This window comes from Pongo pygmaeus, chromosome 16 (genome assembly GCF_028885625.2).
Source record: "Pongo pygmaeus isolate AG05252 chromosome 16, NHGRI_mPonPyg2-v2.0_pri, whole genome shotgun sequence".
Classification (NCBI taxonomy): Eukaryota; Metazoa; Chordata; class Mammalia; order Primates; family Hominidae; genus Pongo; species Pongo pygmaeus.
The window spans coordinates 78,460,065-78,982,951 of NC_072389.2; the positions used below are offsets into that span (position 1 = coordinate 78,460,065).

General features: G+C 42.0%; 2 protein-coding genes, 1 long non-coding RNA gene and 1 pseudogene across 15 annotated transcripts; 2 read left to right on the plus strand and 2 right to left on the minus strand.

The window, feature by feature from the left end:
- Positions 1-18,301: 18,301 nt before the first annotated feature.
- On the minus strand, positions 18,302-81,974 carry LOC129013866 (nucleophosmin-like; annotated as a pseudogene).
- An 89,328-nt stretch (positions 81,975-171,302) lies between these two features.
- On the plus strand, positions 171,303-425,785 carry NEO1 (neogenin 1). Of its 13 annotated transcripts, none has more exons than XM_063652736.1 (29): positions 171,303-171,433; positions 237,004-237,321; positions 242,912-243,187; positions 246,784-246,937; positions 257,660-257,796; positions 297,842-297,996; positions 299,775-299,895; positions 351,359-351,578; positions 359,408-359,562; positions 370,116-370,264; positions 370,639-370,777; positions 374,421-374,470; positions 375,697-375,844; positions 379,758-379,868; positions 381,272-381,466; positions 387,298-387,393; positions 390,546-390,769; positions 390,853-390,991; positions 392,981-393,088; positions 394,336-394,530; positions 395,202-395,234; positions 398,663-398,731; positions 403,493-403,640; positions 408,846-409,084; positions 409,690-409,782; positions 413,933-414,091; positions 418,894-419,157; positions 421,887-422,023; positions 423,194-425,785. In XM_063652736.1, the coding sequence occupies exons 3-29, from the start codon at positions 243,076-243,078 to the stop codon at positions 423,275-423,277; spliced, it is 3,834 nt and encodes a 1,277-aa protein (XP_063508806.1). In that variant the 5' UTR covers positions 171,303-171,433; positions 237,004-237,321; positions 242,912-243,075; the 3' UTR covers positions 423,278-425,785. The 13 variants fall into 13 exon arrangements, with proteins under 13 accessions (XP_063508806.1, XP_054307534.1, XP_054307536.1 ...); XM_054451559.2 differs by lacking the exon at positions 171,303-171,433 and adding an exon at positions 171,911-172,233; XM_054451561.2 differs by lacking the exon at positions 171,303-171,433 and adding an exon at positions 171,911-172,233 and having other exon boundaries at positions 390,594-390,769.
- A 14,260-nt stretch (positions 425,786-440,045) lies between these two features.
- HCN4 (hyperpolarization activated cyclic nucleotide gated potassium channel 4) lies at positions 440,046-489,343 on the minus strand. The gene is made up of 8 exons (XM_054451569.2): positions 487,872-489,343; positions 463,851-464,274; positions 452,616-452,777; positions 450,033-450,251; positions 445,897-446,043; positions 445,553-445,793; positions 444,687-444,851; positions 440,046-444,548 (listed from the first exon to the last, which is right to left on the minus strand). Exons 1-8 carry the CDS (start codon positions 488,657-488,659, stop codon positions 443,080-443,082), a joined length of 3,615 nt encoding a protein of 1,204 aa, XP_054307544.1. The 5' UTR covers positions 488,660-489,343; the 3' UTR covers positions 440,046-443,079.
- Positions 455,736-465,643, plus strand: LOC134738299 (uncharacterized). Its single transcript, XR_010123974.1, has 6 exons — positions 455,736-455,808; positions 455,955-456,118; positions 461,474-461,524; positions 462,779-462,961; positions 463,736-464,048; positions 465,515-465,643. It is a non-coding gene; the product is annotated as an uncharacterized LOC134738299 (long non-coding RNA).
- Positions 489,344-522,887: the final 33,544 nt, after the last annotated feature.

A 522,887-nucleotide genomic window follows, 5' to 3' on the forward strand; every position in this document is an offset into this window, starting at 1 on the left:
GTGGGTCCCTGACCCCTGACCCCCGAGCAGCCTAACTGGGAGGCACCCCCCAGCGGGGGCAGACTCACACCTCACACAGCCGGGTACTCCAACAGACCTGCAGCTGAGGGTCCTGTCTGTTAGAAGGAAAACTAACAAACAGAAAGGACATCCACACCAAAAACCCATCTGTACATCACCATCATCAAAGACCAAAAGTAGATAAAACCACAAAGATGGGGAAAAAACAGAGCAGAAAAACTGGAAACTCTAAAAAGCAGAGCACCTCTCCTCCTCCAAAGGAACGCAGTTCCTCACCAGCAATGGAAAAAAGCTGGACAGAGAATGACTTTGACGAGTTGAGAGAAGAAGGCTTCATACGATCAAATTACTCTGAGCTACGGGAGGATATTCAAACCAAAGGCAAAGAAGTTGAAAACTTTGAAAAAAACTTAGAAGAATGTATAATTAGAATAACCAATACAGAGAAGTGCTTAAAGGAGCTGATGGAGCTGAAAACCAAGGCTCGAGAACTACGTGAAGAATGCAGAAGCCTCAGAAGCCGATGCGATCAAATGGAAGAAAGCGTATCAGCGATGGAAGATGAAATGAATGAAATGAAGCGAGAAGGGAAGTTTAGAGAAAAAAGAACAACAAGAAACGAGCAAAGCCTCCAAGAAATATGGGACTATGTGAAAAGACCAAATCTACGTCTGATTGGTGTACCTGAAAGTGACAGGGAGAATGGAACCAAGTTGGAAAACACTCTGCAGGATATTATCCAGGAGAACTTCCCCAATCTAGCAAGGCAGGCCAACATTCAGATTCAGGAAATACAGAGAACGCCACAAAGATACTCCTCGAGAAGAGCAACTCCAAGACACATAATTGTCAGATTCACCAAAGTTGAAATGAAGGAAAAAATGTTAAGGGCAGCCAGAGAGAAAGGTTGGGTTACCCTCAAAGGGAAGCCCATCAGACTAACAGCAGATCTCTCGGCAGAAACTCTACAAGCCAGAAGAGAGTGGGGGCCAATATTCAACATTCTTAAAGAAAAGAATTTTCAATCCAGAATTGCATATCCAGCCAAACTAAGCTTCATAAGTGAAGGAGAAATAAAATACTTTACCGACAAGCAAATGCTGAGAGATTTTGTTACCACCAGGCCTGCCCTAAAAGAGCTCCTGAAGGAAGCACTAAACATGGAAAGGCACAACCGGTACCAGCCACTGCAAAATCATGCCAAAATGTAAAGACCATCAAAACTAGGAAGAGACTGCATAAACTAATGAGCAAAATAACCAGCTAACATCATAATGACAGGATCAAATTCACACATAACAGTATTAACTTTAAATGTAAATGGACTAAATGCTCCAATTAAAAGACACAGACTGGCAAATTGGATAGAGTCATGACCCATCAGTGTGCTGTATTCAGGAAACCCATCTCACGTGCAGAGACACACATAGGCTCAAAATAAAAGGATGGAGGAAGATCTACCAAGCAAATGGAAAGCAAAAAAAGGCAGGGGTTGCAATCCTAGTCTCTGATAAAATAGACTGTAAACCAACAAAGATCAAAAGAGACAAAGAAGGCCATTACATAATGGTAAAGGGATCAATTCAACAAGAAGAGCTAACTATCCTAAATATATATGCACCCAATACAGGAGCACCCAGATTCATAAAGCAAGTCCTGAGTGACCTACACAGAGACTTAGACTCCCACACATTAATAATGGGAGACTTTAACACCCCACTGTCAACATTAGACAGATCAACGAGACAGAAAGTCAACAAGGATATCCAGGAATTGAACTCAGCTCTGCACCAAGCAGACCTAATAGACATCTACAGAACTCTCCACCCCAAATCAACAGAATATACATTTTTTCCAGCACCACACCACACCTATTCCAAAATTGACCACATAGTTGGAAGTAAAGCTCTCCTCAGCAAATGTAAAAGAACAGAAATTATAACAAACTATCTCTCAGATCACAGTGCAATCAAGCTAGAACTCAAGATTAAGAAACTCACTCAAAACCGCTCAACTACATGGAAACTGAACAACCTGCTCCTGAATGACTACTGGGTACATAACGAAATGAAGGCAGAAATAAAGATGTTCTTTGAAACCAATGAGAACAAAGAAACAACATACCAGAATCTCTGGGATGCATTCAAAGCAGTGTGTAGAGGGAAATTTATAGCACTAAATGCCCACAAGAGAAAGCAGGAAATATCCAAAATTGACACCCTAACATCACAATTAAAAGAACTAGAAAAGCAAGAGCAAACACATTCAAAAGCTAGCAGAAGGCAAGAAATAACTAAAATCAGAGCAGAACTGAAGGAAATAGAGACACAAAAAATTAATGAAGCCAGGAGCTGGTTTTTTGAAAGGATCAACAAAATTGAAAGACTGCTAGCAAGACTAATAAAGAAAAAAAAGAGAGAAGAATCAAATAGATGCAATAAAAAATGATAAAGGGGATATCACCACTGATCCCACAGAAATACAAACTACCATCAGAGAATATTACAAACACCTCTATGCAAATAAACTAGAAAATCTAGAAGAAATGGATAAATTCCTCGACACATACACTCTCCCAAGACTAAACCAGGAAGAAGTTGGATCTGTGAATAGACCAATAACAGGAGCTGAAATTGTGGCAATAATCAATAGCTTACCAACCAAAAAGAGTCCAGGACCAGATGGATTCACAGCCGAATTCTACCAGAGGTACAAGGAGGAACTGGTACCATTCCTTCTGAAACTATTCCAATCAATAGAAAAAGAGGGAATCCTCCCTAACTCATTTTATGAGGCCAGCATCATCCTGATACCAAAGCCGGGCAGAGACACAACAAAAAAAGAGAATTTTAGACCAATATCCTTGATGAACATTGATGCAAAAATCCTCAATAAAATACTGGCAAACCGAATCCAGCAGCACATCAAAAAGCTTATCCACCATGATCAAGTGGGCTTCATCCCTGGGATGCAAGGCTGGTTCAATATATGCAAATCAATAAATGTAATCCAGCATATAAACAGAACCAAAGACAAAAACCACATGATTATCTCAATAGATACAGAAAAGGCCTTTGACAAAATTCAACAACCCTTTATGCTAAAAACTCTTAATAAATTAGGTATTGATGGGACATATCTCAAAATAATAAGAGCTATCTATGACAAACCCACAGCCAATATCATACTGAATGGGCAAAAACTGGAAGCTTTCCCTTTGAAAACTGGCACAAGACAGGGATGCCCTCTCTCATCACTCCTATTCAACATAGTGTTGGAAGTTCTGGCCAGGGCAATTAGGCAGGAGAAGGAAATAATGGGTATTCAATTAGGAAAAGAAGAAATCAAATTGTCCCTGTTTGCAGACGACATGATGGTATATCTAGAAAACCCCATTGTCTCAGCCCAAAATCTCCTTAAGCTGATAAGCAACTTCAGCAAAGTCTCAGGATACAAAATCAATGTACAAAAATCACAAGCATTCTTATACACCAACAGACAAACAGAGAGCCAAATCATGAGTGAACTCCCATTCACAACTGCTTCAAAGAGAATAAAATACCTAGGAATCCAACTTACAAGGGACGTGAAGGACCTCTTCAAGGAGAACTACAAACCACTGCTCAATGAAATAAAAGAGGATACAAACAAATGGAAGAACATTCCATGCTCATGTTAGGAAGAATCAATATCATGAAAATGGCCATACTGCCCAAGGTAATTTATGGATTCAATGCCATCCCCATCAAGCTACCAATGACTTTCTTCACAGAATTGGAAAAAATTACTTTAAAGTTCATATGGCACCAAAAAAGAACCCGCATCACCAAGTCAATCCTAAGCCAAAAGAACAAAGCTGGAGGCATCACACTACCTGACTTCAAACTATACTACAAGGCTGCAGTAACCAAAACAGCATGGTACTGGTACCAAAACAGAGATATAGATCAATGGAACAGAACAGAGCCGTCAGAAATAACACCGCATATCTACAACTATCTGATCTTTGACAAACCTGAGAAAAACAAGCAATGGGGAAAGGATTCCCTATTTAATAAATGGTGCTGGGAAAACTGGCTAGCCATATGTAGAAAGCTGAAACTGGATCCCTTCCTTACACCTTATACAAAAATCAATTCAAGGTGGATTAAAGACTTAAACGTTAGACCTAAAACCATAAAAACCCTAGAAGAAAACGTAGGTGTTACCATTCAGGACATAGGCATGGGCAAGGACTTCATGTCTAAAACACCAAAAGCAATGGCAACAAAAGCCAACATTGACAAATGGGATCTAATTAAACTCAAGAGCTTCTGCACAGCAAAAGAAACTACCATCAGAGTGAACAGGCAACCTACAAAATGGGAGAAAGTTTTCACAACCTACTCATCTGACAAAGGGCTAATATCCAGAATCTACAATGAACTCCAACAAATTTACAAGAAAAAAACAACCCATCAAAAAGCGGGCGAAGTATATGAACAGACACTTCTCAAAAGAAGACATTTATGTAGCCAAAAACACATGAAAAAATGCTCACCATCACTGGCCATCAGAGAAATGCAAATCAAAACCACAATGAGATACCATCTCACACCAGTTAGAATGGCAATCATTAAAAAATCAGGAAATAACAGGTGCTGGAGAGGATGTGGAGAAATAGGAACACTTTTACACTCTTGGTGGGACTGTAAACTAGTTCAATCATTGTGGAAGTCAGTGTGACGATTCCTCAGGGATCTAGAACTAGAAATACCATTTGACCCAGCCATCCCATTACTGGGTATATACCCAAAGGACTGTAAATCGTGCTGCTATAAAGACACATGCACATGTATGTTTATTGTGGCATTATTCACAATAGCAAAGACTTGGAACCAACCCAAATGTCCAACAATGATAGACTGGATTAAGAAAATGTGGCACATATACACCATGGAATACTATGCAGCCATAAAAAAGGATGAGTTCATGTCCTTTGTAGGGACATGGATGAAACTGGAAATCATCATTCTCAGTAAACTATCGCAAGAACAAAAAACCAAACACCACATATTCTCACTCATAGGTGGGAATTGAAGAATGAGAACACATGGACACAGGAAGGGGAACATCACACTCTGGGGACTGTTGTGGGGTGGGGGGAGGGGGGAGGGATAGTATTGGGAGATATACCTAAAGTATAATAATAATAAATAAAAATAAATAAAAAAATTAAAAAAAATTTAAAAAAAAATAAATAAATAAAAGGAAAATAATTAAAACTGGCCTTGAACACTTTTTGCAGTTGTGTGGGAGGGGTGATGGTCCGTGTTAACTGTGCAATGGAGGGAGAATTTACAATACTCTCTCTGGATCATGCTGAAGAGGAGTAATGTGGGTGGTGAACTGGGAACCAATTGTCCAGAACAACCAAACTGAGTTTCTGGACACTAGACAGTTGCTTATTTTGCTCTTTGCCTCAACAGATAGTCCAGCTATTAAGGAAGAAAGCCATCATCTATAACATACAACACAATGGAACTGTTTAAGAAATTGGGATGGGCGCATTGACTCATGCCTGTAATCTCACTTTGGGAGGCCAATGCGGGTGGATCGCTTGAGCCCAGAAGTTTGAGACCAGCCTGGGCAACATGGTGAAACTTTATCTCTACAAAAAATAAAAAAAATTAGTCAGGTTTGGTAGTGGCATGGGCTGAGGTGGGAGGACTGCTTGAGCCTGGGAGGTTGAGGCTGCAGTGAGCCATGACCACACCATTGCACTCCAGCCTGGGTGACAGAGTGAAACCCTATATCCCCCCTGCCCCTCGCAAAAAAAGGAAGAAATCTTAATGAAACTTGAACCGAACTTGGTCTAGAAGAAACCCGAAGTGTGAAGCAGGACTAAGACAAATTGGTCTTAGTCTCCTAAAGGCCAAATAAGAAGCAAAAAGCTTTTATATGTATCAAAAGAAATTATCTGTGTTCTGAGGAGACCCTTCTTTCATGGCATTCAAACTTCAGAGTATTAGGCCTTTAAATGCAGAAAAGCAGTAGTCCTAATTAGGCATCACATGATTCTGACCAACTTGAATTAGGAAGCAGAAAGAAGCTCGATTGATAGAGGATATTATTGCAAGAGAAATGCTTGGGAGACAGTGTGGAGTGAATCTAGGCCTGGCCATGCCCCCTCTGCTGCCCTTTGGCATCAACCTATGTCACTCACATAGTTAAGGAGAGTCTCAGACAAAGGAAATACTCTACCATGATTGGGATTTGCTGAGCACAAGACTATTTCCACAGTGTTTCAGGCACAAGAAACAATTATGCATTTTGCTAGAGTGCCTGTTGCCTTAATGATTACATCCATGTGTATTTTAGGAGAACGTCTGTCTTCTGCTTCTTATTCATTTACACTTTACACTTCAAAAGATTGTTTTGTAAGAGCTACTCAATGCACAAGAAGTCTCATGAGTTTTTCTTCTAAATGAGCCAGCAACTTTCCAAGAATCAGGAAGCTGAAAGTTGCCAAGAATAAATAAATGAACTCCAGAAGGTTCAAGTTTGGTTTAAAAACTCTGTAAGGTTTAAAGTAGGTTCTATATCTGGCTTAACTCCATGTCCTCATCTAAGACATAAACCACAGGAGGGAATACTATTCCTGGCATGTAACTTTTTCCCAAGCATTCCATCTAATAGTCATTTCCAATAATGATTGATTGGAAAATCTTAGCAAAATAGTCCTAATGCAATGCTATAAGCAGAAATAGAGGTATGGTGGAATAGCTCTTGCCTGATAGTTAAGCAGCCTCTGCTTCAGTTCTGCCACAAAATTTGCGGACAAGGTAAAGCGTGTCTCTCTGTGCCTCGGTTTCTTCATCTACGAAATGGAGAAACAACACTAGATGGTGTCTAAAATTCGGTGGTAACAATTCCAAATGAACCCTTGTCTAGTCCATGGAAGCAAGGAGTCTGGGACTTCAGTATTATTGATCAAGATTGGAATTAGTTGGTTGTGTTCATGTCCAACTATGAAGATTTAAAAAAAAATGAGTAAGCTGGTGACAGACATGCCAAAAGAAAATATGTGTGGTTGAGAAAAAGTAAGGGGGTACAATAGATTTTGTTGGTGTCTCACCTAGACACCCTTTACCAAGCCAGTGCCCCCATCTCTGAGCTTCTGTGGGTGTTGGCTGCTAATTGCACACACCTGTACACTTCCCTGGAGGCTGGAGGTGTGGGAGGTTACAAGTCCCCTCTTACCCTACTCTGGAGGCATTGTGGCCAATAGCTGATAAGTGGGGGGGAGGTCTACCAGCCCAGCCCTGTTGCCTCTGGGCAGGATGACCTTGATGGTGCACTTTGTGCTCCAGGGCTCCCCAGGGGATCAAGCTGTGGCTGGATTTCCCCTGACATTCTCACTGAGCTCCTTCCCCTACCTTCTCCTGCTCCTCTCACTCCCCTGTGGGTTTCTCCTGAGAGCACTACCTCAAAACATCACTTGCCTAAGAATTTCCATCTCTGACTCTGCTTCTAGGGACCTGACCCATAATGAGGGGAGGAAGAAAGTGAGCCAAGCCGGTAACCCATTTGTGTTATGAGAAACCTCCTGGGCTTGTGTGTCCTAAGCCTGGCACAGAGCAGGTAATGATGGAGACTGCAGGGTTGCAGGACATGAGACAGGCATGCACACAGAGTTCTGTGGTCTGGGTAGGAATTTCATGTCTCCATCCACTCAGCAGCCATTCACTGAGAATGAGTACCGCGATGGGTCTGGGTCTGCAAGCAGCTTGGCTCAGTCAATTCGGTTGATGCTGTAACTTGACCAAGCTGGGCCTTGCAGCTGCTGAGGCCTCAGAAGCAGGCCAAGAAAGGGAGGGGACAGGCATTGTAGCAGGGCATGGATGGCATACATTCTTCCCAGGGGATGTCTGAATACAGGACTACGGAATTTGAGAAGGAGGAATGATGACATTCATCTGGAAGAGCACAGAAGACTTCCCGAAGGAGACAGCATTTCTTCCGGGTCTGACGGATGTGCCTGACTTAAAAATGTGGAAAAATGCCAGGGAGAGCATTCTAGGTGCAAAAAGAGTCTGAGCTAAATGGACATGCTCTTCTCTCCAACCTTCTCCTGTCTTCCTTTCACCTGCTTCAAGGCAGGACTGTGATCTTCCTCCACCTTTCTGATGGTGGGCCTTAGAGCCTTAGGACCTTGTCCAGGGAGGGTCCCACCCTATACACTGGGGGAACGGACACTGACATTATAAAGCTTCCATAAAATCTCAAGAGGACTGGGGTCAGAGAGCTTCCAGATAGCTGCACACGTGGAGGCTCCTAGAGGGTGGCGCCCAGGGAGGGCATGGAAGCTCCGTGCCCCCTCCCCCATACCTCACCCTACACATCTCCTCCTTTGTAATATCCTTTATAACAAATCAGCAAATGTGAGTGTTGCCCTGAGTTCCATGAGCCACTCCAGCAAATTAATTGAACCTAAAGAGGGGATCATGAAGACCCCAACTTGAAGCCAGGTAATCAGAAGTTCCAGAAGCCTAGACTGGTGACTGGTATCTGTGGATATTGGGGGCAGTCTTGGGCACTGAGCCCCCAGCTTGTGGGATCTGACACACTCTCCAGGTGGATAGCATCAGAATTGAATTGGAGGACACCCAGCTGGCGTCCACTGGTTGGTGTGTGTGTGGGAAACTTTTGGTCACAGAAGCCTTCTGTGTAGGTGACTGTTGCCATGGTGGTGTGAGAGCAGAGAAAGACGCGGTGTGAAGAGAGTGTTCCCTAGACAGATACCAAAGTAAAATTTCAACTTTGGATATGATTCACAGGTTTGAGACTCCATATGGGAATTGAAACTAAGATCCCCTGGGACTTGGAGCCCCAGGATCTGTTTTCCTCCTGGCGGAAGCTATAAGTCCCCTGTGAGCTCTCTCAAGCACTTCCCAAGATGCACGCCCTCTGCTATCACCCCGTGTGATGGCATAGATGACAGTAGGGGACTCATCAGGGAGGGCTCCAGATCTCAGGCCTCACGGGGAAACCAGGGTGATGCTAAGTGACGGGGAGAGATTATGAAAGCTTCCAGAAGATAAGGCCCCCTCCTGAGCAAGGGCAGGAGAGAATACCATGGGCCTGAAAGTCAGGGAGTTCTCAGGGGAGACAGAGAGCTGAGATGGCAGCTGGTGGGAGGCATGAGCAGATGGTGTGCCTCGCTGCCGGAGACAGCACTGCGATCGAGACAAAGACGCGTCCTGGAGAGAGGAAGATGCCGCACTGGCCCTTCTGCAGGAGTCCTTGGCCAAGCTGGGAAGACAGCCTTCTGGCAGGAAGTGGGATAAAAAAAAGGGATACTGGCTTTCTCTAGTTTTCATCCTTAGTAGAGTCAGGAAGCAAAGAGAGGGATGGAGAGTGTCAAGAATTGTAATTGCTTCGTGCCAAGGTCAAGAAGGGTGCCTGTTGCACCAGAACCCCTCAGGTTGTCTTGCAGGAGAGGTGGGAGTGAAGGGAATGAACGACCAGGGCCAACCTGAGCCGGGAAGGCGAGGGGACTGGACGAAGATTAAGGCCAGTGGGCTGAATGGTTAGGAGGCTTATGTCAGCATATCTTCCAATGTGTGGAGTTACACCCTCAGGACTTAAGATGCTTTTCTGAAGACAATATTACACAATTTTTACATAGCAAATCTTTTTCTTTGTGATTTCTCTTAATATTCCTAAATTTTGAAAACCACTCCCTTCAAGAGGTTTGATTCGTATTTAATTTTATGTTCTCCTAGTTCGCTAAAATTTGTAAAAGTAATTCTCTAAAATCACTGGAATTAATTTTGGTGCATAGAGTGAGGTGAAGACCTCACTTTAAAAATAATCTGTAACTCTCTTATTGATAAAAAAGAAAATGATTTATCATAATAGCAGTAATTAGGAAAATATGGAAACACTGAAAGAAGAAAAAAACATCATGTTCTCACCACCCAGAAATAATCATTTTTATACATTATCTTTTCTTTTTTGTCTGTAGTTTTACATGATTGTGATCATATAATACATGTAAAATTATAAGGCTGATTTAAAAAATTGCATCCATATTGATAAATGCAATATATGCTTATTAGAGCAAGTTTGGAAAATACATAAATTTATGAAGCAGAAAATGAAATTCAGTTGTATATATTTTCTTAAATACAATATAATTTTTGTAGCTATACTTGAGTGTTTTTCAAATCACTGAGACCATACAGTATATGCTGAACTTTAAGCATTGTGAGTACATATTAACAGATTCTAGATGGAAAAAACATGAAGCAGGACATGGAAATCTATGTATCTATCTATCTATCTACCTAATCTATAATTGATCTCTATGTTTATGACGTCTGTGGTTTATTAGCCTTTCCCAAATAACATATTCAATACTCAGGTTGCTCAATGTGATTTTTTTTCAAATCCTTCTGTAATATTTTATTTCTTAAGGTTTATAAGGTTCTTAATAATACAAGAAACACAGTGTTTCTTGGATTATTACTCTTTTTTTAGTATTATTACTTTTGTAATTAAACTTTTGGAGTTATTAAAATGTGTGTAGTTTCTTTCAAACTTTTAATCTGACAATAATTTCAAACTTATAAAAAATAAAAATAGAATAAGGAACACTCATATATCTTAATTTATTTATTGATAACATTTTAAACTCATTTGCTTGATTGTGTTTCTCTCTCTCTCTCTCCCTCCTCTCTCTCTCTCTCAGAATATTTTTTTGGGAAACATTTGAAGGTAAGTTATAGATCATGGTCATTTACCCCTAAATACTTTGGTATTTCCAAAGAATGGAGATATTTTCTCACATAACCATGGTACAGTTATCAATTTCATACATTTATGACTTGCATTGATACAATAATTTTATCTAATCTACTGTCCATATTCCAGTTTTGTCAGTTGTTCTGATAATGTCTGTAATGGCATCTCTCTCCTTCAGCACAGAATCTAGTCTAGGGTCAAGTATTGTGATTAGTTGTCATAATCTGGAACATTTTCACAGCTTTTTTTGACTTTTATGACAATGACTTTTCTTTCGAGAATGCAGTCCCTCCCACCTACCTTTTTAACTAGGATGTTACTCATTTATATAAATGTTTCATTTTGATTAAATTATGGCTATGTCTTCATGGCCAGAATACTGTATTGGAGATACTGTGTCCTTTTCAGGGTGTCACATTTGGAAGCACATAATGTTCACTGATCCCTCATAGCTGTGCTTAATTTTGATCATCCTGTCAAGGTGTCATCCTATTTCTCCCACTATAGAATTAGTTTCCTTTTTTTCTTCATTGCAACTGATGAGTGGCCTGTGGATAGACACTTTAAGACCATAGAAATATTCTGTTTCTCATCAAAATTTCCTCTAGAATTAGTATCTACTGATGATCCTTGCCTGATCCAATCTTTAGCATGATGATTACAAAATGATGGTTTTCTAACTCCAGCACTCCTTCCACATTCACCAGTGGACTTCTGGCCTTCTTCAGGAGACCTCCCTTCTCTCCCATTTATGTGTTTATTATTTGTTATTTAGCATTTTCAGTGTAGGCGAATTATTATTTTTTTCACAACAACCTGTTTATAACACATTATTGTAGTTAAGTATTTTGGTGTTCAAGGTGTCCCAGATATGGCCAGAGGGAGCCCCTTCAAGCTGGCTCATGTCCTTGTGACCTGCTTCCAGCATTCTTCGAGCACTTTGTTACTTTCTGGCACAACGATCTGCTCTAGGCTTATCTTGTACCCATCCTGTCCTAGCCCTGGAATCAGCCATTTCTCCAAGGAGCTAGATATCACATGCTGGGTTTTAAGAGGTCTGCAAGACTTGTTACAAAAATTACAGTAATTACCCTTTCCCTTAATTTCTTGCTTCTCAGGAGCAACCCCATTCCACTCTTTAGCTGATTCCATTTTCCTCTAAATTATTAAATAACATGCTTCTACTGCTACTTCAAGATTTTTCACAAGCACGCATATTTTCCATCTCCTTATGCTCTCAATTCATTTACTTCATAAATTTGGTTACATTAATATTCAATATTTATAATATTTTGATGATGTAAGCATTATTCATAGCTGAACTATGAATGTCCTATAATTAAGGCTACTTGTCCTTTCCTGAATAAGGTTTTATTTTCCCTGGAATGACCTGTCTTAATTTTTCTATTTGCTTAGCTTTTTTGTGCATTATTATCACCAACTGAAGCCCAAATTCTCAGTTGCTTCACCAAATCTGCTCATGATATCTCCAGATGCATCAGCAACTTATTCAAGTTCATTTTCTTGAAGTACCTGCCCCTGTAGCCCTCTGACCTGCTCTAGTTTCAGCTGGCTGTGATAGAGATGTTATCTCGGGTTCCTCCTCACCATCATCTGGGGAGTTCCCTCATTTCCTTCCTAGATACTCCAGTCTCTGAGTCCCACTTTTTTTTTTTTTTTTTTTGAGGCAGGGTCTCCCTCTGTCACCCAGGCTAGAGTGCAGTGGCACAATCTCGGCTCACTGAAACCTCCACCTCCTGGGCTCAAGTGATCCTCCCGCCTCAGCCTCCTGAGTAGATGGAACTACAGGCACACGCCACCAAGGCCAGCTAATTTTTGAATTTTTTTGTAGTGATGGGGTTTCCCCATGTTGCCCAGGCTGAACTCCTGGGCTCAAGGAATCCACCCACCTCAGCCTCCCAAAGTGCTGGGATTATAGGTGTGAGCCACTGCACCCGGCTCCCATCTCTTTCTACATTTAATCTTTTGTTTTGATGAGTCACAATCTCTAGTAGTTTCCTAACTACTAATATTCTAAAAAGAATATATAAGAAGTGCATTTCTGAGACCCTCCATGTCTGAAAATTCATTATACCCTCACAATAATTGACTATTTGGCTAGATTTAAAATTCTATGCCAGTTAGAACTCTCCCTCAGAATTTTTGAAAGAGTCCCTGTCTTCTAGCTTCTAATGCTGTAACCAAGAAGCCTAAAGAAATTCTGGTTCTTGACTATTCCCCCTTTCTGGAAGCCTTTCCTCTTTATCTTTAGTTTCTGAAATTTTGTCATGATGTGATTTAATCTGTTTTCATCCACTAGATATTCAATGGGCTCCTTCAATCTGGAAACACTTAGCCTCCAGTTCTGGAAAACTTTCTTGAATTATTTCTTTGATGATGTTTTTTCCTCTCTGTTTTCTTTCTTTTCTCTTTATGGAACTCCTATAATTCACATCTTGGACCTAAATTGGGCCCTAATTTTATTTTCTATTTTCATCCCTTTAGTTTTCTCCTTCTACTTTCTGGAAGATTTTCTTATAATTTTCCAATTTTCCTTTTTCAGTTTAAAAAGTTTTTACAATTGTATTTTTAATTTACAAAAGTTCTTTTTTGTTCTCTGAATACTCTTTTCCTATAGCAACCTTTCTTGTTTTGTAGATGTATCATTTTTGAAGAAGATATCTCTGAAGATTAATGGTGAGATTTTATTTTTTAATGTTTTCTTGTCCATAAAAGGTCTGTTTTCTTCATCTTGCTTCTTCTATGTGTTTTCCCTAGGCCTCTGCCTTCCATATTACATGCTTTCCTTAAATGTTCAGTGATCCTTGGCTGTCTCATGAATTATTTTTCAGTCAACCTCACTGAGATATAATTTGTATTTTCATTCCGTTAGTATAATTTACATACAACAAATGTTCCAATTTTAATGTAAAGTTCAATACATTTTGACATGTATTGGCAGGTATGTGACATACATTGGCAGGGATGTGAAAAATAAAATGTGACCGCCACCACAATCAAAACATGAAACACTTCCATTACCCTTGGCACCCCTTTACAGTCCCCCTCCCACTGCCCCCACCTCCAGCCCCAGGGACTACTGATTTGCTTTATGCCATTATATATTAGTTTAGCTTACTCTAGAATTTCTTAGGAATGTAGTATACCTAATGTTTTTGAAATTCAATCATGTGTGAATCTGTGGTTTACTTTCCTTTTTATTCTATTCTATTAATTAATTCTATTATATTAATATACCACAATTTGTTTATTCATTTATTTGTGGACATTTGGCTTGGTTTCAGTTTGGAGCATAAAGCTGTTATGAACATTCATGTACAACTCTTTACATGGAAAAACATTTCTATTTCTCTTGGCTAAATAACAAGTTGTGAAATTACTGTTTTCTGGCAAGGGTATTCATAACTTTATAAGAAAGTGTCAAACTATTTTCCAAAGTGGTTGTACCACTTTTACACTCTCATCAGCAATGTGAGCGTTCTTTTTTTTTTTCTCTTTCATTTGGCAACATTTTATTCAGAGGTATGTAAGGTAGAAATCAAAGCTTGATGGCAAGGCACTGTTGGGAGCTCCTCTCCCATGGAAGTAGTTCTTGGAGCAGCCATGCAGCAGCCACACTGCTTCCCAGGCTTCTCAAATGATGTTTCAGGTGTGAAGCAACAAGATCCACATCAGGCAGGTGTAAGAATCACCCTGGCCTAGAAGATCCGTGCATCACAGTAGCCAATATCTTATAATAACTTCATAGACACAGCTTTCAGACTCCCTATGGAGGCATATGGAGTTACAGGAGTCACCACACTCAGGGGAACCGAAAGCTATGATGTCCCAATCAGATACGATGTCCCAAATGATTGTCCCAATCATTTATGGTTATCCTGAGTCCAGATGCAATTTATCCAATAGGAGTTATTTCTACCAAAAGTAATGTTGTCTAGAGACGTAGTTGACATTTTACCTTTATCAAGTTATTAGAGGAACAGAGAAAGGAAGATAAGTGAAGGTCTGTAAATGACGAGTTAATGGGTGCAGCACACCAATGTGGTGCATGTATACATATGTAACAAACCTGCACATTGTCCACATGTACCCTAGAACTTAAAAGTATAATAAAAAATTTAAAAAAGCAATGTGAGCATTCTAATTGCTCTGCATTTTCATCAACACTTGGTATTGTCAGTTTTTTAATTTTAGACATTCTAGAGGGTGAGTATTGTTACCTCATTATGGTTCTGATATGCATTTCCTTGATAATTAATGATGTTGTTTTTTCATGTACTGTCTACTTAAAGGGGTAGGGCACTGAAAAGCTGGTTAGACATTCAGGCCAGTGGAAAAGGCTTGTCAACTGAGGGTTTCATGATATAGTGGTCCTCCTGGGTCATTTTGCAAAGAATTCTGTTACTAATTTCTTAGTTTTGATTTTTCTCTTAGAGACTAGTTAGAGTCCCATAGAAGTTTCTCCCAGTTTCCTTCTGGAAGTGTATATGGTTTCTAGAATTCTGAAATCCAGGTGTGAGAAGAAAGCTAGATGCATCAGCTTCCATTATCTCATCCTTGCCTTCAATTGTGTCTGGTATTTTTTAGCCTAGAGAACTTGTTTTGTACTCTCCAGAGAATAACCCTACAGTTTTCTACAGAGTGAGGGAGAGACTGCTCCCTAGCTGAGCTGAGTGGATGAGGGTATCTGGGGGATATGTGCTTCTTTAACAGACTTTCACCCACTTTCCTCTTTTCAGATCAACTTTTACTCCTACTTCCGAAGGTATCTGGTGCTGTCTGTATCTGAGCCTTTGGGCATTGGATAATGTAAATTGACTAGTTTCTCAGCTATTCAGCTTCCTTGATTGTGAAAATGGTTGCTATGTCACTATGTGCAGCTCCACTGTTGTAAAGGGAAAGATAAAAGTGTTTAGTGATTCTCCCAGCATAGAATACCAACAACATAAAGGATGTGACCTCTGTTAGTAAGAACTGGACCAGAAGAGAACTGTGATTGTTCAAGAGCCATCAAATAGGGCAAGAAAAATGGCAAACAGAGTTCTGACATGGCAGGGCTTGAAGAAAACAGCAGAAAACCAAGGGAAGGACTTTGGCATCTAGCTTTGCCCTCAGGCTACTGAAGACCACTGAATACATGCAGTTCAACTGAATTTGGGATCTAATTTAAGAAGACTTGCCAATCCATTGATATCATTACTTCCACTTAAATCAATATTTTTTTTGGAGTAGTTTTAGGTTTACAAAAAAAAAAAAATGAGAGGAAAGTAAAGAGAGATCTCCTCACTCATATATATCCCTTTATCCCCACCCCAGTTTCTTGTATTATGAACATCTTGCATTAGTGTGATACATTTGTTACAGCTGATGAGCCAATAGTGATGCATTATTATTAACTAAAGTCCATAGTTTACTTTAGGGTTCCTTCTTGATGTTGCACATTCTACGGACTTTGACAAATGCGTAACAACCATGTATCCATCATTGCATATCACACAGAGTAGCTTCACTGCCTTAACTATTCCCTGTGTAGCACCTATTCATCCTTCTCTCCCTCCCTCTTCCTAATCTCCTGGCAACCACTGTCTCCATAGTTTCACCTTTTCCAGAATGTCATATAGTTGGAATCAGTCAGAATGTAGCCTTTTTAGATTGGTTTCTTTCACTTAGTAATATGCATTTAACATTCCTGTGGGTCTTTTCATGGCTTGATAGCTCATTTCATTTTAGTACTGAATAATACTCTATTGTCTGGATGTCCCAGTTTATTTATCCATGCACCTACTGAAGGACATCTTGGTTGCTTCCCAGTTTTGAGTAAAGGCACTATAAACATTTGTATGTTTTGTGGGGACATAAGCTTTCAACTCACTCAGGTAAAGAACAAAAAATGCAATTGCTGGTTTATGTATAGTTTTGTAAGAAGCTGCCAAACTATCTTCTTCCCCCATTTGTTTTTGAGTTCTTGGTTTGGTTTATCTTGAAGTCTGCAGGAGCACATCTACAGGTAATTTTTAAAAGAAGGATATATAAGAAGGCACTGTTGATGGTATATTTTCTAAAAATATCTTTCCATGGCCTTTATCCATAGAAGTCAACGTGGCCGCACTTAACCATGTTGTGTCACAAAGCTTTCCTCTCAAGTATTTGTAGATATTACTGTCATGTTCTCTGGCATTTAATGTTGTTGAGTCTGAGGTCAATCTAATTTTGTCCCTGTAGATAACCGATTTTGTGTGCCTATATCCTTAAAGGAATCTTCTCTGTTAGTAGAATTCAAGAGTGTTAGCAGGATGTGCCTAGATGCTGATTCTCTGTGTTACCTTTTGAATGTAGGAAAATTTTCCAATATGCAGGTTTAGGACATTTTACCACTTAGGGAAATCTCTTTAGTGGGTCTTCAATTATTGCTTATTTCAAATGTTCTGATTGTTGCCCTGAAAACATCTAATTTACTTAAGGCAGATTCCTAATATATATACATGAAATATTTATAAATAATGTATATTATAAATATATGTTTCTAATATATATTTGTAAATATATATTCCTAATCTATATACATATATATTATATATATTTGAGAGTCTCACTATATATATAATATATATGTATATAGATTAGGAATATATATTTACAAATATATGTCTCAGTATATATATATATGTATATAGTGGACTACATGCACCCGCCACCATACCCGGTAATTTTTTTTTTTTTTTTTTTTGTATTTTTAGTACAGATGGGTTTTCACCATGTTGTCCAGGCTGGTCTCAAACTCCTGACCTCAAATGACCCACCTGCCTTAGCATCCCAAAGTGCTGGGATTACAGGTGTGAGCCAGTGCGCTCAGCCAGATTCCTAATTTTTAAAATCCTCCCTGTGTATCTTTATCATTTTCATGACTTTCTTCTTCTCTTTTAAAAAGTTTTTCAGATTTTCTTTGTCCTTCATGTCACTATTTGGGCTTCTCAGGGTCAATTCTGTTTTTTACTTCTCCAATTTGAATTTGCACACAGGTCATTGCATTTCTTAAAAATTTTAGTGCTTCCTTTGCATATGACTTTCTGCTCAAGCTTTAGAGAGCAGAAATGGGATGTCTTCTTGCATCCCTTAATTAAGGATGCCAAGTGATTTTCTATTTTTTTCTGATTTTTTAATTAAAATACTGACTTTTATTTCACATGTATATTTTTTTCTCCCCACCATTTCCATGTCTGACCACTGCTACTACTATGTCCTATCATAACATTCCATACATACTTAAAACCAAGCAAAGGGTGGATTTTCATCTTGAAAAGCTAAACAGGCATTTTGGACAACACATTCTTGGCAATGGAACCTGGACAACATTTATCAAACATGGTAGGGAAAGTTCTCACTCTGCATTATAAAAAGTACAGCCAGATAGCAACTGTTAGAGAAATGAAGTAAGATGGAAAATTTTTAACAAATTGTTCAAACTATTTTCTTACAGAGACTTCCTCCACTGCCAGAGATCTTGAATAGCCTCCTGGTCATTCATCCAGAAACAATTCTTTACATAATTGACGAACTTGGCTTCCACTTTGGGAAACAAACCAGCTTTTTCTATACTTGCTTGCATTTTTGCTTTAATGTCTTCTACAGAACTAGGCCCTTTTGGTGTTTTAGGAGTTTTTTTTTCCTGTTTTTTGAAGGTTTCTTGTCCTTTTGATCTTGGTGTTGATGGTTTTGAGTCTTTTCCATTCTGATTTGACTTCTGTGCATTTTCGGCTGGAACATCTTTATAGATTTCTTCACCGGTGCTTTTTCTTCAATTTCCTCATCATCAAAATCTTCTTCTTCTTCCTTCTTCTCCTTCTCCTTCTTATTCTTCTTCATCAGCAGCAAGTTTTACTTGTTTCTGTGTAACCTTGCTACCACCTCCAGGGGCATCACTTTCCAGATATACTTAAGAGTTTCACATCCTCCTCCTCTTCATCTTCTGATTCTGCATCTTCCTCCACAGCTACTAAGTGCTGTCCACTAATATGCACTGGCCCTGAACCAAGCTTCAACCATAAGACCACTGGTGGTGTTATTTCAAAGTCCCCAAGGGAAACCGTTGGCTGTACAGACATTTTCAAAGTTGCCAGTCTTACTTTAATTGGACTGTCTTCATAATTCATTGTTTCTGCTTCAACAATGTGCAATTCATCCTTTGCATCAGCCCCTAAACTGACTGTTCCTAAAGATAACTGGTGCTCATTTTCATTATCATCCACCTTAAAGTGATCATCTTTGTTGGCCTTTAGTTCGCAACCAAAAAGATAGCTCTGGGGCCTCAGGGGGCTCATGTCCATGTCCATCGAATCTTCCTTGGGATGGTGGCACACCCGTAGGTGGGAGAGAAGGTGGAGAGAGATAAATGACTACTGCTCCAGAGAACAGCCATGCAGGATAGAATCACACCAGGGATTCTTTTCTGATTTCTATGGTGAATAATATTCTGCTAATCTTATGTTTTTGTAAGTTCTACAAAGGCCCTACTCTACAACCCATTTGGTTTCAGTTGACAGCAGGTGAACTTGCACAGCTCAGCCCACGGCTAGCTGAATCTCGTAAGGTACAGTCCCTGGGTCTTCTATGACGGAGCACACTGAAAATTTCAATCCCCAACATGCATCGTTACCAGGACCCCTCCTATCTCAGACTCTGCCTGCAGTGTTCTGTGGGAGCAGTGTGTTGCAAGAGGAAAGCACCTTCACCAGCATATTTCCTCCCCTCCATCCTGTTCTAGTGTTTTCTAGAAATTGGAATGGCATGTGAAATGGTAATCACCAGTGCCTGCCTCTCATGCCCACTGACCACACTTCTCCCATTGATAAGTCTCCTAGACTAGAATACAAGATGATATTTTTAAAATGTCTTTAATGATACATTTTATTTCTTTAAAATATATTTGTTGAGCACTTCCTTTATGTAGGGTCCTGTTGTAGGCAATAAAAATAGAGCAGTGAGCAAGAAAGGCATGGCCCTGCCCTCAGGGAGCTTCCATCCTGGGTTTGGGTGGGGATGAATAGGAAACAACTGACAACATAATTAATGACTGTAGTTACAGTTGTGATTAGGGGTTCAGAGAAAACATCCAGACCAAGGAGCAGTGGTGTTGGTGGGGGTTCCCGCATATCTTTCCCTGAATAATTGGTGTTTGAGTTGAGCTCTAAAAGATCAGAATGAATAAACAAGAAGAGAAGGAGAGTTAGGATGTTTCAGGCATAGATCATATATCAAGGGCCTGAGGCAGGAGGACATGGTGGGTTTGAGGGCGTTGTAGAAAGTCGATGTGTCTGGAGCTTGGAGGGGAGAAACAAGAAGAGGTAAAGTCGCGTTCATTGTTGCAACCCCAGTGCTTGGGGCTCTATAAATGTTTGTGTCTGATGAATGGAAGATGGTAGTTGTAGCTAATCTGTAAGCAAGTTCCTGATGGTGGGTGTTGGGCTGCCCTCAGCTCTTTCTTGTCCTCACATTTCTACCAGTAATTAGAATGACAATGCAGAAGCCATGCCCAGTCGGCCAGGAGATGAGGACATGGGTCAGAGTCAGAGAAGGGCTAAAAGAAGGACAAGCAGCATGTGGCTGAGGCCAAAAGGGAAAGGAAACCACATGGATTTGAAGCAGCTTGGAAAGGTTTGAGATGGGATAGCTTTAGAGGCAGGTCTTGAGGAGTGGAGTAGGAGGAATCTTAACAAGTAGCAAGGAAAGAGACAAGGAGTAGGAGAATAGAACAAGGTGAACATAAGCCCCAAGAAGAGACACTGGGGGTGTGGTGGTCCCTCTGGGCTGCAGGACCAGATGTGTGCATTGTGGGGAGGTTGGATGCTGAGATGGACGAGGCAGCATCTCAGCCGCACTCGGTCAGGAAGAATGTGTCCCCAGAATAGATGTGCCCCCTTCTTAGAGCCCATCAGGATAAAGCCTGGGTCAGCCTTACTCTGTGCACCTGCTTTTCACATTCAAGCATTGAGTGAAAAGTACCTGCATGTGTCTTTGGGTGGTGAAGAAAAATGGCCAAAGCTGGGAAGCCCCAAATCTTCAAATGCAGACTTTGCCTCCCACTGCTTCTCAGTGAACTTGAGAATTTGCCCCATCTCATCACTCAGATCTCATCAGCTCTGAGACCTAGTAAAAACTCTTCTCCCCAAGTCCTAGAGAACCAGAACAAAGGAAAAGAGGACAGACCCCAGCCCTGACTGCAAACCATTAGTTTTGATAAACATCTGTGTTGGTGGTGCCAGGGCTATTCATTCAACCAACATTTCCTGTGTGCCTTCTCCATGCCATGCACACAGGCTGGCATCAGGCGGTGCAGCTATCTCTTTTGCGCTGAGAACTGTCATAAACAACACCATTTAGGACAAGAGACATCCAAGGGAGCAGTCTCTGAGGAAGTGGCTTGGCTTCTCTGAGCACCCTGAAGTCTTGGGCATTCATTCACTCTTAGAGGGAGGGAATGGCCGGGAATTGGGGAAGTGAGGCTTCCTCAGAGACTAAGCAGCCACGAGGCTGCAGCTCCCCTGGAACAGGCAGACTTGCACAAACTCCAATGAATTAGAAGTGTAAATTGAGCAGTTCGACTTGGCTTGCACAGTACAATAAAGATCTGCAAACACTCAGCTCCGTATTGAACCTGAGGCAGGGTGATTAATTCATTATTCACTTCCCAGCCTGGAAGCAAAAGCTTGTATACCCAGGGGCCAGCATGGATGAGCAGAGTCATAAATCACGCCACTTACAAATCTAGCAATGAGAAAATCCACTGGCTGGAGGGGGGATGCTCTGCAGGCAGCAACAGCGGCCTGAGGACCGGCCAGTCAAGGCGGGCCAGTCTGCTCTCTGGAGACAGACCAGTTGGCCAGGCATTTCGCCTTCCAGCCAAGACGGCCAGCCTCTCGGCCACCCGGCTTGGTGTTTCCTGGCCAGACCACAAGGAAACAAACTCCACTCCACCCAGGAGGAATGCTCCTGTGACCTGAAATGGCCTCTCTCAAATGTAGACAAAGTACTAGGAATAGCATTAGTATCTCTCCAAAAGGCTGCTATTGTCCAATTGGGATAAACCACTATCCGCCCCCCTCCTTGGGCCGTTCTGGGTTCCAAGTCCTTCTGCCCCAGCCAGAGGGCCAGCCTGGTGTCTGTTCAGCATCCTCCAATCCAGGTCCCTGGATATCACCGGCTGCCAACCCTGAGCCAGGGCCTTTGCCCTCCAATCTCTGCTAGCTTCAGGACAGGACGCTTTGGGGATCTGAATTTCATTGAGAGTTGAAAGGTAACAGCCAGCAAAGGGCTTTTTAGCCCCTATTCGAATACAAGGTAGCTCTTCAAATATTTGATAATTCTTTCCCTTCCAAGTAAAACACCCTAGGTTTCCTCAATTATTCCTCATATTTCAAGATTTCTAAAGCCCCTTCAATGGCCAGGAAGTCCTTCCATTTTGATATTGACTATTTCCCACTTTACATTTCCTCTTAATTCTCCAAAATCTCAGAAAGGGACCCAGTACTTCCTGTGTGTTCTTATTCTTTATTATCATGAGAGAACAATAACATTAAGACTTATTATGTGCCAGGCACTTTATACTTATTATCTCATTTAAACTTTCATGATGAGCTGGTGAAGTAGTTTTTAACTCCAGTTTACAGAGGAGGAAACTGAGGCTTAAAGAGGTAAAACGGCTTGCCAGGATTGAACCTTTAGTCAGCCTGACTCCAGAGATTGTGCTTCTAAAGAACCTTATGATATGCTGTCTCCTTCACCCAGAGCCTGACACCCTGACATCTGATTCAGGACCTGCCACACCTGGTAACCACTTTCCCTGGAGCCAGGCTGAGCTTTGAGAGACTGGCCAAAGCTCTTTTCTTTCTTTTTTAAAAAAATTTTTATTTGGCCAAGTGCAGTGGCTCACGACTGTAATCCTAGCACTTTGGGAGGCCAAGGCGGGAGGATCACCTGAGGTCAGAAGTTCAAGACCAGCCTGGCCAACATAGTGAAACCCTGTCTCTACTAAAATACAAAAATTAGCCAGGTGTGGTAGCATGCGCCTGTAGTCCTAGCTACTTGGGAGGCAGAGGCAGGAGAATTGCTTGAGCCTGGGAGGTGGAGGTTGCAGTGAGCTGAGATTGCATCACTGCACTCCAGCCTGGGTGACAGAGCAAGTCTCTGTCTCTCCTCACCCAAAAGAAAATTATTTTGAGACAGGGACTCGCTGTGTCACCCAGGCTAGAGTGCAGTGGCGTGATCTCGGCTTACTGCTCACTGCAGCCTCAACCTGCTGAGCTCAAGTGATCCTCCCATCTCAGTCTCCCAAGAAGCTGGGACCACAGGCACATGCCACTATGTCTGGCTAATTTATTGTTATATTTTGTAGAGATGGGGTCTCCCTCTCTTGTCTAGGCTAAGCCATTTAATTGCTATCCAATTCAGCATCAAAAAAATAATAAACTACAGTAAAAAAATCAATAACAGCATTGTTCATACTGTTTTCCACCCACTGCCTGATCTCAGCATCCCTTCAAATAAAGACAGAAGTTCTTATTTCTCTCATTCTTCTTGCCAGAACAGTCATATGGCCCATGACGCGGTCTCTTTACAACTTCTTTTTGCCTTATTTGATACACAGAGGAGCAGCGTTCTCCCTAATCTATTTATGGAGCAAAAGAACAAGAAAAGAGGATTCTGGCCGGCATGGTGGCTCACACCTGTAATCCCAGCATTTGGGAGGCTGAGGCAGGCAGATCACTTGAGGTCAGGAGTTCGAGACCAGCCTGGCCAACATGGTGAAACCCTGTCTCTACTAAATATACAAAATTAGCTGGGCATGGTGGCGTGCACCTGTAGTCCCAGCTACTTGGGAGGCTGAGGCAGGAGAATCACTTGAACTGGGAGGCAGAGGTTGCAATGAGCTGAGATCATGCCATTGCACTCCAGCCTGGGCAAAAAGAGTGAAACTGTCTCAGAAAAAAAAAAAAAAAAGAAAGAAAGAAAGAAAGAAAGAAAAGAGGATTCCTTAACAAGAGGGTCTCTAACCAAGGGATTACTGAATTATGCTCATTCTGCTCAGTGTCACCAGACAGATTCATTACAAAAAAGAGCACTACAACTCAGCCTACCTTGCTCAAGAACAATAATTATATCTATTAACATCTTCCCGTCTTCCAAGAAGGAAGAAATTATTACATGGCTAGAACTGTGGGACCGGGTTCCTGTTGGGGATTTTACCAGGCCCACAACAACACTATGCATGTATTAATAAAACCTCAAGTGAATATTCACAGAGAAATATTCGGATTTTACTTACATGTGCGTCGCATCTGGCATGCTGGTTAAGGCAGGAGGACTTAGGGGAATGGGCTGTTCCTTATACAAGTTTCCATCATCCTGGGAGAAGGTGGGTAATCTGAATGGACAGCCAGGTGGGCCCTGTAGAGCCTGCTTCCTGGCCACACCAAGCCAACCTGAGAGATGATGCAAAATTTCAACCTCTACAATACTCTGGCAACCTCAGGAAATTTATGGTTACTCAAAGCATGCCCAGTAGGTTGGGATTGATCCAAATGAATGAGACTGTGGAAGCAGGATGCTAGCTGGTGCCTGCCAACCATCCATCAGGATCAACACTGGCTGTGGCGGGGGGTGAGAGCCCTTGGAGGCCATGGAGACTGAGGAAAGTCTAGAAAAAGTTGCATGTGGCTGAAGCCCAGCTGCAAATATCCACAATTACCTGAACTTAGGACGCTGTGTTCTGAAGTCGTGTGTGTTTTAGTTTCATTGCCCAGTGTAAATTTGCCAATTAGATGTTATGAAACTTAAACTGTAATGGAGCTGAATGTGCTCTGAGAGATTTATCTCACTTCTGCTGTTCAAATGATATCTGCTCACTAAATAAGTCTCAACCTGAACATGTGGCTAATTTTCTCTAAAAATCTGCATTTTCCAAAAAAGTTTTTAAAAACTGAATTAAACAGCAAACTAGAGGTAAAAATACTAAAACTTCATGTGTTTTTTAATGAAAACATATGAAATATAAAAATTTAGAAACAGTAATTTAGCATTACTTTACATACAGTAAAATACACAAATCTTAAGAGTAGAGCTCCGTGACTTTTTGTGTTATGTATGACTTTTTGCATATGTGGCCACTTACCAGATGAACAGATAGAACATTTCCATATTCCAGAAAACTCCTTCATACTCTTTCCCAGTGCCTCTCTACCACCAGATGAGAACTGTACCAGTTCTTTCACCACACTTTAATTTGTGCCTGTCATTGAACTTCATATAAATGGAATTGTACTTATCAATTTCCTGGCAGGTTTTGCTCAATGTAATGTTTTGGAGATTAATCCATGTTGCTGAAGATATCAGTAGTTAACTTCTTTCTATTGCTGAGTAGTAATCCATTGTATGAATATAGCTGAATTTGTTTATCCACTTACCTGCTGATGGACATTTGTTTTCTTTCCAGTGTTTGATTATTAAGAATAAAACTGAAGCTGGGCACAGTGGCTCATGCCTGTAATTCCAACACTTTGGGAGGCAGAGGCAAGAGGATCACTTGAGGCCAGGAGTTTGACACCAGCCTGGGCAACATAGCAAGACTTCATCTCTACAAAATATTTTAAAAATTAGCCAGGTGCAGTGATGTGCACCTATAATCCTGCCTACTTGGGAGGCTGAGGCAGGAGGATCACATGAGCCCAGGAGTTCAAGGTTACAGTAAACCATGATCATATCACTGCACTCCAGCCTGGCTGACAGAGCAAGGCTCTGTCTCTAAAAAAAATTTTTTTAAGCCAGGCACAGTGGCTCATGCCTGTAATCCCAGCACTTTGGGAGGCCGAGACAGGTGGATCACAAGGTCAGGAGTTTGAGACCAGGTTGGCTGCCACAGTGAAACCCCGTCTCTACTAAAAATACAAAAAATTAGCTGGGCATGGTGGCGGGCACCTGTAATCCCAGCTACTCAGGAGGCTGAGGCAGGAGAATCACTCGAACCTGGAAGGCCGAGGTTGCAGTGAGCCGAGATCGCGCCACTGCACTCCAGCCTGTGCGACAGAGCAAGACTCCATTTCAAAAACAAAACAAAACAAAGACCAGCTTGGCCAATGTGGCAAAACCCTGCTTCTACCAAAAATACAAAAAATTAGCTGGGCGTGGTGGTGTGTGCCTGTAGTCTCAGCTACTCAGGAGGCTGAGGTGGGAGGATGGCCTGAACCTGGGAGGTGGAGGTTGCAGTGAGCCAAGATCATGCCACTGCACTCCAGCCTGCATGATAGAGCCAGACTTTGTCTCAAAAAAAACTTTAAAAAATAAAAATAAAAACTGGATATGAGTTTTTTTGTTCATACTTGTTACAGAAGCCTTTTTGTTTTAAAATGCACTGGTACATACCTAGAAGTAGAACTTTATTAGAAACAGCCAAGTGACATACAGTAAGTTTAGAAATAACTATAGACATGTGAAATAAAATGACTTTAAAAAATTTTGCTTAAATATTGATAAAATATTTTTTAAAAATTGGTAAAATAGGAAGAATCATCTAACATTCAAAATGCTTTATAAAGTAATTTTATCTTATGTAAAATGCTACAAATGTTCTCTGAGGATATACATTTTCAATGGTTGGGACTTTAAGCAAGTTGACTTTAGGCAAATAGGTCTTAGGCAAATTGGCCCAAAACCTCGATATAGATTCTTGTCAAGACAGGTCTCCCCCATTCTGTACTGGTGTAATTGAATTTTTAAACAATGCAGATTGACATTCATCCCTGTAGATTTCATACCAGTAGGAAGTACATGTATATTATGCACAGGATATACGGGATTAGGATGTTGGAACAAGTAGACACTTGGTGGAAGGAGGGAAAGGTATCCCCGGCCCTGCTCACAGAGCTCTGGGGAGACTGATAATGGGCCATGAGCTGGCAGGATGCCCAGGGAGTTAAAACCTTGCTGAGCCAGGGCAGGGGCCTAAGCAGGGGAAGGTCCTGAAGGGGCTCATTTGGCTCAGTGGGGCCTGCCTGGCAATGTTGGGATCAGTTTGTGGAGAGGAGCTGGGGGTGTCATTACAATTAACGAGGAGAATAAGGCAGAGGTTGCCTCTGGGGATAGTGGCATAGAGAACTACGTAACTGAGAGGGCCCACAGTGTCAGCGGGCTGTGCAAGTTAGCATTTGTCTGAGAGGAAAGAAAACTGTTCTGGAATCAACCCTAAACAGTTCTTGTCCTGGTTGCAGATATTTCAAACTTTCATTTTAAAAATATGTCAGCACATGTGACTGCAAATTTTATTCTTCTTATTCTTATTATTAAGATGGAGTCTTGCTCTGTTGCCTAGGCTGGAGTGCAGTGGTGCAATCTCAGCTCACTACAACCTCCGCCTCCTGGGTTCAAGCGAATTCTCCTGTCTCAGCCTCTCGAGTAGCTGGGATTACAGGCATGCACCACCATGCTCGACCAATTTTTGTATTTTTAGTAGAGACGAGGTTTCACCATGTTGGCCAGGCTGCTCTCGAACTCCTGACCTCAGGTGATCCACCCACCTCGGCCTCCCAAAGTGCTGGGATTACAGGCATGAGCCGCTGCGCCCAGCTGAGATTGCAAATTTTAAAAAATTTATAGTCATCCAAATGTGTTCACTATCTTTTCTTCATGTCTTCCACACTTTTGATAAAATTGGCTTCTATGTCATCTCCTGAGTTATTAATAAAAAATATTAAACTGGACAAAGCCAGAATAAAGCCCACTGGAATGCCACCAGAGACTCGCCTCCAGGGTGCTGGCAATTCATTAATCAACACTCTCTAAGAATGAGTATTCAGCCAACTATAAATTCACCTCATAGTCTCCATTGACGTGTTTCCACCTTTGCACAAGAGAATCATGAGAGATTTAGGAGAAGCCATCACAGAAATCAAGGCGCAGAGTCTATGAAATACCCCAATCCACTAATTTAATCACAAAGAAAGAAAGAAAAAGAAATGAGGTTAGACTTGTTCTTAGTGAGTCCACGCTAGTTCCTGGCAAACATTACTTTCTTTTTCAAGTACTCAGAAAACCATCTGTTTAATAATCCCTTCTAGATTTTTGTTGGCACTGGGGGTGCTCGTCAATCAAATTGTAAATTTCACTTATCGCCCCATTTAAAAATCAGGACACCATTTTCCATTTTCACTGTTTTGGCTACTCTCTCTGATTTTCCAGGTTCTATCAAAGATGTTACAGGTAACCCTTGCCATCATCTGGGAGGTCATCTGTCTGCACCAGCTGGCTTAAACTCACTGAAGCAAGCTAGCTAGTATCATGGGATAAATGTGATCCTGGGATATAAGCAGAAAGCAACTTTATTTTTTCTCCCATTGTCCCTTAAAATTTATTCAGTAAGGCATATCCTTTCCCTGTGTATGGATGAAAATTTATCAGTCCTGTGACTTATCTGATCATATCACTCATGATAAATAAAAGAACTATGATCACCTTAAGTCACTAAATATAGTCTTAATTTAGATATTAGAAATCTACTTTTATACAACAAACAAAACTATACACTTTGTTTAAAGTGAAATCTTCCTCTTCAGTTTGAGTCTGCTGCAGGCAGGAAGCTTACAGCTGGTAACGGTGTGCATTTGGTTTCTTCTTTTTTTTTTAACCTCTTCTCCTACATCAGCTTATAAACCTGGAATTCTGATTCCTCTAGGGTGGGGTGGTGCTGAGAGGCTGAGGAGTAGGAAAGCTCTTCTTTGGTACTTTTGTAAAATGGCTCTTCACTCTCTGAGCCTAGTAAGTGTTTCAAGCATTCTTAATCTTTCGATTTTTTCAGGCAAGAATCAGACACCAATTTACTGCATCCCGCCCTCTCCCCATTCCCCATACCTGCTCTCCTTTGAAACCTCTCTCCCTCTTAGCTTGAGATGAAGGGGAAATACCCTGCACCACGCAAACTATTCTCTCCAAATAACTCTTCCTCTCAAATCCTATCCCTTCTACACCCCCGACCCTTAACCCCCTTGTGGTTTTAAGGGGTTCAAGAGAAATTCAACCCATTCAAAGACACTTATGAAATATTTGAACAGTGGCCTCTTCATATTTTCTCTTCATATTACAGCCAAAAGGGAGACAGTCTGATTTGTATATTCTGTTAAAGTATTTTTCCACTATCTGCTCTCTTATCTTGGCCTTCCATTTCCTTCGTTCTTATTTGATGGCATTTCTTCTTGATAGGGAGACAGATGAAAATAGTTCAGAATGTTTGTATTCTCTCTAAAACCTCCTTTCATTACATACCATCTTCCTCAAGTGCAGCGGTTTTCCTCATTTTTGAAACATTCTTTTAAAAACCACAACTGTCAGGCCATTTTATTAATTTATAATGAATAATATGAATAATAAAACGTATATTCATGTATTATTTCCTAATGGTAAACTTAAAATAGGAGTGGGCAAAGGAAATGCAGTACCTGATACAGGGACTATTACTCAGCCTTTAGAAAAAGAAAATTCTATAATATGCAACAATGTGGTAAAATGGCAAATATATTCAATTATCCTTATAAAAACCAGAATGGACAACTTTACACCAAACAAACAAGTAAGTCTCCTCTCTGATGGGAAATAAAAAGAAGAAAATAAAAATTATCAGCCATAAATACCTAAATTATTAATGTTTCTTTTTAATATTTTACTTAGGATTCTCCATGTAATAATTTTACCAAATTGAAATATTATTTACCCAATTCTGAATCCTAATTCTTAAACTTGCTATACTGTGAATATTTCCTATTACCAGTAAAATTCTTGTAAAACCATTTTTAATGGCTTCATACTAGGCCAATGCATGGGGACACCATGATTTATTAACCTCTTTCCCTTGTTACTGAACATTAAAGTTGTTTCCTTTTTTTTTTTTTACCATTTTGAATAACACCACAAAGTAAACTATTGTGCATACATGTGTGCTTGAATTTCTGACAATTATTAGAAGGGGAGTTACTGGATCAAAGGTATGGACTTTTTAAAGCTCTTAATACAAGCTGCCACTTTGCTTTCTAGAAAGAATTGTAACAGATTGGCTTATCTTAATGGACATTGTCATCAAACTCAATCAGTCCAAGGCTCCATCTCCACACCAGAGCCAGCCAAGAGAACCAGAACAATGTCAGAGATACAGGACAAAAGTGGTTTTTGGCTATAGTAACGATATTCTCCAATCTGGGTATCTGTTTCGAGGGAGTGAAAGGAGAAAGTCCATTTGTCTATTTGCACATGTGTAGTCAGGGTTCTCCTGGAAGGTGGTAGCCTCCTCCGATCCAGCCTGTATCTGGTTCATTGCCCTATAACACAGCCCTACCTTAATCATAAAGCCAAAGAGCAGGGCAGCTTTGTTTTCTCTCAGCCACACCCCAGTCACTTAAATCTAGGGGGCTCCTCCAAGACTCTGTAGCCACAAGTTGATAAACACATTTTCAGATGGGTTTGTTTTGCATCTATTACAGGTTGAAGTGTTCTAGTTTTGCTCTCAACTGATGACATTTATCCAGAGCATGTTCCAAATCTGCCCATTTCCCACCCCATCTGGGTTCTGCCTTATGACATTTTTAAGACAGAAACACAACGTACAGCAATACTAAAGCCATATCCTAATGACAATAGTTAAATAACTTTTTATCTGATTTCAAAAGTGGTACATGTTTAAAGTGGAAAACACCTTAGGAAACCAGGAAAGGAAGGCTGCAGAGTGACCAGCACGTATGGCAGCCTGCCTGGCAGATGGAGAGTGCACGTCTCGGTGGACATCTGTGTGGGGTCAGCAGGGATCATGTTCAGCTCAGCAGATGTCAGGAGACATACAGCAAAGTCTGAGGGCTGGTAAGAACTCTCTCGCTTGACACTACATAAGCCCTGAGAACTTGGTTCCAACTCCAGGGAAAAGGGTGGGGGGAACCCATAAAACTGAAATAAAAATCATAACACAGTAGAATGGCACTTGATATAGAAATCAGTTTCATTGGTAGGAAAACAAAGAACACTGGAGTCTAGTTTGTATTCTCTTTCCAGCTTCTTTGGCCTCTGATTCCCAACTTCAGGTGCACCCCACCACCAGCCTTTTCCAGTGGCTCAGTTGGGTTCAGTCCTGGTACCTGAGAGGGTTTGAGGGATGGACTACATTCTTTGGGCACCCCATGGGAGCTAGCCCTACAAATCACCATGGAAACTGAAGATACAGTGATTGTCCATGCTGGTCTTAGAGGCAGGTGGTTCCCAGGTGAAGGCTGGGAAAAGTCACTCTTACAATGATGTAATTAATAACTCTACCAATGGCCCTCAGTTTCTGAAGATTTGCTTCCCTTAATTCTCCTCACTGGAATTGGGGGATTAAATCTCTGAAAGCAGCAGATGCTATAAAAACAAACAAACAAACAAACAAACAAATAGCCCAATAGGGCCATGAGTCTTGGTAGGGATGTACCAGTAAGAAAGGGTTCTGATTTCCCTAAGCCATGATGCCAGTCCTGGCTCTTTGTTTCAAAAGGATCTTCAGAGCCACCTGGCACAGATGGCTTTCTCTTGGAGTCATTCCTTTTGCACCTCTGCATCCTTGGCAACATTTCAGGGGAGCTCCCGGGTAGGGCAACATCTTAACTGTCAAGACAGTGCAGCATCAGAGAGTCACAGAGGCAGGCTCTGGAATCCCTAGAGACCAAGGCCAAGACCAAGAACAGGACACGTGTACTAGGATTGGCATTGCAGTGATGGCTATAGTCACAAACAATTTGAAACATCCAAACTGTTGAGCCATAGGGGACCACTTAAACAGATGCTGGTATATTCATACCAAGGAACACTATGCACTCATTAGAAAAAAATAGATTTCTGTAAATTAAAAGGGAATATGAATATGTTCATAATATATTTTAAGTAAAAAAGGCTTTAAACAGCATGTAGTGCATGATCTTATTTTAAATAAATATATATTTATTTGTACATATTATATATAGGAAATCGCTAATGGGATAACAACAGTCTTCATTTTTTTGTATTTCTCTACATGTTTCAAATGATTTTGACATGTTTCTCTACATCATGTTTCAAATGATCTTTGACACAATAACTTGTTGCATTGTGTATTAGTCAGGGTTCTCTAGAGGGACAGAACTAATAGGAGATATAAATATATATATAAATGTATATATCAATAAATATATATATGTAAAGGGGAGTTTATTAAGTATTAACTTACACAATTACAAGGTCCCACAATAGGCCGTCAGCAAGCTGAGGAGCAAGGAGAGCCAATCCGAGTCCCAAAACTGAAGAACTTAGGTCCGATGTTCGAGGACAGGAAGGATCCAGCACAGGAGAAAGATGCAGGCTGGGAGGCTAGACAAGTCTCTCTTTTTCACGTTTTTCTGCCTACTTTATATTCACTGGCAGCTGATTAGATGGCGCCCACAAAGACTAAGGGTGGATCTGCTTTCCCCAGCCCACTGACTCAAATGTTAATCTCTTTTGGCAACACCCTCACAGATACACCCGGGATGAATAGTTTTTATCCTTCAATCTAATCAAGTTGACATTCAGTATTAACCATCACACTTGGATTTTTAAAAAGTATAATCTTTGTTGGCCAAGTGTGGTGGCTCATGCCTGTAATTCCCGCACTTTGGGAGGCCAAGGCAAGTGGATCACCTGAGGTCAGGAGTTCGAGACCAGCCTGGCCAACATGGTGAAACCCCGTCTCTACTAAAAATACAAAAAATTGGCCAGGCCTGGTGGTGCATGCCTGTAATCCCAGCTACTAGGGAGGCTGAGGCAGGAGAATCGCTTGAACCTGGGAGGCAGAGGCTGCAGCGAGTCGAGATCAGGCCACTGTACTCCAGCTTGGGCAACAGAGCAAGACTCCGTCTCAAAAAAAAAAATTATAATCTTTGTCAATGGAAATGTGGCTAAAACCTGTTGTGGCAGTCATGGAGGCATGCCACTTGGATCTCCCCTTCAAGAAGGAACTTGACATCAGCTATGGGAGTTGGGTTAGCTGACAGCCTCTAGCTGCAGTGCCTTGGGGACCCACTGTAAGCTCAAGCCTCTTCCTGGGCAGCCCCAGCCAATAGCTGAGCATGGAGAGGCACTACTTCCCATCTTCTGCCCCACTTGGAGGTCTTCTTGGGCACTTTTTGTCCTGGAGCTCCCCATTGGACTGCCAGAGACTTTCTCAAAGCTGCCCCGTGGTCTGAAGCTCTTCCCATCCAACCCTTCCTTCTCCCTTCTCCTTCCACAGAGGCCAGACGAGCATGGCAATCTGAGGTCTTCCCTGCCTGTTATTGTTCCCTCTCACCCTTTATTCTTTATAGGTAATACTCCGTTAAATCTTTTGTACTGCCATGTGCCACATAACGATGTTTCAGTCAAGGATCAACCATGTTTCCGACATGGTCCCATAAGATTACAATGAAGCTGAAAAACTCCTATCACCTAGTGACATCATAGCCATGGTAACATTGTATGCAACTACTTAATGTTTAAATAAATTTAATGTAGCCTAAGAGTAGTTTTTAGAGAGTCTATAGTGCTGTACAGTAATGCCCTAGGCCTTAACATTCACTCATCACTCACTCACTGACTCACTCAGAGCAACTTCTAGTCCTGCGAGCTGCATTCATTGTAAGTACCCTAGACAGGTGTGCCATATATATATACATACACATATATATATACACACATATATACAAAAATTAGCCGGGCATGGTGGCGCATGCCTGTAGTCCCACCTACCCGTCGGGAGACTGAGGCAGGAGAATCACTTGAACCCGGGAGGCAGAGTTGCAGTGAGCTGAGATTGCGCCACTGCACTCCAGTCTGGGTAACAGGGCAAGACTCTGCCTCAAAAAAAAAAAAAAAAAAAAATATATATATATATATATATATACATACACACACACACATACACACATATATAAACACACACATATATACACACACACATATATATACACATACATATATATATATACACATACATATGTCACCCACGCTGGAGTGCAGTGGCGCAATCTCAGCTCACTGCAACTCTGCCTCCCGGGTTCAAGCGATTCTCCTGCCTCAGTCTCCCTAGTAGGTGGGACTACGGCCATGCGCCACCATGCCCGGCTAATTTTTGTATTTTTGGTAGGAACGGGGTTTCTCCATATTGGCTAGGCTGGTCTCAAACTCCTGACCTCAGGTGATCCACCCCGCTCCGCCTCCCAAAGTGCTGGGATTACAGGCGTGAGCCATCGCGCCCAGCCTCATTTTTATATTTTATACTATATTTTTACTGTACCTTTTCTATGTTTAGACACACAAATGCTTAACATTGTGTTACGGTTGCCTATCACATTCAGTACAGTAACATGCTGTACAGGTTTGTAGCCTGGGAGCAATTGGCTGTACATATAGCCTAGGTGTGTAGTAGGTTAGACCATCGTTCGTGTAAGTGCACTCTATGGTGGGTCCGAGAAGAAATTGAGCCTACAGAAGCATTTCTCAAAACATATCTCTTTTGTTAAGTGGCAGCACAGGACAGCACTACTAACTCTGTCTTGATGTTTGCCTTCTGGAGGACCTAACGAGATTCCTCTGTGTTCCTGAACATACTGTGAGAAGCCTGGAGTTACTCCTTACACATTCTTTCCATAGAAATACCCCTCCCCAGGAATTATTATTCCAGATGACCTCCAAGTGGTCTAACAAACAAAATGAAATGTCTTCTCCTGCCAAGATTTTCCTCTTCTAATTGTGGCTGCCTGAAATTTCCTTCATTAAGTCTGCCTGTCAACACCTCCCAATCCCTTCTCATCTCTGCCCTGCTACTCACACTCCTGCACAGGTTCTGAAAAGGCCATCAGTGGCCTTCTTGGCTGCTTCTCCAACCCATACAGAGAATTTGTGAATTACTCAGTATTTTTAAGGCACTGCTTTTCTGTTTAAACCAGCCAGAGTTGGTTTCTGCTGCTTCCTAAGAATGCTGGCTGATATGTATATCTAATGCATAGTATTTTTGCATATGATACATTGGCATGGAGAAAATCATATCATATTCACAATTCAGTTTAACAACGAAGTTGTTAAGACAGGTTACCTGGGAGGGTGGTGAGGTGAAGATGGGGAGGAGAGGAAGAGAAAGGAGGCAAGCAAAAATAGAAAAGGGAGGAAAATAAGACTGTATTAAGGAGAAGGGAGCATGCATTATGATATGATCTCATGTTTGCATTCACATAGTCAGTATATTCATATACCAGCCATACCTCAGAGCCACTGAAAAATAAATTTCCCAGGGTCGCACCCAGGCCTGAGTATTTTTCAGAGCTTCTCAGGAGACACTGATGAGAAAACAGGGTTGACATTTACCGAAGTGATCCTGGACCATCTGCATCAGCATCGGCTGGACCTCTGTTTAAAAATTCATGTTCCTGGATGCCACTGCAGACCTCCTGGGTAAGAATCTGGAGTAGGATATTCTCTGCCCTGAGAGAGGGAGCTCAGCACCCTGTGGCCATAGGACCAAATTCCTGGGGCCTAGAGCAACCACAGAACTCTTTGGCAGTAGGCCAGTTCTGGTGCAGTGGGCCTCATCTTTTAAAATATCTGCTTTTAAAATTGTTAATGACTGTTTTACCCAGCAGTTCCACTTCTTGGAACACATCCTAAGGAAATAACCACATGATGTGAAAAGATGTATAAGGAAGAATGCTCATCACAACCCTTGTTTATATTAATGAACGTTTGGAAACAACCCAAATAGCAATCAATAGAGGAGTCGTTCAAATAATTAAGACACATCCACACAATGGAAGGGTATATAGACATTATAATTATGAGGTAGAGCTGTATGTACACAAATAAAAATACATTCACAGTATATTAAGTGGGGAATGAACAGGGATCTCGAATGCAACAGATGGCATTCAGATGCATAGCATGGCTACGTCACGCACCATCTTGGGGACACTTTCTTTTTTATACAAGAAAACAGATCTGAAGGCTATTATGGAGAACTTTGAATCCACTCTATTTTATTTTTTATATATATATATAATAAATATATATATACACACATATATAAATATATATATACACATACATACATATTTATCTTTTACTATGGAAAATTTCAAACATAAACAAAAGTAGAGTGAATAGTGTAAGGATCCCAGTGTATGACTTCAACAATTTTCAATAGAAGGCCAATTGGTACCCCAAGTACTATTCTTTACCTGAATTGTTTGCAAGCTGATATTTTCCTAAATTTTTTTTTAGTTTATTTGAATATGGATTCAAATAAGATTCATACAAAATGATGAATTGATATGTCTCCTAAGTTTCTTTAATCTGCATGTTCTCACTACATATTTTTGTTTTTCTTTTATAGTTTTTTGGTTGAAGAAAGCAAGTTTATCCTGTAACGGTACACTATCCAATACAATGGCCACTAACCACATTTGACTAGTGAGCATTTGAAAAGTGGCTAGTGTGACTGAAGGACTACATTTTAAATTGTATTTAATTTTAATTAATATACATCTAAATTTAAAAGTGATACTTGATCCAGTTATTGGAAAACTGAAGTTTGAAACAACTTGGGTATGTGAATCTGCTTTTTCAACCATAAATTTTATGAAATCTAAATACAGTTTAAGTATTTCTGATGAGAATTTAGCATTCAAACTGAGATGTGCTTTAAGTGTGAAATACACACTGATTTTGAGGATTTAGTATGGAAAAAGAACGTAAAATATCTCATTAATAATTTTTATATTGATTACATGTTGAAGTGAGAATATTTTGGATGTGATGGGTCAAATAAAAGTTATTATTAAAAATAATTTTGTCTGTTTCTTCTTATTTTTTTAAAGGCGATTACCAGAAAATTACAAATTGGTTACATACAAAATCAAGAAGGGCTGGAGAGTTAACACCTATCTGCTGATAGGCCTCAATAAGCGACTGTCAGGAGTCAGTGTGTAACTACCCCACTTCCTCACCTCTTGAGTGGGATAACTCTGAAGAATGTACCTTACACTATTTCCCAGAATTCCCCCACAGGATTAAGCTCCAGTCACCACTGTGGTACCTAGCTTGATAATACACCTTTTATAGGCTGCCTTCTCTTCTCTCTCTCTTCCCTATTCCCCTACCAGTGGTTCTTCCATTTCCCAGATAAACTCTTTACATTCAAATACTTGTCTTGGGGTCAGTTTCTGGAGAAACACAATGCTAAAATGGTCCCATATTGGCCAGTGTGAGCCTTCAAGCCAGCTCAGGAGTCTTTTTGATATGGTCATAATAGTCTATGATTGCTTCCTTGCTTCTGTTAGTTTCAAAAGGTATTTCAGGCTCACTCTGTACATTATCTGTTCCAGACTTGGAGCCTTAAAGAAACCCTGACTCTTTTTAATGGGAAATGGTATTTACAGACATAATCTGGGACAAGAAGTGGTTATTGCTATGGGGTTTATCATTGTTTCAAGGTGCTTTATGTTTTCAGAATATATAAAAAATACATTATGAATTTATGATGGTAATTCCAATTCAAAGTCAAAACTATAGCTTCCTTACTTAACTCCAACAAAATGTTACATCTGTATCTCTTTTGATCTTGTTGAAAATCTCAGTTCTCATTGATACCAACTTAACTATCCATTTGACTTACCCCTTAATACACAAGGCACAGTCTGTGTTTGACAGAATGAAAACATCACTACTAACAACAATATCATTACTAGAAACAGTTTAGGTATTTTTTTTCTATTCTTTTTGTCGTTAGGATATATCCCATTAAGGATGTATAAGGATACATAGATTGCTGTATTAGAACGTCAATTACTGGTTTTTAAAATCACTTGGAAAAATTCCTTTCTGTCAGGTTAGCCACAAACTGGATATCCTGTGGGAGTTCCTTGTTTCATTTAGTTTTCAGTTTTAGTAACAGCATTAACCCAATTAATTTGTTTTATAATTATATAAATTATTTATTGGTTCCAAAGTATAATCTATAAAACAAGATATATTTCAAGAAGTCTAACTCCTATCCTGTTTTCTCTGCCCTATTCCTTTTCTTCCCGCATAAGAATTCTAAAGATTTTTAAATCATTCTATTGTTTTCAATACATATAAATGCATATGCATATAATATATACAAATATATTTAATATATATGTAGCTCTCTTTTCTTAGATAAATGGTAGAATATTTTACATCTTTTTAACTGTATTTTCTTTTCTCAGTAAACACAATATTCTCAAGATCACCAAACAATGGTATGTGAAGAAATTTCTCATTCCTTGTTTCTTTTTCAATTAGATGGAACCTCATTGTATGATTGTATCATAGTGTATTCAACTAGTCCCTTATTGGTGAACTTTTGGATTGTTTCTGGTCTTTTACTATTACAAATAGTGCTATAATTAATAGCATTGTGCTTGCATCTTTTCATATTTTTGCCAGTGTATCTTTAAGGTTTATTCCTACAAGTTTGATTTCTGGGTCAAATGATAACTACATATGTAATTTTGTTAGACATTACCAAATTCCCTTTCATAGTGGTTATAAAAATTTGCATTCCTACCAGCAATGAATGAGAACATGTTTTTCCACATATTTATCTGTGATGGTTAATTTTACCTGTCAATTTGACTGGGTCATAGGAGTGCCCAGATATTTGCTTAAACTTTTTTCTGGGTATGTCTTTGAGGGTGTTTCTGGATGAGATTAACATTTGAGAGCACTGAATCCTAACCACTAGACCATGAGGGAGAGATTAATATTTGAGTCAGTAATTTGAGTAAAGAATTCACTGAAGTAATTGAGTTCACTGAAGTCCTGAATAGAACAAAAAGGCTCAATAAGATAATTCTCTCCCTCTACCTTTCTTCAAGATGGGATATTGGTCTTCTCCTGCCTTCAGTCTCAGACTCAAACTCAGGCTGGACCTTATACCACTGATTTTTCAGATTCTCAGGCCCTTGGACTTGGACTAGAAGTATACCATTGACTCTCCTGGGTCTCCAGCTTGCCGCCTGAAGGTCTTGGGGGCTTTTTAGCCTCCATGATTATGTAAACCAATTCCTTATAAGTCTATTTTCTCTTTCTCTACATATATGTTCAATTGGTTCTGTTTCTCTGGAGTACCCTGACAAAATCCAACATGAATTTTTGCCAATCCCATGTGTGAAATGCTATCTCAGAGTATTTTAATTTGCATTTCTCTTATGAGAGAGGTTGAACATCTTTTCACATGGTTAAGAGCTATTTGCATTTATTTTTCTGATGGATTGTCCTTATCTCTAGCCTATTTTTCTGTAAGTTTTTTCTCTTGTCTATTTTTAGAAATTCTTTACATATTTGTAATATTAGTCCTTTTGTAATAAAAGACGCACATTTTTTTCTGGTTGTCTTTTTACTTTGCTTGTGGCATATTTTTTGGTCATAAAAAATTTGATGTAATAAAATTTATCTTTTTCCTTATGATTTCTAGATTTTGAATCATAATTAGGACATATTTTCCAACTCCTGGGCTATAAAGACTAATTTGTATTAGTTCATTTAAAAATATTTAAATCTCTGACCCGTTTGGAAAATATTCTGGTATATGATATAACAAATGAAACTAATGTTATCTTTTCATGTAGCTATCTAGATATCCCAATGTAAATTAGAAATGCCATCTTTTTGCCACTAATTTGAGATGCTGCCTTTTTCATATTCTAAATTTCCATTTGCAATTGAACCAACTTCTGTATTTCTATTCTGTTCCATTGTTTATTTTATTATACATGTGTAGAAAAATACAAACTCAAAGTGCTTTTCCTTGTCTCTCACTCAACAACAATCAATACAGAGACCCCTATGACCAGCTGTTTGTAGGGTATTTCCTTGCTCGCCAAGCAAGCAATCAATTCTGCAGCAAACATCAGCTGGATGTCCTCTAATTCAGTTCAATTTCGACATTATGTACCTGGAGATAGTATCAGATCCCACAGGTTGAGGGTTCAGTCTCCAAAATTGGCCCCCACCTTCAGATGCCAAAAACAACAAGCTCCACGTTGTTTTTACCTGTGCTTCTTGTTGACTGGCTACAAATTGGGTCCCATACCATAACTCCCTCGTTGAGTTCAATTAATGTGCTAGAGCAGCTCACAGAACTCAGGGAAAAACTTAACATCTGCCAGTGTATTATAAAGGATGTCATGAAGGATACAGATGAAGAGATGCATAGGGCAAGGCATGTGAGAAGGGGCATGGAGCTTCCATGCTCTCCCTGGGTGCACCACCCTCCAGGAACCTCCACGTGTTCACCTATGGAAGCACTCTAAAACCATCCTTTTCCGTTTTTATGGAGGCTTCATTACAGACGCATGGTTGATTAAACCATTGGCCATTGGTGATCAACTTAACCTTCAGCCCCTCTCCCCTCCCAGGAGGTTGTAGGATGGGGCAACAAGTCCCAACTCTCTAATCCTGCCTTGGTCTTTCTGGCGATCAGCAACTTAGGGGCTGCCAGCCACCAGTCAATCATTATTAGCATACAAAAAGGCATCACTTGGGAGATTTCAAGGATTTTAGGAGTTGTGTGCCTGGAAACGGGTCAAAAACCAAATACATATCTCACATTATCACATATGTTAACATCATGCTGTTTTAATTAAATATATTTTAACATTTGCTAGGGCCAGTAACCCTCATTATGTCTTCTGTTTAAGAGTTTTCTTAGCTCAAGAAGTTTTCTTCTTCACAGTGAAACTTACTATCAATTTATGTAGCTCCAGAAGAAAGCCTGGTGGTATTTTAGAAGTAATACATTAAATGTATAAATTACCTTGGGAAAAATTGCCATCTTTATTATATTCTTCTTATCCAAGGACATGATCTGTTTTACCTTTTTTTTTTTTTAGGTCCACATGGAGTCTTTCAGGAATATTGTTTTTCTCATGTAGATTTTGAATATTTATTAAGTTTATGCCTAGGTATTTTATTTTCTTTGTGGTATCATAGATGGAACAGTCTCTTCCATTAGCTTTTTAAACTGGTTTGGTTTGTGTATATGAATGCTATAGATTTTTATATGTTGATTTTATAATTTGCTGCCTTACAAAATTTTCTTCTCATCTGTAGCACCTTTCCCATTTGGGTTTTGGAGATCTGTGATATTGTCTGCAAATAGAAATAATTTATAGTTTTTGCAGTGAAATCCATAAATGACATTAGTATATGGTTTTTTGGTTTAATCTCAGTGAGGTTTTGAGATTAATGTTATACCTGGTTCACAAATTGAAATTGGAATTTGTCATTTTATATTATATTGGATTGCCTAACTTTAAACAATGGATTATCTAATTTAAAAATATTTGATAGAATTCCCAAGTGAAATCATTTGGACCTGATGGTTTTTATGGTGTTTTTATGTAATCTTTTTACTTTAAATTTTCCAAACACTGGTTTATTAGAATTGTCTGTATAGGGATCAATCTTGATAACCTTTTCTAGAAATATGTCATTTCATCTAGGTTTTCAAAGTTATTTTCATAGAATTAGGGCAAAGTAACTTCTCACGATTTTTAAATTTTCATTTTGTAACTGAGTACCCTATTTTTAAAGTTTTTTTCTTTGTGTTCACTTTATCACTAGGCAACCCCTCACATTGCTAGTGCATCTAATTCTATGTTTTTTTACGCAAAAGTGTTTTTTCTTGTCTCTCACTCAACATCCCACTTTTACACAAAAGTTCCAGAGACTAAATCTTGAAACAATTCAGGCACCTGTGGAAATCTCCCTGACCAGGAGATTGCTTCAAGGATACAGTTAATTTACAACCCAACCAAGCCTGAGATAATGCCACCCCATTCGCCAGAGGGGTCAATAACTCAAGACGAGTCATCAGAACAAGTCACGTAGGCCTGCACTGCCTCGCCCCCTGTGTGTCCTCCATGCCAAGGCTTCCCCTTCTTTAGCCCTTGCATTGTGCTTGGAAATTTGAAGTGGTTCCATTAAGGCAACAGCCTGGACTGTTTTCCCCACTGCTAGCTTTGGTTTATAATAAAGTCACTCACCTTCTACCATATCTCAATCTTGCTAATTGGTTTTGCAACCGGCTGAATCTGCATTCGGTAACACACTGTTTTATAGGTATTTTTGTACATTTATGCTTTCTTTTTTTACTTAATTAAGTTAGAAAATTGCTATATGTTGTTGATTTTTTTAAGAAGTTGACTTGGATTAAAAAACTTATTGGAACTGCCTTTCTGTTTTCTAACTCATTAACATTTAAAAATGTTTATTAATTTATCTCTTACATTTCTTCCCTGTGTTTTCTTTTTATTATTTTTTATCTTTTTGAGTTAGGTATTTTTATTTTTTTTAATTATAATTTTTATTGCAATTCTCTTCTTCTAGCTATTTAATGCTATACATTTTCTACCAATAACTGCATTAGCTATATCTCATAAATTCTGATATGTTTTCATTATAATAGTTATTAAGACATTTTGAAATTTCATTTTATACTTCCTCTTTGACTGAAGAGTTATTTTATAAAATATAAAAATTTCCAGAAAGAAGGGCTTTTTTGCTTTTCCTGGTATTACTTTCTAGTTTTATTGCATTATGGATAAATAATTTGCTTTATATTTGCTATGTCCTTTGAAATGTATTGGTCAATGTTCATGAATGCTCTATGTTGGCATTTAAAAAGGTGTAGGCTGGATGTGAGATGGCTTATGCCTATAATGTCAGCACTTTGGGAGGCTAAGGCAGGAGGGTTGCTTGAGGCCTGGAGTTGAGACCAGCATAGGCAACATAGTGAGACTGTGTCCGAACAAAAAGTAAAAAATTAGCCAGGTGTCTTTGTGTGCGCTTATAGTCCCAGCTACTTGGGAGGCTGAGGCAGGAGGATCACTTGAGAACAGAAGGTTGAGGCTGTAGTAACCCATGATGGCACCATTGTACTCCAGCCTGGGTGACAGAATGAAACACTGTTCTTAAAAAATAAATAAATAAAAAGAAAAAGAAGGTGTATTCTCTAGCATCAGGGTCGAGTTGGATTTATATCTAAGTTTTGCTGCTTAATCTTGGATTGAGTGAAATGTGTTAAGTTCTTCTGTTCTTAGTATGTATATGTCTAGTTCTCCTTGCATGTCCTCTAAATTTTAGATGAGTTGATGCTGTGTCTTGGGTGCATAAATATTAATAACTAATATTTCTTCATTGTGAATTGTATCCTTTAGCACTTGTGTCCTTCTTTGTCTCTTCTAATGATTTTGGTCTGAATTTTATCTTGTCCTTTATTTAGATTATGACCTCTTTTTAAAAAAAATTTGCATTTGCTGGATATATATTTGTCTAAATGTTTATTTTAACATTTGTAAATCTGTTATTTCTTCTGTACGGTATGGTAATGAATTTTGCTTGGCTAGCTGAAAATCATTTTGTTTTAAGACCATTTGAGTACACTGATATTATTGATAGGTTGACCTCAAAAGTTTTGTCATCTTGTTTTATATTGGAAGTATATCTTATAGAAATAATATTTGCCTTTATGGCTTATTTTATTTCGTCCCTTTTTTTAATCAGGGAGGGTATATCTTTTGAATGTAGGCAAATTTATATTTTGATTCTGATTGTTATCTTTATACCAGTTCTAAAACTTTTACTCCTAATCTCCTGTTTTTCATGCTCTTGTCTACTGATCCCCCTTTCCCTATGAGTGACATTGAAGTTACCTAGTAACTTCCTCTTTCTCCATGTCTTCTCCAAATCTAATTTGCAATAATATCCTTATACTCCCCGTTAAAACCTACAAGGAAGATTTTCTTTTTTAAAATTGATATATGTAATTATATATATTTTGGGGATATATGTGATACTTTGATACATGTATGCAATGTGTAATGATCAAATCAGGACAATTAGGGTATTCATCACCTCAAACATGTCTTTTCTTTTTGTGTTGAGGACATTACGATTCTTTTCTTCTGGCTGTTTTCAAATATATGATAAATTGTTATTAACTATAATTTCCCTGCTGTACTCTACAAGGCAGTTTTCAAGCTTATTGAACTTCTTATGTACTTTCTCCATTCTTATTCCATTTTTGATAATTGTGCTCTATTTATATTGTCAGGACATAAAGCCGTTCGTACTATTCTTTCTTGCTAAGAACCATCATTTAGACTTAATTCTACAGGAAACCATGTCTGTCATGCTTATCAGCAGTCTTTGTGCTGATACTTCTCCAGTCATTTTGGTCTTTTGAAGTACATTCTCTAGTGGATTCCTCAGGAAGGATTCATGAGAACAACATTCCCTGAGTTTTTTGCATTTTCATAATAGTGTGTCTGCCTTTATATTTGAAGATCAGTTTGTTTGCTATAAAATCCTTGCTTCATAGTTTATTTCCTTGAATATTTTAAAGATGTTGCTTCATGGTCCTCTAGCAAAAAGTGTTGCGTCCAAAATCTAATGGCAATCTAATTTTCTTTCTCTTATAAATGACTTGGTCTTTTTGCCAATGCCTTTTAAGATTTTTTTTTCTTTTACTTTGAAGTCAGTAGTTTCACTAGAATATTGGCTGTTTTAGGTGATTTTCCTAGATATAAAATATACCTTTCACTATAAAGTTTCAAGTCTGTTTTATTTCAGGAAAGTTTTCTTACTTTAAATATGTTTGTATTTGTTTTATTCTATTGGTTTGATTTTCATCTTCAGGATTTTTATTCCACACATATTGGGTCTTCTTCATTTGTCTTTGATTTTAAAACTTTTCTTCTTACAGCTGGTGTTCATTCATATTTGGGTTCTATGGTCATCTGAAATATGGCTAGAAAGAGGCATGAGGAAACATTTTAAGGTGGCAAAATTGTTCTATATCTTGACTGCTAGTAGTTACAAATTTGTATATAACTACCAAAAGTGATCAAACTACACAATTATAATGGATTTGTTTTATTGTATGCAAATTATACTTTAATAAAACTGAGAAAAATAGACAAAAATTCTTTGACACTCCTCCACCAAGAAGTGGAGTCTATGTTTCCTCCCTTTAAATCTGGATGGGCCTGTGACTGCTTTGACTAATAGACTACAGTGCAAATGATGCTATGAGACTTCCAAGGCTAGGTCATGAAGGACTAAGTTGGTCTGTCTTGGTCTTTGGAACACTTACTCTTAGAAACTTGGGTCACCATGTATAAAGCCCAACTACCTCAAGAACATCATGCTGGAGGGGCCACCTGTCGGCACTCCAATGGCCAGTCCTAGTTGAACCTTTGCTCCAGCCATCCTAGCTCAAGTGTCAGGTAATTTAAGAAGCCATCTTGGAAGTAGATCTAAATCTAATCCCAGCTGTCTTAGCCCCTGGCCATTCAAGTCGTCCCAATTAAGCCTAGAATCCATGAGCATGATACAATTGTTGTTGGTCCATTCCACTAAATTCTGGGGTAATAAATTATGTAGCAGTAGAAAATTAGAACATGTCCCTTCCATTTTAGTCTTCATTTATGAAACTGTTTTTTATTTATTTTTCTTTCCTGAGTTGTCGTTTCTCTTTTCAAATCTTCCTTTTCTCAAATTACTTCCTTTCTAAATTTTTCTAATCTGATTACACTATTATTTCATACACTTATCATTTTTCTTAATTTCTTTTAGTTCATTTAATATATTAGATTACAAGTTTTACCTGTTTTATAAGCACGTCTTTCTAACATGACTTCATTATCTGTCATGACATTCTATCCCTTATTTTCCTTTCTCTTATAGTGACTTTGTATGGAATTTGCTCATGATCATTTTCTGTTGCTCATCTCTTTCATTTGTAGGTATTTTGTTTCTGTTTCATTTTTAAAATTTGTATATGTTTAGGGCGTACAAGTGCGGATTTCTTACCTGCATCTTTTGTACAGTGGTGAAGTCCGGGCTTTTAGTGTACCCATCACTCAAATAGTGAACACTGTATCCAATAGGTAACTTTTCAACATTCACACCCCTCCCACCCTCCCACCTTTTGTAGTCTCCAGTGTCTGTTACTTTACTCTGTATGCCCATGTGTATCCATTGTTTAGCTTTCACTTTATAAGTGAGAACATGTGGTATTTGACTTTCTGTTTCTGAGTTATTTCTTTAATTAATTAATTTATTTATTTGAAGTTCCAGAGTACATGTGCAGGATGTACAGGTTTGTTACATAGGTAAATGTGTGCCATGGTGATTTGCTGCACCTGTCAACCCATCACCTAGGTATTAAGCCCAGCATCTGAGTTATTTCATTTAGGATAATGGCCTCCAGTTCCACTCATGTTGCTACAAAAGACATAATTTTATTTTTTTTTATGGCTGAGTAGTATTCCATGGAATGAATACACACACACACACACACGCACACACACACACAAACCACACTTTCTTTATCCAGTTTATCCAGTCTTCTGTTGATGGACACTTAGGTTGATTATCTCTGCTATTGTGAATAGTGCTGCAATAAACATATGAGTGCAGGTATCTTTTTTCATATAATGATTTATTTTCCTTTGGGTAGATACCCAGTAGTGGGATTGCCAGAGCAAATGGTAGTTTTATTTTAGTTCTTTCAGAAATCTGCATAGTTTTCCATAAAGTTTTTTACTAATTTACATTCCCACCAACAGTGTATAAGTGTTCCCTTTCTCTGCATCCTCACCAACATCTGTTGTATTTTAACTTTTTAATAATAGCCATTCTGACTGGTATAAGATGGTATCTCATTGTGGTTTTGATTTTTACCTCTATGATGATTAGTGATGTTCAGCATTTTTTCATATGTTTCCTGGCTGCTTGGATGTCTTCTTTTGAAAAATGTTCATGCCCTTTGCCCACTTTTTAATGGGATTGTTTTTTCTTGTTGAATTGTTTGAGTTTGTTGTAGATTCTGGATTAGCCCTTTGTTGCATGCATAGTTTGCAAATGTTTTTTCCCATTCTGTAGGTTGTCTTGTTTACTGTATTGATTGTTTCTTTTGCAGTGCAAAAGCTTTTTAGTTTAATTAAGTCCCATTTGTCTATTTCTGTTATTGTTGCCTTTGCTTTTGAGGGCTTGGTCCTAAATTCTTTGCCTAGGCCAATGTCCACAAGGGTTTTTTCTGGGTTTTCTTCTAGGATTCCTATAGTTTCTGGTCTTACATTTAAGCCTTTAGTACATCTTGAGTTAATTATTGTATATGGTGAGAGGTATGGGTCTAGTTTCATTCTTCTGCATATGGGATATCTAGTTTTCCCAGCACCATTTATTGAACAGGGTGTCATTTCCACAGTATACATTGACTTGTTGAGGATCAGTTGGTTGTAGGTATGTGGCTTTATTTCTAGGTTATATTCTGTTCCATTGATCCATGTCTCTATTTTTATACCAGTACCATGCTGTTTTAGTCACGATAGACTTGTAGTAAAACTTGAAGTCAGGTAATGTGATGCTTCCAGCTTTGTTCTTTTTTCTTAGAATTGCTTCAGCCATTCAGGTTCCTTTTTGGTTCCATGTGAATTCTAGGACTATCTTTTCTAATTCTGTAAAAATTGACATTGGTAATTTGATAGGGATTATGTTGATTCTGTAGATTGCTTTAAGTAGTATGATTATTTTAACAAAATTGATTCTTCTAATTCACTACCGTGGGATGTATTTCCACTTGTTTATGTCATCTATGATTTCTTTCATAAGTCTTTTATAGTTCTCTTTATAGAGATCTTTCACTTTTTTTGTTAAATATATTCCTAGGTATTTACTTTTTTTGTAGCTATTGTAAATGGGATTGCCTTCTTTTTTCAGTAATCAGCTAGATAGTTATTGGTGTATACAAATGCTATTGATTTCTATATGTTAATTTTGCATTCTTAAACTCCTGAATTAATTAATCAAATGTAAGAATTTTTTGGTGGAGTCTTTAGGGTGTTCCAGATATAAGATCATATCATAAGCAAATAGGAATAGTTTGACTTCCTGTTTTCAAATTTGGATGCCTTTTATTTCTTTCTCTTGCTTGATTGCTCTGGGGAGGACTTCTAGTATTATGTTGAATAAGAACAGTGAAAGTGGGCATCCTTGTCTATTTCCAGGTGTTAGAAGGAATGCTTTTAACTTTTCCCTGTTAAGTATGATATTGGCTGTGGGTTTGTCATGTATGGCCTTATGTTTAAGCATACTTATTCCTAAGCATATTATTCCTTCTAAGGAATAGAACATATTCCTTCTATGCCTAGTTTGTTGAGGACTTTTAGCGTGATGGGATGCTGAAGTTTATCAAAGCCTTTTCTGTGTCTGTTGAGATGATCACATGGTTTTGTCCTTAACTCTGTTTATGTGATGTAACACATTTATTGATTTGCATATGTCGAAACATCCTTGCATCCCTGGGATGAATCTCACCTGATCATGGTGTATTATCTTTTTGATGTGCTATTGGATTCAATTTGCTCGTATTTTGTTGAGGATTTTTGTGTCTATGTTCATCAGGGATATCAGTCTGTAGTTTTCTTTTTTTGTTGTGTCCTTTTCTGATTTTGGTATCAGGGTGATATTGGCCTTGTAGAATGAATTAGGGAGAATTCCCTCCTCCTCGATTTTATGGAATAGTTTCAGAAGGATTTGTGTTAGTTCTTCTTTGTATGTTTGGTAGGAATCAGCTGTGAATCCATCTAATTACGGGCTTTTTTGGGAGGGGGAGTTTTTTTTTATTACTAATCCAATCTCACCACTCATTATTGGTCTGTTAAGTTCTATTTCTTCCTGGTTCAATCTCAGGAGGTTATATGTTTCCAGGAATTTATCCATATCCTCCAGATTTTCCTCTTTGTGAGTGTATAGTTGTTTATAACAGTCTCAGATGATTTTTTTTTTTATTCTGTGGTATCAGTTGTAATGTCTCCTTTTTCATTTCTGTAGTGTTTACTTGGATCTTCTTTCTTCTGTTCTTGGTTAGTCTAGCTAGTGGTTTATCAATTGTGTTCATCTTTCCAAGGAACCAATTTTTAATTTTGTTTATCCTCCGTATTTTGCTATTTTATTTAGTTCTGCTCTAATCTTTGTTGTTTCATTTCTTCTGCTACCTTTCTTTGTTCTTCTTTTTCTAGTTCCTTAAGATATGATATTAGGTTATTAATTTGTGACCTTTTAGTTCTTCGATGTAGGCATTTAATGCCGTAAACCTCCCTCCTAGCACTGCTTTTGCTGTATCCCATAGGTTTTGATATGTTGTGTTTTCACTTTCATTTGTTTCTAGATTTTTAAAAATATTTGTCTCAATGTCCTCATTTTTAATGAGAGAATTTTTTGGTACTTTCAGGAGAAAAAGGTAAGCTGGTATAACCTTCGTAGATTTACTATCCTGGACGTTCACTTTCACAAAGTAATTTTCTTTTTTTTTTTGAGATGGAGTCTCACTCTGTCACCCAGGCTGGAGTGCAGTGGCGCCATCTCAGGTCACTGCAACATTCGCCTCCCAGGTTCAAGCAATTCTCCTGCCTCAGCCTCCTTTGTAGCTGGGACTACAGGAGCACACCACCACACCCAGCTAATTTTTGTATTTTTAGTGGAGATGGGGTTTCACTATATTGGTCAGGCTGGCCTCAAACTCCTGACCTCAGGTGATCCACCTGCCTCGGCCTCCCAAAGTGCTGGGATTACAGGTGTGAGCCACCGCACCTGGCCCACAAATTGATTTTTTAAAAAATATGGCCAAATATTTTCTAAGCTGAGTCCCCATTGCTCTTGTCTCTCACTTTTATCTCTCCCCTCTTTCTCCTCCCTCAACCCCGTGATGCTTCATTTAAATTCTGTTCCCAGTGAGTACTTTTCAGTGCAGTTTATCCTGGAACAAAATTTGATGTGTTAGTTTAAAAAACTCAGAGAGCCCAGAGTGTTCCAACACTTTCCGCCTTCCAGAGATCCCTTGGCGCTCACATGCAAATTGGATCCTATGAAACTTCCTCCAACTTTTGGTTGATGTTCTCAGATTGAGCCACCGAGATTTCCAAAGCAATTTGTGGGTTGGCTTTCAGGAATACTAGAGTCCTTTTCTCCCCCTTTCCTCCCACACAATTTCCAAAATCACATGGTTCTTGCAGTTGTCAGTAGCTTATACCCATCTACTAATATTTTGGAGTTGTTACCATACCTTGTCACCTACTTATGTTGTAGATAAGTGGTTCTCAGACTTTATAATCAGCATCACAAGAATTGCCCACATGAAAGCTTGCACACAAATGTTTATAGAGGCATTATTCATAATAGCCAAAAAGTGGCAACAACCCAAATGTCCACGAATGGATGAATGGATAAACAAAATGTAGCATATACATACAATGGGATATTATGCAGCCTTAAAAAGGAATGAAATTCTGACCCATGCTATAATATGGATGAACCTTGAAAACATTATGCTAAGTGTAATAAGCTAAACACAAAAGAACAACTATTATATGACCCATTTATATGAAAAGTCCAGAATAGACAAATCTATAGAGACAGAAAGTAGATTAGTGATTACCTAGGGCTGAGGGTGTGGTTGTGGGGTGTAGAATGGGGAGTCATTGCTGTTGCGCCTGGGGTTTCTTTATAGGGTTGATGAAAATGACCTAAATTGGTTGTGGTGATGGTTGCACAACTCTGTGGATATACTAAATACCATTCCATTGTATAGTATGTGAATTATACACCTCAATAGAGCTGATTTTTTAAAAGCAGCTATATTGTCACAACTGCCATCTTCCTAGAATCTCCTTATTCTAAAAAATATTAATTATTCACAAATGTTGGTACTCCATTCATTGTAACAAGTCTTGTGTAAAATGTCTTGCAAACAGTCACACATGGCAGTCTATCAAGGGCACCGTGATTGAAAGCTGGTGGCTGAGTGCACCCTGAGGAAGGCTTTGTGGCTCCCGACTGTTGCTCCCAGTACATGCTGTGGTGACAGAGTAGGATTTGCCATGATAAAGCCATGCTTTTGGCCTCAGGATAAAGCCTCTCAGCCCTGGGAATCCCGGCCCCTCCCGGGCCCTCAGTGCAGCCCACAACCAGTTGCCTCTGCCATGAAAAGAAGTGGACACCTTCCTCCCTGGCTATTCTTTTCCCACTGGCAGACTCCCTCTCAGCCCTGGTTCCAAGGGCTGTCAGGGTCACCCTCCCTCTCCTCAAATCCCCCAGCCCCTGCCCCATCAGGACTCATTCTGCTTTCCATCTTGTCAGACAACAAAGACACTGGAGGAATTTATTTATACCTCCAGCCAGCTAATAAGACAATTCAATGAAAAGCAGCCCCTGCTTGCTGGAGCCTCCTTGGGCCTTTGATTGCCTCTTCTGTGTCCCAATTCCCAGCATTTATTCTACATATAAATTTTCCACGGTGAATAGACACCATTCTTCTCAGAATACCATTTGTTCCCTTGGCTATTTTATTTCCATCTCTTGTTTTGCTTTTTATTATTACTGTTAAACTGTAATTAATTCTTCTCCTATCAGCTTCTCTTTAGTGAACTAAGCCTAATGCAGCATGAAGTGTCTTCACTCACCCCCAGCTATACACCTATTCTTGAAAATAACGAAGCCTCTGACATTTCAAAGGCCCACAAGCTGCTAAATCTTTCCTTCTATGGAATAGGAGTGGGGAGGGATGGAGGGAGGGAGGGAGGAAAGTCTGGGCAGGCAAAATGATTTCATAACCAGGTGACTGTGGGTTTCAATTTAGCTGAGATAGTTCTAATTTTATTTAGCAGACAGACACTTGAAAGGTTAAGAAAGTCACGGAGGAAGTGTGGGAGAAAAGCTCAAATGCACTTTAAAATGTGGCCCCTGTCCTGCTGCTCAAATTTGGAACCATTGTCTTTCTTCCCATCTAAAAGGATATTTGCTGCATTATGTTCCTTCTAAGTTTTCACAGCATCCCCCGAGGTCAGCCTCTTTGAAAGGTATACCAGCACCACGGACAATTCTGTGATGGCACCTGTAGTGGCTTGAATGGGGGTCCCTAGGTATGTCCACGTCCTGATCCCTGGAACCTGCGAATGTTACCCTCTTTAGAAAAAGGGTCTTTGCAGATATGATTAAGTTTAGCATCTTGAGATGAGAAGGTTCTGCATTATCCAGGTGAGAACTAAGTCCAATGACAAGTATCCTTATAACAGACATAGAGGAGAGTGACAGAAGAGTAGCAGGGAATGAGAAGACAGAGATTGGAGTGATGGGGCTACAAGCCAAGGAACACCAAAGATTGCTCAGAAACCACCAGAAGCTACAAGAGGCCAGGAATGGACTCTCTCCTGGAGCCTCCAGAGGGAGCGTGGCCCTGATGACACCTTGATTTCAGATTTTGGGCCTCCAGAACTATGAGAGAATACATTTTTTTAAGCCACCAAGTTTGTGATCATTTGTTATAAGCAGCCACAGGAAGCTAATACTGCATCCCTAGTTTGCCAGCTCATCATGAGCAGAAAACACAAAAGAGAAAAGACTGGATAACACCAAGTCACAAAACTTTAACATGCCAAGCTGTTGCCTTCAGATGGTAGAAGTCTGGGTTGTCAGATCACATGAGGCTGCCCACATAGCTCAAGCCGAAAGCATGCATTGGATGCAGGAAATGAATTCCTACAACCCAGACCTTGCCAGAACTGGCTGGCCACAGCTTTGCTTTCTGAAATATGGCTTTTCTTAAAGAGGATGTGGCATACAGTTGGCTCAGCTGTGACTTTTATTTTACATTTACAATTCCTTTATCCAAAAGATTTCTAAGCTCAGGTATCTATATTTCTTTTTTCCTCCCAAATTTTCTCTATTTCTTTTTCTTTTAATAGCTAGAAGAACACGTTTATGGGTAGTTATAGAAATGTCCCGGAGTCATGGGTCTGCATGGGATCTGAGACATCATGTGATTTGTCTCAGAAAGTGGCATGTCCCAGCAGGCCAAGTCACTGGAGGGGTTTTCCATTCAAATGTTTTTAATATTTTACTCCTTCTCATCAGTTGATAATTCCTTATTGGCTCCCATTTTTCTTTCTCCATTTGTCCCGGAAACTTCTGCTCATTCTCCCTGTAAATGTCTCCTTATTTCATTTTTCTTCTATTGCCAACCTCTTATATAATATACAATATAGTTCCTTGTCATGTCCCTAGGATTTCACATGCGCTAGCATGGATCCAAGCTTTTCACCTCTCAGTAGAAATAATGCCTAATAGTGCACACAGTGGAGCCTCATAAACAATGTGTTGTCTACAAGGCTGAGTTTCCAGATGTTCTAGCCATATAGAGTACTACTCTGTTATACTTTGATTTTATCCTGTGGGAAAATATTTGAAAACTTACACTTAAATTGATTCTATCTCTATTATTTTTAAATAACATTCTCTTGCAGCTTACAGGGTACGTTTCTATCCTAAATGACATGTTTCTGTTTGACTTGCGTGCTATAGTGCTGTGTGTGTTTACATCTGTTTGTGCGAGCATGTGCAAGTTCGTGTGTGTTTGCACGCAAAATCCCTCTGGTAACAGAAAGTTTATTTTCCCTCTTCCCATAACTGAAAGTCCACTGAATGAATTTAACTTAAATTACCTCTCTTGACCTAAATAAATAAATACAATATCAGCAAGATAAATTATGACCTAAAATGTTATTTCTTATTTTTAAAAAGTGAAAAGGTGAGGCTAATTGAGTTTGCTGTTCGAATCACAGCTCTGACTCTTGGCAACACCCTAAAATATCATGTTCCACCTCAGTTCTGTAACCCAAACACAGCAGCAGTGAGGCCCTGCTTCTGCACTGATGAAAGGTTTTCATTTCTGGCAGGGCATACCGTAAACCGAGGCCCACAGCCACGAAACAAGAGGTGGTGTGGAATTTACAAAGCTCTGAGGGGCAATCTCCATCCATTTGTGGTGATTAATATCTCCTTCCTTGGCTTGAATGCCAGCCTTCAATTAGAAACAGAAACAGAACCTTCCTTTTTACAGAGCAGACCCCCAAGACAGCCCCTGGAAGGGGATTTCCCCTGGAAAGGAAGGCCCGGTAAAATCCAAGGAGGAGAAGAGCTGAAATTCCCCTCCATTAGCAGAGGGTGTCTGCATTCCTGGGGTACTTCCTGTGTCTTCCAGGCTGCCCTGCCGGGCACCTTATACCATGGCAGGGAGTGATGTCAAAAAGGTTATGTTCTCGTGGGAACTTGAGGAAGGAAAAAGGCTTAGTGGATTTCTTTAGTTATTTTGGTGACCGTTTCTATTTTTCAAGAATGTCTAAGAATCTGAGGAAAAATCTCAAGGTTTCCCTCCACCCCCAATCTCTTCCTTCCATTGAATTTGGGAACTGACCTACTAGGCCAACCCCATTTGGGGTTCTTCTGCTTCCAGTCGGGGCTGAGACTGATATCACCAACGCCACTGCCAGTCAGGTGGAGAATGGGATTATTGTGAATACCAGATTTCAAAATTTGATACAATTTTTATGGGTATGTGAAGAATAATGCAAATTCTGACTCATCATAATGACCTATTCTTCTCTTCCCAGCTCTTTCCTCCCTTTGGTTGTGCGTACTGGGAGCTCTGGCAGATGAGATTGCTCTTTAAAAAGACCCTTGTGGGTGGTCCTGGTCAGGATACTCCCAGAACTCTCTGGTGAAGGTTGATTTCCACATTCAGGTATGGAGTGGGCATTAATTGCTTGCCCCCTCTACTCCACATTCATTCCCCACCACCTTCTCACCCACAGAGTACACATTAGGCACTGGGGTTGCAAGAGGGAATAAGACAACCCTTCGCCCTCATGGGGATTGTCTCCCGGTTAGGAAGACACACTGACCACATCAATCAATCACTTTAGATGGTTCTAAATAACATGAAAAAAAAAGTTAATGTAATATAGGATAGATAGAAGATGGGTAACTATTTTTTAGGGTGATTAGGAAAGATCTGAGAAAGTGATGTTTGGGCTGGGATCTCCATGATGACATGTATATAACCTCAAGGTAACGTACAGCCAGTCTTGAGAGGTCATCAGTCAGGCATAAAGCGAGGGAGTGGTTAGGAGTCTGGGTCTGCTGCCAGGAAGCCAAGTAGAAGGGGAAGACCAAGCAGCATGGTTTTCACCCTTCATCCCTGCTACCTCCAGGTGCCTCAGCTGTAGTCTGATGCCACTGACACGTTGCAGGTTACCCAGCGCCATGCTCTAGAATGAGGTCTGAGCTGGGCATCAGGGCCCTCAACCCTGACATCCAGGGGGTTCCATCAGCTGTGTATGCTTCTCTGGGCCCCATCCCCTGCAGCCCTCACAGAAAGAGCAGCACTGCTGACCATGCAGGGCTGTGGCTCTGAGCCACGCTTCCCTACCCTCTTATTACGGTCCAGCAAGGGAGGAAGGCAAGACCTGGCCAACTGACAGTCATAATGCAGTGTGATGAGCTCAGGGACAGATGAAACAAGGGCCCAGCAGAAACCCAAGCCCAGAAGGGACGGGCGGCAAGGTTGTGCAGGAGGATGCCAGGGGACCTGGCTCACTCTTGCTCACTGCCAGCCTATCTCAGACTTGACCCTTTGTAGCACTTTGCAGCAATCATCTTGGCTCTACTTGACAATTACTCAGGTTCAGCAATAGGTTAGGCCACCGTGTGTGAGAACACCTGCAAATTTGGCCTGTTCTGGTTGTCTCCACCCTCCTGGAGCTGCACTCTCTGCAGTAATCTTGCTGGGTGTTTCCTAAGCACAATGGAGACAGCTGGGTAGGCCTCCCTGTGTCTAGAACAAACCCAGGCCTCTCAGCCAAGTCCAGTCACCCCCTGGGCTCCTGCTCCTCTTCCTTACCCACTGTCCTGCCAGCTTCCACACCAGCAGTAAACCTAGCCCACAGCATTGGAGCTCAGTGGACTCTGAGAAAACATTCCCAAAGTAGCCATTCCACGGCTGGGCTGAAGGACCTAGGATGGCTTAGTCCTGTAGGCTACAGGAACACAAACTGTCCACTTGAATATTTGTGCTGACCACAGGGCCTGATCACAAACAGAAACTTCATGGCCAGGGTGGACAGACCCTTCTCAGGAGCTGCCATCTCAGAGGAAGTTTAGAGCTGCAGACCAGGGACTGTTAGCATTTGTCCATACTGGGAACCGGGGTCTGCAGAGCAAGCAACGATGAAATCCTTAAATCCAAAGGGCTCATGGGTTTGTTTTGAGGATCAGTGAAGAAGGAGGAAGTGGAGCATTCTGTACTTCATTCCAGAGCTAGGCCAGAGTGGGTGGTGGGAGGAGTGGAGGAGGCAAGGCAGAAGTCCTGGAACCTGTGGAAGAGGAAGGATGCTGGGGCCAAGCATAGAAAGCCAGGGTGGGGAAAGTGGGTCCTGACACCTGCTCTTACTTGCCTCATTTTAGTCCTAGCCACTGACTAAGTGGTGAAATCTATCTGCGCAATGGTTCAAGACTTTTTTTTTTTTTTTTTTTTTTGAGACGGAGTCTCGCTCTGTCGCCCAGGCTGGAGTGCAGTGGTGTAATCTCGGCTCACTGCAAGCTCCGCCTCCTGGGTTCGTGCCATTCTCCTGCCTCAGCCTCCCGAGTAGCTGGGACTACAGGCGCCTGCCACCACGCCCAGCTAATTTTTGCATTTTTAGTAGAGACGGGGTTTCACCTTGTTAGCCAGGATGGTCTTGATCTCCTGACCTCGTGATCCGCCCGCCTCGGCCTCCCAAAGTGCTTCACAGGCGTGATTACAGGCGTGAGCCACCGCGCCCGGCGGTTCAAGGCATTTAAGGAGCACCATTTAACCACTGCCTATCAGTGGGCATGTCAGCGGCGCCCTAACTGAGTGTTGCTGTTTCCACACAATGTGGCATGAATGCATCTAAAGGGCAGGTTATCAATGAAAAAGCAGACCACCACCTGGGATTTACTGGTATAAAATAAATGTTTCATGTAAATCAAAACGATATGCATTTCCAAATGTATGTAAATGCATAAAAAAGGTATTGGAAGGCCACAGCATGGACTGATGACAGGGGTCCTCTCTCGGGGAGGACTAGGGTTGTAAGAAGTATGGAAAAGCATTGGAGGAAAGTGTAGTTTGTCTGTGTGGTTTCAATTTTTTTCAGCAAGTATGTTTTCAGGTACGTCTTAGGTACATTTTAAAAACTTCCATACATCTCCCTGTTCTTCATGTTGCTGGAGGTGCAGCCCAGGATGGCTGAGTGAGGTGGATGGCTCTGTTGGTTAGGACATTTCATAACAGGCTCTTTGGTTATGAGATAGTCTGAACGAAAGAGGCTTGAAACCAGAGGGCTAGCTTACTCTGAAAAGGCCACCAGTTTTGTGCTGGCAACCAGGCAGAGAGAGTCTCCAAGACCCTGGAATGGGGAAAGAGTCTAGACAAGAGGGAGAACACGCCCAAAGAATGGCAGACGCTGGGGCCCCAAGGGAAACGACGGCCTCTGAGACTTTCCTATGGTGTGTGGCTCAAGCCTATAATATCCAGAATTGCAGAAATTCTACAGTGGGTTGTTTCCTGCTCAGAATTGCCCTATAGTCCCCTTAGTAATCCCTAAACTCTTAGAAAAAGTCTGCTGCATGGAAAACCTTATTTGAGTGGAGCTTTAGGAAACAAAGGAGAATGTGAAATGATTAAGGGCAGGTGACAAAAGAAAATCAAGAACTCAAAGGGAGCAGAAATTCGAGGTGATGTAACCAAGGGTTTATGAAACCCCTGGGGGTCCCTCGGAAATCCTGGGATGGGCAGTAGCTTTTCCATGGTACATGGGATGGAGGCTTCAGCATGTTTAATTGGCCACTTGAAGAGAGGGACTCCAAAAGACTGAAGATCCTGAGGCTATGTGAGTTAATATAAGTAAAAACATGCCAATTGATTTAAAAAAAATCAGAAACCTATAAAGAAGTAAAAAGTGCTAGCATAGCGTTTCCATCCATTTGGTGTAATACATTCACTCATTAAATAGTAAACTCACGCACTGCCCCCTCCAACTTTCCCCTCTGCAATTGCATCTTATGGTCGAGCTTTTAAAGTAATGCAGTACATGGAGTCAGAAGACCGGAGATCCATAAACCATCCAGACATCTAATAGTGCTTTAAAAGAGGCCGTGCACACTGGAGGGTAAGTGGCCAGTAATGGCTGAGCTGGGTACAGACAGGGTGGGGAGAGGGCTTGGGGCTTAAGGGAAAAGTGAAGTAGCGAGCATAAGGAGAATTTTTACAGTGGCTATAAAAAGAAGTCCCATGCTCACACATTTAGATTCTGAGTTGGCCAAATAAGCCCAGGCCTCTCGCAGTTCACACTGTCAGCCTTGGCACTGGTTCTGGCAGCTACTGTCTTAGAGACCCAGTAAAAATGCTTTGAGAGAGAGAAAGACATCACCATCTCATTGAGGAGCCAGTGCAAGGATAGCTCCCAGAAGGGCCTCCCTGTTACCAGGAGTTACAGGCAGCAGGCAGTCCTCCTGTCAATAGGCTCCTGGCAGGTGATGATTATTATTCAGCACCAGCCTCTGGTTCCTTGGAACATAACAATGATGTGGGCTTCTGAGCGAGGGCCATGCTTTGCAGACTTGGAAGGGAATGTCTGTGTTTGCAAAATGCTATGACTTAGAGTTGCTAACCCTGTAGCCCATTCCCATAGGAACTCCAAATGGAAATGCTCACCCATCAGCACTCTCTAAACTACCTGCTCCCAACCAGTTGCTGGTGACAAATGGAAATGTCCTGCCCCAGCACTGCTCTGGAGAAGTCAAGACACACTTACCAGCTTCACTGCAACTCTCAGTTTAGATGCACCGGGGAAGGAAGGCCACTCCCTGGCTGATAAATGTTTCACTAGCTCTCTAGGGAATAAAAGCCCTGGTTTGCAGCATTCCCTGATTGCCAAGGAGTAAATACTCCCACAGGCTACCAAGCCATGTTGCTGGGCATGGAGTTGGGAAGTAGGGTTCACCATGCGGTAATCAATGGAAATAACCTCAAGAACACAGCTAACAGTAAAATGTAGTCAGAGAATTAGGATGTGATGTATCTGTGTATTTATTACCTCTGTCTTCAATAAGATTTTAAGTGTATATAATTTAATTTTTAATCATTGTTCTGTTTAATAACTGGCTTCCATTCCTGAAAATTTAGGAACTGACACTCATGAGCTAGTACATGAGCTGGCTCCAGCAACCACTGGCTGGGCCCTGGGGCCTTCTTGCTTTGGGTTCTGGATCTAATTTCTTTTTGTAAATTTTCTTCCTGCTTCTTCCTCTCTTCTCTCTTCCCTCTCTCTGGGTTTTTTGCCCCACCTCCCCACTTTGCCCAATTTATTGAGCACTTAAGCCCCATACTGAGTACCTTATGTGTAATTGGAGGGGCCCTTGTTGGGGAGACTTCCAGTGCATGCCCATACCCAGTTGTGCTCTTCTTTTGGCATGAAAAGGACAATGCTTCTTTCTCTGTCTTCCAGCAGTTAGGCAGAGCCATATGAACAGCTCTGGTCATTGGGTTGTGAATGGAAGTAGCATGTGTCCATACTAGACTGAAGCATTTAATTGATAGTGTGAGACTTCCCAATGCTCTCCTTCCCTATTGCAACAATCTTGGAGAAGACCTTGTGTACAGATGGCATGGACAAAAGATTGAGGAGCTCAAGTCACTGGGTTACCACATGTGGAGGATGGTTGCCATCAAGAGTCAACTGGATCCGTGGTGGGTTTTGCACGAGTAAGAACTAAGTATTTACATGTTAAGCCACAGAATTTTGTTGTTGTTTAATACAGCGTGATCTACTCTATCCTAACTAATAACTTGCCTTGCCGTGAATGGCCAAACATATGCTGTTGTTATCAGGAAATTCTGTATTCCTCCCATAAGCCTCTTCTCCCCCATCAAAAGCTTTATTTGCCTAGGAATCACCATGTGCTACAAGTCTTTTTGGTTAGTTTTGCTTAGGGAGTTGGACATTCCAGTCAGCTTGAACGGTATAGTAGTTAGGCTATAAACAAACAAACCAAAATATATGGTGATTGTAAAATGAAAATTTCAGACACTTATTTCTCTTGAACATAAAAGTTTAAGTGTTAACAATAGTTGGCAAGGTACATCCTCAATGTGTGGCTTGGACCACATCCAAGGCATAGGACCCATTTGTTACTCTTTCCTAACCAGAAACGAAAATAAAAGGGGCTGGGAAAAGGGACCCAATTCGTTTTAGCTAAGACCCCAAAGTGGAACACATCCTACAACTTCTGCTCACATCTCACTGGACAAAAACATAGTCACGTGAACATATCTACCTATGAGAAAGGCTGGGAGATGTAGTCTCTAGCTGGGCTAATGTGCCCTGCTAACAGCTGGTGGCGCATTTCTGTTACAGAAAGTAAGAAAGAGGGAAGGGATACAGGGAGAAAAGACTTAGTCTCTGCCATGATCTATTGTGTTGTCCTGGCATGGGAGGGGCTCTAGCTGCCTGGTGTGGAGAAGCTGCCCGGTGTGGACAAGCTGCTTGGTGCAGAGGAGCTCTTCCCAAGCAGAGTAACTCATCCTCTCTGATTTCTTCCATGGAATGGCTGCCTGAGTGGCAGGCCCTTTGAAGTTGTCTTAGGCCATTTTGTACTGCTATAACAGAATATTACAGACTGGGAAATTTATAAATAGTAGAAGTTTATTTGTCTCACAGTTTTGGAGGTTGGAGAGGCCAAGATCAAGGGGCTGCGTCTGGTAAGGGCTTTCTTGCTGCATCATCCCATGGCAGAAAGTTGAAAGACAAGAGAGCGCATTTAAGTGAGAGAGCAGAAGAGCAAGAGATCTATAATAAAGGGATTAAGGCCCCAAGTTCTAAGGCATTAACCCATTCATGAAGCTGGAGCCCTCATGACCTAAATACTTTCCATTAGGTCCTACCTGTCAACACTGTTGCATTGGGGATTAGGTTTCCAACACATACTTTTGGGGGACACATTCAAACCGTAACAGGGGTGTAGGTGATTCCACTTCTCTAGTATTATGGCTCCAACCTGAGGCCCCCAAAGTCCTAGTGCTGCTTGTTTCTTTCCCCAGCTTTGGTTTGGGTGAGAATCTGTTCCCAGGAGGATTCCTGCTATGGAGGGGCACAGGCAAGGGGCAGGAAGCACTTGTCAGACTGTCTGCAGGGTGATGGCCAAGGAGTGGTAGGGTGTATGAGCTCTGGAGTCAGAGTTCCTTGGGCTAGGTGCTTAATCTTTTTACCCCAGCTGTAGAAAAGAGTAAGCACCTTCTGTTATTCATGATAATAATGATACCAAGCTCATAGGATTGCTGAGATTATTAAAGGAGATATTGATGTAAATGTGCTTAGCATAGTGCTTTAATAACCATTAGCTATTGCTGTTACTACTACTACTGCTACTGCTGCTGCTGCTACTACTGCAGTTATCTGGTTGCTACTAGGGGATAGAGTAACCAGTTCTTTCGCATATAGTTGCTTGTGCAAGGTGGAGCTCTTCACTACAAAGAGTGATTATAGCAGGCTCCAGGATGCCTTGTGTCCTAAACCCAGAACTATTCTCTCCCATTTCTCCCTTACTACTCTGTACTCAGCAGCCTGCTGTTCTGTTTCTGCTCTCCAGATACCTTTGTTTCAAGACTGTTCTCACCCTTCTGTGACACTGGGCCTTCACAGGTACCAGCCCCAGGTCTGAGAGAGGAGTTGGGCTCTCAGTCCATTCTTCCCAGGAGGGTGTCTGGGTGCTTTCTGCAAATTGATTCTCCCACTGTCTAAAGTTCTGGATGCCTAAGGGATTATCTGTCTTTGCCATATTAAATACAAGTCCTATTATACCTTTCCTTTTTCCCAGAAGTGGGTAGTCTGTTGGCCTGACAATTTATATAACAAGGATAGCATGAGGTGGTCCCTGCCCCAACCCAGACAGAGTTGCTATTGTCAGCTATTCTAAAACTAATGAACCAACCAATAAAATGTAACAATGACAGACAAAATTTTTGTACAAAAGCCTGTTGGACCACCCATTACAAGATTTATCTCATGTGATCCTCACAGCAAACCTCTGAGATTGGTATCATAGAGCCAGGTCTATTTAAATCTAAAATATTGCCTTGCTCTGGTCATTAAATTGCTCACACCAACCTACGTAGGCAGAACTAACACAAGGGAAGGAAGAAAACTTTACATACCTAACAGCCTATCTGTAAGGTTTTGAGAAATATTCTTATCATAGATAGGACTCTTATAGATGCAAACGACAAACTCAAAGTCAAATGGATTAAACAAAACCTGCAATTTTTTGGCTCAATAACAGTGAAATCCAGGAGTACCTTGTTTCATGTATGCCAGGACCCAGGTGCTCAGGTGATGTCTTCATAGTTCTGCCTTTTCTTCTTTCTGCTCTCCCTATGGTGGCTTCATTTTCAAGCTCACCCTCTCTCCATGGTGGTCCCCAAAACTCCAGTGCCACAGGCTACCAGTTCCAATTCAGAAGAGGGCTTCTCTTTCCCCATAGCTTCAGAGAAAATCCAAGGGTTGCGACTCCAACAAAGATTCTCTCCTTGAACAAACTCTATGCAGACTCCCCTGAACTCTCTTCTCAACTGAGCTCTGACATTTGGGCATCAGTGTTTACCTCTGCAGTGTCCAGTTTTGGTAAGAATCCTGCTAAGTCAGTTCCCCTAATCTAATCATATCTACAGAGGTTCTTCATATTCTATCATCCTCCCGGTGATGTATGATCACCATGGTTGCCTTCAGCATGAATTCTGTTTGGTCAGTTTAGCCAGGGTTCTCTTTACCTGTGATGTTTCTGCTAAGTAATTTTCTATCCACTGATCCCCACCTTGCTCCTTGGCTATACATTCCCACTCTTCCTTGTATTCAGAGTTGAGCCCAATCTCTCTCCATTGCAAAATCTTATTGCAGTGGTCCTTACACCTATCATAATGGTCCTGACTAAAGTCTGCCTTACCATCTTTAACAAGTGTCAAAAACAATTTCTTTTCAGAACTCATTGGCTCATTGAGCCTTGCTGAATCCATATGGGCCATGTCCTTACCTCAGAATCTACGGGGAATTGGGAGAGAGTGAATAGAAATGGGAAGGATGCCCCTAACAAAAGGAACCAGAAAGTAAATCAAAATCAGCAGATGAAGCTGGATGCACCTATACAAAATGAAATGATGACAGGACATATTTTGATTCCCTGCAATATAAAATGAGTTTATCTCAATTTCTCTAATTCAGGGATTCTTGCTTTTGGCTGCATATCAGTCTTTAAAATCCCAAGGCTTAGGCCACATCCCAGACTCAAGAAACCAGAATCTCTGGGAGGAGGGTCTAGGCATCGAAATTAAAAAAAAAAATTTTAGGTGAGGAGGAGCTTCAAGATGGCTGATTAAGAGGCACTGAACACCCCTTCTTCTCCACAAAGAACCAACAAAATAATGACTAGATAATAACACTTTGAACAGAACATCTGAGAACTCTGGAATTCAGCATCGAAGTGGCAGGAAACAGCTGAGGTGCCTAAGGAAAAGGAAGTAAGGCAGACAGCCTGGCTGGGATCGGCCAGGAGCCTGGAGAAACTCTCCAGTGTGGAAGAAGGGTACATGAGAGATCTCCAGTGGTCCACCTTCCTACTGTGGACTCCTGCAGTCCTAGCCATAGGAGAGTCCTTCAACCTGTGGGTCCTGAGACTGGTATAGGGAGCTCCCTGGAGTCCACATGACAACACTGCTGCAGATAGAAGTACACACTGGGTCCCACACGCCTGTATTCGTCCATTTTCACACTACTGTAAAAATACTGCCTGAGACTGGGTAATTGATAAAGAAAAGAGGTTTAATTGACTCATAGTTCCACGTGGGTGGGGAAACCTCAGGAAACTTACGGTCATGGCGGAAGGAGAAGCAGGCACTTTCTTCACAAGGTGGCAGGAGAGAGTGTTTGTGTGTGAGTACAGGAAAAACTACCATTTATAAAACTATCAGATCTTGTGAGAATTTACTATCATAAGAATAGCATGGGGGTAACCACCCCCATAATCCAATCACCCCTTTCCTTGACACTTAGGGATTAAAATTCAAGTTGAGCTTTAGGTGGGGACACAGAGCCAAACCATATCACCCCCAAGACCCAAGCAGCTGCAGAATGGTACCATTTTGAGAGCTCAGCCCCTACCAGACTGTATCCCCTTCCCCAGGGCCCAACAGCCTCTGCCTGTCCATATCCCTGGAGCCCCACTGACATCCCCCTGCATCCACCCAGAGGGCTGCAGTGGTGTGATGCAGGTGGACCCAGTGGAACAGCAGGGTTCCCAGCACTCTACCCTACTCTGTCCTGTATGTTGGGGAGAGGGCAGAGCAGTGCACTGAGGAGGCTGTCCCCTAGACAAAGGTTGCTGAAGTGTGCATGCCCCAGAGCTTGAAACCTGTCTGCCTGGGGCCACTGTCACTGACAGCAACCTTACCACAACAGCACACTTGCATGTGCTCTGAGGATAGCTTCTCTCAGCCAGCCACCACAGGCAGGGACCTGAACATACACACTCCCCAGAGCCTGAGAGCCACCTGTCTGGGGTAGCTACCACAGACAGCAACTCTGTCTCCCCTCCCTAGCAGCAGGGGCCCCAAGGACTTGCATGTGTCCTGAGGACAGGATTTCCCTGCCCACTGCCGCTGCTGCCACTACCACCTGAGCACACTGCCCAGGGCCTGGGGATCACCCTGTCCTGCCCACCAAAGCCTTTGCCCATGTACACCATTGAGAGGACCTGGGAACAGGTCTGCCCTGCCTGGCACTGCTCCTCCAGCCCCTGAGCATGCTGCCCAGGAGCCAGAGTATTGCCCCACCCTGTCAGTTGTTCTCAGAGCACATGCATACCACCAGTGGGCCCAACAACAGGCCCAGAAAACCTGCCACCAGCACCCAAGCATGCCATTTGGTCCACCATTGCTGGCATCTGGACACTCCTTCTGGGGGCCTTGAGGATGGGCCCACCCAGCCTGCTCTACCACCACTGCTGATACCCACCCACACATGCCACCTAGGGGCCTGGGGACTGGCCCTCCCAGCCACCATTAACACCAGTGAATGACATCTTGGAGCCCAAAGGCTGTTCCACCACCACTACTATCATTGCCCACACCAAGCATGTGGCCCAGGGGCTCAAGGACTCTCCCACCTACCCAGTCCACCACTGACACTACCAGCACCCAAGCAAACCTCCTGGAGGCCCAAGAGTGAGCCTGCCTGGACCTGCTAACACCAATGCTCATGTATGCCACCTGGAAGCCCAAAGACAGACCTTCTGAGGCCACTGCTGCCACCATTAGAGCCTGAGGACTGGCCCATCTGGTGTTCTGTCCCCAGCAAAACTTCGCCACAGCCACCACTAGCAGCCATAGCCTAAGCCACTAAGAAAATCACAGATACCACTGATGTTTGCAACCAAAGACATCATACACAGACTACACTACTGCACACGCCCAGAATCAAAGCCAAAGTGCATTACTCAACTAACACTGTAGGGGAGGACTTTTTCCTGTTAAAAAGTCTTCCCCTAAGAAAACCAATCCAAGGCTAGGTGTGGTGGTTTATGCCTGTAAACCAGCACTTTGGGAGACAGAGGTGAGTGGATCACCTGAAGTCAGGAGTTTGAGACCAGTCTGGCCAACATGGTGAAATCCAGTCTCTACCAAAAATACAAAAATCAGCCAGACACAGTGGCACGCACTTGTAGTCCCGGCTACTTGGGAGGTTAAGGCTGGAGAATCGCTTGAACCCAGGAGGCAGAGGTTGCAGTGAGCTGAGATTGTGCCACTGCTTTCCAGCCTGGGCAACAGAGTGAGACTCCATCTCAGAAAAAAAAAAAAGGAAAAAAAAGAAAAGAAAAGAAAAAGAAAAAAGAAAACCAATCCAAGAAATTGGAAGAAGTCACTGTTATACCACATATGGAGATATCAATGAAAGGACACAAACAAGAAAAAGGGAATATGACACTTCCAAAGGAGCACAGTAATTCTCCAGCAACAGGTTCCAGTGAAAAGAAATTTATGAAATGCCTGGAAAATAATTCAAGGTAATGATATTAAAGAAGCTCAGTGAAATATAAGAAAGCACAGATATATAATATAAAAAAATAAGAAAAACAATTCAGGGTATGAATGAGAAATTCACTGAAAAGAAAGATGCAAAAAAGAACCAAGAGAAATCCTGGAACTGGAAGATTCAATGAATGAAATAAAAAATACAATCAAGAACTTCAACAATAGACTAGAATCAAGCAGAAGAAAGAATTTCATAACTTGAAGACATGCCTTTTGAAATACCTTAGCTAGACAAGAAAAAAATAAAGAATAAAAAAATTAAGAACACCTACATGACACATGGGACATCATAAAATGACAAAATATTCTAATTTTGGGTGTTCCAAAAGGTGAAGAGAAGTTTAATAGCATAGAAAATCTATTTAACAAAATAATAGCTGAAAACATCCCAAATGTAGTAAGAGATTTAGACATCCAGACACAAGAAGCTCAGCTATCCCCAAATAGATATAACCCAAAAAGGTCTTCCAGGCACATTATAGTCTGTCAAAAGTAAAAAGCCAGGTGTAGTGGCTCATGCCTGTAATTGTAGCACTTTGGGAAGTCAAGGTGGGCAGACTGCTTGAGCCCAGGAGTTTGAGACCAGCCTGGGAAACATGACAAAACCCCATCTCTACAAAATATATGAAAAATTAACCAGGCATGATGGCACATGCCTGTAGTCCCAGCTACTCAGGAAGCTGAGGTGGGAGGATCACTTGAGCCCAGGGAGGTCAAGGTTGCAGTGAGTGGTGATCATGCCATTGCACTCCAGCCTGGATGACAGAGTGAGATCTTATCTTAAAAAAAAAAAAAGGCAAAGACAAAGAGAATTCTAAAAGCAGCAAGAGAAAAGCTTCTAGTGACATATAAGAGAATCCTCATCAAACCAACAGTGGATTTCTCAGCAGAAACCTTACAGGCCATGAGAGAATGGGATGATATATTCAAAGTACTAAAAAAAGAGAAAAAACTATCAGCCAAAAATACTATACCCAACAGTTATCCTTCATAAATAAAGGAGAAATTGAGACTTACCCAGCAAGCAAAAACTGATGAAATTCATCACCACAACAATCAGTCCTACAAGAAATGCTTAAGGGAATCCTACACCTGAAAGTAAAACCATAATATCTACTATCATAAAATCATACAAAAGTATAAAACTCACTAGTAGAGAAAACACAAGTGAGAAAGAGAAAGGACTCAAATGTTACCACTATAGAAAACCACCAAACCAATGATAAGTAATAAAAGAAGAAAAATAAAGAAAAGGATATATAAAACAAGGAAACAATTAACATAATGACAAGAATAAGCCCTCACATATCAATAATAACCTTGAATGTAAATGGACTAATTTTCTACTTAAGAGGTTTAGACTAGCTGAATGGATTAAAAAACATAATCCTACTATATCCTGCCTACAAGAAACTCACTTTGCCTGTAAAGATACATATAGACTGAAAGTAAATGGATGGGGGAAAAAATTCCATGCAAACAGAAGCCAAAAGCAAGAAGGAATAGCTATACTTACATCAGATAAAACAGGCTTTAAGTCAAAAACAGTTCTTAAAAAAAAGACAAAGAATGTCATTATATAATGATAAAGGGATCAATTCAGCCATAGGATATAACAATTCTAAATGTATATGTGTCCAGTGCAGAGCACTCAGCTATATAAAACAAATATTATTAGTTCTGCAGGGAAAGCTAGACTCCAATACAATCATAGTTGGGGATGTCAACATCCCACTCTTAGCAGTAGATAGATCATCTAGAAAGAAAAGCAACAAAGCAACATTGGATTTAAACTTCACTTTAAACAAAATAGGCCTAACACACCTTTGCAGAACATTTCATTCAACAGCTACAGAATACACATTCTTATCAGTACCACACAGAACATTCTCCAGGATAGACCATATATTAGGCCACAAAACAAGTGTCAAAATATTTTTTTAAATTGAAATCATATCAAGTATCCTCTCAGTCCATACTGGAATAAAACTAGAAATCAATAACAAGAGGAACTTGGGAAACTGTACAAATAAATGGAAATTAAACCACATGCTCCTGAATGACCACAGGGTCAATGAAGAAATTAAGAAGGAAATATAAAAATGTCTAGAAACAAATGAACATTGAAACACAACACACCAAAACCAATGAGATACAACAAAAGCAGTGCTATAAGGGAAGTTTATAGCAACAAACACCTATATCCAAAAATGAGAAAGATTTCACATAACCAAAAGGTGCACCTCAAGGAACTAGAAAAGCAAGACTAAATCAAGCTCAAAATTAGTAGAAGGAAGGAAATGACAAAGATCAGAGCAGAATTAAAGAAAGACTAAAAAAAATACAAAGGGTCAAAAAAATTGTTTTTTAAAAAAGATAAAATTGATAAACTGCTAGCTAAACTAACCAAGAAAAAAATGAAGACCCAAATAAAATAAAAAATGAAACGGGAGACATCACAACTACACCACAGAAATATGAAAGATCATCAGAGACAACTACGAACAACTGTATGTTAACAAATGAAAAACCTGGAGGAAATGGATAAATTCCTGGATACATACAATGTACCAAGATTTAATAAGGAAGAAATAGAAAATCTGAACAGACCAATAATGAGAAACAACATTGAATCAGTAATAAAAAGTCTCTCAACAAAGAAAAGCCCAGGACGTAATGGTTTCACTGCCAAATTCCACCAAACTCAAAGAATTAACATCAATCTCCTTGAAGTATTCCCCAAAAATGAGGAGGAAATTCTAACTCATTTATTGAGGCCTGCATTACCCTGATACCAGAACCAGATAATGACACATTGAAAAAAGAAAACTAGAGGCCAATATTCCTGATGAACATAGATGCAAAAATTCTCAAAAAAAAAAAAATAATACTGGCAAAACAAATCCAACAGCACAGGAAAAGGTAATACACCATGATCAAGTGGGATTTATCCCAGGGATAAAATAATGGTCCAGCATACACAAATCAATAAATGTGATACATCACATCAGCAGAATAACAGACAAAAACCATATGGCCTTCTCAGTGGATGCAGAAAAAATATTTGATGAAATTCAACATCTGTTCATGATAAAAACTCTCAACAAACTAGGCATAGAAGGAACATACCTTAATACAATAAAGGCCATATATGACAAACCTACAGCTAACATTATGCTGAATAGGAAAAAGCCAAAAGCCCTTCCTCTAAGAATTTGGATCCTCAATCAAATACTATTTGGCCATAAAAAAGAATGAAGCCGGCCGGGTGCGGTGGCTCATACCTGTAATCCCAGCACTTTGGGAGGCTGAGGTGGGTGGATCACCTGAGGTCAGGAGTTCAAGACCAGCCTGGCCAATGTGGTGAAACCCCATCTCTACCAAAAATACAAAAATTAGCCAGGTGTGGTGGCGGGCCCCTGTAATCCCAGCTATTCCAGAAGTTGAGGTAGGAGAATCGCTTGAACCCAGGAGGCAGAAGTTGCAGGGAGCTGAGATGGCGGCATTGCACTCCAGCCTGGGCAACAGAGTGAGACTCCATCTCAAAAAAAAAAAAAAAGAATGAAGCCATGTCACTTGTGGCAACATGGATGGATCTGGAGATCTTTATGTTAAGTGATATTTGTCACACAGTAAGACAAATATCACACGTAATCACTCATATGTGAGAGCTAAAAAAAAAATAGGTTGATCTTATGGCAGTAGAGAGTAGAATGATAGTTACTAGAGGCTGGGAAGGATGTGGGTGTGGGAGATGAAGAGAGGTTTGTTAATAGATACAAATATACAGTTAGATAGAAGGAATAAGTTCTTAGACTGTGAATTTCTTAAGAGAAAAAAAAGAAGGAATAAGCTCTAATGTTTGATAGTAGAATAGGGTGACTGTAGTTAACAACAATGTATTACATATTTCAAAATAGCTGAAAGAGAAGACTTGAAATGTTCCCAACACACAGAAATGATAAATGTTTGAAGTGATGGATATCCTTAATACTCTGACTTGATCATTACACATTCTACGCATGTAACAAAATATCACATGTATCCCATAAATATGTAAAAATATTATGTATTAATAAAAATAAATACAAATTTTTAAAAATTTAGGTAATTTATAACATGCAGCCAGGGTTGAAAGACAGTGCTCCAATTTCCTGGTCTTTATTATTAAAACCCATGGTTTATGAATACATTACGTTAAGGTCCAGCACAGCAGCTCTGGGTGTTGTTGTGAGCCATGGTATCCAAGGGGTGTCTCTGAGCCCCAGCTCTCCAGTGATCAGCAAGGACAGGCCGCCTGTGCCTCCAGGGGCAGTCTCTGTAGAGTCACAGATCCCCTCAGCGCTGAGAACCTGTCTTGGTTCCTCAAGGGGAACCAAGGGAAGATATTCCAGAGGGCTCATAGGTCAGGGACCTGGTCACTACCCTTTCAGCACAGCTGTAGCCCTCTGTGGGCCCAGGGAAGCCTGATGCCAGCTGCCCCAGGGTAGAGCCCTGGCAGATGCCAAGTGGGAGGAGGAGGTGGTGTTCCCTGGGGGAGAGGAGAAATGCTACCCAGAGCAACATGAGATTCATCTGCAGAAGAGAGGTCAATTGCTTACCCTACTGGGACCAACAAGTCTCTTGGCAAAGGGAGTTCTGAGCTGATAAACGCAGGTTCAGTCTTCCAGAATCCACACTGCAGGTGAAGAACTGGAAAGACAGTAGGGAGACTTATTGCTTTCTGGGTGTTTTGCCCAGAATCTCCCTTCTGGTAAAGCACTAGGGTGGGTAGTAGGACTCACTCTTTGATCTTTGGCAAGTCCATCCTACTCTCTGGGCCTCGTTTTCCTTTCTATATAATGAAGGAGTTGAATCAGCTCACCCTTAGGGTCTCTTCTGGATGCTGTTGCAGGGTCTACATGACTCCTGATGAATGATTTTCCCTGGAGAAGCTGCACATCTGTGCTCTGCCCCAGTATTTGTCTGGAAGGTGGAATTTCAAGCTGCCTACTGGACCTGTCCTTTCCTTTCAGATTCCAAGGCCACTGCCCTGTCTGATGGTCATCCAGTCCTGATTCACTTCCCTCATCTGAGTCCCTGGTGATCCATCCTCCAGGAAGCTCAGCCTCACCTCAGGTCCTGCAGAATTTAAATGGCCTCATCACTTACACTCCAGGGAGGTGTGGTGTGGAATCTTCCTCAAGGACCCTGGGTTTTGAGCAGCATAGGTGTCACCCTCTGTTGCCAGCCTAAGGCTGTCCCCAAGGTCCAGGATCTCAGGGCAGCTCTGCTGAGCTACAGATTTCTCTGGACCCACAGGACTGTTATAAGTTTGAGGATGCAGATCGGGGTCTGCTTGTCTCCTCCCAAAGGCTGATCCTCCCAGGCTCAGGCCTCCTGAATAAGCAGCCCTATCAGTCCTTCACTGAATTTCCTACCCCTTTCCCTACCCAGAAAACTGTTCTCATTTGGAACCCTAGACATAACACAGGCCTTTCTTGTCCCCCTCATATCTGATTCACTTCAACAGCCTCCTAACCTGTTTCCTTATGGCTCTCTTTCTTCTACCCCCTACACCATACTACAGATTCATCTCCCTAAAACAGTCCTGCCTTGGGCTAGCTGGCACTTTGCTCAAAAACCTTCAATGGGACATGAAGACCTCTGCGCTGAGTTCAAATTCTCTGCCAACCATTTGGGGCCCAGAGGCCTAGAGCCTCCTGGTTTAGGGAGACCCTTCTGTGCATCCAGGTGACCCCCACCCAGCGGTGTGGCAGTCTTGTCTATCTGCTTCATTGTCTTAGCCTGTGTATGATTCCCCAGCTTGGAATGTCCTCCACTCTCTCCCTTCATTTTAAAAATTTCATCATCCAGCCAGGCACGGTGGCTCACGCCTGTAATCCTAGCACTTTGGGAGGCCGAGGCGGGAGGATTACCTGAGGTCAGGAGTTCGAGACAAGCCTGGCCAGCATGGCAAAACCCTGTCTCTACTAAAAATACAAAAATTAGCTGGGCATGGTGGCACACACCTGTAGTCCCAGCTACTCAGGTGGCTGAGGCAGGAGAATCTCTTGAACCTAGGAGATGGAGGTTGCAGTGAGCTGAGATTGTGCCATTGCACTCCAGCCTGGGCAACAAGAGCGAAACTATCTCAAAAAAACCAAACCAAACCAAAACCAAAACAAAAACAAAACCATTAAATTAAAAATAAATAAATAAATAAACAAAAATTCCATCATCCATTCAAGGTTCCTGCTCTGTCCCTACCTCTGCCAAAAGTCTGTTCAGACTATTCCAGCACATACTGGTCTCTTCATCCTTGTTTCTTTTCTGACTTCATCAGTACCATTATTTCAGTTGTACTTGAAGATACTGAGCTCCTTGAGGGTGGAAACTGTAACTTATACTTGTTTTGTGTCCCATGACGATGCCTAGCACCAGGGCTTTGTGCCCAGTGGGGTAGGAGACACTCATGGCTGCCCACCCAACAGCAAGGCTTTCTTGCTGACCAATCAGCCTCTACTACAGGAGGGTGTTGAGGAGGGAACCTGAAAGCTGCATTTGCCAGCCTCCCATGTACAAGGACAGGGATGCATGATCCACTCCTTGCACTGGAGCCTGAAGGGAGTTCTGACGGGAGGTGTCTGGGAGAGATTCCTTCCTATGTGAGGCAGGAAACTCCCCTACATCTCAATCCATGCAAATCAGTAGGGAACCAATAACAGTTCCTACCTCCTCCCAGCGTTGAGCTAGGACCAGTGAACTACAGCATCCCCTAAGGCTCACTGTTATGCCGGTGAGACCTCAGAAACGAGCCCTAGAAGCTCATAAATACACAGGGCTTGGTTTTGTTTCATTTCTGATAGTTTCATCGAGTCAATGACCAACAATTAATGCTTTAGAAGAAGATAACAGTCTCTGACAATGGACCTACCCACTCATATAATTCTGGAAAATATGCCTTCCTGACCCCTCCAGGCAATCAGCTCACACCATGAAATATGAAATCCACGCATGCATAACTGTGAATGTTATTAACGATCATAAAACCATCCAACTCCTTTGGAAATTCAAGCCTTATTTCCGATACAAATTACCCCCTGCCACAGACTGGGTTATTCAGGATAGAAAGAAGTATTTCCTCTCCTTTGTTAAAATTTACCAGTCATTAATTCTACTGAATGAGAGGCTTCTCATATTATGTTCAAGTTGAAGCTTTTTCCTGAGGGGAGAGCTGCATATGGAAAGTTCCCTGTTTGGGTCTAGAGATGTCCAGCAACAGTCTTTGATAACCTAGAAGAGTTCGCTGTCGGTTCCATTAATACCCATCCGTAAGTACAAGTTGGTACCTTGGCTGAGTAGGAGCTGGGACCTGTATGCTCATGGGTAGCGGGGTGAGGCAACACATCAACTCTCACCCCCAACCCAGTATCTACTTGCAAGCACTGATCAAAACGATCGGGAAATAGTTTGGTAAACTCTGGGATAGCACATAGGTTGCCTGACCATACTCCACTGATTCCCAGTGTTCTGGGAGCTCCCTCTCCTTTAACCCCTCATACTGCCACTGTTTACATTTCAATAGGAGCAGACAAGTTCCTACTGTATGACTCTGGTCATCTTCCCCACTGCTGAATGGATCAGCACCTGATCAAAACCGGGTCAGTCAATTAAGACATCTTCCCAAATATTTGAAACTAGAACTAAAAGAGATCAGCTTCTCCCTGGGCTTCCCGGACAAGTAAACTCAGGAGTGGTCAATGGCCATGTTTTCTGCAAAAGACCATATACCAAAACAGAGAAGGAAACAAGGAAACAGATGCAAGTTGGAGGGAAGGGGTGCTGTTGGCTTCCTACCCCCTATTCTAGTCTCTATTCATAATCTAGATCTGAGGTCTGGCTGTGTCTCTTCCTTTAGTTTCCAGGAAACAACCCTGATCCCATAACAAATTTCCTTCATTTAAAAAAAAAAATTTACACTCACTTGAGTGGATTTTTGTGATTTTCTACCAAAACACCCCAATACACATAACGTTGGGCATTATATAACTGTTAAAAGTTTGCATATAGGCCTAGGTATGGTGGCTCATGCCTATAATCCAGCACTTTGGGAGGCTGAGATTAAAGAATCGCCTGAGCCCAGGAGTTCAAATCGGCCTAGGCAACATAGTGAGACCATGTCTCTACAAAAACATTTTAAATTAGCCAAGTGTGGTGGCACATACCTGTAGTCCCAGCTACTCAGGAAGCTGAGGTGGGAGGATCACTTGAGTCAGGGAGGTTGAGGCTGCAGTGAGCTGTGATACCATTGCACTCCAGCCTGGGTGATGGAACGAGACCCTATCTAAATAAAACAAAAATTTGCTTATAAATACTTTTTAGTATCAAGGGAGATGGCTTCTGACATCATGATAGGTCATTAAAAATCAAGCTATAAAATTATATTAAGTGTAATCTTAACAATATAAAACAATGGAGGAGTTAAAAACCATCAAAACATTATTTGTGATTATTTATTTCTTTTTTGAGACAGGGTCTTGCTCTTTGCCCAGGCTGGAGTGCAGTGGTGCAATCTCGGCTGACTGACACCTCCACCTCCCAGGCTCAAACAATTCTCCTTCCTCAGCCTCCAGAGTAGCTGGGATTACAGGTGCATGCCACCACACCTGGCTTATTTTTGTATTTTTAGTAAAGATGGGGCTTTGCCATGTTGGCCAGGCTAGTGTTGAACACCTGGCCTCAAGTGATCTGCCTGCCTTGACCTCCCAAAGTGCTGAGATTATAGGCGTGAGCCACCATGCCCCGCCTATTTGTGATTCTTTCTAAGTAGTGGGATTGCAGGTGAGTTTTGTTTTCTTCACTGGGTCTTTTTTCTCTATGTACTTTACACATTTTTTATAAAAAGTATGTATTAATTTTATAATCATAAAATCAGATTTGTTTAAAAGTCAACATATTTAAGAATCTTTCCCTGCTTCCTTCTCCTTTCCCAAAAAGTCTGCAGTGGAAGACCCAGTTTGAGTTCAAGTGTGTTCACCAACAAAATGTAACCATGTCTAGAGAACTCGGAGGGATCTGTTGGCATGAGGGGTAGGAGCCTGCTAGTAGAAAACTCACTCACACAAGAGTCCAGATACCAAGCTGTCCCACTGATGGAACCTTGGTTTTCAAGTGAGGTGTAATTCCATATATAGCTGAGTGTCCATCCCTCAGACCTGCTCCAGCCAGTCTCCTGTGGCTCAGGGCACAGCAAGAGAGTGTGAATTAGAACGGAAAGTGCTCTTTCACTGAAAATTCAGGGACACTAAGGGGTATACACAGCTTTCATTTGGGGTTCTTCCAATAGAACATAACATTTCAAGGAGTACAGATACTGTACCTCTTGCTCATTTTGCTATAGACCACTATACCGCCTTGACACTATGGGGCCTGGGGTATTGGTACTGGTGTGGATGATGGTGACAACAAGGCATGGCAGAGGTGGCAGCATCCAGGAGTAGCAGCAGTCATGCATGTGAGCTACAGCAGATGCCGTGACAGCTTCTAATTAATGCAGAGGAGTGGAAGAGTCCCACAGATCTGCAGTGATGTCCAGCCAAGGCCAATGTTCAGTGGGAAGGCAGGTTCAGCGTTAGAAGGATAGGAGTAGAGAAGATAGAATAGGAGGGAAGGAACAAAGTGTTAGTAGCTGACTGGATGGGTGAATGTAAAGCTGCAAGCTAAAGCTATCCCAGAAACCCTTAGTAGATAGATGGCTAATGCCTTGTTAAGAATTTTACCACCTGGCCATTCCTGCTAAAGAGAAGGTTAGAAAAGCAGGTTTTCAACTTTTCCTTTTTTTTTTTTTTTTTTTATATATGGAGTCTTGCTCTGTTGCCCAGGCTGGAGTGCAATGGCACGGTCTCTGCTCAATGCAACCTCCGCCTCCTGGGTTCAAACAATTCTCCTGCCTCAGCCTCCTAAGTAGCTGGGATTACAGGCGCCTGCCACCAAGCCCAGCTAATTTTTGTATTTTTAGTAGAGGCGGTGTTTCACCATATTGGCCAGGCTGGTCTCGAACTCCTGACCTTGTGATCTGCCTGCCTCAGCCTCCCAAAGTGCTGGGATTACAGGCATGAGCCACTGCGCCCGGCCAACTTTTCCATTCTTAATCTAGAAGTAAGCAAGGAGGAGGGAGTATTCAGAATGAGTATTGACTTGATAAAGGTGATTAAAAAGTCAGTATCAGATTAGGGCTGGGTGCCGTGTCTTACGCCTATAATCCCAGCAATTTGGGAGGCCAAGGTAGAAGGACCCTTGACCCCAGAAGTTTAAGGCTGCAGTGAGATATGATTGCACCACAGCATGCCAACCTGGGTGACAGAGTAAGGCCTCATCTCTAAAAAAAATTTTTAGTTAAAAATAATCAGTATCAGATTAAATATAAGCAGGTATTATGGGGAAAATCTAGAAGGGTTCTTCATTCGGATTAGGTTTATGAAACATAAAAAAAAAATCTTATCCCTATATCAACAGATAGTGAATGGACATTCATTTATATATTTTAAGTTAAAATATTTAACACACGCTTATGTTATTCTTTATAATACCCCACAGTAACTGGCAATTTCCAACTTGTCAACTGTAGATCCTGTCACAACTGGTAGACTGAGCAGACTTCTATTACATCCTTCTTATTTTGAAAATAGCTTTATTCTTTTAAAGATTTAGGCTTATTATAAATATTGTGATCATACAGAAATGTACAAAGAACAAAGTAAAATTCAGCTGTTAGGGTGAACATCCTGCCAGACATCCCTCCACGTGCACCTATTAAAATATTATACAAATGGGATCATGCTGTTCTGTTATCCCTTTTTTGCACTCAATTATATGTGTCATAGGCAAATTTTCATGTCATCAAATCTACATCATCATTTATATATTGTCTATAGGGAAGTGCCTTAATTTCTTTATATTTTTTAAACCAATGATTTAACCTTATTGATAACCATCCACTTTTCACTGTTATAAACAAGGCTGAGATGGAAAGACTTGTCTTTAGATCTCCATTTGTTTTGGCAATGATTGTCCAGGGGTAAATTACAAGAAGTGAGATCACTGGGTCAAAGGTACACTCATTTAAAATGTTCATTCCTGCCAGCCCAGTGGACTGCAGAAAGGCTGGGCCAATTTATGTCACCACCAGCAGAGCATAAAAGGGCCGGGCTCCAGCCCCTCACCAGTCCAAGATTTTGTCATTCTTCTGTTTCCTAGAGTAAAACTTCAGAAGGATTCTGTTCATCCGTCTTTTGTCTACTATGTTCTTTTTTGTAGATGCTTTTTTGCATAGGTTTCATGCTGAGTTTTTTTCTGCCTATCTTTAATGGAGAGCAGTTCTCTTAGGGTTTACCATTTGCTCGAAAATGGTATGCATGAAATCTCCTTGACTCCTTTTCCTGTTGGTTTGGTTACTATTTGAATCTTAGCATTTAAGTTGGAAGGCTAGAATCTAATCATGATTTTCCCCTGTTTATTTGCCAGAAAGCCTTGGTGAAGGCATAGAACCTTGATTTATCTCCTAAATTGTTGCCATTTCTGCCACCTGGACAACTTGGTCAAGTTGGAGAAGTCTGGGTTTTGCCTTGTCTCCCCTCTTCTGGGTAGGCTAATGAGAGGTGCGTGAGCAATGCCAGGTGGTTTGTAAAGTGAATCTGCTTCTCTTTTAAAAAGAGAGTGAGCCAATTGAGACAAACACAGGCAAAAACTCAGCTGCACCAACATCTTCCTGGCTAATTGGATCCTACCTGAGAAGGGTCATCTTCTAGATAGCTAGTTCCCAAGCAGTGTCCCCAGCTGGCCCCTCAGGAAGTGTTAGGCCTGTCCTTGGCTAATCCCACAGTTTAGTGTTGACATAATTCTATCTGACCCAGTCTCCAGACTCAAAGACTTCTCAGCTAATAGCTCTGTCCTAACATCTAGAACCACACCCTCAAAGATGAGATGGTATCCCTGATTTCCACAATCCTCTCCTTTGGGACACAGAGCATGCCATCCCTGACTGCACCAGGTATAGTTATTCCCTGCTCATGGGCTACTCTTTCTTCTCAGAAGGCCTCAGGGCAACTATGGGGTCTCCTGAGAAAGCCATCTGTAGGTAATGGGACCAGGACTGTCAGAGGATATCATCCATGACCACAGTAGGTGGGCAAGAAGCAGAGTTAGTTCCCTGTTCAGAATCAGAGCCCCAAGAGACTAGCAGGACATTCCTGTGAGAATCACAATTTGTTTTAGGAATCTCACCAGCCACTTAAGAAAATACAGATGGCCAAGAGCACCCCAGGACCAAGGTCATTGACTGATTCAGTAATACCTCTTGGCCTTCTACCTCTGTATGAATTTGTTATTGCTGCCAGGACGAATTACCACAAATGTGAGAGCTTAAAAAAAACACCCATTTATTATTTCACAGTTTGCAGGTCTGGAGTTTGACATGACCACTACAAGGTGTCAGCGGGCTGTTTTCCTTATTGGAGGAGGACCATTTACAGGTTCATGAAGGTTGCTGGCAGGGTCCAGTTGTATGCGGTTGTAGCACTGGGGTCCTTATTTCCTTGGTGGCTATTGGCCCCGGGTCATTCTCAGCTTTTAGAAGCCATCCACATTCCTTCACCTTCTCCTTATCTTTGAAGCCAGCAATAGAGGGTCAAGTCCTTCTTGTGCTTTACTTTTCCTGTCTTCTCTTCTGCTGTATCTCTCTCTTCAACTAGGAAAGATTCTTCTACTTTTTTTTTTTTTTTTTTCAGACGGAGTCTCGCTCTGTCGTTCAGGCTGGAGTACAGTGGCGCGATCTCAATCTCGGCTTACTACAACCTCCACCTCCCAGGTTCAAGCAATTCTCCTTGCCTCCACCTCCCAAGTAGCTGGGATTACAGGTGCCCACAACCACCACCCCCTGCTAATTTTTGTATTTTTAGTAGAGATGGGGTTTCACCATATTGGCCAGGCTGGTCTTGAACTCCTGGCCTCAAGTAATCTGCCTGCGTTGACCTCCCAAAGTGCTGGGATTACAGGTGTGAGCCACCGTGCCTGGCCAATTCTTCCACTTTTAAGGGTTCATGTGATTACACTGAGCCTACCTGGCTAATCCAGGATAATCTTCCCATCTTTTTTTTTTTTTTTTTTTTTTGAGACAGAGCTGTCACCCAGGCTGGAGTGCAACAGCAGGATCTCAGCTCACTGCAACTTCCACCTCCCGGGTTCAAGCAATTCTCATGCCTCAGCCTCCCGAGTACCTGGGATTACGGGCACCCACAACCACGCCCCACTAATTTTTGTAATTTCAGTAGAAGTGGGGTTTCGCCATATTGGCCAGGCTGGTCTTGAACTCCTGGCCTCAGGTAATCCACCAGCCTTGGCCTCCCAAAGTGCTGGGATTATAGGCGTGAACCACCGCGCCTGGCCCATCTTAAGATCTATAACCTTAAATGCATCTGTAAAGTCTCCTTGCCATGCAAATTTAATATATTCACAGGTTCCAGGGATAAGGCAAGGACATCTTTGGTGGCCATTATTCAGCCTATCATGGCCCTTTTGGCCAAGATTCATCCAGGCATAAGAGCCCCACAGAGATAATTCCAAGGAAGACCCACATGATTTCCTCTCCTCCATCCCCCTCCCACAACACACTCATCCCTGGGAACCAGTTGGCCAGATCTTCCAGCTGAATACTTCACCAGACTCATGCCACAATGCATCACCATCAAGGCGAGGCTGAGCACCTGGCAGCCAACTCCCTCTGGAGAGCTGGGGAAAGGCTAGTACTTTCACTCCAAGCCCTGAGTGGCCTGTCTGCTCACTGCTGTTTCCTGAAGTTCAGCCAATATGCCTAGGAGGATCCCAAGGATTTTGGGCTTCAGTTCAATATGCCTATAAGCAGAAGGCTCTGCTTTCCCTTTGCAGGAGACGGTTAGAGGCTTGGGTTAGGGTTTCAGTGGAATTATAAATAGTATGATGGCATTACCGCTAGGGACCCAGGAAGGCTAAAACTTTGTCCTGCCAATCATTCAGCACCCCTTGGCATCTCATATAAGGAGGAATAACAGGATATAAATTAAAAATGTCTTTTTTTTTTTTTTTTTTTTTGCTAGCCTTATTGGTAGCTGAAATGTCAATGCAAAAGCTGGAGAAAGAACGACTGTATCGGGTGGCTGGTTCCCCACTTTCCCTCCTCTTGAAGCTAAATCTGGTGGCAGCACTCATAAGTATACGTGCTATGGAGAGGGCAGACCCCAACTGAACTTACTTACTGACTACGTATCCAAGAACAGAGAGGCATGGCCAGGCCCGCACTGAGGTGGCAGCACAACCTGGGTCTGCTCACCACATACAGGAAGGAAGCAAAAGCACAGGAAGCCCCAAAGACCAAGACCTTCCTAGGACCAAAGCGGGATAGAGGAGAAAAGGTGTTGCCTTTAATGTACAGTGACCTGGTGGTTTACCAGTAAAATGTGGCCCAGTGAATATTCTGGACTCTGAACTGTCAGATTAGCACCTATTCTTCCTTTGGGCAGGGAGGGGAGCTGGGAAGGAGTTAGAAAGAGGCTGTGCTGGTGTGTGCAGAATAGACAGTGGGGGGTTTCACTAGTGCCTGCCTTTGTCTGCTTCTGGTCTCAACCCAGTGGCTGCCCCTAGGTTTCTGGGGATGGATGATGAGAGTACTGTTGACCCATGCGCTTGTGAGCCAGGCACCTTGGTAATCAGATGCCCAGTGGCTGTGAGTTGTAGCTGATCATGCCCACCAGAGGAAGGATATATCATCCAGGGAAGGCCATTTAACCAGAGACATGCAATGGTGTAGCTACTCTGAGACCTTCTGATCTACGATGCTGGGGTGAGCTGCTACCCGAAATGCCCAGATATCCTAAACTCCTGAGATTCAAAAGACCATGCCGACTCTTTTGCACCAAATTTCTGTGCGGAGATCTTTCTGGCTTGGATTTGGGGAATTCAGACAGTTTCCCATGTTCAAAGAATTATTAAGATTCTCTCCAGGAAGATTTCACTGATGCCCAGGTCAGAGTTTGATGTCCTACCTGGTGCTTTCCTGCCTGCCCCATACTGCACTGAAATCACCTTCTGTTGGTCTGTCTTGCCGAGACCAGCTCAGTTGTGGAGACCCTAACCCAGCAGCACTAGAGGAATTAAAGACACACACAGAAATATAGAGGTGTGGAGTGGGAATTCAGGGGTCTCACAGCCTTCAGAGCTGAGAGCCTTGAACAGAGATTTACCCACATATTTACTGACAGCAAGCCAGTGATAAGCATTGTTTCTGTAGATTATAGATTAACTAAAAGTATTCCTTACAGGAAATAAAGGGATGGGCTGAAATAAAGGGATGGGTTTGGCTAGTTTTCTGCAGCAGGAGCATGTCCTTAAGGCACAGATTGCTCATGCTATTGTTTGTGGTTTAAGAACGCCTTTAAGCGGTTTTCTGCCCTGAGTGGGCCAGGTGTTTCTTGCCCTCATTCTGGTAAACCCACAGCCTTCCAGCGTGGACGTCATGGCCATCACGAACATGTCACAGTGCTGCAGAGATTTTGTTTATGGCCAGTTTTTGGGCCAGTTTGTGGCCAGATTCGGGGGGCCTGTTCCCAACACTGTCTCCTCTAATAAACTGAATTCCTTGAAGCCAGGGATTGCTTTTTTCTCCATTTTTTTCCCTAGCCTAGTGTAGGATGTCACACAGTAGGGACTTAGCTAGTGGCTGCTGGTGGATGCTAAATGATTGAAATAGCTATCCTACCCCACCCAGTCCCAGGCTGGGTTCCTGGCACAGGCTGGCATTTGTACATGAACACCATGGCTGCTTGTTTCACTGTGGCCTCAGCTCCCACAGCAAGTTTCTCCTACAGCTGAACCCGGCTGGCAATGCAGGCATAAGAGCCCCTGGAGGGAGCCAGTAGTCATCACAGCCAAAGGTCTTTGGGAAGCCTTCATTACCATCTGGGTATGCCTTGCCAACCTCGAGCTCCCCAGGCTTGGCACTTTTTAGGACAGCCTTTGTCATGGTCTGACAGAGGGTCTTTTGCAAGCTCTCCCTGTCTCACACTATCTGATCCAGTCATATTGAGCTTTCATATTAGAACTCTCTAGGACCTACTCACCCTAGACAGGCAGATCTCTTTTATTTCATCACGTTGTTGAAGATGCCAGAACTTTGGGACTAATGATTGATCTTAGAGGTTGGAATGCTCAGCCAGCCTGCCAGTCAGATCTCCTCCTGGTACTTTGCTGCCCTTCCTCTTGTCTCGACCTCTGTCTGCTCCACTGATGCCTATCACTTGGTCCTTTCATCCAAGAAAGAATAAGAATGAAATCAGGTGCTTTGTAGAGTCCACTTTATAAAAGAAGGGGAAGAGCTTTTAAAAATTCCCTGCCAAGCTTGACCCACTAGGCAATAACTCTTACTCAATCTCATTGCTTCATGAAATTTCATTGACTCCCTGCACCCTCCATCTCCCTGCTCCACCCTATGCTACTTCCTTGGCACTGATCTTATTCCAACGACTGGGCCAGGCCCATGGGTACACATAGCTAACCATTCCCCAGTCCCTGGCTTTCAGCCACCATCCAAGGCTGGTTCCCTGCTCTCCCCAGCACTTCTCCAGTTCTACTCTGATTTGGGCCATATAGATGGAAAAGGGATCAGCTGGGTGACTAGGCAGGTAATGAATCACAGGACTGTAGGACGCTTGTTGACACAACACTGGGGTAGTGGAGACTCACAGAAAATACAGAAAGCCTTCCACTTTTTCATCTACCTTCCCTGTTCTCCACCTGAGTATAATTTCATCATCTGCTCTGATTGGAAGTCATATGGCCTCCTTGTTTATTTTTCTCATCTTACTTTACCCATAGTTTTGGTAAGAAATTGGTGAGGAGGGTTGGCTCTTGGAGGTTTTTGGGCTAAAGATGACATGATCAGAGTTGCTCTGTGGTAAAACTATGTGAGGATGGAGGAAGCTGAAGACCAGTTTGAGGTTACTCATGTAGGTCAAGTGAGGGATCTAAACTTGAATAGAAGTAGGGTATGACAACATGGGGACGTTGATGGTACAACAGGTGCAAAATATTGTGGAACAAGGACTGCTAGAGGTAAGAGGGATTGGATGTGAAATTTGTGGAGGGAAGAATCTGTGAAAACACTAAGATTAACAGCTTGGATAATTAGGACTGTGGTGGTGACATTAACAAAACACTGAACACAAGTAATACATGTTTCTAGGGTTTTTTTTTTTGTTTTTTTGTTTTGTTTTTTTTGAGATTGAGTTTCACTCTTGTTGCCCAGACTGGAGGGCAATGGCACGACCTTGGCTCACTGCAAACTCCGCCTCCCAGGTTCAAGCGATTCTCCTGCCTCAGCCTCCCAAGTAGATGGGATTACAGGCATCTGCCACCATGCCCGGCTAATTTTTTGTACTTTTAGTAGAGACTGGGTTTCACCATGTTGGCCAGGCTGGTCTCGAACTCCTGACCTCAGGTGATCCACCCACCTAGGCCTCCTAAAATGCTGAGATTACAGGTGTGAGCCACCATGCCCAGCCTAGGGGATCATTTTGAGCTCATTTTGTGATCTACTGAGTTTGAGTAGGATCTCCAGACATAGCGTTCTAGGAAGCAAAGAGGAATACTGGGCATCAATTTGAGAGAGGGGAAGATCACAGTTATAGCTACAGACATCATCTACATAGAGAGAACACTTAAACATAAAACAGAATGAAAGCTGCAAAGGAAAAATTCTCAGGCTGTCCCCTCTGCCTGGAATGCCCTTTCTTCTCATACCTGCTGCTCCAGGTATGCATTGTTGGATGACAACCCTAAAACTTAGTGGCTTTAAACAACAATTATTTTATAGTAAACTTTCATAGTTTTGAGGGTTGACTGGCCTTAGTAGGGTGCTTCTTGCTCAGAATGTCTCAAGTAACTATCACCAGTCAAGTTCTTATGGCTGAAATAATCTCCATCTCTCTTCCTCTCTTCTGTTTCTCCAGCATGGTGGCTCAGGAAGTCAGGGTAGCCAGACTTCTCACATGGAGGCTCCAAACACATGTCACAAGTGAGCTACGGCAAGGAGGAAGCTAAATCTCTTTTTATGACCTAGCCTCAGAAGTCAGGCAGCATTACTTCTACCACATTCTACTCTTCAGAGAGGCAGTCATAAAAGCTCACTTAGGGTCAAGGGGTGGGGATATAGGCTCTACCTTTGGATGGGTGAGTGGAAAGTTTCTATAAGGGCATGTGGGACTGGAAATTTTTTTTATTCATTCTGGGAACATCTGTCTTCTCTTTCAAAACTCAATACAAGAAACCACCCCAAATCCTCATGCTCGGTATAACTCCCACCCTTCAGTAGCCTTCCAGCATTTTACACACTATGACAATGTTTAGCACTACCGGCATCTTCATCTGGTTATACATGCAGCCATCTGACTCAATTGTAAGCTTCTATAAGTCAAGACCCAGGTCTTGCTCTGTTTTGGTGGAGCGCAAAGTAGCAGGTAGATCTAGATTGTTGATTTAAATTTAATTCCAAAAATAGGAGCAGAAGACTGTATGCAGAATGTTAGTGAAAGCTGTATTTGAGACACAGGAAATGAAATAGGCCATGGAGACTTCAAGGGGAGTTTTTTCAAAACCAAACCATAATAGTCTTGGCTAAAATATTGTGGGCATTTTCCCTACCTATGAAAACTGTTGCTGAATAAAATTAACCATATCTATGATAATTAGCAACAACCAAAAACTCTCCACAATTAACGCTTTGTAAGCAAGAGCTACTGAACAAGTTTCTTATTTTCATAACAGGGAACTTCTGAACAGTCAAACCTTAGAAGAAATCCTAACCATAAAACAGAACCAAATTTGCAAGGATTGTTTTTCCCATCCAAAACTTATGGTATAATAAGGCATATCATAATCAAATTTATCAATGATTAAATAATCTTAAAATAAGACTAAGATACCATTTTTTGCCTATCAAATTGGGGGAGCTTTTAAAAATATTTGTAAAATGGCCCAATGCCACCAAATGAACGTTCAGACATTTCTGACAGACGGGAGACTTCGCCAAGCCTTCTGGAAGATAAAGAACTGTTAAGAGTTTGCTCCCTTTCATTCAGGAATTCCACCACTAGAAATTTATTCTAAGAAAATAATCCTGGGTAGGGCAAAAATTCATATCGAGGATGCTCAACAAAGTATATGTTACGGTAGCAAAATGCTGGGAAAAACTATTCAAATAGAGCTTGTTTAAATAGATTATGGTTAATTCACTTGCTGAAACATTATGCAGCTATTAAAAAAATAACATTTTTGAAAACTCTTTTCTAGTACAAGAGCATGCTTACAAATTGATGTTCTCTGTAAATAAAACAGAATACAAACTGCACAAATTATAGGAAGCAGTATGATCCCAATTTTGTTTAAAAATTATGTATCGAGAAAAGACTAAAAGCACATTCCACAAAATGTTAACAGTAGTTATGTCAGAGTGATAGAATTATATGATGTTTAAATTTTTTTCCGTATGCTTTTCTGACTTTTTTTTAACAATAAACATGTAATACTTTTGTAACCAAGGAGAAAAATGTATTTTTTGAAAAAACCCCAGGAATTGCTTCTGTGACTAGCTAGGTAATTAACAAAATGGGGGAAATGTTTTTCTGGAAAAAAATTAAGTAATTTATGATGAAGTTCTTGGTATAGAATAACTCACACTTTCAAAAAAACCTAACATGCAAGAAAGCAGCCTGGACACAGACAGAAGCGCTGTCTGTGAGGTGTGAAATTTCACACGTGCCAAAGCCTGCGCAGGTCCCACAGTGTATTTCCTTTAATGACACATGGGAACTTGTAAGTTCTCTGGCTGTAACTAAGACAGATCCTAATGGGAGGCAGGAGTGCTAAGCTGAGCCTTTCTGGTTCTACCCCACGCTTCTCTGGTAACAAGGAACAAGTTGATTAACCTCTTTGAGCTCCTCAAGTCCCTCTCTGATATGGAAATCCACTAACATCAATAGGGCACCTAAGGGCAAAAGTGGAAGAAAATAAACACTACAAATAAGGTGGCTTTAGATAGAAGCCCACGCCAATGCAACAGGGACATTACACAGCTGTCTCCAATTGAACTGCCAACACCCTTGGCTGAGAGTCTGCCCAGGGTCTCGTTTCATACTCCTCTCATTGTAACACTGCTGTAGGCACCCAGGGAACAGCTGAGCTTTCTGCAGGCAAATAGAGCTGCCTGGGGCCCACCACTGCTCCTCCGATAAGACAGGCCTCTATTGTAGGAACTAATTACCACAATGCCATAAAGCTATCTGCCCTGGGCCATGCATCAGAAGTGGTGACAGGCTCATAAAACCTGACTTCCCTGTGGATACCAAATGCCCGCCCTAAGGGAATATATGGTCAGTATTCAGGCCTTTCTAAGTTTGCAAATAAGCCAGATCCTAAAATCTTGTTTGTAAAGCATCATGAGGAACCTGAAGTACCAGAGAAACCATGTTCTAAATGTAGTACAGACGTAGCATATAGTAGATGCTCAATAAATATTTGATGACCAGTGATGGCCAAGTGGAGGCCAAGGTCCAGTTCTAGCCCTTAGAAGCATTTGAACAAAATGTAGCTGCAAGCTGCATATTTTTCAATATAGGAAACAATTTTGTTTAATACCAGCAACTAAAAGACGACTATCCACAGGATTAAATAACTGAATAATTAGTCTTAACTATATTTATCTAAATGTGTTTATGGAGAAGAAAGCAGATTTAACTAGAGGAAGATGAGAACGTAGACTGTAGGAAAGACTAAAGCAGAATCTAGGCAGTTTCAAGGAGTTTAAAGATGAGTGACACTACGTTATTATTTTACTTTTCATGTCCTTTATATAAACAGCACTTCCTTTTGGCTGGCAGCCAAGTTGGGCGTCATTTTACAATGATTACAAGGGAAAAGAGGAAAAATGAGAACGAAGCCGTGTTAATCCATGCTGAAACAGTATAGAGTCACACGGTCCTCCTGTCAACACACCCGGGGAAGAGTCCAGCCAGGACCACCACACAAATCTAAGATTTAAGACCTGGTTGGGCCACTCACCAGCTCTGTGACTTGGGACCAGAAACATTCTCCCTGGAGCTTTAATCACTAAAGCATAAGAGTACTCATTCCATTAAGCCATTGGGAGGGTTAAATAAGATCATGCATTTAAGCACTCTTACACTGGCACATAATACATGGTAGTTATGGTTATCATTATTAGAAATGTGTTCTAACCTTTTCCTCTAAGTTTCAGGAGGGTGGGACCCACGTGTTCATCTCATTTACTACTGTATACCCAACAGTAGTAAACCTGGCATGTGGCAGGGATTTAACAAATATTTGTAGGGGACAATCTGCTTGTTCTCATTTTTTTCCTCTGGTCAGTGACAAAGTGTTTTTCTGCATCAATCTCTGTCATTTTTTGCTCAAGTGGTTTATAATTATAGACATCATGACCCTTCATCCTTAAATATTTCACTGTGTCTCTAAAAAATAAGGACATTTTCTTTATAACAATATCATATCCAAAATTAATAATTTGTAAATATATAACACCTACACTGTACTCAGAGTTCTTCAATAATTCCCCAAAATATCCTATTACAGCTCATTTCCTTATACCAGCTTTATTCCTTGACCGAATAAAGGATCAAAACTACATTCAGTGATTAGTTCTTTTAAGTCTCTTTTGATCTAAAAATAGCACCTCCACTCCTTTTTGCTTTCTATGACATTGACTTATTGAAGATATAGCTGTCCCTCAGTATCCATGGGTGATTGGTTCCAGGATGCCTGAGGATACCAAAATCCGAGGATGCTCAAGTCCCTTATATCAAATGGTGTAGTATTTGCATGTACCCTACACATATCCTCCCATATATGTACTTCAAATCATTTCCAGGTTACTTATAGTACTTAATACAATGTAAATGCTGTATAAATAGTTATTGTATTACTTTTTAATTTGCGTTATTGTTTTTATTTTTAGTATTTCTAATGCAGAGTTGGTGGAATCCACAGATACAGAAAACCGACCGTACTGTAGAATGTCTCACTTTTTCAATTTGCCTGATTGATTTACCACTGAGGTGATGCCTAACAAATTCCTGTCTCCCCTGTATTTCCCATGAGATGGAAATTAATTCTACAGTCTTGATGTGATTCAGGTAAAACCTTGTTATCCAGAAAACCTCACAGATGATGCTATGTACTTAGCACTGTATCACACAAGGAGGGATGTCATGTCAAGTTGGCCTATTATCAGTGACAATGAGCTTGATCACTGGGTTAAAATGGTGATGGCTTTCCTGATCCCTTTATTGCAAAGTTAAGGGTTTTCTCCTTTTGGAACTAGCAGATAAACTGGGGCGGTAGTTGACGCCCTGTAAATATGTAGCTCACCATTAACCTCTCACCAGCTGATTTTACAACCACTGATGGTCTTTGCCTGAATCAATCATCCCATAGGGGTTGCAGAATGGTGATTTTCCAAACCCATCATTCCTTCTTCACTTATTAGCGTGCACTCTTCTGTAAAAGAGCTTTCCTTCATCAACTGGGCTATTTAGTTACCCTGAAATATATAGCTCCTAGTGAAAAGACAGGTTATGTACTCATAACTCTTTCCCCTGCATAACCCATTTTCAAAATAAGTTATTGGTAAATAGCATATTTTAAATCCTGGGGTAAAAGGGTTTTTCTCTCTCCTCTGGCTCCAATAATTGTTTTAGCATGAGCCTGGGAAAGGGTTTGGGGGCAGGAGTGTGAGATTACTTCCCATTCTGCTTAGTGGGAAGAAATCACACCTCCTATTTTACCCGCTCTATGACTCAGATTCCTTCTCAAGTTAGCTGATCCTAAGTCCAAGATTAAAAGGTACGGTTTCTCAGCAGATCCTGCTTATATGATTTATAAATTTGGTGCTAATCTTTCCTCTGTCACCGGAGGTATCTCATAACACTATTTTTCCAATGCTTCCCTAGGAAGAGTATTTATTCCACAAACTGATGGAATTCTGTGTCATGTATGTCTCTGACTGCAAATTTTATTTTAAGCATTCCAATGAGAACTCTTAATTCTGAAACCTCAAATCAGAGTAAATAACTCCCCTCCTTCTCACTGACTACACCGTTTACACGTGGCTGGGCCCACTGCTAGCATAAAACCTCAACTCTCCACCCAGCTGAGCAGCATACACTGCTCTGAGCTCTTTAATATGTCCTCATAAATCCAGCTCCTCTCACTGGCCTCGGATTCCCTGTATCTCTACATTTCCTCCCCAATAACTGAGCTCAGCGCGGCTGCAATGTGGTGCTCCCTTCCTGAAATCAGATGCAGAGTATTCTGCCCTGTCTTTGACCCCTTTGCCTCCATGCTGCAACATAAGCTCCCATCTAATTGCTGCTCTGCCTCTCTCGGCAGAACCTGACCTCTTTCTGGGTCCCTCTCTTAAAGCAACTGTCTATGTTTTTCATTATGTTTGCCAAGACATATTATCTTGAACTTTTCCCAGATGAAGCTCTTTTTTTTTTACTTTTTCTTCAGACCCCTGAGGTGGCAGGTTCAAGAATGCAGTCTTCAGAGGGAAGTTTTTGGTCTAGGAGGCTTCAGCCAGGACAGTTCAGTTAATCATACTCTCCCTCCGGGTACTGCCCCTTTAAGAAGTGGACAGACTGGTTCCAACTCCAAACCTCAGTTAGAAGTTCAAGCCACAAGACGAACACACATGTCCTGCCCAGAAAGCTGCCCAGCCTTGCTGTTGACTTTCTCCTACCAGCTTGTCATCCACATACCCATCCCACGCAAATGCAAACATATCCTTTTAGACATCGAAGTCTCAAAGCCTCCTCCCTGAAAAGGAAGTTGAAAGTCAAGTTCCGGGCACTCTCGGCTTCTGTAGTCTGACCAGTAACCTGGTAAGAAGCGGCACCTCCTTTGACAACCCGGGTGTGCCCAACAATGCCAGCGAGAATTCTTTCATGATCACTCAGAAGATGTCATCTCTGTGTCTCAGCAAATCCTTCCCTTAAAAAGAAAAGCACTCATGAGACTAGAAGAAGAGGGGGAAAACTCAGAGTGATAAGAATGCTAATCAGAACGAAGGGAGTTTTCCAGCTTTTAGCTCTGCTAGCCAAAAAAAAAAAAAAAAAAAAAGAGTCATCTATAAAAAAGTGTTGGAAGGCTTTTCTTGCAGCCTGGGGCCTTTGCCAGGGAACAGATTTCTCTCCCTCAACTCAGTTTCTTCCAGACCTTTTTCCTGTGCATTCTTTTTTCTTTCTTCTTCTCTTCTCTCTTAGCTGAGCCTTCTCCGGCTGAGAAGTAATCTGTGGGGAGCCAGAGGGGTCTGTACTGTGCAGGCCCCGGAAAGAGATGAAGCTAACTGCCTGCTGATAGGGGCACTGCACCATTTGGGATTGCAGTAGGGAGACCCCACTCCTCAACTGGCAGGATTCATAGAGGTCACACCCAGGGCTTCCTTGCTGCTTTTTCTATCACCTCCCATGCTGTTTTCTTCCCTTCGGTGTAAGCCAGCCCTCTCTTTTTGTGGTAAGATGACTATGGGAGTCCCAGGCTGGAGGCTGACTCTTTGTACCCCCTTCCCACACTTGTTTCTGACAAGTCTGATCTTTGTAGCTCAGCACATCCAAGGACAGCCTTCCCCTTGGCTTCATTGTCCAGATGCATGACCCCAGTGGCTTTGTAAATAAAATGGTATAATCTCAAGAGGCTAGCCTGCTGTAGAGAGAGGAATAAATAAATCAATATGTAAATAAATCCACAAGAGCAGAGGGGATGTACCGGGACTTTGCAAAACTATGATGAAGCATTTTAGAAGATGGATATTGCTATATTTCTGGTGAGCTCTGATTGAAAGACTATGATTCCAGCCATGGGCTGTAGGAGAGAGAAAGTGAGCCATGACGGAAATTCCCTCATGGATTGATTTGACTTAAATATATTCCAGGAGCTGATCTAATTGCTGGTTCAGTCTCAGGCTTTGATTTTCCTTCTCACAGTTCCCTGCATTTCAAATAGTTTTTATTAAGGGGCCTGAGCTGCCCTCAGTCCTACTGAGAATCTTTCTGGATATATGACTAATTTTTTTTTTTTTTTGAGACAGAGGCTCGCTCTGTCATCCAGGCTGGAGTGTAGTAGTGTGATCTCAGCTCACTGCAACCCCCACCTCCTGGGTTCAAGTGATTCTCCTGCCTCAGCCTCCCAAGTAGTTGGGATTACAGGCACGCACCACCACACCTGGCTAACTTTTGTATTTTCAGTAGAGACGGGGTTTTGCCACGTTGGCCAGGCTGGTCTCGAACTCCCGACTTCAGGTGATCCACCTGCCTCAGCCTCCCAAAGTACTGGGATTACAGGCGTGAGACACCATGTCTGGCCTGTGACTGATTCTTCTGAGAACACAGTACTAGAAATTCTGCCCTTGGTCAAAGGAAGAACCAGACATTCCACACCTGAGAAGGAGAAGCATGCTGGTAATTTCCAGGGGGACAGGTAGTTAGTTACTCTTATTTTGAATCAGAAGTGCTGGTGGCAGCCTCTTACTGTTCAGACTCTGAGACGTATTGGTTTGGGGGTACAGTCCAGGAGAAGGTGGGAGGAGAACTTCCAATCAGGTGAGTCTTATGCATGGAAGGCCCCAGACACTGACCCCTGGAGTCTGACCCCTTGATCTTCTCATCAGTTCACAGCCCTCTACTCCACCCCTGCTGCCAGTCTCCTCTGCCTGACCGCCTGCCTTACAATCTGATTTATATTCTCTTTCTCTCTCTCTCTCTCTCTCTCTCCACACACTTCCTCCTCCTCTTCTTCTGGAAAATTTCAAGCATACACAGAAGTAGAGAGAATAATAACATGATGCCCCCTTTACCCATCACCCAACTCCAACAATGTTCAACTCACGGCCACACTTTTTTTGAGATGAAGTCTCGCTCTGTCACACAGGCTGGAGTGCAGTGGTGTGATCTCAGCTCACTGCAACCTCCACCTCCCAGATTCAAACGATTCTCCTGCCTCAGCCTCCTGAGTAGCTGGGATTACAGGCGCATACCACCACGCCTGGCTAATTTTTGTATTTTAGTAGAGATGGGGTTTCACCACGTTGGCCAAGCTGGTCTCGAACTCCTGACCTCAGGTGATCCACCTGTCTCAGCCTCCCAAATAGACTTACTTCAATTACATGCCCAGCTTGCTTTTACCTTCACTTCTCACCTCTCGCTCTACCTGGATGATCTTGAAGCAAATTTCAGATATCATGTAATCTGTAATTAGGTTAGCATGTAGCTCCAAAAGATAAGGACTCTTTTGGATATAACAATTCCATTATTATACCTAACAATAAGAATAATTCCTAATGTCTCCAAATATCTGGCCAGTGTTAAAATGTCCTCAGTGTCTCCATTTATTTTTACATTAGTTCAGGTCAGGATCCAAATAATGTCCATACATTATAATCAGTTTATGTGGCTTTAAGTCTTTTCTTCATATAGGTTTTCTTTTGCTTTCAAAATTTATTAAATAAACTAAGTTATTGAACTATAGTTTCCCATAGCCTGAATTTTGCAGATCACCAGTCCCTGTGGTATTTTTTTAAACATATTCCTCTGTCTCTGTTTTTTAATTGGTAGTTAGATGAAGAGATTTGTTTAATTCAGGTTTGATTGTTTTTTACAATAATGCTTTATAGGTAGTGGTGTTTTCTTTGATCAGAGAGCATATAATGTCAATTTTGTGTGTGTGATATTACCAGCCTTTGAGTGTCATTGTCTAAATCTATTTCATGTGTATCATTAAGTGTTATAAAATAGTGACATTCTATCATTCTCTTCATTTATTAGCTAGACTGCTTCTATAAAGAGAAATTTCCTCCATTGATCAACTGGTCACCTTTACATCACTTATCCCTGGGAAATCTTAGGGCACACAGCCAGAATGTGAAAGTGCTTTGTGGCCAGTGTCCCTCAGACCTCAAGGTAGATTCTACAGGTGGAAATGGAGTTACCCCTCAACCTTCCCTGGGCCGTCTGTGTTCATTTCTTCAAGGATATTTTAAAATCCATTTGCCAGCCAAGATATTGGCCCTGCTTCAATGCAATATAGGTTTTGCATTTACCAGTGGGAAAATCTAGATTAATTTGAGTAACTCAGAAAACATTTCCATTCAGTTGATTTAGAAGCCACCCATGCAGAGTCCAGAGCTGCACCTCACACCGGTGTAGTGTGGCCTATCTACATGATGCTCAAGCCGTGTAGGTAGGAACCCACACTTCCAGGGCTGTCCTACTGGTTGCATGATAAGGAAGATCTATCCTCAGTTTTGAAGGTACTCAGTCTTGATCCTGAGGAGGAAGAAAGCAGAGAATCCTCCATGCAGAGAGGTCTTCCCCAGCTAAGGACAGTGGTGAGGCCAGAGCCCAGCTGCTCACCTTGTGAGCCCACTGATCGTGATGGCTCTAGTTGCAGCACTGCTGCTGCTCACACCTGCCCTGGAACAACAGTCCTGCTACCCAGGATTCCTTGCAACAGTGGAGAATTGTAGGCTGCAGCTGGGTGGTTTCACAACTTGCTTGCCCACGCCTGATGGGGGAGCACAGAGGTGGGTCTTCTCACACAAGCTGTCAGTAGTCTACTCAAGAGTTGTCAGGAATGAGGGAGACCCACTCAAGGAGATAATATCAAGCACCGAGGGCTCTGGGACAGGGACAGACCAGCCACTTGCATCGAAAGGATCTGACAAGTGAGCCACAATAAACTGACCAGTACTGCAGCCACACACTCAAAAGCATCGCTGGCTATTGGCTGCATCTGCTACCCAGCCCAAGCTGGGACTAGGGTTGCCTCACCAGGTGTATGAGGAGAAGCAGTGGCAGGAGTATAGCAGCTTCTTTATTTTTCCACCCAAGCAGGCAACTGCAGAGAGAATGAAAGGAGGGGTATAGAGATGGGCACAACCCACCTTTGAATGCCATCGTGAAACATGGCACTTGGGGACCCAGTCAGGTGGGCCTTGTGTCCACCTATAAGAAACATAGGGAAAGGAATTAACCAGCTGTACTAGAGCCTTTTACCTACCACTTCAATTTCCTCTCTGAACCAGAGAGTGTTTCTGGCTTCTCACCAAAATGCAAGGAGATTTTGGTTAAAATCCATCCCATTCCAAATTTGTGAGACAGACTCTGGTTCAATAGGCCCAATAAACCACCTGCTTCAAACTGGTCATAGTCCAGGTGGTTGTATCTGCCAAGCACCCACAACAGCAGCAGGGTAATGAGGACTGCTGGTGGAACCTTTCACCTATAGGATGCTTGGAGTCTTACCTGTGGAGTTTGAGGCCGGTGGCAAGGGTTGGAGGGGAGGCACACATGAGAGCTTGGTATTGTTGCTCACCTTATGTTCATGTTTTTATTTCCTGCTGATAATTAGATGTAGCTTGCATGAGTCCCATAGCTCTGCCAGCTTTACTTCAGTGTCTTGGTATCCACGGACCATGCAAATACCCTCATAACCCACCTGGATAGGAACCAAGCAAATTTGCAACCTTTGAGCTGTACTGGAACAGAACTTGCCAAGTATAAGACTGATTTCCAGAGGCTCATACCCAGGTTTGCAGGAGCTCAAAGGCATATCAGATCCTTGCCATTTCCCGGGGACTTTCTTTATAGTGAGCAGCTCAGGATAAACCAGGCCTGTCAGGAGCCAACATAGTGATGATGCAGGGCTGCCATTTGCTTCTACCTGACACCAGCACTTGGATCAGCTCAGATCATTCCTAGGACACACAAAAGTGACCCTGGTGGGCACACAGCCTCCATTCATATCAGGAATTAGTAGAAAACAGTAAGTGCAGTGATTATTAGTGCTATTCACTAAATATTCTTGGTTCTCCAGGCTCATGGTAAAAGTGCCTTTCCTGATCCCATTGGGTTTGGGTGGAGCCATCTGCTAGCTTTGCCAACGAATTGTGAGTAGAAGTGACAGAAGTTATTTCTAAGCCCAAGTATTTAATTGCTGGGCAAGACACTCCTCTGCTGACCACGATCTCTCTCTGTCCCTTTGACATGACAACTGGTAATGTTTGAAATGGCTGCTACTCTGTCAACCTGGGTCTCAGAGTAAGGAGCACAGAGCTGAGCCCTTTGACCCACAATGGATGAGTAGCATTACCAAATAAACCTAGTTTGTTATAAGCGGCCAAGATTTGAGGATCATTTTTATCATAATATAACCTAGCCTATACTGACTGGTTCAACAGATCAGACATGCTTGGGACAAAGCAGCTGTTTAGGATGACCTTGAAACTATACAGCCTTCTTGAAGTTCCAGGGTCTGATATAAGCTCCTGTATGATCTCTTGGATCTGGAGCAATTATCCACTTTAATGACACATCCACAGACTCCCTGGCCTGGCTTCCTCCAGATATTTCTGAGGCCTTGCACCCCTCATGATGCCCTTCATACTCTTAGAGCATGAGCCAAGGTCAATGATAGGTCTAGGAAGCCCAAGGTATGGTAGACAAAATAATGTCCTCCTTCCCACCAAAGATGTCCATGTCCTAATCCCCAGGATCTGTGAATGTGTTACCATATGTGGCAAAAGGTCTTTACAGATATGATTAAGACTCTTAAGATGGGGCGATTATCCTGGATTTGGGTGAAAGAGGGAAGCAGGAATGCCAGAGTCAGAGAAAAGAGTTGAAAAATGCTATGCTGCTGGCTTTGAAGATGGAGAAAATGTACTATGTGCCAAGGAATACAGGTGGCTTCTAGAAACTGGAAAAGCCAAGGAAACAGATTCTCCCTTAGAGCCCTCAAAAGGAACGCAGCCCTGCCAATGCCTTGGTTTTAGCCCGGTGAGACTCATTTCAGACGTCTCACCTCCAGAATTGTAAGATAATAGATGTGTTTTTTTAAGCCATTAAATTTGTAGTAAATTGTTACAGCAATAGAAACAATAGGAAACTGATACACAAGAGAAAACCTGCTCCTGTTACTGAACACTTTCAGGAGACCATTGTGACCATCAACCAAACTTACCAGAGCACAACATGCTCTTATTGGAGCCCCGGGGAAACCCTCAACAACTGCACCCTGACAATGGGGCCTATCAATAGACCCCAATTCCTGCAGTGAGTATGGTAGAGATTCTTCTTTATCCTCCATGTTTGAATCTTCTGTCCATCGCCCATCACTCTCAAATCGTTAGAGTTTTTGAACCAACTCACTGTGTGTCTTCCTTATTAACTATTCCATTTCAAGCATGTAGTAGACACCAGTAAATATTAGGTAAATATGAATGAGTGAATAAATGACATGAGGAATTATCTGATAATGTATGTAGCTCTGGATGATCTGTCGAAAATCTCCAGCAAGAAACACACCAATCTGAGTTATACACAGCAAAAAATTAAAACAAAATAGCAAGCGGATACAAAAAAAGGATTTAGTGCTTTGCCCACTTGCGGTTTTGTCAGGTGCAAACACAATCTGTATGATTCCCATTAGTTGGCTGATCCTTTTGATTCCGTCTGCTGTGCATGTTTTCTTTGTGTGTGTGCTTGCAGTGGGGGTTTTCTGACAGTGCAACAGATCTGTCCTCCCCTGGGCACCTGCTTCCTCCAGCTTATTCAAATCTCACTCATTTGTTAGAAAAGTAGCATGATTTTGTAAGCAAGGATGTTGAGTGGGACAAGAATGAAGCATACAAGCTCATATCTTTGTGATTCAAATATAGTTTGATTCATTCATATTTATTCCAACTCTGCCACTGAATAATACTTATGAAAAGAGTTACAGTTTGTGCTGCCGTTAAACAGTATTTTGGGGCCAGGCATGGTGGCTTACACTTGTAGACCCAGCACTTTGGGAGGTCGAGGCGGGCAGATCATTTCAGTTCAGGAGTTCGAGACCAGCCTGGGCAACATGGCAAAACCCCATCTCTATAAAAAATACAAAAATTAGCCAGGCATAGTGGAACATGCCTGTAGTCCCAGCTACCTGGGAGGCTGAGGTAGCAGGATCACCCGAGCATGGGAGGTCAAGGCTGCAGTGAGCTAAGATCGTGCCACTGCACTCCAGCCTGGGCGACAGAGTGAGACTGTCTGGAAAAAAAAAGATTGATAAGAGGTAAAATCCCATTTTAACAAAAATAAGCATATCTCACTTAACGTCAATAATCTGTTCCTGAAAAACAGAAGTTCTACTCCTAAACACTGATCATTATTTTAAGGGGGAATAATGCATTTTATGATGACCCAAAACTCTAAGATAATTTCCCAAAACATAATTGAAACATGGCAAAACGCCTATATATGTAACAACTATCAGCTTCACATGTGAAATGCTTAAAGCACTCTCTAATCAAAGTTTAAATAAAAATGGATTTCACATGTAAATGAAAAACTTAAACTTATAAAAGTTCTGGAAGAAAACACAGAAAAAAATATTTGTGACTTTGGCTTAAGGAACAATTTCTTAGCCATGATACCCAAAATATTCAACCTATAAAAGAAAAAAATTGCTAAATTGGATTTCATCAAAATTTGAAACTTCAACTCTTTCAAAGATACTGTTAAGAGAATGAAAAATGATAAACTGGGAGAAAATATTTGCAAATTACATATCTGATAAAGGACATGAATCAGCAATATACAGAGAACTTTCAAAATTCGATATTAGAAAATAATCCAATGAAAATAGGCGAAAGAGTTAAACAGACTTGATCAAAGAATACATATGCATAAAAAACAAGCACATAAAAAGACAGTCATCACATCGTTAGTCACTGGGGAGATGCTCTTTACATGTATTAGAATAACTAACGTTTTTTTTTTAAGTTTCGCTCTTGTCGCCCAGGCTGGGGTGCAGTGGTGTGATCTCAGCTCACTGCAACCTCCGCCTCCCAGGTTTGAGCGATTCTCCTGCCTCAGCCTCCCGAGTAGCTGGGATTACAGGCGCCCACTAACTTTTTTTAAAGCTGACAATACCAAGTACTGATGGGGATAGGGAGCAACACGAATTCTTGTTCATTGCCTGTGGGAATGTAAAATGGCACAGCCACTTTGGAAGGCAGTTTGGCAGTCTCATAAACAGACAATAATCACGTGATCCAGCAATTCTCTCCTAGTTATCCAAAAGAAGTGAAAATTTATGTTCACACAAAAACCTGTATATAAACATTTATAGTGACTTTATTCATAAGAATCAAAGTCTGGAATAAACTCAAATGTTCTTCAGCTGGGGAATGGATAAACGGACTGTGGCCTATCTGTACATTAGAATGTTATTGGCAATAAAAGGGGACAAACTATGGCAGACAAATAAATATGAATGATTCCCAAATGTGTTGTGCTAAGTGAAAGATCCCAGGTCTGAAAGGCTTCCTACTATCTGATTCCATGGGTGTATCATCCTGAAAAAGTAAAACTATGGGAACAGAAAACAGATCAAAACACAGAACAGAAAACTGCCAGGGGGTGAGGGTGTGGAGAGGAGATGACTACAGAGGGACATGGGAATTTTTGGAGTGACAGAAATAGTCTACATCTTGACCATGGTGGCGATTACATGGCTGTCAAAACTTGCAGAACTTTGTACTTTTTTAAAGGGCAAATTTTACTGAATGTAAATTACATGTTAATAAGCAACTGCCACAAAACAAACAAAACCCAGTCGCTTTGGTGTCGGAGCATGTGCAGCTCCATGACCCTTGAGGAGGCTCAGCACGCTTTTCAAAACATCCACATGTGATTCTGACATTCTAGCATTTGTATTTAGAAAGGAAGTGAAGACTTTTCTGCATGTTGTTTTGTTAAAATGTTGAACTGAGGTTTGAGTATGTAAATATTATTTTTTCCTGTGTAAACACATCAGCCAAAAATATATTGACAAATACATATGTTCAATAAAGCTCGGTTATTAAAACCCAGAGGGATTCTACTGGGAAAAAACAAACCAAAGAGACATTCAGCAGGGTATGCGAGTATCATGATACTGCTGAACTCTTTTTATATCCTGGCTGACAGCCTATACCATCACTGTTAAACTGACATGTATACAACAAGTCCTATTGAATAAAAATTCATCTGTATTTAGCATATCTTTTTTCAGTCACCATCAGTTAAATAAGCAAAAATAGAGAAATCCAAAGGAGCCAAATAATTTAAAAAATAAAGATGATTTATTAATATTAATATATTGATTTTTATATCCAGTACCTAGAGAGTGTATTCTTTTCATGTCCATGGACTATTTATAAAAATGATATTTTAGTCTATGAGATATTCTAAAATGTACAAATAGAGTAAACTACATTCTCTGATTATAATTCAATGCTACTATAAATAGATAATGGGAGGATAACCAAAAACTTTTAACCGCTTGGAATTAAAAACTGCAATTACAGAATGTTCAGTGAATTTTAATATTGTGAATACTACACGTTGAGAATTATAAGATGTAGCCAAAGCTGTACTTGGAAGGAAGTGTATAGACTTAAACGCCTCAATTATCAAATAAGAAAAGATGAAAATGAGCTATGAATTGAATACTCAATTGAATATGTCTGATGTGTATTAAGCAATCAATAAATGTTTAGTGAGTAAAGCAATTAGAGAAAAACAATAAAACAAATTTAAGGAAAATAAGATAAAGAAAAATATTTTAAAATGTTGCTAAGTTTGAAAACAGAAAAATTAAGACAGCTGAATAGGGGCAATAAAATAGATTATCTACTAAGTAGTCAATTCAAGAAGAAAGAGCATAACTATATAAAATTTAGAAAAGAAAGGAGATGCAGCTACACACACAAATGTTAAAGAATTACAAATTAATACTTTATATTATGCTATATACATTGGATAATCTAAATGAAATGAGGGCTTTTCTAATTCTTACCTGTAAAATGTAATCTAAATGAAATGAGGGCTTTTCTAATTCTTACCTGTAAAATGGCACACACACAGAAAAAAACTACCTCATAGGAATATTGTGGGGATTTAAATAGATTATATGTCAACAACATATCTGATGCACTAGTGTGAATATTAAAATCTTTAAAGACCATGGAAGCAATAAGGCATGTGATCAAAGAGCGATCCCTCATCATGGGAACATGGGAAGCAAATAATTTTGCTGCTTTCATTGCTGTTTAAGCTTCTTTAGAACCTAGAAAAAGAAAAAAGGCATCTCATTTCTTTTTGGAAAACTAGCACATTCCTGACAGCAAAACTGCACAAAGATAGTACAAGAAAGAAAAGTACAGACTAACCCTCTTAGAAATACAGACATAAACTTTCCAAATAAAATATTAGCACTCAACCCTATTGGTATTCACATATGTATCAAATTAATGTTGCTTTATTATGTTTCTGATTCTGTAGTACAATTGTTTCCTATTTCTGCTGTAACAAACTGCCACGAACACGGTGGCTTAAAAACACACAAATTTATTATCTTACAATTTGGGAGGCCAGAAATCTGAAATTAGTTATACCGGGAAAAAAAATCAAGATGTCAGTAGGGATGCACTTCTGAAACCTCTAAGGGAGAGTACATTTCCCTGCCTTTTCCAATTTCTAGAACTGCATTCCTTGTCTTTTTTAGCTGCTACTTTCCATCTGTATTCCTTGGCTCATGGCCCCTTTTCTTCATCTTCAAAGCCAAAGCCATCTTCAAATAACTCTCTTTACTGAGGTCATCACATTGCCTTTTCTCTCTGTGTTAAATCTCACTCCCTCTGCTTCCTTTGCATAAGAACACATGTGAGTGCATTTAGGGTCCAGCTGAATAATCTGAGATAATCTACCCATCTCAAGATCATTAATTCAATCACATTTACAAATATGTTTTGCCATATAAAGTAACAGTACTTATTAGGATATGAATATCTTTTGTGTGACACATTTTCCAGCCTACCATAGTCTTCCCTTTAATCCCCAATTATTCATGTCCATCCCACATGAAAAATACATTCATTCCATCCCAACATCTCCAAAGTTTCAACTCCTTACAACAACAATTCAAGTCCAAAATCTCTTCAGGTCAAAAATCCAGAGTCTCATCCTCTAAATCAGATGTGAGTGGGACTCTGGGTATAATCCATATTGGGGTAAAATTCCTCTCTATCCATGCACTTATGAAACTGGAAAACAAGTCATCTGTTCCCAAAATACAATGGTGAAACAGGCATAGTACAATAGTTATAGATAATCCCATTCCAAATGGGAGAAAAATGGAAGGAATAAAGGGGTCACTGGTTTTAAGAAATTTTAAAATCTAACAGTGCAAATTCCATTAGATTTCAAGCCCCTTTGTGGCTCAAGATTCTGCTCTCTTGGCCTTCAGTTCCGCCTTCTGCCTCTGCTTCCACAGCTCTATCCCTTAGGCTCAAGGCTCTGCCCTCTTAGTATCTTTCCTTTTTTCTGAAAGGCAACGCATGTTTGCAGCTGAGTTGTTTTATTAGCCTCCTCCCTGCCTGTAGAATTTTGGAAGCCTGACCACTTTCCTTTATTTTACCCTCTCTCTATCCCTTTCAGTACAAGTTGGCAGTGTTGCTGTTGGACTAACATCCTCAAAACCCTTGTTGCTCTTCCACATATTTCACAGAGATAAAAAGCCATTAGACAAAAGTCTCCTCCAAGATAGTCCTGGATAATACCACTTGGATTCCTACCTTCTGTTGAGATGATTGAGTGGGTCCGTGAGTCATACCTTTAATCTCTTCAGTTCTAGCAAAATGTTGTCCAACCACACCCTTGACACTCTCTCCAGGGCACAATTTCCTAATAGTGAATCTCTTAATATTAGTATTTTTTTTGCAATGTGCATAACTGAGAATTTCCCAAATCAAGTTCTAGTTCCTTTTTGCTTAACAGTTCTTTCCTTAATTTGTGTCTTTCCTCTAAAATTTTATATAAGCAGTGAAAAACCAGGCAGTGCCTTCAACACTTTGCTTGGAAATCTCCTCAGTTAACTAGCCAAGTTCATTGCTTACGAGTTCTGCTTTCTACCAAGTGTAGAAATAATTCAGCTAGGCTTTCTGCCACTATATAACAAGGATCTCCTTTCCTCCAGTTTCCAACAACATGTTCCTCATTTCCCTCTGAGCCTTTGCCAGTAGCACCTTTAACATATTTCTACCAATATTCTATTTATGATATGTGTATACTACAAGATGATGCAGGCATGCTCTACACCATGCTTCTTACTTCCTCTTGAGCCCTCACTAACAGTATTTAACATCCATATTTCAACTCACAGCCTGTTCAAGGCAATCTCAGTTTTTTCCTATCATGTGCCTCAAATTCTACCAGACTCTAACGATTATCCAATTCCAATGCCACTTTCACATTTTAAAATATTTGTTACAGCAGCACCCCACCTCTGGGTACCAAATTCTGGATCAGTCAGGGATGCACCAGAGAAACAACCAGTAAAACACATGCACGTGCACACACACACACATTTAGTGCAAGGAAGTGTCTTACGTAATTGTGGGAACTGACTAGGCGAGTCTGAAATCCGTAGGGAAGGCCATCAGGAGGGGCAGTCTGGAATTCTTGGGCACAAGCTGAAGCTTTAGTCCACAGGTAGAATTTCTTTTTTCTTTAGGGAAACCTGTTTTCCCCTTAAGGCCTTTTAACTGATTGAATCAGGCCCACCCAGACTATCAAGTATAATCTCTTTTACTTAAAAAGACAAATGATTATAGATATCAATCACATATACAAAACACCTTCACAGCAACACCTAGATTAGTGGTTAATTGGATAACTGGGGACTATAGCCTAGCCAAGTTGGCAGATAAAACTGACCATCGCACAGAGCAAATAGATGGTTAAAAGTCAGACAATCCAGAAATATAAAATAATGTAATAAAAACTATCAGGAGACCTACCATCCAGAGATACTACTGCTAACCTCTGTGAATATCCTTTTGGACTTTATTCTATTCAAATACAAATACACACTTGTATTAGTCTATTTTCATACTGCTATAAAGAACTGCCTGAGACTGGGTAATTTATAAAGAAAGAGGTTTAATTGACCCACCATTCAGCATGGCTGGGAAGACATCAGGAAGCTTACCGTCAGGGTGGAAGGTGAAGGGGAAGCAAGGTACCTCCTTAACAAGGCAGCAGGAAGAAGTGCCAAGCAAGGGAGGAGGAGCCCCTTATAAAACCATCAGATCTCGTGAGAACTCACTATCACAAGAACAGCATGGAGGAAATGGCCCTCCATGATTCAATTACCTCCACCTGGTCTCTGCCTTGACGCATGGGGATTATGGGGATTACAATTCAAGATGAGATTTGAATGGTGGCACAAAGCCTAACCATATCATTCTGCCCCTGGCCCCTCCCAAATCTCATGTCCCTTTCACATTTCAAAACCAATCATGCCATCCCAACAGTCCCCTGAAGTCTTAATTCATTCCAGCATTAACCCAAAAGTCCAAGTCAAAGTCTCATCTGAGACAAGGCAAGTCCCTTCCTCCTAGTAGCCTGTAAAATCAAAAGCAAGTTAGTTACTTCCTAGATACAATGGGGGTACAGGCATTGGGTAAATACACTTGTTCCAAATGGGAGAAACCAGTCAAAACGAAGGGGCTACAGGCCCCAATGCAGGTCCAAAATCCAGCACAGCAGTCAAATCTTAAAGCTCTGAAATGATCTCCTTTGACTTCATGTCTCACATCCAGGTCACACTGATGCAACACTCACTCATGCACAAACTCCTACACACACACTCTCATACACACACTTGAACAAACTCAAACTCACATTTAAAAATGATATTATAGTAGATACTTTGTAAATAATCTTTGTAAAAGAAAATATCTGTACATTTTTTATTTAAAAATACATGTTCAACTTTCAAACTCATTTTATGAGGCCAGCCATTTTCCTAATACCAAAGTTAGACAAGGACACCACAAGAAACGAAAATTACAGGCCAGTGTCTCTGATGAACATAGATGCCAAAATCCTCAACAAAATACTAGCAAACCAAATTAAATAACACATTAGGATTACACACCATGATCATTATCCCTGGATGCAAGGATGGTTCAGCATATGCAGATAAATAAATGCGTTAGACTACATTGACAGAATGAAGGATAAAAATGATATGATCATCTCAATAAATGCAGAAAAAGCATGTGACAAAATTCAACATGCTTTCATGGTAAAAACTCTTAACAAATTAGAAATAAAAGGAATTTGGCTCAACATAATAAAGGCCATATGAGGCAAGCCCACAGCTGCCATCACACTCAAGGAAAAACAGTTAAAAGCTTTTCCTCTAAGATCAAGAACAAGGATGCCCACTCTCCCCACTTTATTCAATATAGTACTGAAGGTCCTAATCAGAGAAATTAGGCAAGAAAAAAAATACATCCAAATTGAAAAGGAAGAAGTAAATTTGTCTGTGTTTGCAGATGACCTGATCTTATGTACAGAAACCCTAAAGTTTCTACCAAAAAAACTGTTAGAACAAATGAATTCAATAAAGCTGTAGGATACAAAAATCAATATACAAAAGTCAGTAGCATTTCTACACACCAACCAAAAATCTGAAAAACAAATCTAGAAAAGAATCCCATTTACTATAGTATTTAAAAAATAGGAATAAATTTAACCAACAAAGTGAAAGATCTGCACACTGGAAACAAACTAAGGAAAAATTGAAGACAATTCAAATAAATAGAAAGATATCCCATTTCATGGATCGGATGAATTAATATTGTTAAAAATGTTTATACTACCCAAAGTGAGCTATAGATTAATGTAATTTCTAGCAAAATTCCCATATCATTTTTCATAGAAATAGAAAAATATCCTAAAATTCATATAAAACCATAAGAGACCTGAATAGCTAATGCATATTTGACCAAAAACAAAGCTAGAGGCATTACACCACCTGATTTCAAGATATACTACAAAGCTGTTGTAATCAAAGAGCATAGTATAGGCATAAAAAAGACACGTAGAGCAATGGAACAGAATAGAGATCCCCAAAATCCACACATTCGCAAAGGTGCCAAGAATACACAATAGAGAAAGGACAGTTTATTTAACATGTGGTGTTGGGTAAACTAGATGGCCACCTGCAGAATAAAATTGGACCCTGATCTCACACCATATACAGAAATCAACTCAAAATGGATTAAAGACTTAAGCATAAGAACTAAAACTGTAAAACTACTAGAAGAATACATAGCGGAAAAGCTTCTTGATAATGGTCTAAGCAATAATCTTTTGGATATGACTCTAACAGCACAGGCAACAAAAGCAAAAATACACAAATGGAATTGCAACAAACTGAAAATCTTCTGCACAGCAAAAAGGAAACAATAAAGTGAAGAGACAACCAATGGAATGGGGGAAATATTGGCAAGCCCTACATCTGATAAGGGGTTGATATCCAAAATATATAAGGAACTCAAATAACTCAATAACAATAAAACAAATAATCTGATTAAATGAGCAAAGGACCTGAATAGACATTCTCAAAAGAAGATGGCAATGGCCAATAGGTATGTGGAAAAATGCTCAATATCACTAACCATCAGGGAAATGTAAATATAAGCCACAAAGAGATATCTCACACCTGTTAGGATGACTGTTATCAAAAAGAGAAAGGATAATAAGCATTGGTGAGGATGTGGAGAAAAGGGAATGTTGTATACGGATGACGGGAGGTAAATTGAGATAGCCATTATGGAAAACAGTATGAAGGTGCCTCAAAAAATTAAAAACAGAACTACTAATTCAACAATCCCTCTTCTGGGTATAAATCCAAAGGAAATAAAATCATTGTGTTGAAGATATATTTGCATTCCCATGTTCATCGCAGCATTATTCACAATAGCCAAGATGTGGAATACACCTAATTGTCCATTGACAGATGAATGGATAAAGAAAATGTGGTATATATACACATAGAGTAGAATACTACTTAGCCTTTAAAAAGGAGGATATCCTGTCATTTGGGACAACCTGGATAGATCTGGAGAATATTATAAGTGAAATAAGCCAGACACAAAAAGACAAGCCTTGCATGATCTGATATAGAATCTAAAGAAGTTGAACTCATAGAAGCAGAGTGAAGAACAATGGTTGCCAGGGGATGGGGTGAGGGGTGGCAGAGAAATAAGGAGATATTAGTGAACGTACAAAGTTTCAGTCAGACAGGATGAGTTCTGGATATCTATTGTACAGCATGATGGCTATAGTTAATACAATGTATTTTATACTTGAATATTGCTAAGAGAGTAGCTCTTAAGTGTTCTCAGCACAAAATATGTGAGGTAATGAACATGTTAATTAGCTTGATTTAATCACTCCACAAAGTACACATATATCAAAACATCACATTGTATACCTTAAATTTACTCCATTTTTATTTGTCAATTATACCTTAAAAACTACGGGGAAGGAGGGAGGCTGTGGAGAAGAAACAACCCTGCCAACATCTTGACCTCTGACTTCTAGCCTCTAGGTTCCAGAATTGTGAGAAAATAAATTTCTGTTGTTTAAACCACCCAGCCTGTGGTCTTTCATTATGGCAGCCCTGGCAAGTGAATGCAGGCAGGTGCAATCCTAAATCATTTCTTTTTTTTGTTTGTTTTTGTTTTGGAGACAGAGTCTTAGGAGTCTCACTCCGTTGCCCCAGGCTGGAGTGCAGTGGCACAATCTCAGCTCATGCAACCTCCATGCCCCAGGTTCAAGTGATTCTCCTGCCTCAGCCTCCCAAGTAGCTGGGATTACAGGCACTTGCCACCATGTCCGGGTGATTTTTGTATTTTTAGTAGAGACAGAGTTTCACCATGTTGGCCAGGCTGGTCTTGAACTCCTGACCTCAGGTGATCTGCCTGCCTCAGCCTCCCAAAGTACTGGGATTACAGGCATGAGCCACCACACCCAGCCCAGCATCATTTCTTCAAAATTTTTTTCATTCTCTTATTTTGCAGAGAAATATATAAGATTTTTTTTTAGACTAAACTGAAAGTAAATTTATTAGAAAATACATGTTTAACAGACAGAATGTAAATTTTGTAGAAATTAGACTATTTAGTCTAAAAGACACTTGTCTTTATATTCAAAAAGACTTATCAGAAAGGCAAAAAAATTATTTCAGGAAGGTTGTGTGGCCTTTTATTAAGGTGGCCTTATTTATTTATTTATTTATTTATTTATTATTATTATACTTTAAGTTTTAGGGTACATGTGCACAATGTGCAGGTTAGTTACATATGTATACATGTGCCATGCTGGTGTGCTGTACCCATCAACTCATCATTTAGCACTAGGTATATCTCCTAATGCTATCCCTCCCCCCTCCCCGCACCCCACCACAGTTCCCAGAGTGTGATATTCCCCTTCCTCTGTCCATGTGTTCTCATTGTTCAATTCCCACCTATGAGTGAGAATATGTGGTGTTTGGTTTTTTGTTCTTGCGATAGTTTACTGAGAATGATGATTTCCAATTTCATCCATGTCCCTACAAAGGACATGAACTCATCATTTTTTATGGCTGCATAGTATTCCACGGTGTATATGTGCCACATTTTCTTAATCCAGTCTGTCATTGTTGGACATTTGGGTTGGTTCCAAGTCTTTGCTATTGTGAATAGTGCTGCAATAAACATATGTGTGCATGTGTCTTTATAGCAGCATGATTTATAGTCCTTTGGGTATATACCCAGTAATGGAATGGCTGGGTCAAATGGTATTTCTAGTTCTAGATCCCTGAGGAATCGCCACACTGACTTCCACAATGGTTGATCTACTTTACAGTCCCACCAACAGTGTAAAAGTGTTCCAATTTCTCCACATCCTCTCCAGCACCTGTTGTTTCCTGACTTTTTAATGATCACCATTCTAACTGGTGTGAGATGGTATCTCATTGTGGTTTTGATTTGCATTTCTCTGATGGCGAGTGATGGTGAGCATTTTTTCATGTGTTTTTTGGCTGGCTGGTTCAATATACGCAAATCAATAAATGTAATCCAGCATATAAACAGAACCAAAGACAAAAACCACATGATTATCTCAATAGATGCAGAAAAGGCCTTTGACAAAATTCAACAACTCTTCATGCTAAAAGCTCTCAATAAATTAGGTATTGATGGGATGTATCTCAAAATAATAAGAGCTATCTATGACAAACCCACAGCCAATATCATACTGAATGAGCAAAAACTGGAAGCATTCCCTTTGAAAACTGGCACAAGACAGGGATGCCCTCTCTCACCACTCCTATTTAACATAGTGTTGGAAGTTCTGGCCAGGGCAATTAGGCAGGAGAAGGAAATAAAGGGTATTCAATTAGGAAAAGAGGAAGTCAAATTGTCCCTGTTTGCAGATGACATGATTGTATATCTAGAAAACCCCATTGTCTCAGCCCAAAATCTCCTTAAGATTTGGTTTTTTAATTTAAACACATCGAAACCATGATTGGGGATACATGTCTTCTCTAGCATGCTGCAGTAGCATGGGGTGCGGGGAGGGGAATTTAATGCTCTGTCTAAAGATACAGCTCACCATTATTTACTTCTGAAAAAATGAAGTTGAATCTAATCCTGTCAACAATCAACCTTACACAACCCATGCACTCAGTTGGATCAGACATGTTCTGGGGTTTGTGTTTTGCAACTATACTGTCTTGATGAGCCCCAGCAACAGAGTTCTTAACATTATTAGATCCAGGACAGCGGCCTTTATGGAAGGAGCAGTCAGCCAGCAGCAGCTCCCTAACAATCCCACAAGCTTAGATCGTCTCTACCCAGGCAGCATGGTAGAGAATTCTGGTAGGCCCAAACATTTGCTAATAAGAGAGCTTGGAAAGATTGAGAGTTCTTTTAGATAAAAAATATAAAATAAGACAAAAAGAAACAAAGAATACATGTTCACTATGCAGCACTCAGAGAGGCAGAAGAAAGTAAATGTTATTGGAAGCCCCATCACTCAGAGAGAAATCACCATTAACATTTTGGTGTATCTTGGAAGTTTGAGATATATAGATAGGAATAAATATAACTGCAGTAGTACCCCTTCATCTACGTTTTCACTTTCCACAATTTCAGTTGCCCATGATCACAGTCTGAAAATAGGTAAATACAATGCAATATTTTTAGAGAGACCACATTCACTTTTTGAGAGAGACCACATGTAACTTTCATTACAGTATAATTGTTCTATTTTATTATTAGTCTCTTACTGTAGCTAATTTATAAATTAAACTTTCTCATAGGTATGTATGTACAAGAATAAGCATAGTGTATATATATATATGTATATACACACACACACACATACATATATATGGTTTGGTACAATCCATGGTTTCAGGTATTCACTGGGGGTCTTGGAATGTATCCCTTGAGGATAACGGGGACTACTGTACATAGATATATACATTTAGTTGTAATACTGTATAAATTTTATTATAAGGGTGTACCTTGGATTTATTTATTTAGATGTACCATAATTTAACCAATCCTTTTCTGATGATCCTTGCATTAGTCAGAACTCTTTCTTTTGCAAATGACAAAAACTCACCTTAAAACCAACTTAAAAGAAACAAAGAAATATATTGGCTTTAATAACTGGGAGGCTCAGGCACAGCTGAAACAGGGAATCAAAGGATGTCAGACTTCTGTCTCTCCAGCCATGGTAGGCTCTCCCCATATGCTCTGTGAAATGGCTACCAGCTGCTCTAGACTCATTTTCTGTAGGTTTAATAATCTGTGGCAGAGATTGCTATTAGCCTACCCAGTATCCTACTAGAACCCCATTTTTATTTAGGGAATCAGTGTGCCCAGGTAAAAACTACATTTCTGAGACTCCCTTGCAGGTAGGATATCCACATACAAGACAATAAAGTTAAAGTCCTACCTCCCACCAGATACACAAACATTAAGTCTAAGTGAAAAATAGGCCTAAATGAAAGAGCTAAAACTATACAACTCTTTGAAGAAAACATAAATCTTTGTGACCATGGGTTAGACAAAGCCTTCTTAGTTATGATACTAAAAGCACAAATGACAAAAGGAAAACTAGATAAATTAGACTTCCAGGTTAAAACTTTGATGTTCCAAATGACATTATTAAGGAGGTTTAAAGACAACTACAGAATGGGAGAAAATATTTGCAAATCATATATCTGAGAAGGGCCTAGTATTCAGAATACATACACAAGAACTTTTACAACTTAAAAAGACAACCCAATTAAAAAATGGGCAGAGGACTTAAACATTTCTCCAAAGAAGATATGCGTGGCCAATAAGCACATGGAAAGACGCTGAACATCATTAGTCATCAAGGAAATACAAATCAAAACATGAGCTATCACTTCAAACCCACTAAGATGGTTAAAATAAAAAGACAGTCAATAGCGAGTGTTGGTGAGGATGCGGAGAAATTGAAACACTCATAGATTGTTGTTGGGATTGTAAAATGATGCAGCTACTTTGAAAAACAGTTTTGCAGTTTCTCAAAATGCTAGACATAGAGTTACCATATGACCCAGCAATTCCACAACTAGGTATACGCCCAAGAGAAATAAAAACATATAAAAGAAAAATTTTTAAAGAACTAAAAAAAGTGAAAACATATGCCCACGCACAAACTTGTATCCAAATGTTTCTAGCAGCGTTATTCATAACAGACAAAAAAGTGAAAACAACTGAAATGTCCATCAAATAATGAACGGATAAACAAAATGTGGTATAACTGTAAAATGGAATGAATGTTATTCAGCCATAAACAGAAACAAAGCACTGATACATGGTACAGCATGGATGAAGTTTGAAAACATTACACTAAATGAAAGCCAGTCACAAAAGACCAATATGGTATGGTTCCATTAAAGGTCCAGAACAGGCAAATATAGAGAGATAGAAAGATTAGTGGTTGTCTAGGGCAGGGGGTGGAATGGGAGATGGAGAATAGGAAATGACTTCTAATGAGTCATGGGGGTCGGGCGCAGTGGCTCATACCTGTAATCCCAGCACTCTGGGAGGCCGAGGCGGTGGTGGGGGGAAATCATTTGAGGTCAGGAATTCAAGACCAGCCTGGCCAAGATGGCGAAACCCCCTCTCTACTAAAAATACAAAAATTGGCCAGGCGTGGTGGCAGGCGCCTATAATCCCAGCTACTTGGGAGGCTGAGGCAGGAGAATCACTTGAACCTGGGAGGTGGAGCTTGCAGTGAGCCGAGATCTTGCCACTGCACTCCAGCCTCGGTGACAGAGCGAGACTCCATTTCAAAAAAAAAAAAAAAAAAAAAGAAAGAAAAAGAAAAAAAGAGTAGTAGGGGGTTTCTTTTTGGAATGATGAAAGTGTTCTATAATTAGATCTCAGGAAGAGTTGTGCAACTCTGAATATACTAAAACCAAGGAATTGTACACTGTTAAGTGTGTGAATTACATGATATGAGTTATATCTTAACAAAGCTGCTCAAAAAATAAACCTAGCCTCTTATTTTATTTACCTTTTGATCTGAAGACAATCTTCTATTATCTGATAACTTCACCTGTACCTGCTCATGTATCTACCTCTAGAACTTCTGTTGCATATGGTAAACATATTTCCAAGACCTCTCCTCCATTCAAGGCCAACCTGGAAGTCACCATTCACATGTGATAAAAGGTGTTCCAGCAACCCACCCCCAACCCCACTCCTGGCCCCGGTGGAGTTTTGCATCACCATGGCTCTTTCTGGGCCCTTCATTGTTTGCCGTTTCTCACAATTTCTCTGTCTCTTTCTTAGGGGCTTGGGAGAATCCCTTAGGCCTGTCTTCTAATTGAGTGGTTCCAAAATCTGGGTAACCCATCAAAATACTTCCAGGCTTTTGTTAACGCTGTGGGTCCTTAGCCACCACCTGAGGATTCTGATTCTACAAGCCAAGGGTAGGGCCCAGAGACTCTTTTTAATACAGTGCTCTGGATGATTGGTGACTTTCAGCTAGTTTGGCATTTGGAAACAGCTTTTATAACTCACTAATTCCTCGTTCTGTGATATCCATCCTGCTATTTCCTGCTCTATTGAGAATTTTATTTGAACAGTGTGTTTCATCTCTAAGAACTTTACGTTGTTCTCAGACTGCTCTTTTTCATAACAGTTTTTTTTCTGCTTTATCACTGCAATGTCCTCTCAAATCTCACTGAGAATACTAATCAGAGGATTTTTTAAAAGTTTTTTTGTCTGTATTATTTTCGGTGTGTGCACGGAGTACTCACATTCTGAGACTTTTCTTCCTTGGCCTGTGCTGTCAGCGTGGCAGAGCCTCCATACACAGGGAGGCCACTTGGCAGGATGAAGACTAGCGCTAAAGTGAAGCTACCGCCTCAGCATGGCTGGGAATTTCCATCAACAGGCACCCAACAATTATTATCCGACATCTCCTAAGGCAGCGGTTTTCTACCTTGGCTGTATATTAAAATTATCTGGGAAGCTCTTAAAACTTCCAAAACCTGGGCAAGCAACGAAACCAGGTCTCAGGCATCGGTAACTGCCAAAAGCTTCCCAGGTGATTTCAATATGTATTCAAAGTGGCAAACTGCTAATCTAAATCAACCCTTCTCAGAAGTTCATGTGATGTGAATCACTTGGAGATCTTAGTAAAAAGTAGATCCTGATTCATAACATGTGACATGGAGCTTCAGAGTCTGCATCTCTAACAAGCTTCCACGTGATGCCAATCCTGCCACCCTCGGTTCCGTTCTTTGACTATTAAGGGTCTATAACAGTGGGTCTCAAAATGTGTTGTCTGGACCAGCAGCAGCAATGTCACCTGGATCCTTCTTAGAAATTCAGTTCTCCGGACCGATCCCAGACCTTCTGAATCAGAAACTCAGGGAGTGGGGCCCAGCATCTGTGTTTTAACTTCCCAGTGATGTGAATGCTTGCTCAAGTTTGTAGAGCATACTTCTCTAAGCATGAGCCTCTGAGCCCCTGAGCCCCTTCAACAAAAACCATGTGGCTTTATAGTGTGCACATTTACGGACCCCTTCCTAGGCCACCCCATCAGACTCTCAGAAGGTGAAGTGGCAGATTGTGCATTTTTAACAAGTTTCCCAGGTGATGCTGATGTATAGCCTAACATTTAAGAACGGCTGTCTCTGGCACCTCGGCCCTGTGAGGCCTCTGAGAATGTTTCAGTGTCCCAACATTGAAGCAGTTTTGGTTATTTCGATGCCCCAGGCTATTTCTACCTGGTTAATTACCTGTGTAGAAGCTTAACACGATTAACTCAGGTGGATACCATCTTGGATGTCCCATAGAACCCTATAATTATGTGTGAAATACACATTTAATTTAAGCACAAGGGGAAAGATTACCCTGATGACTCTGAGGCCGTAGGGTATACAGAGCAGATTCTGAGCAGAGCTTGGAGCTGTTTCCTCCTAGACCTATGCCATAGCCATCTAAGGCCAGTAGAATGTTCAAGATTTGGGCTTTCCTGATCCCCAAGTTAGTCTTGATAGTATCCACTGAAGCATTAATGCCACTAGTTTGCCTAAACTCAGAAAAAAATATACTTGAGTGTTTAGTTTAATAACCAGCAGAGATCAAGGTGTAATTATTTGGGTAATTTGACCACAAAATATGCAAATAAAATATAATTTTTCCCCAAAATATGTGTTTAAGTTCTGAGTTGTCAAAATCTCATTGGTCTCTTCCTTTGACTTGTGCAGAAACTGCGTCTGTAAGTGTTTGTTTTTGCAGAGAATACATTTTAATGTGCTATGCTATGACGTATTAAATGAGTGGAGAGACTTTGGTTCAGAAATTCTTTTTTTCCTCTGTACTAGCCAAGCATTTCAAATGATTTGGCTTTGGCTTCAGTGTTCCTTTGGAGAGCTGATTTTTTTGTTGTTTTTTTTGTTTTGGGGGGTGGGAGTTAGCCTCAGCCATTACCAAAGGAAAAAAATCAACTCCAAAGTGCAAAAAGAACAGCCAAAGGAGCTCCAGAACTGCCCACCCCACCCCTGGGCAGAAAAAGTAAAATCACAACACAAAACAGCGCAACAGGCCGTTCTTTGGGGAGTGTTTCCTGCCCAGGGCCTGCTTTCCCTGCTGGTTCCTGGGCTGCCGCTGGAAAGGGGCCAGGCTTCGGCACCTCCTTGCCTTTGATTGCTGTTTATCCCCTGAAACATGATTAGGTATAATTATGTATAATCTCTCCCTTGTTTACCCTTCTCCACCGAAGCTTGAACGTGGTTCAATTGTGTCTTTCTCTTTGCTCTGCCTGAGCACAGCAAAGAAACATTTCCCGTATTTTCAACTTTATTTTTTTTTTAAGAAATAGAGGCATTAGGTATCCATTTGTCCCTTCATTCTCCCAAGCCTGACATTCTGGCAATTTCTGAATTGTTTCATTCAACAACAACAGTTGAGTGCCAAGCATGGTGCTAAGTACCTTGGAGGAGTTAGAAGTGAAACCTAAATAGACCCTTCTCCCAAGGATTTCCTATAGTAAGTGTCTCTTCATATGGGAAAAGAGTGTAATTGGAACATAATGGGAAGAAATAAAGCTACTCATCTTTTCTTAACCAACAACATACCAATTGTCAATATTTTCTCTCTTGTAGTTATTTGCTAGTTTAATTCTTGACCCTGAATTAATCATTGATAGCTGAGTTTATTAGAGGCAGGGATCTACGAGTATCCTATTTGGTTTCTTCCACTATAGGCCATCTCTACTGCTCTGTTTTCAAGGAAGTTGAGTATTTTACATGCAAAGAAGATCCCTAAACCAGAATTGGCACATGAATACACGTATGTAAGGGTATGAATCGTGCACGTAGGCTCTGGGCACAGTTGCACAGGATCCCATGCTCAGAAGGACCCTGTGCTTGGTTTAATGTCCTCCTGTCACCACCTTGACATTCTTAATAGTTGAACAAGGGATTCTGCATTTTCATTTTGTACTGGGCCCCACAAGTTATGCAGCGTTTTCTGCATGTACCCCAGAACCTATTTTTTCTGTGACATTCTCATCCAACTTTGAGCGTAAATGAATGGAAGTTCATCCAGAATCTGATGGCATAGAGCGAAAGGGGAAAGAGCAGAGTTTGTGTGTGTGTTCATGTGCTAATGACTTTTGTGGCACTCCTCCAGCCTATGTTTAGATTTCTTTAACATGCCTATTAATCTTGTCAAGTTTCAGCCCAGCTCTTCTGAAATAGAACTGACCCCCAAAATCTCCTGGCAATGGGCTGTTCAGGCCTGTCCCCTTTCTCAGAGTATCCAGCTCACTGAGGGGGCTGCTAAAGGAATATCTGTCTCCCTTAGAGGGAAACTGCTAATTCCCAGGGATTGAGTTTAGAAGACAGACCAAGAGTGTGCAAAAGAGTGAAAAATGACTTCCCCCACACCCTTCTAGGTTCCTTGGCTGGGCTATGATTTAAATTGACGTGAGACAGATTAACAGGAGGAAAGCCACATTTAATTGTGTACACATGGGAGTCCCACAAAATATGAGACTCAAAGAAGGGTGAGATGACTGAAGCCTGTATGGCAGCCTGAGCTACAGAAGGAAATAGGGGCTTGGGGCTTCTGGGGGTGGTGGCGACACAAGTTATGGGAGGGTGAGAGAGGAATTATACAGTGAATAAATGTTGTCTTGTTAGGCAGATAAAAAGTCTCTCCCTTAGTAAAAAGTTGTCTGGGCTGGGCATGGTGGCTCACACCTGTAATCCCAGCACTTTGGAAAGCAAAGGTGGGTGGATCACTTGAGGCCAGGAGTTTGAGAGCAGCCTGGCCGACATGGTGAAACTCCACCTTTACTAAAAATACAAAACTTAGTTGGGCATGGTGGTGCACACCTGTAATCCTAGCTACTGGGGAGGCTGAGGCACGAGGATCTCTTGAACCCAGGAGGCGGATGTTGCAGTGAGCCAAGATTATGCAACTGCACTCCAGCCTGGGCAACAGAGTAAGACTGTCTCAGACAAAATAAACAAACAAAAAGTTGTCTGGAGCAGTTCTCAGGAGAAGAGATGACTGTCTGTCTTGGCGTGGTGTCCAGTCTCCTCTCCTGTGATTGGAGTTAATCTTCCCATGTTGATAAGATTCCCAGAGAGCAGATTCACAATAATTGAGTTTTTTTTGGAGGATCCATCTTTAGGCAGATAAGGGGTCTCAGGGAAAACCTCTGCCTGAATTCGCTGTTCCCCAAGTGCCCTCTGTTCAAAGTAATCAGCACAGCAAAGTGGCATATTTTGGGGTAGCATTTCTGGAACTCCTTCCTTCAAGTGTAACCAACACTTGCAGGGGGAATATTTGATAAGCCATTTCCCAAGGGAGGGGAGATGGAACCTGTTTGCCAAAACAACAGGCAATTACATAAGGGGAAGCCAGTGTTCACTCTCTAAAACCTTAATTTTTAGATTCTGGAAGGAGAGAGGGGAAGGTTACTTCCTGAGCTGTGAAGAGGTTCAGACCCTTCTCTAAAAAGGGTTCTGGGAGAGAGAGTCTCCCAGGCCTGTCTGCACAGCCCAGTGGTGATGAAGAAAAATGTATTTTCCTTTGACACCCTCCTTTGAGTGGTCTTATAAGGTTTGCTTTGTTTTTGGTAAGGCAAATATTGGCAAAGAAATCGATTTGGTTTTTGTTTTGTTTTTAAGAAGAAAAGCAAAATCTTAAAAACCAGAGCTTTAAAAAGCCTGGAAGAAAATATGCCAAAATATTTTAACACTTGATTTTGGATGGTAGGCGGATGAGTGGGGTTTTTCCCTCTTCTTTTTACTTCAGGCTTTTCAAAAATTTTACGGCCATATCTGATCATTTTTATAATATAAGATGTAAGTTTATCTAACATTTAAAATTAAAGGTTTAGAATTTTAAAATAAAGATATGAGCATATATTTAAACATGCTTGGGTCACCTACCTCAGCTGAGAGCTTTCTCCTGTCAGTTTCCGACACTAAACCTTAATGAAGAAGGTAGGAAATCAGTTGACTTACTCTTCTCACTTTGACATTTTTAAATCTTAGGGGATACGTGTATGCAAACGGGAATGTGAGCTATGGTTGGCAGAATTTATTTCTACCTGCGGAACATTCCCACCTGAATCTCCAGTATTCCTCTGCAATTTTCAGAGCAGAGAGAATCAAAGCCATTAAAAAGCTGACTGTGACATCAGGCTGAAGAGAGGCACAGATGTCCTCCCCAGAAACACTACTTGCTCTTACCCAGGCAACAGAGGCTTGAGGACTAACCTTGTAAATTACCTGGCATGTGTAAGTAACAATGTTTGCAAGAAAGTCTTTCAACCTTTTTTTTTCCCCAAGACACTACTGGTGGCTCTTTCAAGTTCCAATTATAAATTTCCAAACCCCAGACATTTGGGTGCCAGGCTGAAACAGGGACTGTTCCTGCTAAGACTTGTAGTAAATTGCAACAGTGTGGAAAGTGGGCGGTTTGTTTCCCAGAGTTCAAGCAGGGACTGTAACTGCCAGTGCCATCTCTTTGAGATGCTTCGTGCCTGGGGCTCCTAGCTCGTCCAGGTTGGGAAATAGCTCTCGTACCCGGAAGACGCTGGCCAGAGGAGTGACCAGCAGGAGACAGAACTCAGGCCTGAGGGCTCTAGGTTCATCAACAAAAAAAGTAACTGCTTAATGCGGCTTCCAGCTATGAGAAGAATATAAATGAACACCGTGTTCTTCCAAAGGCCTCTAATCTGAGACACCCAGGGATGATACATATGTATGTGTTAAATTTATCTATAAAGAGTCAGGACTTGTGGATGTCCCTTTATGGCTTACAAGCCGAAATGTGTGCAGCAATGGAAGTTAACTTCACAGGTATGGCCTTGTTTCAGACAAAAGGTCACTGGGCTGTCACTGAGAGACTCAGTGAGGAAAAAAAAATGGTGCAAAACGCCTCAGGATGGCAGCATCTTGACTTGGGTAAACACCAGTGTACCGCATGTCTTCTGCATGCATATACACGTATGTCTATACCTCAGTCAGATGAAGAGCACCACAAAACTGGTATTTAAGTGATTAAGAGTATTTGAAATTTTATTGATTCTAGAAGACGCAGCATATGAAAAGAGACTGGGCAAGCAGAAAGGAGTCTGTAAGCTGCAAATGAGAGAAGGATGTGCTGTCTCTGTGGGTGACTGGGAAGTGCTGGGCGTGGAGAGAAATACTCGAATTAGCCACCACCCAAATACGCTAAGCCAGATGAAATACGGCTGCTGGCTCGCCTGAATGTGGCAATTCCAAAGGTATGGAGGCAAATCTGACTGTACAACCTGCCCCCTCACAGGTTGGCAGCAAGCCCCATAATTCAGAAAAAAGGAGATGATGTCAGAAAGACCCTCTCCTCCAAAATACAGCCTCTCAGGTCAGAAGGAAGGCACAGCCTTCTTCCTAACACATCAGAGGGTTTCCTGAAGCAGTCAGCGAGAGACACGTCAGCACTCGGGAAAATGCAGATGCCTGGACTTCTAATACCTGGGATTCCAGGCAGGAAAGGACAGCTTGGATTTTGATATAGATGGTACCACTTGAACTGGGAATGAACCAGTCCTAGAGCAGGTTTCTTAGGAGAAAAAGCTCTAAAAACAAACAAAAACCCTGAGAGAAGATGGTCATCCTTTCAAGAGGCATCTATAAGAGTTGTAACACTAACTAGATGTGAGGCCTGGGCCAGGACAGAGAGAGATCATGACTAGCAGGAAAAATGCAAGATAATGTGGGACACAGGAAACTCTGGAGGTCCAAGGGCAGTTCTGGGAATGCTTCAAGTCTTCCCCTGTTGGTGGAAGCTGGGGCTGGGGACAGCAGGAGAACCAAGAGCTATTTGGAAAAGGGTGACGACTTCTAGAAGCACCTGTTGCTAAATCTGAACTTGAAAGTTACAGTACAGAAAGCATGGACTGTGACATCAGAGAGATCTGACTTCATTGCTTCCTACCTTCCCATGCTTGGCTTAGTTAACCCATTTGAGCCTCAGTTTGTGAATAATAAAACCTACTTCACAGGGCTATTGGGAGGATTTAACAACAAAATACTGACAAATGGGCACTCAAAACATGTTAGCTCCTTTCTCCTTCATTTTATCCCCTAGATAACCTTTTGATTCATGTCTTTTACTCTTTTTGTCCAGTTATGCTTTTCTTCAGTTTCAGCTCCCTCTATTGTCTTTCAAACAATGGTGGAGGCTGAAGGTATATTTCAACCCCCCTTATCCTTGGCCATGCCTCCAAGAACTCAGAGCTCTGAGACCTACTTCCTCCTCATTGTCAGACAGGTTAGACACACAGAGGGCTCCTAAACACCACAGAGCTGACAGTGAAGCCCCATGTTGGCTTTGATCTGAATCTCCCTTCTAGAATAGTCTTGAGGACTTCATTTCTTTTGGGGCAGGCCACTCATAACTTGAAATTGGATTATTGTCATTCTTGTGCCCAATAATGCTCAATTGTAAGGTTCTTCCAAAATCTTTAAGAAATCGTCATGCTCAGCCTCCGATGCTGACACTCTTGGACCAAATACAGCTGACCTTGTTCTAATTTGCGCAGCTGATAACTCTGGGATCTGTTCACTGTTTTGAAGATAAACCAAAACTAGGTCAGGCTCTTATCCAAGGCTAAAATCAGCACACGATGTTGAGGAAAGCAGTCAACAAACATAAAGACAATTAAGTTCTTTGTGTTACTTGTATTAGATAATATGTTCTCATGGTTAAAAATATTTTAAAAATATATAAAAAGTGATAGTGAAAGTTTTCTCTCACATCCCCCATCCATCTTGTTCTCTATTTCTTTCCCCCAAGACACAATCCCCATTTTACTATTTCACATTTCCCTCCACTTTTCTTTATGCCCATGTAAATATATATTTTTATTTTCTCCCCTTCTCGCCCAAAAGGTAACAACCATATACCTTGTTCTGCATCTTCGCTTTTTCTACTTGGCGATACACCTATATATTTTAACAAATAAAATATACATAAAATATATAGAGAGATCCTTATGTAATTTTCCTTGCATTTTACAAATGCATGATATTCCATAGTGTGTATTTACTGGTTCAATCAGATCCCAAATGATAGACACTTGGGCTGTTTTCAATCTTTGCCAAGATAAACAATGCAGCAATAGCTTAACTTAGGCATCTGTCATTTTGTACCTGTGTGGGTAGATCTGTAGGATGAATTATCAGAAATAGGCTATTGGGGTAGAAGGTCAATGCCTTGTATTTTAATAGATATTATCAAATTGCTCTCCACAGAGCTGCGGCATTGTGGACTTCCCCCAGCATATAAGTATAGGGGAATGCCTGTTTTCCCGTAGCCTCACCAACAGAGGATGTTGTCAAATGTTTGAATTTTTGCCAATCAGATATGTAAAAATTGATACCTTAACATCATTTCAAATGGCATCTTATTACATTACTCTTATTATGAGTTAGGATGAGATCTTTTCATATATTTAAGGATCACTTGCATTTTTTCTCTGAATAGCCAATGTCCTTTGCCAATTTTCTATCAAGTCATTGGTCTTTATTTTATCAATTTTTAGGCCTCTCTATATAAAGAAAGAGTAATCCTTTTTCTGATGAGTTCTTTTTTTCTATATTTGTCATTTGTCTTTTGACTTTTTATATAAATTTATTTATCATAGTTTTTATTTGTGAACTTTTGGGGTTTGAGTCATTAGAAAGGTTTTTCCTACTCCAATGTTATAGCAGTTGCTCCATTGTTATATTTGTCCATGTTTTCGTCTAGCATTTGTATGATTTTATGTTTATATTAAAACATATACTTGATCCATATGGAGTTTGTTCTAGTATACAGTGGTATACAGTATAAGGTAGGGATCCAAATTTACCTTTTTCCAGAGGGCTGTACACTTTTTCAAATACATTTACTTATAAATCCATCTTTACCTGCACTGATTTAAGATATACCCTTTATATGATACATATTACACTCATGTATTTCAGTCTATTTCTGGATTGCCTCTTCTGCTTCATACAACCCTGGAGGTATATCAATGAGTGATTAAGAACATAAGGCTTGGAATCAAGTTACCCAGATTATTTTATTCCAGGTAGTTTGACTCCAAACATGCCAGCATGGTAGCATGCACCTGCAGTGCCGGCTACTTAGGAGGCTAAGGCAGGACCAGGCTACTTGAGACCAGGAGTTTGAGGCTATTGTGCACTATGATGACACCTGTCAATAATCACTGCACTCCAGCCTGGGCAAGATAGTGAGACCTCATCTCTAAAATAATTTTTTTTTGAGATGGCGTCTCACTCTGTCGCCCAGGCTGAAGTGTAGTAGTGACATCTCAGCTCACTGCAACCTCCACCTCCCGGGTTCAAGTGATTCTCCTGCCTCAGCCTCCTGAGTAGCTGGGATTACAGTCGTGTGCCACCACACCTGGCTAATTTTTGTATTTTAGTAGAGATAGGGTTTCACCGTGTTGGCCAGGCTGGTCTTGAACTCCTGACCTCAAGTGATCCCCCCGCCTTGGCCTACCAAAGTGCTGGGATTATAGGTGTGAGCCACCGCACCCGGCCTAAAACAAAATTTTTACAAAATCAAAGCCTGTGTGACCTGGAATAATTTATCAGCTTTTTCAACCTGTAAAATGGGATTAAATGTGCCTTGAGTGTGCCTGGCACAGGGGCACACTCAAACAATGTCAACAATGAGGATCATAATGTTGGTATGTTTTCCAACTGCTGGAGGGAGCGCCTCATCCTTGTCCCTTTATGTAGGACCTCTGTAAGGATGCTGCTGTTTGTACCACAAGTCCTCTCCTTGTGTTCCTGAAGTGGCTGAAGCATGACTGTACCAGCAGAGTTCCCTACCATATGGGAGATGCCCGGCAATCTCTGCACATTCCAAGCCCCTGTGGAAATGGTTCTATCCTCCAGTGCCTCTCTGCAGACCTCAGGCCCAAGTCCTTGGGGGAGGGGCTGTGGAAAAAGTTCCCAGACTGACATCAGGCCCTCCCTTCATAGGCTCCAACAAATGCCTTCCCTTCTCTTTCATACTAAACCTTCATATAAATCAACTCCTCATTGTGGATCTGTCCTTCTATTCATCAGACATTCCTAGACAGGTTTGAATCTCATCGGAGACATAGGACAGGTCTGTCTCAATCTCTCTCTCTCTTACACACACACACACACACACACACACAACTCTTACACACACAGATAAACACATGCATATCATCAGAGACCTGTGGATCTAAGAATGTGAAGGAATGAGTCCTGAGGGATTGAAGAGAGAGGCCATTTGCAATTCCAAAAAGCCCTGCAATCTCAGAATGGAAATGTGAGTTAGAAACCCAGTGTCACTCAATGTTCAGGCTTTCAACTGTCTATCCGTGTTCAAGATCTCTCATTGTGCAGACCACAAGTAGGTTTTGTGCAGGACAGCAAAAGAAAGTGATACCCCAGTTTTTTTGTTTTGTTTTGTTTTGTTTTTTTTTTTATTTTCCTTTTTTGAGACAGAGTTTCACTCTTGTCATCCAGGCTGGAGTGCAATCGCTGGATCTTGGCTCACTGCAACCTCCACCCCCCAGGTTCAAGCGATTCTCCTGCCTCAGCCTCCCAAGTAGCTGGGATTACAGGCATGCGCCACCACACCCGGATAACTTTCGTATTTTTAGTAGAGAGGGAGTTTCACCACGTTGGCCAGGCTGGTCTCAAACTCCTAATCTCAGGTAATCTGCCCGCCTCAGCCTCCCAAAGTGCTGGGATTACAAGTGCGCACCACCACACCCGGCCATGATACCCCAGTTTTTACCTCAAAGGGTTTGCAATTTAACATGTACAAAAACTACGCAGATATACATCAAGCAAAAGAGAAGCTAGACCATGATATCCTCAACACGTTGGGCCACATTTCCTTCAGTAATGGCTACATGATTGGAAATCCATATGTGAGCCGAGCACATTGCTTTTCAGTTGATGATAATGATAAAGTATACACTAAACATACAAAAATACCAAAGTGGTTTAAAGAAACCCCAGTTACATCAACTTTATATATAGAAGTGCATAGTTAAGGTCTCATGTGAATCACTGATCAATTTGGACCAAGTCAATGAAAACAGAGCTATTTAACAGACCGAGCATATAAAATGCAGGTAAACATTTACTTTGTTTCTTAATCCCTCTGGCTCTTCTCATGGACTCTCCACAGTTTTAACCACTCAGCAACTTCAAGGACACAACAGAGTCACTGAAAATTCAGAGTCCCAATAATCCACATTAAGCATTTGAGGGCAGGATAAGAGCTAAATGACTTTCCTCTTTTCAGGAGTCTCTCGTGGTGGTTTGTTATTCAATTTGGGTGGAAATAGCCACCATAACGACAGCATCTAGTACTATTTAAGTCCTTGCTATGGGCCAAACACGGTGCCATGTGTTTGACTTGAGTTTTTATTTAATAACTAACAGCAGCTGTCTGAAGAAAGTACTATTATTTTTTCCATTTTGGAATGAGGAGATTGAAACCTTGATAAATTTAGGTGGCTTTCCCTAGGTCCCAGAGTTACCAAGTGGCAGAGCTTGAACTCAGGTCTGTCAAAGTCCATACTCATAACCTAGAGCTAATCGCACTTGGCCTTCAATTACAAGGACTAATTGGATCAAGCCTGGGATCAGGCCTGGAGGCACCAGACACAGCAGTAACAGGGGCAGGTGGTTCGATCCCACTCTGTTCCAATTCATGTGGGTGAGCCCATTGCTGAACAGTCTCTTTGCCTAAAAATATCAGGCAGCCCACACCCTGGAGCCCTGAAGCTGCTTATGCAATGCCCTAGAACTAGGAAGTGTTTCATAAAACCTTCATAAAGACTTTTGACCACTGTGATGATGATGGTAGGGGGAGGAAAGGAGGGAAAATGAAAGCTAGAAAGGCTAAGAAAGACAACCATAGAAGTGGTGTAAACAAGTCGTGGTCCCACGATGTCTGGTCCCCTAACTGAAGTGCCCTGCCAAGTTCCAGGGTCCCTCTTAGAGAGGCTCATCCAGGTCAGCTTGGCAAACCACCTTTACCTGTGTCTTACCTCACAGACCCTTCCTGGAACAAATGTGAGTTCCGAGGAGTAGCTAAGGGTAGCTGAGTCACTGTCATAGTTGTTCAATCCATTCAACAAATATCTATTTATCGCCTACCATATGCTAGGCACTGTTTTAGAATGTGAGAATAAAGCAAAAAACAAATCCCAGGTGGAACTCAAGAAAATTACATTCTACGAGGGAAGGAGGAGCTTCAGGGATTTCAGACAAGCAGTGATAAAAAGTAATATAGCAGGTCAGATGGAGATAAGGGCTATGTGGAAAAATAGAGCAGGTTAAGGGGATAGGGAGGGAGCAGGAAAGGAGAATCAGAGAACTGCTGTTTTAACGAAGGTGACCAGGGAAGGCCTTCCTTGAGGAAGTGTCTCCTGTGCAGAAACCTGAAGGAAGTGAGGGAGTGAGCCATGCTTCTTTCTGGGCAAGCATGTTCCTGCCAGTGGGAACAGCTAGGGCGGAGGCCCAAAGGCAAGGGCATGCCTAACTTCTTTTCTGGGCAGCGTGGGGATCAGTGTGTCTGGAATAAAGTGAGATGGGGAAAGTGGAGGAGATAAAGTGAGTGAAGTGAGGGAGGGCCAGATTATAGAGAGCCTTGTGGGCCCCAGGAAGGACTTGGCTTCTGTTCTGAGTAAATGGAAGGCTATTGAAGGACTTTGGCAGAGGAGTGATACAATCTGAAGAGATCACCCTGGCTGTTCTAGGGAGGCCAGGAGAGACCAATTATAAAGGTATTGCAATAATCCAGATGAAAGATGATGGTGACATTGCCCAGAGTGGGAGCTGGAGAGGTGACACAAAGTGATCAGATTCGGTCTGTGTTTTGAAGGTAGAGCTTTCAGAATTTGATGAAGGAGTGGGCATGATGTGCGAAAGAATGAAAAGAGTCAAAAAATACTCCAAGGTTTTTGGCTTGAACAATCAGAAAAAAATGGAGTTGCCATTTACTGAGATTGGGGGAGGCTCCCTGAGGAACAGATTTGGGGACAAACTAGGAACTGGGTTTTGAAAATTTAAGGTTGAGATGCTTATTAGGTATCCAGTGAAGATGTTCAGTAGGTAGCTTAACATTCGGTGGAGAAGTCTGGGTCTTTTGAGAGGCACCCATATCTTCTATCCCTGGTTTAGGCAAGAGGTGTTGAGAGTCCGAGCTGGGGCAAACATGAGATACATTGCGTTGGTAAAATAAAAAGAATCAGAGAAGGTGGATGAGAAAGAAAAAGGTGTTTAGGACGAGCGGAACATCTTTAGTTTGCAGAAATTCTATCGTAATGCATACTATGAAAGCGTTATTTCCAGGGGCTTTGATTGTGTGTCGTGAATGTATCAGGCTATGCTGACGCAAAGAAGAGAGTTGTGTTCAATAGCAAAAATGCAAATCAACAAACCAGCAACTCATTTTGAAATTAATTGCCATGAAAATGCAATGTGAAAAAAATTTTAAATTATTTTTATGTCTTTTTCAGTCTATAATTGATTCTCTTATTGAGTGTTTTATGTTAAGTGCTTTATGACATGGAGTTTTAAGGATATTGCATAAAAATAAAATGGACTATACTAGGCCTCACGTAATCCAAACCAACTCCACATCTCATTGCTTCAAATTAGCTTCAGCTATTACAAATTTTTTTTCTGTCTTTTGCAGCTCTTCATTGATTTTTTCTTTCATCTCCTCTCAGTGACCTTTATTACAGTCTTTTCTGATGCTAGTCCCTCCTACTCCATTTAATCTTTTAAATTTCTCCCTGATGAGATACCTTATCTTGCTGGTCCTATTTCAGATGGAGACTGAATTGTATATATTCCCTAGAGAGCCTGCATCGAACCAAGGAAGTGACTGATATTTCTACAATAATATATCTTAGTTTGTAAAAATGTTCTTCCATCCTCTTACTGAAAATTGCTATTAATTAACTTAGCAAATAATTATTTGGCACATTCTTTGTCCTAGGCACCACCCTAGGCCCTGGACATACAAGTGTCTGTCCATAAGGTCAATGTCACAGTTTTTATGCTATTGACATTTGTAATGAAATAAAAAAAATTATTCATACTCCAACTCAGATGTGTAAAGATAATGCTCCTTCTTTAGGTTGTCCACAACAGACACTCCCCGCCCCCCACCTAAAAGGATGCCAGAAAATAACTCCTAAATTTTAGTCTAGTCTTAAAACCTGATGTGGTGCAACCATTTAAACACTCTCCTTAAGAAAATGCTCAATCCCTTTAAGTAAAAATGCTTGCCTCTCTGATATCCTCTGCAAGATGGTGGCTAGGTGTGTGAGGACGGGGTGTGGCTCAGTGACCTTGGCTGGAAGAAAGAAGGCCTTGTCTGTGCTCCTATGTGGCTCTCTGAGTCCTCGGTGGCCTCTGTGGCAATGGCGTCTTTTGTGTGACTCATCTCCATTTGCTCTGTGAGCCTCCTCTGCCATTGTCTGTGGTCTGGTCTCTCAGCCTGATGAAGCCACAGTGGTGCCCCTCAACTCCTGTTGCATCACAGACCCCTCTGAGCTCTGCCTGTCTTCCATTCACTCCCTGGACCAGTCTAACTCTTTGCCCCTCACCATCACAGGCCCATTACATGCCCATCAGCTCTCAACTCAGCTACTTCCTAAACACCCACCCACTCAGGGGCATGTGGGGTCTTCTGGGCCCTACCCATGCCGCATCAATACCAACAGCTACTCAGAAGAACCAATTCTAGTTCTCCTTTGGCAAATTGTGCTGCCCCACCAAGCTACTCTCATGTGGCCCCACAGGCAAGGGCAGCACAGCCTTTGAGACGAGCTCCTTCCAGAGTCCCAAATGTGAAGCGAACATCCGCCTCCCACTAGTATTCCCCATAACCTGTCTAACATTCCTCCCTATCCCTGAGCTGAGGCCTCAAGGAAGAGTTCTGGGAACACTATCATATTCTCCTGCTTTCCTCTCCGTATTAGTCAGGGTTCTCCAGAGAGACAGAACCAATAGGATAGGTAGATCGATATGGATATATGAGACGAGATTTATTAGAGGACTTGGCACACACAATTATGGAGGCTGAGAAGTCCCACAATAGGCTGTCTGCAAGCTGGAGAACCATAAGGATGTCTTAGTCCAAGTTGGAAGGCCCAAGAGCCAAGGAGGCCAATTGATATAACTTTCAATCTGAGACCAAAGGCCTGAGAGCCCTGGGAGGCCAGGTGCAAGTCCCAGAGTCCAAAGTTCTAAAGAACCTGGAAATCTGATGCCTAAGGGCAGGAGAAGAAGGGCATCCTACTCCAGAATTAAGAGGGGGTGGGGAAGGAGGAGAGGAGGAGAAGGGGAGAGGGTGAGGAGTAGTGGGGATGAAATAGGGGAGAGACAACTATTCGCCCTTCTTCTGCCTTTTGTTCTATCTGGGCCCCCAGCAGATTGATTAGTGCCTGCCCACGTTGAGGGTGGATCTTCCCTGCTCAGTGCACCAACTTGCACTCCAATTTCCTTCAGCAACACCTTCACAGACCTGACACCCAGAAATAATGCTTCAGTAGCCATCGAGGCATCCCTCCATCCAGTCAAGTCGGCACATAAAATTAATCATTGTACTCTCCCTTCTTTTTGCCAATAGTTGCCTAGTCTAGAAGATAGAGTGTTTCTTTTGCATCCCTTTCCTTCTGCCCAGGAGTTACTGTAAGTAACCTGGGCTGGAAGAGGTGGGCGTTGAGCTGTCCTTTTCCTCTGTCCACTTCCTCGCTCCTTGTTTACTCAGCCTCACGGCTAAGCCTGAAAAGCACATGTGGAGGGCCAGAGAAGGACAGAGAGGGTTAACAATAAATTAACCTCAGTTGAGAGGTATTTTGAAAATACTGTTATATATTGAAGGAGAACTATGGTTTGTTTTTTTTTTTTAGCTATCAAAAGATAGGGAAAAATAAAAAACCTTAGCTCTGAAATTCTGGAGCAAAGAGTAAGCCTTTTGAGGAGATACCTTGTGATTCTGACGACTCCGTGATACATGTTTCTACTGTAGCATGGTCTGATTGGATGTAAAAGTAGTACAGAGATTTTAATATTATAGTATTTCAGTTATAAATCCCATACACGAATAGGAAACTGGAAGAGAAATCTTAGAAGGAACATTAGGGGGTCCTCTAATTATTTGTTCCCTCCAAATAGGAACCCTGATTTGTATCTCTCTATCCCTCTGACTTCCTACATAAACTAAGTACTATACTCAGGAAATACAATGACTCAGCAGGCATCCTCTCATAGCTGTACAGCCTCCGTTGTGAGAAAATCCCTCCTTACATTGAGTCAAATCCTCCCCCTCCCGCTTCCAGACGTTGTTTCTGGTCCTGCCCCCTGGAGCTATAGAGGCAAACTGTAATTTCTTTCTCTGATTTAGTATCTTATAATATTCTGCCTCTTCCTCAATCTCTTCTTCTCCAATTCATGGTGTATGTGTGTTTCTTTCTTTTTAATTTCTGCCACCTGGATACTCCTTCCCAGGCACATTCCATTCTCTCTCGTAGTGTTTCTCTTAAAATGAGGTGCCTGTAGGTGTGGTAGCCTGAGCCTGTAGCCCCAGCTACTCGGGAGGGTAAGCCGAGGGGGATGGGGGAGGCTGCAGTGAGCTGTGATTGTGCCACTACACTCTAGCCGGGGCGACAGAGCAAGACCCTGTCTCAAAAAGAAAAATAAAAGAGGTGTCTGGATATGAGCACCATGTCCCCTAGCACTGAGTCTAGCAGGATCTAGATCACAGATTTCTTATGCCAGAGTCTATTAACAGAGATTAATAAATGTTTGCTCCACACTCTATTCCCAAGACCGCGTGGTTCCCTGAAACTTCCAGCTTGAGCGCTTAGCTACACCTGCCAAGAAAATATTGGATATGGATGCTGTCATGCAATCCACTTCCTTTCTCCCTACATATCCCTGCCTCAGCTGATGGAACTCAGACGCGGGACTTGCCCAGGCTCGTACGGTTAGTAGAGGCAGAGTTATAAAAACAAGTGCTAAAATAACAAAGCATAGAGCTACTGCACTCCACAGTAAAGAAACAATAGTTCAAAAAGAAAAAAAGCCCAGGAAAAAAACAAGATTTTGTTTAGTCCTTTTGTTTTCTCTTTGTTGTCTCAATATCTTACCCGATCCCCCTAACCCCACCCCAGCTTTTAAACATCCTTCACATGTGTAGGCAACTATGCAAGAGTCCTTTAAAAAGTAGTTAGCAATGTTCTACTAGAAGAAGCATGCAATTACAATACTATACTTTCTCAAAATGAGACACCATTATGGTTAGCATGAATCATTTTGAAATGGATGGATTTGTTCCCTCCCCCAACTGGTAAACTAATAGGTTACTCACCCTTCGTATGCACATCTGTAAATACTTAATTCAACCCTAATGAAATATTAACCTATGACTATTGCATTAATACATGTAAAATAGGAAGTATCTTAGATTACTACTTTGCCTCTTAAGTAAAATACCTTAAGTGAATGCAAAGATGGTGATATAATATTCCCCTAAGAACTGCAAATTTTGCATTTCCTGACTTGGGGGAGGTTTTAAGTTACATCATATACTTTGAAAAAAATATAGAGATATGGCTTCTGGGTTAGCATGGCAGCAGAAGGCTGTTCTTGATACAGTTCCTCCTGCCTTCCCATTAAAATGCCATGAGGATAAACCAAAATACAAAACTGATGACAGCACTGGAAACTGTAAATAAGACAGTGCTGTCGGCCTGCAGTGGGGCAGACCAAGAAGGAATAGGAAGCATGCTGTCTGATTTGCCTCCTGCTTGCTCTACCTTTTGAAGGAGAACCTGGCAGATGGCCCTAGAGAAGGAAGGCATTACTTAGATTCTTCCTTCAGCATCTATACATAATTCAGGTGCAGACCCGACAATCTAGAAAAACAAATTGCAGTTTCCTAACTGTGCAGGAGTCATGTTCTGCATGGGCTGGGCTCAGCCCTCTATCACTGCATCAGCAACGCGCCACATTTATCTGGAGATTGTTAACTCCCAGCATGCCATGGAACAGGAAGCAGCAGGAAAGAGAAGCCCCAGCATCCTGCATAAGGAGTCCCCTCTCCCTTGAGAGCAGGGTGGAAAGAAGTGTGCTGGAGGTGTGTGGCCTTCACGTCAGACACTGTTTAAAGGAAACTGCCCACTGCATCCGACTTTCTTGGTTAGAAAATGTACAGGCTGGAATGGGTTGCAGGTTGAGTGGAATGCATCTCTGGGACTTGTAGAGATACAACAAATGTCTGCCAGGGGCTCCTTTATCAACCCAATCTTTGGGAGTTGAAAGGGCCAAGAAAACGCCACATACCTTGTCTGTTGGCAAACCCTGAGTCTGGATCTATTTACTTCATTCATAGATGACTAAACATGTTTTAAAAGTGAGGTTTATGAAAGGTTTATGTTCTTACCATTAATAAACAGTGGATCACCTGAGGTCAGGAGTTCAAGACCAGCCTGGCCAACATGGCGAAAACCCGTCTCTACTAAAAATACAAAAATTAGCCAGTCGTGGTGGCAGGCGCCTATAATCCCAGCTACTCAGGAGGCTGAGGCAGGGAGAATTACTTGAACCCAGGAGGTGGAGGTTGCAGTGAGCCGAGATCATGCCACTATACTCCAGCCTGGGCTACAGAGTGAGACTCTGTCTCAAAAAGAAAAGAAATAAAGTTTAAGGATAATTTTCTAAGCTTAAAGACACTAGTAGAGTAACTGAAAATAGAATTTCTGAATTCCAAATTACTGCAGAAAATTCAAGCAAATAAAACATTATTTTAACACAACACAGAATATAGAGTGAAATATAGAAAACAAGGGAAACAGACAATACAAAAAGAAGAAAACATAAAATAAGTCAATAAAGACAACCTCTTTCATAAAAGACATAAATAATTTTTTTTTTTGAGGCGTAGTCACTGTGTCACCCAAGCTGGAGTGCAATGGCGTGATCTCAGCTCACTGCAGCTTCTGCCTCTGGGGTTCAAGTGATTCTCCTGCCTTAGCCTCCAGGGTAGCTGGGATTACAGGCGTGCACCACCACACCTGGCTAATTTTTGTATTTTTAGTAGAGATGGATTTTACCATGTTGGCCAGGCTGCTCTTGAACTCCTGCCCTCAAGTGATCCACCCACCTCGGCCTCCCAAAAAGCTGGGATTACAGGCCTGAGCCACCACGCCTGGCTGACAAATAAATTTATACACTTAATTTCTGTGGAGAAAACAAAAAATTTACTTAGGATGTGTGAGAAAACACTTGCCTAATGGAGAACCATACTATCTTGGTGATGAGAGAAACTTATTATTATTATTTATTTATTTGGAGATGGAGTCTTGCTAAGAGATATTAAAACATTTTATAAAGCTATAGAAATTAAAACAGAGGCCAGACATGGTGGCTCACACCTGTAATCCCAGCACTTTGAGAGGCCGAGGCAGAAATCACTTGAGCTCAGAAGTTCAAGACCAGCCTGGGCAACATAGCAAAACTCCATCTCTACAAAAAATACAAACATTACCTGGGTGTGGTGGGTAAACAGCATTGTACTAGCATAAAGAAAGACAGATCAGTGGAATAGAATTCAAATTAATGGACATCAGATGATAGTCAATAAATGATGTTGAGAAAACTTGCTGGCTCCCTCTCCCCTTCCCTCCCTCCCTCACCTCCCTTCTCCTCTCCTCTCCGAGACAGTCTCCCTCTGTCGCCCAGCCTGGAGTGCAGTGTAGTGGCACTGCAACCTCTGCCTCCCAGGTTCAAGTGATTCTTCTGCCTCAGCCTCCAGAGAGCTGGGATTACAGGTGCCCGCCATCATGCCTGGCTTGATGGCTATTTTCAGGGGGAAAAAAGGCTAGACCCATATTGTACTTGTCGATGTTAAATTCCTGAGAGATTACAAATCAAGAATGCAAAAACTTGAAGAAAAGATGAGGAAGTTCTTTTTGAAGCTTGCCACCAAAGACAAAAACCATAAATAAAAGACTGCTAGGGTAGATTACTAAAATTAAAAATTTTTGAAAAGAGAAAGCACTCCATAATCAAAATTAAAAGGCAAATATGTGTTTATAACACATATGACAAGGAACTAATATCCTTAATATATAAAGAGTTCTATGAATTGATAAGGAAAGATTAGCACCCAAATATGAATATTGGCAAAGGACATTAACAGACAATTCACAAGAGAATATAAATGACCGATAGTTATACAAAAATATGTTTAGCCTTACTAGTAATCAGATATACAAAATGAATAATCAGGCTGGGTACCGTGGCTCATGCCTGTAATCCCAGTACTTTGGGAGGCCGAGGCACAAGGATCGCTTCAGGCCAGGAGTACGAGACCAGCCTGGGCAACATAGCAAGACCTGGTTTCTACAAAAATAAACTCTCAAAGCTGAGGCAGGAGGATCTTTTGAGTCCAGGAGTTTGAGGTTACAGTGAGCTATGATCACGCCACTGAACTTCAAGCATGGGAGACAGAGCAAGACCCTGTCTCTAAAAAAGTAAAAATAAAAAATAAATTAAAAAAATCAAATAATCAGTGAAGATTATTTATTATGTTGGCAAAGCCTAGAAAGCCTTCTCAGTAGTGTCAAAGATGAGTGGAAATCAAATATAGCTCTGTTGCCATCTCTGCTGGACAAGGCACCATACCACCTCCAGCACTAGACAGCTCTTCTGACACTAATGTTCCTGGGAGCTGAATGCTCTTTCAACGGAAGGAGCTTATAGGCAAGGAAAAAGCAGGAAGGTCACAGGAGTAGCTGCAATGTAGCCCCAATATTGTTGAAGGGCAGATTTCATGGGAGTCAATAATGAGCAAGCTGGAAAAATAAGAGGCTGTTGTTGGATAGCAGGATGTTGAAATTAGTAGCATGGACAATGGCATCTTTTCTGAAAAACAACAGAAAAGATGGCTGTTTTTTCTGTTGGGAGAAGATGGCTGGGGTGGTTTGTGAGGTAAGGCCTTTGATAATGAGGAAGTCAGTGACCAAGAGTCTGAGATTTTTGGACAGCTGTTAAGGTGGACTGTGAAGTCCCCCAGGATGATGGCATGCATTTGATAGTGATGGAGGCTGTGAGTCAGGTGCAAATGTCACCAGTGAATGCAATGAAGATACTAGGAGGGCTGTAAAAGGGAGCATCGAGGTGAGGAGAGAGTGATGGAGCTTAAAAAGGGGCTTTTTTTTTTGAGATGGAGTCTTGCTCTGTCGCCCAGGCTGCAGTGCAGTGGCATGATCTCGGCTCACTGCAAGCTCTGCCTCCTGGGTTCAAGCCATTCTTCTGCCTCAACCTCCCGAGTAGCTGGGACTACAGGCTCCTGCCACCACACCCGGCTAATTTTTTTTGTATTGTTAGTAGAGACGGGGTTTCGCCGTGTTAGCCAGGATGGTCTCGATCTCCTGACCTCGTGATCCGCCCGCCTCGGCCTCCCAAAGTGCTGGGATTACAGGCGTGAACCACCGCCCCCAGCCAAAAAGGGGCTTTTTAGTTTCACAACAGAGTAAGGAGATAATGGTCTAGAAGTGGTATTTCGGAGCACGGAGGACAAGATGCCAATTTCTGAGCCTGAAATACATGAAGCATACAAAAATGAGCAGCCTCTGTTAAGGGGGTCAGCAGAGGAAGTGATGTCCTTGGTACCAGTTAAGACTGACGATAGGGGAAGTGTTCCATGAAAATGTGGAAGATAGAGAGGTATTTAGTAATTACGGAATGAGAACTCTGAAGTAAAAGAGAAGAGGGTTGAGAGGAAGAGGAGAAAAGTACAGTTCAAGTAAGGGAGAGGATGTACTGAGCTGTACAGTGATGAAGGTCAGGCAGATATCCAAGGAAGGAATCACAAGGCATCTTACCCCAAGACCAAAGCTTTCATCAATGGAGATGGTGAGTGAGGGTGCAGTGTGGTGTCTATCACCTGGATTTATCTCCCATCTCCACGCACCATGGACTCAGCTTTGAAGAGGAATGGGTATCAACACTGAAGGAGGAGTGTCACAGTGTTGTGAGTATACTTTGCTTTACAAGTAGCAGCACTCCAAATTAAATTAGCTTGAGCAAACTTGACTCATTTCTACAAACCATAGGCAGGGCAGGGTAAACTGGGCCTGAAATTAGGTCTGTACTTCTCTCTGCAAGCTGGCTTCCTTGTCTCAAACCAGTTCTAGAAATTTAGTTCCCAGCAACTCCCAAGTTTACATCTACTAGATTTACCACTCTAGAGATTAGAGCTCCTTGAGTTCAAACATTCCAGGGAAGAGCCCTGACTGGCTCAGTTTAGGTCAATTACCCATTTCTAGCCAGTAAGGAAGACTAAAACATGGCAACAGTGTAAGCTGCAAAGATAGTTATTCCCCCCACTTTGCAATAGAACAAGGGGACTCTTTTTTTTGAGATGGAGTCTTGCTCTTGTTGCCCAGGCTGGAGTGCGGTGGCACAATCTTGGCTCACTGCAACCTCTGTCTCCCAGGTTCAAGCGATTCTCCTTCCTCAACCTCCTGAGTAGCTGGGATTACAGGTATGCACCACCACGCCTGGCTTATTTTGTATTTTTACTAGAGACGTGGTTTCACCATGTTGGTCAGGCTGGCTAGTCTCGAACTCCTGATCTTGGGTGATCCACCCGCCTTGGCCTCCCAAAGTGCTGGGATTACAGGCGTGAGCCACCGCACCTGACCTGAACAGGGAGACTCAGCAGCAGCGTCTAACTAAGCTGCAGTGCCTAGTGGACATGAGTCCTCCCGATGGAAGGAGATCTGACAAAGGGAAAGAAAAAATATCCTCATGCAGTGGACCTAACTTACTCAGAATGCATGAGACACACTCCAGGTAATCCCAGAAATGCTCGCTAATTGGAGGGGAACTTTGCTGTTGGGTGCTGTGATTGCAGTCGGGGGAGATTAGTGAAATCCAAGGTCCCATCATCAAAGTGACCTCATATATAATTACAAGCTGTAGTGACATTAGGGAATCTAGGCTACAGAGAAAGAAATGAATTAACAAGGGAATGACTAACATGCTTCTTACAATGAAAAACCCAATGTGAAGGTAAATAAGGAATACTTTCGCTTTCATAAAACTCTCGCTTGGCCTTTCTTAAACAATGTTTTTCGGATCCAGGCCTTACCTTTCATAGATCTAAAGGAATGCCTGAAAGCTGCCAATTTATTTAAGACAAAGGCCTACCAGAGATATGAGCTGTGCATTCTGAATCCTTCAAAAGATTGTCCTTTTACCTAAATAAGAAACACCCCTCATATTTCACTGAATCTAAAACGCCATCACTTGTAAGACACATCATGTTATATTGTTAGGATATAATAAAGGCTGACAATTAAACTCTAATATCATGCTGCTTTATCACTTAGAGTTTGTATAGTTATTTAAAGAACACTTTAAGATTATTTAGAGGCAGATTTTTATCATGAATTACTCTTATGTGTACCTAAAAAAAAGAAAATATAAGCAAAATAAATTGGTTGCAGTATTCTTAAACTTCTTCATGTTCAAATTTGGCTCTTCTAAATTAGTTTTTGAATTAGCATTATTGAAAACTGCTCCTTTCCCTCCTTACACACACACACACACACACAACCGTCTTTGAGGATGTGACATTTTTTTAAATGAGTTCTTCATTAATATCTCCTGGATTTTTTTCCCAGCCACTGATCACTCTTCTGCAAGTTTTGTTGCACATGTGCAAACAGTGACAGCCCCATCACCAACTGCAACCTAGCCGACAGTTTAAGGCACATCCCGATTTCAGATGTTAAAATGTGACCAGAAATAAAGAGTGTTTTAGAGCTAGCAAGCACAGCATTCATGAGTTATAACAGGAAGTGCCACGTGAATGCCAAGGGCAGAATTCCTACTGACACTTAAGATTCAAGACAATGCAGTGGTAACACCATTTTAGTAGGAACAATCTTCTCCAACATACTGTTGCCAAGTCTGTGACTTCTTAATAGGTAGGCGTTTTCTGATGAGACCAACCCTAGTGGTAATGCTGGGATGGTTACCTTTGAAAGAGGCTTACGTGGCTTAAATCAGAAAGGCAAATCATGCTTTACATACCTTGCTATTTTTTGCTTAATGATATGTTTTCCAGACCTTTCCATGTAAGCACTTGTAATGAATTCATTCTTTGTAATATCTACATAACATCCCATTGTATGGATGAGCCATGATTAACCTTACTAGTTCATTACTGATGAACTTTGTTCATACACTTTGAACATACACTTTGAACATACACTTTGCTGGCTTCCAGCCTTTTTGTTATTGCAAATAAGGCTGTAGTAGGCATCTTTGCCTCTGGAAATATGAGGAACCATTAATACAGGTTGCCTTTCAAGAGTGGGCCCAGAGACTTGGGATAAGAAGACTTCCTTTTCATTGTGTACTCTATTGACTGTATTGATTTGTGCTATATGCTTTTATTATTTTACAGTTTGGAAAACTGATCTTTTTCAAAGTGTTTCCTTGTTTTGTTTTGTTTGGTTGTTGTTTTTGCCTTGGTTTTAGGATGAATGCTAGGCTTAGGCCTCTTTACTGACACTGCTCTAACCTGCGAGCCTCTGGTTCCTTGTTGCTTGGTTTTTTTGCTTTGTTAGACTTTAGCAAAAGACAATTGGCCTCTACAAACCCAGTCAAGTTCTCTCTTCCCACCCCGAGCTAGAAAGAAACACTTAAGAAACCCTCTAGGCCAACTTTGTCTGACCCACGGCCCACAAGCCACATGCAGCCCTGAACAGCTTTCAATGTGGCCCAACACAAATTCCTAAACTTTCTTAAAATATTATGAGATTTTCCTGTAATTCTTTTTTTAGCATATTAGCTGTTGTTAGTGTTCGTGTGTTTTATGCGTGGCCCAGTACAATTCTTCGTCTTCCAATGTGGCCTAGGGAAGCCAAAAGACTGGATACCCCTGCTCTAGGCCATCTGCATTATCAAATGCTACATTTTTTCTGCATTTCCAGACGGAGTAGGGGTATCTCTAGCCTGCAATACCTTGTAGGAATTCTGCATTCTGTTTCATAAAGGAGTCTATATCCTCCCTTCCCTTTTTCTTTTAGTCCTGAAAACTGGCATTCACATTTCACAATGCCCTGAAAGTTCCCTCTCTATGGCCTTAATTCAGAAGGAATCTCTAGTTCTTAATAAGGCTTGTTGTAATGGACATCTTGTAATTCGATATCCTTTCTAATAATGAAGCTGTATTACACAGTGGTTAAATAAATTGTTCTTCTGTAGGTAAGTGTTCTTTAAAGCGTTTTTTTTTTTAATAAAAGGATCTCATCAATTTCAAAATTCCATGATTTTGAAAAGTTTTATTTAGATTAGCATTCTACTCTTTGATTCTCTTGTTGGTACCCTTGTTTGACAGTACTTGACTTTGTTTCGTCCCAGGAATATTGAACTTCCAGAGTTTGTGTTGTGATTTTTTAAAAAAATTCACATTTCATAAATAAATAGGGAGAAGAGACAAATCTTCTCAAATAATATGTGTAGATATCTTCGTCTTTCACCTCCAGCCACCCAGCATGAGCTGTAGCTACTGACTCACTTCCAAAAATAAAGTATGAAAAGGGAAACATGGTAACTACAGTGGAGAAATCTGGCAAACACCCCTCTTAACCAAATGATCAAAGCTAACATCATCAGTGGTGCCATGTGGCTGTCAGTTACCCCCGGATGTGATATCAGAAGGGAACATGACTTCAATGTATTCTTCTACCCCAAAAAAATCCCTAACCCCTCCCAAGAGAGAGGGAGTGTGTTCCCAGAAGACCACCGTATCTGGTCTTCCTATAATGAGAAAATACATCAGACAAACCCAAATGGATAGACAGTCTACAAAATACCTGACCAGTGTTCTTCAAAAATGTTCAGGGAATGAAAGTCAGAGAAAGACTAACAAACTGCCACAGATTAGAATAGACAAAAGAGACATAGCGACTAAATGCCATGTGGGACCCAAAATTGGATCCTGGAGCAGAAACAGGACATTAGTTGAGAAACTGGTGAGATCTGAATAGCATTAGTCATGTACTCATGTTGGTTTTATAATTTGACAAAGGTGCCTTGGTAATGTGAGACAACACGGGACACAACACTGGATGAAGGGGTATACAGAATTATCTGTACCATCTTGGCGGCTCTTCTGTAAATCTAAAAGGATTCCAAAATAAAACAAGTTTATTTTAAAAATTTACATTTGCATTTTCTCTTTTCAAGATTGTGAACCAATGAGGTTAGGACTTTGTTTAGCCTGATTTTCTTTATCCAGAGCTTTACATATGATGAAAAACCTGCTGTCACTGCTGCAAAACAGAGTTCTCCCTTCTCCCCTCAGTCTGACAACCAGAAAACAAAAAGGCAAGAGGCCAGCACCAACAGTCAGAGCAAGAGGGAGGGAGTGTGTTCCCAGAAGACCAGTGTATCTGCGCTCCCTGGCTACTAGGGTGCCACCATAGTCACAGCTGCTGTTTTTGAAGGTAGTGATGAAAGGGGTCACTCCAAGACCTCCAGCTGCTGCCATCTCTCTCAATAGCACTGACTGCTGGTAACTGCAGCATGATGAGCAAGATTCATACCAATGGGCTGGGGGAAATCCCCAAATGCTGGTGGGTCCTCGACCCCAGCCAGGGTCTAGGCTCTTCACACTGTCATGAGAATTAATTTAAAGATGAGTCGGAAAATAGTGAAAGCACAGAGATTTATTGCAAAGAGAAAAGTACATACTCAAGAAAAGGGAGTGCAGGTATACTCAAGAGAGAGTTGAGCACAAGGGGGTTTGGGCCTGCTACATTTATGGGTTTCTTTAAACAAGGGGTGGAATATTCATGAAAATTCCTGGAAAAAAGTGGAGATTTCTCAGAACTGTTGCCACCCATTTTGACAGCAAATATGGTGTTCTTGGAACTGTCATGGTGCTGGTGGGTGTGTGATTTGTATGTTGATAAGCATATAATGAGGTCCTAAGTGAAACCCAGGTCAAATCCAGTGCCATGTTGTATTCAGTTAGTCTAGCCAGCTTGGTCCACACCCTGTTTTTCAGGGCCTTACCAGCCCATACCTTCTGCAGTTATTTCACCAGTTTCCTTTTGCTGGTCATGTGAAATTGCTGCCTGGAATTTTTTATTCTCCTGCAACTGCCCTGTCTCAAGATGGCAGAAGCATCTTCCACAACTGCATTTTTAGATCCTGTTGTATTTAGCAGAATTTCTTGGAACAATCATATGAGTTGTCTGAATATTATTAAAATGATAAAGATGCTGTAAACCATGGAGAATCAATAACTTCTTCCAAAGGATTCCAATCCACAAGGAGAGAGGAAACAAAAAGATTTTTATCACTGAGCCAAATTTTCTGACCCACAGTTCAAAGACGTGCCTCCATCTCCAGCTAAGGGACACTCTGCAGAATTTTTGAGTCGGTGAAAAGATTTTGCTTCTCTTCCCTCCATCCTTCAGGACCATAATCATACGTTAAAGCCCTAACCCTCCATGTGACTATATTAAAGATGGAGACTTTGCAGAGGTGGTGCAGAGGTGGTTAAAGTTAAGCCCTCTCTCCACCATGTAAAGACACAGAGAAAAGGCAACTGTCTACAGGGCAGGAAGAGAGGCCGCACCAGAAACAGACCCGGCTGGACCTTGATCTGGGACTTTTAGACTCCGCAACTGTGAGAAATACATTTCCATTGTTTAAGCCAGTCTATGGTCATTTGTTATGGTGACCCAAGCAGACTGAGACAGCTTTTCTCCCTTCTGCTTTTCCTTTTATCACAAGAAGGGAAGAATATTACAGGCAAAATTCTGAACAAAGCTGTCATCAACAAAGAGCCTCCATCAATTTTAATCCCAAAGTGGCTGCTGTGTAAGCAACAAGGAGAGTGATAGGGCAGGAGAGAGAAAGAGATATATCACCTTTCCTAGGTGCCACTCAACTCCCTGTCACAAAGGCAAAGCTCAGCTGGTCAGAACTTAAAATTACCAATGACGATGAGGATGGAAAAATTTGGTGTTTAGAATTTCTTTCCCCTTTTTAAGACAGTACTAATGGAACGACCTGGAGTTTCTTCTTGAGTCCTTTAAATGCATCTGAAAGTGAACTCACAAAATTTCCCCATGCTTTTCCCCACTGTAGAGGTCTCTCAAGACTCTTGTTGGGAATCGTATGAGGTAATGGATGCAAAAGTGTTTTGTAAAATACAAAGCATTCCATGCATGCCAGCTATTATTGGAAGGAAGCAGAAGGATGAATTTAAATCCCAAGATCCCCTGAAAAATGTGTGAAAGGTGCCCCCATTTGGATTGTCATCTTTACCGTGCATTTACAGACCATTTAGCAATTTCTCCAAGTGCTTACTCCCGTTCCCTCGGTGACATCCTTGCCCTGTGCTGGGGAGGGCAGAGAAAGGCTGACTCTCCCAAGCCTGGCCCAGTGGACAGCAGCAGGGCCTGCGGAGGAAGGGGCTTGGTTGCTAGGAGACCAGCAAAAGTGGGCAGCCAGTTCCCAAGCAGGTTAGAATCCGGCGAGGAAGGATTTTAAAAGCCTATTTCCGTCTGCTTCTGCTAGAATTGAAATTCTCTTCAGGGTCCAGCCACCAGTGATACAATCTGCTTACATTACTGGTATTGAGAGGCCCTTGAAAGGGATCTATCTGGCCATTTCTTGCGTCTCCCTCCCACAGTGCCTAGAGAAGGCAGGCACTTAAAACAAAATGAAACAAAACAAAAAAAAAAAAGGAAGAGTTGATGGAGTCTGTAGCAGAAGCAGAGAAGTGACAGCAAGAATTAAGCCAAGCACATCTGATCATGACCCTTAGACCCCCAAAGAGGAAATAATTGTGCTCAATCTATGTTAAATTACAGTGCACCTTCCATAGCTTCTGAGTACATCAAGGCAGGTGGCTGGATAGAACTGAAAGTGTTTTTTCAAGCCCACAAGAGGTGTGTCAAGCGGGTCTTTTCCTCTGGAGTTTATCTTCACAGACACAGCCTGACATGTGCTTCTGGGCTAATTGGATGAGGTTGACACTGCATTTAAGTTTTCCCTTTGAGGATTATGAAAATGCGATTTTCAAATAAGAATTATTTGTTTGGTTTTGTTTTCCCAAAGCATGCAGTACACCCAAGAAATCAAATGCTTTTTCGAACCCCCTGAGCCCTCAGCAAGATATACTGACACTTACAACTGCCTAGAACACAGTATTGAACTCAGGAGGAATCAGTTGGAAAAATAGTGGAATAATAGGTGCATTTAGAGTCATTTATGGGCTGAGGCTTGACAGTCTTCATGCCTTGTTACTGCTGCAGCATTGAGAGCAAAGCGGCAGTGCTGATTCATCAGGAAGAAAGAAGCTCGCAGGTCATAGGAAAATAAACTATCTCGGAAGAGGCTCCAGTGCCCTCAGCAGACATGCTTTATTTGGTTAAAGCATAATGTCTAATGGCAAAATGGAAGAACAATTTCAGTATTTACAGGGAAACCCTGGCTTCTAGCCTGCTTTTATAGGCAGTTGGAGGTGGGGGTGGGGGGACTCCAAAGGGACACAGTAATTGGTTGAGAAAAGAACAATTCAGGAAAATAGAGGACACACATAGGCTAGTGCCTGTCTCATGAAGATGAAAATGAAGGCAGACCTGAAAACAGAGAAAAATGTGTCTTGAGAAAAACTAAAACCCCTTCATTGGCAAATGGTAGGGCATGTGAGGACCACAATGGTGAGCTGATGCGGGGAATTGCAGCAAGGTGGGGAGATGAAATACCATGATCCTGTGCATGTAAACGAGAAATAACTGAATCTCACATATGCCTCTGCATCTAATTCACTGAGTGAAATTGGCAAGCTCTAAAGCTGTTTCCCCCTAATAAGTGCTTTGGACATGGTCACTACTTTGGTGAGTGGAACGATCGTGAACTTTGGGGTCACACAGACCTGGATTCAAATCCTGACTCTGCCAGGGACCTTGGGCAGTGTCAGAGAAGACATTTAATTTTCTGAGTCTCCGTTTTCTCATCTGTAACACAAGGTGGCAATAATGCCTGTGATGCCTTCCTCCAGTGCAACAGTTCTGTGAGACAGCCCAGCCCCACCTGCCTTCTTACCTTCTGTGTTCCCACTCTAGATTCAGATACCTGGAAGTGAGGGTGGTCTGACTGGGGACTGTGATTGAAGGGGTAGGGCCCCATTATTCATAACTTTTCCTGGAATCACAGATTGTGAGGAAGTGGCATTTCTCCAAAAGGAGAGATGCCTGGCAGACAAAAACATGATCCAAACAAAACAGCTTGAAAGGAATTTTTGAACCTTAAATTGAACACGAGGCAAAACTACTTCTTCAGAAGTTTGTGATAAAGTGGTGGTAGCTTTGCAATTTCAAAGAAGCATCACTTTGGGATTTGGATTACCCTGGCAGTATTGTCCACATCTCCTAAGAGGAGAACCAGGGACTTATCATCAAATGGTTTCTCATAGCCAGGGCCACCTACATATTTAAATATCCCCACTCCCCCTGGGTTCCAAAGGGCAAACTTAATGCCATTTGCCAGGCATTGGAACCCATAGGGTCAAGATTCTCTGAAAGACCCCTTCTCCTCCTTCCTGTATGAATGAATGTGATTCTGTAGGCCTGGTCCCTCACCTCAAAGATTCAGCTTTGGAAACACCAGACAGATAAGTAAAAGCAGGTACCAGCTCTCAACAAATGCTGCATTCAGGCCTGGTTAGCAGGTGGGGCCTCCATTCATTTGTTTTTTTATTTTGGATAAATTTTGGGGGGTTCTTTTTCCCTTTCAAACAACACCAGGACCCCAGCAGGAGCAGTTAAGTTTAGGCAGGAAGGCACCAGGGGCTAGGGCTGTGGTAAGACTCTCAATGAGAACCAAAGAAGGGGCAGCTCCCTGGCTTTCTGCTCTCCAGTGGGGCGGTCTGTGTGATTGCTGGTCATCTGAGCACCAGGAGAGGAGCAGCCCAAGAGGTCCCCCAGGAGGGAAGGCAGCTGCTGGCCCAGGTGCAGGTTATTATGGCAGCAGTCCAAGTCTTTCTGCCTCAAGCCTCTCAAGCTAGGCATAACCTGGCCATCTGACCAGCAGCCAGTGGTGCTTCTGGGAAGAGTCTCATTTGTTGGTCCCTCTCCCCCTTCCCAGCATGGATCTTACTAACACCCAACAGGTGAACAGGTGCCAGGCCTGGAAAGGGCCTAGTTGATGTTGGGTGGGGAAGATGCAGTCCTGCTTTCACATCGCAGAGGCTGAGACCTGGGCAGGTGGGGAGAAAAGGAGCACCAGCTCTGCTTCCAGCAACTGGCAGCCACGTGGATTCTCTGCTTGTACTGCAGGAATCCAGGAACACCCGCCACACCTGAAGCTCCCTTTTAAGGAAAGTGGCCCAAACCAGTTCTTTCTTGCGTCAGTTGCTATTGCTTATGCTATGTTTTGAGCGAAACCAACTTGATGCCCTCACCATAACTGGCTTCACCAGACATGGATGCCAAGCCAAAGGCAGCCACCTAGGAACCGGACATGACAACTGCGTCTAAGGCAGTGTAGGATAAAATCTGCCCCATAAGGGCCCTTCATATCAGAAGGTAGCAAACCCACCTATTATGGAGTGAATCGTGACCCCTCTGTATTTATATGTGAAGCCTCCAGTATCTCAAAATATGACTATATTTGGAGATGGGGCCTTTAAAGGGGTGATTACACTAAAAATGAAGCCATTACTGGGCACGTTGGCTCACACCCGTAATCCCAGCACTTTGGGAGGCCGAGGCAGGCAGATCACCTGAGGTCAGGAGTTTGAGACCAGCCTGACCAATATGATGAAACCCCATCTCTACTAAAAATACAAAAATTAGCCAGGAGTGGTGGCAGGTGCCTGTAATCCCAGCTACTCAGGAGGCTGAGACAAGAGAATTGCTTGAACCCAGGAGGCAGAGGTTGCAGTGAGCCAAGGTTGCACCATTGCACTCCAGCCTAGGCAACAAGAGTGAAACTCTGTCTCGAAAAAAAAAAAAAAAATGAGGCCATTAGATTGGACCCTAATCCAATCTGACTAGTGTCCTTATAAAAGAGAACGTTTGGATGCACACAGGAGACACCAGCGGTGTGTGCACACATAGGAAATGCTATATGAGGAAATGCCATTGAAGAAGGTAAGCCAAGGAGGGAGGCTTCAGAAGAAACCACACCTGCAGACACCTTGATCTTGGACTTCTTGCCTCCAGAACTGTAAGAAAATAAATTTCTGTTGTTTAAACCACCTAGTCTGTGGTATTTTGTTATGATAACCCTAGCAGACTAATACACATCCAATTCATTTCTCTTTTTAGGGGAGTTAAGGATGAGGTTAGGATCACTCATTGTCTCCTTGGAAGGACTGGAATCTAGGCAGAGTCCAACTGAGGAGATAATGTCCCATATGACCCTGCACTCTTAACTATCCTGGAAATCCATCCTCATCCCAACACAGCCTCATCATCTTTTGCTCAAAACCTTATGGAGCCAGGTTAATACACAGGAAGCTCCTGAGGAGCAAGACCAAGAATGCAGGCCTTGGGTGTGCCCCTGGGCTGTGCTGGGACACGCAGAAGCCAAGAGAACTAAATGGTTTTGTCACCCAGAGTCTGGGTGACAAAATCTCAGGCACTGGTGGGGAAGATGAGGCACCTTAGGAGAGAAACAAGAGAAAGTAAAAGAATAAAAACGTGTATTTGTGTTTATGAGAAACATCAAATATTAATGGGGCTCTAACTAGACTTACAGACTAGGAACAAGCAATCATGTCAAGTGGTGGGGTCCACAGAGAGTGGATGCCATCTTGGGGGTGGGGGAGGCTGGGGCCCTAGAAGTATCCCTCGGGTGTAATTCCTGTATTGGTGTGAGGTGAATAGTTCCTGGTGAGGACAAGGCTTGCCCCAGTGATGTTGTAGATTCTAATTCTTTTTTGTTGTTGTTGTTTTGTTTTTTTGTTTTTGTTTTTGTTTTGAGAAAGGGGCTTGCTCTGTTGCCCAGGCTGGAGTGCAGTGCTGCGTTCTGCTGACTGCAACCTCTGCCCCCTGGGCTGAAGTGATCCTCCCACCTCAGCCTCCAGAGTAGCTAGGACTACAGGCATGCACCACCACGCCCGGCTAATTTTTGTATTTTTAGTAGAGACGGGGTTTTGCCATGTTGCTCAGGCTGGTCATGAATTCCTGGGCTCAAATGATCCTCCCACCTCGGCCTCCCAAAGTGCTGGGATTACAGGCATGAGCGACCGTGCCCACCCCAGATTCCAATTCTTAAAGCTGAATATTACCTAATGACTTCCTTTTTGTTCTTCTCGAAAAAAGTAAAAATTAGATTTCTTTTTCCATAATTGGCTCGCAAAATGATTAAGCCAGGTATTTAGGCAGACTGTTATTCCCTCTTTCCTGCAATGTTGTTGATAAGCATATTTTAAAAGTGTTTGAGGAAAATATTGATATTTTGTTTCTCCACAAAGGTTATGTTACTGTCACTCTGGATTTTTCTGGAGAGATGGGAATCCAGGGAAAAGAGATAAACTCAAGGCACCCTTTCAAATAAGTCCTGGCAACTGTGTAAAGAAGTTAAAAGCGTGGCAGGTGGTCAGGCAGGGCACAGAAGAGGCTCCTTGTGTTCTCACGCTCCAACACGTGGTCTGCAGTATTGCTTTCTTCTCTTTGATTTGATTTGATGTGACTTGATTTGATGGTCTTGCCTTGCTCAGCTGAGAAGAGGCCAGCATGAGGAAGAGGGGTGTGTGGGAGAGGCACACTGTCCTGAAAGCAGTGGGATCCAGGGGACCGGCTCTGTTGCTCAGTGGGGAGTTTGTCCTTTCCCTTCTTGCATTGCTTGAGGGCTTGGCCAAGGCTTTGAGGAGGAGGGGGATAAAGGGTAAGAGTGAAGCTGGTTTGCAATGGGCTGTGAGAGTCCTAGCTCTAGTAGCAGCCCAGCAGAAGCATAGAAACCTTGCCAACAGCCAGTTTTATCTATTTACTTATTTATTTTTTGAGATGGGGTCTCTCTCTGTCACCCAGGCTGGAGTGCAGTAGTGCTATCACAGCTCACTGCAGCCTCAACCTCCCTGGCTAAAACAATCCTCCCACCTCAGCCTCCCTAGTAGCTGGGACTACAGGTGTGTGCCACCACACCTAGAGAATTTTTGTATTTTTTTGTAGAGATGGGGTTTTGCCATGTTGCCCAGGCTGGTCTCAAACTCCTGAGCTCAAGCAAGCCTCTTGCCTTGGCCTCCCAAAGTACTGGGATAGCAGGTGTGAGCCACTGTGCCCAGCCCCCTAGATTTATTTTTGTTCTGCCCTCCCAGAAAACTAGGATGCTTAGAACTCGCCAGTGGTCCTGCAGACAAGAGGTATTAGTATGGGCTCAGCCTTGCACCAACAGGGCTGGTTGGGCGAGCACCTGAACACCCACTAGGGCAAGGAGAGGGGCAGCCTGCAACAGATAGAATAGGGATGTGACACAGGGTTTCTTGACAAGCTTTCTAAGATCGTATCCCTAGAGCCTTCCTCAGGAAAGAAAACAAATATGATCCCACTTATTTGTGAGACTTCCCAAGAGATTGTCGTGTGGTGGTAAGAAAACAATTTCAGATATGTAAATAGGCTTCATAGGAGAATAGAAATTTTCAATAAGAGAACATTAACTCTCAATTCTGATTAGTTTAGACATATCCTCTGCTTAGAGAGAAATAGGTAGGTTGACAAGATGATCTCTTGAGAATTTTCTCAGATCTGTGATACTATATTTTCTCTGGGCTGGGTAATATTCCAATTGTACTACTTGAATTTATGATAAAGGAAATGAGTGACAAGTATCTTTTTATTATGTGTTCTGCACAAATACGTGTGCATGCTGTATTATAAGTCTGCTTGCCTCCACATGTATTTTTCACTCCAGTTTGACATTATGACCATGCATTTTGAATGACCTAAGTAAAGATAGTTTTAGAAGAATTGCATGTATTTCTGTATAGCCTTGGAAGAATGATCTCTTTAACAACACCAATTCCTTCAGCAGTGATTCATTTGAGCTCCCAATGGGCTGCACCAGTTCTGTGTGTTACAAGGGTATGTGAAAGGCTGAATGTAGGGCTGTTTAAATCAGAGTTTGTTAGAGGAGTGTTGGCGAAGCTGCAGGGCCAGGGGAGCAGTCATCAAAATCCAGAAGGCAGCCGCAGCACGTCACACCCGGGCACCAGAAGCCAGGGAACTCAGAGCCCATCTGCCTGGATGCCACCACAGCTGCTCGGTCTTTCATATGAGAACCAGATTTTGCATTTGAGGGACATGGATGAAAGCATCTTGTTCATTTGTCTTAAACTTCCAACGAGCATATAAAACACACAGGAAACTAGCAAGAGGCAATATGCACAGAAACTAGCAGGAGGACAGCACCACGAGAAGAATAAACAGCAAAGCAGAAGGCCTAGAGTAGAGAAAGGGAGTGAAGAGTTTGCACTACAGTGAAGTTAGCTAAAAAGGGTAAGGTGTGTACAAATCAAAAGAGTAAAGAAGGAAAAGAAAGTTATTCCAGCCAGGATGGTGTAGTACAAAGAGCCCTAGAGTCGCAGTAAAAAGGCTTGGCCTCAGTTCACCAATCACTGGCAGTTTTATCTGGGAAGCATTGCTTTACCTCTTCTCTAGTTTTCAGCTGTAAAAAGAAAAGGAAAGAGAAAAGCAACCAACCCTGAGCACCTTCCCTGTGCACACACATTACATATGTAACCTCTCTTAATCCTTAGTTCAACCACACATGGGAAGTATTATTGACCTCCAGTTTACTGATGAGAACTTGGAGGTGTAAAGAAAAAGGCAACCTACCTAAGGAAGTTTAAAGAGAGTAAATGGTCTGCCCAAGTTCACATGGCTGGTATATTGCAAAGTGGAAATTTGAACCCAGATCAATCTGGTCTAGCTCCCAGCTTTTCCCACCATAAAATGCACTCGCCCCTCTTTATCACAGAAACAAGAGTTTAAAGGGCATAGGATATATGAACGAAAGCATTTTGACAATTGTGAAAAGCAACATAGATGTAAATAATTCTTATTATTTAAAGTCAAATCTCTCTAGACAAGCCCACGATGAGATAGTGGAAAACTGTGGTTCAGAGAAACGTGCTCACTTGCCAAGTCAGTGACACTACTTCCCAGATCACCAACGGTAATAAAGTGAGTTAATGACTGAATAAAGCTTTTAATGGTGGGTTGGGCTACATGACCTCTAAGGTCCTGCCAAGTCTGTATTTCTGAGAATCAGGAATTTTATCAAAGCAGTAAGAATGTAGCTCTGCGCTGGATCCGACCTCAGAGAAAACTGTAATGTCAGCAAGTTGCTTCCTTTTTGTCTCTCATTTCATGTCTCTGTTCTTTCCCCCACTTTCAACCCCCTTGCCAGGCAGTCATCACTCTCGAGGCTATCTTTAGGTTTTGTGTGCCACAGAGGTAAGGAATTCGATAAACATATTCAGACTAAGGGAGAAAAAGGCTACATTTGACTATTGGCTGCAGCCCTGGAAGGGTGTGTGATCTGGGGGCTTATCATTGAGCCTCTCTGAATCCTGGATTGCTCATCTATAACATGAGAAAACCTACTCATAGAGATTGTTGTAGGAATTAATCAGTGTGACATGTAAAACACCTACCACACAATTCGAAGTATTTCGTGTTAGTTCCCTTCAATCTTCCAGATGCAGTGACTGTTAGCAGAGTCTGATATCCCTCTAAGAGGTGTCAACATATATGAACAATGATACCTGGAGAAGGCAATTCTGTACAGAGTAATAACCAGTCCTATGGTGGATTTGTTTCTTGCAGTGAGGCATCTGAGTGGAAGAGACAAATTCAGGGGAAAGGAGAGGGGAGTCTGGATAGATAGGACTTCCTGGGCTTCTCCCAGTTTTCTCCCTAATCTAGCCATTCCATAGCATTGTACTTACATGACCAACCTAGGTACAACAAGGCCAGAATATTTCCTTACTTAACTTGATACAATTTCAATTACTTAAAATGACTTTTTCTTATATCAGAGAAGCTTGAAGAACGGTTGTTGCATGTGGACAGTCAGGTAAACCTGACAAAGTGCCGTATATAAGAAAATAATTCCAGGGACCCAGAAATGTTTGTCCAGAAATGCCCCATCTACAGTTACAATAAAATATTGAAGAGTTTAACAAACACTGATCTGGGCAGAGGAGGAGTTTGGAGAGGATGCCTCTCAGCCCTTCCTTCCAAAAGGGTACTGGTCAGAAAGTTTACAGTCTGACTGCGAAAGCATGGATTTCTTTGGAGTCAAGTAATCATTTATGTACTGTATTTACTTCTAATAAGCTGGAGCTGCTAAAGAAACTGAGACTTTCTTTTCACAGCTGTAGAGTACAGGGATTTTTGTCTCTTTTGTTTACTGCATATTTCCGGTGTCTATAATAGAGCCAGGCAATAGACATATGTAAAACAAATGAATTCTGAAGGTGATACTTCCAAGAAGTAGCTCTTCAGAACCACTCGAGATACACTTTAGCAGGCAGTTGCTAACAAATTCTTAGAAATACAGTAAATATGGTATGATTTCTATTTTTTTTTAGGTTTAGGGATACTTAAATGTTACTGCCAAGTATTCATATGTGTGACACAGAGCCTTCTCTTATAGCCTTTGCCTTTTGTTAATAAACAAAAAATAATTCCTTGGAAGCATTTGCCCTTTATGGGTAATTGGAGAAATGTTTACTTTGGTGATGGGATGAGAAAGATGTGACCTTTTAACTGTTATTCAACTAGTAGGTGAGGGAAAAATTATAAACCAGAGAAGACAATATTCTGGAAAGCTTTCAAAAAAATGAAAGACCAATGCAGTTTAATGCAGTACCAAAGTTTTCTCGTTTCCAGCTCTTTCTGGCAAAAATTCTTCTCAGTCAAAAAAGAGGAAATTATTAAAAGAATTCATGAGGTATTCTTAGATATCAAGTAGTGCTTTTAAAGTATATTGTTAGGTTGAAAGGAATGAAAATCATAATTAAATGTCCTTTGAAACCCATACGTATTTTTAAGATTAGGTGACAAGGCTGGGCACAGTGGTGCATGCCTGTAATCCCAGCACTTTGGGAAGCTGAAGTAGGAATGTTGCTTGAACCCAGGAGTTTGAGACCAGCCTGGCCAACATGGCAAAAACCCATCTCTACAAAAAAATACAAAAATTACCTGGACGTGGTGACGGGCGCCTCTAGTCCCAGCTACTCTGGAGGCTGAGGTGAGAGGATCACTTGAACCTGGAGACTGAGCCTGCAGTGAGCTGAGATCACGGTACTGTGCTCCAGCCCCGGTGACAAAGTAAGACCCTGTCTCAAAAAGAAAAAAAAAAAAGATTAGGAGACAAATTCCAGCAAGACCACATTTTGTATTCTGTTGAAAAACAAAATTTTGAAAATAGTTTTAAATGGTTGAATACACAGTTCTGCTCTCTCTGTATCTCCTCAACTTACAAATTTTGTCTTGGAAATGATAGATCTACTTACTGTCCGTTTTTTAATTAAAAAGGAAGGAGGTTCAGCATTCAACAATAGTAATTTAGGTACCAGACCTGCATGGGGGTTGGATATATAAAACCTGATTTAAATACTTTATCTGCTTATTTTAAATGTTTCATATTTATCATTTGTGTGTACATGTATAATATTTTAGAAATAGTTATTTTACCTTATGGTAACTATTCAAAAATATGTGCCCTCTTAAAAATTTGTTTCAAGCTATACAGGAAGTTAAAAGAGCAGATTGTCTGGCTCAATACCAGGTACCTGGCACACCTATTATGACGCTATAAGTTCATGTTGCTCTTTCCCTTGAAACCTTGAGTGTGTTTTGTGCCACCTAGGTGACTGGGTGAGGTAGGAGACACCCACAACCAGTTCTCAGGCAGGACCCTCCCCACAGCTGTGGCAAGGCAAGGCCCCCAAAGTCAAAAGAGAGGAGCCCTGGAGTAGCAGCAAACCCAACAGCCAGGTTTAGAGTCTGGGCCCTAGTTCTGAAGGACAGCATCCCAAAGGCAGAGCTGGACCCAAATGGACAACCATCAAACCAGTAAGACCGTCAGAAGCAGTAAATGCAACAGGGGAAAGGCAAGGCCCAGACCATGAGGAATTCCAGAGCTGGCCTGTGATGTGCAGTCTTACAATTACTGTCAGTCTCTGAGGCCGCTAGTGGCCTGTCTCTAAGAGTTAAAGGTGTTGATGAAGGATGAACATGTTTGTAAATTCCTTAAGTGTTATGTTAGGATCTCATTTAAGGACAGAGATTTGGTGTTACCTGACCCAACACTCTGAGAGAATGGTCCAGGCAGGATGGAGAAGGAGGATTTCTCCCCTTAAAGAAGCAGGAGTGTCTGGGTCCTTGTCCGAGAGGGATGGCTGAACCTGGTGGAAGAAGGGCATCCCAAGCAGGCTGCCAGAGCAAGGAAGGGCCAGGTGTAGGGGCAGGGGAGGTTGCAAGACAAGGGAGAAGCAGTATAAATAAGCAAAGTAAGAATTAGCCTCAGTGAATTCTGGAGACTAAGCCAGAACTGGTACAGGGAGGTAAAGAAGATTGTATTAACAAGATTGTCTATTGGGGAGAATGTTAGATATTGTTCAATGTCCCTTGGGGTGAAGGTGAGACTCGAAGAGGACGGCCATACATAATAACAAAGAGTCTACTGATTTACCTTCTAAGGAGGGTGACAGGTTCAATAACCAAAAAGCTGGCCGGGCACGGTGGCTCATGCCTGTAATCCCAGCACTTTGGGAGGCTGAGGTGGGCTGATCACGAGGTCAGAAAATCGAGACCATCCTAACACGGTGAAACCCCGTCTCTAATAAAAATATTTTTTAAAAAAATTAGCCAGGCGTGGTGGTGGGCCCCTGTAGTCCCAGCCACTCGGGAGGCTGAGGCAGGAGAATGGCGTGAACCCGGGAGGCAGAGCTGCAGTGAGCGGAGATGGCGCCACTGCACTCCAGCCTGGGCAACAGAGCCAGACTCCGTCTCAAAAAAGTAATAATAGGCCGGGCGCGGTGGCTCATGCCTGTAATCCCAGCACTTTGGGAGGCCGAGACGGGCGGATCACGAGGTCAGGAGATCGAGAACATCCTGGCTATCACGGTGAAACCCCGTCTCTACTAAAAATACAAAAAAATTAGCCGGGTTTGGCGGCGGGCGCCTGAAGTCGCATCTACTGGGGAGGCTGAGGCAGGAGAATGGTGTGAAACCGGGAGGCGAAGCTTGCAGTGAGCCGAGATCGCGCCACTGCACTCCAGCCTGGGCAACAGAGAGAGACTCCGTCTTAAAATAATAATAATAATAATAATAATAATAATAATAATAATAACCACAAAGCTTTTACTGAGGGGACTCTAGAAATCTGGGGGCCAAGCTGGTTAGAGCAGTGTGGATGAAACAGTGGAGAACTGCTAAAGAGAGAGACACAATACTCATCTAGTTGATGATGTCTGAGGGTGTTTCCCTGTGGTACGGATGTTAACTCCTCCATTCCTCCCCTCTCCCCAAAGAAATCTTCAGCAAATTCCATCTTAATTACTGATGCTTTTGTGCCAGTGGATGAAAAGGTGGGACATAAAAAGGTGCTGTAGGCCAGGTGTGGTGGCTCACGCCTATAATCCCAGCACTTTGGAAGGTCGAGGTGGGAGGATTACTTGAGGTCAGGAGTTTGAGACCAGCCTGCTCGACATGGCAAAACCCCGTATTAACCAGGTGTGGTATTGGGCACACGTAATCCCAGTTACTTGGAAGGCTGAGGCATGAGAACAGCTTGAACCCAGGAGGCAGAGGTTGCAGTGAGCCGAGATAGCACCACTGCACTCCAGTCTGGGTGACAGAGCAAGACTCCGTCTCAAAAAAAAAAAAAAAAAAACTAAAAAGGTGCTGTAGCTGCATGAAGGTGTAGTGTGGTAGAAACTGAGCACACACCACCTTCAGCTGACTGCTGACAGATCAGATAGCCCCCTCTTAGCCCTGGGTGCCTCCTTCCCTGGATAAGATTGAACAAAGGTCTGTCTCCACCTGCTTACATGGTAGAAGTTCCGCATACTTCCTAGCATAAGGTGGAAGGTGAAATCTTGCGACTGCTTTTCCAGCCCATATTTCCCCTAGCATTATAGATAGAGAGCTAGCTGGGTGATCACTGGGAAATTTAGCAACTTTTCCATGAGAACAGTTAGGCTCTTATCTTGGTTCCCCAGGAACATCTTTGGGGTATGGAGTTGGGTGTAGGTGAGCTGAATGTAGAGCTAAAAATGTGGTGAACCTGCCTGCACAGGGGCAAATGGCTTTTAAAAAAGAGTGTGTGTCGGGTGACTTAAGGGCCCACTATAGACTCCTTCAATTATCAGCTTGGGCAAACAGTTTAAATACGTTGTTTTGTGCTGTAATGAGAATATAGTTCCTTCTGGACAAAGAGAAAAATATGGTGATATTAACTTCTAGCCTGAAGTAGAATAAGTGAAGCTCCAGTCTTTATTAATAAGTAGATGATCCAATGTTAGTGAAGTGGCTTTTTTGTGCCAATAAGTTGTGTTTAGCAGTCAGGAATAGAACACATTTATCCCTTCCCCCACAGCCTTCTCCTCAGTCCATGCAAAACAAATTGGAGTGAAACAACACCATCTGCTCATTTCACACTCAGTGAAGAAGCACGTCAACTCTTTCTCAAGGTTAGAAAGTCCAAACTCAAAAAGACACTCCTCTAGTTATGCAGGAAAAAAAAAAAAAAAAAAAAAGCAAGAACCCCATAGGCTTAGAAGAGTCCCATATTTCCCAAAACATGACATTGCAAGGGCTGAGTTGATGAGGGCTAAAAAGCTGAGGGCTTCCTTATGAGGGTGTCACATGGCTTTGTTTCACTAGCTAATTGTATTTCTATGATTTTGTGCCTCTGATTTAGATGGAAAGAACGGCAGTAGAAAAAGACTATCAATAATTACCATAGTTCTTGTATCCCAGTGTTGGGAGGAAAAGAATAAAGAAGAAAGAGAAGCTGGCTCAGTTTGAGAAGGCTGTTTTGTTCTGATAATTTTCTTCTGTGTAACAACCAGTTTTCTTTTGGCAATCATTTTTAAAAATCTAAATACTTAAATTAAACTCCATTATTTTATCCAGAGATGAGGCTTTGAATTAGGGAGGAAACTGAGCCATTTGAGTGTCCCTCTATTTACTGCGCTCAGCCAAACTCTGTATTCAGAAGTAAAGATAAGAGAAAGTTCTTACTAATTCATATGAATACCTCAGAAATTAGAGGAGGGCAGTCCTTTGGCCTTGCTAACAATTCTTAATCTCCACACAGTTATAACCAGCCACCTATTTTTAAAATGCTGTTCCCAAAAGGAACCCTGGTGCGATAGGTGGCTGGACTTGTTTTAGAGACCAGATATTTGCAATACAAAGTCTGAGAAGAATCAAGTCTTGCACCAACTATAGCATACCTCACTGGTATGTGTACTGATAATTTATGATATTCTTGGAGAAACAGGAGATTAACATAAAAGGATAAATTGTGGCGTGCCAAGTACCAAACAAGTGTGCATTATGTAAAATCGTACATCTTTTTATTCACAAAGCTCTTGTGCCAGAGTTTTGAGATTTGGTGAACAAGACCACATTAACTTGAATTCATCCATCCATTCAACCATCTGTCAGTGTGTCCATCTGCCCAGCAAACGTTATACCACTGTCTACGGTGCCAGCCCTCAGAGTTACTGAGTAAAATAAGGCATGGTCCCCGTCCTGGTGGGGGAGTCAGACTTGCAAATCATAATACCTCAATAAGTGAAATCATAGAAGTATGTTCAACATGGACAGGTAATCAAAAAGGAGGGAGCAGTTGAAATATGAAAGAAAGATTGCAATTTACCAGGCATGTGCATTCTAATCAGAAGGCACAGCTTGAGCAAAGCATGGAGGCATGAAAAAGCACAGGGTATCCAAGGAGCTAGAAGCCATGTGATATTGCTGTGGGGGTTTGAGTGGCAGTGATAGGAGATGAGCCCAGAGAAATAGGTGCAAGCTAGAGAAACACAAAACTCATAGGCCATGTTTAGACATTTTTCTGTAGACAATAGGCATCACTGGTGGGATTTCAGGAGGGCATGTGTTTAGAATCATTTCTGTGATGGCAATGAGGAAAACTATGATGCATAGAGGAGGAAAGTGAGAAAAGTACAGAAAACCCAATAGGGGCAAGTTGTCACTGTGTTCACCAGGCTTTTTAAAGCTTTGATCCTATTTCAGCCTTTGTATTTCCAGACTGGGAAATGCCAATGTGAGACAACTTAGTGTTTGCAATATCACAGATCTCATAGAAACTAATATTATTTTTAATAGTATATTAGGGATCAAGCATAGTATGGAGTCTGCTTGTGGCCAAGAGGCCTGGGGACTCCAGCTATCCCAGGCCCCACTCAACCATTGCAAGGCTTGAGGGAATCAGTAGCTCTGCTCTACCTGTAACCCAATGGAGCTGCCCCTTGTGCCTCAATGGTACTCAGAGTCTATCTACATTGGAAACGAATGAAGTAGTAATAAGTAAGCTCAACCAGGGTAGACCTGGAATCCAAACTCCAATTACAAGGTTTTTCCCTCCTAATCTAACCATGCTGCCTCTTGAAGCTGTGCTTCAGGAGAATTACTCTCTTGGGGCATAGGAAAATTCATAGTTTATAAAAGCTAAACAAGGAAGCTGGGGATATTCAGAGCTGACCTCCTACAAGATAATCATATTCTCTTATTCTGTCAAAGTCAGAAGAAGAAAAATGAATCGTGTGGTTCACAGGTTATTTTCCATGTTGATTAGCTCCATATCATTATTCATAGTTGATAAAGTATCTCTGTAATCCGATGTATATAGACATAGGAGCTTTTGGATAAACTATGAAGGAAACTAGTGAGTGAGTGATAAAGCTAGGAACAAAAAAGAAGAGTCCAGTTCTGAGTTACAGCTGACTGTACTAACCATGGTTACTTTTTCTTTCAGAGTTTTTGGCCAATAATGTTATTTTTAATTTGCTATTTGGCCTATGAATAATTCATTTAAAAGAAAATCTCAGTATCTTTTGAGCTTATTTTAGGGTCCTTATTTTAGGGCATTGATTAAAATATCAGTCTGTTTAGCATATCAGCATGCTGCCTGTCAGTCTTCAGGAAAATTCCTTCTCTCTCTGGGCAGTTACACAGTTCTGGTGTATTTGTTGTATTGGATCACATTGCATTATGTTAAAGTATTTTCTTCTTGCCATTAACTTTAAAATCTGGCTGGGTGTGGTGGCTCAGGCCTGTAATCCTAGCACTTTGGGAGGCTGGGGCAGGAGGATCGCTGGAGCCCAGGAGCTTGAGACCAGCCTGGGCAACATGGAGAGACCTCATCTCTACAAAAAGTAAAAAATTAGTGGGGCATGGTGGCACGCACCTGTAGTCCTAGATACTTAAGAGGCTGAGGTGGGAAGATCACTTGACCCTGGGAGGTAGAGGCTGCAATGAATTGTGATTACGCCACTGCACTCCAGCCTGGCCAACAGAGTGAGATCCTGTCTCAAAACAGACAACAAACAAACAAAAAACACTGAAAACATCAAGACAAAAAGTTACAATCTACTTATTAAAGGCATATTCTAATTGTTTCCTTAGTATTTGTTTCATTGTGATTAAAATAGCTAAACTGACAGTTTTGAAGTTATCTGTCAAGTTGGCAGAAACAGTAAAAGTTATTTTTCCTCAACCTCATTTCTGTCTTCAAAGCACCACATCTAGGACTAAGAAAGAAATGTGTGCTGTTGGTAACATTATATTTCTTAGTTGTCCTGCTGATACTGCCAACACAGTAGCCAAACAACTGTAATAATTTCTGGAAGGCATCTGTGACATTGACACTTGGCCCATTATGAATGGCACCAAACCCCTCCAACCATTTCCTAGAGGTCTGAAAGCTGCTGTCAGGCAATAAAAGCTTTCAATTGTTACTGACTTGGGTTAGACTCACATTCTACTTACAAATTTCCATTCGGTGTTTCTGTTGGTGTTTGAATCAGGGAAAAGGTTTATTTGAAATCTTAAAATTCATTCCGTATTTCTTTTAATCAAAATAAATCAAAAGCAGTCTCAGAAAATTGTCAATAAGTCTGGCCAAGTCAGAAGTAAACGTCAAGTCTTCTGAAGGTTGCATTTTCTCAAGGAAGCACTATTCAAGCTTATTTGTTAGCTCAATTAGTCTTGATTTAGTAGCTCCATCAGTGAGCTAAGGCCTCTGGCACTAGCAGAGTAATTTGATTTCTAAGGTGTCAGTAAGAGACTAAAAACTATCCAAAATGGTAAATCCATGTCCTGAAAGCAGACGTACAGATCTTGACATTCTTGGCGGCATAGCAGTCAGGGAAACTTGATGATCTTTGACACTGTCTTCATCTGGGATCAGTGCCCCTCAATGTCACATGCCTGGGAACTCTGATTTTGACCATCAGTTCCCAGAGAGTGCTGGGAGGTGACAGGATGGATGTTCCTTTTGGCAAGTCAGTTCCGTGAAGTGATCCTTTTACTTCTTTCACTGTCTTTAGTGGCAAAAGGTACAGGCTGACAGCCCTGAAGACAGCACTGCAGGGCATGTTTTAGAAAAGGAGAATGTTATTGTCAAAGCCTATCAATCTAGTCTCTTTTCCCCCTCACTTCATCCAGAGGCCACGAAACTAACTTTCTGCTGCTCATACACATACTTTGAGAAAGTGTAGTCACATTGTAACTGGGGCTACTTAGGACCTCAATCCAGCGGGAGAAGCGTGGCTTGCATCATCTAGGTGAGAGGTGAAGAGAACGGGACCAAGATAACCTAAACCACTGTATTATATCCTTCCCTATCTTAACTTCCTGCTGAACTGATCTGACCAGTGTAACATACAAAATAATTATTTATCACCTCCAGGAATTAGAAATCAATCTGCCCGGCATTCCCGTCTCAAGGGTAAATCTAAGCTGGTTACAAAAAAGGGGAGGGTTCATTGGACCAAAACTGAGGAATTTCACAAAATTGAAAGTGTAGTTGAATGGACTATAGGTGCAGAGATGCAGCTGGCCGTCAGGAACACCAGAAACTGGGATGTTAATGACATTCAAATGTTGTCTCATTCATCATGGCTAAGATTCTGTATGTAGCTTCATTACCTTTTGTTGGACACTCGTTTTCTCCACATGTTGAAAAACATGGCCTCAGACAGTTCCTGGTTTTTAAATTTTAGACCTTAAACTACTGGTCTCACTCTCTCAGTACTTCAAGTCAAAGCATTATGGGTTTGATTTAGGTCGTTACCCATAAATGAACCAGTCAACTACAGTTGGATCAGGGTAGTGTGATTAGCCAAGCTTGGGTCAGATGTCTGCACCAAGCTCAATTAACTGTGGCCAAGAGATGGAGGTCGCACTGTAATAATATGGTAGCTCTAGTGGTAACCACATACCTGGAGGAGGAATGAATGACAGGCACACCCTCAGGTGTCCACTATACATAGCTAAAACAAAAAGCAAAACAATTCTTAAATAACAGAAAAGCAAAGATATATTTAGGCACAAATAAACATAAAGTCAAATCCAAGGCCAAAGGCATTTATTAAAGAGAGTAATTTTATTTTGATAAGTATATTTCAAAATAAGAAGATGTTAATAAGTTCTACAAAATCAAGTAACATATTATCAAAAACATAGTAAAACCTATGAGCGATATAAGAGGAAATGAATTGTGTATCTATAAAACCAAAGAGATTCCATTAAAAAGCTATTTGAATTGATAAAAACCGAGTTCAATAAAATGGTGGGATGAGATAAATACACAAAAATCAATAGCTAGCCTGTATAACAGCAATAATGTATTAAAAATGTGGTGAAAAGGAAATCCTATTCCTAACAGCATCTAAAATATAATAATGGTAGGGAGTAGACTGGAATGAATATTTGATTAAATTAGTATAAAATTTATTTAGAAGAATAAAACATAAAGAATAACACAGGCTGGGCGCGGTGGCTCACACCTGTAATCCCAGCACTTTGGGGGGCCAAGGCAAGTGGATTGCTGGAGGCCAGGAGTTCAAGACCAGCCTGGCCAACATGGAGAAACCCCGTCTATACTAAAATTACAAATATTAGCCAGGTGTGGTGGTGCATGCCTGTAATTCCAGCTACTTGGGAGGCTGAGGCACAAGAATCACTTTAACCCAGGAGGCGGAGGTTGCAGTGAGCCAAGATCACACCACTGAAGTCTGGCCTGGGTGACAGAGTGAGACGCCGTCTCTCAAAAATAATAATAATAATAACATACATGCACACACACGGACATATATGTTAAAGGCAAGAATAATGAAGGGTAGTTAGCCTTGCCAGATATTAGAATTAAAGCAGTATAGTATTGATGCAAAAATAAACAAATAAATGAACAAAATAAATAATCTTGAAATTGATCCTGATATACTTCAAATATGAATATGTGATAAAAGACTGCACAAACCAAAGTATGAGAAACTATTATTCAGCACAGAGTATTGGGACAACCAGTGGTTATGTAAAAAGAGAGCGGCACATTACTACAGTTAAGAATCAACCAGGAATCTGGTCAAGTTATTTGTGGCAAATATGATAAAAGTTCATTTTTTGACTCATTAAAAGCTCATTCGAATCAATGAGAAATTCCAATAAGCAGTGTTTATAAAACCATATAAAGACTCAACAATCTTACCTCAAAGGTGGTAATAAAATTGGTACAACACTTTGTAATTTAATAAGCAATACATTTCAAGAACATAAAAAATATTCACATTCCAAATTAGCCGGGCATGGTGGCGGGTGCCTGTAGTCCCAGCTACTTGGGAGGCTGAGGCAGGAGAATGGTGTGAACCCGGGAGGTGGAGCTTGCAGTGAGCCGAGATCACACCACTGCACTCCAGCCTGGGTAACAGAGCAAGACTCCATCTCAAAAAAAAAAAATATATATATATATATATATATATTCACATTTCTTGATTCAATAATTTTTTCCTTGGTAAACCATCTTGACAAGATTATTTGAAAAACTGAAACATATTATGGACCAATCTACTCATCACTACATATATACTCATTGCCACATTACTATATAAAATAGTAACCCTGTTGTTCTCTAACCCTGTTTTCCTGTTTTACTTTTCATGGCATTTATTATCACCTGACATTTGTTTATTACCAGTCCCTCCCCAACCACTAAAATGTAAACCCCATGAGAATTTGACTACTTTGTTCACTACTATATTTCCAAGCCCCAGAACCCTGCCTAAAATACCCTAGGAAGTTGATAAATAGTTGTGGAATGAAGAAACAATTTCAAACATCCCACAATAAAGAAATGGTTTGGACAATTATGATTTATCTATTCAATATAATATCATGAAGCAATTAGATTTACTTATAGGAATAATAACATAACATGGGGAAGTATTTATAATGAAATGTTTAAGAAGAATATAGTTTTACACGTATATTGTGACAAACACAGAAAAATAAACTTTGTGGAGAGAAATAGAAATGGAAGGAGATATCACCAAACATTAAGAGTGGTGTGGGAAAAGAGAATACAGGTACTTTTCCTCTTCTATCTAGTTTTGGGCATTTCCTAGGTGTTCAACAACATGCATTTCTTTAATATTGGACAACTTTATAAATGCAATATATAACAAGAGAAGATTTTTTTTTGTTGTTTGTTTGTTTGTTTGAGACAGAGTTTTCCTCTTGTTGCCCAGGCTGGAGTGCAATGGTGTGGTCTTGGCTCACCTCCGCCTCCCAGGTTCAAGCAATTCTCCTGCCTCAGCCTCCCGAGTAGCTGGGATTACAGGCATGCGTCACCATGCCCGGCTAATTTTGTATTTTTAGTAGAGACAGGGTTCCTCCATGTTGGTCAGGCTGGTCTCAAACTCCTGACCTCAGCTGATCTGCCTGCCTCAGCCTCCCAAAGTGCTGGGATTACAGGCGTGAGCCACTGCACCTGGCAAACAAGGGAAGATTTTTTAAAAATCACCCATGATAAGAGGATATGATTTCAAATTAAAATAATAACAAGTAGGGAAAAGGTTGGGAACAGCGAAAGCACTAAAAGTAGGAAATTATAAGTTAATGTTTTGGTTTATTTTAGTATAATTAGATAAGTTTGGGTTTAAGAATATGAAAATACATAAAGCTGATTATCCTTTGAGTCACTAGACAAAAACATAGTCTCTTTTGCTTACTCCTGTCATTCAACCACATTACCACCCTTAAGTTCCTCCTATGTAGAAATTCTGAAACTAACAGGTGACTCTCAAAAATGCAGATTCCTGGTGTTCATTGCCAGGAATTTCTAATTCAAGAGGACTAGGTGAGGCCTAGGAATCTGTGTGTGTTTTAAAAGTAGTCCCTGGATGAGTCTGTGTTTGGGAATGCCTGGGATAAGTGGCAGGGAGGCTTTCCCTCCTGGGAGATAAACCCTGAACTCCTGAGTGGAAGAAGCTCTCCCATATCTGCCCTTGGGTCACTACTCCTGCAGTGTTGCCCCAGCCGCTGCAGTTCTTGGGTGTCCACCTGAGGGTGTGTAGGGGAGAGAATCTAGAGCCCTAGTTCAAGGAACCAATAGACTGGCCTTCCTCTGCCCCTTGGGCCTCCGCCTACTGACCCAGACACCAGAGGCTGTGTTAAGCTGGGCTGGGCTCTTCACAGTCTAAACTACTTAACGCAACACTTTGGCTTAGTGTCACCATGGAGTCAGAACCCCTCATCCTGGTGGCCACTGTCCTGTGGGCTTGTTTTATAATGTTCTGCACTTCCTCCTCAGCGTTACAAGCTCTCAGTGCTGAGCCTCTGTCCCAACCATTTCCTTTGTTCCCCCAGGAAGTCCCATTGGATTGTAAACAGACGCCTCCAAGTCCACGGTCCTCACACAGGCACTCTTTCTATCTCCTGCTTTATTTGAAATCTGGCGCTCTCCTGAGGCCACTTCTGCAGACCTCATTTGTTCAGATATCAAGTGACCAGTAGGTGTTGTTAATAATCACCTGACTGTCCCCTCCCTGCCATTTCGCCATCATTTCACTTACATTCTTGGTCAAAAACAAACAAACAAACAAAACCAAGCAAAACAAACTCAAACAAAACAAGAATTCTGTCGGATTCTGATAATCGTGTTGTCTTAGTCCATTTGGGCTTCTATAAAAAAAAAAATACCATAAACTGAGTGGCTTACAAATAACAGAAATCTACTTCTCACAGCTCTGGAGCCTGGGAAGTCCAAGATCAAGGCGACAACAGATTCAGTGTCTTGCCAAGGCCCACTTTCTCATAGATGGCGGCCTTTCCTTGTGTCCTCACATGGTGAAAGGGGCAAGGCAGCTCTCTGTGGCCTCTTTTATAAGCACACAAATCCCATGATCCAATCACCTCAGAAAGACCCCACCTCCTAATACCATCACCTTGGTGATTAGGTTTCATCATATGAATTTTGGAGGAACACAAATATTCAGACCATATCACATGACGTCCAACTCAGTGTCTTTTTTGCCCCCATTTCATGGCAGACTTCTGACCCAGTCCTCAAGAATCTTAAGTGTACAATGGCTTACACTCTTTCTCTCCACCACTTCATGTCTTGCCATCCTAGATGATTTCATTGGCCTGTGGACGATACATCTTTTAGCCACACTGTCCCTGCTCTCTGCCTTCTCTCTCTCCCCACCACCTTCAACACCTAGAAGGAGATTGCATGGCAACACAGAGGGCAGGAAAAGGCCAATACTGAACAACATTCTCATTGGCTCCTTCTCTAGGAGAACCTGGAGAGAGACAACTCTCTTTTTTGTTTCCCAATCAGTGGTAAAGTTGAGGGTGTCTTCTGCTTGGGAGTTTCTCAGTGAGTATGGCCCAGCAGAGATAAAAGAACGGGACCAAAACACAGGTAGCCCTTATAAAGGACATAAGCAAAATGCTTAAATGAGATTCTTGAGGTTTTTGTGTTGTCTAGTTCAGCACTCTAGTGTTGGAGAGCAGATTGTGGGGAGATGGGGAGGAGTCATAGCTTAGAATAAGGAGTCTGGTTGTCCTCTGGTAATCTCTTTTCTTGGCTGCCTCAAATCCTTTGTGGAAAGCAGCTTGCCATATGCATGCCTCTGTGTGTGTGTGTGTGTGTGTGTGTGTGTGTGTGTGTGTGTGTGTGTGTGTGTGTGTGTGTGTGATATACAAGCTCAGTGACAGGCAACCAGATAGAGCTGAGTCCAGAGCAGTTAAAAGGAAATCCTGAACATTTCCAAAACATACAAGTAACACACCAAAAAGCAAATGATGCACCAAATACTGTTACCTAAAAGTTTCTTGGCTTCCTTGACACTCCTTCAATATTCTAGTCTGAAATACATAATCTTCTATCTTTATGTTCTTACTTCTTACTTATACATAGAAAATCTACTCTGATCTTCTTAAGTGCTCCAATTCCCAGACAGCCTCATTTTCCCCTAGTCATTCTGCCCATTCTGGATTTATTTCCTTCCCTACATAGCCTAAACCATGTCACTTGTCACTACAATTCACTTTTCGACATCCTAGAGTCCTTCCATTCTTGTTTTTTCATTTCTTTGCCCATGGCTAGAAATCCCCAACTCTAGGCCAATCCAACTATCCACCTTCTCTTCTCTTCTCTTACCATTTATTGCCTCATGAGTACCACATAGAGAAGACTCACAAATGTATTATTACTAATTTCAGCCAGGCCCCTAAATTGTTCCCTCTCTTAATCCCCTGTGTGACTCTTCCAGGATTTTACCACTCTCCTTAAACACTCTACCATCTAGCAGCAGATGACTTTGCTGCCTACTTCATGGAGGAAGGATATCAAGACCCTCAAGAATGAACTTTGTATCCTCTCACATATCTATCTCTGCCTCCTTCCTTCCTGGCTCCTCCCATCCAAGCAAATCCCTTGACCTGATATCTAAATTCCTTTCCTTCCACAATTTAAATAATCTTTATATCAACACTAAATGTTTATTCTTTTCTTCTTCTTCTTTTTTTTTTTTTTGAGATAGAGTCTTGCTCTGTCACCAGGCTGGAGTGCAGTGGTGCGATCTTGGCTGACTGCAACCTCTGCCTCCGGGGTTCAAGTGATTCTCCTGCCTCAGCCTCCCGAGTAGCTGGGACTATAGGCGTGCCCCACCACATCCAGCTAATTTTTGTATTTTTAGTAGAGACAGAGTTTTACCATGTTGGCCAGGATGGTCTCGATCTGATGGTCTTGATCTCCTGAACTCGTGATATGCCCACCTTGGCCTCCCAAAGTACTGGGATTACAGGCATGAGCCACGGTGCCTGGCCTAAATATTTATTCTTTAGACAAATATGTATTAAGCACCAGGTACCAGGCTGGGCTATTGGGATAAAGTGACAAATAGAACCCAGTTGCAAAAGATGCCTGTTGAATTGCTTGACTGGCACTCCTTTTCTGTGAATTGCACACTCTGCTTTTATTTACTGGTTGGTTGCTCTGTGAGCTTCCATATTACAACTCTCACCCACTGGCCTCCCTGAGTAGTTTGAAGTGGGCACCTAAACCAAGACTGACAATAATCCGTTCACTGGGAAATTTGTAATTGGAACTGGCAGTCAGAACCAGAACATGGTAATTTGGAAGTTGGTAGTAGCCATTTACTGCCATGTGGACTAAGACACAGAGAGAGCCATTCTGCAGTGAGAATAGAGCTGAGACAGATTCAGAGAATGGTGAAGAGACAAGAGGTTCTCCAAAAGAGGATTTTCTGGGGTTTTTAAGGTGCTCCAGTCTCCAGCTCCATTCCCAAGGCCCAGATGCACTCCTGTCATAAAATGCCAGGGTCCTTCTAATAAACTTTATTTCTGCTTAAGATAGTATTTTGTGGCCAGGCGTGGTGGCTAACGCCTGTAATCCCAGCACTTTGGGAGGCTGAGGCGGGCGGATAGTGAGGTCAGGAGATCGAGACCATCCTGGCTAACGTGGTGAAACCCCATCTCTACTAAAAATACAAAAAAAAAAAAAAATTAGCCGGGCGTGGTGGCAGGCACCTGTAGTCCCAGCTACTCGGGAGGCTGAGGCAGGAGAATGGCGTGAACCCGGGAGGCGGAGCTTGCAGTGAGCTGAGATCACACCACTGCACTCCAGCTTGGGCGACAGAGAGAGACTCCGTCTCAAAAAAAAAAAAAAAAGGATACTATTTTGTATTGGGTTTCTGTCACTTGTAACCAAAAAGCAAGATCCTATCATTTTTGCTGGAAAGCTGGCCTGCCTTGTTTTACAACTACTGTCTGTTGGGACCCAGCCATGTGTCTTTTGAGGATAGAATTCTAGGGGACTAGGTAGCAAATGTCAGGATGTTGCCTCTTATTTTCAGTATTCATTAAGATACTACAAGAACTAAACATGTCCAAATATAGCTGAAGCCTGCCTGGGAACCACAGGGCCAGGGTGTGCCCCTGTTCTGTGAAGTTCTTTTGCCTTCTGCCAGTTGCCTGAGACTACTGAGGTCAGATAATCACGGGCTTTGTGGAATAACGGCTGCCAAATTATCTACTGCACCGTTTCTAAAGCTATCAATTATCCCCCTTCTCTCTTAAATTTTCAACACTTCCCTCTCTGTTGGCTCCTTACATCAGCATTTTAATCTACTCCCCTCTTAAAATCTATTCTAGAGTTACCAATTTTTCCTTCCTATTACAGGTAAACTTCTTGAAGTAGTTCATACTCAGTGACAAGCCATAGCAAGTAGGTGGCCTTACTCTCTGCTGCAACTCACTTACTAAGGTTGTACTTGCCTACCTACCTTATCACTAAATACAATGAATGGTTTCCAGGTCTTATCTTATTTGATCTTTCAGGAGTATATGACACTATTGACCACTTCTGCATTCCTGAAACACTTTTTCTTGGCTTCTGTGATACCACATGCTCCTGGTTTTCTTGTTACATGCCTGCTTGTTTCTTTGTAAGTTTCTTTTTTTGCTCTATGCCTTCAATGTGTTGGTGTTCTTCCAGTTTGGTCCCAGTCCTCAATCCTCAGTCCTGGTTCCATCCTAAACTCTCCTGGGGCAATCTCAATCACTCTGTTGGCGTTACTGTACATACCCAAATATAAGACAGAGCCCTCTTTCCCCCACCAAAATCAGAAAACAGGGAGTCACTTTATACTCTGACCCTTAAAAGTCCTTCATGTCCAGTCGTGGTGGCTCACACCTATAATCCCAACACTTTGGGAGGCCAAGGCAGGAGGATTGCTTGAGCCCAGGAGTTCGAGACCAGCTTAGGCAACATAGTGAGCCCTTGTCTATGCAAAAAACCAAAACAGTTAGCCTATACGGGTGTGGTGGCATGCACCTGTAGTCCCAGCTACTCGGGAGGCTGAGGTGGGAGGATTGCTTGAGCCTGGAAAGTTGAGGCTGCATGAGCTGTGATTGTGCCACTGCACTCTAGCCTGGGCAGCAGAGACCCTGTCTCAAAAAAAAAAAAAGTCCTTCATGTTACTGGATGCTGTCAATTATTTTGAACAACAAAATGCTTTTTGGTGGAATATACATTAGCATGAAATGATCTCATTCAATGCTGATACAAAGCCACCTGACAGAATTGGTAAGAAAGGAAACAAATTGAACAGACTTTAAAATTACTTCTAGGGAAATATCTTCACACTTAGAAGTGTTGGATGTCCTTGTAAACAAGTCTTTAAAAGTCACTATAAAAAGCAATATGGTACATGAATATAATTACAGGATGAGTGATGTAGTGTGATTAGATACTTGTGGCTTGGAATAAAATTCCCAGTGACAGCATTATATATAGAGTTAAAAACTTGGGTAGAAGTGAAGATGGTATGTCCTGGAAAATATGTTAGAGACTCAAAATGCGACACTTGTGATGATAAAGACACTATGAAGAATTTCAATAAAATTATTTTAAAGATTATATTTATATAATATGTAATTTAAAGTAAGCATAATTAAATTAATATATTCAATATTATAAATAGAACCCTGATTATTTCTTTTTTCCCAACTTTTTCTTTCTTATTTAATTTTTTTAACTTTTATTTTAGGTTTGAGGGTACAAGTGAAGGTTTGTTACACAGGTACTCACGTCACAGAGTTTGCTGTACAGATTATTTCATCACCCTGGAATTAAACCCAGTACCCAAAAGTTATTTTTTCTGCTCCAGTCTCTCCTCCACCCTCTACCCTAAAGTAGACCCGTATCTGCTGTTTCCTTCGTGTTCATAAGTTCTTGTCATTTAGCTCCCACTTACAAGCGAGAACATGCAATATTTGGTTTTCTGTTCCTGTGCTGGTTTGCTGAGGATAATGGCCTCTAGCTCCATCCATGTTCCCGCAAAAGGCATGATCTCATTCTTTTTTATAGCTGCAGAGCCCTGATTATTTCCTCTATATCTCTAAAAGTTTATATGTTCAAGTTGGCCACAAAGTTTTATGGGGGGGATTGTTTTTGTTTTTATTTTTTGAGGCATGGTCTTGCTCTGTTACTCAGGCTGGAGTGCAGTGGCAAAATAATGTATCACTGCAGCCTTGACCTCCCAGGCTCAAGTGATCCTCCCTCCTGAGTAGCTGGGACTACAGGCACACGCCACCACACCTAGCTTTTTCTTTTTCTTTTTTTTTTTTTTTTAATGTAGAGACCGGGTTTTGCCCTGTTGCCTACTCTGGTCTTGATATCTGCCTGCCTCGGCCTCCCAAAGCGCCGGGATTAAGGTGTGAGCCACCGAGGGGCCTGGGGGAGTGGGGTGGATTCTAATTGGATAAATGGAGGCTCACCTTATGTTCAGAGGCACCTTATACTCAGGCATATGTAGTGTATGCTGATGACTCACTTCTCCAGTCCTATCTCCCTGCTAAACTCCAGATCTAAGTAATGAATGGCTTACTGATACTTCTACTCAGATGTTTTTAAAGTACCTATGTATGCATAGGTACTTTAAATTTGCTTGCCCAAAGTTAAACTAACATTGTCTCCCATCTGCTCATCTTTCTCATTCCCCCCTCAGTGAATGCTACCACCTTCATTCAGCTGCCGAAATTGAAATCTGAGTTACCCACATCTCCTATCTCTCCCACACACCCCTGCTGTTTCTATCTATCTCCTAAATCTCTCTCTTATCTGTTCACTTTTCTTAATCCCCTCTGCTTTACTCCAGGCTACCATCATCTCCTCCCTAGACTATTGTAACAAAATCTGTTTTTTTTTTTTTTTTTTTTTGTCTCGACTTCTTCCAAACTACACTCCAAGAAGCAGCCTGAGTGTTCCTTCTAAAATGCAAATCTGAGGTCAAATCCCACTGTAGGCGTGGCTGACTCCTATCTACCTTCAGGTCTCTGTTTAGAGGCCAAAGCTTCTCTAATTCTCCTTCTCCCACCCCCACACACAATTTAGTCAAGTTAGATGCTCTTACTAAGTTTTCCCACACTCCTTATCTTTCCTTACCATAACAGTCTTTACACTTCTTTGTTATAACTGTTTACCCTTTCTGCTAGACTGGGAACTTTGTTTATCTGGCTCATCACTGTCTTCCCTTAACATAAGCCAGGACCAGAGACACAGGATGTACTTTATAAATATTAAATGAATGACCCAATAATTTTGTTATCCCAGCATCCAGCACAATACTTGGTGAAAACAGGTCCTCAATAATTTTTGCTGAATTAATAGATTGTTGTTGAACTAAAGATATGTGATTAACCAAGCAACATGTGACAAGCAAAATTAATATTGAGCATGCTTGTACTTAAAAAGGAGCACACATCCTTTTTAATTATGCTTAATCAGAGATGGCTCCCTAGAACAGGTGGCTTCTGAAGGAGAACGGGAGAAAATAAAAATTCTTACCTAGTGGAATGTAAAGGGCAAATATAAAAATAGCAATCTCTGTGCAGAAGAAAATCACTTTCTTAAGACTGGGGCAACTTCTAGTTGAAGTCTGCTGTGACTAGGAAGTGTTCTATCCTGAGATCTGCTAGTCAGGGGACTAGGTTTCTTCTTCTCTACCTCGGACACTGGGATTTAGCCAGGCAATCAGCTGCAGAATCTCATTACTGCCAGCAGTTAAACACTGAATTGTATGTCCTTTCTAATGTTGAAAAAAAGTCCTTTTACTATAGAGAATAAGATTCCTACCAAGCTTTATATTCATAGGCTTTAATATTTCATGTAATTTTTATATCAAAATACATTAGCATAAATTTCACAAGATATCAGTCTAGTTATTTTTGGCCTGCATTTCGATAACTTTTACAGACTTACAATGGCCACTCTGTTTTCTTTGCTCTAAAGTTTCTTTGTGCACTTATTCCTTGAACATGGGCCTCATGTTCTAACTTTACTTAGATGAAAAAACTGTTAATTTCACCAGTGGTTTAATATCTCTTCGTAGATTGATAGTTTAGACAACATGAAAGTGTTGATTAGCAGTATAGGTGCAGGCTGAAGTATTTGTTGAAAATCTTGTTGGGAGAGTAAGAATGATAAGAGATGCCTAAGAAAATCTTTTCTCAGATATGCTTTACTAAACAAAGAACAGGTTAATTACTCAATGATGATTTTTAAAGGGCATGTCGACAGTGTCAGTGACTTTGAAACAAAGTAAAGGAGCTGAATTCAAGTGTGTGCCTGAGTTACTTAAATCTTGAACTGATTTAGGACCTGTAGCTTTAATCTGGGGCTCCATCTATTAGTGGTTTAATAGAGTGGGTTTTATTAAAATTGTGATTTAATCACAAGCCAGAAATATACAACTGTTTTAAACTTTTTGATATAAACCTGATATACACAGTGGGCTGATAAATTAGTGAGACAGTTCATATAAGTCATATATGAAAATCAGTCTGTTATTAGCCACAACTCATGTATTTTTCAAAACTTGGAGATAAATGTAAACTTCATCTCAGAAGTCATATTACACCTTATAGGTTTAATATAATGAAATTTTTCCAGACTTAGAAAAGATATCAGGAAATTAACATTTGCAAGGCAATTTACAGTTTTCAAAGAGCTTTTCTCATTAATTATCTCAGAAAACTGAATAATGATCTGATTATTAAAGGTTAATTAAGCAAATACTTGCGAAGTAATTGGGAGGTAATCTATTTTTAATTTAACAGGTCAATCACGGGTATTTAGGAAATATTTTTGCTGGTTAACAAGTCTAACCAAAACAAAAAGGTATTTAAATGGTTTCCCTAGTGAAAAACCATAAGCGTGTGTTTCCTCTATTAAGTCAATTGTTTCAAAGAACTGGGATGAGAATTCCTAATTTCACCGTTTTGATGATTTAAGAGGTTTTATGAAGATTCTGAGCTCTTCCCTCCCGATGTTAATCCATGTCTTACATTGTTCATTTTGGCGCTTTAGAATAAAATATCTTTGGAAAGTAACTATGAGAAAGCACACAGGGATATGTTAGTGAAATAGCCATTTTCTTGTGGGAAGCAAGACATTTCGGTTATCGACTATACAGAAGAGTGAATAAAACCCAACGCCTATTAACCACCAAACATGACTCTGCTTGCGTAATCATACAAATAAATTTTCTTTAAAAATTTTTCATGGGTGCAGTACATAAAATGATCAATAGTCTCATCAGCAGTGGAACTACAAACTGCTTTCTCCTAACTTCGGGTAGCCTGGGTGCTGCCTCACGATTACTAAGTGGTTTAAAATCATATCCCACTTGCTCCTTGGTTTATCAGCCGAAAGACGTGATTCCCAGGTAGGAAAACGCGAAGTGTCCCGCAAAGGTACAGGTAAAACGTAGCAGTTACTGCGAGAGGACTGGCCCCGGGGAGTCCAAGGGCTCGGACGGGGCCCCCGCACGAGCTGAGGAAGTGGACAGCGGGCACCTTTGTCTGTGCCTAGTTCCCTGGACCCGGGCCGAGCGATGCGGGTGGGGGCGCGGTTCGGGCGGGTCCCGGCGCTGCCCGGGGGAAGCGCGCGACGAGGGCGGCCCGGCCTGGAAGCCCGAGGTCAGCGGCTGCGCGGCCGGCCCCCTCCCACGGGAGCCGCGCCAGGGCCCAGCAAGAGTCGGGCGGGATCGCTATTGTTTTTGGCGAGCACATAAATCCCCGGGCCGACCCACTGCGCACCCAGGTTTCCTCCCGGAGGCCATTCGGTTTCCTCTGAGGTCCTATATGAGAGGCTCCAGGCCCGGACTGTGCAGAGGTGCGCGCCCACGCCGGCCTCCCGGACCAGCCTGAGCTCGGAGCGCCTCTCGCCCTCAGGTCTCTGCAGCCAGAGGCATCTGGGGAGGTAAGGGGGGAATCTGTCCCCGGGGCGCGGAGGAGGAGGCGGGGGCACGCGGAGCCGAGGGGCTGCGGCGAGCGGGCGGGAGAAGCAGGAGGATCCGTTTCTCCGGGGTTTCCCTGACGCCAGCAGCAGCGCCCGGCGCGCGCGCCCCGCACCCGTCAGCGGCTCCGGGGAGAAGGGGGAGGGGAGCGGGCCTGCCGCGGCCCGCGAGGCGGCAGCCGGGATTGGAGCGGGGGCGGGCCGCGCGCGGAGCCCAGGCGGTGCGGGCGAGGGAGGCGCGCGCGTGCGCGTGCGCGTGTGCGCGCCCGGGACTCCCGCCCCCCCTCCCCCGCCGTCCGCGGTCTCCGCCCCCCTCGCGCTGGTGTGTGGAGCCGGAGTCGGCGGCGGGTGGCGGCGCCTGGAACCTGGAGACCGACCCACCCCCCCCCGCCCCGGAATGTACTGACTCCCCCTCTCCGCTCTCCTCCCCTCCCCGCCCCCCTGCAGGAGGGAGGCGCCCCCGAGTCTCCCCTCCCGCGAGAGGGGCTGCGCGGGCCGGGCCGGGCCGGGCTGGAGCAGCGGCGGCCGCGGGAGCCGAGCCTGCAGCGAGGGACCGGCTGAGGCGCGCGGGAGGGAAGGAGGCAAGGGCTCCGCGGCGCTGTCGCCGCCGCTGCCGCTTACTCTCGGGGAAGAGATGGCGGCGGAGCGGGGAGTCTGGCGACTCCTCAGCACCTCCTCCTTCTGGCTCTACTGCCTGCTGCTGCTCGGGCGCCGGGCGCCGGGCGCCGCGGCCGCCAGGAGCGGCTCCTCGCCGCAGTCCCCAGGTAAGCGGCGGGCGCGGGCCCGGGGGTTCGCGGGGGCGCGGCACCGGCTCAGGCGGCGGCGGCTGCGGTGTTTTTGTTTAGGATACAGGAGGAAACGTGCAGGAACTTCTCTGCCTCGGCTCTGATTGCCGAAGAGAAAGGGGATCGCGCGTGGTGGGGAGGAGAAGGGCGAGAGGGGGCGCCGCCGGGGGAGGGGCGGCTGCCGGGGGGCAGGTCGGGGGCGCAGGGGTCTAGTTCCCAGGTTTGTACCTGGAGGCAGGTTCACCCCTCGCCTCTCTCCCCTCCCCCAGGCTCATCCCACTTGTAAGAGTGGGACATTCTTGTGCTCACACTAGCACCAGTAGAGGCCACTACACACCTCATTAAATAAACAATCGGACGGCCAATTCATTAATTTTCAGGAAAGGAAAGGGGAGGGGGCTTGAACTCCTAGTTCCCTAGCCAGGGATTTCCCAGCTTCCGAAGTCTCGGGGAAGCGCTGGCTAGTCTCGAGGGACTCCTCGCACGGGGATTGGAGCCCGAGTCTGCAGAAGAGCGGGGGTGTCAGAGGGGCACAGTTGCCCGCTCACAACCGCTGGTGTTGATTTAACGATGAGGACGCCTTAGAGAGCGGCTCGGAGTGATCGTATCTGTTAATGTTTCCGTTATGAAATGCCTCTTCTTTCCTGGGGATTACAACTATATTTACAGCCTGTTAACCACTCTTAACCAGGGGAATTGTCTAAGCATCAGATTTTAGGTACTTGTACAGTGTTTTCAGATGGCATTGTATAAACATATTGAACCTCAAAAGCCATTTTCAGTTCTTTTTTGGAATATTATAGATTACTGAAACCACCTGCATTCCTATTTACTTAAGGGGACCAACGAACAAAAATGCCAAGCCTTCCGGGAAGGACCTTACGGTATTGTTGAGCAGGATACACTCAGCAGTTGAAAGGCAAATTAGCATGTAATCTGTTAAAATTGTTTGACCAAGGTGGTGTACCATTAAAACTTGACAAAACTTTCACTCGTGTGAGATATGATATTTTTACATTTGAAAGCAGTCTTACCGCTGAACCAGTACTTGTTTTTTCCTGATTTATATGAAATAATATTTAAAATCACACTGCAAGGTAACTTGACTGATAAACTTTTCATTTCCTTGCAGAGTGTGTATGTAGCTCATGGCTTTTGCCAATGTTAAAGAACAGCTTTAAACCTGAAGTACCAGTGGGTATTCTCTAAACAGCTACGTAAACAATAGTGTTTTAATGTCAAATTAAACATCACTTATGTCATGATGTACCTTTATACATTCAGTCCGTATATGGTTTAGAACACATTTTGGTGCTGAAATGTAGGTTACTGATCGAACTGTCTCTTAGATGGGCAAGAGAAATATAACTATTTTGGAAAACAAGTTCCTGTTACTCATGATCTATTTTATATGGAAATTCATATGTAGTTCACCAAATTTCAAGTAATAGATGGAGTTTTTGTTTAAAGTTTTGTCGATAATTTTGTAAGTAACTAAAATGCTAGTGATTTTATTACTTAGGATAATAAAAATAATGTAAGCACTCTCTTAGGAAGTGGTCTTAACATCTGTTTCAACATTAACTCAATTGACATGTTTTTATTTTGCACAGATGAGGTGCAAGGCATATGCTCTCTGCCTTCACGGAGTTTACAGTCTGGTGTGTGGGTAGGAAAGATAGCCATCCAGCTAACTGATTATATAATTAAGTAATTGTGATAAGCACTACAAAGGAGAATAGGTTTTCACAAAGTGGGTACCGGAGTGACATAACCTAGTCTGGGTGTTAGGGTGTCTCACAAGAACTGAGATCTGAGAAGTGAGTAGGAGTGGAGGTGGGGAGGCTCACAGGTAATTAGTCATGTAATTGAGTCTAGAACATAGATCTTCTGATTGTTGGTCCAGAGTCCTTCCTGTAAACCGCTCTGCTTCATTACAAAAGCGAAAGGAATAACTGCAATAAGGAGGGGTTGGTCAGTTCTGCCATAAAACTGCGGAAGAGATCAAGAGACTGGAGAACTGAGTAAGCAGCAACTGGAACAAGCTGTCCGCAAATCAGATGTCCTTTGTCAGTAGTTTTATTTTTTTTTATTTTTGTGGAGTGATAGACTCAGAAATCTTTTTGTAGGGGATTATAGTGAATAGATGGTAGGGAAGTGGACATGTTCACTAGTAAAAGGTGGAGAAAAATAGAGATGTGGGACAATAGGATAAATGGAAAGTTTTTTCGTCTGAGGTTATAGACATACGCAGGTGGAGGAAAAAGTAAGAAGTAAAGGACTGGTGATAGAAAATGGTCAGCAAGGGAGGTGGGTTGGAATTGAGTAGGAACATAATCTTGTATTGTGAAAAAAGGCAGATTACTGAAAAGCTATGTAGAGACCTTGGGGAAGATGACATGACAGCAGCCTGTGCAATACAGGTCTTCTCTATTTAGAGTGAACATTCTTCACCGAGGACTCTATAGCTTCTGCCTGAACCATTTATTTCATGATTTGATTCATTGAGTTACAGGGTAGTCCATTTCTGTGTTGAATAACTTCTATTAGAAAATTTTGCTTTATACAGTACATTTCACTGTAGTTTTCACCCTCCCCACCCTTCTTACATTTTTTCCTTTTTGCTTACCTTTTTCAGCATTACTCTATCTTCAGGTTAATCTCTTCTCTGATTAATTCTTCATTTGTCTTTCTGGCTTTTCTTGAACTCACTCATTAAATATTAGTATCTAAAGCTTATCTCATTATACATTCTCTGTTTGCCCTCAGTTGCCACCAGTGAGCTAAGGACTCTCTTAGTCCACACTTTCTCACGTGCCACTCGGTACCTTGACTAAATAGGATCTTAGGTTACTGAAGTTCGAAGTTAAACTCTGTGTTATTTTCCCTCATGCTTCCTTCATCCCCATTCTCTAAATATGAACAAACCAGTTCCTGGCCCCTGTGTCTCATGTTGTTGGAAGGATTGCATGGATTTGTCTTCTTGTGTTGCCTGTCTTGGTCATCACTGTTCATCCACTTGCCCAAGCTGAGATCAAGAAGACCTCCTCTTCCCATTGCCATAGCCGATAGTTCTTTTTGCTTTTTACCTCTCAGCTATTTCTTGACTCTGAATCGGTATCTTTTCATCTTCATCCCCACCTGGACTAACAGTAGTGGCTCCATAATTAATCTCTTTGTCTGTACTGTTACCATCTAGAAGTCTGTCCTGCTAGGATGAGCTTTCTGAAATATTTTCCTGAGCATGCCACTCTCCTACTTAAAATCTGTTACTAGTGTTCTGTAACTTGGGTGTTAGAACTCTTTGGCATGGAGGTTGTGAGGCCCTTTGTATTCTTTACCTCTGTTCTCCCAAACCCAATAAAGCCTCATCTCTTGTCACCCCTAACATGCACCTTGCATTCCACCACTCCAGATTAACGACACAGCTTCAGATCTCCGTGCCTTTGCACATGCTGTTCTTTCTGTTAAGTCACTTGTCACCTTGTCCACTTCTGAAACTCCTTATCTAGTCAATGAATTTTTCTCCACCAGCTTTCTCTTCCAAAGAGAGTTATGGTCACTATTCTGTGTTCCCGTAGCTTCCTGAGTACTTTTCATCTTGTGTTACTTATTTTCTTCTCTCTTCTGCTAGTCTCAACCTCTGAAGGGTTGGCCGGGTTGTCTTATTCACCTTTGTTTCCCTAGTGTAGCACTAGCATGTAGCATAGAGAAGATAACCAGTAAATGTTTGTTGACTGAATGTTGAATTGCCTTTGTTTTTAACCCCTAGGGCCATACAGCACAAATCTGATTCCTTTATATGATGGCCCTTCACGTGTCTAATCACATTTCATGTGTGCATGTGTGTGTGGGCCCCCCCTGCCCTTCCCCTCAAACCTTATCCTTTTTAAGTTAATCATCCTTAATTCCTTCAGCCACTCTTCACATTACTTAGTTTTCAGATCTTTTGTGATCTTGGTCATCCTCCTGGATATGCTGTAGTTTTAGCGTTTTTTTAGTTTTGTCATCTTTGGAAAGATCTTTGATCTTACTGAGTCATCTAAAAGAAAAGACTGATGGCGTTGCTCTGCCTGTCTGTTAGAATGAGGCACAAAAGAGATCATAGAATTCTGGGATGAATGCTCAAAGAAGATAAGAAATGTGACTGATTTTCATAAACTGTATGAAAATTAATACATGATGTGGGATAGTGAAAAGACATACATGAAGGCAGAGGTTATGGGGTATGACTTGTGGTTCTGCAACTTCACATACATCTGTAAGTTGGGGGATATAGGCAGGCAAGAATAATACTTTACCTACCTAACTGGATTGTCAGAAAAATAAAATGTAAAATTGTTCATAAACTATAAAGTACTGTACCTATGTAGAATGGCTCCACTGTTTCTTTGTGAACTCTAAAAATATACTATAATCTATTAAATTATATGAAAGTGTAGACTTTTTTTTCTTTTGGCTTAATTGATCATTGCTGGTTTCTTCCTTATGAGTTTTTCTCTACCTCAATTAAAATATTGGGGTAACCTTAATAAATCTCATTATATGGAGGCTCTATTTAGTAGTCTTTTTTCCAAACACTTTATTTTATTAGTGACTTCCATGTGATTGGGAGCTATTTACCATATCATTGGTAAGTGTTTAGGCTTCTGGGTAAAATTGCATCAATAATTGGAGAACAGTCAGAGGAAATGACTGTAGGTAAGATCATATTGACCAGAGAGCTAAGTGAAGTGAGGCAAAGTTTTGTGTTTAAGATTTTGAAAAATTAACTTTGTCATGGACACAGCTGGTGAAAGATGATTTTAAAATAGAGCTCAAATTTTGGATTCATTTAGAATGAAGAGAGTTTTTTTGATTCAGAAATTTTGTAAATAGTGACAAAAAAAGGCATTCAGGCCCACTGGTATGATTTTGGTATATTTCTTTCTACTTACTGCCTATATGGCACATTATCTTTTTACATTGTAATCATGGTATATGTATAACTTGAAATGTTTTCCCTTGACATTATACCATTTTTCTTTGTTGTCACGTTATCTTTAAATCATTTTATTTTAAAAACTTATTTAAAAATAGATAAATATGTTTGTTTGCAGTCAAACAATATAAAAATACATAGAATAAAAGATTTTATCACTTCTACCCACAAATTCCATTTTTTAAACCCATAAGTAACCCCTTTTAATATCTTCCCTTGCATGTGCATATGTGTGTATGGTTTTGTTTTTTTTACAGGTAAGCAGGATCATACCACCTGTTGTTTTTTCAACTTGCTTTTTCACTTAGCATGTTGGAGATCCTTCCATGCCAGTACATACAGATTTTCCTATAACCATTATTTAAAATGTGTGTGTAATATTCCAGGGAGCAAATATAATAATAGTGGCTAATTAAAGTAGTAGTTACAGAACACTCCCTGAGTTCCAGGCATTGTGCCATGCTCTTTCACATGTGTTTAATCTTTTATACAGTCCTGTGAGGAAGATGACAATTTCTTCACATTCCACAGATGAGGAAACTGAGTCTCAGATATTAAGTGCCTTGCCGAAGGTCTCACAACCTTTCATGTGCAAAAGTTGGCATTGGAATCCAGGTTTTTGCAACTTCAAAGCCTATGTTCTTTATTCCTCTGCATTCTCCTGCTAATTGTGTATTCTCCTGTTATGGATATTGAAGTTGTTTTTACTATTTTGCTGTGATAAAGAATGCTGTGATGAACATATTCTTTCTTATGGTCTTTCTATATTTTGGATTCCCACATATAGGATTGCTGGTGAAAAGTTAACTTGTGTGTGTATGTGGGGGTCAGGGTTCCATTTATTGCAGAAAAGTAATGATGTCATTAAGAATAATACCATTGACTAATACTTTTATAACTTTTTCAAGGTTTTACCACTTTTAATTGTGAACTTTGGGTACTTAAGTCCATATTTTAAAATGCAAGTTCATCTGTTAACTGAAAGGTTGAGCTAATTAATAAGTAATTTCAAAGGTCTCTTCTGCCTTCCAAGTTTCTCTTACTCTGAAGTCCATAAAATGGAACAGTGGGTTTATTTCAGCTTAATAACTTCTATTCAGTTATTGTGTTCCAACACTGGTCATTTCTGGTTTTCAGATGCAAAAGTCACCTTTTTTTCATTTGCTAAAGCTCAAGTTATTATATATCTTTTTTTTTGTAGTGCAAAGTAGGATATGATTGGAAAATCTATGTTACTTGCAAATGATTGTATGATTTTATTTTATATGTGTAAAAATAGCTTTAGGCCTGAGTTATATAGCTTCAGTGTTAAGTAATTGTGAGGTATTTTAAGATACAGTATTACCAGAAATATTAGATGCTTACTCTTAGGCTTGGAAGGGATGTAGAGTAAATTGACCAGGTTACAGAGCTGGCTTATGTAAACAGGTTTTGATTCCCTGTTTGACCCCTTTACATAAAGAAAAGGCAGAGAGGTATGGTGGTAATATATGTTTTATTTTACTGAATGAAATCAGTTCTTCAGTTCTGAGGAGTTAGCAGGTTGGTGGTCTGAAGTTCAGATTACGTGTTTCTGCTTTTCCTTTTTTAAAGAACTATTAGAAATAACCTTTAAAATTATTTCATAGCGAGAATCCTTACATTTAACTTTTTATTAAATCAGTTCTATAGGCAAAGCTAAGAGTTGCAGTAATTTTGGCTGGTTGCAAACATTTATCTTTGAGGACTAATTATGCACAAAACTACACTGTGGAAATAAAGATGAATTGGACATGCTTTCTGTCCTCAGGAAGCATTTGGTCTAATGGTGGAGGTAAGGTAGATATTAGGTAACTTGATTTGGTGAGAGAAAGTGCCATTACTGCTGTAGGTAGAAAAATACATTCTGGAATCATTGTGTTACTGTTGATCAAGGAGTAGTGCTGCTTTCCCTCATAATTTTGGTTCTGTGTCTTTAGAGTAGTCCTAACTTAGTTTTGTAAAGCCAGTAGACTAGAATTCTCAAGAAGGAGTTATATATATCATTTCCTCTAAGTGATTACTGCAGTGTTTGAATGTATGAGAATGCTCATAATTGAGCTGTCTGGGGGTGCAGCTACTCCCATGTTTTTTGGAAATCTGGAGATTGATCATACTGATTTTCAGAATTGATTATTGGTCAGTAAGAGTATAACTTACTAAGGAGTCCTGAGCAGAGTGAATTTTTGTAATGATACTATGTGGAAATTGAAAACAGAGTGTTTCTGTTTTTCTGCTGTAGTGGTAAAAAAAAAAAAAAATCACCAAAATGTGTCTTTATTTATGAGGTCTAGTTAAGATAATAGCATTATAATTTACAAATTTAGGGATAGAATAACAAATTATAAGTTTCATTTATAATTTTTTAATTCACAGCATAGCTTTAAATGTAACCAGTAAAATTTGAAAATCTTTTTGGTTAATTGTTGAAAGCCTTTGAAGTTGGAGGTAGGATAACTAGTTTTTTTGTTTTTGTTTTTGTTTTTGTTTTTCCTGAGACTGAGTCTCACTCTGTTGCCCAGGCTGGAGTGTAATGGTGCGATCTTGGCTCACTGCAACCTCTGCCTCCCGGGTTCAAGCCGTTCTGCTGCCTCAGCCTTCCAAGTAGCTGGGACTACAGGCATGCACCACCACACCCTGCTAATTTTTTAAATATTTTTAGTAGAAACAGGGTTTCATCATAATGGCCAGGCTGGTCTCAAACTCCTGACCTCAAATGATCTGCCCGCGTCAGCCTCCCAGAGTGTTGGGATTACAGACGTGAGCCACCGCTGCACCCGGGCAACTAGTTGTTTTAAATTTATAGAGTGTTGTATATTCAAGGGATTGTGTGCAGAAATTCTTGTGGTGATAACCCTTTTATTTATTTATTTATTTTGAGATGGGCTCTCACTCTGTCACCCAGGCTGGAGTGCAGTGGCATGATCACAGCTTACTGCAGCCTCAACCTTCCAGGCTCAGGTAATCCCTAGCCTCAGCCTCCCAAGTAGCTCGACTGCAGTCGTGCCTCACCATGCCCAGCTAATTTTTTGGGTATTTTTGTAGAGACAGGGTTTCACCATATTGCCAAGGCTGGTCTCAAACTCCTAGACTCAAGCAATCCACCCACCTCAGCCTCCCAAAGTGCTGGGATTACAAATGTGACACTGCACTGGCCTAACCTGTTTATTAATGGTACCTCACCTACGTAGAACTCAACCATTATGCAACCTACCTCCGGAATATAACTGAAGACTAGGGAATAAGAGAAATAATTTTCAAAGTAAATACATTTCTCCAAGTCCCAAAGGACTTTGTTCAGAGCCTGTCTTTAATTCATAGGCAGTTCTAACAAACAGTGTAATCTAATTTCTGAGCCCATAGCTGATCAGAAGTGGGTAGAAGGACTATCTTGGGAAATGCCCCCTGCAGCAGAAGGTTGTGACAGTTGCAAGGAAAGATACTTAAAATAAGCCTAAGAACACAGAGATCTTCCCATAAACGGAAGTTACTGTCTCAGCCAAGTTGAAGAAAATTTCTTTCCCTTTCCATTACTGCTAATGGATATTGCCTACCCCTGGCCTTTTCTTTTATCCCCTCCTAGTAGATACAGTTGCTGTCTGGGAGATAGATCTTCCCTCAGAAATCTCTTGAGTCTTAATCTCCCCTCAAATTAGTAAGGGTTCAGGTTGATGCCTGAGGTAGAAGAAAGGAAGTGTGACCAGGAGGGGAGGTGAGGTGGCAGGGTATGGTTCCTACCCATCTGGCCATGACATTTATCTTTATTAACAGCGTTACTAAACCTGATTGCTAAAATATGTATGTGGATTTTTAATTTGGGGGTAAAGTTAATTGTTGAATTTTTATTGTTAAAAATGTAACAGTTCATACTATGTAAAATAAAATGTGAAATCATACACTGTAACCCTTCTTCCCAGAGTAATCACTTTTAATAGCTATGGTCTATTTTATATATACAATTATATACTTAAAATATACGGTACATATATAACAACAATAACAAGTTGGATTTTGCTGTGCACACTGACTTTTAACTTGTTTTAGGACATCTTTCCATGTGAATGTGTATAAATTTATGAGTTGTTTTGATAGCCATATGAAATTGTATTTTCTGGATATATCATAATTTAACCAATTTCTTTTTGATGCTCCCAAATTTTTGATTGCAAACAAATGATGCAGTGAACCCACGTTTATAAATGTCCCCATTTGTGCACATGTGCAAGTAAACCATAGAATAAGTTTGTAGGGCAAGAGGGCATGTGTATTCACATTATTTCCAAATTGTTTACTAAACAGCTGATTTACACTCCTTTGAGCAGCAAATGAGAGTGTCTGTTTCCACACATCCTTGCCAACCTATTGGTTATTTTCAGACTTCTTAATCTTTTTGCCAATTTGATAGAAGAAAAAAAACCTCTGTAAATTTCATATTTTAAAATTATTAATGGAGTTGAGCATCTTTTCAGATTTTTATTGATGGTTTATATTGTTTCTGAGAATTCCCTATTCATGTGTTTTATTCATATATCTATATCTTTTATTGAATCATTGGTTATTTATAAATATAGATAATACGTAATTAAGAATAGGAATCATTTAAAACTTTATAATTTGTCAACACTTCCACGGCTGCTTGTGGTTCTTAACTTAGTGTTAAGCAAACTGAGTAATTGGGTTAGTTATCTGACTCCTGCTAACCACTGCTCATGCTAACCTGATGTGGATTCATAAGCTTTAAAACTGTTCTGTTTTGAGGAAAGAAAGTTAAATATTTTATTCATTGATTTGAGAAACAAATAGGGATTGAAACCTGCTATTACCTCTTTTAAGACAGAAAGAACAATTTTGGTTTGGAGTGATTAAGTTCATTTAGTCAAATACTTGAGCCAGTTTGGCCCAAGGTACTGTGGTGATTTAAAGTGGAAAGTGGATTAAAAATGTGGCAGAAGAAACAAGTTTGGGAACAATGGATATTGGTTCCATTTTGGACACCTTAAGTCTGAGATGTCAGCAGAACATCCCTGTAAAAGGATTGCAGAATTAGGGCCCAGTTGAAAAGTCTAGGCTAGAAACGTAGGCTCACAGGTTATCTGATAGAGATGATAGTTCAAGTCATAGGTGTAGTTCATGACACTTAGGAAGGAAAAAGAAAGCCTGGGGCAAAGACTTAGGCATACATCTATATAGATGGGTTTCCAAAGGGAGGAAACGTTCCTCTGTTTACTGAAGAAGATACCACTATTAAAGCTAGGTAAGGACCTATAATAAGAATTATATAAAATGATAAAGTTCATTTCGCCTATAGAGGCTTATTGAGAAACACCTATGTGAATAAATGAGCTAGTGCTAAAGTAATGTCACTTCTTTCCCTTACCTCTGCAGGCATGTCATGGCCCTGGATTAGAACAGTCGGCAGGGAGAGCGAAGGCATATAGAGCCAATTTTGAACAATTCTTTAAGTGACATATATCATAACCACCCACTCTACTGGGCTGAAATGAACAATGAATGATTTAATATGTGTCCCTGCTTAGAACAAAGCCTGGCTTATTCATGGAATGTAAACTGTTATTATTGTTGTTTTTATTATTGTATACTAGATGGAGAGGCTAGCTAAAAATACATGAAAATTAGATAACATGATTTGGTTTTTGTTTTTATTTGATGGCTGTGTGTAAATAGATTGTTAAATGAATGAGCTTATGTTGAAGAGGATAAGGATTTGTTTAGTTTGGATATTCAGCTAAGTTTCTTAGGACTTGAGCTGATTTTGAAGCCATAAGTAGGGTTTTTAGATGGGCAGGCTTTTTTGTTTGTTTGTTTGTTTTTTGGCCAGGAGGGTAAAATACAGAGCATTATGAGGCAAAGTAAAGGATAAAGCAACAGAAATGTTCTGTAAACTATTTCTTGTAAGGTTCATTTTTATTCTGGAGTTAATAATTTGTCATGTAGCAGAGGGGTGATGATGATGATGAAATCATAGCCAGATAATCTGTCATGGTAGGAAGGAGGGTGGAGATAGTGCATGTTCCAATTTTTAATGAAAATTAACTTTATTATTATGTATTTGCTTTTTAAGACTTCATTTATTTCCTGTTAGATGTTGTGGGCATCTTTTATGAATCAGTGATTTCTCTGGAGTTTGTTCAAAGCCAGAGAAGTAAGCTTCAGGACTGTGTGTATTAGGAAGTTCTAAGGAGTTAGTGTTTGCCACTTTCTGAAGAATACTTTAAAAAAATTCTGTAAGCTTTGTGGAAGAGCGAATTTATTTCTTCTTCAGAGTAGTTACAGTTAAGTAGAGGCATTTCTGTTTCAGAGTCAGCCTTGTTAGTAGTTGAAATTTTGGGGTAAGAAATGTAGACAACATTGTGATACTTGGCAGTTCCACTTTGTTCACACCTAAACTCCAGGATTGCAGTGTGATGAGATGCTCATACTAAGGCATTCTGGAGCTGAGCTCAGCTGGTAGAAGTTCATATCTCATGTTTTGTGCTCATATGAATGGCAGGTAGAATGGCTTGTTTTATTTAAATTAGTTCATATTCTCTCTTTGTCTCTCTCACTCTCATAGTTGAATTATTTTAACTTAAATGTGTGTGTGATATGACTTCTCTGTACTTTATGTACTTTTATTAAAAATTAATTAATTTAGAGACAGAGTCTCACTCTGTTGCCCAGGCTGGAGTGCAGTGGTGTGGTCTCAGCTCACTGTAACCTCTGCCTCTTGGGCTCAAGTGATCCTCCTGCCTCAGCCTCCCAAGTAGCTGGGACTACAGGTGCGCACCACCATGCCTAGCTAGTTTCTTAATTTTTTTTTTTAGAGACAAGATCTTACTATATTGCCCAGGCTTGTTTTGAACTCCTGGGCTCAAATAATTCTCCTGCCTTGGCCCCGCAAAGTGCTGGGATTACAGATGTGAGCCACTACACTTGGCCCTGTAGTCATATATTTATGTTATGTTTGTAGCATGTGGTTAGGTTTTGTTTTCTTTTGCCTGAGAGTTTTTGTCTTCTTACTAAATCATGTCTATTTAATGTAATAGTTCATATATTTGGTTTTAAACCTCCCATTTTATTATTTACTTCTGCTTGCACTGCTTATTCTATATTCCCCTTTCTCTCTTTTCCTGCCTTCTTTGGATTATTTTAAGTTACTCTGTATTTCCCTCTCTTTTAGCTTGCCAGTTATAATTTCTTTTACTGTTCATTTAGTGTTTCCTAAATGCATCTTTAACTTGTTATTTGTATGACTTCATGGACAGTGCAAGGCCTCTATAACACCTTAATTCCATTTGTCCTTCTCTTTTGTTTTTATGTTATTATGTTATTGTTGTGTATTTTAGTTCTCTGTATGTTTAAGATCCATCAGATATTATTTCATACTCACTATTCATTTAGTTTTAGTTATTTAAATCATTAAGTTATTCATTTAGATTTACCCACATACTTCCTTTGTGAGTTGCTCTTCATTTTTTTTTTTTCTGCATCTCTGATCTTTCATCTGGGATCATTTCTTTCTGCCTGGAGAATATAATTTAGCATTTAGTTAGATTTGTTGGAGATGAATTTTCTCAGCTTTTATCTGTCTGAAAACATTCGTATTTCACCTTCATTTTTAGATTTTTGAGGAGAGGGTACTCAATGTAGAATTGTAGGTAAACAGTGTATTCTTTCAGCACTTTACATATGTTATTCCATTGTCCACTGAACTCTATCTTTTCTAGTAAGAAGTCAGCTGTCTTATTTTTCTTCTTTTGTGAGTAATGTGCTTACCTCCCGCCTTTGGCCACTTTTAAGATTTATTCTTTAGTTATGGTTGTCAGAAATGTCACTGTGATGTGCCTAGTTATGGTTTTCTTTGTATTTATCCTGCTTATCGAGCTTGTTGTATGTGTGGGCTGATCACTTTCATCACTTTTGGAGAGTTCTTGGCTTGGCTGTTATCCCTTCAAATTATTTTTTTCTGAATTAAATTCCATTGGAATTTAGTTCACTTAGGCTCCCTTACATCCTTATCTCTCTGATGGGTTCAGAAAAACTATAGATTTGTAGCTTGTCTGCCCTGTTTTGGTTGTTAGGAAAACAGTAATAGTCTCTGATAACTTTACATTCTGATTAGAGGCAGCACTCTCTATATTGAATTCTTAATTTCATTTTATTGACTTTTTCAGTTCTGTAATTTCTTTTTTCTTTTTATTTCTTTCTGTCTTTTCTTTTTTTTTTTTTTTTTTTGAGACGGAGTCTTGCTCTGTCACCCAGGCTGGAGTGCAGTGGCACGATCTTGGCTCACTGCAAGCTCTGCCTCCCGGGTTCACGCCGTTCTCCTGTCTCAGCCTCCCAAGTAGCTGGGACTACAGGCGCCCACCACCATGCCCAGCTAATTTTTTTTTTTTTTTTTTTTTGTATTTTTGGTAGTGATGGGGTCTCATCGTGTTAGCCAGGATGGTCTCGATCTCCTGACCTCGTGATCCACCCACCTTGGCCTCCCAAAGTGCTGGGATTACAAGCTTGAGCCACCGCGCCTGGCCTCTTTTTTTTTTTTAAATAGTTTGCAGGTCTCTGCTGCAGTTCTCCATCTTGTATTTTTATTCCTTTAACCCACTCCATCATGTGTGTTCCCATAGGAGTTTTGCTTTTATGTCTGTTATATCACCTGATTTGGGAGGGTTTCTTTTGATGTTCTTATTTGTGATTGAATGACAGGTGTTGTTTATGAAAAATTATCGAGATTATCTGGATGATACTGTCTTCTCTCAGAAAGGATTTACCTTTGCTTCTGGTAGGTGGTTATGCTGGAGGTACTAACAGTCTCATACCACATTACGTAGGGATTGAGGTGATTTAAAATTAGGCTTTAGACTCTATGAGTTGAAATAGTTTAGGTATACCTTTAGTTCTTGGATGTAGCCCTTTGAGGCTCTGATCCACAGTTTAAGGGGTTTGCCCTCCCTCTTGGCAGCCCCTCACTCTAGTTTTTGTCCCCTTAGGGCTTGGGTCTGTCAAAAGCTATGCTCATGTCAGCCTCTTCAGCAGTAGCCTTTAGAATCTGCCGATAGCTCTAGGCCAAAAGGAGCCCCACATACCAGATTTGTCCCTTTGGCTTTTCTTTCTTTTTGGATCTTGGTTCCTCAATTCCTCATTGCCTTGATTGCCTTTACACAGATATTTTGTGTTTTGTCTAGTTTCTTTAGTTATTCTCAGCGGGAGAATTGGTCTAAACATCTACTCTATCATTCCTGAAAGCTGAATTCTCTCAATGCCTCTTTCATCATTTCTGTTATTTGTGTTTTATGATAAATTTCCAAGTTTGTCTGGTTTTTCATCATGTGTAATCTGCTGTTTGTTGTCCCAGTTGTATTTCTTGGGAAAATTATTGAGTAGCCAAAAGCAATCCTCCTGATTTCAGATTGTTTTGTTTTCATATACACAGTATTCTTTTAAGTTTCTTTAGGATTTCTGTAATTGGGATTTCTGCAGTTGGGAATTCTAATGATATTCTAAAATTTGTTTTTCTCTCTCTGTAAATTTTCCAGGGGAAATTTTTGCTCCAGTTGATAGAACAATCATTCTTTTAGCTTCTAGGTCTTTTCAAGTGTCTGTTTGTGGTGACCATGATGATATGATGGTGTCTATATATATTCAGTATTGCTGGTTGACATGGATGCTTTTCTTTCTTTCTTTTTTTTTGAGACACAGTCTCGCTCTGTTGCCCAGGCTGGAGTGCGGTGGCGATATCTTGGCTCACTGCAAACTCCGCCTCCTGGATTCATGCCATTCTCCTGCCTCAGCCTCCCGAGTAGCTGGGACTGCCGGCGCCCTCCACCACGCCTGGCTATTTTTTTTTTTTTTTTTTTTTTTTTTTTTTTTTTGAGACAGAGTCTTGCTCTGTCCCCCAGGCTGGAGTGCAGTGGGGCTATCTCAGCTCACTGCAAGCTCCTCCTCCTGGGTTCAAGCCATTCTCCTGCCTCAGCCTCTGAAGTAGCTGGGACTACAGGCACCTGCCACCATGCCCGGCTAATTTTTTGTATTTTTAGTAGAGACGGGATTTCACTGTGTTGGCTAGGATGGTCTCGATCTCCTGACCTCGTGATCCACCTGTTTCAGCCTCCCAAAGTGCTGGGATTACAGGTGTGAGCCACCACGCCTGGCCGTGAAATAGATGATTTTCAAGCTTGTGTGGGTTCCTGTTCTAATATTTCAGGTATAGATGAAAGAAGAGAAAGTTTTAGATTTGCAACCATTTAACAGTTTGATTGACATTACTAGATTATTGGTTTAACAGAATGATGTACATTCCTATATCATTGGTTTGGTGGTTTGCAGGGAGTAGGGGCAAGATATAGCCAGATAGCTATGAGACAGGGAGGTTTACTGCTAACGCATTGTTTGCAATGCTGAAATTCAAAAATTGAAAATTCAGGGCTGGTAATCAGTTGTGGAGCTAGCTGTGGCAGCCTCCTGTATTTGTTTTTGTCCGCCTACCCCCCAGTTTTTTTTTGAGACAGTGTCTCGCTGCACCCAGGCTGGAGTGCATTCTCGGCTCACTGCAACCTCTGCCTCTTGGGTTCAAGTGATTCTGGTGCCACAGCCTCCCAAATAGCTGGGATTACAGGTGCGCACCACCACACCTGGCTAATTTTTGTATTTTTAGTAGAGATGGGGTTTTGCCATGTTGGCCAGGTTGGTCTTGAACTCCTGACCTCAAGTGATCCACCTGCCTTGGCCTCGCAAAGTACTGGGATTATAGGTGTGAGCCACTGCACCTGGTGTGTTTCTGTCCCTCATCTCTAATCCTCAACATGAGTGCTGAACCAGATGCTTTGCCAGCCTTTTTTCTTGGAGGTATCATGGGTCCGTCCACATGTGCTTGTCACTATTCTGTGATTTCCAGTGGAGGTACAGATTTTCACCCTTGGTGTTTTTATTTATTAATTTTTTAAAAATTTGTTTAGTTATTTTAGTGGATATTAAGATAAGGTGTTGGTGGGCATTGGTTAAATGCATGAGCTTAGTTTTGCCATCTTGAACTGAGAATCTACACTGGGTATTTTTTGTTGTTGTTGTTCTCATTTGGTTTAGTTTGATGTCTGATCCAATTAAAAAGAATAGTGTTTTTTTTTTTTTAACTTTAATGTACATTTAGATTAAAATTCTGCACTCACTGAAGGACTGTGCTAGGCTAGTTAGCTCCTGACTGATGTAAAACCTTTGATAGAGTGGGGCTTTTTTTTTTTGGAGACAGGGTCTCCCTCTCACCTAGGCTGGAGTGCAATGGAGCAATCACAGCTTACTGCAGCCTCGACCTCTTGGGTTCAAATGATCCTCCCCCCTCAGCCTCCCAAGTAGCTGGGACTACAGTCATACGTCACCATGGGCTAATTTTTGTATTTTTTTTTTGTAGAGACAGGGTTTTGCTATGTTGCCCAGCTGGTCTTAAACTCCTGGGCTTAAGCAATCCACCCTTCTCGGCCTCCCAAAGTGCTGGGATTATAGGCATGAGCCACTGCGCACAGCCGAGTAGGGGCATTTTTTATTCAACAGACATTTTCATGATTGCCAACTGTGTTTTGGGGCAGTACCAGATTTTGGGAGTACAGATGTCAGCGAGTTCTTTGATCTTATATACCTATTTTTGAGGCAGAGATACCTTTCTCTGAGGTCAAGAGACTTTTTTTTTTTTTTTTTTAAAGAGAGAGAAACAGTGTTTGATCGAAGTTTTTTTTTTTAACCCATTAGTTAGATTGTTGAATATCAATTAATATATAAACATTGATAATAGTTTTTATGTCTATAGAAAATATTCCAGTTAAAATCTTATCTATAATTTCAGTGGAATTACTCATTTTTATAGTAAATTTCTGTTTATTCTCTGACTAGATGATTATATCAATTAAGGGTTTATGGTTTATATATTTTTATATATATACGCATACGTATATATATACACACACACACATATATATATAATTTACCGATGTTACACATATTTAGAAAGTAGGATAGTATGGATTTTATGGCCTTTTTATTTTTTAATTTATTAAATAAGGAATTTAGAGTTTAGTAAAGTAGGTAGGACATGAGACAGAAAAGTAGAGGCATTACATATTCATTTTTACTTAAAGGAAGAAGAGTTAGCAGTCTGCTTCCACCTTAAAGCTAGAGTTTGCTAGTCGGGAAATAATGCTTTGGAAGTGGTTTGACAGATTGAATATAGTATAAGGAATTGGGAAAAAGCAGGCAACTGGGGCCAAAAAGTAGATTGGAAAGGAAAATGGCTAGCTTCAATATGTTGTCATGGGGAAAACAAGGTTATATCTGTTAGAGGCATAAAATACTCTGTACAGAGAGTTGGTTGTCTTCATTTTATATCCAACAAGAATAGTACAATTTAGGGAAAGTTATTAAATTGAACCTTTCAGACTAATGCTTTTCCATGATGTAGGTTAATTTCCCTATATTTGTTCATCCTAGGTCAAATATGTATTTTATTTGTAATATTATAAAGTTGATATAAAAAATACACTTGATGCCAGATTTTCAGTTTTTAATACAGTGGCTTTCACACTTGTTCAGGTGTTAGAACATCTGAAAGTAGTGGTATACTTTGAGAGATATTGTGAACTATATTTTAGTTACATGAAACAAATGAAGTATAATTTTACCAGCTGTAGATATAACTCGTGAATGTAACTCAACTCAGTAGAAAGATTTAAGGAGCATTTGTTATGTATCATAAATGCATAATTTCATGATGAAAGTGAATCATGGAAGAGGTAGAAGAAAATAGAAAAGAGGTTTTTAAAAAGCCTTATCAATGGTGTATACAGTAGTCCCCCTTATCCATGGGGGATACACTCCAAGATCCTAGTATATGCCTGAAACCATGGATAGTATCAAATCTATCTATACCAGTTTTTTTCCCTGTACATACATATGACAAAGTTTAATTTATAAATTAGGTACAGTAAGATATTAATAATAATAAACTAGAACAGTTATGACATATTGTCATAAAAGTTATGTGAATGTTCTGTCTCTCTGTCTTACAGATTATCTAAATATTTTCATATTGTGGTTGACTATGGGTAACTGAAACTGTAGAAAGTGAAACCATGGAAAGCAAAACTATGGATAAGGAGGGACTGCTGTAATATCTTTTAAGATTATATCTTCAGTAGGGGCTGGTTGCCTTAGCCATTGGCAGCATGCTTAAGTGATTCTTTTTTAAAAAAATTTTTAAAAATATTTTTAGAGTCAGGCACCCAGGCTGGAGTGCAGTGGCATGAACATAGCTAATGGTAGCCTTGAACTCCTGGGCTCAAGGAATCTTCCCACTTCAGCCTCCTGAGTAGCTTGGACTACAGGTGGGTGCTACCACACCTGGCTAATTTTAAAAATTTTTGTAGAGACTGAGTCTCGCTATGTTGCCCAGGCTGGTCTGGAACTCCTGGCCTCAAGAGATCTTCCTGCCTTGGCCTCCCAAAGTGCTGAGATTAAAGGCATGAACCATCGTGCCTGACCCTAAGCGATTCTTTATGTGTAGTTACTACTTTCAGGGCATCATTACACATCCACTGAGAGAAAATTTGTGGTTCTGGGGCCTGGAAATCTGAATTTTGAGAAGCATCTGATGGATTTTGTATTCACGAAGTTTGAGAAACGTTTTCTAAATGCTGATTGAAAAGAACAGGATATATTGCTTCAGAATTTAAAAGAAACAGTGTTTGAGAATGAACTCCTCCTCCAAGGAAAAGTGTAATTTATGTATGATGGGGTAGTTGCTATTTATTCACTTCGGTGTTTTTGTTTGTTTGTTTGTTTGAGGCAGTCTCACTCCATCACCCAGGCTGGAGTGCAGTGCTGCCATCACAGCTCACTGCAGCCTTGACCTTGTGGGCTGAGGTGATTGTCCCACCTCAGCCTCTCAATGGCTGGGACTACCATGCTTGGCTAATTTTTTGTATTTATTTGTAGAGACAGGGTTTTGCCATGTTGCCCAGGCTGGGCTCAAACTTCTAGGCTCAAACGATTGGCCCACTGTGGCTTCCCAGTGTGCTGGGATTACAGGTGTAAGCCACCACACCTGGCCCACTTTTGTTTTAAGAAATGTCTTTATAACTGAATATTGAAAACAATTGCCATTCTCTGAAAGTCTTTTAGTTGTTTTTCCATAGAAATGATCATATTTGATGGCTTTTAATTTAATTTTTTTTGTTTGTTTGTTTGTTTTTTGAGACGGAGTTTCACTCTTGTCGCCCAGGCTGAAGTGCAATGGGCCAATCTTGGCCCACTGCAACCTCCGCCTCCCGGGTTCAAGCGATTCTCCTGCCTCAGCCTCTGAGTAGTTGGGATTACAGGCATGTGCCACTACACTCAGCTAATTTTTGTATTTTTAGTAGAGACAGGGTTTCACCATGTTGAACAGGCTGGTCTCGAACTCCTGACCTCAGGTGATCTGCCTGCCTCGGCTTCCCAAAGTGCTGGGATTACAGGCGTGAGCCACCGTGCCCAGCCAGCTTTTAATTTTTTTTTTTTAACTGTGAAATGTCATTAGAATTTGGATTGTATTTCATTAATGTAATATCTGGAAGATTCAAAGTTATAATTTTTAGAAGTTTTAATTTTGCTTTATTAACTGACTCAACTGTTGGCAGCAGGAACATAAATGAAAAGGTCATCTGAAAGTCTCATCTATATAAGCTTTTTCTAACTCTCCAAAACGAGGTGAATTTCAGACAAATTCAGTAAACCATTATTGAGTACGTGTTGCACGCCAAGCTCTATGTTGGGACCATGAGGATGATTAAAACTTACATCCTGTCCTGGTAAAGTTCACACTTGTGGAAATGAGATAGGGAAGGAATACATGTAAACAAGCGATTTGTGCTTTGCCTAACTTTAATGAATTTAAAAGGTTATTAAATAAACTGATCATCATAATACATGAAGAAAAAGTGTGTGTGTGCGTGCGTGCGTGGAGGTGGGATCATGGTGGTGATGGTGATGTTTCACACTTAGGCCCGTTGTAGTAGCCTAGGTAGTTTACAGAGTTAAATTGGATTAGCATGATGGCAGTGTAGGGAAGTACATGGAATAGAAAGATATTTAGATGATAAAGTAGGATTTGGTGGTGGATTGGATATGGTGGTGAGGGAGAGGGACATGTCAAAGATGATTCCTAAGGTTCTTTAGGATTTGCATAGCAGGATGATGGGTGGTGATATCTTTTACGGGGAAAGAACTAAGTTTGGGGGACAAGAAGAGCATGTGTTTAATTGTGGACATTATGAATTTGATACGCCTTTGTGATATCCAGGGGCAGCATTACAGTCTGGAGTGTGATGGAAGACATGGGCTGTAGATTTGTGAGTCATTTGCTTAGAATGTGGTTGAATTGAGAAAGATGGGCTATTATAAGACAGAGAAGTGAGCAGAGAAGTAGGAGGAAAACTAGGAGAAGGTTGTATCACAGGAACCAAGGAGGAGAGTATCTGATTCTGCTGGCAGAATTAAGTATGGTGATGATTGGAGAGTCTTTTGCATTTACCTGTCAGTCACCGTTGACCTTACTGACAGCTGTAGATGGAATTTGGAAGCAGGTTGACGGACAAGTGGGAAGGGAGGAAATGAAGACTGAAAAGTTCCAGAAATTTAGCCATGATGGGGATGACTGAATGTAGTGGTTGAGGTCTCATGAGTTGGGTGTGTGTGTGTCTCTGTTTAATGGATGAGATTCTGGAGCATATTTAAAAATGGAAGGCTCTATTTGAGAGGGATAGTTTAAGTATGCAAGGAAAATGGGATAACTGACAGTGTAAGTTTCCTGGGAAGGTTGGGAGAACATGGGGTTTTGAGCACAAGTAGAAAGATTTGCATTCGACCCATTGTAGGAGAGAGAACTCCCTTTAACAAGAGGGAAGGAACATAAGAACAAGTGAATATTATTGTTAATGAGGCAGTGAGGCCTTTTGCTGTGCATGATAAGCAGGAAATGGTTTTCAGGAGTGTTGAGGAATTGGTTGACCAGAGAAGTAGGATTACTATTACCAGAACTAATATGAGAATGTACCATACTAGGAGATTTAACAGGATTGTAAATTATATGGGAATAGTATTGTTTTCAGTGCCTTTTCCCCCTCATCTGCCAGGCCTCAGTGAGCCCATTGGAGATTGTAGGTTCCCAGTAAGTATTTACCCTACTCTAGAATCTTAAATGAAAAATGCATAAACAGCAGCTACTCTTGTCTGACTTGAATTTTGTGGACTAATGATAGAATTAATAAGTGAAGGAGGTCTCTTACTATAACAGTGTTTAATTCACCATTTCAACAAATCTCTCCCTGCAGCCTACTAAGCTTTTTCTTTAATTAAGTACCTGATTTACACAGCAGATTTTACTCATTTGAGGACTCAAGTCATGTCTAAACAGATAAAGGTATCAGCTCAAGCATAGTTCAGATACATTGTAAATGCAATCAGAATTGTTCTGCAGGGTAATTCAGTTTTAGACATCCATTTCTAAAAACGTGTTCTGTCTGAAAATGGAGGCCTTAATAACCAATTTCTCATTATTCAGAGGCCAGTTATCTACTTTATCAAGATGAGGCAGTCACCTTGTTTTTCACTCCTTTCTAATCTCTCTGACCGTTTTGTTACTTTAAACTCAGGAGTAAGATAAGGAGAAGAAAAACAGAGAATGTACATAAATTAATGGCGAAAATGAAGTGTTCCTTTGCATGTTTCTTTTTCTTATGCTTTATTTCTGTAACTCATACGGAGCTGTTAGAAGTGGCTTCATATAATATTATACAGTGTAATAAAATGGATTTTCGATGTGTGAGGATACCCTCATGTTATTTAGATTATGGACACAATTAACAATTACAGACAGAATTATTTTCTTGTGTTTGAAGTAGTATAGGCACATGGCCCTTTATGGGAGGGGGGCAGCTCTTCTCTGTGTGCCCACTTTTCACATCCCTCTCCATCATGACTCTCCCCTTTCTGTCAGTCTTACCCCAGGAGTCCCTGACCTACTTCCTCTCCTTGACACTGTTTGCTTTGCAAGCATATGAAATACTGGCACCCTATGACCAGGGTAGACTACAACCAGGGTTGGGGTGCAGGAGCCAGATGGAGAAATTCAAATTATGATCATGAGAACATGTTCCTCTAGGTAGTGGCCATACTTTTATCTCTGTATCCTTAGGACGTAACACAGTGCCTGGCATATGTCTCCAGAAATATTTTGTTTTTGAATTAAAGACTATTTCAAAATTACAGAGTCATAGGAGGAATCATTTAATTTATTTTTCTGCTTTTATAGGTGAAAAAAGTGAGGCTTAGATTCATAGCAACTATTTAAGTTCCTCTGACATGACCAATTATGCTTTAGACCATACAAAGAAGTAAGTGAATATGATATACAATTCCAGCCTTCTAGGAGTCCAAAGTTAAATAGAAAGTCCAGCAGCCTTTTATCTAGCAGGGATTTTTGTGGGGGCGGGAAAGGGACAGAGGGAAGGATGTGATGGTGGTGCTTTGTTTTGGTTATGGTGCCTGTGTTTGCTTGATACTGTGTTATGGCAGGTACAGAGTTGCATAATACATAGCTTTTGTCCTTAAGGAACTTGTCTAATGTAACCTGAGACAACATAATAAGAATCAGTATGTCTCAAAGCAGTATATGATTAAATGCCAGATGAGTGGTGCACTTTTATATATGCCAACTTTATAAAATGAAAAAATGCTAATGATCCATCATGAGGCAGACATGCACTTTCAGTTGCTATTCTGAAAGTGGGAACAGATTGGACTTGGGGGAACTCTGCGTCTGGAACTACAAGTTGATGATTATTGTCCATTTGATAGAGACACTGGAAGGGTGTCAGTGTAAACACTGGCCATGTGAAGATTGAGCCTGTTGATGGTTTCTTTTGTATCATAGGATGCCACGTCACCAACTAGGGAATTCTGCCCAATCAGTTGAGCCAAATAGTGCTGTCCTATTGTAAAATTGTTTAATCTGTGTACTTGTGTGTGTGCTTGTCAGAATTTGTGAATCATAGAATTGTTTTAACTGGAAGAAGACCCCCAAGATTATCTGCTTCAACCCCTTCCTTCCTCTCTTTTCCAGAGAGGTTGCACTTTACTTGAGCTGTGACTAGGAATATGCCACATTCTTTTGTAAGTTGTAACCTATTTTTGTCTATTTTGAATTTCCTTTTTTTGCCAAGCTTTAGCACTAAGTTCACCAGGTATTGAATGAATGTCTCATATTTGCAATAATTTAGGGAACTGTTGAGCATGGAAGGAGAGAATAGAAATATGGGGAGGGAGATGGTGAAATTATGTTTCCAATGGAATTAGTAGAAGTACAAAGGACCAAGAATTGAGGTGTGGCTCAGATCTCCCTTTTGTCTGCTTTTGGTTTGTGATGGTATAACATTGCCTGCAAACAGCCACGATGAATATTTTCATTTTTATTAATAGCAATATGGGGGCATGAATAGATTCTGTGATATTTTTAGATACACAGAGGCTGTGAAGAAAATGACATTTAGTATATAATTTTTACCCTGCTCTTAAGGTGTTTGTAATCTAGTTGAGAGGTCCTACCTTCAAAAGGTTTACGATCTGATTGGAGATTGAAGGACCTAAAGAAGTTAAGTAACAATGTTATATCTCTGTCCTTTCTGCTAAATGAATGCTACTTACTATTTTTCCAGTGTCTAGAAGAGTGCCAGGCCCATAGCTGATTTTCAGTAAGTATTGGTTGTATAGATAAATAGAAGGTACTGACAGTAAGCATGGGAGGACCTCTGAGTGGTGTGGCATTTGGAGAAGGCCTGGGATCTTGTACAGTGCAAAGCTTAAGTAACTTCATTCTAAGTTTGTATTTCCAACTCCTCCGACCTCAGCATGTTCTCCCCACCCACCTCCTAACACCCCAAAGCAGTCCCTGTCTTTTGTTAACTGATTTTTTTCTTTGGAAGCAAGCCTGATCTTTCTCACGTTTATTTTGCTACTGCTCAGGCTACCTTCTTTTCTTATCTCTACCTTTCCTCTTTCTCACAACATTGCTGTTCCTCTTCAAGGATTTAGAAGGATCATGTTTTGGTTTATAAGACAACTATGTTTTCTTAGGTCCTTCTTCTCTCCAGGGATTATTGTAGGAGGTAAGGCACTTTCTGTGGGAGAACTGAGTTATCAGAAAAAGTTCAGAAACATATTCTATGATTATTAAGAGGAAAACTGTAGGATAAGTGATATCTTATAATAACATAGCAATTTTTTAAAATTAATTAATTAGTTTATTTATTTTGAGACAGAGTCTCTCTCGCACAGGCTGGAGTGTAGTGACATGATCTCAGCTCACTGCAACCTCTGCCTCTCGGGTTCTAGTGATTCTCCTGCCTCAGCCTCCCGAGTAGCTGGGATTACAGGTGCCTGCCACCACGCCTGGCTAATTTTTGTATTTCTAGTAGAGATGGGGTTTTGCCATGTTGGCCAGGCTGGTCTTGAACTCCTGATCTCAGGTGATCCACTCACCTCGGCCTCCCAAAGTGCTGGGATAACAGGCGTGAGCCACCGTTTTCAGGTTGTCATAACTACATTCTAATTGGCTGCATATTTTTAAACACAAATTAAACTAGTTATGTTCTCCACCCTCCTCAATTTTGGCAGTATAAAGGCCTGTTTCACAGAGAAGAACACATAAACAAGTAAGTACAAGGAAGCTTGTGTGAATGAAGTTCTGCTGTACAGCTCAGTGACTTTCTCTGATTTAAGATGTAGCTCTTGGCAATTTCAAATAGTTTGTGTTCTCTGAAGGAGAAGTCCAGTCTATTTAACTGTGTTTAGCAAAAACTAATTATGATTCTATGATGGGAAATAGATTCTCAGACTCATTTATTCATTCAACAAGCATTTATTGAGCAGCTATGTATGAGGCACTGTGCTAGGTAATGGGAGAAATAAGTTACCAGTCTAACAAATGGCATATCATATGTAAAAATAATACTGCTGAGGAGAAGGTGATATATGCTGTAAAAAGGGTGCAGAGTGCTTTGGGTTTTCTAAAAATGAGAAGGTTACTTCCATGAAGCAACTCAGTGTAAGCTTTATGGGATGATAGAATTTGATAGATCTTGAAGGCTGGGTACATAGTTCCTCTGTGCAACTCAGTGTAAGCTTTATGGGATGATAGAATTTGATAGATCTTGAAGGCTGGGTACATAGTTCCTCTGTCCATTGCGCAGAATGTTGGCCCTGGCTTAGCAGTGGATACAGACCTATGGTGATGGGAAGCGGGAGAGGAAGTATAATGAGCAAACATCTAGAAGTAGGAAAACATTGGTGATATGAGCAACACAAAGTAATTTACTTGGAGGTTTAGGGTGGTGATGTGAAGTGGCACAAGAAAGGGATAGAAAAGAAGCGTCCTTGATCTGACAATGGTGTATACTGTGAATTGGAAGAGTGGGTTCAGTCTAGGCTGTTTACCCAAGTTGGTGTTTCATGGACCATTGTTCTTCTAATCTAGTAGTTTAATAGTTTTATATTGGGGGAGGGGAAAGTGTTCCCTGTTCAAATAAGCTAGAGAATCCCTGCAGGAGAAGCAGGGAGAAGGATATCGACATTGTAGAATGCTTTCTGTTATATACTGTATTCATTTGTGTTGCTATATTAAACACAGTGGATGTTTGAGTGTTCTGTAGATTTTTATCACCTGAAATTTGTTGCAGTTTTCATGCTGATGTCTTCAAGGATGATTCAGGAGGAGCAGTATAGGTGGCTGGTCTAGTTTCATTTCCCAGCCCCAGTCCACAAAGGGCTCTGTTTATCTAAAACAATGGCAGTGTTTCCTACCGTCCTGCTAAATAAGAGGTCTAACACACAGTAAAGTGTTCTTAAAAGGTTTTAGGGACACTGAGGTGTAGGGTGCGGCACGGGCAGCCGTTGGTTGCACAGATGTAGTAGATGCTCTATGTTTCTATTGAGTTAAGATACAGTTAGCTGTATTTTCCTTGTGTCTTTCTGCAGATCTCTTTTTCATGCCTTCTCTAGAAACACTAGCAGCGCTGGGTGTTTCTAAGGTCTTGGGGACCTTAGGCAAGCTGGTTAACCTCTCTGTGCTTTAGTTTTCTCATGTGTAAAGCACTATGTGCTAGAGATTTTTAAAAAGTGTGTTTATATAGTAAGTCATTTAATCTGTGGTTATATACCTAGTAAATGACAAGCAGGAATTTGAACTCAGGCCAGGCTCTTAACCAGCTTGCTGCATTACGAAATACTAAACAGTGTGGTTTTCCCTCTTGGAATTCCCTTTCTTTCTAAAGTGCATTATCTCTTATACCCTTTGTTTAGTCAGACTACTTCCTCTATTTCAAAGAGAAAGGAAAGAAGCTCTTTTTTAATTGTTCAGAGTTGTGTATGGCAAAGAGAATGCCCAAATAGATTTTGTTTTGGAATCTTATTGTTACTGGTTGTTTACTGCCCCACATCCTTAGCTCCAAAGAGCAGAGAGGATTTACTGTGAAGTTTGGCATGTATTGTAGGCTATTATGCCATGCAATAGGCCCAAAATTGTGGCCCTAGGAATACAAATTATGTTAAGACATTTAAGGTAATTTCTAGAAATCTTTTTCCCTTGAAAAGAGTACCAATAATTTTTCTTGCTAATGGCCAAAATTACTCAATCTTACGTTTGGACTTTTAAAATATATTTTTACTGAGTTATATATAGTTGAAATGTAGGTATGGTTGAAACGTAAATCTAGATCTTAAGTGTACTATTCAATCAATTTTGCTATTTGTACTATTCAACCAAATATGCCAGTGGGTTTTCTTTGTATTTAATCAATTAGTATGGGAAAATATTTTTATTTTAAATAAATGTCTCCCTTTATTTTTTGTGTATTTCTAAATTCATATGTATTTTCAACTCATTTTTTCACTCGGATACATAGTTTAACAACAGCCTATTGGAAGTACTCTTTTATATGAGTTTCTGCTATACTTGAATAGTTTCCCTTCAGAAATGAACTGTTTGTGTTGGAGCTACATAGAGTGAATAAATTTCCTGGGCGGAAATGATAATAAAATATTCAGGAAGTTATTAGGAAATGAGAACTTGTGTTCTTGTTCAGTCAGATAAGCTTCTGAGACCTTTGCATATATCAAAGCAGATTGTATTAGAGGAAGGAATGAGAGATTTGGCAACTTTGTTCTAATAGTGATAGGGACCTTGGTCAATAGAATGGTGGAATATATGATGCATAAATGAAAGAAAAATTCTCAAAGCAAAGTTGTTTGAGAATTTTTTTTCTCTCTCTTTTTGTTTGTCAGGGAAGAAAAGTGAGAGCTTTCTGAAGTTAGGTTATGTAAATAACCCAGTAGGAAAAACTGTTCCTGGAGGAGACCTACAAATAATTGATGGCAGTAAGCTTCAGGAATATGAAAGAAGTAGAGGAGTATGCCTTTCCCCCATTGATTCCACTCACATTTTTTCTTCTCTGTGCTTTGCTCTCTTGTTGCCATTAGACAGTTTCTATCTGTCCTTAATTTTAGCCACTTTGTTTTAAAGTAACTGTGAACACTGTAACTCTCTAGCCAGTGCCTTTCTTTTATTGAATGGAATTGGTGTACTAGTTGTTTTATTTAACAAACAGAGTTTATAGGTTTGTTTTTTCCTCAACATGTCTTCATGGCAGAGACAATTTACCCTTAAGTTGGTGAGCCTTGGATCCCTTCACTTGCGTAGACCTCTTCTAGGATCTAGGAGAGACTCTAGCAGTGTAGTGTGTTTGTTAGTTACATGTTTTTGTAACATTTGCAAAATTGAAAAAATTTTTTCCTATTTTTTTTCTTCAAAAAGGGCCTCAAATTATATATGCTTCAAATTTCACAAAACTCAGGTCAGCGTTGGTTCATGGTAGAGGTTGGGTGTTGATTTTTAATTGTGGCCGAGGTAGATTTGGTTAGTGGATTAAAGGACATGAGGAAGGAAGCATTAGTGAGGAAGCTGAACCATTGACTGGTGTGTATAGTGGCCAGGGATCTCTTTCTGAGTGTCAGGGGTCATGACTTCTTCCTGCAAACATGGGCCAGAAAGAGGCGGGAGAAGTTGGGTAGGACTGGAAGAAGGATGGTGGAGGGAAAGGTGTGCTGCAGCCAAGGTGGTAAACAAATTAAGGTGTTCTCCTTAGATTTCAAGGATGCATTTGCAAATAGCATTTCAATAGCATTTTAAAATAACTGAAGAGTCATTTCAAGGTAATATATTTCATCTTGATAATAATACATTTTAAGAATTTTAGAATTATTGAAAAATTTGAAAAGTCAATTTCATAATTAACTGATTGACTTGAGATTAAAGTCTTTATCTTATTAATTAGAATATATTGCTGAACACATAAAACACAGACATGTTCATTTTTGGAGGGCGTTGCTGTAACTTGGGTTTTGCTAGTTTCTTGGTTTGGTAGATGTTTCTTCTCTCTCCCCTTTTTCTCATTGTCTCACCTATATTTTTTTCTACCTTTTCTTTTCATGTTCCCTTTACTTTGGGATTCAAACTCCTCTTAGACTTCCGAGGATTTTGAATGACTGGACTATGGATAAACACATTTTTAAATTGCATTTTAATATTCTGTTCTCTTTAAAGAAAATTAGGTGCTCTGCATGGCCTAGGGACAAATTTACAGTGTTCTGAGGGCCAATTGTAACTACCTTGTGGTTAACTAGCTCAGGTTCAAATACAGTTAAAATTATTTTACTTTTCCTAAAATTCCTTCTAATTGGACTAACTTATCAGGGTTGATAAAAGCATTTCCAGAAAGTAGTATGGATCTGCCACCTGGTGGTGAAATATTACAGCAAGTACTAAGTGTTGTTTTTTTTTTTCTGAGACAAGGACTCACTGTCACCCAGACTGGAGTACAGTAGCACCATCACAGCTCACCGTAGCTTCGACCTCCTGGACTCAAGCGATCTTCCCATCTTAGCCCCCAGAGTAGCTGGGACCATAGGTGCATGCCACCACACCTGGCTAATTTTTAAAGCTTTTGTAGAGATAGGGTCTCACTATGTTGCCCTGGCTGGTCTCGAACTCCTGTCTCAGCCTCCCAAAGTGCTGGGATTACAGGTATGAGCCACCACACCCAGCCAAATACTAGTATTTTTTTTTTTTTTTGAGATGGAGTCTTGCTCTGTCACCCAGGCTTGAGTGCAGTGGCCCAATTTTGGCTCACTGCAACCTCTGCACTGCCTGCTCCGGGCTCAAGTGCTTCTCCTGCCTCAGCCTCCTGAGTAGCTGGGACTACAGGCATGCGCCACTGCATCCAGCTAATTATTGTATTTTTAGTAGAGATGGGGTTTTGCTACGTTGAGCGGGCTGGTCTCGAGCTCCTGACCTCAGGTGATCTGCCCAACTCGGCCTCCCAAAGTGCTGAGATTACAGGCATGAGCCGCCACGCCCAGCCTAAATACTTGATAAGAATTTAATAATGGATTCTTGCCTTTGTGGCCATAATATTTATATTCGAATCTACTTAAGCTCTTTAGATATGTAACATTTTCCTCCCCTAAGTTTTTTTCACTGAGAAAATGTTACTTAAATGCGATAGAGTAGGGAAATTTTGACTGATGTGTTTCTGTCTACCGCATCGTAATATAAGATGACATTTGTAGAATTACTGAGCTGAAATAAATTCTGCACACTTTGAGAATGTACTCTCCTTAAATTTGAAGATGAGCTTTTGAGAAGAGAAGATTGTTGTTAATTTTTCTAAAATTTCAATGTGGATAGTCATTGATTCACAGAAAAAACAGTAACATGAAGTTCAGAGAACAAAGGATTTTTTTTTTTTTTTGGAAAGAGAAAGCATTTTGTTTATTCACTTAAAAATACTAACAGGCATATTAAAACTATTTTTTAGCAAATAGACTAACAGAGTTTTATCACCCTCAAATGAATTATTAATACATATCAGTATTTTATATATGGGCACTGTGTTAGGTATACATGATAAAATAGTGAAAACAAAAATGTCGCTTGTTCTCCTGGAGTTTATAATCTAGCTAGAATCTGTAATGTAACATAATGTTAAGGGCCATAAAGGACAAGTGCATAATAGGGAGAGTTCACCCTAGCTAGTGTATCAGGGAAAGCTTCCCTAAGGAAGTGATGTTTCAGCTGAGATCTGACAGATACAGACCCTGGCTAAAATGTGTGTCTGTATCCCTTTAAAGTGGGAAGGAGAGTGGCAAGTATGAGGAATTGAAAATAACAGAGTGCCTGGAATGTAGTGAGAGAAGGGATTGTGGTGTGAATGAAAACAGGAAAGACAGGATAGGAGCAAATAATTCAGGGCCTTGTTGGATGTGTATCAAGGACTTTGGACTTCATCATGAGAGTAATGGAAAGCTGTTGAATTGTGTAGTTAAGCAGTGTCAGATCAGATTAATGAGAAATGAATTGGAGCAGGGCAAAACTGAAAAGAGGTCAGGCAGTTGGTTAGAAAGCAATTGTGGTAGTTCTGGCTTGGACTAGAGTGTAAATGGGCGTGATGAGAGGCTGCCATATTTCAAATATATTTGAGGTAGAATAGACAAGACTTGGTGATAGAATGTGATGGAAGGGGGAGAGGTAGAGGGAGACGCCAAGGATAGGTCCAAGTTTCTGGCATTCATACATTCAATTAATATATAAATATAAAACATATATATATAAAAAACACAGTTTGGTCCTTAAAGATAGAAAGTCGAGTAGCCCCAGCATTCAGTTCATAGTACATTATCATTGGACAGTGCAAGATATCTCTTATTTTGTGTTTTTTACTCTGCCTTCATCTGCCACACTCATTCCCATTTCCCTTGTCTCCTTAGGCTTCTACTCTAATATGCTTTATATGTGTTTTTGAATATGCATTAAAATACATAAAATATGAAATGTTGTTTTGTGTGTTTTTAACTTGTGATACTGTGCTGTACATGTTATTTTCTTCGTTATTCTGCCTTATGTTCCTTATTACTAGCTGTATGGCCATAGGCAAGTTATATAATGATTTTTCCGTTTCCTGATCTGTAAAGTGAGGATAACAATAGTATTAACAGTACTTAGATTATAGATAAATTTTTTTAATCCTCCCAACAAGTATTCAGGTGTCTGCCTCAAGGGATCCTGCTGCCTTAGCTTCCCAAAACACTGGGATTACAGGCATGAGCCACTATGCCTGGCCTGTTTTTCATTTATTTTTTATTTTATTTATTTTCATTGATAAATAAAAATTGAATATATTTATTGTGGACAACATAATAATGTTTTAAAATATATAGGGATTGTGGAATGGCTAAATTGAGCTAATTAACATATGTATTACCTCATATACTTACATTTTTCTGTAGTGAGAATGGTTAAAATCTACCCTAGAACTTAAAGTATAATTTAAAAAAAATCTCCCAGCGATTTTCAAGAATATAATACATTGTTATAATATTAACTACAGTAACCTTATTGTACAATAGACCTCCTGAACTTATTCCTCCTATCTAACTGAAATTTTTTGTCCTTTTGCTAACATCACCCAAATCCCCACCCTTCAACCTCTGGTAACCACCATTCTGCTGTCTGCATTTATGAATTCTGTGTTTTTACATTACACATTTAAGTGAGATCATGCAGTATTTGTCTTTCTATACCTGGCTTATTGTACTTAAAATGTCCTCCAGGTTCATCTTTATTGTCACAAATGGGAAGATTTCCTCCTTTTTAAAGGCTGAATAGTATTCCATTGTGTATATATACCATTTTTTCCTTTATCCATTCATCTGTTGATGGACACTGGGTAAATTCCATGTCTTGGCTATTGTGAATAATGCTGTAGTGAGTATGGGGGTGAAGATATCTCTTTGATATACTTATTTCATTTCCTTTGGATATATACCCAGTGGTGGGATTGCTGGATCATATGGAAGTTTTATTTTTCATTTTTTGAGGAACTTCCATATTGTTTTCCACAATGGCTATATTGTCCATTTATGTTTTAATTTTACCTTTTTCTTTGTGTGTGTGTATGTGTGTGTGTTTAATGTGTGTGTGTGTGTTCAGTGGCCCCAGGTCTTCTACAATTTCTTCTTTAATAGTTTTAGGATTCATCTTTAGGTAATAAATATTTATTCAACAGCTGCCTTGTTCTAGGCATTGGATGTAAAACCGTGAACCAGGTATACAGGGGCCTTAGCTGACCCCATGGGGAAACAAAGCAACTGGATGGATAGTGGTAGTGATTTAGGAAATATGGATGATGAGGAAGTTTGGGGCAGAAGTGGGGGTTGGATAGAGTAAAGATCATTAGTTCAGTTAAAAAAGTTTTTTTTTTTAAACTGCAGAGGGCCCTTATGCCAGCTTTTTGTAGTCAAACCCTCCCTCCACTCCTAACTCTTGGTATTCACTAATCTATTCACCATCCCTTTCCCTTTTCCGGGCATAAAATATATAATCTTTCGGGGCTGGCTTCTTTCACCAAGCATAATGCCTTTATCACAGAACAACATAGATGAATCTCAAGTTGTTTGAAAGTTTGTTCCTTTTCATCGCTGAGTAGTATTCCATTGTATGAATGTACCACAGCTTATCCATTCACCTGGTGAATGACAACTGGGTTGCCAGCAGTGCGTAGGGATTATGAATAAGGCAGCTATAAACATTTGGGTTTATAACGTTAGGTTTTTGCGTCAACATGTTTTCATTTCTCTAGGGCATATATCTCAGAGTAAGATTGCTGGGTCATATGGTAAGTGTTTAACTTTATGAGAAACTGCTGAACTGTTCCTCAGAATGGCTATAACTTTAAAATTCCCACCAACAGTGTGTGGGAGTTATAGTTGATTGGCATCCTCACCAGTATTAGGTATTCTCAGTTTTGTTTTGTTTTAGCCATTCTATTAGGTATGTAGTGATGTCTCATAGTTTTAAATTGCATTTCCCTAATGACTGATGATGTTGAGCATCTTTTTCTGTGCTACTTGCCCTTTTTGGTGAAATGTCTATGCAAATCTTTTGCCCATTAAGAAAATTGGGGTTGTTTTCTTGTTGTTGAGTTTTGAGTTCTTTATATATTTTTTATACAATTTATTTTGTTAATAATTTGCAAATATTTTCTCCCAGTCTGTCTTTTTATACTTTCAGTGTCTTTCACAGCAAAAGTTTGAAATTTAATGAGGTTCGACTTGCCAGTTTTTTTCTTTTATGAATTATGTTTTTAGTGTTATGTCTAAGAACTCTGTGTCTAAGCCAGGTTTACAAAGACTTTTCTCCTTTATTTCTTCTAGGAATTTTATAGTTTTACATTTGACATTTAGATTTATGATCCATATTGAGTTAATTTTTACATAAAGTCAAGATTTTCTTTTGCATATGGATATCCAGTTGTTCCAACCCTTTTTGTTGAAAAGACTATCCTTTTTCCAGTGGATTGCATTAGCACTTATGTCAGAAATCAGTTGACCATAGTTGTGTGGGTCTACTTCTGTGTTCTCTGTTTGGTTCCATTGATCTATATATCTGTCCCCTTTTGCCTATCCCACATTGTCTTGATTGCTGTAGCTTTATAGTAAGTTTTCAAGTTGGGTAGTTTGAATTCTTCAACTTTGTTTTTCTTTTCTGAAATTGTTGAGCTATTCTACTTTATTTCTTTTTAACCTGTAAGTTTGTCCATTTATCTTTATGAAAATTTTGGTTGAGATTATGATTGGAATTGTATTAAGTTCATAGACTAATTTAGGAAGAATGGGCATCTTAGCTATGATGAGTCTTTCAATCCATGAATATAGTATGTCTTTTTTTTTTTTTTTTTTTGAGATGGAGTCTCACTCTGTCGCCCAGGCTGGAGTGCAGTGGCACGATCTTGGCTAACTGCAAGCTCCTCCTCCTGGGTTCACGCCATTTTCTTGCCTCAGCCTCCTGAGTAGCTGGGACTACAGGCACGTGCTACCACGCCTGGCTAATTTTTTGTATTTTTAGTAGAGACGGGGTTTCACCATGTTAGTCAGGATGGTCTCGATTTCCTGACCTTGTGATCCACCCGCCTCAGCCTCCCAAAGTGCTGGGCTTACAGGCGTGAGCCACCAGGCCTGGCCTGGCTTTTTATATTTATGTTGCCTTTGATTTCTTTTATCAGTATGTTATATTAATAGTTTTCAGATACCCAAGTATTTTATGTTTATGGAGCTACTGTAGATGGTTTTGTTTTTAAATCTTGATTTCCAGTTGTTGCTTGCCAGTATAGAGATGATTGATTTTTTTATGTTGACTTTGTACCCTACAACCTTGCTTAACTCACTTATTCGTTGTAGAAGTTGTTTTGTAGATTCCTGTGATTTTCAAAGTAGGCAATCATGTTATCTGGAAATAGAAACAAGTTTTTTGTTTGTTTGTTTTTTGAGACAGAGTCTTGCTCTGTCGCCCATGCTGGAATGCAGTGGCACGATCTTGGCTCACTGCAACCTCCACCTCCCGGGTTCAAGCAACTCTCCTGTCTCAGCCTCCCGAGTAGCTGGGACTACAGGCATGTGCCACCATGCCCAACTGATTTTTGTATTTTTAATAGAGATGTGGTTTTGGCCAGGCTGATCTCGAACTCCTGACCTCGTGATCCACCTGTCTTGGACTCCCAAAGTGCTGGGATTACAGGTGTGAGCCACCACACCTGGCCAGGTTTTTTTTTTGTTTTTTTTTTTTTTTTTGAGACTGAGTCTCGCTCTGTCCCCCAGGCTGGAGTGCAGCAGTGGCACAATCTCTGCTCACTGCAGCCTCTGCATCCTGAGTTCTAACTGCCTGTTTCTAGATTTCTTTTTTTTTTTTTTTTTTGAGTTGGAATCTGTGTTGCCCAGGCTGGAGTGCAATGGTGTGATCTTGGTTCACACGATTCTCCTGCCTCAGCCTCATGGGTAGCTAGGATTACAGGCACACGCCACCATGCCCGGCTAATTTTTGTATTTTTAGTAGAGATGGGGTTTCACCATGTTGGCCAGGCTGGTCTCGAACTCCTGATCTCATGTGATTCACCTACCTCGACCTCCCAAAATGCTGGGATTACATGCGTGAGCCACCGCGCCCAGCCAGAAACAATTTTATTTGTTCCTTTTCATATATATGTCTTCTGTTAATTTTCTTTGCCTTATTACACTGGATAGGGTTTTCAGTACAGCGAAAAATAGTGGTGAGTGTGGGCATCTTTGCCTTGTTTCTGATTTTAGGGAGAAAGCCCTCTGTCTTTTACCATTAAGTATGATGTTAGCTTTAGTTTTTTTGTAGATTCTCTTTATTGAGTTAAACTCCCATTCTATTCCTAGTTTCTGAGAGTTTTTTAAAATCATGAATGGTAGTTGAATTTTGTGAAATACATTTCTGCATCTGTTGATAAGATCATGTGGTTTTCCTTTATAGTCTATGATTATGGTGGCTTACAGTGAGTGGTTTCTGAATGTTGAGCAATCTTATATTAGGATAAACCTCGACTTGGTAGTGCCTTAATATTCCTTTTATTTAATATATGTAACTGGATTTGATTTGCTAATGCTGCATTGAAGATCATGCCATCTTTGTTCATGAGGAATATTGGTCTGTAGTTTTCTTGTACTGTCTTTGTCTGGTTTTAGTGTCAGAGTAATGCTAGCTGCATAAAATGAGTTGTGACATGTTCCTTCCTTTTTTATTTTCTGGAAAAGATCATGTAGAATGTTATTTCTTCTTTAACTGTTTAGTAGAATTTAATACTGAGATGAAATGGGTCTTCTACAAGATAAATTTACTTTCATAATCAGAATAATGTAATTGTAGAAACTTATACAAACTATAGAAATGAATGATGAGAATATCATGTCTCACAATTCAGATGTTATTAATATTTTGGAATTTTTTCTAGTTTTTTCCTCTGCATACATAATTGTATATTTTTGAATTGCATATAAATGTGGGTATGTATTTAAAACAAAATTTGTGATTATACTACAAATACCATTTTATTTCTGGACCCAGTATGGTTTCTAATTTTGTTGTATGGATATGCCATAATTTTACATAAACATTCTTCTAATGTTGAACATTTAAGTGTGATAAATGTCTTCTATGTGTTTTTTTTCTGATAATTTACTTATTTCTAGAAAAGAATTTGACATATGTAAGGCTGCTCACACACATTGCTAAATTGCTTTCTAGAAAGTATATATATGTTTTTACTCTAAAATAGGTACTTTAAAAAGTGTATTTATATCTTCAGATATGTAAAGACATAAAATATATAGTAATATATATCTGACTATGCATATTCATATTTTTTTAAAGGAAGGAGTGGAAATGAAGAGAATATATATCAAGGGGTTAGCAAGATTAAGGGAAAGACTAAAGAAACTTTTAGTCTTTAGGACTAAGGGAAAGACAGAAATTTTTCTATGAGACATTTTGTAGATCAGGGCAAAGATTCAGTGGAAAGGAAGATATTGAACCAGGAGCAAGAGTGCATTTCAAACATTGAAATGATGAAATATGGTCTGGATGAAAATGTAGGGAAAAATGATATCAAGGAGAGAAATGCAGGAAACAAAGGAATTGTGCTTCTTTTAGGTTGAGACGTGAAATAGCTGATATTTGGCTAGTTTTTACCTAAAAACATGTAGTTTCAAACACTTTTACCTGATACTTGTGATGGAAAGTAAAGAGGAAAGATGCAAAATAAATTTTGAAGTGCAAAGAAGAGAAATTCAATTTATAGAAAAGGGATTGCATTTTCTCAAATAGGAGGCAAGTCTATCTTAATAGAATGGGTCAGGGTAAAAAGGGTGAAAAAGTTTTGTATAAATAATGTGGGGAATGTACAGTTATAGTCACGGACAAAGATGAGTTAAGGGGCAGTAGTCTCAACACAAAATGAAGGCTAGGATTAAAGGAGAGGGAAAGGACTGAAGAGGATGGGGACATTCAAAAGAGAGCATTTTAGTTAATTTTGGTAAATTAATTGGGCCTGAAATAGAGTAGATGAAGTAAGAGAGAGTAAAGTCTTGAGGCTAGAAAAACTCCTAAGAAGAAGGAAAATGCTTCCTAAGAAGATTCAGAAAGAGTAAGGAGGGAAAAGTGTTAGATTTTAATTTGTTGAGCTTGAGTTGACTGGAAGGAAGAGATTCAGATTTGTGCATCGTCATTATGGTTGATAGTTGCAGTTCTGAGAATGAATAAGCACTTTGAGGAAACAAATACAGACAAAAGGTCATTTTATTTTTATTGGTTAGTAATTCAACAACGTCAGGTATTTTCAAACCACTTATCTTTCTGTCTCCTGATTATAATGATGAGTGAACATTAGATTTTTATGTTTGATTAAAAGCAATTTATTTTTGTCTCCCTACCCCCTTTTCAGAAGTGGGAAATTTCACTTCTTTTTAAGACCGGACATAAGTATATGTAGTAAAGAATAAGAATGGGAGGATAGATTAGAATTAATTAATTCAGTGATTTGTATGTACCTGATAAAGTATTCTAATAATTGTTTTTGGTATCTTAGAGAAAAAATAATCTCCTAGGCAATATTTTTTTTTCTGCATATAAATGAAAATGTTTTGACATATAATATAGGACTAGTGAACCAATAACTTCTCCTGGGCATCTACATCATCATGTAGAAAATGGAATGAAGACTTTGGCAAGCAGTCAAATAAAAATATGCAATGCATGGAAAATAACAAATGCGTTAAAAAGATAATATTGCCCATATTGAGGGAAGTACAAGTTAAAACAACTTATACCATTTTTTTTTTTTTTTTTGCTCCTTAACTTGGTCAACATTTAAAGTCTTCCCAGTGTTGACAAAGGGAAAATGTCTTTCTCATATACTATTGAAGGGAATATAGATTGATACAACCTTTTTGTAGGTGGTGGTATTTATCAAAATTTAAAATATGCATTATTTTTTACTTAGTAATTCTGCTTCTAGAAATCTGTCCTACAGATACCTCTCAAGTGTGCAAAAAGTTATGGGCACAGAGATGTTCCTTGAAGCCTTGTTTATAATAGCAACAAATTGGAAATGACTTAAAACACTGACCGTTGGGTATAGCCCTCCTGCATAGGATGACCATATGTCTAAATTTGCTTGAGACGGACCCAGTTTACAGCAGCATAATTATTTAGAGCATTTTATTTTACTCTCAAATGTGTCCTGGTTTGGAAGATGATTTACCTGTTTGGTTTATGTTCACACTAATAGCGTGGAGAACTATGTAGCTGTTCAAAATAATGAGATAGAACTATAGGAATTGATAGAGAAATATATTCAAGATACATTGTCATGTGAGAGAAACAAGTTGCATAACAATATATATTATTCCATTTATTTTATTTTATTTTTATTTATTTAAGATGGAGTCTTGCTCTGTTGCTCAGGTTGGAGTGCAGTAGCGCAATCTCAGCTCACTGCGGCCTCTGCTTCCTGGGTTCATGCGATTCTCCTGCCTCAGCCTCCTGAGTAGCTGGGACTACAGGCACATGCCGCCACGCCTGACTATTACTCCATTCATTTAAAAAAGTAAAATCTCTAAGCTCTCTGCATGTGAGTGAGAGAGAATGAGAGACAGGAGTTAAAAATGTCTGGAAGGATTCATACTAATTTGTTAATACGATAATCTCTGCTTAAAGATGGCAGCCCAATGAATAGGCATATATTGAATTTTTTAAAATAAAAAAGCAGCAATAACAAAAAGGTGGGAACTGTTGATTGCCAGCAGATGCTATAATTTTTAACCAGAGAGCATTAATAAACAACTATTACAATTCTTAGCATAAAATTATAAGTATTATACTCTGTCCTGTATAAATAACTATTGTATTAAAAAGAATACTAATGGAAAATTTAAAAATTATCACTATCATTCCACTATTACCAATCATTTTACATGTTACCTCCTGTTCCTCGTATCTTTATGTACATAATTCTTACATCGTTATAATCAGAGCATATAGTATCATATTTTAAATTACACTCTATAGCATATTTTTTGTTACAATATAGTATCTAGCATTTTTTAATGTTTTATATGTGCTAAGTACTGTGTTAAATGGTTTGCATGTGTAATAGACTTAATCCTCCCAGTTGCGTTACTGAGGCAGTTACTATTATCTCAATCTTATAGATGAGTAAACTGAGAATAAGCAATTTGCCCAAGGCCACACAGATACAGCAAATGGCAGAACTGGGATTTGAACTCAGGCAGCCTGACTCTTGAACCCATGCTCTTATCCACTACTATTACTACCTCCCTTTACAATTTTTTAGTGACTGTGTAATAACAGCGTACCATAATTTACTTAGCCATTTTCCTGGTTGTATACTGAGTTTGTAGGCTTTAAAATCTGAACCTCAAAAGTTTTTATTAAACAAGCTGATGCCTACTGTGTGCAGGAACCTATTTGAGGTACTATGGACATTGGTATACATATGCAGTTATGGTCTAGTATTGTTTTATCTTGCATTATGTATTACATTCCTGAAAAGCTATATACATTTGAGGTGAAAATTCGTTTATACAAACTTTTTTTTTCCAGTCAAGTTTCATTATTTTAAAAATACATTATTCCAGAAAAACAAATACTTAAAAATTAGAAAGTAATAAAAATTAGCAGTGAGCTCAGCACTGTTTGGTGCCTTTAAGGTTCTGCTTTTGTGCATAGTGAACTGTATTTGTTTTGTTGTTGTTATTGTTTGTTTGTTTTTCTGAGACAGGGTCTCACTCTGTGTCCCAGCGTGGAGTGTGGTGGCATGATCACTACTTGCTGCAGCCTTGACCTCCCTGGGCTCAGGTGATCTTCCCATCACAGCCTCCTGTGGAGCTGGAACTGCAGGCATACACCACCACACCTGGCTAATTTTACACTTTTTTTTTTTTTTTTGCAGAGACTAAATGGATTTTGTAGGATACTGTGGGAAAGACTGGGAATCTTTCCCAGTTGAGGTCTCGCCATGTTGCCTAGGCTGGTCTCAAATTCCTGGACTCAAGTGATCCTCCCACCTCAGCCTCCCAAAGTGCTGGGGTTAAGGCATAAGCCATTGTGCCTGGCCTGTGAGCTGTATTCTTTCATGTGACAGTTGCAAGAAAAATTACTTAAATAAATGCATGCCAGGATTTGTGATTACCAAATAAAAGTACATAAAATTGAACTCTCTGTTCAAATGGGGAAACTACGTGGGTAATCTCCAAATCTTTTGTTTACCTTTAGAATATTTATTTATGTTTATATTGAAATAAGGTAAAATTACAACTTCGGGGTTCATACAGAGAAGTCACATTTGTAACTCAGGAGGATTTATTAGATAGCGTTTTAACTACTTCTGTTCCCTGGATTAGTCACCACTCTTTTGTCTTTGTGAGATAGAGATATCAATTTAATAGAGGAACCTAAGTACTACACAAGTGTCAGCTGCTGTAGTTGATTAAGGGGGATAATTAAGAGCTTTATTTTAAAGCTCACCTGCTGAATATCTAGATACCTGTTACATAAGAGCAAAACACATGGTTATCTAACAACTTAGAATCCACTTTACTTAATTATGGCATTAGTTTTTGATTTGCTGATCCTTCGATTAAAATTTTGTATTAAATACAGCATTTAGTTGATGAGTTTCATTGAAAATGTTCATTTTTAAATTGATATTGAATGTAGTTGGTGTTTGGTTACTCAGTGTAACTTCCGTACCTGGTCTTTTTCAGTGTTCTTATGTTTATATTTCAAGTCAGTCATAAAGATTTTCACACATAAATAAGATTACTATTTTGAAACTGAAATGATAAAATACCATAAAGTACCCAGCTTTAGAATTTTAAATTATTTTATGTCGTAATTATTGCTTTTTAATAAGCTTTATTTTTTAGATCAGTTTTAGATTTACAGAAAATTACAGTTAGTGCAGAATTCCCATATACTCCACACCCAGTATCTCCCATTGTGAACATCTTATATTAAAATGGTACATTTGTTACCATTAGTAAACCTATATTGATATATTAACTGAAGTCTATACTTTATTCAGATTTTCTTAGTTTTCAACCTAATGTCCTTTTTTCTGTTCCAGAATCCCATCCAGCATACCATATTACATTTAATTGTTATGTCTTCTTGGGCTGTCTTGGCTGTGATAGTTTCTCAGACTTTCCTTATTTTTGATGACCTTGATAGTTTTGAGGAGTACTGGTCAGGTATTTTATAGAATGTTTCTCTGCTAGGATTTGTCTGATGTTTTTCTCAGGATTAGACTGGGGCTTATGGTTTTGGAAGGATGACCACAGAAGTAAAGTGCCATCACACCATTTCAAGGGTATATAATATCAACATGATGTATCACTATTAACATTGACCTTGATCACCTGGCTGAGATTGTGTTTGTCAAGTTCTCCCTGGTAAAGTTACTTACCTTTTTCCGTACTGTACTCTTTTGAGAGGAAAGTCACTATGGGCAGCCTGCACTTCAGGAGTGGAGAATTATGTTCTCCCTCGTAGAGGGTGGTGTTTCTGTGTGAATTATTTGGAATTCTTCTGCATGGGGTATTTGTCTTTTTTCTGCATTTAAAAATCTTTCAACTGTATATTATGAACTCATGGATATTTATTTTGTACTTTGGGTTATAATCCAGTAATCCTTTATTTTGTTGCTTAAATTGTTTCAGCTTTGACCATTGGAAGTTCCTTTTTTTTTTTTTCTTTTTGGATACAAGGTCGTGCTCTGTCACCCAGGCTGGAGTGCAGTGACATGCTCACGGCTCACTGCAACCTCTTCCTCCCAGGCTCAGGTGATCTCCCACCTCAACCTCCCAAGTAGCTGGGACCACAGGCGTGTACCACCAACCACGCCTGGCTAATTTTTTGTATTTTTTCTAAAGATGGGGTTTTGCCATGCTTCCCTGGCTGGTCTTGAACTCCTAAGCTCAAGCAATCCACCTGCCTTGGCCTCCCAGAGTGCTGGGATTATAGGCACGAGCCATTGTGCTTGGCCAGAGCTCCTTAATTTGGCACTGGTGTCTCATTGGCATACCTCCATCATTGTGCTTTTTGTTTTGTTTTGTTTTTAGCACTTCCTTACCTTTGGGCACTACAAGATGCTCCAGACTCATCATTTGTATTTCTTGCCTAATTTTAGAATTAACCATTCCTTCAAGGAGCTCTGGTTCCTTCCATAACTATTTTTTTAATTGCGATATAACTCACATACTATATAATCCACCTATTTAAAATGTACAACTCTGTAGCTTTTGATATATTCACAGATGTGCAGCCATTGCCGCTACCAATTTTAGAACATTTTCATCACCCCAAAAGAAATCTTATACCCCATAAGCAGTCTACTGTCCATTTCTCATGTTCCCCGGTCCTACATAACACTCTTTTGATTTACCTATTCGGGATATTTCATGTAAATGAAGTCATATCATATGTGATCTTTTGTGCCTGGCAGCTTTTACTTAGCATAATGTTTTCAAGGTTCGTCCATGTTGTAGCTTGTATTAGTATTTCATTCCTTTTTATGGCCGATTAGTAACTTCATTGTCTGGATATAATACATGTTATATAATCATTAGTTGAAGGACATTGGTTTATTTGCATGTTTATAACTTTTGGCTATTATGAATAATGCTGCAATGTATATTCTATACAATAGCCTTTCTAAAGGTTTTGTTGTTGTTTGAATTTGAATTAGTATCTACACAATTGATTGGTATACGTTTTAAGTTTCTTTTAAGTGATAATTATCCCCTCTTCACCTCCCTGTTTTCTTCTTTGTCATTTGTCCAGTAGAATTTCCACACGGTTGGGATATTGCTGGTTGCTTCCCCATGGTGTTTCTTACCATCTTCCTCTGTCTTTTTTATTTTTATTTTTGTTTCTTAATTGTTAGTTGGATCTAGAGATTTGATCATTTCAGGGTTTTGTTGGACTGTCACATAGGTGATGGTAATTTACTCTTTCATCAAAAGGTGTGTAATGTCTGTTTGGGTCTGTTTCTCTGTTGCTATTAGCTACCAGGGTTTAGAAAACCATAGCTAGGCTGGGCACGGTGGCTCACACCTATAAGCCCAGCACTTTGGGAGGCCAAGTCGGGCGGATCACAAGGTCAAGAGATCGAGACCATCCTGGCCAACATGGTGAAACCCCGTCTCTACTGAAAATACAGAAATTAGCCAGGCATGGTGGTGTGCGCCTGAAGTTCCAGCTACTCAGGAGGCTAAGGCAGGAGAATTGCTTGAACCCAGGAGGCAGAGGTTACAGTGAGCTGAGATTGCGCCACTGCACTCCAGCCTGGCGACAGAGTGAGACTCTGTCTTAAAAAAAAAAAAAGAAAAAGAAAACTTAACAGCTAATGGTCAGTTGTCTCTGGCTTGTTTTTGTATAACCTGTAAGCTAATGTTGATTTTTACATTTTGAAAGTGTTTTTAAAAAAGAATTTAAAAAATAAGCAAAGGAGAATTTGCGACAGCAACTGTGTGTAGCCTGAAAAGCCTAACATATTTTCTGTCTGGCCCTTTACAGAAAATGTTTGCTGACTTTTGTACCATTGACTTTTTATTGCCTAGAGCTGTTAATTCATTAGGAGTTGCAAAATAGTGATAATCTATCATTTTTTCATTTATTTGGTAGAGCACTTCTATAAACAGAAACTTTCACCAACAATTTTGTTGCCACCAGGAACAGTTTGATGGGGAAAGATGTTTAATTTTTTTCCTCTTCCTTTTGAAAAGTTTTCAAGATGATTTGGTTCTATAGCATTCACGGAAGATGACCAATTAGTTTTTATTTGTTTTTTTTTTTTTTGAGATTATTATAAAGTAATGGAATTCAACAGATTTGACCATTTCAGTTGTTTTATTATCATTATTGAAGCCTAAATGTCCCATGGGTCTTCAGAAAGTTCATGGAAAATGCGTATATGAAAAAACTATGCATGGATTTCAAAATTTCTTTGCATCAAAATAAACTTGTGTTAACTTGTTATAAGATGCCCGAATAGGATCTGGTTTGAGGTGCTACCAGGGATAAAACATCATTTTGAGAAAAGCCCCTATCAGAGCAGTATGAATTCTGCTAAAATTGAAGCAAGAACAAACGTCAAATTTATGGTAAAGCTTGGGTGGAAGAGTGCTAAAATATTGATGCTTACGAAAAGTTTATGGGGACAGTGCCCCCAAATAAATCAGCAGTTTACAAATAGATAACTCATTTTAAGAAGGGACAAAACAGCGTTGAAGATGAAACCCACAGCAGCAGATCATCTACATCCATTTGCAAGGAAAAAATTCATCTTTTTCGTGTCCTAATTAACAGCACAAACAATAGCAAACACAATAGATATCTCAGTTGGTTTGGCTTACATAATTATGACTGAAAAAGTTGAGCAAACTTTTCACTCGATAGTGCCCAGATCAGCTGCAGACAAAAGCAGAACTTTGCGTGGAAATTTTAGACAAGTGGGCTCAACATCCTGAAGCATTCGAAGAATTGCAACAAGAGATGAAACATGGCTTTACCAGTACAATGTTGAAGACAAAGCACAATCAAAGCATTGGCTACCAAGAGGTGGAAGTGGTGCAGTCAAAGCAAGTGCAGACCAGTCAAGAGCAAAGATCGTGGCAACAGTTTTTTGGGATGGCCAAAGTATATTGCTTATTGACTTTTTGGAGGGCCAAAGAATGGTAACATCTGTTTATATGAGAATGTTTTGAGAAAGCCAAAGTTCTAGCAGAAAAATGCACAGGAAATCTTCACCACAGAGTCCTTCTCCCCCAGGGCAATACTCCTGGTCATTCTTTTCATCAAACAAGGGCGACTTTGTGAGAGTTTTGATGGGAAATCATTAGGCATCCAACTTGAAGTCCTGATTTGGCTTCTTCTGACCTCTTTTTGTTTCCTAATCTTAAAAAATCATCAAAGGGCACTCATTTTTCTTTACTTAATAATGTAAGGCTGGGTGCAGTGGTTACACCTGTAATTCCAGCACTTTGGGAGGCTGAGGTTGGAGGATTGCTTGAGCCCAGGAGTTCATGACTAACCTGGGCAACATGGTGAGACCCTGTCTCTTAAAAAAAAAAAAAAAAAAAAAAAATTAGCTGGGTGTGGTAGCATGTGCCTGTGGTCCCAGCTACTCAGGAGATTGAGGCGGAAGGATCACTTGAGCCCAGGAGGTCAAGGCTGCAGTGAGTTGTGATCATGCCACTTGCACTCTAGCCTGGGCTACAGAGCGAGACCCTGTCTCAAAAAAACAATTAATAATAATATAAAAAAGACCGCACTGAGATGGCTAAATTCTTAGGACTGAGTTCTTTAGGGATGGACTAAATGGTTAGTATCATTGCTTACAAAAGTGTTTTGACCTTGATGGGGAGCTTGTGTTGAGAAATAAAGATGATATTTTAAATTTTTATCTTTTAATTTCATTTTTCCACGAGCTTTTTGAAGTCCGCTCGTATTTGGTCAGTCAGAGCCTCTTTTTTTTTTTTTTTTTTTTTGAGACTGAGTCTTACTCCTATCACCCAGGCTGGAGTGCAGTGGTGCAGTCTTGGCTCACTGCAACCTCTGCCTCCCAGGTTCAAGCAATTCTGCTGGCTCAGCCTCCCAAGTAGCTGGGATTACAGGTACGTGCCAGCATGCCTGGCTAATTTTTGTATATTTAGTAGAGACAGGGTTTTGCCATGTTGGCCAGGCTGGTCCGGAACTCCTGACCTCAGGTGATCTGCCCACCTCAGCGTCCCAAAGTGCTGGGATTATAGGCGTGAGCCACTATGCTCAGCCCAGACCCTCTTTTGAGTGTTTGAGATGACCTTAGTGGCCATTGATAGTTTTATTTTCTGTTATGATGAGATGTTTCATATTCATCTCATTTTCTAATCCCAGACCTGGAACTAGCCTTTTTTTTTTTTTTTTTTTGTAAGTTCTTTTGAGTGGAAAATGATGCATAGAGACCAAAACCTGAGTATGGAAAGTGCTCATTGCCACTGGGTTGGTCATCATTACTAGGCCTTTTAAGTGAAGTGAGCTAGGAAATACCTACTTTTTAAAGTAGTAAAATGAATTTATATTGGTACTTAAAATTGAAGGCTAGAAGATTATAATTTAATGTTACTGATTTTTACATCTATAGTGTTTTTCTTCTACACCAAGAATATCATGTTATCCAAATCAGTAAAGTTACTCATTTGCTTTATCCCACAACACACACACACACACACACACACAAACACAAACACACCCTCAGAATAACAATACTAATGCTAACTGCAATAAAATGGTCATTAAAACAGCTTAAATTTTTTTGCAGTTCTTTTGGTCCTTAGCGTATATCCTACTATGTATAGTTTGGTTACTGTGTTCTTAAATTCTCTTGAACTAGTTCTCTGTGTGATTTTAATGACAGCTGGTGAATTAGGTTTGTCTAATTTATACTTTCAATTTTTAGAGATTTTTAAAATCTAATTTTGTTTATTAATTATATAAAATGTTTACATAGCCTCAAAGTCAAATCTATGAACAAGTTCTGTGAAGAGATTTAGCCTCAATCCCTATCTCTTTCACCATATTTCCTCTCCCTGTGTGTATGAAAAGTTATATCTGTGTGTGTATGTGTTAATATCCTACGTTCCTTAGGTAAATACACTCATTTTTCTCCAGACTTACTTGTTTTCACTTAATTTGTTATAGAAATCACTCCATGGTAGAAAATAAACTTATTTTATAGTCCTGTGTACAACTGCATAGTACCTCCTTGTGTCAGTATATCATAGTTTATTCAACATGTCTCTTATTGAGGGACATCAAAGTTGTTTCCAGGTTGTTAATACAAGTAGTGGTACAGTGAATAGCCTTGCTTGTACCTACCTGTTTTTATATTTTGGCCAGTGTATCTTTGGGAGAGATTCATAGACATGGGATTGCTAGGTAAAAGGGTAAATGCATATATAATTGTGCTAGATTTTGCAGATTTTCCTCTATAGTGAATGCAATATTTTGCATTTCCATCAGCCTATTTTCCTATATTTGCCTACAGAGTATGTCATCAAACATTTGGATTTTTGCCAATATGATAGGTGAGCAATTGTATCTCACTGTAGTTTTAATTTGCATTTCTTTTATTATGAAGTTGAGCATCTTTTAAAATGATTAAGGGCCATTTGCATTCCATTTCAGCAACTAATTCTGCATCTGTATGAAAATGATATGCAGCAGTGTGGATAGTCTTATTTTACTCCTGGAGATGCATTTACAACTGCTTTTGGTTTATATATATATGACTTCATTGTGGGTATTTTGGGGTTGGTGTCCTATTCTTCTGATGCTGTTAACATCTTTCTTAGATTTTAGAGGTTTTCCCTCTTTTCTTCAAGATTATTTTGTATCACAAGTGTGTTATCAAACTTTTAAGGGCTCAGTGAATGAATGAAATTTGTCTATGACAATGTGACAGCTTACCAATGCAGGACTGAGTTAAGAAGCTTTTGAATTTAGTTTATCTTAATCAGTAAATGCACAGTTAAATAGAAGAATTCTAGAACCTGGTTTACAGACCTTGTGAGACTATGACAGGATTTTTCTAACACATCTGTTTATTTTGCATTGAAAGCTTGTGCATGCATATAATTCTTTGCAGAAACTAGCTTTGATAATATAAGATTCATTATTAAGGATTTTTAATCTTATGTTCTTTTCCTTTGCATATGTTTAAATTGTTAGATTGTCCTATGGGATTCATAAATATTACTTCTGTTAGTAAAGCTGGTGACAGCAGAAGCTTTCAATAAATTATTCATGTGCTATTTGTTTTCTGTGTTCATGAATTAATTCAACTTAGAATTTTTTTAACTGAACGTGGTAACAATTTGTAGACATATGGGTACTTGAATAAAATCTGTAATACTTGTTTTCCATATGAGGAAAGTACTCTTAGCAATATTTAGAGCAACATCAGCTCTCTAGAACATAGCTGATTACTGAGGAATAATGGCAAAATCGCTTTAAAAATGTGAAATAATTACTCTTACAAAACTGCTGCTTTTTCAAGATGTGAGCCGCTGAATTATATCATTTTCTACTTCTCTTGTTCACTATCATTTGTATACTTACTGTTCACTTTCATTTATTGAAAACTTCAGATGTTATTTTACAGTCTTCCTCTCCATTCCAAATCTACCATTGTTCTCGATAATTTTTATCTACTTGACTTGCATTCTCAATAGCATTTTCAGTTCTTTAACCTCGTCATCTCCAGTCACTTCTCTTCCATGCCATTTCAAACACCAGCGTCTATAAATGTGCCCTATCTCTTTGTCATCACTCAGCAGCACTAAAATATTAAAATAATACCCCAGTCTTACATAGTCTCCAGTCGTTCCAGGTTCCTCACATTATAGGCGTGCTATTTTTATCCATCTCAGTTCAGTCCTATTTATTTCCTTCCCTGCCTTAGATTCCATATACAACCATTTTGGTATCTTTTTTTTTTTGAGATGGAATCTCACTCCATTGCCCAGGCTGGAGTGCAATGGTGTAATCTCTGCTCACTGCACCCTCTGCCTCCCAGGTTCAAACGATTCTCCTGCCTCAGCCTGTCAAGTAGCTGGGATTACAGGTGTGTGCCACCATGCCCAGCTGATTTTTGTATTTTTTGTAGAGATGGGGTTTCGGCTTGTTGGCCAGGCTGGTCTCGAACTCGTGACCTCAGATGATCCACCCACCTCCGCCTCCCAAAGTGCTGGGATTGCAAATGTGAGCCACTGCACCCAGCCACTTTGATATCTTGAACCCTCTTCATTGTCACTTTCAACTCATCTACCTACAAAAGTTTAATTTCAAATGTCTACTTTCCTTCCTTTTCTACTTTATAAAATCACATTCTCCTATTTGAACTTCTTTAAATACAGTTGCCAACTTCAACTGGGCTCTCAGTGTAGCCCGGTAATCTTGTTTTCCCTCTTTAGTGCTCTCTTCCATTCTTGCCACAGCTATTTCAGATGTTTTCCACTATCTGCAAATTCTGGTCCTTCCCAACACCACTAGCCTTCTCTCATCATCAGCAGATGAAGTCATCTCATATTTTAGAGGCTATTCAAGCCGTTAATGATTCCTGTAACTAACTACCACCAGGCCTACTCGTATGTTCATTTTTCTTTCTTGTTACAACAAGAGAGGCAGCCTTCCTTCAATCCAAAATTAATCCTTCTACACATCTTTTCTCATGTAAGCATTTTAATGCTTTAAATTTCCCTCTAAGCGTTACTTTAGTTGCATTGTCCACATTAGACATGCTGTATTTTCATTTTCATTAAATTCAAAATATTTTGTAATTTCTCATGTGATTTCTTCTTTGATCTGTGGGTTAGTTTATAAGTGTGTTGCTTAATTTCCAAATATCTTAGGATTTTCCAGGCTTCTATTATTGATTTGTAGTTTAATTCCATTGTGGTTAGAAAACATACTTTGTACAATTTCAGTCCCCTTATGTGCACATTAGTAGTCAAGGGGATTTTTCTGCCAAATTCTGGAGTATGCGCTCTCTCGCGCACGCATGTTCTCTTTCCCACTCTCTCTCTGCAGCTCTTTTTTGTTTGTACTCTGATCTGCAAATTGCAGCCAACTTGGCCTCCCCAGTCCTGATCTCTGCCTCTTCAACTCTGTGAGACTGCAAAGCTCTCTTTGGTTTCCCCCACCATGTGCTGAGGCCTGGAAATGGTCTACAGGCTGTAAGATGGTGTCATTTTAGGGCTTACTTTGTTTACCTCTCTCTCAAGGGTCATAGTCCTGTGCTGTCTATTGTCCAGTGTCTGAAAAGCATTGTCTCATTGATTTTGTCCAGTTTTTAATTGTCCAAGGCAAGGAGGGTAAGTCCCATCCTTGATACTCCATTGTGGCCAGAAGCCTGCATCATCTTACCGTGTAATTGCCCGTATCTATTTCAGTCTTTCTACTGGTTCTTTCCATCAACTTTTCAACATGCTCAAGTCTCTCCTCTATTGCAAAGAATATAAAAGAAAACCAAACTCATGTTGTCTTTGTTTACCAACCCATCTCTCCTCTACCTTTTACAGCCAAACTTTTTGAAAGTTATCTCTATCCTTGCTACTCAAAAATATTGTTTGTGTACTGATAGCATCTTTGTCATCTAATAACTCATTAGAAATGTAACGTCTCAGGCCCCATCCTAGAACTACTGAATCAGAATCTGAATGTTAGGCCAGGCGCGGTGATTCATGCCTGTAATCCCAGCACTTTAGAGGCCGAGGCAGGCGGATCATGAGGTCGGGAGTTCAAGACTAGCCTGGCCAGTATGTGAAACCCCATCTCTACTAAAAATATGAAAATTAGCTGGGCGTGGTGGCACATGCCTGTAGTCACAGCTATTTGGGAGGCTGAGGCAGAAGAATCGCTTGAACCCAGGAGGCGGAGGTTGCAGTGAGCCGAGATCATGCCACTGCGCTCCAGCCTGGGCTATAGAGCAAGATTCCATCTCAAAAAAAAAAAAAATTTAATAAGGTTTAACAAGGTAATTAGAATGTACACTATAATTCAAGAACACTGTCTACATTTTGCTTCTTCACTCACCATCTTGTTCCTTAGTGTGTTGTAGTCTGTCATCTGTTTATAGTATTACATTAGAGCTGTTCTTGCCTGGATCATCAGTGACTTTCTCAATGTATATCTAATGAATGGGGGTCTGTCTATCTAATGAATGGCTGCGTTTTACTCTCAGCAGTTCATCTTCCTTTCTGATATATTCCTTTGGCTTTTGGGATGCCCTGTTCTCTTGTCCTCTGACCTCTGTGGCCTTTTCAGGCTTTTCTTCTCTGCCTGTCTCTTAAATGTTGGTGTTCTACAGAATTTGGTCCCCAGCTTTCTTCAGATTTTACATTTCTCTGCCTGTCTCATCTTTTCCTGTAACTCCAGTTTCAACATGTATTCTTCATTCTGAATCTCTCCTGAGTTCCAGGATTATATGTCCTCCACATAAGCACCTTAAACTCTCCATGTTACCATGAACACATGATCTCCTTCATCATGTCCTCCTCCTCAGTGACTGGCACCACCATTTAGCCATCGTCCAAGCTAAAAACTTGTCATTCATCTTCAACTACCCCATCACCCTTTCCCCTCCTTTACTCACCTTACTTTCGCATTTATTCAGTCTTAAGACTTACTGATTCCACTCTAAAAATTCATCATGTCTGCCATTTTTTTTTCTGTCACTGTTGCTGCTTTCCTAAACAGGACTTCAGTAGGTTTCAACTGAGATTACCACAGTGGCTTCCCAACTGGTTTCCCTATCTCCAGTCTTGTTCCCTTTAAACTAATCTCCATTTCGCAGTAAGAATGATCCTTTTAATATTAAGTAAATGTGATCTTTACTTACCATCTTAAAGCCCTTCAAGACCCTTGCCAACTCTTCTTTACTTCCAAACTTATTAGCTTAGTGTATGAAATCATCACTATCTGGTCACTGCCTTCCCAGTTGTGAATTTCTTTGAGTATTTTGCCACTTCCACTGCCAGCTTATTTCCAGGCCTTTGCACCTACTGTTCCTTTGACAGAGTGTCTTCTGCTCTTCACTGGCTGGCTCCTGAGGTTTCATGTCATTTTGCAGGAATGTCCTCCTTGACTGTCTAGGCCGGTTAGATTCTCTTCGTGTACATATGTACTTCGTACATATCCCGTCATGGCTCCTATCACACTGTTCTGTGGTTGTGTTTGTGGCTGTGATCATATCATTGTGTATGTCCTCCACTATAAGCACTCTAAGGGCAGATAGTGTCTTGTTCCCTTAACCTAGGTGCTTGGCATGTGGCACCCACTCTATACCAGGCAGGGTTCCTGCCCTCATTGAGCTAATAGTGTATCATGGGGATGGAGGTGGGTTAGGGTGCAAGAAACAAAAGCAACAAAAGAAAAATAATTTTATTCTTATACATAGTAGATCCTTAGTAATATTTTTGAAAGAATGTATAAATTATTATTATTGTTTTGAGATGGGGTCTCACTCTGTAGTCCAGGCTGGAACGCAGTGGCATGATCATGGCTCACTATGTCCTTGATCTCCTGGGTCAAGCAGTCCTCCCACCACAGCCTCCCAAGTAGCTGGGACTACAGGCACATGCCACTGTGCCAGGCTAATTTTTTTAAATGTACTTTTTGTAGAGATGGAGGTCTCACTGTCTTGCTCAGGCTGGTCTCAAACTCCTAGGCTCAAGCGATCATCTTGCCTTGGCTTCCCAAAGTACTGGGATTACAGGTGTGAGCCACTGTGACTGGCCAAATTATTATTTTAAAGAGCCCTTCAAGTGCAGAAATCTTGGATGTTACTGACATTACTGACTTAAGTTCTTGAAACTCAGCTATCTAAAAATGTAATATACCTTTCTGGACCTAGTGTTCTGTGGTAATTAGGTTATTGTTCAAACCCTTCAAATCTAATTCTTAGTTTTTTTGTTTTCTTATGTAGTTTCCCTGAACAGAACTGTGGTAATCAAGGACTAGTGGAGGTATACTTTAGAAATAGCAGTGAGAAGTAATGGTTAGCTTTGAAAATAGAAAAGTAAAATAATAGGTGTTCTATGGTATAATTGTTTTTATTAAGAAAGGATATGTTTTATTCATCGTACTTTATAAAGTTCAAGCCATAGATGCTAAAATTAGAAAAAGTTTCTCATCAAATAGCTATAATATTGATGTGATTGTCAACAGATGAAGTTACTTGAAATAAGCTATGTTAGTCTATTCTCACACTGCTAGTCTATTCTCACACTGCTATAAGGAACTACCTGAGACTGGGTAATTTCTGAAGAAAAGAGGTGTAATTGATTCACAGTCCTGCAGGCTATACAGGAAGCATGGCTGGGGAGGCCTCACAAAACTTACAATAATGGTGGAAGGTGAAGGTGGAGCAGGGCACATCTTCACATGGAGAAGCAGGAGAGACAGTGGAGGGGAAGGTGCCACACACTTTAAACAGCCAGGTCTCGTGAGAGCTCACTCAGTATCACCAGAACAGCAAGGGGAAATGCGCCCCCATGATCCAATCACCTGCCACCAGGCCTCACCTCCAACACTGGAGATTTAATTCAACATGAGATTTGGGCGGGGACACAGACCCAAACCATATCATAGGCAGAATATTTAGAGCACCTCTTGAAAAATGCGGTCACTTTATTAATTTTGAACTCTAATTATATGAAAATATTTTATTAAATTTCTTGAAAAATCTTACCTACCTAGAGTATCAGTGAAGTGTTTTCATTATAAGCATCAGAAACATTAACTAACTTAAGTACAAACGGCATTTGTTAGGATGATATGGGGTTGCTTAAAGGATGAACAGAAAAGATAAAGAACCAAACAAATGTCCACTGTTTCAGTTGGGCCAGAGGAGTTACTTTTCTGCGAATGATTACTTTTCTGGGCAGGGCATTGGATTTCTTGAGTCTATACGCATAAGAGTGCCTGCTGCGTGTTGCGTAGTTTCTGGTGTATTGTAATTGCTTAGACAACAACCCAATGCAGTATTTTCTCTTGATGTCTTAATATTATAAAAGTATCTAGGAATAAGGACATTTTCCTAAATAACAATATCATTAATCACATCTAAGAAAATTAAAATTAACTCAGTAATGCTGTCTAATATACTCAACATTTAAGGTCATCTGGATATTCTCCAAATGTTTTTTGTTGCCCAGGATCCAATAAGGTTTCACTCATTGCATTTGCTTGTTTCTCATTAGTCTCATTAGTTCATGTAGGACAGTCTTCTTATTGCCTTTGTTTTTTATGATATTCACTTTATTTTACTTGAAGAGTCCAGGGTAGTTGTCTTGTAGAATATCTCACATTTTGGATTTGTGTAATTATTTTTTCATGCTTAGATTTAGGTTAGACACTTTTGGCAAGAATACTACATGCTGCTTATTGCATCTCATCAGGATGTTTATGAAGCCAGGTTGTCCCACTACTGTTAATAATGAATTTGATCACTTAGTTAAGATGGTATCTGCCAAATCTGTCCATTGTGAAGGTACATTTTCCCCTTTGTAATTAATGATTTGTGGATGAAACTCAAATTGTGTGACTTCTTTTATCCAGTGGTTTGAGCATTCATCGGTAATGAATCAGTTATTACTGAGGTTTTAATGAAAAGTTTCTAAAAACTTTCCTTTCTAAATAGACATTTCTGATTAGGCACTAAAGAGAGGGTACTGGTAGTCACTTAAAAATCCTTTCATTTTTACTGTTTAAATGTCAGACCAGTTATATTAGACAGCTGGGAAAGAGCTTTGCTTTGATTCCTCACAATTATTGTCATGATTCATATTAATCTTTTACCTTTTCCAGAAATAATACAATTTTTTTTATTAGAGAACTTGGTTATTTTAAAACACATTAATGAAGGGTAACATAGGCCAGTGCAGTGCTGTACAATAGAAATATAGTACAAGCCAAATACATAATTTGAAATCTTCTAGATAGCACATTAGAAAGGTAAAAAACAGGTGGAACTAATTTTAATATATTTTATTTACATGAATATATCCAAAATATTTTAACATGTAATTAGTATAAAAATTATTGATGAATATTCTACATTCTGTGTGTGTGCACTAAGTCTTCTAAATGTGGCGTGTATTTTGTACTACTTAAAATCTTAATTTAGATGAGCTATATTAAGTTATCAATAACCACATGTCACACATCACTGTCCCTATTGGATAGTGCAGATCTGGTGGTTACAATCTTGGGCACGAAGGAACCAGACTAACTTGGTTCAGATCTTGCCTTCTTCACCAGCTAGCATCATGACTTTGGGCAAATTCTTTATTCTCTTTGTGGTGTAGTTTTCCCATTGTAAAATGGAGATAATAATAGTTCTTACTAACTAGGGATGGGGAATTGAAATAATTAACGTAGGAAAAGCACTGAATCCGTCTCTGGCACATAGTAATTGCTTAGTAAATGTTAACTCTTATCATTATGTCTTTAGACTTCGTCCAGTAATTCCCATTCTGTCTTAGAAGTGTCCTTGTATTTTGTTAGGGAAGCTAGGACTAGATATTGGATCCCTTGACTTCTGTTTTATATCTTGCTGGTTTTACCCTCAGTCCCTTGCTTTACACTCTTCTGTAGTGACTTTCTAAACCAATAAGATGAAATAGATTTTTTAGGAGAGTTTTAATTTCAAGCATTCTCTCCCCTTGTTACCATAATTTATTGAAATGAATGGGAAAACCCAGCACCTCCGCAAATGGCAATGAGTTAATGAGAGATTTATCATTATGATTTTTTAAACCCACAAAAGACTGAGAGCTACAATATATTGGGTTGCTTTTTCTTTGTAAAACAAATACCTCTCCCACAGAAGCCTATATGTAATTGTAGCAGTAAGATAAAACAGATTCACATACAAAATTAAGGTGATCTCGAAGATTAATGAAGTGTAGTTGTATCTAGTTCAGAGTTATTTAGGATGGCTTCCAGATTTGTTGATTATCCAGTCTTATATTAGGTCATAATAACTGCAGAAGATAGAGAAGGGAGTATTTAATGAAGTTTTACAAAGGAGATGTCCTGTTTAAAAATAATTTGACAGTTTACTGTGATATAACGTTTGGTACCTAGAATACTAGTAAAGTATCATTGCCCATCGTAGAAAAATAAAACATCATTAAACAAAGAAGTACCCGTTAGTTGAAGCCTTTGTAAGCATTCACCGAATCAGCATTCCTAAAGATGGTGATGTTGCTAAAATGAAATGGTGGTAGTTGAATATTACAGTGTAAAGCAGTACCATCATTCAGGGGATTGAATTGTACCTCCAAGTTAATTTTTACATTATATTATCATTGCAGCCATATTTTCGTCAGTATAACAAAAGTGGAACTGAAAAATACTCATTTCAGAAATTTGAAAGACTTTGCAACAGTATTGGGTGAATGTGCATCAGTATTGGGTCTTACTCTTAGAATCTTCTGGCCACCAGTATTAAAAAGTGGCTTGTAAGATATTTCCAGGCTGAGTGCAGTGGCTCATGCCTGCATTCCCAGCACTTTGGGAGGCTAAGGCAGGAGGATGACTTGAAGCCAGGAGTTTGAGACCAGCCTGGGCAACATAGTGAGGCCCTGTCTGTACCAAAAAGACAGACAACAACAACAAAACCCAAAAGCTTTCATGAACGTTCTGTAATTAATGTGAAAATTCTTATATTTTTCTCATCTAGCAGAATGAAAAATGACCAATTGAGATTTCCCCCAGTTTTGAGCTAAAGTATAGCTAAATATGAACTAAATATTGCTAAGATTGTTTATTATTAATGGACTTTTCCTGAGAATTGTTTTGGAGAATTTCCAAGTAACTGGTTAGAACATTAATGGTACTGTTGCACCTTATCATATTGCCCCTTGTCTTCTTGCACATCATGAAGAAATTATATAAAATATTAAGTTTAGTTATTTATGGTACTTTAAGAAGTTACATAAAACATTTTTACAAAGGACAGACTTCAAGTCATCTTGAGATCAAATTTTGGAGACTAAGGCTGATGTTAGAAAAAGCAATGGAGATTTGATGTTATCCACAGTCATTAAGTGTCACTAATACTTAATTCCATCTTGGCCCGGGCACCTTTCCTACCTATGGGATCCTGAAAAAGGATAAAACAAAATAACAAACAAAAACCAAGGTGCAAATAGCCATGGTAAGACAGGGGTCATTTTAATACTCTCTGATGGTCTAGCCTGCTCATGGAAGATAGACCTTAGAAAAGAGGAAAAAGCAAACAGGTAATTGCTGTGAAGATTACACATAGCGTAGAAGGATAGAGGACTAGGATCTCTTCAGAAATAGTTGTTAGAAAAGGCCTCTGTAGAAGGGACAGTTAAACCATGAAGGAAGAAGCTAGCCATGCGACAGAGAGGGGGTGCAGGGCAAGTGTTCCAGGCAGAGGGGATGGCACATGCGGAGGCCCCAGTGTGAGAAAGGACATGGCTTGTTCAAGAGACTGAGTAATGTGGCTTATTCACAGCCCATTGAGAGAAGTGAGAGGAAGTGTGATAGGAGATTAGGTTGGAGAGAGGCAGGAACCAGATCCTGTAGGCAGGCCATGGTAATGAATTTGGATTTTATTTTAGCTGTACTGGGGAGTTCTTGAAAGATTAGGGAAGAAAAATGATCAAACTTGGTTTTAAGATCACTTAATATTATTTTACACATAACAGTTGTCAAAATATGAGTAAAAGTACAGTCCATATTATTTTATACATAACAACTTCTAAAGTGTGATTGTGAAAACTAAAGTGTGATTGTTAGCGATTTGGGGGGAGATATAGGTTTTTGAACTGTGAATAGTTACTGTTTATTGAGGACCTGTTATCTGCCAAGCAGTGAGGAGTTTTATACAAATTCTCTCTCATCTTCACAGAAATTTCCTTGAAAGGAGACATAATTTTTCCTGTTTGATGGGGGAGGATATTTTAGATACAGAGAGAAATTAAGCAACTAGCACAGAAGGGCTAGGATTCAAAAATATGTCTGCCTGACTTTACTGTCCCATAGTTTTTTTTTTAGTGTCTTTTTGCAGGGAGGGAGATGGAGGGGGGAGAAGAACAAGGCTGAAAATTGAAGAAAAGGAAGGCAGTCTTATTATCATAAATGTTTGTGGAATAAAGGAATTTAGATTTTTTTTTATTTGGGGGAGTGGTTGGGAAGGTAGTTGCTGTAAATTAGAACAATGTATCAAAGTACATTACCCTATAGAAATTGAATCACCCTAGAATTTCCCTATAGGACATTATAATCCTGAACAAGAATTTCAGATCTAGCTTTCATTAGACATTGACATTCACTGTTTTTATGGTATACTTACTTGTATGCCATGAAGTTTTAAAAGCATATATGTTTATCAGACAATTAAAATGATCTGTATAATATTAACAATTAATTGCATGTTTTCCCCAGGAGAGGAGTTCTGTAAAGTTGAAATATAGGGAAGATGATGTGTCTGAGGTAGATCAGTCTTTGGAGAAATTAGCTGTGCAGGGCAGAGAGAGACTGAGCTCTGGAACCAGGAGCACTAACTGTTACGTAGCAAAACAGGGTGGAAAATGTTTGTTAACTCTTAAGTGTTGCCTATTCTTAGTTGATAACATGAATGTTGTTGAGATCTTTGAATGTTAAGTTATTTTAATTTTCTAATTTTCTAAGGTAGTTGAGAACTTGAAGCAAGATAGTCTGAACTGCATAGTGTTAGTGGACACTAAAGAATCAGGATGGATGACATGTAGGATTTGGAGACTGACGAGAAGGGATGGGATGGTTGAAAGAAACATTAACAAGTAGTAAAAAAAAAAAGGAATTCCTTTGACAGTAGTGTCTTAGCTTATTATAATAAAGTGATACTTTTCTTACAATGAACATTATACAGAATGCTTGCATTTGTAGGTATATAAAAATGCAGCTTATCCTTCTGCCCTGAGTTTCTGCTACTACTAAACTTTGAACCTCTTTTGGCAATAAGACAGATTTCATTTTCTTTCTGCAAGTATTCAAATACCATATGTTAATGTTTTACTCTGGGTACAATAAAGTTTAGAATTATTACTGGTCACACAATTAAGACATGCACCGAGAGATATGATTTGTTGATATTGTTGGGAGTTACAACAGAAAGAAGTTCCCTGTGGATATTTTCTTTCTGTAAGATGGAATTCTATCAAGAAGTGTGAAGTATTCTATCAGAATGTGAGGAATAGTCTATCCGGAAGTGAGAGCTATTCCATTAAGACGTGAGAAATTTGAAGAGACTTGGGAATGTAGAAGATATTAGATAGGATCATTAAACCTATTTCAAAATGGAATCCAGTGACTCTGGCCATACTAAACCAAAATTAAGCAAATATAAATGGCTGGGAGTCAGGTTCCTGGGGAGAAGTATAAGCCAGTTTTTATACAAAGTCAGCTAAGGAGTGAGTGTTTGATAACCCTTTTATTGTAACAAACAGTGGGTAAAGAAAATGGTGATAGATCTTTTAGAAAATAATCTCCTGTTCCCAGCAAAGGGTTGTTCACCACCACCACCAACAAAATTTTTGTTACTGAAAAAAAAGACAAGAAGAATGTGTATGCAATTGTTCATATATGTATATAAAAGTAGCAGTACAGAAATACATGGAGTAAAAAGTGTTCTCCCTGTATGCTCTCCGCTCTCCGTTGGCAGCTCAAACCCACTACTCTCCCCAGGGAGAAAACAATGTTAACTGTTCAGTGTTTGTTATTCTAGTCTTTTCCCTTTGTATTTGCATTTAAATATGGGCACACAAGCGTCTGTACATGTGTACATATTTTAATATCAGAAGAGTCATACTCTACATATTTTGAACATACATTTTTTATTATTTATGTATCTTGACACTCTTTTAATCTCAGCATACAAATGTACCCCAGACTTTTCATAATGTTCCTCTCCTGTGCAGACTATATGTGTGTATGAATTTATGAATGAAGATAGCTATATTTCTGCTTAAGTAATACTATTTTTATGTAAAATATTTAGGCAATACCAAAGGTGAAAGAAAAAATTAAAAATCAACTGAAATTCTTGAGATAATCCCTATTTTGGTGACCATTTAAAAAATGTTTAGGTATTTACATGAGTGTGAACATACATCACACCTGCCACATATAAAGGTATAATATTTATTTATTTATTTATTTATTTAGAGACAAGGTTTCCTTCAGTCACCCAGACTAGGTCTCCCTCAGTCATCCAGACTGGAGTGTAGTGGTGTAATCTTGGCTCACTGCATCCTCTGCTTCCCGTGCTCCAGTGATCCTCCCACCTCAGCCTCCCAAGTAGCTGGGACTACTGGTACAGGTCACCACTCCTGGCTAATTTTTGTTTTGTTGTGTTTTGCTTTTTGGTAGAGATGGGGTTTAGACATGTTGCCCAGACTGGTCTTGAACTCCTGGGCTCAAGCAATCCACCTGCCTTGGCCCCCCAAAGTGCTGGGATTACAGGGGTGAGCCACAGCACCCAGCCAGTGTAGTATTTATAAGTGGATTATACATACAAGAAGATTTTTATCATGGAACTATTTTATCTGCTTGGGGATTTTTATCCTTCCTCCACTCCCTTTCTCCTATCTTTCCCCTCCCGGTAACCAGTAGTAACAACCTGGTGTACGTGTTTCCTACCTTTCTCAATGCCCATATAATCATATACATATGAAATTATATAATTTACACTCATCTGCATTATTCATTTTTCACAGAACTGATTCTACATCAACTGAAATGTAGCCCACTCATTTTTTTTGCTGGATAATATTCTAAGGCAAGGATCAGCAAACTGCAATAAATGGATCAAATCCATCCAGCCACCTATTTGTATAAATAAAGTTTTATTGGAACATAGCTTCACCCAGTTTTGTATTGAGCAGTTTAACCTTTTAAATTCTTTACCTGTTATATGTGACACAATTTTTCCCCCAATCCATTGTCTTTTGCTTTGTTATGGTATTTTGCCATAAAAAGTTTTTTTATTTTTTTAATGCAATAAAGTAAAACATGCATCTTCTTTTCTAGCTTTTAGTTTCCTATTTTGATTTAAAAGGTTGCCTAACTCCAGGATTATCCTTGTATTTTCCTAAAATTTCTTCTAAGGTTTTTATCACTTGCATTTTTTATAGGCCTTGAATACATTTTTATGTCTGTATTGAGTGGCATTGTAGTATAATGTAGTATAAGATCACGGATAATGAACAAATAGCTAACAATAATGTAGTATAAGATCACAGACCCTGGTTCTGTGATTTACTACCTGTTCGAACTTTGACAAGGTCCTTAACATTTATGTGTTTTTTGTTTTCCTCTCTAAAATGGGGCTGATTCTTGTACCTGTTTTGTAAGATAATAGTGAAGCTTAAATGAGTGGTTATTATGTAGAAAATATTTAGAACATTATCTGGTACATAGAAACACATAAGTGCTTTTACTGTTATTACATGGTGTGAGTAAGCATCTCATTTTTTTCCCATATGGATAACCAGTTGTCCTAGTAACATTTATTGAGTAGTTAGTTCATCCTTTTCCTTAATCGATTTAAAATGTCATCTCTACTACATATTAAGTTTCCAAATATATATAGCTCTGTTTGGGGGCTTTATAGCCTGTTATGTGTCTTTATCCCCTGCTCCAGAGCCACAGTGGCTTAGTTACTATAGCTTTATACATACTGGTAACTAACGAGTGGAGTCCCTTTACTTTGTTTTGCAGAATTACTTTGGCTCTTACTGGCTTTTTTTTTTTTTTTTTTTTTTTTTTTTTTGCTCTTCCATATAGTTTTGTAAACACTCATCAGAATTTACAAAAACTGTTTGTTATTAAGTCTTAGCATGGAAGGGAGTGATACTAAGTGGCCATTATTAGAGTGGAACCTGCAGTCTCTCATTAATACTTTAACCATTGGAAGTTTTTAGAAGTTATCTGGTTATGTAATCTAAAGATTGGTACCATCCACCATGCTAGGTGGGTACTGGGAATATAGCAAATGAAAACTGTAGAAAGATAGATCATAAGCCTGCAGTTCCCAAACTATACCCTGAGATACCCAAAGGCACCTCAGAGAACTCCCAGGGTCATTTCAAACTTCTAGGGAAACATGGCGACATCTTTTGGACACTGCGAACTTCTAGCTCAAGGTAGTTCACAGTTTCAACATCTGATTGTGCCATCTTCGTTTTGTACCTGTGATATCTTTGTGAAGTTGAGCTTTTGGTGGTTACTGTTTTAAAAAGCAAGTACTATGCAAAAATCAGTGTGGAACAGGAAATGTGGGTGGCAGTGTTTAGTTGCATAGCATCTAAGTTTTAGAAGTTGTGCAGGGCCCTATAGGTGCAAACATCCCATAGTAACTAATTGTGGTTATTTTAAAATGAATATATATATTTTTTTTCAGTTTGCATGTATTATTTTTTCAAAAAGGTGTTAATTTGTTGGGACATAGATACTCATTTTGTTTGAACCTAACTGGTAAAAAAAAATACAATGGTTAGCTATCTCTTTTGACCTATGGAATTCTTGAAAGAAATTATAGAGAAAATAAGGGTACCAGGAGCCAAGCAAGTTTGGGAACCTCTCTACTTTAACTTAAAGTTATTACAAATATTCAAAGATTAAGAACATTTGGAGTGCTCTGTAGGTAGCGCATACACCATGCTTGCTTAGAACAGGCAAAACTAACATTGCCTGGGCACCTGGGACAGACAGCGTTTCTGAGCAAAGGATATTTAAGCTGAGCTTGAGAGAAGACTGAGAACTGACTGAAAAGGAGTGGTGGTGGGAATAGCTTGTGTGAAGAGGCAGGAGCTGTGGGGAACTGACTGGGAGAGCAATGCAAGTGGAGCTGGAAATAGGCAGAAGCTAGATCAGGTGGTGACTGATGTGGCAGTCGACTAAAGGAGTTTCTTCAGGTTTCTTTGTAAAAGGCAACGGCAAGCCTTTGAGGGGTTTTAAGTGAAGAGAGGATATCTTAGGTCACTGCCCTCCTACTGAGAGAACAAAATACAGAATTATATACAGAAATATTTAAGTAACTTTTTGTAAAAATTTTGAAGTGCCTTGATTTTGAAAGGCATTTGTAAGCTTTCCTTTGAGTGTAATTCGCTCTTAATTTTTCAGACACATATACTTTTTTGTTGTTGTTCAACCTGGCTCAATTTTAAAAATGAAATAAAAAGCAAGACAGTGTTAAACTGCCAAACATTTAAATTGTAATTTTGGGGGTATTTTTTCAAATGGCAAAAATTGTGTTGTCATTTTGAAATAAAATGTATTTTATTATCAGTAATACAATATTTCAGATTTTTGATTTGTGTATTTTAGCCACCAATCTAACACATTTATTTTTTAAGTTTCTGAGTTAAGTTTGGGGGGTATAATAGAGATTTAATAGTTACATAGTAAAGATATAAAGGTAATTTCTCTTAGTTTAGCTATCTTTTTATACTTTTTGTTTATGTGTTTATTCTACTATGATTCCAGTAAACTAATGCAACATAAACATTTTGATAGTATTAAGAAACTAATTGCAGGTTACTTTTTAAAAATTTCTAAGCTTATTTTCAGGAATTTTAAGACTTGAAAAATGAAATAAATTTCATGGTCATTAAATGGGCATAGAGACCTGAAACACTCTTTTTTTTTTTTTTTTTTTTTGAGACGGAGTCTCGCTGTTGCCAGGCTGCAGTGCAATGGTGTAATCTTGGCTCACTGCAACCTCCACCTCCCAGGTTCAAGTGATTTTCCTGCCTCAGCCTCCTGACTAGCTGGGACTACAGGCATGTGCCACCATGCCCGGCTGATTTTTGTATTTTTAGTAGAGATGGGGTTTCACCATGTTGGCCAGGCTGGTCTTGAACTGCTGACCTCATGATCCACCCACCTTGGCCTCCCAAAGTGCTGGGATTACAGGCATGAGCCACCGTGCCCAACCACCTCTTTTCTAATACCTGCTTGTGGTGTTTGGGAAAGTGTAATTAGTCTGATTAGAATTAGAATTTGTTTATCATTGAAGTATTGGAAAACTTTTAAAACAATTGAATGTTATTTCCTTCCCTCTGCCAGTGTGTTTTATATTTCTTTAGAGCTATTTGTTCATTATATAATATCGAATTTATGTCATCCTTAAATTCATAATGCAAATAAATTATAAAGAGGTGTGTAGATATATTCGAAAAACAGTCTTAGTTTCATTTGCTGGATTGGGTTTCTCTGATTTTTCACATGAAAGCTGATGACAACTTGAGTTGTTTACAAGGGAATTGGTCAGAAGTTTTCTTGAAGAAAAGTGATAAAGCTTTAAGTTGGAAAGCTTTCCAACAGGCTGAGAGTATAAGGTTTATAACAAATATTTTTCTTTAAATTTTGTTCTTCCCATGTTCAAAGAACTGACAGGGACTTAGAGAAAGTAAGCTAATTCCTTCTGTGCTCTTTACACTGAAATGAATTCTAGATGAAGGTTAAATGTAGAAAATCACAAGAGTAATAGAACAAAGCAAGGCTGAAATTTTTTATAATCTTGGGATAAAAAAGACCTAAGTATAGCGTTTAGTTTTATGTAGCTTAAAATTTATTCTTATAACAAATATTATAAAGTCAAATGGAAAAAAGAATATTTGTAAAATATGATAGCAGATTGCTTTTTAAGTCAGTCAGATGAATAAATTCTCTAGAAAAATGGACAAAGTGTGTGTATAGTAAATTTATGAAAAAAATACAAATAACTAATAAACGTAAAAAGATACCTCTTAAGAATCATTTTCATTTTCTGCCTCTTTTATGTTCAACAGAGAATTTCACTTTGAATGCAGTAACTTAAAGTATTTATGAATCTAATTCTAGGGTTTGAAATAAAACTTTTATTAGATACTCATGTCATTTAACCAGGCTTGTTTATCTCAGATAGAAGGTTTTTTTTTCCCCCTAATGTTCTTCTAAATGGGTCAAAGTTTGGTTTCCTACTTAAAAGTAAATCTTATTTATTAGACATTTATAGTGAGATGACTATATTTATGTGTCACATCCAAAGAGCAACAGTTAATAATTTTTGGAGTTGTTAGTAATATATTTTCTGACAGAAATAGTAGAAGAAAGATTTGCTTAACTTTGTTCTTTTTCTTTATTTTTGTAGGAGCCAGCATTCGAACGTTCACTCCATTTTATTTTCTGGTGGAGCCGGTGGATACACTCTCAGTTAGAGGCTCTTCTGTTATATTAAACTGTTCAGCATATTCTGAGCCTTCTCCAAAAATTGAATGGAAAAAAGATGGAACTTTTTTAAACTTAGTATCAGATGATCGACGCCAGCTTCTCCCAGATGGATCTTTATTTATCAGCAATGTGGTGCATTCCAAACACAATAAACCTGATGAAGGTTATTATCAGTGTGTGGCCACTGTTGAGAGTCTTGGAACTATTGTCAGTAGAACAGCGAAGCTCACAGTAGCAAGTAAGTTTTAAGTGATTTTTTTTTTTGCATTTTCAAATATTTATAACACATACATCTTGATAAAAGCACTGTTCTCTCGGAGTTTTCATTTAATTAGTAGCAACAAATATACTCATTTAACAGATATCAATTGTGCATATACTTTGTGTATGGGACCTTGCTATAGGGCTTGCTCAGTGCCGTAGAGAATAAACTGTAGCGTGTTTCCACTTGTCTGATGGCTTAATATTGCTATCAGAAGTACTGAGCAATTCTTTTCTCCTTTTAAACTTGGAAGTGGCAGAGGAAGTGGTATAGGAAAATTAAATCACTTTGACGGCCAACTTCTATCTTACCCAGCATAACCATTTAGTATGGATTTGTAAAACTTGCAGTAAAGTCAGAATCCTGGTTCCTTGATGCCTTAACCAAGGAGATGACATTCAATTGGATTAATTGTTTTAAAATCTAGAGAGTGTATATTAAGGTAGAGAGCAGAAAGTTATAAAGAGAGGAACTTTCCCTCCTTTTCAGGGTATCCTTATTTGAAGAATGGTGGAAAGTGTAAGAAAAATTAGGGATCTTGAAGAGTAAGATGTGGTTTCTGTGTAAGTCATGTCTGTTTTGTAGTAGATACTAGCATTCCTGAGATAGTGTTTCTTTACTTGAGTACCAGATGAAATAGTTTTTGTGAAGGGTCATGTTATACAAAAATATTATCTTTAAGTCCTGTATTTACTCTCTCCTTGGTGAAACGCCCACGTGAGAGACAGAACCTCAGAGACAGTAGTCTCCCATCTCATTCCTACTCCAGGATTGTGGTTTCCCATCTCATGCTCACTCCAGAGTATATTTGCTCATACATTCAGAGCATAATGGCTGGGTTTTTTCCTCTTTGGGGACAAATACTCAAAGTTGAATTTGGGTGTGACAAAAAGTTTCTGTAATTATTCCATAGTCATAGATTGAGGATGGAAAAATAAAAGAAGAAAAAAAACAGGTCCTTTTGCCAATTTCCCTTTTCTTTCCTTCCTTCTCTCCCTCCTTCTCTTCTACCCTCCCTTCCTTCCTTTCTTCCTTCTTTCCTCTTTCTATTTTTCTTCCTTTTCTTTTCTTTCTTCTCTCTCCCTTAAAAAATAATCTATTTGCCAGGCTTTCTCCAACATGTTTCATAAATAAATTAGTATAATGACTGCCTCTACAATGTCACTTAGGTCAGTGTCTGTTTATAATTTAAGTTCTTAACTATTTCTTATCTGGGCTTTATTCATGGGCTCCTTCCTCTCAGCTGTCCCCCCACATACTATCATCAAATCCAGTGAATTCTGCTTACTAATTTCTCTGTACTTAATCTACTTTCTCCTTCCCGAGGCTAATCCCGGTCTTCCCTCACCACAGCCTTATAAGCATCTGCCTGCTACCTTATTCTTCCCCTCCTCCAGTCCAGTCTCCACCCTGGCTGGAGTACTCTTTCTCACCCTTCAGTGATCCTCCAGTAAACACCATCAAGGTAACATCTAACTTTCAAATAACAGGCCTGTTGATTCCTTTTATGAGCTGTCCTCCACTTCTCCAACCTTATTTCTTAACATTTCACCCTGCCTCTGTTCCCACCCCTGTCCCCTACATCCACCATCACCCTCACCACAGTTTTAAGCACTGGCAGTACTGAGTGTTTTGTTTCCTTTCATTTATTCTCTGCCTTCCAGCCTTTGCTCGTGGCATCCCCACTGCCTGTTAATTTTATCCTCCACCTTTTCCTCACTTTCTTCTCCTCTGCTAAGTTTGTCCATTCTTCCTCTTAGCTTTGATACCTTCAGGAAGCATTTTTTTGACCCAGTATCTAAGCAAGCAGCACCATAGAAGGTGATACATTCTGTGGTGACTGCATACAGGGTTCTGTAGGAAAGTTATTTAACCCACTCTTGGCCCTAGGTATCAGGAGTAAATAATGCCTAAGCCAAGGGATTAAATAAAAGTTCTTTTAAATAGTTGCATAGTTTACATTGTCTAGATATACATACTGTGATTTATTTGAAGATTTCTTTATTGATGAAAAATGGATTAAAATTGTTGGATGTTTTAGGCAATACTATAGTGAACTGCCTTCTCTAAATCTTTATTTCTATAAAACAGATTACTGGAATTGGGATTGCTGGATCATAGGATACACTGTGTGTGTGTGTGTGTGTGTGTGTGTGCAAGGTACTAGTTTGTCAGTTCCTCAAAATGTTACCATATGACCCAGCAGTTCCACTCCTAGGTGTCGTGGGGTAGGTATGGGTTATGCGGAGTGACTGCAAGTGAGTACAAGATTTCTTCCCGGGATGATGAAAAGGTTCTGAAATTAGATTATGGTGACGATTACACAACTTTGTTCATATACTAAAAAATATTAAATTATGTACTTTAGATAGTGAACTTTATGGTATATAAATTATATCTCAATAAAACCTAAAAAAACTTTGCCAAATTGCCACTCTAAAAGACTCTTAAGAGTTTTTTGGTTGCAAGCAGTAGAAACTGATTGTAGCCAAGTCAAGCAAGAAGGGAAGTTTTTGAAAGAACATTAAATAGGTAGCTCATAGAATTAAGTATGAGAGGTCTTTTTCTCTGAGCTGTCTCATTTCTCCACAACCAAAATTTCTGTGTTTCTGCCTGGGCAGTATGCTGGCTGTGAGTATTTTGTGCCCAGAGATGGGTTAATAGGGTGTTCTAAATACAGACATTGTTAATATCTTCTCGTTAACTCCGGGTCTTACTCCCACTCTCCTTTTTCTCCTGCAGTTCTCCAGAGGCAGCAGGACAACTGGCTTCCTTCTTGGGAGCGCAGGAAGCCGCAGTGTTATGTCAGTTACTAGTCCTCCATCTGCTTTCCCTACTCAGAAATTTTTTGAAATCTCTTGTCTGCCAATTCTCCATATGTTTTTATGAGCTTACATTTTAAAAATTATTAATTTTCATGAGACCTCAGGAGGAAGAATTTTTTACTCTTTAAAAATACAACTGAGCTGGGCACAGTGGCTCATGCCTGTAATCCCAGCACTATAGGAGGCCGAGACGGGCGGATCACCTGAGGTCAGGAGTTTGAGACCAGCCTGACCAACATGGTGAAACCCCATCTCTACTAAAAATACAAAAATTAGCCAGTATGGTGGTTCCCGCCTGTAATCCCAGCTACTTGGGAGGCTGAGGCAGGAGAATTGTTTGAGCCGTGGAGGCAGAGGTTGCAGTGAGCCAAGATTGTGCCACTGCACTCCAGCATGGGTGACAGAGTGAGACTCTGTCTCAAAAAAAAAAAAAAAAAATTAATTAAATTAAATTAAAATAGAACCATATTTTGGTTTTACTGATTAAGATTTCCTCCTTTCCCCAACTTTATTAAATTCTGTGTTTATCTTTGTTAATTCTTTTCTTCTGATATTCTGGTTTCTTAAGTAGATTTTTGGTCAAATCTTGGGAGCTCAAGGAAAAAAAGCAGATTTTTTGGATAATTTTATCTTTATTTTTTTTCCTTCAAAAATCCCCTTGAAATAAAAAAAATAATAAGAAGAAAAAGAAAAAGTTTATTGCAGGGCTATAAAACCTGTGTGATTTATGTTTGGACTAATTTACCATCATAAAACTAGAAAACCTGTAATCATTTCTCGTGATTTGTTTGCTCTTCCTTAAAGAAACATTTTGTTTCATTCTGAGCATAGCAGTCACTTTTTAGATATTATAATTGCTAGTTAAGTGTTTATGCAATATACTATATATAAATTACTTATTTTAAGTACTTTTTTTTTTTAACAATCCTGTGAGGCCTGTTATTCTCATTTTACTCGTGAAGAAACTGAGTCTTAGGGAGTGGTTAAATAACTTGCCAACTTCATACACCCATGAAGTGGTGGTGTTGGGATTCAGATTCAGATATGTGACTTGAAAACTGATGCTCTTAGCTACTACATCCTGTGGCATCTATATTTATGATGACATTTTTGGTTCACATTTTATTTTGAGATCATTTTAAACTTAGGGAGTAGGTGCAAGAATAGAACCAAGAAATCTCATATACCTTCACCTAGATTACGTGATTGTTAACATCTTATCATATCTGCCTTATCCCCCCAAATATGCATACATCCAAATACATATTTTTTCTCAGCCATTAAGAGTAAATTGCAGACAGGTTTTCCTGTAACTGCCACCTAAATACCTATGTGTATATTTCTTTGAAACAAGGACATTCTCCTAGATAACCACAGATGTCCATCAAAATTAGGAAATTAACCTTAATACAATACTACTGTTTAATTTAGATTTCACTGATTATCTCAATAATGTTCTTTATAGTAAAAACCAAAAGCAGAGTACCCCCCTGTCCTCCTCCCACACATACTCTTCTTCTGGCCCAAGATTACATATTTCACTTGGTAGCTGTGTCTTTTTAAACTCTTTAGATATAACTTGGTTTTTCCTTGCCTCATTTCGGGTTTGTTTGATTTCTCCCTGAATAGATTCAGATTTTGCATTTTTGGGAGAAATACCACAGAAGTAATGCTGTGTTCTCAGTGCATCATGCCAAGAAGCATGTGATATTTTGTTCTGTTGCTGGTGATGTTAACTTTTACTACTTAAGATGGTCTGTGCAGTGTTTCTTCATTGTAAAGCTTGGTACTTTTGTTAGTTAATAATGAGTATTTTGGAAAGAGATACTTTGATACTCTGTAAATATACTGTTCCTCATAACATTTTTGTTTACAAGTTTTGGTATCCATTGAGGATTCATACCTGAGTCAGTTATTACTGTCAAACGGTGATTTTTCTAGTTCCATCATTTCTGTAAGGTAGAGCTTTTCCTTTTCTTCCACTTATTTGTTTACATTTGCATGAACCAACAGATTCTTGTTTTATTCAGTGGATTATAATGCATGTTAATACCATTATCCCAGATTTAATCAGAGGAAGCTCCCTTCAGTCTGACTTCTATGCCCTTTTGATATGTCCACATTGTTCTTTGGACAGTTTTCTTTATGTCGTAAGATGTACCAGGTTCATCTTGTGCTTTCTCTCCTTCTGCATTCTTAGAATTGGCCATTTCTCCAAGAAATTATTCAGAAAAAGTAGAGACACCATATGTAACATTGCTACTGAAGTGATATCGATGCTGGACCTTCTCTGTGGACAGGGCTAGGAAATATATAGGTGTATATTATATATATATATGTAAATGAATATGTAATGACTAGACAAAATGTATACGTTTCACACATACTTTTATATTTATATAGATATCCATATATATTTTTATATCTATGATTATATAAAACCGTGATGTTTACACTGATTCCTCCATTCTACACCAGTACCATAGGACTTATTGTACCCATCTCCTTTTCAGTGTTTGTACCTTGCTTCTCTAACTGAGGAATCTGATTCCAGTTATCCTTAATGCATTTACTTATTTGCCCAGTATCCCTGTATTTAGCTAATTTCCATGGATTTTCTTCTCAACCCTGGTTCTGCCATATGTTGTAGCCATGTGAGCTGACTTGCTCCTGGCCCCCAAGACAAAATTTTAAAGTAATATTTAATTAAATTTTATTTCTTCTTTTCCTTTATTGTCCAGGTCTTCCAAGATTTACCAGCCAACCAGAACCTTCCTCAGTTTATGCTGGGAACAACGCAATTCTGAATTGTGAAGTTAATGCAGATTTGGTCCCGTTTGTGAGATGGGAACAGAACAGACAACCCCTTCTTCTGGATGATAGAGTTATCAAACTTCCAAGTGGAATGCTGGTTATCAGCAATGCAACTGAAGGAGATGGCGGGCTTTATCGCTGCATAGTGGAAAGTGGTGGGCCACCAAAGTATAGTGATGAAGTTGAATTGAAGGTTCTTCCAGGTATTAACTCATTATCAGGACTGATGGTTTTATGTTTATGAATCGGTAAACATTGTTCTGTTAGAATTTTTAAAAATAATGAATGTTGGCTGGGCGCAGTGTCTCACACCTGTAATCCCAGCACTTTGGGAGGTTGAAGTTGGTGGATCACCTGAGTTCCAGCCTGGCCAACATGGCGAAACCCCATCTCTACTAAAAATACAAAAATTAGCCAGGCGTGATGGCGGGCACTTGTAACTCCAGCTACTCTGGAGGCTGAGGAAGGAGAATTACTTGAACCCGGGAGGTGGAGGGTGCAGTGAGCTGAGATTGTGCCACTGCACTCCAGCCTGGGTGATAGAGCAAGACTCCATCTCAAAAAAAAAAAGAAGAATGTTAATATGTGGTATGACATTTTACTGTCAGCATAAGGAGTCTCAGTTTCTTACAGGAGTGAAAAGAAAATGTGCCAGAAGATCTACTCTTTAGGGAATGCATTATTAAAAATTTATCAAGCGATAAAGTATGTTCACTGTCTAATGGTATTCTTCTTGGTCAAAAAAATATTAGCTCTGTGTCTTTTGTCAAGCCTTCTCCCCAACAATAGGGTACTTTTATTGTTAGGTCTTTTCACTTGTACAAATCAGAGACCCATCCAGGCTGGTTCGTATAAGGGATGGGTTGGGTGGTAAGTGTTAACGTGGTGGCTCTAGAGAAAATGGCAGGCAAGAGTCCTTGGATCTTTATACTGCCCATTTTAGTGTAAATTCAGCTCATATTTCTGTCTTTCTTCTTTTTGTGTGTCTTCTCAGTTCCTGCCACTTCTGGTGTTCCTCATAATCAATTTTGTGTATCTTTTCTCACTGTATAACTTCTGCTTACTCATAACTTCCTCCCACTTGTAGCTCATCATAGCCCCTCTAGCCTTTTGGTGTTTCTTGACTGTTTACCTTCTGTTCTCACTGCTAGGTGCCCCCTCCATATTTCTCATCTCAAATTTGAGTTTCTGAATATAATTGAACTATCCCCTACATTATTTGGGAAGAGTTACATGTTATTAAATAGGCTCATTTTTAATCTATGGACTGGTTTGCAAAGCATGACTGTGAGCTACAACTCTTGAGGGTGTTCCTAATAGCCCTTCAACTCATAAATGTAGGTTCTTTTTTTGTCATTATCCCTCGTCATTCCTGTCTCAGTATATTCTCAGCAAGGACAGTATCTTTTAAAGTGGGCGTGTGTGCATGTGTGTGTGTTTGCCTGTGCACACATGTGCATATGTGTATGTGTCGAGACAGGGTCTTGCTCTGTAACCCGGGCTAGAGTGCAGTGGTGCGATCTTGGTTCACTGCAGCCTTGATCTCCTGGGCTCAAGTGTTCCTCCTACCTCAGCCTGCGAGTAGCTGGGACAAACGGTACACACCGCCACATCCAGCTAATTTTTTTGTATTTTTTGTAGAGATGGGATATTGCCATATTGCCCAAGTTGGCCTTGAACTCCTGGGCTCAAGCGATTCTCCTACCTTGGCCTCCCAAAGTGCCGAGCTTATAGGTATGGGCCACAGTGGCAAGCGTAAGATGTATATTATTAGATCTTGTCACACCTTTGCTCAAAACTCCCTAATGGTTTTCCATGTCATTCAGAGTTAAAGTTCTGGTCTGTAAAGATTTATAATCTTAGTACCACTTCCTTCCTTTCTCTCCCCTATCCCATCTCCTACTCTTTTCTCCCTCACTTGAAGATTGTGATCACTTTATGTTTCTAGAACAATCCAGATATGCTCTTGGCCATTTTCTCTGTCTGGAATCCTCTTTCCTCAGATACCTGCCTGGGTCACTCTCTTACCTCTCTGCTCAAATATCGCTATATCAGTGAAGCCTTCCTTGAACACTCTGTTTAAAACAACAATCTTTGATTTCCACCCCCAGTGTTTTCTCCTTCTACCTTCATTTTACTTAATAACATATCACCATCTGACATATTCTATCTTACTTGTCTCTCTCCCTCATTAGTATGTAAGCTCAGCCAGAGCAGGGAATTTTTGTCTGCTGCCAAAAACACTTTCTGGCACATAGAAGCCAGTAATATTTGCTATGAATTTGTTTAATTGATTCTATCAAAATTCAGTTAAATATACCTAAGTAATTCAAGGTGAATTTAAAAAAGAACTATTGCCGTATACCAATATTGTTCAGCCTGCTTGCTCACTTGCCTTTACATGACAGAGGTGATACTTCTCAACACCTAGGGTAGCATTTAAGCAAATCCTCAAAATCTGAATCCAAGAAAACAAGATTTGTAGTGTCAAAAGATGAGATCACTACTTGACATCTGAAACAAAAACATAATGTGGAATGTTTTGCTTACTTAAGCAAGGGAGAGTTGTGCTTGTCAAACATAGTTATCTTGAGCAAAGCTAAGTCCTTGTCTCCTATAGAGTTTTTCAGAAGACATTGTTTTGGGTTGTACTGGTTAAGAGACAAGAGGTGGATTAATGTCAGTCATAGAAATATGTTTTGTGGTTGATTACAGAGGTGGGAGCAAGTTAATGTCAGCCTTAAAAGTAAATGACTCCACCATTAGTTGGCTGACTGTTTGACTTTCAAAGCCACATTCACCCTTGTGAGTTGTCACTAATCAATTAGGCAATGTTTCCTTATTACCATGGCTACAGGACTGTCATTAATTGGTTAGACAAGTTTAAAGCTAGTCCTGGAGGTTGTTATCATGGCTGTAGAACATCTTTTCCAAAGCATATGGGCACAAGAGTCACATCTCTTCTGCCTGAGACCTTTTTTGTCAAAACTCAATATTAAGTTAATATTACCTTATTGAGGAGAGAACTCTGTCTTCTGCCCACAAGAGTGTGGCCTTTTCATGTATCCACAAGAGGACAACTCTATAAAGTGAACACACATTAATTCTAATGTCTGAATAAGAAATACACAAATATAGTGGTAGCTAGATTGTTGCTCAGTTACAAAATCAAGGGATTGACAGACTAAGTGAGCAAGTTAAAGAGATGAAACTCAGAAAGCTTTTCAGAAATAACACACAGATACAGGGAAGGAAAGGAACCCTGTTATCCCTGTGAGTAAGGAGAATGCCATGGGTCCTGAGCTTGCTCAGTCTCCACTGTTTGTTCCACTCACATGGCTTTTATCTTATCTTTCAACGTGAATGGGATTCATGTCAAGTATCTCTGGATTGATTGACAAGTACGTACCCTGAAGGCAGGAGCAATAAGTTATACATCCTTAAGACCACTAAAGAGCCTAGCACAATGCTTTGCACATAGAATTTATTTGAGAAGTGTTTGCTAATTTGAATGGAAATTTTTGTATCACTTTTGCTTAAAATATTTTGTCATATAAAGCCACACAGACTGAATAAGAACCAGTCATTCCTCAAGATTAAAGCAGTAAAGTGCTTTGTCGTGTGTGTGTGTGGTAATGATGGGGTCTTGCTATATTGCCTATGCTAGTCTCAAACTCCTGGGCTCAAACAGTCCTCCCTCCTTGGCCTCCCAAAGTGTTGGGATTACAGGTGTGAGCCACCATGCCTGGCCTGTTTTGTCCTTTATTTAATTATTATCTTTGTTAATATTTTTTTTTAGATCCTGAGGTGACATCAGACTTGGTGTTTTTGAAACAGCCTTCTCCCTTAGTCAGAGTCATTGGTCAGGATGTAGTGTTGCCATGTGTTGCTTCAGGACTTCCTACTCCAACCATTAAATGGATGAAAAATGAGGAGGTGCTTGACACAGAAAGGTAAGTGTTGTCTGCCTAAAAGCCTTCTTCAGCCTTAGCTTGAGACTTTGTCATATCCCATTTGGGACTATTGACTAATTTAAAAAGATTATCAACTTTATTTAAACACATCATAATGCTCATATGTCATCTTTCAACTATGTTTATATGATATATATGATTAGGATATTTAAAGAAAAAGATACTTTCAAAATATTAAGAGAATTATTCCCTTTGTTCCTGTTGAAGCCGCAGTGTACTCAGCTTAAGGCTTCAGGATTTTCTTCCCTAAATTGTCGCAAGAGCTTGAGTAGCCAGAGTCTTCTCACTCATTCTCATATGCATTTTTTGATATGCATTTTTTGATAGTAGTTTTTCCATTGCACAATCAGTATGAGAAACTGGGCTGGCCACAGTGGCTCACGCCTGTAATCCCAGCACTTTGGGAGGCTGAGGAGGGCAGATCACAAGGTCAGGAGATCGAGACCATCCTGGCTAACACGGTGAAACCCCGTCTCTACTAAAAATACAAAAAATTAGCTGGGCGTTGTGGCATGTGCCTGTAATCCCAGCTACTCGGGAGGCTGAGGCAGAAGAATCACTTGAACCCAGGAGGCGGAGGTTGCAGTGACCTGAGATCACATCACTGCACTCTAGCCTGGGCGACAGAGCTAGATGCTGTCTCAAAAAAAAAAAAAAGAAATTGTATTCTTCATCCTGTTGTTTTTGCCTTTTGAAATCCTATCAGAAATCACAAATTCTTCATCTTTCACAAAATACCAACCACCTTACTGTCCTTCCTATCTCCTCTCATTACTTCCTTATGCAGTGGGTGCTTTTCTCAGGTGTATTCTCATAAGAGATGTGGGGTGGTGGTAGGTAGGTATGTTTTTGCTTCCAAAATAATGCTGTCTTGTGCACTGTAGGATGTTTACTGGCATCCCTGCCTTCTACCCGTAGGTGGCAGTAGCACTTCCGCATTGTGACAACCAAAAATATCCCTGGATACCGTGAGATGGTCCTTGGGAAGCAAAATTGCCCCCAGTTGAGGACCATTGTTCTACGGCAGTGCTGTTCAATTGAAATATAATGCAAGCCACACATGTAATTTAAAAATGTCTTACAGCCACGTGTTTAAAAAGTAAGAAGTACATATACAGTAATAAATATAATAGTAATATTTTATGTGATGTACCAGTTAATGTGAAATGTAGTTCTACCAAAAGAATAAAGTTTGTGTTTAGTGGGAAACATTTTAACACAGCTTTAGCTTGTACATTTATTTTAAAATTTCAGAAATTCAGTTCTGCAGTCATACAGGCCACATTTCAGGTAGCCACATGTGACTAGTGGCTATTGATTTGGACAGGGCAGATCTAGAGTTTCCCAGTTGCAAAATCAAAAGTGAACAGACAATTTTAATTTCTATAGTTCAGTATCCAAGACGTAGAAACAGGTATCTATCTAGTTATCTGGGTGATCAGCCTTCAGTGATCACTGGGGATGATGGAATACAATCAGATTGTTCCCCACATGCTCCATTAGCAAAACATGGCATCCTCCCCAATATCACCTGATTTCTTTCTCATCATCCATCCACTCACCAACTTCCTGTCTCCACATTTTGCTTCCTCCCTGTCTTTCCACTCCTCTTTCCAGCTAAATATTACGTAAGCAAAGAATTTATAAGACTTCATTTTTTTTTTTTTTTTGGCCAACTGAAACATAGGGAACCTTAAAATAGTGATAAAAATGTGAAGTTCTTACAGTAGAAATTTTAATTGGCTACATGTTAGAACAAAATCTTTATCAGGAGTAGGAAGGCTGAAATATATTATTTTAAAACATATTTTGTCATGAAGGGACATTCTGAAGATATGAAACTTATATATAATGATTTTTTTATGTCAGAAATAAATGTGAGGCTTTCTGTGATTCTCATTTGTTCAATAATTACTCAACAAATATTTACCAAATGCTGGCTATGTCATGCATGTTCTAGGTGCTGGGAATAGAGTAGTGAACCAAATGGAGTTCTTGATCTTACGGAGCTCATATTCTAGTGGGAAAGAGTCAGATAATAAGTAAAAATAAAAAATGTCAGTTTATGGTAAGTGCTATGAAGAAAATGAAGACAAATTATATCAGGAGTGTCAAGAGAAATAGAGGTAGGATTGCTATTTTATATAATGTGTTAGAGAATTGTTCTTTTAGTAGAATGATCTTCAGACTGGGGTCTGAGTGGGCCAGGGTATGCGCATCATGATAGAAAAGTTTCATATCTTCCTGAAACATCCAGTTTTATTCAAAGATATCCTTGCGAGCAGATGATTTTTAACTAAATCAAATGTGAATATATCATGGTTAATAACGTTGCTCTGAATTTTAAGGATAAAGCAGTAGACTTTAAGATTGAGTTGACTTATTTCTGCCTGTAGTTCTCTAGGCTCCTGAATACTCAGATTAGGTGGCTGAAAAGTCTGAGAAGCACTGCCTTGGTATGTCACTGTCTCAAGAAGCTTCAGAAGAAAATAAGAGCAGGATGGTGTTGGTGGTGTTCACATTGGCCTTTCCAGACTCTAGCACAGTGCTTGGCCCATAAGTGGGGAGAGGAAGTGGTGGCCAGTATATTTAGCTTGAATAACGCAAAGTAATGTTGGAAAATATAAGTGAATGGAACACAGGAGTGCTTTTGGTTGGATGTATGTAATTACTCAAAATATCTTTGTTTTTGCTAGAACCTTAATGAGATGTGTAGATAGGCCTTAGCTAATAAATTATTTAGACCCAAAATTAGAAAGAGGCTTAGAAGTTGAAAGGAAAAAGTGGCTAGAAATTCAGATAGTGTTAGGCTGGATCTAGTAAAAAAAAAAGATCTTAAATAACTAAACATCCTTATTTATCACTCATCTTAAGACTTCTTTGAAAGTGAACTTAAAAACATTTCCATGGCTTTTATAAATGTCCAAAAATTGATCTATATATTTAACGTTTGATCAAATTTGTTCAGATTTACAATAATCATAGCTAATGAAAGAGGGGGGTGGAAATGGATCCCATTCACTAAGTAGTTTTATTTTAAAGGGAGAGAATCTGGAAAATATAAATGCTAATGTTGAAGGTGATGGACAGAAAAATGTAATTTAGTAGTCAAATAATGTTATCTTTTAATGGAATGATAGATCTGAACCCCACTGCAAAGGAACGGGTTAAAATGCTTGATATTATTACAATTGACAGTAGTAGAAAAATAAGATTATTTAAAAAACAAATGAAAGACTTCCACTTCTGGGAAAATTGAGTAGATATATTTTTCCCTATTCCTTTTGCTAAATACACCTAAAAACCCTGGATGTTACATGTGAAACAAACATAAGAAGACTCTGAAAGGTAGAGAGAGAAAGATTGAGATTGAGTGGCTAGGGAGCTTGAGACCCAAGGAACAGCATAATTGTTAGTTCTTTTTTTTTCTTTCTTGAGACAGAGTCTCGCTCTGTTGCCCAGGCTGGAGTGCGGTGGCGTGATCTCGGCTCACTGCAGCCTTCGCCTCCCAGGATCAAATGAGTAGCTGGGATTATAGGCATGTGTCACCACTGCCAGCTAATTTTTGTGTTTTTCATAGAGACGGGGTTTCACCATGTTGGCCAGGCTGGTCTCGAACTCCTGGCCTCAAGTGATCCACCAATCTTGACCTCCCAAAATGCTGTGTGTTACTGCGCCCAGCCAACTTGGTGGTTAGTTCTATGGGCTTAGTTTTTTTCCCCCCAATAAGACCCTGTCAGGAACCTGGGCTCTGTTTTGCCTCATATATCCCAGACTTGGAGCTAAAGAAGCTAGCAAGCTGGAAACCCTACTAGGCACAAACAAAAAAAAGCCTCAACAGAAGGTGCTGTCTAGCCAAAGGGGCAGGAAAAGAACATCTCAGCAAGACAAAAGCTGTTAGACTGTACTTTCTCCTACTGCAGTCAAACACCACAGAAGAAACTGTGGCCCCACCCTACCATGCCAGTCAAAGACCATGCCAGGAGCCTAGACTTCTACCCTTCCCAGGTTGTAGTGAGGCATCTCAGCCTCCTTGCTAAGTGGTGTCAAAGTTGGAGTAGGGAGCCAAGACTTTTATCCTAGCCAGGCAGTAATGAGGCCTCTCCCATGTAAGTAGAGAACAAATGGAGAGCCTCGACTTTCACCCCATCCAGCCATAAGAGGCAACCCTTCCTTTCACACTGGGGTGGTATCAAAGGAGGCCCAGTAGAGAGTCAAGGCTTTACCATCATGTAGTGGCAAGGCTCCCTTCATGGTGTCAACACCATGTGACCATGTGGGGGAACAGTAATGAGACAATCCTACCCCTTCTACCCAGGGAGGCATCAGTGGAGTCCTAGTGGGGAGCTGGAACTCCCAACCCTGCTAAGAAGCAATGAGGAAACCCCTCCCCACTTACATGTTAATGGAGGCTGAGTGGGAAACCCGAACTACCCCCACCTGACAGTAACGAGACAGCACCCCCCCGCCACCCACTTTCTCTGCTAGAGTGGTCTTAGAAGAAGAGAGCTAAAACAGAAGGATTAAATAAGATCCAGAATGTCATGACATCATACCTAAAATATCCAGGTTTCAGTTGAATGTAATGCATCATGCCAAGAACCAGGAAAATCTCAACTGAAAGGAGAAAAGACAGTGACAGAGATTTTAGAATTATCTGACAAAGATTGTAAAGCAGTCATCATAGCATCGCTTCAGTGAACAATTATAAACACATTTGAAACGAATGAAAAAATAGAAATCTCAATGAAGAAAGAGGTCTCCTCAATGCAGATTTGAAAAAATTTACCTCTCTTGCATGGTACTGGTACCAAAACAGAGATATAGATCAATGGAACAGAACAGAGCCGTCAGAAATAATGCCACATATCTACAAGTATCTGATCTCTGACAAAGCTGACAAAAACAAGAAATGGGGAAAGGATTCCCTATTTAATAAATGGTGCTGGGAAAACTGGCTAGCCATATGTAGAAAGCTGAAACTGGATCCCTTCCTTACACCTTATACAAAAATCAATTCAAGATGGATTAAAGACTTAAATGTTAGACCTAAAACCATAAAAACCCTAGAAGAAAACCTAGGCATTACCATTCAGGACATAGGCATGGGCAAGGACTTCATGTCTAAAACACCAAAAGCAATGGCAACAAAAGCCAAAATTGACAAATGGGATCTAATTAAACTAAAGAGCTTCTGCACAGCAAAGGAAACTACCATCAGAATGAACAGGCAACCTACAAAATGGGAGAACATTTTCGCAACCTACTCATCTGACAAAGGGCTAATATCCACAATCTACAATGAACTCCAACAAATTTACAAGAAAAAAACAAACAACCCCATCAAAAAGTGGGCAAAGGACATGAACAGACACTTCTCAAAAGAAGACATTTATGCAGCCAAAAAACACATGAAAAAATGCTCACCATCACTGGCCATCAGAGAAATGCAAATCAAAACCACAATGAGATACCATCTCACACCAGTTAGAATGGCAATCATTAAAAAGTCAGGAAACAACAGGTGCTGGAGAGGATGTGGAGAAATAGGAACACTTTTACACTGTTGGTGGGACTGTAAACTAGTTCAACCCTTGTGGAAGTCAGTGTGGCGATTCCTCAGGGATCTAGAACTAGAAATTCCATTCGACCCAGCCATCCCATTACTGGGTATATACCCAAAGGACTATAAATCATGCTGCTATAAAGACACATGCACACGTATGTTTATTGCCGCATTATTCACAATAGCAAAGACTTGGAACCAACCCAAATGTCCGACAATGATAGACTGGATTAAGAAAATGTGGCACATATACACCATGGAATACTATGCAGCCATAAAAAATGATGAGTTCACGTCCTTTGTAGGGACATGGATGAAACTGGAAATCATCATTCTCAGTAAACTATCGCAAGAACAAAAAACCAAACACCGCATATTCTCACTCATAGGTGGGAATTGAAGAATGAGAACACATGGACACAGGAAGGGGAACATCACACTTCGGGGACTGTTGTGGGGTGGGGGGAGGGGGGAGGGATAGCATTGGGAGATATACCTAATGCTAGATGACAAGTTGGTGGGTGCAGCGCACCAGCATGGCACATGTATACATATGTAACTTACCTGCACATTGCGCACATGTACCATAAAACCTAAAGTATAATAATGATAATAATAATAATAATAAAAGAAAAAAAAAAAAAGAAAAAATTTACCTCTCTTTCAAATAACAACAAATAAAAAACTAAACAGTTTTCTTTTTTGCTTTTCTCTTCATTCTTACCACCCTAAAGAAGTTGTCTTTAACATCTGTTTGCTTCTCCGTTTCTTTATCTGATGTATCTGCAAGATTTTACCTCCTACATGTCTTTGGAATCCATCCATGAAGGCACCATGTGCCTTATTCTAAGTTACAGTCAGTGCAGTGGCCTCCTAATTGTTCTTCCCACTTGTACTCTGGCCTCATTCCAAATACACCTTCACACTCCTGCCAGAGCAGTCTTTTCAAAGCTCTTATTTTACCACAGCACTCTCAACCCCCTACCCACTTTTAAAAATGTTTAATGGATTTCCGTTGTTCTTAGGTTAAGGACCCAGATTCTTAAAATGGTTTTCAAAGCCTTATGCAATCTGGCTCCATCCTCATCCTCCTCTGTTTTCTTACACTTTGCCACACTGATTTAGATCCCCAAACCACTGTGATCCTTTCTGCCACAATTAATTTGCATGTGCTAGTCTATCTTTCTGAAATATTTTTCCCACCTCATTATTTAGTTAGCTTCTACTCATTCTTCAAATCGCAGCTTAAGGGTTACTTTGTCAGGAAAATCTCTCCTCATCCCTAATTTCCTGGCAGGTTCTTTTGCTATACCATTTTGTAGAGTTATCTTCTATGTCTGTGTTTCCCACTTGAGATGCGTGACAGCACTGATTGTGTTTTTGCTCAGTGCTATATCCCCAGCTGCTACCTGACACATATAGACACACCAATAGATATTTGTTAAATGAATGAGTAAATCTCTCTCCTTACCTTCTTTGTCCAACTTTTTAAGAGTAGTCAATACTTTTTTGCTTTCTTTTTGTCCCCATTGTTACTGCCATAATCTTTTGCTCTTTAATTCTGGACCATTGTAATTATATAATCAAACTTCTGCTTTAGTGTTTTCCCACCCTTTTTTTGTTTCTTCACAAAGTCTGAGCGTGTCATTACTCTGCTCAAAAGCCTTTCCCTGAGACCTGAAACCATAAAAATTCTAGAAGATAACATTGAAAAAACCCTTCTAGACATCGGCTTAGGCAAAGACTTCATGACCCTGAATGCAAAAGCAAACACAAGAAAAACAAAGATAAATAGATGGGACTTAATTAAAAAAGCTTCCGCACAGCAAAAGGAATAATCAGTAGAGTAAACAGACAACCCAGAGAGTGGGAGAAAAGCTTCACAATCTATACATCCAACAAAGGACTAATATCCAGAAGCTACAAGGAACTCAAACAAATCAGTGAGAAAAACAAGCAATCCCATCAAAAAGTGGGCTAAGGACATGAATAGACAATTCTCCAAAGAAGATATACAAATGGCCAACAAACATGAAAAAATGCTCAACATCATTAATTATGAGGGAAATGCAAATAAAAACCGCAGTGCGAAACCACCTTCCTCCTGCAAGAATGGCCATAATCAAAAAATCAAAAGTAATGTTGATGTGGATGTGGTGAAAAGGGAACACTTTTACACTGCTGGTGGGAATGTAAGCTAGTACAACCACTATGGAAAACAGTGTGGAGATTCCATAAAGAACTAAAAGTAGATCTATCATTTAATCCAGCAGTCCCATTCCTGTATCTATGAGGAATAGAAGTCATTATACAAAAAAGATAACTTGCGCATGCGTGTTTATAGCAGCACAATTTGCAATTGCAAAAATATGGAACCAGCCCAAATGCCCATCAACTGATGAGTGAATAAAGAAATTGTGGTATATATATATATATATACTGCTCAGCAATAAAAAGGAATGAAATAACACCATTCACAGCAACCTGGATTGAATGGGAGACCATTATTCTAAGTGAAATAACTCAGGAATGGAAAACCAAACATCCTATGTTCTCACTTGTAAGTGGGAGCTAAGCTATGAAGATGCAAAGGCATGAGAATGATACAGTGGACTTGGGGACTCGGAGGAAAGGGTGGGAGGGGGGTGAGGGATAAAAGGCTACACGTTGGGTGCAGTGTACACTGTTTGGGTGATGGATGCACCAAAATCTCAGAAATCACCACTAAATAACTTTTTCATGTAACCACACACAACCTGTTCCCTAAAAACCTATTGAAATAATTTTTTTAAAGCCTTTCCGCTTGGTCAAAAAAGAAAAGTTCTCCTTAGCACACCAAGCTTTTCCAGACTGACCACTAGGCTACTCAGGGATACCTTATGCCCAGCAACACTGAATTTACTTGAGTCCATTGGCTGTATATATTTTTTCACATTGGTTTTTTTCTTTGCCTGCGTCTTTGAATTTTGGAGTTCTAAGGACTCGATGGTCTTTTTACTGTGAGCCATGAACTAATTGAATGAATTAATTCTGCCAAGCAAATGGACATTATTTCTCCCAGGCTTTTTTTAAAGGGAGTAAAATCAATCCCTTTAAGAAAGACTGACTGCTATGCTACTGGTACTCACATATGCCAAATATCAGACATACCAAGTATCAACAATATTTTTTAGTATAATTATTAGATATAAATTACTGTATCTCACTTTCAAAATTAACAACTAGTGTTTCAAATTATGTTCATCTCAGCTGGGTATCACATGTATACATTGCTGATTTCTCACTTGATGAACATTAAGTTTTTTGTTTCTGAAACTTAGTAGTAAATTTTATCCAGGTATAAAATGTAGGATTTTAATTTTTATAAATTTTTCTTATTTTGTGAGGCACCAAAGACCTGTCTTATCTCTCCGTTTATTTTATCCCAGTCATTCCTGCTCTATTCCATTATATAATATGTTACTTCTCTGTTTCATCAGGTAAACCTGGGATTTAAGGGTGTAATTAAGACATTTCTGATAGGAAGGTTGCTTGATAAAGGTTAGTCATGACCTTGCAGGGTCGTATTTCTTGGAGAAGTCACCAAATCTGATTCTGGCTTTCAGCTTTCTATGTCCAGAAACTTAATCATGTTTATCAGATTCAGGAAGACTAATTACCTAGAGTTTACAATGTAATGAAATTTAAGCCAGACTAGCACTTTATTTATTTAGAATGAGAATTATAAATGTGGCCAAGACTGTATAGTCATTTCCTCTGATTTTTTTTTTTTAACCCTATAAGGAATTCTTTTTTTTTTTTTTTTTTTTTGAGATGGAGTCTTGCTCTGTCACCCACGCTGGAGTGCAATGGCGTGATCTTGGCGTACTGCAACCTCTGCTTCCCGGGTTCAAGCGATTCTCCTGCCTCAGCTTCCGTGTAGCTGGGATTACAGGCATGCGCCACCACGCCTGGCTAATTTTTGTATTTTTAGTAGAGATGGGGTTTCTCCTGTAATCCCAGCACTTTGGGAAGCTGAGGCGGGTGGATCACCTGGGGTCAGGAGTTTGAGGCCAGCCTATAAGGAATTCTATACGAAAAGCCAAATTATAATCAGAACGTTTTTTAATTGATCCATGGACACAGACTAGAAATGTAACAGTATTAAGATTTGGAAGAAAAGTCTAGCCTGTGAAAACCAGTTTAGATGTGGAACTTCAAAATAAAAATATATGATTATATTTATTATTGTGTTTGGTACTATATTTTGAATTTATGTCATCGCTGAAAGTGACTTTTAAAGTGGCAGCTTTAATTAGGTACTTGTCCCTAGAATTAACTGCATCTCTTGCCCTATGTCAGTTACCTTTATATGTCTGATTTGGTTAGTAACTCTCCAAATTAACTAAACTTGTTCACTTTATACAAATTTGATCAGAATATTGATTGTTCTTCAATGTTATAGGATTATTTTAGTTTCTCTTTAAATCAGCTTAAATAACTCTGTAGAGTTGGCCAGTATTCATCAACATCCTGGTTGATAATGGCATGATGGTGACTGATTTGTGCCCAGCTACCACACCCAGGGAGCTGCTCTCTGGCAACCATTCTCTCTTTCTTCCCTTCCTCTTTTCCTCTCTCTCCTAGATAAGCTACCATAGGGAAACTTTCAGTAGGCACTGTGACCCCATGACATACTGTTTTGGATCTAACATTTTGCCCTCTTTATGTTTTCTTTCTGTTATTAATCTCAGTGTGGCATAGCCATGGTGGTATAACTAACTCTCAGATTGATTCCAGACTTCAAAATTACATAATTTGGAAAAAAACTGGCCGGAATAGGGAGACAGGGATGGGCTGAAGGAAGTGAAATTGGTTCCAAGAGTGATACCCCTTTAGGAATAACTAGAAGTATCAGGAATAATTCATTGTAACATTTGATTTGCATTTGTGATATTTATGCATGTAAAATACGAGCAAAGCAAATTGGACTAAATTAAATTCTGGTAATTTTATGTTAGTCTTGGTTCATCTATAGCTATATAAATAATAATACTGTTTAAGTGTTTTCTCTATTTTATGTGGAGAGTTTCTCAGGTATTATTTTCCTAGTACTGAAATGTATCTTTTTTTTTTTTTTTTTTTTTTTAACACAGCTCTGAAAGATTGGTATTGCTGGCAGGTGGTAGCCTGGAGATCAGTGATGTTACTGAGGATGATGCTGGGACTTATTTTTGTATAGCTGATAATGGAAATGAGACAATTGAAGCTCAAGCAGAGTTTACAGTACAAGGTATGTAAATATTTACTGTATAATTTAAAAATCCTGTGTACTTTCTGGGTCTGCTAATTTTTAAGAAATATTAACATGGGCGAGGCAATACAGCAAAACAATTGAAAGCATAACTCCTAGACCAGACTGCTTGGGTTTAAATTCTAAATCTTATATTTCCTAGATATATGACTATAGGAAACTTATTTAATTTCTCTAACCTCATTTTCCTCGGCTGTAAAATGGAAATAATAAGAGTATTTTTACCTTATTGGGATTGTTTGAGAGTTAAAAGAGCTAATACTTATAAAACCCCTGGAATAGTGACTAGAATATTGTAAAAGCTCAATGTTAGTTATTGTTGTTATTATTTGTAGTGGTGGTGTTGGTGGTGATGACAGGAAGGGTATGATCTGGGGCATCTGGAAGATTCACTTTTCTTCTCTCAGGATGTTTTCTGATGAAGACGTCTCTGTTCTGTGACCCCGAATTATGTCTCTCCTCTGTGTTGGTGTCCTTTTCTTTTGGGTGAACAGATCATCCAGGAAGGAGTACACTGTGCCTCTCAATATAACTTGGTTTGATGATTTAGTGTTTATTTTCCTCTCTTCATACTTCTGATAATCACTGCAAGGGTAGTTGTTCTTCTTACTCTTCCCTTTTCCCCTTATAGGTTCTTTGATTCAGACGTCAGAAAATAAAGATGGCATGTATACATAGTCTTGTTTTTATCCCCATTTCCTGTGCCATTCCTCCATATGGAAATGTACCCTCAAGTGCTGGCTAGAGGTGACTAAAGTGACCAAAGGTCACTTTTCTACCTCTTCTTCCCACCCCCTCGAAACTCCCAGATTGGTAGCCTTCAACCTAGGAAGACTGCTCCCAGTGCTGTTTCTCCCTAAGAGTTAGGAGTGCTGTTTCACTCCTAGGAATGAAACTCTGACCGGGACTGTTGCCTGAGGAATGCCCCGCAAATTGGAGTAAATCATAGTGGTTCTGAGGTCCCTGGGGTTCTTTGCTCGGGGCCTCAGCCTCCTCTTTTCTTAAGTTCACCATTTAGATACAATTAAGACCTGGCCTTTAGTGCTTTCACAAACATATATATTACCAGAGTGGTTGGTACCCCTGATGCATGTTAGTTTATAGCCAAGCTGAACACCTGAATAATACAATTACTCTGAGATTGGCAACCAAGTGAATAATGTATGCTGTCTCATAGATAATTACTGGAAAAGACTGACCTAGAATTAAAAGTAACCATAAATATATTTAAGGAGATAAGGAAGATATTTGCAGTATGATGCAAAAACAAGAAAATATAAACACAGAACCAAATAGAAATATTAAGAATGAAAAATATACTAAAAATAAAGAATAAAGCAATCTGCATGATAGAGAAAGGTATCCCACTTTTAAATTTTGTTTTATTTTGTTTTTTGAGACAGGGTCTCCCTCTGTTGCCCAGCCTGGAGTGCAGTGGCGCAGTCTCTGCTCACTGCAGCCTCTCCCTCTGTCACCTAGGCTGGAGTGCAGTGACACAATCTCTACTCCCTGCAGCCTCGACCTCCTGGGTTCAAGCGATCGTCCTGCCTCAGCCCCACAAGTAGCTGAGACTACAGGCATGTGCCACCATGCCCAGTTAGTTTTTGTATTTTTGGTAGAGATGGGGTTTCACCATGTTGCCCAGGCTGGTCTCGAACTCCTGGGCTCAAGTGATCCACCCACCTCGGCCTCCCAAAGTGCTGGGATTACAGGCATGAGCCACTGTGCCTAGCCAGAGAAAGGTATAACATTGATGAGCAAACTCATGAATTGGAAGATTACATTGAGGAATTCTCTGAGAATGCAGCATTATATGATAAAGAAAGATAACACATGGAGTAAAATCTAAGAGATATGATAGGTATAGGTAGAAGGACTTCTATCTAGATAAATAGGTGTCTTAGAGGAGAGAAAGGAAGAGGGAAGTATTTGAAGAAATAATTAAGATAAATTTTTCAGAATTAGACTTGTAGAACACCTTAGACTAACAGGACTTATAGACTGTTAAATAGGTGAAAGAAGGAAAAACCCACCTTGAGGCCCATTTACAGTAACATACAATAATATATAATTATATATACAGTAACGTATAATATCAAAGACAAAAAAATTCTAAAAGCTTCCAGTGACAAAGAGCAGATCACCTACAAAAGAAAAAGAATTGGATTGTACCTAAGTGTTGATTTGAGAAATCTGGTATCAAGAGGACAATAGTGTAATCTTTTTAAGGTGTTAAAGGATGTTGAATACACACAATTTATATGTATCCAAAATGTGAGGCATAATAAAAATTATCACACGATCTCTGAAGGTTTGCTACACAAAGATACGTTGAAAACACTTTTGGAATAAATACGCAATAAAAGATATATCTGGGAAATACTGCAAGAGCCTTTTAAAACAAAGGGGGAGTTTTAAAACAGCTCCCAGATTCTTTGACTATCCTTCTATACAGTGGTGGGGTTTATGTCCCTTGCTCTTGAGTCTGGGCGGGCTTGGAGCTATTTGGATCAATAGAGTATGGCAGAAGTCATATGTGACTTCTGAGGCTTATAAAAAGCTGTGCATTGGTTGTCATACTTGGAGATAATTTTTTTAAAAAGAAAAAGCAGTGCAGATTTTTCCTGGCTCTCTTGATGCTAAGAATGTACAATGGAGAAAGCATAGTCTCTTCAGTAGATGGTCCTGGAAAAACTGGATAGCCACATGTGGGAGAATGAAATCAGACCCTTATCTCATATATGTAAATCACATATACACCATACACAAAAATCAACTCAAAATGGATTAAACACTTAAACATAAGACCTGAACTGTAAAACTACTAAAAGAAAAGAGGGGAAAAGCTTATTGACGCTGGTCTTGGCAAAGGTTTTCTGGAAATGACCCCAGAAAACACAAGCAACGAAAGCAAAAATAGATAAATTGGATTGCATTGAACTGAGACGCTCCTGCCAGTAATGGAAACAATCAACAGTGAAGAGACAACCTATGGAATGGGGGAAAATATTTGCAAACCAATGAAAACAGAAGAAGAAAATGATGACAAGAGCAAAAATTAATGAAATAAAAAAACAAACTTTCAAAACAGAGAATGTCAGCAAAGCCAAAAGTTGGTTCTTTGCAATGCCTAACAATATTGATAAATCCCTGGGAAGACATACATTACTTGACAGAGATCTTTATCTAGACCCGGGGTTGGCAGAGTACAGCTTGTGGGCTGAATCTTCCTGACTGCTTGTTTTTGTACAGCTTGTAAGCTAAAAATAGTTTATATATTTTTAAATAGTTGAAAAATATCAGAAGAATAATATTTTGTGATACATGAAAATTTTATGAGATTTCAAAATTTATTGTTCATGCAGTCTTACTGGCATACTGCCACAGTCATTCATTTATGTATTGCCTATGGCTGCTTTCATGCCACTACACAGGAGTTGAGTAGTTGTGACAGAGACCATATGGCTCACAAAGCCTAAAATATTTACTGTCTGGCTCTTTACAGAAAAAGTTTGCCAATCCCTGATGTAGGTTTTACAAAGAACTCCTACAGATCAGTAAGATAAACAAAGACAGAGAAACCAATAGAAAATGGGCAAAAGACTTGAACATCGACCTGGAAGAAGATGTCTAGCTAGCTATTAATATTTGAAAAAGTGGTTGTCATCATTAGTCTTCAGAGAAATGCAAATAAAAACCATAGTGGGATATCACTGTATTCCACTATAATGGCTAAAATTGCAAAGCTCAACAAATACCAGACATTGGTTAGGATGAAAACCACTGGGGACTCTAATGTACTGTTGACGTGAGTATACACTGACACAATCACTTTAAAATTCTGTTTGGCAGAATCTATTAAAAACCGTACACTGGCTAGGCGCAGTGGCTCATGCCTGTAATCCCAGCACTTTGAGAGGCTGAGGCAGGAGGATCACTTGAGGCCAGGATTTGAAGACCAGCCTGGGCAGCATAGTGAGACCCTATATGTACAAAAAACGAAAAAATTAGCTAGGCATGGTGGCACGCGCCTGTACTTCCAGCTACTCAGGAGACTGAAGCAGGAGGATTGCTTGAGCTAAGGAATTTGAGGTTACAGTGAACTACGATCGTGCCGCTGCATTCCAGTCTGGGTGACAAAGCAAGACCATCTCTAAAAAATAAAAACTTAAAAAAACTCTACACAGAAATACCCTATGATACAGTAGTTGTATTCCTAGGAGTATACTTACCAGAAATGTATAATTATATGCCCCCAAAACCATGCACAATAATGTTCTTACTGGGAATAATTCAAATGTCCATCAAAATACAAATGTAGAGTAGTCTTCCAGTCATACAATGGCAAATTATCAGCAATGAATATTGACAGATCACTGCTACATTCGACAATGTGGATAAATATCACAAACACCCTTGAAGAAGCCAGACACAAAAGAATACCTACTATATATGTAATTACATTGTTATATATAATTCCATTTGTGTAAAGTTCAAAAACAGACAAAACTAATCTATGGTTTTAGAAGTCAGAATAGTGATTACTTTTGGAGAAAAGCAGAATCATTACTGAATGTTACACAGCCCGGCTTCTGGTGTGTTTTATGTTCTGTTTCTTAATCTGGGTGGTAGTTACAAATCAAGCTGTATTGTTCATGTGTGCCACATGAGATCATCTCTTTTTTTACTGTTTACAGATTAGAACTCATAATGTGCAAAAACGTATTTGGAAAATTTTGTTTTGAGCCCTGTCCCATAACTGAAAGCATTTATTTTTCAGATAGGGAAAGCAGATTTTGAGAAATAGTTGGAGAGATATATATAAATACAGTCATACCTGTCTGACTTCTGTTATTTTTTTAAGAAGTTATAGCTATAGGAAATGCCATAGTGAGTGTTAATGTAGAAAAGGTTGTAAGTTCATTTTTCATCTGTTAAATGTTTCAGATTTATTGTCTTATCATTAACTCCTGGAGTTTCTACACATGCAGTGACGTGAATTAGCCCATCGTGTATTTCCTGTCATCTCAGATTGTTGATAACACTTAAAATGGGTCATGAGGGTTTTTTAAAACAGAAACTTTTCCTTTTTCTCTTAAAACAGTTACAACAGTCTGTGATACACATCTCCTCTCCCGTGCCACCAAAAAGAAATTTTTCCATTTGTATTTTTGTGGAACAAATGGATAAATTCTAAATTGGCTACCCCGTTGACATTGTAAATACCTATAACTAATCTACCACTTAAGTTTTAAACCTCGATGTCTTTCCTTAAGCCACAGCCTATGTCACTCTACTTCTTTGACTCTTTTGCTCTACTCTTATCCCTGGCCACATTAAGACATTGATCTCCCTTTTTCTCTCAGTCTTTATGATTTCACTTCCCTTTACTTCATGATCAGTTACAATATTCTGCTGTCATTCATTAGAACTCTTAGTTCTCTTGGCTTCAGGATAAAAAGCAAATTCCTTATGTCGTACATACAGAGTACATCCAGATCCTTCATAATTGGCGTTTTCAGCGTTAACTGGAGAGGCACCACAGAGGAGTGATTGAAAGCAATCTTGCCCCAGTGCGCCTGGAGTCCAGTCTCAGCTCTGTCACTTAGCTTTGTGAACTTGGCCAAGTTAATTAATTTACCTGTGTCTTTGTTTCTTTTATCAGTTGAATGGGTTGTTTTAAGGATTAAACTCTTTTTTTTTTTTTTTTAGAAGAGCCAGCATAAAGCACTTTTATTCTAATAATAAAATTGGAAACTCATATGTGATGTTGTGGGGAGAGGGGCAACAATTTCTGTCGCCAGTTCACTACACAGGACATCAAAAGAGTGACAAGAGGCTGAAGGAGGGAAAGCCAGGAAACGTTGAGATCAGCAGAGAGAGTCAAGTGGCAGAAAACAGGAGATGTTGAAGCTGCAATGACCAGCATCATTTGCTTAACATTCAAGGATTTGTCATGATAGCTGGGCTTTCATTGGGTGGTTAAGTCTACAAACAACACCTTTAATTTATACTTTCAATTAAAGTTCTTAAAATTAAGGAAGTGGTAGAGCTTGGAAAGTTATGAGATTACAAAATTTCTGAAAGTCCATTAGAAAAGCCACAGGATGGGGTGGAGGAAATAAGCCAGGCCACCAAGAAGGCTTCAGAGGTCCCTGCTGGCCCAGGGACAGATTCCTGTAGCATCCAACATCACAGCGAAAATGATCTGCTTTCAAAAGGCAGAGGATTTCAGGGGAGGGTAGAGTGGAACTGGTGGAGGCAAAGGCTCCCCATCCACACCTCAGTTTTTGGTAGGGCTTTTAATTTAACCCAAGGACATCTTTCAACTTTGAGAATAATTCAGCCCTCAAGAGTGCCTCAGATCTGCTATGGCTTTGCAGCACAGCAGCAAGAATGTTTAGTATACAATAGATTAAAATTTCATCCAAAAAAAATTTAAAATAAAGATTCTTATAACCCCCACCAACACTAAATCCTGTTCTAAAGTTAAACAGTCACTTGTTCTGTTAATACTTGACCATAGACTTACTTAGAAACTACATCGAAAAGACTGAAGCTGGATCATCACCCCAAACTGAAAATGAAATAAACTGAGTACCTTAAGGCTTATGGCATATAGTTTAAGTAAAATGAGAAGAAAGGGGAAGAGGAAATGGATGTGCCAGAAGCAAAGCTGAATGACAGAACACATTCAGTCAGGGTAGATGTTATACAGGTTGTAGTGGATCTACATATGGAAAAGCTCCATATGGATTCATGTGCATGTGTCTGGAGGCACCAGATCCTTCCGTGGCAGATGTAAGAACAGGAAGCCAAGGGAGGAGGCCATTCTTGCCATCCCAGTCTTAAAAGCTCCATGTTGAAGACAAGAGTGGCATGATGCCCTAGTGCCCAGTGGCACTGAGAGCATAGTCTAGAGATATACTCAGTTTGGCTCTGTGACCCACATTCATCTGGGCAACCCCTACCTCCCACTCCCGGGTCACCTCCTGCTTGCCTAGCACAAACTTAAATGGCTCATATCTGTCCTTTGAGGAATCAAATTTCTTTCCATCTTAAAGCATCCCGGCTTCCAGAAGGTATCCAGCTCCTGGGGAGATGATCTCCACCTTCGATCCCAGGGCATCGGCGGATGCCGGTGGGCAGGCAGTGTGGACTGAGAGGGACCTGTCAGTGGTTCCCAGGCTCTGCCTCATCCCTGCTGTCCATCATCTGCACACATGGGCACCCCCACATGCCCCGTCCTGCACTAGGAATAAAATTCTTAGCACTTTCTCCCTAAATCTGGAATGGAGATGGAGTCCTCTTTACCAAATTAGTTTTCTGAACATACTGTGCTGTTTGATAGCAATGTTCCCCTGTGTCCCCTTACTTCCAACTACAATTTCCTGATGGACCTTCAAGATTATTTACTTGACCCCTCTGTGAAGCTTTTCTTAACCACCCCCTCATAATTGGTTTCTTAAAATAGTTCTCTTTTTACCAGTAGTATTTCTTACTGATTTGTTTATATGTCCTCTTCAACTCCTACTAGACTGGAGTTCTTATCAACAGGAACTGGTCTTACTCATTTTTAAAAATCATAGTAGGTTATTAACGAATGGAATGAGTGAATGCAACTTTAAATGGAAATTGTTAAATGTGGCACCAGAATGATTTGATGTTTGTGGTTACTTTACTATTCATGTTTTCCTTTGCACTTTGTTTTTCATAGACTTCTAATGTAAAAGAAATGGGATTAAAAGAAAAATCTTCTGAAAGGTTATTCTGGAGGAAAATGAACCATTACCTATACTTATATGATTGAGGTCATAATTGCCACCTTCACATGCATACATGTTTACAAACAATTCATCAGTTTTATTCATTCCCATTTTTGACCTTTTGGTACCTTCCATAAGCCAACATAATATTAAAAAAAATAACTGAAGCCATTAAAGGTGAACTTTCCTCCACATGGCTGCCATCTCTGCTTTAAAAACTCTTACACATTTATTACTGTCATGATTCAAAGCTAAGTGCATTGACGTCTTTAATCCCAGCTCCATGAGATGCTCCACTACTTTGACTTGATACCAGTGTGTTATGCTGTTTCTCTTTTTATTTCTTTGCCCGTTCCTTTTGTTTTGCCTTCACGGGCATCTTTTCTTCCACTTGTTGATTAAACTATTAGTGTTCCGCCGAGTTCTGTTGTCAGCCTGCTACTCTTCACACTCTACCTGCTTCTGGTTTCAGGTATAATTTACATACAGTAATGCCCAGATTCCCAGACCAGACCCCTTGTCAAGCTTCAGACATTTGCAATTGGATGTCCCACAGGTACCTCAGAAATCACATGTCCAAAATTGAACTTAACATTCTTCTCTCAAAATATTTTTCTTCTTTGATTTTCTGTATCTTGTAGTGTCACTGCCTACCTTTTTACCTGTGCTAGAAACATGCAAATCATTCTTGATTATTTCAATCTTGTTAATTTCTTTCCACATTCAGTTCATTAGATTCTCTTTCTCCTTGCTTTCACTCCTTTGATTCAAGTCCAAGTCATCTCTTACCTATGTTACTGCAGTAGTATCCTAACTGATTTCTCTAGTTCTAACCTGGTCTCTCCTCAAATCCATTCTTCACAGAGTGGCAAAAGTGATTAAAATTCTTTCATTAAAAACTTGGAAAAATGATTGCAATGATATAAATGGTACTTACAAATTAATAAGAACAAGATTAATATCTGTTAAAAAAAGGGGGGGAGGTGGAAAACATAGTTTGCTTACAGAAATGAGATGAAAATGGCCAGTTGACCTGAAAAGAGTTCAACCCCACTAATTGTATAAGAAATACAGATTAAAGTAGCCTATTTTTGCCTACTGATTGAATTTTAAAATAATAACCTACTCTTGGCAAAATTATATGGGGATTCTCATACACTGCTGGTAGTGGTACAAATTGATGTAACCTTGGGGGGCAGTTTAGTAATTTTATCAAAAGCTTTAAAACTCACACATTCATTGACCAGCAGTTCCACATCTGATGATTTGTTTTGATGAAACAAGGATGTGTGCAAAGATTTATGCATGGAAGTATGCATGCAATGATGTATATTTAGTGGCAAAAATTATAAACCACTTAAATCCCAAAAATAGTATTAGAATACAATGCTTCCTACAAAAATCATGTTTTAGAAGTTTATTAAATGGCAAGAGAAAATACTTTGGGTATATTAAATGACAAAAAGTAAGATCCCAAAGCAACATGTGAGAAGTATGATTTGTGCCACAAAGTTACGTTGTAAATTGGATCAGATCTTTTGACTTTCTTATAAAAATTAGCCTCACACCAATTAGGAAGAAGCTTTATATATCTTCCTCTTGAGGCCTTCTCCCTGTAATTTTCAGAATACTGGATGTTTACTTATCTTGAAAGGATCATTTTTCTTCTAAGCTCCAAGCAGAGAGAGAACTGGATTCTGAGTCTAATGAGTGCATGATTGTCATTGCTTCTCAAGGTAACTTAATTTCAAGGGCAACCACTAGCTACTTAAAAACACCATGCAGTTCTTTTGCTTGTACTGTCACTTCTACCTAGAATGTTCCTCCTTCCACTCCCTTGCCTGGCTTTCCTCAGAAACCTCTGAAACTCTGACTCCTACCTATTTCTGTCCCTTGTACCCTTCTTCCATTAGCTGTGCATTAATTGTGCACATATATTTTAATACATTATCTGTCTTGTTTTACGTATCACATTTACATTTTCCTCCCAGTTTTTGTATCCAGTTTCTACCCTACTAGACTGAGTTCCTTGAGGACAGGACTGGATCTTGTCAATCTTTAGATCCTTAGCACCTAATGTAGTAGTGCCTGATACTGTGTATTTGACAACAACTGATTGCTTAAGAACATGTTCTCCGTACTTCTGGATAAGATGTCAGACAGTAAATTACAATCCATTCTTTTATAGTATGCTATCTGTATTCAGAATATTTCAGAATTTCACTTTATAAACTTTATATTTTTAAGGCATTACTATGTTAGAAAAGTCTTTACAATTGCTTTATAATCCTTTATTGGGGCCTGAATCATTTTGGATTGGTTTGCAATTCTTCTTAGATTTTTATTGCGTCAGTGGTCATGTTAGCTTTGAGGTAAATTCCACATTTTACAAGCTTGAAATAATTTCCTAATAGTTATGTAAATTTATTCTGAACCACAATAGCCTCATTTCCATGGTAACTAACCACCTTCAGAAGAGAACTTTCAGATATTCTAGAAAAGACCAGAAATATCCATGTGAAATAAAGTGAACTAATGATGTAAAGTTAGAACTCAGATTTATGTGGAATACAGATGCATGATATCTGACCCTGAAAATGTTGCAGATAGAAGAGCCATTCAAAGGCCTGAAGATTCTGCCTGCTTGCTGTTTGTGCATCAGGCAAAATGTAGCCTAAGAAAAACTCAGCTGTATTGTGATTTTTGTTACTAAAATGACCCCAATGAGGAAGCTTTGTGGGACAAATAAGCAAAATTCATGGTGCAGAAATGGATTTGTGGTGCCACTAAGAGGTTAACATTGTGCTTCACAGAAGGAATGTGGTCTCATGAAAGGATACATGGTTTTTGGAAGCATATCCCTGATTTCAAGCCTCTGGCAATGTGATCTTGGGCAAATTAATTTATTTACTTGAACCTCATTCTTCCTATTTGTAAAGTAGGGATAAGAGTCATTCTTTGTGATGGTGTTGTGAAGAAGATCCTTGATACGGTGCCTGGTACATTATAGGCATTCAGTAAATGTACCTCAGCTAATGTCCCCAGGGCTCAGAGAATCTTTCCTTTCTAAGACTTCTTCACTTGATTCTGTTGTCTTTGATTTCTTTTTTGCCTTCTAAAGGATTCTGTTTCCTTCTTAGATTATTTAAATTGACATCTCAGATAACTTTCTGTTTGCTTTTGTTCCATGCCACCAGCCATCCATCAGATGGCACCATGTTTTGTGGTCTTTGAGCCAAGCCAGTCACACCCCATTCCTCATGCCCAGTCTAGCTTCTTAGGCTTTCTCACCTAAGTCTGTGCTTGCTGGGCTCCTGCCTATCTAGGACAGCATGACAAAATACTAGTAAATATTCTTCATTCTTTATTTAAAGAGCATAACAATTGATAATACGAGGACAAAGTCATGTCCCTTCCAGCCCAGAAGTAAGTGAAAAGATTTGACTATCATTGTTGGCATTGCTCTGCTTCTTAGGTTATCTGTCTTGATCTCAGAATTTCAAGCATTCCTTAATAATTAGCCCACTCTGGGTCTCTTATTTATTAATTTTAACTATCTTTTCTTGAATATATATTCTTTTATTGTATATATTCAGCTTTATTTGTGGAATGTCTTTTTTTTTTTTTTTTTTTTTTTTTTGAGACAAAGTCTCACTGTGTCGCCCAGGCTGGAGTGCAGTTGCGCGATCTCGGCTCACTGCATCCTCCACCTCCTGGGTTCAAGTGATTCTCCTGCCTCAGCCTCCCGAGTAGCTGGGATTACAGGCACCCGCCATCATGCCCAGCTAATTTTTGTATTTTTGCTAGAGACAGATTTAACTATGTTGGCCAGGCTGTTCTCGAATTCCTGACCTCAAGTGATCCACCCACCCCGGCCTCCCAAAGTGCTGGGATTATAGGCATGAGATTATACTGCGCCCGGCAAATGTTTTTCATGTAGTATTTACTGCCTTATTTTTATTGAACCATATTTCGTCTGCCTTAAAGGGATATCATCAAATCTACCAGCTTTGGTTAAGAGAACCATGACAGGAAGAATCTTAGTAATTTTAATTATATTGTCAGTAAGCTTCTTGTATTAAATATATTGAATCTCTTAAACTTCATTTAAGAAATTCCCATTCTCCTCTTCAATTTTAGTTAGCTTTCCCTTCCTTCATTAAAGAGATGATAGAATTAGGAACAGCAGGAAAAGTGGAGCAGTTTTATAATTTTTTTAAATGCCCCCTTTCTTGCTAAAAATGAAACTAAAGAGCTCCAAAGTGGGCAGTGGAAAGATAATGTCCTAGTGAAAAGAATATCTAAAACAGGTTTCTTCATTTTGTATTTCTTCCCCCCTACCTATTTCTACCCCTAACTGTTAAGGGTGTATTGATGGCACTTTCATATAAACCCAGTTTACACACAGGAATGGGGTCTTACCCCATCAGGTCCCAACAGGAGCATTTTATATCAGGGCAGCACAGTTACCCTCAATTTATCTGAAAGTTACGTGCACTGAATGGTGATTTAAATTCTGAGAATAACTGACAAAAAGCTAAATGAATCTAAATTATTCTACTTTTTCCCAGTCCCTATTGTAATGATAACCAAGATTTCTTTGGTCTTTTTTGGCCAGAGAAATCTCTTAGGTTGAAATTATATCATTGGTTTTCAAAGTTTTTTTTTTTTTTTTTGGCCAGGGAACTCAAGCAAAATCATAATTGGAAGTGAGATATTTAAAATAGATAAACATGGAACTACTCAGATGGAAGCAGGGCAGGGTAGGAATAGTTGCCACACCCAGACCCTTCATTCCTTGTTTAGATTTTTTTCTTGTGATGATTTCAAATATAGAGTTTTGTCCAGGGGCCGTAGCTCATGCCTGTAATCTCAGCACTTTTCAAGGCCGAGGCGAGCGGATCACGAGGTCAAGAGATCAAGACCATCCTGGCCAACATAGTGCAACCCCGTCTCTACTAAAAATACAAAAATTAGCTGGGCATGGTGGCAGGTGCCTGTAGTCCCAGCTACTCGAGAGGCTGAGGCAGGAGAATCGCTTGAACCCTGGAGGTGGAGGTTGCAGTGAGCCAAGATTGCGCCATTGCATTCCAGCCTGGCGACAGAGTAAGACTCGGTCTAAAAAAAAAAAAAACAGGGTTTCAGCAACCATGTTAAAAGTAACAGCAAAGATACTTTTCAAACACTATTTATTCTGTAACTACTGCAAATAGGCAGAAGGCAGAATCCAGTATCACTGGAGATACAATGACATATAGGGCACATTCTCATCTTCAAGGATACAGTAGGTGATACAGAGAAGTAGTTAGACATTTCTATCCCAGGATGATAAAAACTATAAGATTGCGTGTCGACTATGTCTCTGAGACTTATTCTTGTCCAGGTGATTTCAGTGATTCTTGTGCAGAAAGTAGAAGGAAAAAAAAGATACAATATTTTTAACAGATAAATTTATTCTTTGAATTCTTAACATCACATTAGGAATTAGAAATGATAGTACATCTAAACATTTTTAAAATATTTAAGAAATTTTTAGATTACTACATAATATTTGTACATATTTATGGGATACATGTGATATTTTGATACATGCATTCAGTATTTAATGATAAAAATCAGGATATTTGGGATTTCTATCATCTCAAACATTGATCATTTCCTTTTGTTGGGAACATTTCAAATCTTCTAGTTATTTTGAAATATATAGTATGTTATTGTTAATTATAGTCACCTTATTGTTGCTATCAAACACAGAAACTTCTTTCTTCTATCAACTGTAGGTTTGTACCCATTTACCAACCTTCTTCATCCCCTCTCACCTTGATCTCTTGCCCAGGACACACACCCTTCATAGCTCCTGGAACCTGTGAAAGATCTAATTCAGTAATGATCACAGACCTAAATAGTTCGTAGTTTCAAAGCAGAATTTACATGGACTGAATTTGACTTGTGAACTTTGAAATCCTGAGAAATAGGTCAGATGGTTGTTCTGTGCCATTTTCAAAACCAAATCATTTCGCAAGATCCTGATGTCTGCCATCCTTTTTAAATCATGTTTTACATAGTATTTTTTTAAAAAAACTATTTTTCAGAAGACAGTGCTTTTCTCCTTTTTAAAAAATCTTAATCATAGTAATTTCCCAATAAGAAAGCAAAGGTGGTAAGGAATACTTTTTCCTAAGGAAAAAATATTTTATAATTGTTTTCAACATTTTTTTGTGTTAGACATTTTTCATAATAAAAAGCTGAAGGAATTTTACAGCAAATACCCACCACCTTCAGTCTTCAGTTGACATTTTACTGTAATGCTGTATCAAATATCTATCATTATATTCATCAATCTAAATTTTTTGTTACATTTCAGAGTAAGTTGCAGACATACCCAGATCCTTAAGCATTCATATCATTAGCTAAGCTTTAATATTTTGTTTGCAGTTTTTTTCTCTTTTGAGGTAAAATTTGTATACAGTGTAATGCACAAATCTTAGATGTGCTGTTTATGTGTTCCAACAAATACGCATTACTATACAACCAAAACCCATATTAAAATATAAAATATTACCACCACTGCAGAAAGTTTTCACATGCCTCTTCTCAGTAAATCCTCTGCTTACTACCCCAGAGGGTCTATTCTTTTGTTTTTTATTCCCCGCTATGAATTAGTTTTGTGTGTCCTAAAGCTTTTTATAAAAGTAATCATGTTGTCTGTGTTTGTTTGTTTAAGGCTTCTTTCACAAAGCATAACATATTTGAGGTCCATCCATGTTGCTGCTTGTATTAGAAACCTGTTCTTCTTTGTTGATGAGTAGTATTTCTGAGTAGTGTATGCCAGGCCTTTTCCCAGAGTGGTCATACCAGTTCACATTCCTACGAACAGTGTATGTGAGTTCTGGTTGCTCCACATTCTGACCCACATTTAGTGGTGTCAGTCATTTTAACTTTAGTCATCCTGGTAGGTGTATAGTAGCATTTCTGTATGGTTTTAATATGCATTTTCCTGATGATTAGTGATGTTGAATAACTTTACAATTGCATATTGGCTGTTCTGGCATCTTCCTTTGTGAGGTATTTTCTAAACAGTGTTGATTTCCTGGGTAGATGGTACATGTTATAGACATATTAAGACTAATTCTTAAAGTGTTCTGTCAGGAAACTGTCTACTTATTGATACCTGAAAATAGTGGACAATAAAAAAAATTGATATAATTTCAAGCCTGTTGTACATGTCTTTAGAAATAGTTGATTTTAGCTATTATTTCTTTGTTAGTTTGTTCTCACACTGCTATGAAGGAATACCCAAGACTCGGTAATTTATAAAGGAGAGAGGTTTAATTGACTCACAGTTCTGCAGGGCTAGGGAGGCCTCGGGAAATTTAGAATCATAGTGGAAGGGGAAGCAAACACGTCCTTCTTCACATGGTGGCAGGAAGGAGAAGTGCCAAGCAAACCCTTATAAAACCGTCAGATCTCGTGAGAACTCACTAGCATGAGAACAGCATGGAAGTGACCACCCCCATGATTCAGTTACCTCCCACAGGGTCTCTCCCACAACAAGTGGGGATTATGGGAACTATAAGTCAAGATGAGATTTGGGTAGGGACACAGCCAAACCATATCGGCTTCTATTTTGATTATTTTGGGATTTGAACATTTTCCCCATGTAACCATTTGAAATTCTCTTGAAGAAGCAAAAGAACAATCTCATGTGCTGTGAAATGTCTGTTATTTACAAATGGATTCTAAATATTTTTGTCTACATAAACTACTGGTTCAGAATATGTGTGCCTATAGTAAATAATTGAATTTGCCTATTGTATTAGTCAGGGTTATCCAAAGAAACAGAGCCAATAGGAAGCGTAAGTTTTCCATATAAATAAATAAATAAATAAATAACTAAATAAATACATGTATGTGTGGTGTTATGAAATATGTATACATATATTGGTTTTCATCCCCAGTTCCTGGCGCATATCTCCCATAGCCTTTGTTACAGTCTTCTCTTATATGTTGGGTATGTTAGGCCTCAGGGGCAGGCCTCAGGAAACAGAATCTCTCTGATCTCCTGCCCTCCTTTCACCTGCCCCAAGGCTCTAATCTTCCCCAGCCTTTCTGATGGTAGGTTTTAGGACCCTTCCCAAAGAGGGGCCCACCTCATATACTGGAGGAAAGAATACTGACATCATGAAGCTTTCATAAAAACTCAGGGGGAGTGGGTTCAGAGAGCTTCTGGATAGCTGAAAACATGGAGGCTCCTAGAGGGTGGTACCCCAGGGAGGACATGGAAGCTCTGCACCCCTTTCCCCCTACCTCACCCTACACATTTCCTCATTGTATCAATGTCCTTTATATTAAACCAGCAAATGTTAAGAAAGTGTTTCTCTGAGTTCTGTGAGCCACTCCAGCAAATTAATTGAACCAGAGAGGGAGTCCTGGGAACCTCCACTTGAAACACATTGGTCAGAGGTTCTGGAGGACTAGGCTTGTAACTGGTTGGGGGTGGGAGGAATTCTGGGGAGTGAGCCCTCATCCTGTGCAATCTAATGCTGTCTGCAGGTAGATAGTGTTGGAATTGAATTGGAGAATACCCAGCTGGTGTCCACTGCTAGGTGTGTGGGGGGAAAACTCCCACATAATTTGGTCACAGAAGCCTTCTTCTGTGTTGATGATTGTGGTGGTGTGAGAGTAGAAAAAAAATGCAGCTTGAGAGGGTGTTTTTGAAACTCTGTGTGTATGTTTAGAGAAAGAGAGAAGAGACTTTTATTATGAAGTATTGGTTCACGTGATTATGGAGGCTGAGAAGTCCCATGTTCTGCTGTTTCTGGAGACCTGAGAAAGCCAGCAATATAGTTTGAAGGCCTGAGAGCTGGAGAATCAGTGGTTTAAATTCTGCTGTGAGTCTGAAGGCCTGAGAACCAGGAGTGCTGAGGGTAGGAGAAGATCATTGTCCCAACTGGAACAGGCAGAAAACAATTTCAACCTTTTTGTTTCTCGTTGGATTGGATGATGCCAACACACATTGAGTGCCATCTGCTCTAACTCAGTCCACCGATCCAAATGCTTTTCTCTTCTGGAAACACCCTCACAGAGAGGCACAGAAATAGTGAGTAACCAGATATCTAGGCATGTCATGGCCCAGTCAAGTTGACACATAAAATTTACCGTCACACATAGTATACTTGTCTTCATCTAATTACAAATAGTTTAAAAATCTAATTACAAAATCTAATCACTGCATTGGCAAAACACCATTTCTCCCCAAAACCCTGGAGAAATCTTCCCATGCTTATGAGGTGTAAATTATTTGTGAAGCATTGGCCCTGCCTGAAGTCTGGGTCAAAGGGAACTACAGATATAGAGCATATCACACTAGTGTGTTAAAGTGAAAAAATAATGTAAGCAAGTTATATTGGCGAAAGTCATTATTGTCAGCCCCTTATTCTGGGATTGTAATGGTTGATTTCCAATGATTATGTAATATAATTATACTTTAAATGTAAATAATGCTTTATATTATTGAGGGTCTAAAGAGATTTAATAGATAAACTGCACATTACAATACCTGACTTACATCTGACACTGAACAAAATTTCGTTCTCTTTTCTCTTGTAAAACCCTATATAGAGGTATTGTTATTAGTCCACTGATTGATAAAGCTTCTGAAAGCCTCCAAGTTATATTTTCCTCTTTAAACCCTGTCAAAAATAGTTGTTGCATTTTAAAATACTACAAGAGTTAGGGTAGTAGAATTATGAGGCATTTTGACTTGCCAGGAAATTTAATTATAGTAGAAATAATATCAAGCAATTTTTATTTTATTTCCAAGATATAATTTATACTATGTCACATTTACATTATATAGATATACCTGACAAAATTTTTAAATATCTTTCATATTAACAAGAAAGTATTTTCACATATATTAGGTCTTATGTCCTTTTAAGGAAAATTGATTTCCCCAAGATCACAAAACACATTTGGAAGCAAAGCCCAGATTAAAAGCTCAGGACTTCTGATTCCTAGTCTAGTATTCTTTAAAAAAAAAAATTTGTAATAGTTGGTGTATATATTTATCGGGTACATGAGATATTTTGATGCTGGCATACAATGCTTAATAATCACATCAGAGTAAATGGGGTATCCATCACCCAAGCATTTATCCTTTGTGTTACAAACAGTCCAGTTATTCTCTCTTATTTAAAAATGTACAATAAATTATTGTTGACCATAGTCACCTTGTTGCACCATCAAATACTAGATCTTATTAATTCTAATTATATTTTTGTGCTCATTAACCATCACCACCCACCCACTACCTTTCCCAGCCTCTGGTAACCATCATTGTACTCTCTATCTCCATGAGTTCAGTTGTTTTCATTTTTAGCTCCCACAAATAAATGAGAACATCTGAAGCTTGTCTTCTGTGCCTGGCTTATTTCACTTAACATAATGACCACCAGTTCCATTATCTGATACGAGCATAGCTAGTCCTGCTCACTTTCAGTTTCTGTTGGTGTGAAATATCTTTTTCTACCCTTTTACTTTTGGTCTATGTCTTTACAGGTGAGTTTATTGCAAGCAGCATATAGTTGAATGATGTTTTTAAAATTCATTCCACCAATCTATATCTTTTAAGTGGAGCTCTTAATCCATTTATGTTCAGCATTAACATTGATATGTGAGGTTTTGATCCTGTTACATTGTGAATTGTTTTCTAGTTGTTTTATAAATTTATTGTTTCTTCTTCTTTGTCTGTCTTTTGGCTTGACGGAATTCTGTTGTGTTGCCATTTGATTCCTTTCTTTTTCTTTTTTTGTGAGTTTGTTTTATAAAATCTTTGACTTTTTTTTTTGTTTTAACTTATGTTGTCACGGTGGTGAATGTCAACCTTTCATTACCACGTTTAGGTCTCCTTTGAGCATTTCTTATAGGGCTGGTTTGGTGGTGATAAATTTTCTCAGGGAAAGACTTTTTCTGGGAAAGAATTTCTCCATTTATGAATCTTAATCTTGTTGGATATAAAATTCTTTGCTGATGTTTGGTGGTGGTGGTGGTGATACTGATGGTGGTGGTGGTGGTGGTGGTGGTTTTCCTTACTGCACTTTGAAAATGCCAGCTCATTCTCTTCTGGTGTATAAGGATTCTACTGAGAAGTCCACTGTTAGTCTGATGGGGTTTTCTTTATAGGTAACTAGATGTTTTTTTTCTTGCTAATTTTAAAATTCTTTCTTTTACTTTGACTTTAGACAGTCTGATTATAATATGCTGTGGTGCATATTCCAAGTCCTTTTTGGAATGTATTTTCCTCAGGATCTCTAGGCCTCCTCTATCTGAATGTCTAAATCTCTTACTAGACTTGGGAAGTTTTCATCAGTTGTTTCCTTAAATAGGTTTTCTAAACTTTTTGATTTTTCTTCCCCCTCAGGAATACCCATAATTCAAAAGTCCAGTCACTTTATGTAGTCACAAACATCTTGAAGTCTTTGTTCTTTTTTATTCTTTTTAAGTTTTTGTCTGACTGGATTATTTCAAAAGACCTGTCTTAAAGTTCTGAGATTCTTTCTTCTGTTCAGGCTTGTCTATTGTTGAAGCTTTCAAATGTATTTTATAATTCCTTCAATGAATTGTTCAGTTCTAGAATTTGTTTGAAGATATCTATCTCAATAAATTTCTCATTGATATCCTAAATAGATGTTCTGACTTCTTTGTACTGGTTTTCAGATTTCTCTTGCAATCTCATTGAGCTTCTTTAAAATCAGTATTTTTAATTCTTTATCTAGAAGTTCAAGGATTTATTTTTGGTTAGGACCTATTGCTGGAGAATTATTGTGTTCCTTTGAGTGTGTCATAATATGTTGCTTTTTCATACTTCCTATATCTTTACATTGGTTTCTGTGCATCTGGAGTAACAGTCACTACTTCTTATTTTTGAATTTGCTTTCATTGAGTAGGGAGACTTTTTATTGAAGATATGTCTATAATGTTGATTGGATAGGGCGTTTTGGCTTTCCTTCTGGGTATGTGCAGTGGCTTTAAGGATTCTGTGTGATTTCCTTGGCTACAGATAGCCTTAGTGTTAAATCTGTGAATTTTTCTGTGTTAGTGTGCAGTTATTGGTGGAGTCTGTGATGAGATTTTGCTGGGGACTGGAATGCCTGATGGGTCCTTCAGTGGTAGTGGTGGTGGGCTAAGTATGTCTATCATTGTGACCTGGTACATGGTATATGCTGGCACCCGTGTTGGTAGTTCCAGGTAGGCCAATTCTTTGGCCCCTGGGTGGCTCTCTCAAATGCCTGTTGTAGTAAAGGTAGACCATGCAGGTGAGCAGGCTCTTGACTTACTGGGAAGCCAGGGTGGTATGGGCAATGGGGATAGCAGTAGTAGTGAGAAGCTCTTCTCATTCACAAGTGTTGTGCCCTTGTTTTATCAGTTGTTGCAATGGGCTGTGCATGTCAGCCTCCAGGCCAGTAGGTGGCACTTGCAGGTAACAGCCAGCTGCCTTGTCAATAGTAGGTTTTATGCCTAACCTCTGTTTCTGAGGACAAGTGCTTGCACAGGTGTCCCAGATGGTGGATTGAGTTGCAGAATTCTCAGGAACCTGGATCCCCCTAACCTCCACTCCCCTCTGCGGAGTGGGGGCCAAGCTGAGTGGAGCTGGAGCAGGCAAGCTTGTACTCAGGCCTCCCAATGGTGGGTGCATCTGCCTTCCTTGATGGGGATGGTAGGGCAGTTCTCAGGCCCCTGGTGAAATTCTTGGGTGAGGGATGACTGTTGCTATGCCAAAGTCTTAACATGGGCATGGAGAGGCAGTCCCAGCTGCTACAGATGTGGCTTGTGTAAGTGGGACTTACTTCCTTCTCATGCCCCAGTCCTGGCAGAGTTCCCTCCCGCTCCTAACTGTGGCAGCAGATCAGCCTGTTCAGTTATGGCAATGTTCTGCAACTCAGTCCAGGGCCTTAGGAGATACAACCCAGCTTAATCCCAAGCCTCCATGGCAGCTCTCCTCCTGCTCAGGTCCCAAGCAGGTAGGGGGATACCCCAGTTTCAGTATCAGCTGCCCATACCAGTTTCTCAGTTGTGGTTGCAGGAGTCCAGACTCCTGCTTGAGTCCCAGTTCTTCAAGCCCCAGCCCGAATTTCTGACACCAAAGCCTGGCACTGCCACTTGTTCCCAGGACCACTCACAGCTTGTTAAGAGCTGGGATTGAGAATGGCCTCTTACTGTAGCTGCCTATATCTGATGGAATGTATGGGGCATCCCTGGAGCAGTTCCTTGTCTGGTCACTCCCCAGGTGAGATCCAGGATTCAGGAAGGTCAAGGTGCTCTCCTACAGCCTGGATTGTACAATTCCCCTGTGGAAAATGGACTGCAGAAACACACTCACTCACCCTCTTCCCTATTGGGGATACATTTCCGATTTTCAGCCAGTCCTGGCCACATGGGTTACCTGTTTTCCTTCTCCTTCTCAGATGCTGAAGTTTCCTTTTGCTTTTCTCTTGAACTCCCATACTCCCTCTTGGATAATATATTTAAAGTGTGATTGTCTACACACTATTTTGGTTCTTCTAAGTGGATGAGATATGCTGGAAATGCTTCTAGTCAGCCATCTTGGAGAGAAACTTGAAATTTCTGAAGTTCTGTAGATGTTATCCTAAACTCTGTTTTATTGAAAACTTTATCAATTCCTACGTTAATACTATACTGTTTCCGTTGTTGATATTTTGTTAGAAGGATCCCTTCTCATTGTTCTTTTCAAAAAAAAAATTGTTTTTGACCAAATGTGGTGGCTCACACCTGTAATTCCAGCATTCTGGGAGGCTGAGACAAGAGGATCGCTTGAGGTCAGGAGTTTGAGACTAGCCTGGCCAATATAGTGAAACCCCATCTCTACTAAAAATACAAAAATTAGCTGGGTTGGTAGTGCATGCCTGTAGTTCCAGCTACTCCTGAGGCTGAGACAGGAGAATTGCTTGGACTCAGGAGGCGGAGGTTGCAGTGAGCCGAGATCGTCCCACTGCACTCCAGCCTGGGAGAAAGAGTGAGACTCTTTTTTTTTTTTTTTTTTTTTTTTTTACAATTTTTTCTTCTAGATGGCCTGCAGATTCAGCTTGTTAAATTTGATAAAATTTCTGTTGGGATATTAAATGGCATTTCGTTGACTTTACAGATTCATTTCAAAAGAATTGTGATTGATATATTTACAGAATTAAGTCTTTGTAGCCAGGTGTGTGTATATCTTCATTATTATTATTATTATTATATTATTATTACCATTTTTTTGAGACAGGATCTCACTCTGTTGCCCAGACTGGAGTGCAGTGTGTGGTCATGGCTCACTGCAGCCTTGACTTCTGGGCTCAAGCAGTCCTCCTGTTTCAGCCTCCTGTGTAACTGGGACCACTACGACACCCAGCTAATTTTTGTATTTTTTTGTAGAGATGGCGATCTCACTTTGTTACCCAGGCTGGTCTTGAAATCCTAGCCTCAAGCATTCCTTCTGCCTTGTCCTTCCAAAATTCTGGGATTACAGTCATGAGCCATCACACCTGTCCTCACTTTTATTTTTAATTAAATATTTTTAATAGATAACATATGAAGATGTTCTAGAAAGGATATATAGTGAAATATTACTGCTATGTCCCAGCCCTCCTCCACAGAAGCAACCATTATCATTATTTTTTTCTTATCCTTCTAGAGATATTCTATGCCTGTTCAAGCAAAGAAGTGTGTAAAAATAGCATAATAGATGTAACAAGCAATCTTAGAGATTGTCATCATCAGGAGCAGATCCAGCTTTTTTGAGGTCTGCAGTGAAAACTACTTTGGAGGCCTTGTTTAAGACAGTGAGTAGTGAGGTGTGGTAATACACACCTGTAATCCTAGCTATTCAGGAAGCTGAGGCAGAAGGGTTGCTTGAGCCCCGGAGTTTGAGTTCTGCCTGGGCAACTATAGCAAGATTCTGTCTCAAAAATTTTTAAAAAAAGACAGTGAATACCAAACTATGTACAAAATGAGTAGTTATTGAGAACAAGAAAAGAAAGCACAATAAACTAGTTTTTCAAAGCTGATAAACACTACAAACGTTACCAAAACCCAGAAAAAAACAACACTTTAAAAATATTACCTTATACACTTATGTGTTGTAATATTTGTTTTTGCTGCATTTTGTTTCATTGTCTCCTCATATGTCAGTGATTTTGTAAGTCATTTTCTATGAAAATAGAAAGCTAATTTGGTCTTTTCCTCCAGTGTTTAAGATATAGTCATTTGAATATGACTCCACACCTTTGTGTCTTGGTGTTGGGTCCTGTTAGTACAGTGGGCAGAAGGAGTATTCCTGGAAGTCTTCCTATACTGAGACAGTTTAGGTTTACACAAAAGTTTTGGCAAAAACCACATAAATATATCCCACTAAACCCACTAATGGTATATGTAGCTCAATTTCCTCTTGACTTCTCTTAAGTACAAAAATGACTTCAGCCACTCCACCATGACCTGGCATAAGGGCAAGTCAGCATGGAAGCAGCAGCAGTCTTGATGGACTGTGGTTAAAATAGCTTACTATTTGGTGGTTCCTAATCTTTTACTGCTTCAGTATTCAGGGAATATCTTTATGTCTTTATGCAAATGTATGAGTGTTTCTGATAGATGAATCTCTTGAGGTGAAATTGCTGTGTCAAAGAGTTTATACAATTTAGATTTTTATGGATATTACTAAATCACCCTATAAAAGATTGTATCAATTTATATCATCACCAATATATATATAAGACTGTCCGTTTCTCATACTCTTGTTATTTGCATATTACTTACATGAGTGAGGTTCAACATCTTTTCTCATGTATTAGGAAATTCTGTGTATTTTCATTTTGTGCACTGTCTATATCTTTTACTCAGTTTTTATTGGTAATTTTTTTCTTATTAATTTGTTGGAACTTGTATATATTAGGGAAATTAGTTCTGTTATCTATTTTCCCCCGTTCATTGTCTTTTTACTTCATGATAGTTTTTAATTATGTATACTTTTTATTTTTTATGTAGTCCTCTTGAATATACAAAAACCCAAAAACACCAAACTGTTGTTTTTCCTATTCTCGACTTTCTACTCAACGCAGAAAACCTCTGTGATCCCAGAATGTGGGGGTTATTTCCCCACACACCAAGCAGTACTTCAGTGGACACCAGCTGTATGTCCTATAATTCAGTTCAGTTCTGACACTACCTACGTTTCTATTTTTCTTTTTTATTTTATTTTATTTTATTATTATTATACTTTAAGTTTTAGGGTACATGTGCACAATGTACAGGTTAGTTACATATGTATACATGTGCCATGCTGGTGTGCTGCACCCATTAACTCGTCATTTAGCATTAGGTATATCTCCTAATGCTATCCCTCCCCCCTCCCCCCACCCCACAACAGTCCCCAGAGTGTGATGTTCCCCTTCCTGTGTCCATGTGTTCTCATTGTTCAATTCCCAAAACTTTAAAAACTTTAAAAACTAATTTAAAGTTCATATGGAACCTACCTTTCTATTTTTCTAATAGAAACAGTACTACTTACTAAATACTGAGTTTATTTCATATGTATATTCTTGCCTCCTCACCATTTCCATGTAGAGATATGGCACTGGAGAGAGTGTCATATCTCACAGGTTGAGAGCTCAGGACCACCAGACTACCATCTCTCTTCAGGTGGTAGTCCCAAGTCTGGGCCTCCAGAACTTCTGACTGACTAGCTACAGATTGGCGTTCCCATGATCCCCTTGTTGGGTTTTATTAATTTGCTAGAGTGGCTCACAGGGCTCAGGGAAATGCTTACTTAAATTTAGCCGTTTATTATAAAGGATATTACAAAGTGTTAAACAGCATAGGGCAAGGTACATGGGAAGGGGCATGGACTTTCCATGTCCTCTCTGGGAACCACCCTTTGGGAACCTGCATGAGTTCAGCTACCTAGAAGCTCTTCCGAACCCTGTCCTTATAAGTTTCTATGGAGGTTTCATTATGTAGGCATGATTGATTACATCATTGGCCACTGGTGATCAATTGAACCTTGAGCTCATCTCTTCTGGAGTTTGGGGAATGGAGCTGAAAATTCCAACCCTCTCATGTTTGGTTCCACTGTTAGTTAGCCCTCATCTGGAAGCTATCAAGTACACCATCAAGACTTGTCTTATTATAGGACAACAGTTGCTCCTATCACCCAGGAAATTCCAAGAGATTTAGGGGCTCTGTGTCAGGAAACGAGGATGAAGTCCAAAGACAGATTTCACAGTATCACAAGCCAATATGTTTAAATTTTCTTTTGTGACTTCTGAGTTTGTGTCATACTTAGTCCTCCCTCCAAGATTATATTTTTTAAAAATCTCATGCCTTCTTCTAGTGCTTTTATGGTAGTGTTTGGTTTTAATCATTAAATTTTTGATACATATGGAATTTACTTTGGTGTAAGAAATGAAATACAAATCCAACATTATTCTTTCCAAGTGATTACAGTTTCTAAGATTTTTTATTGAGTTATGTATCTTTTCCCTGATTTAATGTGTCACTTCAATCGTATGAGAATTTTCGTACGTATTTGCATTTATAGTTGTGCCTCCATTTTTTTTATTTGAATAGAAACAGTGCTACTTATTAAAATACCGAGGTTATTTCATGTGTACATTCTTGTCTCCCCACCATTTCCATGTCTGACCACTGCTACTACTATGTCCTATCATAACATTCCATATATGCTTAAATCCAAGCAAAGGGTGGATTTCCATCTTTAAAAACTAAACAGGCATTTTGGACAACACATTCTTGGCAGTGGAACTTGGACAACATTTATCAAACATATTAGGGAAAGTTCTCACTCTACATTATAAAAAGGACAACTGTATATCAACTGTTACATAAGTGAAATAAGATGGAAACATTTTTAAAACTGCTTAAACTATTTTCTTAAAGAGACTTTCTCCACTGCCAGAGATCTTGAATCACCTCCTGGTCAGTCTTCCAGAAGCAATTCTTTATATAATTGACGAACTTGGCTTCCACTTTGGGAAGAAAACCAGCTTTTTCTGTACTTGCTTGCCGTTTTGCTTTAATGTCTTCTACAGAACTAGGTTCTCTTGGTGTTTTAGGAAGTTTGGTTTTTTTCCTCCTGTTTTTTGAAGGATTCTTGATCTTGGTGTTGATGGTTTTGAATCTTTTCCATTTTGGTTTGATTTTTGTGCATTTTTGGCTGGAGTGTCTCATATAGATTTCTTCACTGGAGCTTATTCTTGTCTCCTCTTCCTCTCCACAACCCGGGTAACCTTGCTACCACCTCCAGGGGCAGATCACTTTCCAAATGTACCTAAGAGTTTCATGTCCTCCTCTTCTTGATCTTCTAAGCCTCTCCACCTTCCGCCCCATCTACTAAGTGCTGTTACCTGATATGCACAGGCCCTGAACCATACTTCAACCAGCTATATATGTGGCTACATGTATACTAATATGCAGTATTATTAAGAGAGAAATACAAGTTGCAGAAAATTAGTTATTGGTAGACTCAGTCTGTATTTTGTTTTATTTTTTAGAGATGGGGGTCTTGATAAGTTGCCCAAATTGGAGTGCAATTTTAGAGATGGGGGTCTTGATTAAGTTGCCCAAATTGGAGTGCAGTGGTCTAATCATAATTCACAGCAGCTTCGAACTCCTGGGCTCAAGCAGTCTCCTGCCTTTGCCTCCTGAGTGACAAACTGAAACTGTAGGCATGTTCCACATGCCTACAGTTTTTTTTTGTTTTTTTTTGTTTTTTTCTGTTTTTGTAGAGATAGGGGTCTCACTATGTTGGCCTAGACTCCAGTCTATATTTTTAAAACAAGAAAAACAAGTGTGTGTGTATATGTGATGTGTTTTAAATACATAGAAAAATGTTTGGACAGTTCACACACCAAAAATATGAATAGTATTTCTCTCTAAGGAGGGTACTGGTGTTGACAGGTAGTTTGAAGCTTGATAAAGAGGAGGCTTTTATGTTTTCTGTGTTCTCTACGCCTTTTATACTGAGTACTTTTCACCTTCTTAAATTTGAAAATGATAAAAAGGAAAGTAGAGAGATGGAGAAAATAAAGCAAACAATAGTGTCAGTTAACAGAAAAATACCAACTGTAGAACAGTAGGGAGAATCAGAGAGCAGGTAAATTCAAACCATCCAGTAGTCAATTTTCTTAAATAGTCAACAAGCATGGTAAAAAATCAAATGGTACAAAAACATACATGGTACTGTTAAAGTCCCGCTAATGCACCACAATGTAGCAGTCTCTTGTGAGGTATCACCTGGAGTTCAGAGTTCTTTGTCTCAGTGATGAAGAGAATTAAGCGGCGTGGACACAAAGGGTGAGGTTGGAGCAAAAGTTGAATAAACGAAAGAAGAAAGCTCTCCACAGCAGAGAGGGGACCCAGAAGGGGGTTGCCGTTTTTACAGTTGAATGCAAAGGCTTTTTAAAAGAAACCAGTGAGGGCTGGACATCGCATTTACATAAGGTGCGAATTTCTGATAGCTCTACCCAGTCCTCCTAATGTGCATGCAGGCCGTTAGCTTGAGTTATTCCATATCGCTTTATTCCCCTTACTGCACATGTGTCAGGAGACGGGATTTTCCATTGTGGGCATGTCTGGGCAAGTCACCTGTGTAGCCTTTCTTATCTGTGTGGCTGTGGACATGTCTTAGGCAAACCTCCCTGTGCAAGTTCCCTTATCTGTGCCTGCAGCTTGATTTTTCAGGTTGTTCTGTTTGAAATAATTCCACTGAGGACCCACCCTAACTGCCTGCCTTACCGGTTTCTTCCTTTCTCCTCTCTCAGTACTGTGATACCACCCCCATACCTGCTATAGTGGCTTCTCTCTAAAAACAGAAAATAGCAAGTGTTGGTAAGGATATGGAGAAATTGGAAGCCTTTTGCACTTTTGGTACAGCGAAAAGTGTAGTCGCTGATAAAAAGTATTGTGGCTCCTTAAAAAATGAAAAACTAGAATTACCATTTGAACTAACAGTTCCTCTTCTGCGCATGTTACCAAGCTGAACTTCAGTCTGCCTACCCAGTGCAGCAAAGCGCTAAACACTGACATTGGGATTGCAGCAAGAGAAATGGAGATGTTTATTGCAGGGCACCAAACAAGGAGAATCGTATAACTCATGCTAAAGACCTGAACTCTCCAATGGCTTGCAAGCAAGGGTTTATAAAGGCAGGGGGAAATTTCAGGAAAGTAGAAGTTATAGGCGAAATCATAAGGCAATACATGGAGGTTATACATTGGTTTGGCCTAAAAAGGTGGGAAATCTTGAAGTGTGGTTTACAGGTTGTAGGTAGATGTTCTGATTTGCAGTTCATTAAGGAAGAGAAGTTTTGTTTTAAAATTTGGGGGTCAGCAGAAAAGAATATTAGCTCTGGCTCATGGGTGTGACTTCTCTCAAGTCCCTCAGGAAGAACTTTAGGACAAAGATATTCAGTCCTCAGTTCCCCCTTACCTGAGGTCTACATGCCAACAGATCCATTTGGTGGGGTCCAGGTTTCTGAAAAACAACCCAGGGACATGTGTCCATCAGTGATAGACTGGATTAAGAAAATGTGGCACATATACACCATGGAATACTATGCAGCCATAAAAAAGGATGAGTTCATGTCCTTTGTAGGCACATGGATGAAGCTAGAAACCATCATTCTCAGCAAACTATCGCAAGGACAAAAAACCAAACACTGCATGTTCTCACTCATAGGTGGGAATTGAACAATGAGAACACTTGGACACAGGAAGGGGAACATCACACACCAGGGCCTGTCATGGGGTGAGGGGAGCAGGGAGGGATAGCATTAGGAGATATACCTAATGTAAATGACGAGTTAATGGGTGCAGCACACCAGCATGGCACATGTATACATATGTAACAAACCTGTACATTGTGCACATGTACCCTAGAACTTAAAGTATAATTAAAAAAAAAAAGATGTTACCTTTAGTTTCTATAGGGAACCAAACAGCCCATGACTCTAACTTCCTTGGCTATTGTTTTAAGGTGCTATTACCCTCTTGCTTATCAAGTTGTTCATTTGCTTCTCAGGGCCAGCTAGGTGCCTGGAACTTCTCTTGAAGGAACTCAAGATTTTCCTTTATTTCCATGCTGGGGGCAGGGGAGGCCCATAGGCCCCTCAAGGGGTTCCTGCTCCATCTGAGGTACATGTTCAAAAGAATTGAAAGTAGGGTCTCAAAAATATATTTCTACACCCACATTCACAGCTGCATTATTCACAATAACTGAAACATGGGAACAACCCAAGTATATGATGATGAATGAATGGATGTTAGATGTTGTGTATACATACAATATTGAGACATCAAGCAAAGATTAAGTGTGTTTAACCTTGTTAAAGAAGTAGAGCCTATATTTAATAAAGGTTTTTGTGAATTTTTCAAAATAAAAATTGATATATAGAATACAGTTTTTCAAAGTTAAGAGCTTTAGACCTTAAGACCCAAAGTTTGAGGAACATTGCATTAGAATTAAATCATGCGATCACAGAGCTAACATGTAAACATGAGCACAAATGTTGGTGCTGAAATTTCATGTTCATGAAAATTTTACATCATCATAAACATTTAAAAGCAAAATTTAAAATTCATGCAGAAAGTCAGACACTCAAGAGTGGACTTGGGAGAAACAATGATACAAAACATTGAATCCTTAAGAAACTTGAGAATCCTTGAAAAAAATTCTACTAATATGCATTGAGCACCTATTTTGGTTTAGGCCACTGGGATTTCGATAGTAAATAGGGCAGTCAAGGGCTAGAAACAGGGAAGAGTGAGGGACTGTGTGTCAGGAAATGCTTCTTTAAGGAAGTTTTTTGTTTTGTTTTGTTTTTTTTGAGATGGAGTCTCCCTCTGGTGCCCAGGCTGAAGTGTAGTGGCACAGTCTCGGCTCACTGCAACCTCTGCCTCCCAGTTGATTCTCCTGCCTCATCCTCCCAAGTAGCTGGAATTACAGGCATGCACCACAGCGTCCAGCTGATTTTTGTATTTTTAGTAGAGATGGGGGTCTCACCATGTTGGCTGGGTTGGTCTCGAACTCCTGACCTCCAGTGATCCACCTGACTTGGCCTCCCAAAGTGCTAGGATTACAGGCATGAGCCACCGCACTGGCCGAGAAATACTTGTAATTAGGATCAGATGGATGAGTACCTGTTAGCTAAATTGAGGGCTAGGGTAAGGAAAAGACAGTGAGACTAGGGGCAGGATTGGAATGAAAGGAGAGAAATATAATTTCATAGTCAAGTGGAAACATTGTTATAATATTACTTCACAGTTATGATGTCACCTATTTCTCCTGGAGAAGCCTATTCACCTTCATTGGAATGGGAAGCTTTCTCAAGAAATGTCAGAGGATTCAAATATATTCTTGCTTTGTTAGTTGAGTCAGTACCAATAGTAGACTTGTGATTAGACTGTCAAACAAAATCCCTGAAGGGATTTCACACTGTTAGATGCTTGGTTTTTATTTGTTTTTATTTGTTGGGGTTTTTTTTTTTTTTAAACGGCATAGATGTAAATTTGTGAATTACAGAAAAGAAGCAGTTTTAACATAAAATGGACAAAATTGATTTCTTTCTCTGCTTACAGAGCTTAATAAGAATTTCAGTCCATAAGCCTTTCAGATGAAACAATAGAAACTCCAACAATTCAGGGCTAATGTAAATGAAAACGGTTATCTTCCAAATCACAGCATAATAAAGAAACCTTGAATCATTGGTGTTGGCCCTATATTGTTTTCTATTTGAATTAAATGGCAATTTTCAGCATTATGTAACAGTGATGGAATTAAGTGATGTTTCTAGTAAAAGAATTTTGCAAGTATATTTTAGTATTAAATTCCACTTGTACATTTAGCAATTAAAATTATTCTTGAAATGATGATGGCATTTGAAGGGATAGGGAGCTGTCAAAGAGAATTTGAAGCTTAATTATCTCTTTGGTAACAAAATGCATAATCTTCCATTACAACACTTATTTTCTTATGGTAATTGACTCATTTGTTCTCTGGTTATCAATTTAACTTCCCAACCACAAACATCTGCTCTTACAATTGTGTTTAATTGGTGTGATACTATCTACAGAGTAGTTAAAATCCAGAGAACATTTTAAGGGCATTATTTTATAATTCATGAAAGGGAAAGTAATGATTAATTGAACATTGCTTATGACGATTTTTTCTAATAGTCTGTGAAAGTCTGTTTACTAAAAATGCATACTGAAATTATCCGCTCCCCCATCCTCTTTTTTTTTTTTTTTTGGAAGAGGCTTTTGCTGTGTTTTCCAGAGTAATTACTTACTCTGCCTTAGGGGGAGCCTCAGTTCTTTCAGTTCTTTCGACTCAAGGAATATGTTAATTCCTTGGAACATGGTACCTTAGTAGTTAAGAGTATAGGCTTTGAAGGTAGAAAAAAATTAGTACGCTATCATTTATAATCTAAATAAGAGGAGTGGGGACAAATTGTGGGTGTGGGTATGTGCTTATAATTTTCATAATGGAATAATAAACCATAAATTTACCAGTAGGGTAAAGGAGGTAATAGGATGAGAGAAACAGGGTTAGAAGGTAGGTAGGTTTGTTTGAATATACCTTGTCTTTATAGATTTAAAAATTTACAAAGTAGTTCCTGAAAATGGAAAGTAAAATGAAACAGGTGACTCCAAAGGTATATCCAGTTGGTAATATAGCCTCACAGAAAGTTACAATTCTAATTAAATTCTAAGTATATGGAATTATAACTCCATGTAAATTTAAAATTGTAATTGGACTATAATGTACCTAGTGGGATTTACTGTAAGGACACAACTGCAAAAAATCTCTGGTTGTTTTTTTTTATCATATTGTTGGTACAAATGTTTATTCTGAGACTATGGGTGTAGGATAAAGTAAATGAGTAATTATGTTAGTGTCATTGAGAACAGATTTTTAGCTTGAGATACAGATGTAAAATTAAGAAGATTCAGCTAAAACCTACAGTCTTAGACTTAATTGAAAATATCAGTAGGAAATCATGATGAAGTTTATATTTAAAAAATACAGAATTGCTGACTTTATCCACAAAAATGGCCTCAGAGCAATGATCATAAACTGAAGTCCAACAGAGTCATGTGAAAAAGGACTCAGGAGCTTTCACTGTGTTCAGGTTTCCTCCATTGGTCAAATATGGGATAGTTTAAGAATCAAAAGAATAATAACCTCAGTGAATTGAAACAAACTAAATATATCTTAAACTAAAGGCTCTTAATACTTAAATGAAAAATCCTCAGCAATTACCTTTGTGAGAGGATGTTAGTAAACCAGCTCACTGTTTTGAAAACGTAAGTGAAGGGAAAAAAATCAAGCATTTATTCTTCCCTTTTCGAAGTACTGTACTTTAGGATAACCAAATAATTGTGGAGTTATCCTAATAATTGAGGGAATATAATAATAAGTAATATAAGGGATGTTTCTCTTTATAGAATGAGTGATAGAATAAGAGTATTACTAATTTGCACCGCCTGATGGGCAGTGATAACCAAAGGCTGTTAACATCAGCAAAAGAGAGATAGACACACATGATGAACCTCCTGATAGATGCACATGGAACTGCCTATGAAGTAGTCTCAGGGGGAAAAAAAAAAACTAGCCTGACTCCAATCAGGGTTCTACGTTTAACCGTGAGCTTTCAGAAAGAACATGTTAAATACCACTATGGCAACATAGTCAGCAAGACAGATTGCAGGGAAACCTTATATTACAAATGACTTGGTTTCTTAAACAAATTTCAAACAAAAGATAAAGAGGAATCTGTAGATGAAAAAAAAAAAAACTTAAACAGATTAACACCAGTGAATGCACCTTGTTTGCCCAATTTGAATAAAGTAGATCATTTTTAAGAACATAGAGGCCAGGCATAGTGGCTCACGCCTGTAAACCTAGCACTTTGGGAGGCTGAGGTAGGAGGATCGCTTGAGCCCAGGAGTTTGAGACTAGCCTGGGCAACATAGTGAGACCTCCTCTGTACAAAAAAATCAAAAAATTAGCTGGGTGTGGTGGTGTGTTCCTGTAGTCTCAGCTACTTGAGCGGCTGAGGCAGGAGGATTACTTGAGTCTGGGAAGTTGAGGCTGCAGTGAGCCATGATCACGCCACTGCACTCAATCTGGGCAACAGAGTGAGAACATTGGCCAGTTAGTGAAATGTGAATACCGACTGGGTAATAGGTGATATTAAGAAATTATTATTATTATTATTATTATTATTATTATTATTACTTGAGACAGAATCTTGTTCTGTCACCCAGGCTGGAGTGCCGTGGCACAATCCTGGCTCACTGCAACCTCCGCCTCCTGGGTTCAAGCGATTCTCCGGCCTAAGCCTCCTGAGTAGCTGGGACTACAGGCATGAGCCACCACGCCTGGCTAATTTTTGTATTTTTAATAGAGACGGGTTTTTGCCAAGTTGGCCAGGCTAGTCTTGAACTCCTGACCTCAGGTGATCACCCGCCTCGGCCCCACTAAGTGCCAGGATTACAGGCGTGAGCCACCATGCCCGGCCAATAAATTATGTTAGATACCGGTCTGATGATGATATCATGGTTATGTTTAGAAATTAGAGTTCTTTTTATGGCTGCATAGTATTCCATGGTGTATATATGCCACATTTTCTTAATCCAGTCTATCATTGTTGGACATTTGGGTTGGTTCCAAGTCTTTGCTATTGTGAATAGTGCCGCAGTAAACATACGTGTGCATGTGTCTTTATAGCAGCATGATTTATAGTCCTTTGGGTATATACCCAGTAATGGGATGGCTGGGTCAAATGGTATTTCTAGTTCTAGATCCCTGAGGAATCGCCACACTGACTTCCACAATGGTTGAACTAGTTTACAGTCCTACCAACCGTGTAAAAGTGTTCCTATTTCTCCACATCCTGTCCAGCACCTGTTGTTTCCTGACTTTTTAATGATCGCCGTTCTAACTGGTGTGAGATGGTATCTCATTGTGGTTTTGATTTGCATTTCTCTGATGGCCAGTAATGATGAGCATTTTTTCATGTGTCTTTTGGCTGCATAAATGTCTTCTTTTGAGAAGTGTCTGCTCATATCCTTTGCCCACTTTTTGATGGGGTTGTTTGTTTTTTTCTTGTAAATTTGTTGGAGTTCATTGCAGCCATAAAAGATGAGTTCATGTCCTTTGTAGGGACATGGATGAAATTGGAAATCATCATTCTCAGTAAACTATCACAAGGACAAAGAAGCAAACACCACATGTTCTCACTCATAGATGGGAATTGAACAATGAGAACACATGGACACAGGAAGGGGAACATCACACTCTGGGGACTGTTGTGGGGTGGGGGGAGGGGGGAGGGTTAGCATTAGGAGATATACCTAATGCTAAATGACGAGTTAATGGGTGCAGCACACCAGCATGGCACATGTATACATATGTAACTAACCTGCACATTGTGCATATGTACCCTAAAACTTTTAAGTATAATAATAATAATAAAAGAAATGAGAGTTCTTGGCTTATAGAGGTACTCAAATATTTATATATGAAATAGTGTAATACATGGAGTTTGCTTTCCAAATAATATGTGTGTAGGGTAGAGGTTGGGAATAGAATGGATTAAGGCATAGATGAATCAGTATTGACCATGACTTGATAATTGTTGAATCAACATAATAGGTACATGGGATTTATTCTCTTCTCTTAAATAAAGTTTTTTTAAAAGAATATAGATTTTGGAGTCAGACTGCCTGGGTTCAAAATCCAGATCTGTCACTGACTAAGCCTTATGCTATGGAGTTACTTAGCTTCTCTGTGTATTAGTGTCCTTGTCTATAAAATGGAAATAATATAATATTAACTGCATAATAGAATTGTTGTAGGAACTAAATGGTTATAAGTGGAAAGCACTTATGAATGTTAGCTTTGATGTGTTAATTATCACACATCAAAGATATATGTTAAAGTTATAAATCATTGGCTAAAGATCTTAGTGTACTTAGGAATAGTCTAGTTGAATTCCTTATTTAGTAACCCAGGGGTTTGAAACTCACATTTAGCAAAATGTCCAGTGGTAGAACCAGAACTCAACTTTATGTCTCTTTACTCCTAGTCTTTACAACTGCTTTACAGTAAATCATTATCAAAGAATATCCAAGAGTCAAAAGACAGAATTTTTACAAATTTAGTTAAATGATATAATGGCTTTTAATAGTAATTCATGAGTCAGGCAGCATCTCATCTAAAGAATAGATAAGCACTACACTGGGCAGGCAGAACAGTTAGTTTTTGCAGGGAAACTTGAGCAGGAACAAAGAAACAAAGTGGACTGGTTAACATTAGTTGCTTCAGATTACTTTCATTGTAAGGGTCAAAGCAGAGGGGACTTTCTTATGTTGGCCAAAACTGTCCCATTTGGGGATTTGACACACACACTCTCCTGATTTCTCAGAAGGTCAGATAGCTCCCCCTCCCCCTCCCCCTCTCCCTCCTCTTTCTTTGGTCTCCCTCTCCTTCTTTCTTCGGTCTCCCTCTGTTGCCGAGGCTGGACTGTACTGCCATGATCTCAGCTCGCTGCAACCTCCCTGCCTCGGGCTCCTGTGATTCTCCTGCCTCGGCCTGCCAAGTGCCTGGGATTGCAGGTGCGCACCGCCACGCCTGACTGGTTTTTGTATTTTTGGTGGAGACAGGGTTTCACCGTGTTGACCGGGCTGGTCTCCAGCTCCTGGCCTGGAGTGATCTGCCCGCCTCGGCCTCCCGAGGTGCTGGGATTGCACACGGAGTCTCGCTCACTCAATGCTCAATGTTGCCCAGGCTGGAGTGCAGTGGCGTGATCTCGGCTCACTACAACCTCCACCTCCCAGCCGCCTGCCTTGGCCTCCCAAAGTACTAAGATTACAGCCTCTGCCCAGCCGCCACCCCGTCTAGGAAGTGAGGAGCGTCTCTGCCTGGCCGCCCATCGTCTGGGATATGAGGAGCCCCTCTGCCCGGCCGCCCCGTCTGGGAACTGAGGAGCGCCTCTGCCTGGCTGCCATCCCGTGTAGGAGGTGAGGAGTGTCTCTGCCTGGCCGCCCATCGTCTGGGATGTGAGGAGCGCCTCTGCCCGGCCGCCCCGTCTGGGATGTGAGGAGCGCCTAGGCCCAGCCACCCCGTCTGGGAAGTGAGGAGCGCCTCTGCCCGGCCGCCCCGTCTGGGAGGTGAGGAGCGCCTCTGCCCGGCCGCCACCCCGTCTGGGAGGAAGTGAGGAGCGCCTCTGCCCGGTCGCCATGTCTGGGAAGTGAGGAGCGCCTCTACCTGGCCGCCCCGTCTGGGAAGTGAGGAGCGCCTCTACCTGGCCTCCCCGTCTGGGAGGAGAAATTCTTCTGCCTTGGGATGCTGTTGATCTATGGCCTTGCCCCCAGCCCCCTGCTCTCTGAAACATGTGCTGTGTCAACTCAGGGTTAAATGGATTAAGGGCAGTGCAAGATGTGCTTTGTTAAACAGATGCTTGAAGGCAGCATGCTCTTTAAGAGTCATCACCACTCCCTAATCTCAAGTACCCAGGGGCACAAATACTGCAGAAGGCCGCAGGGACCTCTGCCTAGGAAAACCAGAGACCTTTGTTCATGTGTTTATCTGCTGACCTTCTCTAGACTATTATCCTATGACCCTGCCACATCCCCCTCTCCGAGAGAAACACCCAAGAATGATCAATAAGTACTTAAAAAAAAAAAGAAGGTGAGATAAATAACTTAGGTTTAGTTTGTTGATATGCAACTTTAGCACGAGTGACTTCATTTTGGTTCAATCTGTTTGGTTTGATCTGTAGAGTAGAAGCTTAGTCCATATTAGTAGTCTCCCATAAATTTTATTTAACACAAGTAAGCTTAAGTAACCTTGTTCTAAATAGAAAGACTCACAGTTGCAAACATGTTCAGTTTTCCTGCATCTAAAATGTATTGCAGTTCAAATGAAAACTCCAAGTTCTTGTTTGTCTGTTTGCTTTGAGAAGGAACAGACAAACTTAACATAAGATGAGTCTAAATTTATCTGGGGGGTGGAACACTAAACAAACATGTTAGAAAAATTTTGAGGAAATAAAGGAAGAATATTTGTTCCACCATATATTATAACATATTGCATAGTTATAATAATTTTATGGTTCTGGCCCAGGAATAGGCAGATGGTTGAAACCAGTTAGTGTCCTGAAATAAACTTCCAAGAGTATATAGATTTTAGTATTAAATCTTTCAAATCGGTCATTCTTTTTGGGATGACTGATCTTGCCAGATACATGTAAAGCTGGATACTTAGTAAGTCTAGTCTGTTTCTTAGAAATATTAGAAGAACATACAAGTGAATGTTGTTATAGTACAGAAGAAGGGAAAGCCTTTGGAGTAAAAATAGTGAAATACAGATGCTAAAATGAAGAGAACTTATAAATTTTACCATATGCAAACATAAAACTTTGTTACAATAGATGCCTTTAGTTAAAGACAGAAGAGGAAACAAATATTGGCAGCGTGAAGACAAGGGGTTCGTAGCTTACTGCATTAGTCAGGGCCCAGTTAGAAGCCAGAAACTATACTAGGCATTTGAACAGAGCAAATTTAATATAAAGAATTATTAATGGCCAGTCGCGGTGGCTCATGCCTGTAATCCCAGCACTTTGGGAGGCCGAGGCAGGTGGATCACCTGAGGTCGGGAGTTCGAGACCAGCCTGGCCAACATGGTGAAACCCTGTTTCTACTAAAAATACAAAAATTAGCTGGGTGTGGTGGTGCACGTCTGTAATCCCAGCTACCTGGGAGGCTGAGGCACAAGAATCACTTGAACCTGTGAGGTAGAGATTGCAGTGAGCCGAGATCACACCATTGCACTCCAGCCTGGGCAGTAGAGTGAGACTCCATCTAAAAAAAAAAAAAAGAATTATTAACTATTAAAATCTACTTACTAAAAAGGGCAAAATACGACATTAAAGAATACAAAAATAGTAAATATAGGCATTAGCTATGACTACCTCTTGAGCTGAGGGAGAGAATCCAAAAATCAGGAAGACTGTTGTTCAGACCTTGTTGGAGAAAGTGTAGCTGCTGCCAAAGGACGTAGCTATGGGCCAAAGCTGAGGCAAAGGAAATCCTCTGCTGGGAGGCCTCAGAGCTGGTGTGCAGAAAACACCTCTGGGGTGCTGTGGGCTGGACAGATTATAAGCAGAAAATTGCCCACTGGGATGACATGAGTTGGAGCTGGTGTACAGGACCCTATCCAATGGGATGCAGTGTGTCGGAGCTGGTGCACAGAAAGCCACATGCTGGAGTAAGCTAGAGAAACTTACAGGAGGGTGATCATTATTGGGTCTTTTACAATCAGCCTCACCATAGGAGCAAAAAGAAGAGCATCCTCCAAGCTGAAAATTAAGCCCATCACTCTGCTTTGCTGTGCAGTGTTTCCCCAGTGCTGTTAACAAAGCACCAGCTGACAAAAGTCCATATTCACTACTGCAAAGAAGGACAGATTTGGAGCTGAGAGCCTTGAAATAATAACTCTCATTATACAAAAAGCTCTTATATATAGATAAGAAAATTATAAACACTCTAATTGGAAAAACGGCAACATATTTATATACATAATTCACAAAAGAATAAATATAAATGGCTTGTCATTGTTTGAAAGGATCAAGTCAAATTTGCTATTAATAGATTTCCCTGATTTCATCTTGTTGTACAGATATATGTTTTCTGGATCTTCCATCACTGTGAATATATGTTGTTTCCTAAGATTATACATGATTTCCCTCCTTGAGGGAGGTTCTGCTTGCCTGGGGTTCTACCTCCTCTCTGTACTGTTGTTCTTCATTTACCTAAGTTATGTAGCTAGTTTAGATTTCTCTCCAGGGCCTGCTCTAGACAGTGCAATAGGCCAAAAAAGTTCTTTTTTAAAAAAGGAAAGGGAGATTGGAAAGGCATAAATAAATCTGTCTCTACTCACATACAAGCATGATTGTCTATGTAGATAATCCCCAAACTGTATTTACAGAAGCTGATACAGCTAATGAGATAATTTAGGATGGCCACAGGATAAAAGGTTAATACACATAAATCAATTTCATTCCTACATACTAGCAGAGAACAACTGGAAATTTTAAAAAATTTAAAGTACCACTTAGAATAGCATCAAAAATATTTGAAATACCTAGGTATTTATCTAACAAAGCATGAATGAGATTTGCTTACTGAAATCTGTAAAACATTTATGAAAGAATCAGACTTTATCTGATAAACCTGTGTTCAGGGAAAAGAAGACAGTATTTTTAAGATGTCAAGTTGCCACAAATTCAACGCAATCCCAATCAAAATCCCAGCAGGCTGGGCAGATGTTAGGTCAACTGTAAATAAAGCTGCTGTCGTTGCCATTGTTGTTGTTATTTCATAGAACTAGCCTGCAATGGAGCTTGCTGCTTTGTGATGTAGGGAGTTCCTGTCATTCGTACTTTGCAAACACGGATCACTAAGATCCTTTGTCAAGGATGTCATATAGGAAATAATATCATTAGGTAGGATGCTGGACTAGATGATCTACTTCAACCCTTCCAATTAAAAATATTATGATCTATTAGTTGAAGTTAGCCATTTACAACTGTGGGCATGTGGAAAGGGAGCTACTGGAATATTCAGACTTTTTCAAATATACTTGTCCTTTCCCCATCACCCTGTAAAACCATTGCATATAATGAGAGATCTTAGTAATAGGAGTGTGTTGCATGAGTGAGCTGTTTAAGGACCCTAATGTGGCATTTGTTTTACTTTTTGTTATTGTTGTTGTTACTTATGAAGTTGACTGAAAAGGAAAGTTTTATCAATCTTTTCAACTCTTTGGATTCTAATTATAGCTCTTAGAAAATTGTATAAATCTTAGGGAAGTAGTCTTTAATATTTATGTTTAGACATTTTTAATTTCTCCAATATAGTCAACTTAGTAAATAGTTCCAAATAAGGAAACTCAGAAATTATCTTTAAAACAGTTGGTTGTAGCAGCAAGTCATTTTTTAAAGATAATTCTATTCCTAACATGTATTTTTATTATATATTTATTTTATGTTTTTGCAAAAATATGTGAAAGCTTCAAATAATGAGTAAAAATCCTGTGGATTTTATGATTTAGAAAATTGGTTGAAATATGAATAGCTGCCTAGTTCTATTTTCATTAATGTCTTAATTTCCTTTTTATTTTAAAGCTCAACCTGAATTCCTGAAGCAACCTACTAATATATATGCTCACGAATCTATGGATATTGTATTTGAATGTGAAGTGACTGGAAAACCGACTCCAACTGTGAAGTGGGTCAAAAATGGGGATATGGTTATCCCAAGTGATTATTTTAAGATTGTAGTAAGTATTTTTCAAAGAAGTGTGTTTATTTCTGTAACCTTTAGATATTTTTAAATGTAGTCACCGGGAGATCAGTTATCTTATATATACTAGTTTGTGTACTGCAAATGAAATAGAAGAATTCACATAGAATGTAATACCTTCATTGGCTGATGAGAAAGCCGAGACCAGAAATATTATGGTAGCTTATGTAAGATCACATAGCAAGTCAGTGGCTTACCTAAGCCTAGAGTCTAGACTCTTACTTGAACACACTGGCACTCTGAAACACAGCCGCCACCATTTTCTGGCAGATGATTAGCACATACATGTGTGCGTGTATGTGTGTCCTCAGTTGTCTTCACAGCTCTCTGTTCAAGAAGCAGAAATCTTTCCACACTTTTTACACTTCTCCTTGAAGTGTGGAAAGATGATCCTTTTGAAAAACATAATATGTAAGAATGCAACTGACTATACAAAACTTAACCTTAAATTGTATACTGATGTCCAGATCCTTCAAAATAAGGATGACCCAGTGTTGGACAATTGTTGTATCAATAGTTACAAAGATTTCTTTTTTAAAAATGCATTTAAAAAGTGTCAAATGTATTTAAGAACACTCAGCCATAATTGCTTTTTACTATATATATAGTAAATGCTTCTTAGATATTACCTACTAATATTATCATCGATATCTAACATTTTAGTAATAGAATTATCCAGCTTTAGTAATAAAAATTAATGACATACCTTGAGATCTATAAACGACATTCATAAAAATGATCAGAACTGTAGTTGTTAAAGACATAAAATCTCATTACAAATTTGTCATATAAGTAATTCATTCTTAGAAATATATTTTCTATTTTTGAAATGCATGATCTCCTGTTACAAGAAGTAAGTAAAGTCACAAGTATTTAACATTAAAAAGCAATCAGTTATAGTTAAAATAGCCTTTTAAAATCAATATTTGGAAACTTTAGAAAATTTTTAAATCATATTTATTATACCAATAACAATAGTTAAAAATTTTTTTTTTTTTTTTTTTTTTGAAGACAGGGTCTCGCTCTGTCACCCTGGCTGGAGTGCAATGGTGTGATCATAGCTCACTGCAGCCTCAAACTATTGTGCTTAAGCAATCCTCCTGCCAACCTGAGTAGCTGGAACTACAGGCACGCACTACCATGACGAGCCAATTTTGTATGTTTTGTAGAGATGGGGTTTCACTGTGTTGCTCGGTCTGGTCTTCAGCTCCTGGGCTCAAGTGATCCTCCTGCCTCGGCCTCCCAAAGTGCTGGGGTTACAAGTGTGAGCCACTGCTCCTGGCCCAATAATAATAGTTGACATTCATATAGTACTTTTTCATTTAAGGAAAGCTCACCTGGCTTCATGTAATTTATTGTAGTCTAATCTGTTAGAACTATTGATATTATAGATAGTCTTAGGAAAAACAATACCTTAAATTCACAAATTGGACTTCAACTATGGTTAGATGGTGTTGCGTGCCAGATCTTTTTCCAAACAAAGGTGTAAGTTTGCAAACAGTGAGAGTATGACTTTCCATGCGTTAAGTTCTTCATTGTGAATGACAGTATGTACTCTTCTATTCAGTTAAATTAGTACCTTGCCAATGCTTTAGTATGAAATTGAGTTAACAAGTACTTAGATGGATAATATTTAATAATTGAATCATAAAAACTTTACTTTTTTTTTTCCTCTCCAAAAAGCATGTTTTTGAGATTTTGATCTGGTATTTATCAATTAAATCATGAAATTTTATTTATACTTTTCTTCTTCAGAAGGAACATAATCTTCAAGTTTTGGGTCTGGTGAAATCGGATGAAGGGTTCTATCAGTGCATTGCTGAAAATGATGTTGGAAATGCACAAGCTGGAGCCCAACTGATAATCCTTGAACATGGTAAGAGAGGCTGAAATAGTCAGATGATAGAGGCTGTGTGCTTGATGAACGAGCACCCATCAGTCCAAATAACTCATGATTGATAACCCATTAGTAAATGCCAATATGTGGCATAACTAAGAGAAAAAGAATAGCAGTCTAAATCATTTGTATTACATAAAATTACCTAGAAGCACAATTTTGGATAATGTTGAAAAGAAATTTTTACTAAGAAAAGAAAAACTGAATATTATAGTCTTAATAAATTAATTTTTTAAAGAATTTAGTCATCTTAATCTCACAAATATATTTCTGTCCTATAAAGAAAAACTTCTTTTTTTTCCAATTCTATACACTTTTATTAATACTCTTACAAAAAATAACATTCAAACACTGAGAAAACTAAATAACTTTGGAAGCAGAGCTCATTGTTTTCTGCTTACATATAAGTGACAGTTCTGGGCTGTTGGCACAAAATAGTCAACATTCATAAAACCCTGACTACTGTATATCAAACATAAGTTAAAATCATAGGCACTAGTTTATCAAATCCACATTTCTTAGAAAAACTTAGTATTTATTTTGCATTGAAATTTTTAGTTTTTCCAGAATACAATTAATTTACCTTTTCTAATTACCACCAAAAAACCAAGTTTATTATTTAAAAATTCAGATAACAATGAAAAGTATAAAGAAAAAAATCCATCCTGTATCTCAAATTAGGGAACCCACAGTGTAATTTGAGCAGAGGTTTAATATAAGGAATTAACATTGATATTGGGATTGGAGTAACAAAGTTTTGACTAATAAGAAGTAAAGAGAACTCTAGACAATATAAGAATGGCAACTATCAGGAGCAACTACAACCCCTAGGTCTGAGATAGAGCCCTCAGGAAGAGGCCCCTCTTTTTGCGGTTGAGATCCAGACCCTGTTGGAGAGGGTGTAACCATGGTTTACTAGATGGCAGAGAAGTTGATGTGGTGTTTTGCTCTCTAAACTTGCTCAAAATCTCCTTTCTTGAGGGTTGGGGAAAGCTGCTTACAGAGAGGTATCTCACTGGAGGCATTCTGCTGCAAAACCACCCAGTGGATCAGGTGTAAGGGGAAGCTGCTGGCTATAGGAGGCTGCCGGGGTAGTACACTAGAACCAGGAAGGAAACTCCTTTCTTCTGTACTGTATCTCCATTGCCTTCTATTGATAAAGTTTAATACATATGCCAGCTGGCAAAGGAAAAGCATATAAAGGACGTGGCTCTGTTTTTGCAATATAGGCAATGAAGTCAGAATTTGGAGCTGAGAGGCAATAAATTGATAACTGGTACACCCTCCAAATCCTACCACCTGGGTACACTGTGTATGGTTTTATAATTTCCTGTTTTGTTGCAACAGCATGCTGTGTACATCTTTCTATGTCAACAGTTGATCTGCATCAATATTGTTTCTTATTAAATAATATATATATATACACACTGTTTTATATAGCAGATTTTATATTGGTTAACATTTAGATTGTCACCTGTTTTTTCCTATTATAAATAATGATGTATTGAACTTTTTATGTGATTATTTTCTTATAGTAAATTACTAGAAGTTGAATTATTGGATAACAGTTCTGTGTTAAATTGATAAGAGTACGTGTTGGGTGCATTATTCATTTGTTTTAGCAACTGAAAAATTTTTCATTTTGAGCATTTCTCAAAATTACATGAAAAAGATGCCACTTTAGACATCTGATCTTTTATTCAAGTCAAATACAATCAGGTATTGGTGTGCCTCCAGGAAGAATTTCTCTGATGATTGTAGTTTGGCCAGGGAAGCTAATTGGCAAAGATGGCACCTACTCTGGCTTTTCACTAACATGGCATATATGTAGGATTTTTCTGTGCTGTTTTTTGAAAAATATACTTGAGAGTGCTGTTACAGAAAAGCATAAAATATTAGAACTGCTTTTTTTCTTCTTAGGTTTGTGTATACCCTCCCCTGTTTATTGGAAATGATTTTAGTAGAAGCATGCCATTTTTCCATCTTGGTGAAATGCCTGAGTACAATTACCAAATAAGGCACTAGCAGAATTAGTGAGGTAGATAGGCTTATTTCTTTTTACTTGTGGCAGTGACTTTTCTTAGTAAACCTCATGGCTATTTGGGGTATATTTATTTACATGGAACTAAGCAAATGCACTTCAGTATATTTGTGTTTGAAATTACTGTTACAAATCTAACTCTAACAGTAGAAATGGTTAAGTATGCCAGGAAGTTCCTAAACTAATCCTAATTGGGCTTTCCTCTGAAAATATTTGGATAGTGTAAAAATTGTAGTCATAGTGTATTTGCTTCTCTCTTTTTGAGAATAGTGTTTTATGAGGTGATGAAATTTTTTAGTGACATTATTGGGCATGCATTAAAGATGCATAGATTATAAGAAGACTAAGTGTCATGTTATTAATTGTGTTTTCTATTTTGCTGTTTTAATTTGCAAGATAAATATTTATACAGGAAAGCTAAAAGAAGGAATACAGTAACTTATTAGATCTGAGCTCTGCTTTTTTAGAGTTTACAATATAATAAGGGATGTAAGAGATATATAAAACTTGAATACCAGTCCAGATGCATAAATAAAGCAGCATACAGTTCAGAAGAGAGGAATTCTGTCTGTGTGATCAGGGAATTTTTTCATGTAAGGTGTCCCCTTTGTAATAGGCCTTGAATTATAAGATTTCTAGATGTTAATTCAAAGGAAGACCTGGGTCAGTATGGAAATAAAATAGAAGACCTGTTCCTGTAGTAAGGTAGCCTTTAACAGCAGAATAGGATCAGAGTGCATGATTATAAATAATAAAAACAATTTGCCGTGTATAATGATTATGATGATAAAGTCAGGTTTAGAGGAAGACAGAGTGCAAGCTGGTTGAAGGAAAATTGTTATGAGGCCATTGTGAGATGATAAGTACTTAAACTAGAGAAATCGGTGGAAAAGGATCCTACTAAGGAGATTGTGTTAGTCTGTTCTTGCATTGCTATAAAGAAATACCTGAGGCTAGGTAATTTATAAAGGAAAGAGGTTTAATTGGCTCACAGTTCTGCAGGCTGTACAGGAAGCATGGTGCTGGCGTCTGCTTGGCTCCTGGGGAGGCCTCAGGAAGCTTCCAATCATGGTGGAAGGCAAGGGGGGAGCAGGCATCTCACATGGCAGGACGAAGATCAAGAGAGTGAAGTAGGGGGTGCCACACACTTTTAAACAACCAGATCTTGTGAGAACTCACTATCTCAAGTACAGCACCAAGCCATTAGGGATCTTCCCCCATGACCCAAACACCTCCCACCAGGTTCCACCTCCAACATTGGGGATTACCTTTTCACATAAGATTTGGGCAGGGACAAATATCCAAACTATATCAGAAGTGTTAGTGATTTATCTGATTGAGACTTTATCAACTGATTGAACATTAAACATTGTTATAGAGAAGTCAGAGATACTTCCAAGGTTTATCAGGTTTATCCGAGTTCTGGGTAACTAGGTGTATTAGTCCGTTTTCACGCTGCTGATAAAGACATACCTGAAACAGGGCAATTTACGAAAGAAAGAGATTTAATGGTACTTACAGTTCCACATAGCTGGGGAGGTCTCACAATCATGGCGGAAGGCAAGGAGGAGCGAGTCACATCTTATATGGATGGCAGCAGGCAAAGAGAGAGCTTGTGCAGGGAAACTCCCATTTTCCAAGCCATCAGATCTCATGAGACTCATTCACTATCACGAGAACAGCACAGGAAAGACCCACTCCTATAATTCAATCACCTCCCAGTGGTGATTCCACTGGGAGGTGGAATGGGAATTGTGGGAGTTACAATTCAAGATAAGATTTGGGTGGGGACACATCCAAACCATATCACTAGAAGAATGGTGACACCTTTACAAAAATAGAAAAGGAAGGCAGATGAAAGTGGAAGGAGATTTTCACTTCTGTTTAGGATATAAAGAGGTGCATAAAGAAAATCCCATTCTCACCACAAGAAAGAGCTTAGTAATCTACAATGTCGTAAGTTCTCTTGAGCCCAGCAGAGAGCTGAGCATGCAAAGCAAATATATTAGTCCATTTTCACACTGCTGATAAAGACATACCTGAGACTGGGTAATTTATAAAGAAAAAGAGGTTTAATGGACTCACAGTTCCACATGGCTGGGGAGGCCTCACAATCATGGCAGAAGGCAAAAGGCACATGTTACATGGTGGCAGGCAAGAGAGAATGGGAGTCAAGTGAAAGGGGAAACCACTTATGAAATCACCATATCGTGAGATTTACTCACTACCACAAGAACAGTATGGGGAGAACCGCCCCCATGATTTAATTATCCCCCACTAGGTCCCTTCCACAACGCATGGGAATTATGGGAGCTACAATTCAAGGTGAGGTTTGGGTGGGGACACAGCCAAACCATAACAGCAACCAAATAACCTAAATTCCAAAAAGGACAACCCTCCCCACGCAACCCCCTCAAAGGCATAGATCATATGCATTGTTTCACTTTTGGCAGAACACAAGAGAAAGAGACGGCTACTGTAAAAGTGAGTAAGAGGAAAACTCCTAGAGTTTCAACTAAAAGGCCTTTAACTACAAGGCCAACTATGGCCTAGTTTGGAATGTCTGGGGGCCTCGGACAGAAAGGGAGTTTACACTTTTCTTGCAAACGCTTTTCCTTGGGGCTCCACAGAGTACTCCCAATTAAGAGGAGGCAAAAGCAGGAGACTACAGAAAGCCATCTCTGTGGTGTAGGGATGAAGGAAGTGATGATCTGCAGCTGCAGAGAGAGAGAGTGATGCAGAGAGGCCTTTGTGCCTGGGAGACAGGACAAAGGCCTTCCCATTTACTCAGATCCTTCCCCTTTAAGCCTTAAACCAATGGGGGAGGGTCAGAAAACCTTCTGATTTCATAAGTTTCTGAAGGGAGATTAGAAGTCAAACCCCTGTGCTTCTTAGAGGAGGAACCCTCCTGTGCCCAGGATGCAGGCAGAGACTCATTGATGCTGGGGAAAGGGTAGAAGAGAAAACCCTTTACTTCTGAAAGAGGCGCAGAAATCATTTTGGGCCTCAGGATTCTACACTGATACCAAGGAGAGGTCTTTTACTACTAGGGGAAGAAGAGTAGGAAACTTCCACCTAAGACCAATACAAATACAAGGCAGATTTTGACTGCCACAGGAAGAAGAGCCAGAGGGCCTACCTAAGACTGAGGCTGGACCAGAACAATGGAGAATCCTAGCTGCCCCAGCCATGAGCTTTCTACTATTTGGGAAAGGTCAAGAGCACAGAGGGATATCCTGTGGTGTTGGTATGCTGGAGTGGTTGAAAACTCAGAGGAAAGGAAAAAAAAAAGAGAGAGAAACTCTGGCTCCTAAGCACAGGACAATGGTAGTCTCCCAGTAGAGGAATTTGAAACCCATAGTATACTTAAGGTAACTATAACAATAAAATCCATTCCAAGCTCAATTCCTGACTAGATTAACTAAACTCTTTCACACTAGTGGCATGACAGAAAAATAAGCATACCATTTTTCAGGTGTAAATAATACTTTTACTGCTGTTCAGCATACAATGTTCAGCATTCAAGCAAAAATTAATAGACTTTAATAAGCCCATCTATTGAGAGAGAAACTAATCAATAGAACTAATTTCAGCCTTTGTGACTTCTATGCAATAGAAAGATATTCTTAGAAAATATACCATTCACATTTCATTCTTTATATACCTTTTTTAAAAATTAATTAATTAATTTTTTTTTTTTTGAGACGGAGTTTCACTGGTCGCCCAGGCTGTAGTGCAGTGGCGCGATCTCAGCTCACTGCAACCTCCACCTCCTGGATTCAAGCAATTCTCCTGCCTCAGCCTCCTGAATAGCTGGGATTACAGGTGTGCGCCACCACACCTGGCTAACTTTTGCATTTTTAGTAGAGACAGGGTTTCATATATACCTTTATTTTTAAAATTACTTGAGGTTATACTCCTAACAGACTGCAAGATGAGTCAGACTAAGAACTCAAAAACAACACACACTCTTAACATCTGATCCAGCAGTTGCACTTCTTGGTATTTACCTGAATGAGTTGAAAAGTTATGTCCACACAAAACCATGCAAATGTGTTTGTAGCATCTTTATTCCCAATTACCAAGATGTCCTTCAGTAGATGAAAGAATAAATAAACCGTTATACATCTAGACAGTGGAATATTATTCATTACCAAAAAGAAATGAGCTACCAGGCCAGGTGCTGTGGCTCACGCCTGTAATCCCAGCACTTTGGGAGGTGGAGGTGGGCAGATCATTTGAGGGCAGGAGTTCGAGACCAGCTTGGCCAACATGGCAAAACCCCGTGTCTACTAAAAATACAGAAATTAGCTGGGCGTAGTGGTGCATGCCTGTAATCCCAGCTACTCAGGAGGCTGAAGCATGCGAATCACTTGAACCCGGGAGGCGGAGGTTGCAGTGAGCCAAGATTGCACCACTGTACTCCAGCCTGGGTGACAGAGTGAGACTCTGTCTCAAAAGAAAAAAAGAAAGAAAAGAAAAAGAAAAAAGAAATGAGCTGTCAAACCGTAATGCATTTGAGGAATTACAAATGCAAATTACCAAGTGAAAGAAGCCAATTTGAAAGGGCTGAAAACCGTATGATTCGAACTACATGACATTCTAGAAAAGGCAAAACTATGGAGTTAGTAAAAAGATTAGTGGTTGCCAGGGTTTGGGAGGAGAGGGCGATGAATAAGCAGAACACAGATGTTTATGGCAGTGAAACTACTCTGTATGATACTATAATGGAGGATATGTGTCATAAATTTATCCAAGCCCATAGAATTTGCGATATCAAGAGTGAACACTAATATAAACTATGGACTTTGGGTGATAATGATGTGTCAATACAGGTTATTCAGTTGTAATAAATGTACCACTTTAGTGGGGGATGTTGATAATGGGGGAAACTGTGCATGTGTAGGGCAGAGGAAATTTTGGTACCTTATGCTCAATTTTGCAATGAACCTAAAACTGCTCTACATGCTTATTAGGATAGTTAAAATCCAAAATACTGACAGTACCACCAAACTCTCACAAGGATGTAGAGCAATAGGAACTCTTATTCATTGTTGCTGGGAATGCATAATGGTACAGCCATTTTCGAAGACACTTTGGCAGTTTCTTACAAAATTAAACATTTTTATCATAAGATTTAGCAATTGTGCTCCTTGATGTTTACCCAGATGAGTTGAAAATTTATGTTCCCACAAAACTTACATACAAATGTTTATAAGAAGTTTACTCATTATTGCCAAAACTTGGAAGCAACCAAAATATCCTTCGGTATCTGAGTGGATAAACCAAGTGTGATACATCTATACAATGGAACATCATTCATTGAGCAGAGCATCTAAGATGGGACAATATCAGAGGCTGTAACATAAGTAAATTATAAGTAAATGGGAGTCTCACAAGGAAAACAGAACAAGGACAGGGAGAAACAAATGTTTGAATAGATAATGGCCAAGAATTTTAAAAAATGAATGAGATCAAACCACACAACCAAAAAGAAGCTCAGATGACCCCCAAGCAAACTAAATACCATGATGATGATGATAATAATAATAATAATAAAAAGAAAATATGCCTGTACACATCGTAGTCAAACTTACACATCGTAGTCAAACTTCTGGAAACCAAACATGAAAAAATCTTGAAGGCAATTGGAAATTTAAAAGGAAAAAAGACACATTACGTACAGAGGAACAAAGATAAGAATTGCAGCAGACTTTTTGCCAGAAAAACAAATGTGAGCTAGAAGACACTGAGCAATAGTTTTTAGTTTAGGAAAAATAATTAAGGGGCCATGCTAATCTTCACTGTATTGTTCCAATTTTAGTATTAGTGTATATGCTGCCCAAGTGAACACAGAGCAACTTTTTAAGTCCTTAAAAAAAAAGGCAACCAAAACTATACCCAGCAAAAATATCTTTCAAAAATTAAAGTGAAATAAAGACGTTTTCAGAACAGAAACTGAGAATTTGTTGCTGACACACCCATGCTACAAGAAATGTGAAAGGACTAAAACAAAGTGGGCTAGAGTGTTTTCTTTTTTAAAGTAAATATAAAAATATATTTTTAAAATTATTTAATTGCCTTAAGAGATAATTGACTGTCTAAACAGGCCCACAAAATTTTTTCTTTTTTTTTTTTCACTCTAAATAGTTTATTTCCACCTTCACAAACTCATGTGCCTCTGGCCATTATGCAAGGCACCATGAATTAAATAGTTATATCAGTATATATTTGTCTTACATGATTCAAGATAAAGTGGATTTTAAAAGCAAATGGGTGCCAGTGATGGGGAGGTGAGGGGAATAGGGCAGGCAGCAATTGGGTAACACGCAACAAAATTTTCTGTAAAGGGCCAGATAGTAAATATTTTAGGCTTAATGGGTCAGTCTCTGTCACAGCTACTTAACTCTACCGTTGTAGCGCAAAAGCCACCATATAGATCAAACAACCTTGGCTGCTCCTGTGAAACTTTGTTTACAAAAACAGTTAGCAGGTCCTAATATGCTGACTCTGGTCTAACACAGAAATAGTTGATAACATAAAATTTAAAAGTGTGACAGAATGGTATATGTAGTGTAGTCCGATGTGTAGGGTAGAATTGAAAATAAACTATTGTAAGATTCTTATAGCACACAACAATACTGTGTGTCAAAGATGCTCAGATACTTTCAATACTATTTTTAAACAAGACTCATGAAGATAAGAACTATCACAAAATATTTATTTCCTTTTTCAATAATTCACTCCATTATTTTTCTAGTTAAGCTCAGATAGTGATCACAGAGATATGTTAGTAAACTATCTGTAGTTTGTAGTTCTCCCTTTAACAGTTCCTTTTTGGAGTGACTAGGGCACATTTCCTCCTCATTATTCACACACCAAGTCTGACTTTCTTCTCTTATCCTTATATTCTTCATCCTCCTGCTCCCTGTTTGTCTTTTTTTCCTCCCACTCCCTCCCCCTTTTTTATTTAAAAAATTTTAAGTGAAACAGACATCCACTGATGAGAAATAACTTAGAATCACAAACTATCAGGGCTGAAAGATACGTATCATGTAGTACAGTGGTTGGCAAACTTTCTGTTAAGAGCCAAAGAATAGATACTTCAGGCTTTACCTGACATTTGGTCTCTGTTTACACTGCTCACCTCTGCTATTACAAGTGTGAAAACCACCACAGACAGAATACAATCTGTAACAAATATGTGTGGCTGTGTTCCTGTAAAACTTTATATACAAAAGCAGGAAGTGCACTGGATTTGGCCTGTGGGCACAGTTTGCGAATCTCAATCTAGTCCATCTTCCCTTGAATATCCTTACATCAGTGTTTCCCAAACTGTGCCCTTTAAGATGTATTAATGGGTCTACTAAAAAGCAAATAAAATGAACAAAAAGGATGCTCCACAGTCCAACAGATTTTGGGACTGCTATATATAAACATTATATTCTACATTGGAAATTCGCAATGCTAATGAACACAAATGGAAAGAGGCTCAAGGTGGGCCAGTTTTCATCATTTCTCCTTCAGGCTGCCCAGGCGTCTGCCTTTCTCCTACCAAATCAAGACATATCAGTGAGGTCTGTCAGAATTTGCTATACTTACTTCTTGCAAGACAACCCAGTTCTCCTGTGAAAGGAATTGTTTGTAGACTCTTAACTTCTGTCTGTCATGTTTTTGGCAGAAAGTCGTCAATGTTATATCTGGTGGCTTTTCTAAATTTTACCACTGATTAAAAGGTGACTTTAGTATTAAAAAAAAAAAAAGACTTTACTAATTATATAAAAGTAATACATGATTATTTTAGAACACTGAGAAAAATATCACTGCCCAAAGATAACTAGTGTTAACATTTTGGTATGGAAATGTCTAAATGTGTATATACACTTTTTAAAATTAAATTCAGATTATTTGGTATAGATTGTTTTGTATCTTGTTTTTCTACTTGTTATTATATCCTGAGATCTTCCTGATATCATTACAGGGGTTCAAAGGCATGGTTTTTAATGGCCAAAAAACTTTTCCATCATAAGGTTGTACTATAATTATTTTAACTACTTCCTCTATTTTGGGACATTTAAGTCATTTCCTATTCTTCTGTTCTTTATCCCTGTCTGTTTTTCCTTTTTTAATTATTAATGCTCATATTAGTAGTCTTTGTCCAAATCTCTGATTCTTTCCTTAGGAAAAATTCCTAAAAGAGCAATTAATGGTTCGAGTCAGTAATTTATGTAATTGTCAAAATGGTTTTAGTAAATGATGTAACAATTTACATTTTTACTAAGAGTGAAGAAAAAATACAAACCTAATCACACATTAGCCAACTATTAAAAAGTAATGTTCATTTAAAAATACAAAATTTAGGCTGGGTGTGGTGGCTCACTCCTGTAATCCCAGCATTTTGGGAGCTGAGGCAGGAGGATTACTTGAGCCCAAAAGTTTAAGACTAGCCCGGGCAACATAGTGAGACCCCATCCTCACAAAAAGTTAAAAAAAAAAAATTGGCCAAGTGTGGTGGCACATACCTTTGGTCCCAGGTACTAAAGAGGCTGAGGTGGGAGGATTGCTTGAGCCCGAGAGGTGGAGGCTTCAGTGAGCCGTGATTGCACCACTGCACTCTAGCCTGGGCAACAGAGCAAGACCACCACCCTACCCATGCAAAAATAAACATTATTAGGCAAAAATGACATCTTACCTATTGAATTTTATATCTTTGATTGTGAAGTGGAATATTTGTGATATGTTTAGAAATACAGTTACTCCTTGGTATACATAGGAGATTGGTTCCAGGAACCCCACATATGCTCAGATCTGTGCATATTCAAGTACTGTAGTCACCTCTGTAAGACCTGAGTACATGAAAACTAGGCTGCCTGTATAGTCGGATTTTGCATCCCGCAAATACTGTATTTTCTGTTGCGTTTGTTTGAAAATGAAAATCACCATATAAGTGGAACCATGCAATTCAAAACCGGGTTGTTGAAGGATCCACTGTAGTCTATCTTTGCTCTTCTGTGAGTTGTATTCTTCTGTTATTGAAAAACGAAATCAATCTCTTGTGATGGTGCTTATGTTCAAAACCTTCTTTAAAAATAATGTTGAAAGTATTTGACTGTGTATCTTTGATCGTTTTATTTGTGTAGGGAGAGTTTTCTGATTCCCACCTGAAGTGTGTGGCTATATATACTGGCCATCAGCCAGCTGGCTAGTGCTTGGCTACAAGAAGCTGTGTTGGAGCGTCCATAGTAGGCCTGTGGTATACTTAACATGACTATTAGGTTAATTGTCAGCTTTAAACGTTAAATGAAACTTAATAATTATAGTTAAAATATATAAAACATTTTTGCATATCACTGGAAAACAGAATTTCTGAGCAAATTGCGAAGTAGAGTTTGACTTTTGTTCCCAACATGCTTTCTTAATCAAAACATTTAAAATACAACTTCTAATATTTAACTTTACTTTTATGCATTTTCGGTCACATGAGCTCTTGATTTTAGAAGATCTCGTATCTTTTAAAAATATTTAACTGAACATAAAACAGCATTATTTTTATTTGCTGCCATTTCAGGTTAACATTGCCTGTCATTTTATGCTAAAATCCTTTGTTTTTTGTAATTATCTATTAAATTACATTTTTTAAAAAAGCATTGGCAGGTAAATTGTTATTATGATTTAAATTATTACTGGTCAATTAAGAGTAGTAGGAATTAAGGTAAAATGTCTGTTATCTTTTGTCCATTAACTTTTTATTGGCCTTTCTTCCTGTCAGTTGAATTTAAAAATAGATTGCAAAATTATCATGTGAGACTGGAATGTGAAAACACAGAAATACACTTTCTTTTTCTGTCCTTTCATACCATGTCTGATAATTGGCAAATTTTAGCTCTAGTAAAGGAAGAAGGATTGATGAAAAGGGAGTAACATCAACTTGTTTTTCGTAAAGGAAACTTAGACTTTACCAGCTCCTTAAATGACTGCTGGGATATTATGGCCATAGTAGATAAGAATACACACTGAGCATCCCCCACCCTTTTTTGACAGAAATGTTTGTAAAAAATTCCAAATAGTATCTGAGGTTAGCATTGAATAATAGAAGTTCTGGAATAAGTGACTAATGGCCTGGCATGATTAAAAGTTGGCTAGATAGCAGGAAATTGTTACTCAGTAGTGGAATATTTTAATTTCAGAGCATTAGGATGTACAGTAGTTGGTATTGATGTTAATTAAAGGATAAGTTCTAATCAGTTATTTTGCTTTTTTGTAACGGTAATTATAACTTTAGGGAGAGTTTTATTCAAGGTAACTGGTGTAATTTGACTTCTTAATCATGAATTTCATGTCTAGGAACTTTCTAAAGACTGAATATATGTCTGCTGTCACTGCTTGGGTTCTAGTTCTTGTCTGCTGTTAATGACTGGATTACATATTGTAATTCTGTGATTTTTTATTTTCTATAAAATAAAGGAATTAAATTTAATGATCTCTTAGGTCCCATATCACTCCAAATACTCTGTTAAATGCAGTTGTTTTACAAACATGTGCATTTAATGTAAAATGTGCTTCAGAACACTTTTTCTGTATAGGTATTGAAATAGATATGTTGTTTGCAGACAGATTGAGGCATTTCCAGTTAATGATTTTATGTAACCTGTCATAACTTGTATAATGAAACAAACCTTGTGCTAAAAGTCTGACATATTGGATTAATGTCCCAGTCCCACTGTGGATGAGGTGATTAACCTCTCTGCGCATCAGTTTTCTTACCTATAACTCTAAACAGTCATCTCTGCACAACACACCTTTGAGGGGCAAATGGAATAATATATGTAAAGCATTTTGTAAATTGTAAGTACTCTGTAACTTTAGGGTAATAGTAATTGGAAACAACATACAAAGGCAGAGCACTGATGAGAATTTAGTAGTCAGCATTAAAGGAGATTAAAAGTGAAGATAAAAGCTTAACTTTATGAAGCAAAGTTTGAAGGTTTTTTCAAAATAGACAACAAAAATCCACATAATATTCAGTTAGATCATTTAAATTTGCAAAATTAGAAAATCTTCTTTATATGACCAGATTGTAAGGCGTCTGTAATGATCTGGTTAAAACTAAACTTGCACTAAAGTATTTTAAAGCAAATGTAACACATGTTCATTGTCAAGAATAAGAATACATAATTGACTGAAATAAAAGTAAATTTACTTTTTAACCCTTCCCTTAATCTTACTTTCTAGAGATAACCCTCGTTAACAAACATTCTGTGTATTTGTGCATTCAGTAAATAATTTGTTGAGCAAAATTCTATATGGCATATACAATTCTGTATTCATTGTGCTAAGTGGTAAGGATGAAACAGCTAACAAGCATACATGATTCTCTGCCCTCATAGTGCTTATTGTCTGTTAGTAGAGACAGACAATAAGCAAGTAAACGAATAATTATACCTTTTATTGTCTACTTAAAGTAAATAAAAGTACTACTCTGATAAAGAATTATTGGGGTAGAGTGGGAGTTATTTTAAATAGGTTAGACAGAGAGGGCCTTTCTAAAGTGGTGATATTTAAGTTGAGACCTGAGGGTTAGAAGGAGCCTATGCATGTGTGTTTTACACTTACACATACATATACACATATTCATGTATAAACTTTTTATTTGCAGAAGTGAAATCATATTTTTCTGTGACTTTTGAAAACAGTATCTGATGGACATGATAGTCCTTATATTATAGGTTTATCTTTTTTATTTTTTTTAAACTGATCTATACTTGTCAGACTAGAGTATGAGGAAACATATTTTTGAGTTCTTGGAACATTGTAAATTTTTTTGAGATGCAGTTTAAGAATAATTTAAAATTCACACACCCTTTCATCAAACAATCCTATTTATAATAATTTATCTTACAGATATAGTTACTAAATATTTAAAGATTCATATGTTAGACTAGCATAAATCTCTAAGTAACCTAATTGATCCAAGCAATAAGGGACTAGTTAAATACAGAATAGAGTGGAATACTAGGAAGCTGTTAATAAGAATAAGATGTATGGAAAAATATCCAATTTATATTATTAATAAAAACAAGTTGCAGAAAAGTATGTATACTCTGATTTTATTTGTGGAAAAGAGAAGGAAAGATATAAATGTCTATGTCCTTGTATGTGTAAGAAAGTTTTGCAAGTCTACACAGAAATCTATTAATGATGGTTATAGCCGAGGAATGGGATTGGAAAAACCTGAAGATGAGGAGGAAGGCAAAAATAATACATTTGAAATTTTTGGAAAGCCAAATAAAAACATCAATTAGAAATTAAACTTGGAATATTTAAATCTATACCTAGTGATTTCTACCTTGTTCAAGGTAGTTATAAACTTTTTGAGTTTTTATTTCTTGAAACAAAATGCTATAGGAGAAAAAATAGTTTAAAAGTATTTGGCAACTGTCTGCAAATGTTAGGTAATATAGCATTTTTTCCTAGAAGAAGAATCATGTCATATAAATGCTGAGGTGGTTAAGTATAGTTTATTAAAATTTTAAAAACTAATTTGTTTTGTTAACCAAGTACTTTATTGGGTACACGTGCTGTGTAAATAGAGATTCACAGTTATCTAGCAGAGACCCTATTATATAGGCTATTGGGGAGATAATGTAAAATTATAGAGTCTAGCTAGAATAGACCTTAGAGATCTGAGTATTTAATTTAGCTGAGCTGGAAACTCAGTTAAGTGACTTGCCATAAAATAACTAGTTGGCATCAGAGTCAGGACTGATATCTTGGTTTTCAATTTCAAAATTCACTGTACCACTTTAGCAAGTTTAATGTTTTCAAGACAAAAATTTATGTTCTTTTTTCTGCTCATGTTCTCTTAATTTCAAGTTCAGTCTTTTAAGTCAGTATAAATAAGTGTAATTACTTACTGACAAGGTTGGTCAGATGTATCATTTTGCTAGGATGACCATACATCTAGTGTGCCTAAGACAGTCCCCCAGCATAATTACCAAAAAGTGTCTCTTTTCACTGTTAGTAGTATCTGGTTGTGGACAACATATTCCATGGTCACCCCAATTGTTGCCAATTTATTGAATCTGAAAGATTCTACACGGTGCCAGGGTAAAGATTTTGGATTATGAATCTAAATAATTTTAATGCAAGCTGTGTTGAATGCCAAAGTCCTACTCTAATTCTAAATTGGAAGAAATAATTTCTGCTAGGTTTGACAGGCAAGGGAGGCTGATTGAAGAACGTGGCATGTGAGCCGAGCCTAGAAGGATGGATGGGATTATAGATTAGTCAGGTTACATGAAGATGGGAAGAGGTGTATATGCAAGAAGGCTCAAAGTGCATTTGGAGAATAGCAAGCATCTCGGTTTACCAGTGTTAAGAGAAGTGTGAGTACAGGAATATACATCTGGGAAGGTGTGCATAGACCAGATTATTTAATACCAAGTCAAAGGGTTGAAATTTGTTGAGCAGTTGGAGGACTCCAGCAATTTTCAGTTATGTAGCACTTTAAGAGGATTAATTTATTAGAGATGTGTCGAGTGGCTTTAGAGAGGAAAATATGGAATCTGTCCTACCATTTAGGAGGATTTTGTACCAAATCAGATGTGATGTTTAAGGCCCTGGACTGGTTTATGGCAATGGAGAGAGAGAGGCTTTCTTTTTATTCCCTAATGGCTTTATATTAGTTCATTTGCATTGCTATAAAAGAATACCTAAGGATGGGTAATTTATAAAGAAAAGAGATTTATTTGGCTCCTGGTTCTGCAGGCTGTACAAGAAGCATGGCACCATCATCTGCTTCCAGTGAGGGCTTCAGGAAGATTTTTAATCATGGCAGAAGGCAAAGTGGGAGCAGGCATGTCACATGGTGAGAGAGGAGGAGGTTCCAGGCTCTTTTAAACAACCAGTTCTCAAGGAAACTAATCGAGTAAGAACCTACTCAGTGCAAGAAAGACATCAGGCCATTCATGAGGGTTCTGTCCCCATGATACAAACACTCCCTTCTAGGCTGAACCTCCAAATTGGAGATCAAATTTCAACATGAGATTTGGAGGGGACAGACATCCAGACAATATCAGGCTTATACATGGTACATATTTATTACATGTTGGATAGATGTTTCTACAAAAGAAGATGGCACAAGATTTATGGTTTATTGGATATTTAGGATAAGAGAGAAGAAAACATTATAGAGTTTTACACTAATTAAAAGTAGAGGGATTTTCTGTATAAATCTAAGGATATGATCTTTGTTCTACTTAGCTTAAGGAGGTTTGTCTCCATTAATTTTGAGTTGTGCTATAATGAATGCTATGTTTTTAGATAGCTTTGAAGAGGTAGACATATAATTAAAGTATGAATAATTTGTTTGATGTTGAACATTAATTTCATCTTTGCCAAAGGTCATGGACTTTAAGACCAGAATTTTTGAGGCCCACATAATAATTTAATGCCTCAATGATAATTTTTGGTGTTAAAGTCCTGCAGATGACCTTATTGGACACAAAGTTGAATTTAGAATTATCAAAGAGCAAGCTTGAATTTGAATTTGATGCTATTATTTTGTTACAAAGAAAGAATCTATTATGCAGTGCTAAAACACCAGAAGGAAGATAGTATGTCTGAATATGTTTTAATTGGTAGTTATATTTAAAAGATGCTAAATTATACAATAATGTCATAGTTGGCAAAATATCATTTGAGTCTGAAAGATATCACTGACAATCTGGCTGCTTATAGACTAGCTTTCATATAGTTTCCATGCTGCGTCTGTGTGTTTTTCATTTTAGGTTATAGTGTTGTTGGTAATGAGAATATCTCCCAATTGATGCATGCTTAAGAGACTACCAGAAATAAAAAGTATAATATAATTTGATATGCATTTAGAGAAATGTTTTTCTTTAGTATTAACATTTTAAATGTTACTACTGCCTCATAACTGCTGTAATATTGTTTTAATATTTTAGCTATATGAGTATTTCTCATAAAAACCTTTATTTACCACCAGAATTATTGCCTGAGTTTCCCCTTATATAGCATGTATCTGAGCATTGTAGACCCCAAATGATAAAATAAACGTAAGAGATTTTTTGGCTAGATTCTGGTTTGGTGATGATTTTTTCCTAATTTTAGAGTTCCTCTTCATTTTACACTCTTACAAATTTGAGTAGTTGTAGTTTATTATAGAATAGTTTTGTTAAAAATCTCAATTAGGGACTACTTTTTAAAATAATCTCAGGAAATAAAAACTGCTTGAATTTGGACTTCTGCATCTTAAAAAATGCTAATACTATTTCTCTGTCAACTGCATCCTAGAAAATTGGTTATGATTAGATGTAATGTAAATCTCTAAGCTCATTGAAAGTCAGTTTTTCTTTTTTATTGGACTAAATGGGTAATGAGCAGAAATACCTTTCTGCTTTTTGTCTTCCTCCCTTCCTCTGGGATGTGGGAATCATATTGAGGAGACAGCATTTGGTTTAGGATGAAAGGAGAGAAGGCTATCTTTTTTCTGGGCCTGCTGCTGTGGTAGGTGCGTCATTAACATCTGTCACACCTTTTTTAATGAGTGCTTTTGATGTCAGGAAGAAGTCAGATGACTTCCTTAAAATTAAAACATCTCTCTTGCACGCAAGAATGGGAGGAGTATTTTGTGTTCATTTTATTTTATAACTTCCTCCAATTGTTTATATAAGTCAGTTGTTGAAATCAGCAGTTCACTGCAAGGGCTGCTTATCAGAACATACACATATTTAAAACTCCCCAGTAGTGTGTTCCTATCAGATTAGTACTACTCTGCCTTTGAGACTTGGCTCCTTAGAGGAGAAACTCCAATGTCTGTGAGATTATTCACATGCACTTTATTCCCTTGCGGTGAAATTGTTTGAATACTCAAAACAGGTAGCCTTGGTTGTTTTTGTGAGTTTATGTTCACATTGCATTTTGGCCCTAATGAGTCTCCCAGCTATTAATCAACCATGCTCATGGACATTTCAGGTATTAGAGTAGCTTTGAATAATTTCATTTTGAAGTATGTTATTCTCTCACCACCAGGGAGACTACATACCAAATTCATAAGCGCCAACTTCAGCTAAGCTGAGACTGCTGGCAAATCCTATTAGGTTTCCCTAGTCTACTTCCTCTCCCTTCCCTATATGTCAATATTTGAAACCTTCTTGCCTCTCAAGCCTATAATTCTCTTACTTCGGCAGATGATCCCACATTTCCCATTCATTGGAATTTAAGATCTTTTTACAGTCTCATGCATGGTCAGTTTTTTTGGTGAGAGTTCTATGGGAGTTAAGTTTGCTGCATATTATAGTTTGTAAATATCTATCGGATTAAACTTAATTGTGTTCTTAAAATTCATTAAACCCTTACCTAATTTTTGTCTACCTTATCTGTCAGTTTCTAAGAAAATATGTTTCTAAGAGGCTAGGCAATGGTGGCTCACACCTGTAATCCCAGCACTTTGGGAGGCCAAAGTGGGCGGATTGCTTGAGCTCGGGAGTTTGAGACCAGCCTTGGCAACATGGTGAAACCTCATTTCTATAAAAATACAAAAATTAGCCAGGTGTGGTAGCACGTTCCTGTAGTCCCAGCTGCTGGGGAGGCTGAGGCAGGGGAATCACTTGAACCTGGGAGGTGGAGTTTGCAGTGAGCTGAGATTGTGCCACTGCACTCCAGCCTGGGTGACAGAGTGAGATTCCATCTCAAAAAGAAAAAAATATACTCCTAAGAAAATGTGATTGGAGATTTGTTTAATGTTTTATTTCTATTATTGCTTTATATATTCAGAAGCTATGTTGTTAATGCATTAGGAATTATGACTTAACTTCCTGGTCAGTTACTCCATTTCATCAAATCTAAGATACCATGCATTGTAAGATACAACCTGATTGCAGAGATGTTAAAATATGGAAAAGGATCAAGAAAATATGGTATTTGTTTTTTTAGCAGGAAACATTTGTGTTGTCCTAGTTAATTCTTGTTGCTTTCAACTTTGTTTTGTCTGATATTGACATTATTATACCTACCTTTTTTTTTTTTTTTTTTGAGACAGTCTCATTCTGTCACCCAGGCTGGAGTGCAGTGGCGCAATTTCGGCTCACTGCAGCCTCTCCCTCCTGGGTTCAAGCGATTCTCCTGCTTCAGCCTCCCAGGTAGCTAGGATTACAGGCACCCACCACCATTCCTGGCTAATTTTTGTATTTTTAGTAGACACAGGGTTTTACAATGTTGGTCAGGCTGGTCTCGAACTACTGACCTCAAGTGACCCACCTGCCTCAGCCTCCCTAAGTACTGGGATTACAGGTGGAGCCCCCATGCCTGTCCATGCTTTTATAATAGCATTGACTGAAATATATTTTCTATTCTTTCATTTTCAAACTTTTGATGTCCTTTTGTTTTAGGGTTATCAACTGTAGACCACTTTATACTTACTGTCCTTATGAGTTCTGCCATCTTGATTTTTTCTTTCTATTTATCAAATGGCTGCCTTTAAAAATTCAACGTATTTAGCCATTTTTTTTTCTAGCAGCACTCAGGATTCATCATGATCCCTTTTCCCTCACCAAACAATTAAAAAGTCCCTCATCCTTTCACTGCCCTGTTTCTCATATACTGTACATTGTCCTAAACTATATTCTCTGAGCTATAATTTCTACTTTCTTGGATTCATCGTTCTTTATTTCACTTGATTATATTTTATGATAAATTTCTCAGAGTATGTGAGAAGTAAATATTCAAAACTTTGTATGTCTGAAAATATATTATTTGCCCTTATATACAGTTTCATCATCTTTTAGCATAATGTTAGGAATTCAGTTTCTCATTCCTTTTTTGATTTTAGATGGCTTAGTTTTATTCTCTGAAAGCTTTTTTTTAATTTGAATTTAAAGAATAAAACCGCCAGTTTCATATTGTCCAGCTTGAGTGGTTTCTTTAAAGACTTGTATCTGTTTAAGTCCAGAAAAATCTTATAATGTATCTGTTTGATTATTGTTCTTGCTACTTATTCTGTTAGCTCTTCTTAGATTTTTGCTTTTCATGCCATCTGCTGCCCTTAAGTGTTATATCCTGGGAAAGTCCTTAGAATTACTTTCTAGTGCACTAATTTCCTCTTTTTTCTTTTTGAGTTCAATATGCTTTTCTGTCTATATTGTTAAGAAACTTTATCTTAGGATTATATTAGATTTATAGAAAAATTATGAAGATAATACAGATAGTTCTCATATATCCTACACCATTTCCCCCTACATTTAACGTCTTAATATGATAAATTTGTCACAAATAACCAAAATTCATACATTTTTTACTTACAAAAGTTCAAACTTTATTCAGATACTGTTAGCTTTTCTTTTTCTGTTCCAGGATCCTATCTAGGATGCCATTATTACATTTAGTCATTGGGTTTCATTAGATTCCTCTTGGCTGTGACAGTTTCTCAGACTTATCCTTGTTTTTGATCAACTTATCAGTTTTGAGGAGCATTGGTGAGGTATTTTGTAGAATATTGCTCAATTAGAATTTGCCTGATATTTTCTTATGAGTAGACTGGGATATGGGTTTTTGAGAGGAAGACCACAGAGATAAAATACTGTTCTCATCACATCACATTGAGGGCACATGCTCTCAACATGTCTTATCACTATAGATGCCATCCCTGATCACATAGCTAAGGTAGTGTTTATCAGACTTCTCCACCATAAAGTTACTTTTTTTTATCCTTTCCATACTTTATACTTTGGAAAAAAGTTATTATATACTGTCTACATTTAAGGACTGGAGAGTTATGCTCTACCTCCTTGTGGGCTAAGTATTTACATAGACTATTTTGTATTCTACACAGAATTGTCCATCCTTCCCCGTTTACTTATTTATTCAATCATTTGCTAATATTTTCTTAAGGATTGTTACAACATAGATGTCTGAGTTTTCTGGTAATGTCTTTATCTGATTTTGGTATTAGGATAATGTTGGCTTTCTTGGTATATTTGTGCTGCTATAACAAAATACCTTAGACTGGGTGATTTATAAAGGACGGAAATTTATTTGTCACAGTTCTGGAGGTTGGGAGTCTAAGATCAAGGTGCCAACAGGTTTGGTGTCTGGTAAGAGCCTGTTTACCACACTCTGTAAGAGTCTAAGTCCTTGTTTCCAAGATGGTGCCTTATTGCTCCACCCTAAATTGGGGAGGAACACTGTGTCCTCCATGGCAAAAGGGGGACGCTTCAACCTCAAACCCTTTTATAGGGGTGCTGATCTGATGTATGAGACAGAGCCCTCATGACCTAATCATCTCCCAAAGGCCACACCTTAATACTGCTACACTGAGGATTAAGTTTCAGCGTGAATTTTGGAGGAAACACTGTCATTCAGATCATAGCACTGGCTTTACAGAATGAGGAAATGTTCTCTCTCTTTCTGTTTTCTCGAAAAGATTGTAGAGCTTGGTATTATTTATCCTTTTAGGGTTTGGTAGAATTCACCAGTGAAACTATCTAGGCCTAGTGCGTTCTTTTTTTTGAAGATCTTTAATTATTGATTAAGTTTGTTTAATAGACATAGGGCTATTCAGGTATTCAGGTTATCTATTTATCCTTGTATGAATTTTTGTAATTTGTGTCTTTTAAGAAATTGGTTGGCCCAGAGCGGTTGCGTACACCTATAATCACAGCACTTTGGGAGGCCGAGGTGGGCAGATCACCTGAGCTTAGGAGTTCAAGACCAGCCTGGGCAACATAGCAAACTCCTGTCTCTACCAAAAATAAAAAAAAAATTAAGAGAGAGGGGGGAGGGGGAGAGGGAGAAGGAGCAGGAAAGGGAAGGGGAAAGGAAAGGGAAAAGGGAAAGGGAGTCTCTAGAGAGAGAGGAATGAAAGGGAAGGGAAAAGGGAAAGGGAGTATCTGGAGAGAGAGAGTGGAATGAAAGGGAAGGGAAAAGGGAAAGGGAGTCTCTTTCATCTAAGTGGGCATAGAGTTGTTTATAGTATTCCCTTGTCTTTTTTTTTTTTTTTTTTTTTTTTTTGAGACAGGGTCTCACTCTGTCACCCAGGCTGGAGGGGCTGGAGTACAGTGTCATGATCAGGGCTCACGGCAGCCTCGACTTCCTGGGCTCTGGTGATCCTCCTGCCTCAGCCCCTCAAGTAGCTGGGTCCACAGGTGTATGCCACCATGCCCGGCTAATTTTTGTATTTTTGGTAGAAACAGTTTCGCCATGTTGCCCAGGCTGGTCTCAAACTCCTGGGCTCAAGTGATCTGCCAGTCTTGGCCTCCCAAAGTTTTGGATTTGTAGGCAGGAACCACCGGGCCTGGCCTTCCCTTATCCTTTTAATGCCCATGAAATGAGTAGTGTTAGCCCCTCTTTCATATCTGATATTAGTAATTTGTGGCTTCTCTTTCTTTTTCCTTTGGTGCCTGGCTACAGGTTTAACAGTCTGTTGATCTTTATAAATAACTAACTTTTAGTTTCATTTTATTTTCTCTATTTTTCTGTTTTCAATTTCATTTATTTCTGCTCTAATTTTTATTATTCCTCTTCTTCTGCTTGCTTTAGGCTTAATTTTCTCTTCTTTCTCTAGTTTCCTAAGGTATAATCTAAGTTTCATTTATTTTCATTCAGTTCAAAAGATTTTCTGATTTTATATCTAGCTCCCTCTTTGGCCCATGAGTTATTTAGATATATATTTATTTCTGAATATTTGGAGTTTTCCAGCTATATTTTTGTTACTTATTTCTAATTTAACGCTATTTTGAAAACATACTTTGTATGATTTCTGTTCATTTAAATGCGTCAAAGTATATTTTATGTCCCAGATGTTGTCTATCTTGGTGAATTTCCATGCAAGCTTAAGAACAATGTGTGTTTTGTCATTGTTGGATGGAATATGCTATAAATGTCTATTAGATCAATTGATATAGATGACTGTTCAGATCATCTATATACTTAGTAGTTTTTTTCCTTCTCGATTTATCAATTACTGACAGAAGGGTATTTAGACTCTCCAGTTATTATAGTGAATTTTGCCTGTCCTCTTGCAGTTCTGTCAGTTTTGCCTTATATATTCTGGCACTCTTTTGTTGGGTGCATACATGTTTGGGATTGTTATGTCTTCTTGGAAAATTGACAGCTTAATCATTATGTAATACCTTCCTTTTTCCCTGATAATCTTCCTTGTTCTGAAGTCTACTTTGTCTTGTATTAATATAGCTAATTAATATATCAATATAACAATGTAATAAAGGTATTCCATCTTTCTTTTGATTAATTATAGCAAGCTATATCATTCTCTCTTTTTTTTTTTCTTTTTTGAGACGGAGTTTTGCTCTTGTTTCCCAGGCTGGAGTGCAATGGCGCAATCTCAGCTCACCACAACCTCCAACTCCTGGGTTCAAGCGATTCTCCTGCCTCAGCCTCCCGAGTAGCTGGGATTACAGGCATGCGCCACCACACCTGGCTATTTTTGCATTTTTAGTAGAGACAGGGTTTCTCCATGTTGGTCAGGCTGGTCTGGAACTCCTGACCTCAGGTGATCCACCTGCCTCAGCCTCCCAAATTGCTGGGATTACAGGCGTGAGCCACTGTGCCTGGCCTCCCTTTACTTTTTTTTGTAACTTTTAGTCATGTGGCTTTTTAATGAAAAGATATTTAGACCATAATCACTAATACATGAAGATCTTCAAAAAATTATATAATAGAGATCCTCCTATTCAGAATTTTGAAGTTATTGTTTTAATCTGTAACAAAGAGCTGTTTTGAACTCAGCTGAGCCTCCTTGGGTGGGGCATAAGAGGAGCATCTGTTATCTGCTTTCAATCCATTGCCCCTTTGTCCCTTTACAAGTTACCTTATCCAGAATTGCCTGTGCTCATGGTTCTTTTGTTCTAGCTATCTTTGTTTTCTGCCTCCTCCTCTCTGACTTACTTTCTTCTCCTGCTAATATTTTTCCCCATTTTTAAAAATTATGGTAAAATGTACATAGCCCTAAAATTAACTATCTTAACTATTGTGTATATTTCCTTGGCATTAAGTGCATTCATTCTGTTGTGCAGCTATCACTACCATCCATCTCCAGAACTCTTTTCATCTTGCAGAACTGAAACTCTGCCCATTCAACAAAGGCTCCTCATTCTTCCCTCTTCTCTTTTACCTTCTATTTCTATGATTGGGACTACTCTAGCCTTATATAAGTAGAATCATACAGTATTTATCTGTTTGTGATGGGCTTATTTCACTTACCGTAGTATCCTCAAGGTACATCCATATTGTAACATATGTTAGCATTTCCTTCCTTTTTAATTCTGAATAATATTTTGTTACATCTATATACCACATTTTGATTATCTGTTCATCCATCATTAGACATTTGGATTGTTTCCACATTTCAGATATTCTGAATAATGCTGCAATGAACATGGATGTCTTGGAGACCCTGCTTTCAGTTCTCTAGTGTATACTCAGAGTGGAATTGCTGGATCATATGATAATTCTATTCTTAGTTTTGAGAGGAACTTTTATACTGTTTTCACAGTGGCTGTACCATTTTACATGCCCACCAATGATGCAGAGAGTTCCAGGTTTTCATTATCATCACCGAAACTTACAACTTTCATTTTTCGGGGTGTTTTTTATAGTGGCCATCCTAATGGGTGTAAAGTAGTTATCCCTTTACTTTTACTCTGAATCTTTATATTTAAAGTGAATTTTCTTGTAGACAACACATAGTTTTGTCTTGTTTTTTAATTTACTCTGATAATCCCTGTCATTTAATAGGTATATTTAGGCCAGTTACATTTAAAGTGATTGTTGCTGTAATCAGATTAATATCTACCATGTTTCCAACTGTTTTCTTTCTATTCATTGCATTGGTTATTGGTTTCTTTTCTCCCTCTTTTTCTGCCTTCGTCAGTTTTGAGTACTTTATATAATCTTATCTCCTCTCTCAAAATTTTGATTATACTTATTAAAAATTTTTAGTGGTTGCCCTCAGTTTTACAATATACGTTTTTAACTAACCTAGGTTCTTAAGACAACACTATACTGCTTCATTTGTACTACAGGTATTTTATAACAGAGTATTCCCAATTCTTCCCTTCCATCCCTTGTAATAGTGCTGTCATTTATTTCACTTACCTGTATGCTGTAGCTACCCAATATATTGTTACTGCTATTGCTTTAAACAAATCATTACCTTTTAGGTCAATTAAGAATAAGAAAAATAAAGATTTTATTTTACCTTTACTTTTTCCTTCTCTAACACTCTTCCTTTGTAAATCCAAGTTTCTGACCTATATCATTTTCCTTCTGCTTGAAGAACTTCTTTTAACATTTCTTGCAGGGCAAATTATCTGGTGATTGATTCTCCTTATTTTTGTTTGTCTGAGAAAGTTTTTATTTCTCATTAACCTTTGAAGTGCAATTTTGCTGGATATAGAATTTAAGGTTGGTGGGTTTTTTTTTTTTCTAGCACTTTGAATATTTCACTACACTTACATGGCTTTTGACATGCTCTCCACTGTAATTCTTATCATTATTCCTCTGGAGGTAGGGTGTTTTTTTTTATTCTGCTGTCTTTCAAGATTTTCGCTTTGTCTTTGGTTTTCTGCAATTTGGGTATTATGTGCTTAGGTGTAGATTTTTAAAATATTTATTGTGCTTGGCATCCTCTCAGCTTCTTGGATCTGTGGTTAGGTGTTTGTCATTAATTTTGGAAAATTCTCACTTTATTCTCTCTTCTCTCATATTCCAATTAGATGTATATTCCACGTTTTGATAATGCCCCATGGTTTTGGATATTCTGTTTTTTCATTTTTTTTTCTCTTTGCATTTTAGTGTAGGAAGTTTCTACTGGTTGTCCTCAATTGACCCATTCTTTCCACACCCACGTTGAATCTACTGATGAGCCCATCAAAGGCATGCTTCATTTTTTCTTTGTAGAATTCCTTTTGATTCTTTTTTACAGTTCTGTCTCTGTACTTACTAGTCTCTGTGCTTACTAGTCTCTTCTTGCATGTTACCTACTTATTTTCATTACAGCCCTTAGCATTCTAGTCATAGTTATTTGAAATATCTTGGTGATAATTCCAACATCTTTGTCTTTTTCTGATGGTTATTTTGTTTTTTCAGACTGGGGTTTTTCTTGTTTGGGGCATGAAAATATTATAATTTCTTGTTGAAAGCTTGGTGTCTTGTATGCAGTAATAAGAACTGAGATAAATAGGCCTTTAGTGTGAGGATTTATGTTAATCCAGCTAGAAGTTGGGTTGTGTGTTTAATGCTTGTTGTAGCTATAGGTATCAGAGACTTGAAGCTTCTTTAGCTTACTTGATTTTTTGTCTCTACTCTTGACTTCGGAACTCTCCCGAGTATTACTCCTCAGAGAGAGCCTTTTTCTTGCAGTTCTTTCAGCTAATAGTTGTTTCCGCTATTATTCTTGAACGCTGTTTGTGTAGTGTTAAGACGTGGGGGAGAAGGACATGCTGTGATCTTTGATTAAGTCTCAGGTTTTCAGGGGGCTTGTCTTATGGTTGTGACCTTCACAAGTGTTTCTCCAGTAGTACAGCTTTCTTCCCCCTGTTCCCTATTCCCTTTCCCATCTGTAGTGTTCCCAATCTATTTCCTGAAGTCCCTGTCCTCTCTTGACTATAGGTTGTTGTATTCTCTTCTAACCCCCACTTAGGTCAAACAGGAAAGCTGAAGAAAATTGGAGGAACAAGGAATTTCTTTCCTCTAGCTGGGATAAGCTTTCACAATTAATTCTCTGGAACAGGTTCTGGGCATGTTTCCTGATGGTTACTCTTCCTCTCCCCCTGCCAGAGACAGGAGGGAATCTTCTGGAATCCTCGTGATGACAACCTGGTAGAATTCCTGGAGGGAATGCCCACAGAAATGTAGTCACCCCTAAGACTGTGGCCCCCAGGATTTTTTCATTCTCACAATAGTCCACACTCAACCTCTAGCAGTTTATAAGATTACCTTTTAAGTGTTCCTACCAGTTTATGTCTCCCATGGCTTCTGCTTCGTGTAAGCAAATCTTGGTTGCTGTATGTCTCTGAATGCACCTGTCTCTACAGTTTGGGGTGGGGATTTGCCCTGCAATCTCATTTCTCTAGTGAGTCCAAGAAGTCATTCATTTTCAATTTTCCAGCTTTTTCTTGTTGTAAGAATGAAAATGATGACTTTCAAGCTATTTACATGCCACGATTGAAACTGGACATCTCTCCTGGCTATATTTTTAATTTTCAACATCTGTAAATTTTTTTTTTTTTTTTTGAGTCAGAGCCTTATTCTGTAGCCCAAGCTGGAGTGCAGTGGTGCGATCTCGGCTCACTGCAACCCCTGCATCCCGGGCTCAAGTAATTCTCGTGCCTCAGCCTCTCGAGTAGCTGGGCTACAGGCGTGTGCCACTACGTCCAGCTAATTTTTTGTATTTTAGTAGAGATGAGGTTTCACCATGTTGCCCAGGGTGGTCTTGAACTCCTCAGCTCAGGCAATCTGCCCACCTCAGCCTCCCAAAGTGCTGGGATTACAGGCGTGAGCCACCACACCTGGCCTGTAAACATTTTTTTATAACAGCTTATTCTTGTTTTATGGTATTCTAATATTTGATGTCTCTTGAAGTTTTCTCCTGTTTCCTTATTTGCTGTTTCCTTTATTATTTGTCTTGTTGAATTTTATGCCTCTCTTTCGTTGTGTTAATTCTAGATTGTTTAGCTTTCTATACATATTTGCCTTTGATTATCCCTATATTAGGTTGTTGATAGGTTGTTGACCTATCACAAGTTTATTCATAAAAGTTTGTCATAAGCACTCTTTTTGGGGAAGGAGGTTTAAGGTTTTGTCCCAAGAAAAAAAGCTAGGGTAGCGTGTGGCTCAATAGGAGCAGAAGCAGCAGCATTTCTGGCTCAGACTATCCAAAAATAGTTTGTTTTTGTTGTTGTTGTTTTGTTTTTTTAATTACTCATGTATTTTCTCATGTCCTTTACTCTATGGAATATCTCTGGTCTTGCTTATCTGCTCATTTGAAAACCTTTTTCCTCTGCCAGATTTAGCTGTAGATTTTCTCTATTTTTTTGTTTTCACCAAACCACTTTCTATCGTTTAAGAATTCTTCAACATTTTAATTTTAAGAATGGCATTTTCTTTTTTCTTTTTCTTGTGTGTGTATGTGCATGCATGTGTGTGTGTGTGTGTGTGTGTGTGTGTTTAAAGAGACAGGGTTTCACTTTTTTGCCCAGGCTGGAGTGTGGTGAAGTGATCATAGCTCATTGCAGCTTTGAACTCCTGGGCTCAAGCAACAATCCCCCCATCTCAGCTTCCTGAGCAGGTGGGACTACAGATGCACACCACCACACCCAGTGACATCCCTTGTTATACAAGTAATTGTTTCTGTAATTTTAAGAGATTTTGTTTGGAAAGGAAGGTAGACAAGTATGGCTCAATCCAGCTTGATCCAATCACATTCACTTTCAATTAATGAATAGATTTGTCACTATTAGTAGTGGTAAGTTAATATTAATTGAGCATTTAGTTTATTCCAGGAAACATGATATATCCTTTAACTATATTTTAATCATTACTTAAACACAGTAAAGTAGATATTGTTACTATTTGTATATATGTTTAAGAAAATGGAAACTTAAAAACATTAAATAATCTACACAGCACCACACAGCTAATATATCTGTTGGAGCTAGGATATGAACCCATATTCTATCCCAGCAAATTCAATTAACCTCAGTTCCTCACTCACCTGAAACTTCCTCCCTCAAGTTGATTTGCTAATAAGATGCCTCCCTTCTACCAGGCCAAATCCTGTGTATCATTCAAGGCCCAGCTTTAAATGCCACCTCAGCAGCAGTGCTCTGGGCAATATTCCAGCAGAAAGAAAACTCTTAACTTTTAATTTAACTTTACATTTATTTGACCTCTTGTCTAGCACTTTCTACTTTATATGTAATACAGTCATTTGATGCATAGTTTCATCCCTACTGCACAATGAGATCACTAGGAAAAGTGTCAATGTCCTTGTGTCACTTATTTTTACAATTCCCAGCATTCCCCAGCATGTACCATTTTAATAAATATTATTAATAAGTAATTATAAGTATATTTATTTAGTTTAACTTCTGTCTTTAATTTATAAATGCATCCTTATTGGCTCATTATAAATATTTGCATGGATTTTATTTAAATATGATTAAGGGATCTTGAGCATATTTGTTTTAAACCTGCCTTTGGGATTAATATTTATGAATATCCAGGAAATGGCAAATAGTTTTAGAACTAATTAGATAGAGGCTTCTCATTATACTTACATCAATAAAGATATCTGAATATGTATGAAAATTTCAAGGAGATTCAGGATATTTGGGAGCCATTTGCATACTAACTAAACATTTTGATTTTTCCTTCTGGCAGTTAAATAAAATGGATTATAATATGGAAGGTGATTCCCAAATTAAAAGTAGGCATCAAATAAATCATTGCTTTTGTCACATAAACCTTGAAGGAAAATAGCATATCTGTCAAGTCTTAAAATTCATGTCAGAATTTCACAAAGCAATTGATTATAAGCCATCTTTCTTTTAAATAGTACGTAGCTAAGAAGTTTGTGGCATTTCAAATAAGTGACACGTCAGACATGGAGTTCCTGAGATTTATTAGCAAGACCATTTTGTTCTGTTTCAGAAAATTACAGAATTTTGGAATTACAAATTTTACCTGTACAGTGGTTATCTTTACAGTAATCCTTACCATTTTCTAGTGATAGGGTATTCTTTGTCACAAGACATCCCATTCTAGTGTTTAGGAGGACTTTATTTTTTTAAAAAACTATTCCTTATTTTAAACTAAAATCTGCCTGTTTTCTAAAGCTTCTTTTTTACCTATACTTTGAACTTACAGAATCTATAAAAATCTTAAGATTGGCTGGGTGTGATGACTCATGCCTATAATCCCAGCACTTTGGGAGGCGGAAGCAGGTGGATCACTTGAGCCCAGGAGTTTGAGACCAACCTGGCCAACATGGTGAAATGCCATCTCTACAAAAAACACAAAAATTAGTCGGACATTGTGGCACGCGCCTATAGTCCCAGCTGTTCAGGAGGCTGAGGTGGGAGGATCACCTGAGCCCAGGAGGTCAAGGCTGCAGTGAGCTGTGATCGCACCACTGCACTCCAGCCTGGGTGAAAGAGTGAGACCCTGTCTCAAAATTAAAATAAAATAAAATAAAAATAAAAACAAAAAACCTTAAGATTTTCACGCTAACTCCCATGACAGCAGTTGTCAGGCATAATGGGATAGGGTATAGGGAGTGGGGATATAGTTCTTTCTCTGAGTCTCTTGAGAGCAGATGTTTATAAACTAGATTGTGACAGGATAAGTGGATGCTAATTCTGAATCATCACCAATGTGTAGTATTATTCATCTGCTTTAGTTTTCTTTTATTCATTATCATTATATTTTAAATTTGGAAAAAGTTATGAATTATATTAGCTTGGGAAGGGAAGAGTAAATATGTCTTTTTTTATACTTCTCACCTACGAGCTTCATGAAATATGACTAATCTGTTGAGAGACACCATTGGGAACAACCTTTGTACAGCCTGAACTCATTGTATCTGCCACGTATTTTTCAGTGGCTCCTTTACATGACAGATTACTCTCAGGAGCAAATAATATGCAGCTCTTCTCACATTTTGTTAGTGTTTTTATTTTTAATGAAGTGTTATGATTAATAGCCTAGTGTTATTGTTGTTTCCCCATTGAGTGTAAATGCTTCATTTGAATGTCTTTAATCTGAAGGAACAGTTGTTTTATTAGACTCTTGTTATTTTTCTGTGCTTCTCAAGGTTTTTTGATTGCTTTATCTGAGCTCTTTGCAATGGGGGAAATGAACTCTATCAGAATCATGGAGTAAGACTCAGTAGAGAAATTTTGAGGATGAATACTGAGACACTTGAATATTCATACATACATTTTTATGATAATTTCAGAATGGTAGACGCACCCATTAGCAATTCTGATTGACCCTCCAGTGGCAATTATAAAAGTAGCTTGGCGGGGCACGGTGGCTCACGCCTGTAATTCCAGCACTTTGGGAGGCCGAGGCCGGTGGATCATCTGAGGTCAGGAGTTCAAGGCCACCCTGGCCAACATGGTGAAACTCTGTTTCTACTAAAAAAAAAACACACACAAAAATTAGCCGGGCGTGGGTGGCGGGCACCTCCCAGCTACTCGGGAGGCTGAGGCAGGAGAATCGCATGAACCCAGGAGGTGGAGGTTGCGGGGAGCCGAGATCGCACCATTGCACTCCAGCCTGGGCAACAAGAGCGAAACTGTCTTAAAAAAAAAAAAAAAAGTAGGCTATGTCTGTCCTACTGGTATTGTGATGACATTGCCATATAGATGCTATCTGAAGTGCCATGTGTTTTCAATAAGTCTTTCTGTTGTTGTTTGCAAATCAGAGTTAAAGTATAAGACAAGACAAGAGGTGGACACAAAAGGACTATTGAAGAGTTGAGAAATTGTGAGCTGAGCTTTTACAAGAATATGGTGCCCACTTACCAAGAGGACAGCTCTTTTTGTTATTTTTGCCCTTGAAGTGGTGATACCCTTTAGCCTAGTCATTTCTACATTTACTCCCAGGAGCCTGGCTGTGATTAGAAGTGTTTCCTGTAGCCATAGAGCAATTTTCCTTTTGTTCAAGAATCCAGAAGGCAAGTTGGACCTCATTGGCACCAACCGTCAAGGACTTCATTAGCCCTAACCAGGGGCCAACTAAATTGTCAAATTGGAAATGAAGAACTTTATATGAATTCAAAGCCACTGATAAGAAAGCTTAAAGGCTTATCTTGTGAAACTGAGTGTTGAATGCATAACTTTTATTTGAGAAAGCAAATAACTTGGGTGGAACTTCTACAAATTAGAGCAAAATAATTTAGGGTTTATTTGGAGGTTTAATAGCTTGTTTAGGTGTAGCCTTGAATATGTAGCATAACATATGCGTTTATATTATATACTCACAAACATTCTGGTCTTTTTGGTTAATAAGAGTATTACTTTTACTGGCTCTTATATTGTTTCAGAGGAATTAGAGCTGTCTAGTTTTGTATAATCAAGTCTTTATTTTCATGTAAACTAAGTAAGTTCTGTTTAGAAAGTCAGCCCCAGAAGGTTTATTTATGCACTATATAAGCTCATGTTTTAAGATTCTCCATATCCCCAAAATTAACATTTTTGTTTTTAAGTGTTCTGTTAGTTATTTAGTCATTGAAGAAACATTTATTGAATGTATAGTAATATTAGTTTCTACAAAGAAAACGAATGTCATAACATAAAAATACATAAACATTTTTTACAATGACCAGAGCTTAGAAATACTTTAAATACAGCATTTTTAAAAATTACAGTGGTACTTCTTTGAAAGAGGATGTCTGATAATTATTGTAATTTCTTAAAAGCACTTGGACCTTACTTCTGGCCATAACCGAGTAACTAGTCCTGGACTAGGCCTCTTGCTGTAAACAGCTAGAAAATTAGACAAAATATATGAAATACATGTTTGTAGACATTTGAAAACGTGCAGAACCATGATCCCTAAGACTAAGGAAAACAAATGGGATGAGCCCCATAATTGCCCTCCCAGCTTTCCGCTTGGAGCCACTTTTCTGTAGCATAAGATGCCCCATTTATGAACAGGCAGAGGAGAGCAGACAGCCCAGCAGTCTCAGTGAGACTGAGATCAGAGTTTAGGTCTAGAAAAGTAGGTGGGGCCGGAAGCAGTGGTTCATGCCTGTAATCCCAGCACTTTGGGAGGCCGAGGCGGGCAGATCACGAGGTCAAGAGATCAAGACCATCCTGGCCAACATGGTGAAACCCCGTCTCTAGTAAGAATACAAAAATTAGCCAGGCGTGGTGGCGCATGCCTGTATTCCCAGCTACTCGGGAGGCTGAGGCAGGAGAATCACTTGAACCAGGGAGTCAGAGGTTGCAGTGAGCCAAGATTGCGCCACTGCACTCCAGCCTGGCAACAGAGCAAGACTCCATCTCAGAAAAAAAAAAAAGACAATAAAAGTAGGTGGAATTTGTGCAGCAGGCTACTGGAGAGAAGAGAAATATGCAGAGAAGCAGCTCAAGAAAGCTATTTAGGGTTCCCCTTGAGTCTTTTGGGTCTCACGTCACATTTAGTCTCCTTCAGTTTGTGATAGTTCTTCAGTCTTTCCTTCTCTGCCATACCCTTGACACTTTTGAAAAGCATTGGTCAGGTATTTTGTACAGTGTTCTCAGTATGGATTTGTCTGATACTTTTTTGTGATTACATTGAGGTTACGGATTTTTTTTTGGAGGAATACCACAGAAGTGATGTACCCTTTTCAATACATTCGTATCAGGGGTGCATGATATCAGCATGTCCTGTTATTTGGTAACGTTAACACTGATCATGTGGTTAAGGTGGTTTTTGCCAGTCATCTCCTTACAGTCATCTCTGAGCCCAGAACCTTTCTGATTTTTTTAGTTTCTCCTGAGTGTAAGTCTCCTATTGCCAAGGGTGAGGGATTTGGAGATTTAAAGCTCTTCTTACAGGAGCTTTCAAATAATTCCTCCATCCCCCATATCATCCTTTCCTCCTGAAGTGCTGCTGATTCCTGAAGGTCAGTTGGCTTGAGGCTCACCTGTCTGTCCCTTTGGAGGTACTTAGATTGACTCTTTCCCATGAAATAATTTACTTTTCTTCTATCCACCTTCTTCTTTCATATAGATTAGGATTACAACCCAAAATATCTCTGAGTTTTATCAGAAATGGAGTTTGTGTTCCTATTTCTTGTCCTGTTTGTTGTTTGGGGGTATTTATGAAGTGGTGGACCCAGAAATGTATTCGACCTTCCATCCTAAAACTGAAGCTAACAATAGCTTTTTCAGAAGACAGTATTTGGCATAATTTCTCAAGCATTCAAATACAAACTTTTGACTCAGCATTTCCACTTCTAGCAATTTGTCTTACAGAAATATTTACACATGGACCCAAAGATAACATGTATAGGAAAGTTTATAGAAGCATTGCTTATAGTAGCAAAAAAAGTAATGGAAACAGCCCAAAAAAAAAGGAACAGTAAGGGAATGATTAAGTAAATTGTGTAATATCTATATTGTGGAATACTATTCAGCAATTAGGAATAATAAGGTTTGTCTTTATGTACTGATATGGGAACCTTCTAAAGACATTACATCATACAGCAGTTTGTCAAGCAACATGTTTGGTATCATTTCCTTCCCATATTTATGTGTATGTAAAAGTGTGTCATTGAAATGAAAAATGTTTGAAAGAATATGCGCCAAACTATCAATAGCAGTGTTTTGGAAGTCATGAAAAGGGGAACCATAATCTTTGTATACTTCTTAAACTTTGTATACTTCTGTACCATATGTATTATTTTTATAACAAGCATATTGCATTTTGATTTTTCAATAAAAAGATGAAATAGACTACCTACAGCAGTAGTCGAGCAACCACTGGAGGTTTTCAGGCATGGGCTCTTTTGTTCTTGTTGTTGTTGTTGGTTGAATTTGAATGGCATTCCTGCATTGGTCATTTATTGGATTTCTCTGTAGCATTTATTTATTTTCATTTTTCCATAAGTTATTAGGGTACAGGTGGTATTTGGTTACATAAGTTCTTTAGTGGTGATCTGAGATTTTGGTGCACCCATCACCTGAACAGTATACAATGCACCATATTTGTAGTCTTTTGTCCCTCGCCTCCCTCTCACCATTCTCCCCAAGTCCCCAAAGTCCATATCATTCTTAATGCCTTTGCGTCCTCATAGCTTAGCTCCCACATGTCGGTGAGAACATTTGATGTTTGGTTTTCCATTCCTGAGTTACTTCACTTCGAATAATAGCCTCCAGTCTCATCCAGGTTGCTGCAAATGCTGTTAATGCATTCCTTTCTGTGGCTGAGTAGTATTCCATCGTATAAATATACCACAGTTTCTTTATCCACTCATTGAGTAATGGGCATTTGGGTTGGTTCCATGATTTTACAGTTGCGAATTGTGCTGCTATAAACGTGCACATGAAAGTATCTTTTTCTTATAATAACTTATTTTCCTCTGGATAGATACGCAGTAGTGAGGATTGCTGGATCAAATGGTAGTTCTACTTTTAATTCTTCAAGAAATCTCCATACTGTTTTCCATAGTGGTTGTACTAGTTTACATTCCCATCGGCAGTATAGAAGTGTTCCCTGTTCACCGCATCCATGACAACATCTACTGTTTTTTGATTTTTTGATTATGGCCATTCTTGCAGGAGTAAGGTGGTAGCGCATTGTGATTTTGATTTGCACTTCCCTGATCATTAGTGATGTTGAGCATTTTTTCATATGTTTGTTGGCCATTTGTATATCTTCACTTGAGAATTGTCTATTCATATCCTTAGCCCACTTTTTGATGGGATTTTGTTTTCTTACTGATTTATTTGAATTCGTTGTAGATTCTGGATGTTAGTCCTTTCTCAGATACATAGATTGTGAAGCTTTTCTCCCACTCTGTGGGTTGTCTGTTTACTCTGCTGACTGTTACTTTTGCTGTGTAAAAGCTCTTTAGTTTAATTAAATCCCAACTATTTATTTTTGTTTTTATTGCATTTGCATTTGGGTTCTTGGTCATGAAATCCTTGCCTAAGCCAATGTCTAGAAGGGTTTTTCCATGTTATCTTCTACAATGTTTATAGTGTCAGGTCTTAGATTTAAGTCCTTAATGCATTTTGAGTTGACTCTCATGTAAGGTGAGAGATGAGGGTCCAGTTTCATTCTCCTACATGTGGCTAGCCAATTATCTCAGCACTATTTGTTGAGAAGGGTGTTCTTTCCCCACTTCATGTTTTTGTTTGCTTTGTCAAAGATCAGTTGGCTGTTAGGTATTTGCATTTGTTTCCAGGTTCTCTATTCTGTTCCATTGGTCTGTGTGCCTATGCTGTTTTGGTGACTATGGCCTTATAGTATAGTTTGAAATCAGGTAGTGTGATGCCTCCAGATTTGTTCTTTTGCTTAGTCTTGCTTTGGCTATGTGGGCTTTTCTGTTTGTTTCATATGAATTTTAGAATTGTTTTTTCTAATTTTGTGAAGAATGATGGTGGTATTTCGATGGGGATTGCATTGAATTTGTAGATTGCTTTTGGCAGTATGGTCATTTTCACAACATTGATTCTATGCATCCATGAGCATGGGATGTGTTTCCATTTGTTTGTGTTGTCTGTGATTTCTTTCAGCAATATTTTGCAGTTTTCCTTGTAGAGGTCTTTCACCTCCCTGGTTAGGTAAATTCCAAATTATTTTGAGTTTTGCAGCTATTGTAAAAAGGGTTGAGTTCTTGATTTGATTCTCTGCTTGGTTGCTGTTGATGTATAGAAGAGCTATTGATTTGTGTACATTAATCTTGTATCCAGAAACTTTGCTGAATTATTTTATCAGTTCTAGGAGCTTTCTGGAGGAGTCTTTAGGGTTTTCGGCGTAAACTATCATATCATCAGCAAACAGTGACAGTTTGACTTCCTCTTTACCGATTTGGATGCCCTTTATTTCTTTCTCTTGTCTGATTTCTCTGGCTAGGACTTCCAGTACTATGTTGAAGAGAAGTGGTGAGAGTGGGCATTCTTGTCGTGTTCCTGTTTTCAGAGGGAATGCTTTCAACTTTTCCCCATTCAGTATTATATTGGCTGTGGGTTAGTCACAGATGGCTTTTATTACATTGAAGTATGTCCCTTGTATGCTGATTTGCTGCTGAGAATTTTAATCATAAAGGGATACTGGATTTTGTCAAATGCTTTCTCTGCATCTATTGAGAAGATCACATGATTTTTGTTTTTAATTCTGTTATGTGGTTCATCACATTTAATTGACTTGCATATGTTAAACCATCTCTGCATCCCTAGTATGAAACACACTTGATCATGGTGGATTATCTTTTTGATATATTGTTGGATTTGGTTAGCTAGTATTTTGTTAAGGATTTTAGCATCTATGCTTATCAAGGATATTGATCTGTAGTTTTCTTTTCTGGTTGTGTCCTGGCTTTGGTATTAGGGTGATGCTGGCTTCATAGAATGAATTAGGGAGGGTTCCCTCTTTCTCAATATTGTGGAATAGTGTCAGAAGGATTGGTACCAATTCTTCTTTGAATGTCTGATAGAATTCTACTGTGAAATCTGTCTTGTCCTGGAATCTTTTTTTTGTTGGTAATTTTTTTTTTTTTTTTTTTTTCTGAGACAGAGTCTCACTCTTGTCGCCCAGGCTGGAGTGCAGTGGCGCAATCTCAGCTCACTGCAAGCTCCGTCTCCTGGGTTCACGCCATTCTCTTACCTTAGCCTTCCGAATAGCTGGGACTACAGGCACCCACCACCACACCCAGCTAACTTTTTGTACTTTTAGTAGAGACGGGGTTTCACCATGTTAGCCAGGATGGTCTCGATCTCCTGACCTCGTGATCCGCCCGCCTCAGCCTCCCAAAGTGCTGGGATTATAGACGTGAGCCACCATGCCCTGCGGTAATTTTTAAATTACCATTTCAGTCTTGCTGTTTGTTATGGATCTGTTCAGAGTATCTAATTCCTGATTAAAGCTAGGAGGGTTGTATTTTTCCAGGAATTTATCCATCCCTTCTAGGTTTTCTAGTTTATGTGCATAAAAGTGTTCATAGTAGTCTTGAATGATCTTTTGTATTTCAGTGGTGTCAGTTTTAATTTCTCCTGTTTCATTTCTTAATGAGATTATTTGGATTTTCTCTTTTCTTGGTTAATCTTGCTTATGATCTATCGGTTTTATTTATCTTTTCAAAGAACCATAAATAAATGGTTCTTTGTTGTAAACCAAAATAAATTTTGTTTAATTTATCTTTTGTATTTTTTTGTTTGTTTCAGTTTCATTTAGTTCTGCTCTGATCTTGGTACTTTCCTTGCTTCCACTGGGTTTGGGTTTGGTTTGTCCTTATTTCTCTAGTTCCTTGAGGTGTGACCTTAGAATGTCAGTTTGTGCTCTTTCAGTCTCTGATGTAGGCTTTTAGGGCTATGAACTTTCCTTTTAGCACCCCCTTTGCTGTATCCCAGAGGTCTTGTTAGATTGTGTCATTATTGTCATTCAGTTTGAAGAATTTTAAAATTTCCATCTTGATTTCGTTTTTGAACAAAAGCAGGTTTTGAACCTACTCTTTCAGGAGCAGGTTATTTAATTTCCATGTATTTGCATGGCTTTGAAGGTTCCTTTTGAAGTTGATTTCCAGTTTTATTCCACTGTGGTCTGAGAGAGTGCTTGATATAATTTCAGTTTTCTTAGATTTATTGAGGCTCGCTTTATGACCTATCATGGAGAAAGTTCCATGCCCTGTTGAATAGAATGTGTATTCTGTGGTTGTTGGATGAAATGTTCTGTATATATCTGTTAAGTCCATTTGTTCCAAGGTATAGTTTAAATCTATTGTTTCTTTGTTGACTTTCTGTCTTGATGACCCATCTAGTGCTGTCAGTGGAGTATTGAAGTCCCCCACTATTATTTTGTTGCTGTCTATCACATTTCTTAGGTGTATTAGTAATTGTTTTATAAATTTGGGAGCTCCAGTGTTAGGTGCATATATGTTTAGGATTGTGATATTTTCCTGTTAGACAAGGCCTTTTACCATTATATAATGTCCCTCTTTGTCTCTTTTAACTGCTGTTGCTTTAAAGTTTGTTTTGTCTGATATAAGAATAGCTACCCCTGCTCGCTTTTGGTGTCCATTTGCATGCAATGCCTTTTTCCACCCCTTTAAGTTCATATGAGTCCTTATGTGTTAGGTGAGTCTCCTGAAGGCAGCAGATTGTTGGTTGGTGAGTTCTTATCCATTCTGCAGTTCTGTATCTTTTTAAGTGGAGCATTTAGGCCATTTACATTCAGTGTTCATATTGAGATGTGAGGTACCATTACATGCATCGTGCTGTTTGTTGCCTGTGTACCTTGGTTTTTTGTTTTTGCTTTTTAACTTGTATTTTTGTTTTATAGATCTTGTGTGATTTATGCTTTAAAGAGGTTCTGCTTTGATATGTTTCCAGGATTTGATTCAAGATTTAGAGCTCCTTTTAGCAGTCTTATAGAGGTGGCTTGGTAGTGGTGTGTTCTCTCAGCATTTGCTTGTCTGGAAAAGACTGTATCTTTCCTTCATATATGATGCTTAGTTTCACTGGATACAAAATTCTTGGCTGATAATTGTTATGTTTGAGGAGGCTGAAGATAGGGCCCCAATCCCTTCTAGCTTCTAGGGTTTCTGCTGAGAAATCTTCTGTTAATCTGATAGGTTTTCCTTTGTAGGTTACCTGGTGCTTCTGTCTCACAGCTCTTAAGATTCTTTCCTTAGTCTTAACTTTAGATAAGTTAAGCACACTGATGACAGTGTGCTTAGGTGATGATCTTTTTGCGATGAATTTCCCAGGTGTTCTTTGTGCTTCTTGTATTTGGATGTCTAGGTCTCTAGTAAGGCCAAAGAAGTTTCCCTCGAACATTTTCCAAATATGTTTTCCAAACTTTTAGATTTCTCTTCTTCCTCAGGAACACCAATTATTCTTAGGTTTGGTCGTTTAACATAATCCCAGACTTCTTGGAGGCCTTGTTCTTATTTTCTTATTCTTTTTTCTTTGTCTTTTTTGGATTGGGTTAATTGGAAGACCTTGTCTTTGAGCTCTCAATTTCTTTCTTCTACTTGTTCGATTCTATTGCTGAGACTTTCCAGAGTATTTTGCATTTCTATAAGTGTGGCCAATGTTTCCAGAATTTTTTGTTTTTTCTTTATGCTATCTCCTTGAATATTTCTCTCTTCACTTCTTGTATCATTTTTTGGATTTCCTTGCATTGAGCTTCACCTTTCTCTGTTGCTTCCCTGATTAACTTAATTAACCTCCTGCATTCTTTTTCAGGTAAATAGGGATTTCTTCTTGGTTTGGATCCCCTGCTGGTGAACTAGTGTAATTTTTTGGGGGGTGTTAAAGAGCCTAGTTTTGTCATATTACCAGAGTTGGTTTTCTGGTTCCATCTCATTTGGGTAGGCTCTGTCAGAGGGAATATCTAGAGCTGAAGGTTGTTATTCAGGTACTTTGGTCCCACGGGGTGTTCCCTTGATGTAGTCTCTCCCCCTTTTCCTATGGATGTGGCTTCCTGAGAGCCAGGCTGCAGTGATTGTTACCTCTTTTCTGGGTCTAGCCACCCAGCAAGTCTATCCAGCTCCAGGCTGGTACTGGGGGTTGTCTGCACAGAGTCCTGTGATGTGAACCATCTATGGGTTTCTCAGCCGCGGATACCAGCACCTGTTCCAGTGGAGGTGGCAGGGGGGTGAAATGGACTCTGTGAGGGTTCTTAGCTTTGGTGGTTTAATGCTCTATTTTTGTGCTGGTTGCCCTCCTGCCGGGAGGTTGTACTTTCCAGAGAGCATCAGCTGTGGTAGTATAGAGAGGAACCAGAGGTGGGCGGGGTCCTAGAACTTCCAAGATTATATACCCTTTGTCTTCAGCTACCAGAGTGAGTAGGAAAGGACCATCAGGAGGGGGCGGGGCTAGATGGTGTCTGAGCTTAGACTCTCCTTGGGCGGGTCTCCCTGCTGCTGCTGTGGAGGATGGGGGTGAGTCAATGGAGTTGTGTACCTAGGAGGATTATGGCTGCCTCTGCTGAGTCATGCCGGGTGTCAGGGAAGTGGTGGAAAGCCGCAGTCACAGGCCTCACCCAGCTCCCATGCAAACCAAAGGGCCAGTCTCACTCCCACTGTGCCCCGTCTAACAGCCCCGAGTCTGCCAGCAGTGGGGGAGCCAGGCTTGAGAACTTGCCCCAGGCTGCCTGCCTCCCAGCTGTGAAAGAAAAGGGCTTGATTCTCCCCCAGCCTGTGGAGTCTGCACACCTGATTCGCACCCTTTCCCGAGTTCTGGCCAAGAGGCTTCTCCCCAGCTTCAAATTGTTACAAAGTTCAGCTGGAGATTTCCTTCTCCCTGTGTTTTTCCCCCGCACTCCTCTGGTCGCCCTCCCAAAGGATCCCTGTGGTGCCAGGCAGGAATGGCCTGCCTGGGGACCTAGTGAGCTCCCGGGGCCTTTCTCGCTGCTTCTTCTACCCCTGTATTTTGCTTGGCTCGTTAAATTGACTCAGCTCCAGATAAGGTCGGAAACTTCTCCCTCAAACAACCTTCAGTTTCTCCAGTGGGTATGTGTGTTCAGGAGAGGAGAATCTCCCTTTCCCACTTACACAGTTGGGACACTTGGGGCACTCACAGTATTTGGGGTGTCTCCCAGGTCCTGCATGAGCAATCCACTGCCTTCAGAATCCACTTCCTGTGGGTCCTCTCGGGATTGCTGGTTTGTTCTTGCAGTCAATCTGGAGCTTAAATTCACAGTGCAACCCTCTGCACACTGCTCTGTCCGTCCAAGTCGGAGCTGCAGTCTAGTGCTGCCTCTCCCGTCTGCCATGGTGATCCAAAGAATGCCTGCAAGGGCTCTTTTAAAGGGGCTCTCTGCTAGACAGTATCTTAGGAAGCATTTAATTCAGAGATGGATCCCCAGACTGGATTACTGTTTGGGGAAATAGGGATTTCATGATCGAATAAGAATGAGAAATGCTAGGTTAACAAACAGAAGAGGTGCTAGGAGTCTTTAACATACTAATATGCGTGGCAAATCTCTACAATCTCCCAAATTTGATTGTTGTTCTCTTTTTTATTTTACGATATACGTGTTAACATTTCCCAAAAGTAATATTCTGTGGAACTGTACTTTTGTTCACACTGTTACTGTGTTTGGAGTAATAAGCACCATGTAAATCTGACTCTGTTCTGAATAATGAATTCTGAATAATGTTAGAGTGAACATTCCTGGGAAATAACAATTGTAGATTCCTAATGAAGGGCCAGAGAGAAAGAATATTTCCCATGATAATTTCCTACCTTTCAAATGAGTTTAGAAATTTTTAAAGAATTTCAAAACTAATCTATTTTCAAAGAAAGGTTATGAAAAAGGAACAAAATTTGGGTTCCAAAAAGAAAATGTAAATGTACCTACTCACAGCTGTAGTTGGTGTGAGTGGGCGTCAAATTAGGATAATTGGGGATCTGCTTAACCAAGGGTGCAACATGCCTAGTGCAGAATTTAATGATCTCCACCTTCAGAAACTTTCAAGTACATGTATTGGTTAAACTAATAATTATAAACTGTTACAAAGTGACACTTTATCAGTCACAAATCTAATGTGTTGAAACTGGAACCATCAACCACAGCGTAGCTAGATTTTGAAAGTTAATTCTCAGAAATATTAGGAGCAGCTCTGATGACTTAATATAAAGCCGGGTCAGGCCGGGCGCAGTGGCTCATACCTGTAATCCCAGCACTTTGGGAGGCCAAGACGGGCACATCATTTGAGGTCAGGAGTTCGAGACCAGCCTGACCAACATGGTGAAACCCCGTCTCTGCTAAAAATACAAAAATTAGCCGAGCATGGTGGCACATGCCTATAATCCCAGCTACCCGGGAGGCTGACACAGGAGAATTGCTTGAACCCAGGAGGCAGAGGCTGCAGTAAGCCGAGATCACACCACTGCACTCCAGCCTGGGCAACAGACTCCATCTCAAAAACAAACAAACAAAAAAGCCAGATCAGGAGAAACGTCATCATTGTTTAGGAACTTCCAGGGAACAGTTCAGTTTCTGCTACTTACAACCCTGTGCAGGCCCTTAGGTTTCAGTGACTGGGCGAGTGTGAAGCTGCTGCCAAGCATTTGAGCAGCAGGTCAGAGCGGACAGCAATGCTCACATTCGAAAATGTAATACCTTTTCTCAAATAGATTTCCCAGTGGCCTTTGGCTTGATTCAGATTTACATGGTGTTTACATACTGTCCTAAACATAGTAGCAGTATGAACAAAGGTATAAAAGCTATAATTCCTTCTTGTTAAGTAACCAAGCAAATCGAGAGCACATCCTGTTTAGGAAATAAGCCTAGAAAGCGAGGATGGGACCGTTCTGGAGGACTTTGAACACGTGCTGAGATGTTGAGACTTATTCTGGAGGCTGTTTGGTACACTTACAATGGGTGAACTTTATGGGATGTAAATCATACTTCAGTAAAGCTATTGAAAGGAAGACTGGATAGTTGAAACTATTAAACATCCTTTTTTTCCTAATGTAAAACAGCAATAGTTACACAGTCCTAGGACATTTCTTTTGCTCAAAACACCTGAGCTTAAAATCTATCTGAAGTCTTCATAAAATTAAAGTGTCCAGAAATTCTCAAAGACTTTTGTAAATGCCAACCAGTCATCAAGGGCCCAAAGCAAACATGAAAAATACAGATCTCTAGGCCACATGTATTAAAAACCTTTGTTTCTTAGAGTCAGGCCTTCTGCCACCAGAGTAGTTATCTCATTGCGCTCTTAATTTACATTTCCCTAATGACTAATGATGTCATTTTCATGTGCTTATTCTATGTTTTCTTTGATGAAATGACTATTCAAAGCTTTTGCCTTTTTTTTTTTTTTTTTTAACTTTGGTTGTTTTCTTAATGAGTTGTAAGAGTTCATTATATATTTTGGGTATTTTTTTTTTTTTATCAGATACATGATTTGGAAATATTTTCTGCTAGTCTGTTGCTTTTCATTTACTTAGTTGTGGGTTGTTTTTTTGTTTGTTTGTTTTTGTTTTGTTTTTTCTGGGTTTTTTTTAGTGCAGAAGTATTTGTTTTTAATAGAATCCAATTTATCAGGGCATACTTTCTTTTATGTCTTGTGCGTTTGGTATAACGTATAAAAATTCTTTGCTAACTCAAGACATGAAGTCTTCTAGAAGTTTAGTTCTTAGATTATGAGATATTTTGTTAATTTTTATATATGGTATGAGTTAATTACTTTTCATGTGGATATATTGTTGTCTCAGCACCAGTTGTTGAAAAGACTGTTCTTCCCACATTGAAATTTCTTGACACCTTGGCCAAAAATCAATTGACCACAAATATAAGGGTTTATTTCTGGACTCTGAATTATCTCATTGATCGATGTGCCTATTCATATGTCTTGATTACTGTAGCTTTACAGTAAATTTTGAAATTAGTAAATTTTGAATTACAGTAAATTTTGAAATTTTGAAATCCTCCAACTTTTTTTGTTCTTTTTGATAATTGATTTGGCTATTCTAGGTCTTTTGCATTTCTTCTAGCATGTTAATAGTTGCCTTATTAACAACTTAGAGTTGTTCAATTCATGAACATGGAATATCTATTTATTTAGATCTTCTTTAATTTCTCTCTGCAATGTGTTGTAGTTTTTTCTCTGTACAAATCTTACACTTCTTTTAGGTTTATTCCTGAGTATCTTAAAATTTATTCCTAGATATTTTTGTTAAATTTATTTCTAAGTATTTTAATTCTTTTTGATGCTATTGTGAGTGGAATTTGTGAATGGAATTGATTTCTTAATTTCATTTTTGGATTGTTCCTAAAATATAGAACTACAGTTGGTTTTCATATCCTCCGACCTTGCTAGCCTTATTAGTTTTAGTTGTTTTTTTGTTTTTTTTTTTTCAGTAAACTCATGAGGGTTTTCTGCATAGATAATTATGTCATTCACACATGAAAATAGTGTTACTTCTTCCCTTCCCATCAGTATTTCCTTTTTCTCTTTTTCTTACCATTTTGCACTGACTAGGACTTTTAGTACTAAGGAATGAGAAACTAATATCCTTGTCTTGTTTCTAATCTTAGGGAAAACGCGTTTAATCTTTCACCATTACATACGGTACTCACTGTAGGCTTTTCAGGTTGAGGAATTTTCCTTCTTTTCCTAGTTTGTTGAGAGTTTTTATCATGAATGGGTGTTTCATTTTGTCAAATGCTTTTTCTGTGTCTAGTGAGATAACTAGTGGTTTTTCTTTTTTCTCTTAATGTGATGTGTTTAATTGATTTTGGAACAATAAACTGTCTTGAATTCCTATGATAAATTCTACTTGGTCATGGCATATAATTTTTTAATGTGTTACCAAATGTGGTTTGCTAACATTTTGGTAAGGAGTTTTATACTATGATCATAAGGGATACTGGTCTGTTGCTTTCTTTTCATGTGTCATGTTTCTTTCTTTTCTTTGTCGGGCTTTGATAACAGAGTAATACTGAACTCACAGGAATGAGTTGGGAAATGTTTCTCCTTCTCTATTTCCTGAAAAAGTTTGTGAAGGATTAGTATTATTTCTCTTTTCAAATATTTGATAACATCCAGCAGTAAAGCCATTTGGACTTCTAATTTTCTTTGTGTAGGAAAATTTTTACTTACTAATTCAGTGTCTCTATTATAGGTCTGTTCAGACTTCATGTTTTTTCTTGATAGATTTGGCAGTTTATGTTCTTCTAAGAATTTTTCCCCTACCTCTAAGATGTCTGATTGGTTGGCAATTTTTTTTTCCAAAATATTCCCTTAAAGCTTTTTTAGTATCTGTAGGGTTGGTAGTATTGTACTATTGTCCCTTCTTTTATTCTTGATTTGAGTAACTTGTGTCTTCTCTTAGTTTCCTAGTCTTCTACCTGAGATAGAAGCTTAGGTAATTCATTTGAGACCTCTCTTCTTTCTGATGTAGGTAAAGCACTACATTTCCCTTAAAGCACCACTCTAGCTGCATCCTGTAATTTTTAATACATTGTGTTTTTATTTTTATAGTGTTAAAAAAAATTGTGTTTTTGAGGCAGAGTCTCACGATCACCCAGGCTGGAGTGCAGTGGCACAATTATGACCCACTGCAGCCTCAACCTCCTGGGTTCAAGTGATCCTCCTGCCTCAGCTTCCCAAGTAGCTGGGACTACAGGTGCACACCAGCATGCCTGGATAATTCTTTGTATTTTTTGTAGAGATGGGGTCTCGCTATGTTGCCCAGGCTGGTCTTAAATTTCTGGGCTCAAGTGATCCACCACTTCAGCCTCCCAAAGTGCTGGGTTTATATAGGCATGAGCCACCATGCCTGGCCCGTTAAAAAATTTTTTTTAAATTTTTCTTATGATTTCTTTTTTGACTCTAGGATTGTTTAAGAGCATGTTCAATTTTCAAATATTTGGGGTTTTCTCAGATTTCTTTTTAATTCTGTCATTTTTTGCTTTCATATTTTGGGGCTTTTTTGTTAGATGTGTATGCATTTATAATTGTTATCTTCAAAGAAGAAATAACATAATTGAATAATAATTGCAGATTTCAATATTCTGTCAAAAACTGCTAAAACAATTAGACAAAGTTAGGAAGGATATAAAATAGTTAAATAACCCTGTCAACCAACTTGACCTAACTGACATTATGAATCTTCATAATCTTCTTTATAAGAAACTGCAGATACAGATTCTTTTCAGGCACACATGGAACAACCTCCAGGATAGACCACATGCTAGAACACAAAACAAGTCTCAATACATTTTAAAAGACCAAGATAATATATAGTGTGTTCTCTGACCACAACAGAATTAAATTAGATATCCACAGTAAGCCTGCTGTTTGTCTGGGGCCTGCTTCCTCTTGCTATAAAAGTAGTAAACAGGTCACGTATGGTAGCTCCTGCCTGTAATCCCAGCACTTTTGAGAGGCCGAAGTGGGTGGATTGCATGAGCTCAGGAGTTCAAGACCAGCCTGGGCAACATGGTGAAACCCCATCTCTACCAAAAGTACAAAAAATTAGCCAGGCGGGGATGTGCATGCCTGTGGTCCTAGCTGCTCAGGAGGCTGAGGTGGGAGGATTGCTTGAGCCTGAGAGGCGGAGGCTGCAGTGAGCCATGATCGTGCCACTGCACTCCAGCCTGGGTGATAGAGCAAGACCCTGCATATGCAGGCATCCATCCTGGCCCCTCCGTATTGCCTTCATTGGACTTTAGGGGCATAGGAAACTGACAAAAACAAACGAGAAATTCCAGCTGCCTCCACTGCCATGAGTAATAAAGTTCTTTGTCTCTGATGCAGCACTTGTATCATCTGCTAGCACCCATGAATCAGTAAAAAGCTAACTTGTTAGCTTATCAATAAGGTAAACTCTCAGATCCTGCTTAGTTCCTGACAGTTTCTTTAGTTCTTAGAATATATTTAAATAGCCACTTTGAAGTCTTTGTTAAATCCAGTATCTGAGGACATTCCAAGAAAGACATTTTGTAATGACTGCCTTTTTTACCCCTTGAGTATGAGTCACACTTTATTTCTTTGCATGTCTCTTCACTTTTGTTGAATATTGGATATTTTGGATAATAAATTGTAGCAACTGTGGATTCTGACTCTTCCTCCCACCCCCTAGCAGTTGTTCTTGTTTTGTTTGTTTAATAACTTGCCTGTACTAAATCTGTGATTTCTGCCTCTCCCAGGGTGTGCAACCACAGATGTTTTTGTTTAGTATTTAGTTTTGATTATCTTTTTATTTGCATTTTCTAAAAGTCTCTGTTTAGATTTTGCCCTGTGTCTGTATAGATTAGTGTTGAACCAAAGATTAGTCAGAAGTTATGCTCAAATACCTCAAGCCAATAAGCCTACCACTTTGAGCTGATGGGTCTTTGTGTGGTTTGGGGAGTGCATTCAAAATCTGGATTATTTTTTAGTTTGCCCAGCCTTTGCTTTCTACCAGGCTCTCTCAGTTGTCTTGTGAACACACACACACAGGTTTCATCTGCCGGGGGTGTGTGAGTGGCTTGGGCCTGCTGCAGTCCCTAGGGTACATACACATGGCCTTCAGTCAACCTAGGATATGTGCAGAGGTTACCAAGCCTTCTCACCACTTTCTCACCTCATGGAATACCTTGTTCCATGGCTAGTCTACCATCCATTGCTTGCCTCAATAAGATACAACCTCAGGCCAGCAGAGCACTGGCCCTTCCTATTCATTTGCCACCAGGATTGCTCCTCTAATTGACAACACTCCATATCAAATGAGCTCTTCTGGCAACAGCAGCAAAGCCACTGGTTTGTAGGGCCTGCTCTAACCTGGTTGAACAATCACTCTAGCAGAGCTAGAGGGGGATGCCTCAGACACTGTGTGTGTGTGAAGTCTGGTAAGTTTCATGGACAGATGCTTCTCAGCTTGTTGTATGTCTTTGGTCAGTTTCCAGTTTTTGACAGTTTTTTTCTGCTTTATAGTTGCTTTGGGGGAAGAGGATTTGTCAGTCTCAAACCATCATGCCAGGAGTCTAAAGTCCCAATCTACATCATCTTGCCATTGATGCTAGTGTAACTTAACTGCCTGTTTGATTCTCTGTGATCACATAAGTTACTTTCTCTTACCTGCTCAGCTAGGATATGGAACAGCAGCAATAGAATCAACCTGGGGAAAGTTCATAGAGAACACTGGGGCCACAGTGGGCATGGATTTTTCCCATGGTTAATTAGGAATGATTTACAATGATCAGGCATTATTTATACTTTTATTCCCTGTATAACTAATAAAACATATTTGCTTTACAAATGGTATATCATTATATAAATCTTATTTATATACACTTTGTGTCAACCAAAGAGATTAAAATATTGCCTTTTGTAATGAGATTCTAGAAACATTGTCTTCATCGTACTCATGTTCTCCCTGAATTTCCTTCCATTTATTAATTCAATAAATATACACTTGGTTATCTAAAGTATACAGAGGCATGTTGAGTGATTCCCAGATGAAGCTGATACATATTTTGTCCTTAAGGAGCTTATAGATTAGTGGAAGTAATACAATGTAAACATGAAAAATGGAAATAGGATGTGCTGGATGCCATTAAAGAGTTATAGATCTGTGCTATGGAAGTTCAGTAGGGTAATTGAGTTTTCCCTATCTAAGTGATTCTGTTATCACTCATTACTCCCATCACCTCATCCTCCCTGCTTGCATTCCCTCCCCAGCTGCTTTCCTACTGAAATCCTTATGTTGTTACTCATTCAAGCTAGTCATAGTAAATAACATGGACGCAGAGCTTCCACATGCACTTTTCTTGTTTGGTATTTGTCTGGTTCATATCAGCTTGGGGTTTAGGTAGGGAGCATTATTATTCCTAATTTACAGATAAGGAAACTGACATCAGAGTGACTTACCCCACCTCGCATGTTAGAAGAGTCAAGTTTTGAACATAGGTCTTTGTACTCGAAGTCCTAGGCTCTTTCCTGTATGCTCTGCTGTCTCTCACACAGCAAACTTTCTCTCCTCTCTAGCCAGTAGATAGTTGGGAAGAATTAAGTTTGATGAGTTGGATCAGAATTGGAAGCAGCTTAGTGTGTTTCTAGATGGAAGAGCGAATTAGACAGCAAAGCAAGACTGTTCAGGCTACTTTTTGAATCACTTCCCAATAAGGGTTTTTAATGACTTTTAATATTACAATAATCAGAGATTCATATTTTCATTTGCATCTCATTTATTCCGTAGGTATTGAATTGTTACTTTAAACAAAGCATATTCAAACCAAATTCATAATCTCCCCCTCAATCTGTTGTCCCTTAACATTTCCTTTCTCTATTAATGACACCTCCAGCTCCACAGTCTCCTAAGCTACTAACTTGGAAGTCTTTGACTCCTTCCTGACCTTTATCTCAGCATCTAATCCTATCGTTTCCAGCCTACCTCATAGGGTTATTGTGTGAGTAAACTGACAAAATATATAAAGACAAACTCTGAAAGCTGTGAATGAGAGGTATTTATTTCCTCTAAGGCAGTGCATCTGTTGATGTGTACAGTACTACAAGGCCTCAGCAACCATTCAGTTAATGTTTTGTAGTGTTGACACTTGCTTTAGTGAAGCATGTGCTTAACATCGGGGCTAAAACTGCATTATCTTACATTCTTATAACAATCTGCACTCTTAAAAGCACTACAAAGGGAGGAGAAAAAAAAGGGAGTGTGAGAGAGAACAAGGCTCTCTTGTGTGATTTGCACAAGAACTGTAAGTCAAGTTTTCAGACTCTGCTTGGCTATATCCGGAGGTCTTTTAAACTGAAAACCAAAGTTGATTTTATTAATACCACTCCACCACTCATTCTCTGTGACCTAGGGCAAGTAATTTAGCAATGTCAGTCTCTACGTATAAGTTAGAGATAATGATTGTACCTATTTTATAGAGCTGCTATAAGGATTGAATGATCTATATAGAGAGCCAGAGTGCCATATATAAGGTATTCAATAAGTGGTAGCTATTGGATTACTCTTCTCCCTCTCCACCTATCTAGAGATTTTAGGTTGGTCCTCCTTTGCCATTTCCCTGAGATAGATGATTTATTTCATGTGGCATATTTATTTAGACTGCATCACATTACACTCTCACAGTTCACAGACATTTCCAGGAGGTTGTTGCTCCACCACTTCATTCAAAACCAGGTTCACGGTTTTCATGTTTTCCTCTCTACGTGTCTCCTACTAATTTCCCTTTTAATATTCGAACATGATTCTGATGAAGTCTTTCAGTTAAAAATTGTGAGATTAAACTTGTACTCTCTAACTCTGAAGTGAAAGAGATTTTAGGTTCAATATTAGGAATAAAATTCTACAATCAGGACTGTTTGTTTTTGTTTTTCATCAGTAGAATGGGCTGCCTCGGAAGTCATGAAGTTACCCATGGCTACCGCTATACAAAAGTGGCTTTTGACTAGCAGCTTTGCCTTGCCACTGCTTCCTTTCTCCCATCCAGTCCTTGAGGTCTGCAAGCTGTTTCAGTATACATCGCAGTGAAGAGTGTAGTAAACAGATTAGCTACCTGACTTGCAATTTTTTGGCTTTGGAATTTTTGGTTCAGGATTTTATACTGTCATAGCTAAATGAATTGACAAAACAGCAAGGTATAACTTAAAATGAAGAAGTTTATCAACCTTCCCCCACAGGATTACCAAATACAGAGGTGCAGGGTTTAATATTAGACTAAAGTTGAAGATGTGGCCCTCAATTCTCCTGCAAAGGAGCTCTGCAGTGAAGTCACAATAGCCATGGGCCTCTGAGCGTAACTAGGGTCATCCATACTATTCCATATGTTAAAGTAGAAGAAAATAGTGAAGTCTTGTCATTTGCAAGACTTTTATGCAAAGTTTGACAGATGTTGCATGCTGCTTTCAGGATTGAGAAAATTACATGGGCACTGCTGTGCCTTCTGTGAGATGTTTTATTCTCAGCTGTCACCCTCCTTGTCCCTTGCCCATAACCATTATAGTGGCCAGGAAGTCTGCTTGCTCTACAGTGATATGTTTTGAATAGTGCCCATTAGTTTTCAGTAGTTACCCTGGCCTGCATGTTAGCCTTCAGTTTAATGGCCTTTTTTATGTTCATTCATTTTATTTTATTTCCCATCGTGGTTTTGTTTATTTCTTTTTTGTTTTTTGTTTTTTCTGTTCTCTTTTTTTAAACCGTCGTGGTTTGCCCTTCATATTCCCCAATGTTTGCACATGACAAGATGTTGCCATCCCAACATTACCTCCCACTTCACTGACCAGTGCCACTACTGACCATCTAGCACCAGCCACAACGGGACCACTGCCTTCAGCTCCTCGGGATGTCGTGGCCTCCCTGGTCTCTACCCGCTTCATCAAATTGACGTGGCGGACACCTGCATCAGATCCTCATGGAGACAACCTTACCTACTCTGTGTTCTACACCAAGGAAGGGATTGCTAGGTAAGTGCCTGTGTGTCTGCAGCCAGTTGGCTGCCTCTTGGTCACGGCAGCCTTGTCATGCTCACCCTGGCTCTTGGTATCTGTACCAATTTTTAGTCCAGAAAATAAGATCACTGAGATGCACCTTCCCTAATTTTAGGTCATTAAATAAACTCCCAAACAGACTAAAGTCCTGGCAGTCTCTCCTTTTCTGGGATGACTTAGGGAGAGGGTAGATACAGCTATTGAGGTGGACGTATTTAAATGTAAGAAGGAGTGCCCTTTTTTTGTAAGATTCAGTCAGTATAAATTATAGAGATTAAGGTAGACTTAATTTATTAAAGTAAACTTAAATGAATATTTGCCACACCCTTATGTGGTGTGGGCTGCGGAGCTCCAGGGGTTCTCCTTGATGAAACAAGAGTAGTTAGTGATGACTTTTCCTAAAATAGCATTTTCATTACTTTCCTCTTCATTTCCACCCCGTCAGGAATTCACATTGCTCATAGGAGAAGATCTGTAATGTCCAGGCTGCTTTGTGCCACAGGCTGGTTTCACTTTATCTGTCCAACTTGTTTTTCCTTTTTCCCCAATGTAACTGACTTTCTAGTGAAACCAGTCTGATCACTATAGCCTTTTTTTCCAGTGTGTCCTCTTCAGTCACTTCCCCTTGCCCCTTTCTCAGCTGAAGGTAAATTCAGTTAATCCTTCTTGGCCCAAGTTAAGCCCCATGAAACTCTCAAAGATCTTTACCCACCTTTTCAGCACATAGAGCATTTCCCTTGTACGTGTATTTGTATCCCTAATATTGGCACTGGATTATGGTAATATGTGATCTTTTACTACCTTAAGCTGTTATTCTTCAATTATGTTATATGTATTTGTGCTGTTTTCCCAACCAGATTATAAACTCTTTGGAAGGAACCATGCCACATGCTGACTGTTCACACATTGCTGATTAGTAAATTCCTTCACTGTGCTCTTCCAACCAGAATAAGAAAGCTAAGATACCTGTTTTAGTAGGAGCCCTAACACATCAGCTAAGGCTTGTATTTCCATCAGCATGCTTATAGTTGATGTATATTGTAGTTAATACCAGACTGGCAAGTTCAGCAAGTGCAGGACCCTTTCTTTAATACTCTCAAGAAGACTAAGTGTCATAATTTAAGACCAATAGATGGGAGTTACCTGAATGCTGTACTGTATGTTTTGAGTTTTACAAGGGTAGAGAAACATAGTTCTATACATAAAAAAGGTAAGACATTCCTACCAAACAGCAAGTTTCAATATCACCATTAAAATATCTTCAATAGACTTTGAAATCTCATTGAAAATCTCATAAGCTTTCACAGAAGGAAGAAACCATTTAGTAATTCTGCGTAATAAGCTTTATTTCTACAATAGGTTTTTTGCTCTTATTGTGCCTTCTACCAGAAATGCATATTCCTCACATGAGTTACATCTAGCTTCTTATCTGTCATCTTTAGATGACATCTCCTCAGGCCTTCCCTGAATACCAACCCAAACTTAGCCCCTTGGTGACTGTCACACAGTGGGGTATCAGAGCCAGCTTGTTCCCAAGCTAATTGTTAAATGCTTGGGAAATTTTGCAAACCTAATGACATGACTTGGCAGCTTGAAATTGGGCACGGTGGGAGTGTTTACAGTGACAAATGCTACAACCAGAGCCAATTGTTAAACATTCACCAGAACGCCACTGCGGTCACATCACCCTGTTTTTTGGTATGTGTGTGGTATTTTTTTGTTTGTTTCGCTTTTAGTTTGGGGTTTTTTTTTTGTTTTTTTTTTTGAGAGCACTTACTACTCTCTGAAATTTTCTCTTTTATTAGCTTATTTATTCTGTCTTGTTCAATAGAGTTCTCCAGCACCTGGAACAGAGCCTGGCATTTAGTAACACTCAGTAAATATTTATTAAGTGAATACATTAATTTCAATCAGTGGAGAAGTAATAGATAATTCAAGTAATCATGTTGAGATTATCCATTTGGTGGGAAAAATAAAAGTTATATTTCTGTCTTAAATTATAGATGGATTAAGAGATAAATATTTTTAAAATCTATAAATATATTAGAAAAAAATATAGAAATGATTTTTAGCATTTGGAGAACAGGAAAGGGCTTTTAAAGGGAGATAGCAAATCCAGAAGCCATAACAGGAAAGAGTAACAAAGTTACAAATTATAAGTAAAAGATATCCCAAGAGACAAATAATACAAGCAGATGATTCATAGTACTGGAAAGCCCATTAGAGTTAAAAAAAGGTTTTCACCATCTCAGGCAATCTTGGAAGCAAAATGATGGGGGTTTTTTTGTTTGCTTTTGTTTGTTTTTGTTTGTTTGTTTGTTTTTGGAGACAAAGTCTCGCTGGGTCACCCAGGCTGGAGTGCAGTGGCACTACCTTGGCTCACTGCAGCCTCCGCTTCCCAGGTTCCAGCGATTCTCCTGCCTCAGCCTCCCAAGTAGCTGTAATTACAGGTGCCTGCCACCATGCCCGGGTAATTTTTGTATTTTTAGTAGAGATGGGGTTTCACTATGTTAGCCAGGCTGGTATCGGACTCCTGACCTCAGGTGATCCACTTCAGCCTCCCAAAGTGCTGGAATTACAGGCATGAGCCACCGTGCGTGGCCAAGTTATCATTTTTCATCTCTAAAGCTGGCAAAAATTTTAAGTTCATAATATCCAGTGTTCAATGAGTTGACAGCTAGGAGGAAAACCACTCTAGGTTATTGGTGGCAGTATAAATTAGAATAGTCTAGGGAAGGTGATTTGGCAGAATTTTAAAATATTTTAAATATAGCCTTCCATCACACTTCTAGGTAACTGTCCTGTAGACATACAGATATATGTATGCATTGGGCCCTCATACAAACAGATTTATTTATAGCATTGTTTGCAAGATTATAAAAGGAGACTATGTAAATATCCACTGATAGAAGAATGGACACATACAATCATGCATCACATAACAACGCTTCAGTCAGACAGACTGTGTATACAATGGTGATCCCATAAGATTATACCACTGTCTTTTTACTATACCTTTTCTGTGTTTAGACACATAGACAGTTGCCATTGTGTTCCCATTGCCTACAGTGTTCAGTACAGTAACATGCTGTGCAGGTTCGTAGCCTGGAAGCACTAGGCTATCCCATACAGCCTAGGTGTGTGGGATATACACCTAGCTATACCATCGAGGTTTGCATAAGTGCATTCTGTGATGTTCACACGATGAAATCACGTGATGCATTTGTCAGAACGTATCCCCGTTGTTAAGCGATGCATGACTGTATGTATACCCGTAAGTATGGTGGCAGCAGTTTTTTTAAATGACCTGTCTATATATTTTGATGTGTATGTAAATGCCTAAAGCAGTGATTCTCAACCAAGGACAGTTTTGCCCCCTCATCCCTCGGGATATTTGGCAATGCCTGGCAATGTTTTTTTTTTTTTTTTTTTGGTTGTCATAGCTGGGATGAGGGAGGTACTTACTGACATCTAGTGGATAGAGGCCAGGGATGCTGATGAACATCCTGCCATGCACAGGACAGTCCCACAACAAAGAATTATCCTGCCCAATGTCTCAGTAGTGCCAAGGTTGAGAAACCCTGGCATGGAGACTGTCTGGTGAGATATGCGTCAATATGTGCCACAGTCAGCTCTCAGGGCAGGACAGGTTTTGACAAAAGAGAAATGAGACTTTTTTTTTTTTTTTAACTATGTGTACTTTTATATTTAAATGTTTTTAATGAGACTCACTTATTTAAATTCTATGATAGATTGTGGGTTGGAGTAAGCAGGCATGATTAGTAAATTAATTTGTAGTTGGAAGAGATACAGAAGTTGAGTTGGCAGGGACAGGTGGGCATGACTAGTGTATGTAAAGGAAGAGGAAGTGCAAGGTAAGGCCATCTGTGTGTATGCTGTGAGAAGGATGCAAAGGCAAGAAAGCTGGCCAAACTGGCCCAGAGCTTTTGGCAGAAATTAGTAAGAGATTAGAATAAAGTGGATGTTAGGAGCCAGATGCTGGAATGCCAGTGAGAATTTGGACATAATCAGATAAGAAGGGACCATTTTCGACTGTTAAGAAAGTTGCACACTGTGATTTTATTAAACAGTACTTTGGGAACGCTACCCAAGATTAAAGGAGAGAAAAAATAGAGTCAGGGAGACAAAATTGGGTAGTAATTATGTTAGCCTAGATACGTGCTAGTTGTCGGCTTGGATGAAGATGAAAGCAGCGACTTGAAGTGGATAGGACAAATTTGGGAAATATTTAAAAGGAAGATTTTGGGAGACCATAATAGTTTTTTGTTGCTTCATTACTTTATGATTTCTGAATAGAGGCAATGAAGGAGAAGTTAATTCTTTTAAGTCATAAGACTATATCCTGGCTAATTGTTACATAACAAAACTTTCTTATTAATCTTATCAGCTTAAATTTTCTCATCTAAAAAACAAAAGTAATATATTTACTTCACAGATGTGTGGTAAGAATTCAATGTGAGAATGTATGCCACTACCTGCATTTACAAGTTCACCCTCTTCCTGCGTTTGAAAATTCAGCCACCAGGTGGCACCATATGCCTTGGTCATGAGCTGTAATTCTTTTGGGTACCTGAGTTGCCAGAGATTTCAGAGGGTCCTTCCTCTCTGCCTTTTCAGCTATGAAAATTTCATCTTTCTTAAAAAAGCAGTACTTTTCTATATTAACCATTAAGTGGGAAGTGGAAAGTAAGGTATTTCTGCTAGTCATAGCACTTTAAAGATGGATTGAAGCCTTAGAGAGCTGTTAGTCTAGTCAAAGGGTTAGCAAACCATGGACCCTGTGCCAAATTGGAGCAGTTATTTATTTTTATGGTCCCGGAGCTAAGAATAGTTTTTACATTTTTAAATAGTTACATTTGAAATGTTACATAGGTAACTATATAATATCCTCCATTTTGCCTCTTGGCCTATAAATATTTACTACCAGGCCCTTTAGGAAAAAGTTTGCCCACCCTGTCTCATTTTTTCGTTTAATACATAAAGAAAGTGAGGCCCAGAAAGCATTAGTGACTTTTCCTCACAAGCTAGTAGCATTGCCAGAACTAGAATTGCATCTCCTAACTTCCAGCCCAGTGCTTTCTTTCTATAAAGTGTGCCTTTTTCTTTCCCTTTTGACTCTTAGCTTTCACATTCTAACCTGAGTCCCACCGTAACCCCACCCACTTAAGAGAATTGTTGTTTCAAATGCTCCTTGAATCTTATCCCAAAACCAAGAGTTTTTTTTCTGCACGGTAACTTGTTTCTGGGACCTCAGACCAGTAGTGTCAGATCACCTATGACTGATCTTTTTTAATGGTAATGCTTCTATAGAAATTTGATGTAGGTATTAGTAACCTTCACTTATTTCTCCCATTTTTTCCCTTTCACATAGAAGCAAACAAAAAATATATATATGATATTAGTATACAAGATTTACATATCAGAAGGCAGATTTTCATTTATTCATTCATTGTATGTTTGTGATGCAGCTTCCCCATGTGAGCATTCTGCTAAGTGCTTCTGTGGTACACGAACATGAATGAGACAGTCTTTTACTTCAGTTTAAAGTAAAATAGTCCCCCTCCTGTGTCTTTCTAGAAGAAAACTTGTTTCAGCTTTTCTGTATAGGGTGAACAAAAGACACCTGATCTGTACTCTCTCAGAGAGCCTTTAGTGTAAAATACAATACAGTTGACTCCCCAGAACTTAACTACTAGTAGCCTACTGTTGACTGGAAGCCTTGGCAATAACATCAACAGTCTATTAGTACATATTTTTATGTTATATGTATTATATACGGTATTCTTGCAGTAAAGTAAGCTAGAGAAAAAAATGTTATTTAAAAAATCATAAGGGACCAGGTGCGGTGGTTCACACCTATAGTCCCAGCACTTTGGGAGGCTGAGGCGGGTGGATTGCCTGAGGCCAAGAGTTTGAGACCAGCCTGGCCAACATGGCAAAACTTTGTCTCTACTAAAAATACAAAAATTAGCCGGGCATGGTGGTGCGCACCTGTAGTGCCAGCTACCCTGGAGGCCAAGGCACGAGAATCCCTTGGACCCAGGAGGTGGAGGCTTCAGTGAGCCAAGATCACACCAGAGCACTCCAGCCTGGGTGACAGAGTGAGACCCTGTCTCAAAACAAACAAAAAATCTTAAGAGAAAATACTTATTTTACATTAAGTGAAAGTAGATCATCCTAAAGGTCTTCACCTTCAGGTTGAGTAGGCTGAAAAGGAGGAAGAAGAAGAAAAGGGGTTGGTCTTATTGTCTCAGGAGTAGCAGAGGCAGAAGAGGTGGAGGAAATGGAAGCAGGGCAGGAAAGGCAGGCGCACTAGGTATAACTTCTGTTGAAAAATATCTGCTTATTCGTGGACCTGCACCAGTTCAAACCTGTCTTGTTCAAGCATCTTCCCTTTAAGACAGGGATCATCCGTGATCAGACCAAGTGTCAGAAACCTTAAATTGTAAGAAATCAGTTGATCCTTCCTTATAAATCCTGTGATTGAGAGATTTAGCTGAAGAGAAAATAGTATTTTTAGGTATCTCAAGTATCTCTGAAAAATAATTTTTGTTACCACAGTATTCTTTTCCAGAGGACCTAGCTGATTATGGAGAAAAAATCCTCTGTAAATATTATGTGGGTACTATTGTTGGATTTTTTTATTAAAATAAAGTAACTTAAAGAACTATACAAAATTACCGAAAAGCACTTCTCTGCAGTGCAAATGCTTACAATCAGACAAATTGGCATTTGGTCATGTAGACCTACACAAATTTTAATCTGCAATTTGAAGGCAAATTATCAGTATTTTAAAGTAAGAATTTTAATTCAATAAATTAGAATAATTTCTTCGATGGAGTAGTCTGAGGCTCTTTAATTACTTTCTCAAGACAGGTATAGCTCTTTCCTCACATGAATGACAGTTCCTAAAAGCCAACTGTTTGTCTAAAACAAATTCCTTCACAATATTTGTTGAAAACTCTTGATTATACAGTCTGGTTTTCATTCTAGTGAGTACAGTAGACTGAGCATGTTTGTGGACCTGTGTTGGTCACACAGACCCCAAGACAGAACCTGGAAGCCACCTTTAGTAAAGAACCTAGATAACTGGTTTTAAGTTTTCATCTCATGATATTAAATACTAGACCACTGGATTTGAGTTGTTTGTGATAAAGTTTGTCAAACATTTCATATCATTTCATATCAGCTTCAAAATCATTAAAGTGTTAATTTTAAGAAATTATAAAAATCAGTATTATAATCAGTTTATTTTATAGACTGGGTTACACTTAGGATTTATTTAAATGTTTAATGTTTTTATTTCTAATTTTAAAAGATGATAACCTCTAGCATTCTTTTTATTGAGAGTCTCTTAGCCAAAATATACACAGCATTCTTTGATATTTTCTGTGAAATATCATTAGGTCATGCCAATATCCACCTTCCATCAATTTCCCTAAAACTCAGTGATTTCTAAAGCCTAGAAAGTTGATGACTAGCTGCCCCATTTGAAATGGCATTGAGAAGAGCCCTGTGTCTTCTCTGAAAGGAAGTTGTGATTATGGTCAGCGATAATCAGTAACATATCAGCAAGAACATCACCGACTTGTCAGATACGTATGCCCTTGCTCTTTTTCCAGTCCCCATCTTCTTTGCACTGTCCTACCCCTAAAAGCTTCATTGTTTGAGAGCTAATTTGACTTAAACTGATAGATTTTTATGTGGAGTGGAAAATGAAACTGTACATTCTGGAAGTATTCCTAATTGATGCTCTCTCTCTCCAAATCCTTCTTTGTCTAAAGGGAACGTGTTGAGAATACCAGTCGCCCAGGAGAGATGCAGGTAACCATTCAAAACCTAATGCCAGCGACCGTGTACATCTTTAGAGTTATGGCTCAAAATAAGCATGGCTCAGGAGAGAGTTCAGCTCCACTGCGAGTAGAAACACAACCTGAGGGTAAGTCTACCTGTCTGTCATCACCCCCTAGAGGTAGACCTCTCTGAAGTTCTACCTTTGTTTAGCCTTGCACATCATAGGGGAGCAGAAGATAACAGTTGCTTACCTTCGGGGTCCTTATGAATTAGGGGAGGCAAAATTAATTTACATCAAAAAACAGCAAATAGGGCTGGGCGTGGTGGCTCATGCCTGTAATCCAAGCACTTTGGGAGGCCGAGGCAAGCAGATCACCTGAGGTCAGGTTTTCTAGACCAGCCTGGCCAACATGGTGAAACCCCATCTCTAATGAAAATACAAAAATTAGCCGGTTATGGTAGTGGTTGCCTGTAATCCCAGCTACTTGGGAGAATAGCTGAGGCAGGAGAATCACCTGAATCCAAGAGGCAGAGGTTGCAGTGAGCTGAGATTGCACCACTGCACTCCAGTCTGGGTGACAGCGTCTCAAAAAAAAAAAAAAAACAGCAAATAGTATAAGACAGTATACTTCCGTTGGTGCTTTTCTACGTGTTCATATTTTACTGACCCTTTAAGACTTAGCTCAGGGCGGGAGGAGCCAAGATGGCCGAATAGGAACAGCTCTGGTCTATAGCTCCCAGCGTGAGCGACGCAGAAGACGGGTGATTTCTGCATTTCCATCTGAGGTACCGTGTTCATCTCACTAGGGAGTGCCAGACAGTGGGCGCAGGTCAGTGGGTGAGTGCACCATACGCCAGCCGAAGCAGGGGCGAGGCATTGCCTCACTCGGGAAGCGCAAGGGGTCAGGGAGTTCTCTTTCCAGGGGTGACAGACGGCACCTGGAAAATCGGGCCACTCCCACCCGAATACTGTGCTTTTCCGACGGGCTTAGGAAACAGTGCCCCAGGAGATTATAGCCCGCACCTGGCTCAGAGGGTCCTACGCCCACGGAGTCTCGCTGATTGCTAGCACAGCAGTCTGAGATCAAACAGCAAGTCGGCAGCGAGGCTGGGGGAGGGGCGCCCGCCATTGCCCAGGCTCGCTTAGGTAAACAAAGCAGCCGGGAAGCTTCAACTGGGTGGAGCCCACCACAGCTCAAGGAGGCCCGCCTGCCTCTGTAGGCTCCACCTCTGGGGGCAGGGCACAGACAAACAAAAAGACAGCAGTAACCTCTGCAGACTTAAATGTCCCTGTCTGACAGCTGTGAGGAGAGCAGTGGTTCTCCCAGCACGCAGCTGGAGATCTGAGAACGGGCTGACTGCCTCCTCAAGTGGGTCCCTGACCCCTGACCCCCGAGCAGCCTAACTGGGAGGCACCCCCCAGCAGGGGCAGACTGACACCTCACACGGCCGGCCAGGTACTCCAACAGACCTGCAGCTGAGGGTCCTGTCTGTTAGAAGGAAAACTAACAGAAAGGACATCCACACCAAAAACCCATCTGTACATCACCATCATCAAAGACCAAAAGTAGATAAAACCACAAAGATGGGGAAAAAACAGAGCAGAAAAACTGGAAACTCTAAAAAGCAGAGTACCTCTCCTCCTCCAAAGGAACGCAGTTCCTCACCAGCAACGGAACAAAGCTGGACGGAGAATGACTCTGACGAGCTGAGAGAAGAAGGCTTCAGACGATCAAATTACTCCGAGCTACGGGAGGATATTCAAACCAAAGGCAAAGAAGTTGAAAACTTTGAAAAAAATTTAGAAGAATGTATAACTAGAATAACCAATACAGAGAAGTGCTTAAAGGAGCTGATGGAGCTGAAAACCAAGGCTCGAGAACTACGTGAAGAATGCAGAAGCCTCAGAAGCCGATGCGATCAAATGGAAGAAAGGGTATCAGCCCTGGAAGATGAAATGAATGAAATGAAGCGAGAAGGGAAGTTTAGAGAAAAAAGAATAAAAAGAAACGAGCAAAGCCTCCAAGAAATATGGGACTATGTGAAAAGACCAAATCTACGTCTGATTGGTGTACCTGAAAGTGACGGGGAGAATGGAACCGAGTTGGAAAACACTCTGCAGGATATTATCCAGGAGAACTTCCCCAATCTAGCAAGGCAGGCCAACATTCAGAGTCAGGAAATACAGAGAACGCCACAAAGATACTCCTCGAGAAGAGCAACTCCAAGACACATAATTGTCAGATTCACCAAAGTTGAAATGAAGGAAAAAATGTTAAGGGCAGCCAGAGAGAAAGGTCGGGTTACCATCAAAGGGAAGCCCATCAGACTAACAGTGGATCTCTCGGCAGAAACCCTACAAGCCAGAAGAGAGTGGGGGCCAATATTCAACATTCTTAAAGGAAAGAATTTTCAACCCAGAGTTTCATATCCAGCCAAACTAAGCTTCATAAGTGAAGGACAAATAAAATACTTTTCAGACAAGCAAATGCTGAGAGATTTTGTCACCACCAGGCCTGCCCTAAAAGAGCTCCTGAAGGAAGCGCTAAACATGGAAAGGCACAACCGGTACCAGCCGCTGCAAAATCATGCCAAAATGTAAAGACCATCGAGACTAGGAAGAGACTGCATCAACTAACGAGCAAAATAACCAGCTAACATCATAATGACAGGATCAAATTCACACATAACAATATTAACTTTAAATGTAAATGGACTAAATGCTCCAATTAAAAGACACAGACTGGCAAATTGGATAAAGACTCAAGACCCATCAGTGTGCTGTATTCAGGAAACCCATCTCACGTGCAGAGACACACATAGGCTCAAAATAAAAGGATGGAGGAAGATCTACCAAGCAAATGGAAAACAAAAAAAGGCAGGGGTTGCAATCCTAGTCTCTGATAAAACAGACTTTAAACCAACGAAGATCAAAAGAGACAAAGAAGGCCATTACATAATGGTAAAGGGATTAATTCAACAAGAAGAGCTAACTATCCTAAATATATATGCACCCAATACAGGAGCACCCAGATTCATAAAGCAAGTCCTGAGTGACCTATAAAGAGACTTAGACTCCCACACATTGATAATGGGAGACTTTAACACCCCACTGTCAACATTAGACAGATCAACGAGACAGAAAGTCAACAAGGATACCCAGGAATTGAACTCAGCTCTGCACCAAGCAGACCTAATAGACATCTACAGAACTCTCCACCCCAAATCAACAGAATATACGTGTTTTTCAGCACCACACCACACCTATTCCAAAATTGACCACATACTTGGAAGTAAAGCTCTCCTCAATAAATGTAAAAGAACAGAAATTATAACAAACTATCTCTCAGATCACAGTGCAATCAAGCTAGAACTCAGGATTAAGAATCTCACTCAAAACCGCTCAACTACATGGAAACTGAACAACCTGCTCCTGAATGACTACTGGGTACATAACGAAATGAAGGCAGAAATAAAGATGTTCTTTGAAACCAACGAGAACCAAGACACAACATACCAGAATCTCTGGGATGCATTCAAAGCAGTGTGTAGAGGGAAATTTATAGCACTAAATGCCCACAAGAGAAAGCAGGAAAGATCCAAAATTGACACCCTAACATCACAATTAAAAGAACTAGAAAAGCAAGAGCAAACACATTCAAAAGCTAGCAGAAGGCAAGAAATAACTAAAATCAGAGCAGAACTGAAGGAAATAGAGACACAAAAAACCCTTCAAAAAATTAATGAATCCAGGAGCTGGTTTTTTGGAAGGATCAACAAAATTGATAGACCGCTAGCAAGATTAATAACGAAAAAAAGAGAGAAGAATCAAATAGATGCAATAAAAAATGATAAAGGGGATATCACCACCGATCCCACAGAAATACAAACTACCATCAGAGAATACTACAAACACCTCTACGCAAATAAACTAGAAAATCTAGAAGAAATGGATAAATTCCTCAACACATACACCCTCCCAAGACTAAACCAGGAAGAAGTTGAATCTCTGAATAGACCAATAACAGGAGCTGAAATTGTGGCAATAATCAATAGCTTACCAACCAAAAAAAGTCCAGGACCAGACGGGTTCACAGCTGAATTCTACCAGAAGTACAAGGAGGAACTGGTACCATTCCTTCTGAAACTATTCCAATCAATAGAAAAAGAGGGAATCCTCCCTAACTCATTTTATGAGGCCAGCATCATCCTGATACCAAAGCCTGGCAGAGACACAACAAAAAAAGAGAATTTTAGACCAATATCCTTGATGAACATTGATGCAAAAATCCTCAATAAAATACTGGCAAACCGAATCCAGCAGCACATCCAAAAGCTTATCCACCATGATCAAGTGGGCTTCATCCCTGGGATGCAAGGCTGGTTCAATATATGCAAATCAATAAATGTAATCCAGCATATAAACAGAACCAAAGACAAAAACCACATGATTATCTCAATAGATGCAGAAAAGGCTTTTGACAAAATTCAACAACCCTTCATGCTAAAAACTCTCAATAAATTAGGTATTGATGGGACGTATCTCAAAATAATAAGAGCTATCTATGACAAACCCACAGCCAATATCATACTGAATGGGCAAAAACTGGAAGCATTCCCTTTGAAAACTGGCACAAGACAGGGATGCCCTCTCTCACCACTTCTATTCAACATAGTGTTGGAAGTTCTGGCCAGGGCAATTAGGCAGGAGAAGGAAATAAAGGGTATTCAATTAGGAAAAGAGGAAGTCAAATTGTCCCTGTTTGCAGATGACATGATTGTATATCTAGAAAACCCCATTGTCTCAGCCCAAAATCTCCTTAAGCTGATAAGCAACTTAAGCAAAGTCTCAGGATACAAAATCAATGTACAAAAATCACAAGCATTCTTATACATCAATAACAGACAAACAGAGAGTCAAATCTTGAGTGAACTCCCATTCACAATTGCTTCAAAGAGAATAAAATACCTAGGAATCCAACTTACAAGGAATGTGAAGGACCTCTTCAGGGAGAACTACAAACCACTGCTCAAGGAAATAAAAGAGGATACAAACAAATGGAAGAACATTCCATGCTCATGGGTAGGAAGAATCAGTATCGTGAAAATGGCCATACTGCCCAAGGTAATTTACAGATTCAATGCCATCCCCATCAAGCTACCAATGACTTTCTTCACAGAATTGGAAAAAACTACTTTAAAGTTCATATGGCACCAAAAAAGAGCCAGCATCGCCAAGTCAATCCTAAGCCAAAAGAACAAAGCTGGAGGCATCACACTACCTGACTTCAAACTATACTACAAGGCTACAGTAACCAAAACAGCATGGTACTGGTACCAAAACAGAGATATAGATCAATGGAACAGAACAGAGCCGTCAGAAATAATGCCACATATCTACAAGTATCTGATCTTTGACAAACCTGACAAAAACAAGAAATGGGGAAAGGATTCCCTATTTAATAAATGGTGCTGGGAAAACTGGCTAGCCATATGTAGAAAGCTGAAACTGGATCCCTTCCTTACACCTTATACAAAAATCAATTCAAGATGGATTAAAGACTTAAATGTTAGACCTAAAACCATAAAAACCCTAGAAGAAAACCTAGGCATTACCATTCAGGACATAGGCATGGGCAAGGACTTCATGTCTAAAACACCAAAAGCAATGGCCACAAAAGCCGAAATTGACAAATGGGATCTAATTAAACTAAAGAGCTTCTGCACAGCAAAAGAAACTACCATCAGAGTGAACAGGCAACCTACAAAATGGGAGAAAATTTTCGCAACCTACTCATCTGACAAAGGGCTAATATCCAGAATCTACAATGAACTCCAACAAATTTACAAGAAAAAAACAAACAACCCCATCAAAAAGTGGGTGAAGGACATGAACAGACACTTCTCAAAAGAAGACATTTATGCAGCCAAAAAACACATGAAAAAATGCTCACCATCACTGGCCATCAGAGAAATGCAAATCAAAACCACAATGAGATACCATCTCACACCAGTTAGAATGGCAATCATTAAAAAGTCAGGAAACAACAGGTGCTGGAGAGGATGTGGAGAAATAGGAACACTTTTACACTGTTGGTGGGACTGTAAACTAGTTCAACCATTGTGGAAGTCAGTGTGGCAATTCCTCAGGGATCTAGAACTAGAAATTCCATTCGACCCAGCCATCCCATTACTGGGTATATACCCAAAGGACTATAAATCATGCTGCTATAAAGACACATGCACACGTATGTTTATTGCAGCATTATTCACAATAGCAAAGACTTGGAACCAACCCAAATGTCCAACAATGGTAGACTGGATTAAGAAAATGTGGCACATATACACCATGGAATACTATGCAGCCATAAAAAAGGATGAGTTCATGTCCTTTGTAGGGACATGGATGAAATTGGAAATCATCATTCTCAGTAAACTATCGCAAGAACAAAAAACCAAACACTGCATATTCTCACTCATAGGTGGGAATTGAACAATGAGAACACATGGACACAGGAAGGGGAACATCACACTTCGGGGACTGTTGTGGGGTGGGGGGAGGGGGGAGGGATAGCATTGGGAGATATACCTAATGCTAGATGACGAGTTAGTGGGTGCAGCGCACCAGCATGGCACATGTATACATATGTAAATTACTTGCACATTGCACACATGTACCATAAAACCTAAAGTATAATAATAATTAAAAAAAAAAAAGACTTAGCTCAGATGCCTTCTAGAATCTTTCCTCTGATTATAATATTGTTATCTCCACAGTTCTAAGATATTTATCACGTTTTTCCTTCAGTTATGATTATGAACTTACCTTGCTGATTTTGTAGCAAAGACAGAGACTTTGTCATCCTTACATTTCCCACAGTGTCTAATGTAATGCCTTGCACATGAAGAAGGTATTTAATAATTGTTCTTAACTGGATTGTCTATCTTTAGGCATACCATGCTCTTTAGAATCTCCTTGAGGCTTTATTTTGGACCTGTGGTCTTTTGTGCTAAATAGAGTTACTTCTAATTACATTTCTAAGATTTTCTGTGACGTGAGTGTCAATTGGGTTTATTTATATTATAAATGTGTTGTATATCTTAAGTTTGGGTTGTAAACTAACCGAAATTACAAGCAGCCAAATCTTAATAAATGCTTTTCCTACTTGAGGCTTTTGTCTAGACTTTTGCCTTCTTTTAACACTAATTACTGTTTTTCCTCATTGTATTCTTTTTTCTTTTTTTTTTTCTTTGAGGTGGAGTTTCGCTCTGTCGCCCAGGCTGGAGTGCAGTGGCGCAGTCTCTGCTCACTGCAGGCTCTGCCTCCTGGGTTCACGCCATTCTCCTGCCTCAGCCTCCCGAGTAGCTGGGACTACAGGTGCCTGCCACCACGCCTGGCTAATTTTTTTTTTTTTTTTAGTAGAGACGGGGTTTCACCGTGTTATCCAGGATGATCTCGATCTCCTGACCTTGTGATCCGCCTGCCTCGGCCTCGCAAAGTGCTGGGATTACAAGCGTGAGCCATCGCGCCCGGCCACCTCAGTGTATTCTTCAGTCTACTTTTATTATTAACAGCATTAGTTTTTCTGTATTAAAAACCTCCAGTAATAATAAAATATTTTACTTTGAGTAGAGAGTATTTTAGATATATTTGTAGAGGCTACTGACCAGGCAGCTGAACAGAGTAAATGACTTTACCAGTGGAACTATAGAAATAATTTAAGAACTTTACCTGACGGGTAGAATAAGTGAAGAAGCTATAGAGCTTCGCTTTCTAATGCTATGGCATATCATTCACCTGTCAAATATTTATTGAGTATCCCCTATACCGGGTAATGTGCAAGATACTGGAGATGCAAGGATGAACAAGCTAGGTCTTCTTCCCTTAAAGAAGGAGCAGGCAAGAGGAGACCTTTCATCATTTCAGTGACAGAGATTGAAGATAAGAATCAAACCCAGGCAAGAACAAGAGGGCCATCACAGAGTCAGGGGGTTGATTTAAGGGAAGAGTGTGTTCTCATTACAGGCAGAATGTTGAATTTTACAGTTATCTATGTTCAGACAAGAGCAGGAATACTGTATTAGGTTTCAAGCTCAGTTACCCTTCATCAGCTTTCATGTAGAGGCATCATTCACGAGAGATACTAGGATACAGAATAGAGAAAACTTACTGTAAAAGATAGAAAAAGTCAAGGCAGGATCCTAAGGAAAGATGAGACCTGAGGCTGGCCTTGAGGCATTTGACTTAGAGCAAGCATTTTGTGGGAAGGAATTTGCATGACCCAAATCCCAGAAATAGAATCTAACAGTGCACATGCAAGGTAAGTCATGACGAAAATGAAGGAAATGCAAGGGTCCTATCCTGAGGCTGTGAACCTTCTGAAACTATATGAAAATAAATATTTGTGTCTGTACATATTCACATTTCCCTTGAAAGAATCTGTAGTTTTCATCGTCATGTCAGAGCTCATATATCAGATTGTTGAGAACCACTGCGAGGGTCATTGTCAAATTTAGAGATGAAAGAAAAGGGGTGAAGAAGAGTGGATTTATTGAGTGCCCACCATGTGTCAGCCACTGTGTTAGGCAGTCAGGATGTAAAGATGAGTAAGACTTGACTTCTGTCCACAAGGAGCTTATGGTCTGTTACCATAGACAACAGTGTGATGTGTTATCACCTTAAGGAAAATAGGCAGCATAACCATTTATTCAAGGAGTTTGGCTAAAGGAAAATAGTTGTAAGAATATAGGTAGAAGGAGCAACAGGTTCTGGTGAGGGTATTTTAGGGATGGAGAAGAGACTATAACATGTTTTGGCAAAAGAGAAGCAGTTTCTGAAGAGAGATTTGCATTTCATCTGGAGGTGTTCAGCTTGTGTGGGGGAGGCATAAATGTTGGAACCAGCCCTTGGAAAATATTTTACATATTTAGTTTCACAAACCAACTTAACATTTTTTCCATTTATTATGCCACTGTACAGCTGAAATGAAAGAATTCATTAGCACCTTTTTTAGGATCATATTTGCCTACACTTGGCCAATGAATATATTGAAAATGATTTCAAGAGAATTCAGGGACTGTTTTGTTTTTCTTCTCCTTTAGTAAGTTAGAGGAAAGTTTTCCATAGCAGCAGAAGTGTGACAAATCCCACCTGTCAGGCTACACAAAATATGCCCTTAACTGAAGTGAATAACATGATTCATAACTAAAGCAAACAACTGTTAGAGTAACCATATTCAGATTTCTCTACTTTGATAGCAAAATTAATCTTAAGCTGTGGTGCTGTTATTCAGGAAAGCCAGTGTGTTTTACATTTTGTTAGTTTTTTTTCCCTTCCCAGTTTTTAAATCTAATGAATGTCTATTACAGAAACACTAGTGCCAGAGAAATTGTTTTCAAATATAGAATGTCTACCAAAGTGTAGGCATAGACAGCCGCACAGGATTTGTGTATAAATTGGAACTGGAACCTGTCAGTCAGACAAAAATAATATAGTAAAAGGGTAGGTATGTGAGCCATTGTAGGAGATGGAGCCAGCTAGACACTTAAGCAGTCAGCCAGTGTTCCAGTCTTCCAGTCACATACATCCTATCATGGGTATTGTAATAATCTCCTTACGGGTCTTCTTGAGCCCATGTTTAGACTCCTGGGTCCACCGCTAGCTAACTTTCCCATCATTTGGGAAAGATTGTTAACTTCATAACCTCACCTGTAAATGAGGATGATAATATTCATCTCACTTGGTTTAGTGCAAAGATTATATGAGAAAATACATGTCAAGTATTTAGTGCTTGACTGACTGTAACCATTCAATAAATGGTAGCTGTTTTAGAATTATTATTCTTTTATCTAGTCTTGTTCTTTTACTGTTTTTCTTCCATACATGTGTTCACATGTCCTTTCTAAACACAGATCTGATCATATCATGCTCCTGCTCATAATTTTTCAGTAGTTACCTGACATCTACTAGAGAAAATGTGAGCTTCAATAGTAGGACATTAGAGGGTTCTTCACTATCTGACTAGTCATTGTTTTCAACATTCTGTCTCCCATATCCACTTTGTTTCAACCAAGCTGAACCACTTAACACTGTCTTTTTGTATATTCTCCCTATTGACCCCATTGACTGGAATGATTTTCCCCTTGGTATCTGAGGAAAGTGTTCATTTTGCTTGACTCCAAGAATTCTTCACTAATCCTTCTTTTCCCTCCCAAACCCCTCCCAAAGCAGAATTGTGTGCTCTCATCTTTCTGTTTTTGTTATAACCATTACCTAAATCTGTTAGCACTTACGACATTTTTTGTAACTGTTTATATGTCTGACTTTCCTGCTAGACTGGGAGTTCTTTGTGGGCAGAATTCTCTTCATCACTGTATCCCTAGTGCCTACCACAATGCCTGGCAAAAGAAGGATCTCTTTCTGTGGTGGTTGCCTTTTATGTCTTGTGTAGGCCCACTGCAAAACTGGGATTTTATAAACCACAAGGAAGGTTTTTCAGTGTAATTTCTGGTTTTGATTTGAATCATAAAAAGGAAAATGTGTTTATATATTATTCTAAAACCACTTCAATCAAATACATTGTTTTCTTAGCTTCTATTATTTTAAAAACATGGCCAATATGACAGTATTGCCAAGAATGGTTATTGAGGACTGTAGCGTTTCATTTATATCTTGCTTTCTTGAACTTTTCTTTCTAGTTCAGCTCCCTGGCCCAGCACCTAACCTTCGTGCATATGCAGCTTCGCCTACCTCCATCACTGTTACGTGGGAAACACCAGTGTCTGGCAATGGGGAAATTCAGAATTATAAATTGTACTACATGGAAAAGGGGACTGATAAAGAACAGGTATGAAGTGAAGCAACTTTTCAAACCATTGATTGGAATACTAGAGTTGAAATATATTTCCAAAACTCAGTAGTTGCTTGACTGGAAATGTGAGGGGGAAAAAGTTATATAGGAAATGAAAAATTGACAGATTCTATTTCTTTGTAGCAAGATTTGTTGTGTAGTTTTTATCAGCAATGGTCACTGAACATCAAGCAGTATTTCTAAGTAAATTGTCAATTTATGATTAATCTGCTTTGACTATTAAAGAACCTTATGTAAAAGGGATAAAGTCTGTTTCATGTAGAATATAGAATTTGTATAGCTAATTCTTTAATTTTCAACTTTTCTTTTGGCTTGAGTGCATATGTATAAAATGTTTTATTTTATTCAAGGATGTTGATGTTTCAAGCCTCTCTTACACCATTAATGGGTTGAAAAAATATACAGAGTATAGTTTCCGAGTGGTGGCCTACAATAAACATGGTCCTGGAGTTTCCACACCAGATGTTGCTGTTCGAACATTGTCAGATGGTGAGTCTTTCTTCCTCTGGAACAATATACCACACTTGGTGCCCCTAGTGGTTTAGTTGTAAGATCATGAGCTTTGATGTCTAGAAGATACAGTTCAAATCCCAATTCTGCCTCTTTCTGGTAATATGACTAGTCAAGTCTGAACATCCTTCTTTACGTGTAAAATGTAGATAACACCAACTTCACTGAGTTGCTGTAAAGATTCAGTGAGAAAGCATAGAGCATAAAGTGCCTCTTACTGAATAGGCTCTCAGCGTTTGTATTTTTAGCAGAAGCTTTTGTGTGAGTAAATACTATTGCTTGTTCATAACACAGACCATTCCAGGGCTTTTGGAAGACTAGCCTTATTCTACTTAGCAATCATATTTGCATGCCAAATTAGTCTTTCTAGTTCCTCCGTATTTGTGACTATTTTATCTCTCACCTGTGACTGAATTTCTAAATTGTTATATATATATATATAAAAATACCCATGACCTAGAGCAGTGTTTTTCAAACTACAGCTTGCCAAAGAGATTAAGTAGGTCAAAACCAGCATTTAAAAATATATATATTTTTAGAATAGAACAGAAAAGATTAGAGTTCATTGCACTTAGTAAGGGTATATGTTGTTTCATGAAACTCAGATAAATCTTATGTTTTAGAAAAATATCTTTTTTTAAAAATGTAGTTATGTGTATACCACTCTTGTATAAACACACATGCTTTAGAAGGTAAAGTTTGACTCCCTTAAGAAAAGAGTCAAACTTAACATCACCAATAAAAGAACAGACTGACATCACGTGCCTCTTATGTGATATGTGGAGGAAGACACAATATTACTTCTGTTGTATCAGTACCAAAAATATTTAACTTGAGTCTGATCATGATGAAACAATCAGACAAATCCAAATTGAGGGAAACTGCAAAAAAAAATTTTATTTTAACTGACTTGGATTCTTAAAATATGTTAGTTTTGTGAAAGAAAAAAAAGGTTGAGGAATCATTCTAGAATCTAGATTAAAGAAGAGTAAAGACACATGAAATAAAATATGTATGATCTTTGGATCCTGCATCTGGAGGTAAAAAAACAGCCATAAAGGACACTATTGGTATAATTACTTGATATTAGATACATATGGTATTAGGCAGTAGTAAATATTAGATATGTTATTAGCTATATTAGGTAATATTTTTGTGTTAAAATTTCTGAATGTGATTGTTGTATTGTGCATTTTGTTGGAGAATGTCCTTGTTCATAGGAGATACATGTCGATATACACTGAAGAATTTTGGAGTGAAGTATGATGACTGCAGTCATCTCTCAGATGATTCAGAAACAATATGTAGATAGATAAATGTGTATACATATACATAATAGTAAGATAAATAAAACAGTTGTTGCAGAATATTAATAATTGTGAATCTGAAAAGAATAGCCATTCGTCGTACTATTCTTGCCACTGTTTTCCATGGGCTTGACAGTTTTCAGGGTTAAAAAGTTGGGAGGCCTGGTGCAGTGGCTCATACTTGTAATCCCAGCACTTTGGGAGGCCAAGTCGGGCAACTTACTTGAGCCCAAGAGTTCAAGACCAGCCTGGACAACATGACAAAACCCCATCTCTACTTAAAAAATAATAATAATAGCTGGGCATTAGTGGCACACACCTTTAATCCTAGTACTCAGGAGGCTGAGGTGGGAGGGTCACCTAGCCCGGGGAGGTCAAGGCTTCAGTGGGCTGTGATTACACCACTGCACTCCAGCCTGGATGACAGAGTGAGATGCTGTCTCAAAAAAAAAAAAAGAGTCGGGAAAAAGAAACAAATAAATTACAGGCGGTTATACCTTAGCTAGTGAACTACATAAGCCAGTTAGTCAAGATATTGGGGAAAAGTTAAGGGAAAAAAAATGTTTACTGTAGGCTCTTAAATCTACACATGAGCCAAATTTTAACTGCATTAAGTGTGTTGGCACGTTGACTACAGTACCTGTGGGAACTGAACACATCTCAGCATGGTGGCCAGGGGCAGCACTTTGGAATAACGCAAATCTTGGTTCCGATGCCAGGTGAAACAAATATCTTGGACAAGTTAACTTCCCTGAGCCTCTTCTGTAGTTTTCTGATCTACAAAATAGGAATGAGAATAGAAACTCCGTCCTGAGATTATTATAAGGAATAAGTGTCTGCCATGTAATGACCATGCAGCAAATCTTTGCTATGATGTTGATAATGAAGACAATGATGACAGATATGTTGGATACCTCCGCAACTCAGTCACTTCTTAACATGGAGATGACTGGAATCCTTAATGTACTTTTTTCAAAACACATGTGCCTGGGTCCTACTCTAGACCCTCATTACCTGAATCTCTGAGTTCAGGCTTGAGGCACTTTGCTAGGCACAAGTTACAGAAATGAGCAAGACACATTCTCTTGTCTTCCAGAAGCTATAGCACAGTGGGCACTTAGTTGTATACCTGGTCACCAAATGTTAGAGACAGAAAAAGAGAAGTTTCCACGAGTGGATTAGGAGAGAAGGGCGAAAGTCAGCAATTTGTGAGTGCAGAGAAAACAAATCCGGTTTACTTTGCTTGCTCTCACCAATATGAAGGGAGATATTAGAGAATGTGTGGGCCACACACTGAGATAAGCCTGGATTATGTTCTAAAGTGAGGAACTAAAGTTATGTGGCTGTTTAACCAACAGTCCCAAACTTCTCACATCTAAATGAGTATTTTCTGGTATCTGGTTGCCTCAGGAAGCCAGATGGTTCACTTTACCAGTTGTCATTGCTTAAATATCTTTGCTCTACTTGGGAACTGCCTTCAAAACCAGCTTAGAAACTCCACAAGAAAGCCAGGCTTACTGATATATGTACATCTCATTTTGATCCATAATGTCATTACCCAGTTCAGTCACTTGCCATATTCCTTAGACCTGGTTCCAGAAAAACCTATGGTTGTCTGCCAAGATAAAGATAGACCAGGGCCAGGCACGGTGGCTCACACCTGTAATCCCAGCACTTTGAGAGGCCGAGGCAGATGGATCACCTGAGGTCAGGAGTTCAAGACCAGCCTGGCCAACATGGTGAAACCCCATCTCTACTAAAAATACAAAAATTAGCCGGGCGTGGTAGCAGGCTTCTGTAATCCCAGCTGCTCAGGAGGCTGAGGCAGGAGAATCGCTTGAACCCGGGAGGCAGAGGTTGCTGTGAGCCGAGATCATGCCATTGTGCTCCAGCCTGGGCAACAAGGGTGAAACTTAGTCTCAAAAAAAAAAAGATAAACCATCACCAATAATACTCAAAAGAATACATTTAAGGTTCTGAGTACATATGGGGTCTAGAAAAGTTGAGAGTTTTTAGAAGAGTTCAGAGCTACTGTACATCCTTGAAATAAATACCTGACTTCCCAAAGGTACAGCCTGGCTTGAGTGTGGTTACTTTCCCATATGAAAGTGTCTTATGTTAAAAATGGAACCAGGCATGGCCATATGTCATCCACATAGTATTGTCAACATGAGGGCATTGGCAGCTAGTTTAGATCTGGTCACGTAATGAGTGTTTGAAATGTGCATTTGTTTAAAGTCCAGCCAAGATGATCACATGATGGGTGATGTATGGGTGATTAAAAAAAAAAAAAATTTTTTTTTTTGCTTCTCTAGTTCCCAGTGCTGCTCCTCAGAATCTGTCCTTGGAAGTGAGAAATTCAAAGGTAAAACTTTATGGTGGTGCTGTTCATTTTACTGGTATACTGTTGCACCTCAGAGGGGCTTATAGAAAGGGAGATTCTGTAGGAAAGCATCAAAATGAATGAATGGCAGTGTTGTAATAATCTGCATTTAAAAATATTAAACCTATAAATTAGAACCTAAGTGAAAAAAATCACAAGCAAATAAATTAGAAGACATAGATATTACACTTGCATTAAAGCTGGGCTTAAAAACCAACTCATTTATTCTCCTTAATTTTGCTTCCTTTCTCTGACACCAAAACTGCTTTAACGTTTCTGCAAATAAATTGCTCTTTTTCTGTAAAACATTACATTCTAGATGTTAACTGTTCAGAACCTAGTGGTACAGCAGAAGGAAATAAGTTGTTTATAACATGGTTCCTTAGTGCTATGAGATGAGCCCATGTGAATCAAAGGCAGACCTCTGTCAGATGGGTTGTATCTCCTCAAACTGTCCTTCCTATAGCCAAGTTTGCTGTGTTCTTAGGGCCATGTATGCCTCTCAGAGGCCCAGAGCCCTTCTGGACTACACAGACAACTAAGATAATCAGTCCTTTCAAGAAGTACTGTAGAGAGCCAAATGCAGTGGCTCACGCCTGTAGTCCCAGCTGCTCGGAGGCTGAGGTGAGAGGATCACTTGAGCCTGGGAGTTGAAGGCTGCAGTGAGCCATGATTATGCTACTACACTATAGCCTGGGTGACAGAATGAGACCCCGACTCTAAAAAAATAAGAAAGTACTATAGGGCTCCTTTTTTTTTTTAAGAGGCAACCAGCTGTTAATTAATGGTCCCCTTTTTAAAGAGTTTTATATGGAAATTGTCTAATTTCAGCTCTCTGCACTGGACACGGGAAGGAATCTTTATACCTAATAATTACTTCCCTAATCCATGTGCTTCTGGCCTTCTTATACTTTCCTTCTGAAAACTTTTCTGAGACTTCTATCCAACATCATCTTTCTGGCAAAACAGCCAGGAGATCAGGGGTCCAGAGTGTACTACTCAAGTGTATAATCTTCCCATTTGATCATTGAGGGTTTTAGAATTTAAAGGTATTTTTGAGTGATTATTAAATAACTTTGTAAAACTCTGAGTACCTTGCTGCCTCTATGTTTTTTCTCTTTAAACTGTAAAATCAGGATAAAAATATGTAAAACAGGACCAAGCTTTTGATATATTCAGCCTTTTTTCTATAATTCTATCTTGTGCAGAGTATTATGATTCACTGGCAGCCACCTGCTCCAGCCACACAAAATGGGCAGATTACTGGCTACAAGATTCGCTACCGAAAGGCCTCCCGAAAGAGTGATGTCACTGAGACCTTGGTAAGCGGGACACAGCTGTCTCAGCTGATTGAAGGTAAGCTACCTTCCACAAAGGCAAAAGATACACTGTGTCTTTCTCAGATATTGAATTATGCTAGTCTAATGACTGCCCTGAGCTGTCGACTTATACAAACAAATTTAAAATGGTTCAGAAAATTTTTAATGGTTCAGTCCACTTCTGACTTGATAGAGATTAATGGAAAACACTCTTAAAGGTTCTGCTATTTCTGAGTGGTGAGATCGAGTTTGATTTTTCCTTTCTTGTGTTTTCTGCATTCTCCATGTTTTCATTTTTGAGTGTATTTATTGCTTTTTTGTAATCTGAAAAATTATTAAAGAAAGTTATATAAGCATAGAAATTACCCCACTCAGTATAGTTGGTAACTGAGGTCTACAAAGTGGTTTTTGTAACACCGACCACCACTCGTGTATACGTGGCCTGAAACAGTATTTGTGAATAGCTGCATCATTGCAATAATCATACATGCGACTATGGACACTGTAAAGCTTTAGAAAATACTATCAGGCAAAGCTCCTTCTATATAGTTTTCCCTTCATATGCAACAGAATAAGTGGCATACCTGGTAAAAATGGATCCACATGTGTATCTAATATGGGTTCACCCTGGAGAGATCACAGAGAATCCTCCTGTCTTCCTCAAGTAGGGGAAGTAGAATTGGCTAAGCAAGGGGAAGGTTCTTTTGCAGGAGAAACATGGGAGCCAGATTAAGTGCTTTCACCCTGTGAATGTTGAGATCATGCCTACGAAGAATTGAGACAGATGCCCCAAGCTGTCCTTGTTCCATTGGGTTTTCATAGATGCTTAATATGGCTGCAGAATCAACTGTAGTCTGAGCAGACCCCATCCTGCTGACTCCTTTATTAGTTTAGCAGTGCCAAGACTCTGTCCTGCTCAGTTACACATGCCTCAGCTTCGGCACTATCACCCTACCTCTGTCCTAGGAGTGAACTCACATGGGCTGGGCCTGTTGGAGTATTGTCTCAGCTGCATCGGCTTAGTTTTGTCACTCAATAGAGCCCATCTGTTTTGCAAGCAAACAGATGAATTTGAGTCTAGTACATTTACAACCAAAAGGTGTGAGTTATCTGTAGCTGTAACAGTGTAGTCACAGGGCATGTTTAATCTCGGGACAAAAGCTCTGACTCGGGTAATTTTTTTGCTAGGAAACTCCAAAGCGTGTTGGTAGATAAGAACTATAAGAATGGGAGATATTGTCATTATTTTCTAAGCCCAAGAATTAATTTCATCACCCTTTGGAAACTTTAACTTTCTTTATATTTTATCTCTCCTGGGTAGACATTGAAAGGATTACAGAAGCTTGGCATCACCCACTTTCCTGTGACCCCAGGGACAGGGTTCTTGAGAGAACCTCAAGGTCAAAAAGTGTCACGTTTTCCAGCCAGGTGTAGTGGCTGATGCCTATAATCCCAGCACTTTGGGAGGCTGAGGCAGGTGGATCACCTGAGAGGTCAGGAGTTCAAGACCAGCCTGGCCAACATGGTGAAACCCCGTCTCTACTAAAAATACAAAAATTAGCTGGGTGTGGTGGCACCCACCTATGATCCCAGCTACTTGAGAGGCTGCGGCATGAGAATCTCTTGAGCTGGGGAGGCAGAGGCTGCAGTGAACTGAGATCATGCCACTGCACTCCAGCATGGACAACAGAGTAAGACTCTGTCTCAAAAAAAAGTATAATGTTTTTGCTTCTTTATGGGTATAAGTTTCTAAAAATTGAGAGAGCCATTGATAGTGAAAAACTGTGCTCTAGTAACCAGCAAGCTTCTCACTCCTCACCTCACAAATGGGATTGACTTCCTTCAGAATAGGAGAAGGTGAATGTTTGTCTCCAGGGGCATATCTTTCAGTCTTCCAGCTTCTTCACAAGAACCCCACATCTCTTAGCTGCAGTCCATATCATGACTGCAGTAGATGGTGCTGAGAAATATCACTAAGGGAGCATTGGCCACAGATGTTCTCAAAGTCAGTTTCAGCTGAGCATGATGGCTTACGCCTGTAATCCCAGCACTTTGAGAGGCTGAAACAGGCGGATTCCTCGAGCCCAAGAGTTTGAGACCAGCCTGAGCAACATGGTCAAACTGTGTCTCTACAAAAAATACAAAAACTTTAATGGATAAGCAGAGGCTGAAAAAAAAAAGTATAAAAATTAGTCAGGTGTGGTGGTGCTCACCTGTGGTCCCAGCTACTTGGGAGGCTGAGATGGGAAGATCATTTGAACCCAGGAAGCGGAGGTTGAAGTGAGCCATGATTGTGCCACTGCACTGTAGCCTGGGCAACAGAGTGAGACTCTGTCTCAAAAAAAAAAAAAGTTTCATATTTTACTCTACATTCAGATAAATAACATTTGCCATTTGTAAGGCTTTTCATTTTGAATATTTAGTTGTATTTATTATATACTAGGCACCATTCTTGTTGCTGTTAAAAAAGAGTATAGTCGTTGCCCATGAGGAGATTATTCATTTTCTCAATGAAACATTTGATGCGTAAGCAAAATAGAATTTTTATGGTAAAAATGGCTTTATATTAAGAAAATTCTCACATTTTAAAATCATATCTGGATTTATTCATTTAATAGATTTCATTGAACTTTTGTTGGCATGTTCTGGCACTGAGTATACAATGTTGAACAAAAATGGAGATGCTTGCACTCTTAAAGCATTAACTTGAAGCCTGATAAGTGTTAGGGAGCAATATGGATCACCAAGATCCTTTACCAACAACACATTATATGATTAAATTTGAAGCAGAAGTAATTATTGTTATAGCACTAAACAGATCTTGCCATATCTTTATGATATGTATTGTATACCTTAGTTGTAGTCTATAAACTCTATAGGGTACTTAGAGGGAAAGGAACTCAGCCTCTTTGCATAGTACCTCATTTTTGCTTGCTCTCTCTTACATCCCAATTGTCCCCAAAGGACAGGGAATGATTGGTTGGATTCTTTCAAGATCTTCATTGAGTAGTGTTTGCTAGTAATCCAGATTATTATCTGTCAACAAACACTCTAGTACTTTCTGGTTCATTGTGTGGGGAGACAAGGAGATAAATTGACTTGGGCCCAGGCATTTTGCTCCTCTCTTTTGTCTTGCTCCTTGCTTTGTGGGTCACACAGATGTTAGGATGGGCCTACCAACTCTTCTCCCCTACCACGGGACAGGATTAGTTAACCAAACCAGGGCTTTTCTCATGTCCTGGCCAAGTTATGTTCTCAGTACTGTTGCCTGGTTTGTAGAATAGACTTTTCTATGTGCATCTTTGTTGCCTTTGATACATTGGTAAGTCATGTGCTTTATTAGCTGGTAGTAAATTAAAAGTTGCATAACAGAAAGGTTTGGGTCATTTTCCACTTTAACTTACTATATAATATATGAGCAATTGGTTGTTAAGGAATAGATTTTGAGACTGTATTTGGTGCTTAAAATTTTTCTGCCATAATTATGAGGTGGCTCAGAGAACAGAGGTAACTCAATAGGAGTTACATCTGTGCATTCTTTCCTAGGTTTTGGTGCCTTCTAAGACCAGATACCTTTGTTCCTTTGTTATAACTCTTTCATTGTTTTTGGCCTCTTTTGGCCTTAGCTTTCTTTGTAACACAATAAAGGGATTGCATTAAATGATCTCTGAGGTGCCTTCAAGCTCTTAAACAAAAGTCTGTAATCTCCTGGGAGCTTCAGTCATTTCTGTTTTCCTCTTAGATTGTGTGGGCTTCAGCCCGCTTTATTTGGAGATGGAAGCTACTCTATGTTGTATTTGCATTTTGCCTACACTGTATTAACTTAAACTGAAACTTTCCAAGCTATATACTGAGTTGGTGACTGAGATATTTGCCTTAATGAGGGATTATTAATCTTTTGTTTTTCCAAAGCTCTTGTTTCAGTTGTCTTTTTTGTCATTTGGTCTCAGGTCTCGATCGGGGGACTGAGTATAATTTCCGAGTGGCTGCTCTAACAATCAATGGTACAGGCCCGGCAACTGACTGGCTGTCTGCTGAAACTTTTGAAAGTGACCTAGATGGTAAGAATAACAATTGGCAAGACTGGCACACAATAAATACTAGCTGTAGTCAAATGAGTCAAACTGGAAAGCCACAGACTTGGGGTGGATATGGCTCAAGTCTCTGAACTTTTTAGTGTATCATGCTGCTGTCGTTCCTGTATTGCATCGAGGCTGCTGGAATGGATTTTTTGCAGTGCCTTGTAGAGAACTGTCCTTTCAAGCAGAACTAGAGCAAATAAAAATGTGTATGTGCTATAAGTTGGATTTTTTTTTTATCAAGGCCATTAAGTAGATGGATGATCTAAAATTTAAGGCTCAGCCACATAAATCATGCCTTTATTTCAACTGCAGTTTCCCTTTTCTTTTAGTCCTGGACACCTTGCCCTTTTTCTCACATGTTTATTCCGTGAGTACTCCCAAATGGGTGTGTATAGGTAGCATCTTTATCAGTGATAGGTGCTGGACTTGGGAGGCAAAAGACCTGAGTTCTTGTTCCAAGTCTCATTTTACTAATTTTTTTTTTTTTTTTTTTGAAAAGGGATCTCACACTCTCACCCAGTCTGGAGTGCAGTCATGGTTCACTGCAGCCTCGACCTCCCATGCTTAAGCATGATCCTCTCACCTCAGCCTCCTGAGTAGCTGGGACCACAGGTGTGTGCCAACACACCTAGCTATTTTTTTTTAGAGACAGGGTCTCACTATGTTGCCCAAGCTGGTCTTGAACTCCTGGGCTCAGGTGATTCTTTCTCCTTGGCCTTGCAAAGTGCTGGGATTACAGACATGAGCCACCATACCTGGCCTCAGTTTACTAATTTGTAAATTAAGGTAGTAATTTATACCCTGAAAACAGTGTATGTGAAAGAGCATGTAAATTTCCTCCTTTGTAAGCCTTTTAGTCTTTCACCAATTGAATCAACTGCGGCTCTAAAATTTCATGTTTTCTGACTTATCATACTACTTAGGGGAGTAAATAATTGGTGCTATTGCTATAGTGTGATGCTTAAACACCTGTTAACAACAGGCTTCCAACTACTCAGTTTATGCCTTTCTCATTCCACCTGGTAGAGTTTGGGAATGGGATGTGGGACCAAGAGAGATGGTAACTATTGAAAGGCAATTTATTTTTCTCCATTGGGGCAGAAGAGGTTCTTGTATCTCTTTGTTTTCCCTTCCAAATTAATATTGCAGTGTCTTGTATTTAAAGCTGTTCAGGTCTTTTTTTTTTTTTTTTTTTCTTAGAATGCAGTAAAATCATGGGATGTATTTCACTATACATACAGATTCTCTTTAAACTCTTAGGCATAATGTAAAAAACTTAGCCCCAAATACTGTGGTAGGAGGCTAAACACCATTCCGCGAGGATGGTGAGATATTTTAAAGGACAGTATATCTCATCTTGCTTTTCCACTTTTCCTTCCCAGAAACTCGTGTTCCTGAAGTGCCTAGCTCTCTTCACGTACGCCCGCTCGTCACTAGCATCGTAGTGAGCTGGACTCCTCCAGAGAATCAGAACATTGTGGTCAGAGGTTACGCCATTGGTTATGGCATTGGCAGCCCTCATGCCCAGACCATCAAAGTGGACTATAAACAGCGCTATTACACCATTGAAAATCTGGGTATGTTTGCTAAGTAGAGAAAGTTAATTGTGTGGGAGATTCCTTTCTTTTAACCTTTTATGTAATATTTTTATTTTTACAAGAAAATTGCAAAAATAGTACAAGTAATTTCTCTATGTTATTCACCTGAATTCCCCAAATGTTAACATTTAACCACATTTACATCTATATTTTGCAGAATGCCCCTCAATTTAGACTTGGCTTAATATTTCCTCATTACATTCAGGTTTTGCATTTTTGGAAGGAATAGGGTAGAAGTGTTGGGTTTCTGTCAGTGCATCATATCAGGAGGCACATTACAGCCTATATTGATAATGATGTTAACTTTAATCAGTTGGCTAAAATGGTATCTGCCACATTTTCCTGCTATAAAATTGTTATTTTTTTCCTTGGTAATTAAAAGTATCTTGTGGATGAGATACTTTGAGTCTTTATAAACATCTTGTTTCCCATTACACTTTCACTCCCTAGTTTCAGCATCTGTAGTAACAGTTATTAGAATGGTGTTTCCCCAGTGGTGATTTTCTAATTCCATATTTCCTCTACATGTATTAACATCCTATGAAAAGGAAGAACTTTCTTTCACCTCCATGAAGAGAATGGCCAATAGGAATCTTTTTATAACTGGTTCCTGTGTCAATTTGACATCTTCCATCTTTCTTTGAGCACTTTCGTCCTTTTTGACAACATAGTAAGATGTTCGTGGCTCATCTGGTATTTCGCTAGCCTCGGCCCTGGAACCAGCCATTTCTCTAAGGAACCCTGATTTATTTTATGAAAAATGATTTTGGAAACCAATATCTGGGCACTATATCTGTTCATTGTAACTAGGGTAGAAAATCCTAAGGCATCTACAAAAAGGCCACAAGATACAAAATGAATATACAAAAACAGTAAAATGATTTTGGAAACCAATATCTGGTCACTATATCTGTTCGTTGTAACTGGGGTAGAAAATCCTAAGGAATCTACAAAAAGGTCACTAAAACTATAAGTGAATTTAGCAAGGCCACAAGATACAAAGTGAATATATAAAAACAGTTGTATCTCCATATACTAATAATAAGCAGTTGGAAATTGGAATTAAAGTAACGATACCACTTAGAATAGCATCAAAAAATATGAAGTACGCAGGAGCAGACTTATGAAATGTATGTAGTATCTGTGCACTGAAAATAGAAAATTGTTACTGAGAGAAATTAAAGAATACTTAAATGAAGATACCATGTTCACTGGTTGGAAGCCGTGATATTACTAAGGTGACAGTTCTCCCCAATGCAGTCCAAGAAAAGTCCCAATAGGCTTTTTTGTAGAAATTGATAAGCTGATTCTAATAATTTTTATGAAAAATCAAAGGAACTAGAATAGCCAACTTTTTAAAGAATAAAATTAGAAGACCCGTACTAGCTGATTTCATGTCTTCTTATAATTGAGACATAGTGGTGGTATTGTAAAGGTAGATGTTATACATCAGTGGAACAGAATAGAGTCCAGAAATAGATCCATATGTATATAGTCAGTTGGTTTTTGGAAAAGCGGCTTAGATAATTTCGTGGGGAGAAGACAGTCTTTTTAACAAAAGATGTAGGAATACCTGGATATCCATATGAGAAAGAAAAGGAACTTTAACCCTTGTCTTCACACTATATGCAAAAACAGACCTAAATGCAAGACCCAAATGACTTTGGGACAACAATTCTAGAATAAAGCATAGGAAAAAATCTTTATGACTTTGGGATAGGCAAGGACCTCTTAGGTTGTAAAACAGCACAAATCATAAAATTTAAAAATTGATAAATTGGATTTCATCAAAATTTTAAAACTTCTACTTTTAGAAAGATACCAATAAAATGAAAAGGCAAGCCACAGACTTGGAGAAAATACCCACCATTTAAATATCTGACAAAGAATTTGAGTCCAAAATATATAAAAACTCTTACAACTCAATAATAAGAAGGCAATGCAATAAAAAGTGGGCAGGAGATTTGAACAGACACTATACCAAAGAAAATATATGAGTGGACAATAACCATATGAAAAGATGCTCGGCAACATTAATCATCAGAAAATGCAAATTAAACCCACAATGAAATACTATTGCACACCCGCTAGAATTGCTAAACGTTAGTAGACTGGCAATAACAAATATCAACAAGGATACAGAACTAGAATGTTCATACTAGCTGGTGGGAATGTTTGACAGTACAACCACTTTGGAAAACAGTTTAGAGGTTTCCTGTAAAGTTATAACCCAGTAATCCCACATGTAGATAATTAATTAAAAGAAATAAAAATACATGTCTGTGTAAAAACTTACATACAATGTTCATAGTAACTTTATGAACAAGGGGAAATAAATTTTCATCAACAGGTAAGTGGTAAATCGTAATATATCCCTGGAGTACTACTCAGCAATTAATAGGCTATCAAGACACAACAGAAATTAATCTCGCAAACATGCTGAGCAAAGAAGTCAAAACTGTTATATTTTGTGAATTACAAAAAAGGCAGAATTTATCTATAGTGACAAAGCGAGATCAGTGGTTGCCTGGAACCAGGGGTGGTAGGAATCAACTACAAGGGCACTAGGGAGCTTCTTGGAGTATTGGAAATGTTCTATATCTTGATTTTGGTGGTTATTATGCAAGGTATATATATTTGTCAAAACTCTAAATGTACACTTAAATGGATACATTTTATTGTATGCTAATTAGACCTCATAGTTGATTTTTTGTTGTTGTTGTTGTTGTTGAGACAGCATCTCACTCTGTCGCCCAGGCTGGAGGCAGTGGTGCGATCTCAGCTCACTGCAACCTCCACCTCCTGGGTTCAAATGATTCTCCTGCCTCAACCTCCTGAGTAGCTGGGATTACTGGCTTGCGCCACCATGCCCAGCTAATTTTTGTATTTTTGGTAGAGACGGGGTTTCACCATGTTGCCCCAGGCTGGTCTCAAACTCCTGACCTCAGATGATCTACCCACCTCAGCCTTCCAAAGTGCTGGGATTACAGACATGAGCCACCGCACCCAGCCTCATTGTTGATTTTAAAAGCAAAAGAATTTGCGAAATATTTATATTTTATAATAAATAATTTATTTTGTTAGGTATAATTACTTTTCCAAATTGGATTATCATTATAGATCTTTTTTGAAACACTTGTTTCTAAAATTAAAATCTGCCCTGACCAAATTTTCATTCAGATCGTTTCTTTGTAAACATCTTTTCTAAGAACAACTTCAAGTGCCTAACAGACGAGTTATATTCATCCTTTCTGTTAAAAAATAAGCTGGGATTTAAATATTCAAAAAAACAAGTAGTCTTTATCTTTTTCCTTACAAGGAAGAAACAGTACAGTTAACCTAGGAAATGTATCCCCACATGAACATCTTTTAAGACAATTGTTAGCAAAAGGAAAGCTTTGCTGGTAGAATAAAAATGTCTGGCCAGGCGCAGTGGCTCACACCTCTAATCCCAGCACTTTGGGAGGCTAAGGCAGGAGGATCGCTTGAGCCCAGACGTTCAAGACCAACTTGGGCAACATATTGAGACCTCATCTCTACCAAATATTTAAAAAATTAGCCAGGCATGGTGGCGTGTGCCTCTAGTCCCAGCTACTTGGGAGGCTGAGGTGGGAGGATCGCTTGATCCCTAGAGGTCAAGGCTGCAGTGAGTCCTGATTATACCGCTGTACTCCAGCTGGGTGACACAGCAAGACCTTGTCTGGGGGAAAAAAAAAAAAAATGTCCCTATAGTGACCAGCCTCATACTGTTTCCTTTATGCAACTACTGACGTGAAACTCTTTTGCAGTATTGACAGGACATGGTCCTTGACCTTCAGGTGCTTTCAGTCTAACAGAACAAAAAGAAAACACAAGAAACAATGAAGTGAGTTGACGTGAATTTTGTTCAGAGAAGGGAGAGCTAGCAAGACACAGAGCAGTCAGGGAAGAAACACCTGAGCTTGAAAGATAGAATCAAAATAGCATTTGAAACAGAGAGATGAGAGGAGTGCTGCATGTGCAGAAGAGAGTAAGCAGATAGAATTTATTAGAAAATGGAGTGCATATTGCAGAGTAGCAAAAAAATTGATGCGGTGTACAGTAAAATAAGCTTGAGTTATAATTATTGACCTAGATAGATCTAAGATGCATAGGATGTTGAGTAAAAGAAGCAAGTGAGAGGTGGAGAAATGCAGTTAGCAATTCATCTATTCATCAGCCTGGAACTCTCCCCTGACCTTCAGATCCATATAAATATCTGCCTACTGGGTATCTGCACCTGGATATATCTCATATTCCATCTGGCCCAAAATTAAAGTTAATGCCTTCTCCCTCAAACCTGTTGCTCAATCAGCAAATATTTAATGAACACTTACAATATCCCAGACACCGTGCTAGAGATAGAGCAGAGAATGAGACAGACGTGCTCACAATTATTAGAAATAATACAATTCAAAAATAATTGAAATTGTTCATGGTGCTAAGGGAGAGAAATGGGCTGTGTAACTAGAGAGGCTAGTCCAGTGTGGAATGAGCCCTTTCAGATGAATAGGCGCTTACCTAGGTAAACAGGAAGAGTGGGATGGGAGCAGCTGCAAGCGAGAAGGCCCCGTGTTGGAAAGAACATAGTGCTCAGTGAACTGAAAAGTGGCCAGTAATGATGGAGCACAGAGAACTAGGCAAAGAGTGGTGCGAGAAGACAAGTAGTAGATTCAACAAAACTTTATTGTTTGTCTGGAGGGGATGAGGGAAAAGGAGGTCTTAATAACTCCCAGGTTTCTGGCTTGAACAGCAGGGTTGGTGGTAGTGTCGTTTACTAAACCAGGAGACACTGGAGCCGGTCTGAAGCTGGAGGCAGGGTGAGAAGGGAAAGATTTCAGACACCCAAGAGGAAATGCCAACAGACAATTGAACATAAAGGTCTGGTGCTCATAAGAAAGATCCAGACTAGAGATCTGTATTTGTAATTGATGACACATACATGCTAATCAAAGCTAAGGAAATGAATGAAAGTGTATAGGGTGAGAGCAAAGAGTGGGAATAGAAGAGGACCTAGAATCAAGCCTTGCACATGTGTATCATGGTTGCTCTTGCCCCTTTTCCCAATCTCAGTGAATGACACTACTATCTACTATGTTGCCCAAAGCACTTTTTCCTTGCCAGTCATGAAGTAAGTCTTACTGATTCCATTTGTTGTCAGTTCTGACACAGGAAGACCAGGTGCCTCTATTTGTTGCCCTCTAGTGGCAATCTAGGGAGTGAGTGGGCCGCCAAGAAAAGCAGCTGTTTTAAGCTTTTGAGCCACATGAGGCATGGCTCATGAGGCATGATGGCTAGGTAAGGTTTGTCCGTTTCTGGATTTGGAGGCCACTTGGAGAGTCAAGGACATTGAGCACTTACTGAATTAACAGTTTATCTCCTCCTTCTCTACCTTGTCTGTTCCCATCGCTGTCCTTCCAGGAATGAAAGGGGTTTGTTTAATTCCAAGCTCCATCTATAGGCTTCAGCACATTAAATCTTATCTCTTCATTCTCAGCCAAGCCCTACACCATACCCTGAACATCATTAAACCATAGGAGAGACCGACAGAGAATTCAAACACAGCCCACCTCCTCTACTGAGACTAAATCCAGGAAGTTGGTCCCAGCCAGTTTTTCTGTACTGTGTGTGCTTCCATCTTCATATCTCCCCACACCCTGAAATAATCCTCCATAAAAAATTTTAAAGTTGTCTTTCTTGAATTCTTCTGTGGTTAAGATTATGCACAGCCACCCTTGAATTTTTAAAATTCTGTAGTGAGCATTTTTTTTATGTGTGTTTCTTTTCTTCAGATCCCAGCTCTCACTATGTGATTACCCTGAAAGCATTTAATAACGTGGGTGAAGGCATCCCCCTGTACGAGAGTGCTGTGACCAGGCCTCACACAGGTAAGGTATCCTATCTTTCCTAGTCTCCAGCACTTTTCCCAGCAGCTTAGGCAGAATATTGGCATGAGGCCTATCCCATAGGTGTTAGTGAAGAAAAAGCGTATGGCAGTTTCGGGTGCTGACTTCAAATGGGAAAGTGGGCTTTCAGCATGGAAAGTTCTGTTAATTTCTGTTTTGCTTTTTTGGAAGATACTAATTCTGCCACATAAGCCATTCTGTGTAGATATATACATATGTTTTTAATCTGTTAGGATGTGGAAAGCAGAGTTTTTAGATAATTAAAAGTGATTTTCCATCTTTTGGGCATGTGAGTTGAAACTAAAGTGAGTCAAAAACAAAAAATGTAGGTTACTGACGGTGGCAATAAATGCATGTGATTCATGAACCCAACATCATTTGGTTACTAGCCACCTGAGTTGGTTAGGAAAGTGTTTTTCTATGTGCCTTTTGTAAGCTTGGGTATAAGGTCAGAGGTACTATCCATTTGATCAGTTATACATTTATTATAAATGAGACCAAATATTCATTGTTTTTCTTTGAATTATCTACTTAAAATATCTCTAAAGGCCGGGCGCAGTGGCTCATGCCTGTAATCCCAGCAGTTTGGGAGGCCGAGGCAGGCAGATCCTGAGGTCAGGAGATTGAGACCATCCTGGCTAACACAGTGAAACCCTATCTCTACTAAAAATACAAAAAATTAGCCAGGTGTGGTGGTGGGCACCTGTAGTCCCAGCGACTCGGGAGGCTGAGGAAGGAGAATGGCATGAGCCCGGGAAGCAGAGCTTGCAGTGAGCCGAGATCGTGCCACTGCACTCCAGCCTAGGCAACAGAGCGAGACTGTCTCAAAAAACAAAACAAACAAAAATCTCTAAAATAAAGTAATATACACGTCATGTAAATTTTTCTATAGATATATGACATCTAATTTAGATCTGAAAGAGAAAGTTTATTGAAGTAAATATGTTAGAGTTATAAATTTTTAAAAAGGGCACTGGAAACCAAAGAATTTATTTTCGGAAATGTTCTTTTTCATTTATTTCCCAAAATTTTGATTCTGTATTGTCCAGTGATATCTGCTGGATACATTGCATAATTGTGCAGATTTGGTAACATTCTTAAGGAAGGCTTACCTTTCCTGAAGGAAGAGTACACCCTTGAGTTCCTTTTGCTTTATTTGGGTGTGAGCTATGTCACTCTACTGCCATTAGACCCAGAACATCAGGGGGCCTAATATTCTCTGTCCTTTTTTTTAAGCTTCTATTTAAGACTACTACGCATTTAGTAGTTCTGTTCTGTCTTCTGTATGCTTACAGTTTATAATTTCTTTTAGAAATAGCTTTAGTATTACAAAAAGGAGAAAAAATTAAGTGAAAAAGTATTTAAATAAGTGGTCTGCTACTTTCTAAAATCAGGCTATAATAGTAAAAAACAAATTTGAGATTACTTCCTTTTATGTGGCTTAAAAATATAGCCTACTGGCTAGAAATATACAAGAAAATGTTCCTAAGTCATGTAATCTAGATATGTTTTCTAAGGGTTGCTACATATAAGAAACAAAATTTCTACAAGAATTCTAATGACTTCTACACCTGAAGGTGCATTTTCTGTAACTAATTGGTATGTGTCCTGCCAAACTTTGAACAAAGCTCTTGGTTATATAATGTATGCTGCTCCTCTGTTATTTTTAGTCCTCATTGCGCAGGAAATACACAAATGGAGACTATTACTTTAGCTTAGCAATTATTCATAAACAAGGTCCATGCCATTCCACATTTTGAGTAATAAGGGCTAGTCACCATGACTATGTGAGAAACCCATTGTAAACTGCGAACTTAAATCAGTATGTGTAAACTTAGAAAACCTAAGCATGGATTGGGAAAGCCCATATGGATTCTGCTGTATTGCCCTGGGCCCATGGTGCATGGTGGTTTTGTGCTTTTTCTGGCCTCAGAGAAAGTGTCTATTGTGTATGGCACAGGACAGCTCCATGAGTGTAGACTTTCCATCAAATAAGTACTGTACAGTACTCTGATTTCTAAAGTTTGTGAAGTTTGTTACTTGGAACTCTGATAACCATGGCATTTCCCTTAACTGATGGGAATTCATCACTGGGTTGTTCTCTGACTCTGTGGAAGAAACTATGGTAGATAGTCCAGCATGGTGTCAGCTTACCTTTCCTGAAGGAAGAGTACACCCTTGAGTTCCTTTTGCTTTATTTGAGTGTCAGCTATGTCACTGTACTGCCGTTAGACCCAGGACATCAGGAGGTCTGAACTTGACCCTTTCTGGGTATCAGATACCCTCAATACCCATGGCTGACATTCAAGACTCAGGTTTGAGAGTTGGACCCTTACATGAATAGTGATATGCACAGATAACTCTTGTCCCAAAAATTCAGCCACATTCACTGAAATCTCAAACCATGAGCTTTGTATTGCTTGTTTAGAAATTGTACCCCTGATTCTAAAAGCAGTTTTTGTCTTCGTGAGCCTTTTTGGTTTTTGGTTTTTTTTGTTTTCTGAGACAGCGTCTTGCTCTGTCACCCAGGCTGGAGTACAGTGGTGCAATCTCAGCTCACTGCAACCTCCACCTCCCAGATTCAAGCGATTCTCGTGCCTCAGCCTCCCGAGTAGCTGGGACCCCAGGCACCTGCCACCATGCCCAGCTAATTTTTGTATTTTTAGTAGAGACAGGGTTTCACCATATTGGGTAGGCTGGTCTTGAACTCCTGACCTCAGGTGATCTGCCCACCTCTGCCTCCCATAGTGCTGGGATTACAGGCATGAGCCGCTGCACCTGGCCTCATGAGTCTTTTTGAACAGGAGGTAGAATTTTCAAGTTGTTTTAAGAAAATTCAAGCATGAATACATTAATATAATCACTGGATTATAACATTTTAATATGCCTGTAGAATGCAGTAGAGAATGTAGTTTATTACTGCTTCTCTTAACATTTTTCTGTAATTTTTTCCTGAAGGAACACAAGTGGAAATAGTCTTTTAAATGAATGGTGGTTATCTATTAACTCCGAATTTTCTTTCTTTTTCTCCATTTCTCACCTTTCATTCCATTATATTACCCTGCATTTCCCTTTTATTTTATTTTTGTTTACATTAAAATGCCACTTCCCTTTTCAAATTATTTTCTGCTCAGACACTTCTGAAGTTGATTTATTTGTTATTAATGCTCCATACACTCCAGTGCCAGATCCCACTCCCATGATGCCACCAGTGGGAGTTCAGGCTTCCATTCTGAGTCATGACACCATAAGGATTACGTGGGCAGACAACTCGCTGCCCAAGCACCAGAAGATTACAGACTCCCGATACTACACCGTCCGATGGAAAACCAACATCCCAGCAAACACCAAGTACAAGGTACTGACACATTTGCCCTGGCTGAAAAAAGCTAATCATTGATATTTTCTAATTTTAAAGTTCTCAATTCATGTTTTTTTCAGAATGCAAATGCAACCACTTTGAGTTATTTGGTGACTGGTTTAAAGCCGAATACACTCTATGAATTCTCAGTGATGGTGACCAAAGGTCGAAGATCAAGCACATGGAGTATGACAGCCCATGGGACCACCTTTGAATTAGGTATGTGTTGTCAGAAGCCATGTCACATGGCTGCTTTTACTTCCCAAGGAAAGAATTGAGTGCATGAATTGACATATTTACAAAGCACAGTGAGCAACTACATTTGAAATTCACTGTTTGCTATTTCAGCTGACAAGTTGTGTTTTTTTAATTACTGAACAAGAACATTAGCAAATAACAGGATACTACAGGGAAAACATGATAAATTACAAAGCACTGGGTAGATGTAAGGGATTATTGCCATTAATCCTGTTTTACTGGTGAACTGAGATAGAAAACTGTCCTTGACCAAGCAGTTCCAATGCCATGCTTGCTTGGAGCCTGAACACTTTGCTAGGTGACCCCAAAGCTGCCTCTGCAGTTTGCTTGCAAGCAAATTAGCGTCTTATAAAATCTTCCACTGAAATAATCCTTAAGGTCTTTGTAAGTGGACAAGAGAGGGAAAAGATGACTAAGCAAATTAAAGAGAGAACAGGCTATCTGGGTTTGAGATTCTGTTTGGTTTTTGCTGACTTTTAGACATCCCTTTCTGCTACCCCCTGGGCTTTCCTAGTCTAGGGATATGCATAACCATTTCAAATCTCTGTCTATTTTGGCCTCCTATTTCTCCCCTATATGAATAATGAAAAAATGGAGTTATAAATTCTCCACAAACTGGGCTTGGCCTCAGTGTCTTTTTGTCTTCTGCACAGTTCGTTGGACTTCGTACAGAGAAAAGGGTTGGATTTGAAGAGTTAGAAATACAGGGCATGAAAGTTTAAATAGACCTTGAGTTTGCTTTCTTTGCCAACCATTTTAAGAAAATGTTTCTACTTCAATCCCAACCCATTAGCTAACAAATGAGATTGTGTTTTCCATTAGGATATTTGCGTTTCACCAGGCTTCCTTACATTTTATACTAAGAGAATTCTAGTATTTTAGGAAGAGTTGAGTAAATTTAAGGATGTGCTTAATTTGCTCATTTTCCTACTAGTGTGTTAAAAGTTTTCAGCTATCACATGGAAACACAGGAAACATATTGTCCTGTTGCATAAACGAACAGCTTCACTTAAGAGCTGTAACCTCAATAGTTGGCAGTATGTTTGTAGAATAAACTCATAGTGAAAAATATTAATCTGTAAATCATCTATTCTTTGAAGAAATAGGGCTTTTAAAAGTTATATTTGGGGCTGGGAGTGGTGGCTCGCACCTGTAATCCCAGTGCTTTGGGAGGCCATGGCAGGCGGATCACCTGAGGCCAAGAGTTCAAGACCAGCCTGGCCAACATGGCGAAACCCCATCTCTACTAAAAATACAAAAATTAGCCGGATGTGGTGGTGCACACCTGTAATTCCAGCTACTCGGTAGGGTAAGGCATAAGAATCACTTGAACCCAGGAGGCGGAGGTTGCAATGAGCCGAGATTGTGCCACTGCACTCCAGCCTGGGTGACAGAGCAAGACTCCATCTCAAAAAAAAAAACAGCTATATTTAGTTTGGAGAGCCAACTATAAATGAGAGAGAAAACTGTTTTACAATTTACAGTAGTCTAACAAAATAGTCCAGTGTGACAGGGAAAAAGTCATCTTGGACAAATTACATAACTTCTCTAATTTTTTGATGTCCTGATCCATAAAGCAGAGATGGTGATAACTACCTTTCAAATTTTCTACAAATATTAAGTGAGCTACTATGTGTACGTTACCTGGTATACAGTAGGTACTTGGTACAAATGCCACTTGACTTTCCTACCTAATTATCCTGTTTATCCCTGACTCCCAGCCAAGATGCCAATTCTGTATCTTCATAGTGTGATATTTCCTCTTTGGTACTCTGCATATTCTTCTTTTTGTTGGAACTTTTGATAGACAAACTGTGATTTCTTTGAAGCCGGAAGCTTTATCTTTTTTGCCTTGTGCCCTTTATTTTGCCTTATAAGTGGAAAAGGTTGAAGAAATAGTGAACTAATTTGAAATGGACAGAAATTATTAAAAATATTGTTATTTTGTAGTTCCGACTTCTCCACCCAAGGATGTGACTGTTGTGAGTAAAGAGGGGAAACCTAAGACCATAATTGTGAATTGGCAGCCTCCCTCCGAAGCCAATGGCAAAATTACAGGTAAGATGCAATCAAGTGTGCATTTCTTTGTGCCCTCTTCCTGCCTGACAGGAGTATTCCAGGAGAGTACCTTGTTGCTGGGAGAAGTGGGAGTCTGAAGGCTGGCTTGGTCATTTTATGGGAAGGTGTGAGTCATGATGGTCCTTGAAATTGGGGCGAGGCTGTGCTGGTCGCCCATAGCGGCATAAAATGGGTTGCCTGTTGGTGGTTCTGACTGCAGTCCGGGGATATGAGGCACTAGACAGCCTTTGGCTATAGTGGGACTTTGTAAACATTTATTTTCCTTAGAAAAGCTGTTCTTCTCTGTCTCTGCCTAGATGGACAGCTTCAGAACCATATACCCCCTCCCTGGTTCTGTAGTGTGATACCCAATAAACAGAGATTCTGCTCTTGTACCCTGAAGCCACACACACACACACACACAAAGGCCCATTAGATATTTAATTCCTTTGCCCCACCCCCCGGAGACCTGCTGCTTCAAGTACCTGTGCTCTTAGAGTTAAAAGTGTGAACTGGCCTAGGCCTTTGTAGGGACCTGGAATTTTTTCCTTGTACTTTCAGAGGAAAACCTTCCACAGTAGAGGGGACACTCTGCCTTCCTCAGCCTTGTCAGGGAGGGAAGCCTGATAGGGTTCAGCTGCTCTTACTTCCTTTAGCGCCTCTGCCCCATGTAGATGTGTGCTGAGGAACTGGGGTTTGCCCTGAAGTTCCTTTGTATGAATAGGTGGCCTAAGGAAATGGAAAGTGTTTCTTAGCACTGTCCTGCTTCTTGCTTTCAGTAGGAATCTCTTTCCATACACCCTGGTCTTTATGTCATTTTTTTAGGTTTTGACTTTGCCTCTTTTGTGAAAGAATGAATCATGACTTGACTTAGATTACATTTTACTTTGTCTTTTAAAACCGGCAACAGCGCAGTGCCCTTTTGCTGTGGGTCAGATAGATTCATGGTTGTGACGCTTCCCTTCTCAGTGTGGGAATTAAGTGCCCCCTGGTGGAAGTATCAGGTGACAGTTCACTGTGGCTCTGCCCAGGAGTTCCTAGGAGATCACACTGGTAAGAGCTAAAACAGCCTGTCAGGCAATTCCTGGTTTTCAAAACTGCATTATTTTAATTGTAGACCCTTGAGGGTACATTATTCAAATATTATGCTATAATATGCATATGATGTAATAGGTATTTATTGATTTACTGAAGGCAAAAGGAAAAGCAGGAGTGAGATTTCTTTTCCCATTAATTCTTTTGGACAGGTTACATCATATATTACAGTACAGATGTGAATGCAGAGATACATGACTGGGTTATTGAGCCTGTTGTGGGAAACAGACTGACTCACCAGATACAAGAGTTAACTCTTGACACACCATACTACTTCAAAATCCAGGCACGGAACTCAAAGGGCATGGGACCCATGTCTGAAGCTGTCCAATTCAGAACACCTAAAGGTAATGCTCCCCAAGCTGAGGGTTTTGTTGTGTGTCTGACACTATCACTTGAGCATATAGAGTCTGTGGATAATATATGAAGTCTTAATGATGAGCTGGTGAGCCATGATGTGAAGATTTATCCCAGAATGATTCCTCACCTACTCATTGACCACCAATTCAGTGCTCCCTGGGTTACCAGCCTAAACATATCATATAAAAGAGGACATTGGCTCCAGGCTATTTGGGGCAGATGAATTGCAGTGATCTAAAAGTTTTTACCGGTCAGATCAGATGTGATTCTTTTGGTTCCCATATAGAGAAATAGTAGTGTGTTCTTGTGATGGATGGTTCAACTCAGGCAGGCTGTTAACCTGAAAGACTTATTTGTGGATGTTACAGAGAAAAAGAGACTAAAAAGCACCTTTTAAATAAATCCCTAGATAAGAAAATGAAGATAAAGCACTGAACTAAGTGAGGCTAGCCTAATAAAATTTAATTGGGGACTGAATCTAAGGAATTATAGAAGCCCTGTATGAATTTAAATTCTGTTAGTACTAAAGTCAAGTTTCAGTTTGTTTGGAAGTTTGTGGGGGTTTTAATTTTTTTCCTTTAAAAAGTTCTGCCTGTCCCATCTTCAAAGCTTGTGATCCTTGCTCTTGTTTTTTCTTCCCCTGTGCTTGGCCTGTTAGCGGACTCCTCTGATAAAATGCCTAATGATCAAGGTAAATGAGTAGATGGCCTCTCTTTTCTTTCCTTTCTTTTGTGACCTATTGTTAGCTTTTGGTTTTTGTTTCTTTTTTTTTTTTTTTTTTTCCTGAAAAATCAGCACCATGTGTTAAAAGCCACACATTTATTGGCCAAAGTAGAGTTGAGTCCATGTTCTGAAAAGCTGGGGAATTTATGTAGAAGCTAACTAGGCTGGCAGAAGAAAACTGAACCAGTAAACTGGTCCTGCAGCTGTAGGAGATTGGTCTTAAGTGTGGATCAGATCATCCTTTGTGCTAAGATATTGAAGTTCTGTGACAACGATAGGCATTTAAGTCATGATTAGACCGATCATACCAATTGTTCATATTTGTAGCAATTGTTCATATTTGATCATACCAATTGTTTATATTTGTAGCATCTAGAATTTTATTAGTGTCTTTAAGTGGAAAGTTGTATCACATTCAGTGAATACCCTATTTTCCTCTTCCCACAAAGAATCCACAAATTTACCTTACTAAATGTTGTGATTCTCTGGAACTAAATTACTGCTTTGTTTATTCTGTTACCATAAACTTAATTCAGAGCTCTTTTTTCATTTCTCCCCTTAAATATATCATATATTTAAGATCATATTAAAAGAGGATCAAAACTATTTGAAATAAAAACTTAGGCCGGGTACGGTGGCTCAGGCCTATAATCCCAGCACTTTGGGAGGCCAAGGTGGGAGGATCACTTGAGCCCAGGAGTTCAAGACTAGCCTGGGCAACAAAGTGAGACCCCCCTCCTCTACAAAAAATAGGAAAAAAAAAAAGTTAGCCGGGCATGGTGGTGCGCACCTATAGTCCCAGCTACTCCGGAGGCTGAGGTGGGAGGATTGTTTGAGCCTGGGAGGTGGAGGCTGCAGTGAGTCATGATCACACCACTGCACTCCTGCCTAGGTGACAGAGTGAGACCCTGTCTCAAAAAAAAGTAAATAAATAATAATAATAGTGATAATTGAAATGGGGACTTAGGAAACAGGGGCCTCCATGTCACCATTCTTGAAACCATCTGTCAATAGTCTTTACACTGTAACTGCCATGGTGGAGGGATAGCTATACTTTGTGATTTTTATCTCTAGGAAGTCAGCTAATGCTAGTATGTTTTCCATACTGAGAATGAACATTAAAAGTAAATTTAATGATTGCTTTCTTGGTTTAAGAGTAGTTATTAGAAGTGCAAGTTATTTGGATCTTGGCTAATGGCAAGGAAGAGTCAGAACTTGAGGTATCAAGTTTTCCAAAACACTCTGGAAATGTGTTTGCATTCAGTGAGTCTTTTGCTGTACAGCGGAGAAACTGCAAACATACTTTCTGTTGTGTGAAAGTGCAGGAATATAAAAATACCCATAATATATATATGCACAGAATATAAATGGGCTCATTGTTTTCTCACTTGATTCCATAACCAGAGTGCAATTCTTAGCTGCATGACACCTCTGGTATTTAAAATTCTTTACTCATTGATATTTTTGGTGCTCGGTTCATCCTTGGAATTTCTTGTTCATAGTTTACATTCAAGAGAAACAATGTTGGGAAATACAGGAATATAAACCATCCAGTTTGTTAGCAATGTGTGTTCTTTGACAATTATGGACATAATCCAATGCTCTGGATAGTTTGGCTTAAATGTAGCCTAGCTGTCAACTAAGTACACTTAAACCTGAAGAGCCTTGCAGGTGCTAAGCCATCTCCACCAGCTAGACTTTGTCATAGTGAAAAGCATATGAGGAACAACTGGACTCTTAATCTGTGGTGTGTGTCATTTGGGAGAAATGATGGCATCAGAAGTAAGGAGATAAAGTAATAAGTGTGGACAATTGAAAAAGGGCCAGGGACTGTGAGTAAATTCTAGAATATGCCCTTTTGGATATCCAAGAACTCCTGTTACCTTTTTTTGGTAGGTTTTCAGTTTCTGGAAGCATAGCATTGTTTTAGTCACTGGATTTATTCTGTTAGATGAACTGCATACACAAACTTCAGATTTAAATTTTTTCATTTTATCGAATATATATATCTCTCTCCTGATAATTTATAGAAGTACTTGACATTAGCTCTAATGTTTTGCAGAAACACCTAGTTTATACATTTCTAGTAAGGCTTTATTTGTAGAAATAACTCTGATTTATAAGTGGTTTTTGAAGCTTCATGCTCTCTGCCTCTGTAAAGAGAAGATTATACTCTTTTGTGAAGATTTTTTATGCTTGTAATAGGAGTAGTTAACATTTGTGGAACATCTACTATGTGTCAGTCAGTATTAAAAATATTTTATGGTATTAAATTTCCATTTAATCCTCACAACAGCTTTGTGAAGTGGATACCATTATTATGCCTGTGTTACAATGAGAAAACTGAGGCCCAAAAAGAATAAATAACTTGCCCGAAGTCAAACAGTTGTATATGATGGAGGCAATATGGAAGTGCTGTCAGTCTATTAAACAATGTGCTATATTAGCCTCATAGTTAACTTCATAAAACAGCTTTTACTTTGCAATTCTTTCAGACCTCTTTTTCAGGAGAAGTATGATATTGCTTTCTGGGTATAAACCTTAGATTGACACCTTTGCTTTATTGGAAAAAGTTCCTCGTATTTGCTTTTCCCAAGCAGCTTTTCCTATAAATGTGAAGAGCAAAATTCAAGGCCAAGTATAAGAATTTTTTTAAAAACTGATATTTGCACTTTCTGAGGCCTCCTTCTGGGGTGGTCCTAGGCCTGAGGTCAGCAGCCTCACTTAGTATGTTCCCTGATGATGGATTAGGAGACAGTGTCTTTTTGAGCAACTAGGAGGAAGACTGTTTTTTTTTTCAGTCTCTGAATGTTTAGGTGACTGAGCAGGAACTGAGAACCTGATTTGAACTTCCATTTACCTTCCTGCACCTGCTTAGCTTAGGGTAACTTTATATTCAGAAGGACAACTTTGTAATTTGAGAAAAGAATCTAAACAATACTAACACCTGCTAGGTCAGGTATTAGTATCCACATAGCCAGGTCCCTTGGAAGAGTATAGTTCTTTAATGTAGACATTAACCTAATTAGTTCCCTTGGTTCCTTTTCTAGGAAAAGCTACTTTTGCTGTAAGTCCTCTGAGCAATCCTTTGGGAACTGTTTCCTAAGCTAGAGAAATAGCACCTGCTGTCCCAGCTTCTAAACAGCAGTGACAGTCAGCTCACAGCTGTGAGACAAGTGTGTCAGTCTTTCAGATGCCTCATTACATAGAAAGCTATACCTTAGTTTGCTTTCCACACATAGACTATAGATTCCCGTGATTTATGTGCTACTTTATTTTCTCATGGACAGAATAGACTAAAAATTGTGTTTTTTGTTTAAAACACTCCCTAGCTATGAAGTGGACTGTCACGCCAAATGTGCGGGGTCATTATTGACATGATTTCTTCTCCTTTAGCCTCAGGGTCTGGAGGGAAAGGAAGCCGGCTGCCAGACCTAGGATCCGACTACAAACCTCCAATGAGCGGTAAAGCCCTTCCCATGGCATTTTTTGCTTACTATGGACATGAAGCAGTTTTGCTTAAATTTTTGAAATGTCCTTTATAGCTTGTGTGTGGTGGGTTGTAGCATATTAACCTGTTTTCTTTTATTACTAGATTTAAGTGTTTGCCAAATTACTCCAAGCCCATGCGTCGTAGGACCCATAAATAAAATTGTTTCCCCAGTTATCCAACTTAAGATTAATTCCTAAACAATTTGTTCATCCTGTTGCCTACTGCCTCTAGAAAAGAGTTAGAGTTTCGCTTTCAAAAATAAACCCTCTGGTGGGATTAGCCACCATCCAAAACAAGCCAAACAAATGCTTTTAGAATCATTAAGTTCTTCCAATGCTACTACTTACTGCAGTGTTTTTAGTTTAGCAATTCTAGAAAATTCTTCCACTCTCCTAGCCATCCTGAGAGCTGGTGCCTTCTAATTTAATGATGACACCCCCGTCTTTACAGAGCTTCACCATATATAAGCTACTTTCACACATGAAGTCACAATTGATTCTTACAACATGGTGAAGCAGGGGAACAGATACCATTATTCTCATTTAACACATTCAGAAACTCAGTGGAGAAGTAATGTGCCTGGGGCCACGTGCTAATTATGGCAATCTCAGGACCAAAACCCAGGGCTTCTCATTTCTGATTGTGCTTTTCCCACTGTCACATTCAGCCTAAAAAAGCAGTGGGTCCTGTACCAGACATGGGAACCTAGAGTGGCAAAGTGTCCACAGAAGTAGTTACTAGGAATGACCCTTACTGTCTCTTCACATGTGGAAGAGAGAGACATATGAGAGAAACGCCTGTCCTCTAGTAACTCATAGTCTAATTGTAGGAATACGATGATGTCTTAATCTCCAGCTATCTGTTTAAATCAAAAGTGGAACTGCCCAGACTTTAATGAAATCAGCCTTAAAAGAACCAGACAAACTTAACATCCTTCAGAAATAATTATGCTTCAGGTTCTAGGACTCTGTTTATGAGTTTCTTCTTCTCCATGTGTATGTGACATTTATATTGTGTCCACAGTACAATTTTTAAGGCTGTGAGGAAAGTAATTACTCCTTTGTCTTTCTTTCATTTATGTATTCACTCATGCATGCATGTTTTTTTGGTTTTTGTTTTTTGTTTTTTGTTTTTTTTTTTGAGATGGAGTCTCGCTCTGTCACCCAGGCTGGAGTGCAGTGGCATGATCTTGGTTCACTGCAACCTCCACCTCCCGGGTTCAAGCGATTCTCCTGCCTCAGCCTCCTGAGTAGCTGGGATTACAGGCGCCCACCACCACGCCCAGCTAATTTTTGTTTTTAGTAGAGACGGGGTTTCACCATGTTGGCCAGACTAGTCTTGATCTCCTGATCTCAGGTGATCCGCCCATCTCGGCCTCCCAAAGTGCTGGGATTACAGGCGTGAGCCACCACGCCCGGGGCCCGCGTGCACGTTTTTAAAGATGCAGGTTCTATGTGACAAGCTGTGGGAGCAAGAGGAGTGAGTAACAAACTACCTGATAAAGGGAAAGCTTCCTAGAAGAGGTGCCATCTAACCCGGATCTTCAAGGGTGCTAGAAGATTGCTAAATGTCAAGAAAGGGATTGGACATTCCAGGAAGCAATATCAGCGTGTGCAGAGGCATGGCAATATATTAATAAAACAGCCTGCTCTCTCCAGGGGTCACACTGCATAGAGAAAGGGTAGAGATTGAGTTGAAAATGCAGGTTGGAATCAGCCTGTCAAAAACTCAAGTACCAGTGCTAAGAAATATGAGCTTTATCCTACAAATAACATGTGAAATATCTGACACCACTGGTACACTATGACATCCATCTTTTATTATCAACTGTTATTACTCTGATAGCAGTGAAGAATCAGTTGGGGGCTAAGAGTATAAAGTCAGGGAAGAGGGGTTAGGGAGCTGTTACAGGCCAGGCGTGGTGGTATGCATGTGTAATCCCAGCTACTCAGGAGGCTGAAGCAGAAGAATCACTTGAACCCGGGAGGCAGAGGTTGCAGTGAGCCGAGGTCACGCCACTGCACTCCAGCCTGGGCAGCAGAGTGAGATTCCATCTCAAAAAAAAAGGAAGCTGTTATAGTAGTCCAGATGAGGCATAAAGAAATGGCATATATATTGTCCCTGGTAGGACTGTTCTTTGGCAGCTCACTCTTGCTGTATCTTAGAAGAAAGCTTTTGTCCAGCTCATCCGCAAGAGGTCAGATGTGAGTAAATGAGAATTTGTCAGTGAAATGCAGGAAAGAACCTCTGCCTGCCTCCCATACTTCAGCTCCCCAGCCTCTAATTTGCAATGCCTGTCCTACCAAGTACCCAACCCTGTAGTTCAGCACTGCTGTTAATAACAGTGTTATGGAAAGCCCTACTCTAATATGAACAGTATGGTCCATTTTAATGGCCCCAGTACCATGGTCTTTCCCAAATATAAAAACATTATTTTATTGAAGGTCAGTATGTACAGTTTAAGTTGTCTGTCTGCTTACCTTTTTCTCATAAATGAAAGATAAAAATGATTGAACCAAATGTAGAATAGGCTCTTAATCCCTTCTAAATCAGCCCCAGATATAGCACTGTACTTAGATGTAGTCTGTAAAATGAAAGAAGCAAAGTTGGAGGGTCAGTTAATCCGGCATTGTGGAAGGGATTCCCACAATGACTGTAAATTTGGATTAGAACATAAATTTGGGCCGGGCACGGTGGCTCATGCCTGTAATCCCAGCACTTTGGGAGGCTGAGGCAGGCAGATCCCAAGGTCAGGAGATCGAGACCATCCTGGCAAACACTGTGAAACCCCGTCTCTACTGTGAAACACAAAAAAAATTAGCCGGGCGTGGTGGCGGGCGCCTGTAGCCCCAGCTACTCGGGAGGCTGAGGCAGGAGAATGGCATGAACCCGAGGAGCAGAGCTTGCAGTGAGCGGAGATTGTGCCACTGTACTCCAGCCTGGACAACAGAGCGAGACTCAAAAAAAAAACAAACAAAAAAACGCATAAATTTATAAGCCAGGTTGTTAGGAGAACCACTTCAGGAGATTTTTTTCCCCCCTAGACGGAGTCTTGCTCTGTCGCCCAGGCTGGAGTGCATGGCACGATCTCGGCTCACTGCAAGCTCCGCCTCCCGGGTTCGCGCCATTCTCCTGCCTCAGCCTCCTGAGTAGCTGGGACTACAGGCACCGCCACCACGCCCGGCTAATTTTTTTGTATTTTTTATTAGAGACAAGGTTTCACCATGTTAGCCAGGATGGTCTCGATCTTCTGACCTCGTGATCCAGCCGCCTCGGCCTCCCAAAGTGCTGGGATTACAGGCGTGAGCCACCGCACCCGGCCAAGAGATTTTTTTTTAAACACACATTCCAGGCCATACTTTGATGGTAGGAACTTCTTCCACAACATCCCACGCTGGCAGGATGCCTCTTAAGTACTTCCAATAACTAAAGATTCATTACTTGGCAAGGCAGCTCATCCCATTATTGTACACCTCTGATTGTTAGAAAGTTAAGAGAGAGAGTAGCTAGAAGGAAAGGGATTGGATATCCATGGTGGTTAGACATGTGTGGTGGGATTTGCCACATTTTATAATATGAGCATACATAACTTAAATAATGAGTAGGGAAGCAAAGAAACATGTTTCAAGAAATGGAAGACAGTAAGACTTACAGCTAGATTACAAAGCCTAGAGCTCATCCTTTCAGCAATGGGGAAATAATAATAGGAAAAGGAAAAAGAAAATCTGAATTTCCTTCTTCAGGGTCCTAAATGGTCCAGCCTCTGCAGCTTTTCCAGCCTCATCCCTTTTCTCCTCCTCACTTCCTTCCTTCTGACTTGCATCTCTCTGCTTAAACAACACTGGCTGCATTTCTCTTCCTTGAGAAGAGCTTGTTCCTGCCTCAGGATCCTTTCCCTTGTATGATGGGATCTTTCTTATTCAGATCTGAACTCAAATGCCATCTTCTCAGAGAAGCTTTTTCTAACCATTCAATCTAAATTGGCTACCCAGACACTCTGTATCATATCCCCTCATTTTCTTTTTTTCACACCATTCGTTATTAACTAATAATTTCATATTTATCGTTTGTCCCATTCCCCCCCGCCAAACATTCACATCTTTGTTGTTCACCATTGCACCTTTAGTACCTAGAACAATGACTGACACATAGTAACCATTCAGTATTTGTCAAATTAAGGCATACTTCAGACCTACTCTTTCTTGAAGTTGAACAAGAGAATTAACTCTGCGTAGGCTGTGTATTTATAAAAACAGACTTTACTTTTCATGCAATTTTTATAATCTCAGATATCTGCCTGTTGGGGAAAACTTTCGCTTTGTATGAATGAACATTTTTAAATGGTTTTGAAAACCAGAAAACTAAATGATTTATAAGTGGTGCTTTACAAGATGAGTTTATATATCACATGAGACACCAGAGAGGCAAGAGTCTTTATCTAAGTATATCTCAACCTTTGAAAGCTCTTGAATGTTCAGTACAATTTGAGAAGCTTTAATTAAGTACTATCTTTGAGCAGGCTCTGTCCTAAGCACTGTTCATAGGACAGACTCTTAGCTGTCTAGGAGCTTATCATCTAGAGAAGAGAGCCATGTCCACGCAGCACTTTTATATAAGGCAGAGCAATGAGTGTTATCAAGAAGTTCACGTGAGATATTAATGGTTCTGTAGCTTGATAGTATGCATGTTTTAAATTCTCTAACCCTAACACATATACCATTTCTCCTCTGCAGGCAGTAACAGCCCTCATGGGAGTCCCACCTCTCCTCTGGACAGTAATATGCTGCTGGTCATAATTGTTTCTGTTGGCGTCATCACCATCGTGGTGGTTGTGATTATCGCTGTCTTTTGTACCCGTCGTACCACCTCTCACCAGAAAAAGTAAGAAGCCCCAGATGCACCCCTTAGATTTTTGGCATCTTATCTTTTGCTTCCATGTGACTTCTGTATATGGAGTGGTACACAAAGTTAAGACATAAAAATACATGAAAAGGAATTTCAGATATTTTAAAAGAAAATGGGAAGTGGTTCCTCTTATCAGTCAGTGTCCTGGCAGAAAAGAGGTGACACATTTAAAAGGATTTCAAAAGAGATAATTTACAAAGTCATAGGTGGGGTTAGGGAAAACTAGGCAGGGATATTCAGAGGCTAGCAGCTATGATAAGACACCATCATCCTTGGGCCTGAAAGGGCAAGAGGAGAGCGCTGTTTTCAGAAATCTGAAGCAGTAGGAGAGGGCTTCCTGACAAAAGCAAGGTGGGTGCTAGAGGCATGCAGCCATTGCCAGCCTCCTCCCAGCGGACAGTGGCAGGAAAAGAAACACCTCCTACCCTCCAGCCTCTTGCCAGTGTCAAGTATTAGCTATACCCAGCTGGAAGCCAGGAAACCCAGCAGGATTGCCAAGTAATAGTTAATTTAGCTCAACCTCTGAGGTCAGAGAGCCAACTAGAGAATAGATGTGATGAGGAAAGTAGAAAGTGTCTGGCATTGCTGGTCACCCCCTTTGGAGCACCATCTGTACATGCCCACGGTGAACCCGATGCCCAGGAGTCTGTGGACATTCTTACAGGCTGTGTCACAGCACAAACGCCAGCCCAGTTGGAAGAAGACCATAGGCCTGTCATTCTAAATCTAAGTTTAAGAATATTTTTAAAGAATTGCTACCAAGTGTAGAGTTGGTGGTGGGGGTAGGATTGCTTTAAAGAACAGGAAAGGATCATTGATAATCAATTTATGAGTTTTTCAGAGAGGCTAAATGGCTGCTACCCTTGAACTCCTCTGGGATTTTGAGGGTTGTGGCTAATGGTCTAAGTGCAGATAGCAAGGGGGCTCAGTTATGTAGTGCTTGCTAATACCATACACTCCTACACTTGAAAGAATCCTTGATCCTAAATTACATTCAACTCAGATATCTGGTTAGCAAAACAGATAGAAAAAAAAAAGGAGATTCCTGAGTTATTCCTAATAGCAATACCATAATGTGTATAATAAAATGACTTTAGTTGCAATATCTTGAAAGATCATAAGATGGGGGTGTTGCTCCACTAGAGAAAGAGAAATTCATGTTTATGTGATTATCCATGCAGACTTGATCTGCCCAAGGCAAGAATGCATGTATTTAATAATCATAAATTTGTTCATTTTCACTGTACAGGGCAAGTACAGGCCACCCTGTAACTGCTACTGGTAATGACTTTATGTCATTTTTTGTAGGTTATGTGATATTTTAAATCTCTCTTTCTTTTGCCCAAACAAAATAGCTTTCCATAGCTTGTACTGTATCACTTTTCCAAGAAAAATGGAGGCTTCTTTTATAATCCTTCTGACCACTGCCTCTTATAGCTCTTCCTTTTTTTTTTTTTTTTTTTTTCTTTTGAGATGGTGTCTCTCTCTGTTGCCCAGGCTGGAATGCAGTGACACATTCTCGGCTCACTGCAACCTCTGCCTCCTGGATTCAAGCGATTCTCCTGCCTCAGCCTCCCAAGTAGCTGGGATTACAGGCACCCACCACCATGCCTGGCTAATTTTTGTATTTTTTAAGTAGAGATGGGGTTTCACCATGTTGGCCAGGCTGGTCTCGAATTCCCGACCTCAAATGATCCACCCGCCTCGGCCTCCCAAAGTGCTGGGATTACAGGTGTGAGCCACTGCACCCGGCCCTGTCTACTTTTAATAGTGGAAAACTATTATTTTTAAAGCCTCAAAGACTACGTTTTTTTTTCTACTCTAGAACTTTTCTTCAAGCCTCTTTATTTGGCGTTTAACATTTATCTATCTTTATGAACTTGATTTTATATCAGTTTTAGAAATACTGGGATCTTTATTTTTCTTTTATTAAAATAATTTGAAGACCAGAATGACAGAATTCCTTAGTGCTTTGGAAGACTTCAAATTCAAAGTAAATTTTTTTTTAGACAGGATTTTGGTCTGTCACCCAGGCTGGAGTGCAGTGGAACAATCTCAGCTCACTGCAACCTGCACCTCCTGGGTTCAAGTGATTCTCCTGCCTCAGCCTCCCAAGTAGCTGGGATTACAGGCATGTGCCACCATGCCCGGCTAATTTTTGTGTTTTTAGTAGAGACAGGGTTTCACCATGTTGGCCAGGCTGATGTCAAACTCCTGACCTCAAGTGATCTGCCCACCTCAGCCTCCCAAATAAGGTACTCAGTCTTCAGATTGAAAGTAAGAAGATGAGTTGATAATAGGCTCTATTCTCTGTATTGGCACGTCCTACAGATTTGGGTCCCTTTGTTGAAAATCATCATATCAGATCTTCACAGGATTTTCCCCTCCCCCGCTTCCCCAGTTATCTGCTTTGCAAGTATTCCATTGACTGTTGAAAAATATAAGCGAGCTTTTCTTACTACTTTTCTTCCTCTGTAATACCTGAGGTTCATTTAGATGGTAGCTGTTTACAGAGTCTTACAACCTCAAAGTTGATAGAGCATTTAGAGAATCTAAACCCTCGTTGGTTCTCAGCACATTCCCCCTTAGCCCCTGACTGGCAACAGGTAAGCTGGGCTTCTCCTTCATGAAGAAGGCAGAAGCTGTCAGATAAGAACAACCTCAGCACACCGCCATGAAATCTGACACCTTTCTCCACTGGTAATCATCGTTTCCTCCTCCCTCCTAAGTGTACTTCCCCTGTTTGAAGCCAGTTCTACCCTTTACCCCCTGAATCTCATTGTCTTCCATTTTTCTAAGACCTTTTACCTGCTGTTATTCCTCTCTCCAGCATAGCTGACCTCTTACTCGTTATTGGCCGCCTCTTCAGTATTTAAGTGTGCTCTAACTTCTTCCAGCTTAAGGAATAATTATAATTATAACCTCATCCCCACCCCCACCCTCTGTATGGTCCTTTTCACCAGCTGCTTACAAACCTTTCTTCTCCATCACAAAATTCCTTGATTACTTGCTTATACTCTTATGTCTGTTCACTGCCTACCCATGCACCAGCCCTTTCTAATCTTTATTCTGCCCCTACCACTTCACCAGAATTGCTTTTGTGGAGATCACCAGCGACCTCCGTATTGCTAAAGCCAAAGAACATTTTTCAGTTCTCATCTTAGTCTCTCAGCAACATTTCACACAGTTAACTGTTCCTTCCTTCTGGAAACATTTTCTTCTTTTATATCCATGACAGCATGTTTTGTTTTGTTTTTGTTTTTGTTTTCATAGGTCCTCCTGTCTACCTAGCCATCAAATACAGACATTCCTCGGGGCCTGGGCCTGGACTTACTCTCTTCTCCTTCTGTGTTCTCCCCAAGTGATCTCATCTGCTCCCGTGGCTTCAGCATTCCAGCTACTCTTGTATTTCTGTCTCCAGCCAAGGCCTCCCTCCTCTGAGTATCAGACTTGCACACCCAGTTGCCTCTTCTACATTTCCTCTTGAATGTCTCAGAGACATTTCAAATTCAGCATGTCCAGAGCAGAATTCATCATCTTTTCAAGCAAACCCGCTTCTGCTCCTTTATTCCCAGTATTAAGTGGCTTAAACCAGAAACCTTAGCATCATCCTGTACTCCTCTTTCTTCTTTACTCCCACCTCACCCTACATCCATTTATTTACCAAGACCTGTCATGTCTGCCTCCCGAATAACTTTCAAATCTGCCTCTTGCCTCTACTCCCACTGTCCCATGCCATCAGTTATGGCTGAGATTGCAGTAGTATCCTAGCTGGTCTCCTCTTCTATCCCCAACCCCACAGAGCCATTCTTCACATCACAGCTGGTATAAAGTTTTAACTCAAAAGTGTTCTCCTTACTCTCTTGCTTAAGACCATTTAATGGTTTCTCATTACTCACAAAGGGAAGTTCAGACTCTTAGCATTGCCCTAAAAGCTCTTTATGATCTGGTCCCTGACTACCTTTCTTTCTAGTATTATTTCACATCATTCTCTGCAGGGTTCAGTATGTCCCCACCACTCAGGATTTCTTAAAATCCTTCTAATATACCACCAGGGCATTGCACTCTGCTTTAGGATTTTGACATAAGCTGATTTCACCACCTGGAATGCACTTTCTGTTCCCTTTAGGTCTTAGCTTAAATGTCGCTTCCTCCTCTAGGTTTTTCCTGTTCAGCTTAAGTCCAACTGTTAAGAAGTTACTCTAACACTTGACATTTCGGTAAGCTCAGAACATTTTAAAATAATAGTTCAACATCTGTATTCCTCACTTTACCAAAAATTCTGAGGGCACAGCAGTCTAGCACAGGGTCTGGCATATACTGGGTACCCAGTATGTCCTCATTAGGGGTAAGTAAGAGAGTGAATGGAGAAGCTAAAACACAAAGAAGTAGACATTGTTGTCTCCATTCTTGACTCCACCTAGTTGGTAGTCCTAGTTTGGCAGTCTTCGAAGTTGTTCCGGCCAGGTACAGTGGCTCACGCCTGTAATCCCAGCACTTTGGGAGGCCAAGGCGGCAGATCACCTGAGTTCAGGAATTTGAGAACAGCCTGGCCAACATGGTGAAACCCTGTCTCTACTAAAAACACAAAAATTAGCTGGGTGTGGTGGCGGACGCCTGTAATCCCAGCTACTCGGGAAGCTGAGGCAGGAGAATCTCTTGAACCCAGGAGGCCAGGTTGCAATGAGCCAAGATCGCGCCATTACACTCTAGCCTGGGTGACAAGAGCAAAACTCCATCTCAAAAAAAATAAAAAATAAAAAAAGTTTTTGCCTCCCTCCTTTATAAGCCATAGACTTTCCCTCTACTCCATTGTTATGTTTCTACATTGCTCTAATTGGAAACTTGTGGATGAACCTTCTGGTTTAGAGATTATGTAATGAAAAATGCTATCTTAATCTTTTAACAGTCAAAAAAATTAGTCACAAGGCAGGATTCAAACATAAAGACCCTGGTAAGTATCTCTAAATATGTGTGGACAAAATAGAGATACATTTACTCTCCCCAGGAGCAAACTTCTTCTCGTTGTTGTTGTTGTTGTTGTTGGGGGCAGGAGGTATGTTTTTAGTTTTTGCCTTTGCTTGAAACATCTCTCAGAAAGGAAGTTTTAATCACTCAAGGCTTTTGACGAATACGTTCAAATGAGTTACTTTTAAAAGCTCCTCTGAACTTCGTGCCTAGGAAACGAGCTGCCTGCAAATCAGTGAATGGCTCTCATAAGTACAAAGGGAATTCCAAAGATGTGAAACCTCCAGATCTCTGGATCCATCATGAGAGACTGGAGCTGAAACCTATTGATAAGTCTCCAGACCCAAACCCCATCATGACTGATACTCCAATTCCTCGCAACTCTCAAGATATCACACCAGTTGACAACTCCATGGACAGCAATATCCATCAAAGGCGAAATTCATACAGAGGTACCATTTTAAGTGCAGGTTTTTTCTCAAATGTTAGGAAACTATTTTCATTTAAATCTTTTTTTTTTTTTTTTCCCTGAGCTTGCCTTCATTTGGCAATTCCTATATGAAATCAGATTTAGAGAAATGTGTGTGATAAGATTTGGGAACATATGATGAAGAATACCTAGCTTCTTGTGGGAGAGAGGTTCTGTAACCCATACGAAATAATCTTGCAGATCTTTTAGGTCTCTCATCAGGCTTCAGCAGCGTGATATTCAAGCATTTGAGGGTAGCTAGCCCATGTCTGTGCATTTCATTCTGTGTCTTCAGCTGGCTTCCAGCTTGCATTGTGGTATTCAGAACGTTCTTGGTCTGGAGGCTCTTACAGACACCCTGTGAAGTATGGTGGGCAGCATTGTGACATCCACATTGATTCAGCAGGAACTCTTGTAATGCTGTAATGATCATTTTCCTCTTTATTTCACTTCTTACAGAAATGTCTTGTTCCCATTATGTTGTTTGTGAATTCTGAATCCCCTACTAGAAATGTTTTACTGTTGAGGCTGCTCAGTGGCGTAGGGCACATGCTGGTAACTAACCTCCACATTTAAATTAACATCTAGGGCATGAGTCAGAGGACAGCATGTCTACACTGGCTGGAAGGCGGGGAATGAGACCAAAAATGATGATGCCCTTTGACTCCCAGCCACCCCAGCGTAAGTAGAAGCATCTTTTTTCCTCAGTGCTACCAATCTGTTCAGTCATGTAGGGGAACAACTATGAATAATCTTTTGACTTCACTTGATTCTGACACAAAGATAATCTACCAAAGCTTTGACAAACCTTGAAGGAGGAAGTACCAAACACTTGCCATATTTTGCACCAAACATTATTCTTGAGGCTAGCGTCATTATGTTTATGATAAATAAGCTGAAAAGCCAATGTCTCCAGATTCCCAGGAATAGGGGAGTAACTAGTCTCCCTAAAAGTGCATCATATCTCTATGGGAGAGATGGGAAGGCTTCCCTCCAGACTAGAGCTAAGGATGGCCTGATGTTACAAGTTTTCATTATGCTTCCTGACACCAGTGCTGATGAGCATCTATGGAATTTATTTTTTTAATTAATAGATTTGAAGGCCAAGCAAGATGGCCCACACCTATAATCCTAGTGTTTTGGGAGACCAAGGTGGGAGGATTGCTGGAGGCCAGGAGTTCTAGACCAGCCTGGGTAATGTAATGGGACCCCATCTCTACCAAAAAAAATAAAATTAAAAATTAGTCATGACAAAAATTAGCCAGGTGTGGTGGTACATGCCTATAATCCCAGCTACTCAGGTGGCTGAGGCATGAGAATCGCTTGAACCTGGGAAGCAGAGGTTGCAGTGAGCCAAGATCGTGCTGTTGCACTCCAGCCTGGGTGACAGAGTGAGACTCCGTCTCAAAAAAAATAAAAAAAATAAAGCCAGGCATCGTGGCACACAACCTGTAGTCCCAGCTACCTAAGAGGCTGAGGCTACCCAGGAGGCTGAGGTGGAAGGATTACTTGAACCCAGCATTTAAGGTTGCATTGAGCTATGATTTTGCACCATTGCACTCCAGCTTGGGCAACAGAGCCAAGAGCCAGTCTCTAAATTAATTAATTAAAATAATAAAATTTAAAAATAAAATTAGTAGACTTTATATTTTAGAATAGCTTTAGGTTTTACTGTATGGAATTTTTTTTTTTTTTTGAGACAGAGTCAGAATCTTGCTCTGTCGCCAAGGCTGGAGTGCAGTGGCATGATCTCAGCTCACTGCAGCCTCCACCTCCCAGGTTCAAGCAATTCTCCTGCCTCAGCCTCCCAAGTAGCTGGGATTACAGGTGCTCGCCACCACACCTGGCTAGTTTTTTGTAGACACGGGGTTTCACTATATTGGCCAGGCTGGTCTCAAACTCCTGACCTCAGGTGATCCACCCAACTCGGCCTCCCAAAGTGCTGGGATTACAGACCTGAGCCACCACGTCTGCCCAGCCAGAATTTTTTAAACAACATTTTTCATTCTTGATTCATGCCTCACTTCGATAAGCATAAAGGTTTCCGAGCCTCTTTTAATAATAGTTGAAATTCAAAATAAATATCATGATTAAACCAGAAAGCAGTGGGACAAACCGATTCTTTCAAACTACCGTGTCCTCTCTCGTCACTGTTTTCAAGGAAGTGAAGCCTTTCAGACTAGCTAGCACAGTGGGGCTTGCAGTTGAGGGAATTCTCAGCCATCTGTCAACAAATGATGAGACTTAATAGCCATGAATATCATACATGCAACGAGGTACAGCATGACGTCGTGCACTTGGAAAAGTTCCTCAAATCCCCAACCTCTTGGTGGAAGCTTCAAGCATGTGGATGTCTGCACACGCCTTCCCTCTCCCACAAACACTCACTATACACAAACATGTAAGACACTGGATTACAAAAACCATCTTTGAAAGAGTAATACCCTATTTGTTAATAGGTAATTTCAGCTCAAAGTAGCTTATGCTTGTGGTCCTTCATGGAAAGAAAAGCCTGGACTTGGAAGCATGCGGGGGAAAACCATGGTTTCCCCTTAAAAGAGGTGCCCTGGATGGGGTTCCCAGGTTTAAAGATACAAATGCCCAAGAAGAGTAAATTAATCCATCCCAGTTGCTTCTGATTGATCAAGAAGATGCTAGCACTACTGTTTATTTGTTTGTTTGGTGTAAGACTTGAGTTCCTACCTGAACTGGCTTATTTTGAAAACTTGTAAAATTTTACTGTCTTTATTTCTAGATGTATTACTTTTAAATATGTTAAGTAAAAAAGATATGTTGTCCAGTTGATATCATTCTTCTTTTTTTGATGTTGGGGAAGGAGTTTGCACCAATATACAATATTATTTAATTTGTGCCTTAACAGTTGGGTTGGTAAGTGGAATCTTTTAAAAACCTGCAACCATAAGATCCTGGTCTTTAGGTTTTCAGATACTGTTTTTAAAACCCACATGGCTACAGTTCTGTTTCACAAGCTGGTATTCCCTGAGCTCTGGGCCCTGGAATGCTGCAGGAGCCATATACCCACCACCCACCTTCCCTGGTCTTAAATGACTGAGCAGTGCCAGGAAGGGCTTGCTGGTGCCGGGACATGGCTCCATCCAGGGCCATGCACCGAAGCAACAAGTTCAGAGTCAGCTAACAGCTGCTGATTTCCTACTATATCCTAGGCAGGCACATTCACATTGCTTTATTTTTTTTTATTTTCATACCTAGAAAGACTGGAAATGCCTTATAAAGGGGAAAAAGTCAATTTTGTTTTTCCTTCGTGAGAGTCCTAAAATGCTTTCAAATTGTACTTTCCTAGGTAAAAATCAGGTTTATTCCCCCTACCCCAGCCTGAATTCTGGAAAACACTGAGCCTGAAGCACCCACTTCTAAAAACTACCTGTCTTCCCCTAGAGTTGCCAACTCCCCAGTTACCCCGAGAGCCCTCCTCGGACAGCTTTCCTGTGTTGTTTTATTCCCGGGCACAACCTGGAGCCTCTGGTCCCCAAGAGCAGCACCTGAGGGAAAGCCCCTTTTTTGTTCCTCAGGCCTTGAGAAGGGAAGGAAGGGGCAGCAGTGCTCAAGGGTCCCAGTCATGCCACCTGCTTGCTTGCATGTGGCCAGGACAAGGGATAGCTGGAAAGTGAAGGCATCCATTTTGTTGACCAGGATTTCTCTTCACCAGAGTAATGTTGAATAGCCCCACAAAGACTTTAGGGAGATCCTTGGGGACAGAAGACATTTCAATAGACCACTAAGTGTTAATTAAGTAGTAGTATTAAGTTCATGAAGCCTTTGTTTAGAGAAAAAAAGATTCCCAGTATTGCTAGTCAGCTTTGGCCTATTTGCCTGTTTGGTGGGGGTAGAGCTGGTTATCTTGACCTTAAATGCGCCATTTCTACAACCACTCCAAGGGAGTTCCTCAGAAAAGTTTATTCTCAGACTCTGGGCTTCTAATTTTATCTGTTTCCATCTCAGATGGATAATGAAGCCTCATAGAAAGTTGTACATGGAATCTCTGTCTTCATAGAAAGTAGTATGTGAAATCTGTGTGGAAATTTCAGATTCTTTAGCTAAACGCAGTTAATTGAATCCTTAGCCAGTGTGGGAAGGAAAGAGCCATTTATTATCTTAAATGCAGATGGGTATGGCTGAGTCCCCAGACTGGAAGCAGTAAAAGATGGTGCCATCGGCCGGTGGTTCATGCTTTTAATACTAGATGGGACCATCGGAGTTCAATTCCATTCGCATTTATTTTAAGACATGAAAGCTGATTAAACAGCTACTTATTTATTTGGCCTAAATACCCATTAAATGCTTCATCCAGCAGTTTTAACAAAGGCAGAATGAATTAGGAATATACTCGAAAAAGAAGGGACTTATTTCTATCCTTTTAGCAGGACAAAATAGAAAATTTATGTGTTGGCTTATGGATTTATATTTTGTGACATATTCAAATAGATATTTGTAATAACTCATGTAATCCATGTTTATTATAGTAGAATTGGAAAATACAGATAAGCCAAAATAAAAATATTATTTTAATCCTGACCACTCTTCCCTACGAGATAATAACTGTTAACATTTTAGTGTATATGCCTTTTTTCTATACATATGTAGACATATGCAAAAGAATATGTTCATTTTTAAAAAACAAATGTAAAAATCAGTGGTTAATTAACCAGATCTAGCCAGGTGCCACCAAAAAACCAAGGGAGTGGTTGGATTGTATGGGAGGTGGGAAGGGGGTGACTTTGCTCTTAAACTGTGATTTGTGTGTGTTTGTGCAAGCATGTTAAGCATTTCTCTGTCTTGTGTTCATTCACAGCTGTGATTAGTGCCCATCCCATCCATTCCCTCGATAACCCTCACCATCATTTCCACTCCAGCAGCCTCGCTTCTCCAGCTCGCAGTCATCTCTACCACCCGGGCAGCCCATGGCCCATTGGCACATCCATGTCCCTTTCAGACAGGGCCAATTCCACAGGTGAGAGATGAGGATCAAGCCCAGATGGAAACCATTCCAAAAGAGTCTGCAAGCAGAAATGGGGAAGGACTTGCCCTACTTAGAAGAGGGATTTGGAATTTTTCTGTTTTATTTACTTAGCATAACATTTCTGTGACTGACTCAAATTTGTTTCTGTAAAATTCACCCTGTATTTCTACTTAAGTTTCAAACATTCAGTGCAAGGTTTCCTTTTAGTAAAAACAGTATCTCTAATCACATAAGCATCCCTTGTTCCATAAACTTGCACTTTAACTCAGTCTTTTTTCCAATTTCTTTATTTCTTTTAATCCTCTAGTTTGAAAGGAAAACTCATCCTGGGTGATTTCAGACACTAGTGGTTGCCTTTGCCTGGCAGTCACCCTAACGTTGGGTAGGTCCGAAGGTTAACTGTTACATACAGGTTACTTCCACCATGGACCAAAGTGCAAACAACATCCAAGGAGCAGTGGGGCCACCAGCCACGTGGAGTTGTGTGTATTGTAAACCACAGGGTGCCTGATGTAAACCTCAAGATTATTAAAATTGGGAAGCGATGCACAGGAGTAGATCCTCTCTGAAGAAACAGAAAATTACCTCTGGAGTGTATTTAAAGAAATATGTTGCTAGACAAACATGTCCCAGTTTGGAAATCTTAGGAAACCGTATTATCAGACAGTTTTAAGGAGGAAAGAAATAGTGAAGGTGTGGGGACAGCAAGTGGCATAAATATTCTTCATTAATTGAAAATTAATTTTCATCCTCAGTTTTAAACGGCAAGCCTAGTAACTTCCCATATATTCAACGTATTATTTTTCCACCATTTGAAACTTGCCTATTAATAGTTATTATGTTACTGATAGAACTGAGTTTTGCTGGTCTGGGGAATAAGGGAATTTCAAGTGAGTTCCATTTTAAAAGAACCTCAAAACTTTATGCTAGAAGTTTGGGTTCCCAGTAATATCCCCATTCTTTTAAGTTTTTTGTTTTTCTTTGGTTTCTTTGTTTGTTTGTTTTTGAGACAGAGTCTCAGTCTGTTGCCCAGGCTGGAGTGCAGTGGTGCGATCTCGGCTCACTGCAACCTCCACCTCCTGGGTTGTAGCGATTCTCCTGACTCAGCCTCCCAAGTAGCTGGGATTGCAGGCACACACCACCACGCCCGGCTGATTTTTGTATTCTTAGTAGAGACGGGATTTCCCCGTGTTGGCCAGGCTGGTCTCAAACTCCTGACCTCAAGTGATCCGCCTGCCTCGGCCTCCCAAAGTGCTGAAATTACAGGCGTGAGCTACCACGCCCGGTCCCCATTCTTTCAAGTTTTCATCAATCATAAACATACCCAAAACATCAAATGAAGCTTTATTAAGGGGTGCCTAATAATTCCCAACATTATCTACTCCCAAAGCTATTACCTGATTTGGAGAATGCTGCTTGAACTCACATCTAAATTTGGCCTTCCAGGCTGAGCAGTGTGGCTCATGCCTGTAATTCTAGCACTTTGGGTGGCCGAGGCAGGAGGATCGCTTGAGCCCATGAGTTCGTGACCAGCCTGGGCAACAAGGCGAGATCCCGTCTCTACTAAATATTAAATATATATATATATATAGATTTGGTCTTTCTGCTATCTCCCTCCAAATCCCAATTTGGAGTCCTGCATTTAGGAAAGATGGTTTACAAGATAGACAGTTACTCCAGCCAGCTGCATGGAGAGCCAAAGTCTGCCTTACAGACATAGTCTCAAATAGAACAGAGGACCAGAAAGCAGCCTCCACACCTGCTCTTAGAAAGGAGGTTTTGTGCCCAACCCTGTTTCTCCATTTTTAAGGCCAAGGAATCTCACATGCTGGGATGTGGTCCTGCCTGCCTGAGTGGATGGTAGGCACCTTCCAATCAAATCAGCCCCTTCCTCCTTCCTCCTGGGTTTGGGGATTGGAGAGAAGCATGGCAGCTCCTACCCAGCCCTCTCTCTTGTGATCTAGTGTTGGTAAGCATTCCCTGCTCTATGGACCTAGGCAGAAAGTGAAGAGAGAGGGAAAGAATAATTTGCATTTCTAAGAGGGGCCATGCTTTGATGACCAGTTAGATAAAAGAAGGTAAAACTAAAGTGATAGACTTACTGAAGACTGATTTGAAATGTAGAGCAAGTATCCAGAAATGATCAAAGTTCTTTTTCACGATTGTACTTTGCTAAGCTCTTATGTTTCTGGAGCTCAGAGTGTTGCCACAGCTTGGTATATATGGGCTAAGCAGGGCCAGTCTCTGCTCTAAGGAACATTCACTATGTCACCACCACTTGACATTGGAAAAGCACTTTCCTCTTGTCCAATCACTTGGCCAGTGTGAACTCTGTGTGTTTTAACTCTTTAAGAGGCAAGTCAGTCAGGAAGTAGCCCCCTTGCCAAAGCAGGAATTTTACTTACAGCATGGATTCTAAGCAGGCCAGTGATTTTGCACAGTGTCAGGGAGCACCCTTCGTGAAAAAAGCAACATGCCTGGGGCCCCCGGAGTTGTACAAGGCAGCCCTGGTCTGTGGTAGCAGGCCGGGGTGCTGACTCATGTAGGCAACCCCATTTTCCTTTTTCACCTTTTGCACCATCTCTTTGGCCCTCAGAAGCTTATATATCCAGTTACAGACCGTTGAGGCAGTCAGGAGAGGCCTGTTTGCCCAGAGCTGACGTAACATATCTGCGAATACAGGCTGACATGGTCTGGACATGAGTCTACTGTTCTCTCTCCTCCTCCCTGCTACCCTTCCTAGCCAGCTTCTACCCTGCCCAGCTTCTTCCTGGCCCAGGATCACAGAGGGGGACCACCAGCTCCCCCGCTGTGGGGATGGCTAGCTTGAGCAAGCCTAAGAAGATCCTCAGCACACCCCTTTAAGGGGTGAGGAGTCACCTAAGCCTGGTAGGGCCAACACAGCTAGGCACACTTGGGAGGGTGTATAAGTCCCTCATCCATGGACCCAAGATCAGAGGTGCCACTCGTGACTGGTGTAGCCTGACTTCTCAGAGCCCAAGGGCACAGATTCACTGCTACCTCAGCAACAAAGGCAGGGAAATGTGTTGGATTTCTGAAGATTGCTCATGCTTTACAGTATCCCCATCTGCAGGGATACATTCCAAGACCCACCCCCCCGCCCGCCGCAGTGGAGGCCTGAAGTCGCGTGTAGTACTGAACCCTTTATATCTGTTTTCTCCATCTGATGACCGAGACAGCTACTAAGTGACTCAAGGGCAGGTAGTGTATGCAGTCTGGATAGGCTGGACTAAGGGATAAGGCACATCCCCAGTGGAATGGCCCAAGATTTCATCATGCTACTCAGAACGGTGCACAATGTAAAGCTTATGAATTATTTATTTCTGGAATTTTTCATTTAAATTTTTGGACAGCAGTTGGCCACAGATAATTGAAACCATCGAAAGCAAAAGCATGGATAAGGGGGACTACTGTACTTGTTAAGGTTGAGGACTCCAGAAGTCAGAAGAGGCCTTCAGGCCATCTGGTACAGTCCATTGCCCTGAGCTGTGTCCTCGTCCCTCTCCTCACAGGTGGGGAAGCTGGTCACCAGCTCATGCTGTTGGAATAGTCTTCCTCATGTGGTCTCCCCGGGCCTTGGTGCTGCTTCTGCCCCACAGGGTGCGGGCAAGTGGTACTCTGGGTGTGGAAAGGTGTGTGGTGGTCCAGAGCATGTGTGTGGAAGTCAGAAGGCAGGGATTCAGATTCCACTCTGCTAGTTCTTAACTGTGCAAATGGGCAATTTGCTTAACCTCCCAGTGCCTTCTGAGTTACTTTGAGGATCGAGTGAGCTAATGAATGTAAAGCAGCTAGCATAGTGCTTGGCTTAAAGTAAGCACCCGGTAATTTACGAAGAAAAGAATCTTAATAGATATTCAAGCACCATGTTCAGCACTTTTCATATATCTCATTCAGTCCTCAAAGAATTATGTGTTATTCTCCCTCTTTTGTAGATGAAGAAACTGAGACTCAGATATTCAGTGACTTTGTCAAATTCACCCAGCTAGTACACAAAGATTGGAGTCCAGGTCTGTCTGACTCCAGAGTCCGTGCTTTTCTACCCTGCTGTGCTGCCTTCCAGAACAACTCTGCCCCTTCTTATATTTTGAGATTGTTATCATGTTCTTCCTGAGCTTTCCCTTCTCCAGGCTAATCTACCCCCATTTCTTTCTCTGAATCAAAAATGCCTTTCATTTGGCATGATGTGAAAGCTGTGTGCAGACCTCTGGGCTGCTCTGTTTGTTGTCCAGTTCTCACTTGAACTATGGGTTTTTTGCTGTGATGAGGCCATGCACAGTCCCTGGAGGCATGAAGGCCTGTGGCATTGGCCTCTCCTGCAGTGACCGCCAGGCCTTGTCAGCAGAGCTGGGTACTGTCAGGTACCCAGCCAGCCTTCGTGGTTAGCCATGGTTGTCTATGAAAGGCCACTGTCTAAGATGCCAGTGAGTGAAGTTTTTAATTTTCTTTTATACTTATTTATATCTTAATATCTTAGTCATCTCAGGAACCTTTACAAGTGCTTCATAATAAATAATGAGGAGAACTTTAAATCTATAAAATTGTGACCACTTAGCTGTGAGGTGAAAAACTCGAATAGCTGGTTGAGTACAAAATTGTTTGAGACTCCATTCTTATCCCTGGCAGTGGTCCAGCTAATCCATGTTCTCTTGGACTAGCACTGATCACAAGTGCTATTGAGCTGGTTTAGGGAACCCCTAGAAGTAGCCAAACTCTGGGACTTTCACATATTTAATGGCAAAAGAAATGCTAACATTTAGACTTTCCTGCTGTAGAATCTGTTCGAAATACCCCCAGCACTGACACCATGCCAGCCTCTTCGTCTCAAACATGCTGCACTGATCACCAGGACCCTGAAGGTGCTACCAGCTCCTCTTACTTGGCCAGCTCCCAAGAGGAAGATTCAGGCCAGAGTCTTCCCACTGCCCATGTTCGCCCTTCCCACCCACTGAAGAGCTTCGCCGTGCCAGCAATCCCGCCTCCAGGACCTCCCACCTATGATCCTGCATTGCCAAGCACACCATTACTATCCCAGCAAGGTGAGTGAGAATGGCAGCACACCTGGAGGGAGCACACCTGGAGGGACCCTTTGGCTCAAGCTCGGGACAAAGCCACCCCTTCTTTGAAGTATAGCAAAGCAAATATCCTCCAAGCCTATCTTAGCAATTCAGTTAGAGTAGCAGTGTGCCATTGCCCCGCCCAGGAAGTTTATGGGCTCCCCTTTTTTGGGAACACTTACAAACCGGAGAATAATTTGCTGGGAACCAAGGGCTGACCTTTTGAATTGTGTTTTATGTGCAGCACCTTTGGTGGTAAGTCCAATGGCATGGGAATGGATAGCAGATCTAGTCTGCCCAGACCCCTGGAATCACCTCACTTCGTAAGGTCCCTGCAAACTAGAGAAGGGATCAGGGAGGCCAAGGCTTGGACTCATAGGGTGGTGAAAGCAGAAGGAACCTCAGGATAGGGAAAGGAATCCTGTGAAGGGAAAGTCATTTACCCAAATCCACACAACTCAGTAACAGTCCCCTGACCACAAAGGCATGCTTGCTTTCTGCTCTTCCAAATTGTTACCTATTCATTTGCTTTAGAATAAGTCAGTGGTTTTCAAAATTTCTGGTCTCAGTACCCCTTTATAGTTTAAAAGCTATTAAGCACCTAAAAGAGCTTTTCTTCATATGGGTTATATCTATCAATATTTACCATATTAAAATTAAAACTAAGAAATTTTTAAAGTATTTTATTCATTTAAAAAAGCAAGTATCTATCATGTTAAGATAACTAGCATATTTTTATGAAAAACAACTATTTTCCTTTTTTTTATTTTTTTTTATTTGGAATGGAGTCTCGCTCTGTCACCCAGGCTGGAGTACAGTGGTGTGATCTCGGCTCACTGCAAGCTCCGACTCCTGGGTTCACGCCATTCTCCTGCCTTAGCCTCCCAAGCAGCTGGAACTACAGGTGCCCACCCCCATGCGCGGCTAATTTTTTTGTGTATTTAGTAGAGACGGGGTTTCACCACATTAGCCAGGATGGTCTCGATCTCCTGACCTCATGATCCGCCCGCCTCGGCCTCCCAAAGTGCTGGGAATGTAGGCGTGAGCCACTGCGCCCAGCTGAAAAGCAACTATTTTCAAAACAAAAATATAGTGAGAAGAGTCGTTTTATTTTTTGCAGATCTCTTTAATGTCTGGCTTAATAGAAGACAGCTGGATTTTCCTATCTGCTTCTGCATTCAATCTGTTGCAATATGGTGTTTTGGTTGAAATATAAGAAGAAAATCTGGCCTAACAGATATGTAATTGGAAAAGGGAAGAGTATTTTTATAACCTTTTCAGATAATTGTGGATATTCTTTTTTGATACTACAGCAAAACTCAGCAAGTTGTAGTTTTTTAAAGGTTTGTTTGTAAAGTGAAATCTGAAACCTTATCTATGAAATATTCGTACTTCATTCCATTAAAATTGATTCATCTGTCTTGCATTTAATGCATGATACTAAAACATCACACATCGGTCATTTAGAAAATATTGGTCCACTACATTATGCAAATTCTGCAAATAGTGATACATTTCATTATTCAGTATCTAAAAACATATTCATTAATATCATCAAAATGTGTAAGTATTAAGTTCTCAAGACCATGGTGACGGATGCAAGTTTTCCAAAATCCTGATTTTTACTTAAAACTTAAATTTTATCATTGGCAAGAAACACTATCCATTGTGTTCCTTGAATTGACGGGCTCACTTTGTTCATTTTCTAAAAGATGTCTCAAGAACCAGTTTGTCTGTCTTTGAACTAACAGTGATAATCCATGATAAAAACATTCAGCTCAAAACTCAAAACTATCACAAGTACCTTTATTTAAGACAACTGTTGGCCGGGCGCGGTGGCTCACGCTTGTAATCCCAGCACTTCGGGAGGCTGAGGCGGATGGATCACCTGAGGTCAAGAGTTCAAGACTAGCCTGGCCACCATGGTGAAACCCCGCCTCTACTAAAAATACAAAAAGTTAGCCAGGTGTGGTAGCAGACACCTGTAATCCCAGCTACTCGGGAGGCTGAGGCAGGAGAATCACTTGAACCTGGGAGGTGGAGGTTGCAGTGAGCCGAGGTTGCTCCACTGCACTCCAGCCTGGGCAACAAGGAGACACTCCGTCTCAAAAAAAAAAAAAAAAAAAAAAAGACAGCTGTCATACTTTGTACACAGCTGAAGTACTTTATGCATACTTTCCATTTTGTCACATACAGTAAGGTCAAGATTTAGTAAAATAAAAAATATGTACTCCTTTATTAAGGATGGTTCTTAGTGAAACTGGCTTTTTTAAACTGCACGTGCGTATCAGTGAATGGCTTTACAGTTTGGCACCACTGCCTTAATTTGTGCTAAGGCTCCAGCAGCTCACCCACTATTGCCTTTGTATCCTCAGTGCAAAGGCAAACACAGCGGAAAGGCAAATAATGTCTTACTATAAAGAGAGCTTTGGCCTCCCAGATATCCTGCAAGGGTTCGTAGACTACCACACTTTGAGAACCACTGGACTAGGATATTGGTTTTCTAGAGCCAGTGGAATATTTTCTCTGGCCTCATGAATGCCCTGCTATCTCCCTCCTTCCCTCTTATTCCAGTAACTTTTCAGAGCAGTATCCCTGCGCTGGGTCTATGTGTCTCTCTCACCCTGAAGCAGCACTTGGACCTTAGGGCCTTCATGAGGTCTAGGGGAGGCAGGCTTGGCCACATATCTGATGGTGCCCTTTCCCCTCAGCTCTGAACCATCACATTCACTCAGTGAAGACAGCCTCCATCGGGACTCTAGGAAGGAGCCGGCCTCCTATGCCAGTGGTTGTTCCCAGTGCCCCTGAAGTGCAGGAGACCACAAGGATGTTGGAAGACTCCGAGAGTGTAAGTTCGTGGGGCCATCAGTCCAGCCAGATTGCCTGGGAACATGCCCCACGGCCTGAGACTGCTGGTCAAGCTGATATTCTGTGCATACCAGGCCCGCCACCCAGATCTATGAAGCAGATGCACTCATTCATTCAGTAGATACAGTGTTGAGCATCTTTTCTGAGCTGGGAACCGTGCTGAGGATTTGGTCTGCTTTCTTTCCCATATCCACTCTTTTTTTTTTTTTTTTTTTTTTTTTTTTTTGAGACAGAGTCTTGCTCTGTCTCCCAGGCTGGAATATAGTGGCATGATCTCGGCTCACTACAACCTCTGCCTCCTGGGTTCAAGGGATTCTCCTGCCTCAGCCTCCTGAGTAGCTGGAACTACAGGCACGCATCACCATGCCTGGCTATTTTTTTGTATTTTTAATAGAAACGGGGTTTCACTATGTTGGCCAGGCTGGTCTTGAACTCCCGACCTCAGGTGATCCACCTGCCTTGGCCTCCCAAAGTGCTGGGATTACAGGCATGAGCCACCGCTCCCGGCCCCCATATCCACTCTTGAACATCTTAAATTAGCTTTTCACACTAGCCCAGCTAATGGCCCCTCCCCCCACTTCCTGCCTGCCTTTTAGTTCTGTCCCTTCTGTCATTCTTTTCTTGGTTTGAACCATCCATACGTTCCCTCAGTTCTACTCTGTGACCTTTCCTGAGCAAGATGCTGGAGGAGAAAGTGCCTGAGTGGTTGCTCTCGAAACAAAAATCACCAGGGTCTTTCTTTGATCTTTCACTCTCAAACTCCAGTAAATATGTTTTGCCTCTGAATTTCCAGGTACAGGATTCTCTAAGCGGAAAGCTTGGGGCCCAGAGATCCAGGGACATACCAACTGTGCTGACTGGGGCAGAGACCTAGAAGGGGCAAGCAGCGGGCCTTCTGGCCTGTGAAGTCACTGTGACCCTGGGGAGTATGTGTTGGGAGAAAGGCATTGTGCATTATCAGGAAACGGGATCCTAGTGACCTTGGGTCTATCCTGCTACTTTCCACTCTTCTGAGCCACCCTGCGTGTTAGTAGCCAGTTTTCTGGGGCCATTTGACTACTGACCACATGATGCTTTGGCCTCTCTCTGGGCTCTCCTTTCTGGGCTGCTCCCTGGATCCAGCCCAATAACAGTATTTTCTTTTCCATAGAGCTATGAACCAGATGAGCTGACCAAAGAGATGGCCCACCTGGAAGGACTAATGAAGGACCTAAACGCTATCACAACAGCATGACGACCTTCACCAGGACATGACTTCAAACCTGAGTCTGGAAGTCTTGGAACTTACCCTTGAAAACAAGGAATTGTACAGAGTACGAGAGGACAGCACTTGAGAACACAGAATGAGCCAGCAGACTGGCCAGCGCCTCTGTGTAGGGCTGGCTCCAGGCATGGCCACCTGCCTTCCCCTGGTCAGCCTGGAAGAAGCCTGTGTCGAGGCAGCTTCCCTTTGCCTGCTGATATTCTGCAGGACTGGGCACCATGGGCCAAAATTTTGTGTCCAGGGAAGAGGCGAGAAGTGTAACCTGCATTTCACTTTGTGGTCAGGCTGTGTCTTCGTGCTGCAACTGCATCACCTTTATGGAGTGTAGACATTGGCATTTATGTACAGTTTTATTTGTGTCTTATTTTATTTTACCTTCAAAAACAAAAATGCCATCCAAAACCAAGGAAGTCCTTGGTGTTCTCCACAAGTGGTTGACATTTGACTGCTTGTTCCAATTATGTATGGAAAGTCATTGACAGTGTGGGTTGTTCCTAGGGTTGGCTTGTTTTTTGGTTTCGTTTTTATTTTTTAATTCTGAATCATTGCATCCTCTACCAGCTGTTAATCCATCACTCTGAGGGGGAGGAAATGTTGCATTGCTGTTTGTAAGCTTTTTTTATTATTTTTTATTATAATTATTAAAGGCCTGACTCTTTCCTCTCATCACTGTGAGATTACAGATCTATTTGAATTGAATGAAATGTAACATTGAAAAGACTTGTTTGTTGCTTTCTGTGCAGTTTCAGTATTGGGGCGGGGTGGGGGGCTGGGGGTTGGTAATAGGAAATGGAGGGGCTGTTGAGGTCCTGTGAATGTTTCCGTCATTGTACTTTCTTCCAGAAGCCTGCAGAGAATGGAAGCATCTTTATTGTCCTTTCCTGGCATGTCCATCCTTATTGTCACTACGTTGCAACTGGAGTTTGATTTGGATCTGGTTTTAAAATTCTTCTGTGCAATAGGTGGGTTTGAGGATTTAGCGGCCCTGATGTCTTGGTCATAGCCTGGTAAGAATGTCCATGCTGAGGAGCCAGGTGTTGTATTTCTAATTGCCTGAGTCACACAGAATAGGGTAAGAGCCTGACCCCATTCTGTAAATCAGAAAGCAAGGATGGAGACCCTTTCCTGCTGCTATTATTGGCTCTCTTTGAGGAAGTTGGAGGTTAAGGAAGGAACTTGTTTGTTTCCACATACGACTCCTTCTTCTCTCTAGTTCCAGTCTTCAGCCAGTCCAGCGCTCTCTTCCACACTTCAGAGCCCCTTCAGAGAAAGCATTAGCAGGAATGAGACAAGGCAGAGCTGCAGTGCCCCCTGAGGCTTCCACACATCTTTCTGAATATTATTTTTCAAGTAACAAGGGACAGGGACAGCGGAAGCAACTGCCGCCTCCCCTATCCCAGCAGCTCAGCTAAGCCCTGATGAGAATGAAGCCACAGGCGTTGTCTGAGGTGAACCCAGCAGCTCAGACTCACATGGAAGCCACTGCCTTTGCACATAGTTCTTGGGTTCTTTTTCCTAAAAAGGTAAGGAGCTGAGGTGTGTGGTTTTTTAATATTAAGAATGTATAATGGAAAACACACGACTGACGCTCAGACATCTTCCCCTACTCCCCAACAGATCCCCAGAAGACAGCATGGAAGGCAGTGTAGACAGGAAATCGGGCTTCAGTTCTGTAGCCAAGAAGAGATCAGCTGCTGAAACCACCAGTGGGTACCCCAGGCCACCTGCCTTTGAACTTGGGGATTTGCCGTTTTTAGATCTTATCACATACTTGCTTTTTTACAAGATGAACTCTTTGTATTTATGATTTGGGGGGCAGTGAAAGGTGCAATGCGGGAACTGCTGCTGCCGAGCTAGCTGGTCACATGGGGGTGCCAGGCGGGATTCTGGAAAACCAGTGCACTAAAACTGATTCTGAAGAGAGCTGTCCAAGCACTCTGGCCACCAGGGAGGCCAGATTCCCCAGAAACTCCCTTTTGCCCAAAGAACATGCTCAGTATTTGGGGCATTTCCTCCCACGAACCCTGACTGCTTCTGTTACCTCAGGGCCCTGGTACCTGGATACTGCCACAGAACTGGGGCGGGTGGGGGAGGGGCCTATTTTTAAATAAAATAACTGTTCAAAGTTGGGGGTTTTTTTAAAAATTAAGAACAAGGAAAGCTATTCTGTATTGCACCTTTTCACAATTTAATACATTTTCTTACATTTTCCTGTGATTTTTGAAACTAAACCATTGTGTGTCCTGTAGTGTCCTAGTTGAGCTGCCGCTCAGCAGCTTCCTCGGGGGGACTTGGAACACCTGTGTCTGTCGCCGCACTGCCTGCGGGAGGGGCCCGGAGGGCTGCTGGGACTGGCGTCTGTACACACTTGTTTGGCCTTTTCTGTAGTTGATGCTGTAAACTCTATGGCTTTTTAAAAACGATTTCATGTTTTTATTTAGTATTGGAAATCCAATACACTTTTTTAATCCAATCAAACTCTGGTCTGGTCAAAGAGTTATTTTCCTTTGTCCTTAAAAAAAAAAACAACTTTGGGGCCCCCTGCTTCCCAGCCTCTAACTGACTTCACTGTTGCCTTCACAACTGTAAAGCCAGTAGTCTATGAGGAGACTCAGGGAAGGGTGGCAGGTGAGCCAGGAGGCTACAGGAGGTGTTTGCACCGTCCACCAGTACCAAAAATGAGTCTTGTCCCTGTTCCCATCCCCATGTTGCTGCCCTGCAGGGACTGAGTGGCCTGAGGAATCAGAGGGGGCCCCTGGCAGCTGTCCCTGAATGGAGTGCAAGCCATGTCCCTGCTGCGGCAGCGCATTCTGTTAGGGCAGACTGAGTGCCCACGCGGGGCCTGGCCTTCCCACTCCCAGCCCCACCACTCACAGGGACCTGAAGCCGGAGCAGATGTCTCCTGGGATGCCCGCTTGCCCCAGGCTGCCTCACCTTACTGTGTTCACTATGTAAGATTCCTCGTGGTGTCCCAGAGTCTGGGCCAGGGAATAGGTGACCTCAGCAGCCAGAGGCCTGAGCTTGCAATAATAGAATGAGGGCTAAACAGAGCACAGTGTCCTCACTGCTCCCTTTGCCCCGCTATTCATCTGCTCTGCTGCCAGAGTGTACTTTAGGAAGCTCAAATCCCGTCCTTCTCATTAGCCACACTCCATTGGGCTCAGGATGAAGTCCGTGCTCCCATAGCTGGAGGTTGGTGCTTGTCTGCCACAGCCTCCATGTCCAGACTAATGTTGCCTTGTGTACCGGGGGTGTGGCCACAAAAAGCTACCAGTGAGGCCATTCTCAGTCTGCCTGGAGTGTCCTCTTTACTGCCATTCTGTTTTAAGTGCCGGGCGTCTGCTGCTACTGTCCGTCCTGTGCGTCCCTAGGTGGAGCTCTTGGCACGTTTTGCCGTGATTTGTTTGAGTCTTTTCCTGGGCCCTGTGGGCTCAGTGGGGACAAGATTATTTCTCACTCCTTTCTGAATGTCTAATGCCAGGGGCAGTTTCTGACAATAGCAGATGCTTATCTCTTGGATGGATAGACAAACAGTCACGAGGACTCACGCCCTGGAGCGTGTTGAAAGGCTTCACACTCACACACACACAAGAAGCCCCCTCCTGGCAGGGATCCTAGTAGGTCCCCAGTGTTCTGGTGCTAGGACACTCCCATTTCAGTAGCCATGGCCCTTTGGCCTCCTGGGGTAAACGTGAAAGATGAAAGATGACAGTCATAAGAAACGATGCTGGGTTGGGCCCAGTGGCTCACACCTGTAATCCCAGCACTTTGGGAGGCAGAGGCGGGTGGATCACCTGAGATCAGGAGTCCGTGACCAGCCTGGCCAACATAGTGAAACCCTGTCTCTACTAAAAATACAAAAATTCTCCAGGCATGGTGGCAGACGCCTGTAATCCCAGCTACTTGGGAGGCTGAGGCAGGAGAATCATTTGAACCTGGGAGACGGAGGTTGCAGTGAGCAGAGACCATGCCATTGCACTCCAGCCTGGGCAAGAGTGAAACTCCATCTCAAAAAAAAAAAAAAAAAAAAAAGGAACAATGCTGTTGCCTCATGACCAACTTCAAGCTGGGAACTAACACAAGAATGTCTTGCAGATTTGTTCTAAGATGAGCATTATGGACAAGGCTCTATATGAAGAAGAAACACCTCTTCCCCCACCCCATTCCTGCCCCATCCATCAACCCCTCCCAATTGCAGCCACCTTCCTGCCAGAAGTGGGGAGAACCATCAGGAGAGACTGGAGACAAGCAATAAGCAAGCCATCAAATTGATGATGACAGGGCCATGGGCAGGGATTGGAGAACCAGGGAGCCAAGAGGAGCCACCGCTAACCACAGGCAGAAGAACCCTAGACAGCAGGTACCCAACTCTTAACCTAGGGCTCCCAGCTACCAAAGGAGGGAGAGTTCACCAGGGGTGCAGGAGGAAGAGGTAGGAGACAGTAGTTGAAAGAAAATAATACTTGTTTTTAATAATCTTTTAAATGTACATAATATTGGGAAAGTGCTACTTAAAACTACCACTACCCTCTAAGCTGGTGGATGATATTCATCTCAAGATGTCCTTTTCCTTAATTAGGAACTTGGTTTGAAAAATGAAAGGGACCTAAAGCTGAGCTCACAAAAGGTTGGCGGGAACACCTGCTGCACTGTAGCACAAGAATAATTCGGGATTTCCTGAAATAATTAGGGGTGGAGGGGACACTGGCAACTGGTATAATGAACAAGATGGTGCAAGAATGAGGGGCTCTGTGGGAAAGCACCCCAGTGGGAACTGGCTGGCCTCAAGGTGTTCAAAGACCTTTCTTAAATGGGAAGATCTTTTTGTTTGTTCGTTTTGTTGTTTTTGAGTCAGAGTCTCACTCTGTCACCCAGGCTGGAGTGCAGTGGCGTGATCTCAGCTCACTGCAACCTCCGCCTCCCAGGTTCAAGTGATTCTCCTGCCTCAGCCTCCCGAGTAGCTGGGACTACAGGCGCCCACCACCATGCCCAGCTAATTTTTGTATTTTTTAGTAGAGACAGGGTTTCACCATATTGGACAGGCTGGTCTTGAACTCCTGACCTCGTGATCCACCTGCCTCAGCCTCCCAAAGTTCTGGGATTACAAGCGTGGGCCACCATGCCCGGCCAAATGAGAAGATCTTAGGGGCAATTTCATGCTATTTGCACTTCTATGGAGTGAACCCCCTTCAGCTCCCCAAATCTCATGTAACATCTGCTGTGTGCACATGGCCTTGAATGAGTTACTGGATACTCCCCCCAGTGAAGAAAACAGCATCTGGGCCAACATGGCGGTGGGCAGGCCATGAGTCTGGCACGGCACGGGTGACCCATGAATGGAATTGGTTTGCTAGAAGCAGGAGCTGAGAGCCAGAAGTGACCATAAGAATCTAAACCTGAGAACTCCCAGAAGTCCAGGGAGCAAAGGGGGACACAGGTCAAGAAATGTGGGTTCCAATCAGCCTAATCCAGATTTTAAGAGGCAGACTGACCTCAGCTTGTGTCTGGGTTGCCATCAGTTTACAATTTCTCCCTTCTCAGGGTCCTGGAGCAAAGCCTCATCACCCTGTTACTAGGTGTCAGCCCCTTGCTAATAGGGTCTGCCTTCTGTGGACCTACCTGGTCACCCAAAGGAGAAATCTGGGAGCCATTCTAAATTCTTTCCTCAACACCACAGCACATTGCTCAGCAAATCCTGCCAGCTCTACCTCTCAGATGTTCCCCAGAGCAGCTCTTTGCTGTCTGGTAGGCAAACTACTAATTAAGCCCCCTGCCTGAGTCTCACCAGCAATCAGGGAGCGATCCTCCACACAAGTGTTCAGGTGCTGCTTCTAACGCAAATCTGATGCTTCCCCACTGCTCAGCACCGTGAGATTAGAGCTCCAGCACCTGCCCTACAGTAGAGACTCCAGTGTGGCCCTGTCTGCCTCGTCCCTTTTATTTCCCATTAATCTGCCCCTTCACCCGAATTTGGCCCTAACCATAGAGAGCAATTTACACTTGCAGAATAAGCCATGATGTCTGGCCTCTACTGTTTCCTCTGCCTCAATTTCTCCCTATCCCCTACCCTGACCATTGGCTTTTTCTGTCTGGTCATGTCTATTCATCTTTAAAGGCCCAACCTAACCATCCAGTCCCCTGATCATTCTTGTTCACGTTTCTGTCTCTGCCAATACACTGTGACCTCGCTAAGGAAAGCAGTTGTGCTTGGATTCTCCACCGGAGAACCTAGCACACTATAGGTCTTCACTAAATGAACTTGCCTTGTGAGGCAGATGGACTTGAAATCAGGTAACTAATACATCATGGCCCAGTACTGAGGGAATTTAACAAAGCCCTAATTCCTCCTAGGAGCATATACTTAAGGTTTTGCAGAGGAATTAAGGCTGAGCTGAGTCTAGGGTGTAAAGTGAGGCTTATCTTTCTGGAGGAAGGAGGAGGCCACTGCAGAGCTGGGGAGCTGCCTGCTTCATGTGGCCATCAGTACAGATCCCAGCCATCCCATGTCACTCCTGTGCTCAGCCTCCTGTCACTGGATTCAGTGCAGAGGCCCCAGCAGGCCAGTGCAAAGGCTATGGAGGGTGCACAGGTCTGGTTAGATGGCCTTCAGGGGAGAGAGGGAGCTGGTCCCCCAGATTCCTGGAACACTGTAAGGGCAATACTGGGCCCAGTCAAGCTAAGTTTGGCTGGCCAGATACCACAGCTTGGGGTCAGTTCTAGTGAGACAAGAATAAAGTGGTTCCTTTTGTAAACTCAAAACCCAGGTCTTGCCGAGAATTCTGGGCAGCTCATGGCTTTCTGGAGAGGAAAGAGCCACGATTTACTTTTGAAGGCAAAATTATGGATCAGGCTCCTGCAGACAAAGTTGCCCAGGATATGTAAGGAGAATCAGCCAATGAACATTCTAGACTAACACACAGAAGGGAAATTGACTGTAACCGAAGCCAGAGAGATCTCAGTGTGGGCAGGTGAGTTGAGAGAAGGAATATTTGGGGCCAGTCAGAAAAGGGTCTTCCTCACCCAAAAAGCTGGAAATCTTCAATTGTTTCCAAAGATACTTCTGAAGGCCCACTATATGCCAGGCACTGAGGATGCAAAATGAGTACGACAGTCTCCTTTGCTGATGTGTTCACAGATGTTCAACAGAAAGAAATTACCATGAAATGGCAATTTCATGAAAAGAACATGAAAAGTACTAAGAGACCCAAACAAAGTGATCTGGTAAAGTGAAGAAGGAATTTCCAACCTTAACTGGAGAGTTGCGTGTCACGAAGAAGGTGACACTGAGAATGATGACGAATTCACCAAAGAAAGGAGTTTCTTCCAGCATTGCTTGAACTAATCTAAAAAGCAGGAAAAATTCCAACACTGGATAAATTACAACAGAAAACGCTTTTCAGTGATTTGCTCCAAAGACAGTAAGGGATGTCCGTAACAGGAACAGAAAATCTGACCCAAGTGGTAGACGAAAAAAGAGGCTGGGGTTTCCTCAGGGAAAAGCCTAATACTAAGAACCAGAGGGAAGCCTGACTGACGCTTATCAAAAAATAAGTAAATGAGTGATAATCATCTTCCCTGAGAACTTGTTGAGAATTTTGTGTCTGTATATTCATAAGGGATATTGGTCCGTAGTTTTTTTTGCGGGGGGTGTTGTACTTTTTGGGTGAAGGGGTCTGGCTTTGGTATCAGTGTAATACTAGCCTCATAGAATAAGGGAAGTGTTCCCTCCTTGTCTATTTTTTGGAAGAGTTTGTGAAGGATTGCTACTAATTGTTCTCTAAAGCTTTGGTCGAATTTACCAATAAAGCCATTGGGACCTGGGCCTTTCTTTGTGGGAAGCATTCTTTATTACTAATGTAATCTGTCGACTTGTTATAGATTTATTTGGATTCTGTATTTATTCTTGAGTCACTTTTGGTAATTTGTTTCTAATTTGTCCATTTTATCTAGGTTATCTAATTTGTTGGTATACAACTTTTATAGTGTTCTCTTATAATCCTTTTTATTTCTTTAAGGCTGGTAGTAATATATTTTATTTGACTCCTGATGTTAGCAAGTCTCTCTTCTCTCTCTGTCTCTCTGTCAGTCTAGCTAAAGGCTGCCCATTTTGTTGATCTTTTCAAAGAACTAACTTTTGAATTTGCTGATTTTTTGTATTGGTTTTCTGTTCTCTATTCTATTTTTTTCTGCTTTCATCTTTATTATTTCCTTTCTTCTGTTTGCTTTGAGTTTAGTTTGCTCTTCTTTTCTTAGTTTCTTCAGGTGAATATTTAGGTTATTGATTGGATTTTTTTTAAGTATCAGAGCATACTACTCTACATTTCCCTATAAGCACTGTTTCTGCTGCATCCCGTGTTTTTGGAATGGTACGTTATCTTTTTGTTTTCATTTTCATTCATCTCAACTTGTTTTTTTGGGGGGGGTTTTGTTGTTGTTGTTTGTTTGTTTTTGAGACAGTCTCGCTCTGTCACACAGGCTGAAGTGCAGTGGCATGATCTCGGTTCACTGCAACCTCTGCCTCCCGGGCTCAAATGATTCTCCTGCCTCAGCCTCCCTTGTAGCTGGGACTACATGTGCCTGCCACCAGGCCTGGCTAATCTTTTATATTTTTAGTAGAGATGGGGTTTCACCATGTTGGCCAGGCTGGTCTCAAACTCCTGACCTCAAGGGATCCACCCGCTTCGGCCTCCCAAAGTGCTGGAATTACAGGTGTGAGCCACTGCACCTGGCCTCAACTTATTTTCTAATATCCTTTGTGATTTCTGCTTTGATTCAATGATTACTTACATATGTGTTTAATTTGTATATATTTGTGAATTTTTCAAATATCTGTTACTAATTTCTAAATGTTCTATTATGGTCAGAGAATATATTTCATATTATTTCAATCCTCTTAAATTTATTGAGACTTGGTTTGTGGTCTAACAGATAGTCTATCCGGTAGAATGTTCCACGTGCCCTTGCGAAGAATACATATTCTGCTGTTGTTGGATGGAGTGTTCCAGAGATCCCTCTTAGCTCTCTTTGGTTTATATTGTTCAAATCTTCTATTTCCTGGCTGATCTTTTGTCTAGTTGTTCTATCAGTTATTGAAAGTAGAGTATTGAAGTCTGCAACTATGACTGTTGAATTTTCTATCCTCCCTTCCATTATGTCAGATTTACTTCATGAGTGTGTGTGTGTGTGTGTGTGTGTGTGTAAAAAAAATCCAAATAGATCCATAACAAGTAGACAGATTACATTAGTAATAAAGAACACTTACCACAAAGAAAGGCCTAGGATCCAATGGTTTCACTGGTGAATTCTACCAAAGCTTTAGAAAACAATTAATAGCAATCCTTCACAAACTCTTCCTAATTTTATATATATATAATTTTTTTTTTTTTTTTTAGAGACAGGATCTGGCTGTGTTGTCCAGTCTGGACTCAAACTCCTGGGCTTAAGTGATCCTCCCACCTCACTCTCGTGAGTAGCTGGAACTATAAGCATGTACCACCATGGTGGCTTAGGAGTTTGGGGGCTCTGTTGTTAGGTATATACATATAATTGCTTAATCTTCTTGATGGATTGACCTTTTTCTCATTATAAAATGTTCTTTGTCTTTAGTAATAATTTTTGTCTTAAAGTCTACTTTGATATTATTAAATAGTATAGCCACTCCAGCTCTCCTTCAGCTAATGTTTGCTTGGTATGTCTTTTTGCACCCTTTTACTCTCAACCTGTTTGCATCTTTGAATACAAAATCTGTCTGTTGTAGACAGTATATAGTTGGGTCATGGTTTTGTATCCATTCTGCCAATTTCTGCCTCTAATCTGAGTGTTTAATCCACTTACATTTAATGTAATTGCTAGTAAGGTAGGATTTACATCTGCCATTTACCTATTTGTTTTCTATATGTCTTGTGTGTTTTGTTTGTTTGTTTGTTTGTTTTGAGATGCAGTCTCACTCTGTCACCCAGGCTGGAGTGCAGTGGCGTGATCTCAGCTAATTTTTGTATTTTTAGTAGAGACAGGTTTTCACCATGTTGGCCAGGCTGGTCATGAACTCCTGACCTCAGGTGATCCACCCGCCTCCCAAAGAGCTGGGATTACAGGCATGAGCCACCACGCCCGGCCATGTCTTGTGTCTTTTTTGTCACTCTATTACTCTATTACTGCCTTCTTTTTGTTAAGTAGATATTTTCTAGCGTACCATTTTAATTCCCTTGTCAAAAAACATGAATCATGAAAGAAAAATTTGGTAAGTTGGATATCATCAAAATTAAAAATGTTTACTCTCTTAAAGTCATGGTTAAAAAGTGAAAAGTCAGGCTGGGCGCGGTGGCTCACGCCTGTAATATCAGCACTTTGGGAGGCTGAGCAGGCGGATCACGAGGTCAAGAGATCAAGACCGTCCTGGCTAACACGGTGAAACCCTGTCTCTACTAAAAATACAAAAAAATTAGCCAGGTGTGGTGGCAGGCACCTGTAGTCCCAGCTACTACTCAGGAGGCTGAGGCCAGGGAATGGAATGAACCCGGGAGACGGAGCTTGCAGTGAGCCGAGATGGCGCCACTGCACTCCAGCCTGGGCAACGAAGCGAGACTCTGTCTCAAAAAAAAAAACAAAACAAAACTGAAAAGGCAAGCCAAAAACTAGGAGATGATAATCGCAAAACTTATATCTTATAAAGGACTTATATCCTGAATATATTACTTACAATTCAATAAAATGACTCAGCAAAAACAAATGAGTAAATATTCAAACAGTCACTTTACCAAAGAACATATACAGATAGCAAGTAAACACCTGAAAAGATGCTCGGTATCTTTAGTCATTATGGAAATGCAAATTAAATCCAGGAGTTAATATTATACACTCTCTTGAATGGTAAAAAATCAAGACTGACAACATCAAGTGTTGCATGAATATGAAGTAACCGAAACTTTCATATGATTGCCGGGAGAAATGCAAAAGAGTATTCCAACTTTGGAAAAGAATCTTGTGAAGTTTCTTATAAAGTTAAAAATATATTTATCGGGCCAGGCATAGTGGCTCACTCCTGTAATTTCAGCACTTTGGGAGGCTGAGGCAAGTGGATCACAAGGGTTCGAGACCAGCCTGGCCAACATAGCAAAACCCTGTCTCTACTAAAAATAAAGGCTGCAGTGAGCCGAGATCGAGGCACTGCACTCCAGCCTGAGCAACAGAGTGAGACTCCATCTCAAAGAAACAGAAAAAAAAGGAATATATATATATATATAAAATAGCCCAGCAATGCCATTCCTTGAGTAGTAAGATAAACAAAAATCTACATCCATCTTGAAAATGACAGAAGTAGATTTTAAGTGTCCTCACCACAAAAAATGGAAAGTATGTGAAGTAATGTGATAAGTATGTCAGCTTAATTATTTCAACATAGTCATTCCACAATGTATACATATTTCAAAACGTGGTACATGATAAATTTACACAATTTTTCTTTGTCAATTTAAATAATTACCTAAAAAGAAAATCCACACCCAGATAAAGAATTGAACATAAATGTTCATAGGAGCTTTATTCTTAATAGCCCAAAACTGGAAACAATTCCATGTTCATGAATGGGTGAGTGAATAAACAAATTATGGCATAGCCATCAGAAACATTAGGCTAAAGGAGAGAAATCAGACACAGACCATATGCTTTATGATGATACTGATATGAAATTCTAGAAAAGTCAAAACTTTAGTGACTGGCAGGGTTCAGGAGTGGGAGGAGGGGATTGACAGCAAAGAGCCATGCAGGAACCTGGGGAGTGATGGAAAGAATCTATGACTTACTTGTTTAGGTGGTTGTAGTACTGTCTGTCAAAACTCATTGAGCTGTGCACTTAAAATTGCTGAATTTGATACATATGAGTTATACCTCAATAAAGAAAATAGAGGCCAAGCTCAGTGGCTCAGCCTGTAGTCCCAGCACTTTGGGAGGCTGAGGCGGGTGGATCACTAGGTCAGGAGTGGTCACCTGGCCAATATGGTGAAACCCCGTCTCTACTAAAAAATGCAAAAATTAGCTCGGCGTGGTGGCACACACCTGTAGTCCCACCTACTCAGGAGGCTGAGACAGGAGAATCGCTGGAACCCAGGAGGCGGAGGTTGCAGTGAGCCGAGATCATGCCACTGTACTCCAGCCTGGGCAACAGAGTGAGACTCCATCTAAAAAAAAAAAAAAAGAAAAGAAAAGAAAGAAAATAGAATTATCACTAGCAACAAAAATATAAGGTACTAGGAATTAATGTAATGAAATGTAAAAACCTTCATGAAGAAAATGATAAGACTGTGTTGAAAGAATTGGCAGGGACAGTTAATACCCAGCAAAGATTGCAGGTGATCTCCCACACAGCACAGCCTCCTCTGCAATTACACTGTGGCCTTGTGACAATGGAATATAAGAGCAAGTGGTGTTCACTGCTGAGAGACGTAGTTCAGATGCGGGAATCTCGTCTAGTTGTCTCTTCTTCTCCCACAATGATCTTGGAGAATGGGGGTTCAGTTCAAGTTGGTATCAGTGAGGAAAATGCTGCCTGGGCTGCACAGGACTTTACCTGAGCTGGAATAAACCTTTATTGTCTTAAACCTGGAAATTTGTGGCTTTTTCTGTTGGGGCTGTTTGTACTCATTAATACCAAAGACATTAAAGAAGACCCAAATGTGGGAAGTTATACCCTGTTCATCCATGGGAATACACATTTCCGCAACAATGTCAATGTAATTTCAATCAGAAGCCCACTGGACTCTTCATGTACCTCAACAGATTCTAAAATGTCTATGTAGTGCAAAGAGACTGGAGTAGCCAAGACATTCCTTAAGAAAAAGCTGGGGGGCCGGGCGCGGTGGCTCATGCCTGTAATCCCTGCACTTTTGGAGGCCGAGGCAGGTGGATCACCCGACATCAGGAGCTTGAGACCAGCCTGGCCAACATGGTGAAACCCAGTCTCTACTAAAAATAGAAAAAAATTAGCCAGGCGTGGTGGTGGGTGCCTGTAGTCCCAGCTACTCAGGAGGCTGAGGTAGGAGAATCGCTTAAAGCTGGGAGGCAGAGGTTGCAGTGAGCCGAGATCACACCATTGCACTCCAGCCTGGGTGACAAGAGCAAGATTCCATCTAAAAAAAAAAAAAAGAAGAAAAAGAAGAAGAAGGTGGGGGACTTACTCTACTCTATATCAACATACTTTATAAAGCTAGTGTAACTAAGACAATTGACTGTTTGAATGGGTATAGACAAATAAGCTAATAGTACAGAATAGAGAGGCTCGACACAGACCCAGATATGATAGAGACGTGACTTGTATTGCATATTAATCAAGCCTCATTCAAGAAACAATGTAGGAAAAATTGGTTATCCATATGCGGCAAAAAAGAAATTGAACTACGCCTTCACACCACACTAAAGTCAAGTAGAGTAAGGACTTAAATGTGAAAAGCAAAACTTCAGTTATAGAAAGAATATAGAACATGTCTTTACAACATCAGGGTAAGATAAGTTTCTTAAGCAAAAAAGGCACTAAGGAAGTACTAGACATTAAATATGTATATATATATACATATATACATATATCCAAAATTGACTTCATTAAAGTGTAAAGCTTCTGTTTATCAAGGAATGCCCCTCCAAAAAAAGCGAAAATACAAACCATGAACAGATATTTGCAATAAATATAGTGGACAAAGGATTTAGTTTTTCAAAAAGATGTGTAAAATTCCAACAAACCAATAAAAAGACAACAGAAAATTGGTCAAAATATCTGAATAAATATTTCTCGGAAAAGGAAACACAAACAGCAAATGAATATACAAGCATCCAAACTTACTGGTAATGGGGGATTTGCACATTAAAACACAAGTAGATATGACTAGATTGGGAAAAATAAGAAAGCCTGATGATTCCAATTATTGGCAAGAATATGAAGCAAGAGCAATTCTCATACTCTGCAGGTGGGAGTGGAAATTGTTAGAACTACCTAAAACAGCTTGGCATTATCTTGTAAAGTGAAGATTAATTTACTCTGTGAGTCAGTTATTCCACTCCTAGATATAGAGCCTAGAGATCCTCTCACCATCTTTTTCAGGAGCCACAAACAAGAGCGTTTGTAGCAGCAGTCCTGTTAATCACAAGAATGAAAATTGACTGAAATGTCTATGTTCGGAAGAACACATATGTAAATGGTGGACTATTCATATACTGGAATGCTATACAGCAATGAAAACGAACTATCCATACATCAACAGGATCTCAAAATTACAGTATTGAATGAAAAAAACCCAAATTATTAAAGAATGCATGCAGCATACCATTTATGCAAAGTTTTAAAATTACAAATACATTCAGTGGTGTATGAAGATGGTGGGTATGGCCCACCCCTAATGCAGGTAATAAAAAGGCCCATTGTTTGTAAAGAAAACAATAATAAAACTGACCAAAATCTGATTTTTATTGTCACCATACATCAGCAATTCTGGACAATATTATTGATAAAAATTCTTGCCACAAAGGCACCTACTTCCAATCTCCACTCCCCACCTTGGTGTGCAACTGAATACATTCTTTAGAGTCATTTATTTCTATAGAAAGAGTATCATGAAAAGTAATGATAAAATTCAGGTGAGAGGTTTTCCTTGGAGGGAGGGAGAGGGACACACTTGGGCAACAGCATAGATGCCTTCAAAGGTATTCCTTATGCTCCATTCGTTATGTTCCATTCCTTAAACTGAGTGATTGGTACATGGCTGTTGATATTATTTTTTATATCTGATTTACATAATGTATCTCTTCAGTATGTACGAAATGTTCCACCCTCAAGAGAAAGAAAATTAAAGAGCAAAATCAACAAGGGGGGCAGGTGGAGGAGAAGGCATGCTTTGTAGTGCACTGGAAGCTGCAAACCCAAGAAAGAATTAAAGGGCCGTGGTCGGTCAGAAGAGAATGAGGGACCCTGGAGCAGCAGCCCAGGCTGAGGCTTAGGGCACGCGAGGGCCTGAATTAGGGTAGGGGAACTCTGGGAAACTTTTGCTTCCAGGCTGGGGAAGCCACAGGCCTGGGTGAGGTTAACCCCAGGAAGTGCATCTGGAGTGAGAAGACCGGGGCCAAGGCCAGAAGCCCAGGGAGCACCAACCTTTTGGGAGAAAGAGCCCTTCAAGCTGAGGCTGAGCTTGAGAAAGGTGAAGCAGTGACACTGAGGAGGGCCTGGTGGAGGAGGTCACACCCTGCTAAGAGGAGAGCAGGACACCGGCTGGGAAGGAGGCCCTGGATTTCACAATGTGGGCAGGTGAATTCATCAGAAATTGTCAGAGCCATGCGGTGGAGGAGGAAATGAGGACAGGGAGGGGACACAGCTCTCCAGTGGGAAGAGTGAGGAGTAGCAGCTGGGAAGAGACGTGGAGTCCAGGTAGGGATCTTATGCATCTCTTTCAATTGTCTCTTTAAAATCCCAGTCTGGTTTAGCCCCACTAGGGAGAAAAAGTGCCTTCAGGCCTTCCCACAGCGCCAGCAGCACGAGCACAGCAGGTGTCCCTTGGGGCTGACGCATAGGGTGCTCGTGGTGGGAGTGGAGGAGCTGTCTGCCCCTGTGCTGGAAGCATTCTATCACTGACACTGTCTGAATTGCTGGTACATGGTGATCAGAGGAAGCAAACTGACATTTAGTCACTTTTACCGTCTTTTTAAAATTCTCTACAGTTAACGCACCCTTTGTTGCCTGCACCAGGGACAGACAGCTGCTACCGCCAGCCCTTGCTAAGGCTCTAGTGGGAAGAGACCAGATTGAGTCCCCGGCACCTGGGTGTGCAGCCCCACTCCTCTCTTCTAGCTGACGGGGCTGGCAAATTCCTACCTCTCTGAGCCCCTTTCCTTGGCTCACTGTAACAGGGAAATTCTGACCTCCGGGGTGGTTGGGCAGATGACAGCAGAGGAAAGACCCAGGGCCTAGCGCACAGGAGGTACTTACTAGGTGTCCTTCCCGCATCAGGGAACAGAGGAGACAGTGACTGAGGGCCCCACAGCGAATGTCCCACCCGCGCAGGCTCCCTCTCAGCGGGGCCTGTCCCCCACTGCTTCCCCACAGCCCCAGAGGCCAGGCCTGAGCCATTCAGACGCGGGGGAGGTGATCGCAGCCCAAGGCCGCGCCCTGCCTCTGCCGCCCCTGGGGTCCCCAAGGAAGCACCAACGCCTGGCCGCAGGGGGCAGTTGTCATGGGGACGCCGAGGCCCGCTGAGCCGCCTCCTTAGCAACGGGACTCCCCGGCCAGTTGCCATGGAAACAGCATCCCCTGGCAAGCGGTGATGGGGAACGGCTGGGTTTCCTGCCCTTTTCCGAGGACTTTCCCCTCCTAGGGCGGGAGACACGGCACTCCCTATACCGGTGGGAGCCGCGGGGACTTGGTTTTTCCAGTCGCCCGTCGCCGCCCCAGGAGGGGGCCTCTGTCCGACCCTGTGAAGTCCCAGGGCCTGGAGGAACCCTCTGGAGACAGGGGTGGAGAAGGGGGCCACCCGGGGACCAGGCCTAGCCCCGAACAGGCACAGCAGTGGGGAGTCCGTGCCCTGCCTCCTTCCAGAAGCCCCAGATGCTGCCTCTGCCCTCAGGCCCCCACCAACCCACACAGGAGCCCAGCGCTGTGCCCCCACCCCTCGGCCACCCTCTGATGCCCTCCCCCTTGCCCAGTCACCTTGTATCTCCAGCCACCCTCCCACTTCTGAGAGCTTACCTAAGGCGGCATCCCCCTCTTCAGTATCTAGCTGGATGGAGCCCAGGTGCACATTCACCACCCTCCTCCTCAGCCAGCCCTGGCAGTGGGGAGTGGGAAGGGTCTCACACCTCCCCCACTCCTGCGTTTCTCCCCTCCACTAGCAAAGCACATATGCCCACTCGCTCTCACCCTCCTCCTTAATGATTCTCACCAGTCCATAAGCACGTGCACACCTGTGTCCATAGCCACACCTTGCACATCCCCCGTGCACACCTCTATGCACAGAACACAGCTCCATGCTCTTACAGGCACAGGTTCGCACATACACAGGTGCCCACATGTGCCCTCTGGGCCATGTCCCCTGCCTTCCACACCCGAGTTCCCAAGACTCCAGGATTTCCCAATGACCTCACCCCCAACCCCTATCCCTGGCCCCTAGAAGAAGGTAGCATCTGCTGGAATTTTTTTTATTTAAATAAAATATACAATACGGCGCATTTACCGGTTTCTGTTTTAAAAGTGGATTTGAAAATTCCTTGTAGGTGACTGGGTGTGGGAGGGCCCATTGCCTGCAGCTGTCTGTCCCAGTATCTGCAGAGTGGCCAGGTTGGGTCAGAGCTATTACAAAATGCACGTGTGTGTAGTAGAGAAGAGGGTGGTTAGGCCAGGCTCTGATGGCAAGGGGGCTCCGCATGGCCCTGGACCCTCCACCTTCACCCCTGCTGCCTCCAGGACAAGACTGTGGGTTTGGATCAAGTCCTGCTGCCTCTCAGAGCTGCCTTCCTTAAGGGGAAGGGGTGTGTGCAGAACTCAGGTTGAGGCTAAGTCCTTCCAGTTCTCAGAACTCCTGAGCCAGCACAGTAGAGGCCAGTACTAGGCGGCGTCTAGTCTTTACCTAAGATCCCAGGAACCTTCACCCACTTCTCTCCTGGAGTACCTTCTCCCACTCCCTGCAGCCCATCTATGGAGAAATCGGTTTGTCTCACATCCCAGGATAGCTCAAGGCAAAACCCGATCTTGCCAACATTCTGGCTTGGAGCATGGAAGGTTCTGGACGGATAATGTGGGACCAGCCCTTCTCATTATTTGGGGATTGCAGCCATACCTGCTCTGGCCCTATAGGCAGGGGCAGACCCCTGACCTTGACTCTGGCAGGATCCCATCTGGGAGAAGGGAGGATGGTGCCTCCAAAGGCATCTGAGCTGCTTTCTCGTTCCCGCAATCTGGAACCTGCTTATGGCTCCTAGTTGCCAGGACCAAGCCCAGTCAATCCCTTAGCCTATCACCCAAGGCCATCCCTCTGACCCCTCAGCCTGGGGATCCCCTCCCAAAGCCCTGATCCACCACTCCACATCCACCTCAGGAATCTCCCCGCTATACACTCCATCCCACCCACCATTCCCTCCCGCTCTCCCTGTTGAAGTCTTCCCACTTCTCAAGGCCTGGCTCCCACCCACCTCTGACCACACACCTTCCTTGGGCCCTTAGGGAGGCCCAGCCACCTCCTGAGTCCTGAGATTTTAAGTCTTGGAGCCCTCAGCCAAAGCTCCCTAGGCTCTCACATAGTTTGCTGGAGCAATAGGCTGGGCATATGAGGGGCAGAAGAAATGTGATTTATTGAGCACCTACCATGGTATGTGCCAGGCGCTGGGCTGGGCATTTCACATATAGATTTTTCTCATCTGGTCCTCATAGGTCCTTGTGAGGCGGTACCATAATTATTCCCATTTTACAAATGAGGTGACAGAAAGGTCAGATAACTTGCCCAAGATCATACAGCTAAGAAGTGGCAGGGCTGGGATTCAAACCCAGGCCTGATTGCTGCCAAAATCTGGTGTCTTCCTTCTGCACCATGCTTGGGGACCATCTACCTCAGCCCACCTCAACACAGTTTTCTGATGGAAGGAACACAGACTTGGGCCTCAAGCAGGCGTGGATTTGAACCTCAAATCAGTCCCCACTCTGCCACTCCTAGTTACATGATTCTGGAAAAATTACCCAAAACTGTTTCTTCATCTGCTAAATGGGGAGAATCAAAGTATCCACCCCAAGGTCTTTGTGAAACTGAAGGAGTTAATGTGTGTAAAGTGCGAAACCAGTGCTTGTCACAGAGCAGACTCAATAAGCAGAAGTTCCCCTCACCTCCCACTGTACAGATGGGCAAACTGACGGCCCCAGAGGTGGCGGGGTGTGCTTGAGGCCCTAGGAAAGGAGAGTCTTCCACTTCCGTGTGGTGAGAGGTCAGGCTGGGACTGGATTTGAGACCAGAGATGGGGAGAAAGGGGGCCTGCTGCGAAGTCCTGGGGTCCTCTTCCCTGAGGACTGGAGAGAGAACGTCCCTAGACCATGCAGTGCACAGCCTGTGGGCAAGGTGGATTGCTGGGTGTCAGGTGACCTGGGCATCCTGGCAACATGGGATTAAACTAGACCGCACACGTGTGCGCACATGTGAGTGGCTATCTACATGGCTCTACAGAGCGCTACATAGCTATACATATACACATCTTACATACATATACATATACATATTCATATACAGATCTTGCTACGTTTACAGTAGAAAAAATGCTAGGCCCTCAGGGCCCTGGCCCTTTTCTCCCAAAGGTTGCAGGCATCTGAGGCTCCCCAGGGCACACCCCAGGGCAGCCCCTTTCTGGGGGCAGAGTGGAGCTCCACGTTACAGCTAAGGGGCTGATGGCAGCTGTTTCTCTAAATGAACACAATGACACATCTGCTCTAAGAACCGCCAACACTGGCCACCCCCGCCCCTGCCCAGCCCCGGAGACCCCATCTGCCTTTCTCTGGCTTTTGCATTTGGGACCTGCCTGCTCCCTACTCCCTCCCCCTCCCTCCCTCTAGTGCTGAGTATTAAAATAGTCTATAAAAGCAAGTCACCAAAAATCTATAGCTCTAAGAATACCTGGTTATTTTCTGCTGTCTTTTGTTTTTCTGGTGCGTGTGGTTTTTTAAATAATTATTACTGTTATTGGTATATCTCCTAATCACAGTTAAACCTGAAGGAAGAAGAAGGGAGAGAAAAGAAGAAAGAAGAGGGAAGGAAGGGCCCAGCTCATAGATTGGACGGCAGTTTGGAGCGCACTGGCTCAGGCCTGGCCCCAGGTTCCCTCTGGGGTCCAGCAGTCAGAGGGGGCCCCCCAGAAGAGGTGGCTCTTGCCCCAAACAAAGACAGAGGGGGTGGCAAAGAACCTGAGGATGTCTTCCGAGGCAGAGTGACGTGCTGGCCAGGGATGGCACCATAGGGCCTCCCAGGGGGACCGAGGCCCCCGCTGCTCCCACTGCCCCCGCTGCCACCCCCAGCCCTGGGGAAGAGCGGGAAGGCAGCCACGGACTCCCCTGAGGAGTGCGGGGAGGCTCTGCGGAGAGTCTGGGCCCCGTCCTGAGGCAGGGCTGGCTGAGACGCGGAGATGAGCTTGAGGTCCTGGGTGAGGCGGCCGGGGGTGAGGGGGGGCGTGCCCCGGCGCTGGGGGACCTGGGGCGGTGGGGGGCTGGATGCAGGTGGCAGGAGCAAGGATCCGTGGGAGCCAGAGGCCCGGGGTGGGGCACTCGGGAAGGTTCTTGGGGGGCCTGGGCTGTGGCCAGGGGGGCTAAGACCTCCTCGGGGAGTAAAGCCTACAGGGGAAGCCCCCCCAGAGGCCCCTGCCACAAGGGATGGCGGCTCAGGCTGCCGTGGGGGTGTCTCTGGCGTGCTCAGTGGGCCAGTGGCCAGACCTAGGGACAACTCCCCGGGAGGCTGGCCCAGCTGCCCAGGGCTAGATGACGGGGATCTGGATGAGGGTGGGGGTGGCAGGAAGTGCTCCGGGAGTCCCAGGCCTCCCCGGGCCCCGGGTGGCACGGGAGGTGGCTGGGCAGCCTGCGGGGAGCGGGCGCCTGGCTGCAGTGGGGTGAGCAGGGGAGAGTCGGAGGAGGACAGGGAGCCACCCAGCGCCTTGTGGAAGTGGCCAAACCCGGCTATGGTGGTGGCGGCTGCGCCAGCTGATGGTGTGGGAGCCGAGGGGGAGCCACAGGCCCCGGGAGGTGGGGAGGAGCTGGATGAGGGCAGGAGTGGGCTCAGTCCGGCGGGGGCAGAGAATCCAGCCAGCTGTTGGATGTGGAAGGAGGATGAAGACGGCGTGTCCACCTGGGACGGGCTGCTGGCGGGCGAGGCGGAGCCCAGCGCAGAAGGGATCAGGGACTGCAGCCGTTTCAGGTGCCTTGGCGTCTGCCCGGCACCGAGGTTGCCCAGCCCAGATCCTGGGGGAGGGCGGAAGATGGCAGCAGGCAGGCGAGGGTGGTGGGTGAGAGCTATGGCCACAGAAGTGGTGGCAGCGGCAGCCTGCAGTGGTGCCTGGATCAGCGGGGTCCAGATGACGGGTGTGGGGGTTGGGGTGGCAGAGGCAGCAGCCTGGACGCGGTGCGCGCAGTGGGCCATCTCCCGGTCATGCTGCACAATCTGCTGGATGATCTCATTCTCCTGGTAGTTGAAGACGCCGGAGTTGAGGTCGTGCTGGACTTTGTGGAGGAGGATGGAGTTCTTCTTGCCTGGGCCACCAAACAAGAGCAGGCACTCAGGGCACAGCGGGGAAGGGATCAGGTGCAGACCTGGCTTAGGCATAGAGGAGCCCTGTCCTCCTCCCCCCACACCCCCCACCTGCCCCGCCTGTGGCCCCTCCCCCTCACCGATGCGGTCCAGGCGGTCCAGCGCCACGGTCTCGAAGGCCCTTCGCATCATGGGGTACTCCTCCAGCACCTCATTGAAGTTGTCCACGCTCAGCGAGTAGAGGCGGCAGTAGGTGTCGGCCCTCACGCTGGCTGTGCGCCGGCCCCGGGTCAGCAGGCAGATCTCTGCCAGAGTATCCGGACTCAGGGTGAGGCATGCACAGCCCACCCAGGCCATAGGGACTGCCCACCCTGACCTTGGCCCTGACTGCCTGGCACAGAAGCCTTGGCAGGCTCACAAGGCCCTGCCCCCAGACTGTGGCCACACTGGATGCCTCTTCCCCACCAAATGGGGGCTGGACAGTCTTTCTCATCTTTGGGACATACCCTCTGCTCTGGACTGAACGTGTTCCCCCAAAATTTATATGTTGAACCCCTAATCCCAGCATGATGGTATTTGGAGGTGGGGCCTAGGGAGGTGATTAGATCACGAGGGTGGAGCCCTCGTGGATGGAATTAGTGCCCTTTGAGGAGGAGGCCGGGGAGCTGGCTCATCCTCCTTCTGCCACGTGAGGACACAGCGAGAAGTCAGCAGTGCAGCCCAGAAGAGGGCCCTCACCAGCCCCGACCATGCTGGCCCCCTCAGCTCAGATGGCCAGCCTCCAGAACCATGACACATACATTCCTGCGGTTTACAAGCCACCCAGTCTGCAGCACTTTTGTTACAAGAGCCCAGACTGACTAAGACACCCCTACCCTGGACTCACAGACACCTCCCTCCAGGCTGTGGCCAGGAAGGGTGCTCACTGCCTCTGTCCCCTTAGTGTCTCCCCAGCCCAGCCCCTGGGAGCAGCTGCCGTGTCCCCCAGGGCCCAGGGCTGCCTCACCTCCAAAGTAGGAGCCGTCAGCCAGCTTGGTCTCCTTGTTGCCCTTGGTGAGCACGCTGACCACGCCATGCTGGATGAAGTACATCTTCTTGCCGATGGTGCCTTCCCGGATGATGTAGTCCCCGGGCTGGAAGACCTCGAAACGCAGCTTGGTCAGCATGGACGTCACAAAGTTGGGGTCTGCGTTGGCAAACAGTGGCATGGAGGCCACCAGCTTCCGACAGTTAAAGTTGATGATCTCCTGCCGGATGGGGTGGATTGGGACACGGGAAGGAGGAGGTGAGGGGAGCTGGCTGCCAGGAAGGCCTGGCTCCCCTCCCCGCCAGGCCCACCGCACAGCTCACCTCCCGCAGGGGCTCGCTCAGCTCGCCCAGGATGCTCTCCTCATCGAACATCTTGCCCTGGTAGCGGTGCTCGTAGTAGTCGTGGATGCGCTGCCGGGTGTCGGGCGGGAGCTTGTGGAAGGACATGTACTGCTCCACCTGCTTATACTGAGGCCGGGAGAAGGGAGCGTCAGCAGCCAGCCCCACCACCTCGGCAGGCACCACATCTAGGCACCCACCCTGGGGGATTTCCTGGCTAAATTTGGTTCCTTGAGATCTGAGGTCTACAGTGTGGAAATGACCTGACTGTGCTCAAAACAACTGCCTGGGCTCCCAGCTGCTTGGCATGGAGGAGGGGCCCTCACCAGCATCTGCTCCTCACTGTGTTCTATACTAAGGAGGTGGGTGAGGGCAGCAGGGAATGTCCAAAGCCCAGTGACAGGACATCAACTGTATCTCCAGGGAGGTCGATCACGTTTCCTTGGACAGGGAGGCCTCACCGACTCTGCGGGGAAAGAAGCTGTTTCCTCCCAGCAGTGACAACTGGCACAGTCAGGAGGCGAGGCTGCGATGGATCAGAACACTCAGAGGCAGAAGCAAGGATGCCTGGCTGCTCGATGCTATGAATCCAAACGTGGCCTCAGCTGAGACCCCGGGTCATTTCGTTGAGAGCAACTCCAGGCAAGGGAAAAGCAGGGTAGACTAATTTGAGGGGACCTTCAAATAGAGGCTCGGGTACAAAAGATTTGTGAGCCTCAGACCCTGGCGCTCAAACAAATAAGAAACGATCCTGCCCACCCTCGCTGAGAGGAGTGGACGTTGCTCCCACCATCCTAGATTGTGGGTGGACAGTGGGATTCTCAAGAGCAGGACGAGAGATGGGAGGTATTGATTAGGCAACAACACAGACTCCTCCTGGATGGGAAGTAGAGGAAGTCCCTATCACCCCAGCAGCAATCAGAAATGGGGCAGCCTGTTTGCATCTATGTGTGCTCCAAAGAGGTGGGAACGCACAACTGCTGCACAGAAACACCCACGGGCAAATGAGGGCTGAGAAATGACGTTTCCTAAACTTCTTCCAGCCACCCTGGCCTCTGACTGCTCCAAGTTATGCAAAGTCCCAGGGGACAGTGACTTCCTGGCTGGTTACAGGGGCGGAGGCAGCCGGAATACCTGGAGCTGTGTTTTAGAGAGTCCCTCCCCTGACCCCCAGAGAACAGGTAGGGGTGGGGAGGCAGGGTCTGGACATGGGGCAGGAATTAAAAGGCTGAAGTGGTCCAGGTGAGAGACAGACGTGGGGATGGAGAGGAGGGAAGACATTTAAGAGAAATTTATTGGGCAGACTTAGATATTAGCCAAAGGATAAACATTTTAAAGTCTCAAATGAAAAGCCACAGACACCTTGACTCTAGCCCTAAAATAAACTCTGATGCATTTTCTTTTCTTTTTTTCTTTTTATTTATTTATTTATTTTGTTAAGACAGGGTCTCGTTGTGTCACCTAGACTGGAGTGCAGTGACGTGAACACAGCTCACTGCAGCCTCAACCTCCTGGGCTCAAGCGATTCTCCCATCTCAGCCTCCTAAACAGCTGGCACTATAGGCACATGCCACCACGCCTGGCTAATTTTTGTATTTTTAGTACAAACAGGGTTTTGCCATGTTGCCCAGGCTGGTCTTGAACTCCTGGGCTCAAGAAATCAGCTCGCCTCAGCCTCTCAAAGTGCTGGGATTGTAGGCATGAGCCATCATGCCCAGCCTCCCAGACGCTTTTTCTTTTTTTTTTAGATGGAGTCTCCCTCTGTTGCCCAGGCTGGGGTGCAGTGGTGCAATCTTGGCTCACTGCAACCTCCGCCTCCTGGGTTCAAGAGATTCTCCTGCCTCAGCCTCCCTGAGTAGCTGGGACTACAGGTGTGCACCACCACGCCCAGCTAATTTTTTTTTTTACTTTTAGTAGGGATGAAGTTTCACCATGTTGGCCAGGCTGGTCATGGCCTCTTGACCTCAGGTGATCTGCCCGCCTTGGCCTCCCAAAGTGCTGGGATTACAGGCGTGAGCCACAGCGCCCGGCCCCAGATGCTTTTTCTAAACTAATCCCTGATCTTGACCCCAGACTAAACCCTAGCCTTGGTCACACACTGAGCCCTGACCCCACTCACATGCTGAGCCCCACCCCAGTCACAGGCTGGGCCCTGGTGCTGGCTCCAGAATGATCACTCACCTGGGCCTGGACTAAGCCCTGACCTTTGCAGCTCGATGCCTTCTCTACCTCCCTAGGAGGTAGAGAAGGGTCCTCTAACCTAGAACGCTGTGTTCTAGCCAGGCTAATTTCTCTGCCACCACCCCTGTGCTCATCCTCATCCTGATGCCTGGCCTAGAATTCTCTTCCCCCTTCTCCTTCCTCTGCTTCCCCACGGTGAGCTTTCCTTTCCCTCCCAGTTCTGCAGGCTCTCCTGAGCTCTCTTCTTGGCATCATGGGACCTAGACCTCCACACCTGGGTGGTCCCCACCTGTCAGTCACCCCACCAAAGGACAGTGCCTGGGACAGGCAGGCAGGCAATGAATCCACAAATGCTGACCCTACTGTGTGCCAGGCATGGGGATAAAACAGAAAACGACATACTGGGTCCTCCTCTCATGGAGCCGTGGCCTGGAGAGGGAAGGTGGATTTGTTAAACAGATGGCTGCCTATAGTTAATTACATCATCACCAGAGTGCCGAGTGTGGTAAAGGAGGAGAGGGTGCCATGGGGTCACATGACAGGTGAGGGGCTGGCCAGGTCACAGACGGCTTCTCCAAGTGGTGAGGCTGGATGTGGAGAGAGTGTCAGGTGGACAGCGGGGAGGAGAGTTGAGGGTGAAAGCCCGTGTCTGGGCCCCGTGGCAGGAGCAGGCATGGGGAGAGAAGTCTGGCCAGGCTGAAATAAAGGGTGCAAGGCCCAGGGCAGGAGCTGAGCATGAGGGCAGAGCCCTGGTTATGCTCCTCAAATGCCAGGCTGGGAAAACATGCTGAGGAGTTAATCTACATCTTCAGAGCAACGTGAAGTCCCTGAAGAGTTTTAAGCAGAGGATGAGGCCGATGTGTTTTAGATGCCACTCCAACTGCTGTGTGAGGCGTGCAGTGGAAGGTGCCAGGGCAGAATCTGCTTAGCTGATAAACACAGGGGAGCTTACATGCAACCCCCACGGCCTGACGCCCAGTACCACCCCCGCCCTGCAGATGAGGAAACAGGGCCTCACACTGTGGAGGCACAGGCCCACGCTCAGAGCTTGGCAGCAGAAAAGCTGGGGTAGGACCCAGGTGGCCTGACTCCAGGCCACAGGACTCATTCTCTGTGGTGAGGGGGCTGCTGTTGAGATCCCAGGGAGAGATGAAGCTGGTGACAGGGGAGGGTGGTTGGGATGCAGAGAAGGAGCTGTGGCTTTGAGGTAGGCACTGATGACAGAGAGAGGTCAGCGATGGCTCCTAGTCTCTGGCCTGAGCATCTCAGAAGAGCAGAGGCTTAGAGTAGAGAGGATAGGGCAGACTTCTCATTACAGGCATGAGGGGCGTGGGGTGTCCAGAGAGGGATGAAATAAACCACCTGGAGCTGAGAGATGAGGTGGGGCTGCTGATGCTGTGCAGGCCCCACTGTGCAAAGATGGGCACAGAGTCTGTGGGCCTGGGTGGTGAAACCACAGCACCGGGGCCCCAGACAGAGGTAGGGTCAGGGGCGAGGCCCGGGCCACTGGGGACTCCAGTGACAGGGAAGAGAAGCCAGCAAAGGGGGGCGGGGGACTGGCCAGAGGGGCAGGAGGAACACCGCGAGAGTGCGGTCCTGGAGAACGAGTGAGCGGCCAGGAAGGGCGTGGTGACTGTCAAATGCCTACTGGAGCAGCACGGAGGGCACAGGGCCTCAGCCAGGAGCCACAGGCCCCAGTGACACCGGAGACAGGGAAGGTGGGCACAGATAAAAAGACATGTGCAGGTGCCAGGCCAGGGAGCTGAAACTCTTCTCATCTCAGAGGTGTCCCCCTCCTCCTGCTCTTCCCTCACACTGGGAGTTCCGATCCCGCGGGGTGGGAGCAGGGGGCGGTTCCTGCTGGAGGCCCATTGGCTGGTGGCCTGTGCTCCCTCTTGGGAAGGACCAATGTGCGGGTCCTCCCTGGGTAGACCTACCTTTTCCTGGTACTGGCGCCGGGAGGAGTCCAGGGACTGGATGAGGGCAGTGGCGTGGCCAATGAACATGGCGTAGCAGGTGGCACCCACGATCATGCTGAGCATGGTGAGCCAGACGTCGGACATGCCCACGGGCGCCTGCCGCCCGTAGCCAATGCACAGCATGTGGCTCATGGCCTTGAAGAGCGCGTAGGAGTACTGCTTCCCCCAGGAGTTGTTCTGTGGACAGACGGATGGGTGGGGACAGTGGATGAGAGGGAAGGCCCTTCTCACTAGCAAAAGGCCCTGCCACCTCCTCACCTCAACCTAACTTTCTCAGTGGCTGGGCCCAGGGCTCCCTAACCTTGCTGTTGGCTGAAAGCCTTGGGTGAGAGGCAGACTGTGCTGCCAGCGAGTCCTCCTCTTGCTCCTTCCTCTTGCAATGGGGGCAGGGATCAGACTGGATGCCCCAGTAAAGGTATGGGAGCCAGCGTGGCCCAGCCCCCATGGGGCAACTTGGAGCCTCCTGGCTGGGTAGCAAAGGCCCCGGGCTGAGCCACCCTGCTGTCCTTCCCTTGCTAAAACAGCTCCACCCCCCAACCCCCTAAACAGCTACCAAGTGAAGCCCATTTCCCCACTGACCTCAATTATAAAACCAGATATGCTTCCCTTGGGGGGACAAGCTCTGGCAGACTGAGCCAAAAAACACTGTCCTCATTTTGGATGAGCAAAAGTTAAAGCTGTGAGCTAACGGGCCTCCTGCATGAACCCTGCCCGCCTCTGCTAGGGCTGCGGCCACCAGTTCTCCTCCCACTACCCCCAAGGCAGACTCTGGAACACACAAGGCGTGGGGACAGGAGGAGGGAAGCTCTTGGCTATTTTTGTCTACAAAGCTGGTCGGTGTCTCAAGGAAGGCTCAGCGTGGGAACACTGGGATCGGAAGGGCCATCTCTTGAATTTAGTGCATGTGTGGGCCTGCCACCCTCACATAGAGAGGACACTGCCCCAGATGAGGGCCAGTTGAACCAGACGAATGCCAGCACCGGCCACCTCCCTGGTGTCTTTCTGCTCACAGGGCAGATGCATGAGCCACAGTGCAGAAACCCACCCAGGCCCACAGAGCACCTGCCAGAGGCCCAGCGCCCCCAGGAAAGGCGGGGGAGCCCGTGAGCCTCAAGCCATATTCAATGTCAGCCAAACTGCCCTGAACAGAGCTGAGCTGGCTCCTTGGGTCTGATGGCTCAGTCTAGACTGGAGTAGGGACCAGGAGGGCTCATCCCCAGGGGTGGAAGAGACCCAGGTTCCCAGCCTTGGGGAACAGGGGTAGGCCCCCAGTGGCCTCCAGTCAGGGCTTCCGGCCTTTACTGCTGAGCCTCTGGGAACAGGGAATTCAATCCATATGGCCGATTCATTTACACTTAGCTCATCAAAAGGCTGTTTTGTAAAGGCCTGTTTGATGCTGAAAGATGCCTCAGGGTCTCTTTCACCTCTTTCAAAGCCGATTTTTCCTCCCCTGGGGCCCTGGGAATTTATTTGCCTTCAGACCAAATCAAACTGACTGGGAGGGAGCCTGGGAGAGGCAGGGGTTCACCAGAGACACAGAAAGGCTCATAGATCCAGGGTGTCTTCTGTCCTGCCTGGAGCCCACCTCATCCACAGGGGGACCGGAAACTGCCCTATGGCTTCCGAGGCCCCAAGTTCAACTTCTCTCACCCACCCTGACCCACTTGCAAGGTTGGAGCGATAGGGTGGGGTCAGGCTCCATCCTGCCTGCCCTCCCTATCGGGACCCCACCTCGGATCAGGATATGTTGGGCGGTGGTGGCAGCCCAGCTCTGCTGTTGGAGTAGAAAGTCACCACGTATGACCTGGGAGTCTGCGTGGGCTGCAAATAGTACCCTTGAAGGCGTCTGTTTTCTTGGGCTCAGCTTTTTGTTTTTTATTTTTATTTATTTATTCATTTTGAGACAGGATCTTGCTCTGTCACCCAGGCTGAAGTACAAGCGAGCTCAAGGGATCCTCCTGTATAGCCAGGACACATGTGCTTGCCACCACACCCAGCTAATTTTTTAAAAATAAATTTTATTTATTTGTTGAAGTCAGGGGTCTCCCTATGCTGCTCAGGCTGGTTTACAATTCCTGGGCTGAAGGGATCCTCCTGCCTCGGCCTCCTAAATCACTGGGATTACTGGTATGAGCCACTGCACACAGCCTCAGGCTCAGCTTTTAAGGACTTGGCTTCTAAGGGGCAGAGGCAGGAGGCCAGGAGCTGCCAGCCCAGCATTGCCACACCTGATACAACCCGAGGCCGCCCAGGTCTTAGTCTCTCTGGGTAAAATCAAGACGAAATACTGAGGCTCCCAGTTGCAATGGAGGCCGTGAGAAGGTGGAGGTACCGGCTCCCAACCCAGAGCTGTGAATGGATTCCTGGACTGGCAGCAAGCGATTGGGCCTGTACTGGGTAGAGCTATGTGCCCCCTCAGCGCCGGGCGGCACTCAGGGTCCTACATGCTGGAACTCAGAAGTTGCAAGTCCACATCTCACCACCCTACCTCTGGAGAGCCCGCCTATGGCCCAGAGAGAGGACCGGGCTGGGCACACTCACCACCATGTTGTTGATGGACACCCAGCAGTCGTCAGGGAAGTCCTGTAGCATGGGTACCAGGAACTGCAGGCAGCCGTCCCAGTGGCACAGCAGGAGCATCATGCCAATGAGGTTCACGATGCGCACCACGGCGCTGGCCAGGTCGTAGGTCATGTGGAAGATCTGCCAGCAGAGGAGGAGAAATTGGCTGGGATAGGTGAGTGGCCAGGAGGGCCAGCGGCCACTTTCCCTGCCCTGGAGCTGTTGGTGGGCACTCCTCTGCCTGGACTCTGCAGGGCGCCCACTCGGTGCAAATCCAGGCTGGGGGTGGGATGGGAAGGCATCAGTCTAGGCCTTGGAAGAGGAAGACTGTAGGCTGCAGGGTCCCAGAGGGACATCTCCTGGCATCTGTACAGATGGGGGGTCTTCCTGAAAGGTCTAGCCATCCAGGACATGTGGAAGGACACCTGGAGCACCATGCAGCCCAGAGGTGGGCAGAGAAGCCACTTTCTCAGCTTGCCTGGGGTGTGAGGATACCAGGGAGAAAAGCCTGCCAGCCTGAGGCTCCTCAGGGAACCAAAAGTCTACAGACATGCCAGGGGCGTGTTTCCCTAAATCTATCACTAAATTCTCAAGACTCACACAGGGTAGCCACGGAACTGCAGAAGAAGCGGCACAGGCTCACAGGCCCCAAGTTCAGGTAGGCCTTGCTCCCAAGCCCAGGTCCTACCCAGTTCCTAGCTGTGTAACCTTGAACCTCTCTGATCATGTTTTCTCATCTGGAAAATGGTGATAAAAATTCTTATCTGAGTGGGCTGTCAAAAGGACTAAATTATACATATAAAGTGCTTAGTAATGGATAGAGGAGTGTTCAATAAATTACAAACCATTATTAATTGATAAGCTGTTATTAATAATTAATCTTCCTGATTGGTTAATACGTATTTGGGGTTATGTTCTCCTTCACAGCACCCTCGACCCCAGCCCACTGCCACCAGCCCCTTTCTACTCCTGCAGCTCGGAGTGGGGGGCTGCAGTGTAGCTGGACAGGGCCAAGGTGGGCATATCCCAGCCCCCCCTCCTCCCAAAGCTACCATGCTGGGGTCCCCTTGGTGACAGGGCAGTGGGGGATGGAGAGTGGAGGCAAGTCTAGAGAAAAGTCTCTGGAAGCTCTGGCCTTGCTTCTGTGGCCTGGGAGACTTTGAAGTGGGTCTAGCCACCCAGCCCCCATTCTCATCCCTCCATACTATTCCCAGGCAAAGACACCCCTCTTGGAGTGGGGCTTGGGTCAAATGCCACAGAGACCTAGTTTAAGCCCATTTCAGATGCGGAAACTAGGCCCAAACAGACAGAGCCTAGATATGTCAGCCCCTGTCTACTGGTCTTCCAGCTACAGCCCTGTAGCTAGTGGCAGGATGTTCTGATACTAGTGACCAAAGATGAATACTTTTTGTCCACAGCTCATCACCTGCAGTCACCCCTACCTGTGGCCCCCATCAAGGGCATGACCCTGAAGGTTCCAGCTACAAAGCTGGGAGTCTTTCCAGGATGAAGTAGACAGTGAAAGGTTCATGGGGTCTGGTAGCTTAAGCTTAGCCCATCATTTCCCTGTGGCCCTGGTGACAGAGGGGACAACAGTGCCACACCTGACTGTGGACATGAAATTCCACAGCCATCCTCTATTTAAACTCACAAAAATCCTTTGCTGAAGATATTGTTCATCTGTTTTATACCAAGGCTCAGAGAAGTACAGGAACTTGCCCAAGATCACGGTGGCAGTGGAAAGGCCAGATGTTGTAGCCAGGTCTGCCCGATTCTGAGGCCTGTAGCCACCATATTAGATTGTTAGATTGACCTAGTGAGGAAAGGGTAGCTCTCAGTAGTTCCATTTTGTGGTTAAAACAACTCAAACCCAAAGTGGCTGAATGACGTGCCCAGATTCACACAGCAAGCTGGGTCCAAGGCCAGGCAGGACTTGCCAGCTTCTCGCCTCCCCAGGCCCTGCACACAGTGTGATGGTGTAGACAGTGCTGTGTGCCCTGCAGCCCAGTACCACTGGGGCACAGACCAGCTCTGGGGCTGTCAGCGTTTGAGCTCCTGGCTAAGCTGACACTGCTCAGCATCTGCCACGGCCTGGAAGGAATGGTGGGCCCTGGAGAGCAGGCCGGTCTGTGGCTGGGCTGGGACCTGGGTCTGGGACGCAGAGCAGATCTGATTATGAATCTGGGGTCTCTGGTCCATTCTCTGTGGCTGGTCGTGTTCAAGCACCTGTATCGTGAGACCGTGAGGCTCTCCCCAGCAGGTCCCTGAGCACCAGAGCCCCCAGCACCAGCCGGGGGGAAGATCCCACTTTTGCCTCCTTAACACTTAGGTGAATGTGACATGTCTATGACCCTGAGCAAATCCTAACCTTTCTATGTCTTGGTTGACCAGGATGCCACTAGCTCCCCAGCTCACCCAACCCCCTGGTGTCTGAGCTAAGACACCAGGGGTTTGGGGAGGGCGAGTGACGCAGCACCATTCACAGTCTCAGAGCCGGCCATCCTCCGCACCTGCCTCCCCACCACCACAACTCAGCCTCCCCCTCAAACAAGCTAGACATCTGCCCCATTTTACAAGGTTGCTTGTGAATTAAACTAGCTAGCAAAGTGCTCTCTGCACACCCATCATAGATGCAAGGGTGGGGCCATTATTATTAAGCTCCTTCACTTCCCAGCTGCTAGGGACTGCACCTTTGTGTCCCTCCCAAATTCCTATGTTGAATTCCTAACCCTCGAGGTGGCGGCATTTGGAAATGAGGCCTTCGGAAGGTTATCAGGTCATGAAGTTGGCACCCTCATGAGTGGGATGAGTGCCCTTATAAAAAGAGACCAGACAGAGACGATCTCTCTTTGTCCTGTGAGGGCACAGGGAGAAGGCAGCCGTCTACAAGTCAGAAAAAAAAGGCCTCACCAGAAGCCCCCGTGCTGGCACTCTCAACCCAGACTGCCAGCCTCCAGAGCTGTGGGAAGTAGTGTTTGTTATTTCAGCCCCCCAGCCTCTGATGTTTATGTCGTCGCAGCCTGAGCTGACTGAGACACCAACTTCAGAACCTAGCCCTCTGCCACAGACAGGAAAGCTGCGCAGGAGGCCAAGGGTACTGGAGGCACAGACGGGGGCCCGTGGGGGCAGGACGGCAGCCTCCCCGAAGCACAGGGCCAGGTGCTGAGCTGGGGTAAGAAGGCAGGCCTGCCCCAGGGTTGGAGAGTCCAGGACAAGGGGCAAATCAAGTTCCACAAGCCACAGATTTGGATATTTAAAGTTGTAACTCAAGCCAACAAACTGTTAAAGAAAATATATTCTATTCTCCTACCTTGACAGAAGGCACCATCATAACGCCCTGGAGGGCCGGGCTTGAAATGAGAACTCAGAAAACCACACCAGAGCATAGCCCACCTCCCTTCTCTTCCCTGACCGTGCCCCCCAGCAGAGGACCCTGGCCCACAGCCAAGCCACACCCACGCCACTCCTGCGAACAGCCACTTGTAAGTGGGTCAAGGGGTGGGCACAGAGGCAGGATGGTCCCCTCAGGACACAGCCTGGGAAGGGCCCTGCACAGGCCTTGACAGCAAGCTTAGAGGTGTCTGTGCCAGGAATGCTGGGTACCCAAGTGTGGTCAAGAAAGAGTTGCAAAGAGCCCCCAGACTCCTCACTGTGGGGAGAGGAGCCCTCCGGAGTGTAGGCCAGTGGGGCCCTTCTTTCCGAGGTCTCGGGGCAGTACCCTCAGAAAGACCCAAATGTCTATGCCATGTCCCCTGGAAGTCAGCCTGTGTCAGTGCCCAAGAAAGCCCCCCCTCCTTATGGGGGTCAGGGAGGAAAGGTCTTGCCCTTGCTTGCCCAGAGCTCATAGTCTGGCTGGGGAAGGAAGCCGCACCCAGGAAAGGGACTTGGGAATATGTATATAGAAACCCAGCAACAGAGGAAGGCAAGCAGGGCACAATGGGGAGGTGGGTAGAGAGGCTGGTCCAGGCTCTGAGCATCCCCAGCCCAGATGTTGCTGTGGGGCTGGACAGCACGGCTGGTAGCAGAGCCCACAGCCACACAAGCATGCCGTTCTCCTCCCACCCCTGGCTTGTCAAGGCAGCAGGAATTCTGCTGAAAGTTTCTTTAGTTGAGGAGGGTATCAAAGTCTAGGGCATCTCTGGAAGCACCCTGAGTGGGGTCTCCCTGGCTAAAGGGCTCCCCAGGATGCAACTGTGTTGCCCCCATCACAAGGGGCTATGGAGACTGGCAATGCTCCTCCTCTGATGGAGGCAACCTTCCCTGTGCTCCTCTTTCGAGCCCTGGGATACCCCCAGTTCCTTGCTTCTGTCATGCCTAAGACACACAGGCGGACTCAGAGTAACACAAATTGGCTCATATGTCCAGCTGTCTCAGTCTATCTCTGCGTGGACACATCCAAAACCTGTTTCCATCTCACAATTGGTGTTGCTGTTTGTGAGGCTGAGCAACAAAAACCCACCAGCCAGCCGTGAGTGAGTCTCTCACCCCTCCCCACATCCCATCAATCCAGGTGGTTTTGGCTCTACTGCCTAAGTGGATATCTCAAAGCCATTTACTTCCCTCCAATCCCGATATGACCTCAATCTAAACACTCCCAAGATGACGGCCCCAACCTCTTGATGAGGCTCCCCACCCCTCCAAGCCATTCTCAACCAAGCAGCTAGAAAGACCTCTTGGAGACATAAATCAGACCATGTCACTGTCTCACCATAAACCTTCCAATGACTTCCCACTGCACCCGTGAATACACTCCAACTGCCAACTGTGGCCCTTGGCATCCTGGCTCCCAACTACCAGCCTCCCTGACTCTGCCCAAGGCCATCTCTGGCCACAGCGGCCTTCCTTCATGTCCTTGAATGCCCCAGGCCAGTTCGCGCTTGCCGCAGGCCCTCAGTACTGGGCTTGCTCTTCCATCTGCCTGCGTGCTGCCTCCAGCTCCTTCTTGTCATCCTGTCTTGGCTCAAAAGCCACTTCCATGGAAAGGAAGGACACTGGATCCCTGTGTGTGACACAGCCAAGGGCCCTCCCTTCCCATTCTCACTGTGACTCTTCGCCCTGATGAATTTCCTTCCTGGAGTTCTCACTATCTGAAATGACATTCACTGACTTGCGTGCTGCTGCACGAGGCAGGGCTCCTCTCTACTTCTCACTTCTGTGTTCCTCCATGCTTAGCACAAGCAGGCATCAAAAATATCTGCTGATTGCCTGAATAAATGTGCGTACATCTACATGAATGAGTGGGTACCATACGGGAGCTCAAGGAAGCCTCTGGGCATGGCTAGAAAGAGTCCCAGACTGTCACAGGCCACAGTAACTGCTCCTTTGGACAGATCACGCTGGGCCTTAAAGACAGAGCATCGAAGGTGGCATGTTTTCCTGCAATGACTTCCTTTCCTTCTGTATCACCTTTTTCTATTCATTACTCCTTTTCTTCTAAGATCAGGTCCCTGTCTAATTGTGCCTTTATCATGATCTCAGCAATGAATACGGCACAGAGCATGTGGTAAGGTTTCAGGAACTGAGGAGGGCTTCGCGACGAAGGTGAAGGCGATGGTGACAGTGACGAGAATGGTGGTCAGCAGGGCTCCTGCTAGTGTAGACAGTGGAATAACAAAAAGGTACCCGCTCTGAGCAGATGCAGCCCACAGGGAACCTGCCCTTGTCCCTGTGGGAAGAACCAAGGTGCCTTCTCCTGCAGGGGACACAGACTTCTGTGTCCTACTGAGAGCATGGTGGTGGTGAAGCCTGGGACTGCGGTGAGGAGGACTGTGGGCACTGGGGTGGTGGGCGCAGGTGGGAGGGCTGGAGAGGTGTGTTTCAGATTGTTTTTAGACACCACAAAGCTGGAGCACCAGCAACGCACAGTCTGAGCTGCCTGGGAAGAGCTGGTGGGGGCACATCCATTCAGGTTAGGGGGTGCCCTAGATTTGAGGAGACTCACCTCACCTGCACCACTCTCAAGCAGCTGGGAAGTGGTTGCTGAGAATAAGGCTGGACGTTGCTGGGAGAGGCTGCTAAACACTGGTGTGTCCCCACTGTTGGCTGGGGCCACAGGCCACCAGAGAGTCAGCTGCACCAGGCAAATATTTGCCTTGCTCTTTATATTTCATTAGAACTCCCTCTTACGATGTTGGTTCTGACTGCAGGGGTTGAGCACCTTCATTTCCAGGCCACTACAAGCCTTGCCCATCAGGCAGTCCAGGCAGCTCACTCTGCCACACATGGAACTTGGGGAAGCCCTGCTCTCACTCCTTCTGCAGTTTCTCAACTGCAGTGCAAGGACAGAGACACTGCCTTTTCCACCCAAGCCTCAGTTTCCTCATCTGTGGGATGGGTAATTGCCAGCTCTCAAGGCTATCACGGGGGTCAGGTGAGATCATACCCACCACTTGCACATGGTAGGCACTCAGGACATGTTGGTTCCTTTCCTTCCCTCTCTTTCCCAGCCCTCCCAACAGAGTTGATTTCTCAGTCCCAAGTAGAGGCCAGAAATTGGAGGTCTGGCTGCTGCTGTTTCCACCAAGGCCTCTTCCTGGGGCCTGATTGAATCCTCTCCTGTGGATTCCTTTTCTCCTCATGGAAGAACAACTTCCACCTGTGTCTCAAGAACAAGTGCCTGCGTTGAAGAAAGCAACCCCAGGCCTGGCAGAACAGGCTGCTGCATATGCATCCTGGGTACAGCTTGAAGGCAGCTGCACTGAAGGTCATGCCGGGTCCCTTCCTGGGTGCAGGAGATAGGGCCAGTACCCACGCCCCAGGACCTCTCCTCGTGTCATCTCCACTTCTCGCAGATGCCAAGCACCTGATTCTGAGATGAGGCAATCAAGGTCTACAGGATGAGGGGACTCATCAGAGGCCACACAGCAGCCCCAGCTGGCCTTCTGCCTCCAGCCCCTCTTTGGCCACTTCAGGCTGCCGAGGGAGAGGAGAGACTTCTGGGATGGGTCACTGGAGTGCTGAGCCTTGCAGGGTAATGTCCAAAGAGGGGTAACCATGGTTTCCAATAATAGCCTCCACGCCTGGAACAAGCTCACACCTCGGAGGGAGGGAGAAGGCATGGCTGGAGAGGCTCGGGAGGGAGTCTGCTGACCCAGATCGCCCAGGACGGAGGCAAGAGGCTTGCGTCCTCCAAGATGGCGGTCCAGGTACGCTGACTCACAAGACTGCCTGACTGCCACCTACACTTAGGAGATCTCCTGGGGGCCTGGTCTGGGCCCGGCTGGGGGAGGCAGTAGAAGCCTGGGGTCAGGAATCTAGCTTCTTGCAGCTTCACCAGGCAGCCTGGGGCAAGCTTTCCCCAGTCTGTGGGAGGCAAGCTCCCTAGCCCCATTCCAGGGCATCCTCCTTTACGTTCTGTGAGCTACAACAAGGTCTTCAGAATCAGCTAACATAAACCTTGCCAAGGCAGATGGGAGCTGGGGACTGGGCCCCAGGGAGCCACAGCTTCAGAGAACATCATTATATACCTGACAAGTGGGGAAACTGAGGCCCAAAGGAGGAAAGAGACTCACAGAGTGACTTGAAAGAGATTAGGGCAGGGTTTTCTGTACTAAATACTCTCCTCAGCTCTCATGTGGACCTAGGACTTCAAAGGGTCTTTCTGCTGCTGCCTCTCGGCCAAGCGGAGGTGGGACAAGCCCCTGGGCTGGAGTGGCCTGCTCTGGTCCTGGAGACGGGTTCCTGGGGCCAGCTGGGAAACCCCAGTCCAATCTCAGGGGTCCAGTGAGAGCCCTAGGCTGGCCGGTGTACCCGGCAGAAACTAGCTCAAAGCAATTTTCTCCCCAGCTGGTAGGAGAGATAAGGGTTTGTGTGTGGAAGGGTGAGAGTCATCCATCTGGCCTCCTGGGATCTCCTTCCTCCCCACGAGATGGGGCGGCACGTCTAGTTCAGAGGCCTGACCCAAGGCCTCCTGGGGCCTCTGCCTCCCCCAGAGAAAGGCCAGGACCAGCACCTGACCAGTTCTGGGCTCCCAAGAGGGTGGCCAGGTCAGGGTGGCAGTGGAGACAGGAGCCCTGGGCCTGAGCTCCCAGGATGCATAATGTGGGGACATGAAAGACAAGCTTAGCTCCGACCCAGGACTCACCCTGTCCAGCCACTGGCATCTCTGCCAACTCCTACAAAAGACCACAGCCCCCAGGCCCTGGAGGAGTAAGGTCGGCCCCTGGGAGGCTGAGGCCTGGAGACACGAATGGATGCTGGAGGAGGGAAAGAGCTGGCGTGTCTCTGCTTTTCATGACAGTCTAGCTGTGGGTCCAAGACATGCAGAAGGTCTCAGAGGGTTTCTCAGGGTCCTACATTTCCACCTGGGATGGAAACCAGGAGACAAGTGTGTGGGAGCATGAGGGGAAACCTGCCTCCATCCTTCCTTCACAGCTCCTCAGAGTGGACCCAGCCGCCACCCTCCAGAGTCACTGTCCCCTCTCAGCCCTCAGCTCAGACCACCTGCCACATCTCTGCACATCTCTGTCCCACAGGCACCTCCAACTCAACCTGTTGCACAGATCTCCTCCCCTGCCACTGCCCTCCTACTCTCTGCCAATGGTCGTCCTAGTCCTTTGATCCCAGCGCCCACCCACGCCAGCACAGGTGGGTGCCCGGCAAGCACTTGCTGGACTGAATGAAGTCCAGTCCCCCATGGAGGCACCCCAGCCATGAAAGGAAACAATCGTAGAATCAAAGTCATTCCCTTTCCATCTGAGAAGGCGGGAAGTGCATAGAACAGGGAGACAGGAGGCCTAGGCCAAAAGCCCTACCACTGGGGCGGCTGCCCTTTCTGATCCTCAGTTTCCTTACTTGCCACATGAGGATCATAAATCTTGCCCTGTTTCTCTCGCCAGCTAAGTATGAGGAACCAAGGAAACGTTACTAAGACAACTTGGTGGGGGGAGGTGGGGGGGGGTGTGTGTGTGTGTATAAATATATATATATATATTATAAACATAAATAACATCTATTTATTTTTTTGAGACGGAGTTTCACTCTTGTTGCCCAGGCTGGAATACAGTGGTGCGATCTCGGCTCACTCTGCAACCTCTGCCTCCGGGGTTCAAGCAATTCTCTTATTTCAGCCTCCCGAGTAGCTGGGATTACAGGCGCCCACCACCACGCCTGGCTAATTTTTTGTACTTTTAGTAGAGACGGGGTTTCACCACGTTGGCCAGGCTGGTTTTGAACTCCTGGCCTCAAGCAATCCACCCATCTCGGTCTCCCAAAGTGCTAGGATTACAGGCGTGAGCCACCGCGCCTGGCCAGGAGGGACACATGTTAAACAGTTCTTCTGCACCAGGCTTCATGCTAAGGCTTTATAAACATCAGGTACAACTTATATCCATTTTGCAGATAAAGAGACTGAGGCACAGAGAGGCAAAGTGGACCCAAAGCTACATGCTAGGCAGTGTGGAGCCAGGATTTTAACTTGGGTCTTAAATGTGCCATTCCACGACACCGGGGTGGGACAGCCCACATTATGCGCTGGGGGCCAAGAGAGCTAGCTGGATTCTGTCCCAGTTCTACCAGAGGTCTAACTGCATGACCTTGGGAGAGTCACGGCCCCTCCCTGTCAGCATAAGTAATGTGAATTTTCCAAGCCAAAGAGAATTTCTGCCATGGAGGGACGCTGCCAAACTGGTGCACACACTTCTCCTGTGGCACGTGCATTCATGACGCCTCTGACCTGAATCTGCCCGTGCCTCTACCATCAGCCATAGGTGCTGCCAGCCGAGGCCTAGGCTGCTGCTGGGGGTGAGGGTCGGGGGCTTCATGTCCTGAGCATGGGAACTTCTGCCATGCAAGCAGGGGTCCTGGAGGCTGGGAAGTCAGCCACACGGCACAGGGATGGAGCGGGAAATGGCCCTCCATGGAAGCTTGTCCCGCCCACAAGTGGCACGACCCCAAGGTGGGCTGTCTCACAGAGAGAGTAGGCCCTCCAGGCTGGCCTGCCTGCCGCTGCTGCCAAGTCGTGTAACTTGGGTGGGTGGCAGACACAGACCGAAGCACTTAGCAAGGTCAGCTGCTCTTCCTCCCAGCAAAGCCCTTAGCTCCTCTGCTGCAGACGACTGCTTCAGCCCATGGATGAGTGAGGTTTGTTCACAACGGAGTTGGCCCGCCCAGTTCTTTTTCAATGTTTTATTTTCCTCCTGTAGCCAGTGTTCGCAGACCCTAGGATCCCTTTACAGTTTCTGAGCACAAGACTCCAGCCTGCCCATGTGATTTCACTCTCTACAGCCAGTGGCCGCACCTTTTGTCAGAGGCCTGCCCGGGCTGCTGGAAACTGCTTTGGCTGCGAGTGTTGAGAGCTGGCAGTGCCTTGAACCAATGACTGACAGGTAAGGCGATATAAACATTCCAACTCCCTTGCCCTGACTGGGACAACTCCAAGGTGTGGTGCACACTATCCTCAGATCCCATAGGGCTGAGGCAAACAGCCATCCACAGGACACCCTCCAATGTCCAACCATTGCTTGGCTTCCTGCCTTTCCCTGTCCCTCTCCCCAATCCCCTTACCAGATTTTCCTGGGAATGCATCCCCACAACATCCCTTTCATGCAAATCTTTGTCTCAGGTTCTGCTCAGGAAGAACTCAAACTAAGAGAGTTGCCAACAAAATTTGTACAAAAATCCTGATTTCCATTTCTCATAATGCTACAGATCTAGCAACCCTAGGCCCATTCCCACTTGAGAAAAATTAGCTGGAGCTGCATAGAGGCCACCCAATATAATGGAGATGTTCTCTAGTTCTTCTCATCCACCACACTGTCTACTGTCCCCCAACTGGCCCTTTTCACCCATCCCTATTCCCTGCTTGTCCCCAACAAGCTTATGGGTTTACAAACCCTACAACATAACACAGTGGTTAACAATGTGGGCTCTAGAGGTGATCAGCTTAAGTTCACCTTCCAGGTTCACAAATTACTAATCGTGCAACCTTGTATAAGTCACTTAATCTTTCTGTCTGTTTCTTCATGTGAAAAATGAGTATATACATGTAGCTATATGGTTCCCTCTATAGCTGTTACAGAGTTCATTGAGATACTGCATGTAAAGTATCTAGCACATGATAAGAGGTCAAGAAATTACTAGCATTTGTCCTCTTGGAGCAGGTGTGCCTGCCACAATCTGACAGTCCATGTTCAATTATCTGAGGTTCCCTGCCAGTTCCTCACTCCCTCTGTGGGGAATGGCCTTTCCCCCAAGAGGTTTGCACTGACCACTTACCTCTTCCCACTGGTGAATATATCGAATGAGGCGGGAGAGGCGTAACAGGCGTAAGAGGCTGAGGATCTTCGTGAAGCGGACAATGCGCAGGGCCCGGGCAGTCTTGTAGACCTCCGAGTCGATGCGTGTCTCCACAATGAGGAAGATGTAGTCCACGGGGATGGAGGAAATGAAATCTACCATGAACCAGCTTTTCAGGTACTTCATTTTAATCCGCTGCGGGTCCAGGATGATCTCTGTGTTGTCCTCCACCACAATCCCTGTGCGGAAGTTGAGGACCAAGTCGATGAGGAAGAATGTGTCTGACACCACGTTGAAGACAATCCAGGGTGTGGTGTTCTCATCCTTGAAGAAGGTGATGCCCACAGGAATGATGATCAGGTTTCCCACCATCAGCAGCAGCATGGTCAGGTCCCAGTAAAATCTGCCCAGAGACACAGGGATCAGTCACCAGGAAGGGAGAGAGGACAAGTTACAGACTAAGGGAGGAAGATCTGAGGGACAGCATCTGGGAGACAGAAGTCTTGGGAGGTTCTGAGACAGGAAGATAGGCACATGGGTACCAGGGCAAGATGTGGAGATTGGCACAGGGAATGACACAATAAGAGGCTCTTCATTCACTAAGGATACCCTCCGTGCTGCCCTTCTGTGAGTTCCCCCGAGCCCCAACGACAAGCTTCCTCCTCCCATCCCCAGCCTGCAGTGAGAGTCAGGCTGAAAAGCAAATCGGTGACACTCAGAGAGAAGCAAGAGGCTGTTTTAGCAAAAGAAGCAGCTCACCCCACACCACCCCAGGCTCAGGCTAGGCTGCCCCATCCTCCCTGAGGGTCAGCTGCGACTTGAAACGGGCTGCCAGGGAGACATTCCACAGACCATGACCAACGAGCAGGGGAGGTACAGACATGACTCAGGTGCCTGGGAGGCAGGAGGCCCAGGCTCCAGCCCCAGCTTTGTCATCAACATGCTGTGTGACATCCGGTAGGGCCTCCCTATTCTGGGCCTCAGTTTCCTCACTGTGTAATGAGTCCTATCATTTTGATCTGGCCCTCTCCCAAACTGGCTCTCTGGCATCCACCTTTAGTCCATCCCCTATAATCAGAAAATGTCTGACCTTCTCCTTCCCTCAGAGGTTTGCATCCTAACATGGGGGTGTGGAGGGGGAGAGATAGCTTCAAAACAAGAAGAATTTATGGGGGGATTTCAGGCACCAGTGAGATACCACTCAATGTGATAGAAAGAGACCAGCCCAGGGCTTCCAGAATCATTTCTCCTAAGGCCTCAGGCACCTTCAAGTCATTTGTAGAGGGAGCCTCAGGGCAAAGCCTCGGAGAAGCTGAACAGCATGAGGAGGAGACCAACTCACAGGTCTGTGCTCGGTTTCTCCCAGCTCACCAAGCAGGGGGCCTTCTGGAGTGTGGAAACAACACAGGCGGCCAAGACCCCAATCCAGAAGGCATGGCCCATTATTCCCAGGGACCCTGCCCAAGTACCAGCCATCCCAGGGCTAGCCCCAAGACCAAAAACTTGCACTGCACAGCTGTTTCCCTCTGCTATTAATTTAGACATTTACACAATAACAGATAAAGGTATTAAGTCAGGCAGAAATAAGCATGACTTCTCCCAGGAGAAATAACCTTTCCACCATCTTTGATTCTTTACTGCAGGGAAGCCAGGAGGAAGGAAGTGGGAAAGAAAGAGGTAAGCTTTCCTCGACTCTTCAGAGGGTCTCACTGTAAACCAAAGTGCCCCTGCCTGCAGAGTTCCAGGTTGCAAAGAAATTACTTCATAGCAAATTGTTTGTTTGCCAGACTCAAAATGTGGCTGTGAGTCAAGGAGAGGGCAGGGCCTGTTTTGCAGAAGGTGGGTGAGATGGCTGTCCTACATCACACTGCGTGGCAAAGGGCAGTTTCCAGAGAGTCAGCTTTCTGCAGCTCCTTTGAAATCCAAGTTCTTCAGGGCCTCAAGACAGGGCCTTATGGGGGAAAAGGTAAGATGCCAAGAGGCCAACTTCAGCTCCTCTCTACCCCATAACCCACCACTCCTTCCTGTGGCCCCAGTACCCATATGCCAGCTGAGAGAACCCAACTAAGGCCTGAGGACCCATCCTCAGCTTCACACTTCACTACAAAGAATGCAGCACACCTGCTAATGAGTCATGGGCCCCAGGAGGATGGTTTCAGCATCTATGGGGTGCCCTAGAGCCATGCATGCTCTACCCAGCCACACAGACCTCACTCAAAGACAGCTGTGTACACTCATTAGATGCCACACGCAGGTATCCCCATTCACACGCACAGTGCACAAACACCCCTCTATACACTCTGCTGTCATCCCTCTTCATTTAATCTCTTGGGAAAAACAAAAGAAAACAAATTTTTTTAACTGTGCATAGAAAGGCCACTGAGGGCTATGTGGTCCTCTGTACATAAAGCTAATAATACACCCAGGCTGGAGGAGTTTCTAAAATTAACAGAGCGGGTGCAAGGCGGCTGGGAATGCTGACTCGGGCAGGCCTGCCACTCCAACGGGTTTCTACACTCTCCCCAGCTCTAGTTCCCTCAATTACAGTCCAAATTTGAGAGAGTAATTAACAGGAGAATGTTTGCATTTAGTGGTCTTCATAAAACCAAATTGCATAAGGCAAAAACATCCATTTCCTCGCACTCTGACTAATGGTTTCAATCTTGAGCTTCCAGATGCTCAGGGATATTTCCAGCACTCGATCTGGGCTGGGGTCGGGATCCTGGATCATTCTTTCCCACAAACCACTACCCTGGAACATCACAGAGCTGCTGGAGAGACAGTATAATATGGTGGGAGGAGGGATGGGCCTGAAATCAGGGTTCGATTCCTGCTCCATGGTTTACTAGCAAGTCACTTTACCATGCCACACCTCAGTTTTCTTATCTGCTCAATGAGCATAACCACAGTACCTGACTAGCAGCACTGTCATAAGGAGGAAATCAGTTGATTTCTGTCAAATGCTCTGACCTATGCCCAGCTATGTTATGAAATGAGTAAATAAATCATTAAAATGAATAAATTTGCAGGAAAGAGGTAAGAGGGAGGAAGATCAAATCTCCCAGAGAAGAGCCAGAGCAAAACATCTGCTGGGAGTGGGATCACAGAGCAGCCTGTAATAGACCCAGGAAAGCCAGTTGCAGGAGGCAAGTGCTACAAAGTCCCCCCAGCAATCAGATGACAGACCTATTTGCCTCAGCACACAGATGCCCTCACCTCCAGAGACTCATGGTCTGGTCAGAGCACAAGGCTTGGATAGAAGGCAATTGGGCAATGGTGTAAGAAACCATCCCAGTGAGCCCAGGTATCCGTAAAAAGCCCAGGTATCCATAAAAATGGGATCCCGGTGGCCTAGAAGGGTGAGGCCGGGAAAGTGCTTCTGGAGGAGGTGAGAGGAGTTGGGTTTTGGGAACTGCCCTTGGCTTCTGGACTACCTTTCCTTACTCCTTGCCAGATGCTTGCACAGATCTCCGAAAGCCAGGCCCTGCCAGAGCCAGATATGACGTTCAGCACCACGGACAGCACCCAGCACACCTGCCAGCCCCGTTCAGTGGGTTTAGCCAGGGGAAGGTGGCAACAGCTTCTACACTGGCATCCTCAGCTTGCTGGCCCCTCTTCATTTCCAACCCTGCTGGTCGAAGCATCTCAAGTGATGCCTTAATATCTCTGGGCATTTTTACTGGGGGCTCCTTGGTGACTGAAAAGTCTTTATTCATAAAGACCCCAAAACACTTCACATGTATAGAGCACTTACTTCGGTTTTCCATGCATTACTTCATTTATCCCTCACACCAGCACTGTGGCTGCTGTTATTTTACAGATGATGATCTTGAGGCTGACAGAGAAGTGTCTGCCCTAGACTACACAGCTAGTGAGGGACAGACACAAGATTAGGAGAAGTCTCTGGGACTCCAGAGTTTGAGTTCTTGGGGTTGTGGGTACCCTAGAGGGATGTGGGAGGCAGATATGCCTTTCTGACACCTTTACATCACAGTGGAAGGCAGCCTACTGCAGCAGCTGTGGCCCCTGCCCCAAAGACAAAAGAGAAGAGAAGACTGCAAAGAGGATTTGGGGGGCCCATGCTCCTGATGCTAGGGCTGTCTGAGGTAGAGGAAGTAGCATACCTCTCAAGTGCTAAAGGCACCCTGGCCATCAGCAATCACTCGGTCACGGTCACACATGTCCTATAGAAGGGAAAATGAAGGCTCACAAAGGAAGGAAGAGTAACATTTCCAAAGCCTCAAACTGGATGCCCAATGCTCCCTTATCACCTGGCCACCCCTAGAATCACTCATGAATAAATCTCACAATCCAGGGTGTGAATCCATGGTGGTGGGTGTAATGCCCTGACAGGAAAGTAAGGGGCAGTCAGGCTCAGATATCCTGGAGTTGGCACATGCCTGAATTAGGGGCCCTAGTCTCTCCAAATCCAGAGGACCCTCCTCTAGCCCAGTGCCCTTTAAGTTAACAGGAGTCCTGGCCAGCAAGACACCAACTGGGCTCTGGAAGCCCCAGCAGCCCCAGGCTTCCAGACCTGTCTTATCTCAATCCTTACTTCCTACCTGGACCAATGGGTCCACCCAGGCAGGCAGGTGGCCTCTCAGCAGGAAGAGGGAACCTATAGGCTGACACTGGAGGGGCAGGTCCCATATGCAGAAAGAATGGGGGATGGCAAAAAGCCAAGCAGCCCATTACACCGATATCTGGAAATTTCATGTTTTGGTGTGAGAGGAAGTTCATAGCCTCAAGGGAGCTGAAGAAGACATGATAGGAGGTGGCTGACCCTGAACTCGGGGACTCAATTACTAGACTAAGGGCCCTCTCCTTCCCTGGAGGCCAAAGAGGATGGGAAGGGTGACAGAATGAAAGTAGGAAAAGTGGAGGTCCCAGCTAGGGATGACCTCCTTCAGCCTCTTCTTGTCCACACACGCCCATGCTTGCCTTTGAGGACATATGCACATATATACATGCATGCACATGTGCACATGCACAGACATGAACATGCACACACACATGCAATACCATGAATACATTTTTTGTAAACACACTCTTGCCTTTTGCCCTCCCACATGCATCCATTTTTACACATGCATACTTTCTTGCATACATTTTGGCACAAATGATATCCATTGGGAATCCTGTCAGCTGGAAGAAGAATGTCATTGTTTTGTCATTAAATATTTTCCACCTTTCAAGCTAGCTCTTCAACTCTGACCACTGAAGCCTCTGCCTGAGTCTTGGTTTTAGCTCCTGAAACACCATGGGTTCATGGAGGACAGGGGCCTCGTATCAGACACCCATGTCCCTGCGGTGCTGACTGTAGCCCGTGGGTCTCCATGCTTTCTCCCAGGTGAGCAGCACACTCAGTGCCCCATCTGTTACCCTCTCCAACTTTGCAGACAGCTCCCACTCAGTGCCACTCCCAGCACCAGACCTGCATTCCTACCTGCCTGCAAAATGCATCCACCCAGAGGTCCTGCTGTCTCCTACAGCCAACGACTCCAGAGCTGAACTCAGCATCATCCTCCTCAAAGCTGAATGGCACAGTTTGCATTTCAATAATCTAGGCTCAAAACCTCCCAGCCATCCCTTACTGCTGCCTCTTACCTCCCACCCACCCCTACAGCAACACCCCCAGCAGTCACCATATCTAGTCTAGCTGCTTCCATGATGGCTTCTGCATCTGGACCCTTGCCCCACCTTCTTCCTGGTCTCCAGCCTCCATTCTCCTTCTCTCCAACTCATACGCCCTCTGGGTTATCTTTCCCATTCCCTTGGTTTTCCAGACCCAGCAAAGATCCTGACACTGAAGACAGTGAGAATGGAGGAGGATGGCAGTCAATACTTTTTGGACACTTACCATTTGCCATGCACTAGTCTGAGTACCTTATCTGGACTACTTTATTTAATTTTCATTAAAAAAAAACCCATGAGGTAGATACTATGATTATGCCCATTTTACAGATGAGGAGACTGAGGTACAAGGAGTTGAGAGATTTGCCATATATGGTGGGCCAAGTATTCAAACCCAAAGAGTCTGACTCCAGAGGCCTACTTTCTAACCACTCCACAGAAATATCAATCTGGCTGGTGGTATTTTATTACTCCCAAACTCTGTGCCTCCCCAAGCTCCTTCTCTCTCTCCCAGCTCTCTCTCCTGTGCTCTCTTCCATTGCACCTGCATCCTTAACTTCTTCACTCCCAGACTCCACTGCCTCCCCGCTTAAGTGAGCCCTAGTTGTGTCCTAAGGACATCACTCTTCCAAATCCCTCGTACCTCAGGGTCAGGGGTGAGTCAGCATCCTCCCCTCTCCCTACTGCTGTTACCTCCTGCCTGTGGCAGAAATGTCTACAAGATCTTTTGGGTATCCTTGTCATTTGCTGGCCATCCTTCCAGCACCCATCTGCCATCCTCAAGGACTTTGGCAATGCTGGCACCTGGTTCACAACCTCCCGTTCCACTCCAAATCCTGTGATCATCCTGGGTGACTTCTACTCCATATCATTGACCCAGACAACACCTTGGCCTCTTGGTAGCTTGCTGCCCTGACTCTAACAATCCCACCTCAATGGTCCATTCCAAAGCACACCCTTGACCACATCACCACCTCCAGGTGCTGCATCTCTGCAGTCCTCTTGTACACCCTGCCCTTCTTTCCTGCCGGCTCTTCTATTCAGTTGTGCTGCACCTGTTTTTCAGAGTCCTGGGAATATCCAGTCTGCTGACTCCTCTGATCCTCTCATCAGAACCCTCCTGCATCCTCCCAACCACCCTTCACCCCAGACACGATGGTCCAGCTCATTCACCTCTCTAAAACCAACGCCTTTAACTCCTGTGCCCCTCCTCCTGGCACCGTCATGAAATCCCAGCCCCAGGCAAGGACCACCATCAACCCTTTTCATGTTCACATGGGAGCTGTGTAGAGAATCCCACAACCTCGGACCAGTCCTACTAAATATCCAAGTTTCTTAGCTCCTCATGCCTCCATGTCCTCATCATGGCCTCATTCACAGCCCTCATCTCTGTCCCCTGATCCTTCCAGGAGAACCTAGTAAACTTTCCTGCCCATTCCCCATAGCTGCTATTTCAAATTAATTCCTCTCTCCTCAAAGCTCTGAAACCACCACTTTTTCTCTCAGAGTCAGCAGATAACACCACTTTCTACGTCACAGAGAAATGCAAAGCCGCCAGAGCGTCCCCTTCCTCTTTCTGCCACCTTGAAGCATCTCCCCAATCCCATCTCCTCTTCCCAGTCACAAGAGAATCAGCGGCTCTTCTCCCTGCCCTTTTGATACCATCCCCATTTTCCTCCCCAAGGACCTTAATCTACAGAAGATTCCCTCTCTCTCTTCCATCTGTCTCTCTCCACTGATCCTTTCCCATCAGCTTTTCCTTTTAAGCTCTCTAAACTTAAAAAAAAAATCCCTCCCTGAACCCCTGCTGTCTTATCTCTTACCAGGCTCCTTGAAGGAGATGTCGCCGTCCCCACACTCTCGCTTTCGTGCCCCTCACCCAGCGCTCCTCTCCACTCCACTTGATCTTAGCCAAAAGGCCGAGAAGCGATGCTGCTCTCCACTCCTCAGCACGTCACCAATATGCACCCTGCTGCTAAATCCAATGGTCACTTTCCAGTCCATTTCCTCCCTGGCCTTTAGCATCATCTGGCCCTGTAGACCATTCTTCCCTGCAGACAGTCTCCTCCGTGGCTTCCAAGGTGGCCCACTCCACTGGCTTTTCTCTGTTCTCACTGCCTCTCCTTTCCCTTCCCTTGAACGGCCTCCTTTCCCTCGGCATGACCTTTCCATGTTTTTGCTCCTTGGGGCCCTCATCTCTTCCCGCTCTATGCACTCTTTCCAGGTGATTTCACCGACTCCCATGGCCTTGTTATTCTGCTGCCTTGTAAACCATATCCCCTCTCTTGAACTCTACACCCATGCATCCACTTGCTGACTACATGTCTACAACTGGATGTCCCACGGGAACCTCACCCTTGCCATACTCAGACAGAGCTTCACAGCTTCCTCCACACTCTTGTGCTCCCAGAAAATGGTACCACCAGGCATCCAAAACTATATCCCAGAAACCTCAGAGTTATCCTCAACTCTTCTATCTCCCTTGCCTTCCAACACTTCATCACGTTGGATCCAACGTGTCCCATCAACCCACCATGGGGACTACTCCAACAGCTTCCCAGCTGAGCTCCTGGCCAGCCCAGGATCTCACATGCCTCAGGGTCAGGGCTGGGGCCAGCACACTCCTCCAATCCACTCTCCACACTTTGCTAAGCCCCAAATCCTTCTGCGCTTCCCATCACCTCTTAAGTGAAATCCAGATTCCTCACTGTTGTCCCCAAGGCCTTTCCTGGCGTGGACTCTGCCTCCTTCTCCTTCCTTGATGCTCCCCGTTCCTCTCCTTGCACACTCTGCTGCAGACAGACTCAGCAGCCTTCGGTGTCCCCAACGCATGGTGCTTTCTTTGCCTCTGGGCTTTCCTACATGCTGTCATCTCTGCCTGGAACTCTTCCCACTTGTGCCCACCTATCCCCCTTGGTTCACAGGAGGCATCACTTCTCCTGGGAAGCCTTCTTTGTATCCTAGGAAATCCGGTTAACTGCCCCTCACAGGTGCTGCCCTGGCATAGTACTTATCATGTTATAAGAAACTGTGTGTGTGACAGTCTAACTTGCCATCACTGACTCTCTGAAGTTGGCACAGTACCTTTTATACAGTAGGTCCACATAAATACGTGAATGGGTGGAAACATACGAATGAGTGGATGGGGGATGGGTGAACAGATGAGTGCATGCCATGCATGCCTCAGGAATGCATGCCAAAGGCTGAGTGGCAGGGAGCCCAGCAGAAGCCACATGATGCGGGCAGCCCTCAGAAACAGACTCCTTCCCACCAGGCTTCCACAAGCCTCTGACAATCAGGGAAGAACTTAGCACATCCAAACCCCCAAGACTCACAGCAACAGCCCTCGGCAGGTGGTCCCACCCGGTGCTGAGGATCATGGTGGAAAAGTGACAGAGAAAGAGCGGAGGCATTGAAAGTGGGGGAGAAGGCAGGTGAACAGACATGGGCCAGAAGAAACAGGGGGCCTGGGGTCTCTGACAGGATGGGATGAGAGAGAGCTGGTCGGGGGACCTTGTGGCTAAAGACTGCAACCAGGGCCCTGACTGCGTTTCCAGCCTGAGCTGTGCAGGCGGTGGGGGCAGAACCAACCACCCATAATAAGCCTCCCCATTATGGGCACACCCCCTTGGCCCTCTTCTACCCCACCTCCACCACAGGGGATTTTAGAAGTTCTCCCTTCTTCCCAAATAGGCCTAGCAGCGAGACTCAGGAGCCCTGAGGAGGGGATGAAGGAGGCAACTCCACTGCTCTCCCGGAATCCATTTCCCAACCAGACAGACCCAGGAGGAGTCTTAGGGCTTCCTCCTACTGTGAGCTCCCCAAGGGCAGAAATGATTTCTCTTCCTTTTCCAAGATGGGAACACACAGTTGGGCAAGGGATGGGGAGGAGTCTCAGTAACATTATCTTATTGTTAAATGGATGGACAGATGGATGGATGGATGGATGGACAGACGGACAGAAGACTGTTGCCAGAAGAAGAAAAGACTGCCAAAAATAAAACAAAAAAAGAATTCACTAAATCATTAACACTGATGATTTCTAAGGGTGGGAATATATCGTGACTCTGTTTCTCCATTTCACCTTTCTACATTTTCCACCTTCCCCAAAACAGGCAGATATTACCTTTATAATCAGAAACATTAATCTACCTTTAAACAATGGCCAGCGCCCTGTGCTGTGAGGGGTCCTCTGACATGTATCAGGGGAGAGACACGACCCTGGTCCCCAGACAGCTCCTAAGTGGTCAGCAGAAATATGTGGCAAAGTCATTGCCGTGCCCGGGAGTTCAGGATGAGATGTTTTGGAGATCAATGATGAAGGTGGAGAGAGGGCGGTTGTCTGAAGAGCAGGTGTAATAGGCAAAGGAGGATAGCTTAACATCACACGCATGTCAGCCCATGACACAGACGCGTGACATGCATGAGGATGCCTTTCCTGCCTCCCCTCCTCACATCTTGATAACTGTTTGAAAGCACCTATTACTCTCCCTCCGCACCCCCTACGTGTCTAGCTCCTCTTTACCATTCTCTGAGGCAGAGCCACTGTCACCCCCTTCACCATCCCATACCCTAGAAGGAGCTGCCTCTCTGGTGGTGGGGGAGTGTTTTGTCCCAGGGTGAGCAGGAGTCCTCCCTGCCTGTGTCCTGGGGCTGGCATCTTAGCCTCCCCCTGTACCCTCAGGGTTGAAATCACCTCCCACAGCCTTCTTGAGCCAGGCTGGGTGCTCAGCTCAGGTCTCTGGAGGGAAATATAGCCCCACCCACTGCATCCTTCCTGTCCAACCTCCCCTCACTGTTCTTCCCTGACGCCAGGGTCTCCCCACCACAAGAGATATATTGCTGTCTTCCTCCCACCCCCGCCTGGCCACTAGGCCTCTATTTTTAACCCACCTCAAAAACTCTGACTCAGAATCACAGGGCTCCCAGGTAAGCTGCTCCCTTGGCTGCCTAGGGCTGCCTCAGACACAGTCCGATTTAGAGCCAAGGGCATCTGGGGCTTGGTTTACAGGCGGGTTGTTTGGATTTGGGTGTACCTTTATTTTCCAATTTTTCTATGTTTATCAATATTTGAGGAACAAAGTTTGTTTCGTTTTGTTTTTCTTAAAACCCAATGATGACCCTTTACCCCTGCCTCTTCTAAGGTACCTCCCCATCCTGGGCTGAGGTCCTGCCTGTCATGATGCAATGAGAGCTGGCTTCAGCCTCTCCCCAAGGAGAAGGTGAGCTGTGTGAGGGCGACAGCTAACCCAGTCTTCTCTTCTTGGCCTGCGATCCTTCAGCCATACAGCACGGCGCCCCTCACACTGGAATGTGCACACACATCACCTGGGGACTTTCTGAGCTGCAGATTTGGTGGACTTCAGTCGGCTGTGGGGTGGGGCCAACATCTGCACTGTTAACAAGCCCCCAGGTGATGTTGAGACTGCTGGTGCAGGGACCACATTTCTGTGTGGCCAGGCTATTGTAGATGTACGGTGGCTAGGTGCTCTGCTGTGAGGCCTTGGGCAAATCACTTAACCTCTCTGAGCCTGTTTTCTAATGTGCAGGATGAGAACGTTAATCCCCACCTCACAGGAGTCTAGGAAGACCAAATGAGATAATATTTATAATATGCTATATAGCATAAATACTCAATTCAAGTGGGTCATCATCCCCATCATCATCATCCCCATCATCATCATCATCATCATCATCATCATCATCATCATTCTATGGCCATTAAGATGCAGGTCCTGGCCTGAGAGCTAGGAGGATCCTGAGGGACACAAATGCTCCCACCTCAAGAAGCCCTCAGTATAGAGGATGGACAGACCCACCCCACAGGGGAGCTGAAAATCCAGGCCAGCTCCATGGGCAGATGGGGCCATGAGCCAAGGGAAGGGAATAAGAGGGTTGATGCAGAATCTCTGACTCTGTATCCCTTAGGCTGGGGATGGCCAGAGGGGAGGAGAAATTCAGCCAGGCTTGCTCCAGAAAGGAGCAGGGGGCAGCATGCCCTGTTGGGTACTAAAGCCTCAAAGAGGAGGCAGGCGCCCAAGTAGGTCCACTGGTCAGGAGACAGCACTGTGGCTAGAGCCCAGGGGTTACAGGAAGGAGGCCCATGCTATGCAATGGAAGGTGTCCGGGTCAGGGGCCTGAGATTCTCGAGTTCTAGTCCCGTCCCTGTCTCTAACTTACTGCGTGACCTTGAATAAGTCTCTTCCTCTCACTGCCTCTTCCTCAGTTTCCCCATTGGCACAACACGAGAATGGAGCTAGACATCTCTAAAGATATGCTGAGTTCCATAATCTCTGCAGTGCAGAGGCTAAAGAGGTCAGCCAAGGGCAGCTGGCCAGATCGACAGCTCACTCACGGAAGAACGCGCATCTCAGGGAACCCTGACACCTCAGCTCCCAGCTCTGAAGAGAATGTGGGAGACATCCTGAATGCTAGCTTGAGAACTCAGGGCTCTTCCAGGGTACATGAGGGGCTGGGAAAGTTATAGAGGAAGAAAATTCCTTGAGAAAGGGACTGCAACCACACCTTCTCAACAACACAGTGAGAAGAGGCCTGGGGAAAAGAAATACTTTCAGATGAAAACCCATTGTTTATCTGATGGGCTAATTCCTCCTCTGCAGACCCTATGTTGTATATGCAGAAACACACCAGTGAACATGTACATGCACACACAAACACACCCCCCCAAACTGCACAGCAGGGGACATCTGTTCCGCAGTGCTCCAAGTTGCCCAGATGCATGTTCCCTCAGGCCAGGGCCTAACCTCTCTGTGCTTCACACAGTGGACAAGACCACCTGGGAACATGGGGGAGGGAACAAGCAGTTGGAGAACTTCTCAGTCGAGCTTACAAGAATCAAAGAAGGCTCCAACACCACTCCCCCAGGAACCTTCTGTCCTCCCACTCAGGAGATTGGAACAAAAATAGAATATTGTTGTGGAGTAGCACGGGAGCACACCCTCTGAGGAAATTAGGTGGGAGAGCTCACCTGCTCACACAGGAAGGCACTGCCAGCAGCAGGAGGAAACAGGCTTGAGGGGCAACATGAAGCACTGGAAATGGTTTTGGGGCAGAACGTCTTTGTTTTTTGCTTTTTTTTTTTTTTTTTTTTTTGAGATAGGGTCTCACTCTGTAGCCCAGGCTGGAGTGTGGGCAGCCTCGACCTTCCTGGGCTCAAGCCACCCTCCTGCTTGAGCCTCTGGAGTGGCTGGGACTACAGGCACACACTACCATGCCCAGCTAATTTTTCTTTCTTTTCTTTTCTTTTCTTTTTTTTTTTTTTTTTTTTTTTTTTTTTTTGTAGAGGTAGGGTTTCTCCATGTTGCCCAGGCTGGTCTTTAACTCCTGGGCTCGAGTGATCCTCCTGCCTCAGCCTCCAAAAATGCTGAGATTACAGGAGTGAGCCACAGTGCCTGGCCTGGGGCAGAACTTCTTAAGGCAGGCAGTACTGGTCATGGAAGGGGCTAACAAGGAGGACATAGGAAGGCTTCCCTATAAAGAGTAGCTAAATACTGACTCTGCGAGGGTCTACACAACCCCTTTTTGATGGGATGGAGCTTGGGGCCAAACAACAAGGATTCTCTGGGGCATCTGGGGACACAGAGCTGGAGGGAACGTGCTGCCTTCTCTCCAGGAAAACACAGTCTAACAAGGAAGGTCAGTGGGGCCATGTTCTCTGAGGTCCCTTCTGGCCTTAGAATTTTATGATTTTGACTCCTCACAATCCACAAGGAAAAAAAGGGTATAAAAGCTCCCTGGAGAGGGAGGCCTATGACCAATGGGGTTGGATGTTGGGCTAAGAAGGCAGGATTTTACCCCAAGCTCTGAGGAGCCACCGTAGGACTAAGGCAAATGCAGAGCAATCAGAGAACTGCAGGCTGTTAGTGCAGATGGGAGCTTGGGGATGCCCAGCTCATTGGCTCCCAAAGTGATGGAAGCAGAATCACCTGAGTGCTTCCTAAAACTGTACCTGCCCGGCCTCACCCAGGGAGCCCAAACATCCATGATAACATAAGCACCCAGATGACTCTTCAGCGGTTGCCAATTTAGGCTTTGGGATCTTGCTAACACCCAACCCCTCTCTGGTCCCATTTTCAGAGGAGGAAAGCAAGACTCAGAGAGGTGAGGCCTCAGTTAAGGCCACACAGCTGGGCGGCACAGAGCCAAGTCTTCTACTGGTCAGATTCACAGGCTTGTCCCCTAGACTCTGTCCCCAGGAGCTACAGAGCAACCCAACGGGATGATGATGCCCCAGAGCCTCTGGGACACGTTGAATAGCTTTTCCTGTTTCCTTCCTCTGCCAATCCCAGAGTAGATGATCCCGCTGGCCTGTCCCACAGGGCCCCTCCACCCACAGTCATCTAGTGTGCCCTGCAGTCCGCATGGGTCCTCACACTCTGAGCTCTTCTGAGGCCAGGTCTGAGCTTCCAGGAGGGGACTGCTCCCTACGAGGGGAGGCTGGGAGGAGAGCATGGTTGAGGCCCTTTCCAGGACGGCGTTTCAGTTCATTTTCATTAAGCTCCTGCTGCATCACTTCCCGGGAAGGATGCCCCCGAAACAAAGAAAAGAAAGCCTGGCCTCCATCCACGGAGGCCATGACCTAATGGAGGGAGGGCCTTCAAGAGGCCTCACCAATATGACACAACGTGCCAGGAAGACCCCCAGCCCCACTCCCCATGACGAGGGCCAGCAAAGCCTCCACAAAACAAGGCCCCTAGGTAAGAGATCTTCCACGTGTCCCTGGCCCCCAGGGACTGCAGAACTCTAGGACCATGACTGGCTGGACCTTGGTGACAGAGCCAGAAAGAGGGAGGGAGATTCTCAAAAGCTCTACTGGTCGGCAGCGCTGTCCCTGCCCTGCTGGCTCAATTTGTGCTAATGGGGTCAGGATTCAGGGCTCAATACCTATTTGGCCAATTAGCTCTGCTCTCTTCTCAGCCTCAAACTGAGCCCCGACCCTGGACACTGAGAGAGGAGAGGAGCTTGCTGAGGTCACCCAGCAGAACAGGATGAGGGACAGGAGGGGAAACTGAGGGTGGGAGGGGTGGGGAGTTCCGGGCAGGCTGGCTCAAGATAGAGGACCCAGGGCTCTGAGGCGGGCCAGCCCCCACACTGCAGGAAGCCAGGCCCCAGGGGCAGTCTCCTCCGCTGGACCAAGTTTCTTCTAAAAGGTACTAATGGCATGAACGGGAGCTGTGGACCTGAGGGTCTTTCCTCTCTTTGGGGAAGGGAACAAGTGCCCTCACATCCTCTGAGGATACTGGAGGTGGGAGAAGCCCACGGCTGACTTTGGCATACAGTGGCTGGGGACTCACATTAATCATTAACAGGGGCTGCTCTAGCCTCCAACGGGGAACTGCAGGGTAATTACTTCTGGGCTGCAGGCCACACGCTCAGTGACATTATTGCAGGCAACACCTGCCTTCTGGGCCTAGTATGGCAGGAGAAGCGAGTCTTCTCAAAGGCTGTGCAGCTAGGACCAGGGTGCACACACACATACAGGCAAACACACCACACATACTCAGATGGCAGCACAGGCAGCCCACTCAGAGTCCTCAAGGGTGAAGGGCAGGGACTAAGGAGTGCAGGTTAAAGGAGGCAGGTTCTGAATAAGCAGCCCCCAGCACCTGCCAACACCCACCCCAGCCAGGCGGCCCTTAGCTTAAGCTTCCAAGAAAGTGTGCAGAATGGTTCTCTCTTTCTTTCAGATCCAGCTCAGAATCACTTCCTCCAGGATGCCTTCCCTGACCATCAATCCATATTGATCTATTGCTCATCTGCCCTCCCACAAACCAGAAGTGGAACCCTACTCTCCACTTTGCCACCTCCAGCCCCCTTAATGGTGAAAGCAGTCTTGGAATGGGCGATATGGTATTCTGGAGGGCATGACTCCCTTAGCTTGCCTCTCCCCAAGCCCAGAGGATAATGTATTAGCCAGCCCCCATTATGTATTAATTTCTGAAAGCCTCGTTCACGCAGACATAACACATCCACCCACACAGATAAATGCTTAGACAGACACAAAATCATCAGCAGCCAATTATCAGGCCCCCGCAGCTGCTGTGATCAGACCTGGAGGCCCCGCTGCTTGCTCTGCAATTTGTGGTAGCCGAGAGCTGGGGGAGCAGTGGGTGGAGGGAGTCCCCCTATCCAGCCGGCACTGCTCAAGGTTCAGCCCCGATCCTGAGGGCGCCTGAGCTTGCTGCCTGGCTGAGAACACCAAACACCAGCCCCAAACAATGAGAGAGCAGAGTTGGGTGGGGAGCTGTCACGTGTGAGATTTGGTGGCTCTGGCGTTGGCAGTAGTGGCTCTGTTGTTTATTTATCATTTGTACTTTACCTCCCAGAGAGGACCAGAGGCAGCTGGCTCAGATACTAAAGAGGTGTAGGAGCTCAGGGAACTTAGGGAGAGCTTCCTAAAGGGGGGCGGGGCACAAAGGTAGAGTCCCGAGCCTTGGTACCTCAGGAAGGGCACCGAAATTGGCTCAAAGGCTTTGCACAAGGATGCCAATTCCTGACCCTAGATCAAACCCTTCCCTTGGCCACAGACTTAGCCCTGACCCCAGCCACGGACTGAACCCCAATCCTGGTTACACACTGAGCCCCGACCATTGTCAGAAACTGAGTTCTGGCCATGGTCACAGAACGAGCCCTGATTCTGGTCACACACTGAGTCCTAAACCACAGATCAACTCCACTTCCTGACGTTTCTGAAGTCTATAATGAATAGATCACGTGACCATTTCTCTGGTAGATCAGAGAAAGATACCACTGGACACTTGCCCCTTCTCCTCTGAACCCCAATCACCCCCATCCAGGAATAGGGGCATTAATGGCACCCGGATATGGTCCCCAAATCCCAAAGGTCTCTAGCAGTCAGGACCTGCCCAGGAAGAGGAGGTGAGCTGGCATCCCAGCCCAGCATCCTCAGAAACAGCATCCCCAGATCTGGGGTCAGGACAGCATGTCTCAGCCACCAGACTCTGCATCTTCAGAAAGGGGAAGACTCCTTTCTCATGGGAGCAGCCTAAATTATGATGGGATCCTGCAAAAACCTATCATCCCAGAAAGACAGGTATGAAGCTAGAGTGACAAGAAAAAGCTCCAACTGACAGGACCATTCAGGAAAAGCCTTCCCTGTGAACCCTCTGGCTGGGAAGCTGGGGGTGGACTTAAGCTTGAAGACCTTTGCAGACAGACGTTACACAACCCACTTGGTCTCTGGTTTCGCCTCTGGCATACTCTGTGACCTTGAGCCAGTTGCTCCCCCTCTTTGCTCCTTTGCTCCCCATCTATGAAACAAAGGCTCCAGGCCAGGGGCTTGCTAAGGCCTCTTCAGATCTGATATTCCAACACCTGATCCATTTCCTGTGCCTGCTGACTATCCCTTTCTGAGCCCCTCCTCGATGTTTTAATTCTCAGGAGAATGTTTTCTTGAACTACTTGTGTAATTAAATTTTTTAAACACTAACATAAAAGAAGGAGGAGTGTCAAATTCCAGTTCTGATATTCATGGCTGCATGATTTGGGGGACCTCTCTCTCTCTCTCCTTTCCTCGTCGGAGGCTTATCTGTAAATTGGGGATATAAAACTATTTGGGGGCCATTGTGAAGAATAAATGAAACGGGAGATATAGAGCTCCTAGCACAGCCTGGCACATGGTAGATGCTTTGTAAATGGTGGTTACTGATCTGTGAACCCACTTGGCTTTAGTCTCTGTTGATTTGAGTCTAGGGCTGTAAACTCCGAAGCCTACAGGGGTCAGGCAGCTAAATGGCATGAATGACGTGGCTGGGTGTAAGACAGTGACCTTAGCGACAGCTGGGGACCTGCACAACTGCAAAGCAAAAGCCAGTGTAAAGGAGGCAGCCTCTAGTGTCTCCTTCAGCTGCCCGCTGTGGAGTGGGAATGTGGCGCCAGGGCTGCCAGGGTTTCCAGTTTTTCAAGAGAAGCCCGAGAGCCATATTTTCATGTTATATCTTTCCATTTAAAAACATTGGCTCAGATTTGTTATGACACACTATGCTGGCCAAACAGAGCACATCTGGGTGCTGTATTTGGTGCAAGGGATGCTGCTTGGCAACCTCTGATCGAAGTACTGCTCAGTCTTATCTTGAGCGCCCACAGTGACAGGGAGCTCACCACCTCTCTGTGCTGCCTCCTGCCTCAGATCCGAGTGGGTGCTGATGGTACAGTGTCTCCCAGTGGCTTCCTAGCCCTTGGGACTGCAGACTTCTAGGGCCCTGGCAATGCCTCCTCAGTAAAGAAGCCTAGCTGGCAGAGAACATCCTCTCCAAAGCCAACACAATGCCCCTGCCCGCCCATGGCCCTCTCTGTCTGGGAAACGTGAATTCTTCAGCATCCCCCGGGCGAAAGCAAGACTGTCTGGCCGGCCTCGGTAGCCCTTCTATTAATTAGCAACTGGCAGTCGCAGCTTTGTAAGAGCCCTTGAGCCAAGTGAGTGTGTGCAGGAGCCGGCTGCCTCCTTGGTTCTAAGACAAGCCCCCAGGGGACTGGGGCTGGACCTTCTGCTCTGAGTGAACTCCTCCATGGTGGTCAGTGTTGTGGCAGGCACAAGGGCCACTCAGGCTGCTATGACACTTGTCAGCCCCATCATTTGTATGGAAGCTAATGCCTTTCAGGGTAGGAGGGGGCGGGGAGAAGTGACAAGCAAGCCCAGCCCCCAGGGGAGGCTGCTGGGCATAGCCTGGGGCAGGGAAGGAGGACATAAGATTGGGAAGAAGGCCTGGATGCCTCTGTCCTCCTCTCAGCCGGCCCCTGTCAGAGCCACTGGCTCCCCTGCTCAGTCACCTCTGCGCGCATACCGACATCTGTTCCTTTCCAGAAATCTCATTGCAATGCAGCAGTCACAGTACTCCCTGCGCCTTCTCCCCAGCCAGGCCCACCCCTCTGGCCCTTTGGATGGGAGAAAAGCTGCAAAAGTGGTGGGACAGGATGGATTAATGAGGGTCCTCTGACCACCCAGCTTCTTCCTGTTCACACCCATCCCAAAAGCCACCATGCAGGACCAGCAGGTCCACGCAGCAGTGCAGGAAAGGAGGAAAAGCAAGCTATGAATCCCACATCCCACACCGGCAGGCAGACCTCTGTGGCTTGGCTCAGCCCAGTTCACAGACTTCACCCTGCCACACTGAGCTTGGGGATAGAGGCCACAGGCTCTGAGGCCAAAGAAATAAGACGGAGCCCTGGCCTCAGGGAGCTCAGTTTGGGAGCTTGGGCTAAGCATGGAACAAGCGCATGAACAGTAACCTCAATACTCTAAGCATGGTTCTGGTCTGGACACCAGCCACATTAGCAATCTTTGGGCGCTTAATGAGAAATACAGCATCTCAGGCCCCATCCAGACCTACTGAATCAGAATCTGCGTTGAACAAGATCGCCGGGTGAGTCGGATGACATTACAGCAGGACAAGCTGCATTGTAACAAACACAGAGCTCCGTCCAAATGCCACAAGGTGGTCAGCCAGGGAGAGATGGATGGTGGCCAGGGTGGCCTAAGAGCATCCCACAAGGCCCTGGGGACACTGGGCCCTAAAGCATGGGAGAGGAGGGTGGATGGACAGGGAGACAGGTCAGCACAGTTGGAAACTCCCTATGTGAGGCAGGCAGCTACCTGGCAGCCCAAAAGCCTCGAAGCTCACAGCAGCTAAGGGAACCAGTGTGGCAGGGCCAAGCAGGGGAGAAGGTAACCCCCATCCTTATCATGTAGCCACCAGACCAGGAACTTGAGCCTTGCAGCAGGGAGAACCTGGAGCCGAGGCCTCTCTAGCCAGACAGTATGGGGATCCTGGCCTTCTGCCCCTACCAGGTTTTTGTACACCCAGTATCCTGGAAGCACCTCGGTCCTGAGCTCCAGCAGCCCCTGCCTTGTAAGGTGGGACACATCTCATCCCCAGAGAGAGCCCTGCTGCCCACTGTGCCAGCTGATAGCACAGCCCAGGCAGCTCACCTTGGAATTCCCCTCTGCAACTAGGCACCCTTCCCCCTCCAGCACAGCCTGCGGCTCCTTTCCGCCTGGCTTTGCACACTGAGAGTCATAACAACATTCCTGGGTAATGGCCCCAGGAAAGTCCAGCAAAGAAGGGGCCTCGGAACCCCCAGACCCAGAGTCAGGCTGCTGCCTTCCTCCTTGCCACCTCCTGCCAGAACAGTCCTTTCCAGGATTCAAAGGGAGAGAGGTGGGAGCGGGTAAGACTGAGGAAATAGAAAAGAAACCAGTCCCCAGGTAGAACCCCTTTCCCCACTCAGGCATCTAACTCTGAGCCCTGTTTTTGTTTCCATCCTGCTGGCAATGGGAGGCCCAAGCCCCAGATTGCGGTGGGACCCCCACTGCCAGGCTCCAGAGAAGGTGAGTGTCTGCCTCTCGCCAGGCCCAGGCTCTCTTCTGGGATGGCCTAGAGAGGGGTTCACAGCCTTGAGCTCCCAGATGGTCCTCAACTTAGGGGGCCACAGACACCAGAAATTAAGTGCCACACTCTATGTGTCTCGACACCCAGATATCCTTCTGGATGGAGTGAAATGTCTGACCCCAAGAAGGTTCACAACCCCTGCTTGGGCCAAGGACAGAGGCCCTTGTGATCTTCCCAAAACCAAGGAAAGGAAATTGTGAGGACAGGGAAGGTGTGGTTCACAACAGCATCACGGCTCTTCTGACAGCTCACTGCAGCTTCTCACCTCAGCGGGGTGACCACAGTTGTACAATTTGTGCTTGACATGGCAACAGGCAACAAGATTCCCATTTTCTAAATGGGAAAACTGGGGCTCAAATAAGGCTCATAACCCACACAGGGCTCCACAGCAGTCAGGGTTGGGGAGGTGATGGGAGGTGAGTAATGGCAGTGACGGGGTGCCAGTGACCAGCAGCAGGAAGTCGGCTCAGGACACCCCTGGGACCTGCTAGGCCACTGGCCCAGTTTCCAAGATTTCAGAGCCCAGCTCTTTCTGCCCCAAGGAAAGGACACTTTAAGCACCCCCGCCTTCCCTTCCTCATGGCTTCAGGAGGCTCAGTCTAGGAGAGGGTAGGGACAGGGAGATGAGAAAGGCCAAGCTTCTGACTGCCTCCATTATTAAGGCTGAGCCAGCTTTGGGGGCGCAGCAGCAATCCCAGAACTGACATTCCACATAGGGACTTCCCCACCAGCTTCCACAGCCACCCACACAGCCCCCAGATACCCACTCAGACAGACACCTAGATATACACACCCAGGCTGACTCCCTGAGCCTGACCAGCTTCCGGGAACACAACCAGCTACATCTGCACTTGGGGTTCCACTTCCTTTCTCTCCTCTTAGAAAAACAAGATTATCCAGTACCTATGTTTTTTTGTTGTTGTTGTCGTTCCAGGTTCTCCAGCACACAGTTTGTGTGGAAGGAAGGACCCATCCAGGACCCAAGAGCCCAGCCAGCCTTGGGGAGGAGCCCGGGGAGCCATGTCCTGAGGGGCTGCAGCATCCTGGCCTCTTCCCTTAACACACCACAAATACAAATTTCAAAAGGCATATGGGGAGTTGGAGGGGAGGGGAGGGGAAGCCAGAAAAGCCCAGGGAGCCTGGGGAAGCCATGGTGGTGGCTAGGGCATGGTTTCTTTTCTACTGGGGGGTGGGATCGGGGGCAGGTAGAGTAATGAGAAGCAGAGGTAGCCCAGAAAAGCCTATGATTAGCCATGGCCCAGGTTATGCTGGTCCCTCAAAGCACAGCCCATCCTTGCCCTGGAAAAGGCACCCAGCCTTCCTCCCCCAGCAATGGGAGATGCCGGAAGCAGCCCATCACAGCCAGCCCTGAACTCCAAACCGCAAACTCAATCTATCATGGTTTGTTGGCAATTCTTTATTAAACCAATTCTGCTGGATCAATGCTTCCTGCCCGTCAAAATGATGAATAAATCCTCGACTAGCCTGAGCAATGCTTGCAGAAGCTCTTGCGAAGCCTGAGGTGGGCAACGGCAATTGGCTACACATAGAGGCCCAAGGCCAATGGCTAAAACTCTAGAGACCAAGGCTGGGGGTGCTGGTCGGGGTGGGGTGGGTTAGGTGGGGTTGAGTGGTGGGTTTTCTAAGCTTAGAAGACTTAGCTGGGCTCTTGCCTGTTTGACATTCCAAGGATGACACTAGCTGTTTTGGCCTAGAAGCAGGAAAGGTATGGCCACCGCTCTTCCAGACACACTCAGATGGTCTTTCTTGGATTTCTTTCCTTACACCCCACCCAGCTCCAGACAGCTACAAGGCTGTGCAAAGAGGACATGCCACTTGCAGCTACCAGTCCCTGTTGCTTGTTGCACAAACCCAAATTCAAAGCCCACTCTGACAATTCTGCTGTATCCCCGCTTCCCTATCCCCACACCCTCTCCTGCAGCCGTGTCCCAGGCAGCCTGCAGTTAGTGGGAGATTCTGCAGCAGGGGGACTGCAGACAGACATACCAGAATGGGATAAGACCAGGAAGGGGAAAAGGATCCTATCTGATGAAATCGACCCAGTCCTCACTCTTCACCTTCCAAGGTAAGGGAGATAGGAAGGGCCAGGCCCAGCATCCAGAAGGTCCCCAGCCAATGCTTGCTGCTGAAGGAGGCTGGGCATGCCTGGGGTTGGCCTCTTGTAGGCTCCCCAGGCAATGGGCTTGGTGATGAGAACCCTGAACAGATGCTTTCTGACAACAAAGACAGCAGGGACCTGGGCAAGGGAGGGGAGGGCCCTTCAACAGTCTCAAGTGGTTGGTACTGGAACTGCCTATCACCACCACTGAAGAGTTGAGAGACAGGAGGAAAAACCCAGGACACCCATGGGGGTGGAGGAGACATAGCTCCTGCTCACTCCTCTCTAGCTCAGCCAGGGATCCTCAGGGCCCAGTACTGGCCAGAGGCAAGTCCACTCTTCAGGAACCTGGCACTGGGAACCCAGACACCGTTCCTGATGGGAGGGTCCTACATTTGCTCACACAGTTTGATGACTATGGCTGTCTGTTTAGCCTGCCCTCTGGTCTCCCTAGTCTTCTGGGAATGGGAACCCTGGAGATATTAGGGTTAGGAAGAGCAGTCTCTCAAAGGAAAAAAGGGGGGAGGGGCTGTGTTCACTACCTATTTTAAGCCACCGAGTGTTGTCTGACTGGTCATTCCCAGTGCGAGAAATCTCTCTCATTGGATGGAAAATGGCTTTGCTCTCATTACAAACCCAGCTTCCCTGGAGTTTGCAAAGAGGGCTCTGGGTTGGCAAAATGCTCATTTTTATAGGCAGGCAAGCAAGGTAGGCAAGGAAGGGAGATAAGTAGGCGGCAGGGCCCAGAGAAAGAGAGAATGAGAGAATTAAACCCAGCTTGAAAAGTGTTTCCCAGACCTTCATCACAATCTCATTTATCACGAAAGCCCAGAGGGGCACTAGGGAACCTTAGGACCTTGACTTAGGTAAAGGCATCCCTGATCCCAACCCTAGAGCAACCAACAATCCCTCTTTTTGCACAAATATGCCCACAAGCTCCCAGTGGTATCTGCTGTTCAGCGGCATCCGACTCAGGTGACGTGGAAGGGGGCAGGGTCCCTCTCCCTGACTGGCGGTCATACCTTGTTTGGGGACCCACGAGTGGCCCATGAGAGACCAAGCAGATGCTGAAGCTTGGGTCTCTGGGGTATGGATGGGCCCCTGGACAAGCATGGGGCACAGGACAGCTGCTCATCAGTCAGAACACCAGGCATCTTCACCCATCACTATGAGCAAGGTCATTCTGCCCTGCCGCTCTGGATGCCAGGTGCCCAGGGTGCCTGCTCCTGGCCCACCACTCAGCATGAGGAGCTAAGCTCAGGGTTACGGTGGGTGCAGGGGGTTTTCATCCCGGCCTGAGGCCCCAGTGACTTCGGTCCTCCAGGGACCCGGCCGCAGCTTCCCAGGGCACCAGAAAGCAGACATAAATGCCTGCTGTCAGTACCCAAGGAGCTGGCCCGTTGCTAAGAGGTCTGTCTCTCTTCATGGACCTGCTCTGCAGGCTGAATTGACCCGGAGCTGCCTCTAGGATGGCCATCCTGACTCTGCGGCCTTGAAGGGGGAGGAGGAATATGTGGCTTAAGGTGGCAGAGCCCTATCCTGGCTGCCGGCAGGGGTAGGCCAGGCTCAGAACACCTTTTCATTCTGTCTCCAACGCAGCCCAGACCCGAGAAGACCAGTGATTGAACCCAGAGGAAAGTTCCCCCAGCGCGGTGCAGGAGGGGGCCTGGGGGTGTCTCGGAGCCTAGAGGCGCCCTGCTTCTCTTGGAGCTCCCAGCGCAAGGAAGGAAAGTTCACTCCGGCTGGGAGGCAGGGTCAGGAGGAGGCATGCCTGCCACCGCGCAGGGCACCCACAGGATCAGCACTGTGGTCCCTTACCTGAAGTCACTGTAGGGGTGGATAATCCAAAATCCGGCCGACTTGACCCTCTCCTGTTCGCGCTCCACGGCTTTCTGGCTGCCGAACATCCTTAAGGAGAATTTGTTGACCCCGGGTTGGAGCATGGCCCCGAACTGGCGCTGCATGAAGCCGGCCTGGCCCAGGCGCACCTCGGCCTCCGGGAGGATCTGGTCGCCGGCGGCCGCGCCTCCCTCCACTTTGATAGCGGTGTCCGCCGAGGGCTGCTCGCAGGAGGCGGAGGCCGGCTGCGGTGGCTGCTGGGGCGGCGGCGGCGAGGCTGCGGGCTGCGCCGAGGCGCCGGGGCACTCGGGCTCGGCCGCCAGGCCTGGGGGCGTCCTGTCCTCGCCGGGGGACGCGTCGCCCTCGGCGATGAGCCGCCGCTCCTCCGCGGAGTCATGCAGGTGTCCGTGACTGCTGCCGCTCCCCGTGCCGCCGCCGCCGCCGCCGCCCCGGCTGCCCAGCGAGGCCAGGCTCCCGCGGAAGCGCCTGCAGTCGCCGTTCGTGCTGGACTTGCCCGCGCCGCGGGCCGGCCCTTCGCTGTCCGCTGCCCCGAGGGCCGAGCTCCGGGATTCCGTGCCACCCGCGGCCGCCGAGGGCGAGGGCGAGGGCAGTGGCCGCAGCCGGATGCTCCTGCGGCTGGGGTCTTGGCGGCCCCCGGCCCCCTCCTCCTCGGCGTCCTCTTCCTCGTCCATGATCCACGCCTTGGCCCCCACCTGCTGCGGGAGGCTGTAGAGCCGCTTGCGCATGGACGGCGGCAGCTTGTCCATGGCGCCAGGGGCCGGGGTCGGACCGGGCCAGGGGCAGGAGCGCGGCGCCGCGGACGGGCTCCAGGTCCGCCCGCCGGTCAGTCCGCCCGTGGGGACGCGTCCTTCGCCGCCGGCGTGGGGGCCGCCTCAGGCGCCCATGCTCGGGCAGGCTGCGCGCCGCGGGGAGGCTCCTAGTCCCGCTCCGAATTCCCGGACTCGCCGCGCTACACCTCCTCCCGGGCCCGGCTGGGCGCGGGGACCCCGCGCTCCCTCCTTGCCTCCCTCCCTCTGGCGTTCAGGGGCGCGGCGCGCGGCCCGGCTCCAGGCGCCCCGCCCCCGCGGGGAACAATGGGCGCCGGCTGGAGAGGCTCTGCGGCCGCGGCGCTCGGGGAACCGCTCCGGAGTGCAGAGCGCACTGCCCGCGCGGGTCCCGGGCGTGCGTCCCGCCGGAGGGCTGGCTGTCCGTCTGTCTCGCCGCTCGGGCTTTGTGGCTGGCCACCCGCGAGCTCGCCTCGCCTCCTCTGCCCCGGCCCGTCCGACCCGTCCCGGGGCTGCCGCCGCAGCCGAGCGGAGCCCAGCGACCCGCCGGGCTTACATCAGCGGCCGCCTCCCCCGGAGCGCCCTCCGGCAGCGCTCGGGCTCCCGCGCCCCGGAATATTCATGAAGCCGCCGCAGCTCGCGGGTTGCCATAGGAGCGGCTCCCGCAGCCGGGCCTGCCTACCTGGGCTTCTTAAAGGGGCAGCGGCGCATGGGCCGGGGGCTGGGAAGGGGCGGGGGGCGGGCCTGGCAAGGGGCCCAGGTTAGACCCTTGCTAGACCTTCGGGGCCGGGGTGAGAGGTGTCCACACTGCTGCGCCCTTAAATCTCTTTCCTGGACTAAGCTGGGAGCGCGCCCCAAGTCTGAAGCTCCGGCTTCAGTTGCGAATTCCCCATCCCAAGATTGAAGGGTGGGGGGGTGGCTTCCCAGTTTCTCCATCACCAAGCTCTGGGCTCGCCTTTCCCTGGCATTTTTGCCCCTCAGCTGGGTCTCCGACTTTCCTCTTGGGAGGCGACCGGGTTCGTCTGGATGCAGAGTCCCGGCCTTCCCGCAACCCGCCTGGAGAGGGGGCTTCCGGAAATGTGCCGCGTCGGGGAGGCTCCTAGGGTTTTCCTGTGACATGGGCAGGGGGCGAACCCCGCGCCAGTCTTTCCCCTGCAAAGCCTCGCAGCAGCCAGGCAAGGAGGGCGTGGGGAAACAGGGAGACACGCACAGGGCGCGCGGGTGGGACCCAGCCCTTCGAGGTAAGACTTCGAGGAAATGCGCCGGCAACGGTGACGGATGCGAGATCCGAACGCCGACCTCCGCACGCGCCTCTCTCTCGGTAGTTCCGAGAAAGGGACAAGCCGGTTGCAGCGGGGAGCGGTTGGGCCGGCTCCTCGGACGCCCCAGCACTCTGGAACTGGCTTTGGAGCCCCTTCTCCCTGTGTTCCCATCCACATTATGACACCTACTATGTGGACCCACGCTGGGTGAGTTCCTGTTCCACCTAGTCCCCTACCTACACCCCCAAGCAGCTGCACAGCCCCCACTCCCTTCCAGTCTGCAGCCCAGCCCCCTTCCCCCCCAACCCCCGCCAAGGATCCAACTGTGTGTCCTCTTTCCCAGTCTCTCCCAGTGTACAGTGTCCGGGCTTATGGACAGATTTCACTAGCTCAGCCTAAGGTATAGCCCTACCCCTCTCCAACACCCTGGACAGCCTGATACCCCAGATTAGCTCAGAAATGGAGAGGGGACAGATTGGGCATTAAGGGGAGGGGGGTTGTCCAGAGAAGGCTGCAGCCGAGGTTAATGCTGGAGCGCACACACAGCAAAGTCTCACAGGAGGGAGGCAAAAAGGTCCCCTGGCTCTGCCATCTCTCTAAGGAATAACATCAAGTTTTTCCTCAAATGATTTTTTTACTCTCATTCTTAGCCCAATGTGACCACTTTCCCCTCCTCCATCCAGAGTAGGAATTTGGAGGGCAGGATGCGGGGCGGGCAGCCTAGCAGGGGCTCTTCTGCTCTACCCACTGGACCACAGGACCTCCCACAGTGGGAGGAATGACTAGGGTGATGACATCACTGGTAGCTGGCATTTTTACTTTTGAGCAGCTCTGAGCTGACAGTTCTCTGCACAGATGCTGGAAGCCTAATCCCTGAGTGTCCTTGGGTCTCCTTGAGAAGAAGTGTTCTTAAAGAGCTGTGAGCCCAGCCTGCCCTGGTCTACCAGCCACAGGAGGGAAGACCTCCATTTAACACACTTCTTTGAGCTTCTTTGTCTAGCTTGGAGTTAGTCTGCCTTAACCCCGCTCAGGAAGTCAGCCCATATAGGCTTCCCCATGACCTATGGTAGAGACATCTACTCCTCTGGGAGCCCTTTCCTAATCACCAAAACCTTGGTCATGTCCCTGCCTTTGGTTCCCATGGCCCATTAGCTCCTGTGACCCTAAGCACTGATTACACAGTGCAGTCTGTGCCCTGAGGGTGGAGCAGGTCCACCTTATCTCAGGGACCTCTCCACCAACACAAGGGTGGACAGAAAGCAGATTAATAAGTTTCAACTCTACAAATGAGTAAGGGACCCTAGAAGTTAGCTAATGGCATTGGAGGGGACGCTTGGAGGAGATGGAGGATAAGACCAAAATTCTGCTTCCTGGGATACTGCCGTCACAGGCTGGCCAGGGGTCAGTGTCTCTTAATTCCCCCCCACCAGCACCTCACTCACCCTCAATTTTGTTAGTGGCAGCCATTCACGACCATCTAGGACCAACTTTAGGTGCAGCAATGACTATTAGATAAATCAGGCCCTTGATAAACCCTGATGAGATCTGGCTTCTCCTGCCTCCTTTGTGTGGAAACCCTAATAGAGGACATTGGTGGTGTGCCAACAGTCCAGGGGACAGAGGAGGAGCAGCCCCAGGTCTTGCCCTTGATGGGCTTCAAGTTGTGAGGAAGCTAGACTCATTCTCAGGAATAGGGCATGAAAATAGAGCAGGAAAACTGAAGACAGGAAAGAAATGTATACTAAATCATGTCCCCAACCATGAGAGATTTCAGAGGGAGCTATTGCTGGCCTTGGAGTAGCTAGGGAGGGTTTCCTGGAGAAGGGGGCCAGACTTGATGAGAGACATATCCAACACTTTACAGTTTACACCTTTTTGTTGTTAAACCACATGAAATTTTGATTTTTGGGAGCCCAATATTGTCAAATTTTGGCAATTTCACATGGGTCAACCTAACATTCTTACTCCCGTTTGCGGGCAAGAGAACTAAAGCACAGAGAGGTTAAGTGACTTGCCAAATGCCCCATAGCAAGAAAATGGTGAAGCTAGAATTCAAGGGCTCCACAGGGCAGGCTGTGCTCTACTGCCCATCTGCTCATGCAGGTGGGGTAGGGGGCAGGCACAGATGGAGGAAGGAGAAAGAGAGAGAAGGTAAAGAATGGAGAGAGAATAAATAGGACTCCCACATTCTGTAATCTCCCCATTGCTCCACCTGGGTCTCACACCCTCTCCTTTCCAGCACTGCCTAGAAGGCCTGGGGTCTGCTCTGGTTCCTTTGATAACATGGTAGCCAGGACCTGGGGACCCCAGCAAGGGGAAGGCCCTGTCTCAGGACTGAAATATATGGAGAAGACCTACTGCTCTCACCATGGGTGGGGGACTAGGGTACTTTGGAGAAAAATGGGCTGCTGCAGGGCTGCTGCAGGGCTGCAGCGGGCCTGGGTATTCCTGGAATGCAAATGTAGAAAACATCTAAGAGAGAAGGGGACTGGGGAGGATGGGTTTCCTTCCCTGGAACAGACACTGAATATCAGTGAAAATTAGAAGACCTGCTGGGAGTAGAAGTGGAGAATGTAGCTGATTGTATAAATCAACCTCAGACCTTATTTGTGGGGGACCTAGATGGGCAGAGGGGGATGGGAAATTCTGGAAGCTTATTTGCTTATGGGCAGAGGGCATTGTTCTTGCTTGGAGAGGCAGCTCTGGGGTATGGCAGTGTTTCCCACAGCCTGCAATGCCAAAGTTTTGGCCAGTTCTGCTTGAAATGAAATGAAAAAAAAAAAAAAAAAACCACACACACACACACAGAGAGAACAATGTAGGATATTTTAGGGTAAGGTTGCCAACTGTCCTTTCTTAGAAGGCTGTCTTTATTCTAAGGTTATATCCTTGCTACATTCTCTGTGTTAAAATGCCCTTTTATGAAATCATGGTGCTGGAAGATGCTGTTTTTTCAATGTCGTTGGCTAAATAAAAAGTTGGCACTGGGTTCTGTGTTTGTTCCCAAAAATCATTTTTGAAATGTTATTGATCTATAAGTTCCAAAAGTCTGGGAACCCCTGTTGTAAACAATAGAGCATGAAACTGAAAAACAAAAGCTGGAGAATTAAGTACTTCTCTGTCAGTTACTGCCTGTGTATTCCTCAATCTTCCTCGTGTGTAAAATGGGTTTAATGATATGCACCTCAAAAGTTATTGCTAAGACTACATGAGAAAATGAATGCACCTAGCATAGCATCTCATTTGTAGTAAGTTCTCAGTAAACACTGAATGATGAAATGATGGAATGAAACCTGCATTACCCAATGGAGAGGAAGGCTCCTGGCCTTTGGAATCCAATTTAGGTCATATCGTCATCTTAAAACTTTCTGTTGGGATGAAAGGGATGTTTTATACAAGATTCCTTCCTTTGAACTCTCCATCCCTGACAAGCCCTGGCTGGGTCTCTAGAAGGCAGACTTCCTTCTCTCTGGTACAGGAACTTGCTGTGGCCCCAGGCTTTACAGCAAGCTTGTTCAACCCGCAGTCCACAGACCACATGCAGCCCAGGACAGCTTTGAATGCAGCCCAACACAAACTTGTAAACTTTCTTAAAACACTATGAGATTTTTTTTGCGATTTTTTTTTAACTCATCAGCTATTGTTAATGTTAGTATATTTTGTGTGTGGCCCAAGACAATTCTTCTTCCTCCAGTGTGGCCCAGGGAAGCCAAAAGTTTGGACACCTTTGCTGTATAGGCAGCTGCTAACTCAGAGGCCACATCCTTGACCCTGTGCTCAAGACCCTCTGAGAAGGCTGGGGGGTGGTGGCAAGTGGTATCCATACATACATGCCACTTCATCTTTGTGCTCAGTGTAGATACACTGAGCACTTCTGCTCTGCCCCAAGGCAGGTCTGCTCAGTAGGGCTGGACAGGGATCAGGGACATATAGACTTCCTGCTGGGAGTCCTGACTGACCTGGAGACAAGGCCTCCAAGAAAGAATACTGGAATCAGCACCATGCCCTCAGGTTTCCTGTCCTGAGCCTTCCTGATAAAGAAGCTGAAAAAAAAAAAAAGAAAAGAAAAAAAAAAGAAACTGGAAGGGGAGGGGGCATGCAGGGAGCAACCAGACTGGATATAGATGTTCCAGGAAACAAACCAACCAGCCACTGTTGACCAAGCCCTTGGGTGCCCAACCCTGTGCACAGCTACACATGGATGGAGGCCAAGAAGGCAGAGATATGCCCTAGCTTGGGCGGTATCTTGTCTGGTCAAAGCAGCAAAAGATCATCCCAGAAGTTTGTAATCAAGGGTCAGAGGGAGTGGTTCAGAAGCTCAGGGCAATGATCCTCTTGAGTAGAGTCAAGGTGGGTTTCCTGGAGGAAATGGAAAGTGGTGTGTGTGTGTGTGTGTGTGTGTGTGTGTGTGTGTGTGTGTGTGCGCGCATGCTTATTATGGAGGAAAGAGTGAATGGAGTAGCCTGGCATGGATAAGGCCTGCAGCATTCTTACGGTGGGGTCATCCAGGATAGAGCTGGGGGCAGGTGTTCAATTCACCTGCAACAGCTTTTGCCCTAAGCTAGCCCTAAGAGAAAGTCCTGCTGTATTTACTCGGTCCTTCTGATCCCCCTCCTCCCAGCACCCTCAACCCCAGTAGGTGACACTTGCTATAAAAAAGCACTGGGAGCCCACATGCCCATCACAGCAAGGTGTTAGTGAACAAGAGACCCCCTACAGGCTCAGCTTCCTATTGGGCTTGCCATCTGCTTTCTCTTCAGTTCTGCCTGGTTTCTTTAGGATCTAGGAGCATGAGCTATTGTATTGTCCTCTTCTCTGTCCCCTGCCTCTGTGCAGGACTCTACCTGTGAGCCCCTGGACCCCAGCAGAGCCCAAAGCCCTTTCATCTGTAGGCCAGCCCCAGCTGCATTGCCCTTGATCTCTCTAATCCACACCATCCCGGACGCTCGACTGTTCCCTGGGGACCCTGCCCTAGGGCACCGGGTGGGACCTCTTCCCCCTCCCACCCCGGGGAGCCTGGAGGAAGATGTGCTGACAGCTCAGCCATGTCTGGACTGTGTCTCTGTGTCCTTCTGGGGCTCCAGGACGTCTGGGCCACCTGGACTCAGAGCCAGGCCAGAGAGGGAGGCGCTGGGAGGGGGAGGCCCTGAGGTGCCAGCTGAGCAGAGCTGCCAAGAAATAAGTACCACAGACTTCTCTGTTCGAAGTCTGGAATTCACGATATATCAGGGATGAAGTGGGTTCAGACAGGGGCCTCTGGGGGTGGTTTCACAGCTTTGGCTGGAGGCGCCAGGAAGGGAAAGAAGGAAGAGACAGAATGGACTGGGAGAGAGGGGAAGAGACTCTGCAAATGGGGCTGGGTGCGGTGGTAGAAAGAGAGGTGATGGACAGCCGGAGAGTTGGGGCTTTTCCTGGGACCCTAAGATGGCCCAGGGACTGGACTTGGCTCAGTCCCCCACTAACACTGGGCTGCTCCGCTCCACCCAGCCTTGCCCAGGCAATCCTCTCTGCCATGCCCTCAGTCCTCTCCCCGACTTATCTATGTTTCCTTCCTCCCCCAATTTCACATGATCCCTTTTCTCTGTTCAACGTGTGGAGTACCTGTTATCTGATGCTACACGACCCAGTGCCTAATCTCCAGGCACCTGCAGGCTATGGCAAGGCTAAGACAGACTCAAGACTTAACATAAGGAAGCCAGGGATGAGGAGCACGTGATGTGGACAAGAGGCTAGAGAGCCAAGAGGGGGAGGGGGAAAAGCGTGGGGAGGGGACAGGGGAGATGCTCGTGTCTGAAGTAGTTTTGATGCAAGCAGGTGTGACTTGTAGAAGTGGAGGCAGGGAGGTGGGGCATGCCAGGTGCAGGGCCCAGTGTGAGCAGAAGAGCAGCAAAGGGAAGCCCCTGCCCTGGAGTGGGTGAGCACCCTGGGAGACCACAGTCCCGGGGGTCAAGGAGTGGGGAACGTGAGGACACGAGGGTGGGTGGCTCTGGAAGCCGTGAGGAATGCTGAGGGCGACTGGAGACAGGCTTTGGCGAGGACCATTGGGTTGTGCCCTGGGAGCCCAGCGCTGTGCTCAGCTCTGCTCAGAGTGAGCAGGAAAAGAACAAGACACAGTCCATGCCCCTGGAAACTCACAGTGGGGTGGCGGAGATGAAAGTAATGCTGTGAAACAAGTCATCCTGCCAGGAGCAGGGGCCTGGACCCCTGACTGCTACAGGGACAGGGACTGAGCAACAGCCACGCTGGAGTTTAAGAGAGCTGCTCTCTCTGGTTCCCTGCAAAGCACATCTTTGTACAAGCCCCACGGCCCAGCTTCCCTTCCACAAGCCCCATGCATCAGGGTAACCTGCTATTACATGAACCTTCTGCTGGATGCCTTCCAGAAAGAGACAGCTCCACTGTGCTCTAATGAGAGCTGTGCCCCAGGCCACCCTGCAGGATCCAGAGAAGAGGCAGAGCCCGGGAGAGGGCAATGGAGACTGCCACATAAGCTATGACAGATGCGGTGACAGGGGCTGTCATGGAGGCTGTGACAGAGACTACGGTGTGGACTGTGATATACACCGTGACAAGGTCTGTGATAGAGACTGTGACAGGGACTATGACAGAGGCTGTGATAGAGACTGTGACAGGGGCTGTGATAGAGACTGTGACAGAGACTGTGATAGAGGCTGTGATAGAGACTGTGACAGAGACTGTGATAGAGACTGTGATAGAGGCTGTGATAGATACTGTGACAGGCTGTGATAGAGACTGTGACAGGGGCTGTGACAGAGACTGTGATAGAGACTGTGATAGAGACTGTGACAGAGACTGTGATAGAGGCTGTGATAGAGACTGTGACAGGCTGTGATAGAGACTGTGACAGGGGCTGTGACAGAGGCTGTAATAGATACTGTGACAGGCTGTGATAGAGACTAATAGAGACTGTGATAGAGGCTGTGACAGAGGCTGTGATAGAGGCTGTGACAGAGACTGTGATAGAGGCTGTGATAGAGACTGTGACAGGCTGTGATAGAGACTGTGACGGGGCTGTGACAGAGGCTGTAATAGATACTGTGACAGGCTGTGATAGACACTAATAGAGACTGTGATAGAGGCTGTGACAAAGGCTGTGATAGAGGCTGTGATAGAGGCTATGATAGATACTGTGATAGAGGCTGTGATAGAGACTGTGACAGGGGCTGTGACAGAGGCTGTAATAGATACTGTGACAGGCTGTGATAGAGACTAATAGAGACTGTGATAGAGGCTGTGATAGAGGCTGTGATAGAGGCTGTGATAGAGGCTGTGATAGATACTGTGATAGAGGCTGTGACAGAGGCTGTGACAGAGGCTGTGATAGAGGCTGTGATAGAGGCTATGATAGATACTGTGATAGAGGCTGTGACAGAGGCTGTGACAGAGGCTGTGATAGAGGCTGTGACAAGGCTGTGACAGAGGCTGTGATAGAGTCTGTGATAGAGTCTGTGACAGAGGCTGTGACAGAGGCTGTGATAGAGGCTGTGACAGAGGCTGTGACAGACGCTGTGATAGAGGCTGTGACAGAGACTGTGATAGAGGCTGTGATAGAGGCTGTGACAGAGACTGTGACAGAGGCTGTGATAGAGGCTGTGACAGAGGCTGTGACAGAGGCTATGATAGATACTATGATAGAGGCTGTGACAGAGGCTGTGACAGAGGCTGTGACAGAGGCTGTGATAGAGGCTGTGACAAGGCTGTGACAGAGGCTGTGATAGAGTCTGTGATAGAGTCTGTGACAGAGGCTGTGACAGAGGCTGTGATAGAGGCTGTGACAGAGGCTGTGACAGACGCTGTGATAGAGGCTGTGACAGAGACTGTGATAGAGGCTGTGATAGAGGCTGTGACAGAGACTGTGACAGAGGCTGTGATAGAGGCTGTGACAGAGGCTGTGACAGAGGCTATGATAGATACTATGATAGAGGCTGTGACAGAGGCTGTGACAGAGGCTGTGACAAGGCTGTGACAAGGCTGTGACAGAGGCTGTGATAGAGTCTGTGACAGAGGCTGTGACAGAGGCTGTGACAGACGCTGTGATAGAGGCTGTGACAGAGACCGTGATAGAGGCTGTGATAGAGGCTGTGACAGAGACTGTGACAGAGACTGTGACAGAGGCTGTGACAGAGACTGTGACAGAGGCTGTGACAGAGGCTGTGACAAGGCTGTGACAAGGCTGTGACAGAGGCTGTGATAGAGTCTGTGACAGAGGCTGTGACAGAGGCTGTGACAGACGCTGTGATAGAGGCTGTGACAGAGACCGTGATAGAGGCTGTGATAGAGGCTGTGACAGAGACTGTGACAGAGACTGTGACAGAGGCTGTGACAGAGACTGTGACAGAGTCTGTGACAGAGACTGTGACAGAGTCTGTGACAGAGGCTGTGATAGAGGCTGTGACAGAGGCTGTGATAGAGGCTGTGACAGGCTGTGACAAGGGCTGTGACAGAGACTCTGACAGGGACTGTAACAGGAATTGTGACAGGGGCTGTGACAGAGGCTGTGATAGAGGCTGGGACAGAGACTCTGACAGGGACAGGGACAGGCACTGCGATGGGGACTGGGACAGAAATGTGACTAAATCTGGAACCACAATCAGAGTTGGGACAACAGTTCCTGGAGCCCGGTCCCACACTCCCACAGTCGACAGAGCAGTTGGCGGTGACAGCAGCAACACAGCAAACACAGAGGCCCAGCCAGGCCCAGGCATTTGTGGGGACGCCAGCAGGCTGAAGCTGCCGCGGGAAGACAGCGAGAGGGAGGTGAGTGAGGCTGGCGCCCACCCAGATCTGCCTCGGATGTCTGTGTGTCCGCAGGCGAGTTCCTGGCCCTCTCTGGGCCTCAATTTCCTTGATAGTGCTTACCGTGGGGACAGATCAGATTAGAGTGTGGTAAGTGCAAATGTGCACTGACTGAGAGTCCCAAGTTACTCTCAGGGGTGTCTGAATCTCCAGTCTCCCCAGGCACAGCCAGCTGATTGAATCCGTAATGTACCTCCCACACATATGAACAACCATCTACCCCATGTGTGCAGTGCTCTTGTGAAGAACGAAACACAAATTTGTTTTAAAATGTAAGAGAATTCATAGTCATGATCGTAACTAACATTTATGGAGCACTTGCTCTGTGCAGGGTACCACGCCAAATGCTTAGCATGGATTAGCTCATGTAATCCTCGCTAGAGCTCTGTCAGGTAAGTGGTATTTTCCCCATTTTACAGATGATTAAACTGAGGCTTAAAGAGGCTGACCGAGTTGCCCAAGTTCCCAAGGCTAGAGGAAGAGCCAGGGTTTGAAGACACATCTGTCTGACCCAGTCTGGGCTCCTATCCTCGCTCACCATGAGCAACTCTCTTAATCACAACTGCTATTGTGTCAGATACACTTGAAGTTCAAAGTCAAAAATGTTTTCACTGAAAAAGGGGTCTTCATACTTGAATTGGCTGGGACCTACAGGGAAGCGTTCCTTCAGTCTGTGGGCACTTCTGTTATTTCTGAAACTCTATCTTCTCTCTGCCCCTGCCTGAGGCACTAAGTTGGGGATAAGCAGGATATGATTTTCTGCCCTAAGAGAGCACAGAATAGCTGTAATGATTTCAAGGACTGTGGTTGTTTTTGTACTTTGTGGTCAGGATCTCACTTTGAGCTGTGCAGAGAAGGCCCTCACCCCCTGCTGTCCTTGAGGATTGGATCCTCATTCTCTCAGATGCTCCTTGGTTGGGAAGTGAGGTGGGGACCCCCATGGCTCCTCCCAGACCATCACTCTTCTACCTTCCCATAAAACTCCTCACCCAGCCGGGCGCAGTGGCTCATGCCTGTAATTCCAGCACTTTGGGAGGCCAAGGCAGGCGGATCATCTAAGGTCAGGACTTCAAGACCAGCCTGGCCAACATGGTGAAACCTTGTCTCTACTAAAAATACAGAAATTAGCTGGGCATGGTGGTGGGCACCTGTAATCCCAGCTACTCAGGAGGCTGAGGCAGGAGAATCACTTGAACCTGGGAGGCGGAGGTTGCAGTGAGCCGCTGCACTCCGGCCACTGCACTCTAGCCTGGGGGACAGAGCGAGACTCAATCTCAAAAAATCAAACAAACAAAAAAAATCCCTCTTCACCCACCTGCTCCTCAGAGGCTCCCACAGCCGGTCCCCTCATGGCTGTCACCCAGGCATCTTTCCCACTGAATTTCTGCCTTCATGGAGGGGGCTCCCCATGAACCTCGGCCCTGGCTTCTGATTTCAGTGGCTTTCTTCTCACCCCCAGCCATCCACTCCCATGGCCTCAACCTAGAGATGCTCTACCTCTACAATTTAGGCTGACCTCAGCCTCTGCTCCTTCCACCTGCTCTCCGGGCCCTCCCTTTACACCTGCTCATCAAGGGCAGTGAGAGCTGCAAAAGAACTCTCAGCACATTATGACTCCATCTGAACCCTTGCACCCAGAGACTTAATAAAACACTAGCATCGTTTCTAACAGCTCAAAGCAGCATCACTAGATGATGACTCCAGCCCTTTAAAGTCCCTGCCTGGGAAAGCTCAAGGTGGCCAAAAGAATTTATTGTTTGTTCCAGTTGAGGGCCCCTGTCTCCCAGTCTCTGTGGGAGGGCACTTAACTTTGATAAGTGCCAGTCACCAAACCTAGCTTGCCTGGTCATATAGAGCAAACTCCTGTTTTTGCCCTTCAGTGCCTGTTGCCTGGCTCATCCCACTTTAAAAAAAAAAAGTCTCTTGGCCTTTGTTTTGAAGAAGTTGAGTTCAGTTCATGCTGAACCCTTTTCCCTATTGCAATAGTTATCATTGAATAAAATCTGTCCTTACCATTTTAACTAGTGTCTAGGTTTGTTTACCTTTGACAATAGCAAGTTCCGTGCATCCACCCCTTCCGCCTTCAGTCCCTTCCCTTCGCAGTTTAGATCCCAATATCTACCACCACAAGCTTGTCTTGCCAGTGTCCTCAATTTCCTTGCCTCATGGTTCTTTTTGTCTGTCAACCTAGAAACTCCAGCTCTGACCTTCTCTGCAGGCACACCAGCTACAGCAGGCCTGAGAGGCAGCCAGAGAAAATCACATAGCCGCACAGATTTGTTCATTGTCTCTGATGTGCCTCTATGCCTGGCAATCTGACTGTGTTTTCCTTATCTGCCATGTCTTCATTCTGTTCCATCAGTGTCTGAGTCTGCACAGTGTTGCTATGACAGAATACCACAGACTGGGTAATTTATAAAGAAAAGAGATTTAGTTGGCTCATGGTTCTGGGGGCTGGGAAGTCCAAGAGCATGGCACTAGCATCTGGTAAGGGTCATCCTGTGGTGGAGGGATGGAGGGCAAAGGCAAGCATGTGAAACAGAGAGGAAGGGGACCAAACATATCAGGAGCCCATTCCTGCAATAATGGCATTAATCCATTCATGAGGGAGTAGCTCCTATGACCTAATCACCTCTTAAAGGCCCCACCTTTTAATACAATGGCAATTAAGTTTCCAACACACAAACTTTAGGGGGACACATTCAAACAATAGCAACCAGTTAACACTTCTCCCCAGATCTCAGCCTCCTGATCAAATCTCTGCTATCAAAAAAAAAAAAGTGTCCTCCTTGAACTTCACTGTCCCTTTCTCTCCTTCCCATCACATCTAAACCTCTCAAGAGGGTGGGCTTCATTTACCTTCCTTTCTCAACTCCCACTCATTCCTCAGCCCCTGGAGTCAGGCTTCACTACCCATGGTGTCTTCAGCAAGACCACAAATGTCCTCCTGAGTACGAAGTCCACCTTTTTTTCCTTTCCTTATTGACCTTGGAGCACCATGCCATGCTGCTGACCACCTCCCCCTTCTTGAAATACCCCCTTCCCTTGACTTCAGGGACACACACTCTTCTGATTTTCTTTCTACATCTCTGGCCAGTTCTCAGGATCTTTTGTGTCCCATCCTCTTCTACTGGCTCCTCACATGTGGGTGATATCCCTGACTCTATTGTGTGCTCTTTTTTTCCCCCCCACAGGATCTCTCTCCCTGAACACCAGGCCCTTGGCTTCAGTTACCATTCATACCTTCAGCCCAGACCTCTCCTGTGGGCTCCAGACCTGCTTATTTGGCTTCTTGAATGTGTTACAAGCAGCACACACTGCAAATGTCTAAACATTCACACTCTTCTCCAAAGACCCCTGCTCTTCCTGCTCAATGAATGAGACCACCATCATCCCGTGGCTAAAGCCAGAAACACTGGCATTATTCCTGACTCCTTCCTCTGCCCCAACATCCCATTGGTTCAAAAGTCTTATTTCTCCTTCATAAATATCTCTCAAATATGTCCACTTCTTACCATATGCACTGACAACTTCAGATGATCTCTTGCCTAGGCTATGGCAACAGTCTCCTAACTGACCTCCCTGCCTCCAGCCTTGCTCTACTATAATCCATTATCCATGATGCTGCCACAGTGGTATTTCAAATGTAAATCTAGCCATATCTGCTTAAAACTCCTAATAAATATCACTGGCCTTAGGATAAAATCCAAACTCCACTGGCAAATAAGCTGCTCGGTGGTCTGGCTGCTGTTGCTCCCTCAGCCTTCCCTCCAACCAGTGCCCTCCTGACCATTGCACTGTGTGCTCATGCATGTCCACGGGCTTTCTGCTGGTGGTGACGGTGGCGATATCATTCATGGCTGTGGAAGCGATCAGATGTTAGTTGTTGGTGATTATGGTGGTAACTTTAAATCACTGCCCATCACATTTTCAAGGCGATCTTTGGAGGCTGACTTCATCCAACAAATATTCCTCGCTCCTATTTCCTGCAGGGTTAATTATGCATGCCCATCTCAGACCCACCTCCACCCAGGGCTGTTTTAGGGCTCTCTGTTTGGAGCCCTGGCGAGCTCCCACATTGACTCTTTGTTATCAGCCTGAACTTATGTCCAGCATTCATCTCTTTCTGGCCTTGAGTTGAGCCCAGCATGTTGGTGATGGGACAGTGACGGTGATAAACATGAAGATCCTGCTGCTATCAGCACTCACTGGGGAGACAGATAAAGTTGCCTGGGGACCCTAGGAGAGGAGCCACTGGGAGGTCCAGCCAGGTGGTGCTGGTTCCAAGTCCTGCTGAGTCCAGCAGTGATCAGCTGATGGGGCTGCTTTGATCTTCTCAGAGGTTTGGCTCTGAAACGCTGACCTTCACCAACTTTCTCTGTATACCCAGGGCTGATGGTCTGACCCCCAACACAGGGCACTTGGTTGCCAGGCTGGAGCCCTGACACTTCTGATATAGACAACATCCCTCCCCAATACCAGCATTTATTTGCATCTATGAATATGCATGGAGGCTGTTTTCCTGAACTGGGGAAGGTAGCTGGGAGCTGGGAAGACTGGAGATAAGCTGTCTCGGGGGTGATCGCAAGGCACTGATCTGCCCCTGTGGGAGGCAGAATGACGGGCCCGAAAGATAACCAGGTCCTAATTCCTGGAACCTATGACTGTTACTTTGCCTAACAAAAAAATATATAAAAGTTTGCCAAGGTGATTAAGGATATTGAGATGGGAAGATTATCCTAGATTCTCTGGGCAGGCCCTATGCAATCACTGGTGTCCTTATAAGAGGGAGTCAGAGGGAGGTTTGACCCAGAACAAGAAGACAAAGTACCCACGAAAGCATGATGATGCGCTGAGGGCTTTGAAGATGGAGGAAGGGGCCATGAGCCAAGGAACGCAGAGAAACACATCTAGAAGTGGGAAGATACAAGGAAACAGATTCTGCACTGGAGCCTCTGGAGGGAGCATGCCCCTGCCAACACCTTGATTTCAGCCCAGTGAAACTCATTTCAGGCTTCTGACCTCCAGAACTATAAGAGAATAAATGTGTGTTCTTTTATGCCACCAAGTTTGTGGCACTTTGTTACAGCAGCAATAGGAAACTAATACAGTCCCCTTCCACCTTCCCTCTCTGTCACTCCTCACTTCCTCTTGAGTTGGGTTAAGCTGTGGGTAAGCAGGGTAGCTGGGCGCTGAGTGGTAGAGAAGACAGTCCTCCTCACCTCTCCTTGGGTCCTGGCACCCTCTGGTTCCAGTGAATGGTGGCTTTGGAAACATTGGAAGGTGACACCTCCTCAGAGCAGTAGTCACACATGGGTCACTGTCAGAGTGACATGTTCAGGCTACTTCCAGTGGCTTTGCTGGCAGTAGGCGTTGAGCTGGGGCAGAGAGGAAGGATTCTAGAGAAGCCATATGGGGATCGTGGCTGACAGAGCGATGCTTAAGCATATGTGTGCTCCCTTTTTTGGAACTCCCAGAAATACTTGTGGCAGAGGAGGAAGAGGGCAGAGGTCCTGTAGGCGCAAGAAGAGAAACAGCAGGAACTTTGAGTTATGGATGTTAATGGAGCTTTATTTATAGCCACAGACTGGGAAGGTCTGATAACATTTGCTGGCTCCTCTAGCTGGCTACTCTCCCACTGCCTTTTCACATAGGTGGCTGATTAAGCAAACAACGATGTCCAAATGCTTTCATCCCCTTTCCCTGTTTTCATTCAGTCTCCATCTTTTTCTTATTGAATTGAAGGAGCACTTTCTACACTGTGGAGAGTATTCCCTTCTCTATCATGTATTGCTACAAATACCCATTTCCGCTAGTTTCTTATTTCTTTTAACTTTTGTTATACAGTGTTTGCCATGCAGAAGTTTTCTTTTTTATAGTAAAGTATAAAACTAAGAAGTAAAAAAGCATTATTTATTTATTTATTTATTTTTGAGACAGAGTCTCGCTCTGTCACCCAGGCTGGAGGGCAGTGGCGCCATCTCGGCTCACTGCAAGCTCTGCCTCCCGGGTTCACACCATTCTCCTGCCTCAGCCTCCCTAGTAGCTGGGACTACAGGCGCCCGCCACCACCCCCGGCTAATTTTTTGTATTTTTAGTAGAGACGGGGTTTCACCGTGTTAGCCAGGATGTTCTCAATCTCCTAACCTCGTGATCTGCCCGCCTCGGCCTCCCAAAGTGCTGGGATTACAGGCATGAGCCACCGCGCCCGGCCGTAAAAAAGTATTTTTACGATCAAACAATGCCTTTTGATAGTAAAGTATATCAGCCTCTCCTTTTACCATTTCTGACTTAGATATCACACTTAAAGAGCTCTTCCCCATTTCAAGAAATGCTTAAATTTTCTTTCTATAAATAAATGTTTATATACATATATAATCCATCTTTCCCCCATTAATTAGCAATGCCTCCTTTCAACATATACTAAATTTCTATACATACGTGGTTATATATTTCTGAATTCTATCTCTGTTCCATTGATTTGCTTCTCTATTCTTGTTCCTATACCACTCTGCCCCCCAAATTACTGTAACATACTATTACCTTTAAATAATGAGGAGTCTCTCTCCTGTATTACTTATCTCATTCAGAATTCTTTCCTGGGTTTCTTATCAGATTAACTATCTAGTTAAAATAATTTGATCATATTTTAAAAGATCACAGGCTGGGCAAGGTGGCTCATGCCTGTAATCTCAGCACTTTGGGAGGCTAAGGCAGGCGGATCACGAGGTCAAGAGATCAAGACCATCCTGGCCAGCACAATTCCCAGAGTCTTTAGATTTGCCCTGAATTGAAGGTGAAGGCAGGGATGATGGGTGAAGCTGTGGATGTGGGTGAAATGCAGAAGGAGATTAAATACTAAACAAGAGGAACTGAAGGTGGAAGACCGTTGGCATGTGTGGGGGGAAGTGAATACTGTGAATGTAGATAAGAGAAATCACACAGAGGGGAGAGGTGAGACACCAGCAGACGGGTGTCAAATAAGCCGGAGGAGGAGGAAAGCTCAAGACCAGCATAGTCGACAGAGTGCCGTGTTGCAGGGCGGAGGGCAGTTGCGGAGAATGACTGCAATGGAGCTATGGGCTGTGTTGGTCGTGGCTGATTAGCGATGAGGTGGTTATAACATTTAGTGTTTAAACTAGGACTGTTGGAGAAGACTCTGGGACAACAGGGGTAAAGCAGGATTCTTCCTGGAAAACTGAGACACATGGTAATCCCAGTTAGTGGTGACCTCTGAGAAAGTGGTCTCGTTGGAGGGATGGCCAAGGTGCCTAGGTTACGTGGGTTGATGGTACACTGTGCTTTGTAGAAGTTTGACCCAAAAGATAAGGAGAGAGTTGGTGGTAGATGGAGGGGAATCAAGGTTGAAAGGGTTAGGTATATTTGCTTGTCTGTTTTCTAGGCTTGAGAGATTTGTCCGTCTGGGGAAGGGTAAGGACTTAGTAAAAAGGGAGAGATCGAAGATGCAAGATATAGAAGGGTTAATTAACAAAGAGAGAAGATACAGGAGGGCAAGGGCAAGATCAGCAGTGTATAGAGGACATGGGGTTAGCCTGGAAGAGGAGGACAGTTCCTGATAAGAGAGAAAATAAAAGAATGCATGGCAAACAGAGGAAAGTTGAGATGCAGAAAAGGGAATTTGAGAGAACTAATAGTTTCTCAGGAATGGCTGCTGAGAAGGAGGTGGGCAATCTCTTTGGAGCAAAAAGCCCCCAAAGGAAAAGAGTAGAAGCCTTTAACCCCTTTCCTTCAGTAATTAACACAGCTAGATTCCCTCTAATGGATTGAGATGGTTCTGAATGAGACCCATTGGTGGTGGGGACCTGGCCGGGGTCTAAGCTCAGTGCCAGGCCCAGGCTCTAAGCTGGTAGGGTTCTGGCTGGTGTGTCTGGGCTGGAAGCCTCTCCCATCCTAGGCACTTTGGCACGTTGGGTGTCTTCCTCCATTGAAGAAGGACCACAATCCCTGTAGAAATCTGGACCAATGAGAACATCATTGTCTCAGTGGGCAAGGATGCTCAGACTGTGCAGGGCCAGGTTCTACTGTGACACCTTGGGGTGGCAGCAGAAGCCACAGTGAGTCGGCGGCTCCAGCGCTCTCCTCACCTGGCTTTGGATGGACGAACCAGCCCTTCGGATTCAGGATGTCCTCCAATTCAGGGTGGAGGAAGCCCCCGAGAGAGACACTGGATTTCTTGTTACTTCAGACAGGCTCAAATGGTTAATATGAAATATTAGTCTAATTTATAACCCAATTTCAGTATAATAGAATGATATGCAGCCATTCAAATATGTTGGAAAATGACGTTTGATTACATGAAAAAAATATTCAGGAATATTCATAGAACAACTAGTATGAACACAACAATCTGATTTTTGAAAAGAATATGTAATATATCTATATAGAGACAGATATAAAACTGTAAGAATATATACCAGTTAGTAGTGGTTGTTTCTGGGTGGTGGAATTATGAGAATTATGCGTGATTTTTCTTTTGACTTACCTTTATTTTCTAAATTTTCTACAAGGTGCTTATATGGCTTTTTAGTAAGTTAAATAACAAAGTCATTTTTTCAAAGGATTGCCAAGCAGTAACGGGACCCCAGCTGAGCCGGGAGGGGGAATCTGTTGAGAAGCCAGTGCCTGAGCCCGGGTTATTCTCCCCAGCTGCACTCAGCAGGTACAGCTCATGACTGTGTAAACCGAAGGGAAAAACAACGTGGCCAAATTTAGCAAAGCACCTAGCCCATGGGACACTTCCAGGGGGAGCTGCCCTGCATTCCCCACCTGGGGCTCTGTAGACCACCTTTGAGCTGGCGACTTCAATCCAGATGGCATCGGTTACACCTTCCCCCTTCTCTTGACTCTGCACACAACTATCCTCAGCCCATCTGTACCCAAGGCCAAATGGGAGAGATGAAGGTGTAAACCAAAAGTGACTGAGGCAGGTTTCCGTCGAGTAAAGGTTTATTTAGCCAAGGTTAAAGACAGGCCGTGGGGGCTGCAGGTGGAGGGTGGGAGGGAAGGTGGGGAAATTCAAGCCACAGGAGCATCTGTGACCCGTGCTTTTTCCAAAGGGAGTTTTTGGGAACTTTCATATTTAAAGGGGAAAGAGCAAACAGGAGGGAAAAAAGAGGGAGTGAGGGTAGGCTGTAAGGCAGATGATTACGGTCTTGTGAGGCTCTGATTCACCCCGGTAAATCTACATTTTACATGTGAAAGAAAGCAGAAGAAAAAGTCAATGATGCTTTATCCTGTGCTGAGTAAATCCGCATTTGACATAAGAGAAAGTAAACATGTGAAAGGAGGGAGCAGAGGAAATGAGGCTCTGACAGGGTTGTGAAATCACAGCTGCCTGTTTGGGAACAAAAGGAAAGCAGTTCTTGTGTGACTCAGTTCCTCAGCTTAACTTCCCCTTTGGCATAGAGAGTTTGGGGTCTCAAGATCTATTTTCTTTCACGAGGGTTTAGGAAGGCTGAAATAAGCAAGGGGTTCTCAGAAGGAATGGACTGCGGTGGCTACGGCTGTGATTCCGGTTATGTGCCTGTCATGGTCACTGCGCTGCACAAAGCTGTGGTTTTTCCACCCTCTGGTGGAAAGAGGGGCAAGGACACTGCCAGCCAGTGGGGAAAGGCGCAAATCAGACCAGAACCCCGCATCTAGAGGGAAGGCCTTACAGCTCTAGCCGGAGTCCTTGATGAGTCCTAGACAGCATCTACCCAGGTGGCATGGTCAGCTTGCTCGTCCTGGCCGGGGCTAGTGGCCCATCCTGAGTGTCACTGAGAGGGGCCCATGATACCTCCCACCTATATTTGGGGGAAGCGTGCAAGGGGGTCGCTGGGGGAGTGTGAACAGGTCTCCACTGGAGGGTGCTGAAGGGGCTGAGCACTAGCCCTTTCGGCTCTTTCCAGATCCCTGAATCAGATATCACCACCTGCCCCACGGGAAGCCTGTTAGCCAGCCGGATCTCTCTGCTTAGCACACGGGGCTGTCTCTCTCCCAGGAGCAAGGCCTTTGCCAAACAGCAGGAGGGGTGAAGTGGGGCGGTGAAGAGGGAGGGGCCTCCCCTGGCCCACCCCCACGCCTACGTGAAGATTCTCTAAGTGAAGCGCCGTCCCTGGTACCTACCACTCTCTTGAAGATTCCCACAACGATGGTGAAGGAAACGCAGTTTATCTCTGGCTCATGACAGGCATTCTATAAATATTTGTTGAATGAACAAGTAAGTGAGCGAAGTAATTAATTGATTTTATGGGCGCATGGCTGGATGAGGAGATAGACTCTTTTTAGACGAGGGACATATAGATAAAAATACCCATGGTGCCTGGCCATGAGTAAAAGAAAGGCTAAGTTGCCAAGGTTTGTTGACTATAAGTCAAAATTTGTATGTATTAATCATGATACTTGAAAAAGTCTTGCATTGGGGCTGGGTGTGGTGGCTCACGCCTGCAATCCCAGCATTTTGGGAGGCTGAGGTGGGTGGATCACCTGAGGTCAGGAGTTCGAGACCAGCCTGGCCAACATGGTGAAACCCTGTCTCTACTAAAAATACAAAAATTAGTTGGATGTGGTGGCACATGCCTGTAATCCCAGCTACTTGGGAGGCTGAGGCAGGGGAATCACTTGAACCTGGCAGGCAGAGATTGCAGTGAGCCAGGATTGTGCCACTGCACTCTAGCCTGGGAGACAGAGCAAGACTCTGTCTCAAAAAAAATAAATAAATAAATAAATTTTTAAAAGTAAAATTAAAATAAAAAGGCTTATATTGGGACTAGAACCACAGAGTATCAAGTCCAACCAAGTCCAAGTTTCAGATAAGAAAACAGGCCTGGAAGGAGAAGGGAGTGTCCAAAGCCACAGCTGGTAGAATTTAAGCAAACTGCAGGCCTCCTGCCTCCCAGTCCTGCAGGGGTCTTGTGCTACTTCTGCAATGCAGCTGGGGGCCTTTTCCCCAGGTACAGGGTGTATGTGATCAGTTTCCCTTATAAATAAATATTGGTTGGGCATCTACTGGATGCAATGTACCTATTATATGCCAAGCAAGTTGCTAGATACTGGTGGTAGAATGGTGGACCAGATATTAACTTGACAGGAAAGGAGATGGGCTATTAATCTGGCAATTTCAATAAGGAAAGTACACCCAGCTTTGGGAGCCCAAAAAAGGAATGCCTAGCCCAGACCTGGGATGAAGGGTCAGGTGGGAGAAGCTTGAGGTGGAGAGCAGACATTCCACATGGGGGCCTTTCCAGGGGCATTCCCTCACCCTGCTCCCCCAACCCCCGCATTCCTGGCTGATCTGTCTCCTACTTGCCTGGGAGTGCCTGGCTCCAGAGTCCCAGGCACTGCAGATAAGAGTCACACCTCAGAGGCCAAGGGGACAAATATGCAGGACAGGCTGCTCAGATAGAGGGAGCCTCAGGAGGGGGTCAGGCTCCAGAGGGAGGCCCTGGGAAGGAAGAGCTCGTTGGGGGGATGTGGTGGTATGGTATGGACTCAAAGGCAGAGGCCTGACCTGCAGGCCCCCCTCAGCAGGCCCTTCCCAGCCCTGTTGAGTTTTGCTCTTCATCCATGAATCTCAGTCTTATTTGGAGGCCAAAGCTTCTCTAGGAGACCCCTCATCTTTCTGGTCTCTTTTCCACCTCCCTCCTCCCATCTGCCGATGGGACAGCTTCACAGACAACTCACCCCTCTTGCCTCATCAGCCCACCCTGAGTCATTTCTTTCATCCTTCTTCATTGGATGGCTCCTGAAACTCAATCTCTTCCAGAGAAGTGTGGAGGCAGAGTCAGAGGTGGAGAGAGAGAGAAACAACCATGATCCTCCTCCTTCTCTCTTTCATCCTAATCCTACTAGTTGGGCTAACATAGACAGGAGCCTATGTATCGGTCAGAAACCCTGCAGGAAATGGAAGCAGGAGAGCTGTGAGTCAGCTTGGTGCTGGGGGGCAAAGTCCTAAGAGAAAGGGGGCAAAGAAACTCCATCTCCTTCACCACTGGATGTGCTGGTTAAAATCATCAGCTAAGGTAGGTCTGGCTTCTCTGAGATTTCATTGCTACTCCTGATTGGCCTGGGGCAGCCCCTGGGCACTTTTCATGCTTCTTGACAAGGAGTTTTTTACTGGGCTACTGGGATTCCATGCATGGTTCCAGGAGGTCTCTGGAGCCCCCAAACTTATATGCAATACATTGCATATTTGCACGTGTCCTTGTTTCTAGAAGGCTCACAGATTCCATCAGATTCCCAAAGGTGTCCATGACACATAAACAGTGCAGAACCCCTCATCCAGCTCTTTGGAGGAAGACACACCTCCTGCTCACCTGCCCCCTCCCGAGAGGCTCCCCTCCCCTCCTCTGGGTTTCTTCCACTCTTGAGCTTCTGTAGACAGCCTGTCCCCAGAGCCAACTGGGGCCATGTGCTTCTCTGTTCACCTGGACACAGCACCATGCCTCTATTGACTGCCCTATTTAGGAGCTGCTGAGCTGACAGCAGAAACCAGGACTGCATTTGCCCCCTCCAGAGGCATCTAGGCTTTGAGGAAGGATGTGGGCGAAGAGCCTCTGAATCTCTGGACTTAAGGAGCAGGAGTTCTGGAGTCAAAAAGGCTTGCATTTCACCCTGGATCTGTGCCACCTTGACAAGTTAATGAACCTCCCTGAGATTCTGTTTCCTCATCTATAAAATGGGGTGAATGCCTCCCCACAGGGGTGTTTTGAGGATTGAGGTAATGGCTATAAAATGCCAGGCACTCAATAAATATTAGCTGTTATCTGGCATAATTGGACCCAGAAATTTTCTCTCCAGTGTCCCTGGCTGGAGGTTGTCCAGCTCTTTCTGGGAGCTGCCACCTCCCGAGGCAGCCCAGCCCCATTTGGACAGCTCCCACTGTGAGAAAATTCTTAACGTCAGTTGGGAACTCTGAGTTGAAGTGACAGAAATTCAACTCACTGGCTCACCAAAATAGGGAATGTATTGGCCCAAGAAATTGGGAAGGGTAGCAACAGAAGTGACCTCAAGGACTCTGGAGACCTAAACAATGTTGTCAGGACTTTTCTTCTCTCTCCCTGCAACTCTTGGCTGTTTCTCCGTGTGATTGGCACAAAGTCACCAACAATTCCCAGCATATCTCATCCCAGCCTGGGGAACCAGAAGATAGAGAATCTTTCTCCCAGTGATCACACATACCTTCTCAGAGAGGGTTGAGAGAGGCCAGGTGTGGGTCACATGCCCATCTCTGAGCCAATTACCACGGACAGGGCCATGGGTGCTTATGACTGGCCAGGTGTTGTCCCACGACCTGAGGCTAGGAGACCGTATACACTGAGTGGTAGCCACGTTGAAACCATATGGAGTGTGGGAGGGTAGGTTCTCCAAAGAAAGGAATGCTGCTTCTAGAAGCCTGGGCAAACAAAACAAGTGGTTGTTCACTGCTCTTTTTCAAATTCAGTCCAGCACCAGTCCTGGCTCTGTCCTTCTGGCCTGCACAGGACAAAATATGAAGAGTCATTGTAACCTCCCCAGTCTTCATTTCTCTAAGCTAAGTTCTTCCCTCTCTCTGAATACAATAGGTTTCCAGTGCCCCCTCCCCAGACTCCTGGGCAGAAGGCAGCAGTCTGGTTGGAAATTGGAATGGGGGACCGGATTTGAGAATTATCAACTGGAATGCTGATGAAAATGATGGGGGGCTCTAGTATGCCTTGGAGGCAGCCACTGATCTGGTGTTTCCTTTAGCCACCAGGGGAGTTGACTTGGGAAGAAGGAGAAGTGGTGGTGAGTGGGAGGAAGAGAAGGGGAAAGAGGAGGAAGGAGAGAAGAGAGAAGAGTGGGAGGAGCAGGGAGGCAGACGAAGAGGGAGAAACAGGAGTTAATGAGAAGAATGGGAAGAAAGCTTCAGCTCTCAGGCTGGGAAGCACAATCGATACCTCAAAAGGTACCCAGTGTGGGCCGGGCACAGCGGCTCAAGCCTGTAATCCCAGTACTTTGGGAGGCCAAGGTGGGCAGATCACGAGGTCAGGAGTTTGAGACCAGCCTGGCCAATATGGTGAAGCCCCGTCTCTACTAAAAATATAAAAATTAGCCGCACATGGTGGCATACGCCTGTAATCCCAGCTACTCAGGAGCCTGAGGCAGGAGAATTGCTTAAACCTGGGAGGTGGAAATTGCAGTGAGCCGAGATTGCACCACTGTACTCCAGCCTGGGCAACAAGAGCAAGACTCCGAGAAAGAAAAGAAAAGAAAAGAAAGAAAAGAAAAGAAAAGAGAGAAAGGAAGAAAAGAGAGAGAGAGAAGGGAGGGAGGGAGGGAAGGAAGGAAGGAAGGAGGGAAGGAAGGTGCAGACTATGTGCAGAAGGAGCTCATGGCTGGGAACCATGACCCAGGTGATCAGGGCAGGTGTGTTAGTTTGTTTCCACTGCTACAACAAACTACCACAGACTAGGCAGCTTATAAACAACAGAAGTTCATACCTCACAGTTCTGGAGGCTGGAAAGTGCAAGATCAGGGTGCCAGCACAGTCAAGTTCCGGCGAGGGCTCTTTTCCAGTTTGCAGACTGCCAACGTCTAGCTGTGTCCTCACCTGGCAGGAGAGGCAGGCAAGCTCCCTAGGGCCTCTTCTATAAGGACACCAGTCCCAATCACTGAGCCTCTGCCCTCATGACCTAACCACCTCCCAAAGCCTCACCCTAATACTATCGCAATGGGGATTCAGTTTCATCTTATGAATTTTGAAGGACAAACATTCAGACTATAGCAGCAGGCTTCCTGGAAGAGGGAGCTTGAAGGAAGAAGAGGAGTGCAAAGCTAGAGCCTGGCTCTGGGAACCCACAGCAGGAAGCGTAGGAGCATCTCTGACGGCCCAGCTGGAGAGTCGGGGGCAGGCTGGCAGGAGAAGGGGCTTCTGCATCCCTCCCCGCATTCTTCCTTTCCCAATTGGGCCGCTCTGCAGAGGTCACCCCTAGGCTAATGAGGAATCTTCCTGAAGTATAAAACCAATTAAGCAACAAACGATTTCTGATTAGTTATTTCTCTTGATGTGAATTTTAATGAACAGCTTCCTCTCCCCGCCCTACCTTCCAAGCACCCTGGGAACTAGCCAGCTTTGGGTCTGCCTTGAAGAGCCCTCAGGGGTGTCTCAGAAGGCTGGGAGAGGAAGGGGAGAGGGACTGGGATGGGCGGGGGGTGGCGAGCAGCTTCGCACAGCACAGCAAACCCTACCAGTCAGCCTGCATTTCCCTTGACATTTCAGGGTGCCGCTTGTCTCTGAGGCAGGGGCTGTCTCGAGGGGAATGAGTAGCAGGGAGAGGACAAAAAGCAAGTGGAACAGAGAGATGGTGACGGCAACTAGGTGACAGCCTAGTCAAACAGGCTGAAGTAGAAAGTATAAAAAGTTCACCCAGGACAAAAGCTAGAAGAGCTGGAGGAAGCCCAAGCTGCAGGGAGGCACAGAGGTGGGACCAGGGCTACAGGGGAAGGCAGAGTGGTGCGGTAAGCAGAACCAAGTTCTATGGGGATGTGCTGTGGGGCTCTCAGTGGGTGGGCCCCCCACTCTGGTGCTCATCCCTCCACGAATGCCGAGATGATGGTTATCGTTGGCCTTCCTCTAGGGACACTTATGACCCTTCCATGAGATGACACAAGGGAAAGGACACTGGGAGTAGGGTAATGAGTGTGGGGGACATAGCAGGGCACTGTCTTCTCCACCCCTCAACAGGAGACTCCCAGCACAACAGCTGTTGGACCTTATTCAGTTACACCCCTGTCTCATTCCACAGGCAGCAAACGGGGGCCAGAGTCCTCAGCTGTGTCTCCATTGCGGACAGGAGGGCCAGCTGCACAGTCACAGGGTCCAGCTCTCTCTACCCTAAAATGAGAATCCTCTAGGATGCTTGCCCAGGACTGAGACACCCCTCGGGGGTAGCTGAGACCCAGAAGTGCTGCTCGGAAGCTTTGTGGAATCTTGCTGATCAGCCCTGCACTCCCGACCACTCCTTCCAGCTGAGCAGAAAAGCTTTCTTGAAAGGAGAATGAAGTCCAGATCTCTGCTGGAAGAAGGAAAGAGGGTGGGGGAAGCACCTTGTAGGAACTGCTGACAAAGAAATAAGGATGGATTTTTCTGCAGGTTCCTCTTCACTGTTCCCCTCCTCTCCCCCTCCTCCCCTGTCCCTCTACTTCCCACCTTTTCTTCCCTCCCTAATCCATGTTGGCTCTGAGGGACATCTGGCTGAAGGTTTCTGGAATGATCTGACTAGGCTCTGGACTTCCAGGAAAAGGCCAGTTGTTCTTATAGTGATTCCCTCAGGGTCAGAGGAAAGGCAACATTTCTGGCCCAGGCATCTGAGTGATGATAAATTTAGAGCAGCCACCTCTAAACCCAACCTCTTTGGCTTCTGTTTTGGGTACCAGGAGCCAGCCTGGCCCAAAAGATTGGCTTCTGACCAGGGCTGTGCAGCCCAGAACTGGGGCCAGATGCTCCGGGCCTGAGCCTCCCCCACACTTGGCCTCATGTCACCATCAGGCACCTGGGCCCCTCTGGTTGGCCTGACTGCCCCAGCTTTCTGGAACATGCTGGCTGTGTCTTCCTCATGTAGCAGTGACAGATGACAGATTGGATTGATTAGGTCTCTTGGTGGCAAGGGACAGAACCCAATTATGGGTACAAAAAAGAACTTTATTGGTAGATATAGTAGTACCAGGTTGTCCTTTTTGAGGAGCCAGCCAGAGTCAGGTATGGGGTATTGGCAAACACATCCCAACTAGAAGAAGGGTTGAACAGTCAACCTAGGGAAGAGCGGGGCTGCTGCTGGACCCCAGGAACATCTGAACTCAAGTCTTTTTTTTTTTTCTTTTGAGACAGAGTCTCGCTCTGTTGCCCAGGCTGGAGTGCAGTGGCATGATTTCGGCTCACTGCAACCTCCACCTCCCGGATCCCAGTGATTCTCCTGCCTCAGTTTCCCTAGTAGCTGGGATTACAGACATGCGCCACCACACCTAGCTAATTTTTGTATTTTTAGTAGAGACAGGGTTTCACCATATTGGCCAGGCTGGTCTCAAACTCCTGACCTCAACTGATCTACCCGCCTAGGCCTCCAAAAATGCTGGGATTATAGACATGAGCCACCACGCCTGGCTGAACTCAAGTCTTGAATGCTGCCAGGAACCTGTCTTCCTCCTTCTGCCTATAACCCTTGTCTCTGCTCCTCTCTGACTGTAGATCAGCTTCAGATGCCTCCTGAGCCTCACCCCTCACAGCTTCAGTTCCTAATGAGAAATGGACTCATCTCAGTAGCAGCTCAAAAAAATCCCAGGGAGGAAGTCAATGGGTTCAGCTTGGGTAGAGGCCCTGCCGCTGGATCAGTCCATGATTAACTGAGGATAGAGTAAAATGGCTCTTTCCACGGGAACGCTGTGGGTGGAAAGGAGGAAGAAGCAGCTTACTAGAAGAAAGGGGCCTCTCCCCAGAATTTGAGAGGAGAGCTGGAGAGACAAATCAGTAAGCCTCTATTTCATTTGCTCTCTCCCAAAGAGGACTGTGGGACTTTTTTTGCAAGTCCCGCTAGAGAAGCTTTTTGAGTGTGACTCTCATCACTTCTGGCTCTCAAGGGGCACACACAGCTAGATGTATTTCTTTCCCTCATCCCCAGCTCCCCGCCGGCCAGTCCTGGACCCAGAGACTGTTCTCATCTGTCACCCCAGACTCTGGCCCTGGTGACCCACACCTGCCATCTTGTCCTGCATTCTCTCTGTCTCTCTCTTTTTTTTTTTTTTTTTGAGATGGAATTTTGCTCTTGTCGCCCAGGCTGGAGTGCAATGGGGCAATCTCGGCTCACTGCAACCTCCGCCTCCTGGGTTCGAGTGATTCTCCTGCCTCAGCCTCCAGAGTAGCTGGGATTACAGGTACGCACCACCATGTCCAGCTAATTTCTGTATTTTTAATAGAGACAGGGTTTCACCACGTTGGCCAGGCTGGTCTCGAACTCCTGACTTCAGGTGATCCGCCTGCCTCGGCCTCCCAAAGTCCTGGTATTATAGGCGTGAGCCACCATGCCTGGCCTCGTCCTGCATTCTCTTATCTTGGTCAGCTTTACTTAGTGTTGAAATAGAGCCCAAAGATAAGATCCCAGGATTTGGAGTCAGGCGTCCCTGGGCTTAAAAGTGCCACCATTTATGACCTGTCTGAGATCCTGTTTCTTCACTTGTAAAACGGAAAAGAGTACCTAACCGACAGGGTTGTAATGAGGGTTAAAAGAGACAGGGGGCCGGACGCAGTGGCTCATGCCTATAATCCCAGCAGTTTGGGAGGCCAAGGTGGGCAGATCACTTGAGGCTGGAAGTTTGAGACCAGCCTGGCCAACACAGTGAAACCCCATCTCTACTAAAAATACAAAAACTAGCCTGGCGTGGTGGGGCGTGCCTGTAATCCCAGCTACTTGGGAGGCAGAGACATGAGAATCACTTGAACCTGGGAGATGGAGGTTGCAATGAGCTGTGATCGTGCCCACAGCACTCCAGCCTGGGCAACAAAGCGAGACTCCATCTCAAAAAAAAAGAGAGAGAGAGATGGGGAATATAAGCTCTTGGCACATAGTAGGCACTCAATAAATGGCAGCCCTCCTTATCAAAACATACAGAGTCTCCGCGGCTCCTTTGTCAAACAGCAAGATCCCTGTATTTGAGCAGGAGCTATTTGTAGCAGGTGGTGGAAGGGCGGTGAGGATTGTCTTCCTGCTGCAGGCTGAAGGAGAAAACCTCAGTCTCCCCTCCCCAGCTAAGCTCACATACATCCCTTCTGGCCAACTCTGGGGAGCTGTCTGTTTTCTGGGAAAATGTCTCCGTGGCTTCAGGGAAAAGGTCAGCTACACTGGAGTGCATCACAAGAGCAGAGTGGAGAGGGAGATGAAGACCCTGCAAGGGACCCTGGACATATCTATCCTGGGGAAACTCCAGCTTCTAAATGTTTCAGGCCGTAGGAAAAACCCAGACACTGGGTCCCTCAGGGCCACGGTCTGCATCTGTGCCCAAATCAGCCTTGTGTATCTGCACAGGCTGTCCTTCCCGAGGAGCTGGCCATGACTGGTACAGGATGTTGGCAAACACATGTCAGCTTTACTCCCCCTTGTTTGGGTCGGCAACCCTGAGCTGCAGGCTGGTGGGCCTAGCAGTGATAGGGAGGGGCAGGGGAACAATAGGGAACAAGGACGACCCAAGATACAGGTACATGCATGCAAGCACACTCAGACACACACCAGCCGGCCCTGTGTGTAGAGGGAAACAGATGGCCAGGATCAGAAGCCCTACCTGAGGCCTCCCAGATGTCTAATAATTGTAATCTAGCCTGCATTTACAAAGCACTTACTGTGGGCCAGGCACTGGGATAACCTCTTCCAGTTCATTATTTCATTAAATCCTTTCCAGAATCCCTGGAAGTGGGCAGTAGTATCCCTGTTTTACATATGAGGGACTGGAAGCCCAAAGAGTTAAGTTACTTGCTAAAGATCACATCATCTGATTTCAAAGCCCTGTCATCCTGCTGCCCACATGGGTACTACAACAGACCCAGTTTTCCTAAGAAGACATTCACAGCGGACAGAAGATTCTCCAGGCAAATGCACTGGTTCTTGCAGGGAGGCCTGGAGAGGCCCAGTCTTAGAATCTCCTGAAGAAGTTGCTGAAAAGTGCAACTTCCTGGGTTCCACTCCCCCTTCAGGCACCCTTTCTTCTCCATACTGATTCAATGGGGTTGAGGGCCTAGGAATATGCATTTTAACAAGCTGCCTATCTCCCATGAAAATAGCTTCCCTCCCCATTATTAAAAATATATACTGTCTGTAATCCCAGCACTTTGGGAGGCCGAGGCGGGTGGATCATGAGGTCAGGAGATCGAGACCATCCTGGCTAACATGGTGAAACCCCGTCTCTACTAAAAATACAAAAAATTAGCCAGGCTTGGTGGCGGGCACCTGTGGTCCCAGCTACTCAGGAGGCTGAGGCAGGAGAATGGTGTGAACCCAGGAGGCGGAACTTGCAGTGAGTGGAGATCGAGACACTGCACTCCAGCCTGGGTGACACAGCGAGACTCCATCTCAAAATAAATAAATAAATAAATAAATAAAAATATATACTGTCTGGGCATGGTGGCTCACGCCTGTAATCCCAGCACTTTGAGAAGCCAAAGTGGGTGGATCACCTGAGGCCAGGAGTTCAAGACCAGCCTGGCCAACATGGCGAAACCCCGTCTCTACTAAAAATACAAAAATTAGCTGGGCATGGTGGCTCACGCCTATAGTTCCAGTTACTCAGTAGGCTGAGGCAGGAGAATTGCTCAAACCCGGGAGGTGGAGGTTGTAGTGAGCTGAGATCGCGCCATTGCACTCCAGCCTGGACGACAGAGCAAGACTCCATGAAGAAAACCAAACCAAACCAAACCAAACCGAAACAAAAAACATAAATATACTGTTTATTGTAAGGTCTTTGACTCCCAATTGCTACACATGGGGCTCAGGTGCAAATCTACATTTTTCATATGTTTGTGGGAAAGAACTAGGTTCACTAATGTTGGAAATGTCTGCTCAGGATTTTGAACACATGGCCTGGCCCGGAATGCAGTTGCTGGGCTTCCCCAGGTCAGTGTCAGTCCCAGGGATCTGCACAGAGGACGCTGGGAACTCCGCAGTCTGGAGTCTGGGAGGAGGGTGCATCCCCTCTAGCTTTCTCCTGGTTCCCTAGGCTCCTGCAACCCCTATGGACTCAGCCTCACAAGAAGGGGTGGAGGAGGCAGCAAGCCCTGCTTGAAGAAGGCAACTCTACCAGGCCTTTTCCGTCCACAGGAGAATGCATCAATAACTTCTGCAAAAGCCTGTTTCCTCTGCCCAGGACCCTCTCTCTTGGAAGCCTGGGATCATCCTTTGTTCCCTACTCCTTAAGCTCCTCCCACACCATTCTGCCAGACTTATAAAGCTCCTCTTCCAAGAATGTCCTCCCCTGGGTAATTGGACCCTCAGGCCACTGACATTTAAAGAAATGTTCCTGACCTTTTCAGCAGTTCCATAAAATCACAAAATAGGTCTCTAAATATTACTGCAGACTCCTACTTGCCCAGACCCTGGCAGAGACTCATTTTCCCGGCTAACTCAGGAATAAGAGAAAAATAGCAATATCGCTAGCAAAAACAGGGCTATTCTCAAACATCTTTTGGTAATCATTCCGTTATAGACGGCTGTTATCTGCATCAGGACCCTGTACTACACCATCACCACCCACCACCACCATTACACATTTCGCCATCATCACCTTAATGACTTGATTATATAAAATGTGCAGGATTTGTGCTCTTAAATCTTCACAGTGCAAAAAGTCTACTTGTGTTTTAGCTATTTGATCCAGCTATGTGAGAACGTTCATCCTCTTCTCCCCTTCCTCCATTGGTGTGGGACCAGATGGAACAATGGATATAGAAGGACGAAAGGCTATGGAGAGAGACACAAGAGAAGACAGAACTCTGGGAAGAGGGGGCAGTGAATGTGTAAAGAGACATTCTGAGAAATTTGAAAATAGATTAGATATTAGATCAGGACTATCCCTTGCATTAACAGAGCTTGGGTTAAGAGTAGAAATTTACATTTTCCTCCCACATGTTTCCCAAAACAGCCTTATTACTTAAAACAGGAGTTGGGCAAACTCCACTCTGCAGGCCAAATGCAGCCTTTGGCTTTTTGTACGACCCTTGAGCTAAAAATGTTTTCACTTTTTTTTTTTTTTTGAGATGGAGTCTCGCTCTGTCGCCCGGGCTGGAGTGGAGTGGTGTGATCTCGGCTCACTGCAACCTCCGCCTTCCAGGTGCAAGCAATTCTCCCTGCCTCAGCCTCCTAAGTAGCTGGGATTACAGGCACACGCTACCATACTCAGCTAATTTTTGTATTTTTAGTAGAGACAGGTTTTTGCCATGTTGGCCAGGCTGGTCTCAAACTCCTGACCTCGGGTGATTCACCTGCCTTGGCCTCCCAAAGTGCTAGGATTACAGGCGTGAGCCACTGCGCCTGGCCCACTTTTTAAAAATATACAATTCAGTGGTTTTCAGAATATTCACAGAATTGTGCACCCATCACCACAATCTAATCCTGGAACACTTTTCATCACCCCAAAATGAAACATGACCCGTTAGCAATCACTTCCCATTCTCCTAGCCCCCAGTCCCTCAAAACCACAAATCTACTTTCTGTCTCTATGAATTTGCTTTTTCTCGACATTTCATATAAATAAAATCATATAATATATGACCTGTTATATCCGAATTTTTTTACTTAGCGTAATGTTTTCAAGGTTATCCATGTTGTAGCATATACTGTATATAAGTAATATTTCATCGTATGGCTATATGTGTAGTACTTTCTGATAACACTCTGGCAACAAATGTGTTTTTTTTCACTGACACCAAATACCTGCTGCTTTTCCACACCAACAACCAATTCTCCAGCATGACTCGGTGTCCTACAATTCAATTCAGTTCTAACACTAACTATCCAGAGTTAGCACAGACCCCACAGGTTAAGGGCTCAGTTCCACAAGACTGCTCCCACTTCAGGTGTCAGCCATAAATGGGGTTCCAAGGCTACTAACACTTTTGTCCGTCTGACTCCAAATTCGTGATCCCACCCCCACCCCGACCCTCAGGTTCAGTAATTCTCTAGAATAACTCATAGAACTCAGGAAAGTGCTTTACTTACGATTATTGGCGTATTATAAAGGATACAAATGAATAGCCAAATGGAAGAGATGTGTAGGGCAAGGGATGTGGGGTGGGGCACAGAGCTTCCACGCCCTCTCTGGACACACCACCCTCCAGAAGCTCGTTGTTCAAGAGTTTTTATAACTCAATCTCCAGCTCCTCTGCTCTCCCTGGAGATGGGGAAGGGGGTTAGGGGAGGGCACTGAAAGTTCCCATCCTCTAATCACATGTTGGGTGTTTCTGATGACCAGCATCCTGAAGCTATCAAGGGGCTCCACCATAAGTCACCCCATTAACAAAACTAAAATGTATGCCAGGGCTGGGCGAGGTGGCTCACACCTATAATCCCAGCACTTTGGGAGGCCGAGGTGGGCTGATTACCTGAGGTTAGGAATTTGAGACCAGCCTGGCCAAAGTGGTGAAGCCCCGTCTCTAATAAAAATATAAAAATTAGCCTGGCGTGGTGGCATATGCCTGTAATACCAGCTACCCAGGAGGCTGAGGCAGGAGAATCACTCGAACCTGGAAGGTGGAGGTTGCAGTGAGCAGAGATCAGCTGTTGCACTCCAGCCTGGGTGACAGAGCGAGACTCTGTCTCAAAAATAAATAAATAAATAAATACATACATAAATAAATAAATATACAAACAAATAAATAAATAAAATGTATGCCAGGCCCCGTGGTGTGCACCTGTAGTCCCAGCTACTTGGGAGGCCTCATGAGGCAGAAAGATTGCTTGAGTCCAGTTTGAAACCAGCCCCAGCCAAAATAGCAAAACCCCATCTCAACGCCCCCACCCAAAACAAAACACAAAAAAACCTCAAGTGTAGTCAAAGGGGCTTGAAATGAATAACTAGATGCTCCTATCACTCAGGAAACTCCCAGAGTTTCAGGAGCTCTGAGCCGGGAACTGCAGACAAAGATCAAATACATTTTTGATTATACCACAATATACCACATTTTGTTTATCCACTCATCAGTTGGTGGACATTTAGGTTGTTTCCACTTTAGGGCTATTACGAATAATGCTGCTATGAATATACATGTACAAGTTTTTGTGTGAACACATGTTCTTAATTCTCTTGGGTGTATACCTAGGCGTGGAATTGCTGGGTCGTGGGTTTCACCGTGAGATGAACCACCAAGCTTTTTTTCCAAAGAGGCTGTACCTTCTATATTCCCACCAGCAATGTGTGATGCTTTCAATTTCTCCACATCCTTGCTAACACTTGTTATTGTCTGTCTTTCTTACTTTAACCATCCTAGTGGCTATGAAGTGGTATCTCATTGTGGTTGGTATTTACATTTTTAAAGGATTGTAAAAACAAACAAACACTAAAAAGAATATAGCACAGAGACTGTATGCCATATGTGGTCTGCAAAACCTCAAATATTTAGTACGTGGATCCTTACA

What these genes read in the sequence shown, in the direction of transcription:
- HCN4 (XM_054451569.2), bottom strand. Translation starts at nt 488,659, where the DNA reads ATGGACAAGCTGCCGCCGTCCATGCGCAAGCGGCTCTACAGCCTCCCG. An exon ending in TGTCCATCAACAACATGGTG is followed by an intron (nt 450,252 to 452,615) that starts GTGAGTGTGCCC and finishes GTCTGTCCACAG; the next exon opens with AACAACTCCTGGGGGAAGCA. An exon ending in TGAGCGAGCCCCTGCGGGAG is followed by an intron (nt 445,794 to 445,896) that starts GTGAGCTGTGCG and finishes CCCATCCGGCAG; the next exon opens with GAGATCATCAACTTTAACTG.
- NEO1 (XM_054451559.2), top strand. Translation starts at nt 172,104, where the DNA reads ATGGCGGCGGAGCGGGGAGTCTGGCGACTCCTCAGCACCTCCTCCTTC. An exon ending in CAGCAAACACCAAGTACAAG is followed by an intron (nt 390,770 to 390,852) that starts GTACTGACACAT and finishes TGTTTTTTTCAG; the next exon opens with AATGCAAATGCAACCACTTT. An exon ending in TGGGACCACCTTTGAATTAG is followed by an intron (nt 390,992 to 392,980) that starts GTATGTGTTGTC and finishes GTTATTTTGTAG; the next exon opens with TTCCGACTTCTCCACCCAAG.